We start from the raw sequence: 540,012 nt of genomic DNA, 5'->3' as shown, positions 1-540,012 counted from the left end.
ACTCACTAGGGTGCTGTTATTAAAAGATAAGTGTTGGCAAGGATGTGGAGAAATTAGAAAGCTAATAAATTGCTGGCGGGAATATAAAATTGTGCAGTCACTGTAAAATAGTTTGACAGTTCATCAAAATTTTAAACATAATTAACATATAACCCAGCAGTTCTCCTAAATATATACTCGAGGATAGAAAACAAATATTCAAACAAAAACTTCTACATGAATGTATACAGAAGCATTATAATAGCCAATAAGTAGAAACAACCCAAATGTTCATCAATAGATGAATGGACAAATTGTGGTATATTCATACAATGAAAAACTACTCAGCCATAAAAAGAAGTTACTTACTAGTATATGTTGCAATATGGATCAACCTTGAAAACATGCTAACTGAAAGGAAAAGCCACATTTATATGATTCTATTTATGTGAAACATATAAAAGAGGCACAACCATAGAGACAGAAAACCTTGGTGGATGCTAGGGGTTAGGGAAATGTAGAAATGGGGAGTTGCTGCTTAATGGGTTTCTTTTTTGAGTGATGAAAATATTCAGATTTAGGTAGTGATGATACTTGCAAACATTGTGAATGTATTGGAAGGCACTGAATTGTACAGTAAAATGGTTAAAATGGTGAATTTTATGTCATGTGAATTTTAGGTCAATAATTTTTAAAAAGTAGCCCCTCTCTTAGTCCATTTTGTGCTGCTCTAACAGAATACCCGAAACTTTATAAAGAACAAATGTTGGCTGGGAACAGTGGCTCACGTCTGTAATCCCAGCACTTTGGGAGGCCGAAGTGGACAGATCACGAGGTCAGGAGTTTGAGACCAGCCTGACCATGGTGAAACCCCGTCTCTACTAAAAATAACAAAAAATAGCTGGGTGTGGTGGCGTGTCCCTGTAATCTCAGCTACTTGGGAGGCTGAGGCAGGAGAATTGCTTAAACCCAGGAGGTGGAAGTTGCAGTGCAGTGAGCTGCAATCAAGCCATTGTCCTCCAGCCTGGGTGACAGTGAGAGACCCTTGTCTGAAAAAAAAAAAAAAAAAGGAAATATGTTGGCCCACAATTCTGGCAGATGAAGGAGCCACATCTAGTGAGGGCCTTCTTACTGCATCGTGACATGGTGGAAGGCATCACATCATGAGAGAGAGAGCAAGAAAAGGTGCTTTTGTTACAAGCCCATTCCATTATAACGAACCCACTCCCATGATAACAATCTATTCATGAGGACAGAGCCATCATGATCTATTCTCCTCTAATTAGGCCCTACCTCCCAACACTGTTGCATTGAAGATTAATTTTCCAACACAAGAACTTTAGGGGACACAATCCATAGCAGTCCCTCTCTTCACTATTTTTTTTCCATGAATTCTTCCACTCCCGTGGCTTTTGTGTGTAGTTAGCATCCATACACAGATGCTTCACTAGAGGCAGTTTGTATCTCCAACCCACATCTTTTTCTGAGTTCCGGATGTTTACTTACCTACCACCTCCACACATGTTTCAAATGCAACTTTGAAATATAAAACTGAGTTCATTACCTTTTCTCCTAAATTTGATTATCTGTGAATGTTTTCTGTCTCACTAAAGATAGCTTCCAGTCGTTGAGGGTTTACTGTGTGTTGGGACTAAAGTAAGTGTTAATCCATTAATTCACTTAATCCTCACAAAAACCTCAGATAATACTATTTTCCATTTGCAGTGAGAAAGTTGAAAGGTAAAATAACTTATTGAGGCTGGGCGCGGTGGCTCAAGCCTGTAATCCCAGCACTTTGGGAGGCTGAGACGGGTGGATCACGAGGTCAGGAAATCGAGACCATGCCGGCTAACACGGTGAAACCCCGTCTCTGCTAAAAAATACAAAAAACTAGCCGGGCGAGGTGGCAGGCGCCTGTAGTCCCAGCTACTCTGGAGGCTGAGGCAGGAGAATGGCGTGAACCCGGGAGGCGGAGCTTGCAGTGAGCTGAGATCCGGCCACTGCACTCCAGCCTGGGTGACAGAGCGAGACCCCGTCTCAAAAAAAAAAAAAAAAAAAAAAAAGAAATATAACTAATATAAAGTCCTACTCATAGCTTGATTAAATAAATAACGAAAAAAGGCTGGGCGCGGTGGCTCACACCTGTAATCCCAGCACTTTAGGAGGCCGAGGCAGGCGGATCACGAGGTCAGGAGAACTCATATAATGTTCTTTCCAGCCTGTTACTATACATAAAAGGATGATGTCCATGCTCTCATCTAAAATCAGCCTCTGCTTGTGTACTAGATCAGGGTTGACAAAATGCAGCCTGTGTCCCAAATCCTGCTTTGTTTTTGTACAGCCCATAAGCCAAGAATAGTTTTTCCTTTTTTTTTTTTTTTTTTTTGAGACAGAGTCTCATTCTGTTACCCAGGCTGGAGTGTAGTGGCACGATCTCAGCTCACTGCAACCTCTACCACCCGGGTTCAAGTGGTTCTTCTGCCTCAGCCTCCCAAGTAGCTGGGACTACAGGCGCCCACCAACACGCCCGGCTAATTTTTGTATTTTTTAGTAGAGATGGGGTTTCACTATGTTGGCCAGGCTGGTCTTGAACTCCTGACCTTGTGATCTGCCCGCCTCAGCCTCCCAAAGTGCTGGGATTACAGGCGTGAGCCACTACACCCGGCTAGTTTTTACATTTTTAAGTGTTGAGGAGAAAAATGTATATACAGCAGAGACCATGTGTGATCCACAAAGCCTAAAATATTTACTGTTTGGCTCTTTCCAAAACTGAATCCTGTACTAGATCACATTCCCTCACACCTACTTGAGAATAACAGCAATTCTTCCTTCTGTCTTCTACATTAACCAGTGTTTGCCTTCATTCAAGATTATTTCCACTAGCATTCAAGCCTTCTGTTATTTCTTCCATCTTTAAACAAACCGAAAAAATCTCCATGCTACTTTTCTTGCCAGTTACTGTCCTGTTTCTTTGCTCCCCTTCAAAACACAGCACCTTGATTTTTATTTTTATTTTATTTTATTTTATTTTCAGAGTCTCACTGTTGCCCAGGCTGGAGTGCCATGGTGCAATCTCGGCTCACTGCAACCTCCACCTCCCGGGTTCAAGGGATTCTCCTGTCTCAGCCTGCTGAGTAGCTGGGATTACAGGCAGGCGCCACCACGCCCAGCTAATTTTTGTATTTTTAGTAGAGACAGGGTTTCACCATGTTGGCCAGGCTGGTCTTGAACTCCTGACCTCAGGCGATCCGCCCACCTCAGCCACCCAAGGTGCTGGGATTACAGGCACGAGCCACTGCGCCCAGCCAGCACCTTGAAATAATAGTCTTTAGTTGCTGTTTTGAATTCCTCCTTTCTAATTCTCACTTGAACCTACTCTAATCAGGCTTTCTGCCCTGTCACAAAGACCACTGTCCTTATCACGGTCACTAATAGCTTCCATGTGCTAATTCCAGTGGTCACTTTTCAATCCTCCTTTATTTGACCTATCAGCAACATTTGACCAAGTATATCACTACCTCCTCCTAGGTAAACTTTCTTCACTTGATTGCCAGAACACCACACTGTTTTCTCCCTACATTACTGATGTCTCCTTTATTGGTCTGATACTTCTCCCAGATCTCTTCACAGTGAAGTGCCCTAGGGCTCAGCCTGTCTTTCTCCATCTACGCATCTTGAGGGATCTTACCCAGTTTCATGGCTTTCAAAACCATCTATTTGCTGACAACTCCCAAATTTATATGTAGCCTTGACTTCTCACCTAACACCCTGATTCCTTTATCTAACAACCTACCCAACATCTCCAGGTAAATGTCAGATAAACATCTCAAAACCAAAACATCTAAAACCAAATTTCTGATCTTCAATCCTAAACCTGCTCAGTAGTCATCCTCATTTTATGAATGTTAACTCATCCTTCTCGATAATGATGGTAAAAACTTTGGAGTCAGCCTGGCGCGGTGGCTAACGCCTGTAATCCCAGCACTTTGGGAGGCCGAGGCAGGCAGATCACGAGGTCAGGAGATCGAAACCATTCTGGCTAAAAAAATTAGCCGGGCGTGGGGGCAGGCGCCTGTAGTCCCAGCTACTAGGGAGGCTGAGGCAGGAGAATGGCGTGAACCCAGGAGGTGGAGCTTGCAGTGAGCTGAGATCACACTACTGCACTCCAGCCTGGGCGACAGAGTGAGACTCTGCCTCAGAAAAAAAAAAAAAAAAAGGCCAGGCGCGGTGGCTCACGCCTGTAATCCCAGCACTTTGGGAGGCCAAGGGGGGCGGATCATGAGGTCAGGAAATCAAGACCATCCTGGCTAACACAGTGAAACCCCATCTCTACTAAAAAATACAAAAAAAAAAATTAGCCAGGCGTGGTGGCGGGCACCTGTAGTCCCAGCTACTTGGGAGGCTGAGGCAGGAGAATGGCATGAACCCGGGAGGCGGAGCTTTCAGTGAGCCGAGTTCTTGCCACTGCACTCCAGCCTGGGCAACAAAGCAAGACTCCATCTCAAAAAAAAAAAAAAAAGAAAAAAAACTTTAGAGTCATCCTTGACTTTCCTGTTTAATACACACATTCATTGTATCAAGAAATCCTGCTGGCTGTAGCTTTGAAATGGAAACAGAGTCTGACCCCTTTTCAGTTCCTCTACTGCCACCACCTTGATCCAAGCTGCTATTATCTCACCTGGGTTACTGCTCACTTGCCTCCTGCTTCTGTCCTTGTTCCCTGTAATCTGTGCTCAAATAGCAGCCAGTCATGCTTTTGAAATGTGAATTATTGGCCGGGCGCGGTGGCTCAAGCCTGTAATCCCAGCACTTTGGGAGGCCGAGACGGGTGGATCACGAGGTCAGGAGATCGAGACCATCCTGGCTAACACGGTGAAACCCCGTCTCTACTAAAAAATACAAAAAACTAGCCGGGTGAGTTGGCGGGCACCTGTAGTCCCAGCTACTCGGGAGGCTGAGGCAGGAGAATGGCATAAACCCGGGAGGCGGAGCTTGCAGTGAGCTGAGATCTGGCCACTGCACTCCAGCCTGGGCAACAGAGCGAGACTCCATCTCAAAAAAAAAAAAGAAATGTGAATTATTTTGTGTCATCCATCTGCTCAGGATTCTTCAGTAGTCCCCCATTTCACTCAGTGAAACCCAAAGTCATAACAATGGCCTAAAAGCCTGCATGAACTCATTCCTCTTGCCCCTCGGACCTCATCTCCAACTCTTCACTCATGCTCTTCTGGGCACTTACTAATTTAGGGCTTTTGCACAAGCTGTTTACTTTCTATTCTTCTGCTGTGCATTCACTTGGCCAACTCCCTCCCCTCCTTTAAGTCCTTCCCTAAACCCCACCTGCTCAGTGGGGCCTACCTTGATCACATTATTTTAAATTGCAGCCCCCCATCTGCACATATGATTTTCCTTCCTCTTTTTTATTTTTGTGTTACATATAACACTTATCACCTTCTAGCATGCTGTATAATTTATGTATTATGTTTATTGTCTAGCTCCTGCCCCCTAATGGGGGCTTCATAAGGATAAAAATCAGAATCTCTTTCGCTCTGTGATATATTCCAAGCACGTGGCTCATAGTTGATGCTTCATAAATATTTGTGGAATAAATAAAAATGAATTTAAAAACTTCCCAATTCTTTGAAAACACTACAAAATAATTACTGGAGTATAGCAGAAGTCAAATTTGAGATTACAAGTTGTATACAAATTGAAAAATTGGAACACTTCATATGAATATGTATGGGAAGTGAATCAAACCTAAGCCCAGAGAAGAATTCATAGCTTTAAAGGAATATAATGCCAAACAAAATAATTCTTACTGTGATCAGAGCTCTTACTAATAATGATCTATCATCACTTCCTGCATCAATCTCCTAGCAAAGCTACTGGGCTTTCTCTCCCAAAGTTACTATGTCAAAACAGTAGTTCTCAATATGTAGTTGCTGGACTAATAGCATCAGCTTCACCTGAGAACTTGTTAGAAATGCAAATTGCATTTTAGTAAGTCCTCCAACTGCTTTCTATACATGAGATTATTTGAGAATATTGCATGAGACTCAGGAAGATTATTTCTTACCGCCTTTTTCTTTCCTCACACAGAGGAATAGAGTCTGCTGTTGATTCAAACGCTGTCTTGCTTAGGGAGACAAATTTAATGGATCAGACAGGGTTAGTATAATAGGTAATCGTTTCTCCCATGTTAACCAATATGAAATTATCTTTGGGGTAGGCGCGGTGGCTGGCTCACGCCTATAATCCCAGTACTTTGAGAGGCTGAGGCGGGCAGATCATGAGGTCAGGAGTTCAAGAACAGCCTGGCCAATATGGTGAAACCCCGTCTCTACTAAAAATACAAAAATTAGCTAGGTGTGGTGGTGCGTGCCTGCAGTCCCACCTACCTGGGAGGCTAAGGCAGGAAAATCTCTTGAACCGAGGAGGTAGAGGTTGCAGTGAGCCGAGATTACACAACTGCACTCTAGCCTGGGCGTTAGAGTGAGACTACTTCTCAAAAAACTATATATATATATCTTTCATTCTGGATGCATTTTGTTCACCATGTATACCTTCAGTATCATTACCTTAACTTCTATTTTTAAGATGAACTAAAACAAAAATATTGTGTTGAAATAATAATCATAGGCTTCTATCAGCCTCATGGTTTTTATCCTGAGGTTCATAATCACTAACAGATTTTTGTAAAATGTCCTGTTTAATATCCACGAATATGTTTTAAAAGAAATATCAAGACTTATATTGAGAACATCTTAAGAATTTACAGAAAGACATAAAATAATTTGACTAAGTAGGCCGGGCACGGTGGCTCAAACCTGTAATCCCAGCACTTTGGGAGGCCGAGACAGGTGGGTCACGAGGTCAGGAGATCGAGACCATCCTGGCTAACACGGTGAAACCCCGTCTCTACTAAAAAAATACAAAAAACTAGCCGGGCGTGGTGGCTGGCGCCTGTAGTCCCAGCTACTCGGCGGGGGCTGAGGCAGGAGAATGGCGTAAACCCGGGAGGCGGAGCTTGCAGTGAGCTGAGATCCATCTGGCCACTGCACTCCAGCCTGGGCGACAAAGCGAGACTCTGTCTCAAAAAAAAAAGTAAAAATAATTTGACTAAGTAAAAAAAAAAACCATTTAATTTCCTGGTTAGAATAACCTAATAGTGTAAAGGTATACATGTAATGCAACAATTTCAATCATAATCATAACTTTGGGGAAATGAGGGTAGTGTTTGATAAGTTTATTCTAAAATTTATCCTGAGATATTCATGAAAAATTTAAAATCATGAGGAAGAAGAATGAGGGAATACCATACATTAAAATGTACTGTAAGTCTAAAGTCATTTTAAATGTATGTAGCTACTGGAAGCAACAAATACTACATGAATCAAAATACTTCAAAAATACCTCCATATGGCTATGAGAATTCAGTGAATTTTAAAGGAGGCATTTTAAATCAGTAGCAAATTGACAGAATATTTAAGAAATGATGTTGAAACATGTGTCTACTCATTCTGAAGAAAAAGTTAAATCTCTCCTTTACATTGTACTCCCAAATAAGTTCTTAATGTATTAAATACCTAAATGTTAAAAAAAAAAGTATGAAAGCACTAAAATAATATATAGAATTGTTTTAATCTAGGTATAAACAGAACATGAAACCCAGAAGCCACAGAGAAAAACACTGATAGATTTGACACATACAAATTTATAACTTCTTTATGATGAAAAATATAAATAAAGTTAAAAGATAAGTTATGGATTTGAAGAAAATAATTACAATACATAAAAGAATCAAGAAGTTAATACGTTTACTATACAAAGAACTCCCAAAATTAGTAAAAATACCAACTCAACAAAAAGTAGAAAGAATATATTAACGTATAGATGAGTCAGAAAAGGAAACGCAGATGGCCAGTAATAAATGTTTAATCTCATATATAAAATATGAAACACAAATAACATTGAACTTTCAGTGTAAGGCTAGACTGAGCACCCATAGGTACCTCTCTTTCAAGGTCTTTATTTTTCAAATTTCACCATTACATACCCTTAGGTGCATCACCTCATTATTACCATCACTCTACAAATAAGAAAACTAGGACATAAAGTAGTTAAATCATTTGGCAAAAGTCAAACAGATAATCAAAGCAGCAGAGCTGGTGTGCACTCAGCATTTGGACTCTAGGATCTACCCTCTAACCCACCATACTATGCTACCTCTAAATGAACTAAAGCAGGTCTGGGAGTGGCCAAGACACTTTCAGAAGATCTATGAAGTTAAAACTTTTCATAATAATAGCAAAACATAATTTGGCTTTTCCACTCTTTCATGAGTGTGGCAGTATCATTTTCCAGAGGCTTCATGACATGTAATGTTGCAAAAGATTAAATGCAGAAGCAGATACGAGAATTCAGCTGATTTCCATTAAGTCTCATATTAAAGAGATTTACAAAAAAGTAAACAAAGCCACTCTTGTTTGGAAATATGTAACTTTTTCATGAAAATATTTATAACATGTAATTAGTTTATTTTAAATGAATTTATAAATAGTTTTATATTTTTCACTTTTAATTTCTGATTGGTAAATATAAATAGATAAAATCCACATAAACAAAAGCTCTTTGTGTTCCTCAATAATTTTTAAGGATGTAAAGGGATCTTGAGGCCACAAAGTTTGAGAACTACTGAATTAAAGAATTACCTCCAGTCAACTGACAGCTGAGTCAGTTAGGCCTCTATCACCCTTCACTCACATATACGGAGGGAACCCACTGGGAATCTGTGGCTTTTCCCCCAGGAATAAAATCTCAAGAGGTCTTCTGTAGGCTAGAGCAAAGTATGGTAAGGATAAATATTTGAGATGGTACCATGTCACTATCAGCCGTTCTCTACTTCCTGGACACAAACTTTTGCACAAGTGCAAACTGTCTATTGAGTAGCACCTGTGTTCACTAAATGGCCCCACCATGGCATGCTAGCAGATGCTCTCTGTTAGGGAAAGGACGTGCTTATCTAGTACCAACAGTAAGAAATGTCCTGGATGACAAAGGAGTGACTGATGCTTATCTGTTGTGCCTCAAGACACCTGATTCTGGTTTTCCATTTATAATACTGCAGTGGCTCACACCTGTAATCCCAGCACTTTGGGAGGAGGAGGCAGGCAGATCCCCTGAGGTCAGGAGTTCAAGATCAGTCTGGCCAAGATGGTGAAACCCCGTTTCTACTAAAAATACAAAAAAATTAGCTGGGCGCAGTGGCAGGTGCCTGTAATCCCAATTATTCGGGAGGCTGAGGCAGGAGAATCACTTGAACTCAGGGGGGCGGAGGTTGCAGTAAGCTGAGATCGTGCCACTGCACTCCAGCCTGAGTGACAGAGTAAGACTCCATCTCAAAAAAAAAAAAAAATTAGCCGGGCGTGGTGGCAGGCACCTGTAATCCCAGCTACTCATAGGAGGCTGAGGGATGAGAATCACTTCAACCCAGGAGGCGGAGGTTGCAGTGAGCTGAGAGTGCGCCACTGCACTCCAGCCTAGGTGACAGACTGAGCCTCCGTCTCAAAAATAAAATAATAAAATAAATTTAATTTTCAAAATTGAATTTATTTAAAGAAAAGTGTTAGGAAAATGTTATATACTTAAAGATGGCAAAAATTGTTAAGGAAGTTTGAGAAACATTGCTAGAAAGCACATCATTAGTCTGTCTGGGGTGGGTCTTTGATGTAGTAGTTAGGGGTCTGAGAAAAATGGGGCAGACATGGAGTAACTCCAGACCCCCACGCTAAGGGAGATTAAGAAGTGAAGTGGAAAAGCAACTCTACCTGAGAGTGAAAGGTTGAAACCTGGCATTCGTGAGAGGACCTCTAGTCTCTACTTGTTCCTTCCCCAGTAAATCTGCTTAGTGGTATGTTTCACTCACACAAAGCTTGTGTTCACACCTATATGTCTTCTACTGCTACTCAGTCTTCACTAGAGACCTAATTTTCCCTTAAAACACTTTATGATCATCTATCTGATAAGGAGTTGCTACCCAGAATATATAAAGAACTCTCTACAACTCAACCACACACACACACACACACACACACACACAAAACAATTTAAAAATGAGCAAAGGACTTGAATAGACACTTTTCCAAAGAAGATATACAAATGGCCAATAAGCTCATAAAAAGATGCTCAGTGTTACAAGTGAAATGCAGGTCAAAACCGCAGTGAGATACCACCTCACACTCATTAGGATGGCTATTACAAAACAAAAACAAAGCAGAAAGTAACAAGTGTTGGTGAGGATATGGAGAAACTGGAAACACTTGTGCACTGCTGGTTGGAATATAAAATGGTGCAGCTACTGGCCGGGCGCAGTGGCTCACACCTGTAATCCCAGCACTTTGGGAGGCCGAGGCAGGCGGATCACGAGGTCAGGAGATCGAGACCATCCTGGCTAACACAGTGAAACCCTGTCTCTACTAAAAATACAAAAAAATTAACCAGGCATGGTGGTGGGCGCCTGTAGTCACAGCTACTCCAGAGGCTAAGGCAGGAGAATGGTGCGAGCCCGGGGAAGGGGAGCTTGCAGTGAGCCAAGATCGCGCCACTGCACTCCAGCCTGGGCAACAGGGAAAGACTCCGTCTCAAAAAATTAAATTAAATTAAATTAAATTAAAGTGCAGCTCCTATGAAAAAGAGTTGGCAGTTTCTCAAAAATTTAAAAATATATTTACCTTATGATCCTGCATTTCCACTTCTGGGTATACACCCAAAAGAAAGCAGTAACCCTAACAGGTGTTTGCAGACCAATGTTCATAGCAAAGTTTTTCACAAAAGTCAAAAGGTGGAAGCAACCCAAGTGTCTGTTGATGGGTAAATGGATAAACAATATGTGGTGTGTGTGAGTATATATATATATATATAATGGAATATTATTCGACCTTAAAAGAGAAGGAAATTTTGACATATGCTACAACATGGATGAAACTTGAAGTCATTATTCTAAGTGAAATAATGTCATCATGAAAGGACAAATATTGTATGATTCTACTTATGTGAGGTGCCTATAGTAGTCAAATTCATAGAGACAGAAAGTAGCATGGTGGTTGCCAGGGGTGCGGGGAGAGGGGAGCAGGAAGTTCTTATTTAACGTGTACAGAGTTGCTGTTTGATATGATTTTGAAAGTTCTGGAGGTGGATGGTGGTGATGGTTGCACAACAATGTGGATGTACTTAATGCCACAGAACTGTTCATTTAAAAAATGGTTTTACTGGTAAATTTTATGTTATATCTATTCAATCACAATTTTTAAAAAACACTGTTAGGAACTATTATCCATATAACTTAAAATATGATCTGAATTATTATATGTCTCATGTGAAACAGATAATGAGACATACAGCACAGATGACCCCAAGGTACTAACCAATCCCTGCTCACAAACCACAATAGTTAATGTAATTTGCATGGCATGGTTATCCGTTGTTTTACTCACAGATTAAAAATTTAGACAGATAGAATATTGCATTTAGGTCTCCATTTTAGGCTTTTCTTTTGCAACCCTGGTAATATTACAATACAGAAGGCTGGAGCCAAAAAGGAAGCAATGGGGCTCTGTTGTGCCAGGAAGTTACCCCAAAACAGAAGCACCTGTTATCCAACTAATGTATGATGCAACCGTGCTTAGGGGAGTTACAGTGCTACAGCAACAGTTGTCCAGGGCCTACATATTCAGATACTTGGTGTATCCAGATCATTTTGCTGTGCAGACTTTCTTTTTGCAAAACAGTACATGTACTGTACAAAACCTTAAGAGAATCATAAGCACTTTTTTAATAGGAAAGGTGATCCGTATTTCAAAACATTTTCATAATTTTATCTATTTTTTACCAAGATAGTGTAGTCACGCTTTTCTTGTGAGTAAATGGTTGGTTGTTACTTATATATTTATTTTTACTTATTTATTTAATTTTTTTTGAGACAGAGTCTCACTCTGTTGCCCAGGCTGGAGAGCAGTGGCACGATCTTGGCTCACTTCAACCTCTACCCACCGGGTTCAAGCCATTCTTCTGCCTTGGCCTCCAGAGTAGCTGGGATTAGAAGTGCATGCCACCACACCCAGCTAATTTTTGTATTTTAGTAGAGATGGGGTTTCACCATGTTGGCCAGGCTGTGGTTGTTATTTAATATGTATATTATGAACTGGGTAAACTAGCAACATTTCTGCAAGAGATAGTTTAGAAATGGAAGCACAGCTGGGCGCGGTGGCTCACGCCTGTAATCCTAACACTTTGGGAGGCCGAGGTGGGCGTATCACCTGAGGTCAGGAGTTCAAGACCAGCCTGCCCAACATGGCGAAACCCCATCTCTACTAAAAATACAAAAGTTAGCCAAGTGTGGTGCACTCCTGTAATCCCAGCTACTTGGGAGGCTGAGGCAGGAGAATCGCTTGAACCTGGGAAGCAGAGGTTGCAGTGAGCTGAGATTGTGCCACTGCACTCCAACCTGGGCAACAGAGTGAGACTCCAAAAAAAAAAAAAAAAAAGGAAAGAGAGAAAAAGAAATGGGAGCAACTCTTTAGTATTTTTCTTCTGTGTGTGGGTTCCCTTGCTGCTTACTCATTGCTGTCCTGTATGCTGTTTTTCAGGTCCCAAATGCCACCTGTATCTAGGAAGCTTTCGTCCTTGACCAAATCCTGGAGCACTATGCAACTTTCCCAGCCCCAGTATAGAAGCAGCAGTATTAATTCGCAGGGTGAACACAAATGAATCAGTGAATACAATGATCTTCTACTTTGGTTTCTTATTCTTGCAATTGTTTTGCCAGTGTAATAGTGTCACTAGGTAAGTTACATGTAGTTCTTCGGCTTTCAATGGCTTATCATTGCCTCAGAGGCTTCTGTATTATCCTTCAGCTATTTGTCTTTGAAATGAAGCAGAAGGAAAGCCTGCCAGTGATTTCTTGGGTCCCCTTTATTCTCCCAAATTTTAGAGAAATGGTACATATCTAGAGGTCTTTGGTAAAGCAAAATTTGCTTAATAATAGAGTGTGTTGTAGAATCCCAGAGGTTTCTAATGTTTTCTGCAATTGTCTCTTGTTCATGTAGAATTTCTCTGGACCCTGTAGCCGGCAATCATTACCCCTGTCAGCACTCTCTCTTTACAGACTCTAATGCTCCCTCAGCTCAACATGGCATCCACCTCCTCAAAACCTTCCATCATAGTAAACATAAGACTCGGTAAACACAAACAAACAAACATCTTTCAAACATGCATATTCAGGTACTATTTTCATAGTTCGAATTCCTGCAAGATAGATCAAAGGAGTCATGCAGGCTACAGTTTAATCCAAGGTAGCATTGAATTACTAGGCATCCAGTTTTCATGCAGTGTTTGAGGGTTGAAAGAATACTCTCACAGAAGTTACATCATCCCAAAGTGGTAACAAGATTTGATTAATTAGGAAATATTGGACATTTATATGAGTGGAATTATCATATTTCCTCAAATATGTTTGTGTTTACCGAGCCTTATGTTTACTCTGATGGAGGGTTTTGAGGACGTGGATGCTACGTTGAGCTGATGGAGCATTAGAGTCTGTAAAGAGAGAGTGTTGAGGAAATACGATAATTCTACTCATATAAATGTCCAGTATTTCCTAATTAATCAAATCTTGTTATCACTTTGGGATAATGTGACTTCTATGGGAGTATTCTTTCAAGCCCACCTTTGGCCTGCATTATGTGCCTTTAAGCCACTGCTTTAAAAGCATGTAGTAGGGAACACGCTTGGCATATATAGGCAGGTGCGTATCCTAGCAGCCCAGTCCAGCACGGACATATGACTCCATCGGTGGGGTTCCAAATTCATATTAGTGTTGTCTGCTTGCCAGGTGGTATACAACGGTGTGGTAGTACTGAATTCTTTCCTTTTACAATGCTGTTTTCCATCTGGCTTTGATTCTTTTTTTTTCATCACAAAGTATACTTCCGAAAAAAGGAATATTACTTTATCAACAAAGACAGGCCATCTTAAATCAACATTTAAAAAACTAGATTTAATTTGCAAAATTCTAAAGTAAATTTTGGATGTTTTTCTATATGCAAGTTACTTTCACATTTGAAAGAAGATTGACCCGTTTATATAGTGAATACATTTACCTGTGGAACACTACAAATATAAAAGCTCTGTCAAAAGGAGGCTTTCTCCCAGTATTTTTTCTCCATTCTTTCTTTGTGGAATCCCTAGGTTTTAGTGGGCCTCTCTCTGTCCAGAAACAGACTGTATTTCTCCCCTTCCCTTGTAGCTTGACTTAGCCATGTCTGTCCAACAGGACATAAGCAGGAGTGGTGCACGGAATTTTCAGGAAATGTCCTTAAAGGGAAAAGGTTCTTCTACTTTTCTCCTTCTTTCTGGCTACAATGTGAATGTGAGAGCTGGAGCGTGAATACGCACCTTGGACTCTGAAGTGGAAACCATGTGCTAAGGATGATAGAGCCAAAGATAAGAGCCCGGTTTCCTAGCATCATGGGACGGCATGTCACCTCTAGAGAGACTACTACCTCTCTAGAGAGATTTTTAATGTGAGGAGTTAGAAAATAATCTGCTTTTTTGATAAACCACTGTAATTTTTCATTTACTGTTACTCCTAGCTAATCTAATTTAAATGGGTAAACCTCAAATATGGGAAGAAATGATCTCCTTTTGAAAATACACCATACTGGCTGGGCGTGGTGGCTCACGCCCGTAATCTCAGCACTTTGGGAGGCCAATATGGGTGGATCACCTGAGGTCAGGAGTTTGAGCCCAGCCTGGCCAACATGGTGAAACCCCGTCTGTACTAAAAATACAAAAAGTTAGCTGGGCGTGGTGGCGGGCGCCTGTAATTCCAGCTATCGGGAGGCTGAGACAGGAGAATCTCTTGAACCTGGGAGGCGGAGGTTGCAGTGTGCTGAGATGGTGCCACTGCATTCCAGCCTGGGCAACAAGAGCAAAACTCCATCTCAAAAAAAAAGGAAGGAAGGAAGGGAGGGAGGGAGGGAGGGAAGGAAGGAAGGAAATAGACCATACTGTACTCCAAGTTATTTAGTTTGGCCTAATGGTAGCGTCTCCATGAAGTAATTCAAATCTGAATGATGTTTCTATAATAAAAAAAATCATAGCAACAATACAGCTCACTCCAATTTCTCTTTCTGAGGGCGTCAGTACCTTGAATATGATGTTCACTTCCTTTGAATAAATAGCATCTTGAAAAGCGGAAATAGAGTATCTAAAGCAAACTCAAACCTGCTTTGGAAAAAAAAAAGGCAAATTCAGTAACATTTCCAATGCTTGTGTCTAATGCGATTGTGAAAACAAAAATTAGTGTTATGGGTAATTTATGTCCTGACGAATTCAAAAGATTGGGTGTTGAATTAATGGTGAGTTTTGTACTGAAAAGGATTGCTGCTGAAGTGCTGGCCGTTTTCTTTCTTGACCTATATGGTAATTGCATATATTTGCTTTTAATTATCAATTAAACTGTATGTTTATGTACTTTTCTGCATTGTATCTCATAAAGGATTAAAGAAGTGAATTTTGTGGTTTCTTTTTAAAATATACCTTTTATTTTTAAAAGCCGATATTTTTTTTTGACAAGAATAAAGGTAAATTACAAATTCTTATTATTGTGAGTTTCTCAACCAAAAATATATTGCTTTGCTTAACAAATTGTTTAATCAAATATATGTGATATTTTAGTGGAAGTCATCCAGTAGTTTTAACTAAGGATAATCTCAGAAAGTTATCAGGCTTTCTATGTATAGAATCTCCTTAGCTAAACCCATTAATATATTGGATCTAGTTGAAGTACAACCACCTCAACTCTTTTATAGAATAAGGTTAGAAAAAAATGGATGGATAAACCAAATTTTAAAAGTTGCAGGCTGGGCGCAGTGGCTCACGCCTGTAATCCTGTAGTAGGACGAGCGGCAGACAAAACTCCTCAGACACCAAGTTACAGAAGGAAGGGGTTTATTCGGCCGGAGGCATCGGCAAGACTTCAGTCTCAAGAGCCGAGCTCCCGGAGTAACCAATTCCTGTCCCTTTTAAGGGCTCACAACTCTAAGGGGGTGCATGTGAGAGGGTCGTGATTGAGCAAGCAGGGGGGAAGGGACTGGGGGCTGTCTGCACCGGTAATTAGATCGGAACAAAACAAGATAGGGGTTTTCACAGTGCACTTCTTTTTTTTTTTTTTTTTGAGACTGAGTCTGGCTCTGTCGCCCAGGCTGGAGTGCAGTGGCCGGATCTCAGCTCACTGCAAGCTCCGCCTCCCGGGTTTACGCCATTCTCCTGCCTCAGCCTCCCGAGTAGCTGGGACCACAGGCGCCCGCCACTTCACCTGGCTAGTTTTTTGTATTTTTTAGTAGAGATGGGGTTTCACCGTGTTAGCCAGGATGGTCTTGATCTCCTGACCTCGTGATCCGCCCGTCTCGGCCTCCCAAAGTGCTGGGATTACAGGCTTGAGCCACCGCGCCCGGCCCACAGTGCACTTCTATACAATGTCTGTAACCTATAAGATAACAGAACCAATTAGGTCAGGGGTCGATCTTCAACAACCAGGCCCAGGGTGCGGCACCGGGCTGTCCACCTGTGGATTTCATTTCTGCCTTTTAGTTTTTACTTCTTCTTTTTTTGGAGGCAGCAACTGGGCATAAGACAATATGAGGGGTGGTCTCCTCCCTTATTCCTCCCTTTTGAGACTCTCACTCATTTTATTAATGGGAGTTCTCACTTTCATTTTCACTACCCATGTCTTCTTGCAAGACAGATGGATATCGATTTATATAGTACATTTGTGCTGAAGCATTTTGATGAACTAAGGTAGCAATGAAGCTTTTTATCATTCGAAGAAGTACAGGTATCAAACAAGGGAGCAGTAGGCAGGTTCCTATTATTATCATAACTCTTATGATAAGAGTTTTAAATCCTCCTAGCGCTGGGAACCATTTTCCAAACATGGTCCCAGGGTCAAATCCATGCCACACTTGCACAGGCACATGTGCCAGTTTTGCCATATCTCTAACTATGTCTTCTACTACTTGCCCTTGATTATCTATGTGTAGGCAGCAATTAGTAAGGTTAAATTTCCTGCAGATCTCTCCTTCAGCTGCTAGCAAGTAGTCAAGAGCTAATCTATTTTGATAGATAGCATTTCTCATCTGAGTTTCTTGCCGGGCCAGAATAGTCAAGGCTCTGCCGGTTTTATTAGTGATTATTTCTAAGACAGCTTGTAACCGTATGATTCGGTTGATCATGTACGTGGGGGTCCGGTATCCCCACGAGCCATCTTGTGCCCAAGTAGCAGGCCCATAATGTTGTATGATTCTCTCAGGGGGCCATTCATCATCTTTCCAATTTCCTATAGCTATGCTTCTCTTTCCACGGGAAGCATAGACAGGGAAGCCCAGGAGTTTGCCTCTTTTTATGGGCAGTAGGAAGAAAGATGGTTTAATAGTGCCAATAGCACAACTACCTGCCCACTGGTCAGGTAATTTGGCATAAGCTTGATGCCCACATATCCAATACAATCTAGTGGGGACTGTCCAGTCCCGGTGGGATTCCGGGTGGGTCCACACGGTTTGCAACTTTGGGAATTTGCTAAATGGATTCCTCTCTGTTTGATTTGAACTCCACCAAGTGACTGTTTTTGTGGTACCATTATACAGTTTCTGTCCCACACAACTAAGTCGTCCTACAGGGTGAGTGAATTCTTTTCCTTCTCTAGCTATCCAATAATTGAGGCTTTTAGGACCCAGAAATTATCAGGGTGATTCTTTTGAGCTGGAAATTCATCAGGAACTGGGTCTGTAGGCACTAATTATTGGGCTTCCATGGCCATTGATCTCCCATTACAGTTCCTCCACATACATAACATGAAGTGACATTGAGAGACTGGGCTACATGCTCGGCTAATTGCAAAAACAAATTTCTTATTTTTTCTGGAATTTCTGGTACTGGTACATTTGGCTCATCATAGAAAGTTTGAAACACTGGCTCAGGAGAGCCTTTGTAAACTTCTCCTCGAACCAAGATATTTACTCGAGGATCCAGTCTGGCCCCGTCAATTCCTAAGATCACACACTCCTCTTTTTTCCAGCAAGGATCAAGGGTATTGGTTATTACTAGCTCTAAGGGGTTACACTGTCCCTTAGTACAGGAAGGGCCATTTTTTCCTTTCTGAAGGTGGACTGGATCCTTTTCATCATTTTTTTTTCTTTTATCCAAGTGGCCTAAATGACACAAGACCAACATTTACATTTGTTTCCACACAGTCCTAATTTATGACAGATGTACTTATTTTCTGCCATATAGCCTCTTTTCTAATTAAGACAACCACACCTTATTCCTAACTTATTACTATTAATGATAGCACAGGTATCAAATTTTAAGGTGACTTGTTTGGGCACCCTTTTTTTCCTTCTGTTTTGGCTAACACTTTATTTATATCGTTTATGAGCCCCCAGCAGTCCTCAGTCCTTAATCTTATTTTAAAAACTGTGGCCATGGGACGCTCAGATGGGTCATAACACACATGAGGTTGGTCATTTCCTGGGCTACATACCTTGTATAGAATAACATTATACAAACAAGTTCTTTTTAGAGTTCCAGTACACTTATAATAACTGTAAAATAATAGGACCGTAGCAACCTTTTGTCCTACCTCGGTGACTTGATGTATACACTGGGAACAGCCCTCAGTCTGAGGAAGGTCAGTTGAAGTCCTTACTGTACAAGTCCAAATTTTAAGGAAAATGAGTCCCGTGATGAGTTTCCTCATGATTTGGCCGGGCGTGGACCAGTCAGCTTCCGGGTGTGACTGCAGCAGGGCTTGTCGTCTTCTTCAGAGTCACTTTGCAGGGGCTGGTGACGCTGCTCCCGTCCACGTACAGCTCCCAGTCTACTGATGTTTGAGGATGGTCTCGGAGGTTGGGCCTGCTAGAATAAACTGAGTCCAACACCTCTACACGGTTATGTTCAACTGGGCTCTCTGATACCGGGAACAAGGTGGCGGGGTTTAGGGTGTTGCAAACTTCAACGATTATGTGGGGATTTTCACATAGCAAGCTTTGGCACTTGGTTAATCTAGCATTTTTTAACCAATGATGTCCTTTGGTATTTATTACCACAGCATGGGGGGGCTTTATATTCAGGTTTTGCCTAAGGGTTAGTTTATCTGCTTCTCGTGCTAACAGGGCCTTTGCTGCTAGGGCCCTTAGACCTGGGGGCCGGCCTTTGGAAGCTCTGTCTAGTTGTTTTGAGAGATAGGCCACTGACCTTGGCCAGGGTCCCACAGTCCGGGTTAAAACTCCAACTGCCGTTTTTTCTCTTTCTGACACATAGGGTATAAAGAGTTTTGTCAGGTCAGGTAGCCTCAGCGCTGGGGCCGACATGAGTTTTTCTTTCAACTCATGAAAAGCTCGTTGCTGTTGGTTGTAATAGATGTAGTTTATCTAATCTACATTTTTATTAACTGTCACCTACTAAAATATTGACTCAAATCCTGCAGCTGTTTGATTTCAAGCTTTAAATTGATCTGATATTCCTCGTGGGACTCCAATTGTGTGTAAATAGACATGAGATTTGAAAGACCCATAAGGGGCTTCCCTCGTTTATGATGTCTTATTATCATTATTTTTCCTTCTGGCTGATGAAATGCCAGGGTGAATGGGATAGCCAATTGGACTAAAGCACAAGTGCCACTCCAGTTATTCAGCAGAGTGCCCAGTAAAGGTCCACCACACTACCACCACACATCCGCTCAGGCATGAACAAGGGCTGACTGATTGATAAGCTCTTGAAAATTCTTAAGCTCACTGCATCCTTTCAAGTCTCCAAGGAGTGCTAAGTTTCCTCCCTGTCGTGAGAGACACAAAGTGAACTTAGTGTTGGGAGACAGAAGCTGGATGGCCCTTGGGGGCTGACCCGCAGGGACTTTAGGATATAGCAGAGAGAGCTTGGCATAACTTATTACTCCAGGCTGTAGAATCCTGGAAAAGAGCTATCATGCAGCCTATGCCTGGTCGACTGGAGGACCACCCTAATGGAAGGGGGACGGTCTGGGCCTCTGGCCTGCCATGTGCAGAAGCATAACAATTGCTTTTGTTTAATGTGCAGATGGAATATTTGATCCATTTTAACCAGGCATTTGCATCTTGGTATCCTGTCTTAATTGATAAAGTTTGTTTTAAGTCTTTTTTGTTGTTGTTGTTGTTGTTGTTGTTGTTGAGATGGAGTCTCGCTCTGTCGCCCAGGCTGGAGTGCTGTGGCTGGATCTCAGCTCACTGCAAGCTCCGCCTCCCGGGTTCATGCCATTCTCCTGCCTCAGCTTCCCGAGTAGCTGGGACTACAGGCGCCCGCCACCTCGCCCGGCTAGTTTTTTGTATTTTTTTAGTAGAGACGGGGTTTCACTGTGTTTGCCAGGACGGTCTCGATCTCCTGACCTCGTGATCCGCCCGTCTCAGCCTCCCAAAGTGCTGGGATTACAGGCTTGAGCCACCGCGCCCGGCCTGTTTTAAGTCTTTAACTTCTATGATCCTCTAGTAAAATGAATGTATGGTTTTAGGGAAATTACAAAAACTGGTTGGGGCAGTCCATCCTTGCTCTTTAGTGGTCCACAGAACGTTGGACCAACTATGGCATGAAAGCTGTACATTGGGGGGCAACACTCCTGGTTGGCACTGGGGTCTTTATCAAAATCTCCCCGGATTAAATGGTCCTAGTTTACTAAAGCCTACTCTGAGGACAGTCAGGAGGGACAGAAGTACTTTTCTGAAGTAGAGAGCTGTCTTTGACTTGGCAAGTCCTCACAGGGTGTAACAAAGCAAGCATTAAATGCAATAGTTTGAGGCGAAATTGACTTGGTTATATTAATAACTAGATGGTCAGCAATAGAACGAGGAAAGAAGAAAGAGTAATAGAATAGATTAAAAGAGTTAAATTTTTCTTAGCTTTAGTTTGGTAGGGTTTTTGTCAGGCCTCTGAGCCCAAGCCAAGCCATCGCATCCCCTGTGACTTGCACGTATATGCCCAGATGGCCTGAAGTAACTGAAGAATCACAAAAGAAGTGAAAAGGCCCTGCCCCGCCTTAACTGATGACATTCCACCACAAAAGAAGTGAAAATGGCCAGTCCTTGTCTTAAGTGATGACATTATCTTGTGAAATTCCTTTTCCTGGCTCATCCTGGCTCAAAAAGCTCCCCCACTGAGCACCTTGTGACCCCCACACCTGCCCGCCAGAGAACAACCCCCCTTTGACTGTAATTTTCCTTTACCTACCCAAATCCTATAAAACGGCCCCACCCTTATCTCCCTTTGCTGACTCTCTTTTCGGACTCAGCCCGCCTGCACCCAGGTGAAATAAACACCTTTATTGCTCACACAAAGCCTGTTTGGTAGTCTTTTCACACGGACGCGCATGACAGTTTTCCCCTGGGACTATGGCCCACAACTCTGGAGGGGTTGGCGCTTGGTGTGATGAGTCCATCCTTTTTTTTTTTTTTTTTCCTTGCTGTACGAACAGCAGTCTTGTGGTTAGCAGCACAAGGTAGGGTCCTTCCCAGGCTGGCTCGAGATTTTCTTCTTTCCACCTTTCGATAAGAATGTGATCTTCAGGCTGGTGTTGGTTTACTGGAAATTCTAGGGGTGGTACATGTGCTAAAACTTTTAGTTTTTTTTGTTTGTTTGTTTGTTTGTTTGTTTGTTTTTTGTGAGAAAGGAAAGTAGAAGATAAATCAAGTGTATGATTTTTAAGAAATTGACATTTTGTTTTAAATGTGGGGACCTTGGCAGTGGACTTTATAGTCCTTAGTGCCTTTTTACTGAGAAATTTCCTTTAGCACCTATTTTTATTAGTTTTTAAACCATAGAAAGCCAAACACCATTTTACATTTAACAATGCTTCTCATATGATTTTTATACCAGATAAGCTAAATTTTATCTTTATATTAGTGTGTTATTAATGTTAAACCTAATTTTAATAAAACCTTGTAGACATATTCATTTAATTTTTAATGTTTGACCATAAGGTAAGATTTTATAGAGTCTTTTTAATCTTTTAAAATTTTTGCTAAAGAGCAGGCTGGTGCTTTAAGAAAAACCTGTTATGCTTTTACTTTAAAACCTGTTATGCTTTTACTTTAATGTCCAGTTCACAGAAAAACTGGATGATACTTCTTTAACTTTAGCTAATATGTTTACACAATGTTCTTTACAATTAACGTTTTAAAACTTGCTTAAACCTTCAAAACAATAATTTTTAACTTTTTAATGTAGGTAAAAATATACATTCTTATGCCTCCTTATAATCCTTTTACCAAAGGTATATTTTGCTTTTCTTATACACCTTGCACATAAACTGTTTTGTTTTGTTTTTTTTTCAATAGTTTTACATTCAGGAGGCCTAGTTACTTTTAAATTGTAAAACATTTTTTGCATAAATTCCCTTTTTTAACACACATATTTTTATAACTTTTTTTTCATGACTTTTACAGGCAATTTTTTTTAATATGCCTTAACTTTCTGACTTATTTCAAACATTTCTTTCTTTAAACAACCAGTTAATTTATTTTAGGACAAGAATTTACCATATAACACTCTTTTTATATAAATTCCGCCCCCCCTTTTTTTTGATTTTTTTTTTTCCGAAGATGATAACCATTCTTTTCCAAAGCGAACCTTTTTTTTTTTATGTCTGTGGACTAGACTGTCTAAGGCCACAAGATTAGAAGTTACTATAATACATGTCACACTGTTTAACTACTTATATATCTCTCTCTTTGACTTCCCTTTTGCCTCTGTCTCTTCCTCTCTCTCTGCCTCTGTCTCTCTCTCTCTCTCTCTCTCTCTCTCTCTCTCTCCTTGACTCCCTTTTTGTCTGTCTCTTCCTCTCCATCTCTTCCTCTCTCTCTCTCTTTGCCTCTTTTCCTCTCTGTCCCTTTCCTTTCTCTCTCTCTGCTGGTCTTTCCTTGCCTCTGCCAGCCACTTATGCTGCTGTTCTCTCAACCACTGTGTGTTGGGGGCGGGGGATCTAAAACAAGCTGGTCTGGGTTCCCTGACTTACAGGTTACCTTGTGCCATACCTTTGAAACAAGGGACCTGTCCACGCTTCCTTCTAATGGCCAACCTACCTCTAATGCTGGCTAGTCAATCTTACACAAAGTTTTAAGTTTTCCTGGTGTCATAGTACTCCATAGTCTCCCTTAAATCCTTTTTTTGAAATTTTTCAACATAGTTGCTAGAGCGGTGGGCTTACTTTGTGCCTCACCCATGTTTCCTCTAGACAAAACACCACGCTCACACCACACGCACACCACAAAACAAAGAACTGGTAAAAAGGGCACATGCACACTTTTGTAGTTTACACCAAACCAAAATCGAAACCAAAATCTGAGTATCCAGAAATCCAAGCCAGGTCAAAACCAAAACCAAAGTATCAAGCAATCCAAGTCAAGTCAAAAACAAAAACCAAAGTGCTGGTACAGGCACACCGTGGGTGATCAGGCCATGCTTCCACTCAAATGGAGTAGGCAAGTTCCCAAGACCAGTCCTGTCAAGCAATTCAAACCAAGTCAAAACCAAAAACAAAACCAAAGTGCCGATAAAGGCACGCCCTGGGTGATCAGGCCACGCTTCCACTCAAATGGAGTGGTCAAGTTCCCAAGACTGGTCCTGTCAAGCAATTCAAACCAAATCAAAACCAAAACCAAAGTGCCGATAAAGGCACACCAAGGGTGATCAGGCCACGCTTCCACTCAAATGGAGTGGGCAAGTTCCCAAGACTGGTCCTGTCAAGCAATTCAAACCAAATCAAAACCAAAACCAAAGTGCCAATAAAGGCACACCAAGGGTGATCAGGCCACGCTTCCACTCAAACGGAGTGGGCAAGTTTCAAAGACTAGTCTTACCAAGTTTTAGATGTCCAGACTCCAAGTGCCCGTTCCTTCCTGGTGTTCAGCCACTGCGTTGATCCTCCACCGGGGCCTGCCACACACTGCTCTGGCGAGGCGACCCACCGGGGCAAATGCCTACCCGGGAGTGCTCGCTCTCAGGATCCGCGTCGCTCGGGCGGGTCGGAGTCTCCTGCAGGGATGTTCCACAGGGCATGCTTAAGCCGCCTAAGGAGCTGCCTACACCATCCACCATTCACCTGGCTTCCTGGTCAGGGAACCAAGAAATGTAGCAGGACTAGCAGCAGACAAAACTCCTCAGACACCAAGTTACAGAAGGAAGGGGGTTTATTCAGCCGGAGGCATCGGCAAGACTTCAGTCTCAAGAGTTGAGCTCCCAGAGTAACCAATTCGTGTCCCTTTTAAGGGCTCACAACTTTGAGGAGGTGCATGTGAGAGGGTCCTGATTGAGCAAGCAGGGGGGAAGGGACTGGGGGCTGTTTGCACCGGTATTAGATCGGAACAAAACAAGATAGGGATTTTCACAGTGCACTTCTATACAATGTCTGTAATCTATAAGATAACAGAACCAATTAGGTCAGGGGTCGATCTTCAACTACCAGGCCCAGGGTGCGGCGCCGGGCTGTCCGCCTGTGGATTTCATTTCTGCCTTTTAGTTTTTACTTCTTTCTTTGGAGGCAGCAATTGGGCATAAGACAATATGAGGGGTGGTCTCCTCCCTTAATCCTAGCACTTTGGGAGGCCAAGGTGGACGGTTCACAGGTCAGGAGATCGAGACCATCCTAGCTAACATGGTGAAACCCTATCTCTTCTAAAAATACAAAAAAATTAGCCGGGCAGAGTGGCGGTTGCCTGTAGTCCCAGCTACTTGGGAGGCTGAGGCAGGAGAATGGCGTGAACCCGGAAGGCAGAGCTTGCAGTGAGCTGAGATCACCACTGCACTCCAGCCTGGGCAATAGACAGAGACTATGTCTAAAAAAAAAAAAAAAAGTGCAGTACCAACTTTTTTGTACTGTTTACCTATATAACAAGTTTACCTATATAAAAAATCCTGCACATGTACCCCTGAACCTAAAAAAAAGTTAAAAGAAAAAAAAAATGTTGCAGTAAGGTTCTAAGACATCCTTCCATAAGAAATATAACTAATAGGCCGGGCGCGGTGGCTCAAGCCTGTAATCCCAGCACTTTGGGAGGCCGAGACGGGTGGATCACAAGGTCAGGAGATCGAGACCATCCTGGCTAACCCGGTGAAACCCCGTCTCTACTAAAAAATACAAAAAACTAGCCGGGCGAGGTGGCAGGCGCCTGTAGTCCCAGCTACTCTGGAGGCTGAGGCAGGAGAATGGCGTGAACCCGGGAGGCGGAGCTTGCAGTGAGCTGAGATCCGGCCACTGCACTCCAGCCTGGGTGACAGAGCGAGACCCCGTCTCAAAAAAAAAAAAAAAAAAAAGAAATATAACTAATATAAAGTCCTACTCATAGCTTGATTAAATAAATAACGAAAAAAGGCTGGGCGCGGTGGCTCACACCTGTAATCCCAGCACTTTAGGAGGCCGAGGCAGGCGGATCACGAGGTCAGGAGATCGAGACCATCCTGGCTAACACGGTGAAAGCCTGTCTCTACTAAAAAAAACACAGAAATATTAGCCGGGCGTGGTGGCGGGCACCTGTAGTCCCAGCTACTCCGGAGGCTGAGGCAGGAGAATGGCGTGAACCCGGGAGGCGGAGCTTGCAGTGAGCCAAGAGGGAGCCACTGCACTCCAGCCTGGGCGAGAGTGCGAGACTCCATATCAAAAAAAAAAAAAAAAAAAAAATTAAAAAAAAAAATTTAACGTCCATAGAATGACTCTAAGGTATTTGGAACTTTCATGAAATTTTACATAAAAACGTGGGTTTATTTTATAATGTCTATTTTTCTATAGAGAGTGTTCATAGCTTACTTTGAACTCAAAGGAGTGATTGAAAAAAGTTAAGAACTACTGATTTAAGGCAAGGGGATAAAAATATGGGATTGACTGTTATCCTTTCTTTCATATTTGGTACTGGCTACAGTTTACTTCCCACTTAATATAGATAACACACGGAGAGTAGAGGTTCCACACAATGCATGGCTTAGTTACTATGCTAAGCATTTTTCATATCTTTAATCTTCACATTGCCCTTGAAGACAGATATTTGTATCCCCTCTGTGCAAACAGGGAATCTGAGGAGCACACAGATCAAGCATAATACCTCGGATCACAGGGGCAGTAGAAGCGAGGAACTAGAACTTGAATCGAGGACTGTTTAGATTCAAAATCTCCCTATAACATTGGGCAATTTAGGTGTTTATTACCCAGTATGGGTGAGACATAAAAGAGAATATAGCCTGAGCATATTTATGATTTTTTTATTCTGTAAACTGAACAAACCAAACAAAATATCAGAGTTTAACAGATGATATAGGAATTTCTGTTGTTGAACTGACAGAGTACAACATTGATGAAGATTTGTTGCATGCAGAACTGGCTGCAAATAGAAAAAGACCAAGTAGAAAAGAAAAAAAGTGAAAAATTTCTACCTGAGATTTTGGATAGAGGCTGGGCACAGTGGCTCACACCTGTAATCCCAACACAGGAGTTCAAGACCAGCCTGGGTAATATAAGACCCCCGTCTCTATGAATAATAATAATAATAATAAAAACAGCTGGGCGTGGTGGCCCACACCTGTAGTCTCCCGTACTCAGGAGGATGAGGTGAGAGAATTGCTTGAGCTGGGGAGGTTAAGGCTGCAGTGAGCAGTGATCGATCTACCGCACTCTAGCCTCAGTGATAGAGTGAGACCCTGTCTCAAAAATAAAATATCTTTTTAAAATTGAAATTTTATTGTATTTTATTTATTTATTTTTGAGACAGCCTCACTCTGACGCCCAGGCTGGAGTGCAATTGCACAATCTCTGCTCACTGCAACCTCTGCCTCCCGGGTTCAAGCAATTCTCCTGACTCAGCTTCCCCAGTAGTTGGGGTTACAGGCATGCGCTACCATGCCTGACTACATTTTGTATTTTTAGTAGAGATGGGGTTTCACCATGTGGGCCAGGCTGGCCTCGAGCTCCTGACCTCAGGTGATCTGCCTGTCTTGGCCTCCCAAAGCACTGGGAGCTTTATATAGGCATGAGCCACCATGCCTGGCCTAAATAGAAATTTTAGATAGAAATCTAAAATAGAGAAATGGTATTATTTGCTTGTACCAATTTTGAAATAATTCTGTAAATAATTTTACAGTAGTTGCATTTAGCTGGTGAGGCCATTTTTGTTTTTGTTCTTTCTGAAGTTTTCTGAACTTTCTAAATTTTCTACCGTAAATGTAAAAATTGATTTAAAATATTACATATTTCCATAAAGTCTCAAGAGCAGTTAATGATGTAGTCAGCCACTCTAGAGAGCACTGTGAAGTTGTCATCATAGAGCACTTTTGATACATAAGATCAGGATACTATTTTATTTTATTTTATTTTTTGATGAGAGAATCTGAAGTAGCCATTTGTGGTTCACTAGGATTTTTTATTGCAACAAAAAACCCCACAACAAAAATCAACTCTGGCTATATTAAGCAAATGGAATGTATTGGAAAAGCTTAGAGAACTCCTGGAAAGCTGGAAGAACCAAGCTTGGAGAAGGAACAGGAACCAAGTTGCTCTCATGGGTCAGGAAGAAAGTTCTCAGCAAAATTAATGCAGCAGTAACAAGGCTTTGTCAACCTGTGTTTTCATAACAGTGTTTTTTTGTTTCATTTTGTTTTTTGAGATGGAGTCTGGCTCTGTCGCTCTGGCTGGAGTGCAGTGGTACGATCTCTGCTCCCTGCAAACTCCGTCTCCCGGGTTCAAGTGATTCTTCTGCCTCAGCCTCCCAAGTAGCGGGTGTGCACCACCACACCCAAGCTTTTTTTTTTTTTTTTTTTTTGTATTTTTAGTAGAGACAGGGTTTCACCATGTTAGCCAGGCTGGTCTCTAACTCCTGACCTCAAATGATCAGCCCACCTCAGCCTCCCAAAGCGCTGGTATTACAGGTGTGAGCCACTGCGCCTGGCCCACTATTTTCTTGCTAGTAAAAAATGGCTATCAGTTCTTTCTATGCACGTGTATGCCCCTTTGCAGTGTGATTTTGGAACGCCTCCCATTAGGAGGCTGAATCTATTTTTCCACTCCTTAAATTTGGATTTAACCCTGTGACTTGCTTTGGCCGATGGACATTAGCAAACATGGTGCGGCTTAAAAAGTGCCTGTGCACAAGGGCTTGCCCTCTCTTGCTGCTGGGAACTCTGCTACTCCTGCTAGTCTCGAAGCGGATAAAAGAGTGCATAAAGAGAGGATCCAGCCATGCCAGTCAATCCAGCCTCTCCAGGTGAGGCCCATACTCCCAGAGTGACCTCAGCTGACCCCATGTGAGCAAAAACCACTCAAATTTCTGACCCACAGGATTGAGAGCAAATGATTGGTAGCTGGCTGCTTTAAGCAACTACATTTTGGGAGTGATTTGTTACATAACAAAGTCTACGACCATTACTAAATAGTAGATATCATTATATTATTGTTCAAATAGAAAAATGTTACAAGGCATTAGCACACACGCATGATAAGGGGTGAATCTTTTCAGAAGTATAAAATAAATGTGGCTGGGTGCTGTGGCTCACATCTGTAATTCCAGCATTTTGGGAGGCCAAGGCGGGAAGATTGCTTGAGGCCAGGAATTTGAGACCAGACTGAACAACAGAGCAAGGCCTCTGTCTCTACAAAAAATGTTTAATAATTCACCAGGTTCAGAGATGTGTGCCTGTAGTCCCAGCTACGTCGGAGGCTGAGGCAGGAGGATAGTTTGAGCCCAGGAGTTCAAGATTAGAGTGAGCCATGAATACATCACTGCTCCAGCCTGGGCAACAGAATGAGATCTTATTTCTAAAAAAATAAAAAGATTTAAAAAATAAAATAAAATACAAATCTAACATGTCTTTGTTTTTATACTAATTTATTATACATTTGAAAGGCTTACAGTTTAAAGGGAGTATAAAGAAGCATAACACTTAGATATAATTAATTCACTGGAATTCAAATCTTCACAGTAATTTAATCCAGAGGCCAGCAAACTACTGGCTCAGGGTCCTGACCCTGGCCATCCTGTTTTTTTTTCTGGGGTTTTTTTTTTGAGACATCGTCTTACTCAGTTGCCTAGGCTGTAGTGCAGTGGTGTGATCTCGGCTCATTGAAACCTCCGCCTCCTGGGTTCAAGCGATTCTCCTGTCTCGGCCTCCCGAGTAGCTGGGATTATAGTCACCCACCACCACACCCAGCTAATTTTTGTATTTTTAGTAGAGACAGGGTTTCACCATGTTGGTCAGGCTAGTCTTGAACTACTGACCTTAGATGATCTGCCTGCCTTGGACTCCCAAAGTGCTGGGATTACAGATGTGAGCCACCGCACCTGGCCAGCCACTTGTTTTTGTAAATAAACTTTTATAGGAACATAATCATGCTCACTCATCTACATATTGTCTATGCTTGCTTTCAAACCACAACAGCAGAAATGAGTAATTGAGACAAAGACCACATGGCTACAAAGTCTAAAATATTTACTTTCTGGTCTTTTACAGAAAAACCTTGTGGACTCCTGTTCTAGTGCTCACCACTACAATTCAATAAGTGTTAGTTATTGACTGGGCAAGGTGGCTCATGCCTGTCATCCCAGCACTTTGGGAGGCCTAGGCGGGCAGATCACCTAAGGTCAGGAGTTCAAGACCTGCCTAACCAACGTGGTAAAACCCCGTCTCCACTAAAAAAAAAAATACAAACCTTAGCTGGATGTGGTAGTGGGTGCCTATAGTCCCAGCTCCTCAGGAGGCTGAGGTGGGAGAATCGCTTGATTTCTGGAGGCAGAGATTGCAGTGAGCTGAGATTGTACCACTGCACTCCAGCCTGGGCAACAGAGTGAGACTCTGTCTCAAAAAAAAAAAAAAAAGTGTTAGTTATCATCATCATCGCTATGATTGTAGCCCATGGGATGCAGTGGAAAATGATTTTGCCTTGATGAAAAAGTAAATACTTAAAACTATAACTATTTCAAATAGTCACATGAACATTGGAGTCAACAGATAAAGAGAAACACTCTTCTCCTTTTCTGAGTAAGTACAAATACAAAAAGCTTGCCTTGCATTAAAATGTATTTATTTTCCAAGTCCACATATATAATTTGTACATAATTGAGAAGACATGATACTTTTTTTTTTTTTTTTTGAGACAGAGTCTCATTATGTTGCCCAGGCTGGAGTGCAATGGCGTGATCTTGGCTCACAGCAAACTCTGCCTCCTGGGTTCAAGCCATTCTCCTGCCTCAGCCTCCCGAGTAGCTGGGATTACAGGTGCCAGCCACCACGTCCAGCTAATTTTTGTATTTTCAGTAGAGACGGGATTTCACCATGTTGGCCAGGCTGGTCTCAAACTCCCAAAGTGCTAGGATTACAGATGTGAGCCACCGTGCCCGGCCCAGATGTGATACATTTTAAAACATATCGGATCACCATTAACCAAAATCAGCTTTAAAAATATAAAAATAATAATATAAAATATGGACTAAAAAACCGAAATTAGTCTATCTTTATTATGTGAAATTTAATTGTTAGTGGTATTTAGAAACCATATTAGTTGTTATCAAAAATGTTTAGATGTGTATTTCTATAGATGAGTTCCGTATTCTAGGACCCTCAGAAAGCAAGAATAATCCAGGAGAGGAAGGAATTTGTTTTGCCTCCTTTCATTTTATTTCTTCTTTTTGACTTTCTTAAACTGATTGAGTTTTTCTTTAATTCTGCAAAATTTAAGTATTGCTCTCCTTTATTATTTTTCTTTCTTTCTTTCTTTCTTTCTTTCTTATTTAATCAAGCTATGAGTAGGACTTTATATTAGTTATATTTCTTTTTTTTTTTTATTTTTTTTGAGACGGAGTCTCGCTTTGTCGCCCAGGCTGGAGTGCAGTGGCCGGATCTCAGCTCACTGCAAGCTCCGCCTCCCGGGTTCACGCCATTCTCCTGCCTCAGCCTCCCGAGTAGCTGGGACTACAGGCGCCCGCCACCTCGCCCGGCTAGTTTTTTGTATTTTTTAGTAGAGACGGGGTTTCACCGTGTCAGCCAGGATGGTCTCGATCTCCTGACCTCGTGATCCACCCGTCTCGGCCTCCCAAAGTGCTGGGATTACAGGCTTGAGCCACCGCGCCCGGCCTAATGTTTGTTATAAATTTATCTCTTGCTATTCCCTGAAGCCTGGGTTTAAGTTGGGTTCCTCCACGTGGATTTACATTTACTTTTTCCAGGGGCCTACGAACACATTGGTTATATGAATCAATGCTTTAAAATCATAAGAGGACATGCTTACTATTAGAAATTCTCCAGGAGAGAAAAATAATTAAAAAAAAAAAAAGAAAAAAATTCTCAAGGAAATTCTTACGGTCAGCCTGCATTCAATCAGAGTCAAAGGCTGAAACAGACAAGTTTCATTACTTTTCCACTTTGGGGATAATGTTGCAAGATTTAACAAATAAAAAATACAGGACATCAGTTAAATTTAAATTTCAGATAAACAACAAACAAATTTTTAGTCTAAGTATATTAATTTTCTATAGATGGAGCATTTTCTAGTTTATCCACTGTAGTGTCTTTTTTCAAAGTTTCCACTTTACGTTGGGTCTCTGATCTGAATTTCCACCTTGCATGGTGCCTTGAGTTGTAGCTGTTATACGTCTCTTGTCTAGAGAAGTCAGCAAGTGCTTTCAGGATAGCTGTTGCTTTATTGAATACTTAGCTCTCTGGATTTGTATTTTCTTATTTTTATTCTTTTTTCACCCTGAGGATTTTCCTTAATTTCTTGACTATTGAACTTTGCTCTAAATATTAGTAGGAGAATTTGTTAACAACTTACCTAAGTTGTTAAACTGGCTTGACTTGGTGGCTTACACCAGAAATTGCAGCATTTTGGCAGGCCAAGATGAGAGGATTGTTTGAGTGCAAGAGTTCAAGACCAGTGTGTGCAATATAAGGAGACCCCATACCTACAAAAAATTTGAAAACTTAGCCAGGTATGGTGGTGCATACTGGTGGTCCCAGCTACTTAGGACGCTGAGGCAGGAGGATCACTTGAGACTGGAAGGTTGAGGCTTCAGTGAGCCATGATTGTGCCACTGAACTGCAGCCTAAGTGTCAGAGCAAGACCCTATCTCAAAAATAAAAGACATTAAACTCTTGCATTTTCTCATTGTCTGAAGTTTATGTGTTCAATAGTGCTTAGTGACTTTGTTTAAAGTCCATAATTAGCACAAAGTGATCCTGTATGTCTTCTTATCTTGTCCATTTGGAATTGTTTATACCACTGAAAAAAATACATTTTTAAGAAATACATTGGAATTCCATTCAATCAATGTTTTTGAAAAGGAAGAAAAATACAGTCACATAATTTTATAATAATCATTACCAGGCTCCTTGTTTATGTGTATAATTCTACATAAAAGAATCTTCTTGGCCAGGCATGGTGGCTCATGCCTGTAATCCCAGCATTTTGGGAGGCTGAGGCAGGCAGATCACCTGAGGTCAGGAGTTCAAGACCAGCCTGGCCAACTTGGTGAAATCCCATCTCTACTAAAAATACAAAAATTAGCCGGGCATGGTGGCACATGCCTGTAGTACCAGCTACTCCAGAGGCTGAAGCAGGAGAATTGCTTGAACCTAGGAGACGGAGGTTGCAGTGAGCCGAGATCGTGCCACTACACTCCAGTGTGGGTGACAGAGTAAGACCCTGTCTCAAAAAAAAAAAAAAAAAAGGAAAAGAATCTTGTTGGCCTGGAAGTTAATCAGTTTAGAAACCATCTGGTATTTCAGTTGAGAAAATAAACATATGAAGAAATACAAGTGGTTTTAAGAGTGATAAGGTTAGGAGAAGATAGACCCAAAAGCTGTAATAGATGTGACAATTAGTACAATAAAATCAGAATACAAGTCTCTGTCTCTCAGAGCTTTGAAAACAAGAATGACAAAGAGCACTTATAACCTATTGTTTTATTTCCTTTAACATTTTTTTTAATTCTTTTAATACTGTAGCAAGTATGTGAACCCATCATTGTTTTATTTCTGTCAGAAAGCTTCTAAGTATTCTTTGTCCTTCTTGTAAAATCTCAGGGAGATGTGGCTAAATATCAGTCTTGCTCAAATGTATTCTACATGGAGAGATTTTCTTCTATTATTTCTTTGGTTATTACCTCTATTTTTTTTCTCTCTTCTCTGATCTAATTCACCTCTATTTTCTCTTCCTGGAATTGTATCAATCCTCTTGAATTAATCCTACAGGCCTCTTAATTTACCACTCATATTTTTTATCATTGGTAAGATAGAAAAATCTGAAAGAATTCCTTGACTTTAGCTTTTAGCTCTTTTACTGATTTTCTTAAAATTTGGCAATCTTGGTCATTGGCAAAGCCTGAGTCCTGTCCTCTCACTATCCTCCCCGGACAGCATGAGCTTCACCACTTGCTCCACTGTCTCCATCAACTACTTGTCCCTGGGCTCCATCTAGCCGTCCAGCTATGGTACCCAGCCAGTCAGCAGCATGGCCAGCATCTATGTAGGCACTGGGGGCTCTGGTTCCTGGATCTCTGTTTCCTCCTCCACCAGCTTCTGGGGTGGCTTGGGGTTTGGGGGGCCTGGCCATGGGGATGGCCTGGGATCTGGCAGGAATGGGAGGCATCCAGAACAAGAAGGAGACCATACAAAGCCTGAATAACTGCCTGGCCTCCTATCTGGACAGGGTGAGGAGCCTGGAGACCAAGCACTGGAGGTTGGAGAGCAAAATCCAGGAGCACCTGGAGAAGAAGGGTTCCCAGGTCAGAGACTGGGGCCATTGCTTCAAGATCATGGAGAACCTGAGGGCTCAGATCTTTGCAAATACTATGGACAATGCCCACGTCGTTCTGCAGATCAACAATTCCCATCTTGCTGCTGATGACTTTAGAGTTAAGTATGAGACAGAGCTGGCCATGTGCCAGTCTGTGGAGAGCGACATCCAAGGGCTCCGCAAGGTCACTGATAACACCAATGTCACTCAGCTGCAGCTGGAAACAGAGGTTGAGGCTCTCAAGGAGGAGCTGCTCTTCATGAAAAGGACCATGAAGAGGAAGTAAAAGGCCTGCAAGGCCAGATTGCCAGCTCTAGGTTGGCCGTGCAGGTAGAAGCCCTCAAATCTCAGGAACTTGCCAACATCATGGCAGACATCCAGAAACAATATGACGAGTGGGCTTGGAAGAACCAAGAGGAGCTAGACAAATAATGGTCTCAGCAGATTGAGAGCACCACAGTGGTCACCACACAGTCCCCCGAGGTCAGAACTGCTGAGGTGATGCTCACTGAGCTGAGACGTACAGTCCAGTCCTTGGAGATCGACCTGGACTCAATGAGAAATCTGAAGGCCAGCTAGGAGAACAGCATGAGGAAGGTGGAGGCCTGCTATGCCCTGCAGATGGAGCAGCTCAGCAGGATCCTCCTGCACCTGGAGTTAGAGCTGGCACAGACCCAGGCAGAGAGGCAGCACCAAGCTCAGGAGTAGGAGGCCCTGCTGAACATCAAGGTCAAATAGGAGGCTAAGATCACTACCTACCGCTGCCTGCTGGAAGATGGCGAGGACTTCAATCTTGGTGATGCCCTGGACAGCAGCAACTCCATACAAACCATCCAAAACACCACTATCTGCCAGATAGTGGATGGCAAAGTGGTATCTGAGACCAATGACACCAAAGTTCTGAGACATTAAGCCAACAGAAGCAGAGTACCCTTTGGGGAGAAGAAGGGCAATAAAAAGCTCAGAGATCAAAAACATTTTGGCAATCTTTTTGCAATGGCACAATCTCAGCTCACTGCAACCTCTGCTTCCCGGGTTCAGGCGATTCTCCTGCCTCAGCGTCCCGAGTAGCTGGGACTACAAGCGCGTGCCGCCACGCCTGGCTAATTTTTGTATTTTTAGTAGAGACAGGGTTTCACCATGTTGGCCAGGCTGGTCTCAAACTCCCGACCTCAGATGATCCGCCCGCCTCGGCCTCCCAAAGTGCTGAGATTACAAGCATGAGCCACTGCACCTAGCCCAATTTTGGCAATCTTACTTTTATTTTCCCAAACTTTCTTTTCTGATGCTCATTTTTTAATCATCTTACTCCTGGTTTTTGGATTTCATGTATACTAAAATCTATTTAAGGCACTACTTAGAATACTTTAAAAAATATACCCTGAATTGGCTGGGCATGGTGGCTCACGCCTGTAACCCCAGCACTTTGGGAGGCTGAGGTGGGTGGATCACGTGAGGTCAGGAGTTCGAGACCAGCCTGGCCAACACGGCGAAACCCCGTCTCTACAAAACAAAAAACAAAACAAAGCAAAGCAAAATAATAAAGAAATAATCCACAAATGCTTCTATGAAATGTACCAAATAGAAGGTTAAGTAGCTGAAAAGAAATAAGTTTGGGAGGCTGAGGCAGGTGGATCACTTGAGCTGAGAACTTTAAGACCAGCCTGGGCAACATGGCGAAACCTCATCTCTACAAAACAAAAAACAAAACAAAGCAAAGCAAAAACTAGCCAGGCTGGTGGTGTACCCATAGTCCCAGCTACTGGAGGGGCTGAGGTGGGAGGATTGCTTGAGCCTGGGAGGCTGAGGCCACAGTGAGCTGTAATCACACCACTGTATGCTAGACTGAGCGACAGAGTGAGATCCTGTCTCAAAACAAAACAAAACAAAAAATGGTGGGTGCAGTAGCTCATGGCTGTGATCCCATCACTTTGGGAGGCTGAGGCGGGAGGATCACCTGAGGTCGGGAGTTCGAGACCAGCCTGACCAACATGGAGAAATCCTGTCTCTACTAAAAATACAAAATTAGCCGGGCATAGTGGTACATGCCTGTCACCCCAGCTTCTCGGGAGGCTGAGGCGGGAGAATCACTTGAAACTGGGAGGCAGAGATTGCAGTGAGCCGAGATCATGCCACTGCACTTCAGCCTGGGCAACAAGAGCAAAACTCCTTCTATAAAAAAAAAAAAAAAAGGAAAGAAAAGAAAAAGAAGTAAGATAGCAGAATCTTACTCTCCAAATCTGCTTTCTTTTTCTAATATGTACTTTAAAAAAATATGCAGTATTTACCAAGAGGTAAAGCATTAACTTAGAGATTGGATTGTGCAAGGCAGTGGCTGCCAATACATCATTAATCTTAGAGGACTGTTCACTCTCATCAGTTGTCAAAAGGTAATGAAAACAGAGAATTTCTCAGCCCTATTGATAACACATGAGTACAGGCCGATTTGGATCATTTATTCCATGATCCTATTTTAGTCCCTTGTGGATAATGGAATCCCACTGTGTTATCAGTCTCTTTGCTTCCTTCCTTCCTTCCTTCCTTCCTTCTTTCCTTACCTCCCTCTCTTTCTTTCTCTTCTTCCTTCCTTTTCTTTCTTTCTTTCTTTTCTTTTCTTTCTTTCTCCTTCCTTCCTTCCTTCCTTCCTTCCTTCCTTCCTTCCTTCCTTCCTTCCTCCCTCCCTCCCTTCCTTCCTTGCTGAGACTGAGTCTTGCTCTGTTGCCCAGGCTAGAGTGCAGTGGCGCAATCTCGGCTCACTGCAAGCTCTGCCTCCCCAGCTCACGCCATTCTCTTGCCTCAGCCTCCAGAGTAGCTGGGACTACAGGCACCCGCCACCACACCCGGCTAATTTCTTTTGTATTTTTAGTAGAGACAGGGTTTCACCATGTTGGCCAGGATGGTCTCGATCTCCTGACCTCGTGATCCACCCGTCTCGGCCTCCCAAAGTGCTGGGATTACAGGCTTGAGCCACCACGCCCGGCACTGATTCCTTATTTAGACCTCTGTGCCTGAGTCCTTGCCTTCCACCTTGGTACATTAGAAACCTGACTGCGGCTTTTCTCCCTATGCCTCACTGACCCCGTTCCCTGCAAATTGGACTGTCCTCTATCTCCCCAATTCCATCTAGCCTAGTGAATGAGTTGATCCTCTGCAGGTCACTTTCTGTGACCAAATTCCAACAGCTACTTTTAGACCTTTCGGGCATTATCTCCCCTTTCTTCTGGAGCTTTTCCAAAGGTCTGACATTTGGGTATCTACCAGTCACCTGCCTTTGTTGACAAAAATGTGGTAGAGCTAGAATGCAAGACCAGATTTCATCACCTCCAAAGACTGCTTGTCTGCACCAGATCCAACCACTGTTTATATGGACATTTTGAAAAGGTTCCCCAGATGAAGGACCAAGGTAGTGGCTCATGCCTATAATCCCAGCACTTTGGGAGGCTGAGGCAAAAGAATTGCTTGAGGCCAGAAGTTCAAGATCACCCTGGACAACAAAGTGAGACCCTGTCTCTAAAAAGAAAAGTAAATAGCAAATGTTTACAAATGTTCCCCAAATGATTTAGCAGAGAGAGTTCTGCAAAGAAGGCCTCTTGCAAACACTGACTTCCTGAACAGTCAACTCACTGGGGAAAGAGCTAACTCTCTTAATCTAGTTGATGTCAGTGTAACTGAACGCCTGTTAGTCGAGGTGAGATACTGTCCCCTAGCAGGCCTAGGGCATGGAGGTAAAGATGACCCATGGTAAGGTGGCCTCATTTGGTAGCAAAGGCAAATCAAAGATTTCTTGATCCATAAATCAGTCTATAAAAAATAAGTGGCCGGGCGCGGTGGCTCACGCCTGTAATCCCAGCACTTTGGGAGGCCGAGACGGGCGGATCATGAGGTCAGGAGATCGAGACCATCCTGGCTAACACGGTGAAACCCCGTCTCTACTAAAAATACAAAAAACTAGCCGGGCGAGGTGGCGGGCGCCTGTAGTCCCAGCTACTCGGGAGGCTGAGGCAGGAGAATGGCGTAAACCCGGGAGGCGGAGCTTGCAGTGAGCTGAGATCCGGCCACTGCACTCCAGCCTGGGCGACAAAGCGAGACTCCGTCTCAAAAAAAAAATAAATAAATAAAAAATAAAAAATAAGTAAGACTTTGGACTAACAGTTTTGCTTTGTTTTTGCCTGTTTGCAGGCATCCAACACTCATCTCAAATCAGTGTCTTGCGGAAGCAGAAGAAAAGTAATACATCTATTGTATTTTGAAATGAAAACAGGAATTATTTTGCTACAGAGCTAGAGCTTAACATTTTTAGCAAAATGTGGATCCTTCTTCTCAATCTTCATTTAGGATGCTGCGACTACAACCCTTTGTTTAGTTAGTGGAATTGAGAACAAGGCCCAGGTGGATGATGATTGAGGACTAAACCCCAAACTTTCCTTGGATCACTCCACTGTTTCAGGTAAGATCAGAGGGTAGTTAACTCTAAGTTATACAAATTGTTGTCTGCAGTAGCATGAGGATACACCTTTCAGATCTCCTACTGCAGGAAGCATAATTTATTTCCAGCCCTAGCTGCTGGTGTGCCCAGCATTGAGGCCACACTTCCTGTGGGCTGTTCCCAGTCAAAGACTGAGTATGGCAGGGATACCAAGGAGGCCCCTTCCTGGGAGGCAGGGACTCCTCTAATGGGCAACTTAGGTTCACTGACTCCCTTTTGACCTTGCTGAAACTTTCTTAGAACTACAAGGCAGTCTATGGCCTGTCTCTCCTCCTTCCTTCCTCCTTTTCTCCCTTCCTCCTTCCCTCCCTCCCTCCCTCCCTTCCTTCCTTTCTTCTTTCCTTTCTCCCTCCTTTTCTCTTTTCCTCTTTCCCTCTCCAGTTTCTTCCTTTCTTCCTTCCTTCCCTTCTCCTCCCTCCCTCCTCTCCTTTCTCTCTTCCTTCCTCCCTCCCACCCTTCCTCCCTCCTTCCTTCCTTCTTTCCCTTCTTCCTTCTGCCTTCCCAGGGGTCAAACCTGTGTCATGATCTGATGGCTCTCCTATCACCCTCTTGTTTCCTTCTCATTCTCCCTCCCCAGTGTTTTCACCAATTAATCTCTTATCCAGCTAATCCTGTCTTGGCATCTGCTTGTCAGAGAACCTGGACTAAATCATTATTTAAGTAACTTGTTTTGCATGTGTAATGTAGGATCAAACATCACTTCTGAGTTCGGGGGCAAATATCATTCATTAGAAGGGTTAAGACCTAATGATGAAAAAAAAAAAAAAACCAACATGTGCATTTTGTGGATCAACTGACTCTGTTGACCTAAATATGTAGAACAGTATTCCAGTTCTTAATACTTTAAAATCTCTAGAGCAAGGCCTTATAGCTTGGAAGAAAACCATTGGAAAGCCAAAAGGAAAGAAGTGGGACCAGCCAATTCTCCTCATTCTAGGTCTGGGGCAATGAACTTAGGGAGGAGGTCGTGCAAACTGGAAACCATAGCCCTATCTCATGGCTTAACTAGGGGTGGTTAAGGCTCTGAGAGTCAAGTTGTCACCTCATTATCTATCCACCCATGCACACAAAGAAGTCCATGAAGCACCCACTCTATGACCAGCACTGGTGGGCCCTGAAGATAACAGAGGTTATCTTCAAGAAACTCAAGTTTATGGAGAAGATAGGCTTGGAAACAGGCGGACTAAAGATACAATACAAGCCCTAAAACTGAGATGTGAACTGACTTGGGAAGTACGTAAAGACACCTCCAACTACTTGGCAGATGGAAAGGCATTTAAAGTGGAAACTGAAGGATGGAAGAGATGGTCAGACAGTGAAGAGAAACGACATGAAGGAGCTCCATTCACAGAGAGCGAAATAGATATATCTACAGTATTTTTCTTCTTTTTCTTTTTTTTCAGCCAGAGTCTCACTCTGTCACCCAGGCTGGAATGTGGTGACGTGATCTCAGCTCACTGCTGTCTCAACTTTCCAGGCTCAAGTGATCCTCCCACCTCAGCCTCCCAAGTAGCTGGGACCACAGGTGGATGCCACCATGCCCAGCTAATTTTTATTTTATTTTTGGTAGAGATGTGGTCTCCCTATGTTACCCAGGCTGGTCTTCAACTCCTGGCCTGAAGTGATCCTCCTACCTGGGCCTCCCAAAGTGCTGGGATTATGGGTATGAGTCACTGTGCCGGGATTTTTTTTTTTTTTTTAACCTTAAGATCCTAGGAAACAAATTCAGAATCTTTTAAGGTGTTTCTGGGGCGCCACAAGATGTTTCTGCTTGCTGCTTGTCACTGGGCTTGCTGGCCTTGCTGCAGGCCCTTGACCTTCTCTCCCTTCTCCAGGATGTCGAGCTTCTTCACACTCATGCTGTTTATTCAGAACATCTTCACCCAGCCTAGACTGTGGACCAGACATGGGGACAACATGAGCAAGACAGATAAGATCCCTGCCCTCCTACGTCTTGTATTCTGATGGGGGAGACAGAAGATAAGCAAGGAAAAATGATAACAAATAATGTTATATGATGAAGACAATAAACCAATAATATGATATAGAGGATGAGGGTGACTACTTGAGAGTGGGTGCTCACGGCCTTCCTGCTGAAAGGCCCCGTCGCCTCGCATTTCAGCAATCCCAAGTTTAGTGTATTGGAATAAAGGGTGTGGTACCACCCTGACCTCGAACGCTATCCTCAGCAGGTTAAACCCGATTAGGAAGGTGTTTTTGGCTGGGTGCAGTGGCTCATGCTTGTAATCCCAATGCTTTAGGAGGCTGAGGCAGGAGGGTTGCTTGAGGCCAGGAGTTCAAGACCAACCTGGGCAACATGGTGAAAACCCCGTCTCTACAAATAATTGTAAAAATTAGTCGGACGAGTGTGGTGGCTCGTGCCTGTAGTCCTAGCTACTCAGGATCGTTTGAGCCCAGGAGTTGGAGGTTACAGTGAGCTGTGATGGCATCACTGCACTTCAACCTGGGTGACAAAGTGAAACCCTATCTCCAAAAAAAAGGGAAAGTGTTTTAGTATTTTAGTTTCCTAGAGCTGCTGTAACCAATTATTTCAAAGTAAGTGGTTTAAAACAACAGAAATTTATTGTTGTACAACTCTGGAGGTTAGAAGTCTAAAATCAAGGCATATTCAGGATTATGCTCTCTCTCCGAAGGTTCTAAAGGAGGGTCATTCACTGCCTCTTGTAGCTTCTGGTGCTGTCTGCAATCTTTTTTTTTGTTTGTTTTTTGTTTTTTTGAGACAGAATCTCACTCTGTTGCCCAGGCTGGAGTGTAGTGGTGCAATCTCGGCTCACTACAATCTCCACCTCCCGGGTTCACACCATTCTCCTGCCTCAGCCTCCTGAGTTGCTGGGACTACAGGTGCCTGCCATCACGCCTGGCTAATTTTTTTGTATTTTTAGTAGAGATGGGGCTTCACTGTATTAGCCAGGATGGTCTCGATCTCCTGACCTTGTGATCCACCTGCCTCGACCTCCCAAAGTGCTGGGATTACAGGTGTGAGCCACTGCGCCCGGCCTTTTTTTTTTTGGTATTTTTAGTGGTGACGCAGATTCACTATGCTGCCCAGGGTGGTCTTGAACTCCTGAACTCAAGTGATCCACCCCCCTTGACCTCCCAAAGTGCTGGGATTGCAGGCATGAGCTCTCACACCCAGCCGGCTGCCTGCAATCTTTAGCTTCCTCAGCTGGCAGGTGTATCACTCCAGTCTCTGCCTCTGTCATCACATAGCGTTCTCCCCATGTGTCTGTTTATGTGCCCAAATTCCCTCCTATAAGGACACACATCATTGGATTCGGGTGCACACTAATCCAGTGTGACCTCCTCTTGACTTAATTACATCTGTGAAGACCCTATTTCCAAATAAGGTCACAATCTGAGGTTCTGGGTGGGCATGAATTTGGGGGAGACACTCTTCAACTCAGTAGAGAAGGGGAGTGAAGTAACCACATTGTGCTCTGTAAGGATGACACAGGGGCAAACCCTGCACTAGAAAAGGTAGTGATGGAGAAAACAGGAGACCTGGTGAGCTCCGATAGAGGCAGACCTTTCCTCTATCACGGCTTTGCATGTTCCCTTTGGTTAGGAACACGAGTTTCCATCAATGGGTCTACCTTCAGAACTCTTCAGTTTTCAGACTGCATTCAGAAATCTACTTGAGAGCCAGGCACAATGGCTCACACCTGTAATCCCAGCACTTTGGGAGGCCGAGGGAGGCAGATCACTTGAGGTCAGGAGTTCGAGACCAGCCTGGCCAACATGGTGAAACCCCGTCTCTACTAAAAATACAAAAAATTAGCCTGGCGTGGTAGGAGGAGCCTATAATCCCAGCTACTCTGGAGGCTGAAGAAGAATTGCTTGAACCTGGGAGGTGGAGGTTGCAGTGAGCTGAGAGCATGACACTGCACCACTCCAGGCTGGGTGACAGAGTGAGATTCCATCTCAAATTAAAAAAAAAAAAAAAAGAAATCTTCTTGAGTTTTATTTCTTACTAAAGTTTTTCTTTGTAAAAAAAAAATAATAATAATAAGTACATCGGATTTAGTTATAATTTCCTTTATATTCTTCCATTTGTTTGAGATTTGTTCATTAAAATTAGTTAAAAGTGAAAAGTGGGCCAGGCGCGGTGGCGCACACCTGTAATCCCAGCACTCTGGGAGCCTGAGGCAGGCAAATCACGAGGTCAGGAGATCAAGACCATCCTGGGTAATATGATGAAACCCCGTCTCTACTAAAAATACAAAAAAATTAGCCGGGCGTGGTGGTGGGCGCCTGTAGTCCCAGCTACTCAGGAGGCTGAGGCAGGAGAATGGCACAAACCCGGGAGGCGAAGCTTGCAGTGAGCTGAGATTGCGCTACTGCACTCCAGCCTGGGCAACAGAGCGAGACTCTGTCTCAAAAAAAAAAAAAAAAAAAAAAAGGTGAAAACATGAGTTAATTATTTTTTTCCTTTTTTAATGGGGAAATAATTTCAAATTCACAGAAAACTTGAAAGAATAAGAATAGTACTAAGAACACTTAGATTGTTCCCCTACTGTTAGCATTTTACGCCATTTGCTTTATCATTTGTTTTGTCTATCTCTTCCTAATCATTTTTCCCTGAACTATTTTGAGGGTACGTTACATACATTAAGGCTCTTTATCCTTATATATGACAACGTACATTTCCTAACCACTTCATAGTTATTAATCTCAATAAATTTGACATCATACAATGACTTTTATTTAAAATATGAACCTCATTGGTATTCCAGTTTTGTCAGTTAACTCACTAATGTCCCTTTTTGTTTGTTTGTTTAAAGACACGGTCTTGCTCTGTTGCCCAGGCTGGAGTGCAGTGGTGCAATCTCAGCTCACTGCAACCTCTACTTCCTGGGTTCAAGCAATTCTCCCACTTCAGCGTCCTGACTAGCTGGGACTACAAGGCATGTTCTACCATGCCCAATTAAATTTTGTATATTTTGGTATAGGTGAAGTTTCACCATATTGGCCAGGCTGGTGTTGACCTCCTGACCTTAAGTGATCCATCCGCCTTGGCCTCCCCAAGTGTTGGGATTACAGGCGTGTGCCACTGTGCCTAGCCTAATTTTTTGTTTTATATATTTGAAGACACAGGGTCATGCTATGTTGCCCAGGTAGGTCTTGAACTTCTGGCCTCAAGCAATCCTCCCACCTCTGCCTCCCCAAGCACTGGGATTATAGGCATGCACCACTGTGCCTGGCCAGTGTCATTTATAGAATTTTTTTCTCCTCCAGTACAGGATTCATTCTAGGGTCAGATATTGCATTTCATTGTCATGTCTCTTTAGTCCCCTTTACTAGAACATTTCTACAACTTTTCTTGATATTCTTGAAAATACAGCTCCCCCGTCTCTTAAAAAACATAGAATATTCCTCACTTTGGGTTTGGCTGGTGTTTCCTTATTAGATGTGGGTATGCATTCGTCTCCAAACAGCCACATCAGTGATGGACCCTTCTCAGGGGACCACGTCTGATGGCAAGTGGTATTCACCAGTTCCTCAGTGGGTTCACTTAGACCCCAGTCAAGGTGTTATCCAATCTCTCCACTGTATAATTGCTGTATTCTTTTATCTTGCAGCTAATAAACGGTCTAGGGGAACACACTTTAAAGCCAAGCTCCTCATTGAAATACCCTCCAAGGTTGAACACCCTTTGATATTAATAATTCTTACCTTATTCAGGCTTTACTATGAGTGTCCAACTTCAGCACTCCTCCAAGTTGACCAGTGAACCGTCAACAAGACTTCCTTTTCTCCCAGTTGTTGATTTACCTGTTTAGTATTGCTTATTACCTATTATTATCAGTATGAACTCATGGATTACTATTTTATCCAACAGTTTGCAATGTATTGACACACGCAGTTATTTTGGTGCTCAAATTGTCCCAGATCTGGCTTGTCAGCTCCCCATCAAGCTGAGTCCTGTGTCTTTGTGACATGCCATGAATAGCAGTGGTGTTTTTATGTTTGTTTTTTGTTTTTTGAGATTAAGTTTTGCTTTTGTTGCCCAAGCTGGAGTGCAATGGTACAATCTCACCTCACTGCAAACTCTGCCTCCCAGGTTCAAGGGCTTCTCCTGCCTCAGCCTCCTGGGTAGCTGGGATTACAGGCATGCGCCACCACGCCCAGCTAATTTTTATATTTTTAGTACAGACAGGGTTTCTCCATATTGGTCAGGCTGGTCTCGCTCGAACTCCCGACCTCAGGTGATCCACCCGCCTCAGCCTCCCAAAGTGCTACACGGCATGAGCCACCGCACCCAGCCCAGGGTGTTTTTAAGAACTGATTTTTAATAATAAATTCTACTATTACTGGGTGATATGATTCAGCTGTGTCCTCATCTGACTCTCATCTTGAACTGTAGTTCCCAAAATCCCCACATGTTGTGTGAGGGACCCAGTGGGAGGTAATCGAATCATAGGGGCAGTTACCTCCATGCTGTTCTCATGAAGGTAAGTTATCATGAGATCTGATGGTTTTATATGCCCTTTACTGTGCACTTCTCCTTGCTGCCTCTATGTGAAGAAGGATGTGTTTGCTTCCCCTTCCACCACGATTGTGAGTTTCCTGAGGCCTCCCCAGCCCTGCGGAACTGTGAGTCAATTAAACCTCCTCATAAATTACCCAGTCTCGGGTACGTTTTTATTAGCAGTGTGAGAATGGACTGGGAAGTAAACATAAAATACACTGGGGAAAAAAAAGGAAAAAGAGATGCTTTGTAAAAGGAAGTTTCATCTAAAATAATTTCAGCAGTGGCCCTTTGTGGCTTGAATTATGTCACAGTCACTTTTCTTATAAAGGTTTTTAATTTTTTTAATAAAAAAAATCTCTTGAGCATCCATAGTGCATTCCAGGTTCAAAATTCTATTAAGGCACAAAAGGAGAGTAAAAGAAGTATAAAATATGCTCTCCCTTACATTAAAGAATTTATAATACAGCTGTAGACAGATCTCTTAGGGCTCTAATCAATGTTTTAATCACGAATGAAGGCAAAACACACATGGAGATAATCAGAAGTTAAATAAAACCCTGTCTGTTCAAACTTGGTGTCAGCCCTGCCTCCCTGAGACCTCCCAGGAGCTGTTGAAAGCCTGAACCCCCCACTTTCCAGGCTCGCCAGCACACAGGGAGGCATCTGAGAAGCGAGTGGTGGGTGGAAGACTAGGAGGAACCATTCTTCCCCAGAAACACATGGATATCTGCAGATGCAGACAGCTGACATCAGCGTCGGCCCGAGGCTTTTAACGGTCCTCTGAGAATCAGTGCTGAGGATTGGTGGTGGCTTCTCTGTGATCCTTGACTCCTGCCATTCCTGCCTTTTTTATCTTCAGAGGTTATATAAGTCTCTTGTTCCCAATAATAATCTCCTTATTCAAATTTCTTAGGTTGCTCTTATTTTCCTGACTAATGGAATATGACTCATCAGTTTGTGTGTGTGTGTGTGTGTGTGTGTGTGTGTGTTAGTTTTCTTTGTTTTTAAGAGAAAGGGTCTCACTTTGTTACTTAGGCTGGAGTGCAGTGGTGTGATCATAACCCACTGCAGCCTCAAATTCCTGGGCTCAAGCAATCCTCCCACCTCAGCCTCTTAAGTAGGTAGGATTACAGGCATGCACCACCATGCCCGGCTAGTTTTTGTGGGTTTTGCTTGTTGGTTGGTTGGTTGGTTGTTTTGAGACAGTGTCTCACTCTGTCGCCCAGGCTAGAGGGCAGTGGCGCAATCTTGGCTCACTGCAACCTCTGCCTCCCAGGTTCAAGTGATTCTCCCACCTCAGCCTCCTGAGTAGCTGGGATTACAGGCACCCGCCATCATGCCTGTTTAATTTTTGTATTTTTGTAGAGACGGGGTTTCACCATGTTGGCCAGGCTGGTCTTGAACTCCCGGCCTCAGGTGATCTGCCTGCCTTGGCCTCCCAAAGTGCTGGGATTACAGGTGTGATTCACTGTGTTGAGTCTTTTTGTTTGTTCTTAGAGACAGAGTCTTGCTATGTTTCCCAGGCTGGCCTTGAACTTCCAGTTTCAAGTGATCCTCCTGCTTCAGCCTCCCAAATCGTTGGAATTACAGGTATGAGCCATTGTGCCTGGTTCAGTTTCTTTGTTATTTGTCACACACTTATACAGCATTTACTCTATATGAGCCACGCACAGTGCTTTAAAATTTTAACAAATATAGTCCTCATAATCCTATAAGGTAGATATGATTATTTTTCCCTAATAGGAACAGAGAGATTAAATAACTTCCCTAAGGTCATAGAGCTAGTAAGTAGTGGAACTGAACTCAAACCCAGTATTTTGACTACAGAGTCCATGCTTTTATTCTTATAATTTTTACAAAGAATGCCTGTGAGACTGTATTAGTCTGCTCCAGCTGGTGAGGACGTAGAGATATTGGTCCCCTTGGACACTGATGGTGGAAATGTAAAATGATGCAGATGTATGGCAGTTCCTCAAAACATTAAAAGCAGAATTACCATGTGATCTAGCTCTTCCACTTCTGGGTATATACCCCAAAGAACTGAAGACAGGGTCTCTAAGAGCTATCTGTACACTCGCGTTCCGAGCAGGATTATTCACAATAACCAAAAGGCAGAAGCAACTCAAGGGTCCATCAACAGATTAATGGATAAATAAAATGTGGCATATACATGCAATCGAGTACTATTAGGCCTTAAAGAGGAAGAAAGTTCTGGCACACTCTACAGCATGGATGAGCATGGAGGACATTAGGCTAAGTGAAATAAGCCAGTCACAAAAAGACAAATACTGTACGATTCCATTTATATGAGGGACTCAGAGTAGTCAAACCCATAGAGACAGAAAGTAGAATGGTGGTTGCCAGGGGCCAGGGGAGAGGGGAATGTGGAGTTAATGTTTAATGGGTACAGATTTCAGTTTTGCAAAATGAAAAGTTCTGGGGATGGCTGGGTGCAGTGGCTCATGCCTTTAATCCCAGCACTCTGAGAAGCTGAGGCGGGCGGATCACGAGGTCAGGAGATCGAGACCATCCTGGCTAACATGGTGAAACCCCATCTCTACTAAAAATACAGAAAAATTAGCTGGGCATGGTGGTGGGTGCCTGTAGTCCCAGCTACTCGGGAAGCTGAGGCAGGAGAATGGCGTGGACCCGGGAGGCGGAGCTTGAAGTGAGCTGAGATCCGGCCACTGCACTCCAGCTTGGGTGACAGAGCGAGACTCTGTCTCAAAAAAAAAAAAAAGTTCTGGGGACGGATGGATGGTGATGACGGTTGCCCAAGAATGTGAATGTATGTCATGCTGCTGAACTGTATGCTTAAAAATGGTATCAGTGGTAAATTTTGTTATGTATATTTTACCACAATTAAAAAAAAAAAAAACAGAAAGAAGTGACATCATTTCTGCCATATTCTATTGGCTAATCCTAGCCCTAACCCTAATCCTCACACAGAGAGAGAGGAATTAAGTTTCTTCTTTTAAGGGAGGCAGTATCAGAGGATTTGTGGATATATCTTTAAAACCATCACACTGTTTTGAAAGACTACCATTCCGAAATAGACATAATTAGCATAAATGTAGAAAAATGCACAAACTATTTGCTTCAAGTACTTGTCACAAGCTACTTCATTGGATAGACTTCATGCCAAGACTGATCTAGAAGGCAAAGACAGGTTTTTTGTGTTGTTTTGTTTTGTTTATTTTTTTGAGACAGAGTCTCTGTCACTCAGGCGGGAGTGCAGTGGCGTGATCTCGGCTCACTGCAACCTCTGCCTCCTGGGTTCAAGCCATTCTCCTGCCTCAGCCTCCCAAGTAGCTGGGGTTACAGGTGACCGCCACCTTGTCTGGCTAATTTTTGTGTTTTTAGTAGATACGGGGTTTCACCATGCTGGCCAGGATGGTCTCGAAATCCTGAGCTCAAGCGATCCATCTGCCTCGGCCTCCCAGAGTGCTAGGATTACAGGTGTGAGCCACCGCACCCAGCCGACAATGGCAGTATTTATCCTTCTGTTGTCATTAGTGCTTAGCATTGATCTGCTCACACATGGGGTCTTGAAATCTGAATTGGTTTACTACAGAGAATAAAATATTGAAAAAGAGATTGGTATCCATGCAACGTATTCTTTAAAAACAAGATTCTACTTTTAATGATTTAAAATAAAAAATAGGTCCCTAAAGGGCTATATTTGAAATTGTAGCCCCACAACACACAGAGCTGGTAACACAATTTGTAACCTGCATATTTGCTGAATTGCTTGAGCATGTATAGACAGCAGATTACACAGGCTTTTTTGTTTTGTTTTGTATGTGTTTATTTTAGAGATAGATTCTTGCCTTGTCACCCAGGCTGGAGGGCAGTGACACAATCCTAGCTCACTGCAGCCTCAAACTCCTGGGCTCAAGCGACTGTCTCACCTCAACCTCCAAGTAGCTGGGACTGCAGATTCAGGCCACCACATGCCTGGCTAATTTTTAAAATGTTTCATAGAGATGGGGTCTCGCTACGTTGCCCAGGCTGGACTCGAACTCCTGGCCTCAAGTGATTCTCCTGCCTCAGCTTTCCAATGTGTTGAGATTACAGGCATGAGCCACTGGGCCCCGCCTCCAGAGGCTTCTGTATGGATTTTCCCGTGATCTCTGTACACTAACACCCTGGGCCTCTCAGTCACCGGATGGAATGGGGCGGGTTATAGAGCTGGTCAGAGCAGGTGTGGCAGATAATAAGCATCTACCTGTTGTTTTACAATGCCCTCAAAATTGTATGCAAGATCATAATCAAGTAGAGAATGCTCAAAAGAGCATTTTCCACCGCTTCCCAAAGCAATATGCTAACATACACATTGTTAATAATTCTCTTAAGTAGCTTAATTTTTCCTGTGCATAGTGAGAATTTAAGTTTTTTCCTCTCAGATGTATTCATCTGTTTATTCCTACATTTCTTTTTCCTTTCTGATGAGAGAAGGAACCCACAAACCGTTTCCAATTTAACCTAACACTGCACAGGTTTTTTTGTAATATTGTATTTGCTTTCCTTCCTCTTCTCTTTCCCCAGAGTGTATTACAGAAGAGTAGTAGCTATTTCTCAATTTTAAACAGCTGCTTTCTGGGGAAACAAACCAGCTGGAGAATAAACTTTAAAAAAAAAAAAAAAAAGATCAGCACCTTCTCTCTTGCTTTTTATTTGTTTTATTTGTTATTCGACATGTCTGTGGTTATGGCTCCTCCAGGAGACCACAGAATTTTATCAAAAGAATTGCACATAAATCACAACCAATTTTTATCAAAACTGGGATTTCTTTGTATCAGGGGCTTCCTACTATTACATACTTTTCTCAGGTCATTATTCTTTCTTTCTCTCTCTTTTTTTTTTTTTTTTTTGAGACTGAGTCTGACTCTGTCACCTAGGCTGGAGTGCAGTGGCACAATCTCGGCTCACTGCAACCTCCACCTCCCAGGTTCAAGAGATTCTCCTGCCTCAGCCTCCTGAGTAGCTGGGATTACAGATGCCCACCACCATGCCTAGCTAACTTTTGTATTTTTAGTAGAGATGGCGTTTCACCATGTCGGCCAGGCTGGTCTTCAATTCCTGACCTCAAGTGATCCACCTGCCTCGGCCTCCCAAAGTGCTAGGATTATAGGTGTGAGCCACTGTGCCCCGCCAGGTCATTTTTCTTTCAGAATTTCTTCCTTCTCCCTCTCCTTTCCTCTCCCTCCCTCCCTCTCTCTATTGGGGCTGAAGGAGCTGACATTCTTCTTTCCATTTCTGGTGGTCACTAGCAGTTCTACCATCAACATTACTTTCACTGCTGAGTAACTGCACAATTTCTCCTCCTCCCTTCCATTCCTACACAAACACAAGTGCCTATGAGTTGGGAGGTTTTTCCTTTTGTTTTTGTGGCAGGGGTGGGGCAGTTGTGGTTTCATTTGAGTTTGCTGCTATGTATTTTCCCACTCCCCTGCTAGTGTAGGAGGAAATAGGAGCTAAACAAGTACCAACAGAATGTTTAACATTTACCAGCAATGAACTGGGGCTGAAAGGACCACGGTTGTTCCCTGACATCACTTCTTGCTTGGCCGGTGAGACTCTGCTGTGTAACTGACCTAGCCCCTCAGACTCCAAGTTCACTTTCCTGTATATCTAAGTCTTTCATTTCTTAAAGGTTGTCATTTTCAAAACGAAAGTCAACAATAATTAATCAGTTTATTTATTTTGTCACACTAGGTCCTTATTAACAGTCAACAATCAGAAGTCTCTCCAGAAATTGTACCGTATCGAAGACAGTTTTCTATACATATAAAATTCTGGAAGTGGATGCAATTGTCGTCAGTATAATAAAGCAAATACGAATGTTAAGGTTGGGTCTCCCCCAGAAGCAGACTTTGAGACGGAAACTAGTAGGCAGGATCTTTATTAAGGAGTGTTCCTGACCACTATGGAGAACAGTTTGGAGGTTCCTCAAAAAATTAAAAATAGAGCTACCATATGACTCAGCAATCCCACTGCTGTCATATACCCCAAGAAAGGAAATTAGTATATTGAAGAGATATCCGCACTCTCTTGTTTGTTGCAGCACTGCTCACAATAGCCAGGATTTGAAAGCAACCTAAGTGTCCATCAACATATGAATGAATAAAGAAAACATCAAAAAAAAAAAAAAAAAAAAAGGGCCGGGCGCAGTGGCTCACGCCTGTAATCCCAGCACTTTGGGAGGCCAAGGCGGGTGGATCACCTGAGGTCGGGAGTTTGAGACCAGCCTGATCAACATGGAGAAACCCCGTTTCTACTAAAAATACAAAATTAGCTGGGCCTGGTGGCACATGCCTATAATCCCAGCTACTAGGGAGGCTGAGGCAGGAGAATTGCTTGAACCTAGGAGGCAGAGGTTGCGGTGAGCCGAGATCGTGCCATTGCACTCCAGCCTGGGCAACAAGAGTGAAACTCTGCCTCAAAAAAAGAGAAAAAAAAAAAGATAACATGGCACATATACACAATGGAGTACTATTCAGCTATAGAAAAGCATGAGATCCTGTCATTTGCAACAACATAGATGGAACTGAACATCATTATGTTAAGTGAAATAAGCCAGGCACAGAAAGACAAACATGACATGTTCTCACTCATTGTGGGATCTAAAAATCAAAACAATTAAACTCATGGACATAGAGAGTAGAAGGATAGATACTAGAGGCTGGGAAGGTTAGTGAGGGGTCAGGGGGAGGTGGAGACGTTTAATAAGTTCAAAAAATAGCAACAATGAATAAGACTTATAATTTGATAGCACAACAGGGTGATTATAGTCAACAACAACTTAATTGTACAGTTAAAAATAACTAAAAGTGTAACTGTATTGTTTGTAACACAAAGGATAAATGCTTGAGGGGATGGATTCCCCATTCACCATGATATGATTTTTTTTTTTTTTTTTTTGAATTGGAGTCTCACTCTGTCGCCCAGGCTGGAGTGCAGTAGCGCAATCTCGGCTCACTGCAAGCTCTGCCTACCGGGTTCACACCATTCTCCTGCCTTAGCCTCCCGAGTAGCTGGGACTACAGGCACCTGCCACCACGCCTGGCTCCTTTTTTGTATTTTTAGTAGAGATGGGGTTTCATCGTGTTAGCCAGGATGGTCTCGATCTCCTGACCTCGTGATCCGCCCGCCTCGGCCTCCCAAAGTGCTGGGATTACAGACGGGAGCCACTGCGCCCGGCCTCTATGATATGATTACTATGCATTTCATGCCTGTATCAATACAGCTCATGTACCCCATAAATATATACACCTGTACACCTGCTATGTACCCATAAACATTAAAAAAAAATTTTTTTTTTTTAAAGGAGTGTTCCTGGAAGCTTACCTTGAGAAGGAAGGAGAGGGCACAGGGAGGATTAGGCAAAGGGAGAAATTGGGCTCGGATGGAGTTTTGACAAATGCTATAATCCACCCCACAGAGAGCTCTGAACCCAGGAAGGCCTTCCAGAGCTGTTGCAGTTGAGTGAGAGGCTGTGTCAATTAGTCACTGGACATAGGCCACCCTGGGAAGGGCGAACGACCTTGGGTAAGGTTTTTCAGCTGAGGCAGTTCCCAAGGGGGCCCCAAAATGACAGCTGTCTCCTGGTAGAACCTCCCACAGCTCTGGGACCGAGGCCTTCATTCCTGAAGGGGAACCTGAGTGGGACATTACAGTGTTCACTACATGCGGCATGCCCTTTTGCAAGAAGAGCACACCAAATTGTGTGTCTGAAAGTGGAGAACGCACGTGAACCCGTGGCAAGGTCATCTCTGTGGTGCAGGCAAAGCCTCTGCACCCTAGGACTGGTCCATAGTCACCAGGCAAGCTCTGGTCATAGCATTCAGAGAAAGGAGAGTAGGGAAAGAAGTTTATAATCCCCTGCACCTCCTCTGAATCTCTTCCATTATTCTAACTTTCCAATGGCATCTCAGCTGACACTTGACCTGTCACCCCTGAGCAGGGAAACAGTTGGCTTTCCAGCTGGAATGAAGACCCAGCAGCATGCCTGCATTCACACCTCTTCCAGTTTTTTCTTTCTTTCTTCTTTTTTTTTTTTTTTTGAGATGGAATCTTGCTCTGTCGCCCAGGCTGGAGTGCAGTGACATGATCTCTGCTAACTGCAACCTCCGCCTCCCGGGTTCAAGCAATTCCCTGCCTCAGCCTCCTGAGTAGCTGGGATTACAAGTGTCCGCCACCACGCCCGGCTAATTTTTATATTTTTAGTAGAGACAGGGTTTCACCATCTTGGCCAGGCTGGTCTTGAACTCCTGACCTCAGGTGATCCACCCATCTCAGCCTCCCAAAGTGCTGGGATTACAGGCGTGAGCCACTGCGCCTGACCCGTCTTTTTCTTTTTTAATATATATTTAAAAATACGGGGTCTCATTACATTGCCCAGGCTTGTCCCAAACTCGTGGGCCAAAGCAATCCTCTGGTCTCAGCCTCCCAAGTACCCAGGTCTACAGGCGCAACCACCACACCCAGCTCTCCCAGTCTCACGCCTGCCTTCAGATGTCAACCAAGCAAATCTTTCCCCTTTCTCATGCTTAAGTCCTATTTACTTTCCTTTTGTGATAACCCAAAAATATGGGCCAATGTGAGGAAGGGGCGACTTTTCTGGAACTATAATTTCCCCCTGGCCTTCTTTTTTTTTTCTCTCCCACTGTAGCCAATTGACCCTGATAATGGAATACCCTTATCAACACCCTTTTAATGGAATATTGCTGTCAAGAATCCCCACCTACACCACGTTTTTTTCTTTCTCTTTTTTTTTTTTTTTTTTTTTTTTTTGAGACAGAGTCTCACTCTGTCGCCCAGGCTGGAGTGCAGTGGCGCAATCTCGGCTTACTGCAAGCTCTGCCTCCCAGGTTCACGCCATTCTCCTGCCTCAGCCTCCCGAGCAGCTGGGACTACAGGCACCTGCCACCACGCCCGGCTAATTTTTTTGTATTTTTAGTAGACACCAGGTTTCACTGTGTTAGCCAGGATGGTCTCGATCTCCTGACCTTGTGATCTGCCCGCCTCGGCCTCCCAAAGTGCTAGGATTACAGGCGTGAGCCACCATGCCTGGCCCTTACACCATGGGTTTTCTAATGTCATTTTGGTGAAGCAATATCAAAAATAGATACCACCTTCTGACATTCTGGAATGATTTTTGTTAAACTCACAAAGGTAAATAGAGGAATAAGGCAGAACTACCTAAAAACCATGATCAATCCTTTACGTCAGGACAAGAAAATGTATTCATATTTCCCTTCAAAGTTTTCTTTCAGAGTTGAGCTTTGTAAACATGCATATTGGAATATGTTACAGGTTCTGTTACGGAAGATCAGGGATTCTGTCTACGTCCTGTGGCCACACAAAAAGCCAATCACAGACACAATGAATATTGCCAAGGGAGAAAGGCTTTAATCCGGTGCTGCAGTCAACTCCTTGACAGGAGCTTATTCTCAAATCCATCTCCCTGATGACTAAAAATAGGGGTTTATATAGCAGGGAGGAAATGTAACCATGTGTAAGAAAACAGGAAGTAGGGAGGATAAGGAAACAATCACAACAAATGAGGTGTCCACATGTCATTGGATGTGGTTGTCTGGTGAGTTTTTCTTTGGAAAAAAAAATTTTTCTTTTGAGAGGCCTGAAATTGATTTCTTAAGGAAGGAACTCACATAAAACAAATGTGAGTTTCAACGTTTAAGACCAGAAGGGTCAATTTTTGTTTATACAAAAAAACCAAACCAAACCAAAATAAAAATCCCAAAACTCTCTATGGGATTATTGGGTCAGTTTAGTTCTGTGACTTGTTTGTATTTACAGAAGAATCTTCTAACTTTATATTTTATTTGAAATCCTGGCTTTGAGCACTGAATAATGACAGATCACTACCAGTCATTTCAGTCTGACTAGAATCAAGTAGGGCTTTCTGTGTATACAGTGGGAAAATAGTTGGCCTGAGTCAGTAAGGAGTAGCTGAGTGGGAGTTGAGATTCTTTTCTATTTTCTTAGATAGATAAGAAATTGAGAGGGCCTTGACTAGGCGCGGTGGCTCATGCCTGTAATCCCAGCACTTTGGGAGGCTGAGGCGGGCGGATCACAAGGTCAGGAGATCGACACCATCCTGGCTAACACGGTGAAACCACATCTCTACTAAAAAATTAAAAAATTTTAAAAATTAAAAAAAAAAAAAAAAGAAATTGAGAGGGCCTGAAAGACCTTTGATGAGATAAATGATATAATGTTGAAGTCAGAAAGTTTTCTTCTATTTCTTTATTTAAGACAGGGCCTCGGCCAGGTGCAGTGGCTTATGCCTGTAATCCCCGCACTTTAGGAGGCCGAGGCAGGCAGATCTTGAGGTCAAGAGATTGAGATCATCCTGGCCAACATGGTGAAACTCTGTCGCTACTAAAAATACAAAAATTAGCTGGGCATGGTGGTGCACGTCTGTAGTCCCAGCTATTCTGGAGGCTGAGGCAGGAGAATCGCTTGAACCCAGGAGACAGAGGTTGCAATGAGCCGAGATCGTGCCACTGCACTCCAGCCTGGTGACAGAGCAAGACTCTCATAATAATAATAATAATAATAATAATAATAATACGACAGGGTATCCCTGCATCACCCAGGCTGGAGTGCAGTGGTGCAATCATAGCTCACTACAGTTTCCACCTCCCAGGCTCAAGTGTTCCTTCCACCTGAGCCTCCTGAGTAGCTGGGAGGACAGGTGTGTGCCACCACATCTGGCTAATTTAAAACAAATTTTTTTTTTGTAGAGACAGGGTCTCTATGTTGCCTAGGCTGGTCTTGAACCCCAAGCCTCAAGTGATGCTTCCATCTCACCCTCCCAAAGGGCTGGGATTACAGGATTGAGTCATCATGTCCAGCCAGTTTTCTTCTATTTCAAAAGGAATTTTAAAGTAATGAGAGAGAAAGGAAAGCACACACACACACACACACAAAAAAAAAAAAAAAAAAGAGAAAGGAAAGCACAGAGAGCAAGTGCTGCATGATAGGAAGAAATAAAAATATACAAAAAAAAAATCAGTAAAACCACGTAAAGCGATCTCTCAAAAGAAAAAGATGGAAAAGAAAAAATAATCCTTTGGAGGTATCAGTTCAATCTCTTAACGCTAATTCATAATATTTATGATTTGAATTTCTGTTTTGATAATGAGATAATACTAATTTTTAAATTTTTTGTTGTCTTGGAGTTCCAAGTTTTATACTGGTGACGTCGAGTGCTAAAACTTATCCACTCTAAAAAGACTCTGGATACAGCCACAGGCCAAAACTGCTAGCCTTAACATCCTTCCTCTATTTCTTAGCTTGTCTGTAGAAGAGAAGCAATGAATGGAGAAGACAATAGACACTTAACAGATTTTATCTGTCTTTGCGCTTAGCTAATAAGCATTAAAGCCAGTATGTCTTTAATCCAAGTATGTGTTATCCCAAAGTCCATGCCCTTTCCACCACCTTAGCCTCATATCTACTGAAGATTTCTGAGTCAACATCAAGAACCTGTTATTGAAAAGATCTAAGAAAATGCCAGAGTCAGATTTTTATGGGGTGACTGAATTTCAGAGGAATACATCAGGGGAAGTGAACTAAAGGCTTTTAGTTGAGGAAAGAATATCTGATTCTTAAAGGAATTACTTAATTTGAAATTCTAAGTATAGCATAGGTGTGATTTTCCAAGGAGAGTGTTCTTAAATCGAATCAGATTCTGAAATATATCGACGACACAGAAAAATGTGTAATCTATATGCTAAATGATTAGACAAGGCAGAGACAAACAGAAAATAGAAACCAGAGGTTATGCTACCATAAATAAAGTAAAGAAGGCAAATTGAAATAAAAATAAGCATAAAAAAAGAAGAGGAACAGAATAGAGCAAAGCAGTTCTTGCCACCTCTTTTTAAAATCTTTTCCCTACTTTTCTGGGCCCAACACTTGTGTTTGCTGCAGAGAAACAAATGCCGGCCTTGAGACTTATTTAACTACAGTTGACCCTTGAAAAACATGGGTTTGAACTGCAAGGTCCACTTATACATGGACTTTTTTCCACCTGTGCCACCCCTGAGACAGCAAGACCAACCCCTCCTCTTCCTCCTCCTCCCTAGCCTACTCAACTTGAAGATGACGAGGATGAAGACTTTTATGATGATCCATTTCCATTTAATGAATAGTAACTATATCTTCTCTTCCATATGATTTTCTTAATAACATTTATTTTATCTAGCTTACTTTATTGTTGTTGTTTTTTTTTGAGACGGAGTCTCGCTCTGTCCCCCAGGCTGGAGTGCAGTGGCCGGATCTCAGCTCACTGCAAGCTCCACCTCCCGGGTTCACGCCATTCTCCTGCCTCAGCCTCCCGAGTAGCTGGGACTACAGGCGCCCGCCACCGCTCCCGGCTAATTTTTGTATTTTTTTAGTAGAGACGGGGTTTCACGTGTTAGCCAGGATGGTCTCGATCTCCTGACCTCGTGATCCACCCACCTCGGCCTCCCAAAGTGCTGGGATTACAGGCTTGAGCCACCGCGCCCGGCCTAGCTTACTTTATTGTAAGAATACTGTCTATAATACGTACAACATACAAAATATATATTAATTGCCTGTTTGTGTTATTGATAAGAGTCCTGGTTAACAGCAGGCTATTAGTAACTAAGTTTTGGAACAGTCAAAAGTTATGTATGGATTTTCAACTGCATGGGGTTCGGCACCCCTGGTATGGTTTAACTGTGTCCCCACCCAAATCTCATTTTGAATTATAGTTCAATAATCCCCAGCATCATGGGAGGCACCTGGTGGGAGGTACTTGAATCATGGAGACAGGTCTTTCCCATGCTGTTCTCGTGACAGAGAATAAGTCTCACGAGATCTGATGGTTTTATAAGGGCAGTTCCCCTGCACATGCTCTCTTGCCTGTGGTCATGTAAGACAGGCCTTTGCTCTTCCTTCGCCTTCCTCCGTGGTTGTGAGGCCTCCCCAGCCATGTGGAACTGAGTCCATTAAACCTCTTTTTCTTTATAGATTCCCCAGTCTCAGGTATGTCTTCACATCAGTGTGAAAATGAACTAATACAGCCCCTAACAAAGGTCAGCTCTAATACCAAGACATGCAAAGGGAGCTTGGTCCTTCTTTCTTCTGTTCTTGGTCCTTCTTTCTTTCTTCTGTTAAAGACCCTACCGTGAACCCGAGACATCCTGGTTGATACAAACAGAAAGATCAGGAGAGGATTGTAAAGGGAATGACTTTCTCTTGATGTGAATCTACGTTATTTGATCTTCATGCAAAAGGCAATTGTGTCTCAACTGTTGGGTAGCACTGCCCCACAGCAACCAGTAGCAAGTAGCTACTGACTCAGTGTAATACCCTCAAATTATGTGTTTGAGATTAATCTCAAGGATCATAGAAGATACTAGATAATTCTAGAAGACACTAGAAAATTATTCTAGCATAAGGAAACATAATATCCACTCAGGTACTAGCATGAAACTATTAGCCCTTTCTCAACAACAACAACAACACTAACAACAACAAAGTCACTTTGGAAGGCTGAGGCAGGATGATCACTTGAGTTCAGGAGTTTGAGACCAGCCGGGACAACATAGTGAGACCTCCAAAATTAAAAAAATTGGTTGGGTGCAATAGCTCACACCTGTAATCCCAGCACTGTGGGAGGCCAAGGCAGGAGGATTGCTTGAACCCAGGAGTTTGAGACCAGCCTGTGGGACATAGTGAGACCTTGTTGCTAAAAAAACAAAACACACACACACACAGTTTTTTTTTTTTTTTTTAGACAGAGCCTCACTGTGTGGCCCAAGCTGGAGTGCAGTGGCATGATCTCGGCTCACTGCAACCTCTGCCTCCCCGGTTCAAGCAATTCTCATGCCTTAGCTTCCCAAGTAGCTGGAATTGCAGGTGCCCAACCACCACACCTGGCTAATTTTTTTTCTTTTCTCTTTTTTTTTTTTGAGACGGAGTCTCACTTTGTCGCCCAGGCTGGAGTGCAGTGGCTCGATCTCGGCTCACTGTAAGCTCCGCCTGCCAGGTTCATGCCATCCTCCTGCCTCAGCCTCCCGAGTAGCTGGGACTACAGGCACACGCTGCCACGCCCTTCTAATTTTTTTGTATTTTTAGTAGAGACGCGGTTTCACTGTGTTAGACAGGATGGTCTCAATCTCCTGACCTTGTGATCCGCCCGCCTCAGCCTTCCAAAGTTCTGGAATTACAGGTGATTTTTGTATTTTTTAGTGGAGATGGGATTTCACCATGTTGGTCAGGCTGGTCCCAATCTCCTGACCTCATGTGATCCACATACCTCAGCCTCCAAAGTGCTGGGATTACAGGCATGAGCCACCGTGCCCAGCCAAAAAACACATATACCTTTTACTTTCAAGAGAAATTGGTCTTTGCTAATACTCTTCTCAAGGCAAACTGGAATTGTCCTTGGAATTGAAGATTGGGTTGGGAGAGGAGGAAAGGCACTTCTACTGTCAGAAGGTGGAAGTGCTGGCGCCATGTGTAAGACGAGCCCTGTGTTAAATATGAGCATACATGGCAGAACCGAGCCACAACCAGAGGTGTGTAAGATCCTCAGGAATTAAAAATGAGATTGTCACTCAACAATAAATAATGTAGCAACCTACATTGTTTAAAGTACATATGTATTTTTGATTTAAGAGAAATTTGAGGTTTCCTGTCATGGTTAATGGTAGGGATATGAAATGTTTTTTGTTTTTTTTTTTGAGACAGAGTTTCGTTCTTGTTGTCCAGGCTGGAGTGCAATGGCTCGACCTTGGCTCACCGCAACCTCTGCCTCCCAGGTTCAAGCAATTCTCCTGCCTCAGCCTCCCAAGTAGCTGGGATTACAGTCATGCACCACCACACCCGGCTAATTTTGTATTTTTAGTAGAGATGGGGTTTCTCCATGTTGAGGCTGGTCTCAAACTCCTGACCTCAGATGATCTACCCGCCTTGGCCTCCCAAAGTGCTGGGATTACAGGTGTGAGCCACCGTGCCTGGCTGGGATATGAATTTTTACAAAGTGAACTCTTGTCAAAAGAGGAGATAGTAGAGCAAGTTCTGGGGTTTTTCTCTTGTCAACCACTAACTGGTTCACTTTTTATCTTGGTTACTTTTTTCCAGGTCATTCAGTCATTCAGTTTTGTAATACTCTTCTTTCACCCACAGAAAGTTTTTCTCTCTCTCTTTTTCTTTTCCTTGTTTTTTTAAAGACAGAGTCTCCTCTGTTGCCCAGGCTGGAATGCAGTGGTGTGATCTTGGCTCATTGCTACCTCTGCCTCCCCAGTTCAAGCAATTCTCGTGCCTCAGCCTCTCGAGTAGCTGAGATTGCAGGCGCCCACCACCGTGCCTGGCTAATTTTTGTATTTTTAGTAGAGATGGGGTTTCGCCATGTTGGCCAGGCTGGTCTTGAACTCCTGGGCTCAAGTAATTCATCTGCCTCGCTTCCCAAAGTACTGGGATTATAGGTGTGAGCCACCCCACCTGGCTGCTTCTTTGCACAAATTCAAATGTGGCAAAATTAGTTGCAAAGATAGGAGCTAGTTTTAGGAGGCCTATATTCTAATAAAGCTCAGATTATAGAACTGTACATTTACAATTACTTAATGTTAAATTAATCTAAGACACTCAGGTACACTGATGCATGAACAAGAAATAGGGGTTTCAATTGATTAGTTAGAATGAGACTAGGTTATGCTGCAATGACAAACAAACTTAAAATTTCCATGACATATTACTGGTTCATGCTATACATCCACTGAAAGTTGACAGGGGCTTTGATCCTCAGACCATAAGAGACTCAAGCTGACATTGGCTCACTATCACGTTACACTACCATCTCAGCACACATCTCAAAGGACACTACAACAGGGCATGGTGTGGAGGACTCACAAACCAAATCCTCCTCACAGCCTAGTGGCCAGACCTAGTCACATGGCTCCAACTTAACAGCAAGAGCTACAAAAAAGAGGAGTACCAGAGATGGTGATTCTTCTCATTGCTACTACACCATGTTATTTGAAAAATAATCTGTTATGTGTAGACTGTATGAGTATTGCTGTCATTTTAGAAACATGCTTAATGGACTTTTTATTTAAAAGTCATGATGGGGACAGGTGTGGTTGCTCATGCTTGTAATCCCAGCACTCGGGAGGCCGAGGTAGGTGGATCTCTTGAGGTCAGGAGTTCAAGACCAACCTGGCCAACATGGTGAAACCCTGCCTCTACTAAAAATACAAAAAATTAGCTGGTCATGGTGGCAGGTGCCTGTAATCACAATTATTTGGGAGTCAGAGTCACAAGAATCGCTTGAACCTGGGATGCAGAAGTCCCAGTGAGCTGAGATTGCACCACTGCACTCTAGCCTGGGTGAGAGAGCAAGACTCTGCCTTAAAAAAAAAAAAATCATCATGGGAAGAGAGTTGCACTTTCAACTTACACTGAGTTGAGCTTTGATATAAGAATTCTTGCCTAATGCAATGGCTCACCCATGTAATCCCAGCACTTTGGGAGACTGAAGCAGGAGGATTGCTTGAGCTCAGGGGTTTGAGGCTGCAATGAGCTATGAGTGGCACTGTACCCCAGCCTGGGTGACAGAACAAGACTGTGTCTCTAAAAGAAAAAAAACAACGCTTGTAATCACAGAAGTTTGTACATTTTCATAGGTAGTAGAATCATTGGGCTGGATGTGGTGGCTCACGTCTGTAATCCCAGCACTTTGGGAGGCCAAGGCAGACAGATCACGAGGTCAGTTTGAGACCAGCCTCACCAACATAGTGAAATCCTGTCTCTACTAAAAATGCAAAAAATTAGCCAGGCGTAGTGGCGGACGCCTGTAATCCCAGCTACTAGGGAGGCTGAGGCAGGAGAATTGCTTGAACCCGGGAGGCAGAGGTTGCGGTGAGCCGAGATCATGCCACTGTACTCCAGCCCAGGCAACAGTGCAAGGCTCTGTCTCAAGAAAAAAAAAAGATTAGAATCACTGGAGAGCTGGTCCCTATCCCTCAATATTTTAGCACGGTGAGTCTAAGGTGCAGTCCAGGAATTTAAATTTTAACAAGCACTTCTGAGGCTTTTCATGCAAGTGGTCTTCAGAGTTTGATAAACACATGAGCACTGGTTTCTGTCTTCTGACAGTGAAGCGTCAAGGCTTCATCATGTGTGTGCGTGTGATTTTTTATTTTGATGAGCAGGGTGCTAAGAAGCAGATGGCTGTTACTTCCAGCACATTGATCTTCACAAGTTGAAAGGCTCCGTGGACATGGATCCCAAGGCTTCAAAGGTGTGTGGACAAAAGCAGCTGAAAGTGAGAGATAGTAGAAGGCACAGTGCAAGAAGCTGTGGAGGATGCAAAAGCCATGAGCGGGTGCGGAGGAAGAATGGAAATGAGGGTGAAAAACATCCCAGTGGACAAACCATGTCGCTGGAGAGAGGGATTAACTTATCTGGGTCAACATATGGTCTGGTGGAAAGAGAACATGCTGAAAGCATTCCACAATATGGCAAAGGATTTTGTGATGATTTTATTTAGAACCACTTGACTGAGAAACAAAAATGGGTCTGAGAAGGGGCAAAGTCCTGCTGAACTCCCTGTCACTGGAAATGTGATCATTTGCTAAAGAATTAATCAGAGATGTACATGAGTACTTACGTTCAAAGTTTTTGCAGCATCTTTGTAATGATGAAAAATTGGAAATCACCTAAGTGTATGCCACTCAGAAATTGGTTAAGAACATTACACTTCATCTATGTGATGGGATGTTATGTAACCATTAAAAGAGATGTTGGCTCACACCTGTAGACTCTGTATTTTGGGAGGCTGAGGTGGGAGGATTACTTGAGGTTAGGAGTTCAACACCAGCCTGGACAACATAGTGAGATCCTGTTTCTCCAAAAAAAAAAAAAAAATGCCAGGTGTGGTGGTGCAATCCTTAATCTTAACTATTTGGGAGGCTGAGGTGGGAGGACTATTTGGGCCCGGGAGGTTGAGGCTGCAGTGAGCTATGATCATGCCACTGCACTCTAGCCTGTGTGACAGAGCAAGAACACGTCTCAAAAAAAAGTGGTATTGGAACATCCAGTAAAGGCAGCAAAATTAACAGGTTTACAAAATTTCCTTCTAACACTGACTGGAATGAAGAAAACAAAATATACCAAAAGAAACAGGCCGGGCGCGGTGGCTCAAGCCTGTAATCCCAGCACTTTGGGAGGCCGAGACGGGCGGATCATGAGGTCAGGAGATCGAGACCATCCTGGATAACCCAGTGAAACCCCGTCTCTACTAAAAAATACAAAAAAAAATTAGCCGGGCGAGGTGGCGGGCGCCTGTAGTCCCAGCTACTCGGTAGGCTGAGGCAGGAGAATGGCGGGAACCCGGGAGGCGGAGCTTGCAGTGAGCTGAGATCGCGCCACTGTACTCCAGCCTGGGCGACAGAGCCAGACTCCGTCTCAAAAAAAAAAAAAAAAAAGAAAAAAAAAAGAAACATCCTCTAACCCTGTATCTAGGAAATTTTCCCAACCTCATACCACAGACTTCAAGACATCTAAATCCAAATACAAGTTACCCAATGCATCCAAATAAAAAACAATTAGGTCTGAATTGAAACACAATTCTGGGAACCAACCCACAACTCCTTTTTTGGAGTGAGCTGCAGCACGTGGTGAGAGAAGGCTGAATTTCTAAAAAATCCCACTAATAATTCTCACTTCGGCAGAACAGGCAATAGGGGCCTGAGCTGGCAAGAGAAAAGATCTGGAATGTTCTACTTGGGGCCCCTTTTCCCCTGCTGTACAGTTAAACATCAGTCCAAGGCCACAGTGGTGGGAGAGAGTACAGAAATAGGCTTCTAACAGCAATTGTCCCTGAGGGCCAGGCAGCTACGACATAGCAAGCTGGCTGGAGAAAAGTACTTGTGGCCACAACAGACAAGGCGTTCACACGCTGCTGGGCTGGGATCCAGCTTCATATCTGATCTTCCAGAGAGGGGAGACAAACCCAACCCTCCAGACACAGTACCCAGCTATGGGACAGGGTAGATTCTCTATCCATTGGATGGGGACCCTAGTCAAGGGTTTCATCAAAATTAGAAATAAGATGAATGGAAAAATAGGCTAGGTGTGATGGCTCACGCTTGTAATCCCAGCACTTTGGGAGGCCGAGGTGAGCGGATCATTAGAGGTCAGGAGTTCCAGACCAGTCTGGCCAACGTGGTGAAACCTCATCTCTACCAAAAAATACAAAAATTAGCTGGGTGTGGTGGAACATGCCTGTAATTCCAGCTACTCAGGAGGCTGAGGCACGAGAATCTCTTGAACCTGGGAGGCAGAGATTGCAGTGAGTTGAGAGTGCACTTGAGCCTGGGCGATCGAGAGAGACTCTGTCCAAAAAAAAAAAGGAGAAAGAGTTCCTAGCTTTGACTGCACGTAGACCCACTTCCCTCCCCACCCTGCTCAGACAGCTTTGGGACCAACGAGTAAAAGTGATTTTGATCCAAGCCCCAGCTCAGATTCCATAGGGAAGATGCAGATTGCATGCAGGGAAGCAGAGAGACAAGCAAAAGAGACCACATCAGTATTATTTAGGGGGAATAGTGGGCCCATGGAGAACTGCCAAGCAACAAGAAACATAGTGTGGTGTCTATGCAAGAATTCTGCCTCTCATCTAAAAAACAAGGAAGAGGAAGAAAGGAGCTTAAAACATGCAAGACAAAGAATTCTCTCTGGAATAAAATTTCTGAAAATTGTTTCTACTCCCAAGTAAATTAAGAAAACACATAAAATCAAAATAACAGAATGGAGAGGACTGCAGATCTCTGAAATACCTGGTACTTAAATAGACACAGTAGGTGGAAGAGACTCCTCATTGTCTCCCGTTAGGAAGGGGTACATACATTTTATGAAGCTGTGACTTTTTTTTTTTTTTCTGCTTTAGGTCCAAGGTAGGGTCTTACTCTGTCACCCAGGCTGGAGTGCAGTGGTGCAGTCATAGCTCTCTGCAACCTCCAACTCCTGAGCAGTCCTGTGCTTTATAGGATATTTAGCTCCACCCTGGCCTCTACCCTTAGACATTAGCAGCAGTCTCCTCTTCCCACACACGGCTGGGAGAACTAAAAATGTCTCTAGATATTGCCAAATATTCCCTGGTTGTTGGCGGAGGGGAGGCAGGTAAAATCGCACTCGGATGAGAACCACTGTTTTAGAGATTAAGTAGCTTGCCCAGGTCTCATAAGAGAGAAGTTTGGATTGTTTGTTTGTTTGTTTTAGTACTTTATTGTTGCTGGTTTTTTTTTTTTTTTTTTTTTTCCTTTTTAGAGATGAAGTCTCACTTTGTCACCTGGGATGGAGTGCAGCAGCATGATCTCGGCTTATTGCAGCCTTGACCTCCCAGGCTCAAACAATCCTTCTACCTCAGCCTCCTGAGTAGCTGGGACTACAGTCACGTGCCACCACAGCTGGCTATTTTTGTATTTTTTGTAGAGATAGGGTTTTGTCTTGTTGCACAGGCTGGTCTCGAACTCCTGAACTCAGGCAGTCCTCCCACCTTGGCCTCCCAAAGTGCTGGGATTACAGGTGTGAGCCACCACACTGGGACTGTATTTTGTATTTCTTTGATAACAAGGTCATTATTTTATTGTAGCCTCTCATTAATCATTTGAGTCCCCTTTTTTCAGGTAATTTTCTTTTTTCTTTTTCTTTTTATTTTTTTGAGACGGAGTCTGGCTCTGTCACCCAGGTTGGAGTGCAGTGGCGCGATCTCAGCTCACTGCAAGCTCCGCCTCCCGGGTTCCTGCCATTCTCCTGCCTCAGCCTCCTGAGTAGCTGGGACTACAGGCGCCTGCCACCAAACCTGGTTAATTTTTTGTATTTTTAGTAGAGACGGGGTTTCACCGTGTTAGCCAGGACGGTCTCGATTGCCTGACTTTATGATCTGCCCGCCTCGGCCTCCCAAAGTGCTGGGATTACAGGCTTGAGCCACCGTGCCCAGCCTCTTTGTTTTTTCCAGACAGCATCTCAGTCTGTCACCCAGACTGGAGTGCAGTGGTTCAATCATAGCTTGGTGTAATCTTGACCCCCTGGGCTCAAGGAATCCTCTTGCCTTGGCCTCCTGAGTATCTGGGACTACGGGATGAGCCACCATGCTATGCAAATTAAAAAAAAATTTTTTGTAGAGATGGGGGTCTTGCTTTTTATTGCCCAAGTTGTTTTTTTTTCTTTTAGATTCAGGGGGTGCATATGCAGGTTTGTTACATGGGTATGTTGTGTGATGCTGGGGTTTGGGCTTCTGTTGAACCCATCACATGAGGAGTGAGCATAGTATCCCATAGGTAGTTTTTCAACCCTTGCCTCCCTCCCTTCCCTATTTTGGAGATGCTAGTGTCTGTTTTTCCTCATCTTTATGTCCATGTGTACCCAATGTTTATCTCCCACTTACAAGAACATGAGGTATTTGCTTTTCTGTTTCTGTGTTGCTGCAAAGGACATGATTTCATTCTTTTTGATGGTTGCAGGAGTTAAATTTTGAATCCAGGTCTGAATCAAAGCTTATGCCTTTTGGCCAGGCACAGTGGCTCATGCCTGTAATCCCAACACTTTGGAAAGCTGAGGCAGGCAGATCACTCCAGGCCAGAAGTTCGAGACCAACCTAGGCAACATGGTGAAACCCTGTCTCTACTGAAAATACAAAAATTAGCAGGGCATGGTGGCACATACCTGTAATTCCAGCTGCTTGAGAGGCTGAGGCATGAGGATTGCTTGAACCTGGGAGGCAGAAGTTGCAGTGAGCCTAGATCGTGTCACTGCACTCCAGCCTGGGCAACAGAGCAAGACTCCCTCTCAAAAAAAAAAAAAAAATTAAAAAGCTTATGCCTTTTGCCGTCATGCACTGCCCTGTCTTTCCCACTTCACCTCCTGCACGCCTCCCCACTGCCTTCAGGTATGCTGTACTCTTCCTCCTGCCATAGTTTCTGCCCTAACCTCAGCCTGGAACTTTCTTCCTTTCCCGATCCGACTTGGACAATTCTGATCATTTATCAACAGATAGCCAGAGTTGTCACCTAGGGCAGCCCCAACCCCAAATCCTAAATTCAATGACATCAGTCTCTGACCGCAGCCTCCGTGCCCTCCACTGCCTGCCTCTCGCCCAGGCTCTGAGGAGTTAAGACTGAACGTGCTTGTGTGCCATGATTTGCCTAGAGCCTAGGGTATAGAAGACCGACTCTTGTTTGCTGAGTCAAATTAAGTTGAAGCCCACCGCAGATACTTCTCTATCTCATTGAGATATCTAGGACCTCAACCCTTCTTGTTTCCTTCAGTTATTCATTGGAAAGTTATTTGCCAAATACTTTCCCTTGCCACATAGTTCCTGTAGCAGTCAGGGTTCTCCAGCGAGACAGAACCAACAGGCTTCATATATGAGAGGGGATTTATTAGGGAAATTAGTTCATGTGATTATGGAGACTGAGAAGTCCCACAACCAGCCATCTATAAGCTGGAAACCCCAAGATGCTGGTAGCATGGCTTAGTCCAAGTCTGAAGGCCTCCAAACCAGGGAAGCCGATGGGGTGTAACTCTCAGTCCAAGGCCAAAGGCTGGAGACCCTGAGGGACTGCTGGTATTAAGTATTCAGGCCAGGGAGCCTGAAGTTGTCGTCCAAGGAAAGGAGAGGAAGAGTGTGTCCCAGCTCTAGCAGATAGATGGACATATTGGTCTTTTCTCTGTTTCTGTTCTCTCTGGGCCCCCAGCAGATTGGATGGTGACCGCGCTGAGGGCAGATCTTCCCTACCTCGTTTACAAAGACTCAGATGCTATCACCTCTGGAAACACCCTCGCAGACACACCAAAAATAATGCTTTACCAGTTTTCTAGGCATTCTTTAATCCAGTCAAGTTGACATCTAAAATTAACCATCACATGAGGCGGGTGGATCAATTGAGGCCAGGAGTTTGAGACCAGCCTGGCCGACATGGTGAAATCTCGTCTCTACTGAAAACAAAGAAAATCACTCAGGCGTGGTGGCATGTGCTCTGCTTGTAATCCCAGCTACTCAGGAAGCTGAGGCACGAGAATCACTTGAACCCCAGAGGTGGATGTTGCAGTGAGCCGAGATCGTGCCACTGCACTCCAGCCTGGGCGAAAGAGGGAGATTCTGTCTCAAAATACAAATAAACAAACAGGCCGGGTGTGGTGGCTCACGCTTGTAATCCCAGCACTTTGGAGGGCCAAGGCAGGCGGACCACCTGAGGTCAGGAATTCAAGACCAGCCTGGCAAATATGGTGAAACCCCACCTCAAAAAAACAAAACAAAACAAAACAACAAAAATAAATAAAACAAATACCATATAATAGATTTAACCATCACACTCTCAGGAAACAAGTCAGAGATAGAAGATGAAGATGATTCTTTATACTTTAATGGGGGTAAGTGGCAGAAAATAAATAGGCAGTTATTGCAATTGTACGGGATGCTCTATATGGGAGGTGGGGTTTTTTGTTTTTTGTTTTGTTTTTTTGCTATCCAGACTAGACTCCAATTGAATCACCTTGTTCCAAAGATTCTTGAGTCCCACAACTTATCTATTCACTTTACACAGTTGCCTTGCAAACCATCAGACTGAGACGAATGTGCACTAACCTTATTGCTGGATGCTGCCAGGTTGGTAAACTTCACCTAGCTTCTCAGAAACTCCTCCAAAACTTGACCTCTCTCCTCAAATTTCCCCCACCTCTTGATTGGAGGGGACTTTGCTTCCAAAAGACCTGCCCAGAAACCATCTTTCTTTCTCAGCCATGCACTTCCCACCTGTTTCAGAGGCCAAGCTTTCCCTGCACCTGTCTCTCCTGAAACCTTGCTCCTGAATTACCTTCTCTCTCCCTCTGTGTTGTCATCTTCTCACATCTTTCCATTCAAGAAAAAAAGTCTATACAGAACCCTTGGCCTCCCTCAAGTTACCATCTCATCTTTCTTTCTTTTTCCATAGCCCAGTTCTTTGAAAATGCCATGTTCACTCATCATCTGCATTTCCTCACCTCAAAAAAGCTAGACTGTCTTTTTTGGTGTCTATAAGCACCTCCTCAGGCCAGGTACGGTGGCTTACACCTGTAATCCCAGCACTTTGCAAGGACAAGGCGGGTGGATCACTGAGGTCAGAAGTTCAAGACCAGCCTGGCCAACATGGCAAAACCCCGTCTCTACTAAAAATACAAAAATTAGCCAGGTGTGGTGGTGGGCGCCTGTAGTCCCAGCTACTTGGGAGGCTGAGGCATGAGAATTCCTTGAACCTGGGAGGCGGAGGTTGTAGTGAGCCGAGATTGTGTATTGCACTCCACCCTGGGCTACAGAGCAAGACTCTGTCTTAAAAAAAAAAAGAAAAAAAAAAAAAGAACCTCCTCGTTCATGGTCTGATCCAAAAGTCATGCTTCAGTTCATCTCTCCATAGCATTTGCATTTGTCAAAATTAACACTCCATGTTTTCTTTCTAGAAAAGAAACACTATGGCATTTTTACATAGTAGGATTTTCTCTCTCTTTCTCTCTCTTTTTCTGTCTTTAAAGAGACTGGGTCTTGTTTGGTCTCCCAGGCTGGAGTGCAGTGGCACGATCACAGCTCACTGCAGCCTTGACCTCCTTGACCTCCTGCGCTCAAGCAGAGTCTCAAGCGATCCTCCCACCTCAGCCTCCCAAGTAGCTGGGACTATAGGTGTGTGCCACCACGACTGGCTAATTTTTTAATTTTTTGTAGAGATGGAGTCTTGCTATGTTGCTCAGGCTAGTCTCTCGCTCCTATGCTCAAGGAATCCTCTCACCTCAGCCTCCCAAAGTGTTGGGATTACAGGCATGAGCCTGGCTGGGATTCTCATTTACAAAAATTCCAGGCACTCTACGTAATGAACTAAACAACACACAAATCTATGAAAAGCAGTGTGAGCCCCCTGGGTTTTCAATCTTCCCCTGTGAGCTATCTTCCACGCTGTACAAATACACCCATGGAGAAAGGTTTCTCCTCCTTCTTCCCCTTCCCATTCCCATTCCCCTGCCTCCTTCCTCTCTTCTTTTGGTATCTTCCTTTCACTTGACGTGAATTTCTTGCTTATGTCTTTTTCTTTGTTTTTCTGTTGTTTTGGGTAGAGAACACATCCTCCCCACTCCTGATGGCTGAGTCAAGTGAGGGAGTGTGAACAGCCAGGACTCTCCCTACCCCTTTGCTGACTCTACCCCAGGGGAGGCAGGTAACCTGTCAGGGTTGAGGAAATGGCCCCCAGCCATGCTCAGCTCACCTTCTCTCTTTCTGAAAGCAGGATAACCCTATCTTTGCTGGGGAGAGGTCTTCTGCGTTCCAGCACTGCTATGAGGGGTTGGCACCTTGTAGATTTCGCATCCAGTATTAGAAGACACTCACTTTTCACACTAAACTACGCCTTCCATCCTAGCCCCTACTCCAGACTAAGGGTGAGATTTGGGATCCCAGCAGCCCTACTCTTTGTCCCACATCTCAATTTGTTCAGAATTCAGGTTAGAAAGAAGCTCCGGTAACATTTATTCAAACATCCAAACATTTGGTGAGTTGTTTGTTCTTTTTATTTATTTATTTATTTATTTATTGAGACCGGGTCTCACTCTGTCACCCAGGCTGGAGTGCAGTGGCACGATCTTGGCTCACTGCAACCTCCACCTACCGAGTCCAAGCAATTCTCCTGCCTCAGCCTCCCGAGTAGCTGAGATTACAGGCACGCACCACCACGCCTGGCTGATTTTTGTATTTTTAGTAGACATGGGGTTTCGCCATGTTGCTCGGGCTGGTGTCAAACTCCTGGGCTCAAGTGATCCGCCCATGTTGGTGTCCTAAAGTGCTGAGATTACCAGTGTGAGCCACCACACCCCAGGCAAATTGTTTGTTCTTTTTCGTCAAGTAGAGTGGGCATGATGGCTCTCATTCCATCTCACAGGCCTCACGGTATTTTATTTGTCTCATGAGGTGGTTTATGGTCTTTCTCCCTTAATATCAATATCTGTGTCTAATTTTTATGTAGTCGAATATGTTGGCCTTTTCTTTTCTGGCATCTCCCACTCAAAAGATATAGAAATGTTCTCAAAATTTTCTTTTATTGTTTGAAAACTTGTTTTGATCATTGATACATCTGAAACTTGTTATTCATACAGTTTAACTTGGGGAGTCCAATTTTATATTTTACCAGATGGACAGCCAGTTATGCCAGCACCATTTATTATAAAAAACAAACTTTCCCTAAATGATATCGCACTTTTTGTTTTTTACTTATTTATTTATTTATTTTAATTAAGACAGAATCTTGTTACATTGCCTAGGCTGGAATGTAGTGGTTATTCACAGGTGCAATCCCAGCTCAGGGCAGCCTCGACCTTCTGGACTCATGTAATCCTCCCACTTCAGCTGCCAGAGTAGCTGGTGTCAGGCCTCTGAGCCCAAGCCTGCATGTATACATCCAGATGGCCTGAAACAAGTGAAGGTGGCTCACGCCTGTAATCCCAGAGCTTTGGGTGGCCAGGGCGGGCGGATCACAAGGTCAGGAGATCCAGACCATCCTGGCTAACACGCTGAAACCCCGTGTCTACTAAAAATACAAAAAATTAGCTGGACGTGGTGGCAGGCACCTGTAGTCTCAGCTACTCGGGAGGCTGAGGCAGGAGAATGGCGTGAACCCGGGAGGCGGAGCTTGCAGTGAGCCGAGACCGCGCCGCTGCACTCCAGCCCGGGCAACAGAACGAGACTCCGTCTCAAAACAACAACAACAACAACAAAAAAGGAAACAGCGGTTCCTGCCTTAACTGATGACATTACCTTGTGAAATTCCTTCTCCTGGCTCAGAAGCTCCCACTGAGCATCTTGTGACGCCCCCCGCCCCCCTCCCCCGCCCCACCGCCCCTGCCAGCCAGAGAACAACCCCCTTTGACTGTAATTTTCCACTACCTACCCAAATCCTATTGCTCACACAAAGCCTGTTTGGTGGTCTGTTTACATGGACGTGCGTGACTTGAATATATTTTTGCTATAAAAAAATTGAACAATATGCGTGATGTGAAAAAAAGCTGCCTTATCTTTCAGTCTCCCAACTGTAGTCCTCGTCTCAGAGGTAGGTATTGTTTTCAATTTGGTGAATATCGTCCCAGATCTTTATTTCTTATATTTACTTACAAAGATGAGTGTATACCCAAATACAGCTTTTTATGTATATGTGTATGGGGTATGTGTATATATGTGTTTATATGAGTTGTTCCATACCTTGCTTTTAAAAATTTATGTCTTGAGTTTTTCACTTCAGAACAGCATAGATTTAACACATTTTTAAAAACAGACTAGTCAGTATTCTTTATGGTGGAGAGACACAATCTTTGATTTAACCCCCTCCCGTATTGGCTGAAATTTAGGGTCTTTCCAATTATTTGGTATCATAAACAACATAACTCTGAAAATCCTTGTACTTCCCTTTTAACCCACATGGGTAATTATTTCTCTAAGGCAGATGGTGAGAAATAAAAGATGGGGCTGAATTTTAAGTGCATTTTTGTTTCTTGTGTTTGTACATACTGTCCAAATGCCTCCCCTGAAGTCCTGACCTTTTTTTTTCTTTTTTTATGACCAAGTTTTGCTCCTGTTGCCCAGACGGGAGTGCAATGGTGCACTCTCGGCTCACTGCAACCTCTGCCTCCCAGGATCAAGCGATTCTCCTGCCTCAGCCTCCCGAGTAGCTGGGATTACAGGCATGTGCCACCACGCCCAGCTAATTTTGTATTTTTAGTAGAGACGGGGTTTCTCCATGTTGGTCAGGCTGGTCTCCAACTCCCGACCTCAGGTGATCCTTCCTCCTCGTCCTCCCCAAGTGTTGGGATAACAGGAGTGAGCCACCGAGTCCAGTCAGTCCTGACCTTTTCTTGTGTATGTTATGGGCTGTCCTAGAAAACAAGTGACATGCGCGTCTGTGTGAAGAGACCACCAAAAAGGCTTTGTGTGAACAGTAAAGCTTTTTAATCACCTGGGTGCAGGCGGGCTGAGTCCGAAAAGAGAGTCAGCAAAGGGAGATAAGGGTGGGGCCGTTTTATAGGATTTGGGTAGGTAAAGGAAAATTATAGTCAAAGGGGGGTTGTTCTCTGGCGGGCAGGAGTGGGGGTCACAAGGTGCTCAGTGGGGGAGTTTTTGAGCCAGGATGAGCCAGGAAAAGGACTTTCACAAGGTAACGTCATCACTTAAGGCAAGGACCGGCCATTTTCACTTCATTTGTGGTGGAATGTCATCGGTTAAGGCGGGGCAGGGCATTTTCACTTCTTTTGTTACTTCACTTCTTTTGTTTTCACTTCAGTTACTTCAGGCCATTTGGGCGTATATGTGCAAGTCACAGGGGATGCGATGGCTTGGCTTGGGCTCAGAGGCCTGACAACAAGACCTTTTTTTTTTTTTTTGAGACAGAATCTCATTCTATCTCCCAGGTTGGTGTGCAGTGGCGCCATCTCGGCTTATTGCAACCTCTGCCTCCCAGGTTCAAGCGATTCTCCTGGCTCAGCCTCCAGAGTAGCTTGGATTAAAGGTGTGCGCCACCACGCCTGGCTAATTTTCTTTTGTATTTTTAGTAGTAACGGGGTTTCACCATGTTGGCAAGGTTGGTCTCAAACTCCTGACCTCAGGAGATCCACCACCCGCCTCGGCCTTCCAAAGTGCTGGGACTACAGGTGTGGGCCACTGCACCCAGCCAAGACAAGGCTACATATATATATATATATTTTAATACTTTAAGTTCTAGGGTACATGTGCACAACGTGCAGGTTTGTTACATATGTATACATGTGCCATGCTGGTGTGCTGCACCCATTAACTCATCCATCAATGACAGACTGGATTAAGAAAATGTGGCACATATACACCATGGAATACTATACAGCCATAAAAACGAATGAGTTCATGTCCTTTGTAGGGACATGGCTGCAGCTGGAAACCATCATTCTCAGCAAACTATCACAAGAATAGAAAACCAAACACCACATGTTCTCACTCATAGGTGGGAATTGAACAATGAGAACACTTGGACACAGGAAGGGGAACATCGTAAGGCATTATTTTTAGACGAGTGACTTTTATTTAAAAGTGAGAAGCAGAATTTTGCCTCTGGAAGTTGAAACTCTCACTTTGGGGTCCTCTGTTTCATTGTAAAGTGGGTGTGAATCTCACGTCACCAACTCAGATGTGCCGGACATATCACCATAACCGTAACCATTTCATTTGCACCTGAACTGAAGTCTCAGTCAAATTAGGGGCTCTCAGTGAATTCCAGTGCCAGTTAGTGTGGGGTTTGTTTGCAACCCCGAGGCCTGGTTGCTTGGTTGTGGCAGAAGACAGAGAGGCACTGGTGGGGAGTGGGGTGAGGATGGGTTTGCTGTTTTTTTTTTCTTGCTGTTAGCTACTCTCAGAGGCCGCTGCAGGAGTGCATGCTCTCCCATCTGGTCCTTGTTGGACTGTGCGTGTCTCAGCTGCACGGACTCACCAGACCTGGCTCTTTCTCTGCCGTTTCTCACCTCTTGGAGGCAGAGAAAATGCTTGGCTGTAGTTCCTTGACAGGTTGGTGTGCAGGGAATTGTATCTGACTCTCTCCATGCCCACTGTGTGGCCATGCTTTATAGCCACACCGATGACCCTGAGCTGGTGGGGTGGACACTGGGAGCTTTGTCACACCCTGGGCTTTACATAAGCACAGAGGGACAGAACCTGTTCTCTTAGATTCCCCAAGCAGATCTATGATTTCTAGAAATCCTTGCCTCCACTTGGCCCCAGGCCAGTTGTAGGGAGAATGGAGGGGGACCCATAGGTAGGGTGAAGATTCATTAGTGCTGGTCGGCCTGGAACAGTCCTGGTTCATGTCTGTGTCCAAGGCAGTCATTAACAACGCTCCCTTTCACTTTCAGAAGGGTCCTGGTATAGACAGTAAACTATGTGATCACCCTACTCAAACAGGATCTAGTTTATCTGGTTCCTTTTTGATTCTCCCCTCTTCCAACCTTGAGAATCGATATCTCATTTTGGTTTGGAAAACGTGGTTTTTAACAAGCTCCTCATATTCTTCCTAATTGAGTGCTTATGGTGTAAGATTCATGCTGTGACTCTTTCAAGGCCAGGCATTTGACACTGAAAACCCAGATGTTTGCAACTCCAAAAGCCATTTCCCCTGATGTCCCGATGTAATAACCCTTTCCGGGGATGTACAATGGACGCCTCACAGTCTACTCTGTCTGGCAAAAGGGCCATGGAGTAGAAAGAAATGACCACTAATGAAAACCACATTGCTGAGGATTCTAAAAACTTATCTTACCACATCTCCCTCCTGTAATCCCTCCTGCCTTTACAAAGAAAGTTTACTTCTCATGGAGGTGTCCTCTGCTACCCGACTCCCCAGGAAATGGGATCAGAATCTTGGCTCTAAGCTGGGGGATCTGGAGAGTTTCCATGCAAGATCAGTGTGGTTTGCTGACCTAGGGCCATCTGGGGTGACTTTGGCCAATGACAGGGCAGATGCCCATCCTGATCACAAGTACCCCTGAAGGTCAAGGAGTTAGACACAACCTTGGAGAGTCTGAATTGAGTGAAATTACCCTGAATTCACTAAAGTGAAGTTTCTGCCACCCATGGGAATGGGCACACAAAATAGAAAGTAAATAACGTCATGGAAAAATAAAACAAGTTCCACTTTTTGCATATCTGAGTTGTGGCCTCAGACTCACCTCTGCTACATGCAGAGACTCCTGTGCGACTTATATTAATAATAATAATGATGATGACAACAATGAGGATGGCTAATATTTATGGACTGCTTGCTCTGTGCCAGGCTGTGTTCTAAGGGCTTTCCATATCATTCTATTGTAGGTACTATTATGTGTCCCATTTTACAGAAGAAAACTGAGTCACGGAGAGATGAAATGATTGTCCAAGGTCAGAGTATACATTGGCCCCACAGACTGAAGACAAATCCCAGAATGGAATTGGTAGCAGGTCACTCCAAGACATGAGAACACTGGTGTGTGGACATAAGGCAAATGTCTTAGAAATTCTTATTGATTTAGAAATATTAATGGGCTGTGATGAGACTGCACTGGGAAAAAACCCCAAAACTATAGTTTCTGGGTATATACAGGATAGCCAGCAAAAGGAAGACATTTAGGAGCAAGAAAAGGATAATTTTTTTTTTTTTTAAGACCGAGTTTTGCACTGTCGCCCGGGCTGGAGTGCAATGGCGTGATCTTGGCTCACTGCAACCTCCGCCTCCCTGCCTCAGCCTCCCAAGTAGCTGGGATACAAGCATGTGCCACCACACCTGGCTAATTTTTTGTATTTTTATTAGAGACGGGGTTTCACTATGTTGGCCAGGCTGGTTGAACTCCTGACCTCGTGATCCGCCTGCCTCGGCCTCCCAAAATGCTGAGATTACAGGCATGAGCCACCGCGCCTGGCCGGAAAGGATAATTTAAAGCTCTTCTGTGCCTGGGTGCGGTGGCTCATGCCTGTAATCCCGACACTTTGGGAAGTTAAGACGGGTGGAGAGCTTGAGCCCAGGAGTTCGAGACCAGCCTGGACAACACAGTGAGACCTCCGTCTCTCTCTGCAAAAAATACAAAAATTAGCCAGGTCTGGTGGCACGTGCCTGTAGTCCCAGCTACTCAGGAGGCTGAGGTGGGAGGGTCACTGGAGCCAGGGAGGTCGAGGTTGCAGTGAGCCATGATCATACCACTATACTCCAGCCTGGGGGATGGAAAGAGACCCTGTCTCAAAAATAAATAAATAAATAAATAAATAAATAAGCAAGTAAATAAATAAGTAAGTAAATAAATAAATAAATATGAAAGCTCTTCTGGGAATTTCAAAGTGAACTAAGATTTGTCCTAGAAGGAGAGAAGCCTTGTAGCTTGTTGTTCCACATCAGCAACCCCAGCCCTGACCACCCAGGTAGAGGGATCCCAGGTTTTCACCTGCCACGAATTCCTTGAGCCACTGCAGAGCTGCTGTGTTTTGGAGGTGCCTCCTAGATTCATAGCCAGAGGGAAAATGCACTCATCCTAAAGGAGATGAGATTTTTATTTTGTTTTGTTTTGGAGACAACCTCTAAGAGTTTCCGGAAGAGCAGCTTCCCCCGATGTTGTCAGTGGGAAGTGGAACATTTGATGGTAGACCGTCACGCACATGCTAAGGTGGGTGTGTGGGGCACTTCTGCAAACTGCAAGAGCCTAGGCCAAGCCTGCACCCTGTTCTCCATCTTGCGAGACAGCCAAGTCCTAGAAGAAAAGACAGGAGAGGAGGCAGGGCTGGGCATGCAGGTTGAGGAATGAACTCCCTTCCATTGGTCCCCTGAAGGAGAGGTACTTGTAGTTTCACACTCTAAACTGGCTAACAATAACTCCCAGGTAGGTGAGGAGATCGGAGAGAGAGGGGTATGGCCGGGGAGGCAGCAGGACTTCAGAACTTCCCATGCAGCAGGGCTTGGGAGCAGGAGAGGAGAGACGACCTCAAAGGATGTCTGGGCCTAAGGGCCTGGGGCCACCTTGAGGTCCCCGTGCACCGCATGAGGCACAGGCTGTAGCTGGGCATTTCCTGGTGTGGCTGAGTACAGTGTGGATGCAGCACAGAAAGCCAGAGCTTGGCTAAAGGGAACTGTAACCAAGCCAGAGGCTGTCTCAGAGGATGCAGGGCCTCAGAGGAGGCCTGTGGGGACAGAATAGGCCCCAGGGACCAGGCAGCTCTTCCCACAGTTGTTGCAAGTCCCACACTCTCCATTCCCAGAGTTTAGACGCAGCTCTAGGAAAGGAAGAGGGAAAAACCGGAACTGCTGAAAGAAGTTATAAAACTGGCTGAGAATGGCCTGCATTGGCTAAGATTTAATTTTCACTCCAACTTAAGGGTTGGTGGTGAATGGTGATGACAATTCTTAATATAAACAATTAATTTATTATAAAAAATTAAAGTCCCAATTCCTGTATATCAGACTTTAAGTTCTAAGTAACGTACCCATGCTGTTTGTTTTGGGAAGTTTGCTAGAATAGGCCCTATGGTACTCAAAAAGTAGCATCTGAGATTCCTTTTTTTTGTTTTTGGTAGAGGTCTTGCTTTGTTGCTCGGGCTGGTCTTGAACTCAAGCAATCCTCCTGCCTCAGCCTCTCAAAGCACTGGGATTACAGGTGTGAGCCACTATGCTGGCCTTAACACCTGAGATTCTCAAAGAAACCGGGAAATCACCATTAACTCCAAGGCGGATGAAAAGAATTCTGGTTTGTGCATTCCAATGAGTGGTGATTCTCTTGATTTGTGATGTGAGAGGTGGGAGCCGTGGCTCTGTCTGAATGAAGACAATGCCAGTTCCTGTGGAAAAGGGTTTTTATTCACGTTTTGATTGTTGCTTACAGGCAAGAAACAAAGGAAAGAAATAGAAGTGTTTGTTTTTGAGAGAGACTTTGAGAGACCTGCAGGAACCCATAGATTTGCAGTGGGCTCAGATGATAGTGGGAGGGTGGATCCCCGCACTCTCTGGCACCGAGGGCGTTGTATTAAAGGGCTGTTGGCAGAGACACTGGTGACTTTGTGCCAGGGCAGCAGATAACCCTTCTTCGAGCAGCCTCATGGGCAGTACAGGTCAAACAGGAGGGAGGAGCTGGGCAGGAAGAGGCTGGCAGCAGGATGGCTGGGCCCTGGGAGTCACAGAAGGTCATGCCTGGAAGACTTGGATATAACACAAAGAAGCTGAGACTCGGACATGTGGGTTACAGGTTTGAAGAGCTCCATAATGATTAGGTGCAAGAATATCACATTTCTTTACTTTTCTGAGCAAAAGCATACCTGGCACAATGTTCACTGGCCTAACAGGATATTCCAGTCAGTCAGTAAAAAAAATCGATAATTTACACCTAATAATTATATGTATGTATTGAAGCAATGTGATGTTTCAGTGCATGTATACATAGTATAATGATCAAATTGGGGTAATTACTGTATCCATCACTTTAAATATTTATCATTTCTTTGTGGTGACAACATTCCAAACTTTCTAGCTATCTTCAAAGGTCCATACATGGTTATTTGTGATAGTCGCCGTACTGTGTAACTGACGTGGTCTGGCTGTGTCCCCGCCCAAATCTCACCTTGAATTGTAGTTCCCATAATCCCCATGTGTTGAGGGAGGGACCCTTTGGGAGGTAATTGAATCATGGGGACTGTTACTTCCATGGTGTTCTCGTGACAGTGAGTTCTCACGAGAGATCTGATGGTTTTATGATGGATGATTCCCCTGCATACACGCTCTTTTGCCTGTCCTCATGACGACATGGCTTTGCTCCTCCTTCACCTTCTGCCATGATTGTGAGGCCTCCCCAGCCATGTGAAACTGAGTCCATTAAACTTCTTTTTCTTTGTAAATTACCCAGTCTTGGGTATGTCCTTATAGCAGAATGAGAATGGACTAATACAGTAATAGAGCAAAAATACTTATTTTTCCTATCGAATTGTAACTTTGTACCCATTGCCAACCTCTCCTGGTCTCTCCCTCTCTCCTTCCCTGTCCTCTCCCCAGCCTCTAGTAATTACTAATCTACTCTCTACTTCTACAAAATCAATTTTTAAAGATTCTACATATGAGTGAGATCATGTGGTCTTTGTCTTCCTGTGCCTGGTTTATTTCATGCAACATAATGCCTGCCAGGTTCATCCATGTTATTGCAAATGGCAGGATTTCATTGTGTTTTATGGCTGAATAATATTCCATTGTGTGTGTGTGTGTATGTATTTATATCACATTTTCTTTCTTTCTTTCTTTTCTTTCTTTCTTTCTTTCTTTCTTTCTTTCTTTCTTTCTTTCTTTCTTTCTTTCTTTCTTTCTTTTCTTTCTTTCTTTCTTTCTTTCTTTCTTTCTTTCTTTCTTTCTTTCTTTCTTTCCTTCTCCTTCTCTCTTTCTTTCTACTTTCTTTCTCTCTTTCTCTCTTTCTTTCTCTCTCTCTCTCTTTCTTTCTTTCTACTCTCTCTCTCTCTCTTTCTTTTTTTTGACAGATTCTTGCTCTGTTGCCCAGGCTGGAGTGCAGTGGCATGATCTCAGCTCACTGCAATCTCTGCCTTCAGGTTCAAGTGATTCTTCTGAGTCAGCCTCCCAAGTAGCTGGGACTAAAGGCATGCACCACCACACCTGGAAAATTTTTTAATTTTTAGTAGACAAAGAGTTTCACCATCTTGGCCAGGCTGGTCTCGAACTCTTGACCTCAGGTGATCCACCCACCTCGACCTCCCAAAGTGCTGGGATTACAGGCATGAGCCATGGTGTCCAGTCTATATCACATTTTCTGTACTTATTCATCATTAGATGGCCTACTATCAAAAAGACAAAAAATGACCAGGTGCAGTGACTCATGCCTGTAACCCCAGCACTTTGGGAGATTAAGGCAGGAGGATCACTTGAGCCCAGGGGTTCAAGACCAGTCTGGGCAACATAGCAAGACCTTGTCTCTATAAAAACTTTAAAAATTAACTAGGTGTGATGGCATATGCCTGTAGTTCCAGCTACTTGAGGGGTTGAGATGGGAGGATCGCTTGAGCCTAGGCTGCCAAAGCTGCAGTGAGCTGTGATTGTGCCACTGCACTCCAGCCTGGGTGACAGAATGAGAGCCTGTCTCAAAAAAAAAAAAAGCTAGCATGTATGTGGAGAAAGGGGAATACTTATACACTATTGGTGGGAATGTCGATTAGTACAGCCATATGGAAAACAATATAGAGGTTCCTCAAAAAATTAAAAATAAAGCTACCATGGGGGCCAGGCACGGTGATTCATGCCTCTAATTCCAGCACTTTGGGAGGCCAAGGCAGGCGAATCATGAGGTCAGGAGTTCGAGACCAGGCTGACCAACATGGTGAGACCCCGTCTGTACTAAAAATACAAAAATTAGCCAGGTTTGGTGGCACGTGCCTGTAATCTCAGCTACTGAGGTGGCTGAGGCAGGAGAATGGCTTGAACCCGGGAGGCAGAGGTTGCAGTGAGCTGAGATCACACCACTGCACTCCAGCCTAGGCGACAGAGCAAGACTCCATCTCAAAAAAAAAAAAAAAAAAAAAAGGCCCGGCGTGGTGGCTCACGCCTGTAATCTGTAATCCCAGCACTTTGGGAGGCCGAGGTGGGCAGATCATGAGGTCAGGAGATCGAGACCATCCTGGCTAACACGGTGAAACCCTGTCTGTACTGAAAATACAAAAAAATTACCCGGGCGTGGTGGCGGGCACCTGTAGTCCCAGCTACTAGGGAGGCTGAGGCAAGAGAATGGCGTGAACCCGGGAGGTGGATGTTGCAGTGAGCCAAGATCACACCACTGCGCTCCAGCCTGGGCAACACAGCAAGACTCCTTCTCAAAAAAACAAAACAAACAAAAGGACTGCCATGGGATTCAGCAGTCCCATTACTGGTTATCTATCCAAAGGAAATGAAATCAGTGTGTTGAAGAAACATTTGCATTCCCGTGTTTATTGCAGCACCATTCACAATAGTTATGACAATAGTTATGAAGTCAATCAGGAAGTCATGGCCGGGCGCGGTGGCTCAAGCCTGTAATCCCAGCACTTTGGGAGGCCGAGACGGGCGGATCACGAGGCCAGGAGATCGAGAGACGATCCCGGCTAACACGGTGAAACCCGGTCTCTACTAAAAAATACAAAAAAACTAGCCGGGCGAGGTGGCGGGCGCCTGTAGTCCCAGCTACTCGGGAGGCTGAGGCAGGAGAATGGCGTAAACCCGGGAGGCGGAGCTTGCAGTGAGCTGAGATCCGGCCACTGCACTCCAGCCTGGGTGACAGAGCAAGACTCCGTCTCAAAAAAAAAAAAAATCAGGAAGTCATTTTTGGAAGGCTATGTCTCCAAATGAAGGTATTTATCCTCTGGGTACCCAAATCTCCCAAACAGAATCTTGGGTAAGGAGACAAATGGTTTCGGGTAGGTCAGTGACAGTATATACCATTGCTTCCATTGCTTGGATTCCCCAGCCAAGTGGATCTTGGCTTCAGGAGAAACAGCAGCACTGGCCAGAAAATATGCAGTGTCCCTATAAGGTATCTCTCCAGCTGGCACAGGAACCGGCTGCCAATAGACCATTCCTCTGTTCTCCTGAGCCACCTGGTTTTGGAGATGGGACACCATGACAAGATCAATGAGTCCCATGGGCATTAGCCTCTTGGCTTACTTTGTCTCTGCAAAATGCTTCTTCATCAGAAGTAATATTGTGTGGGAGACTATGACAGGCTACAAGGCATCTAGCACGACTACAGAGAGAGTGCTGGCAGCAGCATGACAACGGCCAAGGAAACCAAATCCAAATCCGGAAAAGTGCCCGTTCCAAAGGGAACAAATCGCTGCTCCCTCCCTGATGGAAGAGGTCCAATGTAATCAACCTGCCACCTGGTAGCTAGCTGCCTCCTCCCCCAGCTTCCTCATTCCACTCAGTGGCACAGTCAGTCATGCAGCTGAGCAGGCCAAAATCCCAGGAGTTTGCTGTCGTTTGTCCTTTTCCCTCACACTCAATATCCAATCTGCCAGGGGGTCCTATTATCTCTACGTTTAAAACAGACCCCAGATCTGATCTCTTCTCAACCACCTCCACCTCTATCACCCTAATCCAAGCCACTGTCATCTCACCCAGAGCACTGCAATAGCCTTCCAGCTGGTCAGGCTGCTTCTACTCTACACACCACCCAGAGGGATGTTTTAAAATTTTAAAAACTGTGATAAAATATATATAACATAAAATTTACCATCTAAACCATTTTTAAGTAGGCAGTTCAGTAGTGTTAAGTACATTCACATTATTGTGCAACCAATCTTCAAAACCCTCTTATGTTGCAAAACTGAGACTCTATACTTATTAAACACTAACTCCCCATTCCTCCTCCCCTAGTCCCTGGCAACCATCCCTGGTCTATGAATTCGACTACTCCAGGTATCTCACATGAATAAGAGGAATCATACAATATTTGTCTTTTTGTGACTTGTCTATTTCACTTAGCATAATGCCCTCAAGACCTATCTCTGTTATAGCATATGTCAGAATTTCCCTCCTTTCGAAGGTGGAATAATATTCCATTGTATGTAGGTACCATATTCTGTTTATCCAGAGTGAATTTTAGACATATATTAGGCTCAGTTTACTCCTCAAATAAATGACATAGGAAAGAAGCAAATGGATAAACTGTAATGTGATTATACAGTGATTTGAACAAACCAACTGGAAAAAGATGTTTTTGAGACAATGGGGCAATTTGAACCAGAATTGGAGATTTGTTAAGGGAATATTTTAAGAAACAGTCATTTTTTGCTTTTGTGATAAGGCTATTGTGGCTAGGTTTTAAAAAAACTTTTTATCTTCTAGGGATACCTACTGAAGTAGTAATGAATAAGTCACTACCTGGAATTTAAGTACTCTAGAAAAACTATGTGTGTGTAGGGAGAAATCAGGAGAAATAAGATGGGCAAAATGGTAATCATTGTTGAAGCTGACATGCATAAATGAGGGTTTATTATATTTTCCTCTCTACTTTTGTATATATTTAAAGATGTCTGTTAAAAATTCTTAAAGATGAGTACCAGGCCGGGCGTGGTGGCTCAAGCCTGTAATCCCAGCACTTTGGGAGGCCGAGACGGGCGGATCACGAGGTCAGGAGATCGAGACCATCCTGGCTAACACGGTGAAACCCCGTCTCTACTAAAAAGTACAAAAAACTAGCCGGGCGAGGTGGCGGGCGCCTGTAGTCTCAGCTACTCGGGAGGCTGAGCCAGGAGAATGGCGTAAACCCGGGAGGCGGAGCTTGCAGTGAGCAGAGATCCGGCCACCGCACTCCAGCCTGGGTGACAGAGCGAGACTCCGTCTCAAAAAAAAAAAAAAAAAAAAAAAAAAAAGATGAGTACCAGACCTATTACATTACTCTTCTAAAAATTTTCCAATAACTTTTTACTACTCATAGAATAAAATACACTGGTATAATATTATAGTATTATTGTAGTGTGATAGTATGATATTCCAGCACAGAATTGTGAGGATTACATGAATTTATACATGTAAAGCATTGGGAGGAGTGCCTGGTGCATCTTAAGTGCTATACAACTGTTTGATATTAGTACTAGTTTAACTTATCAACAATAAAAATGGGAATTCACTATGCTTAAGCTTAAAAAAAACCACTTTTTGAAGACTTTAAAATAGGATTTTTATAAATCATGTTCATAGAAAGATAAAAATTATGAATAGTAAATAAAATTAGAAAAATCAGTGGAGGAAGATAGCCTTTTAAAATGGCACTAGAGTAGTTGGACACCCCGAAGCAAAAAATATGACCTGTGACCTAGTTTACATCACATACAAAATTCAACTCAAAATAGATCATGCACGTAAATGAAAATGTAAGAGTGTAAACCCTTTAGAGAAAAATGTAAGAAAAAATCTTCATGATCTAGGGATAAGCAAATCGTTCTTAAGTCTTGCCACCAGAAGCAAGATTCAAAAAGGGAAATGTTGATAAATTAGACTTCATCAAAATATTTACATTTTTACTTTGTAAAATACTGCCATGTACCACACAAAGACATTCCAGTCAATGATAGACTACATATACTATAGTGGTGCCATAAGATTATAATACCATATTTTTTCTGTTCCTTTTCTATGTTTAGACATGTTTATTAGATACACAAATTTCACTATGTTACAACTGCCTACACTATTTAGTACACTAACATGCTATACAGTCTTGTATTCTAGGAACAGTAGGCTATACCGTGTAGCCCAGGAGTGTCATAGACTATGTCATCTAGATTTGTGTACGTATACTCTCTGATGTTTGCACAATGAGGAAATCACCCAACAATGCATCTCTCAGAACATATCCCCATCATTAAGTGATGCATGAGTGTGCCCAGTTAAAAGGAAGAAAAGAAAGCCACACACTGGAGAAAATATTTGCAAATCACATATCCAGCAAAGGACTAGTATGTAGAATATATAAAGAACTCTCAAAACTCAACAGTAAAATAGCAAACAATCCAATTAAAATAAAAGACATGACACACACATATACGTACATATATACACACACATATATACATACGTATTGATGGCAAACAAGCACATGAAAAGCTGTTCAACATCATTAGACATTGGAGAAATGCAAATTAAAATCACAATGAGATTTTGGCAGGGTGTAATGGCTCACATCTGTAATCCCAGAACTTTGGGAGGCCAAGGCGGGCAGATCATTTGAGGTCAGGAGTTCCAGATCAGCCTGGCCAACATGGTGAAACCCCCTCTCTACCAAAAACCACAAAAATTAGCCGGGCATGGTGGCGCATGCCTGTAATTCCAGCTACTCAGGAGGCTGAGGTGGGAAGATTGCTTGAGCCTGGTGGGCAGAGGTTGCAGTGAGCTGAAATTCCACCACTGCACTCCAGCCTGGGTGACAGAGTGAGACCCTGTCTAAAAAACAAAAAACAAAAACAAACGAACCAAAAAAAAAAAAAAAAAACCCAAAGAGGTTTGTATGTCAGCAGATTACAGACTAGGAAACCCCAGCCCCTCTGCACCCACGGAGACACCAATTCAACAGCATTACAGGGACCAATTCCTTTGCAACAAATCTAGAAGCTAAAAGGGGCTTCTGAACCCCAGGTGAGCACAGAAACAGCCTCATGGAAGCCAATTGGAAAATATGTGGCAGTTGCTTTCCATACTCCCTTCCCTGGTTTAGCACGACATGATCAGGAGAAAAGCTGCAGCTCCTGGCTTCTCCCTGGGAAGGGACGGAGAAGACTGACGTATGTGTCAATTTTAGACTTTTCAGGGGTCTGTCCAAACAACTTGTTTCTGTCATGTCTGAATTTAAGAAGTGATAGGAGGCCGGGCGCAGTGGCTCAAGCCTGTAATCCCAGCACTTTGGGAGGCCAAGACGGGCAGATCACGAGGTCAGGAGATCAAGACCATCCTGGCTAACCAGGAGAAACCCCGTCTCTACTAAAAAATACAAAAGCTTTTCACAAGATGGCGCCGAAAGCGAAGAAGGAAGCTCCTGCCCCTCCTAAAGCTGAAGCCAAAGCGAAGGCTTTAAAGGCCAAGAAGGCAGTGTTGAAAGGTGTCCACAGCCACAAAAAAAAGAAGATCCGCACGTCACCCACCTTCCGGGGGGCCCAAGACACTGCGACTCCGGAGGCAGCCCAAATATCCTCGGAAGAGCGCCCCCAGGAGAAACAAGCTTGACCACTATGCTATCATCAAGTTTCCGCTGACCACTGAGTCTGCCATGAAGAAGATAGAAGACAACACACTTGTGTTCATTGTGGATGTTAAAGCCAACAAGCACCAGATTAAACAGGCTGTGAAGAAGCTCTATGACATTGATGTGGCCAAGGTCAACACCCTGATTCGGCCTGATGGAGAGAAAAAGGCGTATGTTCGACTGGCTCCTGATTACGACGCTTTGGATGTTGCCGACAAAATTGGGATCATCTAAACTGAGTCCAGCTGCCTAATTATATATATATATATATCTTTTCAACATAAAAAAAAATCCAAAAAACTAGCCGAGTGAGGTGGCGGGCACCTGTAGTCCCAGCTACTCGGGAGGCTGAGGCAGGAGAATGGCTTAAGCCTGGGAGGCGGAGCTTGAAGTGAGCCGAGATCCGGCCACTGCACTCCAGCCCGGGCGACAGAGCGAGACTCCGTCTCAAAAAAAAAAAAAAAAAAAAAAAAAAAAAAGAAGTGATAGGAAAAGGTACCAGGTTGGAAGCCACTGAGAACAAAGGCAAGGTTTGGACTAGAAGGCACTCACTCACCATAGTCCCTCCCCTGGCTCAGTGTGGTGTGGTCAGAAGAAAATCTCTAACTCTCAGCTTCTACATTGGTAGAGAAAGAGAAGAATGGAGTTTGAATTCAACATCCTGGCTTTTCAGGGGACTGCCCAAGGAACTGGTTTTTGTTTCACCTGCCTTGGAGTGCTGATATGACTTTAGGTATACTTTAGGTACCCAGGGGTTACTGAGAACAAAAGAGAGCTAAGTAGTTGGCTGCTGCCCCAGAAGACCTGCAGTGCAGCAGACAGAGGCTGATACAGCTCAGTGGCCTCTCTCGGTGAAGGGGGAAGGAATAGGGAGAAGAGTAGAGTATGCATCCAACATTCTGGCTTTTGAGGGGGCTGCTTGAGGAACTAGTTTCTGTCTCACTTCACTTGGCATGCTGATGAGATTCAGCATACTCTAGAAGCCTAGGGCTGCTGAGCACAAAAGAGAGCTGGGCAGCTTAAGGCAGCTGAAGAAAACCTGCAGTGCTACAGAAAGACACCAGAGAAAGCCAGAGATTACTAGCTTCTGAAACAAGAAACAGTGAGATGACTCTAATTGGGATTTTACATGCACAAGTCCAGAGAACAGACATCCAGAAGAGGTTTGAAAGGCCCACGGGATCTCTAGTTAGGCTGATTTTGTTTTCCCTCTACAAAGCCAGTCTCCAAATGCAGAAAGGGGGCTATATATATGTATCTTTTTCAAATGTGTGGATCTCACCACAGATTACAAGGCACATAAACAAGGACATTTGGCAGGTGCAGCGGAGTAAAATAAATATCCAGAAACCAACCTTAAAGAAACATAGATATATGAACTACCTGAGAAAGAATTCGAAATAACCATCATAAAGAAGTTCAATGAACTCAGGAAAAGGATGAGAATGTTAACAGAGAAAATATAAAAAGAGGCCTGGTGCGGTGGCTCACGCCTGTAATCCCAGCACTTTGGGAGGCTGAGGCAGGTGGATCACGAGGTCAGGAGATCGAGACCATCCTGGCTAACACGGTAAAATCCCGTCTCTACTAAAAACACAAAAAATTAGCTGGGCGTGGTGGTGGGCGCCTGTAGTCCCAGCTACTCAGGAGGCTGAGGCAGGAGAATGAGGCGGAGCTTGCAGTGAGCCGAGATCATGCCACTGCACTCTAGCCTGGGCGACAGAGTGAGACTCCGTCTCAAAAAAAAAAAAAAAAAAAAAAAAAAAAAAAAAATATATATATATATATATATATATATATATATATATATATCTCCAAACAGAAATTTTGAAGCTGAAGAATACAATAACTGAATTGAAAAATTCAATAGAAGGGTCAAACATTCACTAAAGGAGCTGGGTACAGTTCTCACACCTATAATCCCAGCATTTTGAGAGGCTGAGGCAGGAGGATCACTTGAACCCAGGACTTCGAAATCAGCCTGGAAAACATAGCGAGATGCCCTCTCTACAAAAAAATAAATAAATAATTAGCCAGACATGGTGGCACATGCCTATAGTCCCAGCTACTTGGGAGACTGAGGCAGGAGGATCACTTGAGCCCAGAAGCTTGAGGCTGCAGTTAGCTAAGATCACACCACTGCACTTCAGTCTGAGCAATGGAGTGTGACTCTGTCCCCCCACCCCCAAAAAATCACTAAAAGGGTTATAGACTTGATCAGTCAGTAAACTCAAAGACAGGACATTTGAGATTATCCAGTCAGAGGGGGAAAAAAAAGATGAATGAAAAAGAATGGGCTGAGCACGGTAGCTCACACCTGTAATCCCAGCACTTTGAGAGGCTGAGGTGGGTAGATCACTTGAGGTCAAGAGTTCGAGACCAGCCTGGCCAACATGGTTGAAACTCTGTTACCAAATACAAAAATTAGCTGGGTGTGGTGGCACGCACCTGTAGTCCCAGCTACTCAGGAGGCTGAGGTGGAAGAATTACTTGAACCTGGGAGGCAGAGGTAGCAGTGAGCTGAGATTATGTCACTGCACTCCAGCCTGGGTGACAGAGTGAGATCCTGTCTCAAAAAAAAAAAAAAAGAGGAAAAAAGAAAAGAAAAAGTGAAGAAAGTTTAAGGGATTTACAGGACACTATCAAGCAAGCCTATATATACATTATGGAAGTTGCAGAAGGAATACAGAGAGAAATGAATAGAAAGCTTATTTAAAAAAAAAATGGCTTAAAATTTCTCATATCTGGGGAAAGATATGGATAAGATTTAAGAACCCCAGGAGACTCCAACTATGATAAATCCAAAGAAGTCTACACCAAGACACATTACAATTAAATTGTTGAATATCTAAAACAAAGAGAAAATTGAAAAAGCAGCAAGAAAAAAAATGACTTGCGTGGACAAGATAGCCCTCATAAGACTATCAGGGATTTCTCAGTAGAAGCCTTGCAGGCCGGAAGAGAGTGGGATGTTATATTCAAAGTGCTGAAATAAAATGAGATTTAAAAGCCCTGCCAACTAAGTATTCTGTCTCTGGTAAAACTGCCTTTCATAGATAAAGGAGAAAGACTTTCCCAAATAAACAGCTCAGGAAGTTCATTCCCACTAAACCTGCCTTACAAGAACTGCTAAAGAAAGTCCCTTGAGTTAGAACAATAGGATGCGAGACAGCAGCACAAAAGGATATGAAAGTATAAAGTTTACTTGTAGAGGTTAATATATAAAACAATAGAGAATACTGTAATACTGTAACTGTGGTATGAAGTCACTTACAATTCTGGTGTAGAAGTTGAAAATCAAGTACAAAAAAGAAATATAACTAAAAATATGTTAATGAAGACACTATATAAAAAGATGTAATTTGTGACAGCAATAACAAAGTGTGGGGAGGAAGGAAGTAAAAAAGTTATTTTGGTGTGCAACTGAAGTTAAGTTGTCAGCTTAAAATAAAGTGTTTCAACGATGAGATGTTTTCTTTTATTATTATTATTTTTTGAGACAGAGTCTCGCTCTGTCACCCAGGCTGGAGTGCAGTGGCGTAATTTCGACTCACTGCAACCTCTGTCTCCCAGGTTCAAGCAATTTTCCTGTCTCAGCCTCCTGGGTAGCTGGGATTACAGGTGCCCAGCACCATGCCCAGATAATTTTTGTATTTCTAGTAGAGACAGGGTTTCACCACGTTAGCCATGCTTGCCTTGAACTCCTGACCTCAAGTGATCCACCTGCCTCGGCCTCCCAAAGTGCTGGGATTATAGGGATGAGCCACTGTGCCTAGCCTACAAGATGTTTTATGTAAACCTCATCATAACCAAAAAAAGAAAATACTTATGACACACAAAAGGAAATGAGAAAGGAATCAAAGCATGCCACTGAAAAAAAAAATCAGTGGAACAAAAAGGCTGATAGCAAGGCAGGAAAAGAGAGATGAAATTCTATAAGAAAGAAAACAATTAACAAAATGACAATAGTAAGTCTTTCCCTTAAGTAATTACTTTAAATGTAAATGGATTAAACTCTTCAATTAAAAAACAAGGAGTGCATGAATAGATAAAAAGAACCAAGATTCAACCATGTGCTGTCTATAAGATACTCTTTATCTATTTAGAGACAGAGTCTTGCCCTGTTACCCGGGCTGGAGTGCAGTGGCTCAATCTTGGCTCACGGCAACCTCCGCCTCCTAGGTTCAAGTGATTCTTGTGCCTCAGCCTCCTGAGTAGCTGGGATTACATGTGTGTACCACCATGCCCAGTTAATTTTTGTATTTTTAAGTAGAGATGGGGTTTTACCATGTTGGCCAGGCTGGTCTTGAACTTCTGACCTCAGGTGATCTGCCCACCTCAGCCTCCCAGAATGCTAGGATTACAGGTGTGAGCCACCATGCCTGGCCAAGAGACTCACTTTAGATTAAGGACACACAGAGGCTGAATATGAAAGAATGGAAGAAAAAAAATGCATGCAAATGTTAAACAAAAGGGAGCAGGGGTGGCCATACTTATGTCAGACAAAATAGACTTTAAGTCAAAAGCTGTCACAAGAGGTAAAGAAGGACATTATATAATGAAAAACGGGTCAGTTCATTAGAAACATATAAACTTTTAAAATATATATACACCCAGGTTCAGAGCACCCAAATATAAGAAGCAAATATTGACCAAACTGAAGGGAGAAATAGAAGCAACACGTTAATAGTAGGAGATTTCAAATGCCACTATGAACAACTGATAGACTATCAAGGCAGAAAATTAATATATAAACAAAAGACTTGAACAACACTGTAGTCAAATAGTCCTGAGAGACATATATGCAATGTTCCATCCAATAGCAGCAAAGTATACATTTTTTCTCAAGTATATACAGATCATTCTCCAGGAGAGATCATGTGTTAGATGATAAAGTAAGTCTTAACAAATTTAAGAAGATCGAAATAATACCAAGTATCTTGTGTGATGACAATGGGATGAAACTAGAAATAGTAGCAGAAGGAAAACCAAAAAATTCATAAATATGAAGAAATTAAACAACACACTCTCAAACAATCGATGGGTCAAAGAAGAAGTCAAAAGGATAATTAGAAAATATCTTTAGACAAATGAAAACAAATATACCCAAACTTATTTGATACTGTAAGAACAGTACTAGGAGGGAAATTTAAAGCAGTGAAGAGCTACCTTGAAAAAGAAGATATCACTAAACAACCTAACTTTACACCTCAAGGAACTAGAAAAAGAAAAGCAAAGTGAGTACAAATTTAGCAGAAGGAAGAAAATAATAAAAATTATGGAAGAAATATGTGAACTAGAGAAGAGAAAAATAATAGATGGCATTATCTGATAGATAGAAAACCCTAAAGCTTCCACCAAAAAAATCTGTTAAAACTAATAAGTGAATTCAGCAAAGTTATAGGATACAAAATCAATATACAAAAATTAGTTGTGTTTCTACAATCCAAAATGGAAATTAACAAAACAGTTCCAAGGCTGGGCACGGTGACTCATGCCTGTAATCCCAGCACTTTGGGAGGCTGAGGCGGGTAGATCACAAGGTCAGGAGTTCAAGACCAGACTGACCAACATGGTGAAACACTGTATCTACTAAAAACACAAAATTTAGCCAGGTGTGGTGGCACGCACCTGTAATCCCAGCTACTTGGGAGGCTGAGGCAGGAGAATCACTTGAATCCAGGAGGCGGTGGTTGCAGTGAGTCAAGAGCATGCCACTGCACTCCAGCCTGGGTGACAGAGCAAGACTCCATCTCAAAAAAAAAAAAAAAAAAAAGAAAGAAAGAAAATTTCCATTTACAGTAGCATCAAAAATAATATAATATAATATTGAGGAATAAATATAAGGAGGTGAAAGACTTGTACAGTGAAAACTACAAAACATTGTTGAAAGAAATTTAAGATGACACAAATAAATTGAAATGTTTCATTTTCATGGATTGAAAGACTTAATATTCCTAAAATGTTCATACTACTCAAAATGATCTACAGATTTAATGCAATCCCTGTCAAAATCTCAATGGCTTTTTTTTTTTTTTTTTTTTTTTTGCAGAAATAGAAAAAAAAATCCTACACTTCTTATGGAACCTCAAAGGACTCTGAACCCATTCAAGGTCCTTTGACAAAAAGACCTGGATTCTTGAAACTATCTTAAAAAAACAAATCTGGAGGTCTCACATGTTCTGACTTGAAAACATATTGCAAAGCTACAGTATTCAAAACAGTATGGTACTAGCATAGAGACAGATGTATAGATCAATGGAATAAAGTAGAGACCCCAGACATAAATCTACACATATATGGTCAAATGACCTTCAACAAGGTGCCAAGACTACACAATAGGGAAACTAGTTTCTTCAGCAAATGGTGCTCAGAAAGCTGAATATTCACAAGAAAATAATAAAGTTGGACCCTTTTCTGACACCATACACAAAAGTCAACTCAAAATGTATTAAAGATTTAAACATAAGATCTGAAACTACAAAGCTTCTAGAAAAAGACATAGGGGAAAATCTTCATAACACTGTTTTGACAATGATGTTTTGGACATGACACTAAAAGCACAAACAACAAAAGCAAAAATAAACAAGTGGGACTACATGAAACTAAAAAGCTGTGTGCTCAAAAGAAACAATTATAGAGTGAAAAGGCAACCTACAGAATGGGAGAAGATATCTGTAAACCATAAATCTCATACGAGGTTAATAGCCAAAGTATATAAGGACCCCCTACAATTCACTAAACAAAATAATAAATAATCTAATTTTAAAATGGGCAAAAGATTTGAATGGACATTTTCCCGAAGAAGATGCACAAATGGCCAACAGATATATAAAAAGATACTACATCACTAATCATCAAGGAAATACAAATCAAAACCACAATGATCTATCACTTCACATCTGTTAGAAGGGCCATTATAAAATAAACACACACACACATACACAGAAAATAAGTGCTGGTGAGAATGCAGAGAAACTGCAACCCTTTGCATTATTGGTGGGAATGTAAAATGATGTAGCTGCTGTGATAAACAGTATGGAGATTCTGTAATAAATTAAGAATAGAGCTACCTATGATCCTGCAATCCCACTTTTGGGTATATGACCAAAAGAATTGAAATCAGAATATTCTTCATTGCAGCTTATTTTTGTGAAGAAGATTGAAGAAGATTCTGTTTTCAATTCAAGATTTACAATGAATCTTCATTGCAGCTTATTCACAATAGCCAAGAGGTAGAAACAACCTAATGAATGAATGGATAAACCAAGTGTAGACACATACAAAATGGACATATACATTATATACATATACAATTACATGTTATTCAGCCTTAAAAAAGAAAGAAATCCTGCCATATACAACCACATGAGTAAAACCTATAGATATTATGCTAAGTGACATAAGCTAGCCATAGGACAAATGTTGCATGATGCTCTTTATATGAGGTATCTACAATATTCAGTCTCATAGAAGGAGAAAGGAGAACGGGGGTTGCCAGGAGTTTCAGGAAGAAGGAAGTGGGAAATTGCTATTCAATGGGTTTAGAGTTTCAGTCATGCAAGATGAAAAAATCCTAGAAATCTGTTGTGCAACAATGTGCTTATAGTTAACTATGCTATGCTATTGTTAACTATAATACTATACTAACTATAATCTGTAATAACTATGGTTATTATAGTTATAACTATATTATATTGGTGCAAAAGTAATTGCAGTTTTTGCCATTGATGCTGCAATTACTTTTGCACCAACCTATTAGTTAACTATAATGTTATACTAACAATATTATGCTATAGTATCGATATACTTAGAAAGTTAGGAGGGTCGAACTCATATCATGTGTTTATTAACACATTAAGAGACACTCATTTGGCCAATCTGTTGGGAAAAAAAGAGAAAACCACAAAGACATATCAACACCTGTGAAAAGAATAAAATATAGATAAAAAATAAAGATCATCAACACCTGTGAAAAGAAGGAAAAAGAGAAAAAAAGAAAAGAAAAAAGCAGAGACACCACCAAATACTCGTGAGGATGTAGAACTGATGGGCCATTCACACATAGTCATAGGATATAAGATTAATAGACAAAAAAAATTATTTACTCCCAAATACTAGCAACAAGTATGTATAAACTGAAATTAAAAATAGAATGCTATTTATAATTGCACAAAAAATGAGGTGATTAGGTATAAATTTAACAAAACATGTATATGCTGAAAACTATAAAATGATGATGAAAGAAATAAAAGATCTAAATTAAATGAAGAGATATATATTGAGTTCATAGAGGAAGGTCTCAATTCTTTTCCAAATTGATCTATAGGTTTAACCCAATGCCTGTCAAAATTGTAGTAAGTATTTTTGTAGGTATAGACAAGATTATTCTAAAATTTACACGCAAAGTCAAAGGAACTAGAACAACTAAAATAATTTTGGAAAAGAAGAATAAAGTAGGAGTCATAACTCTAAAACAAAACTAAGCGAAGCCGAAAAAGTTTGTACTATCCATCCAAGAGCCCAGAGTTTTTGCATCTTGTAACTTACCCCTCCCTAGCTTACCTTCATTGCAAACTATTGACCAGTTTATTATTTTTTTTTAACTGTATTCAGCTTAGTGATGTTTCGTGATAGATATATTTTAAACACAAACAGCGAAATTGTGAATGGAAGTTTCTATTTAACATTTGGAGTGTGGCTGACTCAAATTGAGTCACAACTTTTGAGATCAAGTTCCATTTTCTTGCTATTGCTGCGTAAATATTACCTATTTGAACTGACTGAAGAAAGTATGTACCATCATGCATCATTTAAGGATAGAGATACATTCTGAGAAATGCATCCTTAGATGATTTCATCATTGTGTGAACATCCTAGAGTGCACTTACAGGAACCTAGATGGTACAGCCTACAGCAAACCTAGGCTATATGGTACAGTCCATTGCTCCTAGGCTGCAAATCTGTACAGCCTTTTACTGTACTGAATACTGTAGGCAATTGTACCACAATGGTAAGTATTTTTATATCTAAATATATCCAAACATAGAAAAGGTACACAAAACTAAGGTATTAAAATCTTGAGGGACAATCATCATGTGGTCCATCACTGACTGAAACATTATATGGTGCATGACTGTCCACTTTTTATTTTTATTTTTTTTTGAGAACGAGTCTTGCTCTGTCACACAGGCTGGAGTGCAGTGGTATGATCTCCACTCACTGCAACCTTCGCCTCCTGGGTTCAAGTGATTCTCGTGCCTCAGCCTCCCAAGTAGCTGGGATTACAGATGTGAGCCACCACACCCGGCTAATATTTTTGTAATTTTAGTAGAGATGGAGTCTCACCATGTTGGCCAAGCTGGTCTCAAACTCCCAACCTCAGGTGTTCGGCCCACCTCGGCCTCCCAAAGTGCTGGGATTACAGGCATGAACCAGTGAGCCTGGCCCCACTTTCAACCTAGAGCACTTTGTGCTTTTGAATTCAAAAAGCCAATTTTCTTACACTGACAGGGTGAGCTATGTAGTATCAAACCACAGTCTTCAAAACAGGTTTAAGTTTTATTTCTCTATGATATTTCAGTATAGACTAAATATATATCTTCCTGCCCATTTCTGAATTATTCTTTGTGTAAAATGTGAATTTTTTTTAAAAAGCAGACTGTTTTGTTGAATAACTACATGTATACATAGTTCTGCTAGAATGGAGCTAATTCATTCCATGTTGTAAAATGGGGTTGAATGCAAATATTTTTTAAATGTTCATTTCCAGATCCTAAATTCTTTGTTTTCATGAATGAGCCTTGCACATTTCTTTGATTTAAAATATGGCATATATTCCTTGGTTTTCCAAAGCTGGTAAATACAGCACTCAATACAGTCTGGAAATCTCTTCCCTGGCTGCACTTAGGGGAGGAGACCACCCCTCATAGTGTCTTATGCCCAATTTCTGCCTCCAAAGGAAGAAAAAGTAAAAACTAAAAGGCAGAAATGAAATCCACAAGCGGACATCCCCGCGCCACACCGTGGGCCTAGTAGTTAAAGATCGACCCCTGACCTAATCGGTTATGTTATCTATAGATTATACACATTGTATAGAAAAGCACTGAAAATTCCTATCCTGTTTTGTTCCGATCTAATTACCAGTGCACGCAGCCCCCAGTCATGGATACCCCTTGCTTGCTCAATCGATCACGACCCTCTCATGTGCACCCCCTTAGAGTTGTGAGCCCTTAAAAGGGACAGGAATTGCTCACTCGGGGAGCTCGGCTCTTGAGACAGGAGTCTTGCCGATGCCCCCCGCCAAATAAACCCCTTCCTTCTTTAACTTGGTGTCTGAGGAGTTTTGTCTGCAGCTCGTCCTGCTACACTTGCAGCGAGAACTGATCAAAAGCTCAAAATGAGCCTTCTGGCCATTCTCATCACACTCTGTTCCCTGGAGAGTGAAATCTTTTTTCAGATTAAAGTAGATTGTTCAAACAGATATTTTTGTGATTCCTTCTGTCTTCTAATCCAATGTGTGATTATTTTACGTTTTAAGGATAATTGCCTTCCAATATAAGACAGATTTTTCTTACTTATTTGCATGTCAAAATTTTCATTATGCAAAACAATTTTAAATATTTAGCTGACTACCTTGTTTTGCTAAGTAGAATATAAAGAGAATTGTGTAGAATCAGTCTCTGCTTTAGAGATGTCTGTTGTTTAAAACAGACACCCAGACAATGGTACATTGATATCAGAATAAAAATACTAAACCAATACGGCCAGGCACGGTGGCTCACGCCTGTAATCCCAGCACTTTGGGAGGCCGAGGCGGGTGACGAAGTCAGGAGATCGAGACCATCCTGGCTAACACGGTGAAACTCCGTCTCTACTAAAAAATACAAAAAATTAGCCGGGCATGGTGGCGGGTGCCTGTAGTCCCAGCTACAAGGGAGGCTGAGGAAGGAGAATGGCATGAACCCGGGAGGCGGAGCTTGCAGTCAGCCGAGGTAGCACACTGCACTCCAGCCTGGGCGACAGAGCAAGACTCCGTCGCAAAGAAAAATAAATAAATAAAAAATATTAAACCAATATATGATAGGAAGGTGAAATACTAACATTATCCCTTCCCCACTATGATTGGCTTTCAAATTGAGATTGTTTTTCAGAGATAAAATGACTCCATATGTTAAATTGGTCTGTGTCTATTACATCTCTCTGGTGGTATTGGGAGGAGAAAGGAAAGATGCTCTCTGATAAAAAAAAGATCTGAAATGGAAAGGAGGTGAGAATGTTGAAGTTGGACAATAAGACAATGAGTGTCCATTATAAAGCATGGACCAAGGGCAGCTTAACAAAGGACCCATTGTTAAAGTAGACGATAAATTATCCATACTCCAGCTCTGCTATTTCTTCGCTGTGTGGTGTTTGGGAACTTGATTTAACCTCTTTGAGTATGTTTTCACATTTAAAGAAGCAGAAAAATCGTGCCCACAGTTTAGGATTGTTGGAAAGATTAAATGTTGGGAAGATTAAACACTCATGTAGTTGGGGTGATTAGGGTTCTCTGGGAGCTGGGACCGTGTGCCAGGACAGAAAGGCTGGCCTGTCGTTTGGGGGTGTGGATCAAGGAAATGCCTGCATTGTGGATCGGAGCAGATTGGGAGGTAAAGGAAAGCTAAAGCATCGAGGCCACTGCATGGAATTGGCCTTCTTGCCTCTTTGTATCTTCCTCTTATTTCTTCTTCTGCTTAATCGACATTTATTTATTTATTTATACTTAATTTTTTTGAACTAGAGTCTTGCTCTGTCACCCAGGCTGGTGCAGTGGTATAATCTTGGCTCACTGCAACCTATGCCTCCCGGGCTAAAGTGATTCTCCTGTCTCAGCCGCCCCAGTAGCTGGGGTTACTGGTGGGCACCACCATGCCTGGCTAATTTTTGTATTTTTAGTAGAGGTGGGATTTCACTATGTTGGCCAGGCTGGTCTTGAACTCCTGACCTCAAGCGATCCACCTGCCTCAGCCTCCTAAAGTGCTCGGATTACAGGCATGAGCCACCATGCCCGACCAATTGGCTTCTTATTAAATAGTTAATTTTTTTCTTGTAAGCATTCTTACTATAAAATGCATGCTTATCGTGTAAGAAATTTGAAAAATATACAGAATAATATACAAAAAAGAAAGATAGAGAATTACTAAATGCTGAAGACACATGACTCTTTCCAGAACATTAAGTATTGGGAGTAGTATCACTGGGTCAAAAGGTCGTAACAATTTTTTTCCTTTTTTTTTTAGAGACAGGGTCTGGCTTTGTTGCCTAGGCTGGAGTGCAGTGACAGAATCATGGCTAACTGCAGCCTCCAACTCCTGGGTTCAAGTGATCCTCCTGCCTCAGCCTCCTGAGTAGCTGGGACTACAGGCACACACCACCACATTAGGCTAATTTTTAAATTTTTTGTAGAGATAGTGTCTTGCTATGTTGCCTATGCTGGTCTTGAGCCCTGGGCTCGACTGATTCTCCTGCCTCAACCTCCTAAAACACTAGAATTACAGGCAGTTTTAACATTTTTAATGCCCATGTGCCCACTTACAGATTGCTTTTAGGGTGTTTGCAGCAATTTATGCTCCCATCAGCATGGGCTGGGTGCACTTATGTACAGGGACGTTTCTAGGTCTTCACAAGCTGAGACAATCTTTTGGAAGCCTTAGCCCATCTCATATATTAGAGTGAGGTGGTGCTTGCCATTATCTGCACTTGTGTTTTTTCTTTTTCTTCTTACTATGCAGATTTCTGGAGAATCATTGTGCATGCTTGAGAATCCTGGCAAAGCAAAAAGATCTATAAAAATTGCGTTCAAGATAATGTGATTATTCTGAATCCTAAATTTAGCAATTAAGAAGTTCGGGGCTGGGTGCCATAGCTCATGCCTGTAATCCCAGAGCTTTGGGAGGCCCAGACGGGTGGATCACTTGAGCTCAGGAGTTCAAGACCAGCCTGGCCAACATGGTGAAACCCCCTGTCTACTAACAACAACAACAACAACAACAAAATACAAAAATTAGCCGAGCATGGTGGCACGCACCCATAGTCCCAGCTATTTGAGAGGCTGAGGCAGGAGAAGCACTTGAACCCAGGAGGCAGAGGTAGGCGAGATCACACCACTGCATTCTAGCCTGCATGACAGAGAGACTCCGTTTCAAAAAAGAAAGAAAGAAATTTGGAATGTTATGGTTTTCAACATTTATTAATTTTTAATTTTATTTTCATATCTTTAATTTTAATTTTTTGTCCTATCTCTAGCAATAAAGAAACTTGAGATGTCATGGTTTTCAATATTTATTAATTTTAATTTTAATTTTATGTTCATATCTTGTAGCCAATATATTTTTTCAGATTTCAACGTATTTGCAGTCTCTGAAAAAAATCTCATCAGCCTTGAACCCTGAATTAGAGTGGCTAATTGATAAAATGTCACCTCCTATGTCATCTTTTCTAATTGACCAGCAAAATGACATCTTTTTCTTTTTTCTCGTTTTTGTTTTGTTTTGTTTTTGAGACAAAGTCTTCCTGTCACCTAGGCTGGAGTTCAGTGGCATTATTTTAGCTCTCTGCAGCCTCCGCCTTCTGGGTTCAAGCAATTCTGGTGCCTCAGTCTTCTGAGTAGCTGGGATTACAGGTGTGCACCACTGTGCCCAGCTAATTTTTGTATTTTTAGTAGAGATGGGGTTTCGCCATGTTGGTCAGGCTGGTCTCGAACTCCTGGCCTCAAGCAGTTCTCCTACCTTGGCCTCCCAAAGTGCTGGATTACAGGCATGAGCCATGGTGCCCAGCCTTTCTTTTGTATTTTGAACCCTATGATCTATTTCTGGATATTTATTGGGTATTTTTTATGGAAAGTCCTGTAATCAAGGAAACTGAGTCTAATAGGAGAGAACATATGTCTGATGATGATTGCCAGAAACAGGTGTAAAGAATTCAGCTGTGGGAAATCCAGAGAATTCAGAAAGCAGCTATGGGAATTCAGAGAACAAAGAGATTATTTCTGTCTCTAGTTATCAGAGACATCTGGATGAGGCATTGTTTGAGCTAAGCCTTGAGGCAAGGGTAGAATTTTAACAGGCAGAGGGATGGAGTGGGTTAACTCATATTATGCAAGATACAGAAATTCACAAGATATTTTATCTAGGCTGGGTGCAGTGGCTTGCGCCTGTAATCCCAGCACTTTGGGAGGCCGAAGCAGGAAGACTGCTTGAAGCCAAGAGTTCAAGACCAGCCTTGGCAACATAGAGAGACCTCATCCCTTTTAAAAAAGATATTTTATCTTGTAAAATATAAGAAAAATACATGTATATGGCTGGCATGGTGACTCATGCCTGTAATCTCAGTACTTCGGGAGGCCAAGGCTGACGGATGACTTGAGGTCAGGAGTTCAAGACCAGCCTGGCCAACATGGTGAAACCCTGTCTCTACTAAAGGAAAAAAAATTACCAGGGCGTGATGCTGCGTACCAGTATACCTGCAGTCCCAGCTACTTGGGAGGCTGAGCCAAGAGAATCGCTTGAACCCAGAAGGTGGATGTTGCAGTGAGCCGAGATTGTACCACTGCACTCCAGCCTAGGCGACAGAGTGAGCCTCTGTCTCAAAAAAAAAAAAAAAAAATTAGTCGAGCATGGGAGTGCACGCCTGTAATCTCAGCTACTCGGGAGGCCGAGGCAGGAGAATTGCGTAAACCCGAGTGGCGGAGGTTGCAGTAAGCCGAGATCGCGCCACTGCACTCCAGCCTGGGTGACAGAGCAAGACTCCGTGTTAGGAAAAGAAAAAAGGAAAAAGAAAAAGACATGTATATGAACCATCCAAGGATCTTGTTAAAATGCAGATTCTGATGCGGTAGATTTTGGGCATGCCGTTTCTAACAAGCTCCCATGTGATGCTGATAGGACTGGTCAGGCATTTCAGGTGGGTGGAACAACAGGAACAAAGGCAGAGGTGGGAAAGCATCAGAGGAGCTGCCATGCGGAGAGAAACAAGAACAGTGCAGTCAACCAGAGCATGGTCTCTAGATGGGAAGCCGTGGGAATGAACTGCCATGGCAGATCAGATCCAAACTGCAGAATGTTTTGAATGTCAAGTTTCAAAATGTGGACTTTATACCACAAACAATAGGGAAGCACAGAAAACCATTGAGCAGGGGAATGACATGATCAGAATGTGTGTTAGTGACATTAATCTGGCCATGGTATGCAGAAGCCAGGGAGACCAGTGTGGAAGCTAACTCTAACAGTCCAAGTGGAAGGTATTAAGGGCTTAAGTTAGAGAGATGCCTGCAAAGTTGGAAACGAAAAAAAATATTTTTTTACGTAGCAAATGGATGCTCAAAACTGTAAATCGGATAAATAAACAAATCAGTGAATAAAGTAAAAGGCTTAGCGAAGAAAGAATGAACAGGACATAATGGTCAACAGGTGGCTTTACTTTTTTTTTTTTGAGACAGAGTTTTGCTCTTGTTGCCCAGGCTGGAGTGCAATGGCGTGATCTTGCCTCACTGCAACCTCTGCCTCCCAGGTTCAAGCGATTCTCCTGCCTCAGCCTCCCGAGTAGCTGGGATTATAGGCATGCGCCACAACGCCTGGCTAAATTTTGTATTTTTAGTAGAGATGGGGTTTCTCCATGTTGGTCAGGCTGGTCTCAAACTCCTGACAAGGTGATCCGCTTGCCTTGGCCTCCCAAAGTGCTGGGATTACAGGCATGAGCCACTGTGCCTGGCTGACTTTACTTTTTATGTATGGGAGAATGATGACACCATTAACAGAAAACTGAGAAAGAGCTGCGTATTTTTTGGCAAAACATAATGGCAATACTTACTGAATACTCACTGTGTGCTATTTATAGTTTTGAGTGCTTTTAATACCTTGTCTCATTTATTTATTTATTTCATTATTATTATTTTTTAAGACAGAGTTTTGCTCTTGTTGTCCAGGCTGGAGTGCAATGGCACGATCTCTCCTCACTGCAGCCTTTGCTTCCCGGGTTCAAGCGATTCTTCTGTCTCAGCCTCCCAAGTAGCTGGGACTGCAGGCGTACACCACCACACCTGGCTAATTTGTTTGTATTTTTAGTAGAGATGGGGTTTTGCCATGTTGGCCAGGCTGGTCTTGAACTCCTGACCCCAGGTGATCTGCCCACTTTGGCCTCCCAAAGTGCTGGGATTACAGGCGTGAGCCACCAGCCCCTTGTCTCATTTAATCTTTATCAGAATCCTGTGAGAAGGTACCGTTTATTTGCTCCATCTTAAGAGAAGAAACTGAAAAACAGAGAGGTTAGGTAACCTGGGCAAAGTCACACAGCTAGTAAGGGCTGGAGCCAACACTGGAAGCAGCGAGTGTAGGTCCAGAATGCAACTCCTAATTGTTGACCTAAGTCTCATAATGTATTAGATACATTTTGGGGTAGTTCCCTCACCCATTCTTCTGGGCCAGGGGCCCTCTGGATCCCATGCCCCTGGCCATAGCTAAGTATCTAGGGGAGGAGACTTGTCAGGATAGGCCACCTACTGGCTGGCCTGACACCTAAAATCTGGTGCCCTGGTGGGAAAAGTGAATTGGGCCAATCCATTTCCTCTTCTGAAAACCTGGAATGCAGAAACACTGATTTTGGAAGATAAGGGAAGAGAAAAGAAGCCTTTGCCCCTGCCCTGACCAAGACCTTTTTTTTTTTTTTTCTTTTGTGCTCCTGTGATTAGTGGCTTTTCACTAAGTCCTACTTTTCCCAAAATACCTTAGTCTCTGTTCTTGGTACCCAAATGATCCTGATTTCAGCTCAGTCATTTATTGCCGTATAAGAATTTTTCCAGATTCTGTGCTGGACGCAGTGGCTCACACCTGTAATCTCAGCACCTTGGGTGGCCAAGGAAGGAGAATCACTTGAGGCCAGAAGTTCAAAACCAGCCTGGACAACATAGCAAGACCTCATCTCTTAAATAAATAAATAAATAGCCAGGTATAGTGACGTGCCTGTGGTTTCAGCTACTCAGAAGGCCGAGGCGGAGGGATCACTTGAGCTCTCCAGGAATTCAAAGCTGCAGTGAGCCATGATTGTGCCACTGCACTCCAGCCTGGGTGACAGAGTGAGGCCCTGTCTCTTAAAAAATTTTTATCCAGATTCATTGAAAGATGAATAAAATACTTAGGTATTGCTAGGTAAACACTAACGCTCCAGTTTCTCCTCTTGCTGCTAAAAAATATGTAGACATTTGTGAAGTAATGTGCATTTACAGCATTCACAAGTGAAAGCTTGGAAGTCAAACTTCAGCCTACACTAGCAAGAGAGAATGTTTGGGTGAAAAATGTATTTCTGGCAAAGACTGCCCACCGTCGTCCATCTGCAGGTTCTTCTTTCTTTCAAAAAAGCCGTTTTCCCTGCTGTAACAGGATTAAGGGCAGAGATATGGGTGAAAGTCTTGCACTGAGAGCTGCAGGCAACTCAATGTGAGACACACACATGCCTTCCCAAACAACAGGCTTTTTTTTTTTTTTTTGAAACAAGGTCTCACTTTGTCACCCAGGTTGGAGTACAGTGGCAAGATCATGGCTCCCTGCCCCCTTAAACTTCTGAGCTCAAGTGATCTTCCCGCCTTAGCCTCCCAAGAAGCTGGGACTACGAGCATGCACCATCATACCCAGATTTAAAAAAAGTTTTTTTTTTTTTTTTTGTAGAGATGAGGTCTTGCTATGTTGCCCAGGCTAGTCTGGAACTCCTGAGCTCAAGTGATCGATCCTCCCTCCTTGGCCTTGCAAAATACTGGGATTATAGGTGTGAGCGACCACACCAGGGCAAACAACAGGCAGTTTTCACTCTATTCTGGAAGAGACACCTCTTCAACTTTTGTGCCATTAAGAGTGAAGACAGCTAAAGCCAAAGAAGAATGCTGGATGGAAGGGTGATGTGGCTGCAACACCGATCACCCCATTGATGGCCAGCGTTGATTCTGCCCATCTGGGTAGCATCCTATCCGTGTCACTGCTGCACACGCTTCCTTCCTTAAACAGCCCACTGGCAGAGCAGGCTGGCCTTCCCAGACAGAGGAGCACATTTCTTCATTCCGCGGTGCATAAGTGTCTGTGCCCCTTGCTAGAACGTTCTAGTAAACTCTAGAGGCAACTGTGTGGAATAGCGTGGGTAAGGAAAGCTTCCAAGATTCCAGAGAGAACCAAAGGAGATGCAGGAGCAGCCTGCCTATCAAAAAGATAATTTATGTTCACTCACTACTTAAAACTTGAGCTCTGAGAAATTGGCAAGAGAGAGATTAAAGTTGTCTGTAATTAGCTGGTACTACTTTCCACATAGTGTTTATTGAGACTGGAAAATCCTTTGGCCCTGTGGCCTCCTGGAAAACCCCAATTCAGTTTTCAAGCTTAACTCCAATGTAATTTCCTTCAGAGAACCTTCTCTGACCTTCTTAGGCACTTGTTTTTCTTCCCCGGAGCTCCCACTCAGCCTGGCACATGGTTTAGTAGAACAATTTTCATGCTTCCATGATGACTGAACATAGGGATATGTTTTTGGATCCCTCAAGATCTGGCACTGTGTTTTACTTTTGTGCCCAGTGCTTGGGAAAGGAGGGAGGAGAGATGACTTAAATTGTAGATCATAGCTCACTCGACTGCAAAGGTCTCTGTCCAAACCTGAGGATGAGAACTGTGAATCAGAGTAAGGTTCTGGAGTATGAGCTGCAGGCAGTAGAGGAATGGGTGTGTTCTCTGCTGTAGGAAGAAAGCTGCAAACCAGAACAGATGCTCCCCCACTTACGATGATGGGGCTACATCCCAATAAACCCATTGTAAGTGGACGATATCTCCAGTCGAAAATGCATTGAATAGAACTAACCTGCTGAAATCATAGCTTAGCCTACCTTAAACATGCGCAGAGCGCTTAAGTTTGTCTGCAGTTGGACAAAATCATCTAACGCAAAGCTGATTTTATATAAAAGTGTTAAATATCTTGTGTAATTTACTGAATACCGTACAGAAAATGAACAATAGAATGGCTGTATGAGTACTTGAAGTACTGTTACTACTGAATTCATATTACTTTTGCACTATCATAAAGTCAAAAAATAATTAGTTGAAAAATTATAAGTAAGGACTGTCTGCATTTGGTGCCAAAAGAGTAGAAGGTGGCGAAAATAGAAATAGTACTTACCGAAATTCATGTTCTCTTCTTTCTGGGCACAGAGCCATACCACATTTCCCAGCCTACCTGGCAATGAGGTATGGCCTTGGGACTGACGACTGGATATGGTGGAAGTTCCACGAGGATCTCACCTGGGGAACCTCCAGGCATTTCCCTCTTCTGCTGGCTGGATGCCAGCATCTAGAGAGACCAAAATCAGAGCTGCTCCCCATCACCTTCCCCACCCAACAAGGAACACAAATTTGAACTCTTAAGCAAGTAAGAAATAACCTTGTGCTGAGTTGGGGGTCAATGGTTACACCAGCTGGCAATCCCTAGCTCATGCAGAGCGTTCGGCTGTTTTTCACCTGGGGCAGTGGTAGCCCAGACTCATCTCTTACCTGAAGCATTCTTGGGGTTCTTCAAATTATAATGAGAGAGAAGACCCTTGAAGAGGAGAAAAAAATTACTCAACTGGCGAGATGAGGTTTCAGAAAACCTTGATTCGACTATTAAGAGATATTTGATGGCCAGGCACAATGGCTCACGCCTGTAATCCCAGCATTTTGGGGGACCGAGGTGGACAGATCACTCGAGGTCAGGAGTTCGAGACCAGCCTGGCCAACATAGTGAAACCCCGTCTCTACTAAAATACAAAAATTAGCTATGCATAGTGGTGCGCACCTGTTATCCCAGCTACTTGGGAGACCGAGGCAGGAGAATCGCTTGAACCCAGGAGGCGGAGGTTGCAGTGAGCCAAGATTGTGCCACTGCCTTCCAGCCTGGGTGACAGAGCGAGAGACTCTGTCTCAAAAATACAAAACAAAACAAAAAGCCAAAAAACAAGGGATATTTGACTTCCATCTTGTACTTGAAGCTGGTGAAATGGGATGTAGCTCAGTTAACATGAGCCTTATGGTTAATATTAAACATTTCACTTCTTCATTTCCTCCATTGATTATTTTAATATTAGAGAAGGTTACTTAATAACATAAGAAAATATTCAAAACAAACTGTTAAGCGAAAAAGGCTACTAAAAAATAGTAGATTCAGCATAATCCCACTTTTAAAAAGCAAGCCAAGAACCTAAAAATATATTTACATACACATTGACCTAGGAAGGTGACATCAAACTATTAAGTGGTCATTTGTAAGTAGTAATAATAAGTGTGATTTTTTTATTTGTCTTTATTCTATTCAATGCTTTTCAGCCTCTTCCCAATAGACAGACTCTTCCCAACAGACTTAGAGATTAACAACACCAAAAGCAATAGAAGTTTTTAAAAAATTATTATTATTTTATTTTTGAGATGGAGTCTCGCTCTGTCACCCAGGCTGGAGTGCAGTGGTGCGATCTCTGCTCACTGCAAGCTCCGCCTCCTTGGTTCATGCTATTCTCCCGCCTCAGCCTCCCAAGTAGCTGGGACTACAGGCGCACACCACCACACCCACTAAGTTTTTTGTATTTTTTAGTAGAGATGGGATTTCACTGTGTTAGCCAGGATGGTCTCGATCTCCTGACCTCGTGATCCACCTGCCTTGGCTTCCCAAAGTGCTAGGATTACAGGCGTGAGCCACCGCGCCCAGCCTAGAAGTTATTTTTAAGGAAAATATAGAGAAAAATGTTGTCTTGCAATTAAAAAAAAAAAAAAAAAGATCCAGTTTCTTCATTCACTATTACTGGGAGTTCTCAGTCAAACTCATATCCCAGGCAGAGACTTGGGGATCCACTAGTACTTCAATAATCCTAAAGAGGCAAGCAACAATCCTTGTTTCTGTTGAATGAGCAATCTTGTTTCTTTCTTTCTTTTTTTTTTTTGAGACGGAGTCTCGCTCTGTCGCCCAGGCTGGAGTGCAGTGGAATGATCTAGGCTCACTGCAAGCTCCGCCTCCCAGGTTCAGGCCACTCTCCTGCTTCAGCTTCCCGAGTGGCTGGGAATACAGGCGCCCGCCACCATGCCCAGCTAATTTTTTGTATTTTTAGTAGAGACTGAGTTTCACTGTGGTCTCGATCTCCTGAGATCATGATCTTCCCGCCTTGGCCTCCCAAAGTGCTGGCATTACAGGCGTGAGCCACTGAGCCCGGCTGCAATCTTGTTTCTTTTGCTTCTGTTGAATTATGCTGGGTGTTTAATCTAGAACTTGAAAAATAGGAAGATCAGACCAGGCATAGTGGCTTATACCTGTAATCCCAGCACTTTGGGAGGCTGACGTGGGGTGGGAGGATCATTTGAACTCAGGAGTTGGAGACCAGCCTGGGCAACATAGTGAGACCTCATCTCTACAAAAAGTAAAAATAAATAAAAATTGACTGCCTGTGGTAGCATGTGCCTGTGGTTCCAGCTACTTGGTAGGCTGAGGTGGGAGGATCACTTGAGCCTGGGAGGTCGAGGCTGCAGTGAGCCGAGATCGTGCCACTGCACTCCAGCCTTGATGACAGAGTGAAACTTTGTCTCAAAAAAAAAAAAAAAAAAAAAAACAAGCAAGCAAGCAAGAAAAGTAGGGTAGGAGCCTGGCATGCTGGCTCACACCTGTAATCCCAACACTTTGGAAGGCCTAGGCGTTCACTTGAGCTTAGGAGCTCAAGGCCAGCCTGGGCGACGTGGTGAAACCCCGTCTCTACCAAAAATACGAAAAAATAGCTGAGCGTGGTGGTACACACCAGCAGTCCCAACTACTTGGTAGGCCGAATTGGGAGAATTGCTTGAGCCCCGGAGTTGGAGGTTGCAGTGAGCTGAGATTGTGCCACTGTGCTCCAGCCTGGATGACAGAGTGAGACCCCATCTCAAGGAAAAAAAAAAAAAAAAAAAGATAAGAGAAAGTAGGAAGATCTCACAGAGAGTTTTGCATTGTTAAAGTCTCTTAAAGACTTTATTGCTTTCCAATAAGCATGTCTCTACACTCTTATTAAGTTTGGGAAATATATCAGGTTTTTTTTTGGTCTAAACTCAGGCAAATCTAGCCATGGGAGTATTCCAGTGCTGTTAGCATCAGAACAGTTCTTCTGCTTTGATTTACTTGTTTATTTATTTAAGAGACAGAGTCTTGCTCTGTCACCCAGGCTGGACTGCAGTGGCACAATCATAGCTAGCTCACTGCAGCCTCCAACTTCTGGGCTCAAGTGATCCTCCCACTTCAGCCTCCAGAGTAGATGGGACTATAGACATGTGCTACCATGCCCAGCTAATTTTTTTTTTTTTTAGTTTTTTTTTTTTTTTTAAGAAACAGAGTCTCACTATGTTGCCCAGTCTCGTCTCTCCTGGGCTCAAGCGATCCTCCTGCTTTGGCGTCCTAAAGTGCTGAGATTACCTGCATGAACCACCACATTCAGTCTTTCTTCTGCTTTTATTATCACATCCTAGCCAAGAGTGTGATGAGTCTTCATTCCATGAGAGGAACAGAATTCCACCAGCAGGTTAAAAATACTTCACATTCTAAGGAAATGGAAAGCTGACCAAAGCGAGGGTTTCAGGAATATCAGGCACCACTCAGGCAACTGAGATTTCAGCACCCCTCCCGCCTCTTCTTTTGGCTATCTCTGGTCATCCTGTAACATAAATGTTCTTTTTACCGGAACAGAATAAATGTAGTCTTTATGTTAGGGAAATTCTCACGTTTGGAAAACTTCACAGCTTATTGTTTGAACCCTAAACACAAATCAAGGAAAAGGCAATGGAAGTAGAGTAACATTTGTATACCAGACTTCATTGCTATCTAAATTCTAAGCATTTACTATGAAAAGATCTGGATGGAGATGATATAGACCTGAGAAATATAAATACATGTTTGGAGGAAGTGTGGATTATTGGAAAGGATGTAGACTTTGGAGCTTAACAGACACAGGGTCAAGCTCCAGCTCTGTCACTTACAAGTGGCACGACCTGAAGCTAGTTTTTAACTTCTTCAAATCTGTGCTTTCAGTGGGAATATGAGGATTATGGCACCTATCTTGCAAGTGTTGTTGGGAGAATTAAGGAATAAAAGGTATGAAAAGCACTACACACAGTGCCTGGTACACAGTAGATGCCCATTCATCGTGTTGACGTGGGCGCTAAGACAAAAGAAAACCAGATTGGAGTGAAAATGGGAAAATGTTGAGTGAAAAAAAATCTTTTTTTTTTTTTTTTTTTTGAGATCGAGTCTCATTCTGTTGCCCAGGCCGGAGTACAATGGTACGATCTCTGCTCACTGCAACCTCTGCCTTTTGGGTTCAAGCAATTCTCCTGCCTCAGCCTCCTGAGTAGCTGGGATTACAGGCATGTGCCACCACGCCTGGCTAATTTCTGCATTTTTAGTAGAGATGGGGTTTCGCCATGTTGCCCAGGCTGGTCTTGAACTCCTGAGCCCAAGCAATCCGCCCACCTCAGCCTCCCAAGGTGCTGGGATTAGAGTGCCTGACTGAAAAAAATTTTTTTTTAAATTAGCTGTACGTAGTGGCACATGCCTATAGTCCCAGCTATTTGGGAAGCTGAGGCAGGAGAATCACTTGAGCCAAGGAGTTTGAGGCTGCAATGGGATATGATAGTGCTACTGCACCCCAGCCTGGGCAATGGAATGAAACCCTGTCTGTATAAAAATTTTAAAAAGTCTTTATAGAAGGTACTTATGCTTGTAATGAGTTAAAAATACATATTCTTGCATGGTAAAAAGTGAACATGCTTCTCTTTACTTCATCTCTATCAATCTCTCTCCCCTGGGGAAACCACTTCTTCTGTTTTATTTTTTTTCTTTTTTTTAGGAACTGATGTTTATTTTCTATCAACCTTGTTTCCATGTTGCTTAAGAGCCGGCACAAGACAACTTAAGACCATTCCGTGGTTGCTCCTACCCATTCAGTGGCCTGAGTCGTGAGAGCTGCAGACCAGACTTCCGTGGCAGGCTGAGCACTCCAGTCTTCAGTAGGTAACTGCTGAATAGGCACAGAGGGCACCTGCACGCCGTCAGACCAGTCTGAAACCTCAGGCTGAGTAGCAGTCAACTCAGGAGCTGGAGCAGTCTGTTCACCCTGAAATTCCTCCTTGGTCATAGGCTTTTCAGCAGCAGCCTGCTCTTCTTTTTCAATCTCTTCAGGATCCCTGTAGAAGTAGAGATCAGGCATGACCTCCTACGGGTGTTCGTGGGAAATGGTACCACGCATGTGCAGAACTTCCCAGGGCAGCATCCACATCAAACCCACTGAGTGAGCGTCATGTTGTTGCATGGAATGGCAATGTTCACACAGCTCTGAGGAGAATCTGTGTGACACAGAGCAATGGTGGGAAGGTTAACATAAGATGCCTCTGTGAGAGGCTATTGGTCAACTCTGGGGTCAGTAACCACAGGAAGCCGTGGCTCCCGGAAGGCTCCCTGGATCTGGTTAGTAAGAGTTCCGGAAGTGAAGTGGCCAGCAATTGCTGTGGCTCCAGTGGCGGCAGCAAATTTCAGCAGGGCCCTCTGGCCAGTATTCCTGGAGGACATGACACTGACGTCAGCGGGGTTTTCAACCGCAACAATGGCATGAGCTGCAGCAGAAGCTTCTCCCTGGTCCTCTTCAGGTTTATGAGGTAGATGCCGTCACTTTTCCTTCTGTAGATGTACTGTTCCATTTGGAAGTCAAGATTGGTGCCACCTAAGTGGGTTTCTGCTGCAGAACTTAAGAACATCCTCTTCCTTCATTTGCAGGACATCAAGGGCTCCGGACATTGAGAAATTTTCCCTTTAAGTTATGATGGGAATCCAGAACAACGCTGTATGGACCCCTCTGTGAGGAGCATGGAAACCGGAAATCCCCCCCACCGCCTTTTTTTTTTCAAAAGTCTCACCTTGTTGCCCAGGCTGGAGTGGAGTGATGGATCTCGGCTCACTGCAACTTCCACGTCCCGGGTTCAAGCGATTCTCCTGCCTTGACCTCCCGAGTAGCTGGGGTTACAGGTACCCGACATCACGCCTGGCTAATTTTTGTATTTTTAGTAGAGACGGAGTCTCACCATGTTGGGCAGGCTGGTCTCGAACCCCTGACGTCAAGTGATCCACCCGCCTTGGCCTCCCAAAGTGTGGGGATTATAGACGTGAGCCATCACTCCCAGCCAGAAACCACTTCTAATAATGTAACAGGTTATATATTGACACATAGACACTTTTTAAGAGATTATACTATCTCTCTACATTTTTTTCTTTTTATTGAGATGGAGTCTTACTCTGATGCCCTGGCTGGAGTGCAGTGACATGATTTCAGCTCACTGCAACCTCTGCTTCCCTGGTTCAAGCAACTCTTGGGTCTTAGCCTCCAGAGTAGCTGGGATTACAGGCGTGTGCCACCATGCCCAGCTAATTTTTCTATTTTTAGTAGAGATGGGGTTTCACTATGCTGGCTAGGCTGGTCTCCAGCTCCTGACCTTAAGTGATCTGCCCACCTCAGCCTCCCAAAGTGCTGGGATTACAGGCATGAGTCACTATACCCAGCCTATCTACACGTATTTTTAAAACTGCTTCTTAAATCTTAACATTATACTATGGGCATCTTTTCACATAGTAAATGCAAATTTTCCTCATGTTTACAACAGTGCAGTAAGAGGCGCAGTAGAACCTAGGAATTAAGAGCATGGACTACTTGGGTTGGATACTAACTTGTGCACCTTAGGTTGTGTGTGAACTTGGACAAATGACTTCCCCTCTCTCAGTCTTAATTTCTCTATCTATAAAATGTATTCTGATAAAATGCTTGTAGTAACATATGAAAAATGCTCAACATCAGTAATCCTCAAAGAAACGCAAGTTAAAATCACAGTGAGATATCATTTTATACCAGTCAGATTGGCTAGTATTAAAAAGTAAGAAGATAACAGATATTGAGGATATAAAGAAAAAGGAATGCTTATACACTGTTGGTGGGAATGTAAATTAGTACGACTTTCACGGAAAACAGTATGGAGATTTCTCAAAGAACTAAAATTAGAACTATCATTTGATCCAGCAATCCCACTACTGGGTATCTACCCAAAGGAAAAGAAATCATTATATCAAAAAGATACCTGCATTTGTTTGCTTATCACAGCACTATTCAAAATAGCAAAGATATGGAATTGACCTAAGTATCCACTAGTGGCTGATAGGATAAAGAAAATGTGGTGTATATATACAACGGAATACTATTCAGTCATAAAAAAAGAATAAAATGTTTTTTGCAGCAACATGGATGGAACCGGAGGCCATTATCTTAAGGGAAACAACTCAGAAAGTCAAATACCGCATGTTCTCACTTATAAGTGGGAGCTGAGTCATGTGTACACATCGACCTAGAGTGTGCAATGGTAAACATGGGGGACTGGGAAAAGTGGGAGGGTGGAGGAGGGTGGGTGATGAGAAGTTACTTGAGTCCAATCCACACTCTTTAGGTGATGGATGCACTGAAAGCCCAGACTTCACCAGTATGTAATATATCCACGTAATAAAACTACACTTGTACCCCTGAAATTTATACAAATAGGCCGGGCGTGGTGGCTCATACCTGTAATCCCAGCATTTTGGGAGGCCGAGGTGGACGGATCACCTGAGGTCAGGAGTTCGAGACCAGCCTGGCCAACATGGTGAAACCCTGTCTCTGCTAAAAAATACAAAAATTATCCAGGCATGGTGGTGCATGCCTGTGGTCCCAGTTACTGGGGAGGCTGAGGCAAGAGAATAGCTTGAACCTGGGAGGCGAAGGTTGCAGGTGAGCCGAGATTGCGCCACTGCACTCCAGTCTGGGCGACTGACAGAGCAAGACTCTGTCTCAAAAAAAAAAAAAAAAAATACGAATACAAGGAAAAAAATGTTTGTTGGGATGAAATAATTAATGCAGATAAAGCCTCTAGAATAGTACTAAGGCATACAACAAGCCATAACGACTCTGTCTATCCTTAGTGAAGTTTTAAGTTCTTTTTAAACTTTATTACAAACAATGCTACAATGAAGGTTTTGTCACATCTTTTTGAATACCTTTACTAGTGTTTTTACAGGACAGAAGTCAGAATGAGGGATCATGTAGGATGTTCACACAAAATTAGAATGGACATTGCCTAATTGCCTTCCGAAGTTGTACCCATTTACCCTCCAGCCAAGAGTGTACAAAATGGTTCATATTCCCAGACTTTTGCCCAAACTGGATTTTATCATTTTGAAAAAATTGTGCCTGTCTAGTAACAACTGATCTTTGACACACTGAATTACAGTATAAAGAGAGCTTTACCCAAATGGCCCACAAGGCTACCTAACTGGGCAGAGGTCATACATCACATATTTTAAAATTTCAATAGAAAATTCTTTATTCAACATTGAGGCTTATAAAATTATCTTTTCCTCCATAAGACTTCTATGTGTCTTTATTCTGAACTGAGGGTATATGAAAACAAATTTTCCTTTCCTTGATTTCCTTCCTCTTAAATTCTACAGATGCTGTGAAATACTTAAGTGCTCAGGAGAAGTCATATTCTGGTTGCTGCAAGCATGTAACGCCCTGTCATTAAAATAAAAAATAGATTGTTATCCTCTGCCCTCCTCTATGCATATATGTATACATATATATATATAAAAATATATATGTATATATAAAATATATTTATATAAATATATTTATATAAAATATATATATATTTTAAATATATATTTATATTTATATAAAATATATATGTAAAATATATATAATAAAATATATACGTGTATATATATTTTTTGTAGAGACTGGGGTCTTGCTGTATTGCCCAGGCTGGTCTTGAACTCTTCTGTGCAAGGGATCCTCCCATCTCAGCCTCCCAAAATGCTAAGATTGCAGGTGTGAGCCACCAGGCCTGGCCCTTTGTGCATTTTCTAAGAACAATCTTTCCAAAACTGGTCTCTAGGAGATGAGCAGCCAGGTTGTAAAGGATTTAGTCTCTATCACAGACCCAAATCGGAGAGAAACAACTTGGAAATGCCAGCGTTAAATCAAATTAGTGTTCGAGACCATATTTCCGCTTTTTCATGTTCTTGAATTGGGAATTCACATTTGGCTGCTGTGCAGTGAATGTTCCAGAAGTTCTCTGGGCTGCCCTGTCGGCTCCACGGGTTTTATTTGCCATCTTGTTCGCCCTCTGCTGGTTTTTCAAGAGAAGAACATGAATGGGAAGAAGGGCTTTCTCTGACCCTGGGAGATTTTTTTCTTGCTTATTTTTGTTCTGGGAAATCAAAATTCCAGTTGAATTCCATAACTATAAAAATGTTAAGAGAAGACATGTGAGTTTCGATGGAATAGACTAATTTGAATTACCGTAGGTTTTCGGAGATGGGGTATGGGGATAGGAAAAAACTCTGGCTTTACTTCTTTTTTTACATGTCTTACTGTTTAGTTATTCAACTATGCATTTTCTGGTATGTATAACGATATTACATCATAAATTTAAAGAATAGAATGCATGTGAATCTATATCAATATCTATCTATATCTACATGAGCTATCTACATCTATTAATATATCTGTATATATTCTGGAACCTTGCCAGTTTGGGGAACTCAGAGCTTAAAGCATCCTGAGAGACTGAAAAAGAACACAGGGGTTGACACCTTCCACTTATAACCAGACCCCTCAGTCCAACAAAATATAATCCAATGTTTTCAGAGCCCTAAAAGGCTTTTTTTTTTTTTTTTTTTTTGAGATGGAATCTTGCTCTGTCGCCCAGGCTGGAATGCAGTAGTGTGATCTTGGCTCACTGCAACCTCTATCTCCCAGGTTCAAGTGATCAAGCAATTCTCCTGCCTCCGCCTCCGGAGTAGCTGGGATTATAGGCTCACAACACCATGTCTGGCTAAGTTTTGTATTTTTAGTAGAGATAGGGTTTTGCCATGTTGGCCAGGCTGGTCTCGAACTCCTGACCTCAGGTGATCTGCCCTCCTCAGCCACCCAAGGGATTACAGGCATGAGCCACTACGCCCAGCCAAAAGGCTTCCTTTAATTTAGAAGTTCTGTATAAGATCTATTCTAGGAAATTCTCAAAGCTTCTAGGCATTATAATGACAACAATTCATTGAAGAGCCCATTCTTTCAAGAGTTCTGGCCTGCATGCCAAGTGCATGCAAGATAGCAAAGCCCACACAGGGAGGTGATGTCACACAGGGAGGTGAGGGCCCCAGTCAGTAGCCTCCATTCGGAACAGGTGGTGGTGTTTTTTTTAGTCTGGCATTCTTTACATCCCTCTAGTCAAAGTGATTGGCAGATGAGCCAAACCTGGCCTCTTCTTCGCTGGGATTTTACGTTAATGCTGGAAGAGAGAGGTTATCTCTTTTCTCTAGGGTCACACCTCTGGGTTATAAAGGTCTGAACCTGTCTGCGATACTCATCTATTCCCACCGACTTTATGGTGGACACCCAGGAGAGAGGACATGTGGAGAAGAAGATACAATTGAAATGTGTTTTGAGGTAGAATCTGCTGGAGGATTGAATCAGCAAGAGACATTCTAAAGGGAAGAGTCAAGAATAACTTCTAGATTTCTAAATGAGTTCCTGGATGAATGTGTTGCCATTTGTTAATATGGGGGAGAACCAGGAGTGGGATTGGAGATGAAGCCAGAGCTTGGCGGTGACAATTGGGAGTTCTGTTTTGGACATATGGACTTTGAGATGCTGTGAGATAGCCGACTGGAAATGTCAAGTACGTAGTTATACATGTGACTTTTGAGAAAGGGAAGAAGATTTGAGCTGGACGTATTAATTTAGAAACTGTGACATAAACTGTATGTAAAGATATTGGAGTGGATGAGAATATTTAGGTATAGAAGATATTAAAAAGAGGGCCCAGGACCAAGTTTTGAGGAGAATCAAATTTTGCTGATTGAGTAGAGAGGGAGAACTTTTGTTTTGTTTTGTTTTGTTTTGAGAGTCTCGCTCTGCCGCCCAGGCTGGAGTGCAGTGGCCGGATCTCAGCTCACTGCAAGCTCCGCCTCCCGGGTTCACGCCATTCTCCTGCCTCAGCCTCCCGAGTAGCTGGGACTACAGGCGCCCGCCACCTCACCCGGCTAGTTTTTTGTATTTTTTAGTAGAGACGGGGTTTCACCGTGTTAGCCAGGATGGTCTCGATCTCCTGACCTCGTGATCCGCCTGTCTCGGCCTCCCAAAGTGCTGGGATTACAGGCTTGAGCCACCGCGCCCGGCCGAGAGGGAGAACTTAACACAGGAGAGGCTCGTAAGGTGGGGAAAAGAGGAATGGGAACAGGGTGTCACAGAATTGGAGAGAAGAGTGTGTCAAAAAGGGGAGAGTGGTCAACTCAGTCAAAAGCTGATGAGAATTAGAGAAAGTTGAGGTCAGAGACACATTCATTGGGCATGGCAAATAGACACAGCGTTGGTAAAGTTGACAACAGCATTTTCGGTAGAGTAATGGGCATGAAAAGTTGTTTTGAGGCAGGAGAATAGGGTCTCGAGGCAGGGAACTTAAGGCGGATTCACGCTGACTTCCTAGAACTAAATCAAAAGGAAAACCCCACCTTTCCACACCCAAGTAACAAAAGGACAGAAGGCGTCTTGCTTTGCAACTACCTGCCCCATTTTCGGCCTGGCAGATGGAAAATTGAAACTACCTCCGATTGGTTGCTTTCCTCAACCAATCAGAAGTTTGCATAGGAGTGTAACTTTGTAACTTCACTTCAGCCTCTGAGCCTCTGATTGGTTGCTTTCTACAACCAATCAGACTGATTGTGGGCCAACTCTTGTTTGCATAGAATTGTAACTTTGTAACTTCACTTTAGCCTCTGATTGGTTGCCTTCCACAGCCAATCAGACCTTTTGCATAGGGTGGAACCTTTGTAACTTCACTTCAGCCTCTGTTGGTTGCAGCAGTGAATCAGACTGATTGTAGGCCACTACTTCATTTGCATGGGTTTGTACACCAAGTGGCCAATGGGAAACTAAACCCCCAGAAAATATTCTGTAACAGGGCTCTTGCGCCCCTATGCGTGGCCTGCTCTCACCCTGTGAAGTGTACTTTCATTTTCAATAAATCTCTACTTTCGTTGCTTCATTCTTCCCTTGCTTTATTTGTGTGTTTTGCCCAATTCTTTGTTCGAAATGCCAAGAACCTGGACATCCTCCACTGGTAACAGTTTGAAGAAAGTTAAAAATGAATGGTGGTGACCAACAGTGCAGATGGCACTGTGGGTTCAAGGGAAACTGATAACCACCCCCCACGACACACATGCACGCACATACAGAATACAAACAAGTAGCGCAATCAACAGAGTATTTAAAAGACTCTCATTGTGTCCTCTGGTGTAAAAATTCTTTCCATAGGTCTTTGACTCATAAACCATCAGAGCCCAGAATCATTTACAACATAAATATTGAGAGGTCCTTAGGTATAAAAGTGGAGGAGCTACTCCCACTTCCACTCCTTGCTTCTCCCATTCATATACAGTTTATTCAAATTATTCATGGTAGTTACATTCTATAAAGTTTCTTCTAATGCTGAATTGGCAAATAAAGAACTATTGCTCCAAGGGGAAAGACTAGGTTACGTTCCTGTGAGCCTCTGGTCATAATATTTTTGCTAAACAAAATGCCACCCTTGGCATATAGGTTTGTTTGCCAATATCCTTGTAAAACAAGCCAGTCACATCAGCATTGAAAACCTACTGTTGTACATAACCCTTTTCTGTATAACAGTTGGCAGATATTTTAAAAAATTCGTCTGTAGCCTCCTGATCTGCAGAATCTGCCTCACCTGCAAGTTTAATGTTTCTCAAGCTCTGTTGCCTTTTGAAATGTGTAAGCCAGCCAGCACTAGCTCAGAAGAGTTTCACATTTTCCTACGCCTGGGTGTGATGGTTAATTTTATGTGTCAACTTGACTGGGCCTTGGGGTGCCCAGATATTTGGTTAAGCATTATTTCTGGGAGTGTATGCAAGGGTCTTTCTGGATGAGATTGACATTTGAAACAGTAGACTGAGTAAAGCAGATCATCCTATCTAATCAGTTAAAAGCCTGGATAGAATAAAAAGCTGAGTAAGAAAGAACTGTCTACCTTTGCCTCACTGTCTTCAAGCTTGAACATTGGTAGTCTCTTGCCCTTGGGCTTGGACTAGAATTTAAGCCATTAAATTTTTAAAAAAAGAGCTTAGGTCATTGCTAATTCCTTAAATAAATCTCTCTCTCTCAACTTATATATGTATATATACACTATATATGCTATATATGAGATACATATACTATGTATATACTACATAATATATAGGGAGAACAAGGAGATATATATATATACACACACACACACACATCTTATTGGCTCTGTTTTTCTAGAGAACCCTAATCCACTGGGTAATGTGTCTATAAATTTATTACTGGAGCAGCCTGATTTATAGGTCAGTGCATTTCTTCTTTTCCTGGATGTATTGTATTGTTGATTCATTCACATTGAACTCACAGCCAACAGCACTATAACTCATGCCTGAATGAAGCTTATCTAACATATACATTTTCTCCATAAGGAACATCACAGTCTTCCTGTTTTTAGGAATACTAGACAGCACTATGCTTAGGGGCCATTTCAAACAGCAAAATCACCAGCAAAAAGCATAGAAATTGGGAAACATGGCACTAAATAGACTATGAAAATAATGCTTAGTTTTAGTATGAGATCTGAAACAAGAAACATTGCCTCGTTCAACCTGAGCTGGGAACATGCAGAGAGCGCAACTGACATTTCTTGCCACCTCTGCACATGTCCTCAAATAACCGTGAAAGTGCCATTGATATTGATTTTAGGGTTATAAATAAAGTTTAGCAAGTAGGCAAACTCGCAAGCACAGAATCTGTGAATGATGAGGATTGACTATATGATGGCTTTGGAAAAACCAATACCATGTATTGATAATCAGTTCAGAGTCTATACCAAAATTCCATAGCAAGGCTGCAACATGACATGTCTTCCCAGCTGGTGCTAGCATGTTATTTAGACCCACCTGTAATCCAGGTTCAAATTTTTCCCATCAGCTAACAGGATATAATAAACTCCCTGTGAGGCCTTATGTGTTTTCAGATTGATTGAAGTAGCAGTGGACAGGAATAGCCCTGTTGGGAAGATAAGTCACCTGTTTATGCAATTCATTTGTGTCTTCAGGACCTGCTCAGACCGGATGAGGTGTCTGACACTTCTACTTGATAATGGACTGCTTCTGGGCATCTCAACTGTATAGAGAAATGAATCAGAAAACAACCATCTTGTCATGGTCAGCTCAGTCACATTGTCCCCTCATGTCCCATAGCCAGGCACTCAGTTTCTACCAGGGTTCATTAGCAACCCAAGAGCTGTTTCCCAAAATGGAAATTGTTACTAATGCAATACAGCATAGCTTTGCTTTAAAATCCTATTCTCCAATCAAGGTTAGCTTCAGCCTCCATACAGACTTCTCTTGCTCTGGGCCCTACTCAAACGTGGCAACAGAAAATATTTTAGTTTACTTAGTATATGTGCTGCAGAAAGAGACCTAAAATGTAATATAGATCGTTTCCAAAACCCACAACATTCCATCAAGTATTGTGCTTTTTTCTTTTTTAAATTTAAATTTAAATTTTTTGGAGACAGGGTCTCACTCTGTTGCCTAGAATGGAGTGCAGCAGTGTGATCACAGCTCACGGCAGCCTCAAACTACTGGGCTCAAGTAATCCTCCCCCTTCAGCCTCCCCAGTAGCTAGGACTACAGGTGTGTTACCACACCCAGATGATTTTTAATTTGTTTGTAGAGATAAGGTCTTGCTATATTGCCCAGGCTGATCTCAAACGTCTGGCCTCAAGCAATCCTCCTGCCTTGGCCTCCCAAAGCACTGGGACTTCAGCTATGAGCCACCACACCTGGCCTTGTGCTTCTTTTGTAAGGGCAAGAGTTCCATATTTTCATGAGTTTTCTTCCCATACTTTAGCAGGCATATATCTTGGTTGGGCATTCAAGGAACTTCCTGATTCCAGTCCATCCATATACATGTCATCAAAATAGTGAACAAGCAGGATGTACAGTTGGTAAGAATATAAAGTTTTCAAAAAATTCCCTTGAATAAGGCAAGGGAGCAAAGGAGACTGATTGTGAAGTTGTCCTGCTGTCCCTTCCAGGCAAAAACACACTGTTTCCGGTTTTCTCTGTTTATTGATTGGAGAAGGGGAAGCATTTTCTAGATTAATAGCAGCACACACCACGTACCCGTGCCTGTGCTGCCTTGCTACCATCAAGAAATCACATCCAGAAAAGCAGCTGCAGTTAAAGTCAGTTATTAATTAGGCTTGGTTAATCCACTCTCTTTTTCCAAGACCAATTTCTCTTCTATAAAGACTCTACAACTGAGTATAATGGGGGATATCATAGGTATAACCATGTCTTTATTGTTCAAAACTTTGAAGAAGACACCAATTACTACAATTCTTCAGGAATGTGTCATTGCTTTTTGTTTACTCTCTCAGTAAGGAGGGAGAACTCAAAGGGCTTCCACTTGGCCTTTTCCACCATAACTATCCTTTTTCTACAGGCCAGAAGACAATGTGAGGATTTAGCCAGTTGGTGAAGGCAAGAAGAAAGGAGACTAGTTATTAGCTGTGTCTGTCTCTTTTATCCAGAAAGCAAAAATGCACCCAGACACTTCAAATGAAGTTGTCACTTCATGTCTAATTGACAAAATCTTGCCACTGACTCTAGTGGCGGAGGAAACTGGAAAATTAAGTATGACTTTAACATTTCCAGTCTGGATAGTGGAGAACAAAGGAGAAAGCTTTGGAGAACGATATATGGGTTTACCACAACTCCTTATAAGCCAGGGCCTTATCACCGCTTTGATACCCTGACTTTTGCTATCTCTTATCCCAGGGATCTGTTATTTTCTGGCTGCCACATGCATTCCAGCTCTGTGTGTCACTGCCATCAGAGAGCTTAGGATTTTGTGGGGAATACAAGCAGTGCTGTAGGGAAAGGTTTTTTTTTTTTTTTGAGACGGAGTCTTGCTCTGTCGCCCAGTCTGGAGTGCAGCGGCCGGATCTCAGCTCACTGCAAGCTCCGCCTCCCGGGTTCACGCCATTCTCCTGCCTCAGCCTCCCGAGTAGCTGGGACTACAGGCGCCCGCCACCTCGCCCGGTTAGTTTTTTGTATTTTTTTAGTAGAGACGGGGTTTCACCGTGTTAGCCAGGATGGTCTCGATCTCCTGACCTTGTGATCCGCCCATCTCGGCCTCCCAAAGTGCTGGGATTGCAGGCTTGGGAAAGGTTTTGCTGTTAAATTGCATTTTCTATTCTTTTACTTTACCATCCCCCCCCACCACCAATAAAAAAAGCAGCAATGCCTTCCTATGATGCATTGTCCCCAGGGGAAGGGTGGATACAACCTAGCAAAAAGCAATCATTATTTAGCTTTGAGCTTAAAAATATGATTTTGTTTTTAGAGACAGGGTCTCACTCTGTCAACCAGGCTGGAATACAGTGATGTGATCAGAGCTTACTTCAGCTTCAAACTCCTGGATCCAAGCAATCCTCCCACTTCCACCTCCTGAGTAGCTAGGACCAGGAGCATGCACCATCACACCTGGCTAAATATAGATTTATATTTTGTGGAGATGAGATCTCACTATGTTGTCCAGGCTGGTCTTGAATTCCTGGCCTCAAACGATCCCCTCAAAGTGCAGGGATTACAAGCGTGACCCACTTTGCCCAGCCTCAAAATATGATTTTTGAACTCCTCAGCTACCGTATCAGTCTGAAAGCTGAACACTTTTGATTTTTGATTGAGAGATAATACGCATGCCTTAGAAAATCAAAGACTCAGAGCCTAGAAGATGGGAACACAGATTTTACTAAAAATCAGCTCTGGGCCGGGCGCGGTGGCTCACGCCTGTAATCCTAGCACTTTGGGAGACCGAGACGGGCGGATCACGAGGTCAGGAGATCGAGACCATCCTGGCTAACACAGTGAAACCCCGTCTCTACTAAAAATACAAAAAATTAGCCAGGTGTGGTGGCAGGTGCCTGTAGTCACAGCTACTCGGGAGGCTGAGGTAGGAGAATGGCCTGAACCCGGGAGGTGGAGCTTGCAGTGAGTCGAGATCGTGTCACTGCACTCCAGCCTGGGCGACAGAGCGAGACTTTGTCTCAAAAAAAAAAAAAAAAAATCAGCTCTGTAATGTGGGTAAAAAATAGCAGTTCTTCCAGAGATGAATGGAATGAACTTGTTGGATTAAACAAGTTGGGAGTAAGTTAGGTGCCCAAGAAGCACCCTCCCAGCCTCCAGAGAAACACACCTGGGCTTTGCATCCCAGGGGGCTGGCAAGCCTGTAGGAGAGACCCACATTGGGCATGGGGTGTCAGAGCAGTAGATGAACCGTGGTTCAAGGCATTGTCCAGGTAGATGGACCTGACGGCAGCGCCGTAGAGTCCTGCACCCCATGCAATGATGCGAAAAAACAGGTCAGAGTTTCTGAGCCCGGGGAGAAACTGGAGGCGTAAATGCTCAGAGGAAGGGTATAAGGAGGGGAAGGGAGCAGCCTGGATGAAGGTGAAGAACAAGTGGACCCAATGATTTCACCAGAGGCCATGTCACGGGCCTTGGATATCAGCAGGTGATGGCAGCCCTCAATACCTAAAACCAGGTGGCATGTCCTTTCCTCTTCAGAGGCCAGAAAGAATTGGAGAAAGACTCATGGTCCAGACATTCCATCCTTTAATGTCAAGATGTTACCAAAGTCACCCAGAAACTTAGATTATATGCAGAGAGAAATCAGCCAAAAGGAAAACGGACAGGATCTTAAAATTGCCTGCATATTTACTCAAAAGGGACTGTTTCACTCCAGAAGGGATTCCTAGGGAGCCAGAATATGTGTTTTGTTATGTACAGCTACGTGGGTCAACGGTTAGTTGAGTTTTACTACAGAAAATAAAGAAAGCTACCTTTCCTACACATCCAAATCGTGGCTATCAATTTCATACCACCTTCACCAGGGAAATTGATAATTACAATGCAATGTGACATGTGGTAAATAAAGGAATCATTCGAAAGCAGTAGGAACTGAGAAAGGAAGCATCTCTCTCTCCTCAGGAAAAAAGAAAATAATTCAAATAGGAAATTATATTTGAGATGAGTTTTGAAGGATGAGAAAGTACTTGCTAAACAGACAAGTGAGGGAAAATTGTTCAAAGCAGAGAAAACAGCCTGAAGACACAGAGCCACAAAAGGGCAAGGTGTGTTTTGGGACATAGCAAGAAGTCAGGGTGAGTAGAACATGAGTTTTGCAGGGCAGAGTAGAGGAGGCCAGGGCCAGGCGTGGGGGCGTGCACCTGTAGTCCTAACCCCTCGGGATGCTGAGGCAGGAAGATCGCTTGAGCCCAGGAGTTCAGGGCTGCAGTGAGCTGTGATCACGCCACTGCACTCCAGACTGGGTAACAGAGCAAGACCCTATACCTACAAAAACTAGCCAGGCATGGTGGTGCTACTTGGGAGGTGAGGGCAAGAGGATCTCTTGAGTCCCAAAGTTGGAGGCTGTGGTGAGCTAATGGCACCATTGCACTCCAGCCTGGGCAACAACGAGACCTCTAAGTAAAAAAAAGAAGCAATAAGAAAAATAATCAAAGTGTACATTGGATTTGGTTACAAGAAAATCATTAGTAACTCTACCAAAAGCATATTTTTAGGAGTGGTGGGGGCAGATGCCAGATTGGAGTGGGCTGAAGAATGAATAGGAGGTGAGAACTGAAGCCAGTAGAAGTAGGCAATTCAAGGAGATTGGTTGTGAAGGGGTAAGATTTCCATTTTGGACATATTGTGCTAGAGATGCCCTTGTGAAGTTAAAGTGTAGCTGTCCAGAAAGTAACAGATAGAAAACTATAGCTAGGGAGCATGTCTTGGATACAAAAATAGATTCGGTTTGCAACAATGTAGAAGTGGTTGCTGAAACCTGGGATTAGACGATCTCCCCAAGGAACAATGTGAACAACAGCAGAAGACAGAAACAAAGGCAGAGCCTGGAAGATAAAAACATTTAAGGGGCGGCCAAAGGTAGCAGAGCCCTAAGAAGAGACTGATGACTAATTGTCAGAGATGTAGGAAGAAAACCAGGGGAGCACATGCTGGAAGCTGAGAAAGAGGAGAGTTTCAAGAAGTGCCAAATGCTACTCATAAATCAGATGAAGATTTAAACCGAATCATTGGTTGGCTTTAACTTTTTCTTTTTTTTTTTTGAGACAGGGTCTCCCTCTATTGCCCAGGCTGGAGTGCAATGGTGCGATCTCGGCTCACGCTCTGCCTACTGGGTTCGTGCCTCGGCCTCCCAAGTAGCTGGGACTACAGGCATGTACCACCACGTCTGGCTAATTTTTGTATTTTCAGGAAAGACAGGATTTCACCATGTTGGCCAGGCTAGTCTAGAACTCCTGACCTTAGGTGTAATCCCAAAGTGCTGGGATTACAGGCATGAGCCACCGTCCCTGGCCTAACTTTAACTTTTGAAGATCATTTAGGACTTTTGTTAGAGAAATTTCAGGAGGGTAGTGGATCAAAAGCCAGATCATAAAGGGTTTAATCAAACATTGAAAAGTTAGATAAACAAAGTTGATGAATATTGACTCCTATTGAAAGGAGTTTAGCAACATATATAACAAGAATCAATTAATATTCATTATATTATTATATTAATAATAGATCAATATGATCATATTAGTTAACATAAATTATATTAATGTGATATTACTTATATTAATCCAGATATATTTATAAATTATCAATTTCTATTTATGTCAATATTATAATTGATATAATCATATTATACATAATTGTTACATAACCCATGCATTATATATTAGTGATATATACATAACATTCGCTATTTTAGATACATTGTAATGAATTATATATCAGTATAAAAGGCACAATTGATATATTAGTTAATATATATTTATACATTATTCTAATTATTCTAATAACTATATTGATTAATATACTTAACACTAACATTACCAAATTAGTAAGAAAAAGAAATATAACCCATTAAAAATGGTAAGGATAAGTGTATGTAGTTCACAGAAAAGGAAGTATCAAAGGCCAATAATTATGTCAAAACAACATCAAACTTACAGTCAGGAAATGCAAACAAAACAAAAAGAGATCCCATTTTTCCTCCAGAGACTGACGAAATTTGAGTTCACTAATATCAAGTGTGGTGACATCTAGGAAAAAAAATTTAGCTCCATTATTTTCTATAATGCTCTTTTTATCCTAGGGGAACTTCCCTTTTATCTGATAACTGCAGGGGCCTGGTATGGAATAAACTAAAATTAGTCCCATTTGGTAAACTAAATCCTAACTGATACTTTAAATACTCTCTTTAGATAACTCATGATATAATCAGAAGAGATCTGGATTAAGCCAGGCGTGGTGACTCACGCCTGTGATCCCAACACTTTGGGAGGCCAAGGTGGGCAGATCACCTGAGGTCAGGAGTTTGAGACCAGCCTGGCCAACATGGTGAAACCCCATCTCTACTAAAATACAAAAATTAGCTGGGTGTCGTGGTGTGCACCTGTAATCCCAGCTACTTGGGAGGCTGAGGCAGGAGAATTGCTTGAACCCAAGAGGCAGAGGTTGCAGTGAGCTGAGATCGCACCACTGCACTCCAGCCTGAGCAATACAGCAAGACTCCATCTCAAAAAAAAAAAAAAAAAAAAAAAAAAAGAGATCTGGATTACCTGGTAGAACACAAAATGGATCTGTTACACTGAGGACATCTGCTGATTGGATAGGACCAGCAAGAGATGCTAACAGCAGGAGGCCTTGGCAGGACACAGGTGCTCCATAGGGCAGGAGATCATCTTTATGAATATTCATGGAACTGCCACTTAGGTAAAGATTTTGGGTGTCCAGATTAAAAGACAAATTGCTGCATCTTTCATCTCACAAGAAGAAAGTACTAGCCCTGAAGCCGTCTTCCTATTCCACACCTGGGCACACCACTCCAGTTCACATACTGAGTTACCTGAAAGGCTGGCAGCTTTGAGTGAATCCTGCAGGAAAAAGGGCTCTGCAGTGAGTCCAGGCTGCACTACAGGCAGTCCTGCCACTTAGCCCATTCAATATGGAAGACCCTGGAAAAGTCCGTGGTGGAAAGTTATGTCATGTGGAGCTTATGGCAAGCTCCAGAGAAAGAGTACTTTTGTCTTTCTAGAATAACTCCTGGTGTGCTACGGGCCCCAGTCAAGGCAGCGCTGTACCATGGAGCATCACATGGCCATGAACCCGAATCTGCTCATTATAAGCTAGGTTCTCCTTCTTTTTCTTTTTTTTTTTGAGACGGAGTCTTTCTCTGTCACCCAGGCTGTGATCTTGGCTCACTGCAACCTCCGCCTCCCAGGTTCAGGTGGTTCTTATGCCTCAGCCTCCTGAGTAGCTGGGATTACAGATGCCTGCCACCATGCTCAGCTAAGTTTTATATTTTTAGTAGAGAAGGGATTTCACCATGTTGGCGAGGCTGGTCTTAAACTCCTGACCTCAAGTGATCCGCCCTGCTCGGCCTCCCAAAGTGCTAAGATTACAGCTGTGAGCCATCATGCCCAGCCTGAGCTGGGTTCTCTTGAATCCACCAATCATAGAGTTAGGGAGTCCCAGCAGCCGTCCATATGAAGACGGAAATGCAATGTCAGTGGCTGAGCCTGAGCAGTACAGTAAGATGCATGAGAAGCTAGCCCAGACTCCCCTTTTCTTTAGAGCTGTACCAGCATCTGCCCCTCCAACTCACACATTTGGCCATAGAGGGCAAGGGAAGACATGCTGAAAGAGGAGAAAAAGCCTGAACTCAGTTTATGGATAGATTAGCTTAAATGGCTCTGTGGGTGCAAGTATAAAATGAATAGCAGATGCATTACAGTTAGACTCAGGGGGAACTTTAAAAGACAGTGCTGAGTAATCCCAGTACTTTGGGAGGCTGAGGCTGGAGGATCACTTGACTCCTGGAGTTCAAGGCTTCAGTGAGCTATGATTGCACCACTGTGCTCCAGTATGGGCAACAGAGTGAGACCCTGTGTCAAGAAAGACCCTGTGTCAATTTTTGTTTGTGGCAAAAAACTTTTGCCACTGTTAGAACCTATTGCCACAATAGGTTGAGGCATGAGAACCACCTGAACCTGGGAGGCGGAGGTTGCAGTGAGCCAAGATCACAGCCTGGGTGACAGAGAAAGACTCCGTCTAAAAAAAAAGAAAAAACAGGTACTCCTATACACAGCTGGTGGTAGAAAAAATGAAAAAGGTGTTGAGAGAAAAATCTTTCCAATGGGTCGAGTTTTGAGTATCACCTGATCATCCACTTTATGTAGAAAGAAAAGTAGCCCAAGGTGAGAATTCACAAGAGCTCGCGGGAATGGTGAATAGCCTGGTTGGTTTGCCAGTAGACTGAAATAGAAGGACTGAAAGATCGGAGGTATGGAGGTCTAGGGTAGAGGCATGTGAAATGACATTCCCGGTGGGTATGACAATTTTTGTATGCATCTTTGCTGCTCCTCTTGTCATAGATGAGGGTCTGTCTGCCTAACCCTTAAATCTAGGCTGAGCCATGTGACTTTGGCCAATGGGGCTACAGACAAAGGATACAAGCATAGGCTTCAAAAGTGCCTGAACCTTGAGACTTGCCCTTCTTTGCTTCTAAGAACTCTTTGTCACTATGTGAAGAGCACAGCCTAGTCTCTTGGAGGATGTCAGCACATGGAGAGGGCCTCTGCCATCCTGGCTTTCCCAGTGGAAACCTCAATACATGAGTGAGCCCCACTGGTACAACATGGAACAGAAGCAAGTCTTCCTAGCCGTGGCCCATACCAATCACCAGTGCATAGAATCAAGAGCAAATCAATGGTTGTTCAAAGCCATTATGTTTTGGGGTAGTTTATTATGCAGCAAAGGCAAACTGATAATGTAACTCTCTAGGCTTGGCTCTTAATATATCAATAGAATGTGAAAAAACTGTCTTGACAAAGACGGGCTTCAGAAATTTGCTTCTGATTCAGAAAAGTCAGGTGTGAGATTCAGAACTGATGGATCTTTCTTCCATCAGACCTGCTCTCCCTTTCCTAGGATATTAAGCCCCATGTATCAGCCTTAGGGATGGAAGTTTGCAAGGAAATACGGTTTAAGGAAGAAATTTAGGGAAAAACACATTTGCTTAGTGTTTTTCAGAATATCATTATTCTCATTATTGAAATTGGCAGAAGGCCAGGGAAGCAGGTACTCCTATACACAGCTGGTGGTAGAATAAATCATACAGACATTTTGGAAGGCAAATTGGCAGTATCAGCAACAATTGAGCGTGAACCTACTGCTTGTCCAAGTGATTCCATTTCTTTGTATCTGCTTTAGATGTAGAGGTCTGGACAGAGGTGTTATTTGCAACATTTTAATAGCAAAAAGTTGGAAAAAGGAAAATAGTAATGTAAATGATGGTATGTCTATATTGTGGAACATTATGTTGCAATTAAGAGGAATGAGGTACCCCATAGAAAAGATATCCAAGATACATTTGGAAATGAATATATTAGCTGGGCACAGTGGCTCAAGCCTGTAGTCGCAGAACTTTGGGAGGCAGGTGGATCAGTAGTTCAAGACCAGACTGGCCAACATGGCAAAATGCGGTCTCTATTAAAAATACAAAAACTAGCCGGGCATGGTGGCACACGCCTCCCAGCTACTCTGGAGGCTGAGGCAGGAGAATTGCTTGAACCTGGGAGGCAGAGGTTACAGTGAGCCAAGATCACGCCACTGCACTCTAGCCTGGGTGATAGAGTGAGACTCCATTTCAAAAAAATAAATAAACTAATTAAATGAATATAGTTCCTAGTTAAGGACATGCTAACTTCTATTATAGGTAAACATCAAAATCTCAAGGGCTTAACAATGGAAGTTTATTTTTTACTCATAAAATACAGTCTGCAGTAAAGGAGAGGGTAGATCCATTCCTTGCAGTCACTCAGGGCCTTAGGCTGTCATCTTCCAGTCACATTTTCTAAGGTCTCCCTGGGCATCTGCCTCTGGCCAGCAGATGGAGAAGAATGGAAGAATTCCTTGAAGGAAATTGTTAGGGGCCAGTCCTAGAAGTGGCACTCATCATTTCTGACTGTATTTCATTGGCCCAAATCAGTCACATGAACATGTCTAATTTCAGGGTAGCTAGGAAATGTAGTCTAATTGTAAATAAGCCAAAAGAGAAATTAATTTGACGAACAGCCACAAACACTGTTAGAACCTATTGCCACACATATACTGCAGGTTTCCACTGATACATATACGCATACCTGAGAGATACTGCAGATGAGTTTCCCAACCACTGTAATTAACAAGCAAATATCACAATAAAGTGAATCACATGAATTTGTTGGTTTCTTAGTGCATATAAAAGCTATGCTTACACTATATTGTAGTCTGTTAAATGTGCAATAGTATTATGTCTAAAAAATGGTACACACTTTAATTAAAAATACTTTATTGCTAAAAATATGCCAGTGATATCCGAGACTTCAGTAAGCTGTAATCTTTTTGCTGGTGGAGGGTCTTACCAGGACGCTGATGGCTTCTGACTGATCAGGGTGGTGGTTGTTGAAAGTTTGGGTGACTGTAGTAGTTTCTTAAAATAAAACAACAATAAAGTTTGCCACATTGATGGACTCTTCCTTTCATGAAAGATTTCTCTGTAGCATGTGATGCTGTTTTTACTCAGAGTAGAACTTCTTTTTAAAATTGGAGTCAAGGCATCACATTACCTAACTTCAAATTAACAAAAACAGCCTGGTACTGGAATAAAAGTAGACATATAGAACAATGGAATAGAATAGAGAACCCAGAAATAAAGGCATCTCTCTGTAGCCAACTGATCTTCAACAAAGTCAACAAAAATATACACTACGGAAATGACACCCTATTGAATAAATGGTGCCAGGAAATTGGACAGCCACATGCGGAAGAATGAAACTGGCCCTCTACCTCTTAATGTATATAAAAATTCACTTAAGATAGGCTAAAGACCTCAATCAAGTTTGTTTAACCCCTAGCCTGTGGGCTTCATGTGGCCCAGCATGCTTTAAATATGGCCCAGCACAAATGTGTAAACTTTCTTAAAACATTATAAGAGTATTTTTTTTAGATTTTTAAAAAAATTTTTTAATTTTTTTTTTTTTAGCTCATCAGCTATCATTAATGTGAGTGTATTTTATGTGTGGCCCAAGACAATTCTTCTTCCAAAGTGACCCAGGGAAACCAAAAGATTGGACACCCGTGACCTAAATGTAAAACCTGAAACTATTAAAATCCTAGAAGAAAACTTAAGAAAGACTCTCCAGAACACTGGCCTGGGCAAAGAGTTTATGATCAAGTCTTCAAAAGCAAATGCAACAAAAACAAAAATAGACAAATGAAACTTAACCTAAAGAGCTTCTGCAAAAGAAACAACGGAGTAAACAGACGACCTATCGAATGGGAGAAAATATTTGCAAACTATGCATCTGAGAAAGAATCTACAAGAAATTCTGCTCAACAAGAAAAAAGTAAATAACTCCATTAAAAAGTGGGCAAAGGACATGAACAGACATTTTTTCAAATGACATACAAGTGGCCAATAAATATATGAAAAAATGCTCAGGATAACTAATCATCAGAGAAATGAAAATTAAAAACATAGTGAGATATCATCCTACACTAGTCATAATGGTTATTGTTAAAAAGTCTAAAAACAAGCCAGGAACAGTGACTCCTGCCTGTAATCCCAGCATTTTGGGAGGCCGAAGCAGCAGGATTGCTCTTGAGGCCAGGAGTTTGAGACCAGCCTGACCAACATAGCGAGACCCTGTCTGTACAAAAATAAAAAAATTGGCTGGAAGTGATGGTGTACTGGAGAGGCCAAAGCAGGATTGCTTGAGCCCAGGAGTTCAAGGCTGCAGTGAGTTTTAATGGCACCATTGCACTCCAGCCTGGGTGATAGAGGGAGACCTTATTTCCTAAAAAAAGAAAAAAAAAAAAAAAGGCTAAAAACAACAGATGTTGGCGAGGATGTGGAGGAGGGGGAACACTTACACACTGTTGGTGGGAATGTAAATTAGAATGACTACTATGGAAGGCAGCATGGTAATTTCTCAGCAAAGTAAAAATGGAACTACTATTTGATCCAGCAATCCCACTTCTGGGTATCTATCCAAAGGAAAAGAAATTATTGTATAAAAAGACACCTACCCTCATATGTTTATTGCAGTACTGTTCACAACAGCAAAGATATGGAATCAACATACGTGTCCATCAACGGAGGATTGGATAAAGAGAATGTGGTATGCAGACACTATGGAATACTACTCATAGAAAAGAATAAAATCATGTCTTTTGTGGAACATGGATGGAACTGGAGGCCATTATCCTAAGTAACATCAGTCAGAAACAGAAAGTCAAATACTGTCTGTCACTTATAAGCGGGGGCTGAACAACGGGTATCCATGGACGCGCAGAGGGGAAAAATGTACATTGGAGGCTACAAAGGTGGAAGGATGGGTAGGGAGAGGGTTGGAAACTACCTATTGGGTATAGTGTTCACTATTCATGTGATGGGTTCACTAAGAGCCGGACATACCTTCCTCACTAAGCTTAATCATTTCTAGTTTTTGATTTCAAGTGAAGGACATACAACTCTTCCTTTTACTTGCACACACAGAAGCTATTGTAGGGTTATTAATGAGCATAATTTCTTTTTTCTTTTTTCTGTTTTTTTTTTGAGACGGAGTCTCGCTCTGTCGCCCAGGCTGGAGTGCAGCGGCGCCATCTTGGCTTACTGAAACCTCCGCCTCCCGGGTTCACGCCATTCTCCTGCCTCACTCAACCTCCGGAGTAGCTGGGAGTACAGGCACCCGCCACCAGGGCATAATTTCAATACTGTTGTGTCTCAGGGAATAGGGAGGCCAGGAGAGGGAGAGAGGTTGGGGAGGTACTGGTCAGTGGAGCAGTCAGAGCACACACAATTATTAAGTTCGCCGTCTTATATGGTCATGATTCCTGGCCTCTCAAAACAATGAGAATAGTAACATTAAAAATTGCTGATCCTAGACCACCATAACAGATGTAATTATAATTTTAAAAAAAGTGAAAGACTGTGAGAATTACCAAAATGGGACACAGAGACACAGAGTGAACACTTGCTGTTTGGAAAAACGGCTCGATAGACTTGCTCAATGCAGGGTTGCCACAAACCTGCAGTTTATTGGAAAAGAAAATATCTGTGAAGCACAATAAAATGCAATAAAACGAAGTATGCCTGTATCGTCAAAAATCTTGTGCATTCTTTCCTTGTGCCTTCTGTCTTCTCCACGGTTAGTGTCTGTACTTGACCTCCAAAGTTGGCTGGGATCTGACTTTAGTTAGTCTGGAGGTCTTGAGAGGTGGAAGGGTGGGTCTCAAGGCTAGTGTGGCATCTCCTTGTGTAAAAACTATGTCAGGTCTGGGTGTGGTGGCTCACGCCTGTAATCCTAGCACTTTGGGAGGCCGAGGTGGGCTGATCACTTGAGGTCAGGAGTTTGAGACCAGCCTAGTCAACATGACCAAAACTCATGTCTACTAAAAATACAAAAATTAGCTGGCGTGGTGGTGGGCGCCTGTAATCCCAGCTACTCGCGGAGCTGAGGCAGGAGAATCGCTTGACCCTAGGAGGCGGAGGTTGCAGTGAGCTGAGATCATAACACTGCACTCCAGTCTGGGCGATAGAGCAGGACTCCATCTCAACAAATAAAATAAAATAAAATAAAAATAAAAACTATGTCAGATGAGGACACTACAAGAGTCTTCGAGCAAGAGGGAACTTCTCTTCAGACCAGGAAAGTGAGGTTCCTCCTATTCTAACTCACTGTAATCACTAGGATGCCATACTTTCTAAATCAGTCCCTAACTCTAGCATAAAAAGACCTACAGAAGCAGTGAATTCACCTTAGGTTGTAATTTTGCAACCCCTAGGATCAAACCTTGGATCTGGTTTTTACATGTGCTAGTCTGACAGCCACAGGAGACCAGAGGCTCCTTTAGGGCAGTCATAGATGCTCTCTGGTCCTCTGTCCAGGAAGTCAGCTGACAATGGCAAGTGCTGACCTCAGTGTTTCCTTTTTTTTTTTTTGTCTTTTTTTGAGACAGAGTCTTGCTCTGTCACCCAGGCTAGAGTGCAGTGGCACGATCTTGGCTCACTGCAACCTCCGCCTCCTGGGTTCAAGTGATTCTCCTGCCTCAGCCTCCCGGGTAGGTGGTATTAGAGGCGCGTGCCACCCCGTCCAGCTAATTTTTGTATTTTTAGTAGAGACGGGGTTTCATCATCTTGGCCAGGCTAGTCTGGAACTCCTGACCTTGTGATCCATCTGCCTCTGCCTCCCAAAGTGCTGGGATTACAGGTATGAGCCACTGAGCCCGGCCTCCTTTCTTTTATTCTGCAGGGTGATCAAAGCAACCAACCCCTACACCATGCTTTTAGTCTATCATAACATTATATTGCAGCAGCCACTTGGTCTCTCAAAGTCCTTTAATTTGCTTTTTTTTTTTTTTTTTCCCTTGAGACAGAGCCTTGTTCTGTTGCCCAGGCTGGAATGCAGTGGTATGATATTGGCTCACTGTAACCTCTGCCTCCCAGGTTCAAGTGATTCTCCTGCCTTGGCCTCCCAAGAAGCTGGGACTACGGGCGCCTGCCATCATACCTGGCTAATTTTTGTATGTTAGTAGAGATGGAGTTTCACCATGATGGCCAGGCTGGTTTCGAACTCCTGACCTCAAGTGATTCGCCCTCCTCAGCTTCCCAAATTGCCGGGATTATAGGCATGAGCCACCGGGCCCGGCCTTAATTTGTTCTTAATTTCAAGCACCTTCAGGTAATAATGTAAAAAGTGCTTCGCCAGGTGCCATGGCTCACGCCTGTAATTCCAGCACTTTGGGAGGCTGAGATGGGTGGATCACGAGGTCAGGGGTTCGAGACCAGCCTGACCAACATGGTGAAACCCCGTCTCTACTAAAAATACAAAAATCGGCTGGACTTGGTGGCAGGCGCCTGTAATCCCAGCTACTCAGGAGACTGAGGCAGGAGAATTGCTTGAACCCAGGAGGCAGAGGTTGCAGTGAGCTGAGATCGTGCCACTGCACTCCAGCCTGGGTGACAGAGTGAGACTCCATCTCAAAGCCATGGACTTGGACATTCTGTTTTCCACAGTAGGAAGGCCATTGCAGCCTGCAAATCTACTCAGATCAAACACCTGATCCTAGATCCCCATTCTCTGTGGGTCTCCTTTCTGAAACCATTTCTGGAAAAAAGTACTCTAGCATTCAGGGTTCAGTCAGGAAAATAGAAATCATTCTGGTTATTCAAACTGGAAAAATTTTAATTCAGGGGATAAGGGGGCTCACAAAACTGTTTCTTGAAAAGACTGGAGAAGCAAGAGTCAGGAAAGGCAGTATTAGCACTTGGAATCACAGGAAATTGCCAGAGATGATCGTAGCCACCTGCAGCACCCAACTGGGTGATTCACAGGAGGGTGCCCCCAAGCCACAGCTGCCATCTACAGAAGCCTGCTAACCTGCCCCTGTTCCTACAGCAGTAATGGCCTGTTCTTCTCTTCCACCTTCCAAATCTCAAGCAAAGTTCTTGCATTAAAGGAAGTAAAATCAGAAGCATGCTGGCGAGGGAGCCTGGTCAGTACTCCTTCCAGACTTCCAGCCCTTGCAATTCAGGGAAGAGCAAAAAAAGGGCTGGGATAGTCCTGAGATAACAACAGTCAACTTGTGAAAAAAAAAATTTCGAACGATACACAGAGAATGCCATTTATGGGTGAATAAACCACACACACACATGCACACATCTCCATTATATAGGTGAATAAATATACAGAAAAAGGTCTAGAAGGAAATTCAGACTGATTGGTAGTGGTTACTGTGTTGCTGGTTGCTGTAAGGGGTAATTATGGGCAGATCTGAGCTTTCTGCAAATTTTTTGAAATTTTTAACAATGAGATTATGTTAAGATAAATGAAATAAATTAGGTGTCAAAAGGATGGAAGAATGTATGGTTATAATTTGAGAGAGACTGTATTAAGAAAACTTTCCCTAGTCTTTAAAAAATATTTTATATTTCAGCAGTTCAACATGGATAAGCTTTTTAAAAAATAGCTTTTATTTTTCAGAGCAGTTTTAAATTCACAGCAAAATTGAGGGGAAGGTCCAGAGATTTTCCATATGCCAACTACCTGCCCCATGGCTATATGCATAGCCTTCCCCATCATCAACATCCTCTCTCATAGTGGTACATTTGCTACAATCAACAAACCTACATTGACATGTCATTGTCACGCAGGGTCCATAGTTTATATTAGGGTCCACTCTTGGTGTTGTACATTCAGTGGGATTGCATACATCCATAGTGAAATATATCCACCATTATAGTGTCATACGGAGCAATTTCACTGCCCTAAAAATCCTCTGTGCCCCACCCACTCCTCCTTCCCCTCCAACATAATCCTAGCAACCAACTGGTCTTTTTATTGTCTCCATAGTTTTGCCTTTTCCAGAATGTCATAGAGTTGGAATCACATAGTATGTAGTCTTTCATATTGGCTTCTTTCACTCAGTAATATGCTTCTAGGGTTCCTCCATGTCTTTTCATGGCTTGGTAGCTCTTTTTTTTCCGGAACCAAATAAGATTCCATTTTCTGGATATACCACAGTTCATCCATTCACCCACCAAAGGACATCTTGGTTGGAGTTATGAATAAAGATGCTGTAAACATTTGTCTACAGGTTTTGGTGTGGATGTAAGTTTTCAACTCCTTCAGGTAAAGACCAAGAAGCACGCTTGCTGGATGTATAATAAAAGCATGTTTAATTTTGTGAGAAACTGCCAACCTATCTTCTGAACTGTTTGTCATTTTGCATTCCCAGCAATGCAGGAGAGTTCCTGTTGCTCCACATCCTCGCCAGCATTTGGTGTTGTCAGTGTTCTAGATTTTGGCCATTCTAATAGGTGTGTTGTAGTAGCTCATTATTGTTTTAATTTGCATTTCCCTGATCGTATATGATGTGGAGCCTCTTTTCATATGTTTATTTTCCATTTACATATCTTCTTTGGTGAAGTGTCTGTTAAGGTCTTTGGCCCATTTTAAAAATATTTTTTAAACATTTATTTATATTTTACTTTATTTTATTTTTATTTTTAGAGATAGATTCTTGCTATGCTTTTCAGGCTGGTCTCAAACACTTAGCCTCAAGTGATCCTCCTGCTCAGCTTCCTGAGTAGCTGAGACTATAGGAGCGTGCCACCATGCCTGGTTCTTTGGCCCATTTAAAAATCCTGTTTGTCGCTGGGCGCCGTGGCTCAAGCCTGTAATCCCAGCACTTTGGGAGGCCGAGACGGGCGGATCACGAGGTCAGGAGATTCAGACCATCCTGGCTAACACGGTGAAACCCCGTCTCTACTAAAAAATACAAAAAACTAGCCAGGCGAGGTGGCGGGCGCCTGTAGTCCCAGCTACTCTGGAGGCTGAGGCAGGAGAATGGCGTAAACCTGGGAGGCGGAGCTTGCAGTGAGCTGAGATCCGGCCACTGCACTCCAGCCTGGGTGACAGAGTGAGACTCCGTCTCAAAAAAAAAAAAAAAAAAAAAAAAAATCCTGTTTGTGTTTCTTGCTGCTGAGGTTAACAACTCTTTGTGTATTTTAGATAATAGTCTTTTATCTGAAATGTCTTTTGCATATATTTTCTTCCAATCTGTGGAGAGTCTTTTTATCCTCTTGACAGTAAACATTTTCTTTCTCTTTTATTTTTTGAGACAGAGTTTTGCTCTTGTTGCCCAGGCTGGAGTGCAATGGCACAATCTCGGCTCACTGCAACCTCCACCTCCTGAGTTTGAGCTAGTCTCCTGCCTCAGCCTCCCAAGTAGCTGGGATTACAGGCACGCACCACCATGCCCAGCTAAGTTTTTGTAGTTTTAGTAGAGATGGGGTTTCTCCATGTTGGTCAGGCTGGTCTCAAACTCCTGACCTCAGGTGATCCGCCCGCCTCAGTCTCCCAAAGTGCTAGGATTACAGGCGTGAGCCACTGTGCCTGGCCCTAGACATTCTCTTTGACAAAAGAGCTAAGGCAATACAATGGAGAAAGATAGTCTTTTAAACAAGGAATGTTGAAACATTCTTTGTTATACAGAAAATGAATCTAGACACAGACCTTACACCCGTCACAAAAATAACTCAAAAAGAGTCACAGACCTAAATGTAAAACATAAAACTGTAAAGCTCTTAGACGATAACACAGGATAATATCTAGACAACTCTAGACATTTTAGATGCAACACCAAAAGGTACGGTCCATGTAAGAAAGAATTGATAAGCTAGATCCCATTAACATTAAAATGTTCCACTCTTTATTACTATTTTTTTTAGAGATGGGGTCTCACTATGCTGTCCAGGCTTGTCTCAACCTCCTGGGCTCAAGTGATCCTCTTGCCTTGGCCTCTTGAGTAGTTGAGATTACAGGTGAGAAACACTATGCCCAGCTATTTTTTTTTAAAGGATGCAGTCTAATGCATTTTTATAGACTAAGGGAAGGAGCCAAAGATTCTGAAGAAGTTGGATGTAAAAAGACCTGAAAACTGGTAGAGCAAGATCTTGGAGGAGTCCAGAGAGGATGGGTTCTAGTTAAAGTGGAGATCTCAGCCATGGAGACTGAAGATACAGAGGTGAGAGCAGGTGCCAGTGCAGGTGAACTCGAAAAAAAGAGTAAGACAGATAAAAAGACATGCCAATAATTTCTCAATAGAGCATAAGGCAAGGCCTCCATATGAGAGTAAATAAATGAGGAAAGTGGGAAATGATGACCACTGTGATTATTTGGAGTGGTTGCATCATCTGACCCAGAATCTGCTGAGGTTGCTTAAGGATGCTTCAGGGTGTGCCGATCCCAAGTCACTGAGTGGCGTATTTTAGAGCTGAGAGTTTCTGTCCTGGTATTTCTGAGAATGAGTAACATCTCCCATGACATCATTTAGAGCAGGGTTTCTCAGTGTCAGTATTATTAACATTCGGGGCCAGATAATTATTTGGGAAAGGGAGAGGGGCTATCCCATGCACCGTAGGATGTTTAGCAGCATCCCTGGCCTCTACCTGCTAGATGCTAGTGGCAACCCCCCGACACACTAGTTATAACACCCAAAGATATCTTCAGACATCTCCAAATATCCTTTGGGGGAAGAAGTAAAGTCTTCTCTGGGTGAGAACCACCAATGCATTTATTTATTTATTGAGATGGAGTCTCAGTCTGTCATCCAGGCTGGAGTGCAATGGCATGATCTCGGCTCACAGCAGCCTCTACCTCCCGGGTTCAAGTGATTTTCTCGTCTCAGCCTCCCATGTAGCTGGGATTACAGGCGCCTGCCACCATGCCTGGCTAATTTTTCGTATTTTTAGTAGAGATGGGGTTTCGCCATGTTGGCCAGATTGGTCTTGAACTCCTGACCTCAGATGATCCGCCCGCCCCAGCCTCCCAGCGTGCTGGGATTACAGGCGTGAGCCACCAAGCCCATGCAAGAACCACCGATTTTGAGCTGAGCGTTAGCGACGGCATGCCAGGGCTACTTCTCAGGAATGCGCAAGCTGCTCTGATTCCTGGGAATGGTCTGCCTTGCCTGTCTGTGGGAAGGGTGGGAAAGCCTTCGGCATTTGAGCAAGGTATTCACAGAGATGCTTCACCTAGACTCTTAGGACTGTTTGTACTAAAAGTGCCAACAATGCAGGTGTCTTCATGCCGATCAGTCAATTCTTCTCTTATGTAACTTCTCACTAGCACCACCTTGCGAAAGAGGACACAATTTCTCCCCCTGGATATGGGGACCCTGCAATTCAAAGCCAAATGACTCCTCTTCTTCTTTGGATTTCTTTCCCAGCATTTTGTCTTTTACTATATCAAAATATAAGAATATAGCCAGGACTCTGTGAGTATCAACTCCACAGAATTAAATGAAAGGTATGTATCATAATTTTCATCAGATCAAGTCAACGAAACATCCTCCCTTCTCTTCCTATTCTTTTCTTCTTATTTATGGAGAATTTACTGACATTCACTGCTTTCTAGGCATTATGCCAGGGGCTGGATACTCCAAGAGAAAACATGTGTGCTCCCTGCTGTCAAGGAGCTTACATCAAATAAACCAAGTAAACAGTGTAATAAAGAGTGCTAAATATTAATAGACCTACGTACTCAGTATTTTGAAAGCACAGCAGAAATAGAATGCCTGGAGGGGAGGAGCAGTCACAGGTCAGGGAAGCATCTCAGGGGCAGGGATATTTTGGTTAACTCTTAAAGGATGCTCAGGAGCTCAGAGAGCCAGCCCAAGGACAGCATTTCAGGCAGGAGAATGGATTACACAAAGACCGAGAGGCATGACCACAAGTTGTGTTTGGAAGCCTTTGAAAAAGTAGCTGTGGGCTGGGCGCGGTGGCTCACGCCTGTAATCCCAGCATTTTGGGAGGCTGAGGTGGGTGAATCACCAGGTCAGGAGATCGAGATCATCCTGGTTAACATGGTGAAACTCCATCTCTACTAAAAATACAAAAAAATACACACACACACACACACACACACACACACACACACACACACACACACACACAAAAACCAGGCGTGGTGGTGGGTGCCTGTAGTCCCAGCTACTTGGGAGGCTGGAACAGGAGAATGGCATGAATCCTGGAGGCAGAGCTTGCAGTGGGCCGAGATGGCGCCACTGCACTCCAGCCTGGGTGACAGAGACTCTGTCTCAAAAAAAAAAAAAAAAAAAAAAAAGAAAAGAAAAGAAAAAGCAGCTGTGGGCCAGATGTAGTGGCTCATGCCTGTAATCCCAGCACTTTAGGAGGCTGAGGAGGGAGGATCGTTTGAAGCCAGGTGTTCAAGACCAGCCTGGGCGACATAGTGAGACTCTGTTTTAACAAAATAATTTAAAAAATAGCCAGGCGTGGAGACATGTACCTGTAGTCCCAGCTACTCAGGAGGCTGATGTTGGAGGATGGCTTGAGCCTGGGAGTTCAAGGCTGCAGTGAGCTATGACTGAGCCATTGCACTCCAGCCTGGACTACATTGAGACCCTGCCTCTGAAAAAGGAAAAGAAAAGAAAACGTAGGTGTGGCTGCAGTGCAGTGAGTGGAGAGAGAAAATAAACTGGGAGCAAATGATGAAGGCCCTCGCAAGCTGTTTTTAGGCATGGAAGTTTCCAATGACTGGATCCTGCGTGACTCTGATCTCTTGGGTGGTTCACCCCCCCCACTTCCTCCTCTCTCTCTCTCTCTCTCTTTTTTTTTTTTTTTTTTTTTTGAGACGGAGTCTCCCTCTGATGCCCAGGCTGGAGTGAAGTTGTTTGGTATTGGCTCACAGCAACTTCCACTTCCCAGGTTCAAGCAATTCTCATGCCTCAGCCTCCTGAGTAGCTGGGATTACAGGTGTGTGTGAACAAGCTCAGCTAACTTGTTAAAAATTTTTTTTCTTTTTTTTTTTGGTAGAGATGGGGTTTTGCCATGTTGGCCAGGCTGGTCTTGAACTCCTGACCTCAAGTGATCTGCCTGCCTCGGCCTCCCAAAGTGCTGGGATTACAGGTGTAAGCCACCACACCCAGCTCCTCCTCTCTTTTAGTCCAAGATCTAACATTTTGGATTCAGGCAAATATAATTTAGCCATCATCTGAATTCTTCCCAGAGAAATCACTTCATAATCGTATTCATTCATTCATTCATTCATTCATTCATTCATTCATTCTTCTGTTTTCTCCTCTGCAAAGCAGACCCCATAATTTCTATCACTTCACGTCCTGGGCTTTTCCCAACTCTCCTTATTTCCTACTTTCTGTTTTGCAGAATCCACCGGCTCCCACAACTGCTAGTTTTTGTCCAAATTCATTTCCCTCTCCCCATCAAAATAACCAGGAAGACACTCTTGCTCCTCCTGGGAGATCATATTCAGATGGCATTAAATAGCCGAGCCCAATTTCTGGGCATGATTCTTTAAGAAGAATTTGCATATCTGACATTTAATAAGATGAATTCTCCTTGCACCAACCACATTGGGCATAAAAATGTACACAGTGATTTTTCGAGGTGTTTTTCTCCTTGGAGAAGGTAGCTGTCAAGGTGGGTGATGCTCTGGGCAGGAAGCAGTGTCTCTCACTAACAGGTTCTGACAGGTATATAGAAAATCCTGCAAGTACCTCTGAAGAGAGAACAGATTCTTAAACATTTACCAGGGAGAGTCTTAAGAGTTGTTTTATAGCAGTTAGCTGAGAGCAAGATGCTGGAGGAGGTGGGCAGGTTTGGAGATGCCAGAGTGCAGAGAGACAGAGACAGACAGAGAGACAGAGACAGACAGAGAGAGGGAGAGAAAGAAGGAGACTGAGAGAGAAACAGAGAGACAAAAAAAGGGAGAGAAAACGGAGAGGGACAGACAGAGACATAAAGAGACAGAGAGAAAGAGAAACAGAGAGAGGGAGAGGGAGAGGGAGAGAGAGGGAGAGAAAGAGAAGTAGAGAGAGAGACAAAGAGAAAGGGAGAGACACAGAGAGAGAGACAGAGTAAGAGATGAAAGAGACAAGAGACATCAACAGAAATAGAGAGAGAAAGAGAAGAGACAGAGAAAGAGAAAGAGGAGATACACACACACACCTAGACGGAGACAGAAACAGTGAGAGAGAAACAGAGATAAAGAGAAGGAGAGAAAAAGGAGAGAGAGACAGAGAGAAAGAGAGAGAAACAGGGAGAGAAAGAAAGGGAGAGAGAGACAAACAGAGAAAGAGACAGGGAGAGAGAGAGACAGAGAGAGAGAGAGAGAGAGAAAGAAGGCCATGAAGGCCAATTTTCCCCACATCATAATCAACCCAGACATGGCTGTTTCCCTAAGAGCACCCATGCGTGAGTAAGAGATGAAGCTGGCTGGGCTTCCGGGTCCAGTGGGGACTTGGAGAACTTTTCTATCTAGCTAAAGGATTGTAAATGCACCAATCAGCACTCTGTGTCTAGTTAAAGGTTTGTAAATGCACCAATCAGCACTCTGTAAAAATGGACCAATCAGCACTCTGTAAAACGGACCATCAGCACTCTGTAAAATGGACCAATCAGCGGGATGTGGGTGGGGCCAAATAAGGGAATAAAAGCAGGCCACCCGCGCCAGCAGTGGCAACCCGCTCTGGTTGTCCTACACGATGTGGCGTGTTTGTTCTTTGGCTCTTCACAATGACTCTTGCTTCTGTTCGCACTTTGGGTTCGCCCTACCTTTAACACACTGGGAGGAACAAGCAACTCTGGAGGCGCCAGGTTGAAGAATTGTAACACTCACTACGAAGGTCTGTGGCTTCACTCCCGAAGTTAGTGGGACCACGAACCCACCGGAAGGAAGAAATTCCGGACACATCTGAACATCTGAAGAAAACTCCAGACACACCATCTCTAAGAACAGTAACACTTGCTGTGCGGGTCCTCAGTTTCATTCTTGAAGTTAGGGAGACCAAGAACCCACTGGAAGGAACAAATTCCAAACACATGAGGACTGTGTTTTCAGAGTTCATGTCTACAGCTCATTGCGGGGGCAGTTTCTTTGATCGTGTGGAGCTGGAGGCCAGAAGCAGGACACACGGTGTTCTTTCCTGAGTATGAAGCCAGCTCTCGGACTTGTTTTGTTGCACCTGCCACTAGGCATTGATGAAGGAGAGGACGCAGTCGAAGTGGTTTCCCTTCTTAAACAGCAAAACAAAACAATACTAATGTGGGACCAGGCGCAGATCCAAATTCTCGTTTTGAACTTTGAACCCTGTCCAGGAAGCCCTTCTCATGCATCTTCAGTATCATAAAGATACACCTGCGCCGGGCGTGGTAGCTCACACCTGTAATCCCAGCACTTTGGGAGGCTGAGGCAGGTGGGTCGCTTGAGGTCAGGAGTTCCAGACCAGCCTGGCCAACAGGGTGAAAACACAGGCCAGGTGCAGTGGCTCACGCATGTAATCCCAGCACTTTGGGAGGCCAAGGCGGGCAGATCATTTGAGGTCAGGAGTTTGAGACCAGCCTGGCCAACATAGGGAAAACCTGTCTCTACTAAAAGTACAAAAAAAAAAAAAAAAAAAAAAAAAAAAAAATTAGCTGGGCCTTGCGGTACACACTTGTAATCCTAGTTATTCAGGAGACTGAGGCACGAGAATCACTTGAACCTGGGTGTCAGAAGTTGTAGTGAGCTGAAACTGAGCCACTGCACTCCAGCTTGGGTGACAAAGCCAAAAAAAAAAAAAAAAAAGAAAGAAAACATGGAATTGAGGTTTAAAGCATCACATAATATCCAGAAGTCCAAGAAAAATGATAGATGTGTTTGTCTGCATAACATCTTTAATACAGAAAAAAAACCCATAAAAGTTTAAAATAGGAAAATGAGAAAAAAATCTGCAACAGATATGAGAGACAATGGGTGATTATCTTTTCTATACAAAGAGCATTTACAAAATAGTAAGACAGACAAGAGAAACATGGGCAAAAGACATGAATAGGAAATTTACCAATAAGATATGAGACTATATTCAATCTCTCTGAAAAGCAAAGAAATGCAAATAAATCAGAAGAGCATTTCCCATATCAGATTTGCCATGATAAATACTTTGGATAAAACCCATTGTTGGCAAATATCTGGTAAAATGAACAGTACCATAAAATATTGGTGATACTACACATTGTTATACTTTTATAGGGTAGTTTGGCAATATTTATCAAAATATAATATATGCATATCATTCTCACTTTTAGGAATTTATCCCTAGAAGATAATTCCACCATTACGCAAAGATGATTGTACAAGAATGTTCAGAACAGTGTTTGCTTGTAATAACTTAAAAAAAAGAAAAAGCAGTTTTTGCCAGGTGCAGTGGCTCATGCTTGTAATCCCAGCACTTTGGGAGCCTGAGGCAGGCAGATCACTTGAGGTCAAGAGTTCGAGAACAGCGTGGCCAACATGGCAAAACTCCGTCTCTATTAAAAATACAAAAATTAGCCAAGCGTCACTGCGGGTGCCTGTAGTCCCAGCTACTTGGGAGGCTGAGGCAGGAGAATCGCTTGAACCTGGGAGGTGGAGTTGGTGGTGAGCAGAGCACTCAGCATCGGTGACAGAGCAAGACTGCATCTCAAAAAACAAAAACAAAAACAAAACAAAAAAAAGGCTGGGTGCGGTGGTTCACAGGTTCACGCCTGGGTGCGATGGTTCATCCCAGCACTTTGGGAGGCCGAGACGAGCAGATCAGGATGTCAGGAGATCGAGACCGTCCTGGCTAACATGGTGAAACCCCATCTCTACTAAAAATAAAAAAAAATTAGTTGGGCGTGGTGGCGGGCGCCTGTAATCCCAGTTACTCGGGAGGCTGAGGCAGGAGAATGGCGTGAACCCGGAAGGTGGAGCTTGCAGTGAGCCGCCGTCGTGCCACTACACTCCAGCCTGGGCCACAGGGTGAGACTTTGTCTCAAAAAAAAAAAAAAAAAAAGAAAAAAAAAAGTGTATTGTACTTACATTTTAAAAAGAAGCTATTTCAAAGAAAACTTTTTTAATTTTGAAAAATAAAAACAAAACATGTACTGGTTGAGATCAGTTTTCTGGACAACCGGCCCACTCTCCAGAGGCCAGAGAGCTGCGATGCTTCCAAAGCAGAAATGCCCCGTGAGTGACGAGGGCTAGTCTCAGAAAGCACAAAGCCTCATCAGAATAAGCTGTAGTCACAGGAAATAAAAGGTAAATTACTGAAGTATAAAATGATTCAACTGAGTTTTACTTTGCTTTTAAGAAGAGCATATTCATTGAGACCAGCCTGGGTGACGGGGCAGGACCCTGTGTCCAAAAAAAAAAAAAAAAAAGCCAGGTATAGTGGCACATGTCTGTTGTCCCAGCTATTCAGGAGGCTGAGATGGGAGGACTGTTCAAGCCCGGGACTTCAAGGCTGCAGTGAACGAGGATTGCACTGTTGCACTCCAGCCTACATGACATAGTAAGACTCTGTCTCAAAAAAAAAAAAAAAAGGCATATTCATAGAATGGAAATTGTTTGCACAGTCTTCATAGGGGATCCCCAAAAGTAAATGGTTGGTAGAGTTTAATCTGATACTTTCTGTATTATTTGGGGTAAGTTAACTGCTATAACAAACATTCTTGAAATATGCATGACTACATACAACAGAATTAGTTCCCTCTCACATTGCTGTCCATTGGGAGTGAGGGGTGGGTCCCCACAAACTCATCAAGGAGCCAGGCTTTCCAAAACTGGTTCCACTATGGGATCTCTGTGTCTCATCAGTGGACAAGGAAGAGAGAGAGAGAGCCAGTGCAGAGGGCAGGAGTGGGAAGTCCAGGGGCCAGGCCTAGATATGATAGGCATCGCTCTTGCTTGCATCCCATTTGCCAGCACTGGTCACCTGGCTCCACCTAGATGCAAGAACACCAGGAAATGTAGCCCTCCTGTGTGTCCAAGAGGAAGACCAACTGGTTTAGGAAACTGGTTCTGCTGATTGTTCACAGAAGAAAGTTCTTGCGTCTGGCAGATGCCCATATTTTAGTTAAAAGTAAATATGAGTTAAAAGTAAATCTCATGTGAGTTAAAAGTAAATCTTTAGTGTCACCATGCCTGGATAAAATATCCCTTAAGAAAATCCTATCTCCTGTTGCTCTAAGCAACTTTTCTCTTTTCTTTTCTTTTCTTTTTTCGTTCTTCCTTCTTTTTTTTTTTTTTTTTTTCCTTCAGGGTCTCACTCTGTCACCCAGGCTGGAGTGCAGTGGCACAATCTTGGCTCACAAGAACATTCTGTGGTCTCATGGGTCCCTTATGTTTCCATCCTTTGGCATCATGTCACTCAAACTGCAAACTGGAGCTTCTGGTGGGACTGACTGGAGCACGTGCAGAAAGCAGAAGATCAAGTCCAGAAAATTAATTAAGGCTGGATCAGAACCAAAACCATGAGCCCATAATTTCAAAGCTGGAAAAGAGTCTGAAATGTATTTAATTAATTAATTAATGTATTTTGAGACGGAGTCTCCCAGGCTAGAGCACAGTGGCTTGATCTCGTCTCACTGCAACCTCTGCCACCTGGGTTCAAGCGATTCTCCGGCCTCAGCCTCCTGAATAGCTGGGATTACAGGCATGCACCACCGTGCCTGGCTAATTTTTGTATTTTTAGTAGAGACAGGGTTTTGCCCTATTGGCCAGGCTGGCCTCGAACTCCTGACCTCAGGTGATCCGCCCACCTCAGCCTCTCAAAGTACTGGGATTACAGGCGTGAACCACTGCCCCCAGCACTGAAATGTATTTTAATATTAAAGTAAAGCAGAAATGGGGCTGGATACTTAGGCATCGACTTTTTTGTCTGTCTGTCTGTATCTCTCTCTCTCTCTCTCTCTCTCTCTCTCCCCGCTAGAGACAGGTTCTCATTCTGTTGCCAGGCTGGAGTGCAGCTAAGAGCCCTGGTCTTCAAAGGAAGTTTTCCCTTAAGCAGAAACATGAACTCAGCATCTCCTGGTTAGACTATTAGCTGTCTCTTGGGCAGCAGCCCAATCGCAGCTCACTGCAGCCTCCAACTTCTGGGATGAAGTGATCCTCCCACTTCAGCCTTTCTTTTTCTTTTTTTTTGAGACGGAGTCTCGCTCCATCACCAGGCTGGAGTGCAGTGGCACGATCTTGGCTCACTGCAACCTCCGCTTTCCGGGTTCAAGCAATTCTCCTGCCTCAGCCTCCTGAGTAGCTGGAATTACAGGCACCTGCCATCACACCCAGCTAATTTTTGTATTTTTAGTAGAGATGGGGTTTCATCATGTTGGTCAGGCTGGTCTCGATCTCATGACCTCGTGATCCGCCCACCTCAGCCTCCCAAAGTGCTGGGATTGCAGGTGTGAGCCACTGCACCTGGCCCCCACTTTAGCCTTTCAAAGCCCTGGGATTCCAGGCATGGGCCACTGTGCCAGGTCTGGCATTGGCCTTTTAAAGCAGGGGTGCTCATCTGCTAGGACTTGCTCTGAGAATGCCAGAAAGCCTGATTTTGCAAAGAAAGGCAAACTTAGTTCCACCAACTGGTGTAAGAGTAAGGAGGGCTGAGGAGCCAGCAGCCTAGGGTAGAGTAGCTGATTTGGTTTGGCTGTGTCTGCATCCAAATTTCATCCTGAATTGTAGTGCCTATAATCCTCACTTGTGGTGGGAGGTACCCACTGGGAGGTAATTGAATCATGGAGGCAGTTACCCCCATGCTGTTCTCATGATAGTGAGTTCTCATGAAGTCTGATGGTTTTACAAGGGGCTTTCCTTCCCTTTGCTCTACACTTCTCCTTTCTGCCACCATATGAAGAAAGACGTGTTTGCTTCCCCTTCTGCCATGATCGTAAATTTCCCGAGGCCTCCCCAGCCATGCTGAACTGTGCATCAATTAAACCTTTCCTTTATAAATTACCTAGTCTTGGGTATGTCTTTATTAGCAGCGTGAGAATGGACTAATACAGTAGGGAAGGGGGAAAGTACCTCCTCCCCTTATTCTAGGAACTTTCCAGTTCACACCAAGATAAATCTAGTGCTCTTCACCTCTGAATGTGAATTTCTGCTCTCCTGTCACCTTGGGAGGTGTTAGTATTCAGTCTAGGGGAATTAACAAGTTTCGTAAGAATTAGCTCCTCTGCTCACCAAAGTTACTCACATAAAAAGCCTTCAGGCTCAGATATTTAACTTCTGTTAGCATCAGAGCTGAGGCCCTTTAATTCGGGATATGCGACTTTCTCTTATGGCACATACTGTTGCACTTGAAGTGGTTAATTGCGAAAGCCCTGAATTACTGCAGCCCAGAGAGAGTTAATAGTCTATCCGGGAGGTGCTGAGTCCACAAGTCTGCTTAAGGGAACCTCTGCTGAAAACTTCCTCTGAAGACCAAGGCTCTTGCCTGGATTCTTAGATCGTTCACAGGGAGAACTGACTCAATAATTTATGGGACCAAGTGTACCGTAAAAATATGGTGCCCTTTGTTAAGAAACTAAGATTTTCAAGATGGCGATAGCGGAGCATTAGCTAAGTTGGGGACCTCTCCTAAGTTGGGGCTAAGTTTGGGCTCTGAGTGCCTGCACAAGTCACACAACCAGAGAAGCCAATCCTGTCCACAAGTTATCTTCAAATTCTACAGACTCAAACTAAATGCCAGTTTTTCCTTCCTTGAACATATTTTTTTTTTCTCCTGTACTTATTACATTTAATGGGCCACTGTCTACCCAGGAAAAAAGCTTGAGATCATCCCAGATTCCTTTCTCCCCTTCACCCCACCATCTAATCAGTGATGATTCCTGTTAATGTCACCTGGAAAACTTCTTTTGTTATTTAACACATTTCTCATCTTAATCCCCATCCTGGTTCTGACTCTCATGATCTCTCAGTGGTATCTGCCTGCCTGAATCTATCCCCTACAATGATCTCTCTTAACCACTCAGCTGGCCACATCACTGCCCTGCTTACAAAACTTGCAGGACTCCTTTGAACCTATGAAATAAAACCCAAATGATTTAGCATGGCCCGTGACACCCTCTGCAGCCTGGCTCCTCCCCACCGCCTCATACCTGATGCTCCCACAACTCTAAGCTACACTGGTTCTGGATGCTCTGTACTGAGTCATGCCACTGTCCCCTCTTACGCTGTTCCTCTTGTCAGAAATGCTGTGCCTGTCTCCCTCACATTACCTCCTGGAAAGGCTGACTCATGGCTCCCCAAAAATTCAGGTCTCAATCTCTGGAATTTGTGAATGTTACTATATATTGCAAAAGAGACTTTGCAGCTGTGAAGTGCTTCAGATGGGGAGATGATCCTGGATTACCTGGGTGGGCACAAATACAAGCAGAAGTGTTCTTATGAGAGGGAGAAAGAACTCGGACTCCACAGAAGAGGAGAAGATGATGTGGAGCTGGAACAGAGGGAGATTTGCAGATGCTGGCGTTGGAGATGGAGGAAGGGGCCATGAGCCAAGGAGTGCAGCTCTAGAAGCTGGAAAAGGCAAGAAATGCATTCTCCCCTAAAGCCTCCAGGGGTGCACAGCCTTGCCAACACTTTGGTTTTAGCCAATGGAACCCATTTAGGCTCCTGACTTGCAGAACTGTAAGAAAATAAATGTGTGTTGCTTTAAGCTACTAAGTTTGTGATTCTTTGTATGACACATAGGGAACTAATATACCTCCCTTCCTTCCCCAGCACAACTGGCTACAACCCTTCCTCTGTGCATACACAGCATCAACAGCATACTTTGACCGTATTGTGCTAATTACGCATTTCTTATTTCCCCATTAGGTCATATGCGCCTCCACCATGTCTTGTTCCTTTTTTTTTCTTTTAGACAGAGTTTTGCTCTTGTTGCCCAGGCTGGAGTGCAATGGCGCGACCTTGGCTCACCACAACCTATGCCTCCCAGGTTCAAGCGATTCTCCTGCCTCAGCCTCCCAAGTGGCTGGGATTACAGGCATGCGCCACCACGCCTGGCTAATTTTCTTTTTTTTTAAGTAGAGACAGGGTTTCTCCATGTTGGTCAGGCTGGTCTCGAACTCCTGACCTCAGGTGGTCCACCCGCCTCAACCTCCCAAAGTGCTGGGATTACAGGCGTGAGCCACCGTGCCCTGCCCTGTTCCTCTTTATCTCCCTGGCACCTAGCCAGATGTAACAAGCACCTCATAAATATTTTTCAAATGAAACTGCCCCACAGTGTGAAAAGCAGGGCAAGAGGCATGTTGACGGGGAACAATCTACTTTCAGTTCAAGAAGTTACTCTTTCTATGATCATACTGTTCATTGCTCCAGGATGAGCAAAACCTATGGGAGCAGAACAAGCTGTACAGAGCACAGAGCCCTCAGATCGCAACCGGCCAGTGTGTAGCCCTCTCTGACGGAAAGAAAAAACTGTCCCAGATTAAGAGGATTATTGAAATGCATTTCGGAAAGTCATTGTATAGAGAGCAATATGCTGGGGATAGCATTGGGATATCACTGATACAGTCTATGTCAACTGTGATTTTTGGGAAATTGATAAGACACGGGCTGAAATGTTTGTGCCAATAGTAGTTAGGACTTCGATGCGAGGCAGTGACACCTCCACACAGATGCAATAAGGAGTAGGCAGACAAGTATTAGCAGAGCTTGGAAAGAGCAGGGAAAGGATTTTGGTTGAGAAGAAAACTGTTCTCTTAGCCATACTCACTAAGGGTTTCCAGCTGCTTTCTAGGCCCCGCTGCCTGCCAGCTGTACTTAGGTATGTGAGCTTCTGCTTGCTTCCTGTATAGTAAAAACTCTATTAATTGTAATTGTGTAATGTGATGTAGTGATCGGTTGTGATCTACTCATCTTTTGTTGCCTTTGCAAACTTCAGCGTTAATGAACACCCTGAGATGTTATTCTAGAAGCATCTGACCTGGAGGATCCTGATGAATGGTTGCCATCAGGAACCTGGTGATCACAGGGAGTACAACGAAGTAAGGAACTCCACTTTCAGAAAGCTGCTTTGACGAGGCTCCCCTCTGCCTGGGGGGGCCCCACATCACCGATGTATAAACCCAGAAGAGCTGGATAATTCTCATCTGTGACCTGACCCACTTCATCACTTACTCTGTTCAAACACAAATATGGAAATGATGGGAAAAATTTGGAACCTCCTAAAATTGCCCAGACTGTGAAAACTCTGTTCTTAAAAAAATGAAAGAAAAAAGCAACATGAATCAGCAAAGCTGATTGCCTTGTCGTGGCCATAAACAGCCCAAGAAATCGGTGTCTGTAAAACTGGTTTTGGTTCCTCCTCCCGTCACATGGCCCAGCCTTGCTGGCCATCCACCACTTCTCTAGTTAACACCAAATCCAAGCGCACCCTCTCCAGGAAGTTTACTCCCGTCATATCAGTTAAGGCCGTAAAAATCCACTGCAGAAGCAAGGCTGAGAGCAAGGCCTATTGCTGCACAGATTCTTCAAAGTAACTATTCAAATAGATGTGGGAAACCAGTGATAAAAGAAAAACTTTAGCTGAGTTGAAGTTAAAGGAGTTTAATTGAGCAATGAATGATTCGTGAATCGGGCAGCCCCAGAATCACAGCCGATTCACAGAGACTCCAGCACAGCCACATAGTGGAAGAAGGTTTATGAACAAAAAAAGGGAAATGACACGTAGAAATCGGCAGTGAGGGGCAGAAACAGCTGGATTGGTTACAGGTTGGCATTTGCCTTATTTGAACACAGTTTGAACACTTAGCAGTCTATGAGTGGTGGAAGTGCAGCTGCTGGGATTGGCCATGACTCAGTTATTTGTTACAGGTGCATACACCTAAGTTAGGTTTTCATTCTTGTCTGATTATTAAGCTAGGTTACAGTTCATCCACAAGGACTCAAATGTAGAAGTACAGAGTCCTGGCCGGGCGTGGTGGCTCACGCCTGTAATCCCAGCACTTTGGGAGGCTGAGGTGGGTGGATCTCCTGAGGTCAGGAGTTCAAGACCAGCCTGACCAACATGGTGAAGCCCAGTCTCTACTAAATACAAAAAATTAGCCAGGCGTGGTGGCTCATGCCTGTAATTCCATCGGGAGGCTGAAGCAGGAGGATCACTTGAACCCGGGAGACGGAGGTTGCAGTGAGCTGAGATCATGCCATTGCACTCCAGCCTAGGCAACAAGAGCGAAACTCTGTCTCAAAAAAAAAAAAAAAAAAAAGTACAGAGTCCTTCTCAGGTCATATTTGGCTTGCTTTAACACCAGGAAGAGAATGATGCTTATCATTTCATTAAGAGTTCATGTTTCCTCAGACAACCTACGGAATGGGAGAAAATATTCACAAACTATACGTCCAACGAAGGTCTAGTATCCAGAATATATAAGGCCCTTCAATAATTAACAAGCAAAAAACAGTCCCATTAAAAAGTGGGCAGGCCAGGCACAGTAGCTCATGCCTGTAACCCAGCATTTTGGGAGGCTGAGGTGGGGTGATTGCTTGAGCCCAGAAGTTTGAGATCAACCTGGGAAACATAGGGAGACTCCATTCCTACAAAAAAACTTTAAAAATTGGCCAGATGTATAGCCACCTATAGTTCCAGCTACTTAGGAGGCTGAGATGGGAAAATCGTTTGAGCCTGGGAGGTTAAGGCTATGGTGAATCATGATCGTGCCACTGCACTCCAGCCTGGGCAACAGAGTGAGACCATGTCTCAAAAAAAAAAAAAAAAAAAAAAAAAGTGGGTGAAAGATATGAAAAGGCACTCTCAAAATAAGACAAAGAAGCAGCCAGCAAACATGAAAAAATATCCAACATCACTAATCATCAGAGAAATGTAAGTCAAAACCACATGAAATACCATCTCATACCAGGCCGAATAGCTATCAGAATGGCTATTACTAAAAAGTAAAAAAATAACAGATGTTTGTGAGGATACAGAGAAAAATGGAACGCATATACACTGTTGGTGGGAATGTAAATTAGTTCAGCTCCTGTGAAAAGCATTTTGGAGATTTCTCAAAGAACTAAGAACAGAACTACTATTCTATCCAGCAATCCCATTACTGAGTATATACTCCTGCCCAAAATAAATTGTCCTACCATAAAGACACATGGATTTGGACGTTCATTGCAGCACTATTCACAACAGCAAAGACATAGAATCCACTTAGGCTCCCATTAACAGTGGACTGGATAAAGAAAATGTGGTACATATACACCATGGAATACTATGCAGCCATAAAAAAGAGTGAGACCATGTCTTTGCAGCAACATGGATACAGCTAGAGGCCGTTATCCAAAGTGAATTAATGCAGGAACAGACAACCAGATACTACACATTCTCACTAATAAGTGAGAGCTAAACGTTGGGTACACATGGACATAAAGATGGCAACAATAGATACTGAGATCCAATAGAGGAGGAATGGGGAGAAAGGGTACAAAGGTTGAAAAACTACCTATTGGGTGTTATGCTTACTGCCTGGGTGACTGAATCAATCATACCCCAACTCTTAGCATCACACAATATACTCAGGTAACACACCGGCACATGTACCTCCTGAATCTAAAATAAAAGTTGTTTTTTTTTGTTTTTTTTTGTTTTTTGTTTTGAGTCAAAAGTCTTGCTCTGTCGCCCAGGCTGGAGTGCGGTGGTGTGATCTCAGCTCACTGCAAACTCCACCTCCCGGATTCAAGCGATTCTCCTGCCTCGGCCTCCCAAGTAGCTGGGATTACAGGCGCCTGCCACCACGCCCAGCTAATTTTTTGTATTTTTAGTAGAGAGAGGGTTTCACTGTGTTAGCCGGGATGGTCTCAGTCTCCTGATCTCATGATCCGCCCACCTTGGCCTCCCAAAGTGCTGGGATTACAGGCGTGAGCCACCGCGCCCGGCTGAAAGTTTAAATTTTTTAAAAAAGAGTTCACATTCCCAAATAGGAAACATGACCTGATGGGCCCTCTGAGGTGCCTAATACGCCAGAGGCACTCAACAAAAATCTAATTAAAATATCAAGACGTTGAAGGGAAAATGCATTTTTTTTTAGACATAAGAGAACACAGCTGTGTTTGTGGTCTGTTGACTGTCTCAAGTTATTTTGAAAGCATTTTGTTTTGGTAACACACTTGGCAGGTTCTCTTTCTCCTCGTCTTTATATCCATGTGTATTTAAGGGAGAATTTAATCCATATGTTCCTGATTCAATTATACTTGACTCATCCCAGTATCGCTTTGTGCGAGCGATTTGAACGCCAAGAATCTTGCAAATTTCCTAACAAACTCTGAAGTTTTGTTTTGTTTTCTTTTCCAAGAACTAAGAAATTTGGTTTTGTTCACTGAATATTCTAAGAATTGTTTCAAGGAAGTACGTAGACTTTCATTTATCACTGTATTAGTATTTAGTTACAACTTGGTATGATGAGCGGTGAAAATGATGACATGAATATAGTTGCATTAAATGTTGATTATTGGCTGGGTGTGGTGGCTTACGCCAGTAATCCCAGCACTCTTGGGAGGCTGAGGCAAGTGGATCACCTGAGGCCAGGAGTTTGAGACTAGCCTGGCAAATATGATGAAACCCCATCTCTACTAAAAATACAAAAAATTAGCCAGGCTTGGTAGCACACGCCTGTAGTCCCAGCTACTCGGGAAGCTGAGGCAGGAGAATCGCTGGAACCTGGGAGGTGGAGGTTGCAGTGAGCCGAGATCGTGCCACTGCACTCCAGCCTGGGTGACAGAACGCAACAATGTCCCCCCCGGCAAAAAGTTGATTATTTACTATTCCTATTACATAACTGTTCAAAATGAAATTGATCCGGAAATTAGATCGTCGTGGGAATTATTAAACTCTTGCGAACTCTCAACTTGGTTCAAATCAATTGAAAATATTGAGCATCAGTCAAGTGCAAGTCACTCTGCTCTCATAGCAGACGAGTTCTGGAACGTCTGCCTCATTCCCAAATTAAATGCCCTCTGCCACTCCACCTACCCCTCACAATGCACAAGGGGGCCTCCGGCATCCTGGTTGATTTTCTGACTAAGTGGGCACTTAACTCAAATGAGGCTTGCCAGAATCACCTGTTGATAATTTAAATTGGGAAAAGAGAGAGAGAGGGAGAGAGGCAGGGAAGGAAAAGTAGTGGAAGAGGAGAAGGAAAAGGAGGAAGAGAAGGAAAAGGAGGAAGAGAAGGAAGAGGAGGAGGAGGAGGAGAAAGTGGAAGATAAAAAGAAAACAGAAATGTGTTTAATTTGTTTGTGTGACTTGTATCTGTACCATATAAACGTGAGAGCAAGCAGTGGGCATTTTCTGCCATAAAGTATGTGGCCAGAGTAAGTCATAAGCCAGCAAACAAAGACAGAGTGAACCAGAAAATCAATGTATATATTTAACGTGCTATTTTTCTCCAAAATCTGTTATAATCACTTTAGAATCTGAGAAATTCAACTGGATGCAGTGGCTCACACCTGTAATCCCAGCACTTTGGGAGGTGGAGGTGGGCGGATCACTTGAGGTCAGGAGTTCAAGACCAGCCTGGCCAACACAGTGAAACCCTGTCTCTACTAAAAATATAAAAGTTAGCCAGGTGTGTTGGCGCACACCTATAATCCCACGTACGTAGGAGGCTGAGACAAGAGAATCGCTTGAACCCAGGAGGCAGAGGTTGCAGTGAGCCGAGATCGAGCCACGGCACTCCAGCCTGGGTGACAGAACAAGACTCAAAAACAAAAACCAAAACAAAAAACAACCACAACCAAAAAAACCCCAACAACCCCCCAAAACAAAAGAAAATGTTGCAAGGTGTTACCAGTATTTAACACTGAGAGTTAAGGTTATAAGGTATTTTTACTTCTATTATTATTTTGTTAGTAGGGTGGGGGTCTTGCTATGTTGCCCAGGCTGGTCTTGGACTCCTGGCCTCAAGCAATCCTCCCACCTCAACTTCCCAAAGTGCTGGGATTACAGGCATGAGCCTCTCCACCCAGCCTTTTTACTTTCTTATTTAGACTTTTTCTATACTTGGTGAATTTTTTTTTACAATTAGAAAATCACTTGAGTTGTTTCCTTCTGAGGAAAGGAAAAGGATCTACAAATGTGAGCATAAAAAATGTGAACAAATGACTTCTGCATGGGTCACAGGGTGAATTAAATAGGGTTTACATTTTCCCAGAAATTAAAAAAAGATTCCTCAGACTATGATTTTTTTCTGAAAAATTTTAATAATATTATATAACTTTCCCTTTACACCAGTTAAAAATAAAAAAAGTCATTATGTTGAACAAGCAAGACTCCTGGGGTGTGATCTGAAAACGCTTTTATTCTCCCATCCCCCACACCATCTGCTCACGCCCATTCTGTGGGGTAACTTGTGGATTCTTCAGAGCCCCCTCTCACCAGCTGTTCTCTAGATTCAAGCAGAATTGCATCTCAAGTCTCTGATTCTGGGAGGACAGTTTCAGCCTCCCTCTGTTAAGATCTCCTGGCCCCAAAGGGTTTAAGACAACCCCAGGTGGGCTCTGCGTGGCCACATCTGGCCACGCTCCCTTTAGATCTGCCACTAGAGGGCGCACAGGCACTTCCCAAACTTACCTCTTCCCCTGCCAAGGATTTTCAGCCACGCGGTTGCCTGTAGATTACTTTTGAAGCACACATCAAGCTCCATCTGTAGGGGACAGCTGTCAAGCTTCCCATGTGGTGGGGAGACGTTCACAGCACATCAGTCATACCCTCCAGAGACAGTTTGTTTAATCTCTAAGTGCAAATATTTTATAACTTCCAGGTGGGATCTGGGGAGCTGGGTTAAGGGTAACAAAACTGTTTTTAAATATCTGCTTTGCAAGTTCTGACTGCATGTCCTGGCACCTCACTTTGCAAAGTGGAAGTAGCTAGCATCATCATCTTGGGGGCTCTGTAGAAACAGATTGGGAATGTCTGATCTTAACATCTTGGCCGGGTGCCGTGGCTCATGCCTGTAATCCCAGCATTTTGGGAGGTGAAGGTAGGCGGATCACTTGAGGTCAGGAGTTCGAGACCAGCCTAGCCAACATGGGGAAACCCCATCTCTACTAAAAATACACACAAAATTGGTCGGGCGTGGTAGCTCACACCTGTAATTTTAGGTACTTGGAGGCTGAGGCAGGAGAATCACTTGAACCTGGGAGGTGGAGGTTGAAGTGAGCTGAGATCACCCCACTGCACTCCAGCCTGGGTAACAGAATGAGACTCCATCTCAGGAAACAAACGACAAAAGGAAATAATAAAACCATCGTATTATACAAAGACTCACATACATAGAATCCTATTAGTGTTTTGTCATTTTATTTCTGGAAAGAAGAAGGGGAAGGAAAGATGGAGAACAGATGGAACTTAAAATTTTCCTGAGCATCTATTACGAGAAACTTTCCATCAATTTCTAATTTAACTTTTTTTTTTTTTTTAAAAACGGAATGTTCTATTTTATCAGATGCCTTTTCTGTGTCAATGGAGATTACGACTTTGTTCCTAATCTATTAATAAGGTGGGTTATATTAAACAATGACAGCTGCTATGCCAGGCTCTTTGAAGTATACCTATTTGGGATGATATTATCCTAGAGTTGACAAATGGGAAATCTGAAGCTCATGAAAGTGAAGTGAAGCAGCCATCACAGGGTTAATGAGAATTATTAGCCAGCTCTAGGCAGAATTATAGTTAGGCCTTGGCCAGGGTGTTCTGGTACACTTCAAACCACCTCCCTGCAGCTGCTAACTATCCGAGAGGCACGTAGCATGCTGACCACCTGCTCCCCATTGTCCCTATAGATAGAAGCTTTGGCACTGGACTATTTATTTATTTATATGTTTTTTAGAGACAAGGTCTCACTTGGTCATCTAGGGTGGAGTGCAGTGGTGAAATCATAGCTCTCTGCTGCCTCTAACTCCTGGATTCAAGTAATCCTCCTGCCTCAGTCTCCTGAGTAGCTAGTACTACAGGTGTGTGCCACCATGCCCAGCTAATTAAAAAATTTTTTTGTAGAGGTAGGATCTCCCTACATTGCCCGGGCTGGTCTTGAAACCCTGGCCTTAAGCAATCCTCCTGCCTTGGCCTCCCTAAGTGCTGGGATTGAAGGTGTGAGCCACCACTCCTGGCTGCTACTGGACCTTTTTACCTAAGAATTGCTCAAGATATTTTTTCTGACCCTGAATTCCAGCAAAATAGCTGACACCATCCAGTTTGAAGACCCCCATCAAGGAGCCAACTCAGCACAGGAATGCTCTTCATCTCCCTGCCCCATGACTCCACCCCTCACTTCTCAACCAATGAGCAACCCCCATACTTTAGCCCATCACCCATCTAGACCCCTTACAAACCCCATACCCGAACCTCGTGGGGAGGTGGATTTGAGGTTTGCTCCCATCCTCTCATCCAGCGGGGCTATGATTATTATTACTAAACTCTTTCTCTGCTGTGACCCCGGAAATCTTGGTATGTTGGTTCACTTTGCATTGGGCAACAAATCTATTACAGTTGCACAAGCTTACACGGCTCAGGAGTGATGGGTGGTCCTGGCCCCGCTGACTGGAAATGCCATGATTTTTCTACTTCAACTATACTTCCTTTCATGACTATTTCATGATCAATTACTAATATATGTGGTAAACCAATGGCTTTTTAAAACAAAATAAATAAAACAATTGACAAGTATATTATTTTTATAAGATTTCTAAAAGCACACATTTTAAAGAGGAAATGCTAGATGAGCATCAATCCCTTTTCTAGTTCTGTTGTCAGAGGCCTGTATCTAGGCTATTCCTATAAGGCAAAGTTCTTCAAAGACCAACTGTTGCAGAATCACCTATGGCAGAGGTCCCCAACCTTTTTGGTACCAGGGACCAGTTTTGTGGAAGACATTTTTTCCATGGCCTGGGGATGGTTTTGGGATGATTCAAGCACATTACATTTATTATGTACTTTATTTCTATTATTATTATATTGTAATATATAAGAAATAATGATATGACTCACCATAATGTAGAATCAGTGAGAGCCCTGAGCTTACTTTTCAGCAACTAGACGGTTCCATCTGGGGGTGATGAAGGGTAGCGACAGATCATCAGGCATTAGATTCTCATAAGGAGTGCGCAACCTGGATCACTAGCACACACAGATCACAGTAAGTTTTGTGCTCCTATGAGAATCTAATGCCGCTGCCAGTGATCTGACAGGAGATGGAGCTAAGGCTGTAATACGAGCAATGAGGAGCAGCTGTAAATACAGATGAAGCTTCACTTGCTCACTCACTGATCACCTCCTGCTGTGTGGCCCAGTTCCTGACAGGCCACGGACTCGTACCCATCCAGGGGTTGGGGACCCCTGACCTAGGGGATTTGTTACAAATGCAGATTTCTGAACTGACCCCTTTGTTAGTTTCCCGTTGCTGCTGTAATGAAGAAAACTTAGTAGGTTAAAACAACAGCAATTCATTACCTTCCAATTCCAGAAGTCAGAAGTCTGAAATGGGTCAGGGGGTCTGCTTTCTTGATGGTTTGGAGGAGAATCTGCTTCCTTGCCTTTCCAGCTCATAAAGGCTGCTGACATTCCTTTGCTGGAGGTTGCATCTCTCTGTTCTCTGCTTCCATCCTCATGCTCACATCTCTTTCTCTGCCTCTGACCTTCCTGCCTCCCTTGTTCACCCATAAAGACCCTTGTGATAACATTGGTCCCACCCAGTTAATGTATGTGAATATTTTCATCTCAACATCCTTTTTTTTTTTTTTTTTTTTTGCCCAGGCTGGAGTGCAGTGGCGTGATTTCGGTTCACTGCAACCTCCACCTCCCGTGTTCAAGCGATTCTCCTGCCTTAGCCTCCCAAGTAGCTGAGACTATAAGCCCCCACCACTACGCCCGGCTAATTTTTGTATTTTTAGTAGAGACGGGGTTTCACCATGTTGGCCAGGCTGGTCTCAAGCTCCTGACCTCAGGTGATCCACCCACCTCGGCCTCCCAAAGTGCTGGGATCACAGGTGTGAGCCACCATGCCTGGCCTCATCTCAACATCCTTAATGTATCACATCTGCAAAGTCCCTTTTACCATATAATATATTCATGCATTTTGAGGATGAACATCTGTGAGGGGCCATTATTGCACCTACTATGATGCCCTAGGGATTTCTTTTCAGAAATTCTGTGTGGGGCCCAGGAATCTCTATATCTGATGAAGCCCCGCTGGTTGTTGCACTAAAAATTTGGGATCATTACTATAAATAATTCTATGCTTTAAAAAAAAAGATGAACATCCTACGTGATTTAATAACTGCATCAACAACTTATTTTAAACCTAAATTTGTTTTATCAAAATCACTGGTTACAAGAATTTAAAGTATGCCTTTTGCTCAAATCTAGTGTTCTAATGTCACAGTATTTAATTTTATTTATTTATTTATTTATATTTTTATTTTGAGACAGAGTCTTGCTCTGTCGCCCAGGCTGGAGTGCAGTGGCACAATCTTGGCTCACTGCAACCTCTGCCTCAGGGGTTCAAACAATTCTCCTGCCTCAACTTCCCAAGTAGCTGGGATTACAAGTGTGTGCCACCATGCTTGGTTAAGTTTTGTATTTCTCGTAGAGATGGGGTTTCACCATGTTGGTCAGGCTGGTCTCGAACTCTTGACCTCAAGTGATCAACCCACCTCTGCCTCCCAAAGTGTTGGGATTACAGGCATTAGCCACAGCACTTGGCCATTGATTGTATTTTAAAATCTCTTATTGTGCTTTTGATGTCTTAAGCAGTCTAGGTTTCCAGTACTTATTTTATTTGCTCCTTACCAATATTTTCATAACAAGGGACACCAAAACCCATAATAAGGAATATGAAGCCAATTCTGAGCATTGAAGGCAGGACCCCTTACTAAGATTTCACAGAATTTAATTATTTACAGTATTGTACTTAAGAGCATCAACTTTATAGCCAAATTGCCTTGGTTCATATCTGCCATTACTAGCTGTACAGCCTTGGTAAGTTGGGTAAGTTACACAACCTCTCTGTGTCTAGGGTTCTTCACCTATTGAATGAGGGTGACAACAGTTCTTAAGATAGTTGTGAAGACTGAAGAAGTTAATACATGACAAATGCTTAGACTAAGCACCTACTACACAGTATACATGTAATAAACACTATTGTTATTATTATTCTTTAATAATGTGGTTCACCATCTTTTCATCTCTTTGTGTAGTAGTACACCCCCAAATGTTTGTCTTCATTCATTGTCATGTAATTGTCAAGGAGAGCTCATAAATAGCACATGTAGTCTGTGGTTGTTGAGGGGGCTTCTTTGCCTGCTCTGTGAGGCTTTATTTGTGCGGTCCTCCGTGGAATGAATTAAGCGGTCCTAAAGACTGGGGAGACATAAAGTGTGGTCCTGTCGGGAAGGACTCTCCTGCTGAAAGGAGGAATGGGATGGGGTGAGATGTGAGTCACTCTCAATTGAAGGTCAGATGTCATTATGTCCCATCAGTGGGAGGGCCAGAAGGACTCTCAAGGAGAGAGTTGTATCCGTCAAGGTCCTAGCAGGAAAGAGATGGCATATTAAAACTGGGATAATTTTAGGAGCATTTTATAAAGGGACAAAGATGGTGAGGAATAGGGAATCCTGGGACCTGTAACAACAGAGGTACATTACTGTCCTTAAGCCTGGAGGGGGAAGCGGAGGGTGCAGAACTAGAGACGGCCTTGTAGAGGGGGCTGTGGGGCAGGATGGGTTGCAACCCCCAGAGCAACCTTCAGGGAGGAAGTGGAGGGAATAAAATTACTTTTTAAAAATAATCCTCCCCGGGCCAGTCGCGGTGGCTCAAGCCTGTAATCCCAGCACTATGGGAGGCCGAGGTGGGTGGATCACGAGGTCAGGAGCTCCAGACCATCCTGGCTAACACGGTGAAACCCTTTCTCTACTAAAAACACAAAAAATTAGCCGGGCGTGGTGGCGGGCGCCTGTAGTCCCAGCTGCTCCTGAGGCTGAGGCAGGAGAATGGTGTGAACCTGGGAGGCGGGGCTTGCAGTGAGCCGAGATCGCGCCACTGCACTCTAGCCTGGGCAACAGAGCCAGATTCCGTCTCAAAAAAAAAAAAAAAGAAAAAAAATCATCCCCTCCCCTCCCCTTTTCTTTCCTTCCTCTCCCTTACCTTCCTCTTTCCTTTCCCCCTTCCTCTCCCTTCCCTTCCCTTCTGTTCTTTTTTTCCCCTCCCCTCCCACCCCCATTTCTTCCTTTTTTTCATTTGTTCTTCTAACAGGGTCTTTCTCTGTCACCCAGGTTGGAGTGCAGTGGTGCAATCATGGGTCACTGCAGCCTCAACTGCAGGATCAAACCATCCTTTCACCTCAGGCTCCCAAGTAGCTAGGACTACAGGTTGGTGCCACCATGCCCAGCTAATTTAATTATTTGTACAGACAGAGTCTCTGTATGTTGCCCAGACTGATCTTGAACTCCTGGGCTCAAGCAGTCATCCCACCTTAGCTTCCCAAAGTGCTGGGATTACAGGCATGAGTCACTGTGCTCGGTCGGGGAATAAGAACTCTGACCTCAGTCTGCTCCCTTTGATCTGTTGGGGTCTTCATTGGCCTAACCCAGCCCGATGCTAAAGGACAACTGTGTAGTGCCCACAGAGAGCCTCCTATGGACTCAGAGGAGGGTTCATAAGGGTGGCAAATGGGTCTGGAGGGGCAAATGGAAGATCTCCAGGATGAGAGGCATTTTCACTCATTGAGAAAGGTGCCTCTGCCCTGCACCAAGTGAACTTATGTGTCCTAAAGAGGTGGTACAGGAATGTTAATCCGAGAATGTCCAGCCAGGAGCACAAGGAAGCCGAGACATCCCAGCAGCCCAGGAGACAAGGTCAGCACATTGCTTGAGAAGCTCAGAAAAATAGCCAAGTGAGCCCCGTGGAGATCAGTGACAGGGCTTGTGCGAGCTTGCTGAGCTTAAGGGAGAGTCAGTGCCCATCCCTAAGGCAGGGCAGGGTGTGTCCTGAGACTTTTGTCAGGGAGGCACACGCAGTATTTCATCATTGTTGTGGAAAGACCTTTGCTGACAAACTACAGAGCTTAGAAGTAAAGAAGCAGTGAAATGCTTCCTGGAGAGTGTTTTATGGGTCTCCAAGCAGATGTGGGGCCTAGGACAGAGTCCTCGGTGCTATGAGCACACCTGGGCCAGGGCTACACTTGGTTATTCCATCCTATCCAGATGTTTAGGATGCCCTGAAGAAAGAAACATTATTCTCAGGAGCTTTAAGATTCTGGAAATGCAGTCAGAGAACAAACAAACAAAAGTAACAAGAAAGAAAATAAACAAAATTTTAACCTGTAAAAAGGACGGAACATTTTGGGAATTGAAGGGGAACACGAAATTGTCAATAGCATGATTCTGGAGAACAGGAATGTCAGGAGATAAAAGAATACTCAATGACAGGAAACACTTTTAACTTTGCCTCCTACCTCTTCAATCTGCTTTCTACCCAGCAGTGAGAGTAACTTTTCAAAAAGATATAAATCAGAACATGTTACTCCTCTCCTTAGAACCTCTCAGTAGCTCTCCAGTGAGCTTTGAACAAAAACCCAACTCCTCACTCTGCTGAGAATCCCCGGATGATCTCTCTGTGCTAACTGCTTCTGCCCACGTATCTCCCACATGCTCATCTTAGCTTGCTGCATTCTGTCACTGTTCACTGTCCTTTCGCCAAAGCTGTGTGCTCTTGATAACTTCAGAATTGCTATGCTTGTGTTACCGGAAAGGGGCCCTGATCCAGTCCCCATGAAGAGGGTTCTTGAATCTCACACAAGGAAGAACTGGAGGGGAATCCATGGAGTAAACTGAAAGCAAGCTTATTAAAAAAGTAAAGAAATAAAGAATGGCTACTCCAAAGGCAGAGCAGTGCCTTGGGCTTGATTATATGCTAAACAAGGGGTGAATTATTCATGAGTTTTCTGGAAAAGGGGTGAGCAATTCCCAGAATTGAGGGCTCCTCCCCTTTTAAGACCATATAGAGTAACTTCCTGACATTGCGATGGCATCTGTAAACTGTCTTGGCACTGGTGGGAGTGTCTTTTAGCATGCTAATACCATATAATTAGCGTATAATGAGCAGTGAGGATGACCAGATGTCACTTTCCTCACTATCTTGGTTTTGGTGGGTTTCAGTCGGCTTCTTTACTACAACCTGTTTTATCAGCAAGGTCTTTGTGACCTGGATCTTGTGCCGACCTCCTATCTCTTCCAGTGATTTAGAATGCCTAACCTCCTGGGAATGCAGCCCAGTAGGTCTCAGCACTATTTTACCCAGCCCCTATTCAAAATGGAGTTGCTCTGGTTCAAGTGCTTCTGACGCTTGTGCTTCCTTCTGCCTGGGCTGCTGAATCATTTCCTTTACCAGTTCCCAATGAGCTAAAGGCCTTTTACTTGTTCCCAGTGAGCTGAAGGCCTTTCACCAGTTCCCAATAAGCTGAAGGTCTTCCCGACCACTTTCTCTAAAGCAGGTTGTCCTCTATCTCTGCACCCTGTTTGTTTCCTTCATAAGACTCATTTCAATGTATAGTTTTTATTTGCTTCTGTAAACTAATAATAAAATCCGAAACCCCCCAACCAACTAAACAGACCCTCATCTTGGCCAAGAGCACCCAAGAGAAACTTGAAAAACTGTGTTCTGGGCCATGATGGGAAGGGAGGCTGAACATGCCTTGTTATACCCACTCCCTTTTGGAGTTTAGATGCAACGGACCAGTGTTAATGTTAAAATAGGGATTATAAGACTGACAGAGTGGACTCTGTGGCAATACGATACTAAGTTATAAACAAGACCTGAGCCCATGCAAGGCAAGGGTTAAGTCATGCCCTACAAACCACAAAATCTCATTAAATGTGTGTTTTTGTTTTTGTTTTTCAAATTAGCCTGGTATAATGTGGCTTACTTTCCAACCTGACGCTGGTATAGAATCACATGACAGGTAGCAGTCTTCCTTATCTTAACTTGAAGTCAGTAGAAGGCAATGCTAGGCATTCGTCTAAAGACTTCAACTCTTTAGACACCGCTTAACTCTTTCAACCAATTGCCAACTAAAAAATCCCTAAAACCCATCTATAACTTGTAAGTCCTTTGCTTCAGGATGGCCTGCCTTTTTAGGCTGAACCAATGTATACCTTCCACGTACTGATTTATGATTTTACCTGCAATTTCTGCCTCCCTGAAATGTGTAAAACCAAATTGTAATCTGACTGCCTCGGGTACACTTTCTCAGGACCTCTGGGACTGTTGTGTTCTCTGGGCCATGGCCACTCATATTAGCTCAGAATAACCCTCTTTAAAACATTTTACAGAGTTTGGTTTTGCAATTAAGTTTTTAACTTGTTTATTGCCTGCCTTTCCCACAAGAGTACAAGCTCCATATGGTCACGGTTGAGTTCTGTTTGTTTACTGTTGCATCTGTATTCCCCATACCTGGCATGGGTGGGTGAGTGGATGGATGGATGGATGAATAGATGGATAGGTGATTGGATGGATGGATGGATGGATGGATGGATGGATGGAAAGATAGGTGGGTGGATGAATGAATATATGGATGGATGGGATGGATGGATGGATGGGATGGATGGATGGATGGATGGATGGATGGATGGATAGGTGGATGGATGGATGGACAGGTGGATGGATGGATGGATACATGGATGGATGGATGGATGGATGGATGGATGGATGGATGGATGGGTGGATGGGTGGATGGATGGCTAAGTTTTCCAAAACCTAGCCTTTGCTTTTTCTGCTAACACTAAAAAACTATGTTATTTAACATATAATTTATTTGGATTTTGTTCTGCTAGCCACCGCTAAAAATTTCTTGACCCTTCACAACTGGAGAGAATCAAAGCAATGTGAGGCAAAGCAGGAAGTAATTACACATGGAGGAGAGGTCACATTTATTCATTCCTGAATAATTACTCCAGAAATAACAACTCTTACTTGCTTTAGAATTGGTAACTTGCCTCATGAAAACCAAAAAGATCAAAAGCCTAATTTCCTTGTAAGAGAGATTATACGTGGCTTTCTGTGTTTGTGCAAACGCATGAGTGTGTATGTGTTTGTGTGCACATATAGCCGCCATGTACCCAAATAACAGAAGGATTTGAGACTCAGAAATTTTGCCAGTGCTTTTGTATAAACAGAACTCTCCTTCTTTGCAAAAAGCTAAAAAAATTCCAGGCAAATCTGGAAAATCTGTTTTTGTCTAAAACCTCTTAGGGCACTTTCTCAAGGATTTATGATGTCTGAGAAAGTTTATACTTTGAGACACTGAAAGCCAAGACGGACAAAAATTAGAAGAAGTCGGAAAGAATTCTACCCGTATATACCATTCCACCTCTAAGTTTGTTATTTAATATGGGCCTAGGAAAATATGAAAAGGAGAGAAACCTCTTTTTACCTGACTATAGAATTTACAGCAAGATGATCTTATGGAGAGGGGAAAATACTCTACGACAAAGCCACGGAACAGGAGCATGAAAAGGACCTCAATAGAGGTAGGGCCAAAGAGAGCCCTGTTGGAAGACTGCATGCCTTGTGGATAAGATCCTTGGTTTTGGATTTGTAAGCATCTGGGTTCAAGTCCAGGCATTGTCACTCACCAACTATGGTAACTTAGTCTTTATTCTCTCTGAATTTCAGTCTTCTGACTTGTGAAATTGAAATGATAATAATACATTTTTAATACGCTATTATGATAATTAAATGAAAAACCAGTGTGCACAAAACTCTTGGCATGGTATACCCACTAGGTAACCCTTAGTACACAGTAAGCACTCAATTAACCATAGTCATAATTGTTTGTCAAACCCTGTCCTGTGCAACAGAATAATAATGTGAGCCACATATGTAATTTACAAATCTTCTAGCAGCCACATTAAAAAAAAATTTAAACAGTCTAGAGTAGTGGCTCAAATCTGTAATCCCAGCACTTTGGGAGGCTGAGGCGGGTGGATAGCTTGAGCTCAGGAGTTCGACACCAGCCTAGACAAGATGGCAAAAACTCCATCTTCACAAAAACAAAACCAAAAACTAGCTGAGCATGGTGGTGTGCACAAGTAGTGCCAGCTGCTCAGGAGGCTGAGGGGGCAGGATCACATGAGCCCAGAAGGTTAAGGCTACAGTGAGCTGTGATGGTGCCACTGCACACCAGTCTGGGCAACAGAGCAAGACTCTGTCTCAAAAAAAAAATAAATAAATAAAATAAATAAACTGATGAAGTTAATTTTAATAATATATTTTATTTAATTCAACATATTCCAAATATTACACTTCAATATATAATCAATATAAATAACCAACAAGATATTTTATATATTTTTTTAATGCGAAGACTTTGAAATCTACTGAGTGTTTTGTACTTACAGCACATCTCAGTTGAGACTGGCCACTTTCCAAATGCGTAGTAGCCACCTGTGGCTAGTGGCTACTGTACTGGATAGCACAGGTCTAACATCTGTCTCTGATTCCCACAGAATGACCTCTTAACTGCACAAAGCTCCTTTCTGGCAGTCACACAGATGGACTCAAGATGGAAAAGCTCTTCATGCCTTACAGCTAATCCTGTTTTACAGAAGAGCTGCAGATGAAACAATGTTGACTATAAGGGTGAAGTAATATTCTATAGTTTGACTCATATTCCCATGTCCCACACCCCTTCTCTGGAAACTCTAATGTCAATGCTGTGAGACTAGAACTGGATTTGTTTTTCGAATTCTCCAAGTCTTAGAGGAATGTGGTACCACTCAATAGTGTTAGAGTATATTGTTGTTTCCTTAAGAATCTTTCTAGACAGCGGCAGCGGCTCACGCCTGCAATCCCAGCACTTGTGGGAAGCTGAGGCAGGCGGATCACGTGAGATCAGGAGTTCGAGACCAGCCTGGACAACATGGTGAAACCCCGTCTCTACTAAAAATACAAAAAAATTAGCCGTGCATGGTGGTGCGCACCTGTAATCCCAGCTACTCGGGAAGCTGAGGCAGGAGAATTGTTTGAACCTGGGAAGCGGAGATTGCCGTGAGCAGAGTTAGCGCCACTGCACTCCAGCCTGGGCAACAGAGCGAGACTCTCTCTCTATATATATAATCTTTCTAGATCTCGGAGGCTGAATTATACTGCCAGGACCAAGAAAAATGGCCTCCACGTTCTCTTTCTTCTAGTTTACTATTGTCTCCTCTGGGAGATTACCCCTAAGGGAGAAAGGAGGAGGAAAAGGTCCCGTGTTGGATCCTTTCTTTCCCATGCATATTGATGGAGTACCAGCAGGTGGCAGTGTAATATCTTGCATGATACATTTCAGGCCTCTGTATTTGCTGAGAAAAGCAGTGGAACGTTTGGTCTTTGCTTGGAGTTTATGAGATGATTATAGAATTGTGGTGAAGACAGCGCAGTTAAGACTGAGGTGAGTATTCCAATATAAATCTCTGTCTTCACTTTTAACATATTTCAGACTGTTTTTTGGATTGCTTTTTCACATTTAGTTTTTCAGCTCAAAAGAATCATAGAATTAAAAAAGACATGAAATAATGTACATTTCCAGTTATTATTATATGTTCCTTACTTTTCTCCTCTTTCTTCTATGCCATTAGCTCTCTAACAAGCATAAACAAATGTTTAACTTATGTAGTTGAGTGTTACTGAGGAACACTTGGTTTGCAAAATACAAAATTTTGTTGAGCAACATTTATGTCAGGCAAGGTTTAGAATTTCATGCTATAAGCCTATGGCTTCTTCATTTTCCATAATTAAATAACTTCTGGGAATGTGACTTCTCAGAAGGATGCATGAGAATTAAAACCAGCAACTCTCAAAGATCAGATATCCGTAGTTAAGAACTTGAAATAAACACTTACATGGGTCAGTTTTTCCTCCTGACAAACATTGGCTTATTTCAGCCTAATAGAATAATTAGATAATATCTAGCTTATTATAGGATTGCAATAGATTATTATTTTTGGCAAAATGACATCAGATAATATACACATGCTTAAGAGTTTTAAAAATAATAAAATTTTAGAAATTAGTAAGTAAAAACTAGGCGCTTTCAATAAAAATGTCAAAAAAAGAAGGATTCTGATTTGTATTTGTTAGAATCACTCATTAACTTCTCATTTATGTATTCAATACATTAAATATTTGCTGGGTGTCTATTCTGGGATGAGCATCAGGGGACATTGGTCTTTCTCCTGACTCCAGACTGGACTTTACACCATCGATTCCCCTCGTTCTCAGGCTTTCAGATTTGGTTTGGAAATACACATCAGCTTTCTTGGGTCTTCAGTTTACAAACAGCTGACTTCTTAGCCTCTATAAGATCATGAACCCATTCCTCATAAAAAATCTCCCTCTTTCTGTCTCGGTCTATATCTATATATCTATCTACTATTGGTTCCATTTCTCTGGACAACCCTAATACAATCAGACACAAAAGGACAAATATTGTATGATTCCACTTAGATGAGGTACTTAGAGTAGGCAAATTCATAGAAATGAAAAGTACACTAAAGGTCAGGCATGGTGGCTCATGCCTGTAATCCCAGCACTTTGGGAAGCTGAGGCGGGCAGATTGCTTGAGCTCATGAGTCTGAGACCAGCCTGGACAACATAGTGAAACCCCATCTCTATGAAAAATACAAAAATTAGCCAGACGTGTTGGTGTGTGCCTGTAGTCCCAGCTACTTGGGAGGTTGAGGCGGGAGGATCACTTGAGCCCGGGAGGCAGGGATTGCAGTGAGCCGAGATCAAGCCACTGCACTTCAACCTGGGGGACAGGTTGTCTTTAAAACAACAACAACAACAACAACAACAACAACAACAACAACAACAGCAGATTAAAGGTTACAGCGGCTGTGGGGAGAGGAAATGGAGAGCTATTGTTTAATGTGTACAGAGTTTCCGTTTGGGATGATGAAAGAGTTCTGGAAATGAATATGGTGAAGGTTTGTTGTGTAACATTGTGAAGGTACTTAATGCCACTGAGTTATATACTTTAAAATGATTAATTTTCCTTTTTTTTTTTTTTTTGAGAAAGGATCTCACTCTGCCTGGGCTGGAGTGCAGTGGCGTGATCATAGCTCACTGCAGCCTTGGACTACTGGGCTCAAGCCATCCTACCATTTCAGCCTCCTGAGTAACTAGGACTACAGGTACCACCACGACAGCTAATTTTTTTTTTTACTTTAATTTTTATATATAATAGAGACAGGGTCTTGCTATGTTGCCCAGGCTAGTCTTGAACTCCTGGCCTCAAGCAATCCTCCCTCGTTGGCCTCCCAAAGCCCTGTGATTATAAGCGTGAACCACTGAGCCCTGCCTTAAAAATTATTATTATTATTATTATTTTTGAGATGGAGTCTTGCTCTGTGGCCCAGGCTGGAGTGCAGTGGCACGATCTCGGCTCACTGCGAGCTCTGCCTCCTGGGTTCACGCCATTCTCCTGCCTCAGCCTCCCGAGTGGCTGGGACTACAGGCGCCCGCCACCACGCCCGGCTAATTTTTTGTATTTTTAGTAGAGACGGAGTTTCACCATGTTAGTCAGGATGGTCTCGATCTCCTGACATCGTGATCCACCCGTCTCAGCCTCCCAAAGTGCTGGGATTACAGGCGTGAGCCACTGCACCTGGACAAAAATAATTTAAATAGTAAATTATATGTTATGTATATTTTACCACAATAAAAAAAAAGTATTTTAGGCTAGGCACACTGACTCATGCCCAGCACTTTGGGAGGACAAGGCAAGAGGATCACTTGAGCCCAGGAGTTCAAGACCAGCTTGGGCAACATGGTGAGACCCCCATCTCTACAAAAAAAAAAAAAAAAGAAAAATTAGCTGGGTTTGGTGGCACATGCCACCTGTGCTCCCAGCTACTTGGGAGGCTGAGGTGGGAGGATGGCTTGAGCCTGGGAGTTTGGAGTTGCAGTGAACCATGATCACAACACGACACTCCAACCTGGGAGATGGAGCGAGACCCTGTCTCAGAACAAAGGGGTTTTAAAGAAAGGCAGAAACATTATAAGCGTTCATAGGAGAGTTCTGAGCAAAAGGAACAACATAATCCAAGGCTCAAGGGGCAGGAAAGATTGAGGAGGATATATTTTGGGAGAAACCTTAATCTCAGAAAAGCTCCCAGTCACCTGACGTGCGATTTTGGCAATGCAGGCTGGCAGGGTGATGGGGCAGATCTGGAAGAGAGGTTCTGAGGCAGCAGAGCCTGGGCTCAGCGCGGACACTTAAGTAGCTCAAGTCCTGCGATTTCTAGGACCCAGTGTCCTTGGGCATGGGTCAGGTCATTCAGTTAAGGTCCAACTCAATGAGCAGAGTCCTGTGCTTCGGAAATTGAGTTGTTAGTCTCATACATAAGTCAAGAGGGTGGGGAAGGATCCAGCTTGAACCTGGCTAGACTTGTGCACAACACCAAGCCATCATTTCTGCCAGAAAAACATGAAGAAGATAGAACACAAAGAGCAGAATGAACCCACAAACTAGGCAAATCACAGTCTGGAAGAGGGTTGGCAATGCTCTGGAAGGAAGGCTCCCTCCTGACTCCCTCCTGGCTCCCTGGCTCCCAACACTGACCGCCAGGGAAGGCTACTGGGCAGGGCCGTTCAAAGGAGCCCAGGAAATTTGACCAGGCCAGTGGACATGGGTCCCTGAGAAGCATAAGCCAATCCAAAACACTCCAGAAGTTGGGCGCAGGCTGCTGATGCACCTCTGTCAGGGCTACCTCGCCACCTGAGGAGCTACATGGAGTCAGAAGAGACCAAGGCAAAGGAAACGAAATAAAACTGATAGGATCATGGGAAACACACAGGGAAAAAATGGGAGAAAAGGTTGCAGGGCAGGTTAGGGCCAGCTTGTGGACAAATTTAATGCCAGGCTAAAGAGCCTGAGTGGAATTCCATGAGTAACAGGAAGACAGAAATCTCTTGAATAGAGAAGGGATATAAAGAAAACATTGCCTTTAAAAGATTCATCCAGATTGGGCACGGTGGCTCAAACCTGTAATTCCAGCACTTTGGGAGGCTAAGGCAGGCAGATCACCTGAGGTCAGGAGTTCAAGACCAGTCTGGCCAACATGGCAAAACCCTGCCTCTACCAAAAATACAAAAATTAGCTGGGTGCAGTGGCGCTGCCAGTAGTCCCAGTTACTCGGGAGGCTGAGGCAGGAGAATGGCGTGAACCTGGGAGGCGGAGCTTGCAGTGAGCCGAGATCACCCCACTGCACTCCAGCCTGGGCGACAGAGTGCGACTCCGTCTCAGACACACACACACAAAATAAATAAATAAATAAAGATTAATTCAGCATGTAGGATGGTTATAAATATGAGTCTATAAGTAGGTGGGAGAGAATAATGGCCAGAACTAGAATGGTGAAGTTGAATGGAAGATTCAGATGTACAAGTTATTTTTTGTAGAGGGAAGTATGCTGCAATTGTATTTCCATGTTTCAATTGATCGCACTCACTTAAAAATAAAAAGTAAAATGTATTAATTTGTTTTTCAGTATAACTATTATACCCATAATAGGAAAATTGGAAAATCAAAAAAGTAGAGGGTAAAAAATAAAATTGTTCTCAGTCCTTTTTGTATCAGTATAGCCACTATTGATATCTTGGTATATTTCATTCTTGTCTTTTTTCTTTACCTAATTATTTAAATTGTTTTTTGCTTGCATATTTTACTAGTTGTGATAATGCTATATATACAATTTTATACCAGTTTTCTTATTTAACATGACCTTATTATGTAATAAGAATTAAGAATACAGACTTTGGCCGGGTGTGGTGGCTCACACCGGTAACTTTGGGAAGCCCAGGCGGGTGGATCATGAGGTCAGGATATGTCCAGAATTTATTTCTTCTGGTGGGTTCTTGCTCTTGCTGACTTCAAGAATGAAGCCGCGGACCTTTGCAGTGAGTGTTACAGCTCTTAAAGATGGTGTGTCCAGAGTTTGTTCCTTCAGATGTTCAGATGCGTCCAGAGTTCCTTCCAGTGGGTTCGTGGTCCTGCTGACTTCAATAATGAAGCTGCGGACCTTTGCGGCGAGTGTTAATAGCTCTTAAAGGTGGTGCAGACCCAAAGAGTGACCAGCAGCAAGATTCATTGTGAAGAGTGAAAGAACAAAGCTTGCACAGTGTGGAAGGGGACCCCAGCGGATTACTGCTGTTGGCTGGGGGTGGCCAACTTTTATTCCCTTACTTGTCCCCACCCACATCCTGCTGATTGGTCCATTTTACACAGTGCTGATTGGTGCATTTTTACCAAGTGCTGATTGGTGCGTTTACAATCCTTTAGCTAGACACAGAGCGCTGATTGGTGTGTTTTTACAGAGTGCTGATTGGTGCATTTACAATCCTTTAGCTAGACACAGAGTGCTGATTGGTGCATTTTTACAGAGTGCTGATTGGTGTGTTTACAATTCTCTAGCTTGTCTTTTTTCTTTACCTAATTATTTAAATTGTTTTTTGCTCGACCCAGGAAGTCCAGCTGGTTTCACCTCTCTATGAGATTGAGACCATCCTGGCTAACACAGTGAAATCCCATCTCTACTAAAAATACAAAAAATTAGCTGGGCGTGGTGGTGGGCACCTGTAGTCCCAGCTACTTGGGAGGCTGAGGCAGGAGAATGGTGTGAACCTGGGAGGTGGAGCTTGCAGTGAGCCGAGAGCACACCACTGCACTCCAGCCTGGGCAACAGAGTGAGACTCCATCTCAAGAAAAACGAATACAGATGTCTATTAAGAATACAAACGGCAGAAGCAGGCTGCCTGGGTTCAAACGCCAACATCTGCCATTAACAAGGTGGGTGACAACCTCTCTGTGCCTCAGTTTCCTTAGCCATAAAATGGTAGTAATAATAATAGCAGTCTCATAGAGTTGTGGTTAGAGTTAAATGAATTACTCTATGGAAAGCTTTTGGCATCTGGCATATAGCAATTATATGTGTTGGGCATTTTACTAAGTTATTATAAATGTGAGTTTGAATAGTTTGAAGATTTTCAGTCAACACAGAAAGTAGGGAAATTTACGAAGAATGGTGGTGCCCTTTACATTTACAGGAAAGAAAGATGGTTTGGAAGGTGGCGGAAATAGATGAAGGTTTAATCGTATCAAATTGAAGTTACAGGCAAAGAGAACAGGTGGAAGTATCCAGGAGGGCTTAAGATACAATACAGAGATTCAAAAGAGAGAAGTTATAACCAGACATCTGGATTTAGGGAACATCTGTCTACGGGTGACGGTTCATATCATAAGAAAAAAATGACATCACTAAGGGCAAGAAAAGCATTGAGTTCAAAACTTTGGAGAACACCCGCATTCAAAGACTGAGAGATGGAAGTGGAACTAGGAGAGATGGAAGAAGAGATAAAACATCAGAAGGGGAAATGAGAAAGATAGGGAGGGTGTGATGGAGTTTGTTCATGGGAGTCAATTGATGTGGCTGAATCTCACAATGTAACACCTTTAGGACCCCCTGGAGTCCTAAATAGGCATGAGCAGGAGCCCCTCCTCCGACCTCTTCCCCTTTTCCAGGGCGTAGCCTGGAAAGGGAGCATTAGAACACAGAACCACCCAGCCCTACGCCTATCTCTCCTCTCCTCACAGTTCCCCACCCACTGCCGTCTTCTCCTGCTTCCTGGCTCGGTCCCCTGGAGCTTTGCTAAACCTTACATTGCTTAGGGCTTTCTCGCACAATAGAACTTGGTGAGCTGATTCCATAGAGCCTAGCTGATTAAATGCAGGGATGGAGGTGGGCAAGAATAAGGGCTATAGGAGATGACCCATGACTCTTTTTAGAAATTGTTGCCATTCCTTTGATGACAACGATCTTTTCTTCTGAGACAGGGTCTCACTTTGTTGCTCAGGCTGGAGTGCAGTGGCACAATCACGGCTCACTGTGGACTCCACCTCCTGGCCTTAAGCGATCCTCCCACCTCAGCCTCCCAAGTAGCTGGGACTACAGGCACACATGACCACGCCCAGCTAAGTTTTGTAGTTTTGGTAGAGACAGGGTTTTACCATGTTGCCCCAGGCTGGTCTTGAACTCTTGGGTTCAAGTGATCTGCCCGCTCAGCTTCCCAAAGTGCTGCGATTACAGGCATGAGCCACCACGTCCAGACTGCTTTGGTGACAATAAATCTTAATCTCCTTCCAGGTTTACAGATCCCTCAGGACAACTAAAGCAAAGATCCATGTACTAAGCAGGGCAAAAACGTGGCATATTAATTTTTACAATAGTGACGCGTAAAAGAAGGGTATATAATTGGAGGTACAAAGTAGGGTAAAGGCACAGGAAAAGAGGCTTGGAAAAGAGGAATGACAACTTCTAAATATTGGGAAGACTAAACATACCTCGACATTTTGAAGCAGAGGAGGTCAGTTGAAGGAGTTGCTGTGAGATGACTCGGCGGGAGTGTGGACAGACTTGAAGTGGTAAAGTGCAGGAACCCTGGACACTTGGGCTTGAAATTCTAGTTCAGCCACTTTCTATCTGTGACGCCTGAAGAAATGTCCTTAATTTCTGTATCTCAGTTTCTGTATATGTTAAAAAAAAAAAAAAAGTGACATTGACATAATAATATCTACCTCATAGGCTTGTTATAAGGATTAAATGCATTACTATATCTGCGTGTTAACTATATTTGCTCTCGATAATTAGGTAAAGGTGTGACAGGTGACCTTGGGAAAATGCAGGGGGCGGAGGCAGAAGAAACTCCATCTAGCTATTGTTGACAGCAATTCGAGCAGCCAGAAATTTATCGCTGGGGAGACTCAGTGCCTGATTTATTTTTCTCTGGTTGCCTTATCACCAACTGATTATGATTTTTTTTTTTTTACTTTTTTTTTGTGGGGGAGAGAGAAACACATGTATTTTTAAAGTCTTTATTATTCCGAGAATCTTTTTGAATAAGAATAAAGTAACTCCTTTTATCTTCTAGAATCCAAATAAGTTCTCGGAAAATTCTTTCTGATATTATTGCCCATCTAGATGGGTTTCCTCCAACCCCTTTACCCTCTCTCTTCACTGGAAACTGTAATTTTCAGTAGTTGATTGAAAAGTCCATCAGCAAAGCCACATAAATGAAGAAGGACTTTTTTTTTTTTTTTTTTTTTTTGAGACGGAGTCTCCCTCTGTCGCCAGGCTGGAGTGCAATGGCGGGATCTCGGCTCACTGCAAGCTCCGCCTCCCGGGTTCACGCCATTCTCCTGCCTCAGCCTCCCGAGTAGCTGGGACTACAGGCGCCCGCCACCGCGCCCGGCTAGTTTTTTTGTGCTTTTTAGTAGAGACGGGGTTTCACCGTGTTAGCCAGGATGGTCTCGATCTCCTGACCTCGTGATCCGCCCGTCTCGGCCTCCCAAAGTGCTGGGATTACAGGCTTGAGCCACCGCGCCACCGCGCCTGGCGAAGAAGGACTTTTGAAATAGCCTCCAAATATTTTTCTGGCTAGGCATTAATGAACAGAGTTGACAGCTGTGTAATATTTTCTGCTACAGGAATAACATTCCAACATCAAGTTAAAACTAATGCAACAAAAATATTCAATGCTAAGAGAAAGTCACATGGCAGACTGCATCTTTAAAAAAGAAAAAAAAAAAGTTTTTAGGCCGGGTGCGGTGGCTCATTCCTGTAATCCCATCATTTTGGGAGGTCGAGGCAGGCGGATTACTGGAGGTCAGGAGTTCGAGACCAGCCTGGCCAATATGGTGAAACCCTGTCTCTACCAGACAAACAAACAAACAAAAAACTAGCCTGTAATCCCAGCTACTTGGGAGGCTGAGGCAGGAGAATTGCCTGAACCTGGGAGGGGGAGGTGGCAGTAGCTGAGATAGTATGACTGCACTCCAGCCTGGGTGACAGAGAGAGACTCCGTAAAAAAAAAAAAAAAAAAAAAAATATCTATATCTATATCTATATATCTGTGTGTGTATATATATATCTGTATATATATGTGTGTGTATATATACACACACATAAAGTAGCATTTAACTGAGCTCCAGAATAAAATTTGTCCTGTGTGCAGACAGAACTTGTGTAGCTGTAAGATCTCAGAAGGATAGGTGCACCTGAATGGTGAAATGCTAACCATTTGGAAATATATGATTATGAATTTATGTATTATGCATTATATTATATATTTATGTATTTTATGTATAATGTTTGTACCTATATATTTATATCATAATTATAAGCCTTCCACCACTAAGTTGTAAGTTATCAGAGAACAAGGATTTTGCTGTTTTATTCACGATCAACACAATAGTTTAAAAAGTAAATGACTAATAGAATACATTAACTTGTAAGGAAGCTTATTTATAACTGAGCCTGAGTTCCAAAAGATGCCAAGGTAGCTTGGGAGGGGCGGATGGGATGGGGTGGCGGTGCAGGAAGGGGCTGTGGGGCGAGGTGGGGTCTGTGCTGGGGAAAAGAGACAGTTGATGGAGAAAGGGAGGAAGCCAAGGGTAGGAGTTCAAGCTGCAGAGATGGAAACTGTGTTCTCATTGGAATGTTCCTGGGAGGATTTAGTGGGACCCAGGTCAGGGAAATACATTCCTGGTTTTTTTGTTTTTGTTTTTGTTTTTTTCAGTTTTGTATCTCTTCTGCTGTTAATTTTTTTGAAAATGTGCATTTATCTATTTTAAAGTGTAGATTAAATTATCTATCATAGTCTCTTATTTGTCTAATCTGTTCCAATGATTTTCTGATTTTTTATTATTTTTCTTCTTTCATTTATGTTTTTCTCAATGACAATTTCAGAAATTAGACTATTTTGATGGGGGAGTTTTCTTATTCAAAGAACTCCATTTGAATGTGTTTGCTTGTTTAAATGATGGCCTGGTTTGTAATTTGTTCATTCATAAATTCTTTCTTCTGATATCTTCAAGATTTTATTCTTTTCTTTTCTTCTTTTCTAGAGTCCTGACTTGAGTGTTTGAAAATTTAACAGACAAAATAACTGTGTGGTTCCTGAAATTGGCCTTTTTTGGGGGTCTCTTCAGAGGCTTCAGGGAGAGGCAGGGGACCCAGGGAGAGGCAGGGGACCCAGGGAGAGGCAGGGGATCCAGGGAGAGGCAGGGGATCCAGGGAGAGGCAGGGGATCCAGGGAAGGGCAGGTGCTGCTAATTTCCATGTCTTTTGCCTGAATTTTAAAATGGCTCACATGCCAAATCCTAAACTATATTCTTTCAAACCTCAATCATCTTGGAATTGCTCCCTTTTGGAATTTTAAAATACGAGCTTGCTTTATTTTCTCTGCCACCTTGCCATGACCTCACCCAAATGCTGTCTCCAGATTTCCCACCTAAGTTTTACAGGCAGAATACTTTTTTTTTTTTGAGACGGAGTCTCACTCTGTGGTCCAGGCTGGAGTGCAGTGGTGCAATCTCGGCTCACTGCAACCTCTGCTTCCCGGGTTCAAGCAATCCTCCTGCCTCAGCCTCCAAAGTAGTTGGGATTATAGGCGTGCACCACCATGCCCGGCTAATTTTTGTAATTTTAGTAGAGATGGGGTCTCGCTATGTTGCCCAGGCTGGTCTCAAACTCCTGGACTCAAGCCATCTGCTGGCTTTGGCTTCCCAAAGTGCTGAGATTAGAGCCACTGCACCCAGCCTACAGGCAGAATACTTTAGAGTGATAGAAAGTAGCGACCCTGGAGTTACGTGATTCCAGGTTTACATCCCAGTTCTGCTACTTCCTAGCTGAATGACCTTTCTCTGGTTATTTAGCCCAAGCCTCATTCTCCTCACCTGTCAGATGAGGGTAATGATAGCACCTGCTTCAAATAGCACTTCTGAGCATTAAAAGAGATGATGTATGTCAAAGACCTATCACAAAAGGAATATTCCCTAATTTGTTAAGCTTTTCTAGGGGCTTTTACATACAGGGTTGTTTCTTGTTTTGTTTTTTGCTTACTTGTTTAAGACAGGATCTTGCTCTATTGCCCAGGCTGGAGTGTGGTGGCACAGTCACAGCTCACTGCAGCCTCAGTGATCCTCCTGCCTCAGCCTTACAAGTGGCTAGGGCTACAGGTGTGCACCAGCACACATGGTGAATTTAGAAAAAAATTTAAGAGACAGAATCTCACATTGCTGCCCAGTCTGGTCTCAAATTCCTGGCCTCAAGGGATCTTCCCAGTTCAGCCCCTCAAGTAGTTGAGATTTCAGGCATGTGCCACTGTTCCCGGCTCTACATTCAGGTTTTTAAGTGTCGTCTCACTACCCAAGGGATTAGCTATTATTCTCAGACCATCGTGAGGAAAGATACAAAGATACTTAATGCAATTTCTGCGATTATCGACTAATTAGTGACTAGAATTTGAGAGTCCTTGTTCCCAGATGTGTGCTCTTTCTAAGGCGGCAAGTTAGCTCTTGGCCAAAACTGAAAATCAATGATTTTTTTTTTTTGCCTGTAGTGCCCAAACACCCCTTCTTACATTCTCTAATTATTTCCCTGGGTCTTTTTCCTCTCTCTAAAATCTTAACAGATAACTGTTAGCATGTCCTCCCTCCCAGCAGCATTTGGGTTATTTCTTTAATTTTTTAAAATTTCAACTGTTGTTTTAGATTCAGGGGGTACATGTACAGGTTTGTTATCTGGGTATATTGTGTGATACTGAGGTTTGGGGTACAGTTGATCCCATCACCCATGTAGTGAGCATAGCACCCAATAGTTAGTTTTTCAACCCTTGCCCCCCTCATTTCTCCTCTCTCTAGTGGTCCCTAGTATCTATTGTTGCCATCTTTATGTACCCATATACCCAATGTTTAACTACCACTTATAAGTGAGAACATGTGGTATTTGGTTTTCTGTTCCTGTATGAATTCACTTAGGATAATGGCCTCCAGCTGTATCCATGTTGTGCAAAGGACATGACCTCATCCTTTTGTATGGCTGCGTAGTATTCCATGGTGTATATGCAGCAGATTTTCTTTATCCATTCCACCATTGATGGGCACCATTTGATTCCATATTTTTACTGCCATGAGTGGTGCTCCCAACAGCATTTGTGTTTTATCAATGAATTCTTTAAAAATCAGAAAGCCTTCAAGAGGTGAAGAATGAATGTTTAAAACAATTCTTAAGGCCAGGAACAGTGTCAAACAAGGGGCCTTCTCAGGGAGTGTACTTTCTTATTATATCTCGTGGTCAGAAGAACAACGCCCCCCAAAGATGTCCACATCCTAATTCCCAGATGCTGCCTTGTCACCAAATGGTGACAAAGGGACTTTGTAGATGTAGGATCTTCAGATGGCGAGATTATCCTGGATTTTCTTGGATTATTCAGGCAGACTCAGTGGGTTCTCATAAGAGGGAGGCAGAGGGTCTGAGTCAGAGGAGGGGACCTGATGATGAAAGCAGGTGTGTATGTGTGTGACAGAGAGAGAGAGAGAACTCTTTGACGGTGCTACATTGCTGACTTTGAAACTGGAGGAAGGGTCAAGGAGTCCAGGAATCCAGGCAGCTCCTAGAAGTCAGAAAAGGCAGGCACATGAATTGTCCCATTGAGCTTCCAGAAGCAATGCAACTCCTGACACCTTGAATTTGGGACTTCTGACATCCAAAAGTATAAGATAATAAATTTGTGTTGTTTTAAGTCACTAAGTTTGCATTATTTTTTAACAGCAGCATAGGGAATCCAGTACACATCTTACAGTCCATCTATGGCCAGATTCAACTTTTCCACCATTCAACTATTTGCAACACCTACCAAATAGTTCAAAGGAGCATGGTGCTGCACACCTGTTGCAAAATGAACTATATGATGAGAATTAACTAAGAGCTCAAACTTGAGACCACTGGCTTGGGGAATGATACGATCAATAAATAGTAGGGGAGATAAAACAGTAAGAAAAGATGCTGTTGATTCTGGCCAATGCATGTTGCTGTGCAGTTTGGGCCCAGCCGAGACTGCCTGACTGTGGGGGCAAATGACAGGTGAAGTCCAGGCCAAGCACCATCTGCCAAGTAGTGCACCCGGTCATGGAACAGCCTTTGCCTGGAGGAAGGAACACCGTTTTCTAATTTGCCTAAAGGCACCAGATGGACTAGCAACAGTCCCAGAAGACAGCATGGTTCTGCCAAGGACTGAGGGTGTGAATTCAGGTTTGTTACCATTTATCACTTTGGATAGAAGCTACAATTAATTAGGTAATTTACTTCTCTGGCATTCAATTTCATTGCTTAAAATGGAGACTTCAAGGTGAAATGAACTGATTGTTGCTAACTCCACTCCAGTCCTGCATGCCTTCTTGCTGTTCTTCAAGTACACACCTCCTAACCCAGTGCCTTTGCACTCACTGTTTCCACTACCCACCACCTGGCCTCCTTCCTTCCTTCCTTCCTTCCTTCCTTCCTTCCTTCCTTCCTTCCTTCCTTCCTTCCTTCCTTCCTTCCTTCCTTCCTTCCTTCCTTCCCTCTTTACTCTCTCTTTCTCCCTTCCTTCCATCCTCTCTTTCTCTCTTTCTCCCTCCCTCTCTCTTTCTCTTTCTTTCTTTAGGCCTTGGTTTGTTGCCCAGAATGAAGTGCAGTGCTGTGATCATACCTGGCTCCAGCCTCAAACTCCTTGGTTCTAGCGATCCTCCCACCTCAGCCTCCTGAGTAGCTAGGACCACAGGTGTGCACCACCACCATGTCTGGCTAATTTTTTTTTTGAGATGGAGTCTTGCTCTGTCACCCAGGCTGGAGTGCAGTGGCACAGTCTTGGCTCACTACAACCTCTGCCTCCCAGGTTCAAGCAATTTTCCTGCCTCGGCCTCCCAAGTAGCTGGGACTACAGGTGCACACCACCACACCTGACTAAATTTTGTGTTTTTAGTAGAGACCTCCTGACCTGGTGATCCACCTGCCTCCGCCTCCCAAAGTACTGGGACTACAGGTGTGAGCCTCTGCACCTGGCCCATGTCTGGCTAGTTTTTATTTTATTTTTTATAGAGATAGGGTCTTGCTATGTTGCCCAGGCTGGTCTCAAACTCCTGGCCTTATGTGATCTTCCCACCTTGGCCTCCCAAAGTGTTGGGATTACAGGCATGAGGCACTGGACCCAGCCCTAATAAATATTTCTTGAAGGCGTAGACTTTTCTTCTTATGTTAAAACTGACTTCCACGATAGGATGACTAGGCGTTTCACGTTTTGTGTATGTGTGTGTAATTTTGCCCCCTGGTGGGGTGTACATTTTACTTTCTGGGGCATGGGGGTGAAGGTGAAAGTGACTAGTATATTGCTTCAGGATGTGATCTGGCCCCTTCTTATGGTGTCACCATCATCTAGGATGTGGCCAGAGCACGGCGAGGTACATAACAAAATGAAACCTTTTGCTTAAAATCAAATTGGTCGGCCGGGCACAGTGGCTTATGCCTGTAATCCCAGCACTTTGGGAGGCCAAGACAGATGGATACAAGGTCAGGAGATCGAGACCATCCTGGCCAACATGGTGAAACCCCGCCTCTACTAAAAATACAAAAAGATTAGCTGGGCACGGTAGCGCGTGCCTGTAGTCCCAGCTACTCAGGAGGCCGAGGCAGGAGAATGGCTTGAACCCAGGAGGCAGAGGTTGCAGAGAGCTGAGATCACACCACTGCGCTCCAGCCTGGTGACAGAGTGAGACTTTGTCGCAAAAAAAAAAAAAAAGAAAAAAAAAGAAAAATCAAATTGGTCAAAGTGAAATATTTGCTTCCTGCTCTGCTCATCTTCACCTGAAAATCTCCAAATTCTTCAGATTGCAAACCAATGCTTACCAAAGATAAATGCTTGCACTTTACATGAATCATTTGAAAATGTATCTCTTATTTTTCATTCAAGACTCCAACTTGGCCAGACAGGATGACTCATGCCTGTAATCCCAGCACTTTGGGAGGCCAAGGCAGGTGGATCATGTGAGGCCAGAAGTTCGAGAGCAGCCTGGCCAACATGGTGAAACCCCGTCTCTACCAAAAATACAAAAATTAGCTGGGTGTGGTGGTGCACACCCGCAATCCCAGCTACTTGGGATGCTGAGGCAGGAGAATTGCTTGAACCCGGAAGGCAGAGGTTGCAGTGAACTGAGATTGTGCCACTGCACTCTAGCCTGGGCTACCAAGCGAGACTCCATCTCAAAAAATAAAAATAAATACAAATAAAAAAATAAAATGAAAAAAGACTCCAATTCAATATTTGGAAATAAAGCTACCTTTATCTCTGTCTTTGCCCCCTTCATCATTGTTCCTTTGCTGGCCCTAGTCCTATCTCTCTGAATTCTCTGCTGCAATTTCTTGACCCGGTGGCCCAGGTCTGGGGAGCTCTTTCGGTGGGGGCTGAATGCAGAAGCTCACTCACCACCTCCCTTCTTTTCAAAAGAAGCAAAAGTCTTTCCAGTTCCTTCGGTTTGGGTACTTTCATTAAGTATGTGCCTGAGTAGACAAGTCATCGTATTTCCTGATTCTGCTCACTGAAAGTAGTTGCTACTTGTGTGCAGGAATAGTTTTTAGCTCTGATGCCTAATTCTTTTGACTTAAATATCCCCATATGGTGGGAGGTCTAGAAAGGAATTTATACCACTGAGACTCTCACTATATATATTTTTTCTGTCAGTCACTCTTGTAAGCTGTGAGTCTTTAATGATTACCATATGCACAGGCCCATATGGTCTGAGCCTCCACTCAGCACGTGTTCTTTGATAATAACGTCACACAGCAGTGTGGCTTTTCCTGTGAGCATTCTTGCAACATAGCTTGGTGACAGATACCTTATCCAGAGTCGCCGTTTTATTTTTTCAATGTTTTCAGTGCCTCTTTGGAAACCCTGGTCAGCCACTTGTAGACATGTCAAGTACAGATTCATATTTGAAATATCCTGGGTAAATATTTAAAGTTTTTCTGTGCCAAGCAAAGTGGCTCATGCCAGTACTTTTTGAGGCTGAGGTGGGAGGATCAGTTGAGGCCACGAGTTTGAGACCAGTCTGGGCAATATAGTGAGACCCTGTCTCTACAAAAGTAAAAAAATTAGCGAGGCATGGTGCTGCACCTGTAGTTCCAGCTATTCGGGAAGCTGAGAAGATCACTTTAGCCTGGGAATTCAAGGCTGCAGAGAGCCATGATTGCGTCACTGCAATCCAGTCTTGGCGACAGGCAAGAAGTGTCTCGAAACACTAAAAGCAAACAAAGTCTCGCTGTAAGTTTTTCTGTCCATGATACGCAGGGAATTTCAGACAGGAATTTGAATCTAACTTTTATCTTTGTAAAACAGTAGCATTCCTTCTTTCTAGCCATACTAAGGACCTGGTCCCTTAATAGCTGGAGCCCACGTTAGTTTGAATTGCTGCGTGTGAAGCAAAAGTGCAATTTCATTATCCAAACAAAACAGCTTGGCCTCATCGTGGGAAGCTCGTTAATTTCAAATGGAAAATAGTCAACCCAGAAAAGGATGGGTGGGCTTTTTCTTCCTCTTTTTCCTGTAAATGAGAGGAAAATGGTTTTTGGCTGAAAGATAGCTTGGCAAGAAGCTTGACTCTTCAAAAGGAAGCCTCTGTGGAGGGCAGATAGGCTCTGATGGCGGGGGGTACAGGTCTGTGTCCATTTGTCACACGATTTTGAAACTGGCAGGGGCGCCCCTGCTGCTTATATCACAAGAGGGTTTCCACAAGGCACGTGTTCTCCAGTGAGGGTTCTCAGTAACTCATGAGCCATTTGCAACTCGGTACAAATTCCCAGGGGCCCAATCTCTCCTCTTTTGACTGCTCCACCTAATTCTAGATTAATGCCATGGGTGGATGAGAAGAAAAGGAAAATTATAAGACTTTCTATTTTTATTTTTTATGACACAGGGTCTTGCTCTGTCACCCAGGCTGGAGTGCAGTGGTGCAATAATGGCTTACTGCAGCCTCAACCTCCCAGGCTCCAGCGATCCTCCCACCTCAGCCTCCTGAGTAGCTGGAACTACAGATGCACACCGCTACACCTGGTTAAGTTTTGTATTTTTTGTAGAGATGGAGTCTTACTATGTTGCCCAGGCTGGTTTTGAACTCTTGAGCTCAAGCAATCCACTGCCCCAGCCTCCGAAAGTGCTGGGATTACAGGCACGAAAAGTCACACCCAGCTTCTAGCTATTTTATTTTAGATTCAGGGGGTGCATGTCCATGTTTGTTACATGGGTGTGTTGCATCCTGGTAGGACTGGACTTTTAGTTTACCCATCACCCAAATAGTGAAAGTTGTACCCTTTAGCTTTTTAAATAATAACAATGAAAGCAAATCTGAAAACCACTGAATTATACACCCCAGTCTATAAAGATAGAAGCAAATTATACGTAAACACTGCATACATGTTGGGGCTCAGAAAACGATACCCCAAAATATGGCGCTTTAACATGCTGAAATAAAGCAGCAGCCTCAAGTTCACTCTGACCTCCCCACCTCCAACTCCTGTCTCTTCACCTTCTGTCTCTCCCAAATGCACAAGAAAAGAATGTTCTCTGAAGTTCCCTAATCTAGGTAGAAACTGGAACCGCCAAAAAGGAACACAATTGCCTTCAGTCTCCTCCCTGAAATTACATTAACCTGAGAAGATTAAAACTCGTTTCACAGAGGAGACTGAAAGTTAAACACCACACCTGAAGCCCGGATGAACTTTGTCCCAAACTATCATCTGTTCTCTGCTCCCATTCAATTTCCAAAGAGAATCATTTACTTACCATTGTCTGAGCGTGGGGCTCATTCATCTCCCCTATAAATCATTCACTACCTCTAAATATAGCCACATTTTCCTTTTCTCCCATTCCTTTACAAAGAAGGGTATAAACGTATCTGGGCCTCACTGGGTTACTGGGTAATCATCCTTCTGTGACTCCCCTGTGCTAATGCACATTACATAAATCTGTTTGCTGTTTTCTCCTATTAATCTGGCTATTGTCCATTCATTTTCAGCACATCCTTCAGAGGGCAGAGGTGAAGCTTTTCCTTGGCCCCTAAATCTGCATAAGCAGCTCACTTTTCAGTTTCCTTCTTATGTTGTTTCCATCACCCTCTTTCTCTTTCTTCTTCCTTTTTTCACTTCTCCTATTTTTCTCAACCTGTTTTATTTTTGTTTTTCTCCTCCAATTGTTTCCTTTTCTGTCTTTCCTCTTCCTTATTATTTTTCTTTCTTTTCTCCGTGAGTCTCTCCTTCCTCTGTAATATCTGTCTTCCACAGCAGGTAATAGAGAGCTCTAGATTTCATGTGCCACAACCTGAGACTGGAAACAGATATGAAGCCAGTTCACCTGGTAGCAACAAGTGAGTCTTTTTAAACCTTTCCAGGGACCCAAAAAAGTACTTAGGATAAAACTCTTTTTATTGTCTCCATATTGTCTTCTTGCATTAGGGTTTTTTAAAATTGCACTTTTATAATGTTTGTTTAAAACATAACTTAAGGCTGGGCGTGGTGGCTCATACCTGTAATCCCAGCACTTTGGGAGGCCAAGGCAGGCGGATCACCTGAGATCAGGAGTTCGAGATCAGCCTGGCTAAAATAGTGAAACCCCATCTCTACTAAAAATAAAAAAATTAGCAGGGCGTGGGGGTGTGCACCTGTAGTCCCAGCTACTCAGGAGGCTGAGGCTTGAGAATTGCTTGACCCTGGGAGGCAGAGGTTACAGTGAGCCAAGACTGCACTATTGCACTCCAGCCTGGGTAACAGAGTAAAACTCTGTCTCTAAAAATATATGTATTTTATTATATATATATATATATATATACACACACACACACACACACACACTCTTAAGAATGTCTGACTGGTAAATATTTCAGTATTATTTTAAAATCAAGGCTAGGATGTGTGGGAGTTTCATACTTGTAAATGAGTTTAGCTTATATTATACCTGTTGTGATTTTTTTCATTAGTATCATTTAAAAAAATGTTTTTCAAAATAATTGGTATAATAGATTATCACAGCACTATTAGAAAGGTTTCTTAATTATAATCATTAAGTTGGCTAATTTTTCTGAGGCAGTAATAATAGCTTTTAGGTGATAGGGTTGTGGTAGACTTTGTTTTTTATTTTTATTTTTTTAAGATATGGTCTCACTCTGTTGGAGTTGTACTCAGGCTGGAGTACAGTGGTGTGATGATCATAGCTCATGACAGCCTCAAACTCCTGGGCTCAAGAAATCCTCCTGTTTCAGCCTCCCCAGTAGACCTTTATCTAAAGGCACACACCACTATGCTCAGCCTGTTTTGTTTTAAAATTTTCGTAGAGATAGGGTCTCATTACATTGCCCAGGCTGGTCTTGAACTCCTGACCTCAAGTGATCCTCCTATCTCAGCCTTCCAAAGCACTGGGATTACAGGCATGAGCCACCATGCCTAGCCTGATTGTTCTGTTTTTTAAAACAATTATCCAATGATGTGAAGTCGTGAGAAGAAGTTGACATCACATTGTAGTTTCGTCATCGTCTTCTTTTTTTTTTTTTTTGATGGATTCTTTTTTTTTTTTGAAACGGAGTCTCGCTCTGTCGCCCAGGCTGGAGCGCAGTGGCGTGATTTTGGCTCACTGCAAGCTCCGCCTCCCGGGTTCACGCCATTCTCCCGCCTCAGCCGCCTGAGTAACTGGGACTACAGGCCCCCGCCGCCATGCCCAGCTAATTTTTTGTGTTTTTAGTAGAGACAGGGTTTCACCGTGTTAGCCAGGATGGTCTCAATCTCCTGACCTTGTGATCCACCCGCCTCGGCCTCCCAAAGTGCTGGGATTACAGGCGTGAGCCACCGCGCCCGGCCTTTTGATGGATTCTTGCTCTGTCGCCCAGGCTGGAGTGCAGTTGCGCCATCTCAGCTCACTGCAACCTCCCTCTCTCAGGTTCACACCATTCTCCTGCCTCAGCCTCCTGAGTAGCTGGGATTACAGGAGTGAGCCACCTCGCCCGGCTAATTTTTTGTATTTTAGTACAGACAGGGTTTCACCATTAGTTTATTCTTCTTTCAGAATATTTATTAATTGTGTTGTGGTGCACTCTTACATAAATGCTGGGAGAGTCTCCTTTTTGCCCTCTAGAAAGGCTGGTCCTGGATGCAAGTTTCTCATCTTTCCATAGTGTTCTCTGAGGGGCCCTTTGCCTATGTGTTGTTAAAACCCTCCCTATCACAGCCTGGCTGGAGTCACACTCTTCCCCTTTGGTTCAGGGGGCCTAGGCTCGGATCTCACTCATGTGAGACCCAGTGTGACTACCGAGCCTACTTGTGAATTCTGGAATCAAGATTCAGAATCAGATCCAGGGGAGGACTTCTCATTCTCTCTTACAGAATTGTCCTTTGGCTTGAAGTGCATGTTCTGATACATTCCTCTTCTTCATAGAAATGTCTCTAGATGGAGAAAAGTATAACAATAAAATAACATGTGGTGTCATCTTCCAAAGAAAAGGCCTAAATAAGGTGTGGTTTGAAGTTAGCAGATGTTTCCTCAACATAATGCTGACAATCGGCCTTTACTATAATGACTGGATTCTCTTATCTTTGTATTCTCAGGGCATAGCAAGTATCTGGCCATAACAGGCTCTTCATTCATTTTGAATGAATATATGACATAGAATACATTAAATAGATTGTAATAGCATTCTAGAAATTCGATAATATGAAGGGGAAAGAGAGAAGGAGAATAGGCCAAAATACAGTAAGATTTCAGCGTCGAAATCAATTATATTAACTAAAGACATTACTACTATATATGAAAAGTGCTCTGAGCCGGTCTTGGTGGCTCATGCTTATAATCCCACCACATTGGAAGGTCGAGGTGAGATGGCTTGAGGCCAAGAGTCCAAGGCCAGCCTAGACAACATAGTGAGACCCCCTCCCCGCCATGTTTACAAAAAAACTAAAAAAATTAGCTGGGCATTGTGGCACACCTTTAGTCCCAGGTGCTCAGGAGGCTGAAGCAAGAGGATCATTTGAGCCTAGAAGTTCAAGGCTGTAGTGAGCTATGATTGCACCACTGTACTCCAGCCTGGGCCACAGAATGAGACCTTATCTCTTAAAAAAATTTAAAATAAACATGTAAAATAAAAGACCCTTGCATTTTCCCCTACAGCTTAAGATATAATTGATATACAACAAACTACACATATTTTAAAGTGTGCAAGTATGATACTTTTGGCATATGTATATGCCCTTGAAACCAGAACTGTAACTGAGATAATAAATGTATTCATCACCCTCACAAGATTCCTCTCATCCTCATGTAATTCTTCTCTCCTGTCCCTGTCCATTCACTTCCTGTCCCTAGGCAACCATGATCTGCTTTTTGTCACTGTAGATTTATTTGTATTTCCTCGAATTTTATATAAGTGGAACTATATCCACATATAAAATACTGTATGTAGAGTGTATGTACTCTTTTTTGACTGGCTGTCTTCACTCAGCATAATATAATTATGTTGCTGTGTGTATCAATAACCCATTTCTTTTAAATGCCTGACCACTCTTCCACTGTATGGATACACCACGCTTTGTTTATCCACTCACCTGTGTGGGCATTTGGGTGTTCCCAGTTTGGGGCTATGATAAATAAAACAGCTGTAAACATTCACATATGATGCTTTCCAAGGTAGTTGTCCATTTTTACATTCTTGCCAGTGGTATACTAGAGTTCCGCTTGCTTCACATTGTCTCCAACACTTGGCATGGGTGGTGTCTTTCATTTTAGCCACTCTAGTGGGTGTGTAGTGGTATTGCACTGTTTCTTTGTTTGTGTGTTTGTTTTTGTTTTTGTTTTTGTTGAGACGAGTCTCGCTCTGCTGCCCAGGCTGGAGTGCAGTGGCGCTATCTCGGCTCACTGCAAGCTCCGCCTCCCGGTTTCACACCATTCTCCTGCCTCAGTCTCCCGTGTAGCTGGGAGTACAGGTGGTGCCACCACACCTGGCTAACTTTTTGTATTTTTAGTAGAGACGGCGTTTCACTGTGTTAGTCAAGATGGTCTTGATATCCTGGCCTCGTGGTCCACCCGCCTCAGCCTCCCAAAGTGCTGGGATTACAGGCTTGAGCCACTGTGCCTGGCCTTTTTTGTTTTGTTTTTGTTTTTGTTTTTTTTGAGATGGAGTCTTGCTCTGTTGCCCTGGCTGGAGTGCAGTGGCTTGATCTCAGCTCACTGCAACCTCTGCCTCCTGGATTCAAGCAATTCTCCTGCCTCAGCCTCCTAAGTAGCTGGGATTACAGGCGGATGCCACCACGCCCAGCTGATTTTTGTATTTTTAGTAGAGACAGGGTTTCACCATCCATGTTGGTTAAGCTGGTCTCAAACTCCTGACCTTGTGATCCGCTCGCCTTGGCCTCCCAAAGTGCTGGGGTTACAGGCGTGAGCCACTGCACCTGGACTTGCATTGTGGTTTTAATTTGCATCTTGCCAGTGATGAATGATGTTGCGTGTCTTTTCATGTGCTCATTTGCCATCTATATATCTTCTTTGGGGAAGTGTCTGTTCAACTCTTTTGCCCATTTAAAAAACTGTGTTGCTTATTTTCTTCTTGAATTTTGAGAGTTCCCTATATATTTTGGATATAAGACTTTTATCGGATATGTGATTTGCAAATATTTTATCCCAGTTTGTGGTTTATGTTTTCATTTTGTAAAAATATATTTCAAAGAACATAAGTTCTTAATTTTGATGAAGTCCAATTGATCAGTTTATTCTTTTATGGATCATATGTAAGAAATCTTTGCCCAATCTGAAGTCACAAAGATTTTCTTGTAGAAGTTTTCTTTTAGAAATATGAGAGTTCTATATTTTACATTAGCTATACGATACATTTGAAGGAATTTTTGCATATGGCATGAAGTAACAAAGTTCATTTTGGCGGCATACAGGTATTTATTCCGGCACCTTTATTGAAAAAACTCTATTTTTTGCACTAACCTAGCCTTGCATTTTATTGAAAATCAATTAACCCTGTATATGTGGGTTTATTTTTGAAATCTGCTTGGTTTTCCTAATCTCTTTGTCAGATTGTGCTCTGCTTTTATTCTTGAGTTTATGAGGTTTTGTTTTTTTTACTTCAGTAAGAAGATAGAATACTTTTTAAAGATATCATCAATCAAACTATCATGATAATTATTATTGCAGAAATGTTTGTTAATACAGATTGATGTTTGGTTTTATTGGGACTTGTTTTTAAATAATCTTAAAGGGCTCTCAAAAAGATTAATGGGGCTTTTTAAAGGAAAAGGAAGAGCAAACTTTGCAATTCTAAAAAGAAAAATCTATATAATACAAAATAGTATGAACACTGACTCTGTTCTTTCTAACTTGAAGAAGTGATTTTCTTTTACTGGTTCACTAAAGCATTGGTGATTGAATTTATCAACAAAGCAATTTTAGTGTGGGCTTCGAAGATTTAAAATTTTCTTCATTTTGTTTCCATTTTAAATTTGCGTGTTCAGATACATGTCACTCTACGTATTACCTAATAAATGCTTGAATGCATAATATTAATATATATTCATGTTAACATTTTAATTAATGACTTTCTGCTTTGTTGTAATGGTTGTCCTGTTGTGGGATCTCCTTGGCTATTCAGAATGAAGAGGAGAGTGAGTACATTTGGGTCCAAGAGTTAAAGATATACAACAACATTTTCCTTGTGTTTGGTTAGTGCTTTATATTATTTAATTTCTGCATATACAGTTATTTTATCTAGCTGCTGATAGTTTAAAAAGTACCATTGTGATGCCTATGTGGCACTAAAAGACATTGATTTGAGAAAAAGTAGACCTCATGTATTTTCCAAATAACGTTTTTATGACAGCATCATATGTTTAAATATAGGAGGTTTATAAAAGAGGAATGACTGAGTAGAGTCCAAAAATAAACCCACATATACAGGCTTAACGGACTTTCAAAATAAAATACAAGTTACAGAATTAGTCTGCCTTATGATTGTGGGCAATCCCTGCCTGTGTTCTCATCTATAAAATGGGAATAACTCCACTGGTAACCCAGAGATATTGCAAGAATACAAGATCTGTCCTGTTACAGAAGAGAGAAGTTCTGTGGCAATGCGTTGCATTTCCGTAGAGTTTGGCTGTATTTCGAGGGCTTTCACCATTTTCTCACTTGAAATCTCCCAGTCGCCAACAAGATGGGCAGATGAGTCTCAATATCTCCCTTTCCTGACTTTCAAGGGCAAGAGAAAGATTAGAATAATAAAAACAAAAGTGGAAAAATAAGTGTCCAGGTGATATACTCAGATTTATTATAACAGTATGATATATCTGCCTCTGCTCTTTCCTATGTTAGAGTCTATAGGCTCATAAATAATAGCAAAAAATTATTTAAATTATTCATTTAGGCCAGATGTGGTGGCTCATGCCTGTAATCCCAGCACTTTGGGAGGCCAAGGCAGGTGGATCACCTGAGGTCAGGAGTTTGAGACCAGGCTGGCCAACATGGTGAAACCCCATCTACACCAAAAATACAAAAACAGCTGGGCGTTGTGGTGGGTGCCTATAATCCCAGCTACTTGGGAGGCTGAGGCAGGAGAATTGCTTGAATCTGGGAGGTGGAGCTTGCAGTGAGCCGAGATCTTGTCACTGCACTCCAGCCTAGGTGACAGAGCGAGACTCGGTCTCAAAAAAAAAAAAAAAAAAAGGCCAAAAAAATTAAAAAAAATTATTTATTTAAAATATAATGTGAAATAATTTTTTTTTGTTTTTTTTAGACTTTTAAAAAATTGTATTTATTTTTCAGCTTCGTAAATGGCTGCTTTTTTTTTTTAACCTGAGAGAGAGAGAGAGAGAGTAGAACGAGAGAGAGAGAAACCAAAGTTTATAATCATAGTGAGTACATCCTTTCCTTTCCTTTCCTTTCCTTTTTTTCTTTTGAGATAGAGTGTCACACTGTCCCCCAGGCTACAGTGCAGTGGTGCAATCATGACTCTGTACAGCCTCCAACACCTGAGCGCAAGTGATCCTCCTCCCCAAGACCCCTGAGTAGCTGGGGTGATAGATACACACCACCATGCCCAGCTAATTTTTCAATTTTTTTTTGTAGAGACAGGATCTGATTATGTTGCACGGGCTAGTCTCAAACTCCTGGCCTCAAGTGATCCACCTGCCTTGGCTTTATATTCTGTTTTTATAAAAGAAAAAATAAGCTGCCTATTTGGGGAAGGGGTTATTTGAAAGAGAGCTCCCATCTATTTGAAGATGATGGGGCGCACATGTGAGGAATTGAAGATGATACTGGAGAGGGAAAAGGTCTGGAGGGCGGAGAGGGCAGCAATGTGTGGAGTGTAGGGACCGGGCACAGGTCTGCCATGGGAAGATGCGAGAAAGAGACACATCATGGAGGCAATGATGTGGGGAGGAGTGCAGAAAGAAAGTGCATTAACAGGCAGTAGACAGGGCTGGAGGCAACAGTACCAGTTTGACATCTGCTCCTTTCATTAAGGTTCCAAATGAGTAAAAGGAATTTAACAGATTTAAAAAAAAAAAAAAAAAAAAAGCTGGAAAATGGGACAAACTGTGGGACCAAAGGACAGTTTGTTGTTTCTAATAAGCTCCCAGGAGATTGGTTGTAGAAATCTTTTCTTTTTTTTTCTTTTTTCTTTTTTTCTTTTTGAGGCAGTGTCTGGCTCTGACGCCCAGGCTGGAGTATAGTGGTCCAATCTCGGCTCACTGCAACCTCTGCCTTCTGGGTTCAAGCGATTCTCCTGCCTCAGCCTCCTGAGTGGTTGGGATTACAGTGGTTGCCACCACGCCCAGTTGATTTTTGTGTTTTTAGTCGAGACCGGGCTTTGCGATGTTGGCCAAGCTGGTCTTGAATTCCTGACTTCAAGTGATCTGCCCGCCTCTGCCTCCCGAAGTGCTGGGATTACAAGCGTGAGCCACCGTGCCTGGCCTGGTTGTAGAAATCTTAATCATAAGATCTTTGGGATGATTCCAAGAGGCAGTTGCACGAGGCCCACAGTGCAGGCATTGAAGGGGAGGAACTGGAGTTGGTCAACTGACAATCTATTACCTAAAGATCTCTCGGTGAAAAGAGGAATGCTGTTGGGGATTTCTGTCCCATCACCAGTGGGCAAGCCAAGGTCAAAGACAGTCCTCTTATTATCACTGAGATGTGAAATGGCAGGAACAATTATGTAGTTGTGTAGTTGAAGTGATACTGCAGAGTTCCCTCAGCCGAGTAAGAGAATGAACAGATATAGGGTCAGGGAAGGGAAGGGAAGGGAAGGGAAGGTGTACCTGAAAAATTGTGCTAGACAGAAATGGGAGTATGTCATTCCTCTGGTCTGCTTTACCTGGAATTTAGAGAGTCCGTAGATTTTTTTTTTTTTTTTTTTTTTTTTGAGACGGAGTCTCGCTCTGTCGCCCAGGCTGGAGTGCAGTGGCCGAATCTCAGCTCACTGAGAGCTCCGCCTCCCGGGTTCACTCCACTCTCCTGCCTCAGCCTCCCGAGTACCTGGGACTACAGGTGCCGCCACCTCGCCCAGCTAAGTTTTGTATTTTTAGTAGAGACGGGGTTTCACCGTGTTAGCCAGGATGGTCTCCATCTCCTGACCTCGTCATTCGCCCGCCTCCGCCTCCCAAAGTGCTGGGATTACAGGCATGAGCCACCGCGCCCGGCCGATATTTTTAAAAATAATACTTCTCCCTGGGGCCCCGCGCGGTGACTCACGCCTGTAATCCCAGCACTTTGGGAGGCGGAGGCGGGCGAATGACGAGGTCAGGAGATGGAGACCATCCTGGCTAACACGGTGAAACCCCGTCTCTACTAAAAATACAAAAAATTAACCAGGCTTGGTGGCGGGCGCCTGTAGTTCCAGCTACTCAGGAGGCTGAGGCAGGAGAATGGCGTGAACCCGGGAGGCGGAGCTCGCAGTGAGCCGAGATCGCGCCACCGCACTCCAGCCTGCGCGACAGAGCGAGACTCCGTCTCAAACAACAACAACAAACTCTAATCTCTCTGAAAGAACAGATAGACGATACAAGCATAACAACCAGAACATGCCTGGCACATAGGCAGAAGTCAACATGTGTTCTTTTTTTTTCTTTCAGTCTCTCTTTTTTTTTTTTTTTTTTTTTAAGAGATAGGGTCTTACTCTGTGGCTCAGGCTGGAATGCAGTAGTTCAGCCTAAAAATCCTGAGTTCAAGCAATCCTCCTGCCTCAGTCTCCTGATTAGCTGGGACTACAGGTACACACCACTACACCTGGCTAATTTATTTTTTGTAGAGATGGAGTCTCACTATGTTGCCCCGGCTGGTCTTGAACTCCTGGATTCAAGCGATCCTGGCACCTCCACCTCCCAAAATCTTGGGATTACAAGCATGAGCCACCATACCTGGCCCATGGACACAGGTTTAAGATGTATTTATGAGACAGACTCAATAGATAGACAGATATCAGTGAGGGTGCTTATTTGGACACAACTGAAACCATTTCTGACTATGTTAAGCAGAAAAGGGCTTGATTGGAACGTTGTGAGTAGCTGACAGAATTGATGAAGAGGCTCACAATGAGGCTTGAAAAATGAGCAGAAGCCCAGCTGACTCTTCATTCCTGGGTCACTCACTCATGGTCATGGGTTTGACTATGAAGAACCACAAGTAACACACCCACACCCTACTTGTGAGGTGGAACAGACGTCCCCCGACCCTCTCTGATTCTTTCGTTTCTGAAGTGGGAGGTAGAAGTCTATCTCCTCCAAAGACTCACGAAAAGAAAGATTTCCCCAGGGTAAGACCAACATTCAGATACTGAGTAGACAGAAAATCCCAAAAGAGAAATGCTCATGATAGAGATAAAATAGATACAGAGATTCACAAGAGGCTGTTGGAAATATAGCTTAAGGTTTAAAAAAGAGGTCCAACTTGTGCTACAGATCAATTATTGGTATTTAAGTAATACAGATGGTAGCTACCTGGATATATATGTAATATATACCTATATAATATGTAATATATACATATATAATAATCATAGTCATCCTGCAGAAGGATTTCAATATTTACCATTCAATTTCTCCATCCTATAATGTGAAAGCAGAACTGGGTTGAGTCCCTCGTCCATCTGACACTAGGAAGTGCAGTGTTCCCCAATCCCTGCTCTTGCCTCACCTCTCTGGGGAATTCTCAGGAGTCTCACATGTCTGCTTTCTGTTTCTACCTCCTACTTCCTGATTCTTTGAAATTCTTGGTCTCTGTTTTGCTTCCATTCTGTTACCTGCTGTCCCTTTTCTGTGTGATGATTTCAAAATTTATTATCCCTATAGAGACAAAGAATTTAAGGGTGGGCTGGTTGCCATGGCTTACTCCTGTAATCCCAGCACTTACGGAGGTCGAAGTGGGTGGATCACCTGAGGTTAGGAGTTTGAGACCAGCTTGGCCAACATGGCCAAACCTTGTCTCTACTAAAAATACAAAAAAATTTAGCCAGGTGTGGTGGCCTATGCCTGTAGTCCCAGCTACTCGGGAGCGTGAGGCAGGAGAATCTCTTGAACCCAGGAGGCAGAGGGTACAGCGAACCAAGACTGTATCACTGCACTCCAGCCTGCACGACAAAGTGAGACTCTGTCTTAAAACAACAACAACCAAAAATAATTTAAGACTGCAACAATCTAGACTGCTCACCCATGGCAAGAAGATCTCATTATACTAAACTCCAGCTTTAGAATTGCTTTGGTGAAAAAGATGTAAGCGTTTGAGGACAAAAGCTGGAGTGGGTATGCCCCGGGGTGGGCTTTGAACTGAAGCTCCTCAGTGCTTGCTGAATGCCAGGCAGGGAAAGTGCTATAGGAATCACTAGTTGGAAATGTCCTTTTGACAGAGGTGCATACACAGTAAAGCTTTCTAGCCTAGGTCGGTAGCAGGGCTGCCCTGCCATTCATTCAACACACATTTGCTAAGTGACTGCACATGCAGCTTATCTTCTACTGGAGGTAATGAACAAACACATAAGTGAGGAAATATCCAACGGTGATATGTACCGTGATGAAAAAAAAAAAAAATGCAGACGTGGCAGAAGGGTGTGATAGGAAGAGATTCAGGATCATTTTGGATTGAGTGGTCAGGAAAGGTCTCTCCAGAGTTAATATTTAAGCCCCAAACTGAATATCAAGAAGGAACTCAGCAGGTGCCAATCTGGAGGAAGAGAGGGCCAGGTAGAGGGCAGTAGCAAGGCTGAAGACCTTAGGATGGGAAGGACTAGGGAGGTTCAGGGAACAGAAGGTAGACATGTGTGCCTGAAGTATAATAAGCCACACCAGGTAAGTCATGTGTGAGAGGCAAAAAGCTAAGTACATTTCATTCTCTTTTGTACTTGATATGGTTTAGCTGTGTCCCCATCCAAATCTCATCTTGACTTGTAGTTCTCATAGTTCCCATGTGTCATGGGAGGGACCCAGTTGGAGATAATTCAATCGTGGAGGTGGATCTCTCCCATTCTGTTCTCGTGATAGTGAATAAGTCTCACGAGATCTGGTGGTTTTATAAAGGGGAGTTGCCCTGCACATGCTCTCTCTCTTGCCTGCCACCATGCAAGATGTGACTTTGCTCCTCCTTTGCCTTCCACCATGATTGTGAGGCCTCCCCAGCCATGTGGAACTGTGAGTCCATTAAACCTCTTTCCTTTATAAATTACCCATCTTAGGTATGTCTTTATTAGCAGTGTGAGAACAGACTAATGCAGTACTCTATATTAGGTATTTTTCTATGCTTATAAATGAATATCAGAAGGTGGGCCTTTTGGATATGGAAGGGATCATAGAAGGAGCTTTGCTAGGACAAGGTCTAATAGCAGAATGGAGACCATGAATGGAGTAGGCTAAGAAAGAAACGGAGAATTGGGTAATCAGAAGAGGGAATACATGCCCTACTGAAGAATGTGGTTCAATAATTCAGGAGAAATGGGCCAGGTGCAGTGGCTCATGCCTGTAACCCTAGCACTTTGGGAGGCTGAGGTGAAAGGATCACTTGAACCCAGGAGTTCAAGACCAGTCTGGGAAACGTAGGGAGACCCCATCTCTACAAATATATATTTTTTAAAAATTAGCCAGGCGTGGTGGGACAGTCCTGTGGCCCCAGCTACTGGGGAAGCTGAGGCAGGAGGACCACCAGAAGCCAGAAAGTTGAGGCTGCAGTGAGCTGTGATGGCACCACTGTGCTCCAGCCTGGGTAAGAGAGGAAGACCCTGTCTCCAAAAAAAAAAAAAAAAAAAAAAAAAGGAAAAAGGAAAAAGAAAGAAAGACGTTTCCCAGAGGAAGCTAGCAGATTAACAATACGACATAAAGCAGCACACGGAAAGAGGGAGAATAAAAAGCCTGTATGATCACAGAGCAACATGCTGTTAGAAGAAAGAAAATTAGCCTCCTTAATACCTCTCTAATTCATACACTTCTTTGATGTCCTCAGGTTTTTGTATTTCTTTCTTTTCTTTTCTTTTTTTCAAGAGACAGGGTCTCACTATGGTGCCCAGGCTGGATTCAAACTCCTGGGCTCACGCAATCCTCCTGATTCAGCCCACTATGTAGCTGGGACCACAGGTGCACACCATTGTGTTCAGCTTTTCCACCGTACCCTGCTTCAATTTTTTCTTTTTTTTTTTTTTGAGATGGAGTCTTGCTCTGTTGCCCAGGCTGGAGTGCAGTGGCACGATCTCGGCTCACTGCAAGCTCCGTCTCCTGGGTTCACGCCATTCTCCTGCCTCAGCCTCCCAAGTAGCTGGGACCACAGGTGCCTGCCACCACGCCTGGCTAATTTTTTTGTATTATTAGTAGAGACGGGGTTTCACCGTGTTAGCCAGGATGGTCTTGATCTCCTGACCTCATGATTCACCTGCCTTGGCCTTCCAAAGTGCTGGGATTACAGGCGTGAGCCACCGCACCCAGCAAGTTTTTCATCTGTAAAGGGAAACTATATTAGTACTCCCCTACATACACACATACACAGTTAGAAGATAATTGACATAATGAACATAAAGCCTTTGGCATACAGTAGGAACTGAACGTGTGTTCCACTGTAAACCCGTGGGGACTGTCTGGCCTGTTTACTATTGACTCTCCAGTGCTGAGCATAGTGCCTAGCAAGTAATAGACATTTAAGAAATATTTATGGAAAGGAGGAATGAATGAATGACTCCTTAGAGCAATCCTCATGGTTCAGATTCTTAGCATTAATTTTAGGTTGTTGCAGCATCCTTCTTAGGGGTCTTCTTGATGCTAATCTTGCCTTTCTCTAATCTATTTTCCAAAATGCCCATAGGGTTTTGGAAAACGCAAATCTGATCATGTAGCTTTTTTGGCTAATTCTTAAGAGGTTCTCCATTGCACCCCAGAGAAAACGTAATCTTCTTAGCATGGTTTAGGATGTCTTTTAGCTTTGGCCAATGTTCACTTCTCTTTCTCCAGAAAATCCTTTAAGAGCCTGGAGCTTCTTAACATGTGATATTTCTTCCTTTTCAAGGTCTGTTGATTGAATTGAATTTTGCTGCCTGTAACACAAACCTAGTTACATAAGCTTAACCAATTTTTTTCCCCCTCACTTACAAGAAATCTGGAGGTGAGCAGTTCAGAGTTTGTTGAGCTGGGTCTTTAAATTTTTTTAAATTTATTTTTGTTATTTTTGTTTATTTATTTTGAGACCAAGTCTTTCTCTGTCGGCCAGGCTAGAGTGCAGTGGCGTGATCTCGGTTCACTGTAACCTCTGCCTGCCAGGTTCAAGCAATTCTCCTGCCTCAGCCTCCAGTGGTGCGCACCACCACCCCCAGCTAGTTTTTGTATTTTTTTAGTAGAGATGGGGTTTCACCACATTGGTCAGAATGGTCTTGAACTCCTGACCTCAAGTGATCCACCTGCCTCAGCCTCCCAAAGTGTTGGGATTATAGGCATGAGCCACCATGCCCACCCTGTTGAGCTGTTAAGGAAGTTTTAATAGACTCAGAGTCCATCTAGTCTCTTGCTTACTCTTTTTTTTTTTTTTTTTTTTTTTGAGACGGAGTCTCGCTGTGTCTCCCAGGCTGGAGTGCAGTGGCGTGATCTCGGCTCACTGCAAGCTCCGCCTCCCGGGTTCACGCCATTCTCCCGCCTCAGCCTCCCAAGTAGCTGAGACTACAGGCGCCCGCCACCACGCCCGGCTAGTTTTTTGTATTTTTAGTAGAGACGGGGTTTCACCATGTTAGCCAGGATAGTCTCGATCTCCTGACCTCGTGATCCACCCGCCTCGGCCTCCCAAAGTGCTGGGATTACAGGCTTGAGCCACCGCGCCCGGCCGTCTCTTGCTTACTCTTAAAAACTGCAACCAGTTACATCAACAGTACAACTATTAGGATTAAGAACTGAGAACACCTGTGTCAACTTCTGGAGTTTAAAAAAAAAAAGGGGGAGAGAGAGAGGCAGAATTTAAGGCTAAAGAGTAAGTATGTAAATACCCAATTCAGCATGGCTTAGTTGTTGCCCCAAGAAAAGACTGTAACCAGTAAGTAACTTCACTGTTTTCTGCAGGAAATTTCTGCACATCGCTATATTTGAAGCAGCAGTCTATTCACCTGGGCAAACAACTCACTTAAAACAACAGTTTACTTACCAAGACTTACTTCAAGACCATCACCTTGCTACGTGCACCTCTTCTAAGCTATTATGTCCTGAACTTGGCCTGATCCCAATTGGTACCCTGTCTCTAAAGATCCACCTTAAACCACTTGAGTCTAAATTCAAAATCCTATGTTCTTCTCTGACCTTCCCCTTTGGAGATACTACGGAGACTGTTGAGGTGGTGTTTTCTCTCTTCTCCGGCAATGAGTTCTGATATATGTAGCTTTGTTTTGTTGTAGGTTGTCTGGTGATGTTTTGGGGGTTTCAGTACTATCTTTAGCTGTGGCTTCTGTCCTCTCTTCGGAGATACGCCTTTTTTCAAAGAATCAAAGAAATGGAGGAGAGTGAAGGACAAAAGCACGTGCCAATTCAATCTTACCTTTTCTTAACAATTGGGATTGTTGAAAAATGTATACTTCGGTACCACTCTGCTGATAGGAAAACCCAAGTAGTTTACTTTTCTGCTCTGTAAAACAATACACAAGGTAGGATGAGTACTTCCATTTTTTAAATCTTAATATTCTATCAGTGCCTATATATACAGTTCAGGAAAAGTTTGTTGAATAACATAGAAAATTTAGTTTGCATGAAATACCTTCGATGCTGAGCTGCTTAATTGGAATTATCATAAATAATAACTATTGGTCCTCATTTGCAACAATTGTCAAAAATAGGAATTCTAGGCCAGCCGCAGTGGCTCAAGCCTGTAATCCCAGCACTTTTGGAGGCCGAGGCGGGTGGATCGCAAGGTCAGGAGATCAAGACCATCCTGGCTAACATGGTGAAACCCCGTCTCTACTAAAAATATGAAAAATTAGCTGGTGTGGTGGCGGGTGCCTGTAGTCCCAGCTACTTGGGAGGCTGAGGCAGGAGAATGGCGTGAACCCAGGAGGCGGAGCTTGCAGTGAGCCAAGGTCACACCACTGCACTCCAGCCTCTGCGACAGAGCGAGACTCTGTCTCAAAAAAAAAAAACCAAAAAAACAAAAAACAAAAAACAAACAAACAAACAAAAAACCCCCCAAAAAACCCGGAATTCTAAGTGATCCTTTGCTAGGATGGCCTCAGCATATTTCTCAGAAATGGAACAACTGAGGGGGCCGGCTCCATAAAAAATGGATGCCACAGAACTCTGAATTCTCAACTGTGGCTTATTGAGCCTCCCATATTTAAAACTTCTTCCAATTGCAAATGTAATATGTGCTAATGCAAAAATTTATACACTGTAAAATGAAAACTCCTACTCCCACGGTCAACAGACCTCTCCACCACACCCCCTGCCACCCTAGAGGACTATTAATACTTTGGTTTACAGCCTTTCAGATCACCTTTCCATGCATTTAGGAATCTATGTATATATGAACATGAAAATGTTGTATGTTATGTTAATCATATTACATAAAATGTCCCACAAGTTGGTTTTTCTACTGTTTTTTTTGAGAGCTTTTTATGTCAATATCCATAGTTCAAATAATTTATTAAAATCACCGAGTAGGTTCCATTGCAGGAGTGCACCCTAACCTGCCTAACTCAGTCTGCTACTTGAGCTATTTCTTTCCCTTCTCCCACTTTTTCTTCATTTTCTTCTTTCCTTTTTGCTGTTCATTTTATATTTTTTGAGACAAGGTGTCACTCTATCACCTAGGCTGGAGTGAAGTGACACAGTCACGACTTGCTGCAACCTTGACCTCCTGGGCTCAGGCGATCCTCCTCCCTCAGCCTCCCAAGTAGCTTGGGACTACAGTTGTATGCCACCACATCTGCTTAGTTTCTAAATTTTTTGTAGAAGCAAAATCTTACTATGTGACCTAGGCTTCTTTTTGCTATACAAGCAATCCTATAACATACTTCTCTGTAGATAAGGCAAGTTTTAAATAAAATTTTCATTTTTTCAGTGTTGTTCAATGTGATTAGGTGAAATGTGGCATCTTGTTTCTTTCATTTGCATTTCCTTAATGAGGAAATAGTTTAGTCTACTGGCCACTCATGTTTATTTTGTGAATTGCTTAGACCTGTGCTGTCTAATTTGATAATCACCAGCCGAATGTGGACACTGACCACTTGAAAGGTGGACAGCCTAAATTGGGTTGTGCTGTCAGTGTAAGATACACAGAAATTTCAAAGACTTGGTCTAAACAAAAGGTCTCATTAATATTTTTACATTGGCTATCTTAATATCTCATTAATATTCTTACATTGATTACATGTCAATATAATAAAAATACTGCTTTAAATAATTTTAATGTGACTAATAAAAAATTTAAAATTACATATGTAGCTCACATGATATTTCTATTGGACAGGGATGACTTAGATTTTTCTTTTAATTGGATTGATTATCTTTTTCTTATTGATTTATAAGAGCTGTTGATATTTTGTTAATCCATATTTTTGGACTGCTATATTTACAGCAATATTTCTTCCCCATCTGTAACTTATTTTTTACCTTGAGTTATGAAGCCTCTTGCCATACAAAGGTTGTAAATTTTTAAGAATCTGCCCGTTGGCCGGGTGTGGTGGCTCATGCCTGTAATCTCAGCACTTTGGGAGGCCAAGGCGGGCCGATCATGAGGTCAAGAGATTGAGACCATCCTGGCCAACTTGGTGAAACCCTGTTTCTACTAAAAATACAAAAATTAGCAGGGCATGGTGGCGTGCACCTATAGTCCCAGCTACTCAGGAAGCTGAGGCACAAGAATTGCTTGAACCCAGGAGGCGGAGGTTGCAGTGAGCCGGGATTGCACCACTACCCTCCAGCCTGGCAACAGAGCGAGACTCAGTCTTAAAAAAAAAAAAAGAAAAAAAAAAAAAAGAGAATCTGCCCATTATTTTTCTTCATTGCTTCCAGATTTTCACCATGGTGAAATCTTTCACCATGCCAAAATTACAAAAATAACTTCCTGTGTTTTCTTAAAGTCATTTTAGTTTACTTCTTTTAGGTACCTGAGTTTTCATGTTTGTTTGGTGTGAAATAGCAGCAGTTTTAAAATTTGTATTAAATTATAGGGTAGGTAGAGAAAAGAACACACATCAGATGTATACATAGTTGGATTTTTAGTGAGTGATGGTCATTGGATTGCTGATTCCATATGAAAGCCAATCCTCCTAACATGATTTTTTGAGCACTCCCCGCTTTTCCAAATGATGTGAATTGACTCTTTTCACATGTAGTATAACATTGCTGTAACAAATGAAACATTTTGAACTCTTCCTCTGTCTCATCAGTATACTTGATTATTCCTGCACCACAATCTCACTATTTTAATTACCAATCTTTTGGAGAATGTTCCTGTATCTAGGAGATCAAACCTTTTCACAGACTTATTCATAGGAATGGTCTCTTCCAGCAAACTTCAGAATCAGTTTGCCAATATCCAAATTAAATTCTATTAGAATTTTGATTGAGATTGCATTGACCATGTAGATTCCTTTGAGGGAGAAACCATATAGATTCCTTTAAGGGAGAATTTACATGTTTATAATATTACTCCTATGCAGGAACATGAAATATCTTTTCATGTATTTGTGTCTTTTAAAATGTGAATCAATAAAATTTTATATTTCTTTTTAATGTCTGCCTATGCTTTATGTATTAGGATTTTTCTTAACTATTTTCTTGTTCTTGTTACTATTGTGAATCGATGTTTCTACATTTTATAATTATGTTGGTCTTGTATCCAACCAACTTAGTTGAATGTTCTGTTAGTTCTTTAGTTTTTCACTTGATTCTCTTTGATTTTCTGGATACACAACTATATGATGCCACAGAGCTGGCTTATGCAAATTTATGAGACTTTATTATTATGTTTTCAGAAATTTTGTGAGGTGATTGTTAAGCATAGCCATTATTAATAATTAAATTATGGAAATAAACTAAAAAACACATTACAGTGCCAATAATAATTTAAAATAAGCAAAAATTGTAAAAAAAGAATAAAATTATGTAAACTTACAATTAAACAGATTATATAAAAGACTAAGGTAATAAATGCTCAAAACTTATTGTGTCCTAATTGTTTTCTCACATTTTTCTATTATCTATGCTCTTGAGGTTATTTCTTTTGTTTCGATATAATGGAAATTCTTTATGACAGTATGCTATTGTGTTTCTTCCAACTCCATGTTCAGTGATGTTCCTCTGGTAGCTTGAAAGCAACCATCACAGGAGTGCTGTAGTTACACTACAGAAACCAGCAAATGTTACCATTTAGGTCTTGATTTATTGTTTTGTTAACTGTCTAGACTTAATAATGTAATGGAGAAAATGTTAATAATGGAAATTGCTATGGTTTGGACATGGTTTGAGTTTGTTCCCACAAAAACTCGTGGTGAAATTTAATCCCCAATGTGGTGGTGTCAGGGGTCATGGGGATGGGTTCCTCATTAATGTCTTGGTGCCATTCTCACAGTATTAAGTCCTCACTCCAATGAGACTGGATTAGTTCTGCAGGGAACAGAGTAGTTCCCAAGAGAGTGGGTTGTTATAAAGCCAGGATGTCTTTCAGATTTTTGTCTCTCTTCACACATGTTCACTTCCTCTTTGACATTCTCCACCATGTTATGATGCAGCACAAAAGCCCTTGCCAGAAACCAGGGCCTATGCCCTTGAACTTCCCAACCTGCAGAACTGTGTGAGCTAAATAAACCTCTTTTCTCCTCTCTTTCCCTCCTTCCTTTCCTTCCTTCCTTCCTTCCTTCCTTCCTTCCTTCCTTCCTTCCTTCTTTCCTTCCTTCCTTCCTTCCTTCCTTCCTTCCTTCCTTCCTTCCTTCCTTCCTTCCTTCCTTCCTTCCTTCCTTCGTTTCTCTCTCTCTCTCTCTTTCTTTCTTTCTTTCTTTCTTTCTTTCTTTCTTTCTTTCTTTCTTTCTTTCTTTCTTTCTTTCTCTTTCTCTTTCTCTCTTTCTCCTTCTCTTTTCTTTCTCTCTTTCTTCTTCCTTTTTCTCTTTCTTTCTCCCTCCTTCCTTCCTTCCTACCTTCCTTCCTCTCTCTCTTTCTTTCTTCCTTTCCTTTCCTTTCCTTTCCTCTCCTCTCCTCTCCTCTCCTCTCCTCTCCTCTCCTCTCCTCTCCTCTCCTTTCCTTTCCTTTCCTTTTTCTGTTCCCCAGACTGGAGTGCAGTGGCATGATCTTGGCTCACTGCAACCTCCACCTCCTGGGCTCAAGCGATCCTCCCACCTCAGCCTCCCAAGTAGCTGGAACTACAGGTGTGTGCCACCACATCCAGCTAATTTTTTGTAACTTTTTTTTTGTAGAGACAGGATTTCAATATGTTGACCAGGCTGGTCTTGAACTCTGGGGCTCAGGCAATCCACCTGCTTTGGCCTCTCAAAGTGCTGGGATTATGGGTATGGGTCATCACACCTGGCCAAACCTCTTTATAAATTGCCCAGCCTCAGATATTTTGTTAGGATGACACAAAACAGACAACACCGAGATTAAACTTGTGAAGGTGTCATACCTGTAGTCATTACATTGTGAATAACACAAAAAAATTGAGGAAATAAATACTCTTTAAAGTATTTGAAAACTATTTTTCAATTTAACCAAGAAGTTGCTCATATCATTGACCAACAAGTGAAGTTTGGGCAAGTTGTTTCACTTTCATTTTAAGTTGTTCATATATAAACAAAACCATCAACCAATATTCATACTGTGAACTACACTCAGGACCGGTTGTTTATCATGTATCATCATACCACTGATTTTACAGCATATAAATAATGAAAGTCTCTCTTTCAAATATTACGTCTTATCTTATTGTTTGCATCTACTGCATTGGCTGGTACTCTAATACAATGTGGAATAACAGCAGTGTTTCTCGACATTCTTGATTTGATCCTAATTTTAATGTTTCTATTTTGTCATTAAAATGATATTGTTCTGGATTTCTGGTAGATATTAGTGAGAGTTCTGGAATTTCATTTGAATATTTTCCTTCCTACATACTAATAGGAAACTTCTGCTGCCAGTTCTTAGGAAAATTTCCTATTTAAAAAAATTCTTCCATTTTCTACAATTCTTTATTTTCCTTCCAAATTGTATGACCATATGGATTCCAGAGTCCTAGCAACACTTGGCACAATGTCACACTTAAACAAAACACCTCTTGTGGCTCCCTGAAAAAACATGCCCATACTGCTTGTTTCTACTCCTTAGCCCATCATTGCTCTTATGCCAATTTATGCCACTCTTATGCCATATGTGATTTTGTTCCCTGTACCCACCCCACACCACTAAAACTCCTCATGTTGAAGTTATCAGAGACCTTGATTGTGCCAAGTCCACTTGGTAATTCACTGTCCTCATCTCAGAGCATTAACTATTATTATCCACTTAACCATCTTTCCTTCAATCCTTCTCTCTGTGTGGCATTGGGGCCATCATGCTCTTTTGACCTTATTCCCTCTTCATTGGCCACTCCTTTTTAGTTTTCTTTACTTGCTGTGTTGGTCTGTTCTTGTGCTGCTATGAAGAAATACCAGAGCCTGGGTAATTTATAAAGAAAAGAGGTTTAATATGCTCATGGTTCTGTAGGCTGTGCAGGCATGGCGCCGGCAACTGTTCTGCTTCTGGGGAGGCCTCAGGAAGCATTTACTCATGGTGGAAGGCAAAGCGGGAGTGGGCACATCACATGGCAAGAGTAGGAGCAAGAGAGGGAGTAAGAGAGAAAAAAGAGAGGTCCTAGACTCTTTTAAACAACCAGATATTGTGTGAACTGAGTGAGAACCCACTCATCACCAAGGGGATGGTGCTAAGCCATTCATGAAGGATCCGCCCTATGACCCAGTCACCACCACCAGACCCCACCCCCAGCATTGGGGATTGCATTTCAGCATGAGATTTGGAGGGGACAGACATCCAAACTATACCACTTACTTCTCTCCCTCATTTTTGTCTCTGTATGTGGAAAGTCCTGGTGAGCTTGGAGCTCAGTCCTCAGCCCTCTTTTCTACCCAGTTCAATGGCTTCAAATACAATTTATTTGCTGACAACTTCTACATTTATGTTTACCAAACTTCTTTCTAGAGTATTCAAATGCATACTCCTATATCCATTTGGATATCTCAACCTTAATGAAGCCAAAATCATACTCTTAATTCTCAGCCCTTCCGCCAAGTCTACTCCGTTGTCATCATTCCTTTCTTAGCTAATGACACTATTATTGGCTTATACCACAATCTATAACTCATACAGGATTCTGTTCTTCCTCTCACTTCCACAGTGGGTTTGTATGAACCAAACCCTACAGCCAAGTAACGTGATACACTTAATGAAGGGTTGGCAGCTATAGCCTATTGGTCAAATCAAGTTTGCTGCCTGTTTTTGTAAATAAAGTTTTATTGGAAAGCACCGTACAATTCAATTGTGTTTTGTCTATAGCTTCTTTTGTGTTATAATGGCAGAGCTGAGTAGTTGAACAGAGATCAAGCAGAGATCAAAAAGCTTAAACTATTTACTATCTTGTGTTCACTATAGAAAATGTTTGCCAACTCTTCTTTTAATTGGCTGGCATACCACTGACCCAACCCGAACTATGGGACTGACAATGTTTATGTTGAAAGTGTTTCAGTTCTCTGCCATGGTATATCAAACTACCACCACATTTTGTGGCTTAAAACAATCATTTGTTGTTGTTCATGATTTGTAGACTGACAGGGGGTGGGAAGATCTTCTGTGTCACATGGTATTGGCTGGAGAGCTAGACTTGGTGGTTGGAAGGTCCAGAATTGCTTCACTCCCATGGCTGACAGTTGGTCTCCACCTGGGTTTTAGATGAGGCTGTCAGCTGAAACCCTCATTTTTCTTTGATGTGGATCTCTCCATGTGATAGCTTGGACTTCCTCAGAACATGTCAGCTAGGTTCCAAGAATGGGCATTCTTAGAGAACAATCACCAATATGCAAGTGCTTATGAAGCCTCTGCTTTGCAACATTTAATAATATCAATTTGTGAAGAGGAGGGACTCCTCCTCAACTCATTCTATGAACCAGCATCATCCTGATACCAAAACCTGGCAGAGATACAACAAAAAACATAAACTTCAGGCCAATATCCTTGATGAACATTAATACAAAAATTCTCAACAAAATACTAGCAAATAGAATCCAGCAGCACACCAGAAAGCTAGTCTACCATGATTAAGTAGGATTTATCCCTGGTATGCAAGGCTGGTTCAACATATGCAAATCAATAAACATGATTCATCACATCAACAGAACTAAAGACAAAAACCACATGATTATCTTAATAGATGCAGAAAAGGCTTTGGATAAAATTCAACATCCCTTCATATTAAAAACTCTCAACAAACGAGGTATTGAAGGAACATACCTCAAAATAATAAGAGCCATCTATGACAAACCTGCAGCCAAAATCATATTTAGTTGGCAAAAGCTGGAAGCATTCCCCTTGAAAACTGGCACAAGGCAAGGATGCCCTCTTTTATCACTCCTATTCAACATAGTGTTGGAAGTCCTGGCTGGAGCAAACAGGTGGGAGAAAGAAATAAAGGGCATCCAAAAAGAAAGAGAGGGAAGTGAAACTATCCCTCTTTGCAGACTACATGATTCTATATCTAGAAAACCCCATAGTCTTACCAAAAACTCCTTGAGCTTTTAAGCAACTTCAGCAAAATTTCAGAATACAAAATTAGTGTACAAAAATCACTGGCATTCCTATACACCAACAACAGCCAAGCCAAGAGCCTAATCAGGAACCCAATCCCATTAATAATTGCCACAGAAAGAAGAAAATACCGGGAATATAGCTAACCAGGAAGGCGAAAGATTTCTACAATGAGAATTATGAAACACTGCTCAAAGGAAATAGAGGTGACACAAATGGAAAAACATTTCATGCTCATGGTTAGGAAGAATCAATATTGTTAAAATGATCATACTGCCTGCTATTCCTATCAAATTACTAATGACAGTTTTCACAGAACTGGAAAAAATGATTTTAAAATTCATATGGAACCAAAAAAGAGCCCAAATAGCCAAGGCAATCCTAAGCAAAAGAACAAAGCAGCAGGCATCATGCTACCTGGCTTCAAACTATACTACAGGGCTACATTAACCAGAACAGCATGGTTCTGGTACAAAAACAGACACATAGACCAATGGAACAGAATAGAGAGACCTGGAATAAGATCAAACACATACAACCATCTGATCTTCAACAAAGCTGACAAAAACAAGCGATAGGGAAAAAACTCCCTATTAAATAAATGGTTCTGGGATAACTGGCTATCCATATGTAGAAGATTGAAACTGGCCTCCTTCTATACACCATATACAAAAATCAACTCAAGATGGATAAAAGACTTAAATGTAAAACCCAATACTATAAAAACCCTGGAAGACAACCTAGGCAGTACCATTCTGGACATAGGAAAGGGCAAATATTTCATGATGAAGACACCAAGAGCAATTGCAAGGAAAGCAAAAATTGACAAATGGGATCTAATTAAACTAAAGAGCTTCTGCACGGCAAAATAAACTATCAACAGAGTGAACAGATAACCTACAGAATGGGAGAAAATTTTTGCCGACTATATCTGACAAAGGCCTAATATCCAGCATCTACATGGAACTTAAACAAATTTACAGGAAAAAAGCAAATCACCTCACTAAAAAGTGAGCAAAGGCATGAACACTTTTCAAAAGAAGACATATGTGCAGCCAACAAGCATATGAAAGAAAGTCACTGATTATTAGAGAAATACAAATAAAAACCACAGTGAGGTACCGTCTTACACCAGTCAGAATGGCTGTTATTAAAAGTCAAAAAATGACAGATGCTGGCAAGGTTGTGAGAAAAGGGAACACTTATATACTGTTTTGGGAGCATAAATTGGTTCAACCATTGTGGAAAGCAGTACCGCAATTCCTAAAAGGGCTGAAGACAGAACTACCATTTGACACAGCAATCCCATTACTGGGTCTATACCCAAAGGAATATAAATCATTCTATCATAAAGACACATGCAAGCGCATGTTCATTGCAGCACTATTTACAATAGCAAAGAAATGAAATAAACACAAATGCTCATCAATGATAGACTGGATAAGAAAATGTGACACATGTACACCGTGGAATACTATGCAGCCATAAAAAAAGAACAAGATCATGTCCTTTGCAGGAATATGGATGGAACTGCAGAGCCTTATCCTTAGCAAACTAACACAGAAACAGAAACAAATATCACATGTTCTCATTTGTAAGTAGGAGCTAAATGATGAGAACACATGGATACAGTGAGGGAAACAACAGATGAGGGGGCCTACTTGAGGGTGAAGGGTGCCAGGGGGAGAGGATCAGAAAAAGTACCTATTGAGTACTAGTCTTAGTACCTGGGTCATGAAATAATTTGTACAATAATCCCTGGTGACATGAGTTTATCTATATAACAAACCTGTACAATTACCCCTGAACCTAAAATAAAAGTTTTTAAAAAATTAATTTGGCCCAAACTGGTCACATGGCCAAGTTCAGAGTAAATGTGAGAGAAACACACAAAGGTGTGAGTATGGGAGGTGGGGTTCATTGGGAGCCCCAAAATACAGTGTACCTCATGGTGGTTCCCTAAAAACCCAACAGAGGAGTGAATGAGTGCTGGGCAGAGTTTTAAAAAATGTCTACTATGAGCTACTAAAGTTTTAACTTACGAGTTGTTTGTAATTCGAATAAAATGTTGAATTTTATTAAATCCTTCTTGGCCCGGCGCAGTGGCTCATGCCTGTAATCCCAGCACTTTGGGAGGCGGAGGCGGGCGGATCGCGAGATCAGAAGATCCAGACCATCCTGGTTAACACAGTGAAACCCCGTCTCTACTAAAAATACAAAAAATTAGCTGGGCGTGGTGGCAGGCACCTGTAGTCCCAGCTACTCGGGAGGCTGAGGCAGGAGAATGGCGTGAACCCGGGAGGCGGAGCTTGCAGTGAGCAGAGATCACGCCACTGCACTCCAGCCTGGGCGACAGAGCGAGACTCCGTCTCAAACAAAAAAAAAAAAAAAAAAAATCAATCAATCAATCAATCAATCAATCCTTCTTTAGCACTTTTGAGTTGGTTATATAAATTTTTTCTTTTAGTTTATTAATATTGTTTCATAGTTACATAAATTCATTTAAAAAATTAATTCATTTAAAATTTGGACTATTATTTCATGCCTGGATGGAACTTTTTAATCATAATATATTATGTATTATAGGATTCAATTTTCTAATAACTTATTTATGATTTTTGCATTTAAGATTATAAATAAGATTAGGGGATTTCAGTTCCTCTGGGAGGCCGCTGGTGGCCCTGATACTGCAACTTCTGTTGTGTGGGACCTGCTGTGGCTGCCTGAATCATATAGAGGACGCCAGGACACCAGGAAGCTGGAAATGGACTCAGTGGGCTTTGAGAATGTGGCTGTGAACTTCACCCACGAGGAGTGGGCTTTGCTGGGACCTTCCTGGAAGAATGTCTACAGAAATGCAATGCTGGAAGCCTACAAAGGCATTAGTTGTAACTGGCCTTTGTAGTAATCAAATGGGAAGACAAGGACATTGAAAATCTGTCCCAAAATCTTGGGAGAAAGCTAAGAAATCATATGGTGGAGACACTCTGTGGATGTAAAGAAGGAGTCAATGTGGAGAAACCCTCAGCTAGAAAGCAGATTGTCATCTGAACAAGAAAATTCGTACTGGAGGCCGGGCGCGGTGGCTCACGCCTGTAATCCCAGCACTTTGGGAGGTCGAGGCAGGTGGATCATGAGGTCAGGAGATGGAGACCATCCTGGCTAACACGGTGAAACCCCGTCTCTACTAAAAATACAAAAAATTAGCCGGGCGCGGTGGCGGGCGCCTGTAGTCCCAGCTACTCCGGAGGCGGAGGCAGGAGAATGGCGTGAACCCGGGAGGCGGAGCTTGCAGTGAGCCGAGATCGCGCCACTGCACTCCAGCCTGGGTGACAGAGCGAGACTCTGTCAAAAAATAAATAAATAAATAAAAGAAAAAAGAAAGAAAAGAAAAAACTCGTACTGGAGTAAAACCGTGCAAAGCTAGGGTGTGTGGAAAAGTCTTTGTACATCATTCATTCCTTCATAGTTACATGAGCTCACTCTGAACACAAACAATATGAATGTGCTGGGGAATATGGAGAAAAGCCTCACGAACACAAACAATGTGGGAAAGCCTCCATTTCTCCCAGAAGTGGTCCAAGACTCATGGTAGTACCCACTAGAAAGGGAGTTATAAATGCAAGCTATGAGGCAAAGCCCTTTATTTCACTATTTATTTCACAATGAACTCACACTGGAAAGAGGTTCTACAAATGTAGAGAAATTGTGAGTCTTCACTGTTTTCATTTACTTTCTTTTCTTTTCTTTTTTCTTTTTTTTTTTTTTTTTGAGATGGAGTCTCGCTCTGTCGCCCAGGATGGAGTGCAGTGACACGATCTCGGCTCACTGCAAGCTCCGCCTCCCGGGTTCACGCCATTCTCCTGCCTCAGCCTCCGGAGTAGCTGGGACTACAGGTGCCCGCCACCACGCCCGGCTAAATTTTTTTGTATTATTAGTAAAGACGGGGTTTCACCGCGTTAGCCAGGATGGTCTCGATCTCCTGACCTCCTGATCCGCCCGCCTCGACCTCCCAAAGTGCTGGGATTACAGGCATGAGCCACCACACCCGGCCTTTACTTTCAAATACATGAAAACATTCACACTGGAGAAAAATGCTATGAATGTAAACACTGTGGAAAAATATTTGATTGCCCCAGTTGCTTTCCTTTTAATTTTTAATTTAATTTAATTTTTTTTTTTGAGTCTGTCACCCAAGCTGGAGTGCAGTGGCACAATCTTGGCTCACTGTAACCTCTGCCTCCTGGGTTCAAGTAATTATCCTGCCTCAGCCTCCCAAGTAGCTGGGATTACAGGTGTGCACCACCATATCTGGCTAATTTTTGTATTTTTAATAGAGATGGGGTTTCACCAAGTGAAACCAGGTCAGACTGGCCTTGAACTGCTGACCTCAGGTGATCCACCTGCCTCGGCCTCCCAAAGTGCTGGGATTAAAAGATGTGAGCCAATGCGCCTGGCACTAGTTCCTTTCAAATACATGTTAGAACTCACACTGGAGAAAACCCTTACAAATGCAAACACTGTGGTAAAGCATTCATTTCTTAAACTTACCTTTGGACATATGAAATCAGAATTCATGTTCTCGAGAAATCTCTTGAGTGTAGGGAATATGGGAAAAGACGCAATTGTTCCAGTTTCCTTTGAAGACACAAAAAATGCGTAGTGCAGGAAACCTTCATGAATGTAAAAAATGTGGTGAAGTCTTTAGATGTCCCACGTCCCTTCAAGCATATGAAAGAACTCATATTGGAGAAAAACCCTGCGAATGTAATACATGTGGCAGAACCTTTAATTATCCCAGTTCCTTTTGAAGACATGAAAAAACTCATACTGGAGAAAAATGCTATGAATGTAAAAGGTGCGGTAGGACCTTTGGGTGGTGCAGTTCTCTTGGAAGATGTGAAGGAACACATTAAAGAAAAACCCCGTGACTGTAAATAAGGTGGGCAAGTCTTCAGTTTTTAAAATTGCCTTTGACTACAGGAAATAACTCATTTTGCCCAGTGCAGTCAGTACTTTGAGAGACTGAGGCAGGAGGATCATCTGAGACCAGCGGTTTGCGACCAGCCTGGGCAACATAACAAGACCTTGTGTCAAATATAAAATAAAATAAAATAAAGGAAAAAAAATTAACTGGGTGGGGTGGTATGTGCTGGTAGTTTCAGGTACTCAGAAAACGGAGGCAGGAAGATTGGTTGAAGCTGACAGATGTGAGCCATGATCACATCACTGCACTCCAGCCTGGGCAACATAGCAAGACTCTGTCTCCAAAAAAAAAAAAAAAAAGAAAAGAAAAGAAAAAAGAAAGGACTGTCATTTATACAGGAGAGAAATCCTGTGGATGTACAGAATGTAGGAATGCATTCAATTTTCCCAGTTTTCTTTGAAGACATGAAGAGACCCACCCTGGCAAACAATTCGAAGAATATAAAAAGTGTGATAAAGGCTTCAGATGTCCCGGTTCCATCCAAAACCATAAAAGGACTCACATTGGAGGAAAACCACTTAAATGTAAAACATATGGTAAAGTATTTAATTTTCCCAGTTGCTTTCTAACATGGCGAAGGGCTCTGGAGAAAAATCCTATGAATATATAGAATGTGGGGATGCTTTCCTTGCTGTCATCTCCATTCAAAGACACAGTGCAATGCATGTTGGAGATGAACATTATAAAATAGAAGAATGAATGCTGGGTGGAAGCCTTAGTAGTATGGAAAATACGGGAAAGTTTTTCATTTTTTTTTAATTAGAAAAAGTATTTATTTCTGCTCCTTTCATACATCTTACTGTTCAGGAAACAGTCTTACATACATATCTGAAATAATCTACCATCACACACTCTAGTTAAATGCAAAGCACCATAGGTAAAGCTGATCAGCTGTCCACAGTTCTCAGCTTATGGAATCTTGCTTCTGGATTTTATGTTAATTTCTGAAAATCAGAAATGTCATCTCCAAAAAATGTTTAGGAGGTTGTAAAAAACAATCACTTTATTTGGTATTATAGTTGTAGATATGGAGTATATTTTCTTTAAGAAATGAAAAACTAAAAAGAAAATGCCACTCAATACTGTTGGTATAGCAATAGGTCAGCAGGAAAAAAAATTCTGTGATAAACTTGTCTCTTTAATACCAAGAAGAAATTCTAGTCCAAGCTTCAGTACGCTTCCTGTTTTTTCACTAGATATTTCTTTTACTGCTGCTCTTCATTCTTTTCCACATTTCATATTAGAGGATTGGTACAGCCTTTAAAACTTCATTGACAGGAGCAAATCCAGTATCCACTGATTTCTTCTCAAAGGCACTCTAACCCATCAGATAGCCCGGCAGTTTCATTCTCATGAATACTCTAGCCATGAAAAAACTCAGTAGGACACAGACGAATCCAATGAACAGAAGAAGAAATCTATTGAGTTTTGGGATATTTGGTGCATTCGATCGGTCCAGGATTATGAAACCTAAACCTCCCATTGTAAATAGGAAGCTGGATGCAAGTCCTTCCATAATATATTGTCCATTTACTCTGTAGGCCAAGAAAGCTACTGGCCTCTGATGCCCGTGTTCATCAGTCATAGAGGCAACACTTGGAGGTTCAACAATAACATCATAAATTATTCCTTCAGTGATGAGGAAGTAAGACACCACCACCAGAGCATACACAGTCATGGCCGATGGCATGTGCAACCAGGGCGGCTTCTTCAGCTTCAGGTTGGGACATTCGAGCGCTAAGAACAGGACACGGTACAAATTCTCCATGTTGGTGGCAGTAAGGGCAAGTTTTCCATTTTAATAATTACTTTAAAAATCTTGTGAAAAATCCCACTGGAAAGAAATCCTACAAATGTAAGTACTTTGGAAAACCTGATGTAAATTAATTATTGTAAAAGGTTCAAAACTCCAACACGAATGAATTATTATACAAAGTTATCAATATATGGTGTTTATCAGTGGCTCATTTTAAAGAGGATTTCTGGACAATAGATTTCTACTTTTTTTTTTTTTTTTTTTTTGAGACAGAGTTTCGCTTTGTTGCCCAGTCTGGAGTGCAGTGGCGCTATCTTGGCTCATTGCAACCTCTGCCTCCTGGGTTCAAGTGATTCTCCTGTCTCGGCCTCCCAAATAGCTGGGACTTCAGGTGCCTGCCACCACGCCTGGCTGATTTTTATATTGTTAGTAGAGACGGGATTTTGCCAAGTTGGCCAGGCTGGTCTCGAACTTGTGACCCCAAGTGATCTGCCCACCTCAGCCTCTCAAAGGCTGGGATTACAGGTGTAAGCCACCCTGCTCAGCCATATTTCTACTTCTTTTGCAAGGAAAAGTTGTGTTGAGAATTCTGTACATACTCTTTAAGCCATGGTACCTGAGGTTTAATGGGAAGTATTTTTATCCCAATACAGTTAATAAAATTTTCTCCATCCATTTTAAAGTGTGTTGGGTCTATAGGTGAATCGAAATTTATTTTTTATGGAGTGTTTAATTGTTCTGTCATTAATGGGCCACATAAAAATGAGACTTTGTGAACTGAGATTTTCTTATTGGTGTTATGTGGCAAGTTCTGGACATTTCTAACCCATTGTGTATACTCCGTTTTCCTTTATTATGGGGAAAACTACTGCTTTGACACGACTCTTTATTCCATTTTCTTTGCTAATGAAGAGCTGTTGTCAATTTGTAAGTATGTCAAGTTTATCATACACCATTGTCTCATGGGAGTCATTTACATTTGTGTCCTTTATTTTTTGTCACTATTTCTGAGTATTATTTGGATAGTTCATTTTGAATTAAAGACAGACCTGTGATATCACAATATTTTGTGTCTAATCTGATGGAGAAAGCATTTAGTCTCATGGTCAAGTATGATGTTAGCTGTGGTTTTAAAATAAATTCCTTGAGTTTGAAAAAAAATGATTAGTCCGTAATTCCATTATATTCTTTCTTTTCCCTTCCCTTTCCTTTTCCTCTCTTACCTCTCTCTCCCTTCCTTTCTTCTTCCTTCTTCCTTCCTGATTTATATGATTGTGCTTGTCTTGTTTTGTCTTCAGGGTTAGGTTGATTTGAATCCCAGCACTTTGGGAGGCCAAGGCCGGGGGATCATGAGGTCAGGAGATTGAGACTATCCTGGCCAACATGGTGAAACTCCATCTCTACTAAAATACAAAAAATTAGCCGGGCGAGGTGGCGCTGTAGTCCCAGTTACTCAGGAGGCTGAGGCATGGGAATTGCTTGAACTGAGGAGGTGGAGGTTGCAATGAGTCAAGATCATGCCACCGCACTCTAGCTTGGTGACAGAGCAAGATCCTGCCTTAAAAAAAAAAAGAAAAGAAAAAAGAAGAAAAATGAATCAGAAAGCTTTATTATTCTGCTCACTGAAGTAAAATAAAGACTCTTTGCAGGCAGGAACTTCTTTTTGCTTACTGCTGTATCCCCAGCTCCTAAAACATAAAAGGAGTTCAATAAATAGTTACTGAGTAAAATGAATGAATCTTCCTCAAAATGGTGGTAGGCTATACCACATGTGAACGTGGTGCTCTTTCCTGTGAGTTTTTGGTGTGTGTGTGTGTGTGTGGTGGGGGTGGGGGCGGTGTTTTGCTACTTCTTCAAATACTTCTAGGGTTGTGAATTTTTTCTTTTTCAGATGTGAATTTTTTTTTTCCAGATGGAGTCTCGCTCTATCGCCCAGACTGGAGTGCAGTGGCGCCATCTCGGCTCACTGCAACCTCTGCCTCCTTGGTTCAAGCAATTCTGCTGCCTCAGCCTCCCCAGTAGCTGAGATTATAGACGTACAACCCACAACTTGTTTACTCATAGTTTTCTGAACAGTAATTGATTTCACCTAGACTTTCAAATGTATTAACATAATGATATACACAGTCTTTCTTTCATTTGTCTTATTTATTTATTTATTTTAGGGACAGGGTCTTGCTCTGTCACGCAGGTTGGAGGCAGTGGCACTATCACAGCTCACTGCAACCTAGAACTCCTGGGCTCGAGTGATCCTCCCGCCTCAGCCTCCTGAGTACCCGGGACTACAGCCGTATGCTGCCATACCCAGCACTTTCTTATAATTTTAAAGTATTATTCCGCCATCTGGTTTTAGTTTTTATTTGTATCTTTTCTCTTTTGTTCTTGATTAGACTTTTAAAGGATTGCTAATTTTATTGACTTTTTAAAAGAAACAGATGTTTCTGAAACTCTGATTTCAGATAAAAGCAGAAGTTAATAAGAACTTTTTGTCTTTTTTTTTTTTTTAATAGACAGGTCTTGCTCTGTCACCCAGGCTAGAGTGCAGTGATGTGATTACAGCTTACTGCTTCTTTGAACTCTTGGGCTCAAGAGATCCTCCCACCAGGCCTCCCAAAGCACTAGGAATACAGGTAGGAGCCACTGCACCTGGCCAGTAAAAGTTTTTATAATTACTTTAGTTGAATACTTAGATAATATATTTTTTATCTTTTAGGTTTTCTCATAATACATTGAAGCTATACATTTTCCACTGAGAATTAATTTGATTATATCTGTAAGTTTATAGATCCAGGACTCTAATTTTTATTTCTAATATCCTATAATTCCACTTGCTTTCTATCATTCAAAAGATCTTCTGATGGCTACCATTTCCCTTTTACTATGCTGTTTTGGATTTAGCTTTTTGGTAGCAGGACTTCAAGATAGCCCATATCCCTTATGTAATCATCTCCTACACTGGATCCAAGTTAGTCTGTATGATTAATACAAGATGGCAGAAATGATGGCATGTGGCTTCTGAGCCTACGTCATAAAAGACCTGTGGCTTCGCGTGAACCCAGCGGGCGGAGCTCGCAGTGAGCCGAGATCGCGCCACTGCACTCCAGTGTGGGCGACCGAGCAAGACACCGTCTCAAAAAAAAAAGGGGGGGAAAAGAAAAAAAACACCTGTGGCTTCTGCCTTGTTGCCTATCCCTGGGATTACTCCCACTGGGAGAAACCAGGTGTCATGTCAAAGGGACACTCAAAAAGCTCTGTGAAGAGTTCAGTGCAACGAGGGACTGAGGTCCCCTCCCACAGCCGTGTCCAGGAACTTGAGGGTGGACCCCCAAGCCCAGCGAAATCTTCAGATGACAGTAGCCCCAGCAGCATCTTGATTGCAGCTTCATGCGTGATCCTAAAACAGAAAGTTTCAGCTAATCTGCCTCCTCATTTCTGACTCACACAAACTGTGAGATTCAAAAACGTGTTGCTTGTGTTAAGCCCCCATGTTTTGGGGTAATCTGTTACACAACAATAGGTAAGTAATATAATTTTAAAATATATTTTATCTCATTTCAATTGGATTTTGGAAGGGAGAGAAAGAAAATATATGGGATCAGTCTGTCTTCCTGATCCCACTCTTTCTTTAGCTTAAAATATTTCCCATCACTGGGGTCTTAACTGTGTAAACAAAACAATTGTATTCACAAAGAGAAAAAAAGACTGGGAGAAACAGGTGTTCCTAAAGGGAAATTGTTAATATTCAAATTCTACCCAGCATTTTAACCCTTGTAAATTTGTATCTCTACTAAGGCACACAATTATTTATATCAGAACAAATAAACGTCAAGCACATTGACTTGAGTATAAACACAAGAACATTGAGGTCAACAGGTTGCTTGGCAACCAAAGAAAGAAGCAAAACAGTAGCTTCACTCAGACACCGTAACCATCATCTCATCCTGGATGCAACTGTTGTGGTTAACAGTTGAGTATTTCGTGGTGATAGGGGGTCGACTGTCATGTTCTCTCTTGTTTTGTCTAGATCATGTTATTCTTATGTATAGCATCTTGAATTAAAATGATTACTCTCATTCCGCTCTTTTAGTTGTTCTAAAACTTTGTTTTAGGAATTTTTCCTCTTTCATTTTCTCCTTCATCTCACCTCCTTGATGACTCGGCCACTATTTTTTTTTTTTTTTTGTCTTTTTTTAGACAGGGTCTCACTCTGTCACCCAGACTGGAGTGCAGTGGCATGATCTCGGCTCACTGTAACCTCCGCCTCCTGGGTTCAAGAGATTCTCCTGCCTCAGCCTCCCAAGTAGCTGGGACTACAGGCATGTGATACAATGCTTGGCTAATTTTTTTGTATTTTTTGTTTTAGTAGAGATAGGGTTTCACTATGTTGGCCAGGCTGATCTCGAACTCCTGATAACAAGTGATCCGCCCGCCTTGGCCTCCCAAAGTGTTGGGATTATAGGCATGAGTCACCGCACCCGGACCCCTTGGCTACTATTATGTCTCCATTGTGCAGCCCACACAAAAATTTCTCCGCCCAAATTTTTCATCTACATCTGGGTTTGGATGTTTGGGAGGAAACCTCTGCTTTTCCTTTGTTTCTAGATAGATTAAAAAAAATTAATTCCACCTACTTTACATGTGTCTCTCTGGGAAATGTGGCTACATGTATCTCTTTTCAAATGGAAACCGTTTCCTGGAAAATACTTGAAAAAGTTACATTGTAGAAAATTAGACTGTAATTATCTGTGCTGCCAAATTCGCACCAAACTTTAGTTGCAGTATTTCCTGCTTGTTGTAGTTTCACAAATGTGTAAGTGTTGCATAACGGAACATCTGAGACCTACATGTAACCTTTTCCTGTTACTTCTGAGTGATTTACTTCAACTGAAAATTTATGATGTGTGCTAAACAGGATAGTATGATTGCAGAACTCAAGAATCAGAATAGTGGCCAGGCGCAGTGGCTCACGCCTGTAATCCCAACACTTTGGGAGGCCGAGATGGGTGGATCACCTTAGGTCAGGAGTTCAAGACCATCCTGGCCAAATGGCAAAACCCTGTCTCTACTAAAAATACAAAAATTAGCTGGGTGTGGTGGCAGGTGCCTGTAATCTCAGCTACTCCTCAGAGGCTGAGGCAGGGAGAATCGCTTGAACCTAGGAGGCAGAGGTTGCAGTGAGCTGAGATCATGCCATTGCACTCCAGCCCGGGCAACAGAGTGAAACTCCATCTCAAAAACAACAAACAAACAACAACAACAACAACAACAACAAAAAGATTTAGAATAGTGTATTCCAGAATATTGAAATTTTAACACATTAGGTAAATTAAGTAGAATTCTCACAATGCCATAAGCATAGCCTGTGTACCCAGACATGAATGGATTCAAATCTTGGATGTGTGTATCAGTTGTTGGACACTTGACATGGTTTCCTCTGTACAAAGCAAATAGGGCCAGGCATAGTGGCTCATGCCTGTAATCCCAGCACTTTGGGAAGCTGGGGTGGGAGGATTGCTTGAGGTTGGGAGTTTGTGACCAACCTGGACAACATAGTGAGTCTCCGTCTCTATATAAAAATAAAAGAATTAGCCAGGCGTGGTGGCACGTGCTTGTGGTCCAAGCTACTTAGAAGGCTGAGGCGGGAGGATTGCTTGAGCCCAGGAATTCAAGGCTGCAGTGAGCTATGAGTGTGCCACTGCACTCAGCCTGGGTAACAGAGTGAGATCCTATCTCAAAAATGGGGGGCAAATAATAACTTCCCTTACAGAGTTGTTTCAGAGTTAAATGTAGTAACATATTGAAGAGTAAGTGCTACAATTTAAGTGCTCAAAACCTGTTGATTTTATACACATGCACAATACTATGATAACGTTTTCTAGCTATACTGATTTCTAACAGGTTTATACTACTTATATTCTAATTCATGCCATTGCATTATTTAGATAATAAAATGTGTATAAACTGTGTTTAAAGTTGCTATTTGACAGTAAAATAGTAACTTTAAAACTCCCATGCTTTGAAAATTTTAAATGATATCCTTCCAACTTTAAGTTACATCATAAGTAAGAGGGGAATATAGTTAGGACAGCACTTAGAGAAATGGATGGGAAATGGAAATATTGTACTCAAGATTAGCTGCTTGCAATTTATTAAACACACACACGCATGCATTTGACAAACTGGCAATGTACGTGTCTCAAACATTATCTAAGTTGCTTAAAACGTGGTGTTAATGAAATGAAGATTTGCAGCTTTTTGTAAGAAAAAAAAACTCTCCAATTTCTTCTGGTGGCTAGGAAAGGAGCTCAAGAACTGTGGTTGAAGGAATAACCCACACCAGTACCACAGCTGAATAAACAAAGCAAATGCTTGTTCAATTACCCATGAGTCAGTAGCTTTATATTCCCTTATAGAGGGCAGAACATGCACTTTCTAAACGTCTAAAACCTGGAATTAGTGCCTGTGACCTCAGCAATACCAAGGAGATGAAATGTAGGGATACAAATTGTTCCCATTTCTATCTAAAGATAATATTTTTTAGGCCAGGCAAGATGGTTCATGCTTGTAATCCCAGTACTTTGGGAGGCCGAGGCGGCTGAAACACTTGAGGCCAGGAGTTCAAGACCAGCCTGGCCAATATGGTGAAATCCCATCTCTACTAAAAATACAAAAATTAGCTGGGTGTGGTGGTTTGCACCTGTAATCCCAACTACTTGGGAAACTGAAGCAGAAGAATCGCTTGAACCCTGGAGGCAGAGGTTGCAGTGAGCCGAGATTGTGCGACTGCACTCCAGCCTGGGTGACAGCGAGGCTCTGTCTTGAAAAAAAATTAATAATAATATTTTTAAGAAACCCTACAAATTGAAAATTACATTTTAAAAATATCTGCTTTAGCTTGTGTTATAAGTCTCATCACAGGGTGACTGTGTCAATTATGAGAGAGACCAACAATTAGGGTTAAATATTGTACTATCATATTGCATATGCGATTTCTTGCCTTACAATTCATATCATAATTCGTACTTATAACTATTTAAAATAGTTTCTAAGACCTTCCCCTGCATTTGACATTAGGAACTTACCCTTCTAACTTTCTTGAGCCTCCTCCCCTCAGTGAGGTTAGTGTAGAAAGGAAGACAAGAAGGAAGTTAATTGAAGGCAGGGCCCACTCAATGAGTAGCCACTGAGATGGGAAGCCAGAGAATGCCTAAATGGACTCTGAGGATGTTTCCCTTTTTTCATTAATTCATGAAATATATGTTGAGTACCTGCTAGATGCTAGATCCCAAGCTAGGTAAACAGCAAACAAAGTAGATATGACTCTGCCCTCTTTTAATTTAATTTTTTTTATTTATTTTTTTTTTTTGAGACAGAGTCTTGCTCTGTCGCCCAGGCTGGAGTGCAGTGGCGCGATCTCGGCTCACTGCAAGCTCCACCTCCCAGGTTCAGGCCATTCTCCTGCCTCAGCCTCCCGAGTAGCTGGGCCTACAGGCGCCCGCCACCACGCCTGGCTAATTTTTTTTGTATTGCTTTTTTCAGTAGAGACGGGGTTTCACCATGTTAACCAGGATGGTCTCGATCTCCCGACCTCATCATCCGCCCGTCTCGGCCTCCCAAAGTGCTGGGATTACAGGCGTGAGCCACTGTGCCCAGCTCATTTAATTTATATTCTAGTGGAGTAGATGGTAAATAAACAAGTATGACACACATAATTTCAAATTGTCCTCAGTGCAACAAAATGAATAGGGTACTGTGTTAAAGAATAACAAGATGGATCAGGACAGGTGCTGTGGCTAACACCTGTAATACCAGCATTTTGGGAGGCTGAGGCAGGAGGATTACTTGAGGCTAGGGGATGAGACTAGTCTGGGCAACATAGTGAGACTCCCATCTCTACAAAAAACAATTCTAAAAAATTAACCAGGCATAGTGGTGTGCACCTGTAGTCCCAGCTACTTGGGAGGCTGAGGTAAGTGAATCATTTGAGCCCAGAAGTCCAATTTTACAATGAGTTATAATTGCACCACTGCACTCCAGCCTGGGTGACAGAGCAAGATCCCATCTTAAAAAAACAAAATCAAAACCAAAAAACAAAAAAAGCACCCCCATATTTTATCCTCTGATCCCCCAGTAATTCAATAAGACTATGGCTTTCTTCCTGAGTTCTAGCCAACCCATATTCCATGGGCCAAAGAGTGCTCTTAGAGGAAAAGCCACATAAGTGAAGCTTTTACCCCGTTTCTTCCTGCTTTTTAAAAAAAGTCTAAAAATTAAAAAAAAAAATTCTTTTCTGTTTAAAGATGAGATCTTGCTAAGTTGCGCAGGTCAGAGCACAGTAGCTATTCGCAGGTGTGATCACAGTGCACTATTTGAACTATTTGAGCCTATTGTAGACATTTTTGAATTTCTTATCTTCCCAACTCCTGGACTCAAGCTATCCTTCTCCTTCAGTCTCCCAAGCAGCTGGAATTACAGGTGTGTGCCATTGCACAGTTCAGTTTTGACCTGATTTTAGTCACCCTCCAGTACCTTCAAATCATTTTCAAAAACTATTTCAGCATTTATAGTTGTTGTTGAAAGGAAGCTCAGCATGATACAAGGTGCTCCACTATTACCAACATAAAAGCTCTGCAAGTAGTATTCTTGTTAGTGAGTATTGGCAGGTTTGTTTGGTAGATGCTACGTGGTACCTATTAGGAAGCTATTAACAGCACCTAACCAAATTGTCTCATTTATCTTTATTTCACCTCAAAGCAGGGAGAAAAGAAGTATCACTCTTTTCACTGCACGAATGTGAAAACACACAATAAAGAGAAGGGAGAAAGGTATTTATCATTAGAGCATTTTAGTCAATGAGCTGGGATTAGACCCCAAGCCTTTATATTTATATTGTTCTTGTTGGACAAGGTTAAAATCTATAAAGCTGTTAAAGTTAATCAGATTTATATAAATGTGCATATCCTCAGTTACTGGAAATCCTCACTTCAGATTCTACATTTTGATCATTTAATTTAAACTACAAATGAGACTCAATTTTGCATTATCCATTAGGAAAGTTTCTCAGCTGAAAAACTGTTAGAAAAGTATTAGTAAAGTAGTGGTTTTTAAGGTAACATGTAAAAATCGATACTTTTCCAAGCTCAGAATATAAAATGAAAATATAGAGTAAGAGAGACAGCATTCCCTAAGTTACAACAACAAACCAGAAACATAAAATCCTTGGGAATTAATAAGGTAATATGCTAGAAATGTTGAATATTTTAATGCTTTAGAGCAAGCAATGTTTTGAAATATTGATACTATCTAAATTAACCAATAAATCAAAAGATACTCCAATCAATTGAAGGCAAGGAGGGGGGCAAGGAGACTTGATAGATTAGTTTACAGGTCATTAAGAGGTTCAAGAAGTAGCCAGGGCAATTTTAGAAAAGAATGGAAAATATCAGTACCTTTATAATACATTTTACTATGTAGCACAATAAAAATGAAATGTGTTACAATATACCACAATGGTAAAACAGTGTGGCAACATAAAAGCTATAATGGTTAAAACAGTGGGGCAGTAAAAAGAAAGAGACATCGTAATGGTATAGTGAGGACAGTATGTAGAAAAGTTTAGTATATAATGAAAGTATTTCACATCAGTGTCACATGGTATTTGGACAAATAGAAAGACATTAAACAAAGCTGGATGTATACTTTTTATACCAAAATCTGTGCCAGCTCTGCAGAAAATGTAAATGCTGAAATATAACTAAAAGGTATTAGAAGAAAACATGAATCAATATAGTTATAATTTTGGTATAGTATCTTTCCAGTGTAACAGAAAAGCACATAAGCCTTTCTGCTCTATTTGGAATGTAAATAAACTCTTAATCAAAAAAAAAAAAAAAGTGCTTGCTAGTTAAGGAAAAGTCTCAAGACAGAACCTCTTTTTTCCACCCTCTGAACTATGAGTAAGCTCTTGACACCCAGAGAGAAAAAGCTAAGAATTCTACCAGCGCTCATAACTTAAACTTATAAACTTAACTAGGGCTTATAAACTTAAACTCTACTAGGGCTTATTTCACTACAGCTTATTAACCTCATCCTTGCTGTGTTTAAAATTCTGTCCTACTGAAAAAGAGGGAATACTAGAGTTAATGTTCAATTTCAAGAGATTCAAAATTTAAAAACTATGAATTAGACCTCAAAAACCAGTTATTCTATACTTTTTAAGGTGCGAATTTGAACATTGAACCTTTGCATGTAGGTAAAAGTCAGTTGTCATTAGATTTGATTTTACTTATTTTTTTCTTAAAAAAATCAAAATTAAATCTGACTGAGCTGAGATTTTTTATTAGCCAAGCATCAAGACTGTATTATATTAATGAAGCACTAGAAGTTTGAGTCAAATAAGAAAAGCATTCATGGTTCTCAGCACAGAACAACACTGTACATGAGGACAAAAACGTCTTTGCTGATTGGATGGAGACAGAAGCCTGCATCAATTTCAACAACTGAAAGATACAAAAGCATTTTCTTGTTCCACAGGTCAGGGACTGAGGGAACCCCAAGTCAAATGCCATTTATTTCCTCTTATCTTGTAAGGAGTTATTATCTGAGCTCTTTCTGGTCCATGGAATTCTTCCAATCACCTCTGTTCTGAATGATACAATCAGTGCACACTCACGAATATAATGTCAGGGACAATAGCTGCCAGTGTGCTGAGCAGCCAGGCCCTGATTTGGGAATAAAAATTTCACTTGGTTCTTGACTTGAAAATTCATGTTCTAAACATGTCCCTAGATGGTCTCAGTATGATTCATCCCCATTGGTTAAAAATAGAAACCTCACTGGAAAAATAAGACCTAGATTAAACAGCTTCTGTAAAATAAATAAATAAATAAATAAATTAGAACTCAGATAAATCCATATATTTGGGTCTTTAAAAACTGTTAAAAAAATCAAAGGTTGTTATTTCTCTCTTTATCCAGCTCTTCCTATTAGTCCACAAATTGAAGAAGTTCTTTATCAACTTTCTAAGCTGGTTTGCCAGTTTTTCTTTTTATGGTCAGATAAGAAGAAATATGAATTCTTTTTTTTTTTCTAGCTGCAATTTTTTTTTCAATTCTTTTGCTAATGACAGTCCAATGAATTTGAAACGAGCTAGGTAGAAGGGTTAATATTTACATTTTTAATATCTCTTTCCAAAACAGCTTGTCACAGTTTAGGTAAGACTTTTTTTTTTTTTTTTTTTTTTTTTTTTTTTTTTTTTTACCTCTTTGACAAGTTGAAATCAAAACCTGAGAGGATCTAAGACTTCCCAGTTCCTAGTTTGGACTTTGCTGGATTCTGAGCTATTTTTACTCCTGGCTTAGAGCCATCTGGTTTCCCTTTGAAGGTTCACGTTGGTGTTTTTCGCTGCAGCTGGTCACATGTGCTTTACTTTCCCAAGTAAATGCTGGTGACCTGGGGAGGAATGTGTCCAGACTCTGCTGGCATCTCGGCCTCACCATATCCTTCCCTGGTCATTGATACCGTTCCTAGTCATGGCTGAGTCCTGGGCTTAGTAGCCACTAACACTTCAGCTCTTTCTTGCATCTAAGCATTGAAGCTTTTTCTGGTCTATGGGATTTAATAGAATGTCAGTGCAGCAGATAGAGCCCAGGAGCTGGGGTTCGCAAACTCTCTGGTGAACCGACTGGCATGTACCCTGGCAATGTGGCCCAGCACTTTCTGCCACTTGGCTTTGCTGTTGAGAGCATTGTGCCAGGTGAATGTTAAGGAGCCGAGTGCCTTGTCACAGTAAAACTATGCTGTGGACAGGCAATTTTAAAAATGTATTTTCAAGGCTGACTTAGGGGAAAGAATAAATCATCTTACTATGTGACATTAGCCTTAGCCAGGGCTTGCTCTGCTGATGGCTGTAACTTAGCACTGCCAAGAAAGTCCTTCTAATGATCTGGACTCCTTTGTTTGTCTTTTCCTTTTTAAAACTGAGCCTGGAGCATTGACTGTCACCATTTGTAGAAGTATAAGTTTCTTTGCCTTATCAACACCTTCCTTCAATTAATATTTATAGAGTGCCTGAAGGATCGATGTTGTACCCACACCTCTGACTTCTCACGTTTACAACTGGTAGCAAGGAGGAACAGCAGCTGCTTTCATTTGTACCAGCCCTTCTCTGCAAGACGAACAGTGGTCTTTTTATTCTGCCACACTGATTGATTTCCTAAAGGTCTTTTGGTGACAGTGCCTCCTGGAAGTACAGAAAAGCCCCAATAATTGATATGGGATTATATACATAAAAAGAAGAGATTTTCACAACTGAAAAACATTTCTCTGCATTGTCACATCTACCCCAAATCTTTGGTGTGCCGCTCCAGAATAGGGTAACCACATACAGAAAGCAGTGAGCTTGTACATGCCTGGAGATGGAGAAGAATGGGCTATGCCGTGTCCTATAAAGTTAACTTAATGCCTGCATGCCAGATTTTTCTCTTTAATGATTTCTTTTTCTTTTTTTTTTTTTTTTTTTGAGATGAGGTCTCATTCTATCACCCTGGCTGGAGTGAAGTGGTACGACCATAGCTCACCACAGCCTTGAACTCCTGAGCTGAAGCAATCCTCCCACTTCAGGCTCCAGAGTAGCTGGGACTACAGATGTTCACTACCATGCCTGGCCAATTTTTAAATTTTTTGTAGAAATGTGGTCTTGCGGCCGGGCGCGGTGGCTCATGCCTGTAATCCCAGCACTTTGGGAAGCTGAGTCAGGTGGATCATTTGAGGCCAGGAGTTTGAGACTAGTGTGGCCAGCATGGGAAAACCCCGTCTCTACTAAAAATACAAAAATTAGCCGTGTATGGTGGCGCATGCCTGTTATCCCAGCTATTCGGGAAGTTGAGGCAGGAGAATCCCTTGAACTGGGTGAACTGGGGAGACAGATGTTGCAGCGAGCTGAGATCATGCCACTGCACTCCAGCCTGGGCAACAGAGCAAGACTTGGTCTCAAAAAAAAAAAAAAAAAAAAAAAAAGAGAAAATGAATGAAATGGGGTATTACTATATTGCCCTGGTTGGTCTCAAACTCCTGTCCTCAAGTGGTCCTCCTGCCTCTGCCTTCTAAAGTGCTGAGATTACAGGCATGAGCCACTGCACCTGGCCAAAAATGTTCTTAATATTGTTACAAGTCATTCCTTATTCCCTAGATATCTTTTATTACAAATGCTTCTACTACTTATTACAATACTACTTTCAACTACTAGCTAATGTTATTGACTCTGACCATGAGGCAAGCTCTGTGCTAAGTCACATACTGTACAGTGGTTGAGAACACAGGCAGCTGGCACAGTCGCTCACACCTGTAATCCCAGAACTTTGGGAGGCCAAGGCAGGAGGATCACTTGAGCTCAGGAGTTCAAGACCAGCCTGGGCAATATAGTGGGACCTCCATCCCTACAAAATATATTAAAATTAGCCAGGTCAAGTGGCATGTCTGTAGTCCCAGCCACTTGAGAGGCTGAGGTGGGAGGATCACTTGAATCGGGGAGGTCCAGGCTTCAGTGAGCCGTGAACACAGGCTTTGGAACTGGCCTATTGGTTCAGATCTCAGTTCTATCACTTATAGACTTAGGCAAGTCAACTAACCTCTCTGTGCCTCAGTTTCTTCATCTGTTAAAAAGGGGCTAATAACCGATCTCCTAGGATTTATAGAGAGGATTAGATTCACTCTGCGATGTATAATCCAGTGGGTAGGGTTCTGGATACTTGGGAACTTGAATGGGAAAAATTAATTACATCTGTGCCCAATCAGTTTTTCAAAGTCATGGCATTGTTAAACCTATCTCCAGTTCTCATTATTAAATGTATTTAAAAAGAAGCATCTTTATTACCGTATTACTTTTTATTCTTTTGGCAGCTGTCTCAGTATATTTTGTTATCCTATATGTTCGATTTTATGCATAGAGAATTCTTATTCTGAGAAGGAGTGGAGAGGCTCCGCTAAATTGCCAAAAGTGCCTGTAGTGCAGAAAAATTAAAGAACCCTTGAGTGAAAATATGTGCCAAGTACTTAGAACTATTCCTGGTACATAATAATCATACTATCTGCGTTTGCTATTGTCTTAGTATGTTTGAGCTTCTATAACAAAACACCCTAGCCTGGGTAGCATCCAGATTACAGAAATTTCTTTCTTGCAGTTTTAGAGACTGGGAAGTCCAAAATCAAGGCGCTAGCAGATTTGGTGTCTGGGGAGGGCCTGTTGCCTGGTTCATAGACGGTGTCTTCTCTCTGTGTCCTCACATGGCAGAGGGACCAGGGAGCTTTCTGGGGCCTCTTTCAGTACAGTACTAGTCCCCTTGAGAAGCTTCATGACCTGGTCACAGCCCCAAAGACCCTACCTCCTAATGTTATCAACTTGGGGGTTAAGATTTCAACCTGTGAATTTTGGCAGTAGACATTCAGATCATCACAGCTATTGTTATTATCTCATTTTAGTCCTCATAATAACTTAAGAGGAAAATATGGCTATTATCATCTCACTAGGATATATGGTTATGAAGGTGGATACTTTTACTGTTTTGTTCATTGTGTATCCCTAGAACCCAAAATGTGTATGGCACATAGTAGATATTTAATAGTATCTAATGAATGTCTGCATCCCAATTTTGTAAAGAGGACAGCAGGGCTTGAAGAGGTGGCATATCATACCATATTCAGTCACCCTGCATCCAAGCCATCAAGCTCCATCAATGCGGCTCCAGGACTGGCGACTGAACTTCATTCATTGTCTCCCAGTCATTTCATGACTCTCTCTCTCTCTCTTTTTTTTTTTTTTTTTGTAGCAACAGGGTCTCGTTATGTTGCCCAGGCTGGTCTAGAACTCCTGGCCTCAAGCGATCCCTTCCCCTAAGCCTCCCCAAGTACTGGGATTACAGGTTTGAGCCACTGTGCCTAACCCATTTCACAATTGTTAGAGCAGCAATTTTTTCCTAAGCTTAGAACTTGCATACTGGGGAAAACAAAGCCCAATTTTGGCTGGGATTTCTTTCTTTTTTTTTTTCTTTTTTCCTGAGACAGAGTCTCACTCTGTTGCCTGGGCTAGAGTACAATGGTGCGATCTGAGGTCACTGCAGCCTCCAACTCCTGGACTCAATTGATCCTCCTACCTTAACCGCTCAAGTAGCTAGGACCACAGGTGTACACCACCAAGCCCAGCAGATTTATTTTTCTTTTTTGTAGAGATGGGTCTTATTATGTTGCCCAGGCTGGTCTCGAACTCCTGGCTCAAGCAATCTGCCTGTCTTGACCTCCCAAAGTGCTGGAACTACAGGGGACTTCTTAATGAAACAATGGAGGCAGAAGGTGACTTTGAGATGATGTACAGAACTGAGCAACCCCAATCTCACCAGGTCTTATCAATAATTTAACACAAATAAAATCATATTAACATGTGAGTGCTCCTAGCTTTCCCCTTACACATCTGCTAAAGGAAATTTTGTCTTCTTCAGCTTGGTTCGTGGGTTTCTGTGGTGCAGGATCTGGGCTTGGAGAAACTGGAGAAGTGACAGAGTGTGGCTGTGCTCCGGAAAGGACTGAGTTTTACCCCTGGGAAAGGCCAAACAGTAGAAATCAAAGGAAAGAGACAGTGGCAAGGAGAGACAAGACCCACAAGAGCAGGGTGTCAATGAGAGCCAAAAGTAACAGAGAGAGGTTGGGGCCTGGCTGCCTTTCTATGGAGAGTGGTTTTTCAGATGGGGGGAGAGTGTTTTTCAAAGACTTTTGTGCAAATCTTCTGATCCTTCAAGAGTCATAAGCATATATATATATATATATATTTTTTTTTTTTTAGAAAACAGGACAAATGTTAATAACTTGAACTTGACAACCTCTGATCTAATGTTTATTTTAATACTACTTCTTCAGGGCAGGAACCACAAAGACATCCAGCTTTTATACGGATAATAATATCCCATCTGTTTCAGCAACACACAATCTCCACCTGTACTTGATCTCTTATTCCCACTTCTCCTTGCCATGGTCAATTGCCTGCTAAGTTGATTGCAAGTCCTGGAGTGTAGGGCTCCTTATATAAATGGAATGTTTGTCACGTCCCTGGATCTGTGACTCATTTTCTCACATGGCCCCGAAGTGGTACAAAATGCATCTAATGTCTTTCCAAGGTTCCTCAGAAAAGCAGGTTTTTATCTTCTGTGAGTATCTATACAGCTAAACACACACACACACACGCACACGCGTCTACAAAAACAAGTCATAGCTTACAGATATAATGCAGTCTAAATAAATTCTCTAAAAATTTTCTGGCTAGGCATGGTGGCTCACACCTGTAATTCCAGCACTTTGGGAAGCCGAGGTGGGTGAATCACCTGAGGCCAGGAGTTCGAGACCAGCCTGACCAACATGGTGAAACCCCATCTCTACTAAAAAATTTAAAAATTAGCCGGGTGTGGTGGCACATGCTTGTAGTCCCAGCTACTCAGGAGGCTGAGGCAGGAGAATCACTTGAACCTGGGAGGTGGAGGTTACAGTGAGTTGAGATCACACTACTGCACTCCAGCCTGGGTGACGAGCAAGACCCTGTCTCAAAAACAAAAAACAAAACAATTTCTGTTAAACAATACCCTAATCTGAAGGATTTAGAATGGCAGTGAAGGGTTTTGACTTTGACATGAGGCAGACCAGTTTGACTCCCAGCTCTGCCAATTATTCATCATCGAAATTTGGGCAATTAAAATAATTGCTCTAGCCTCAGTTTTCTCACCTATAAAATAGGAATAATAACATCTATCCCATGACGTCTATTGTGAGGACTGCATACAACAATACAGGAAGATGTGTATTGCGTGTTCTCTGTTACTGTTACTTAACATGGAACAATTTAAATGTTTGGAGCAATAACATGAAAACAGATTTTCTCATATGGTGCTTATTTTCATATCTAAAATTAACTTTTTTTCATTTGTTTTCCAGAACAATCTGCCCCAAATATATATCCTAGTCTCTATTTTTTTTTTTTTTTTTTTGCAGGAGAGGAAACTACATATATATTTGAGATGTCAGCTTTTCTTTCTGGTTTCTACCAGCCCCATTAAGGTTTCAAACCTTTCAGATCCAAGTGTTGGCCTGAGCTATGGCTCTGGGAGTGAGGAGCTGCCTATCTCCCCATTGGGGAAGAAGCTTCTCCAAGCACCATGCATTGTCAGAGTGGGCACGGAGCCTGAGCATGTCCTGTGCCATGCATAGCTCTGGGGGACACTCTGTCTGCCCCTGAATTGCCTCACTGTTACAGTTAAGAAGATGAACCTCATCAGGGGCTATTACCAGTGCTGCCTTTTGTTCTAAACCACTGCAAAGGAACAAAAAAACAAACAAAACACTGCACTAGTTTCAAAAATTCGAAGTGGAGAAATAGGAGATGTAGGCTTGATGTCTAAATTAGTGAAAACTGACAACTGAACATCACTGATTACGAAACAAAGATTTGGGACCCCCCACCCCAAATAATGAAGAGTTATGTCAAGTAAAATTGATATGAAACATTGTGCAGTGATTTCAAATTGACCCCCCTTCCACTGTTGATAAGTACTTGTCGCTTCGATAGTTTTGTGTCTATTTTTTTCTTAAGAAGGCTTATTCTAAAGGTCTTCTTTTCACTCATTGTAAAAACTAAAATAATAATCTTAATTATTTGACTTTGAAATAGTCTCTTTTTTTCCCCCCATCAGATTAATCATCCTAAAATACCATTTTCCTGACAAGCTAAAAAAAAAAAAAAATCTTCAGTAACTCCTATTGATTTTAGGATCTGGTCCAAATTTCCCAGCCTGACAATCTAGGTCATTCCATGACTGTCCAACCCTTCCCTACAGAAATGTTTTGTTCCAGCTGGCATCCTCATTTCCTTCAGACATATACAGCTCATGGCTGTCTCAAACCTTTTATTCGTGATGCATCCCAAAAGGAATGCTGTCCTCCAGGGTACCTTCTCGGCCCATTTCTCTCCTTAAACTAGTTTCTTTTTCTTCAATTCCTGTTGATCTCTCACACGTATCTTCTCCAGAGACATGTAAAATGTCTCTGACTCCTTTACATAGAGACATTCAGTGTGTGACTGGGGAATAGAAGTAATGGGCCTAGCAGTTTCCCTTACTGAGGCAATAGAGGGCACCGAAAGAATAATTTGGGTGAATAAAATGTATATTTTTTTGAGACAAAGTCTCTCTCTGTTGCCTTGTCTCAGCCCACTGCAACTTCTGCCTCCTGGGCTGAAGATATCCTCCTGCCTCAGCCTCCCGAGTAGCTGGGACCACAGGTGTGCACCACCACACCCAGCTAATTTTGTGTATTTAGGTAGAGATGGGATTTCTCCATGTTGCCCAGGGTGGTCTCGAACTCCTGGCCTCGAGTGATCCACCTGCCTTGGTCTCCCAAAGTGCTGGGATTACAGACATGAGCTACCCTGCCTGGCTACAATGTGTATTTTTATAAATGGCAGTGTCAACATTTAAATAACCCCTCTGAATTTATGTCCTGAATTTACTGAACTGTAGCCAAATGTAAGTCACAATACAGTTAACTGAATATATACAATCTCTCTCTCTCTCTCTCTCTCTCTCTCTCTCTCTCTCTCTCTGTTTTTTCCAGACCACCATGCTGGGCTAATTTTTGTATTTTTTTGTAGAGACAGGGTTTTGCCATGTTGCCTAGACTGGTCTTGAACTCCTAGGCTCAAGCAATCCACCTGCCTCAGTCTCCCAAAGTGCTGGGATTACAGATGTGAGTCACCATGCTGACCTAAAATTCCCATCTAGGAAGATACAACATTGATATGGTTTGGCTCTGTGTACCCGATCAAATCTCATGTTGAAATGTAATCCCCAGTGTTGGTGGAAGAACCTGGTGGGAGGTGATTGGATCATGGGGTGGATTTTCCCCTTGCTGTTCTCACGACAGTGAGGGAGTTCTCATGAGAGCTGGTTGTTTAAAACTGTGTAGCACCTGGCCCTTCACCCTCTTCCTCCCGCTCTGGCCATGTAAGACATGGCTGCTTCCCGTTCACCCTCTGCCATGATTGTAAGTTTCCTGAGGCCTCCTCAGTCATGCCTCCTGTATAGCCTGTGGAACTGGGAGCCAATTAAAACTCTTCTTTATGTATTACTCAGTCTCAGGTATTTCTTCATAGCAGTGTAAGAACAGACTAATACAAACATGCAAATATTTTTCAAGGAAAAATATGTCTTTGATATAGATTTTGAAAGCATCATATTACATTTACAAATTGGTTCTTTCACAAATAGAAGTTATAAACTGCTTCTTGCAATATAACTTGTGAAGGGAAAACACACGCTGCTTGTCTACAGAGGGTGTATGAGATTTGAATTTGGCTTCACTTAAGTAAGGCAAGTAAAAAACCTTTCCATCATCCGACAACTAGAAAGGCAGGGCTATGTATCTAAGAGTACTTTCACAAGAATAATCCTATTGCTTTTCTTTTCTTTTCTTTTTTTTTGTTTTATTTTATTTTATTTTATTTTTGAGACAGAGTCTCGCTTTGTTGCTCAGGCTGGAGTGCAGTGGCGCAATCTCAGCTCACTGCAAGCTCTGCCTCCCAGGTTCACGCCATTCTCCTGCCTCAGCCTCCTGAGTAGCTGGGACTACAGGCACCCGCCACCACGCCAGGCTAAGTTTTTGTATTTTTAGTAAAGACGGGGTTTCACCGTGTTAGCCAGGATGGTCTTGACCTCCTGACCTCATGATCCACCCGCCTAGGCCTCCCAAAGTGCTGGGATTACAGGCGTGAGCCACTGCGCCCGGCCTTCTTTTGTGTTTTGATATGGAGTGTCGCTCTTGTCACCCAGGCTGGAGTGCAGTGGTGTGATCTCAGCTCACTGCAATCTCTACCTCCCAGGTTCAAGCGATTCTCCTGCCTCAGCCTCCTGGGTAGCTGGGATTACAGGCACATGCCACCATGTCCAGCTAATTTGATGGATTTCACCACTTTGGCCAGGCTGGTCTCGAACTCCTGACCTCAAGTAATCAACCTACCTTGGCCTCCCAAAGTGTTGGGATTACAGGAGTGAGCCACCACGCCTGATCCCTATTGCTTTTCAATACAGAAGCTTGACGTGGGCTGGTGCACCATGTTATGTTATGCAGAGAAGGAAGAAGAAACAAGCATCAATGGAGACCTCATTATCTGTCAGGCACTGTGCTCAGTGCTTTGAAGTGTTGTCTTATTTAATGATCATAACATCCCTGTTCCATGGGTGTTATTATTTCCTCTGTTATGGTTGAGGAAATTCCAATTATAGATCAGTCCAAGAGTGGGATTCTTTATTTCAGTTCAAAGTAAACAAAATCATGATTTCCCATGGTAGTTGGAATGCCCTCTCTTTTGGGAGAAGTATATATAGTGAGGCATGAAAGTAAGTTTAAGGTTGTCAAGGCTCTAGATAGATGACACATGCTTATAATAGGCGATGGCACCCGGAACAACAGCATATGGTTGTGCAGCTTGTGTACTGCACAGGGCACCTCACTCATGGCGTAAGCACCACACGTTTGTATTTTTATTATGACACATTCCTGGCAGATGTCAGTGAAGTGTCTTGCTCTAATCAAAGCAGCATAGCATAAGAATTTTCCAACAAATGGAAGGAAAGCATCTTGAGGAAGGGTGCCTTTTCCTAATTTGTGCTAAGGCAGCAACTGCTTGGATCAGGCATGGTGGCCACCCTGAAATCATGACCTACCCCATGCCTCTCCTAGCTGGTCTGTATTTAACTCACTGCCCTGCCACTGTATCAATGTGGTGAAATTTGCAAGATTGCTATTACATGTGACTACTTTAGACTTTTCCTTTAATATGGTTTTATTTAAAAATAAAAGGAATTTTGGTTAGAAGTCAGGAGAGTTGACACGACTACTTGGGAGCTAAATCAATCTTTACTGAAAACAATTTTTTACCCTATATTTTTTGATACAGGGTCTTGTTATGTCATCCAGCCTGGGATGCAATGGTATGGTCACAGCTCACTGCAGCCTCGAACTCTTGAGCTCAAGCAATCTTCCTGCTTCAGCCTCGCAAGTAGCTGAGGCTACAGGCACGCACCACCACGCCTAGCTTTTTTTTTTTTGGTAGAGATGGGCTCTCCCTGTGTTGCCCAGGTTGGTCTCGGACTTCTGGTCTCTAGCGAACCTCCCACCTTGGCCTCCCAAAGTGCTGGGATTACAGTTGTGAGCCATTGTGTCCAGCCAAATAAACAATTTTTATATATCTTGACTTCTTAAAATTTTGTAAATTCTGGGATTAGCATAGAAGCTTTTCTAGCGTGTATAAATGGCAGATGCTAATGACAAGGATGCTCTTTGTTTTGGAATATCTGGCCTTAATTTTTAGGATATTGACTTCATCAGAGTAGCCTTTCTCTTGCATCACCTTCTTGGCATTTCAGAACTTTCTGACTCACAGTTCTTCCCCCTTTTATGAAAATGGTCACTTATACCCATGTGTGGGTACAGCAGCAGGATTCTCCCACAGAACCCTGACCAGGACTCACAGATCCAGGCTCTGACTCCTCCCCAGGCTGAAGTAATGAGCTTTTCTCTTGACACATTTGGAATATGGAACAGAGAGACTCAAAGCCTGACAGAGGACAGAGCTGAGTCACGTTAAAGGCAGCGCGGTATGGGAAAGAGCGGCTGAAAACTTAACTTTTCCTACTCAAGTCTTGCGGGTTCAAATCTTCCACTGATTCCTTGAGACACACCAGTATCCTTCATATGCGTGTCTATACACAAGTCCATACATATATATCATCTGTTTAAAATAGACTTTATTTTTTGGAACAGTTTTAGATTTACAGAAAAATTGATAGTACAGAGAGGTCCCATGTGCTCTGCTCCTAGTTCCCCTTACTATAAACATGTTGCTATGGTGCATTTGTTATAATTAATGAATCAGTACTGGTGCATTGTTAGCAACTAAAGTCCATACATTATTCACATTCTCTCAGGTTTTTTTTTTTTTTTGAGACAGAGTATCACTCTGTTGCCCAGGCTGGGGTGCAGTGGCACGATCTCAGCTCACTGCAGGTTCTGCCTCCTGGGTTCAAGTGATTTTTCTGCCTCAGCCTCCTGAGTAGCTGGGATTACAGGTGCGCCACCACGCCTGGCTAATTTTTGTAATTTTAGTAGAGATGGGGTTTCACCATGTTGGCCAGGCAGGTCTCGAACGCCTGACCTCAAGTGATCTGCCTGCCTCGGCCTCCCAAAGTGCTGGGATTATAGGCGTGCGCCACCGCGTCCAGTCACATTTTCTCAGTTTTTATGTGATATCCTTTTACTGTTTCAGGATCCTATCCAGGGTACCACATTACATTTACTTGTTGAGTCTCTTTAAGCTATGGCAGTCTCTCAACTATGTGCATCTCAGACTTTCCTTGTTTCTGATGACCTTGGCAATATTGAGGAGTACTGGTCAAGTATTTTGTAAAATACCCCTTGACTGGCATTTGTCTGATATTTTTCTCGTGATGGGGGTTAGGGGTTTAGGGGAGGAAGGCCATGCACACAGACAACATGACTTCTCGCCACTGTTGATGTTGACCTTGATCAGCTGGGTGAGATAGTGCTGGTCATGTTTTTCCACTGTAAAGTTACTCTCCCCACTCCCCTTTCTGTGCTACACTCTTGGAAGGAGGTCACTATGGGCAGCCACACTTAAGGGATGGGGAGGTATTCTTCACCTCTCTGAGGATGGAGTATTTACACAAACGACTTAAAATTCTTCTACATGGGTGATTTGTCTCTTCTCCCAGCAACATACGTATTTTTAATTTATATTACCTTGAAACAGTTCCTGTAGCTTTCAACAACTAAAAGAAGCCCTTACAAACCATCCAGTTCAGGAGATGCAAACTCAAATGTCTGCAGTGGCCAGGAGGGAAGTAGGAGGAATGAAGTCTGTGGGCAGGGTGCGCCACAGACTGCAAAGCACGTGCCAGGTTGAAAAGGGGGCACAATGCTCTGCTTCAGGTAAACACTGCCACATGGAGGTGTGGGTCAACCTGCCCTTCCTTCCTTCCTCCTTCCTTCCTTCCTTCCTTCCTTCCTTCCTTCCTTCCTTCCTTCCTTCCTTCCTTCCTCCCTCCCTCCCTCCTTCTTTCCTTCCTTCCTTCCTTCCTTCCTTCCTTCCTTCCTTCCTTCCTTCCTTCCTTCCTTCCTTCCCTCCTTCCCTCCTTCCCTCCTTCTCTCTGTTTCTCTTTCTATCTTTCTTTCACAAGGTCTCCAGTTTGTCACTCAGGCTGGAGTGCAGTTGTGCAATCACAGCTTGCTGCAGCTTTAAACTCCTGGGCTCAGGCAATCTTTCTGCCCCAGCCTCCTGGGTAGCTGGTTCTACAGGTGTGTACCACCATACCTCGCTAATTTTTATATTTTTGGTAGATATCGGGTCTTGCTATGTTGCTCAGGGTGGCCTTAAACTCCCAACCTCAAGTGATTCTCCTGGCTTCCCAAAGTGCTGGGATTACAGGTGTGGGGCACTGTGCCTGGACTTTTTTCTTAAAAATAGAAACCTGTGAGTTGAACTTTTCCATGAAATCTCCTGATTCTGAAATGTTGGCAACAAATCAAACTTCCTACAAACTTTGTGCTCACCCTGAATAACTTCAGTTTGTAACTTCTTGGGTAGATGAATCACTGCACATAAATTATTAACAAGGAAATGGCCTCAGAAAAGTCAATGAGATGTCCGAGCTACAGCACTAGCTTTAGTGTCTGAGGTAGAATTTTCATTCAGTGTTCCAATCTTACTGAACATGCTTCTCCTTCGGAGACTCTTCAACAGTTTGCGATTGTTCTCAAAATCATTTGGACTTCATTCTAGATTCACTGCCTTTAGTGAACATACGTGGAAGCCGGAACTCCTGCAACACCAGCTCTTTCATCAAGTCCACTCCAGGAAGTGGTGCCATCAATCCTATTCAGAAACTATGTGCCTTGTTTTTCTTTGTTTCCTGCTGCATTCTGCAGTTCATTTGCTTGTATAATCCTTATGTTACACTGGAGACGGACAGGGCCTCAGGCAAATAGACAATGATTTTGTCTGTTTTGACAACGATTGCAAATGCACAAATAGAATTCTGTGAACTCTGAGAGGCTATGGATTTTGGCCTAAACATGTTTGTATTCTTTCCCACTAATGCAGAACCCACCACACTACCTGGCACATAGTAGGTGCTCAGTAAATGTTTGTTGAATGAATGACGGTCATTAATGACTTAAGATGAAGTATCGTCAACACATAATAATATTGATAGAACCTAAGACAAATCAAATAGTGTGGAAATTAGAATATTTAGCATTTGCTAACAGGAGCCAGCCATTCTAAATAGCACAGAAGCTCTTAGTTTGAAAGGTTATTCAGTGCTGGGCATAGTGGCTCATGCCGGTAATCCCAGCATTTTGGGAGGCCAAGGAAGGAGGACTACTTGAGCCCAGGAGTTTAAGACCAGCCTGGGCAACATGGCAAAACCCTGTCTCTATGAAAAAAAAAAAAATTAGCCAGTTATGGTGGCACACACCTGCCGTCCTAGCTACTTTGGAGGCTGAGGTGGGAAGATCACCAGAGCCCAGGAAGTTCAGGCTGCAGTGAGCTGAGATTGTGCCACTGTATTCCAACCTGGGGGACAGAGCAGACCCTGTCTCAAAAAAAAGTTATTATTTGGCTATTTACAGAGCATAATTAGAACCTTAAATTATAAATATCATAAATCGTTCTTCTCTGCGGGGATATTAACCGCTTTAGTCAATTCTTCAGCTATGTGATGTATATCTTACATTCTTAAATTTGTCACTATTTAGGATGTCTCTTTTTGGTTACATTTTTATTTTTTTTATTTTTCTGAGACAGAGTCTTGCTCTGTCGCCCAGGCTGGAGTGCAGTGGTGTGATCTAGGCTCACTGCAATCTCTGCCTCCCAGGTTTAAGAGATTCTCTTGCCTCAGCTTCCTTAGTAACTGGGATTACAGGTGTGCACCACCACACCCAGCTAATTTTTGTATTATTTGTAGAGATGGGGTTTCACCATGTTGACCAGGCTGTCTCCAACTCCTGACCTCAAGTGATCTGCCTGCCTCGGCCTTCCAAAGTGCTAGGATTACAGGCATGAGCCACCAGACCTAGCCTGGTTTTATTTTCTTAATGGTAGAATTTGCACTCATATGTATCAGAGAGTTAACACTGTTAAGTTCCTTTGTTTTCTGCTCATATACCAGGGACAGGGAATTTTTGGATAGACGTGCTAGTCAGGAGAAAGCTTTGAGTTAAGAAAATAGACACAATTAAGTTAAAGAGTCCCATCTTCTACAGTAACATCTTTGCTGGAAGTGAAGCCTGGGTCCTGGAAACATCCTCTTTGTGTGTACATCCTCAAACTGCCCCTCCTGCTGTGGGGGCCCTGTTTTCTATGTTGCTATAGCTCATCCTTGCAAGTTTCCTAATCTTCAGTGTGGAACAAGGAGTTAGTTTTCAAGTGGTGAGATAAGGAAGCTTCTGCTTTCCAGGTCAGCACAAATTAATTAATGCTGGCATAGTTTCTAGAATAACATAAGTGGTGCAAGAGTCACTGCTTGCGACGCTCCCTTGGGAGAACAACCTGGTAAGTACAAAGATGACTGAGTTTAATTAAATCTAAATTCTGAATGACTCATTTCACTATTTTTTTCTCAACGTTTCCATCACTGGCTTTCTTTCTGAATATAAAATGCTTATTCCAATTATACGTGTTATGAAGTGTTCACGTATTTTGTTCTTACATAATGAGTATGTCTAAAAAGTGATGAGACTGGTTTTTTGGTACAAGGTAGAAGTGTTCTTAATTTATAATCATGTTGAGAGGTGAAGCCAGCTGGACTTCTTGGGTCAACTGGGGACTTGGAGAACTTTTGTCTTATAGGAGGATTGTAAAAGGCACCAATTAGCACTCTGTAGCTAGGATTGTAAAATGCACCAATTAGTGCTCTGTAGCTAGCAAGAGGATTGTAAAATGCAACCAATCAGCAGGAGTCTAAAAGTAACCAGTCGCAGGGAGGATTGAGAAAAGGGCACTCTGATAGGACAGAAACAGAGCATGGGAGGGGACAAATAAGGGAATAAAAGCTGGCCACCCCAGCCAGCAGCAGCAACCCGCTCAGGTCCCCTTTCACGCTGTGGAAGCTTTGTTCTTTCGCTCTTCACAATAAATCTTGCTGCTGCTCACTCTTTGTGTCCGTGCCATCTTTAAGAGCTGTTAACTCTCAACGTGGACCATCTCCATTCTTGAAGTCAGAGAGACCATAAACCCACTGGAAGGAACCAATTCTGGACACAATGCCAGAAAAAAATTGATCATTTTTTTAAAAAAAGCTAAATGCAAGTTAAAAAAATTATTTTATAATCCCAACTTCAAATACTATAGATAAGAACAGTATTTTCAAAGTATCCAAACAGGTTCAACTTACAGTTTTCTAGATATGGGCAAGAGGGAGGATGGAGCATTATTTGACATGAGAATCTCAGTGTTTGTGTTTGTGTGTGTGTATTAACACATCTATGCATTCTATTTAATTTTTTATTTTTGTAGAGATGGGGTCTTGCTATGTTGCCCAGGTTGGTCTTGAATTCTTGGGTTCAAGCAATCGTCCTACCTCAGCCTTCCAAGTTGCTGGGATTAGATGTATGAGACACCTTGCTCAGCTATATGTATATTTCAATCAAACGGACATATATATTACAGGACACAACTTGTTTGAATAATCAAAGACTAAATCACAAACAGGTAGAGGCTCCTCAGGTTAGCATACCAGCATTTAAGTAATTATCAGTCTCTTTAATGTGTTTTATTCAAGAAGTTCTTGGCTTTGTGACTGTAATACATATGGTCACATACTATGCTGGGGACCACATATAAATCAGTATAGAGGTATTTATGAGGTCGCTAGCAATCTAACCTCAGACACCACACATCATGCTGTCATTCACACCCCTATGCCTCAGAGTTATTAGATCACTTTCAGTTTACATACAGAAGTCCTTGAGTATGCAGCCAGTTGCAAACTGCACGGAAAATCAATCTTGAAGGGTTGCCAAATAGACAAAAATAAATATAATGGATCACAGTCACTGCTAATACTTTAGATAAATGTGTCTTGCTCAGGTAAAACTGGTTGATGACAACTCTTTCATTTTAAAATGAGTTCCAAATGAGTTAGTTCAGTAAATCTTCACTGGATTCTTGTTATGTCTCCAACCTGTAAGCCACTGGGGATCCCATGGTGAATAAGTCAAACAAAGCCCCTGACATTGTGGGGACAGTTTTATTTATAAGCAAGATCAAACCTGTAATTTTAGCTAAGAGAAAAATACTTCAGGTTGGTGCAAAATTAATTGCGGGTTTTGCCATTACTTTTAAGTGGCAAAACCTGCAATTGCTTTTGCACCAATCAAATATATTCCCCACACTTACAGACTTAGAATTCTGATAAGGAGTCTAACAGATCAGTGAGGGGTAAAGTGGTTTATAGCTTTTTTCCAAAAATACTTGAGGGTCCTCTACCCTCACTAACAGGATCACTGCTGTAATGAGGTAGATCCAGGTGTGTGCATTTGGGGAGAGACTGTTAAGCATTGAATTAGCATCTCAGTGCTTGTGTAATTTGAAAAGGCTCTTCAGGTAATTTTAATACTGTTGCAAATTAATGGTATAAGGAAATTAGTTTTTTCTCATGTTTGAGACGACTAATATGATTGTTCCTGCATATGCACATGTTTACGGTATTCTGAATGGTATATAATTGAAAGTTGCTGGATTCTGGGTGACTCATGATGGTACCATGGTAGCAACGAGTTTGTGTGACAAGGTAACAGAAGGAGATGCAGGCATGAAGACAGAACGTGGGAAAGTGGAGCAGGAACCTGAGCTGGGAAGAACTGTCTGTGTGTTAGGCCATTATTGTACTGCTATAAAGGAATACCTGAGACTGGATCATTTACAAAGAAAAGAGGTTTAAGGCCAGGTGCAGTGGCTCACACCTGTAATCCCAGCACTTTGGGAGGCCGATGTGGGCTGCTCATCTGAGGTCAGGAATTCAACACAAGCCTCGCAAACCTGGTGAAACCCCATCTCTACCAAAAATACAAAAATTAGCCGGGTGTGGTGGCAAGCACCTGTAATCCCAGCTACTTGGGAGGCTGAGGTAGGAGAATCGCTTGAACCCAGGAGGCAGAGGTTGCAGTGAGCCGAGATTATGCTACTGCACTCCAGCCTGGGTGACAGGGCAAGACTCCGTCTTTTAAAAAAAAAAAAAAAATTTAATTGGCTCCCAGTTCTGCAGGCTGGATGAGCATGGCGCCAGCGTACGCTTAGTTTCTGGGGCAGCCTCCGGACGCTTTTACTCATGGCGGAAGGGGAAGGCGGATCAGGCACATCACGTGATGAGAGCGGGAGCCAGGGTGCGGGGAGGGGAGATGTCACACACTTAACCAGATCTTCGAAGAACGCACTCACTGTCAGAAGGACGGCACCAAGCCCGGAGGGATCCTCCCCCACAACCCAAACACCTCCCACCAGGCCCCACCTCCAACACTGGGGACCACAATTCAATGTGAGATTTTCAGGGGAGAACATCTAAATGATATCAGGTTGTTAATGATAAGGTTCAACAGCCAAACACCATCAGAGACAAAACTACGGTCTAACTTGGTTGGGTTTATGAGCTCGTAACAAGAGGGAGTGCTCCAGGGGACCCACAGAGGGTCTCACCAAGGGAAAAAGCAGGGTTCTTGTAGGAATTGGGAGAAGGAATTGGAAGGAAACAGTGTTGTGATTGACTGAAAGCAGAGCAAGGTTGTGAGTAGCATTTTTTTTTTTTTTTTTGAGATGGAGTGTCACTGTTGCCCAGGCTGTAGTACAGTGGTGGGATCTTGGCTCACTGTAACCTCCACCTCTCGGGTTCAAGCAAGTTCTCCTGCCTCAGCCTCCTGGGTAGCTGGGACTATAGGCACCTGCCACCATGCTCAGCTAATTTTTGTATTTTTAGTAGAGATGTTGGCCAGGCTGGTCTCAAACTCCTGACCTCAGGTGATGTCAGTAGTATTTTATTAACATTTAGTAATATTTTTATTAACATGAGTTCTGGTGTGACAAATTCAGAGTTTTGTTTCCTTGGAGACCATAAAGTTAAATGTGGAATGCTGAGTCCCCACATCCCTGAACTGAAGGCTGGAAATCAAGATTGCTTCCTTGGGTCAAGTGACCCTCAAGCTTGGATCGTCCAGGCAAGAGTGGGTGTTCCATTCTCACTGATCATCAAATAGCAGTTTCTGACTAGTTTTAGAGTTTTCCAATTTTCTTAGTCCTGTATCCTTGGTATTAATTAACAATAGCAGTTTTTACAAATTCACATCAATATAGAAAAATGTAAAAAGAAAGTTTTGACCGAAGCAGGAAGAGACAATAGATGTGAAATTCTTTTTTATTGTTGGCCGTTAGCTTTTTTTTTTTTTTTTTTTTTTGAGACAGGGTTTCACTCTGTTGCCCAGACTGGAGTGCAATGGCGTGATCATCGCTCACTGCAGCCTCGACCTCCTGGGCTTAAACAATCCTCCTGCCTCAGCCTCCTGAATAGCTGAGACTACAGGTGTGCACTACCACACTGAGACAATTAATAGGTGTGACATTCTAAAATAAGTTGTCAGAGTGAGAAGCAAATCTTCAAAGGAAATATCCTAGCCCCTGGGTGACTCTTAAAAGTGCCTCACCCAAAATAGGATCATAAAAGGGCAGAGGAAGTGGAGTTCAGGAAATAATCTGTGAAGATGTTTTCTCTGAAGAAAGCAATTCGATAACTCCTACTTCTTTGAGACCTTCCTCCTTGAACTCACTAGAGAGGCAGTGTCAGTAGGACCACAAGGGCAACTCGATTTGTGTCCCCTGGTATTTGGAGACAAATCTCAAGCGGAGAGGCTGAAGGTATTGGCTTGGGGCAGCAGTGGGGCAGGGGTGGAGAAAGAGAACACTGAAGACCAGTCTGCACAGAGCCAGCTGCACTTTTACCACCCATGGGAGTAATGGATGAATGTCTGAAAGACCAGATAACAGCTGTTTGTTAGAGAGAGCTGGGCTGAAGGTGCTTAAATCCTGCCTACAAGGAACACCTAGAGAAGCCTAGAGACCATTTCCCTCCTTCCCCTGCAACAGGAGACTATAAAGTGGCTTGCAGGGAATGAGAAAGCAAGGGGAAGTGTTAGAGAAAACTGCATTGCTCGGGTCATGAGAACTGGAGTCAGATGTTTCAAGTGCAGGTCTCTAAGAACCCAAGAAAGGACCCAAGAAGGAATCGCACGTTTTAGTCATTGTCCAGGCTTGGGGAGCAACCCCTGCTAGCAACACACCAGTTAAGCATGAACTTGCTAGTCCTGGACTCTTCCCCCTTCTTTTTGCAACCTGAATTTGAAGGGGATTCTAGGGGGATAAAGAGAAGGATCCTTTCCTGCTTTTTGGAGTTCCATAGCTTGGCTGCATGGGACCCTTTCTGGGGAGGTGGAGGGAAAGTGTAACTGTGAATGAAGCTTGAAGTGTTGATCAACGGCATTTACATTAAAATTAAAGCTGCATATTGTGATTTAAACTGACCAAATGATATTACCTGTGAGCCATCAGAAAAGTTTCGGGATCACCCAAGTTTTTATCCAGGGGTGGGGACAGATCTCCTCACACTGAATCCCTGTGGAAGGGATGGTGGCAGATCGAGGTTTGCCATCTGCTTCCCTTCACTCCTCTGTCCTGCTTGTTCTGCAAGCTGGTCTCATCTGAGCCCAGAGCAGCAGGCTAGTTCACTGACACTCACAGACTTGGCAGGAGCATTTACTCTTTAAATACATCGAGGTCAGGAGGTACACTTCAGACAGGGAAACAGGAAATTACTAGAAGACCTGAACAAGAATGGCAACTTGAAACTGGAAGAGACAAGGGTACTAGGTGTCTGGAAGCCAACTGAAGTAGAAAGATTTCTAGAGAATGTGGGAGATTACCATCCAAGCCTTCAGCCTTGGCCTCTAGGTCTCCAGTTTACTGTAAACAACAGGTGAAGACTTTCAGTAACTAGAAATGAAGCCTCATTGACTAGCGATTGAAAATGTCGGGGGTGCAATGAATGCCTGTCTGGTAATCTGCCCAGTGTGTCTTCTCTGGGAAACCTCTGCTCATAAACAGGGATGGGCCCTGGCAGCCATATTGGTCCCCTGAAGCTCCCATCACCTATGATTAGGGTTAGGGTTGGGCAGGTGATTTAGTCCCTGTGGGTGCAGCTCTGGAACATCATTTCTCTGACACTGGGACATAGGAGCCAGGAAAGCTGGTTGTCAGAATAGAAGAACAGAGCACAGGTGCAGACAGAGCATCTGCTATGGAGAAAAAATTCCACTGAGTTTCTCCTGGCTTTTCGGGTCTGGGATCTGGGTCTTCCTGAGGGCTAACTTATTTTTGCCCTTGGGTTCTACTATACATCTAATCTATCTATCAGCTTTCTATTATCTATCTATCAACTATCTATTATCTATCTATCATCTATACTCTGTTGCCCAGGCTGGAAAGCAGTGGCACAATCTCTGTTCACTGCAGCCTAGAACTCCTGGCCTCAAGCAATCCTCCCACCTCAGCCTCCTGAGTAGCTAGGACTACAGCTGCGTATCACCATACCTGGCTAATTTTAAAATTTTTTAAAAGATGTCTTGCTATGTTGCTCAGGCTGGTCTTGATCTCCTGGCCTCAAGTAATCCTTCCACCTTGGCCTCCAAAAGTGTTGAGATTATGGGCATGGGCTACTGTACGCAGCCTCTTCTATTTACATAATGAATTTCTGTCCTCTATTAGGGTGAAGAGATAGCTTTTCAGTGACTTTGAAGCATTGTGCCAAATATTTCAAACATCATATTTTAAAATCTTCTTACTTTTTGATTTATTTAGTTGCTGCAAATTTTGACTTACCTGCCACTAATCGGCTGGATGTACTGAGATACTTTGACATTTCCTAATGCTTGGCGCTTTCTCTTTCTGGCCCTCCATAGTGAGGGCTGGCTGTCTTCCCTTATAGGTATCTGCTAACGCTGGAGGCTCAACTGATAAAGACAGCCATGCCAAGAAGCAGACAGAAAGGCTGGGGCTAATAGAACAGATCTCTACTCCAGGGGCTTTAACTCTGTCCTAGTTCTGGTCAAACAGGATTAATACTGCTCACTGTTACTATCCTAAAAGGATTGTCATGGTTAAAAGTGGGCATTTACTCTTTTCAGTGTCTTTTGTTGCTGGAATAAAGGAGATAATAATACGAAACAAAAATCAGCTTGCTTCTCCTCATATTTTGCCCAGCTCCCAGGCATTCAGAATGTCGTTACTAATTAGACATTTGTTTTAACATTCTGGGTCCATCCAGGCTAGGCAAGCTTGTGATGTGGGGAAAGTTGACTCGTTATGCAATGGTCCCTATGGCTTTGCATTAGATTCCCTGCTCCCTCGCAGGAGCTGAATGCTCTTCTGTTGTTCTCTGGGTCTAGAACCCTGTCCCTTTTCTCTGGGATGGCTCCTACTGATTTTTCAGCTTATTCCTCATTTGCTGCAGGACAGTCTCCTTGGCCCCATAGTACTTTTGATTTCCCCATCATCTGTGCAGTAATAGTTTCTCTATAGATCCACCAGAGTCTTGTCTTATTCATTGTTATATCCACAGATCTAACCTATTCCTAGTAAACAGTAGGTTCTTCCTGGATGTATTCCTGATGGATTGGCTTAATGAATGAATGCTCATTTTACTGGTGTCTCTGAAAAAGGAAAAAAAAAATAATGATTTTACTCCACTATCAGCAACTTGATGTTGCCCCTGTGAGGAATCCTTGTAACAAAATACAAACTTCTTATCATTGCCTACAAGGTCCTCACCTCCTTCTCCAACCTGTCTAGTAGCACTCTCCTTATGCACCATGATACCCATGCTGGCTTTCTCTCTCTTCCTGCAATACATTACTTTTCTTCCTACTTCAAGGCCTTTGTTCTTGCTATTTTATCTGCCCTGGAGTTTTGCTAAGTTGGTGTTTTCTTATTTAGGTGGTGCCTCAAATCTTAGAGCATTTCTGTTAGATCATTTTTCCTTAAAGCATTTTTCTCCCTTCCCAAAATTAAGTGTGTCTGCCATCCCTCTGGTCACTGTTTTCTTCTTTGCCCTGATCCCAGTCTGCAAGTTCATCTTTTTATTGGATCATTGTCCATCTTCTACTGATAAAAATAGCTGCAAGTCTGTCTTGTTCAAGGCTATACTCTGAGTGCTTAGTAGAATGTCTCATTCATTGCAGCATCTAGTATTTGATAATATTGATTACATGTTTGATGAGTAAATGAAAAAAAGAATAATCTTAGACATAAATTATTTAATCCCAGTGAAAGAATGTTAGTGGTGGTGGAATTTCAGGTGTTATTGTAGAAGAAACTTTTGAAGGGTATTCCTTCCAGTTTGTTCATATTAGGCTAAGTTCCTCTTCTTTTCCTTATACTATGTAAAAATATTAGATCTCAAAACTATTTGCTCAAAGTACTTTAGGACACATATTTTTAGACTACAGTTTAGAATTACGGTTATTAGAAAGGTTTGGTAAAAACTCTTTTTGTTAGGCAACAAGGTTACTCTGTCCTCCAAAGAGCTTTACCTTATTCTCAGGAAGTAAGAGAGAAAAAATAATTTTTTGTCTTCTTTGTATCAGCTGTTTTGCCCTTACTTCTCTTTAAGTTTATGTTTACCTTAACATTCCTTTCCTTCCTTAGTTTTGCTATCTCCATTTTTCACTATTACGTAATTCACAGAGTTGCTGGGGTAAGTGCTTAATTTCAAATAGCCTGTTTTAGAACTTTGTGAGAATGACAAGAACAAACAGAACATTAAGGCAGCTAGAGAGAGTTAAGTGAGAGTGGTCCCTAGGTGAGAAAAGCTTCCTGCCTTCTAGGCTGACACCAGTTCTGGGGGATGTGTTCTGAGAGCTTATATTAACTGCAGGTCATTGCTCCTTATCTCAATCCCCTTCCTCTCCCTTCAGCTTTCTATTCAAAATCTCTGATCACATCTTGAAGTGTTGTCACATTATTTTTTTTTCTGATAATTCCCTCCATTAGCTGAGCTTTCCAATTTATATTACCTGATTTTTTTTTTGTCTTCTGCTTTTTAAAACCCCTTTTTCTAAAGCTTTATTGATTGTGTACTTTGGATTCTAATTCTTCCTATCAGAGTCTTTCTTTAATTCTGTTTGCACTGTGGTGCTGTCTACATTATGTGTTGGTTACATGATAGGAAGGAGTATGGGGGCAGCTCGGTCACATCTGTAAAGTTCTTTAAGAGAGCTGAAGGGCGCTGATACCAGTTCACGTTTTTTTGGGTAGCCCTCAGATATTGAGCATGTTTACTGTATTTTCTTCTATCGTGAAAGAATCAGTTCTCTGAATTTCCTTGAAGTTTGTCTTTACCATTCTCCACACTCTACTTATTTTTCTATTTAAGAATTTTGTTTTTCTAATCATGTAGTACATGTTCAATATAGAACACAAAAAGGTAATAAGAAAAAAAGTCACCTACAGTGTCGCCAAAGGTGAAAACACCTTGTCTTTCTTCGTGCATAACAATATCCCTCTCAATCTTATGCAGCATTTTTAAACCTAGGAGACCTCTCTAAATCCAAACGAAGTTAAAGATTACGTTATTCACCAAGTTCATACTGAAATTAGAGAATCGCAGGAGCTTAAGAAAATGCGCATCTGGCGAATGAACCTGGGAAACGGGGTTCTCTTCAGGGAGGTTGCTCGTCCATGAAACACACCCCAGCCTGCAGCCACCTGGGTGTGGGGAACCAAGGGCCAGCGAACCAGGCGGGCAGGGGCGGAACTTGCGGGGACTGCGGGTAGGAGGAGGAACTACAGAGCTGTCACCAATCAGAGCCCAGCTTTGTTTTCTCTTGCCGACCAATGAGGGAGTTCTGCTGGAGGGGCTGTCTTCAAGTATGAGACGCCTACCTCCTTCGCAGCCTATCAGCAGGCCCCTCTTACCCTGCGGGCGGTGCGGCTCCGCCCCGCCCCTCCAGCGTCGGCCCCGCCCCCCCGAGGGTGGGGGCCGTGTTGGTTACTAGCAGGGCTGGAGGCGGGGGCCGGGCTCCCACTGGGCTCGTGCGTTCTGCGCCCGCCGCGGCGGTGCAGAGCCCGCTGGCTCCCGATTGTCCTCTGCGGCGGTGGCGGTCGCTGTCTCCTTGCCTCGGGGCCCGGGGCTGCAGGGGCCAGAGCGAGTGCGCCTCCTGCTCGCCGACCGCGGCTGCCCAGAGCAGGTAATGGGGCGCCGCTGAGGAGCGCCTGTCTGAGCCCCGGGCTAGGTGCGGGCGGTGGGTTCGGCCCCCGAAGCTGCTCCCAGAGCCGGCGACCGGGCCGACCGGGGCCCCGGTCCTCCGGAGCCTCCTGCCGGCCTCTAGGCGCCTCAGCCCGGGAGCCCGCGGCGGGCACCTTGCGGGGAGGTGGGGGCGGGGCCGGGGCAGGGGCGGGGCCGCCTCGGGCGGGACCCTGAGGACCTCTGGAGACCCCTGGTGACTCGCGGGACTCCGGGCTGGGGCGGCGACGGGGCCGACCCAGGGCGGGGAGGACCGGCAGGTGGAGGGAGAACTGCGGAGTTGAGTCAGAGTCCGGCTCCTCGGGGAAAAGAACCTACTGAAAGGGAGCGATAAGCTGGCTGGCTTCTTTTTTTTCTTCCCCTAAGCCAGAAAGGCGTCTTCACTTGGATCGTGTTAATTACATGTTTTCTGAGAACAGGCGTTTGGCCGTGTAATGCTGTCTACACGATAGCATTATTTATTTACTTATTTACTATTTAAAAAATTAAAAGCAGCCTTTAGCGTGAATCTGTGTGGGGGCTTTTGCTGAAGTGACAGGTAGACCCAGCCGAGTAACTCACCTTTGTCTGGGCTGAAGTCGGGAGCGGTGAAGTAGGAATGAGGGGGAGGAGTGTTCGTGAGGAATGCTGTGCAGGTTTGAAAGGATTGTGGGGGTGGGACCACTGTTAATGTCACTGTGCCATGGGTGGGAGTAGAATTGTGATTTTTTTTTCTTTTTCTAATTTTTAAAAACAATATTCACATTAAAAAAGGGGGGGGCTTTCCAAAAACAGTCTCTGAACTCGAGGCTTTGGGGATGCACCTGCTAGTCAGGCAGTAATAGTTTGCAGGTAAATCCTGGGCTATTAATTACGTGATTTGATTTACTTATAAAGAAGTATCTTGAATTGTTGCTACCTTTCCTTTGACGTGCTCAGTATATTGCTTGTTTACAAGTGAATTGATGAAGGTCACTGAGTTTTAGCGGTAATGTCACAGCGATGGCCCTTCGAGAGTTTTCTATGCTCAGGTTCACTCAGGTTTTACAAAAACAGTATTTCCACCTAATTGTGAAGCTCTTAGCACTGTATCAATTATACAGTATGCCATCCTCCTACTCTTCTGAGGCAGGCTGTGCGTAGCATGTCCATTTTACAGGTATGTCAACTGAAAGCCCTGGAGATGAAAGGAATCCTGCCTCAGTTTACTCCTACTTTATTTTATACCTGTAATGGATGTAATCCAAAATCTGGGTAAGATTCCTGCCATCAAGGCAGCTTCTGCATACCAATTCGATCCTGTGTACACAGGTCAGAGGTGGAGATGGTTATTTTCAAGTAAAGGAGTATTGTCTCTGAGGTTTTTCTTTCCATCCAGGTTGCTAAGCTAGTTTGAATTTCAGGTGAAAGGTAATTTTCCACATAGGCAAAACAAACAAAAGTTAGTAGTGCTGTGTGAAAATCTCTATTTTAAATTTTGGGAAGCTTTCCAAATTAGAGAACCTTATTCGTGTTTGCATCTCTAGCTCAGCATCGAATTTCGGTACCGTTTTTTGAATTGAATAGAAATAATTGATATGCAGAAGGAAAATACTAATGAAGTGAAGTGCATTTTGATCATGACTTATGACTTTGTTTTGGGAAGTGTTTACTGTACATTTATAGATGGGTTGAAAATTAATTTCTTGATTAGAATACCTCGACTAAAGGAGTTTGGGCTTTAGTGTGGGACAGGCTGAAATGGGTAGTTGGAAGTAATCTCTTGCATGATGTTAAGGCTTAGGGAATTCTAGAGAATTGTTAGGTTATGTTAAATTTACTAGTTATCAGGAACATGAAAATGTCTTACGGATTACTGAAGGGAACCTTTTTTTTTTTTTTTTTTGAGGTAGAGTCTCACTCTGTTGTCCAGGCTGGAGTGCAGTGGCTCATTGTGATCTCTGTCTCCTAGGTTCAAGCGATTCTCCTGCCTCGCCTCCCGAGTAGCTGGGACTACAGGTGCATGCCACCACGCCCAGCTATTTTTTTTTTTCCTGTATTTTTGTAGAGGTGGGTTTCGCCATGTTGGCCAGGCTGGTCTCAAACTCCTGACCTCAAGTGATCTGCCTGCCTTGGCCTCCCAAAGTGCTGGGATTACAGGCGTGAGCCACTGCACCTGGCCTGAATGTAACTGTTCTAATCATGAAGTTATCTATTGTTTTGTGGCTAATACCTCTGTTTCATATGTACATTTTAGCATATTCATGTAACATATAAGGCAACTCTTACACAAGGCTGTCACTCTAGCCCTGCATTTATTTACTGATTTATGTTTTAGTGGCTTTATTTAACTTTTACTCTCCTGTCAAAATTTCTGGCACCCAAGCAAAAATTTCCATAAAGGAACTTTTATCATCTGTTGATTATACAGAAAATGAATCATTTATTCTCATAAGCCCAGCCCTCTTGCAATGTGGGACACTGGAAAGATATTTTGGCTGTTTGTAAAGTATTTGCCTGTATTCTTACCTGAAGGTTTGACTCCTCCCACTCCCCCAGTGGTTTTCAGAGTTTCTGTGACTTTTTTCTTTTTTTAAATTAATTACGACACTACCTGACTTCCACTAGATGGTGCACTGGGGGCTGCTTATTGGAGTTTTCAAACAGATTTTTGTTTTTCCTTGTTATAAACATTTCACTGAAAAAGATACAAAGGTACTGCAACTATTTCTCTCCTAATTACAATACAGACAGAGTTGTAATGAATGACTTAAGTCTTGAGTTTTATTAGATGGGATCCGTTCAGAAGGAAAGGGTATTCCTTCACTTTGAATTAAAAGTGAAGGAATTTGTTAGTCAGGCTTGCTCTCTGAAGATACTGTGTTTTTTACAAACTGAAGGTTCGTTGGCACCCCTGCAAGTCTATTGGTGCTATTTTTCCAATAGGTATGTTCATTTTATGTGTCTCTGTCGTATCTTGGTAATTCTTACAATATTGCAAACCTTTTCATTGGTATTCTATCTGTTATGGTGATCTTTGGTCAGTGATCTTTGATGTTACGATTCTAGTTGTTTTGGGGCTCCATGAACCACACCTGTATAATATGGTGAACTTAATTAATAAATGTTGCCTATGTTCTGATATCTCCACCAACTGGCCATTCCCCATCTCTCTTCCTCACTCCAGGCCTCCCTATTCCCTGAGACACAACAATTTTTTTTTTTTTGAGACGGAGTCTCGCTGTGTCGCCCACGCTGGAGTGCAGTGGCGCGATCTCTGCTCACTGCAAGCTCCACCTCCCGGGTTTACGCCATTCTCCCGCCTCAGCCTCCAAGTAGCTGGGACTACAGGCGCCCTCCACCTCGCCCGGCTAGTTTTTTTTTGTATTTTTAGTAGAGACGGGGTTTCACCATGTTAGCCAGGATGGTCTCGATCTTCTGACCTCGTGATCCACCCGCCTCGGCCTCCCAAAGTGCTGGGATTACAGGCTTGAGCCACCGCGCCCGGCCGACACAACAATGTTGAAATGAGGCCAATTAATAACTCTATGTTGGCATCTAAGTATTCAAATGAATGGAGAGTCGCATGTCTCCCACTTTAAATCAGAAAGCTAGAAATGAGTGAGCTTAGTGAGGAGGTCATGACAAAAGCCAAGACAGGCCAACATCTAGGCCTCTTGCACCAAACAACCGAGCTCTGAATGCAAAGGAAAGGTTCTTGAAAGAAATTAAAAGTGCTACTCCACTGAACACCCCAATGATAAGAAAGTGAAACAGCTTTATTGCTGATACAGAGAAGGTTTTAGTGGTCTGGGTAGAAGATGAAACCAGCCACAGCATTCCCTTAAGCCAGCAGAGCAAAACCCTAACTCTTCAATTCGCTGGAGGCTGAGAGAGGTAAGGAAGTTGCAGAAGAAAAGTTGGAAGCTAGAAGAGGTTGGTTTACAAGGTTTAAGGAAAGAAGCTGCTTCCCTAACATAAAAGTGCAAAGTGAAGCAGCAAATGCTGATATAGAAGCTATAGCAAGTTATCCAGAATATCTAGCTAAGATCATTGATGAAGGTGGCTACACTGAACAACACATTTTCAGTGTAGACGAAACAGCCTTATATTGGAAGAAGATGTCATCTTGGACTTTCTTAGCTAGAGGGAAGTCAATGCCTTGTCTCAAAGGCCAGGCTGACTCTTTTGTTTGGAGCTAGTGCAGTCGGTGACTTTAAGTTGAAGCCAGTGCTCATTTACCATTCCAAAAATCGTTAAGCATTATGCAAAATCTACTCTGCCTGTGCTCTATAAATGGAATGACAAAGCCTGGATGACAGTACATCTGTTTACAGCATGGTTTACTGAATATGTTAAGCTCACTGTTGAGACCCACTGCTCAGAAAAAAAGGTACCATTGAATAGTGCTGTTCATTGACAATGCACCTGGTCACCCAAGAGCTCTGATGGAGATGTACAAGGAAATTAATGTTTTCATACCTGCTAACACAACACCCACTCTGTACCCATGGATCTAGGAGTCATTTCAACTTTCAAGACTTATTATTTAAGAAGCACATCTTGTAAAGCTATAGCTGCCATAGATAGTGATTCTTCCGATGGATCTTGGTTAAGTAAATTGAAAACCTGGAAAGGAGTCACAGTTCTGGATGCCATTAAGGGCATTTGTGATTCAAAGGTGGAGGTCAAAATATCAACATTAACAGGAGTTTAGAAGAAGTTGATTCCAGCCCTCATGGATGACTTTGAGGGGTTCAAGACTTCAGTGGAAGAAGTACCTGCAGATGTGGTGGAAATAGTAAGAGAACTAGAATTAGAAGTGAACCCTGAAAATGTGACTGAATTGCTGCAATCTCATTATCGAACTTGAATGGATGAAGAGTTGCTTCTTCTGAATGAGCAAAGAAAGTGGTTTCTTGAGAGGGAATATGTTCTTGGTGAAGATGCTGTGAACATTGTTGAAATGACAATGAAGGATTTAGAATATTCTATAAACTTAAGTTAATTAAGCAGTGGCAGGGTATGATAGGTTTGACTTCAATTGTGAATGAGGTTCTACTGTGGGTAAAATGCTACCAAAAGAGAAATCTTTTGTGAAAGGCAGAGTCAGTCAATGTGGCAAACTTCATTTTTTTTTTTTTTTTTTTTTTGAGACAGAGACTTGCTCTGTTGCCCAGGCTGGAGTGCAGTGGTGTGATCTTGGCTCACTGCAACGTCTGCCTCCCAGGTTTAAGAGATTCTCCTGTCTCAGCCTCCCGAGTAGCTGGGATTACAGGTGCACACCACCACGCCTGGCTAATTTTTTGTATTTTAGTAGAGACGGGGTTTCACTGTGTTGACTAGGCTGGTCTTGAACGCCTGAGCTCAGGCAATCCACCCGCCTCGGCCTCCCAAAGTGCTAGGATTACAGGCGTGAGCCACAGTGCCTGGCCTCATTGTTTTCTTATTTTAAGAAATTGCCACAGCCATCCCTTCTTTCAGTAGCCAGCACCTTGTTAAGTCAGCAGCCATCAACATCAAGGCAAAACGGTCCACTGGCAAAAAGATTTCGACTCCCTGAAGGCTTGGATGATCACTAGCATTTAAAAAAAATAATAAAGCACTTTAAAATTAAGACCTAATGCTATTGCCAGCATAATAGACTATGGTGTATGGTAAATATAACTTCTGTATGCACTTGGAAAGCAGAAAAATTTTTGTTGCTCGCCTTATTGCAGTGTAAGTTTTACTAAGGTGGTCTGGAATGGAACACGTGATATCTTCGAGGTATCCCTATGATTTCAGAAATAACCTCTCCTATTGAACCCTCTGATTCTCCCTGTGTTCAGAAACCCAGACCAAAGTGTAGATGTATTGGTCTTTATTTATGAGTAGTTGAGTAGTTTTTAATGGCTTGTGTTTTGTTTAAATTTTATGTAAACTGGGACTTAGCTCTTTGAGCAGTCTTATGCTTTGCTCTCTTAGATTACTGATTCTTTAAAAGAAGTAGTAAAATGCATATGTGTGGCAAGATTATTTGCTACCTACTATGAACAGATGCTTAAGTAAAAAAACAAAAAACAAACAAAAAACCAAGATGTTTTCCCAGGCATATAAATGTTTTTTTTTCTTGAAGAGGCATTTAGTCTTCCTATTTAGTAGAACATTATCAGCTTGCTTTACTTATGAAAGAGAGGAGACCATTCTTTTCTCTCTGAAGATAGGAGCTATTTATCAGGCTCATTTATTACTGATTGGGTTGCTTGTTACTGACGGTTAGAGAAGGGAGATGAAAATACATAGCGGTTGCAATACCCATTTTGGGTATAGAAATGGCAATGTTAGTGGAGATTAAAGACTAACTGGTACGATTGCATTTTGCAAGATGTTTTGAAGACAACTTTGGACTTTGATAGGAATCTGAGAAAGTCTTTCAGTGGTTGGGGTGTGTGTATGTTTATTTCAGTTGCACTGAACTGTGGATGGGGAGGAGAGCAATGGTAATTTGTTTCTTACCAGAACACTGCTAGTCCTCAGGGGATTTGATGGAGATTTGGGAGAGAGAAAATAAATAGGATTCAGCCCTTCTAGGAAGGTCGATCTTGGCAGTGCCTTCAGCCCTTAGGAGAATGTGGGCATGGAAAAGGTGGGTGGTTGTAAGTAGCCAGGAAGATTAAAAGGCTGATTCCTAGAGCTCTCTTCACCTTTGATGACCTTAATCAGGTCATTAAGCATTTTAAGACAGATTTATAGCTCTCCGGTGGTCCAAGCTTGGACTGAGTACTCCTTAGTCTTCAATTTTATGTTTTAAATTTTTGGAATAAGTAGAAACCTGAAATTTATAAAATTACTGACTTGAGCATGCAAGTGAATCGCTTCATGGAGTTATTTGGCTTATGGTAGATTTCAGATTATGGTAGGTGCTTGAATATACTTATTTCTCATACTCTTTCTTCCATTCGTTTAACAACAAAAAAAGGCCTTATTAGAAATAGGCAAACTTGAATACACATAGAGCTGTACGGCTCAAACTGAGTACTTGAGTTGGGGAGAAAAGACTCCTGTTCCAGGTACAGCTTTGAAAAGAGAAGGGTCAGGTAGGATGCCGTACACGGCAGGTGTATGCAGGGACAGGGATAAAGTGAACCCCTTTTGCTGTGAATATTATCAGAAGGTCTGATGTGTAATTAGACATCCCTTAGCTTCACTCCTGATAAAAACACACTCTTGGACAGTTTCTCTGTATGTGCACTTAAAGCAGTTTGAATCTTGTTAATCAAATATTTCTCGGGGTTGTAACTTCTTTTTTGGCATTGGGAAGGCTGTTGAAGTCATGTAAAAATTTGGAGTTGAGCCTGGGATCAGAATTTGGAGTTATGGCCCAAGATTTATCAAGCTTCTGCTATATTCAAGATGTTGTTTTTTCTCTTCCTATTATGGCTTCTGATTACTTCTGAAGAGTGAGTTCAGACCTCTGTGCTGTAACGCTCATCAGAGTATCCTTTTTGTATGTAGTATAATCAGGATAGAGAATAGGCATTTTATCAAGTTTGGGAGAAAGAAGTTGAGTAGTGAGGAAATGAATTAACACTATTTTGATTTCTTCATAGTCATTTAAAATCAGATACAAATTTTATATTTCAGAAGTTTCAAAATGGTAGTAATTTCACCTCTCGCATTAAGCTCAGTATGAAATATTTCTCCAGTGGTTCTCAAACTTTGGCATACCTTGGGATCACATGGAGGGTTTATCAGACCTTAGGTAGCTGCCTTCCAGCCCCAGAATTTCTAATCAGTAGGTCTGGGAGGGGGGATCCTGGCAATTTGCATTTCTAATAAATTCTAAGGCCATGTGCTACAGCCACTGCAGGGGCCAGCCACTCTAGGGGGAAACGTTAAGTGTAGTGGTTAACACTTTGAAAGAGTTAAGTTTGAATCCCTGCTTTGCTGCTTACTAGTACTTTGACTTTATTTATTTATTTATTTTTTTGAGACAGTTTCACTCTTTTTGCCCAGGCTGGAGTGCAATGGCGCGATCTTGGCTCACCGCAACCTCCGCCTCCTGGGTTCAAGCGATTCTCCTGCCTCAGCCTCCCGAGTAGCTGGGATCACAGGCATGTGCCACCACCCCGGCTAATTTTGTATTTTTAGTAGAGACGGGGTTTCTCCATGTTGGTCAGGCTGGTCTTGAACTCCCGACCTCAGGTGATACACCTGCCTCGGCCTCCCAAAGTGCTGGGATTACAAGCGTGAGCCACCGCGCCTGGCCGTACTTTGACTTTAGGCAAGTCTCTTAACCTCTGTTATTCCATCTCTAAAGTGGAAATAATATAGTATTTTGTTGTGAATATAAGTGAGCTCCAATGTGCAGAAGCTCAGGGAACAGGGCCTTGCAGATTGCAAGCATGCAATAAATGTTTTCTTTTATCCATAAAAAAAAGTACATATATAAAATAGATAGAATCCTGCATTTTATACAATTGAAGCAAAGACAGAAAATTTAATACTTAATTTCATTTCCTGGCACAGTGCTGGGGAAAAAATATGAGTAGTCAATTACTTTTTAAGGAGTGACGGAAAAGTTTGTGGATCCTAGTAATTTTCCAGAAACTTTTTTTTTTTTTTTTTTTTTTACAGACATAGAACGTTGGTATTGATACTGTCTCCTCCCCCTTCCCCTTCAAAAAGTTTGGTTTCTTTAATCACGGTATGTTGGACTCTCACAATAATCCTTATAGTTTACATTTTATATAACAGGCATTTTAAAGGTTGCTTCTGGGAGCTGAATGACAGAAAGTACCTGAAAGTCATCTTTAGAACACACTGTCACCTGTACTATGACAACTTTGTATTTGATGACCTTGAACGCAGTTCTTTTTGAGACGGAGTCTTGCTCTGTCCCCCAGGCTGGAGTGCAGTGGCGCGATCTCAGCTCCCTGCAAGCTCCGCCTCCCGGGTTCACGCCGTTCTCCTGCCTCAGCCTCCCGAGTAGCTGGGACTACAGGCGCCCGGCTAATTTTTTTTTGTATTTTCAGTAGAGACTGGATTTCACCGTGTTAGCCAGGATGGTCTGGATCTCCTGACCTCGTGATCCGCCCGCCTCAGCCTCCCAAAGTGCTGGGATTACAGGTGTGAGCCACCATGCCTGGCCCTTGAACGCAGTTCTTTGGGATCTCTTTTCTCGGCTTTCGGAATGCCTGGTTTATTTTCTTTTTGCAGACCTGCGGGAGCTCACCTCTGGCGATCCTTTCATTAGTGAAACCCTCTTTCCATTACTCTCTGTCACTGTCACTGTCTTAGTTCTGTTGTAGCTGTTATCACACTCTTATCATCATCTTATTTGTGTACTTTTTATTGTTTCCTTCACTAGGACGTAACCCCTATGAGGGTTAGGGCTCGATCTTTGCTGCTGGGTCCCTAGGATGGGATGCAGTTCCTGGTATATAGAGACTGAACACCTGCTGATTGGGTGAAGGGGCCTATGATGAGGAGCTGCCCCGCTCCGCTCCCTCCCCAGCTCAGGGGCTCACACTGGAGTTAGCGCTCACTTCATGGCACACCGTCATGATTGGTCCATGTAGAGTCTCCCACCTTATTTTATTCTATCTTTCCCCTTCATCACCTATGCCCACTCGTGTTCTTCTTGCCCCCAGGGGACCCTCTCTCTGGCATGTGCATAATTCCCTTAGGTATGGCCAGATTATTACCTCGTTGACGCTTTCACCAGCTGTTGCTCCCCGCATTCTTGCTAGCATGTGGCGTTTTCTGACCTTATAATTTTTTACAATCTGATGCAACAGATGGAGCAATCCAGCACAAAATGATATGTTTTTGCTCTTACTTACAATTATCTGATTACTAATGCGGTGGAGTATCCTATACTCATTTACTAAATAACCTAGTTGTTTATGATGCTACCTATATCATATATCAAGGTCCACCCACTCGTATATATGCAGACGCAGACACAGACACAGACACACACACACTCTCTATTCTCTCTCTTACCTTTTTAGGCTCCCTGCTCTGTTCTGATCAATTTGTCTGTTTCTGTTCTAATTTCACAGTGGATTTTGCTTTTATTTTTATTGCTACAACTTATTTATATATTTTGATATCTAGAAGAATGAGTCCCTCCTGTGTTATTTTAAAAACATGTTTAACCTGGTAGTTTTCATCCATGGCTTTATATTAGAATTTGCTAGGTAGCTTTAAAAAAAAAAAATCCCATTGACCACAGATGAACTGAATTGTGATCTGTAGAGAGTAGAGTCCAGCAATTGTATTTTTAAAAATCTCCTCCGGTGACACTGATCTATATCCCGAGTGGAAACTACTTATCAGTGGTGTTTATGTTTTATTCAGTGGAGGTCAATTTTTTTTTTTTTCCCGTAATGATCTCGTCTTCTTTGTTACAGTAATTCCTAGTTACTTCAGCTTTTGTTTCTACTGTGAATGCCGTTTTTTCTTCTGTTGTATTTTCTATTGTTTATTTCCCCTGGTGTAGGGGAATTCTACATACATAGACAACTATGTATCACTGAACAGGGATATATTCTGAGAAATGTATCATTAGGTGATTTCGTCATTGTGTGAACATCGCAGGCTGCACTTACACAAATGTGGATAACATAGCCTACTACACACCTAGGCTATATGGTATAGCCCATTGTTCCTAGGCTGCAAACCTGTGCAGCTGGTTACTGTCCTGAATACTGTAGGCAACTGGAACATAATGGTATTTGTCTATCTAAACATCTGTAAACATAGAAAAGGTACAGTAAAAATATGGTAAAAAAGATTAAACATGGTTCACCTGCATAGGACACTTCGCATGTGTCTGGACTGGAAGTTGCTCTGGGTGAGTCAGTGAGTGGGTGGTGAGTGAATGTGAAGGCCTAGGGCATGACTGTACACTCACTACTGTAGACGTTATAAACACCATGGCTAGGCTACACTACGTTCATTTAAAAAGTATTTTTTCTTCAATAATAAACAAAGCTTAGCTTAACTTTTTGTTTTATAAACTTATAAATGGTTTTTAACTTTTGACTCTTGTAACAACACAGCTTCAAACACAAGCACATTCTATAGCGGTACAAAAATATTTTCTTTTATTAAAAAAGTTTTTTTATATATAAAACTAAGACACAAACACACACTTTAGCCTAGGCCTACACAGGGTCAGGATCATCAGTATTACTTCCCTTCCCCTTCCCCTTCCCCTTCCCCTTCCCCTTCCCCTTCCCCATCCCCTTCCCCTTCCCCTTCCTCTTCCCCTTCTCCTTCCCCTTCCCCTTCCCCTTTCCCTTTCCCTTTCCCTTTCCCTGACAGTGTCTCTCTCTCTCTCTCTGTGGACCAGGCTGGAGTGCAGTGGCGTGATCTTTGGCTCACTACAGCCTCTGCCCCACTGTGTTCAAGGGATTCTCGTGCCTCAGACTCCCAGGTAGCTGAGATTACAGGCATGTGCTACCACACCTGGCTAATTTTTGTATTTTTAATATAGACGGAGTTTCACCATGTTGTCCAGGCTAGTGTTGAACTCCTGGCCTCAAGTGATCCACCTGCCTCAGCCTCCTAAAGTACTGGGATTACAGGCATGAACCAACGCGCCCAGCCAATATCAGTCTTAATCCCTAGTTAATGTTTCTAGCTGTCACCCTATCCAAAGGAGCTACTTTTCCTGGTCTTGCAGCATCAGTGGTTATAGCAGTTGTTGTATTTTGCGTTACCTGGGAGTCCATTTTTCTCTACGTTATTGCATGTTTAACATTTGCTAGTCTATGTTAATAGATGTTCACTAGATTTATATATGTAGCTGTTCATGATAATATTCTAATATCCTGAAAAATTAGAAACAACCTAAACTGTGCAGCAGTAGGCATTTATTCTTCTTCTCCATGGAAATTGTTAGTACATGGTGGCAAAAGTTTACAAAATCACGTCATTAGGATAATCCTAATTTTGTAACAAGAGAATAAGTTAATTTTCATGTACAACTCTAAATTGTACATGTACTATTAATTCATATCTGTATGAGTGTGAATATTCAAATAAAAACAGTTCAGTTAATATCAGTTGTGGGCATTAAGATTCTAGGTGAGTTACTTCTTTAATGTGTTAGTCTGTTTTCCTAAAATCCTTTTTTTTAAATAAGAAAACTGACTGGGGCCGGGCGTGGTGGCTCATGCCTGTAATCCCAGCACTTTGGGAGGCCGAGGTGGGTGAATCACCTGAGGTCAGGAGTTCGAGACCAGCCTGACCAATGTGATGAAACCCCATCTCTACTAAAAATACAAAAATTAGCTGGTCGTGATGGCATGCGCCTATAATCCCAGCTATTCGGGAGGCTGAGACAGGAGAATCGCTTGAACGCGGGAGGCAGAGGTTTCAGTGAGTCGAGATCGCACCATTGCACTCCAGCCAGGGCAACAAAAGTGAAACTCTGTCTCAAAAAACAAAACAAAACAAAACAAAAACTGATTAAAAATGACTGTATAATAAGCTGGGGTGGGGAGGTGGGGCAGTTGCAGATGAAGTAAGATGGGCCATAAATTGAAGGTAGGTAAGAAGTTCAGGAAGGTTCCTTGTAGTATTGTACTCTTTCCTCCAGTTTAGTATATGCTGGAAATACTCCCTATGTTTAAAAAATAAAGCAAAGTAAAAAGACTGTAATTTGTGATTGGGGCCACTTAGTAAAGGATATAGGGCGTCAATACAAGGCAGACTTTTATTTTGTTATTGCTCCATGAGAAACTAATAGAAGATCTTTATGTACCATATCTATCAATAGTAGCATAATAGCATTAGAAATCAATGGTTTGGTCAGTCTTGGTGGTGTACGCCTGTAATCCCAACACTTTGGAAGGCCGAGGCAGATGGATGGCCTGAGCTCAGGAGTTCGAGACCAACCTGGGCAACATAGCGAAACCCCATCTCTACAAAAAATACAAAAATTAACTGGGTGTGGTGGCACATGCCTGTGGTCCCAGCTACTTGGGTGGCTAAGATGGGAGCATTGCTTGAGCCAGGGAGGTGGAGGTTGCAGTGAGCTGACATTGTGCCACTACACTCCAGCCCGGGTGACAGTGTGAGACTCTGTCTCAAAGTAGGGGGGAGCAAATCAATGTTTCGGCCTTTGTAGGAGGAAGCAAATCATTATTTGTCATGTGGCTTACTGTAGTGACTTCCCTGCTCTTGCCCCTGCCCCTAAAACCTTTTCTCCATTTCTCCACCCAAAGCCCAGGATGGGTTCAGGTGGATGCTGTCGCTCAATTGCTCAGAACCTTGCCGTTTCACTCAGATCTAAGGGCAAAGTCTCCATAGGGGCTCACTCACCGTAGACACTGTGTTTGTGAGCTCTTGGCTACACATCTCTTAAGCACAGAAAAAAATGTTTGAGAGCTGAGACTACACTTCTGGCCCCAGTTCTTAAGGTTTATGTGACTTTTGTGGTAAGTCTGGTACTGAAGAGTTTACCAGTCTGTTAAAAAGGCAGAGATTTCTGTTGGTTGGGATGGCTGTTTTTGATATTTCTTGAGTTAACCAGAGGAAACAGTTCACCTCAGCTTCCTTAATCTACCAGTCTGCTAGTCTGGACTGATATGGTTAGCTTTTTTCTTTTTCTTTTTTTTGAGATGGAGTCTGGCTCTGTTGCCCAGGCTGGAGTACAGTGGCATGGTCTTGGCTCACTGCAACCTCCGCCTCCTGGGTTCAAGCGATTCTCCTGCCTCAGCCACCTGAGTAGCTGGGACTACAAGTGCATGTCACCATACTTGGCTAATTTTTTTGTATTTTTAGTAGAGACAAGGTTTCACCATGTTGGCCAGGCTGGTCTTGAACTCCTGACCTCAAATGATCTGCCCACCTCGGCCTCCCAAAGTGCTGGGATTACAGATGTGAGCCACCATGCCTGGCCTGGTTAGCTATTTTTGAGACCAAAATCTCAAGAATGAGGTACGTGCTGAGCTAAGAAGGAAAAAGTGCTGCTGACTTCCCCAACCCGAGGTCTTCTAACCTCACCCCCGAGCCTAATACAAAATATTCTACTCATAAGGCCCTTTCTCAGGATGGCTGTGGCTGGTGGTTCTTGGTGCTCTAGGCCTGACATTGGGCTCTACTGAGCTTCCAACTTTTAGTGTTTGTTCAAACAGGAATTCAAAGAATAAGGTAATTCCTGAAAGCTCACTTGAACAAGCACAGCCTTGACCTCAGCTCCATATTGTTGGAGCTGCAGTTTTCAGACTTGTTTCAATATCGCTTCATGCTCTTAACAGTTATTAAGGACCTCAAAGACTGATCACACCACTGCACTCCAGCTTGAGTGACAGAGTGAAACCCTGTGTCATAAAAACCAAAAATCAAAACATAATATCCTTTTTGTATATAAACACAAATAACACTTCCGTATGAAAAATACCTTTACAAAGAGAGTTTAGGGAAAGAGTGGTATAGTTTTACATTTTTGCAGTTCTCTATAATGTCTGGTTTTGTAGAAGCAGCTGGATTCTCATAACTGCTTCTGCATTCAATCTGTTGTGATTTGTTGTTTGGTTGGAATATGTGAAGAAAATCCAACCCCAGTTGGATTAAAAAAAAATAATAACTGATGTATTTGTTGCCAATGATAAAAGTCAAGCCTTCAAACAAAAATTACATACTTAGAAAAATTGTATCTGCCACCAAGAGTGTGACAGCTTTCCCAATATGCAGATAGTTAATAAGACGGTATTTTGTCCTTAAAAATTTGTAGAGGGTAGATCTCATGTTAAGTGTTTTTAACACACACAAAATAAAAATAAAACACGAGGACACTTTGGAGGTGATGGACGCGTTTATCACCTGGATTGTGGAGATGGTAAATGTTACATACATTAAAGTTTATTTGCCGTGTGGAATCTGAAGCGGTATCAGTAAACATTTCTCACTTTGTTGTATTTAAATTCATTGGTCTTTCTTTCATTTTGGATCTTAATGTATGATTTGGAAATATTGGCTCATGGAATTAAATGTTAGCACATTTTATAATACCAAATACAGGAGTGTATACATTTGTCCAAACTCACCAAATTCTATACATTTATTATATGCAGGTTTTTGTATACCAATTATATCTCTATAAAGCTGGAGGAGAAGAAGACTTTTCAAGAGATGACTGCTGATTTCAACAAATGTATTTGTTTTCTAATGGATATATAAATTGCGTTTGAGAAAGTGTCTGCCAGATATCCAACTTTCAATTCTAATACTTTCAGTTTTTATGTCATGTAAAAATGATATTCTATAAACAAAAGCTGCTAGTTCAGCTTGCTGATCAAACAGTTGGCATAAATTCTTTTCCTTGAGACAACTTCCATACTTCAGTATGCTGCACAGCTCCTTCATGTGAACTTTCCTAATTCAGCACAAAGAATATTAAAAAGGTGGAAAAGGCACATACTCAGAGGTTGAGATGTCATGCAATTGCTAATGTTCACTGTTTCATCAAGGATATTTTTATAGGAAACCATCTTTTTTTTCCACTGTGAGTTCACAGTGGTTATGAGGACCTATACTGGTGGTGCCACTGCCTTGATTCGTGCTAAGGGGCCAGCAAAAATGTGTTTAAGGTGTGTAAAAAAAAAAAATGTACACACCCTGGCTTTGATCATCAGTGCTTTGTGTCAGCCTATGAAAGTTGTGAATGACCTGTTTGCATTATTATAATGATAATTTTGATGTCATGGACGTCCTGAAAGGTGCCTGAGGACCCCCAGTGTGTCTTGGAGCACTTTGAGAACAGCTGGTGCCAGTTCAGTTGAAAGTGGGCTCCTCACAGTGATCTGTCTCCTCTGAGGTCACTCAACTGCATCCAGCTTCTTTGCTTATTACTCCTCAAGCTGTTGTTTTAAAAGCAGGGACCAGTTACTTCTTGACTCAGCTGTGCTGTAGTTTTCCAAGTGAAAGGAAGTTTAGTAATGCTAGGAAATAATTTTTTTTTTTTTTCTTTTTTGAGATGAGAGTCTCACTCTGTCACCCAGGCTGGAGTGCAGTGGCATGATCTCGGCTCACTGCAAGCTCCGCCTGCCGGGTTCACGCCATTCTCCTGCCTCAGCCTCCTGAGTAGCTGGGACCACAGGCGCCCGCCACCACACCTGGCTAATTTTTTTTGTATTTTTAGTAGAGACGAAGTTTCACTGTGTTAGCCAGGATGGTCTCAATCTCCTGACCTTGTGATCCGCCCATCTTGGCCTCCCAAAGTGCTGGGATTACAGGCATGAGCCACCTTGCTTGGTGAAAGAAAGTATTTTTGAGATAGGCAACTCCTGACTTGTACAAAGTTGTACATTTTGTCTTATCACAATAAATAAATACATCCATAAACATGCTGACACTTGATGGACTTTCCTCATCTTTTAAGATGAAGATAATCACAAAGAGAACGTGAAGAAATGTTATGTTCATTTATCAAGACGTACTTGTTTGGTTATCATAATTAAAAAAAAACAAAACAGGCTACCACCTGTTGTAATGCTTTTTATTTAATGAATAATATAAAGTGCTCTTTTGTTGTTTTAATTCCTGCAAATAGTAATCAGATCTTGATTTGATTCAGTTTCTATTTTTTGGCAAAACTGCTTTGTAGGTGGTGGCCTATACTTCTCACCCGAGTCAGGTAATATTGGTTGTCTTGCTTTTTGTAGTGTTCATGACCATTGATAACCATTGCCTAGATCCATTATTTTATCAGGGTTTGCAAAATGGTGATATTTTTATTGTTTTCCTGTTTTAGTTATTAGAATATTTTTATGAAGAGAAACTTTCCCTCATCAACTCTTTGAGATCTAGTTAGTACAGAAAAGGTAGGTTGGCTGGGCACGGTGGCTCATGCCTGTAATCCTAGCACTTTGGGAGGCCGAGGCGGGCGGATCACCTGAGGTTGGGAGTTTGAGACCAGCCTGACCAACACGGAGAAACCCTGTCTCTACTAAAAATACAAAATTAGCTGGATGTGATGGCATGTTGCCTGTAATCCTAGCACTTTGGGAGGCCGAGGCGGGCGGATCACCTGAGGTTGGGAGTTTGAGACCAGCCTGACCAACACGGAGAAACCCTGTCTCTACTAAAAATACAAAATTAGCTGGATGTGATGGCATGTTGCCTGTAATCCCAGTTACTCAGACGGCTGAGGCAGGAGAATCGCCTGAACCTGGGAGGTGGACCAGGTTGCAGTGAGCCAAGATTGCGCCATTGCACTCCAGCCTGGGCAACAAGAGTGAAACTCCATCTCAAAAAAAGAAAAGGTAGGTAGGTTAAATGCCTGATTCTTTTTTTTTTTTTTTTTGAGACTGAGTCTCGCTCTGTCGCCCAGGCTGGAGTGCTGTGGCCGGATCTCAGCTCACTGCAAGCTCCGCCTCCCGGGTTCCCGCCATTCTCCTGCCTCAGCCTCCCGAGTAGCTGGGACTACAGGCGCCCGCCACCTCGCCCGGCTAGTTTTTTGTATTTTTTAGTAGAGACGGGGTTTCACTGTGTTAGCCAGGATGGTCTCGATCTCCTGACCTCGTGATCCGCCCGTCTCGGCCTCCCAAAGTGCTGGGATTACAGGCTTGAGCCACCGCGCCCGGCCTTGTTTTTGTTTTTAACATCAGTTTTCAATATTCTGAGCTAGTCCCTTAGATTATAGAACAGGACTGTTCGGATGTGTAAATTAAATTGGTCTTACAGCATTTTTGTTGGAAACACCAAGCTAAATTGCCTGGTTTTTAGAAGCAAATCTAAAGGAAACTATTAATAGAAAAGTCCTTTTGTTATATTCTGAAAGTAGCTTAATTCACTTGAAATAAAAAGATAATGGCTAAAACATCTTGGAGCTGTTAAATGGGAATTCAAAAAAAATTAAAACACTTGTTCTTGTCTTTAGAATGATGTATTCATTGCATGTCATTATCCTTTTATGTATCTTATATTGTATTCTGAGATCAGATTCAAAAATGTATAAAGCATGCTTGCCTTCGAGGTTCTTGTAGTATAATAGAGTAAGTGAAAGGTTGACCTCTCTTCTTATTACATTGATTTGTTGCAATCATTCCATGGGTGGAATGACAAACAAAAGTTCTATTTACGCCAATATTCCCCCCTCTTTAAAATTCGTAATTTTGAGAAATGACTGATAGCCAATAAGATGAAGTTTTCTTTGGAAAAAATGGAAGCAATCAGTGAAACCTATCATGTAGAGGGGGCAGTCAGATGAGGCTGAAGAGGTCCTGTTGGAATTAGGGTGAGAGGAGAAAGGAAGGGAAGGCAACTTTCTTCAGTCTTCAGCTGCAGACTTTTCATTGGCTTCTTCCTGCTAATGCTGCCTGTGACTTGAAACAGGTCTTCCTGCTTCAGGCCAGACCTGTTTTTAAGCTGCTCCTCCCTCCCTGAATTCCTTCTCATGATTTGAGTGATTGCTGAATACACAAGACTTGGTGCCTAGACAACAAAAGATTATATAAATGTCTGTGTACATTTGTGTACCCCTCCTGGAAACCAGTTAGCAGATGTCCTTGATCAGCAGGGATCTTGGTGCCACTGGTTTTTCCTGTGTGCTTCCTCTCATGTGCATTTCAGAGCAGTATCCTCAGTAAAGTACTTTACTTAATCATTGGTGTTCATACCGACTATCAATCTCACCACCAAGCTCTCTTCTGTTGTTTTCAGTTCAGTGTCTTACACTTAATAAATGTTCACTAAAGTGATTCTGACTTGGCTTCTGTTATCCTGGGTGCTTCTAATTTCCAGATGGGTCAGAAACTGGGTATTTAAATTTACTCTTATTTTTGCATATGGAGCTAAAGGTATCCTTTGGGACAGGCTGTGAATGATATGGCAAGGCTGCTTATCAAAATAGACATTTTCCTGTCTAATAACAATTTTGGACTGAAAAAAGCTTTGGGGGCTGGGTGTGGTAGCTCACGCCTGTAATCCCAGCACTTTGGGAGGCCAAGGTGGGTGAATCACTTGAGGTCAGGAGTTCGAGACCAGCCTGGCCAACCTGGGGAAACCTCGTTTCTACTAAAAATATAAAAATTAGCTGGGCGTGGTGGTGGGCGCCTGTAATCCCAGCTACTTGGGAGGCTGAGGCAGGAGAATTGCTTGAACCCAGGAGGCAGAGGCTGCAGTGAGCTGAGATTGCACCACTGCACTCCAACCTGGGTGGAAGAGTGAGACTCTGTCTCAAAAAAAAAAAAAAAAAAAAAAAGCTTTGGAATGCTTTAATAGAGTGGTACAAACTTGGTGTTTACAGATAAGAGCTGTCATTTCTTGGTTCTTTACAGTATGCCAGGTGCTGTGCTATGCAAACCCTCCCTAGATGTCCATGCTTAATTCAGCCCTTTGAGTATTCCATTTCCATTTACAAATAGAAAAATGGAGTCAGGGAGAAGTTAGGTAATTTGCCTTTGGGGTCATATAACTAGGAACTGGTAGAGCCAGGATTCAAACCCAGGTTACCCATTCTCCTATACATCAGAGACGAATGCGTGAGAACTGTGGGATTTGAATTCATATTGGAAATTTCCTCCCCTTTGTGCATCTTCTTTCTGTCTTTGGCTCCTTCACGTAATTTGGATAAGCACAAGTCTCACCTATTTTGGCCAGTGCCTTAAGTTACTCCACCAACCTGCACCTCTTCCCAGGAGAAGGCTGGGGCATATTGAAAAGTAGCCCACTGCAGGCATGAAATTGTGATGAAATTTTATGTTTCATGTACAAGATTAAAAGTCACTTTCCACTGTGTGCAATTGACACACCAGAAAAAGGTATCTTTTTTTTAATGCCTACCCCTGTCCACACACTGTCAGGTTGAGATATAGGCTATAGAACTTTCCAGTCATGTCATGATCATGTATGGAGTTCAGTTCATTCACGATGTTGGTGTAGTGGAGGAGTTCTCTGACCCAGAACAGGCAGGCAATAGCGAGGGGTCGAACTGAGGAGTCACGGGTGGCGGGGCAGGGCTGGATTTAACACAGATCTGAACAGTGTACGGGAGAAGATTTGATGACTGGAGATGGGAAGCTTAGTTCTTCCATTTCTGGTTTCTTCTTGGTTTCTGCCACTGGTTTTCTTTATGCTCCTGTCCTTTAATTGTGGGAGTGACTTCAGTCCTTGACCCACTTACTCACCCCCACCACCCCAATTGTGAGTTTACCCATTGTCTTGGTTTCAGCTATCATTTCTGTCTGAGTGGCTTCTAAACTGCCTGTGGCTTTAATGAGCTCCAGTTCAGTGAATCCACCTGAGCCCTAATTTGCTGTAGCAAATTTGCAGTTGCTCGGTGGCTTATATCCTGGATATTTGAATGTCTCAGAGTGAGTACGTTTGATTTTAACCGCTCTTTCTCCAAAGCCAGCTGTAAGCATTTTTAAGTGGTATACAAAAATTGATAGGAAGAGAACATTCCCACATCCACTGTAGTCGAGGCTCAGGTTCCTGTTTTATTAGCCAAGGGTGCTGAACCACCCTGGAAGCAGGCAGCCACATTCGCTGGAAAAGAGACAATATACTGAAGTATACTTTTCTCTGGCCCCTTGGTGTCCTATGAGGCACACAGCTGCCTGTGATAATGTCAGAGATTACATCACAGTGCCAATGGAACTAACAGGAACCACCTGTCCACTTCCTTTTACAGGAATGCTCATAAACAGCAGGTTCTCCTAGGCTTTGAATGAAATTTAGCTTCTTCAAGGCCAAAAGCCTCATTGTGAAGAGAAAGAAGGGTGAGTTATCTTCTTAACAATGACTCTGCTTGTAGCCTTCCAGTGTCCTGGAACACTGGTTTCCACAGCTCTCTTCCTTGCTTAATTGGTGTACGTTACCCTTGGCATGTAACTGAAAACGTTAGGGCCATATGTCCTAATGGTTAAGAATATGGACTGTAAAATTAGCATGTTGGCTTCCAAATTCCAGTCCTGTTTATTGCTGGTTTTATGAATTTAGACAAGTTATTTATTCTCTCCAAACCTCCGTTTTCTTAACTGAAACAGACTAATTAGAGTACCTACCACAAAAGTTGGTAGTGAGAATTAAATCCGATAACACAGAAGAAGTATTTAGTGCAGTGCCTGGCACATACCAAAGCTCAGTAAATGCTAGTTGCTATTCATTATTAATTAACAATATTGTTGATGAATACCCTAAAAAAGCTACTTATTTTTTTCCATCTCTGCTATCTGGTCAATAACCCGATATTGTCATCTCTTCCTACTGATAGCATCTCATGTTATCATTCCTCTCTGTGAGTTACTGCTGCTACCTTCTTTGAGGAGATATTCATTACCTCTTCATTGTGTGTGTGGGTACAGAAGTCATCTTCCTTTTTATAAATGACCATCAGGCCAGGCGCAGTGGTTCATGCCTGTAATCCCAGCACTTTGGGAGGCCGAGGTGGGCGGATCACTTGAGATCAGGAGTTTGAGACCAGCCTGGCCAATGTGGCAAAACCCTGTCTCTACTAAAAATACAAAAATTAGCCAGATGTAGTGGTGTGTGCCTGTAATCCCCGCTACTCGGGGGGCTGAGGCAGGAGAATTGCTTGAACCTGGGAAGTGGAGGTTGCAGTGAGCAGAGATTGTGCCACTGCATTCCAGCCCCGGTGACAGAATGAGACCCTGTCTCAAAAAAGAAAGAAAAATAAATGACCATTTATTCTTTGGATCTACTCTGCCACACTGAGCCTAAATTACTCAGTTTGCCTTTCAAAGCCTATCGTATTGACGCCTGTATATGGCATTTTCCACTACTGTTGTTTTTCTTTTACATACCCTCCACTCTAGTCAGACACAGGAATGTGTTCAAGGCATGCAGTTTTCTTTCTCTTTTTGTCTAAATTGGCACCCTGTATTGCTTTGCCAGGCACATGCCCATTTGTCTCTCGTGGGACGGTTTTGACCCTGTTATGTGGATGTCGTATGTGACCTTTGTCGGGTCTATGCTTTCCCAGGGTCTGAGATGATCAGGGTCTTGGCTGTTGCACCTCCTCTAGGCTGCGCCCTAGCCTGCCTTTAGGAGTCTGGATTCTGGGAAACTTTATTATTCTGTTGCTATTTATTAATCTGGAGTCGAGTACTAGAAATCACACCAAGTTTTTTTTTAATGCCTAAGCCCTGTGAAAAGGAATTCTGTTCCTGAAATTTGGACTGCATATGATATCACTATATCATCTGCCCCCTGTATGTGTGGGTTCTGCATCAGAATTCAACCAACTGCAGATGAAAAATATGAAAAAAATGAATGGTTGTTTCTGTATAGAGCATGTCCAGACTTTTATCCTGTCATGATTCCCTAAACAATATAACAACGATTTACATAGCATTTACATTATGTTAGGTATTGTAAGTAATCTAGAGATGATTTAAAGTGTGCAGGAGGATATGCACAGGTTATTTGCAAACACTGGGTTATTATATCAGGGACTTGAGCATCAGTAGATTTTGGTATCGGGGGAGGTCCTAGAACTATTCTTCCCCATATACAGAGGAATGACTGTATACTTTCTTTATGTTGTATTGTTCCTAAAACAAATCTAGAGCAGGTACACAGTAATGTTCCCTTTATTTTTGTCCTCTTAGGTATAGCAGTCTTGGCAGTTGCTGGCTGGTAAGAAGTGCAGTCAAATATGAATGAGCATGCATTCCTCCTGGTTCTCTGTAATGGCTCATTGTCCTGGTTTACCAGTGGTGGCTTGGGCGCATTAGGGAGGAACAGATCTTCCTAAGTGGTTGTCCTGTTCAAATAGCCTCGTCTCACACATCAAGTTCTTACCTTGGCTCATGATAGTCACGATAATTCTAAGGGATCATTTAGCCACAGTTTAGACTTGATTTTTCTTGGGTTTGATGGTGGGAACATTTTAAGACTAAGAAATTGAGTGGAAGAAAAATTAATAGACATGTCTTTGAGGGTAGGGGTTTTGTCCTTAAACTTACATCCCTGATGCCTGCACGGAATAAGTGATATTGACAGAATGCATGGAGTTCTTTTTTTTTTTTTTTTTTTTTTTTGAGACAGAGTCTCACTCTGTCACCCAGGCTGGAGTGCAGTGGCACAATCTTGGCTCACTGCAACCTCCGCCTCACGGGTTCAAGTGATTCTACTGCCTCAGCCTCCTGAGTTGCTGGGATTATAGGCATGTGCCACCATGCCCAGCTAATTTTTTTTTTTTTTTATTTGAGACGAAGTCTCGCTCTGTCACCCAGGCTGGAGTGCAGTGGTGCGATCTCGGCTCACTGCAAGCTCTGCTTTCCGGGTTCATGCCATTCTCCTGCCTCAGCCTCCCCAGTAGCTGGAACTACAGGCGCCTGCCACCACGCCTGGCTAATTTTTTTTTTTTTTTTTGTATTTTTTTTTTTACTAGAGACGGGGTTTCACCATGTTAGCCAGGATGGTCTCGATCTCCTGACCTCGTGATCTGCCCGTCTCGGCCTCACGAAGTGCTGGGATTCAGGTGTGAACTACAGTGCCCGGCATGCCCAGCTAATTTTTGTATTTTAGTAGAGATGGGGTTTTGCCATCCTGACCTCAGGTGATCCACCTGCTTTGGCCTCCCAAAGTGATGGGATTACAGGCGTGAGCCACTGCGCCTGGCCGGAGTTCTTAAAGAGAACTGTGCATTTCCATAGTGAGCCAATGACAAACCCAAAAGACCAATCAGAGATTCACCTCTTAGAAGGAAAAAGATCCACTAACCTGCAGAACATCTCTATTGGTGACTTGAGGAAGGACTCGGAAAGGGAACAGGGAGAATTAGGGTTGGGAAGGATGACATTGGATTTATTTGGGAGAACTTTTAGTAGCTTCTTCCTTCTGAATCTTCCTCTTAGCTTCCTTAGGAGATACTGAGGCTTAGTGCCCTTGCCTAGTTGCTGCCACTGGAGAACTTGCCCGTAGCTCAGGCCCACCCTGTAGATTCACTCTGGGAAATCAAACCAGCATTTAGATCTGCTAATTATGCCATTTCTATTTCAAGAAATACGTTGAGTCCAAAATAGAAATTGACTGCTTGCTTCACCCTGTTCACCCTGGAGTTATTTAGGCAGAATATGTCAGATATGTTTCATGTGACATTTTCATTAGGCAAGAGATATGGATCCTTTTCTTTCCTTCTTTTTTTAATTTGGGTAACATTTCAGAAATAATGAATGGCAAAGAGAACACAATAAATGACCTTTACCTCCATTAACAGATGTTAACATTTTGGCGTTTTTTTTTTTTTCCAGATTTTAAAAAAATGGAATAAATGAAATGTTATGGATAACGTTTGAAATATACTTTGTTCCCCTCTCCAGTTTCATTTCCCTCTCTTCCCAGAAGTAGTTAATATGAATTTATATATATCCTTTTATCATTTTCTAAATTTACTATATATGGATATTTCCTTAAGGACCTATATGGTGTTACATGTTCATTAACATAAATGGTATACTGTGTGTTTCATTCTGTTACTTGCTTTTAAAAATCTATCTATTTTGACAATATCTACCCATGATGATATAGAGACCCGATGACATTTTAGTTTTTTGTGGTGTCTGCAGTTGTCTTCTTTAAGTACCTGGTTGCTCATGTAAATTCATCAGTACCTCTAACATTTCCTAAAAATCTTTGTTTGTATGCCTTAAATTGATTAGAAATTTAAAAATGGATATCCCCAGTAAGTAGAAAGTCTCATGTTTGGTGGAAACTTCCATATGCATTTTAGCAGGCTGTCTCAATATTTTGTGTTCCAAAAAGAGGCTGCGAAGATAATGCAGTGGGTGTGGAATCGTTTGCAAAGGACTTGAGTAGGTGGCAGGGAGTTTTTGACTTGTACTAACATACATAGATGTGCTGTTGCTAGGGCCACTTTGGGAACTTGTTATTGTGTGGGAAAGTGTTATGCTATTAAAAGTTTTATTTTTCTTTTTTTGGTAACAGTGTTAGTTTTCTATGTTAAGACAATATTCTCTTTGGTTTAAGAAATATTCACGGATATAAAATTGGTGTTTATAATATTAATCTGGCCCTGTTCTTCTAACCAAGCTTTGGTCTCATTGCCCCGGCAGCCTATTGGACAATTTCACGTGGATAGCTCTTCATCTCACTCAAAAGACAAAAATGGAAAAATAGGTCCACTTTTTCATGGACTCCTTTTCTGTTTAGGGTACCATTATTCTTTTTGTATCTAAGATTCGGAACTGTGGACTTACCTTGGAATCCCAACACCTCTTAATTTTTCACTTTCAGGCCTGCTCTTTTTCCCTTGAACATTCTCTTGCGCACTAATCTCTTGTATTCTAATCTCATCACTATCATTCTAGTCTAATTATGCTCACTTCTGACCTAGATTACTACAGCTGCTGCTTTGCTGAGTATATATGCAGCCTTCAGTTTACCCCACACCCTGTTATTAGGTTTTAAAGCATTCCTTGCATAACATCATTTTTGCAGAGGACTGCTTTGTGGACCTGTAAAGGCTCTGAGGTTGCTATATTCAAACGCCAGTTCTGCCAACTGTATGACCTTAAATATGTTGTAAATCAAGCCTATCCAGCCTGCGGCCCATGGGCCATATACAGCCCAGGACGGCTTTGAATGCGGCCCAACACAAATTCCTAAACTTTCTTAAAATATTAGGAGATTGAGGGCGGGCGCGGTGGCTCAAGCCTGTAATCCCAGCACTTTGGGAGGCCGAGACGGGCGGATCATGAGGTCAGGAGATCGAGACCATCCTGGTTAACACAGTGAAACCCCGTCTCTACTAAAAAATACAAAAAACTAGCCGGGCGAGGTGGCGGGCGCCTGTAGTCCCAGCTACTCGGGAGGCTGAGGCAGGAGAATGGCGTGAACCCGGGAGGCGGAGCTTGCAGTGAGCTGAGATCCGGCCACTGCACTCCAGCCTGGGTGACAGAGCGAGACTCCGTCTCAAAAAAAAAAAAAAAAAAAAAAAAAAAATATTAGGAGATTGTTTTTGTGATTTTTATTTTTTTAAACATTTATTTATTTATTTTAATTTATTATTATTATTATTTTTTGCTCATCAGCTATCATTAGTGTTAGTGTACTTTATGTGTGGCTGAAGACAATTCTTCTTTCAGTGTGGCCCAGGAAAGCCAAAAGATTGGACACAGTTCCCTCATAAGTAAACGGAGACAGTAGTAATAGTATTTAGATGATAGGGTTGTAGTAGGATTTATTTATTTATTTATTTGGAGACAGGATCTTGCTGTGTCTCCCAGGTAGAAGTACAGTGACACTGTCACGGCTTACTGCAGCCTTGACCTCCCAGGCTCAAGCTATCCTCAGCCTCCTGAGTAGCTGGGAGCCCAGACGGGTGTCACCAAACCAGGCTAATGAAATTTTTTTTTTTTTTTTGTAAAGGCAACATCTCACTATGTTGTCCACACTGGTTTCAGACTCCTGGGCTCAAGTGATCTTCCTGCTTTGGCCTCCCAAAGTGCTGGGATTATAGGCAAGAACCGCCACACCTGGCCTTGTAGTAGGTTTTTAAATCAGAGAATATGTGTCAAGTCCTATAGCTGGCACAGTCAAACGATAGGGCTATTATTCCTAATCTTATCAAGTCTTAATCTCTTTACCCAGATCCCGTTGTTCTTCAAATTGTGCTACTCTCAAAGTATTCCGCTTTAAACTTTTCCAAACATAAACCTGTTCTGTGATCAGATCAGTGACTTTGTCCTTTGATTCCTCTCCCTTCATATCAAACCTATGCGTGTGTGACTTGCGCTCCTGGAAACAAACGCACCCGTGAGTGGATACCTCCATAGTTCTTCATCTGTAGCATCTTCCGTTTTGTTTACATTCTATTCATCCTTTAGCAATCCAACTCAAAGACTCTTACAGTGATATAGTGTTCTGTTTGTCTTTATGTAATGTCATCTTGTTCGTTTGCTACCTTGTATATAGAAGCTATTTCTCATCTCAGCTGTAAATCCCATCTGGGCTGGACTATTTTAGATTACTTTGGTAGCTTAACCAATGCTAAATATTTGTTAATGTCTTCGTAACATCTTGCTACTTGGTAATGTTTATGCTTGTTGTAAAAAGCATGTGACAAGGCCAGTTGTGGTGGCTCACGCCTGTAATCCCAGCACTCTGGGAGGCTGAGGTGGGCGGATCACCTGAGGTCAGGAGTTCAAGACCAGCCTGGCCAATATGGTGAAACCCCATCTCTCCTAAAATTACAAAAATTAGCTGGGTGGGGTGGTGGGCGCCTGTAATCCCAGCTACTTGGGAGGCTGAGGCAGGAGAATCGCTTGAACCCGGGAGGTGGAGCTTGCAGTGAGCTGAGATCATGCCACTGCACTCCAGCCTGGGCAACAGAGCAAGACTCCGTCTCAAAAAAAAAAAAAAAAAAAAAAAAAGCCTGTGACAGCCTTTTTGATCAAGTGGATGGATGAGTGAGTATTCATCTTTATTGCAGACCTACTGTGTGCTAGGTTCTCCAAGAGGTATCATAATTATGAGATAGATAAGGTTTCTGCACGAGTACACACATATCTACAATTTTTTACTTTAAAGATTGCTCTTTAAAATTGCTGTGTAACCGGTGAGTTGGAGACATACAATAATGGATCTGTAGTGAGACTGGTTGGGGGGTTGTTCAGGTGTCTGAGAATAGTGGCTTGGACTGGCATGTTGGTGGTAATGCAGATGTAGGGAAGAAGACTGATTCAAGAAATATTAGGAAGGGATTGGGTGTGGTGGCTCAAGTCTGTAATCCCAGCATTTTGGGAGGCCGAGGCAGGTGGATCACTTGAGGTCAGGAGTTTGACACCAGCCTGGCCAACACTGTGAAGCCTCATCTTTACTAAAAATATAAAAAGTAGCCAGGCGTGGTGGTGCACGCCTGTAACCCCAGCTACTCGGAAGGCTGAGGCAGGAGAATTGCTTGAGCCCAGGAGGCGGAGGTTGCAGGTTGCAGTGAGCGGAGATCGTGCCATTGCACTCTAGCCTGGGTGACAGAGTGAGACTCTGTCTCAAAAAAAAAAAAAAAAAAAAAAAAAAAATTAGGAAGGTGACAGGACACAGTGATTATTGGATGTAAGAGGTAAGGGAGAGATAGGACTCAACAGCATGTCTAAGATTTCTGCCTTGGGCATCTAGGTAGACGGTCATGCCATTCATGGAGAAGAGGATATGCTGGCAGAAGGGCAGGTCTTGGGGAGGTAGTGGAAAGACATGTTCATTTTCAAACATGTTGTGTTTGAGATGCCTACACATTAAGTGAAGGTGACACTTGGTTATACGGTGGGTCTAGCTTAGGGACAGAGAACCAGAGATGTCAGCTTAAAGGTGATAACTGCAGCCAAATTTCTTGTTCTTTAGTGGCAACGTTTTCAAGTTCAACAATGCCTTTTACTACATCTGGACTATGGACATTTAAGCTGATTTCATCAAGATGTATTGAATTCTGATTACAGTATGTGAACGTACTGTGTTAAGCTCTGGGCAGATACAAAGATGAATACTGTCTAAGTTTCGATCTGGAGACCTTGGAATCTAAGGATAAAATTGAACTAAAGCGAATTAAATATGACTAGAAAGTCACATAATGAGAGTAGCTTATTTTTGCTAATTATTTGTGAAATTGATGGCATATTAAAAAAACTAGGAAGGGATGGTGATGAAGATAGTTTATTTTCAGAGATGTTTAGGTTTTTTCACCTTTCTGTAGCAGGAAGTAGAGAGGAAGTCATCCAGGCAGCCTTCTGTGTAGTCCAGGATATGAACTATGCTATACTTTAGTCTGTGTAGTGTAGGCACTGTGTAAACAGTAGATGGATGGATATGATTGCCCTATAAATCTTTTTCATTTGTTTTGTTGGTTCTGGGAATCAAAGAATCTTCTAATGTATTAGAGGGCCATCAGAAAATTGGTAAATTTTGTGAAACTATATTATTTATTTTGTTTCTGTGATGTTAATGTTGTGTGAAATTCTTTTGATTGTTGAAGAATATGGGCAGAGTTTAGGGAGTCTTGGTAACTATAAATGTATTTAAAACAAATTTTGGCTGGGCGCGGTGGCTCACGCCTGTAATCCCAGCACTTTGGGAGGCCGAGGCGGGCAGATCACGAGGTCAGAAGATCGAGACAATCCTGGCTATGGTGAAAATATATAATTTCCTATACTAAAAATATAGGAAATTAGCCAGGCGTGGTGGCTGGCGCCATAGTTCCAGCTACTTGGGAGGCTGAGGCAGGAGAATGGCATGAACCTGGGAGGCAGAGCTTGCAGTGAACTGAGATTGCACCACGGTACTCCAGCCTGGGTGACAGAGCGAGACTCCGTCTCAAAAAAAAAAAAAAAAGAAAAAAAAAAAGAAAAGAAATTTATTTTACAGAGATGGGTTTCATGATGGTCTCTAACCCCTGGACTCAAGCCATCTGCCTGCCTTGGCCTCCCAAAGTGCTGGGATTATAGGCATGAACCACCATGCCCAACCTTTGTTTGTTTGTTTGTTTTGTTTTAGAGGTGGTATCTATGTTACCCAGGCTGGACTCAAACTCCTGGGCTCAAGCGATCCTTTCAACTCAGCCTCCTGAGTAGCTGGGACTACAGGTGTGCACCACCATGCCCAGCTTGTAGTATTTTCTAATCAACATTCTGAGATATATGCAGCTTTGATTATTTGTACGAGGATAAGAATAAAAATCTGGGAGGTCTAGTGAATGCAGAACTTGACATTGTTAATGCAGAATAACTGCATTTTGCAAAGAAGAGGAAATTCTTTCATCGTGTTTGCATTTTGTGATAGCCCTCTTGATGCAATTTGCCTTAAAGTAGCAGAAGACTTAAATTCCTTGCTTTTATAGTCTCTCAATGCTTCTCTTAAGCAGGAAGGTAGATGTGGGTGAGTGAACTGGAATGTGAGAGTGGGTAGAGTGTTCTCAGTTCATGGAGGTAACTCTTCTGTAGGAGAGGCTACGCGAGCAATTGCTTATGTCTGTCTCTCCTTATCTTGTAACGGCACCAATAAAGAGGACACCTAGGAAATCTTGACAAAATACCTTGATCTGAATGCCTTTAATCATTTTTCGGTTGTGTTCTTTTTCTAGATAGAAATCTTTCGTAATTGTACCACAAGACATGGAAAAGACTTCCTGGTTAATTTAGGACACATTGACTTGCAGTCTCTTTTAGACGATTCCAGATTGCTTTTGAACTGTTAATACTGGCTAATACTGTTTATGGTTTAAAATAACATTTTGGGGCCGGGCGTGGTCGCTCACGCCTGTAATCCCAGAACTTTGGGAAGCCGAGGTGGGTGGATCACTTGAGGTTAGGAGTTTGAGATCAGCCTGGCCAACACGGTGAAACCCCGTCTCTACTAAAGACACAAAAAATTAGCCCAGCGTGGTGGTGCGTGCCTGTAATCCCAGCTACTGGGGAGGCTGAGGCAGGAGAATTGCTTGAACCTGGGAACGGAAGTTGCAGTGAGCCGAGATCACGCCACTACACTCCAGCCTGGGTGACAGAGTGAGACCCCATCTAAAAAAAAAAAAAAAAAACCAAAAAAACCAAAAAAACCAAATTGGGTTGTTTTCTTGGTCTATAATAAAATCATTATTCTTCATAGGAAGTAGTAACAGGTGAGTAAGACTTAATAAGTAAGTGTATTAAATTTAAAAAATGACTCCAACATCTCCAGGCATCAGTATCCACATGTACTTTTCCCCTCCTGTTCCATTTCTTTTTTTTTTTAAACTAAGAGTTTATATACATTTTTTTTAAAAGCAAGAGTGTATATAAAATTAAGGTCCAAGCAAATCTTTATGAAAACTCAGTTAATGAAAAGGTGAAATCTAGTTGACTGAGTCATTAACTATATCTGTTGATTTTTCATTAGCAATTGCTACTGGAATGAAATTACTTTCTAGAAGATGTTTCTAGCCTCTAAATGAAAAGCCCCAATGAAAAGCACTTCTTTTCATTATCTGAGGGTCTATCAATACCTTAATGAATAACTTCTATTTATTATTTTATATACTTATGTCTCTATATATGCACATACAATATATGTACAGATGTAAGTACAACTATTAAAAGTAAAATGCATGCCAAAAAGTGCACATTTAAGTGTAGAGCTTGACGAATTTTCACAAATTGGACACACCTGTGTAAATAGCACATTTTGGTGTATATCTTACAAATAATTTTCCCTGGTTTTATGTAACAGGAGGAAACATTGATCTAAGTCACGAATCTAGAAGTGTGTTTTCGTTTGGCTGAAGGTGTGTGAATAGTCTTACCTCAGGTATTTTTCAGGCTCAGATGTTCATGGCCAAACTATATGGACTAGAATGTTGGGTCTTGATCATTCATTAGTCGGCCTCATTTTCAGAGGAGAATATTGACCTTGTCTTCTTCAGCTGTTCAGAAGCTGCAGTAAACTGGCTATTTATTCAAATATGCGTCCTTGTAAGTGCCCCAGAATCTTTTTTGTTTGTTTGTTTGTTTTTTGCTTGTTTTTTTTTTGTGAGACGGAGTCTCCCTCTGTCGCACAGGCTGGAGTGCAGTGGCATGATCTTGGCTCACTGCAACCTCTGCCTCCAGGTTCAAGTGATTCTCCTGCCTCACTCTCCTGAGTAGCTGGGACTACAGGCATGTGCCACCACGCTTGGCTAATTTTTTGTATTTTTAGTAGAGACAGTGTTTCACCCTGTTAGCCAGCATAGTCTTGATCTCCTGACCTCGTGATTCACCCGCCGCCTCAGCCTTCCAAAGTGCTGGGATTACAGGCGTGAGCCACCGCTCCCGGCCTCACAGAAGAGTCTTAACTGCCCTTAGACTGCATGTTAAGGCAGCTGGATCTGTCTATATATCTATGAATTTCAAATAGGTACTCTCCAGACATTTCCCAGGAAGTACAAACAGGGGCTCCCTACCTTTCACAATTTATGAAAGTCTTGCTTGAAAGAAGCAATATTTAGGGAGGAGTGCTTGAAGGATCTGCAGATCATACATTAGACAAGTTATTTCAAATTATGCTCCTGCATCAAGCCAGATTAGCAAGAGAACAGTGTCCTTATATCGTATTTGATTGGCATACCAACAAGCTTTCGCTGAATCTTTAGCTGGTGTGATATTAGTGGGTGTTGCGATGGCTAATACTCCAGAAATCCTGTGATGGTGTTATAAATCCTGTGGCCCCATCACTTAATATTTTTTCTTCTCAAGCCAAACAAATGTTTTTCAGAGTGTGTGATGGTTGTCTGACTTTAAATGAAATATTCCTCTGGTTTCTCTGCTCCTTCCATAAAGGTAGGCAGCACATCTGCAAAGATGGAAAGATACATTGCAAATTTTGCCTAACTTCCTTTTGCCTAGAAGCCATATTTGGGACCTCTTGTGTTGTTTTGAATTATGCACACAGACCATTTCGATTGATAGAATTCTTTAAAAAATTAAAACACAGCAGTTGCAGGTCATGATAAGGTGAAACAGTTCTGCCCGTCATTTTTATGGGTCTGGGTCAGTGGACACCACCAGCTACTTATTTAGCTACTTATTTAGCTTACTAAAAAGTCTGAAAAACAAATGGCTGGGGCAGTCCCACTGAGAGACCCCAACATCATTTATGTCCCTGGAGGAAAGGCAACATGCGCTATTTTAAAGAACCGTGGTCTTCAGAAAGAGCTCTCAGGCTTCAAGACTCCTCAAAGACGGTAGCCCAAGATTACAGCCAGAGGTTTCTGATGAACTCTGATTTAATAAGTTCCCCAAAGACATTTTCATATTTTCATGCATTTTTAACAATAAATATTTTACTTCCATTTCCTACTGCATGTTTAAGAAAATGAGGACAGAGGGCATTGACGTTGAACAGGCCGTGTAGGTAGAACTGAAGTATGCACACATGCCTCTCTCCACCCAGCACTAGATGTAGATTGCGTGCCCTCCCCAGCTTCCCTCCTCCCCTGCCACTTTTTTTTTTTTTTTTTTTTAAAGAGATAGTCTTGTTATGTTGCCCAGGCTGGTCTTGAACTCCTGCACTCAAGTGATCCTCCTGCCTCTGCCTGCCAAGAAACTGGGACTACAGGTGGGTGCCCCTGCTCTGACTTCCTCCTACCTCCCCTCCAATGAAAACAATAGTTTTAAACATGATTTAAAGCTTCTGAACTGCTGGGCTGCTGTGTATTGTGATTATAACCATGTCAATGTACTAGGCATTAGAGGAGAACCACTGCGATGTTTTGTTGAATGAAAGCATAGTCAACCATTCTCTCTGCTGATATTTACCTTGACCTTAGCTTCATGCCTGTGGAAATCTTCCTATTCCTCAAGGACTCTGTCAAACACCTCTTCATCCTTGAAGCTTGCCACTCTTTTAACTTGCCTTCTCAGTCTCGTGGCATTTAACCAGCCTACAAGTTATTGCATGTGAAGCTGTAATGGGGTCTTGGGAATCATCTGGTTCATCAATGAAGCTTCGTAGATGGGACACCCAGAGGCCTAGGGGATTCTTGGACTGGCTGCGGCCATGTTGCTATTACTAAGAGAACCAATAAAACCAGGTCTAGACTCTACATTCCCTAACTCCAACTCAGGTCTTTTTCTGTTCTAATATCCTGTCTTTGCAGAATACCCTGATCTTAAGCACTATCTGTTCATCAAAGTTTGAAGGAAAATGATCTAATCTTATGTACTTTGAAGTACTACTTATTAATTTTATGTTTTAAATATTCAAACATTGTACTTGGGAGGCTGAGGCAAGAGGATCGCTTGAGGCCAGGAATTAGAAACCAGCCTAGACAACATTGTGAAACCCCATCTCTAAAAAAATTTTTTTAAAAATTAGCTGGGTGTGGTGGCGCGTGCCTCTAGTTCCAGCTACTTGGGAGACTGAGCTGGGAGGATCACTTGAGGCCAGAAGTTGGAGGCTGCAGTGAGCTTTGATCATGCCACTGCCCTCCAGCCTGGGTGACAGAGCAAGATCTTGTCTCTAAAAAAAAAAAAAAAAAAAGATAAAAATAAATATTCAAACAGTGAAGATGAATTCTCTGGCTAATTGAAGATTTAATGTTGGTGGAGATTTACTTTAGAATGACGATTAATTGGCTTTTTTTTTTTTTTTTTGAGACGGAGTCTCGCTCTGTCGCCCAGACTGGAGTGCAGCTGGCGGGATCTCGGCTCACTGCAAGCTCTGCCTCCCGGGTTTACGCCATTCTCCTGCCTCAGCCTCCCGAGTAGCTGGGACTACAGGCGCCCGCCACCACGCCCAGCTAATTTTTTTATATTTTTAGTAGAGACGGGGTTTCACCATGTCAGCCAGGATGGTCTCGATCTCCTGACCTCGTGATCCACCCGCCTCGGCCTCCCGAAGTGCTGGGATTACAGGCGTGAGCCACCGCGCCCGGCCTAGATTGGCTTTTTTATGGCAATAGCTGAAGAGTTTGGGGACATAATCACTACCCAATTAATGCTTACACAAGGTTGGACTAGATTAGAAGAGAATTCAGTTAAAATCGGCCACAATTTGTTGAGCATTCGCTGTTGTCATCAGTGTCTAGGCATTGAGGCTATGGCACTGAATGAGCTAATTTGTTTCCCTTTTCTGTTCTTTGCTGGAGCAATGCGGTTAGGATAGCAGGGCACGTTCCTCACCTGCTTCTCCCAAAGGTTCTACATCAATCAGATGAGCAGGGTTTTAGAAACGTAAACTATTTATATCACACCGAATCCATGGCTTCAGTCATAAGTAATCAAAATGTTTAAGGAAGTAGAAATAGTTATGGGAAAAGAAAGTCCTTACTTTTGAGTAAAAGGTGTATGTAATTACAGGTGGATTTGCTTGTCATGAATATTCCTGAAGGAAGAGTAGTTTCATGAGTCTATAATATTAGCCCCCCATTTTCTAGAATTGTCTTTTTCTTTTTTTAAATAGAGTCTCACTCTGTCATCGTGGCTGGAGTGCAGTGGTACATTCTTGGCTCACTGCAATCACTGCCTCTCGTGTTCAAACGATTCTTCTGCCTCAGCCTCCTGAGTAGCTGTGATTACAGGCATGCACCACCACGCCTGGGTAATTTTTGTATTTTTAGTAGAGATGGGGTTTCGCCATGTTGACCAGGCTGGTCTCGAACTCCTTACCTCAAGTGATCCGCCAGCCTTGGCCTCCCAAAGTGCTGGGATTACAGGCCTCAGCCACCGTGCCTGGCCCCCAATTGTCTTTATAATAAAAATGGTTTTTAAAAATGTAAAAATTAAAATTCAGATTTAAAATGGCTTACAAGGTACTCTATGATGTAACCCTTGCCTACAGTTCTTTCTTTGTTTTATCAGAATTTCTCTGGCTCATTTTGTCCCAGCTGTACCTTCTTTAGAACATATTGGGCTCTTTCCTTCTTCCCAGCCTGAGTTGTTGTTGTACCTTCTGCCGGATGCCCTCGCCTCTCACTTGGCGGTTCCCTGCCCCACAGTGATTCAGGGCTGAGCTTAACTGCACCTGCTTAGAGAAACTTCACGTTCTACCCAATATAGAGTATGCCTCCTCTCTACTCACATTCATTATTCTTCATTTATTTAATTTCATTTTAATTTTTTTTTTTTTTGAGACAGGGTTTTGCTCTGTCACCCAGGCTGGAGTACAGTAGTACTTCACTGATCACTGCAACCTTGACTTCCCAGGTCCCAGCTATCCTCCCACCTTAGCCGCTTGAATAGCTGGGATTACAGGCATGCACCACTATGCCCAGCTAATTTTTGTATTTTTGGTAGAGATGGAGTTTTGCCATATTGCCCAGGCTGGTCTCAAACTCCTGACCTTAAGTGATCCACCTGCCTCAGCCTCCCAAAGTGCTGGAATTACAGGTGGGAGCCACTGTGCCTGGCTCATTATTCTTTCAAAATAGTATTATCTACTTTTCTTTTACCATGTTTATCACATTTTATACAGGTTGAGTATTCCTTATCTGACATGCTTGGGATCAGAAGTGCTCTGGATTTTATGTTTTTTTTTTTTTTTTTTTTTTTTTTTTTTTTTTTTTAAATATTTGCATTATACCAGTTGCTCAAGCATCCCTAATCTGAAAATCGAAAATCTACCATGCTCTAGTGACCCTTTCCTTTGAGCATCATGTTGATAATTTTGGATTCTGGAGTATTTTAGATTTCAGATTTTTGTATTCGAGATGCTCAGCCTTTGGTATTTATTGCTTCTTTATTTATTTGACTACCTGAGTGTGTTGCCTTTTTTGCTTGCTAGATTAGAAGCTCTGTGAAGGTCATGGATGTGCCTGTTTTGTTCACCACACTATACCCAGCATCTAAAGGCCGCAATTGCCTCATAGTAAATATTCAAATATTTGTTAACTTACTGAATGGATCCAACTAATGCAGAAGTTAGAAAATATTTTTGGTAAAGGCCAGATAGCAATGTACTAAGCTTTGCAGGTCCAGTGGTCTCTGCTTCAAATATTCTACTTTGCCATTGTAATGTAAAAACAGCCGCAGACAATTTATAAGTGAATGAACGTGGCTGTGTTTCAATAAAACTTTATTTATAGGAACAGACAGTGGGCCAACTTACTGTAGTTTTTAGGCCCCTGAGCTAATGCATATAGCAGAACAGATGGCACACGGCATATCTTAGTTCTTTGACATCTGGGACAATGTTGATGGGCCTAGTGACTAAGGTTTTAGGCAGAGGCAACCTAAGCAGGTAGCACACTTGGATTAAATATTAACCAGAATTAGTTGAAATGAGAAACAGTTATTGAGCACTTACTGCGTGCCAGATTCACTGGAAACTAGAGACATGAAGTTAATGATGCGCAAAGGCTTTGGTTCTTGAAGAGTTTACTGAGTATTGAGAAACAGACAAGCTAACAATTATAACATGGGGACAGAGTGCTGATTGGGATACACATATGGTGTCGGAGGGACATAGAAGAGACAGCACCATAATGTAGAAAGATCAAGGTTTTAAGAAAGCGATTACAAAAATGAAACAGGAAGGAGATAAAGAAACCAGCATCTATTGAGAACCTTCTCTCTATTGTGTTATCCATGTATTCACTTTTTTTTTTTCTTTTTTCTGTTTTTAAAATCAGGGTCTAATTCTGTCACCCAGGCTGGAGTACAGTGGCACGATCATAGCTCACTGCAGCCTCCAACTCCTGAGCTCAAGCGATCCTTCTGCCTCACATGTTAACTTTTTCTTTCTAATTCTTCATGCCAAAACCATATGTTATGAGGACCTGAAACGCAGAAGTTACGGGAGGTGGCAGAGCTTGACGTTACAATTTGAGGACTGAAAGCATTTCTCTTTAGAGTCAGGCTTAAGTTCAGGTCTCTGCTCTACTTCTTTATTAACTTGGGTAAATTGTTGAACCTCTAAATTGAAAAGGCCCTTGTGGGTCATGCGTGGTTGCTCACGCCTGTAATTCCAGCACTTTGGGAGGCTGACGGGGGTGGATCACTTGAGGTCAGGAGTTCGAGACCAGTCTGACCAACATGGTGAAAACCTGTCTCTACTAAAAATACAAAAATTAGCTGGGCGCGTTGGTGAGCTCCTGTAATCCCAGCTACTAGGGAGGCTGAGGCAGGAGAATTGCTTGAACTCGGGAGGCAGAGGTTGCAGTGAGCCGAGATGGTGTCACTGTACTCCAGCCTGGGTGACAGAGTGAGACCCTGTCTCCGAAACAAAACAAAACAAAACAGAACAAAACAGAACAAACAAAACAAAATAAAACAGAAGGCCTTTGTGAAGGTCAGATGAGAGTCTTGTAAATCCCTTAGCATGTAAGTACTTATGCTTACCTAAGTATTCAAGCGATAATGTAGTTTTATTGCTCTTAAAAATATAATTTAAACCCAGGTCTGGATAATTCTAAAACCCATTCTTTCCCTTTCCTCTGCACTTACTCTGCTTATTGCATTTCATTAAAAGAAAGCACAGTTTGTGCCAAAATTTATTAATCAACTAGATAAAGTTAAAAAAGCTATGATATGTATTTCTTGGTTATTGAACAATGGAACAGACACATTATCAACGTTGAATAATTTATAGACATTTTACACGGAGAAACTGTTGGAAAAAGAGATTCTAAGTGGAATTTTTTTTTAAGATGTAAAGGCTTTTTTTGGGGGTGGGGTGGGGAGACAGGATCTTACGCTGTTGCCCAAGCTGGAGTGCAGTGGCACAATCTTGGCTCACTGCGTTCTTGACCCCCTGGATTCAAGCAATCCTCCCACCTCAGCCTCCCAAGCAGCTGGGACTACAGGCATGTACCACCATGCCTGGCTAATTTTTGTATTTTTTGTACAGATGGGGTTTCGCCAAGTTCCCCAGGCTGGTCTCGAACTCCTGAGCTCAAGCACCTGCCTTGGCCTCCCAAAGTGTTGGGATTACAAGTGTGAGTCACCATGCCCAGCGTAAAGGCATTTTGATATGAGCTGAGCTCATGATTCTGTTCTTTTAAACATTCTTTATCAATTGCGCCTTCTCATTTTTGCATCTTTAACCTGTTGACTCAGGTCTACCTGTTTTTAAAAATAGCAGCAGCAACAACAATAAAAGCAGTACCTCTGATGGGAACTCAGGGACCTATCTCTTGTCTCTTTTTATACAGAACTTCCTCAATGGGAGGCGCATCCCGAGTACTGTTCTATCTCTCGAATTGATTCTGCCCTTGTCCTGTCTGTCCACCCTATAATCTCCACTAATGAAACTGGTAGAGAGGATGCCTTCTAATTAGTAATTTTATATTTTTCAGTATCAGTAGTATTTGGAGATGAGGATTATGCCTTCTTCCTGAAAGTCTTTCTTCCTTGGCTTCTGGTGAATTAATCTTCCAAGACACAATTCTTAACATGTCCTTTCTACCCACCGCCACCATGAAATCCTTAGGCCAGCACTGGAAATCATTCTTTCATTCCAACACTTACCTTTTATTTTATCCCAACTGTAATAAACAGTTTCCTTCACATGCTCTGTGCTTCCCACTTCCATATGTTTGCTCAAGCTGTTGAGAGATGGTGGAAATTAACGCTTGGGCTCTTCAGTCAGACTTTCTGTCTTTTTCTTTGATCGTTTGAGATTATATTTTATTAAAAAATTAAAAAAGCTCCCTGAGGCCAGGGCTGGTGTCTGCGTTGCTTATCTCCACTCTAATTTTGTGACCAAGGCAGACACTAGGACGGTTGAATTTAAAGCAGCCTCCTCACGTGGTGGCGTTTCTGGTCCACCAGTGCCCCATCCTGAAGATCTGTGGTCTCAGGGCTGGGCACTAGATTTCTTGCATTTTTCCTTATTTTTGTTGCCAGTCATTCCTGGCTCTGGTGCTCCTCTTTGTCCCTGTTGCTGCTCTTTGCCCCAAATTTTAACTAAAATGAGACTTAAAAAAAGAGAAGGGTCTTACTATATTGCCCAATCTATAGTGCAGTGGTGTAATCATAGTTCACTGTAACCTTGAACTCCTGGCCATCCTCCCACCTCAGCCTCCCAAGTAGCTGGGACTGCAGGTGAGTGCCATCATGCCTGGTTAATTTTCAATTTTTTTTTTCGTTTGTAGAGACAGGGTCTCCCTATGTTGTCCAGGCTGGTCTCCAACTCTTGGCCTCATGTGATCATCCTGCCTTGGCCTCCCAAAGTGCTGGGATTACAGGCATGAGCCACTGTCCCTGGTCTAGAATGGGGCTTTTTATTTGATTCCTGAAACTGTGCCTATCTCTGAAACTTTCTTTTTTCTGGGGATTGCAGCTCTGCCTCTGGAGTTGGGTACGGAGCTAGAACACTCTCCCTACCTGACTCCCAAGCTGCCAGACTTCCCATTGCTTTCTTCCATCTGTGCGATTTGGATACTATTCCTGTGTCTTGGAAATTCTAGTACCTGCTGTCGCCTGCATCACCACGAAGGTTCCCACATGTGTTGGATGTTTCGCCTGCCGCCTTCAGCTGCAGCTCCTCCGTCTGCTTCTGAGCTGAGACAGCCCGCTCCTCTCCGCCCCTCCCCTGCCATCCTTTCCTGTCTGCAGATTGTGGGCCAGCTCCAAGATCCCTCCCCTTCCTGCTGGCTGGTTGGTCACGCTTCACAGCCAAATCCTGAGAAAGGGAAACACTTCAGTGTTGATTTTAGAAGTCTTCTGTATACGGCTCATGAGCCAATTTGATTTTTCATCACAATCCACATTAATGGGAAAAATGTAGCTGTGTAGTACTTTTAAGATCCAACTGGTAGTGGTGGATCAAGGTTGGGGGACCCTTTTGGGGCTTTATCCCTTCCATAATACCCCACCCCCTTTATTTGACATGAACAATTTCCATGTTCTGAATATTTATTTACAGAACTATGCAAACACAGCTTCAAACCTTGTGACTTCACCCTCCCCAGGCCCATCAGGTCACATTCCTCATTTCTTAAATTCAAGATTGGCTGCTACCGGATGGTAGTGGCCCTTTCATTCAGCATATTTAGATGAAAGCAATTTGAATACACTACCACCAGAGAAATTTGGATTTTCTTTAAAATATTTTATAATTGCCTCTGATTTATATGTGGTCAGGTGCTTAGACACCTGAGTGCAAGTAGACTCATTGTGTTTCTTTTTAAATGTGAGATTTATTTTTATTTTATTTTATTTTATTTTTTTGAAACGGAGTCTCGCTCTTTTGCCCAGGCTGGAGTGCAGTGCTGCGATCTTGGCTCACTGTAGCCTCCGCCTCCTGGGTTCAAGCGATTCTTGTGCTTCAGCCTCCTGAGTAGCTAGGATTATAGGCACGTGCCACCTCTCCTGGCTAATTTTTTTATTTTTAGTAGAGATGGGGTTTCACCATGTTGGTCAGGCTCATGTCGAACTCCTGACCTCAAACGATCTGCCCACCTCGGCCTCCCAAAGTGCTGGGATGACAGGTGTGAGCCACTGCGTCCGGCTAAATGTGAGATTTAGCCTTGTATTAGTCTCCTCAAGCCACTAAAGCAAGAGTTCCTGAGCTGGGTACACGATTGGACTTTAGAGTCTAATAAATGTACAACCTGTTTAGAATAGGTTGCTGCTTTTTCTGTAACTAGCGAATGCTTCTTAGTAAAGAAAGGATCCATAGTTTTTATCAGATTAAAAAATGTCTGTGGCTCCCAAAGGGCCAAAGGCCCTTTATACTAGAGTATTATATATGACACCTGTGTGGTAACTTAAAATATGTATGACAGCTTTTTAAAGGACTTGCAGTTACTGGCTTAATGCACTGTACTTCTTTGGGATATACTGTAAGTTTCATCATAATTTACTAGTTCAGTCAAAAATTATATCATTGGCTGGGCGCAGTGGCTCACGCCTGTAATCCCAGCACTTTGGGAGGCCAAGGCTGGCGGATCACAAGGTCAGGAGATCGAGACCATCCTGGCCAACATGGTGAAGGAAAAAAAAATATATATATATATATATAAAATTTACTTATATATTTGTATTATATATAAATACATAAATTTATTTATATATTAAATCTATATCAAATGTATATTTATATAAAAATATATTTTTATATTATATAAAATTTATATATAAATTTGTTTTATATATATAATTTATTTATTTATTTTTTTCCTTTTTCTTTTTTTTTGAGATGGAGTCTTGCTCTGTCGCCCAGGCTGGAGTGCAGTGGTACAATCTCGGCCCACTGCAACCTCCACCTCCCAAGTTCAAGCGATTCTCCTGCCTCAGTCTCCTGAGTAGCTGGGACTACAGGTGTGCACCACCACGCCCAGCTAATTTTTTGTATTTTTAGTAGAGATGAGGTTTCACCATGTTGGCCAGGCTGGTCTTGAACTCTTGACCTCAAGCCATCCACCCACGTCGGCCTCCCAAAGTGCTGGGATTATAGGCGTGAGCTACCATGCCCAGCCTGTTTTTTCTTTTTTTAAAAAAATATGGAAATGGGATCTTGTTATGTTGCCCAAGCTGGTCTCGAACTCCTGGACTCAAGCAATCCTCCTGCCTCGGCCTCCCAAAGTGTTGGGATTACAGACATGAGCCATTGGCACCTGACCAAAAATTATAAATGGAGAGACAGAAAGTGAGACAAACCGGTGTCTCTCTCAGGATAGAGAAATGTATTTATGAGTATACTGTACGATCAGACAGTTTCTGGTACCACGTTGGAGGACGTTCTACATCATTGTCATTGGGGTGTGTCTGATATCCACACTCTGTGTACTCTGGGGTCACCTGATGGAGAAGGCTGTGCTGCCTAGGTATGTATTTGGAGGTCAGCGGAAGAGTGGAGGTGTTGCAACCTTGGATAAGTACCGTGGCTTTCTCTGCTGTTCCTCTTATGACCACTTTTAGGATAGAATGGCAGGGACAATGGTTTGCCTCGCTTAAATCTTGGTGGAACTACGGTGACTGTGCTGGATCTGGTCTTTGACTCGTTTCAATATAAAAAGCACTGGCCAGTGGAGTGCAAAGCCACCGTGTTGGTGGGAAGTATGTTTGTGATAAACACCATAGGGTTCCACCCCAGTGAATGACTTGGGCAGTCTTTCGTTAAGTCATGGTTCAGAGTTCTGCTCACCTTGCTAGGAAGGAAAGTGTTCACAGTTAACTCTGTGTTTTCTCACCTGTGGGTAGGATCTACTTTTGCTAACAAGCGTATGTCACTGCCAAAATGGTTAATTCTGGACCGAGAACTACAGAGACAAAGTAGATAAAGAGCAATTATTCTTCATTGAAAGATTAAAGATAATTGAATTGGGGACCCATCTGGCTTTGTGATTTGCTGGAGTGACTTAAGAAAACTAATTGCTTTGGTAAAGAGCTGGGCTATTAAAAATAATTTTTATAGTGTAATTTTGTACGCACCTTATATACTTGGAAAAACCATTTAAATTCTTTCTCTAACAACAATTGGGCATAAAATAAATCAACTCACACTGAGTTGAAATGCATCATGTAGAAAACAGAGCCTTTTCACTTTCACTTTAAATTGTACCAGAAGAAACATGCTATTTAAAAAACAATCTTTTTTTTTTTTTGAGATGGAGTCTCACTCTGTTACCCAAGCTGGAGTGCAGCAGCACGATCTTGGCTCACTGCAACCTCCGCCTCCTGGGTTCCAGCGATTCTCCTGCCTCAGCCTCTTGAGTAGCTGGCACTACAGGCATGTGCCACCATGTCTGGCTAATTTTTGCATTTTTAGTAGAGGCAGGGTTTTGCCCTGTTGGTCAGGCTGGTCTCACTCCTGACCTCAGGTGATCCGCCCACCTAGGCCTCCTAAAGTGCTGGGATTACAGGCATGAGCCACCACGTCCAGCCAGAAACATACTGTTTGGTTAGAACATAGTTAAATATAGTCTCTGGTATTTTTAATATGTTTTAGATTTCTTTATCTTGACAAGTGATTGAAGGAAAGAACCATTTATAGTCTGTAGGTATAAGGAAGATTTGTATAACTGCTTCAGCTCATTAGCTAATGCATAGATGTAGACTAATACATAATATAATACGTAGATCATTTATAGAGAGCCAGGGAGACTGGAATGGATGAATTGCCACTGGAAATGATGAATACTTTTTAGATAATTAAGCATGTATTAATTAACAAGTAGAAAGAGGGATGGATTCAAATATGTCGATGATAATGATGCCATAAAATTATTGTAACAGCATTTATAAATAGCTGCTAATATAGTGTTTGCTGTGTTTTTGTTTGTTTTTGTTTTGTTAAATATCAGTGTTTCCTAAGTATGGACATGCAGGGTTATTTTTGAAGTATTCTAATGAACAGTTTTCATTTTAAGTACTATGGTTTTCTTCTTTTGGGGGACAGAGTGACAGAGTCTTGCTCTGTCACCCAGGCTGAAGTGCAGTGGCACAATCGTGGCTCACTGCAGCCCTGACATCCTGGACTCAGGTGATCCTCCCACCTCAGCCTCCTGAGTAGTTGGCACTATAGGTGCACACCACTGTGCCTGGCTAATTTTTTGTATTTTTTGTAGAGATGGGATTTTGCCATGTTGCCCAGGCTGGTCTAGAACTCTTGGGCTCAAGTGATTCTCCCACCTCAGCCTCCCAAAGTGCTGGGATTCCAGGTGTGAGCCACTGCACCTGCCCATATGCTTTCATTTTCATGCATAGTAGAAAACATAACTAGCTCATCAAACTCATGGTTTCACTATATGTGCCTGCCTTCCTGCCTCGCCTCCCCTCCCCTCCCCTTCCCTTGTCTTTTTCTTTTTCTTTTTGGCGGAGTCTCTCTCTGTCACCCAGGCTGACAGTGGTGCAATCTTGGCTCACTGCAACCTCCACCTCCTGGGCTCAAGTGATTCTCCCTCCTCAGTCTCCCTAGTAGCTGGGACTACAGGCGTGCACCATGACGCCTGGCTAATTTTTTGTATTTTTATTAGAGATGGGGTTTCACCATGTTGCCCAGGCTGGTCTCAAGCTCATGAGCTCAAGCAGTCCACTGGCCTAGACTTCCCAAAGCGCTGAGATTACAGGCGTCAGCCACTGTGGCTGGCCTCATCGTATGTGTTTAAAAAGAGTCTAAAATAGGTATTTAAATAAGAAAAACTCTACGTAAGAAAATGTTAAGTAAAAAAGTAGTTTTGTATGTAGTGTAAAAATTGTGAGGATAGCGTATGAATGATCAAAAGTATGAGAACTACTAATTCAAGTGACTGATAAATAGCTGTTCCTGTTTAACTTTGTTAATATATTTTAGAGTAAAAAAAAAAAAGCCTAGTGGAGGATGTCTACATTAGAGGTGCAGTTTCACCCGTAAGTTTGAGTCCTGAGCCTTCTCATTCTCTAAGTAAAAGTTTGTGACATGTTATACAAAGGCTCTTTCTTTTTTCCCTTTTTCTGCTGTCTAGTGCAGTAATAACTTGGTGTTTTCACAGAAATAGGGATTTCTGTTTTTCCACTGTGTGGAGGCCTCTCTCTCCCATTCCACGGGAGTAAAGACAGGAGATGATATCTCTGATTCTAGCATGGTGCCTGGTGGTTGCTCAGTAAATGTTCTTTGGATACATGTAATTGCCATTCAGTAAAACTAATAGGAGTGAAATTTAATATATTTTATTTAAATATGTAGGCCAGGCATGGTGGCTCAAGCCTGTAATCCCAGCACTTTGGGAGGCTGAGGTGGGCAGATCATTTGAGGTCAGGAGTTGAATACCAGCCTGGTGAACATGGTGAAACTCTGTTTCTACTAAAAATACAAAAATTAGTCGGGCATGGTGGGGCACGCCTGTAATCCCAGCTACTTGGGAGGCTGAGGCAGGAGAACTGCTTGAACCTGGGAGGCTGAGGTTTCAGTGAGCTGAGATCGTGCAACTGCACTCTAGCCTGGGTGACAGAGTGAGACTCTGCCTCAAAAAAACAAAAAAATATATATATTGTATTTAACACGTTATTTATATTTTATCAGTCCTAGGTATAATAGGAAATTTACCAGATAGTTGTATATATAGGCAGACTGTAGACTTTTGGTATTAATAGTAGCAATGCTTTTTTTTTTTTTTTTTTTTTTTAACCTTTCTTGTCTTCTTGGTGGTCTCACCTTGACCCCACTTGAAAAGGTGACAGGAGTGTGATGAAGTGGAAGGAACATTGGGTTCTAGACTTGTATCTGTCCCCGTCTTATTAGAGAAGCTGGGATGGGAAGGATGGAATGGAGGTGTAACCTACCTTAGAGGGTGTGGGTTAAGTGAAGTAATAGCTGCACAAATACTCAATATTGTCAAGTTCTGCAGATGTGTATGTTTTTGTTATTTGTGTACTGTAAGGTGTCGGCACAGGACTGTAATACCTTACCTAGACATGATTATGTTTACTCCCCACAGAATGTCTGCCCCTTTCTCATTGAGAAGCCAAAACAGAGCCCCCATTAACAAACAGAATTTAATGTTGATGGGGGTTCATCAGAAATGTGGAGATATCACATTGTATTGATAGGGAATTGCATGTAGCTATTACAGACACAGAACCTGTTATAAAAAAGAGTTATATTCATGGAAACAAGCTTTGTTTTCTATGAAGATATCTGAGAAGGTTTTCTTTGGGAGTTATATATAAATTCTGTATTTAATATCTTCCTTAATATGTTGGTTTTCAGTTTCCTTATCATAATTAAAGAATATAAGGAAGACATACTTGATTGGTTTCACCAAGCTCAGACCTTCCCTCCCAGGCACCAGATGTGTGATATTATTTCCAATTCGTGTCATGACATGAAATGCTGAATTGTGCTTGTGGCTTTTTAATACTGTGACATCTCAACTGCTGTCTTTGGTTTTAATCTTCTGTGGGTGATCTTGGAAAGGGATAGGTTTGATGTAGGTAGCCTAGAACCTTCTCAGGGATTGTGGAACATGTTGAAACTTATACTGTTTCTGAGAACCATCTTTTTCCTTTCTGTGGATCAGGCTGACATAACTCAGAGCACTTGTAATCATGACTGTAGCCAACTGTGGTTACCTGCAAAGCTTTAGATCAAATAGGAATTTGTCTCTTCATTTATTCACTTGGCATACATTGAGTGAGCATTTGTGTGCTGGGCATGGGGGAAGATGATTTATTATTTGTCTTGACTCTTAAGGAATTTATAGTCTAATGGAGAAGAAAGACACACAGATTCTCATATAAATGGATTGTGTACAATGACAGATTAAACAGGCTTTGAGACTTACAATGGAACTGTGAGCCATGATTGCCATTTGAATTTTAAAAGGTTAATAGAATGTATGATTTTTCTGTTCTTAGTTATATAAGTAAGACTTGAATAAATACTCATTGTGAAATAAGAAAAGTGGAAAGACTATAGCCTAAAAACGTAGTCCAATTTTCTATCCCAACCTCCTCCCTGTGGCACTTTTCATTATTATTTTTTTTTTAAACCGTTGCCTGATTGATGAACATTTTAGGTCATTACTTTTTTTTTCTGTCTAATGATGCTTAGTCCATTTTTTTACACATATATATTTGTATACCTGTGTGAATTATGTCTGCAGTGAAATTCTTAGAAGTAGAATCTTGGCTGCAGTATTTTTCTGGGGGTGCATTTAATCTGTTATTGGAATTCATATTAATATTAGAATTAATAGGCTTTTTTTTTTTCCTGAAAGCAACTAAAAATGTATGGCCATGTGGAGTTGCAGGGCAGTAGTCCAGATGGCTTAGCTGCAGCATCTGCATAGGTCTGTTATATAGAAAGTGTCTGGGTAGGGGCGCTTGACCTTGGTAACTTTTCTCTCTGCCATTTGAGCCGCCGCTGCCTTCATATCCTCCCTATCTAGAAATTCTCTCCCCAAAGTTGTTCCATATTCTAAAATTTCCCTTTTCACACTCCTAGTATGCTGTTGACTTCAGGAAGGCACAGTTCTGAATGTCAGAGCAAAGAAAATTGACCATGCACGTCTCTCCAGATAGTAGAGTTTTCAGGGTATTTCATGAACTCCAAAGGATGATTTATATGAAGTGTATTTCACTAAGTATAAAGGAAGTAAAACACTCATACTATGGTCTCTTCCCTCTCCTCTTCGCCTCCCAGTGCCTCTCTGCAAACTTTTTAGGATACCACTAATGACTACTAGAAATATTCATAGTTAGTCCATAAATCTGAGAGCCCTCCTGGATCCTGACATGTATTTCATTGTACTCTGTGATTGGCATTTTATTAGTTTGTTAAAATTGAGTAGGAAAAAATATTTCAGTAACAAATATATAGAATTAAGAAAAAGATGGTCTGGGCACGGTGGCTCATGCCTGTAATCCCAGCACTTTGGGAGGCTGAGGCGGGCGGATCAAGAGGTCAGGAGATTGAGACCATCCTGGCTAACATGGTGAAACTCCGTCTCTACTAAAAATTAGCTGAGCATGGTGGCACGTGCCTGTAGTCCCAGCTACTTGGGAGGCTGAGGCAGGAGAATCGCTTGAACCCAGGAGGCAGAGGTTGCAGTGAGCCGAGATCGCGCCACTGCACTCTAGTCTGGGTGACAGAGTGAGACTCCGTCTCAAAAAAAAAAAAAAAAAAAAAAAAAAAAAAAAAAGAGAGAGAGAGAAAAAAGTGGGCTAGGCTGTGGCTCATGCCTGTAATCTCAACACTTTGGGTAGGCCAAGGAGGGTGGATCATTTGAGGTCAGGAGTTTGAGACCAGCCTGGCCAACATGGTGAAACCCCATCACTACTAAAAATACAAAAACTAGTCAGGTGTGGTGGTGTGCACCTGTAATCCCAGCTACTCGGGAGGCTGAGGCAGGAGAATCACTTGAACCTGGGAGGCAGAGGTTTCCAGCCTGGGTGACAGAAAAGATGAGTTCCTATCCCTTTTCTATACATTTGTTTTTTCAAAGTGTGTTGGTACTATGTTGGAGTGCATACATTTAGAGAACAACGGGGGAAAATGCTAGAAATACAGTAACTTCTAGTTTCCATTTTATAACAAATGTATTTTTTATTATTTGGTTATGGCTTCCTACTGGAGTCCTCCTACTCCCCCACCATTATGTCGTCATTTTCACATCCACAGTCCATAGCGATTATGTCCATGTGGGGCCTCAATAGTTTTCTCTTTAATTTTGTGCAGGTTTCCTTACTGCATAAACTCAGCTGCTCTCACTGAGGTCATCATTAAGTCTTGTGTGTGTTTGGGCAGGCTGACTTGATTTATAGCCAGCACTCCACTGTGGGTGAGTAAGATGGCATGTTTCTTCCTGTTTTTCCTCTCAGCCCTTCCTATCTGGAGTGCAGATAACATAATTACTCAGTTAAATATCATCTGTCCAGGTTTTCATTCTGTATTGTGGTTATCTGCATTATACTTAAAACCTACACTGAGGGTAATTCTGGTGGGTAGGTTTGAAGTAATTATCTTTAGTATTGCCTTTTCATTTATGATGTAAGGTGTAGCAAATCTTAGATTCCTGGATTCCTTGATATTAAAATAGATAAGATCAAACTATGTACTCAGGATGAGTCAGTACTGTTTTAAGAGTTACATTTGCCATACTTTTGGCAAATTAGTGCTTCAGAGCGGAAGCCCAGAGTTTTCAGGTAATCCCAGTCTCCAAAATGTTTGTTGCAATATAACATCATTACTTTTCATGTGGGAACCTTTTAATTTGTTGGGCCCTTTTCTTTCCTCTTTTCTTTTTATAGCCATTTATAATTCAGGGATTCAGGCAAAGAAATACAGGTCTTGGACCATAAGACAGTTATATTCAGCAAGATTTTCAGAACTTGTACAGCTATGATTTTTCTCAGTCATCTTGGCTAGTTTGTGAAATTAATGGCTTTAGAAATATTCTCAAATGACTTAGGGGGGAGTAAAAAGGATCTTTTGAAACATTGTCCCATTTTGTTAATTCAAGGAGATTATAGTGCAATTGAATGTAATTCGCATAAGGTGGATATAGCAAAAGTATGTCTTTGTTTTTTTTTTTTTTTTTTGAGATGGAGTCTCTCTCTGTAGCCCAGGCTGGAGTGCAGTGGTGCAATCTTGACTCACTGCAACCTCTGCCTCTCAGGTTCAAGTGATTCTCCTGCCTCAGCCTCCCTAGTAGCTGGGACTACAGGCGCCCCTCACCATAACTGGCTAATTTTTGTATTTTTAGTAGAGATGAGGTTTTGCCATGTTGGCCAGGCTGGTCTTAAACTCCTGTGCTCAAGTGATCCACCTGCCTCAGCCTCCCAAAGTGCTGGGATTACAGGTGTGAGCCACTGTGCCTGGCCAAAAGTATGTCTTTTTAATAACTGAGAAATGATGTCTTGAGCAGTCAAGTAGGAACAATTACTTGGTTGTCCTTGTATAATGTGCAGAAATTAAGGAAGATAATTTTTCACTGAATCTACATAGGATCTATCAACTCTAAGGAAATGTGTTAATAAACAGTTTCTACATCCTGATGCTTGTAGGTTTCCTTGTTGTTGAAATACGGTTAGCACAGATTTGTTATTTTTCCTCTCTCTGATTAATCCAAACCTGGAGTCTGGCCCTGGTTCTTAGGCTGCAGAGAAGTTACTCCATCTTTTGTAGGCTCCTTTTCTGTTTTACGTTTGTCGGGCTCACCTCTTGAGCTTACTCAGCAACCTTCAAAACTCTAAATCCTCGTTAGTCTTAAACTCCCCAGCTCATGTTTGGCCGGCAGCTCTACTTGGCATTTCAGTAATTTCCCCCTTGGCAGCTCATCTTTTACCAAAAATGAAAAACCGTTCTGATCTTTAAAGAAATGCAGATGAGGCCGGGCACAGTGGCTCACGCCAGTAATCCCAGCACTTTGGGAAGCCGAGGAGGGTGAATCATGAGGTCAGGAGTTCGAGACCAACCTGTCCAACATGGTGAAACCCCATCTCTACTAAAAATACAAAAATTAGCTGGGCATGGTGGCACGTGCTTATAGTCCCAGCTGTTTGGGAGGCTGAGGCAGGAGAATCGCTTGAACCAGGGAGGCAGAAGTTGCAGTGGGCTGAGATAGTGCTACTGCACGCCAGCCTGGGTGACACAGTGGGACTCTGCCCCCCACCTCAAAAAAAAAAAAAAAAAAAAAAAAAAAAAAAAAAGAAATGCAGATGAGAAAAAGACCCTTTCTAGGACAACAGAGAATAAACTTGCCGCTGTTAGGGAGTGGGAATTTCTGCCACATGTGGATGTCAGAAATGGAAGCTTTTATTATCAGGAGAATATTTGCTGGTTGATGTTACTTAAATAGATTCAAATTTCAAACAGTTCTAAGAGCCTATTGAGTTTCCACTATGAAGAGTTGATTTTGCCAAGATGGAAAAAAAAATCTTATCTGGTTGCCTTTTAACACCTCTGTATGATGTTAGATACAGGTGTACTTCTTGCCTTTTCACATATTGAAGAAAACAGTGAGAGGTAGCAGAGTGTCTAGAAAATGGGGGAGCTAGATGGAGAGACTGAATGCGTGAGGGTTAATGCCAGCTTCTTCATATTACAACCCAGGCTTGAGCAATATCTGATTTTTTAATGCCTCGCAGAAAGCTAAATAAATGTCTGTGTACTGTGTGGTTCCATTCTTGTTCAATACCATCTTGGCTTCCTTTCAGGTAAGGAAGAAATTGAGCAGTGATTGTAGCAGTGATTCCCCTGTAGGGGAATGCCCTACTGTGGAATACTCTGAGTGTGTGACATGTCCTCGTTTACCCAAATCCTTGAAGTTCATGAGTAAAACTGCAGAATACAATCTAGGCTCATAGATTCTGAATTTTGGAAGTGAAATTGATCTTAAGATAATGAAATCTACTATGTTTATAATATGATATTTTCTGTTATACCCCTGACATTGTGCTATGCTAATCACAGGAGTTTGATAAGTATTTGATAACTAAGCAAGGTTTAAGCTGAGTCACAAAATGAAAAGATTAATTTTGACAGTAATTTGAGGTCTGTTGTCTTGTCTCAAGTGTAGTCACTGCTGATTGTCAGCACCTTTCTGAAACTGCAAAAGAAAAACTAAAAATGGACCAGGAATTAGCATAGGAAAGTATAGATTAGAAGACCCAAAGTGAAACAAATGGAAAAAGTTTTTTTTTTTGTCGTTAAGTATACATATATTAGAGATGGGAGTCATTACTATGTTGCTCAGGTGGTCTTGAATTCCTGGGCTCAAGTAATCCTCCCACCTCAGCCTCCCAAGTATCTGGGACTGCAGGTATGTGCTGTTGTGCCTGGCTAAATGGCAAAAGTTTGAATAAAGAGGTGCCAGGGAATAGAGGCCTCCTGTGTTGGTACAGGTGTATTGAAGTCAGAATACCTGTGCCTGCATCAGTTCTGTGTTGATATTGTGAGTGAAGTAGTAACTCTGCAATGAAGATAAAAACTTGAACACTTTTCTGTTATATTTTATAGTAGATTGATTGGCTTATTGTTGCATACTTGTATGATTATTTCTTAGGGTATGTTTCTACAAGCTATTGTTGGTTCAGAAGGTATAATCACAGTTGGAATTTTGATTTTTTTTTTTTTTTTTGAGGCAGGGTCTTGTTCTGTTGCCCAGGCTGGAGTGCAATGGTGCGATCTCGGCTCACTGCATCCTTCGCCTGCTGGGTTCAAGCAGTTATCCTGCCTCAGCTTCCCGAGTAGCTGGGACTACAGGCATGCACCACACCTGGCTAATTTTTGTATTTTTAGTAGAGATAGGGTTTCACCATGTTGGCAAGGCTAGTCTCGAACTCCTGACCTCAAGTGATCTGCCCACCTCAGCCTCCCAAAGTGCTGGCGTTACAGGCTTGAGCCACTGTGCCCGACCAGAATTTTGATGTATTCTTATGTGGTTCTTTCTTAAATCAAAAATATGATATTTGTTCAGATTAAGGCAATGTTGGGTGTTTATTTTTAGTTTCACATTCTTTACTTATTAGAAATATATTTGTTAACTCATCAGCTAATGCTTGTGAAAGTTGCCTTTGTTAACATGAATTCCATTTTCCTTTTAAAAATTAAATTATAGCACCCTCTACTGAATTTGAAAGGAATTGCTGAATAGTCATATGCAGGTTTGAAAAAGAGACCATATGGCTTTACAGATTAGACTGTGTTGACCCCTATACTTGCTATGATGATCCTTTTTGCTCACAGGCTCCTCATTAGGCAGTGTGGTAACATACATGCAATTAAATCCATATTTTGAAGCAGGCAGAAGAACTAAAGTGATCAAATTCACAGAAGCATGAAATAACACAGTGTGTTCAGGGTTGTAGTTTTATAGAAAACTTGAGAGAGGGTGTTGGTGTGATTTTTGCAAAGAAAGCAATGAGGAAGGACGAAGAGCATGTCTCATTTTAAGGAATTTAAACTTTATCATGAAAAGTGCGGTTGAATCATCAGCTGGTTTATTTAGAGTAGTTAAGTGATCACGTAAGTATCTTTGAAAGATGATGCTGGCAGCATGTGTAGGATGGGTTGGAGGTGGGGACAGAGCAATCTGAGGATTACTACGTTTTCCAAGTGGGTTTATTAGGGTTCTCAGAAGGCACATGATTCTGGGATATGAGAAGCTGGGAGATGTGGAAGTTCTTTTTTTCCCCTAAAAATGTTTTAGCATAAAAATTTCAGGATATATAGAAAAGTAGAAAGAATAGTACAATAAATACCCATATGTCCACCTTAGATCCAGCAACAGATGACGTTTGGCCATATGTTTTCTCTCCCTCTCCTCTGCCTCTCTGCTGAAGTATTTTTGAGTAAATTACAGACACCATTACTTGACACCCCTGAATACTCTATCGAGCATCTCTCCAAAACAAAAGATGTTAGGAGAGAGATGTTTAGGGAGATAAAATCAGGAAAGTTAGAATTTGGTGGTATAGATAGTGGGTTCTGTTACATCCAATAGGAGAACCACAAAGACTTGCTTTTACTATTATTAATTTGTGGTTATATAATAGTTTCTTTCTACAGTTTCTTTTTGAGACTTTCAAGAGATGGATATATAGTAAATGCTATTACACTTTAAATCAAAATGTTGAAAAGGACACTTTTTTCATCAGCAAAAATTTCAAATATGCACAGAAGTTGAAGAGGACATCATTCTTGGCTAAAGCGATGGCCCACGCCAGGCTTCTCCATGTGAGACGAGAAGAAGTGGAGTGATTCCAGAGAGGAGTGGGCTAGGCTCCTCCCACCAGGGGAAGGAGCAGGCCCTTTTATCATGTCAGAAGCCCAGGTCAGCAGAAGTTTGTGTGAGAAAAGCACACAGCCAACACAAGTGTGACCCACACCCAGTGCAATGGTGAGAGTAGGCAGCTGGCGAGCTGACTGGCACTAACAGAGTCTACTTACTCCGGGAAAAGGGAGCAGATGTCAAAGGGGACTGGGCAAGGATGACCTTTTTTGGCGGGGTACAAAGTCTCGCTCTGTTGCCCAGTTTGGAGTGCAGTGGCATGATCTCAGCTCACTACAACCTCTGCCTCCCAGGTTCAAGCAATCCTCCTGCCTCAGCCTTTCGAGTAGCTGGGACTACACGCTGTGCAACCACGCCTGGCTAATTTTTGTATTTTTAGTAGAGACGGGGTTTTGCCATGTTGGCCAGGCTGGTCTTGAACTCCTGACCTCACGTGATTCTCTCACCTTGGCCTCCCAAAGTGCTGGGACTACAGGCATGAGCCCCCGCACCCAGACAGATACTGACCTTTTAACATCTAATTTGTTGACAGTTTTCCTACTATACTTTTGGTCTAGTAAATGTTTTAGGTTGTGATCAATGAGATTAGCAGTCTTTCTCCTTTGGACAGGAGAACTCAGAAGAGGACAGGCAGAAACACAAAATACATAATGTACATAAAATATGTAATATTATGGCTAAAATTGGTAGGGGTTCCGGTAGTCACTCATTCATTTTTTCATTCATTCAACAAATAATGTTTGGAGCCATCTATTATTATGGCAAGCACTATACTAAGACACCAGGAATTCAGCCGTGAATAATGCATACCAAATTCTCTGCCCTCTTTTAGTTTCTGTAAGTCATACGTTGCTTAACGACAGGGAGACATTCAATTTGTTGTTAGGCAACTTAGTCCTTGTGGGAACATCCTAGAGTGCACTTACACAAACCTAGATGGCAGAGCCCATTACACACCTAGGCTACATGGTGCAGCCTGTTGCTCCTAGGCCAGAAACCTGTACAGCAGGTGACTGCACTGAATATTGCAGGCAATTGGAACACAGTGGTATTTGGGTATCTAAACATATCTAAACATAGAAAGGGAAGAGTAAAATATATGACCACTGCCATATATGTGGTGTGTGATTGACAGAAACATCATTATACCCTGCATTGCATGATTGTATTCTAGTAGGAAAGACAGACAATAGACAAGAAGAGTGAAATACGCATGACTCGTGAAACTGGGATAGGCATAGGCAAAGATCATTAAGTGGAATTAGGAAGGTGTGAGGGAGATTTTAGAAAGAGAGGCCAAGGAAGCTGAGAAGATGCCACCTGGGGAAACACCCGGGAAACCTGAACCACTTGAGCCGTGTTGGAGTGCACTAAGCCTCCTGCTTGGCGTTTCCATCATTTTCCATTTCTTGTGAGGGCATGTCTCCTCCCGAGAGTGTATGAATAGGAAGTGGCTGACAGCTGGCTTCCATATGGTCTTAGCAGGCCCCGTTTTTCCCAGCGAGATTCCTCTTCTAACTCTCAAATTTCTTGACACTAAATTGATCATGAAGTAAGTTCTCCTAATCAGATAGATTCATTCCAGGGTGTGTTAGTCTTAGACAGTTTGTCTAGCAGTCCACTAACAGGCCATGCACAGCTCTGTGAAATGTTCTTTTGTGTAACCGTTTCCCATGGTTTTTGGACAATGACTGGCATGTTACTTTCCTTAGCAACTTAATTTTTGTTCCGTCTTTACATAACTCTTTGGAAATGTTAACTTTTCCCCTTTTCTGTTCATTTGTTTCACTGTAGAAATGAAATACTCCTATTCAGAGCTATGACATACAAATTAAAAATTTACTAAGTATAGTCAATAGATTCCAGCAGCTAATATTCATGAAGTGTAAAAATTGAGGTTAGTGAAGAAAGTAATATTAAAAGGAATATGAAGAATGCAGTGCTCTTAAAATTTCTCTTGGGTATAGCTGACTTCAAATGTAAGAGTCTCTACTATTTAATGCATAAAGGGCTAGCAAAGAATAGATTCTCTTCTAATTCATAAAAATGCACTGTTCTCTACAATATAACATTAGGGTTTTGAATTGTTTGAAGGGCGTTTCCTGGTTTGTTTTCAGCACTGGAAATAAAATAGATGAATATGCTAGAAAAATGGAAATGTGGGTATCAGCTCATACACAGATAAGTGAGGATTTCCTTTAGGAGCATAAAGATCGACCACCGTGGAGAAAAACCTAACTTAATATAAAGTTGTTTGTGTTATATATAATCAGTGCTTTTGGATTATCTGTTTCCTTTGATCACTGTCTATTTAAGATAGCTTCAAAAACATACATACATAAATATACATGATTGCAAACATCGTGTGTTACATTTAGTTTAACTTTTTAGCGCTGTCCTTAATTTGAAAATGCATACAATTAACTTTAGTATTATGACATAATTATTTACAAACAAGAATCAGTTTTTAGAAAGTATATTTTTTGATACCTCTGATATAGGGCCTAGGAAACTGACAAAACCAGACAATTTACATGAGTCTGTTGTCAGTAAACACATGAAATCATCTTCGTGAATGTCCAGATTTATTACAGATGTTTCTAGTAGCCCACATTTTTAGGAACTGTTATGTTGAACCACTTAATATTAATTAGTACTCAGGAAATAACAATGTAAATACTTAGAGTGAATGATTTATGTTATTTAAAAATCATACTGTTGATATTTGTAAATGAACAGTATATCAGTCATAATGGGCTAGGTTGTGTTTCAGTAGCAAATAACCCCAACAACACATTTATTTCTTGCTGTTGCTATGTATCCATCACATGTTGGTGGGGTACTGTGCTCCATGTTAGGGACTTGAGCTGATGAACTTGTCGTTATGGGAAACATTAGCCAACTTGGGAAGGAGAAGATGTATGATATGATTCAGCTCTGTGTCCCTACCCAAATCTCATCTATAATTGTAATCCAAATTGTAATCCCAACGTGTCAAGGGAGGGATCTGGTAGGAGGTAATTGGATCATGGTGGTGGTTTCCACCATGCTGTTTTTGTGATAGTGAATTCTTACCAGATCTGATGCTTTAGAAGTGTTTGGCAGTTTTTCCCCTATCCTCTGTTTCTCTCGCCTGCCACCATGTAAGATGTGCTTTGCTTCCCTTTCATCTTCTGCCATGATTGTAAGTTTCCTGAGGCCTCCCCAGCCACGTGGAACTGTGAGTCAATTAAACCTCTTTTCTTTATATTAATAAATTACCCAGGCTTGGGCAGTTCTTTATGAAAACAGATTAATACAATGTGGAATCCCATGCTCGCTCTTAAATTTGTCACTTTCGTGTTACTGGCTAAGGCAAGCCACAAAACCTCACCTAACTTCAAGGGATTGGGGACACAATTCTACTCTGTAAGTGGAAGGGACGAGTTGCAGATATATTGTTGAGTAGCATCATTGTCTAGCCATAATTAGAAAGTTTTCTAAAATAATGTGGTCAAGCTCCCTACATTATATACTTTGATATAACAATTGAGTTGTCATTCATAATTGACAGTGCTGGTTGAAACCATTTATTATATACCGAATATACAGCATAATCACTTGGTATCAATCCCTCCCCTGTGACAGTGTTTGTGAGTTTAAATACAACAATGATTTATGTGTTTCAGACTTGATCTGCAGGACTGCTATCCATGGTATACTATAAATAGGCAAGCTGTATTTACAACTGCCCCTTAAATCAGTTTGTTTGTTGTTAGGATTAAGCTTGCCCATGTCCGAGAGCTACTTACTAGACTTTTGGGCTACTTTTATGGCTACTATTAGTTTGTAGTTATTTCATTTCTTCCTTAGACTATCTTCAACGTCTTATACTCATTTTTTGAGATAGAGTCTTGCTCTGTCGCCCAGGCTGAAGTGCAGTGGCATGATCTTGGCTCACTGCAAGCTACGCCTCCCGGGTTCATGCCATTCTCCTGCCTCAGCCTCCTGAGCAGCTGGGACTACAGGTGCCCGCCACCACGCCCGGCTAATTTTTTTGTATTTTTAGTAGAGATGGAGTTTCACCATGTTAGCCATGATGGTCTCGATCTCCTGACCTCATGATGTGCCCGCCTCGGCCTCCAACGTGCTGGGACTACAGGCGTAAGTCTTATATTCATTTTTTTTTTAAATTGTGGTAAAAAACAAACATAACATAAAATTTACTGTCTTTTTTTTTTTTTTGAGACGAAGTCTCGCTGTATCACCCAGGCTGGAGTGCAGGGGCGTGATCTCGGCTCACTGCAAGCTCTACCTCCCAGGTTCACACCATTCTCTTGCCTCAGCCTCCTGAATAACTGGGACTACAGGCGCCCACCACCACGCCTGGCTAATTTTTTGTATTTTCAGTACAGAATGGGTTTCACTGTGTTAGCCAGGATGGTCTCAAACTCCTGACCTCGTGATCCGCCCGCCTCGGACTCCCAGAGTGCTGGGATTACAGGCCTGAGCCACTGCATCCGGCCCAAAATTTACTGTCTTAACAATTCTTAGTGTTAGTTTAGTAGTGTTGAGTATATTCACATTGTTATGCAATGGATCTTCAGAACAGAAGTTTTTCATTTACAAAACAAAAACTCTATACCTATTAAACAACAACCACTTTCCTTTCCCTGCAGCCACTGGCAGCCATCAGTTCTGCTTTCTGTTTCTATTAGTTTGACCATTTTAGATACTGCTTATAAATGGAACCATACAGTATTTGATTTTTGGTAACTGGCTTATTTCCTTCTTTTTATAAGGCTGAATAATTTTCTATTGAATATATATACCACATTTGGCTTGCCCATTCATCTGTCAGTAGACGTGAGATTTGCTTCCACCCCTTGGCTGTTGTGAACAATGCTGTAGTGATGTAGGTATGCAGATATCTCTTTGAGTTCCCACTTTCAATTTTTTTGGATATATACCTAGAAGTGAGATTTCGGGGTTTTATGGTAACTCTATTTTTAATATTTTGAGGAATCTTCATGCTATTTTCTGTAGTGGCCATACTACAGAAATTTACATTTACATTCCCGTCAACTGTGCCAAGGGTTCCAGTTTCTCCACATCCTTGCCAACACTTGTAATTTTCTGTTTTCTTTGATAGTATTCATCCTAATGTAATATCTTATAGTTTCGATTTGCATTTTTGTAATGATTAGCGATGTTGAGAATCTTTCATACTGCCTTCCTTTGTGTTTTATAGATTTTTTTTTTATATGGACATTCTTTGATTCTCTTCTCATTACCTTTCGTGTATATTCTGTAGGTATTTTCTTTGTGGTCACCGTAAGAATTGCACATATCATCTTAAAGTTATAATCTGTTTTCATTTAATAGCAATTTAATTTCAATCACATATAGAGACTGCTCTTTATAATTCTGTGTCCCCATATATGTTATTGATATCACAGATTACATCTTTTTATATTGTTATTTACTATAAATCATTAACATAGATTTATAGTTACTTTTATGCTTTTGTCTGTTAACATATATACAATTTATATGTATGTAAATTACATGTATATGTTATATGTTTTATCATCTATTTTAATATAATTTATGTGTGTCTCTGTGTGTATATAAACATATATATATATATTTAGATCGGGTTTCACTTTGTCACCCAGGCTGGAGTGCAGTGGTGTGCTTATAGCTTACTGCAGCCTCAACCTCCTGGCTTCAAACGATACTCCTACCTTAACCTCTTGAGCAGCTGGAACTACAGATGTGTGTCACCAAACCCAGCTAATTAAAACAATTTTTGTTTTGCATAGATGGAGTCTTGCTTTGTTGCCCAGCCTGAAAATTTATAAAAGAATTAAAAGTGATTTATGCATCATTACAATATTACTGTATTTTATATTTGTTCATATATTCAGCTTTACCAAAGAGATTTATATTTTCATGTGGTTTCATGTTGCTGTCTAGCGTTCTTTCATTTAGACTTGAAGGACTCCCTTTAGTATGTGTAATACAGGTATAGTGGCAACAAACTCCCTCAGCTTTTGTTTATTTGGGAAGGAACTTAATTTATTTTTCATTTTGCGGGACAGTTTTGTCAGATGTAGTCTTCTTGAATGGCAGACTTTTTTCTTTCACCACTTTGAATATATCATCTTACTTCAACGTGCAAAGTTTCTGCTGAGAAATTCACTGATCCTCTGTGGATGCTCCCTTGTACACGATGAGTCACTTTTCTCTTGCTGCTTTCAAGATTCTCTCTGTGGCTTTTGGCCGTTTAATTAGAATATGTCTTAGCATGAGTATCTTTTGATTTATCCAATTCAGAGTTTGTTAAGCATCTTGAATTTTTATGTCCATTTCTTCCCTCACTTTTGGGAAATTTTCAGCCATGTCCCTGTCTCTGTTCTTCTCAGACTCCCATAGTGCATATATTCATCTGCTTGATGGTGTCCCATTAGGTTCTTTCCTTTTCTTCATTCTTTTTTCGCTTTTGCTCTTCTGACTTGATAGTGTCATATGATCTATACTCAAGTTCACTGATTTTTTTTTTCTGCTTGATCAAGTCCGCTGTTGAGTCCCTCTTGTGAATTTTTCAATTCAGTTATTGTATTTGTAAGCTCCAGAGTTTCTAGAAATAGAAGCTTTTAATAGTTTCTGTTTCTCTGATTCTGTTGTTATTTTGTTCATGCATCCCTTTCCTGAGTTGTTTTAGTTGTCTGTTTGTGTGCTGTTTGAGCATCTGGCAGGTGATTATCTTGAATTCTATGTCAGCTAATTCAGAGATCTTTTCTTCATTGTGGATTTCTGGAGCTCTGTTTTGCCCCTTTGATTGGGCTATGTTTTACTGTTTTTTTGGCGCCTTGTGTTCTTTTGTTGAGATCTGGGCATTTGAAAAGATAGATCCTCTCGGTTTTTATCGACTGGCTTCGTGCAGGGGAAGATCTTTTCCAATCAGCCTGGATAGTGATTATTTGGACCTCTCAAACCAGTGCTGAGAATGCATCTTCTCTGGGCCTGTGCATGTAATTTCACGGTTAATGAGACTTGCTCCTATTTTCCTCTCAGAAGTCTGTACATTAATCTCTTCCTCCTCATGGCATCCGTCTGAGGTTCTGCTGTCTTCCTGATGCTGTAACAAGCCCCTGGGCTCTCTTTTGTTTTCAGTGGCCCCCAATCTGGCATCCAGATTATACCCTCTTCCTGTTAGCACTCCAACTTAGTCCCTTGGGCAGCCCCTCACAAGCCAGAACATTGGGTGCACATTTTCCTCTTCTCTTTCCTTCTTGAGGGAGAAGCTGGAAGTTGGGAATTTTCCTCCAAATTACTCCATGTTGCACTGGGGTCAGGGAGGAGCTAAAGTGGGCAAAAAGCAATTTTTGCATTGATGTCGCCTTCCTTAGCTTTTGCTTGCATGGGTGCTGCGTAATTAATGGGCTTCTGGAGTTACAGAGGTAACTTGGTTTGTATGTTGTTGTTAAGTCACTGTTTCCACGGGGAAAAGAGAGTCTGAGGCATTCTGTTCCACCATCTTACTGATGTCACTTCCTGTACGTGTTTAGTAAAACCTCCAGTCATTGCTAGAATATTTCACTTGATGTTTTGCTATGCCTATACAATAATCATAACTGTGTTACAATAAGAGGTTGCATTGGTAAAGAGGTAGATTTTTGGTAACTGTTAAAATTTAATCTTAAATGTCTTAAATGTAGCTTTTTAATAAACAGATTTATTCTATTTTTATGCATGGTAAGTTGAATATGGAGTGATATATAATTTTAATCAAAACTTGCTTCATTGACTGGTTTATTTTTGACCTCTCAAGATATATTTGAAATTAGTGACTATGAATTGTGGGTAATGCTAGAGTGACATTTTGTTAATAAGAAAGGTTTAGTAGAATCTGAATTATATTCTTGAGCTTCAGATATACTCTATCATTTACTTAAGCCGTATAAAACAGAGGGACAGTATCCCTGGCTATCATGCAAGATGTTACTGTAGATTTTAGAGAGATCTGTGGCTTTTACAGGCTGTGCATTTTGTAGGTATGTTCTAGACCTAAGGATCGAAGGCTGAGAATATTATTTTTGGAACCTACTTGATGTTTTGGGTATATCAGAGAAGGCACTATGTTACGTGACTGAAGAGCCAAGAAGAGGACGTGGATATGAAGCAGGCAGTTTTCCGATTTGTAAACGGAATCAAGTAGAACAAGAAAATTAAGGGGAAGGTTGAGGGAAAGGGAGAGCTAAAATTGGAGCGTCTGGTGTGTTTTGTGTTTGAGATGCGTTGTTTCATTTAACCAGTCACAAAAAGTGAGTGAGATATACATATTCTTTCTATTTGACCACTAAGAAAACTGAGAGAGGTTAATAGTGGTTAAGAGGCAGCATTGTGTAGAATGATTCACAGGGTGGGTCTTGAATTCATACATACCAACATCAGAATCCCTTCAAGTTGTGGGCTTAGGGCACATTGCCTAAAGTTCAGTTTCCTCATCTGTAAGACATGGTAATAGTGCTTACATAATAGGATTCTTGTGAGGATTAAATGAAACAGTGCATGTTGCATTTTTAACCTAATATCTGGGAAATTGTGAGATACTCAATAGGAGCCATCACGAACATTATTCTTATTTATTTATTTTCGTTATTTAACATGGCTTTCTGAGGTCTCATGCCTTGTCAATTGTGTATGTGGTAAGTGGTAGAAGATCCTTCAGATTTAAACTGTTTTTTGTCTTACCAAAGCATGTATTCTTTTCATTGTAGGACCACTAGAAGTTTGCGAGATTAGAGGAAATATGAGATAGAGAGTGATGAAAACAAGACTGAAAAGTGTTAGTAAGGTTGGGCGTGGTGGCTCACACCTGTAATCCCAGCACTATGGGAGGCTGAGGCGCGTGGATCACCTGAGGTCAGGAGTTCAAGACCAGCCTGACCAACAGGGTAAAACGCCATCTCTACTAAAAATGCAAAATTATCCAGGTGTGGTGGCGGGCATCTGTAATCCCAACTATTCAGGAGGCTGAGGCAGGAGAATCACTTGAACCCCGGAGGTGGAGGTTGCTATGAGCCGAGGTCGTACCACTGTACTCCAGCCTGGGCAACAAGAGTGAAACTCTGTCTCGAAAATAGAATAGAGCCAGGCGCGGTGGCTCACGCCTGTAATCCCAGCGCTTTGGGAGGCCGAGGCGGGCGGATCACAAGGTCAGGAGATCGAGACCACGGTGAAACCCCGTCTCTACTAAAAATACAAAAAATTAGCCGGGCGCGGTTGTGGGCGCCTGTAGTCCCAGCTACTCGGGAGGCTGAGGCAGGAGAATGGCGTGAACCCGGGAGGCGGAGCTTGCAGTGAGCCGAGATCGCGCCACTGCACTCCAGCCTGGGCGACAGAGCGAGACTCCGTCTCAAAAAAAAAAAAAAAAAAAAGAAAATAGAATAGAATAGAATAGAATAAAATAGCGGCCATCTGTTGATTGGCTGCTATATATGGGTTAGATGTTTTATTTTTATTTCATTTAATCTCATTTCACTAAGTAGCTTGGCCAGGATCACAGAGTCAGTAAGGCAGGGCTTGGGTGGGATCTTAGGTCTGTCTGATTTCAAAATCTGTGCTCTCGTTGTTAGGCTGTGCTATCTCCCCATAGGTAAAATGATGAGGTGACTCTGACTTGAAAGGGAAAGAGAGCGGATCGTTATTCAGTTTTTAGGCACATATGATGATATGGGTTCCATTCTTAAGGAACCTAGTGAGGGACACTGATTGAACAAAAAATGTAAAATTATATTGATGTACGTTAATTACAAAGAAGGATTGGTTTCTGCGGTAGAGAGGACTGAAGGGAATGCCAGTGGAATGCTGAGATGAATCTGGAATTGAGAATTAGTCAAGGAAAACGTAATCAAGAAGTTGTATCACTCTTCTCTGCCCCCAACAATTAGAGGAAAGAGATACAGAGCCAAAATAGTGGGTCATTGATGGTCAGTGATGTAATCTTGAAGACTTAGCCAAGACTTTTTAGCAGTAAGTGGTAGAATATAAATGCAATGAAAGGACAGTCATCATCAGAGGAGTACCCCAGAGGAGAGGTCTGGAGGATGTGCCAACACTGTAAATGCTGCCATTTTTGCTTAAGGAGAGTAAAAAAGGAGAATGGGGTCGTGGTGCACTCACTGTTGTAGATGGTTCGGGTAGTCTGGAATGAGGTCATTGCCTGCGAGTGCTAGTTCATTCATTACACCTGCGCTTCCAGAGAAGGGGCAGTTGTGTGCCTTCCCAAGAGCCCTCACTAGATGAGGCCCTAAGGGTCTCGTGGTTAATGTTCCTTCCTGGCAAACGGACCAGGGTTCCCACAGACTTTCCTAGCAGCCTTAAAGCCTGGGTCTCTTCACCTGGAGATTATAAAGCAGCATGTTCTCTTGTTTCCTTTCTGAAGTCTTTAAAGGTTTATAGGATTCTTTTAGTGGGATTCTTCTCTTCTGTTGCTTCAGCATTTCCCTTTCCATGTGTGGAAAGGACATGTGTTGGTTTTATATTAATATAATCATTGGACCCCATTGGATTTGTAAAATGTGGGACATTTTGATCCTTCATAATCTTTTTTTCTTGAAAACTAGGAATTTTTGTTTTTGGTTGTATAAAGCATCTTTTCTTACATACAACATCCTAATACTTGGCCAGTTATAAGTCTGTTTTAAAATTCTTTATGTATAGCAACAGAGTCTGAGATACTTGGGATAGCCAAAATTGAAATGCAATTTTGTTTATGATTAAAACCCGAATCTTTAAAAATTTTCACAATTTTGCACAACAAAACAAAATAGAATTTTTTTAACTTTCTGTTTTTTGAATATATAAATAATGACCAGTACAAATGTTACTAGAAAGCATGCTACTTCTAGATCCTTAAGTCACTAGCAGATGGGATGTAAGGATATAGAATAATGGTCAGCAAACTTGGCCCTCCTTCATTTCTGGAAATCGAGTTTTATGGGAACACAGTCATACTCAGGTACATATTGTTTAGGTTGAGATCATATGGACCACAAAGCCTTAAATGTTGACAGAGAATGTTTGCCAAACCTTGGCATTAGAGAAGCAATTCTCCACATTTTTGGTCCTCAGATCCATACTCTTAAAAATTATTGAAGGCTCTAAAGAGTTTCGATTATGTGGGTTATATTGGTTTAATTCATTTAAAAATAACAATATTAAATTTGCTTCATGTTAACACAAATAACATTTTAATGAAAAATAATGTTACCCTCAAAACAAAAGCATGAGTGAATTGCAAATTTCTTTAATTCCTGGCTCAACAGGAGACTGTTATATTTTCGTATCTGTGTCTACTTTCATTTTGTTGCTGTGTGTTCCGGTTGAAGGATATGAAGAAAAACTGAACTTACACAGATCTGTAGTTGGAAAAGGGAGGACTATTTTAATAGCCTATTCAGTTAACTGCGGATATTCTTTGCTGTTACACCGAAGATATATGGCAGTTTCTTAAAGATAAGTTTCAGTGTAAAATCTGAAATTCCAGAAATAAAGTTATTGTATTGGAACTTTAAATCCATTGATCAATCTTGAGCTTCGAATGGATGTTGTTCATGCATAATTTTCTAATGTGTTAGTAGAAAATGGGAAAATACTGGTTCACCGAATCATGCAGATCTTCCCAATGTTGATACAAAATGCCAAAAAAATCACATTTGTTAATGTCACCGTGGGTCTTCTCAGCAAAGCCTTTGGGCATCGGGAAGCTGACAGAACCAGTGCAAAGTGGGGACTTGGTTCCACCATGCGTGTGTTTCAGTTTACATAGCACCATGCAAAATGAGCCTCTACTGGATGCAAGTTTTATAAAATTCTGATTTTTGCTTGGAAGCTCATTTTTATCATTAGCAACACATACTGTTTTTGGTTTCCCTTGAAAGTATGGACTCTATTTATCTTCAAGAAAATGTTTGTCAAATACTGAAGCTTGAATAACCATAGTTTGTCTTCAGTTGTTCTTTTAAGTTAAAAAAAAAAAAAAAAGTTCCATGATCAGAGCAGCCAGTATAGTTCACAACTCAAATCATTGCACAAGTGTTTTTTTGAGACAGTGTTTCCTTTGTTTATAGCAGCAGTTACTTTATGTGTGCTTCCCATTATTCGTACAGGATGTTAAAAAGAAGAGTACTCAAGAGTCAATTAATATTAATTTTTACTGCTTCATTAAGGATATTCTATAGTGAACCTTTCCTCTCCCCTCCTCCTCTTCCTGTTTTTCTTCCTCTTCCTCCTCCTCCTCTGAATGAGCATCCTTGGCAACAAAGAATACAATGTTGAATAGTTGCAATTTGGTGCCATTATCTTGACTCATGCTCAGGTGCCAGTGGTTTTACCAACCGTGACCATTGCTTTTCACCATTGGTGCAAATGCTGGTACAGTGCAAAAGACAAATAACATCTCAGTACTTTCTTCAGCAATTTTATGAAAATAGTTTGACCTCATGGACCCCTCTGAAAGGGTCCTGGAGACCACTAGGGGTCTGTGGACCACACTTTGAGAATGACTGGTATAAAAGGTACAAGTACCATTTTATATAAGCAGATGTCTGCCACTTTATATGTTGCCTCCTTTTATTCTTACAGTTATAATTTAAGAGGGTCCAAATAATGTTAACAGATATAAGTCTGCTTCTTGCAGTGGCTAATAGAACTAATGAGTCTTTCAGATTGAGTTTTTACAAAAATCTGTGATAGATTTATTTTTAAAAAATATGTGATAATTTGTTTGTGTTATTTTATTGCTCTATTAGGTTTTGAAAATGTAACTTTTGAGTACGTGTATCTGGTGAAATAATCTACAGTTGGATTTCTGAGCACACTTATTCTTCTGAAATGATAGATTGGGAACATAATTATTAAACTAGTTTATGATGACAGTTAATTACAAGTTTTCATATTCTTGAACACTTACCCAAATATAGAGGACATGTATTTGAAAATTACTTGATTTCTTGTTCATATATATTAACTGTGTGTGTGTGTATATGTTCACATTAATAAAAAATGTTGCAGACGATGGAATTAAGTTATTTACTGAAAACGTTTTAAACACTTGCACTTCTGTGGTTGACCACTAGATGTCATGAGTGCCATGGGAGCATTAAGAGTTACCCAGGGCGGGTAGAAATGGAAGGTTGTAAGCTCATAGACCTTCACATAGTTCACTGTTTCCACATGATCAATGCCAGAGGAACCTGATACAGTGTGATATATAGAAGCAAGGTACAACTGGAATAATGAAATTTCAAAAATAAGCCCTTTTAAAGGAGGGTTGTAATCGTTCTATTGGGCATTGTAAATGCTTCAGGTGCACTTGATACTGCTGTTATGTTCCTGGCTTTTGGGTCTTTCTCTTTTTTATGGAAAGATGGATTGAACTTCAATTTAAGAATATTCGGTAATCCCTCTCAGGACATACTGTAACAGCTGGTATTTTTGTGTTGTAGTAAATTGATTCCATACAACAGTCAGTAATAATTATGGCTGCATTCCGACAAATTCCAAAGCATTTTCAATGAATTTCGCCAAAGAAAATAACATCATTACTACAAAAATTTAACTCAGTTTGAAAGTTAAGCCTAGCAACTTTGCTTCATTCCACAAAATACAAAGTATTACTGGTTAGGATTCTGTCAAACCAGTTTTAGAATTCATGTACTCGTATATGGTCTGAGGAGATGATTACTTTGTAGTATGTATACTTAAAAGATAATTGCTTTGTAGTAAATAACACAGCTTTGGAAAAATTTAACCTTGAGTGTTCATTATGAAATAAAAAGCAAGAAATGCGAGAGCTTTTCGTATGTGGCATAGATGAACAGCAGCAACACCAGCTCAAAAGGATGTTTTGATGTGGAATGTAAGGTCTTCAGTATTAATGGAATATGAATGTTTCAAACTATATGAAATTCTAATTGATATAAGCATATGTTGTCTTATTATATGGTGTGTATGGTTTATAAATGTGAAACATTGTAAGTTCTTTAAGCTGTGTAGAAAGTGATAGGTTGCATGGTATAGATGGTATAGCATATGTGCAATCTATACCATATGAATTTAGGCTTTTCTCATGACATAAAGACCTTAAATTCCATATATATACACACACATATAATAAATACCTACTCACATACATACATACATATATATTGGCCTAATGGTACAAATGTGTCTGCAGACATTTTAGAAATTTTAATTGATTTTCATTTTTTTCTATTAGCAAAACAAAAGTCTACTAATTGACTGTGTTCTTTAAATTATACAGTCTTTTTTTTTTGACTTTGAATTACTTCATTTCTAGCCTTGCTTTATACAAGGAATATTTTCCTGTAGTTGAATCTTCATCCTGATTTTTAGAATAATTTGTGAAGGCAAAGCAAAGTTGCTTTCAAAATTATTAGAAAAAACAGCTCCATACATGTGCATTAGTGAAATCTTGCCTCACATGTTTAATTTTTAACTTAGCTATATTTTCGTTTGGTATTTCAAATAACAATTCTCATATTTTAAATTAGCACTCTTTTCCGTATGGATGTGTATGCATGTTTTAACTATGTCAGCCTTTGCAATAACATAAAGCAAAATTCAAGGTATTGCAGCAGATAGTCTGATCTAAAATAATCCCTTTGATGGTGAAGTTTTTAATACTAATTTTCACTTTAACAATTAAAAAACAAATTTAGAAGGCTTTAATAGAATCTTACAGTTTGGATTTTTTAAAGTAAAATTTGGCAAGTTCATTTCTCTTTATTCTGCAGTTTGAATCAGCAACTTTAAAGGCTTTAAGAATTGATGTGAACCAGTTTTTCCAGTGTTTCCAATGTTTTCTTGTTGTTGTTAATGTATGTTAAAAATATGCTCTAAATTACTGAATTTGCTTTATAGAGAATTGAGGAAAGTGCGTTAAAAATGAACTGAAAACACATTGTGTGGTTCTTCTGATTTCTACAAAAATGTAAATGGAGTACTTTTTCCATTATTAGCCAGGGGTGATCCAAATTTAAACCAGATGGCCTCCCTCTAGGTGTTAGGCCAATGTAAATTTTAATCTTGCTACTTTCTTTTATGTTTTCGTTTTATAATCTCATTACCTGAATTAAGAAAACCCCAACAACCAGTGTTTCTTGTTTATTTACCATGTGTCAGACACTGCATTACATGAGTATATTTAATTACCGAACAGTTCTAATTTACTCATGTCTCTGTTTGCGTATAAGGAAGTTAAGGCTTAAGAAGATGAAATTCCTTGCTGAAGATCACAGAACTAGCAGCATTAAAGATTAGGTCAAACTCTAGATCCCTTGTTCTTAACTAATATGCTATACTGCCTTTACCGCTCATCTGAGGATAAACACTAGTTAAGACAGTTACTGAAAAAGTTAATATTTTTCCAGATACAGCAAGGGTTAGTTTTTACTAAAGGAATTTACTTGTGTATGCTAGCTTGGATTGTTAGATTTACTTTGGATTACTAACATTTCTGTAAATCTATAATAACATCTTGCTTCCATTCTAGTAAATATTCCTTCAAGGTTAGTTGCAGACTTCAGTTAGAGAACCATGCATTTGTCATATTAGGAATGAGCTATTTAAAAAAATACAATTAGGCTGGGTGCGGTGACTCACACCTGTAATCCCAGCGCTTTGAGAGACTAAGGCAGGCGGATGACTTGAGGTCAGGAGTTCAAGACCAGCCTGCCCAACATGGTGAAACCCCCGTCTCTATTTAAAAAAATAAAAAAATAAAAAAATAAAATTAGCCAGGCTTGGTGGCAGGCATCTGTAATCCCAGCTCCTCAGGAGGCTGGGGCAGGAGAATTGCTTGAATTCAGGAGGCAGAGGTTGCAGTGAGCCGAGTTGCACCACTGCACTCCGGCCTGGGTGACAGAGTAAGATTCCGTATCAAAAAAAAAAAAAAAGTTAATTATAAGTTTCTGACAATTTATATAGTCTCTGTTCTACGTTTAGAAATATAGCTGAGAATTATGGTAACACAGGGAATGAAGTTGAGAATGGCATTGACTTACAGAAGCTTCTTAAAATTATCCATGTATCCAGTCAGCATTCCACAACCCAAATGTAAAAATCTTTAAGGAAGCCTCAACACACACATTCAGAATATTCACGCTTTCAATCAGAAGTTGCTCATCAAGACCAGAAACTCTCACAGTTCGTGTTTGCATGTGGTCTGTAGAAAAAATTCTGAAGAGTTGTGACGTCTCCAATAGTGATTGGGATGAGAATTTTGAATTAGTTACAGAATGTTGTGATTTGGTGACAGTCCCTTTTTTAAAAAGATAAATGTTTCTTTCCTTTCTAGAAACGGCTTACAAAATATACAGATCTTGGTAGACAACGTGGCTGCAGGCTGTTGAATTGGAATTCCCTGTGGCTGTCTGAGGGCAGGGTGTCTGGAGAGCGGTCGGCTGACCTGTTCCTACACCTTGCATCATGCCAGCTTTGTCAACAGGATCTGGGAGTGACACCGGTATGTGACCCCAAGAGGGGCAGTTCTTATTCCATCTTTGCTTAAATCTTGTTCACAGTGAAATACAACATTGCTTTAAGCATTCAGGCAGATCATACTTGTTTCTCTGTCACCAACTCTAGGGGCATGAGATCAACTCAGGGATGCCCTCCTAGGTAAAAGTTACTGGAGGACATGGGCTCCCTGCCTCTTTCTCCAGGTAGTGATGGCGTGTGCTGATGCTCTCGTTCTGTCTTGCTTTTAGAATAATTCTGTGCATTTAATTTAAAAAATTAAGCATTTGAAACTTACAGAAAAGTATGGCAAATACTGTGATACCCATATTATCCTTCACTCAGTTGTATAACAGATAGGAACTGTTTGCCACACTTGATTCTGATTTTTCTCTTTTTTTTCTTTAAGAATTAAACCATTATCCTCACCCCAATTCTCTGTTTTCTCTCTGTCACCAGAGGTAAAACTATCCTGAAATTGATATATATCGTTAAGGGATTCAATTAAAACTAACAAACATTTCATGTTATTATCAGTTATAAGACTTTGAGATACCTAGAGTAGGTGTTTCTAAGAAAGGGAAAAAAAACTCACATGGACGCGTGTGTACATAAAATCCTCCCCTTCTGATCTGATTCAGGGAAGTAGAAGTGTAGTGGTAGATGCCTCTTTGAGGTCCTATTCTGGACCAGAATCAGCACTTTTTCAAAGTGTAGAATCCTGGATGCCTCTAAGAACTACTAAAACAAAATGTAAATGGGGTTGGGGGCCTATGTCATGCATTTTTAAAGCCCCTTGAAAGAAGTGATAACACAGTATGACAAAAAGGAATGTTCTCTGTTTTATATGGGGCCATCCTGAATTTGGTTGATATAGCTCTCTAACCAGCCGAGATGACTGTCTCAGGTGGGACAATTACAACGACTGGTGCTATAATCTCAAAAACGCCCAAACACAAATTCAGTTTTATCTTGTATTATGTTACACTGGCATTTTCATTTGCACTATTTGCAAATGTAATTCTTTACCATTTCGGGCATATCCATAGTTATACGTTGGCAAGTTTTGTCCCGTCTTTTTTTTGTTTTGTCTCATCTTTATCTATCAAGAATGATTGTTTTTTCCATTGTGATTTACACTGAGGATTCGTTTTTATCAGCAAGAAATTTGATTGTTAAATTACGTAAAGCTTTTCTTTCTCAAGACCTTAACTTGGAAGTCAGACCCTTTGGAAATTTTTTTCTTCTTTTTAGGTTTTATATAGTCCCACATTGTGTTCTACTTTATAAAAATGAATGATTTAACTTTCCATAGTGCTTTGGGAAATTATGGATAAAATTTATGTGAACCATAAATTTACTACAGTTGTGTAATGAATATGTTTTAAACCTTGCTGTTCACCCCAAATGCCTTAGTTTAATTGAATGCAAAATATTGTTGCTTACATATTACTTGAAGGAGGATTAAAATGGAGTATTTATAGTTTATAAGGCAGTTTAGGTGTCAGTCATGAAAAATAGCATAGGCTATCAAGAATTTAAAAAGGGCTTTTCCACACACAGCCAGCTCGCTTAGTGCAAATCTAAAGTGCCAATCTGAATGACACCTTGCTTTATGATGTTTTTTGACCTTATCTCCCCACAAGGTTTGAGCGAAGCACAGAAGACAAGAGTCTCTGCATTTACAGAAGCCGCAAAGTACGGCGTATGCATCAGATGTTTGCAACTGGCCAGTCAGGGGTCATTTTTCCCCTAAGCAGCGTTGCTTAGCAGTATGGCTGATGTCATCCTGTTATCAGGTTTCCAGGGGAACAGAGTTAGACTCAGACCCTGGTGCCACAGGAGCAAGGCACCCGACTAACAGCAGCCTAGATACGTGGATTGCTCATTTGGGAAAATACATTTTGTGTAAAACTTTTACTACTTCTTCTTTCCCTTCTTGCTTATTTCACTAAGAAAAAAAAAATCTTATTATACAAGTAATACATAAAAACATGCCGCTTTCCCCGATCTCATTTTTTTTCTCCGTTTGATAAGTAGCCTATAAGAGTTTCCTGTTCATTCAGTACTTGCATGTATATGTCATAAATACATGGTTCTTGAGTCTCTTTTCCTTTTCTTTTTAGTCACAGATTTTGTTATGCCCTATTTATTATTATTCAACTTTTTTTCTACACCAAACTATATTCTTGGAGAGATATTCCCATGTTAAATATAGAAAAGTGTTTGTGTGTTTACACATGTTTATCTGTAATCTCTCTATACGTCTATATATTTATCTCATTCTTTTAAACTAATGCATACTTTTCCATCATATCGCTATTTAGTGAACCATATTGCTGTTAACGAAAGCCTGGTTTTGCTCCTTTTGTAAATTTTTTGGAAGGGAAGATATACACATTTAATGATGTCAAATTGTCCTCCAGAGTGGTTAAACCACCATATAATCTACGGTCAGTGTATTAAAGATCCTTTTCCCTACATTCTTGGCAATATTAAATATTGTCCATCTTTGTAAGTTTTACCAATCTGTTGGGAAAAACATGAACTCTTAAGTGTGAAATGTGCATTACTACTGATAGCTAGCGTATTTTCATTTGTTTCATTGCTATTCCTCTATGATTCATCTATTCACATCTCTTCCCCATTGTTTGTACTGGTTTATCATTTTCTAATTTACGTGCAGAATGTATTTATATTTTATATATTAATCTTTTGAGCCATTATAGGTTGAACACCATTTCTTCTGGTCAATCATTTGTCCTTTTATTCCTTAAATAATAACATTTCTTCTATAATAGTTGAAAACTTTTTTGTAGTCAAATCAATCTTTTCTGTATTGATTTGCGTGCTACTTTTCTTCTGCTTAAGAAGGACTTTCCTGCCGGGCGCGGTGGCTCAAGCCTGTAGTCCCAGCACTTTGGGAGGCTGAGACGGGCGGATCACGAGGTCAGGAGATCGAAACCATCCTGGCTAACATGGTGAAACCCCGTCTCTACTAAAAAATACAAAAAAATAGCCGGGTGAGGTGGCGGGCGCGTGTAGTCCCAGCTACTCCGGAGGCTGAGGCAGGAGAATGGCGTGAACCCGGGAGGCGGAGCTTGCAGTGAGCTGAGATCCGGCCACTGCACTCCAGCCTGGGTGACAGAGCGAGACTCCGTCTCAAAAAAAAAAAAAAAAAAAAAAAAAAAAAAAAGAAGGACTTTCCTATGCCAGGAGTATGAAGATATTCTCTAAGATTTTTAGTAGTTATTTTAAAGATTTGTTTTTACACATTTAAAATTGTAATCCAACTGCAATCTGTATGTGGAGCGTGGCAGTAGAGTCTAATCTCACCTGATTTTATTTTTTCATGTGGCCCACCAAGTAATCCCCAGATCACTTATTCAATAGTCTGTTCTTTCTATGTATATTTTTAATATCCCCTCTATCATAATTCAGCATTACATGTATGTTCTGTGCTCTCTTCCTTGGCTGTAATGACCTGTTGATTATATTAAATTTTTTTAATAGATTATTTTTTAGAGCAATTTTAGAATTACAGAAAAACTATGAAGACAGTACAGAGAGTTTCAATATGCCTTGCCTTAGTTTCCCCTGTTATTAGCATCTTACATTAGTATGGTAAATTCATTTTAATTGGAGAAACGATATTGATACATGATTATTAACTAAAATGTATACTTTATTCAGATTTCCTTCATTTTCCGTTAATGTCATTTTTTTTTTTTTTGTTCCAGGATCTCATTTGTAATACCATATTACATTTAGTTGTCAACTCTCATTAAACTTCTCTTGGCCATAATGGTTTCTAAGACTTTAGAAATGAGGCACAGTGGCTGACACCTTAATCCCAGCACTTTGGGAGGCTGAGGCAGGTAGATCTCTTGAGCCCAGAAGTTTGAGACCAGTCTGGGCAACCTGGTGAAACCCTATCTCTACTAAAAATACAAAAAATTAGCTGGGCCATGGTGGCATGTGCCTGTAGTTCCAGCTGCCTGGAAGGCTGGGGTGGGAGGATCACCTGAGCCTGGGAGGTCCAGGCTGCAGTGAGCAGTGATCGCACCACTGCACTTCAGCCTGGATGATGGAGTGAGACCCTGTCTCGAAAAAAAACAAAACAACAAAACAAAACAAAAAACAACAAAACCCAAAAGACGGTCGTTGATTTTGACGACCTTGAGAGTTTTGAGGAGTTCTGGTCACGTATAGTGTAAGGATTCCCCTCTCCTGGAATTTGTCTGATATTTTTCTTGTGAAAAGATTGGGGTTATGTGTTTGTGGGGTCAGGTTACAGTGGTGAAGGGCCATTGTCGTCATATCACAGTGAGGGTACATTCTATCAACTCGATTTATAACTGTTGACATTAATGTTGGTGACCTGCCTAATGTACTGTTTGTCAGGTTTCTCCACTGTAAGATTTCTCTTTGTTTCACCCTTTCTGTACTGTAATCTTTGGAAAAAGTGTCTCTGTGCAGCCCACACTTAGAGTAGCGTGTGCCGTTTCTCCTCCTTTAGGGTAAAGGGGCTATCTAGATTATTTGGAATTCCTTGTGTTTTCTCTCCCATTTATTAATTTATTCAGTCATTCAGATCAATAGGGAGTCATGGATACTTATTTTGTAATTTGGGTTATAAGCCATGACTACTTTATTTTGTTGCTCAAATTGTTCCAGCTTTGGCCCTTGGGAGCTCTTTGAGGTGGCTTCTTTGATAACCCCCATCAACGTGCGCTCATTTGTTTTTATCACTTCCTTACTTTTGATACTACAAATATTCTTGGCTCATCTTGTATATTTCCTGCCTCAGTCCTAGAAGTAGACATTTCTCTAAGGAGCTCTCCTTCCTTTCATTGGGGAATGGGCTTAGAAACCAAGATCTGGGCAATAGGTTTGCTCATCGCTACTGGAGTGTTGTTTCTTTTTCCTTTGGTTTCGTTTCGTTTCTTTTCTCTCCTCCCTCCTCTCTCATCCCTCATCCCTCCTCCCTTCTCTCTCCTCTCTCCTCTCTCCTCTGTCTTCTCTCTTCTTTCCCTCTCCCTCTCCTTTCCTTTCTTTTTTCTTTTCAATTCTTTTCTTCTTGGTAGAGATGGGATTACCCTGTGTTGCCCAGGCTGGTCTCAAACTCCTGAGCTCAAGTAATGCTCCTGCCTCAGCCTCCCAAAGTGCTGGGATTACAGGCATGAGGCACCGCACTCAGCCTTGGAGTATTGTTTCTTTTTTTTTTTTCTCTTTTTTTTTGAGACAGAGTCTTGCTCTGTCACCCAGGCTGGAGTGCAGTGGCGCTATCTCGGCTTATTGCAAGCTCCGTCTCCCAAGTTCATGCCATTCTCCTGCCTTAGCCTCCCGAGTAGCTGGGACTACACGTGCCCGTCACCACGCCTGGCTAATTTTTTGTATTTGTTTTAGTAGAAACGGGGTTTCACCGTGTTAGTCAGGATGGTCTCGATCTCCTGACCTTGTGATCCGCCTGCCTCAGCCTCCCAAAATGTTGGGATTACAGGCGTGAGCCACCGCGCCCGGCCGGAGTGTTGTTTCTTTAAGGCTCTTTCAGCTGACGAGCAAAGAAATGTATGTGTGTAGGTTAACCCATGCGTACACACACATAACCATATATGAACATTTCTATGTGTAATCATCTGTAACTATACTAAACTAAATATGAGTTCTCATTGATGTTTTCAACTCTAATCATTGGCAAATAGATCATTGTAGCCTCTTCCCCCTCCAACAGTGGAAAACCTGCTACTACCATCCACCACAGATTTACTTAATTGTTCAGTCCCAGTGTATGTGTACCAGTATAGCAGGATCGGAATTGTTAACCCATGGGAAACAACTTTTATTAGCTAGAGAGTTGATTTTATTTTTATTCCCGGGATAGTGCCATAGTATCTTTATAGTTTTTAATCTTATGGAGTCAGTCCTTTCCTGCATAATACCTATATTAGTTTCAGTTTCGTAATTTCATTATGATTTATACAAGCACCATATAATGTGAAATATAATATAGGTACAGAAATGCATATAAAAAATCTTTATAAGTAGCGTTTTAAAAGTGGTTATAAGCCAGCATCCATGTGACCTGGTCATATCCATGTGACCAACATCCACCTAGGTCAAAAATTCCCACACCTTGAAGGCAGCCTGTGTATCTCTTCTCAGTCACAGTCTTTCCAACCCCCTTAACGACTCCTACCTCACACTCCGCGTAAGGCAGAGTTTATGATTTATATAAGCATTCATAGGCAATATGGTTTAATTTTGCTGGTTGAACTTTATAAATGGAATTACACCATAAGCAATTTTTAGTTTGAAAGTGAATATTTATTTAGAATGAAAAAAAATGAAAACACATTGTAAATTTTCAAAAGTGGCTACATATAACAAGTATTATAGAATCCAGGAGAAAAGTATAATTTCAAAAAAATTAACTCCCTGACACACCTCCATAAAGCTTTTTTCTATATTTTTAGCTGTCTACTCTTTGCTTGCCTCTTCATGTGTACTATTCTCTTTAAGAGAAGAGAAAAGCAATCCAATCCATCTTACATTACCAATCAATGTGTGTGTGTGTGTGTGTGTGTGTGTGCACGCGTGTGTGTGTTTTAAGAGACAGGGTCTCACTCTGTCACCCAGGCTGGAGTGCAGTGGTGCAATTGTAGCTCATTGCAGCCTCAAACTCCTAGGATGCTCCTGCCTCAGTATCTCAAGTAGCTGGGATTATAGGCGCATGCCACCATGCCTGGCTAATTTTTTTTTTTTTTTGTAGAGACAAGGTCTTCCTGTGTTGCCCAGGCTGGTCTCAAACTTCTGGGCTCAAGTAATCATTCCACCACTGGCCTCCCAAAGTGTTGGGATTACAGGTGTGAGCTATTGTGCCTGGCCTTACATTGATTTTTGAATGTTAAACCAACTTGCATTCTAGGGATAAACCCAATTTGGTCATAATTTACTGTCCTTTTTATATATTTTTGGATTTGGTTTGCTTGTATTTTGTTTAGAATTTGAGATCTGTGTTGATGAGTGAGTTCAGTTGTAATTTCACTTTTTCATTCTTTCCCAAATTTCACAAAGTCATGCTGGTCTCATGTAGTGTATTGGGAGGAGCCTTTCCCCTTCTGTGGAAGAGTTTGTGAAAGATTGAAATTAACTTAGGTCAGCTGTACCTGGGAATTTTCTTTTTGATATGTTTTTTGGTAACTAATTCATTCATTTTAAAAGTTAAAAGAATATTCTAGCTTTCTGTTTCTTCTTGAGTCAATTTTGGTGAATTACAGTTTTCTAAGACTGTCTATTTTATCAGAATTTTCAAATTTTTTGGGAAAAATTGTTCATATTATTATTACTTCATACCTGTAGTTTCTATATTGATGCTTTTTTTTTTTTGGTCCTGATATTGGTAATTTTTGCACTCTCTTCCTCTCTCCTCTTAATTTTGTGAGAGTTTTGTCAATTCTATTAGTCTTTTTAGATGTAAAACTTATGGCTTTATTTTCTGTATTGTACATTTGTTTTTATTTCATTAGTTTTTACTGTTCTTTTTCTAATTTCTAGAAATATTTTGTTTATGAATATTTAATCTTTCCCTTTTCCTAATGTTCACATTTAAGACTATTTCTCACTAAGTTTTATTGGCTTTATTTGTGGTATAATTTAAAACTATTTTCTAATTTTATTAAGTGTTTCCTTTGCTTTAGAATTTTTGTAATTGATTATTTAGAATAAAAAATTTGCATAAGAGGTTTTTTCAGTTTTTGTTTTTGTTACTGATTTTTTAACTTAATTGCTTTGTGGTCAGAAAGCTGAATTTGCACCATTTTAGTCCTTTGAAATTTGTTTAGACTTATGGCTAGACATATGGTTAATTTCAATAAGTATTCTGAATGTGTTTAACAATAGGTATATTCTGTAATTATTGAGTGTAGTTTTCCATATGTGTCTATTAGGTCAAGCTTATTAATTAAGTCATTCAAATATTCTGTATTCTAATTGATTTTTTGTTGTTGTTGCTTATTCTTTCAGTTACCAAGATAAGTAGTTTTAAAAATCTCCCTCAGCGATTATGGATTTATCTTGTAGTTCTATCAGTTTTTGTTTAGTTTATTTATTTATTTGAGACAGAGTCTCTCTTTGTCGCCCAGGCTGGAGTGCAGTGGCGCAATCTTGGCTCGCTGCAACCTCCACCTCCTGGGTTCAAGCAATTCTCCTGCCTCAGCCTCTGGAGTAGCTGGGACTACAGGCATGCACCATCATGCCAGCTAACTTCTTGTATTTTTTTTTGTAGAGATGGGGTTTCACCATGTTGGCCAGAATGGTCTTGAACTTCTGACCTCAAGTGATCTGCCTGCCTCAGCTTCCCAAAGTGCTGGGATTACAGGCGTGAGCCACTGCGCCTGGCTTTCTTTTGTATATTTAAATATGTTATTTTGTTGGTAAATTAAGCCTTTAAAAATTTTATATTGAAGTGTATACTTTTTTTTTCTGTTAGCACTGAGTGGCTTATCTTTTTCTATCCTTTTACTTTCGGCTTTCCTGTGTTCCTGATGTATTGATAGAGCTCTTGTGAATTGCTTGTAATTGAAGCTTTTCGGGGTTGCACCAATCTTTGCTTTCAACTAGAGGATTTTCAATACAGTTAACATAATGACTGACTTTTAAAACTTAAAATCTACCATCCCATTTTGTGCTTTCTCTTTGTCCTATTCTTCCTTTTTTTCTGTTACTTTTATCTTCTTTGGATTGATTAGAATATCTCTGTCATTTTCGTTTTTCCCCTCTAACTTTCCTGATGTTATAAATTCTCTTTCTGTTCTTTTGGTAGTTTCCTTCAATATTACTTGAATCCTTTATTGCAAAATTTCAACATTAATCTCTGCCTTTATTGTCACCATGGACAAGCTAAGGACCTTAAAAGACTTCTACTTCATAGGTGCCCAACTTACATGCTACTGTGTCATGTATTTTCATTCTCTATTTTAAATAAAAAAACCCAGACCTTGAAGACATCATTGTCACAGTTTTTTTTTTTTTTTGGACACGGAGTCTTGCTCTGTCGCCCAGGCTGGAGTACAGTGGCTCAATCTCGGCTCACTGCACACTCTGCCTCCCGGGTTCATGCCATTCTCCTGCCTCAGCCTCCCGAGTAGCTGGGACTACAGGCGCCCACCACTATGCCCGGCTAATTTTTGTAGTTTTAGTAGAGACGCATTTCACCGTGTTAGCAAGGATGGTCTCGATCTCCTGACCTCGTGATCTGCCCGCCTCGGCCTCCCAAAGTGCTGGGATTACAGGCGTAAGCCACCGCGCCCGGCCCATTGTCACAGTTTTATATTATCAGTATTCATTTAGAGTTCCTCACATATTACCATTTTCTTTGTTTACCTCCAACTCACAACTCAGCATTTTCATCCACCATGGTTTTTCCATCTGCTTACAGTAAAAATCTTTAGAATTTCCTATTTTGAAGGTCTACTGCTATCAAACTGTCTCTGTCATTGCTGAAAATGTTTTTATTTGCGCTCATTCTTGGAAGTAGTTTTTACCAAGCACATAACGCTAGGTTAGCAGTTATTATTTTTTCCTCAGTGTGCTGAAAACAAGAAGCAATGAAATTATATATTCAAAGTGGCTATTTAAAAGTCAGTTGTCAGGCTCTCTCTTTGGAAGTAATCTGGCTTCTTTCTCTGGCTGTTTTTATTATTTTCTTTTTTTCTTAGATGTCTGCACTTTCACTATTCTGTGTCTAGGTGGAATTTCACTTTCTATGCCTTATCCAGAATTCATTTGACCTTTGGAATGCTTATATATCCGTGTATTTTGTGAATTCTGGAAAATTTTCAGCTGTTAATCTTTTAAAATGTTATCTGTGCTTCATTCTTCCTCTCTCCTATCATTCTAGTGTGCCAGTTAAATATGCGTAAGACATTTCTTCTATCCCTTATCTTTCTTATCCCCCTTATTTATTTCGGTCTTTTTTGGTCTTTCCATCAGCCCTTTGAGTAATTCTCACCTATCTTCTGTTTGGTTAATTCTTTTTTGAGCTTTATTGATCTCCTTTACATGCTGGGGTTAAGTTTTTAATTTCAATGATAATTTTTATTTTTTATAAGAAGCAACTGCTTAGTTCTTTTTCTTTTCTTTCTTTCTTTCTTTCTTTTTTTTTTTTTTTTTTTTTGAGATGGAGTCTCACTCCGTCGTGCAGGCTGGAGTGCAGTGGTGTGATCTCGGCTCACTGCAGCCTCTGCCTCTTGGGTTCAAGTGATTCTCATGTCTCTACCTCCTGAGTAGCTGGGACTACAGGCATGCGCCACCACACCTGGCTAATTTTTGTATTTTTAGTAGAGACGGGGTTTCACCATGTTGGCCAGGCTGGTCTTGAACTCCTGACCTCAGGTGATTCGCCCACCTTGGCCTCCCAAAGTGCTGGGATTACAGATATGAACCACCGTGCCCGACCAAGAAGTGCTGCTTAGTTCTTTTAAAAATGTTTGGCCAGTGTTCAAATTGTTTACACTATAGATCAGTTTGCTTAGGAAGTATAATTTGCTGATTTGGCTTGCTCATATTCATACTTTTCAGTTGTCTTTTGGAGCAAATTAAGATTGTTGGGCGTGTAGTTCGGTCAGAATGGCACTTATTAAAAAGTCAAGAAACAACAGATGCTGGTGAGGCTGTAGAGAAATAAAAATGCTTTTATGCTGTTGGTGAGAGTGTAAATTAGTTCAACCATTGCGGAAGACAGTGTGGTGATTCCTCAGAGATCTGGAAACAGAAATACCATTTGACCCACTAATCCCATTACTAGGTGTATACCCAGGGGAATATAAATCATTCTGTTACAAAGATACATGCATGCATATCTTCACTGTGACATTATGAATAGCATTATGTTCAGCATTATTCACAATAGCAAAGACATGGAATCAACCCAAATGTCCATCAATGATAGACTGAATAAAGAAAATGTGGTCCATATACACCATGGAATACTGTGCAGCCATAAAAAAGAACAAGATCAACCATGTCCTTTGTAGGGACATGGTTGGAGCTGGAAGCCTCAGCAAACTTGCACAGGAACAGAAAACCAAACACTACGTGTTCTGTCTTGTAAGTGGGAGCTGAACAATGAGAATGCATGGACACAGGGAGGGGAACAACACACATGGGAGCCTGTCAGGGGTAGGGGATGGGAGAAGGGAGAGCATCAGGAAAAATAGCTACATGCTGGGCTTAATACCTAGGTGATGGGTTGATAGGTGCAGCAAACCACCATGGCACACATTTACATGTATGTAACAAACCTGCACATCCTACACATGTATCCTGGAACTGAAAATAAAAATTAAATTTAAAAAAAGATTGTTATGCACGTAGTTGACTGCAAGCTTTTCTCTATGAACAAGAAGTGGTGTATGAACTGGCATTTGGGAATACCTTCTTTTTGGGAGTAATGTACTTCCTTGTACACAGAGCTTGTGTTCTTTAACGGTGAATCAGTACACTTACTGTTGTCCTAGTCACTACTCACAAAATATTTAGAACTAAGTGAAAAAGTCCTCTCCAGGTATTATGGGGTTTTCAGTGATAAACAAAAGCAAAATCACTGAGCACTCTTTTCTTACAATGTCTTTCCTGCGTGCAGAGAGTATGTCTCAATGTTTGTCATGTCTGTAGCTTCCTTTAATGGTAAGGTAAAATATCGCTAGCAAGCATACATAATAGTGATTAGTTTACTACATTGCATGCCTTCACTGTTAAAAAAAAAGTCCTTTCATATAGGAATTTTATCAATAATCTTTATCAGTGCATAATATTTGTGTTTCATTTCGTTGCTCACTTTAGAATCTTTATGGCAATAGTGTGAATTCTGTTTTTGCTGTAAGGAGTGCAATGTTTAATGATGTCTATGTAGTTTATTTTTCATTTTTAAGGTTTTCTTATTGAGATAAAATATGTATGATATAAAATGTGCCATTTTTACCATTTTTAAGTGTAAAATTCAGTGTAATTAATTGCATTCAAAATGTTTTATGATCATCACCACTATCTGCTTCCTAAACATTCTTTTCATCCCATACAGAAACTCAGTTCTCATTAAGAGTAACTTGACCTGGCTGGGTGCGGTGGGTCACTCCTGTAATCCCAGCACTTTGGGAGGCCAAGGTGGGTGGATCACCTGAGATCAAGAGTTTGAGACCAGCCTGGGCAACATGGTGAAACCCCGTCTCTACCAAAAATACAAAAATTAGCTAGGCATGGTGGCACGCGCCTGTAATCCCAGCTACTTGGGAAGCTGAGTCATGAGAATAGCTTGAACCTGGGAGGTGGAGGTTGCAGTGAGCCAAGATTGCACCACTGCACTCCATCCTGGGTGACAGAGTGAGGCTCAAAAAAAAGGGTAACTTTACCTGTCCCTCTCCCTCCAACCCTTGTCAATCACCATTCTACTTTCTGTCTCTAGAATTTGTCTATTTTAGATATTTCATATAAGTGGAATCATAGAGTAGTTGTCTTTGTCTTCACTGACTTATTTTACTTAGCATAATGTTTTCAAGGTTCATCTGTGTTGTAGCATGTATCAGAAATTAATTTCTTTTTCTGGTGGATAATATTCCATTGTATGTATATACTGCATTTGGCTTATCCATTTATCAGTTGGTGGACACTTGAGATATTTCCATATTTTGGCTATTGTGTGTAATGCTACAATGAACATTGCGATACAGGTATCTCTTTGAGTCCTTGATTTAGATGGTTATGTGTATATAATATTGCCCACAATTAGCCAAGTCACTAGGTTTAAAAAATGTAATATTCGTTGTCACAAAAATAAGTATATCTCTGTGAGTGTAGTTTCCTGGTCATGTGGTAATTCTGTGTTTAGCTTTTTAAGGAACCACCAACCTATTTTCCATGGATGCTGAAACATTTTACATTTCTACCAGCAATATGTGAGGGTTCCAATTTCTCCACATCCTCATCAGCATTTGTTATTTCCTGTAATTTTTGATTATAGCCATTGTAGGACAGTGTGGAGTGATATTTCATTGTGATTTTGATTTGCATTTCCCTAATGACTAATGACATTGTGCAGTTTTACATGTAGTTTTTAGCCATTTGTCGTCTTTAGAGAAATGTTTACTCAAGTTTTTTATCCATTTTTTAATTGGATTGTCTTTGTTGAGTTTCCCTGTTCTCTCTATGTTCTGGATATTAAACACTTACCACATTTATGATCTGCAAATATTTTCTCCTGCATTGTAGGTTGTCTTTTCACTTTTTTGATAATGTCCTTTGATGGACAAATGTTTTTAATTTTGATGTTCAGTTTATCAATTTTTTCTTATGTTGCTTATGTTTTTGGTGACATATCTAAGAATCCATTATCAACTACAAGGTAATGAAGATTTACTCCTATGTTTTCTTGTAAGAGTTTTATGGTCTTAGTTCAAATATTAGGTCAGTGATCCATTTTGAGCTAATTTTTGTATGTGGTGTGAGGTAAGGGTTGAACTTCATTCTTCTGTATGTGGAAATCCCATTGTCCCAGCACTGTATGTAGTTCTTCATCTCTTCGTTTAGTGACTACCAGTTTTTATCCTTGAAAGCACTAGTTTGTGTTTATTTGCAGAATAGGTCAGTGTTCTTTATTTAAAAGTTACTAGAGAACTTTGATGGCTTTATACCACTCTTTGACAGAATTTCTTAACTGACAGAGCACTGGGGATGGGGAAATTGGCTCTCACAATTTTTAAATTTAGAATTAAAAAATTTTTATTTTAATTTTTTTGATAAACAAAATCTAATTATTATGGTCATGTTTTGGTACTTTATTTTTTGGTTACCTAAATGCATTTTTAGTTTAACTTCTCCTAACACAGGTAGATTCACACTGTGTTTTAAGGTTGGAATCCTGTTAACTTTCTCCATTGATGCTTTTGTTATCTTACAGTAATGGAATAGCAGAAAAGGGCCATATAAAATTAATCTATGTTAAACGGGGGATGGAAAGAGCATATTGAATGGTAGGAAAAATGATCAGAACTTTATCCAGAAAAGGGAAACAAATTATCGTGTTTTTAATTTAATAAAGGACATATTAGGTTATAATTTTAGCTTTGTGCTAATTTGTAGAACGTAGAATGGATTCTGCTGAATTTTTCTTTGTTGGTGTAATATTGCTCGCAACATTTTGTTACAGCACTTTGTTTTACTTCCAGAAAGTCAATGAAAAGAGCATTTTAACAAAAAAATTTGAAGTCTTCAGTGTCTCTAGGTTTTTTTTTTAAACTTTGATATTCACAGTGTTCTCTTTTGAAGTGTAATATGTTGTCAAGCAGGTTCGTTTTTTCTTCCTTAGATGTTAACCGGGTAAGGGTTTTCAGAAACTAATTCATCACCAGCATCGCTTACAGTTGAATTTTCTCAGCTCTGTGAAATTGTGTATTTATTTATTTATTTTTCTTTTTGGGATGGAGTTTCACTCTGTAGTCCAGGCTGGAGTGCAGTGGCATGATCTTGGCTCACTGCAACCTCCACCTCCTGGGTTCAAGTGATTCTTGCACCTCAGCCTCCTGAGTAGCTAGGATTACAGGCATGCACCACCATACCCAGCTAATTTTTGTATTTGTAGTAGAGATGGGGTTTCACCATGTTGGACAGGCTGGTCTCAAACTCCTCACCTCAAGTGATCCTCCTGCCTCGGCCTCCCAAATTGCTGGGATTACAGGCGTGAGCCACAGCACCTGGCCAAAATCATGCATTTTTGCAATGACATTTATGGCATCCAAGATAAAGACCGATGACATTAATAGAGTGGGCGTGTGTTAGGTGGGAAGAGATGTTGAAATGAAGCCTAATATTATACATTTCAGTTTGTAAGTAAATAGCCTTATATTTACTTTCTTTTGTAGCCTTATAACACTTGAGACTCAGATTAGAAATATTCAGAAGATTGGGAGCCTCTATGTTTGCCTTACTATTTTTAATTACTACTGTGAACTAATTCTGTCTTTGATCCGTTTTACTCAGTAGGATATATGGCTCAATATAATTGTAATTATGTAAAGCAGCAATTCTCCAAACACAAATGGCAACAAGCAAATGACAGTGGAAGTTAATTAGAAGAACTCTGACAAACATAATCTCTACAGTACTTGTATAGCCTTATGGAACAGTGATGGAATGAGATTTCTGCAAAAATTATAATCATGTTGCAAATTTGAGCATTGGTGAACAAAATCTTACTGAAGCAGCTTGTGGACCACTTGGAAGATTATTGGGACCCCGTATTGTTTGGCAGGCCGCACCTTAAGAAACAAGAATTAATCTGATCTCTTGCACTGTTTCCTCAGAAGATTGGAGCTCAGTGATCAGTATGGAAAACGCCCATCCTCGCTTCCTAGCAGTTTCTTGCTCAGGAGAAAATTCTCTAACAAGTGACTCTTAAATTTAAGAGAGTATTTTTCAGTGGTCTTATAAAATATTAATAAGTTTGATTAGTTATATTGGGAGGCTATTTTTTTTTTTTTTTGGTTTTTTGTTTTTTGAGACAGAGACAGAGGCTTGCTCTGTTGCCTATGCTGGAGTGCAGTGGTGCGATCCCGGCTCACTGCAGTCTCCCCCTCCCAGGTTCAAGCGATTCTCCTGCTTTAGCCTTCCAAGTAGCTGGGATTACAGGTGGCCACCACCACATCCGGCTAATTTTTGTAATTTTATTAGAGATGGGGTTTCGCCACATGGGCCGGGCTGGTTTTGAACTTGAGAGGCTATTTTTATAGCCCAGATCCCCAGTATGCTTATGTGTATGTAATACTGCCTAAAATTAGCCGAATCACTAGGTTTTAAAAATTGTAATATTCATTGCCACAGAAAAGTTTTGCTTTTTTATTTTTTATTGTTCAGTTTTTTAATTTTTAATTTTTTGAGACAGAGTCTCACTCTGTCACTCTGGCTGGAGTGCATTGGCGCAATCAGGGCTCGCTGCAGCCTCGACTCCTGGGCTAAAGTGATCCTCCTGCCTCAGCTGGGACTACAGGCACAGGCCGCTACACCTGGCTGATTTCTTATTTTCGTAGAGATAGAGTCTCACCATATTACCCAGGCTGTTCTCAAACTCCTGAGCTCAAGTGGTCCTCCTGCTTCAGCCTCCCAAAATGCTGGGATTTATAAGCCTGAGCCACTGTGCCCAGCCACTTTTTTTTGTTTTGTTTTTAAATCCTAGCACAAATCTTAGGGTTCGGTCCTTAAAAGATTTGTGATGGCCTGAGTGACCAAATATATTAAGGTCTTGGTAGAGTTCAGATTCCTGTTGATGTAGAATTGTTCAATATTAAAATAGTCTTTTCTGTTTGTGAATATGAACTTTTTTGTCATTCAAACAACATGACTATTTTTCCTCTTAGAAGATAACTTTAGGGATGGATGGTAAGCAGTTCCTGTAAAAATGGAGATCAAATCTAGATGATTTCATTCTGTTAAGATGGAATTAAACAGCTAGCGTAGCACTATTGAAAATATTGATTAAAAACTTTAAAATATTTTATTTGCCAGCACTCATATTAAATATTAAACTTCTCTTTCCAATATAGTGCAGAACTCGATTAACCTAGATTTAAAAAATATTGCTCAGGGAGCTCCAGTGAACATGTTTTAAGATAAGGCACGGACTATCTAAAGGTTTTTCAGAAACTAATTCATCACCAGCATCGCTTATAGTTGAATTTTCTCAGCTCTGTGAAATTGTGTATTTATTTATTTATTTTTCTTTTTGAGATGGAGTTTCACTCTGTTGCTTTGTTTCTTCTTAACAAATTTAGGGGTTGTAGAAAAGTCACCTCCTTAAGTATCTTGAAGGAATTTTTACTCTAGCGAATGTCTCTTAGACCAAATTTTCATAACGTGATTTGGATGTAATGAGATTATTGGGATTTGCCTCATTATGTGGGGATCTAGTTTATTTGATTTCACTTGTTTCTGAAATGGCGAACCAGCAGTTACTGCTCTTGGTAGAATAATTCCTCACCGCGTAACTGATTTGAAATGCCACCCTTATCTTGTATTCAGTTCTTTGTGCATCCCCAATCTGTTTCTGGGTATTTAATTATGTTTCAGGAAGTTTTGCTGGCTGCTCCTTTGTTCTTTTGGGTGGGAAGGATTTAATCCCAATAGTTATGAATTTGGTTGCTAAAAAAATGTCACCTGTTTAGAGAATACCTGAGTGTAGATTGAAAGGCTGGGAGGCATTTAGCTTGGTAATCAGTAGTGAACCACCAGTTTGTTATTTTTAGCTAAAAAAAAAACAACAACAAAAACCCAAAAAAAACCATTTACAGCTTAGATTATGTTTATAGATTATTTTTCTAAAATTCATGTGTTAGTTATTATTAGTTGCAAACTCTCTAACCTACAATGTCTTTCCCTATTGAAGCAAGGGTTCATCTTTTTGTTAGCGTAAGGTTCTTTAGGAGTTCAGGGCTGCATTATTGTGTAACAGGTTGTTCGTGGAGAATGCTTGCAAAGAAAGCCATTTAAGATTGTTCTGTCCCTTGAGCTCTGCTAAGAGCCTTCCTTTCACTTAAACGCCTTTTAATTCCACTAACAAGCCTCTGAGAAGATATGATTAAGATGACAATAGCAGCTACTGCTTATTAAGAGCCAACCATGTGCTCGATGTTTTTTATGCTTTTGTCCCATTGCAAAACTGGGAAGCATTAATTAGATGCTACATACTCATTCTTTATTTCTGTTGATTATGATAACAGTTCTACGAGAAAAGCCTACCTCTCTTTCTATTACATCATCTCTACAACCAAATAGGTCACTTTCTGCTTCCATGGTTTCTCTTGCCATGACCAATAACCTTCCTGATCAAGGTTAGCACCTACTGATCTGTCGATTGCTTACCACTTAATTCAATGAATGCTGGCTACAGTAGTGTGATGAGAGGTAAGATTTAGATTGCCACCTTGCAATGTAATGTAAAATCCAGATTTACTGTCCACTTTGGTCGAACTACATGTTATGCTTGAGATAAGTCCCATCTTACTATGAATATCATAAAGTCAATACTGCATTTTAGCTTTTATAGCCAATAACTTCAAGTAGGAAACCCTATAACTGTTTTAATATAATGTAAATGCAATCGATTTTTGGAAAGGACAGTTATAGGCCATAATTTATGAGCTTTAGAAGTAATTTTCATTTTTCTATGGCTTTTATTTTGGGTGAATACTGCTAAAAATCAAACTACCATCATATTTATTTTGGTAGTGGAGAATACTTTGTGCAAAGCTACAGACTATTGACAGTTAATTACAAATTGGAACCTATTTAAAGCTTAGAGATGGCATGTAAAAATGAAAGTTAGGTAAAGTTGTATGCATGTTCCCCTGTTAACTCACCCTGAATTTATAGACTTTAAGATAATTGTATAAAGCAATTTGTATTGTGTAAAGCAATTGTATAAATCAAGCAAGCTGCAATCCTATAATTATTTAGATGGTTTTGCATATTTAAAAACTCAGCTTGCCTGATACTTTAATAAGTTATTCGCAGTTGAGGGAAAGTGTGAGAAAGAGATTGCCTGTCTCAGGGTTGTGTTAGTATTTTAGTGTACTATAGGTACTTTTGGAAATAAAACATACTTTAAATGAGAAAAATTGCAGCCTGTTATGAATGGCACCGAATAGTGCTGATTATTTTACCTTTGACAAAGTGGAAAATTTAAAGCTTGGTGTATCCCATTTTATTAATATAATAAAATTTTATAGTGTTGTTCTGGGCGTCGATATATGTTCTTTAGTGTTTATTAGCCCTAGGTTATAGTAAAACGTTTTGGTCTGATGCCTGACCATACTGCACAGAATGCAAATGTGAGAACTAAGACAAAAAACATGTAAATACATATTTGTTTTTCTGTCTCTCAAGTCTTTTTCCATATGACTTCTAGATATTTTGGTTGCTTATATGAGTATGATTGAACTCAGAGAACATCTTTTTTTATCATTTAACATAGGTTTATGGCTTCCCCAGACTTGTACTAATAATGAAGCTATGAGGGATATGACAAGAATGGTGATATTAAATTTCTCTAGACTAACAGTAAATTTTTCCGTTCTGATGTCAGGAATGTTGAGCATCTGGAATCTGCAAGCAGAGTGAATTGTTCGCTGCGGGAACACTTTCATCAAATTCTGAGCCATTTATTCTCTTAGGAACCACTACTGTCTTGTACAGAATATTATATTTTTACAGAAGCAGTTTTCTGGAACTGGAAAAATTTCTTTCCTTCTTGTGCTTCTGTATTTTTAAATTCTTTCACATTTTAGATATGTCATTGTTTTGAAATGTGGTGTCACATTGTAGCATTGAATTTATTTTTTTAGGTTTAAAAACAATAATTTGTATTTGTTCAAATGCTGTGAGAAAGCAATAGGAAATAAGTTGTTCTAAACGAAGTTCTCTTTATAGTTTGCATAGGTGGATCTATGCTCTGTACTTTGTCATCATTTTCCTTGAATTTTCAGAATATCTATAATATATAGCTAGTTAGATCGATAGATATAGATACTTGTGCCTTGATTGTGGCATAGATGTATTTCTTGAAAAAGTGCTATGGAGGTGGAGGGAAGGAATGTGTGAAATTCTCTGGTTTCTCTAGTTTTGTTTCAAATATTTCTGAAATGAGGAATTGAGATTCTAATCGGCTCTGGATCATGCTGGGCATTTAAAATAAGTATCTGTTGGTGAAGTTACATGTTTGTTTTATTTAAAAAAAAATGCTGGTTTTTAAAAAATTTTGTTTTGTTTTGGACAGCAGAAACTTCTATCGTATTTAGTAAATTTTTACTTTGAATTAGGCTTTCCTGAATCTTGATTTTCTTCTTTTGGTTCCTTATGTTTGGAGACAGTGTGATCACATGGCAGTAGGTATCATTGCCTAGAATATGGGCTGGATGGTTTGATTAGAAAGCTTCCTATTAGGTCTTACTAGTGTCTTCGTGTCCTGCGACTATCTGACGTATGCTTGAAAGTCAGTTATTTACTTTAAGGGAGATATTTCTGCCTCTGTTTAGCATTATTTAGCCAATCTTGTACCTATCTGTCTCACCTGTTGTTGCTGAGACTAAACATGGAGCTCATAAAGCTGCATTTCTTTCTTCCACACATGATTTTGCTACTCAGGTGTGCAGGATCACAGCTTGCCAAGTACATAAACAGTTTTAGTGTCATATTGATCCTTTAATCTGAAGATTTCATTCCTCTACTACTAAATGCCTTTGCTCTGTATTCTAGTTCACCCTCAACCACCTCTCTACCACCACTACCCTACCCCCAACTCCTTTCCAGCATCTGGTTTTATTTATCACACTGCCTCAGTTGAACCATAGCCACTTCTCCATAGGCCTCTTTTGGCTTCCTACTGATCTGAAGTTAGCTATCATTGCTACTTTCAACTGTTATCTGCTCATCACTTTGATCAGTTATTTTCATTTAGGCGTAAAGTCTCCATGAGGAGATATGAATCATCAACCCAATATGTGTTGGTAAATCAGAGCTCACAAACTTTGTCTGCCTAATTCTCTTTAGGCGTTCTGAACCACAGGCATTTGGGTAAGTTGGAGGTTTTATTTTTTGCCTTGCCTTTGATTGCTTTTGATGTAGTCCAGCTGGTGTATGCTTGCTTTACAATTTTTCTGATGAAAAGACGGTTCTCTATTGTTTGACAAACATGACAACCCTGGTAATTTTCCTCTTTTACAAAGCGTGAGGACTTTATTCTCATCTTTGTAGGAAGAAAATATGTTTCCCCGCTTCTTTTTTCTTACTACTTCATTTTCCCTTCCCCTGCCCCATCTTAACGATTCAGAAGATAATTTCTATAATAAAGGTGGATTTTGTGAAATGGTTCCTAGCAAATGGTAAAGCCTTTTTTTATGACTTTTTTTTTTTTGTGGTAAAAGTTCTTCACTGATGCAATTTTTCTTTTCTTTTCTTTCTTTCTTTTTTTTTTTTTTTTGAGATGGGAGTCTCACTCTGTCACCCTGGCTGGAGTGCAGTGGTGGGATCTCGGCTCACTGCAACTTCTGCCTCCTAGGTTCAAGTGATTCTTGTGCCTCAGCCTCCTGAGTAGCTGGGATTACAGGCACACCAGTACGCCCAGCTAATATTTGTGTTTTTAGCAGAGATAGGGTTTCACCATTTTCCCCAGGCTGGTCTCAAGCTCCTGGGCTCAAGCAGGCCACCCACCGCAGCCTCCCACAGTTCTGGGATGACAGGCGTGAGCCACCAGGCCCAGGCTGATGCAGTTTTTCTGACTTCTGAGTATGTTATATTCTTGTCTAAAGGATAGGCTTGTTGAGTTGCAAATTCTATCAGCTTTTTCCTATATAATTAATATAGCCTTTGAAATGGAAGATGAAAGTATATAAAAAACTTTAAAGCACTAAAACTATAAACAGGAACCTGCAAACAGGAGTTCTCTACATTTTTCTTATGAATATCTTAATTATATCTAGAAATTTTAGAAAATTGCTGGGAGAATTAATGTTAAAAGGCTCAAAATCAAGACTTTGAGTATTAAAAATATTTTTAGATGAATTATATTGCTGACTGTTTTTGCCACCATCTCTGAATGTGACCAGGATTTTCCAAGTTTTCGTTCTGCCAAAAAAAAAAAAAAAAAAAAAAGGGGATAACAATGCTTAATACTGACAACATTGACCCTATATCTAGTGAACTGTTTTGTGCTGTCACTTCAAGAGTTAGGGACCCAGAGATCCAGATGGATCAAATAATTTGAATGAACATTTGTTGTCAGCAGGTCTGTTCTGAGTAATGATTGTTTCAGTAAGCCCACATCTGTGTGCCATAGCTGGTCATCTCCAGTGTGTGTGTTTATTATGTCTAATACTGGTAGTCTGGAGGAAAGTACAAATTATTTCTAATTATCTCAATAAAGGGATTAATATTATTTTTCTGTATCACTTGAAACATTAACTAAAATGACTCTGCAACTATTTCAGCCTGGTTAGTGTTAATGACAAATGATTAGTTCTGTGGAGTCTCAGTTTGGATTTTGATATAGAATGTGCATTGGCGTACAGTTTACATCAGCCAATATTGTCAGTATATTGTTAATAGATACATACCATTGATACCACCAAAATTATTGTTGTCTCTTGCAAATATATGTTGCATTATCTTTATATTAAAAGTTGTTTTTTAATTTTAATTTTTTGAGACAGGGTCTCACTGTGTCACCCAACCTGGAGTGCAGTGGCACCCCCTTGGCTCACTGCAGCCTCAAATTCTGGGCTCAGGCAATTCGCCTTTTTTTTTTTTTTTTTTAGAAATGGGGTCTTGCTGTGTTGCCCAGGCTGGTCCCATACTCCTGGATTTAAGCAATCCTCCTGCCTCAGCCTCCCAAAGTGTTGGGTTTACTGGGCGTGAGCCGCTGTGCCTGGCCAAAGGTCAGTGGCGGGACGGAAGGTGTGATCACATTTTTAAGTTCTCATCTCTCAGTTCACTCTACCCAATATGTGGGGTCTGTTGTTGCCTGTCTTTATTGCCTATTGTGAAAGCTTTCTTTTCCCCTGAATGCATCCAGCAGGATAAACTTATATTTTGCCATCTGCCTCCTTAATGCTTGGAATACTTAATAAGTTTTTGCATTTAATTTGGAATTTATTTTTATTTAAAAGATGCTTACCTAAGTTGTTCAGCAAAGCGAGCCATCATTGTAAGCTTTACAAATAACTCATTTAACGCTTGTAACAATTCTGTAAGGTTAGTACAACTATACGTGTTTTACACAATACAAAAGGGATACACAGAGATGGTTACCAATATGCCCAGTTGCAGAGTTGGGATTTGTAATTATGTCGCATGGCTCTAGAGTCTAAGCATGCTACCCCAGGGCCTTTGTAAGCGCGGTTCTCTTTCGGTTCCTCACTTCGGCACCTCCAAGTTAATGTCTGTGCTTCCCTCAGATCCCAGCATAATTGTCGCTTCCTCAAGAACGCTGTCCCTGGGTTGTTCACATCTCTCTGTCTCTTATGCTTTTCCCGGTGCAACAATCTCCTCTTGTATAGCGCTTTTCAGAGTTGTCACTTTGCATTTATTTTCATGATTACCGATATCTGGCTCCTACCCTATACCGGGGAATAAACTTGTGTTTGCTTTTTTTTTTCCTCCCTTCTTTGTAACTACTCAATGGGTTCCCCTTGCCCGCTGCCTAGACGGAACTGATTTATCAAGACAGAGGAATTGCAATGGAGAAAGAGTAATTCACACAGAGCTGGCTGTGCAGGAGACCGGAGTTTTATTATTATTCAAATCAGTCTCCTGAGCAGAGATTTTAAAGATGATTTAAAGAAATGTGGGTAGGGGCTTGGGAAGTGAGAAGTTCTGATTGGTCAGGCTGGAGATGGAATCATAGGGAGTTGAAGTGAGGTTTTCTTGCTGTTTTCTCTTCTTGGGTGAGATGGCAAAACTGGTTGAGCCAGATTACCTATCTGGGTGGTGTCAACCGATCTGTGCAGGGTCTGCAAAATATCTCCAGCACTGATCTTAGGTTTTTCAATAGTGATGTTATCCCCAGGAGCCATTTGGGGAGGTTCACACTCTTGGAACCAGAGGCTGCATGACCCCTACACTGTACTTTCTAATCTTGTAGCTAATTTGTTAGTACTGCAAGGCAGACTGGTCCTCAGGCAAGAAGGGGGTCTTTCTGGGAAAAGCTATTATCAATTTTGCTTCAGAGTCAAACCATGAACTGAATCCCTTCCCAAAGTTAGTTCAGCCTACGCCCAAGAACAAACAAGGACAGCTTAAAGGTTAGAAGCAAGATGAGTCGGTTAGGTCTGATTTCTTTCACTGTCATACTTTCCTCGGTTATAATTTTGCAAAGGCGGTTTCGTCGTCGCGGCATCTCTAGCCCTTCATAGTGCCTGGCACATTGATAGTAAGCACTCAGTGTTAGTGGGGTAGGGATGAGAAAGGCTCAAGAGGAATTTTGAAGCATGGAGGGGACTTGGGAGCTTGCCAGCTTCCGAAACACTCCTCTTGAAATGTTGGCAAGTGTGTTAAGTTAAACCTGTTAATGAAACTTTGATGTAAGCATGTTATCATGTTTCTTTCGTCTTTCAGGTAGTTTCAGGGATCCTGAAGAATGGGAACATGACAGCAGTAGCAGTCATCAGGAAATTAATTATCTGGTGAATTGGTGTAAAGTTTCCTGAATGCAGTTGTAATTTCAGGGTACAGCAAATAACAATTCACTGTGGCTGGAATAGAATTTGAGGAGAAGTTGTGAACTATCCTGCTGAAAACAAGGTTTACAGCAGATTATTACACAAAAATGCAATTTGGAAATTTGTAAAACTGATTTCTATCTGGTAAAAACTCAAGCAGTGCAGAAATATATGTGGCAAAAATGAAAGTAATTGTCTCCTGTTCCGTTTGGTTTTTCTTCCAGATTAAACTTTGATAACAGTTAGATATGAATCCTACTATAGAAGCCTCTCTTGGCCATCTAGAGCAGTAATGAATGAGTGAATTTCAGGATCAAAGAGAATGTAAGCTTTCAATTTTCGTATTGCCAACAATGTATACCAATTTATGACTTCCCGGGTTCCTTCATTCCCTCTGAGAAACCCAGAGGGCTCTGACCAACTTTCTGTCTCTCTGTCTCTCTCTCTCTCTTTTTTTTTTTGAGACAGAGCCTCACTCTGTCACCCAGGTTGGAGTGCAATGGCATGATCTGGGCTTACTGCAGCCTCCACCTCCCAGGTTCACCCAATTCTCCTACTTCAGCCTCCTGAGTAGCTGGGATTACAGGCATGTGCCACCACACCTGGCTAATTTTTTTTTGTATTTTTAATAGAGACAGGGTTTCACCATGTTGGTCAGGCTGGTCTTGAACTCCTGACCTCTTGATCTGCCCGCTTCGGCCTCCCAAAGTGCTGGGATTACAGGCGTGAGCCACCGCAGCCGGCCCAACCTTGCATCTCTTTTAAATGCAAACACTTTCTTCCAGATCCTCACTGTCAGAATGAAATCTTGTTTCTTAGTTTACTGAAAATAGTGAAGCAATCTTCAGGAATTACCACATGTTCCCTGAACCACATTTGCCCCACATGGGGCATCTGCTGCCTGCCTTCCTCCCTGGGACCATAGAGGAGCTGCCCTCTTGGGTTTAATCCACCTGTGCACTTGACCCTGTTCCTTCGCATCTACTGAATGATAGAGCTTCAGCTAAAACTTCTTTACCCCCCTTTCCATACAAAGATCAATTCTCTGTTGAACCAAGTCTTCTGAAGGTTATGGTGGGAGGATTGATTGAGTTTAGGAGTTTGAGACCAGCCTAGGGCAACATCGAGACCCTGTCGTTACAAAAAAAAAATTAAAAATTAGTCACGTGTAGGGGTGCATTCTTGTCGTCTCAGCTACTCGGGAGGTTAAGGCAGGAGGATTACCTGAGCCCAGGAGGTCAAGGCTGCACTGAACTCTGATCATGGCACTGCACTACAGACTCAGTGGCAGAGCAAGACCCTATCTCTAGGAAAAAAACCAAACCCAGCTCCTTCTAAGAATTGTATTTGTTCTCTCCTCTGTCTTCCCATATTTTAGTGCTCCTCATTCAGTCTTCTACATTGTCACTCTGCCAAAGGTAGTCAGTACCGTGCGCACTGCTAAATCCAACGCTTAGTTCCCAGGTCTCATTGTACTTGCTTATTGTTGGCGTTTACACAGTGGATGGTTCATTCTTCCTTGACACTGTCTTTCCAGGATGTGAGATTACGGCAGTCCAAGTGGCTGCTGGTCCCTCCTCTCTTCTGCATCGCCTAACTTCGGAGACCTTAGGGCGCAGTCCCTGCCTCCTCTTCTCTTCTGTGTCTACACTCATGCTCCTGGGGATCCATTTTACCTCGTGGCTTTAAGTACAAATCATGTGCCAGTGATTCCCAGGCGTGAAGTTTTCAGCCCAGAGCAGTCTGGTGAACTGCTGACCCCATATTTAACTGCCCACCGCATCTCCACTGGTATCCAGTCGACATTCCAAATTCAGTATGTCCAAGGCTGAACTTCCCCATTATAGGTGATGGCAACTTCAAAAACTCTTGGAGTCTTGTTTGATTTTTTTTTCCATGTCCCTCATTCAGTCAGACAGAAATTCGTATTTAGCTCTTCCTTCAAAATCCACCTAAACTTGTGTAGTTCTCACAACTTGCCCTGGCTGCTGCATGGGCCCAAGCCACCCTCACCTTCTGCCCTGGATTTCTGTGTTTGATCTTCCCATACAGTTGTCTGCCTTGGCCCTTGGCTTCCTGCCATCTGTTCTCAATTCAGCAGCCAGAGTGATGCATTCATTCATATATTATTATTATTTTTGAGACAGGGTCTGATTCTGTTGCCCAGGCCAGAGAGCAGTGGTGCAATCCTGGCTCACTACAGCCTGGATCTCCTGGGCTCACATGATCCTCCTACCTTAGCCTCCCGTAGTGCTGGGATGATAGGTGAGCCACTGCGCCTGGCTGAGTGATGCTTTTGTAGTGTGAGTCAGATCTGATCACTCCTTTACACAAAACTCTGCAGTGGCTCTTTCACTCAAAAGTAAAAGTGAAGCTCCTTCCAGTGTTTGCCCTCCCAGGCCCTGTGTGATCTGGGCTCCCATTTCCTTCCTTATATCCCCTCTTCCTCTTGCTCCCTCTGCCCCTGTCATATGGGACTCCTTGCCTGTCGTCTTCCTCAGTTAAAAGTATTCTGATGTATTCTGGTGGTTTGTATACTCTTAAAAGATAATGCAATCTTATTAATTCCAGATGATGACAGCTTGTGATTATCTTCTGGTTAATGAATTATAACTTTGGGTGAATTGTTTACTCAACATGATTACATTTCCTTATGGGATAGGTCAGGTTGTCTACCTTCCCCAATCCTTGGTCAACTCACCTGCCTGTTACTTATGTATATCTTATATAAAGATAATATTCTGATAGAAAACATGACTTTAGTTTTACAGTAATTCTCTCTCTCTCTCTCTATATATATATGGTAAAAAATATACTGCAAAACAACTTGAAGTTGCTCAAAGCATCAAAGTGTCTAAAAGTGTATGTAAAATACATACCATCTCAGTGTGTTGCCCAGGGCTACTAAAGCCCCAAGAACATACTCTTTTTGTAAGTTGTTAGAGGGGAAAAGCACATAGTCCTTTATCTGTAAGGACAATGATACTAGGTGCAGTGGCGTACTCCTATAGTCCCAGCTACTAGGGAGGCTGAGGTGAGAGAGTCCCTTAAGTCCAGGAGTTCAAGGTTGCAGGGAGCTGTAACCATGCCCACTGCACTCTAGCCTGAGTGACAGAGTGAGACCTCATCAAAAAAAAAAAAAAAAAAAAGACAGTGAGACAGTGACGTATGTTTCTCCTGCAGTGTAGCATGGGTTCAGGAAGATGACCACAGCATATTATTTAGGTCCAATTAAAGAACTCAGTGATCTCAAAGCATATAGTTTTTATCCTTCACAAAAAGTAAGTGACACATGTACTTATCGTTGAGTATAGCGTGGCTAGAGGGAAGCCAGCTACAGCACGTTTAAATCCCATCAAATAAATCAGTCAGTGTAGTTAAATTAAGATTATGGTCTTACATATGAGATGGCTTAATGAGCTGGCTCATGGAGTGAGGTATTTATATTGTACTGAAAGCATTCTCATTAGTACATGACTTTTTATGATTTCATACAGCCAAACTTTGCCATATAAAATTCCTCTGGAAAGGGAGAATAGGTTACAACATTTGCTTTCCACAGAGCAGGCTTTGGTAACCTGTTTAAAAATCTCAAAACATCTTTATGTGTCTTCGCAATTAGTTCCTTTAATTTTAAGCCCTTTCTTAGCCCCTAAAGTTTTTGCCCACTATGGACTTTGTGTTGTTTTTCCATGCTTAGGGGTTTTATGTATTTTTAATGTTGGAGAACCACAACCTATCTTGACCTTCTAAGTTTCATATATTTATGAGGAAGTTGAAATTAAGAGAGTGCTCTTTTGATAGAAAAGAGCTGTGTTTGGGTTCTCCAAATAAACAAAACCAATAGGAGATATTATAATATAATATACATCCATACACACACATACGTACACACCCAGAGATAGGTATATATTAGGTTGGTGCAAACGTAATTGCAGTTTTTGACATGATAGTAAAAACTGCGATTACTTTTGTATCAACTGACTATATAGGTGTGTGTGTTTATAGGAGATTTATTATGGGAATTCACTCACGTGATTATGGAGGTCAAGAAGTCCCGTGATCTGCCATCTGCAATCTGGAGAACCAGGAAAGCTGGTGGCATAACTCAGTCTGAGTCTGAAGGCCTGAGAACCAAGATTGTGGGGTGGAAGGGAAAGGGCTGCAGTATAAGTAAGTATCAAAGCACAAAGGCCCAAGGACCAGGAAGCCTGATGTGTGAGGGCAGGAGAAAATGGGTGTCCCAGCTCAATAAGGGAGAGGGGGAATTTGCCCTTCCTCTGCCTTTTGGATCTGTTTAGACCCTCAGTGAAATTGGCTGATGCTGCCTGTGTTGGTGAGAGTAGATCTTCTTTCTTGAGTCTACCAATTCAAAGGATAATCTCTTTCAGAAACATCCTCGCAGACACACCCAGAAATAATGTCTTACCAACTATCTGGACATCTCTTAGCCCAGTCAAATTAACACATAAAATTAACCCTCTCAAAACTGTTCATTTGTCATTTGTTGAACTTAGAACTTTGGCTCAGTGCTCCAACTGAGCTACTGGGGTCAGGCTTAGCATATTGTTAAGACATGCAAACATTGTTAATACAAGCCTTTGATGCAATAGTATTTCCGTTTCAAATCTATATTAGAAAAACATTTACTTTCACTAATCACTAGTTAAATATTTTTTCATTGTGTCTCCAATGCCAAATAACAGAAGGAACACCGAAAATAGAGCAGAAAGACAATATTCCTCTCCCGCAGAAAGAGACACACAAATACTACTTTTTTTTTTTTAATTTTTTGAGATAGGATTTTATTCTGTCACTCAGGCCGGAGTGCAGTGGTGCAATCATAGCTCACTGCAGCCTTGACCTGGGCTCAAAGGATCCTCCCTCTTCAGCCTCCCAAGTAGCTAGTACTATAGAAGCACACACCACCATGCTCAGCTAACTGAAAAATTTTCTTTTGCAGTGTTGGTTCTTTCTGAATTGCCCAGGCTTGTCCCAGAATCCTGGCCGCAAGCCATCTTCCTGCCTCGGCCTCCATGTTGGGTTGTACTTTGCATTGCTCTAGAGGAATACTTGCAACTGGGCAATTTATAAAGAAAAGAAGTATAATTGGCTCATGGTTCTGCAGGCTGTACAGGAAGCATGGAGCTGGCATCTGCTTCTGAGGAGGCCTCAGGAAGCTTACAGTAATGGTGGAAGGTGAATGGGGAGCAGGTATATCACATGGTGAAAATAGGGACAAAGGAAATGAGTGGGGGGAGGTGCCACACACTTTTAAACAGATCTCACTGCAACTCACTCACTGTCTTGAGGACAGCCCCAAGCCATGAGGGATACACCCCCATGATCCAGTCACCTTCCACCAGGTCCCAATTTGAGGTTGCAATTCAACGTGAGACTTAGAGGGGACACATGGCTAAACTGTATCAGCCTCATATGTACACACATAAATCTCTATATAGAAGATTGAGCCAGTTATCATTTTATTGTCTCTTAGCTCCAAATTCATACTTTCTTGCCTGCTCTATGAAGATAGAGCTAGGCCCTTCAAGTATTTCTCTTTTGCTGCTGGCCTGATGTTAAGTTTTGTCAGAAGAGGGCACTGGATGGGACGATGCAAGAGGAGGAGGATGCCTCTCTTCCTTATTCTTGTGTTTTCTTATTTGCTTTTTCTTCCTCCTTTCATAGGATTTCTAACAGCACCTGTGGGAGTATCCAATGGTACTTATCCTCTGAGTTTTAGTGACACGTCCGTGGACAGACTCCCAGTGAGTCTTGTGGGCATCCCAGAGGTCAACTTGCTAGCCTCACCCTGCCTATGTACTGGAGGGGGTGTTTGCTTGACAGTTCCTGTCACTTTTATACACTCCCAGGATATTTCTGGCTTTTTAGTCCTGCTACGCCAGGACTAAAAATGGTTTCCTGCCTGCCAGCCTCAAACCATCTGTATACTGGAGAAGTATTTGCTGCTTGCTAGTCCCAGGCACAGTTTTTTGTCCACTTGCATCCTGGAGATGGGTATTTCTTGCCTGCCCAATGATAGTGGAGAAGCTTTGGCCCAAGGAGCTCAACCATCTTGTGAGCTGCAAACACACATTCTCCTGTGAGCTCTGAGTCTTAGCCTTGGGGAGGGAGTCCTCTTCCAAGGTTGTTTTCTCCTTGGATAACAGAAAAAAATCTCCTTCAGTCCTAGGTGGTATTTAGAGTTCTCTCTGACTTTACAGTAAGCTCCTGTTGTAGGTAATAATTATTTATATTAAGCTTCTCTGTTCAAATTACTGCAGAGCTCCTGTCTCCAGGTTGGACCATCACTGATACAAACATAAAAGGCAGAAATTAGGGTTTGATTAATCACTAGTGTTTTCTTCAGTTTTATGGAAATTTAGTGCACTTAAAAATCTATAGATTTATGTGATTATAACTGCCTTTCCACCTTGGGTGTTCTCCAACCTAGAATGTACCCTTCCAGGTTCTGTTTTCCTTTTTCAGATCCTAGCTCAAGTCCTGCGAGTTCCAGTGTAGCCTTTTCTTTTTCTTTCTTTTCTTTTTCATATATATATATATATACACATATATATATATTTTTTTTGAGATGGGGTCTCACTCTCATGCCCAGGCTGGAGTAAAGTGGTGTGATTATAGTTAACTGCAGCCTTTACCTCCTGGGCTCAAGTAATTCTCCTGCCTCAGCCTCCTGAATATCTGGACTACAGGTGTGCACCACCATGCCTGGCTAATTTCTTAAATTTTTTATATAGACAGGATCTCACTATGTTGCCCAGGTTGGTCTCTAACTCAAGCAGTCCTTCTGCCTTGGCCTCCCAAAGTGCTGAGAGGAGTGAGCCACTGCACCCAGCCCCCAATATAACCTTTTCTGACCTGCATTGATTGCTCTCATCTTTAAATTATTACAGTTCTTGTACTTATCAATCAACTGACCCTTGACATATTTTAGTTTTGCTGTGGTGCTTTTTTTTTCAGTTATAAAATATGCAAATTAAAAAATACTGCTTTTTATCTACTGGAAAATTTTATGAAATAATTTTATTGAAATGCTTCACCTGCGTGTTTGACAGTATCTATTGCATGTACCCAAATATAAGGTGAGATTTTTTTCCTCCTTAAAATTCTTTCTCAGAGAAGAGAGAACTGCTTTATATTTCAGTTCTTACAAAATCTCCTATAGGTAACTTTCTGTTATTTCACTTACACAAAAATATGTTGAATGGAGAAGGCACATTGTTGTCATATAACCTAAATTCAAAATTTTGGAGTATAGTTTTAGAGGCCACCTGACAGAATTATTTTTTAAAAAAGCACACTATTCATCAAGACAATGGGAGAAAAAAAGGTTACAAAGAAGTTTAAGCCAGATTTAATTATTATTCCTTAGGGAAAGGTTGTGACCTCACATTTGCAAATGTTAAAGATACTTAAAGAGTAGCTTAGTGGTTCTGTTGTAGAAATAAAAACTATACAGTTACAGAACAAATAAAAAACTGATCAGTTTTATGTAAATTTCCCATGACACTATCTCACAAATAATCAAAAATATGCTACATCTTAAGCAGCTTATTTAGAAATGAAAATGATATATTTTAACTCTGAAATTTAAATTATTTATAAAATTATTGTAAAGAAATAAAACAGTTTCATGAAATATGCAAGTGGGCCCCAAATCAAATATCTAAATTAATATATTTTACCTTATAGGTAATTTAAGGTATGTGTTCCTAACTAAACTGCAATTTAAATTTTAGAATCAGGCATGAGCATTTTATCAACATCTGTAAAAACCAATTAGATATTTGAATTATTAATTAGACATAAACAGATGTTAATAATTAGATATGTATTTCATTGTCACACTAAATGTTCATGTATTTATTTGGAAGAAAATGTGTTTTGGATCTTTTCTTGGGCAAATAGGAGAGCCTTATATATATAGGATTGCTTTATGTTGGGGCATATTCTGCGTCATCTAAGATGATAAGACCTCTGGGGGCAGAGAGTTGTATGTTCTATAAGTTGTATCTCCAGTGACAAGCATAGTACTCTGAATATAAGAACTAAGTAAATTTGATTCTTAGGAACTTTGCCTTTAAAGAGGGTCTTAGTCAGTTTTGTACTGCTATAACAGAACACCACAGACTAGGCAATTTGTAATGAACAGAATTTTATTGGCTCACAGTTCTGGAGGCTGGGAAGTCCGAGATCAAGGAACCAGCATCTGATGAGGGCCTTCTTGCTGCGTCATCCATGGCAGACGGGCAAAGAGACGGAGTAGAAGACTGACTCACCTTCATATAACGAACCCATTCCCAAGATAATGAGCCCAGTCTTACAATAATGGCATTAATCTATCTTTGAGGGCATACCCCTCATGGCCTAATAACCTCTCATTGGCCTCCACCTCCTAACACTCTTGCATTGGGGTTTAAGTTTCTGATACATGCTTTTTAGGGGACACATTCAAACCATAGCAAAGACCTAACTCAAGTGTTTACTTCTTTTCTGAAGACTTTCCTGATGTCTTCTTCCTCATTGGCAGGAATTGACCACTTCCCTTGCCATTGCCACAAGACTCTAACCTTGCCCTGGACTTACTAATAGACCTGTCTGTGCTTGTCTACTGCACTGCAAACTCCTGAGGACAGGAGCCGTGACTGATTTTTCTTAGATCTTTAGAACCTTGAGGAGTGTTTCATTCATGGCTACCATAAATGTTTACTGGAATCAATGAGTTTGAATGACTAAAGAGTGTAGAGTATCTCATTGTCTCAGTTGTTGCCCAGAGACCAAGTAGATTTAGGTAAATTCATAAAAAATATCTCCTGCTATCTAAACTGTCATCATTTGCCCTTTGAATCTCCACGACCCAAACCATTTGGATTTCACAAAATTCTTCACCATTAGAACTTTAGGAACTGAGTATAGGAGTATTTTAAAAAACATGTTAAAACACAGGCCCCATTTTATGCATGGCCAGAGATGGTTTCTAAGGCCCATATAATTCATTTGAGTGGAAGTAGTTGTCTGTATTACTTACCTTCATGGAGACTGCACACAGCTCTGGCCTGGTAGCTCCTTTAATCATGTCTTTAATTTCTGGTTGGCACTGTCCTGTCTTTTCTTGCTGTGGTCATGGTTACCAGATGTGGTAGTTGAAGGGAAAGGACAGCTCTTGTCGCTAGAGTGCCAAACTATGGTGGGATATTAGTTAGGATTGCATAAAACTAGTAAAAACCAGAAAACTCTGCTTTATGAGCTTCTGCTAACAGAAAAATTATTTTTTATAAAAACTTAAATATGGCTTATTCCCACAAAATGTAAGCAGTACTTGGGTAAAGTTAACACTTTCCATATGTAAAAAACTACCGTGGTTTTATTTCTGAGTATGGTATTGTATCCAATTGCAATATATAGCTAAGCTATTGTTTTGACTTTGAACCATTGAATTGAAATGACATTTTCATTCTAGAAGAAGACATGTTAAGCAAAGCAGTGCCTACTCTGTGCCAGCCACAGGGCTGAGTGCCGCCATGTGCATTGCTCTATCGAATTCTTACAACAACCGTGTTTGTCATTTTTTTTGTATTAGCATTTTATTTTGAGATAATTGTAGATTCGTGTTATGATCCCATGTACCCCTCACCCACTTTCTTCCGATGGTAGCATCTTGCATAATTATAATAGAGTCTTGCAACTAGGAAATTGTCATTGGTACAATCCTTTGATCTTATTCAGATTTCACGTTTTATATGCACTCATTTGTGTGTGTCTCTGTGTGTTTGCGTATTTAGTGCTATGCAATTTTTTTTTTTTTTTGAGATGGAGTTTCACTCTGTTGCTCAAGCTGGAGTCCAATGGTGTGGTCTCGGCTCACTCCAACCTCCACCTCCGGGGTTCAAGTGATTCTCCTGCCTCAGCCTCCTGAATAGCTGGAATTATAGGCGTGTGCCACCATGCTGGGCTACTTTTTATATTTTTGGTAGAGATGGGGTTTCACCACATTGGCCAGGCTGGTCTTGAACTCCTGACCTTAAGTCATCCGCCTGCCTCGGCCTTCCAAGGTGCCGGGATTATAGGCGTGAGCCATTGTGCCTGGCCATGCTATGCAATTTTACCACACTTAAAGGTTACTATTTCTTTTTAAACACGTGAGGGAAACAAGGCTCGGTTAAGTTACGTGAAATGCTCTAAGTATAGACTTTGAGTTTGAATCTAGCTCTGTTTGATCCACACTTTTGCTTTTTCAGTAACGATATGATTAATAACAGTAATAATTAATAATGACAATGACTAAAACTTACCGAGTTTCATATGAAACATATTGAGTACTTTTTATGTGACAGGGACTGTTCTAAGGTATTGAGTCATTTAATCCTCCTGACAACTTTTATCATGTAAATTATATCACAGTTGAATTAGTCTCCTTAATTAAACTGTAAGTCACGTTACCAAGGAATAGGCAATTATTTTTACAGCTCCCCAAATCAATAATAAAATAATGAAATTCCACTCTCTCTTTACATAATTTCACGTTTTGACTTCCGACCTTAACCACTGATCTTGGCCATTGTTGATTACTTTCATATATATAATGAGACCTGTATTATTACAGATTGAGTTAGGTTGAGATACCTTACAAATAATTTTACTAAATTGTAAATAACAGCTGTTGTAGGCAGAATGCCAGAATCTTAAGGGAATAGATGTAAAATACCAAGAATACTTCAGAATGTAATTGAGAGAAGGTTTTTTTTTTTTTTTAAGAGTGTTTTAGCTTTTTATTTTTATTTTTGCCAAATAAGGCCCTAGGAATGTTTAAATTTAATCAGATCTCCCAAGTTACGCATCTTAACTTTCAACGTGGTACCTAATGCCTTTAGTTGTGAGTTATCACTGATAAGCAGAATCAGCATGCTTCAGGAAGATAATAGATAGACGAATCATCAGCCCGTAATTTACTATTCCTTGCTAGTTAAATCTCTTGTAAAGCTGTCCCTGTGATGAACAGCAGCACTTACTCAGACCAAAAATAACAACAGTCCCATGTGTTGTAGGTCCCAGGAGGTCTTGGTGTTTTTGTAGACAGCAGACAAGAAATAAAAGGAATTTTGTCCTTTTTACCTCATGTAATCCCACTGGAAAATGAAACATGTGCTATGAGTTGATATTGACTCCTGCCAGGTCACCTCCCTAAAGAGTCTCGGGCAGGCACTGTTGCAACATTTCTTGGACAGGAGTGTTACGGGCTGTGATGGAGATGGATGGTTTATGTAGCACGCTACCGTGGAACACTGCACTACTGTCTGCCCCTAGGAAGTGTCTAGTGAGGACTCCACGAGTAACCCGCATCTGTTACTTTAACTCTTTCAGAGGGTATTACATAAACTGTACATCCCCCAATTGTAAACCAAGTTTTACGTAGCTTTTTTTTCTTTTTAAATAGTTGACTATAGTAATGCAGAACCACGTATGATTTCTTTTCCCGTACTTTGTAGGACTTTCTTTTGGATGTTAGATAATGCAAGTATTTTTGAAACTATATGTTATTAGGAACTATTTGGACACTACAAAACCCCTTTAATGGGCCACCCTATCAATTTTCTGTTCTTCTAAGGAAGTTTTTCCTATTCATGACTCATTTCACTCTTTGGCGTAGATTGAGGGAAATGTAATAATGATTAGGGAAAGGAATGTATGTGTTTTCTTCTTTTTCTGAAAACCTGTACACATTTTCTGTCTCGGGTTATGTAAACTTGGATGGCTGTAGAATGTTGACAACTGTGAGAGGTAAAAACGAGTCTGTTAATACATACCACTGCTTTGGAATTCAAAAACCAGAAAATTCCCCTTTGGTTCTTCGGAGAAGTGTTTAGCTTGATGGCCCGGAATACAAATCCAGTAAAATCGGTATGTTCCAGCTGTCATTTACACACACCTTAGGCAAAATTAATGAGATCACTCTAAGATTACACTTTGTGTTTTATTTTCATTTTATAGGTCTGTATGAGCTGTTGGCTGCTCTGCCAGCCCAGCTGCAGCCACATGTGGATAGCCAGGAAGACCTGACCTTCCTCTGGGATATGTTTGGTGAAAAAAGCCTGCATTCATTGGTAAAGGTAAACCATGCTGATGTCAGATTCTCTTCGCAAAAAGCATATGGAAAAATATTTGGGGCACCACCAAGTAAACCAGAGATCAAATTGTTGCTCTCTGAAAACAAAACAGCCTTGTTCCATTCACCGACGGGCGTGGAAGTTGTTAAAGATTCTACCAAAAATACATAGATGATTTCACTTAATGGTGGTGAGCTGGCTCTGTATACTAATGTAGCAACCATGTGGTCACCCCCTTGTTTAGAGAAAGAATATGAAATAGTAGCAGGAAGGTTTAGACTCTTTTACGGTCAACATTCATGAGCTGGAATTTAACTTAAATAAATGTTCACAGCAAAAATTAGAAGGAATCTATTTTCTGAGGTCAAGGATGGCAGCAGTTCAGTAGCCACATTAATTTAAAATAATTTCCTTTAACAAAGTCAACTGAAATTCTAGTAAGCTGTTTCTTTTATTGGCAGCACTCCATTGAAGTGGTATTTTGTATATAAATACACTGAAGCCGAATGCGAGTAAAAACAGTTTTTGGAGACAGTTTTAGTAAAGCATCATGCCATGAAAATGATCAGCCAGCAGAAATCGGGTCTGGCCATACAGCAACATTGGGAGTGATCAGAACTCCTAAAATAGTAAAATGAGAACAAGAAGCTTACTGGAAAATATGCCACTTGTGCTTCTGGAAATATGAATTGCATTTTCTCTCATCTAACTCAAGCTGAAAGAACTTCAGAGTCTTTCTGGAGTTTGTGAGGAGGTAGAAACCAGCGCCTCAATGATAACCAGACCTGTATTTTTAAATTCAGCAAAATTTGTTATGGTTGCCTGTCATGATAAGAGGCTTTTAATTGATATAGAGTATTCGAAAATGAGCAACTTCTGAGCTGCAATTGCTTTACAGAACAGGATTCCTATATATTTTTTCTTGTCGAATTTACTGAAATTTGTGTACTTCCAGCAGTGACAGTTCTTGAAATGGAAGTGTTGGTATGTGGCATTTCCCTGGCGGTACATTTAAAGACTACGTTTATTTGTTCATTTCTTTATTTTTTCATAACAATGTAATTTCCACGGCATCCTTGTGCTCTAATTAATAGTTGCCCTCTGGGGGTTTATTCGGCATGGTCTTGGGATTATGACTGATGACGTTTGTGACTTGGTAATACAATCATAAAAATATTTTTATGTTGAATGTATGGAAGTTGGATAGCTATGGGTTTATTTAGATTGAGTTGACCTTTTGATAGAAGGAATAAAATAAATTTGAGATGGCATCATCATCCTTTAATCATTAAATAGGCATGCCTCCAAACAATGGATGCATATTCCTTTGTATGTATTTATAACATAGCTACTATCTCAGTTTCCTTACCTATAAAATTAAAGTTATACTATCTGTTTACAAGGTTGTTTGTGAGTTTCAATAAAATAGCGAAGATCTGAGTTTTTTGGTAGTTATATAATGGGGTTAGGCAAATTTAAGTAGGCATTATTAAGGATTGAGGAAAAAGTTAATTATCGTAGCATGCTAAGGATCAAAAAGGAACTACAGAGATGGTTGTTATTTCTATTAAAAGCATGAAACTAATGCATAAAACAAATTCTTAGTTACACTGGCTTGAGTTTTAAGCTGAGGCTGTTTTTCAAAGTATATGTCAATACTAAGTGGTTAGAAAGCATAGCGGAGGGTATTGATATCTGATTTCATAAAAACAGTGGAGCAAATAAGCTCATGTTGCTAGTATTTAGATAGCACAATAACACATGTACTATTCTAAATGTTTTCCAGTAATTGCTATAAAATGTATTTTCAAAATTAGTTTTATTACATACCTCTAGTACATTCTCAATGTCTTAATAGTTCCTGCCACCCCCAACTTTTATCAGACACAGACCTCAAGTGTGTCCTTTGACTGACCCATTCTATTCATTTTCAAGTATGTAAAGTCTACAATACTTTCAGGAGGCAGGCTCCTGGGACTGGAGATTTAAACAGCTGGAACAAACCGCTTAGCTGTATTCCAAGCGTGTCTATTTAAGCTTGAAGGAATAGAAGGCTTCAGCTTTTGTACGTAGATCTTGGTAGAGCTGAAAGAATTCGTTTGAAAAGATTTGTGGTAGAGTGAATCAAAATTGCTTTGGTTTTATGCTCTTCTGCCTGCAGTCGAAGCTGTTAGGCTGTGATTTAGAACTGAGTGAACACAAAACTTGATTTTATTCTAGAACGGAATTTTCATAGTTGTTATCGTGTGTGTGTGTGTGTGTGTGTGTGTGTGTGTTTAAATGGGCTGAGTGCAGTGGTTCACAGCTGTAATCCCAGGCCATGAGTTCAAGACCAGCCTGGGCAGCATAGCAAGACCCTCTCTCTAAAAAAAATAAAAAATAAAAAAAACCTAAAAATTAGCCAGGCATAGTGTGGCATGACTGCAGTCCTAGCTACTCAAGAGGCCGGTGTGGGAGGATCGCATGAGCCTGGGAGGTCAAGGCTGCAGTGAGCTGAGATCACACTACTGTGCTGCAGTCTGGATGACAGAGACCCTGTCTCTTAAAAAAATGTTTGGGGGCAGGCTGTAAATCAAAACACAATTTTAAATACATACACCTCTTTGGACTAGGGAAAAATATAAAGAGGAAGTTTGGGTAATACAGTCTCTGTGACAGGTTCAGCCACCTTGGGGTATTGGGCTACAGGGCAGGTATATGTAGGCTGTGAGCTTGTCACTAAAAAGGAAATATGGTGATCCTCTAGGGTGTTAGCTGAGGATGCTTTTGAAAAGAAAAATTCCTGAATAGAAAAGTTGAAGAACAATAAAAACGGTGAGCATGAGGCTTTAGAAGTATCAGGGGAAGATGATACTGAGAGAATGCCTGGGAAGTCTCATATTGATATGGTTTAGCTGTGTCCCCACCCAAATCTCATCTTGAATTGTAGCTCTCTTAATTTATATGTGTTGTGGGAGGGATCCCACGGGAGATAATTGAATCATGGGGGTGGTTTCCCTCATACTCTTCTCATGGTAGTGAATACGTCTCACAAGATCTGATGGTTTTATAAGAGGAAACCCCTTTTGCTTGGCTTTCATCTTCTCTTGCCTATCACGATGTAAGATGTGCCTTTTGCCTCTGCCGTGATTGTGAGGCTTCCCCAGCCACATGGAACTGTGAGTCCATTAAACCTCTTTTTCTTTGTAAATTACCCAGTCTCAGGTATGTCTTTATCAGCAGCGTGAAAACTGACAAATACACATTATCTGTGGGATGGAAATACATTGTTTATGAGGGTGGGAATAGAAGGATATCAGAATTCACATGAACTAGGGAATGGTTCATCCAGGACCCATCTCTTGCAAATATCCAGGACCATATATTTTGTATCTCAACCTCATTTCTAGATTTAGTTTCTATTCTTGTGGGTTCTTTTTTCCTATTGAAATCTCTTTACTTATTATACATGTTATTTTTTTTTAGTTATGTTTGTGTGTGTTTTTGTAATCTGGTTTAAGTTCATTTTAAAACAAGATATGGCATAAAAACTTACTTAAATACTATCTTTCTTTCTTTCTTTTTTTTTTTTTTAATTCTTTGAGACAGAGTTTTGCTCTGTCACCCAGGCTGGAGTGTAATGGTGCCATCTTGGCTCACTGCAACCTCTGCCTCCTAGGTTCAAGTTATTCTCGTGCCTCAGCCTCCTAAGTAGCTGGGACTACAGCCGCCTGTCACCAGGCCTGGCTAATTTTTGTATTTTTGGTAGAGATAGGGTTTTGTCATGTTGGCCAGGCTGGTCTTGAATCCTGACATCAAGGGATCCACCTGCCTCGGCCTCTCCAAGTGTTGGGACTACAGGTGTGAGCCACTGCACCCGGCCTATGTTTCTTTTAAATAAGGCTGTAGTTCTGTTTCCTCCAGAAATCTTTGTTTTTAACTCACAACTATGTTAGATTTCTAGGATAAGAATATGGAATTGTTAGTACCTTTTAAATAGTTGTGTTATGTTTTCCCCTACCCTTTAAAATAATTGTGTGTATATTTGGGAACAGGAGGAAAAAAATGTACCAATCTCAATTTTATTCTTTTTGGTATATTAAAGTATTTCAACAAACCCAAATTGATATTTTCCAGATAATTTTCCTCATATGATTGAATTATTGTGTGTGTTTCTGTGATTTCAGCCTTATACAAGTAATGATAAATACTCAGAGCCCTGTAACATCTGGTTACATTGTTTTAACTGCATATTTTTTAGTTTTGGGGGTTACAAAGTAGGTATATATTTTTATGGAGTATACAATAATTTTGATACCAGCATACAATGCATAATAATCACGTCAGGGTAAATGGGGTATCCATCACCTCAAGCATCTATTTAACTTTGAGTTTTGATGGACTGATTGATATTATTTGTTGAGTACGTACTCTATGCCAGTTACTATATGGACTACTAGGGCTAAGATGTCCAACTTGTTGGGCACAATCCCTTGCCTGTAGGGGCTCCAGTCTCCCAGAGAGTTTATAAATGAAGGGATGGATGATTACAGTATTCTAAGATAGGTCTCATTTGGAACTTTTTAGGAGAGACACAAGGTAACTCACTCAATACTGGCCTCAGGGGGGGCGGTTCATGGAGGATTTGGTATCTTAAGCTAGAACCTGCATTTGGAATAGGAGTTGCTCAGGTTGGACTGGGTGTGGTGGCTCATGCCTGTAATCCCAGCACTTTGGGAGGCTGAGGCAGGTGGATCACTTGAGGTCAGCAGTTCGAGACCAGCCTGGCCAACATGGTGAAACCCTATCTCTACTAAAAACATAAAAATTAGCCAGGCATGGTGGCACATGCCTGTAATCCCAGCTACTTGGGAGGCTGAGGCACGAGAATTGCTTGAACCTGGGAGGCAGAGGTTGCAGTGAGCCAAGATTGTGCCACTGCACTCCAGCCTGGGTGACAGAGTGACATTCCGTCTCAAAAAAAAAAAAAAAAAAAAAAAGGAGTTGCTCAGGTTAGAGTTTATGGGATGGATCAGGGCATGGGATGTCAGGCAGAAGGAATAATAAATGCAAACACCTGGAGGCAAGAGCGAGCGGTCCACCTTTAGGATGGAGGTCGACAGATTGTTTTGGCTGATCTGTGACACCAGGAAGGCTGTGGGCAGCCGAGGGTGGCGGGAGAGATGAACAGCGACCTATTCTTGAGTGGCTTTGTAAACGACAGAAGGTGAATGGACTTTCTTCTAAGAGAGTGGGAACCATTTCATGGAAAGGTTTTAAGGAGAGAAGAGTGAAGATAATCAGGTTTTTCTTTTAGAGGTAAACTGTGAAGATTGGATGGGACATGAGATTCCCAAGTCAGAGATGATGTTGGCAAAGTGTTGGAAGAGCCTCACCTGCCTGTGGGCTGTTCATTAAAATATGAAACTGTCCTGTTGTAAGCCACCACCAACTATTGTTTATGCCAGGCCATTGGGGGTTGGAAGAGGGCACCAGGAGACCTGTATAAGCTGAAAGATACCAAGTACCTGTTCTTACATATTTTGACCATTTCCTCAGAGGAGATGAGAGGTAATTTTAGTTTTGGTTATGTTTGTTTGATATCTGGGGCGTAATCAAATAGAGCACCTATTGGATAAGTGAATCTTTTTTTTTTTTTTTTTTGAGATGGAGTCTCAGTCTGTCACCCAGGCTAGAGTGCAGTGGTGTGATCTTGGCTCACTGCAGCCTCCGCCTCCCATGTAGTAGGATTCTCCTGCCTCAGCCTCCCGTGTAGCTGGGATTACAGGCGCTTGCCACCACACCTGGCTAATTTTTGTACTTTTAGTAGAGACAGGGTTCCACCATGTTGGCCAGGGTGATTTCGAACTCCTGACCTCAGGTGATCCACCTGCTTCGGCCTCCCAAAGTGCTGGGATTACAGGTGTGAGCCACCGTGCCTGGCCTGGATACGTGAATATTGAACTGAGGATGATTATGTTCTAGATTGGAGAGAATAGATTTGGGAGTAGGGCTGCCGGATAAAATATGGGACATCCTGTTACAGTTGAATTTCAGATATGCAATGAATAGTCTTTGTTATAAGTGTGAACTATGCAATATTTGTGTTTTCACTACTGAAATCTGGCAACTCTATTTGGGAGTCATCAATGTTTAGAAGGTAACATTCTTTTGGGAACAGATTTATTGAGATGTATATTTCACCTACTGTCCAATCACCCACTTAAAACGTATAATTTAGTGGTTTTTAGTACATTCACAAGGTTGTGCAACCATTACCAAAATCAATTTTATTGATTTTTATTTATTTTGTTCTTTTCCTGTCCCCACAATCAATTTTAGAACCTTTTTATCACCTCAAAAAGAAATCCTTCACCCCTAGCCATCACTCTTCAATCCTTGCATTCTCTCTCCCGTCCCATCCCTAAACAACTGCTAATCCACTTTCTGTCTCTGTGTATTTGCCTATTCTGAACATTTCATTTAAACAGCATTATCCGTGGCTTTTTTGTAACTGGCTTCTGTCACTTAGCTTAATGTTTTCAAGGCTCACCCAAATTATAGCATGTATCAGCACTTAATTCCTTTTTATGACTGAATAACATTATATGGATGTCACACTTAGTTCATCCTTTCATCCATGGATGGACATTTGGATTGTTTCTGCCTATTGGCTGTTATGGTGATGCTACTAAGAACATTTGTGTATAAGTTATTGAGTAGATGTATATTATCACTTCTCCTGGGTATGCTACTAAGAACATTTGTGTATAAGTTATTGAGTAGATGTATATTATCACTTCTCCTGGGTATGTATCTAGGAGAGGAATTGCTAGGTTAAATGGTAACTCTTAAGTTTTTATGAAGACTTGTTAGACTTTTTTCCTAAGTGGCTGAACCATTTTATATTCCCGCCAGCAGTGTATAAGCGTTCTGATTTCTCTATATCTTCATCAACACTTGTTTTTATCTGACTTTTTGATTTTTACTATCCTGGTGGGTATGAAGTGATATCTCATTGTGATTTTGATTTTCTTTTTCTAGAAGTCTAAATAATGTTAACCATCTTTTTATGTGCTTATTGGCTACTTGTATGTCTTCTTTGGAGAAATGTCCAACTGGATCCTTTGCCCATTATTTCTCCCATTGGATTCTTTTTAATTAATAAACTTTACTTTGTAGAACTGTTTTAGATTTACATAAAAATTGAGCAGATGGTACAGATAGCTCCCATATCTCCCTTTTCCCCTTCCCAGTTTCTCTTATTATTTACCTCTTGCATTGGCATGGTACATTTGTCAATTAACGAACCAATATTTGTTGATACATTATTATTAACTGAACTCCATTGTCTACATTAAGGTGTATTCATTGTGTTGTATAGTTCTAGGTTTTGACAAATGCATTATGTCTTATATCTATTATTACATTGTCATGAAGAATAGTTTTACCTTTCCAAATCTCCTGTGCTTCACCTGACCTCCCTCCGCAGCTCAGCAATCACTGATAGTTTTACTGTCTGAATAGTTTTGCCTTTTCCAGAAGGTCATATCGTTGGAATCATACAGTCTGTAGCTTTTTCAGATTGGCTTCTTTTACCTACTAATAAACATTTAGGGCTCCATCAAGTCTTCTCATGGCAACATAGCTCATTTCTTTACTTTGTATCGCTGAATAGGATTCAGTTGTAGATAAGCACCATAGTTTGTTTCTCCATTAACCTTTTGAAGCATGTTCATTGCTTCCAGTTTTGAGCAGTTACAGGTAAACATTCTATAAACATTTGTGTGCAGGTTTTTGTGTAGATGTAAGTTTACAACATATTTGGATAAATATCAAGGAGCACAATTGCTGAATCATGTGGTAAGACTATCTTTAGCTTTTTAAGAAACTGCTGGCCAGGTGTGGTGGCTCACACCTGTAATCCCAGCACTTTGGGAGGCCGAGGCGGGAAGATTATGAGGTCAGGAGATGGAGACCATCCTGGCTAACACTGTGAAACCTTGTCTCCACTAAAAATACAAAAAATTAGCCGGGCGTGGTGGTGGTTGCCTGTAGTCCCAGCTACTCAGGGGGCTGAGGCAGGAGAATGGCATGAACCCAGGAGGCGGAGCTTGCAGTGAGCTGGGATGGTGCCACTGCACTCCAGTCTAGGTGACAGAGCGAGTCTCAAAAAAAAAAACAAACAAAAACCAAAACTCATTGTCAAACCCAAGGTCACCTAGATATTCTCGTGTTATCTCCTAGAAGTTTTACAGTTTTGTGTTTACATTTAGCTATATTGTCTACCTTGAGTTCTGTGTCTAGATTAAAATGTCTGCATATGAATATCCCATTGTTTTAGCATCAGTTGTTGAAAAGACCATTCTTTTTCATTGAGTTGCCTTTACTCCTTTGTCAAAGATTAGCTTTTATTTGTGTGGGTCTATTTTTGGGCTACTATATTCCATTATCTATTTGTTTATTCTTTCATCAACACATGCTATCTTGATTACCTTAGCTTTATAGTTAGTTTTGAAGTAGGGTAGCGTCAGCCCTCAGACTTAGTTCTTTTTTGATATTGTGTTGACTATTCTGAATCTTTTGCCTTGTCATATAAACTTCATAATCAGTTTGTCATGTCCACAAAATAATCTGCTATGATTTTGACTGGGACTGTGTATTCTATAGCTCAATTTGTGAAGAGATGACATCTTAGTAACATTGTGTATTCCTGACCATGAACATGGAATATTCCTCAATTTATTGAGATCTTCTTTGATTTCTTTTACCAGAGTCTGTGTTTTCCTTATTTAGATTCTTTACACACTATATTTTGTTAGATTTATACCTAAATGTTTTATTATTTTTGGTACTATGGCTTTGGAGTGGTATTATATTTTTAATTTCAAGTTTCATCTGTTCAGCACTGGTATATAGGAAAGCAATTGATTTTTGGATATTAAGCTTCTATTCTGCATCCTTGCTATAATCGTTTACTTGTGGCCAAAGGTGTTTTGCTGTTGTTGTTGATTCTTTGGGATTTTCTACATAGATACTTATCTCATCTGTAAACAAAGACTGTTTGTTTGTTTGTTCTCAATCTGTATATATCTTTTTTTGTCTTGTCTTATAGCATTAGCTAGGAATTCTCATGTAGTGTTGAATAGCTGTGGTGAACAGGCATCTTTTCTTTATACTGATCTTAGGGAAAATAATCTAGTTTCTCATCATTAAGTATGATTTTAGCTGTAGGTATTTTATACATGTTCTTTGTCAAGTTGAGAAAGTTCTTTCTATTTCTGGTTTGCTCAGAGTTTTTATTGTGAATGGGTACTGATTTATTTATTTTATTTTATTTTTTAAGACAGAGTCTCACTTTATCACCCAAGCTGCCTCCAGGGTTCAGGCAATTCTCGTGCCTCAGCCTCTCAAGTAGCTGGGATTACAGGCATGTGCTACCACGCCTGGCTAATTTTTGTATTTTTAGTAGAGACAGGGTTTCACCATGTTGGTCAGGCTGGTCTTGAACTCCTGACCTCAAGTTATCCACCTGCCTTGGCTTCCCAAAGTGCTGGGATTATAGGCGTGAGCCACTGCTCCCAGCCTTAAAAAATATTTTTGCTTCTATTGATGTGATCATATGATTTTCTTGTTTAGCATATTGATGTGATTGATTACAGTAATTTAGTTATGAATGTTTAACTAGATTTTGCAGACCTGGAATGAATCTTACTTGGTCGTGGTATTGGTTGAGGATTCCTTATCCAAAAGGCTTGGGATCTGAAAGAAGTGTTTTAGATTTTAGATTGTTTTGAATTTTGGAATATTTGCAGATTCTTAACTAGTTAAGCATCCCTGATTTGAAAGTCCAGAATCCCAAAGTGCTCCGGTGAGCATTTCATTGAGCATCATGTCTATGTCAGCACTCAAAAAGTATCAGATTTTGGAGCATTTCAGATTTCATAGCATTTTGGATTTCAGGTTTTTGGATTTGGGATGCTCCATCTGTATGTAATTAATTTGATCTATCGTTAGGTTCAACTTATTAATACTTTGTTGAGTTTTTTTGCATCTCTGTTTATAAGAATGGTTAGTCTGTAATTCTCCTTCCTTGTCATGTCTTTGCCTGGTTTTGATAATAAGATAATGCTGGCCTCATAGAATGAGGTAGGAAGTGTACTCTGCTTGCTGTTTTCCTTTTCTTTCTAGAAGAGATTGCAGAGAATTGGTATAATTTCTCCCTTAAGTGTTTTGTAGAATTCACCAGTGAAGCCATCTGGGCCTGGTGCTTGCTGTTTTGTAAGTTAACCAGTTACTGATTCAATTTCTTTCATAAATATAGGCTTATTCAGATTTATGTTTCTCCTTTTGTGAGTTTTTGTCACTATTGTCTTTCAAGGAATTGTGTATATCATTTAACTTATCAAATTTGAGGGCATAGAACTGTTCATCACGATTCTTTATTGTCCTTGGCATCAGTACTGTTGACTCCTCTTTCATTTCTGATATTTGTAATTTGTATCTTGTCTCTTTTTTCCCTGGCTATAGATTTATCAATTTTATTAATCATTTAAAAGAACTTGCTTTTGATTTTGTTGATTTTTCTCTGTTGTTTTCCTGTTCCAGTTTCGTTGATTTTTGCTCTCGTTGTCTGATTTCTTTTCTTCTACTTGCTCTTCTTTTTCTGGTTTCCAAAGGTTACAAAGTTAGATTATCAATTTTAGATTTTTCTTTCTTTTGAATGTATTCTTTCAATGCTATAAATTCTAACCACTGCTTTTGCAGCATCTCACAAGTTTTAGCAAGTTGTATTTTCATTTTCACTTAATTTAAAATATTCTTGAGAATTCTTGTTTGACCCATGTGTTATTTAAAATGTTGTCTGATTTCCAAATATTTAGAGATTTTCCTGCTGTCTTTCTGTTACTGATTTCTAGTTTAATTCCATGTAGTCTGAAAACACATGCTGTATGGTTTTTGTTCGTTTAGATTTAAGTTGTGTTTAATGGCCCAGAATGTGGTCTATCTTGTCGAATGGTCTATGTGAGCTTGAGAAGAATGTGTATACTGCCGTAAACTGGATAAACTATTCCATAAATGTCAGTTAGATTTAGTTGGTAGATGGTGCTGCTCAGTTCAACTGTCTCCTTACTGAATTTTTTTTTTTTTTTTTTTTTGGCCTACTGGATCTGTCAATTATGGACTGATAGCAGGTATTGAGGTTCCAAGTATAATAGTGACTGTGAATTTCTCTGCAGTTTTATCAGTTTTGCTTTATGTATTTTGATGCTTTCTTGTTAGGTGCATACACATTTAGGATTGTTATGTCTTTTTGGGGAATTGATGCCCTTTTCATTATGTAATACCTTTATCTTTGATAATTTTTCTAGTTCTGCCAATTTGCCATGTTGGAAATTGACATATGTACTCCATCTTTTTTGGGTTAATGTTAGTGTATCTTTCTCTATTTTTTTCTTTTCATTTGTCTGTATCTTTATATTCAATGTGAGTTTTTTATAGACAACATATAGTTGGGAGGTGGGTCTTCCTTTTTATCCATTCTGACAGTCTCTGTTTTTTAATTGGTATATTTAGACCATTCACATTTGAAGTGTCTATTGATATAGTTGGTTAAGATTTACCATGTTTGCAACTGATTTCTGTTCACTGCACTTGTTATTTTTTAAGATTTTAAATATCCTGTCTTTTCCTCCTTCTCTGTTTTTAGATGACCATTTTATATTATTCCATTTACTCTCTTCTTTTATCATATCAATTATACTTATTTTTTTTTTCTTTTTGTGCTTGTCTTACAGTTAGCAACACACATTTACAACAAATACAGGTTTGTGTTTTTTTTTGAGACAGGGTCTTGTTCTGTCTCCCTGGCTGGAGTGCAGTAGTGTTATCTTGGCTCATCACAGCCCTGATTTCCCGGGCCCAAGTATTCCTCCCACCTCTCAACTTCCCAAGTAGCTGCAAGAGTAGCTGGAACTAAAGGCATGTGCCACCGTGCCCAGCTAACTTTTCTTTTCTATTTTTTATAGAGACAGGGTTTTGCTATCTTGCTTAGGCTGGTCTTGAACTCATGGACTCAAGTGATCCTCCCGCCTTAGCCTCCCAAAGTGCCGGGATTACAGGCATGAGCCACCATGCCTGACCTAGTTCTATTTTCAGATAACACTGTCATTTCACAGGTAGTGCAGGTACCTTGTAACAGAGTATTCTCAATTCCCTTTTTCCTATTTCTTATGACATTGCTGTCATTCATTGTACTTATGCCTATGCTAATGTAATCCCCCAGTACATTGCTAATAGTATTACTCTGAACAGTTATCTATTAGATCAATTAAGAATAAAACAAATAAAAGTTTTTGCTTTATTTATTTTTTCTCTGATGTCCTTCCTTTTTTTTTAATGTAGATCCGAGGGTCTGACCTATGTCATTTTCTTTCTCTCTGACAAACTTCCTTTTTAACACTTCTTACAAGGCAGGTCTACTGGTGGCAAATTCCTTGAGTTTTTGTTTGTCTGAAAAAGTTTTTATTTCTCCTTGACTTTTGAAGTGTAATTCCATTAGATACAGAAGTCCAGACTGGCATTTTTTTTTTTCTTTCAACACTTAAAATATTTCAGTCCACTCTCTTTTCGCTCGCATAGTTTCTGATGAGAAGCCTGAAGTAATTCTTACCCTTGTCCTCTAGAGGTAAAGTATTTTTTTCCTCAAGCTTCTTTCAAGATGTTTGCTCTCTAGCAGTAGACTTTAATGGGCTTTACTTCTGAACTTGAAAACTTTACAAATTCAACTAAGGTGAACTTTGCTTACTATTTTGGTCCTTTTCACTCAAAGACATGGAAGCCTCATCAGAGGCCTCCGTATTCCTCAGTAGATGATATCATGATAATGTTATGATTAATCTTTTTTCTTTTCCCCTACAAATAGAAAAATCCTTTGTCTATCAGCCTATTGTAAACCCCAAGAGTATGTATCGTGGGACTTGGAAGTGCCACGATAATCTCTTAATTGCCTACCCCTTTAATAAAGATGAACACTTTTTTTTTGGGTAAGATAAATTCCTAGTTTTATTAGCCATAATTTAAAAGGAATGCCCACTATTTAATATCAAGAGTAATTTTTAAATTCAAAATATACAATTTATCTTCTTAAACATGCCCTGAAGTCTTGTTTTGAATGAAACCTATGAAGTCATAGGCATATTAGTCACCCAGTAGAAGTGAAGTAAGAGAGATGACACTTAGTGGGAGTTTATTTTGAATCTCCATATTAATATGAATTTGTAAAGTTAAATTAATGCTCATGAATTTAGGTTGAATTCTGAAAGGGAAAATCTTCCTTAATCTTGAATCTGAATAGATCCTGAACAGAGGCTCATAGAGCAACCTGTGAATGAGAATATACTTTTAAAATTTTATTTCTCCAATCTGGAAATTTCAGAAAGTGAAAAACCAGTTTTTGAAGGTAATTCTTGATCTTCATCTTTCAATAACTCAGATTTTCTTACTAAAATTAGCACTATGAGATTTGCATAGAAAGTAGTTATTTCCAGGATAATCGATCCAGTCAAGCTATTTTAAGAAGAGGGATAATTTTATCGAGGAATGGTTTTAGAAACTCTTTTCGGTTCAAGCACTTTTAAGTTCCTCTCTTCTTGCAATCTAGAAGCAACAAAAAGCATCATACTTGCGGGGAAAAGGTGATATTTATATGGTAGTGAATCAGATTCAAGGCTGAAGAACTATTAATATTTTATAAGCTACTCATGGCATAGGCCCCTTTAGAAACAAATAGTGCTGTTTGGGGAAGGGAGAGGTGGTATTAAGTTTAGAGAGTAAACCCAGTGGGGAGGTTATGTTACTTGCCTCTGACATATCATTTGCTTTGGGTGGGAGGAAAAAGAAAAAGACAGCCAGACATTGCGAATGATCCATGGCCACCTGGTCTGACAGAGCGGAGACTTGGGTAGCAGCAGCTGGTAACGCTCCTCGGCCTATCAAAGGTAATTGTCAGGCCAGCTCTGTTGGAAAAGCCAGATGAAGTTATGTCTTACGTAATAGTTTACATTTTTTCAGGCACAGAAACATGTAAAGTCTGCTGTAGAATTCCTGAGACCCTGAGTAAATTGTTGCCTTTGTAATTCATACTCTAAAAATGGTGGCCATATGTCGCCCTTTTTAGAGATTTACTTGAGAGTAAGAATGAGAAAATAGGAGCCAGATTTGTGAATATTTAGTGCGGCTGTGTCCTCCCGCGTGGTCTGCATTTATGTAATGTAACAGTCAAGTTATTGTGAGATTTACATGGTGCTTCAAATATACTTAGCTTCAGAACAACCATCTTATATTTATTCGTAATTTCATAATGGGAAGCCTACATGCTTTACCAGAATGAATGTGGGGAATTTCTTACCTAGAAATCCCTGACTTAAGAACAGTTCATTCATTAGAATGTGTGGAATCAGGAAATTTGTAACACTTATTTCCCTTTTTGGGCAATTCCTGCTGTTCTCTAATTCCAGAGAATAGGAATTCCAGTAGGGAAACGTCTAGCTTCTCTAGGTATTATACCTAACAGTGGAGTCTCTGGGCTACAGATATGTGCATTTCCCACTGCAGTAGGTCTTAACCAAATTGCTCTACTAAGTGATTTGACTGGCTCAGTGAAATGTGTATTTACAATTCTAGGACCTTGGGTCATCTCCCTTTATCACCTCCATTTCTGGATTGTGCTGTTTTTAGATACCTGACTTTAATACCATGGCAGGTGGCAATTGCCACAAAGGTGTTGGGCAGTGCAGTGTGGTCCTGACATTCCCAGTTGGTTCTCAAAGTCCATTTCCCACAGCAAATTGCAGAACCATTGGCAGCAAATAAATCTCCAATGTTCGTTTTCATCTATAGTAAAATGATTTTAAAACGTCACAGTTATTGCCATCTACAACTTCCTTGGAGCCTGTCCTTGTTTTATTTGATGTAAATTATTTTTAAAATATAGAACTGAATTGTAATAATTTCAACATAGGCTGTTCTCTTTCTCTCTCTCTCTCTCTCTCTCTCTCTCTCTCTCTCTCTCTCTCTCTTTCTCTGCCTTTTTTTTGTGTGTGAGATGGAGTCTTGCTCTGTCACCCAGGCTGGAGTGCAGTGGTGCGATCTCGGCCCACTGCAACCTCCGCCTCCTGAGTTCAAGCAATTCTTCTGCCTCTGCCTCCTGAGTAGCTAGGACTACAGGCGCCTGCCACCATGGCCAGCTAATTTTTGTATTTTTAGTAGAGATAAGGTTTCACCATTTTGGCCCGGCTGGTCTCAAACTCCTGGCCTAAGTGGTCTGTCTGCCTTGGCCTCCCAAAGTGCTGAGATTATAGGCGTGAGTCACCACTCCCGGCCAATACAATACGCTTCTGACGGAAAGGTCTGTCTGCCTTGGCCTCCCAAAGTGCTGAGATTATAGGCGTGAGTCACCACTCCCGGCCAATACAATACGCTTCTGACGGAAGTCAGCACGAAAGTGACTATCAGAGCTTCGGAAATGACAGGAAGAACAACTCCAATTGAATAAGGGAGTGCTATGGGATCTGCTGTGGCAAGGCTGTGTGGAGGCTAGTTCACACTTCTTGTGGTTGTGTAAAAAGGTATATAGGAATACACATTCTACATAAAGAAACCTTAATGTCGGCATGGAATTTCACATGACAGATTTAAACATGTTTTTGTGGGCTGGCTTGGAGGCTTAGCCACCACCATATTTAATTATATTTCTAGAGCATGTATTCGAAGATCTACGAAAAAAATTAGAATTACAAGCACACATTTTGTGTAAACTCTGCTTGATTTGGAGTGGAGGGACTAGATAATACTCACTGAAGTGTAGTTTGGAACGTTAGGCCTTTGGTTAATAATCATGAAATGACTGGAAGTGTGAGTGTAATGTATGGCTGAAGAAGACAGGTAATTTCTAGAGAGAGGACAACGACTTCCATGATTCCTTCACATCAAGTTGGTACCTTTTGCTGCCTCCATCCTTTTTTCTTTTGAGTCTGGTGATCATCTGCTTCTCATTGAGTCTGTCTGTTCATCCTTTTGTGTTGTCTCAGTTATGGACAGTCAGGAATATTGAGTACTTTTCTGTGTTTCCAGAAACTCATGTCCCACCCTTTTGCAAAGAGGCAACTGTGGTCAGAATTCAGAGCTGGCAGTATGAGCCACATTGCTTGGACTCAGGTTCTGACTGTGCCAAGAATAAGATAATAACTTATTTTATTATCATAACAAGGTAATAATGTATTACATTTATCTTAATATAGCATATTATACTATATTATATCATATTATAACAATATAATAATTTATAACTTATTTTCATCATAATATAATATTACATTATTAAAAATATATAATATAGGCTGGTCTCGAACTCCTGACCTTAAGTGATTCATGTGCCTCAGCCTCCCAAAGTGCTGGGATTACAGGCATAAGCCACTGTACCTGGCCAATGATATATTTATGATTATAAATACTATATATATTAATTATATATGAATCTATCAACTAATAAATAATATATTAGATAAGTATAACATATTATAACAATATAACTTATAATTTAAAAGAACTTATTTTATCATAATATATTACATTATAAAAAATCATAAAATATTAAGTTAAAATAAATAGGTATGTTTACCTTAATATATTAATATATGATATTAATGTATAAAGATAATATCTATATATAAATATATTTATGATATGTATTAATAATTATATTACTATATATTAGGATAGTATCTTTTTATTTTGGAGACAGAGTCTCACTCTGTCACCCAGGCTGGAGTGCAGTGGCGTGATCTCTGCTCACTGCAACCTCTGCCTCCCAGGTTCAAGCAATTCTCAAGTGTCAGCCTACCAATTAGCTGGGATTACAAATGCCCCCCCACAATGCCCAGATAATTTTTGTATTTTTAGTAGAGACAGGGTTTCACCATGTTGGCCAGCCTGGTCTCAAACTCCTGACCTCAAGTGATCTGCCCACCTCGGCCTCCCAAAGTGCTGGGATTACAGGTATGAGCCACCATGCCTGACCAAGATAATATCTTAATATCTTAATATTGTAATATATTGATAATATCTTGTGATATATATCATAATAATATATTAAGATAAATATATATTTAATATATAGATATATATTTTAATGTATAAATATATTTTATATAAGATATGTGTCTTAAAATATTAATATAATATTCTAATATATATTTTATAATAATACATTAAGGTAAAGATACATTTAACATATATAAAGATATATATTTTAAAATATGTAAAGACATATATCTTAATATATACTAAGAATATATATTTATATATAGGATATATATCTTAATATATTATCTTTATATATATATATAAATATCTTACTATTTTACTTCACAGTGCCTCACTTCCCTTATATATTAGTATAAAATGAGGATAGCAGTAGTACCTACCTTGTGTGCTTGTTTTAAGGATCAAATGAATTCATAGATAAAATGTGCTTTAAATATTGTCTGGAACATATTAAGTCATCATCGTTATCATCATCCTCATCCTCAATTTCTTTCTTTCTGTTAGCTGTGTTCCATGCTATATGCTAGGGTTTGCACCATTTTTAGTATCCCTTTGGCTACATTGCTGCTTTTTCAGGATGATAGTTTCTTGTCTTAACAAACTTCTTTTTTTTTTTTTTTGAGATAGATTCTTGCTGTGTTATCCAGCCTGGAGTGCTGTGGAGCGATTGATTATAGGCCACTGCAGCCTCAACCTTTTGGGCTCAATGATCCTCCCACTTCAGCCTCCCAAGTAGCTAGGACTACAAGAGCACACCACTGTGCCCGGCTAATTCTTTATTTTTTGTAGAGATGAGGTCTTGCTATGTTGCCCAAGCTGCTCCTGAACTCCTGGGCTCAAGCTGCCCTCCTGCCTCAGCTTCCTAAAGTGTTGGGATTATAACCATGAGCCACCACACTTGGCCTCTTAATAAACTTTTCTTCTGGCTTTTTTATTTCTTTGCTCTCACTCTTTTAAAATTACAGTGAAAATTCATAATCTGTGATTAGAAACTCTTTAAAAAGTTCTTGAGTTGGCCAAGTGTGTTTTCTAACTTTTCTTTCACCTTAAAATATTATGAAATATTTTGGGCATTAAAAATGAGGGCAATATACTGAACACCCATGTGTTCCACCACACAGCTTAAGAGAGAAAATATTACAGATCCAGTTGAAGTCTGAACATCCCTCCTGTCCCATTCCTTTCCTTTTCCTGCCAGCGATAACCTTCATCTGGAGTTTGTTTTCACAATGTGAGATATTGTTTTGTCTGTTTCAAAACTCTTATAAGTAGAATTATATTTAACACATTCCTCTTTCCTCAATTTGCTCTTTTTTTGTTTGTTTGTTTGAGATGGCATTTCGCTCTTGTTGCCCAGGCTGGAGTGCAGTGGTGTGATCTTGGGTCACCGTAATCTCCACCTCCCGGGTTCAAGTGATTCTCCTGTCTCAGCCTCCTGAGTAGCTGGGATTACAGGCATGCGCCACCACTCCCGGCTAATTTTTGTATTTTTACTAGAGACCGGGTTTCTCCATGTTGGTCAGGATGATCTCAAACTCCTGACCTCAGGTGATCTGCCCACCTCGGCTTCCCAAAGTGTTGGGATTACAGGCGTGAGTCACCGCGCCCGGCTCAACTTGCTCTTTTGCTTAACATTTTGTTAATGAGATGTATTATATTTATGGTGACACAAATAGGTCTAATTCATTTGTTTACATTGCTATATATGGCATTATATGACTAGATAACGGTCTATTCTCCTGTTGATGAATATTTGTATTGAAAGTTGGCTTGTGAGCACAAGAGTCATATGTCTGGAAATCATCTTTATCTCCATGTCACTATTGGGAACAGTACAGGAGATAACTTATGTGTGGATTCCCTTTGTACACACATGCAGTCCCTTCTGTAAGTAACATGCCTAAGAATGAAGTTGCTGGACCATAAATGTATGCATCTTACACTTCAGTAGATATTGCCGAATTACTTTTCTAACGGATTGTATCATATTATAATCCAGGAGTTCCAATTACTTCACATTTATTTCAGCACTTGGAATTGTTAGACTTTAATTTTTGCCAACTTCCAATCCAGACCATTAATTAAAATAATTACCAACAGGATCAACTTGAAATACTATAATATTTCCTTGTTTTAGTTTATATTTATTTGAATATTAGAGGTTGAACATATGTTTGAGTCATTCCAGTTTCCTTTTTATATCCTTTGCCTGCTATTTTTTTCCTTTGGTTATTTGTCTTTTTCTAGTTGATTTGTAGGAATTGTTTTGTACATTCTGATGCTGGATCTTTGTTTATATGTATTGTAAATTATCTCCTGGTCTGGGCTCACTGCACTCTTTCTGATAATTTATCATAAGTGTTAAAACATACATCCATGCAGAAAGTCTTCTCTCTGTCTTAAATGCAGAAGCAAAGGCATCTTTACAGACTCACCATTTAACACAAAATCCTTATTAGCTCACTGGGTCTTACTGAAAGCATGTACGAGTCGGAGGTGTATGTAGCTCCTGGCCAAGTCTGAGGTCTGGTTTATTTTTATGTGCTGGCTCTAGCAGGGTCCTCTGGGACTGTTTGAACTGATCTAATATTCTCATTTGGTTGTAAGCATCTATAGAACGTATTTTTAGCACCTAAAATTATGGTGCTAATTATGGATACAGTTGTTCATTGAGTAAAGTTCTTTTCAGGCAGAATCAGTGTATAATTTTTTTTTTTTGTTTATTCTGCGTTACCTCAAAGCGTAGTAGGTGTTCAAGGGAGATTGCCTGATTAAAGGAGACTGAATAACTTGCGCTTCCAGGCTCTGTCTTGCCCAGTTTGTTTTCCATTCATTTCACAAATACTTGAGTGCCAATCGTGGGCACGATAATAAATGCTCACATCTCATTGGATTCATTTATTGAAGTATTATGGTTATTCACAACTAATTGATGAATGTAGTTTGATTTTTCAGTCAGCTCAAGTTGTGGCATAAGTTGCATCATCTTTATTACAGACAGATGATAGTTAATAAAGAAAGATATTTTTATCCACCTGGTTTAAAATGAAGTTTATTGTTGATATTTCTGCATGTCAATAAAAGTAATAGGAATTAGGAATGTTCCATCATGGTCATGGTTTAACAATAATATACCATCAAAGGAAATTACTGAAATACATTGGTTTTCTCATTCTTTCCATTTTCACGTAAAATACTTTAAATCTTTAACATTTTCAAATTGAGTATTTTTAAATGTTTCAAAATGTTATTTAAAATACTTTGTTGTAATTCTATGACATTAATGTAAATCTAATTTATTATAAAGAACCTAAAAGTAAAATTAATAAGCTTTTGTATATGTAAAATTAATTGCAGATGATCCATTCTGAATCAAAAAGGTAGTTTATATTTATGTACCCACCCACGAGTCCGTCCATCCATCCATCCATCCGTCCATCCATCCGTATATCCTGCAGTAGTGCTGTTTACAGGTACATGTAAGATTGCACTTCTCTACTTCTTGATGTTAGTTATGGCCACATGACTTGTTTAGTCAATAGAATGTGAGTGGGAGTGAAATGTGTCACCGCTGGGCAGAAGCCTTTAGGAGCCAGTGCACTCTGTGTCTCTTCTCCCTACCCTCCAGCCCCCATTGCTGACTGCTGATGTTCCAGATGGTGGGAGTTCTCCCCACCTGGGCCTGAGCACGTGGGCTTGTGGAGCAGAGTTCCCAGAGGAAATACAGTAGACAGAGAGCGTCTGGGGGAATATAAACTTTCGTTGTTACACACTGCTAAGGTTTAGGCATTGCTCATTACCACGATATTATTTATCACTTAATTTTAACAAGTATCTTCACTATATTACATTTCAAATCTATTTTTCAAACATAGCTTAGTGACATAGAAATTAAAATAAATAGTTATTAACATTGCATGAGGCTAGTTACTTTTAGGTAGCTGCTGTTGATCTAATGGTTGCACTGTAGAAAATTCATACTCATTTTCTTGTCAAAACTTGGTAATTTTTACATTTTCTTCTTTGATAGACATGCATCTCCCCTCTGCAGCCACTGTGGCAAGGCTTGAGAAAGGGTGATATGTCTTGTAAGATGTCCCTGTTTTACTTGATTATTCCAGTTTAATATTAATATATTAGCCCAGGAGTGTGCTATCCTGGATACTTTTGATTTGTGTTTCCTTTCATCACTAATAAAACTGGAAGATATTCTTAGAGTCCCTTGTTTCGTTACTATATTGCACAGTTATTTTTGCTTAGCGAGGGCTGTTAATATCCAAGTATAATACACCCCCTCCTTTCTGATAAAGATCTTTCCTATTTTTTTTAAAAGGCTTGAGTGTATCAAATGGTGTATTTTCATATGCAATTAGTGTTTTAATTGTACCTTTGTTTTCTTTCTCACTTTGGAAGCACAGCATCTAGAATTGCTTTTTTCCTCATTGTTTTCATTTCTGTGTTCAGTTAAAAGCTCAATGAAAGGATGTTAACTGCCAACTTTAAAAATACATTTTATTTGTGAATTTCATTTGTTTAAATTGGTATGTTATAAATTATACAGATGGTAAAAATTTGATTTTCATTACTTGACAAAGTTGGCATGCGTCTTTGTCTTTTAATTTGAATAAATACTTGGCTAGCCACTGTTGTGTGCCTAGTAAATTTAGGTTGAGTTTCAAGCCGCTTTTTAATATTGTGTGCCTCCACTAGGTGGTGCTCATTCCTTCGGGACATCTGAGACCTAGCTCAAGGAACTTAGTTCTGTCACTGATGGGTTAAAGATAAAAAGCAAATTCAGGCCAAAGCAGTGTGAAAAACTTGTGAATGTTTTTTATTTCATGTAAAGAGTTGTGAAACTCTGTGGTAGAGGTATTTATTATTGATAATGTATGATACTTCCAAGAAATCAGTGATTTCATTATATGGCTATTTATATAAAATGTATTTAAATGGTTATTATAGGTTGTGTTAGGTGATGGGGATGCAGTGGTGAAAAAAAATGGTGATCTTAAACCATATGACTCTTGGAATCAACACTCAAGTATATCACTTGAATAAGTGTTACTGAATAATTATTGAATAATTATTACTGAGATACAGACAGGTTTTTGGTGCTTTGAGTGTATAATGGGCAGAGAAGGGGGTATTTTCCAAGATTCTGGGAAGTTGTATTGAAGAACTGATCACTGATACAGTTAAATGAGATCTGAAGGTTGCTGAGGAATTAACCAGGTGTGAGTGTGTTGGAGGAGAAATTTCTCAGTGACGAGGTTAGTGTGGGGTTGCAAGGAGCTCTTTATCTGCACCGCAGTCTTTGTAATGGTTGGATCCAGTGGAACTTTTCAGTCCGGAGACATCTGTTCTTCGGCTTTTATTTCTTTGATAATTTCCTTCCCTCAGCTCTTCTCTTCTTCCATCTTTCTCGAAGTTCTTTTAGGTGGATATTGGCCTTTCTGGATTTTACCTTTGCTTTCTAAGAGAGTTCTTCAACTTTTACTACTTTTCTCTTTAAAATTTTAAAAATTCGCTGTCATCATTTTAATTGCAGTACATTTGAGAGGAATGTCTCCATTTCTTTTTTGTAACATCCTAGTCTCAGTCCATGGATACACTATAGAATCTTTCTGAGGATAATTAAACAAAACAAAAACCCCTCTTTTTGTTGATTCTGTGTTCCATAAACTTTTCAAAGTTCTAAGTACCTTGTTTCTCTCTTCCAGCAACCCTTTAGATAGATGTTAATCTTTACCCTATTGTACAGATTAGAAAGCGAGGCACCAGTTCGATTACACAGCCAGTTAGGTGGTAGAGCTGGCCTTGAGCCCAGGTGGTCTGACTCAAGCTCTGCATTTTCACTCTCATGCCACTCTGCTTGTTGATGAGTATTCAGTAGAATGGTTTTGGTTTCATTTTCAATTCTCTTCATTTTGTTCAAAATTTTTGTTTACTGTGGGACTTTTTTTTTTTTTTTTTTTTCCTGTTTTGCCTGCTTGGTGTTTATCCTCTGGGGGCTTTCCTCAGACGTCTACATATTCTTGGTTATCTGCTTATGTTTAATAGTGAGTTGTTAAAAGAGCTGATTGGAAGATCTATGTGTTGGAGCAGGGCCTGGTGACAGGTGGAATCTCTGTAGAACAGTGGTTTTCAACTGGGTCAGATTCCTTCTCCCCTTTCCTGGTCATTTGGCAACATCTAGAGACATCTTTGGTTGTGATGACTTGAGGAGGGTATACTGCTGGCATCTAGGAGTACAGCTCAGGGATGCCGCTGAACATCCTACGATAGACAGGAAAGCCCCTCACAACAAAGAACTATTCAGTCTAAAATGTCAATAGTGCCAGAATTAAAAAACTCTGCTTCGGAGGGAAAGGATGAAAAACCAGCTACTGTTGGTTACAGGAGGAGAGATTGCAAATCCCAGAATAGAGAGCCATTTTTCTCCAGGGCTTTCCAGTTTTTTCATCAGAGAAACCTGGAATCTGCTGCCTGGGCCTTAGGTGGCTGGCTGCTTGGCATTCTGGATCAGCCAAGGGAAAGGAGCCCCTCACAGTGTTTAGGGGTTCAGCACCTGCATGCCTGGCATCCCCGATCCCCCAGCATGACAGTGTTCCCTGGGTCAAATTATCTCTTTTCAACAGTTCCCCAATTTGCCTGGTTCTGTGCAGTGGCTTCCTTTTTCTAAAAATTTGTTGAACTCTCTAGTCTTCTGACTGCCTCATTTCTGTTATTTTTAATTTGAAAAATCATCTTAGTGCAACTTAGGATAGAGAAGAGATCTGTATAAACTTTGTAATCATAATTTTTAGTGGTATTATTGTAATCCATTAACCACTTATGCTATGGTTTATTTAATCATTTTCTTATCATTGTACAGAACAATTTTTCCTTATCAATTCTTAGGTTACTTTGAAATACAGCTTATATAGGAGCAATAGGTAAATGCTTGAATCTTTCCTTCAACCTACTAATTTTCACATTATTGTTTTGGTGCCCCTGCATCATCCAAAGTGAATCAGTAAGAACTCTTTTTTTTTTTTAGATGGAGTCTTGCTCTGTTGCCCAGGCTGGAGTGCAGTGGCGCGATCTTGGCTCACCGCAACCTCTGCCTCCCTGGTTCAAGCGATTCTCCTGCCTCAGCCACGCCAGCATGCCTGGCTAATTTTTTTGCATTTTTAGTAGAGTCGGGGTTTCACTATGTTGGCCAGGCTGATCCTGAACTCCTGACTTTGTGATCTGCCTGCTTGGCCTCTCAAAGGGCTGGGATTACAGGCGTGAGCCACTGCACCTGACCAGAGCTCTTTTTAGTATCAGTATGAATACAAAGATTTTTGTATATCTGATGGGTTTTAGTCCACTGCAATTACTATTCTTGTTTCTTTCTTTTTCTTTTATTTCTTTCTTTTTTCAAAAACTTATATTTTAAGTTCTAGGGTACATGTGCACAACGTGCAGGTTTGTTACATATGTATACATGTGCCATGTTGGTGTGCTGCACCCATTAACTCATCATTTACATTAGGTATATCTCCCAATGCTATCCGTCCCCCATACCCCCACCCCATGACAGGCCCTGGTGTGTGATATTCCCCATCCTGTGTCCAAGTGTTCTCATTGTTCAGTTCCCACCTATGAGTGAGAACATGTGGTGTTTGGTTTTCTGTTCTTGTGATAGTTTGCGCAGAATGATGGTTTTATTTATTTATTTTTAGACAGAGTCTTGCTCTGTCGCCCAGGCTGGAGTGCACTGCACAATCTCAGCTCACTGCAACTTTTGCCTCCTGAGTTCCAGCAATTCTCCTGCCTCAGCCTCTCTGGTAGCTGGGGTTACAGGCGTGTGCCATGACACCTGGCTAATTTTTTATTTTTATTTTTAACAGAGATGGGTTTCACCATGTTGGTCAGGCTGGTCTCAAACTCCTGGCCTCAAGTGATCCACCCGCCTCAGCCTCCCAAAGTGCTGGGGTTACAGGCATGAGCCATCATGCCCAGCCAGTGCAATTATTATTATTTTTGATGCTAAAATGATCAGTGGGAGTGCCTGCAAGTTGACTTCTGTGTTTTGTTTTGTTTTTGACCCAACTCCATTGGGCTTTGATTGCTTCTTTGTTTTTTGGCCTGCCAGGGTCTCTCAGGTTTATTTTACACATTTCCTGTACACACACACAAACACACACACACACACACACACACACACACATATAGAGAGAGAGAGTGTCTTGCTTTGTCGCCCAGGCTGGAGTGCAGTGGCGTGATCTCGGCTCACTGCAAGCTCCGCCTCCCGGGTTCACGCCATTCTCCTGCCTCAGCCTCCCGAGTAGCTGGGGCTACAGGCACCTGCCACCACGCCTGGCTAATTTTTTGTATTTTTAGTAGAAGTGGGGTTTCACCATGTTAGCCAGGATGGTCTTGATCTCCTGACCTCGTGAGTCATCCGCCTGCCTCAGCCTCCCAAAGTGCTGGGATTACAGGCGTGAGCCACTGCACCCGGCCTCCTGCCCCCGTATATTTTAAGGTAGATTTCTAGAACTGAGGTTTGCTTCTTGTTAAATACTGTATTGGTTCCTAACAGTGACCAATAGAAATTCCTTTACCCTGCTTTTCCCAACTTCTAATTTAAACTACTATATACTTTTTGAAAACTCCCAATTAAAGGTAATCCATGAACTTATTTACTTTACTTATATTATTTCCCTTCTCTTCCTAATTTTTGGTAGTTGTATTTGACCTGCATTGCTAGATCCTAAAAAAGCTGCATTCTACTATTTTCTCTGCCCCATCATTTAACTTTAGTTAAATACAGCATATTGATTGGTAACTATCAGTTCTTATCTAAAAGCCTCTCTAATTATTTCAGAAATTCATCCTCTAGTTGCTCTCCCATGGTTAGGGCTCAGGGAACAATTTTCCCTGAGCTCTTACAAGTTTTTCTTGTGGTCTTTACATTAATAGTTGAGAATCAGTTTGTCTAAAGTTAAAATCCTGGGTTCACAGTTTCTTGTTTTGAACATCTTAAATATCATACTTCTTCAGCTTCTGGTATAAAGTGTTCCTAAGCATGGTGTCAATATAACTTTCTTTCTTTTACAAGTGTTTTTGTCTTGGTGTTCAAAGAATGTTTTTAAAAATTTCGGATTCTTAAAAAAACTTTTCTCAGTGTTGACTGTTAGTGTCAGTTTTCCCGGATATTCAGTATGTTCTTTTAATCACATTATGTGCATGTATTTTTATTTCATGGCATTTTAAAAAATTCCTGCAGAACCCCAAAATGTACCCTCCTCTTCCCCCATCTTCTTGTTCCTTTACTTCAAACTGTCCTTCCTAAGTAAATCACTTGGCTCACTTTAAAGTTTATGGGTGGTTTGCCTGTTCTTTGAAGTTTCTTTTTTTCCTTTTTTTTTTTTTTTTTTTTTGAGATGATGTCTCACTCTGTCACCCAGGCTGGAGTGCAGTGATGTGATCTCAGCTCACCTCAACCTCTGCTCCCTGGGTTCAAGTGATTCTCATGCCTCAGACTCCCAGGTAGCTGGGACTACAGGCATGCACCACCATGCCCAACTAGTTTATGTATTTTTAGTAGAGATGGGGTTTTGCTGTATAAATCAGGCTGGTCTCAAACTCCTGACCTCAAGTGATCCTCCCGCCTCGGCCTCCCAAAGTGCTGGGATGGCATAAGCCACCGTGCTCAGCCATGTTCTTGGAACCATGCAGGATGTATTTTGTTTGTGTCTTTCTTCTCTTACTCAAATTATATGATTCATTTATGTTGTGACTAGATTAATTCATTATTGTTACCAAGGAGTATTCTATTCTGTAAGCATAGAACAATTTATCTATTCAACTGTTGATGGACATTTTTACCGTTTCTGATTTTTGACCACTTTAGATAATGCCGCTGCTGTTAGCAGTCCTGTACAGGCCTTTGCCTGAATGTGTATGTGTTTCTGTTGGGTATGTACTAAGGAATGGAAATGTTGGGAAATAGGATTTTCATTCAATCCTCTGAATGATTTTCGTCTTTTTTTTCATTGCTACTCACCTTTCAAATCTGAGCCTTCTCTCCCCTCTGCTTTAGTATTCCTGCCCTGCTCACCCTGGTTCTCCTTTCAGCAGTTCCCGTCCTGTCTGGGGAACCTCTCCTTTTGGAAAGCATGTTCTGCCACCATTGTTCCTGCCCCTGGCTTATATTTTATTTAAAAGTTGATCAAACATTTTATTTCATCTCTCCCAAACCTGTGATGTCTATGGAGTGAAAGTCTTGGCATTCATAGGATGGTTGAATAGATTAAAGGGGTCAGTCAGTCCACCTGAAGCACCTGGAACAGTCTGGCCATGGTAAGCACTCACTGTTGATGTTGTAATTATTAGTAATAATTAGAAAATGCCATATTCTTTCATTCATTCAACAAAATAACCATTTCAATAAATAATATTAAAATTGGTAGTGACTGAAAGAAAAATGTAAAGAATAAGACTAATTTATTGCTTGTCTGACTCACTTTTTGGCAAATGTGTAATTAGATACATGAGAAGCAATCATTAGTGTAATTGATGTAATTTCTAAAGCTCGGTGTAATTTCTATAGCTCAGAAAGTCTTTTTTTGGATATCGAGTTCTTTCATGCTTTATTAGATTTATCTTTCTTCTTTAGAACTTGATGAAAAACATTATTTTGTCCTAGCTGGAAAATCAACTTTCTGCTGCCGCTCATTGTCAAATATTTCTTACACCCACAGTCTGAGTTGGTGTAGTAGAGTCTTGATATTTCCACAGTAACTGCCTTCGGGAGTAGAAATACAATACATGTACGTTTACGGTAGAGCAAGTGTCTAGAATGAAATAAGACTTCTGCGTGTGCCACGTGGAGCTGTTTAACCTTCCTACATAAATCAGCAATGGGAGAGGATTGAATAGTGTCTGACTGTTTTTGAGATTTGTTCATACCATTCCAACGGTACCTATTTTTAAATCACAAATTTTACTTAACAATGTATTTGTTTGTACTGAATTTTAAAAATCTGTAGTATGTCGAGGTCCTACCTGGCATTTTAGTAAAATATCCTCTTGAAATTAATAGGACAATTAAATTTAGTATCTTGCAACTTCATGAAAATGTGTTGCCAAAGTTCATGACATCGTGCTTCTCTGTAGGCCAGTGAAAGTACATTGCATCATCCTAGATCTGGCAGTTTGTGAGGTTTGCAAAGACGTTAGCACAGGCTCTTGTGCTGCTGGGATAGTGATGACTGCTGCTTTGGCAACATGATTCAGTGTATCCAGGGAAAGACTGTGAGGACATGGGGGATAGTGGAGGTGCTTAGATGGAAAGAGGCTCGGCTTTTGAATAACTGCATGAAACCAAGAGCCCGTCCACCCTCCCCTCTTCTCTTTGGAACATGGCATGAGCAAAAAGTAAAGACATAACAAAACTACAGAAAGTCTGCTGTGTAGAAAGACTCTATAAAGAATGAACAAAACTAGAGAAGTGCAGTGCAGGCGTTTGATACCATAATCCACATTTACACAGAGAGTGTGCTTGTGTTACCCTTGATTTGTTTATCTGAGGATTCTGCAATATACTAGATCTGCCTGCCAAGTTTCAAATATGGTACACTTAAAAAGTTTGCTCGCAAGCATAAACTTTTATCAACATACCTGTGAAAGAGGTTCAGTATATGTGTAGAGAAGACTCAGCGAAATTATAGTTTCTCTTTCCAGTAAGTTTAGCATACTTTCACTTTTTAAAATCTCTGGGCTCATTTGAAATGCTCTTGACCCCACAGTATGGCCTCCCTCCCATATTGGCAACCAAGAGTAACCGGCAGCTATTAAAATAGACAACTGTAAGGAAAATAGACTTTTCCCACAGCTTAGAATTCTGAGGTTAAAAATAAAAAGGAAGCAAAGGTGGCAAAGAGAAAAATTGTTTTTACTTTCCTGCTTCTGGTTTTCATTAATTTCCATTTTCTTTTGCTCACAGAACATCTAATGTTTGTTTTCTTTTTTGAGAAAATCGGCTAAAAAGCAAGTTAAAACAACGTAATTAGTTGTTTCATGTCAATGCCTTCACCAAGTATACTACAAACTTTAAGAAGATAGGGACTGAAGGTATGTCTATCCTTTCTGTACCCGCGATGCTGACAGGGCACATTACTCGACACCTAATAGACACTTATTAATTTGTGTTTTTGGGTGTAATGTGACATTTTCAGAATTGTTATAATTTAACTTACCTTTTGGAACCATTCGTGGAATGCTGAAGTTGTATAAAGCTATTCCTCAGAGTGTGTAGGTTTTTATGTAACTATTATATGATATAGTGATATGGTTATTCTATCACTGTTATCTCATGATATGACAGAATAGTTTTCTATACTTGTTACCTGAGTCTGAGGTTAAAAGGGAAGAAATGAATGAAGACATATGAGTTGCTGTTGCAGAGATGAGCTATGAATTAACATTGAATGGGCTTTGGGAAGAAACCGACAGATTCAGTGGCGAATGAAACTTCTAAAAATCTAATTGTGGAAATAAAAAACTCAGTGGATCAAATGGCTTCCATTGCAAATTAGATACAGCTGAAAAGAATTAGTGACCTTGAAAATGTATCTGAAGAACAAGAAAGTAGACAGATATAATAATAATAATACATATATAATTATATATTATAAATATTATAATTATGTAATAATAAAGAGTGATAGAGAATACAAAAGAAATTCCCAGTGGTATGAAAGTTAGAATGAGAGAGTCTAACATGTACTCAACTGGGGAGCCAAGGAGCGATGATAGAGAAAATAGAGGAAGTTGGATGCAGTGGTTCGCCCGTGTAACCTTAGCACTTTGGGAGGCTGAGGTGGGACAATTACTTGAGCCCAGGAGTTCGAGAACAGCCTGGGCAACACAGCAAGACCTCATCTCTATACAAAACAATTTTAAAAAAGACAAAATAGAGGAGAGGTGATATTTGTGGGAGAATGGCTACATGCTTTCCAGAACTGGAGAAGACCCATGACACCACAGATTCAGGAATCACAATATACCCAAAACAGAACATATACATAAACAAAACATATACATAAATAGAAACATGTATATGTATATATATATAAAGGCAGAACTAGAATATTGTGAGAACCCTCATTTTTTAACTAAAAGAGGAAAAATACTCTTAGATAATAGGATGGGAGGAAAAGAAGGAAACTTATGGATATCTACTGAAATCGATAGTAACTATTATTCTTAATGGGGAAAAATGAAAAGCATTCCTTTCAAAATAAGGAACAAATAAAAAATGCTTTCTATTGCCACCTAAAAAAAATCTTGGAATAGCGATCCTAGTCACTGTTGCAAGATAAGGGAGGGTGGGGATAAGGATTAGAAAGAAAGAAACAAAACTGTCATTCACAGGTGATATGATTATCTCTGTATGGAAAACCCAACAGGAATCTCTAGACTAGTTAACAGAGTGGTCAGTGCTGGGTGGCTGACTGCAAGGTCTGTATATGAAAGTCAGCTGTGTTTCTAACGCCAGCAACCAATAGGAAATGAAATAAACAAACAAAACAATCCCTACTTACAATAGCAGGAGAAACTGTGAGTTAGCTAGGTGAAAATTTAACAAAAAGTGTTTAAGACTTACATGCAGGAAATTATGACACTTTACTGAGGCACAAGTGGAGAGTGATACTTGTTCACAAATAGGGAGACTCAGTATTGTAAAGATGGCAATTATCTAACATGTATTAATTATTTTTTTAAAGAGATGGGGTCTTGCTCTATTGCCCAGGCTGGAATACAATGGTAGAGTCATAGCTCAGTGCAGCCTTGAACTCCTGTGCTCAAGAGATCCTCCCACATCAGCCTCACTCCTGGATTCAAGATATCCTTCCATATCAGCCTTTATTTTAATTAGCTGGGGACCTCACCTGGCTAATTAAATTTTTTTTCTTCTTTTTATTTTTTTAGAGACAAGGTCTCGCTATGTTGCTCAGGCTGGTCCTGAATTCCTGGGCTCAAGCAATCCCTCCATCTCAGTCTACCAAGCAGCGAGGCTCGGACCACTATGCCTGGCCTCTCATGTGTTTTAGAACTTCGGATTATATATACCAGCAAAGTGCCATCACAAGCCAACCCACACCTGATGGTGTAGGGGGTGCTCTTCCCACTAGATATCAAGATTCATCATAAAGTCTCAATAGTCAAGATGGCGTGGTATTGGCATGGGAGTAGACAAGTGGAACAAAGGAACAAAAGAACTCCTTGTTATGGACTTGCAAGTCTGTGGAACTGGGGCAGTACTGTAGAAAAAGAAGGAAGCTAAAAGAAATAGTTTATACGTATAAAAAAGGATGAATTTGGATTCCTATCTCACATCATAAACAAAAGTCAATTTTAGATGGGTTATAAATATAAATTTGAAAAGCAAAACCTGAAAACTCTTAGAAGGTGAGATAAAAGAGGCCGGGCGCAGTGGCTCACGCCTGTAATCCCAGCACTTTGGGAGGCCGAGGCGGGCGGATCAGGAGATCGAGACCATCCTGGCTAACACAGTGAAACCCTGTGTCTACTAAAAATACAAAAATTAGCCAGGCATGGTGGCGGGCCCCTGTAGTCCCAGCTACTCGGGAGGCTGAGGCAGGAGAATGGCGTGAACCCGGGAGGCGGAGCTTGCAGTGAGCCAAGATCACATCACTGTACTCCAGCCTGGGCGACAGAGTGAGAGGCTGTCTCAAAAAAAAAAAAAAAAAAAGAGGATGAGATAAAAGAATATCTTTTCATTCACCATAAAAAATGGTGTGAAAATTTTACCGCATTAAAGCTAAGAACTTCAGTTCATCAAGCTGTCCCATAAATAAGTGAAAAGACAAGCCGTAATTTGAGAGAAGATAATTGTAATACATATAATTGACAAAAGTTTAGCTTCCTGAAAATAGAAAGCACATCTACAGAAGAGTGAGAAGAACAATTTAAGAGAAAATGGATAGAAAACATCAGGAACATGTAGGGGCCAGTAGATATAGAAAATGTAATATTTTTTTAGACAGGGTCTCGCTCTGTCGCCCAGGCTGGAGTGCAGTGGCGCGATCTAGGCTCACTGCAGCCTCCGCCTACCAGGTTCAAGCCATTCTTGAGCCTCAGCCTCCGGAGTAGCTGGGACTCCAGGCATGTGCCATCATGCCCGACTATATTTTGTATTTTTAGCAGAAACAGGGTTTCACCATGTTGCTCAAGCTGGTCTCAAACTTATGAACTCAAGTGATCTGCCCGCCTTGGCCTCCCAACGTGCTGGGATTACAGGTGTGAGCTGCCATGCCTGGCCTAGAAAATATAACCTAACCAGTAAGCATGAGTTGCAAATTAGTGCCGCAGTGAGCTAGCTATTCATTTAGGCCCTCTAGGTTGGCAAAATATAAGAGATCTGTAAATCTCAAGTATTGGCGAGTATGTGGAACAACTTTTATGTTTTTCTGGTGGGGTGCAAATAGTTAACACCATTTTAGAAAACAGTTTGATGTTAACGTAAAAATAATTATATCCTGTGACCCAGCAATTCTTCTCATGAGAATTTATCTTAGGAAGCTATTTACGTATATGTACCAGTGAACTTTTACAAGAATAGTTTTTAGCAGCAGCGTACTTATTTATTTTTTAAATTTTAGATCAGGAGGTACATGTGCAGGTTTGTTACATGGGTGTGCTGTGTGATGTTGAGGCTTGAACTTCTGTTGAGCCGGTCACTCAAATGGTGAACATAGTATCCAATAGGCCTTTTCTACTGCTCTTCCCTTGCTTTGCTTCCCCATTATGGAGGCCCCAGTATCTATTGCTCCCATCTTTATGTCCCTGTGTACCTAATGATTAGTTCCCACTTGCAAGTGAGAACATGCAGTTTAGCTTTCTATTTCAGTAGCAGAGGTATTTTGCATTTTTTTTTTTTTTTGAGACGTAGTCTCGCTCTGTTGCCCAGGCTGGAGTGCACTGGTGCCATCTTGGCTCACTGCAAGCTCTGCCTCCTGGGTTCAAGTGATTCTTGTGCCTCAGCCTCCCGAGTAGCTGGGATTACAGGTGCACACCACCACGCTTGGCTAATTTTTGTATTTTTAGTAGAAACGGGGTTTTGCCATGTTGGCCAGGCTGGTCTCCAACTCCTGAGCTCAAATAATCTGCCCTCCTTGGCCTCTTAAAGTACTGGGATTACAGGCATGAGCTACCATGCCCAGCCCTACTAGCAGAGTTCTTAATAGCAGAAAACCCATAATAATTGGGATATCTATTGATAGCAAAATAGGTAAATAATTTGTGGTTTTTCTGCAGAATGAAGTATTATGCATCAGTGAAAAATAAATGATCTATAGGATATGTAACAAAATGGGTGACCTCTAAAACCATAATGTTGAATGGGGAAAAAAGCAAGTGTTAGAAAAGTTCTTACAGCTTGATAACATTTTTATAAAGCTCAAAAACAAGCAGAACAATATATTGTTGAAACATTCACACAGGAGTTATAAAGCCAGATTTTTTTTTTTTAATTAAAAGTTAAGGCCAGGTGTGGTGGCTCACGCCTGTAATCCCAACACTTTGGGAGGCCAAGATGGGCGGATCACCTGAGGTCAAGAGTTCGAGACCAACCTGACCAACATGGAGAAATCCCGTCTCTACTAAAAATACAAAATTAGCTGGGTGTGATGGCACATGCCTGTAATCCCAGCTACTCGGCAGGCTGAGGCAGGAGAATCACTTGAACCCAGGAGGGGGAGTTGGCGGTGAGCCGAGATTGCGCCATTGCACTGCAGCCTGAGCAACAAGACCAAAACTCCATCTAAAAATAAATAAATAAATAAATAAATAAATAAATAAATAAAAGATAAAAAATAATCTGAGTAATGGTTACCTCTTCAAGGATGGAGGGGTTGGGAGGGGGAGGGGGCATACAGGGGCTAGATGTAAAATATCTGTACTGTTCTAGTGCTTGGTTTGTTGGTAGGTTCCTAGATGTTCCTAGTAAATTATAAATTACTAATATGCAAAATTCTTACATGTTCTTTTATGTACTGAATGATTTAAAGAATAAAACAGCAGAAAAAAAAGCTCTGACTAGATTATACAGTTTTATTAAGGATGTTATATAGTTAAGGTATGTTAGGATTTAAGTTTAATTTGTTGGTTTGCCTGGAAGATAAGCATCTTCAGGACCATGTGGGACCCTAAATTCTTTTTTTTGTTTGTTTTTTTTTTGTTTTTTTGAGATGGAGTCTTGCGCTGTTGCCTAGGCTGGAGTGCAGTGGCAAGAGCTTGGCTTACTGCAACCTCTGCCTCTCGAGTTCAAACGATTCTTCTGTCTCAGCCTCCCAAGTAGCTGAGACTACAGGCATGTGCCACCACGCCCAGCTAATTTTTGCATTTTTAGTAGAGACAGGGTTTCACCGTGTTGGCCGGGCTGGTCTCGATCTCCTGACCTCAGGTGATCTGCCTGCCTCGGCCTCCCAAAGTGCTGGAATTTCAGGCGTGAGCTACCATGCCCAGCTGGAACACTAAATTCTAAATTTTGCTTTTATTCTAATTGGCCTGACAGGAGTCAGTGCTTATCAAAATGATTTTTGGAAGATGTCATGCCCATGTTTTTTCACGTTAGATGTGATGAACCTATCATGGCTGCCTTTAAAATATTTGAGGCCAAAGTCATCTGGTCCATATAGCAGAGAATTAGGCTTCTTTAATTTTTTTTTCCCCCTTTTTTAGAGACAGAGTCTCACTCTGTAGCCCAGGCTGGAGTGCAGTGGTGCAGTCATGGCTCACTGTAGCCTTGAATTCCTGGGCTTAAGCAGTCCTCCCACCTGAGACTCCTGAGCAACTGGGATTATAGGTGGGCACCACTGTGCCTGGCTAACTTTTAAAAATTTCTTTATAGAGATAGGATTCTCACTCTGTTACCCAGGCTGATATCGAACTCCTGGCCTCAACCAATCCTCTTGCCTTGGCTTCCCAAAGCTCTGGGAGTATAGGAGTGAGCCACCGTGCCCAATGAATATCTTTATTTTAAAGAGACATCTGCAAAGTCCCTTTGCCATGTGAAGTAACATAGTCACATGCTCGGGCGATTTGGATGCAGACATCTTTGGGGGCTGTTACTCAGACACCACATGTTCTATTGTTGCTGCAGCTGGGAACAGTGGGATCTCTGTGTTCATCTGGAGCCATAGGTATTAGTGAGGAGAAGAGAATCATCAGATTGGCCAGGGGCATTTAAAATGCCATTATTGTGTTGAGTCATTCATGAACTCATATTCCCCCATGTTTCTGTTTTGGTATAGATTTAGGGGATACAAACGCAGTTTTAGTACATGGATATATTGTGTAGTGGTGAAGTCTGGGCTTTTAGTGTAACCATCACCGAAACAGTAATATACATTTTTACCCATAAAGTAATTTCTTATTTTTCATCCCTCAGCCCTCCCCCACTTCTGAGTCTCCAATGGCTCTTACAAGGATGTCCAATCTTTTGGCTTTCCTGGGCCACACTGGGAAAAGAAGAATTTTCTTGGGTCACATTGGAAGAAGAAGAATTGTCTTAGGCCCCACATAAAATACACTAACACTAATGATAGCTGATGAGCTAAAAAAAAAAAAAAATCTCGTAATGTTTAAAGAAAGTTTACAAATTTGTGTTGGGCTGCACGTGGCCCGTGGGCCACAGGTTGGACACTCTTGGTCTATTATTCCACATTGTCCATGTGTACACATTATTCGTAAGTGAGCACTTGCCCACACCTTTTCAATGGAAACTTCTCTCAGGTGACTACCTGCCTTCTCTACCTACCTGTGTTTGGAGTCTCCTGTTGCAGCACTCCACTTAGCTACCAGGTAGTTCTCAGCAAGAAAAGCCTAAGAGTAGATAGTTAGCTAAACAGTGTGAAGAGGTACTAGTTCAGTTTTGGAATGCCTTCTTTTTACCTCATGACGAGTTCACCATTAAAAAGCGCTTTCCCAGAACTCTGAGATGCCAGCATCTGCAGGGTCTCCTACCCGTCTCTCTCCTCTCTCAGGAGGTCTCCTGGGCCTCTCCTCCGCCCTGCTTGATCTTTCTTTTTAAAGCCAGGCCTAGGTCATCACCTGCCTGTCCCACTTCTCACGTGAGTGTCTCATAAGGCTTTATATACTCAATGTATCTCCTCTACATTTGATCTTTGCTTCTTCAGAATTCTGTGATTCAGTAAATGGCAGCATCGTTCCTCTGATTTTTATAGAAATATAGTACTCATTCTTTTTTTTTTTTTTTTTTGAGACGGAGTGTTGGAGTTTTGTCACCCAGGCTGGAGTGCAGTGGCGCCGCTGTGATCTCTGCCTCCTGGGTTCAAGCGATTCTCCTGCCTCAGCTTCCTGAGTAGCTGGGACTACAGGCACCCACCACCATGCCTGGCTAATTTTTGTACTTTTAGTAGAGATGGGGTTTCACCGTGTTGGCCAGGCTGGTCTCAAACTCCTGACCTCAGATGATCCGCCTGCCTCGGCCTCCCAAAGTGCTGGGATTACAGGGGTGAGCCATTGCTCCTGGCCAAAACATATTACTCATTCTACACACTTCACTTCTTTCTCCCACTACAGGCAGTCAAATTCCAAGTACTTTTTTTTTTTTAACCTGATTTATTTATTTGAAAATATTTGAGTATGTACTAAGTCTCTTGCACGATCCTAGTCCCTGGGTTTATAGGTGTGAACATGATAAACCAGGGCAGCCCTCTTTTCTGCAAGAACTTATGTTAAATAAATAAAAAGTCAGCCAGACAACTTCTATGGTACTGTGCTGTGAAAGCAATAGTGATATAGGTAAGACAGATGGGATCACAGAGACCTCTCTGAAGAGGTGACATTTTAATTGAGATCTAATGTCAAGGAGTCAGCCTTAAAGATCTGGAGGCAGAGTGTTCTAAACAGAAGGAACAGCAAGTACAAAGTCCCTAAGTTGGGAAAGGCTCCGGATCTAGATTCAAGACACTGCGAAGCCCAAGGCAGCCAGAGTGTCATGAATGGAGGGAGAGGGAGGGATATGTTGAGACAGGAAAGAAAGGCTGGATCACAGGGAGGATTGGAGGTGCCGTGTGCTGGGTGGATTCATGCCTTCCTCCACCCCTGCACTACCCTCAAGATGTCCTTCTCCCTGGACCCTGTGACTGTGTCACCTCACATGACAAAAGGGATTTTGCAGATGTGATGGCGTTAAGGACCTTGAGATAGGAAGATTATCCTGGACTATTCAGGTGGGTCCAAACAATGTAATCACAAGCTCCATGTAACAGGGAAGTAGGAGGGTCATAGGAAGGAGATTAGAAAGTGGAAGCAGAGATCAGAGAGAGAGAGAGAGAGAGAGAGAGAGAGAGAGAGAGAATGTGGAGGGGGCATAGGCACGTACCTGCAAGACAGAAGTTACAGTGTTTTATAACCTGATCTCAGGAGGGACATCCCATCACTTTTGCCTGAATATTTCAATTCATTAGAATCAAGTCAGTAGATTCAACCCCCGAACAAGGAGAGAAGATGACGCCAGGAAGTAAATCCTGAGAAGGAGAATCTTTGGGAGCTGTTTTAGAGGCTGCCTGCTGCACAACTAATAGATGACTGTTGAACAATGAATTAGTATCCTGCTCCCCACTCTTTTTCTGAACCTCTGTTTCTCTGAACTTGGAGTTCTTTGGTCCTTTGGTGGCCATACTTGTCCACTTTCTTTCCTAAGCAGGTCTCTCTTTCCCGGTAAGTATAGAAGAATACGATGATTCAGATAGACTTTTCACAGTATTTTTATCATTGTATTTTTTTTGTAAATGTTTCAGAGTCTCCTGACCCTCGGGTGGCATTTTTCTCTACTATTACCATGCATTAAAAAAAATTTTGTACTCTATATTATTTGGTTATTTCAGTGGGATTCTGAATAGGGAGCATGATCAATTCGTGGGCACAATTCACCATCTGAAACTGCAAGGCCTTGTTCTGTGCTTTCAAGGTAGCTCTTCTCTCTTTTAGTGCAATTGTTGATATTTCCATATGTAAAATATTAATTTGATGGAAAACAATGTTTCCTTTGATTCTTCAGAGAGTCGTCTTTGCATCCGTGAGGTCCAGAGCTTCATTTGGGTTTTATTATTAAGGAGTGCTTTGTATAGCTGATTCAAGAGGAAACTTCAGCCGGATTTCAGAGTAGTTGGATTTGACGGATACAACCCTGAAGGTTGAATTCAATTGCTTTCTGAATTGTGACTTGGATTTTCTGGGTGTCTAAACTGTATCAGTAAGAATGTATTAACCATCTGCCATTTGAAAGTAATCCGATTTTACCTATCTGTTGGAATGAACCAAGAGATTGTTTAAAAGCTAGAAGAAAGGCATAACAATTTTTACAATTTCCTTTCTGTAAATAAGTTTTAACATATCACCATATGATTCTAAGGACTTAGAATCTATTTGAATTAGAATTTTCTATTGAGTGAAAAGTTGGGGAAATAATTTTCTTAGAAAATAAAGGTTTTATTTTTCGTTAAAAATAAATTGCAAATATTTTCACTTAGACTTCAGAAATCAAGGATGTTTAGCTTTGAGGTGGTAGGAAATGTTGTTTAGGAACAGGAATGAAATGTTTAACTTCGGTCTAAATTTCCTCTGTCCACCCTAGGTGGACATGCAAAGAATGTAAGAATACATGCAAAATGATTACAAGTTTTTGTTTCTTACTGACCAAGGGGTGTATTTGATTATTCATGCCTGCAAAGCTTCTTGTATAATAGGAGCTTTCATGTTCTATTAAAAAAAGAATTCATAGCGAAAAATGTTTTTCATAGGAAGAAAAACATTTTAGGTAGCTCTGCCAGGAATAAGAAGGGAATGGAAGCTGTGTATTATATAAAACCTGTGGGTGGTGGGTGTGGGGGTGGGGAATGCTGTTTTTTGCACATGCTACAATATATATTTGAGTGCATTAAAATATCCCAGCTGTGATGGTAGCAGTGTAAGCAAATTACATTTTATGTTATTATACAAAGCAGAAATATAGAATAGCATTTTAGAACATAAATGTGTATGAAAGTGAAAATAGTTGAAAAATGTGTATAAGTGTGTGAAAGGATGATTTTGAAATAGGGCCATAAATAAAAGAAGATGATAATAGCAGCACTGGGCCAATGCCAGAGCGTCTTGGTCTGGGACCATGTTATAAATCGCTGAGGTTTAAATGTGCTAACGGTAGCAGCAATCAGCCAGCATGAAAAGCGTGAAAGGCAGAACTTTGGAAAAAATGTGAATAATGAAACATTAAGGGATTGAGCAAGCTTCAGTTTCATGAAATGCTAGAACCTGTTCTGTGTCTCTCTTTAAGTGAACTCTTTAAAAAATACTAGTTTTTTCCTTAAAGCTACTTTTCAGACCTCAAAATCATGGTTTTGTAGAAAAGTACCACCTGGTTCTGAGAGTCACACACATCACAAGCCTGGACCAGTGGTTTCAGGTAAATTGCCAGATTCAAAAGAACGTGTTTGTAAGGGAAAAAGTATTAATATTCCTATACCAAAGTAATATAATTCACCATGAGTTCTGCAGCCACAAAGAAATGTTAGATTTCCTTTTATTTGTTACATTCATGTATTCAGAGATCGTAGGTAGTCGTGGTTCTCAAGGTGTGACTAGTGGACCCCTGGGGGTCCCTGGGACTATTTTGTGGGGAGGCTCTTCAAGGTCTAAGCTATTTTCATGATAATATTATGATGTTGTTTGCTTTTTTCACTGGGTTGGCATCTGCACTGATGGTAAAAACACTGATGGTTTGTGCTGTCACACAAACCAAGGCCATGGCACCAAGTGGTACTAGTGAATGAATCATCATGTTCTTCATCATCGCACACTCGCAATCAAGAATAATTGGCTGCCTTAAATCTTAACCATGGTGCACTTCTCTTTACTGTCAAGTCTTTTTAATCTATAAGAAAGAGGGGAGTCCTTAGAAAGCACTTGGCTGCAAATCAGAGTTCTGGTTAGCAGAGGACAAATAGTTGTAGGATTGTGAGATTGTGAACTAAACTAGTTTCTTTTTTTCATAGGAGACCATTAGAAACTGTGTTTATGCAGATTGTGGTGTTTGGAAGACTTTTTTTTTTTTTTCCTAATGATCAAAGTTTGCCTGTTATTAAAAAACCAACAACAAACTGTATTGTTGCCAATGAATAAAATTCAAGCTTTTGAGCAAGTATTAGAATTTTGAAAAACTTGTATCTGCACTCTGAGATTGCTAGCTTTCTAGTACTTAAAAGCTTTTTTTTTTTTTTAATGAGATTGGTGGTGATATTAATGTGTGCCTTTTTGTTGTTGTACCATGAAATGTGTAAATGTTTGGAAAATCTGCATAACTCAGTGAAGCAGTATTTTCCAAATGATCAATGCATGATATCGTGAAACTATGCATGGGTAAGTGCCATGTAGAGTGCAGGTGAGAACAAGGATTGTAATGTAAAGGCATATGGAAGGCTCAGTGATGCAGCTGCAGGGTCCACATTGCATCTCACCTCTAAGAAAGTATCAGCTGCAGAGTTTTGGTGTAGTATCAGCGAGTATCTACAATTAGCTAAAAAGGCTATGAACATATTCCTCTCTCTTCTAACTACAAGTCTGTGGGAGGCATGTTTTTCTTCATGAACTTCAACCAAAGCAGCATATCCCAGCAGATAGGATGTAGGAACTGATAGAGAATTCAGCTATTTCCTTTGTAGCCAGAAATGAAAGATATTTACAAGTCTGTCAAACAGTGCTACTCTTCAAAAACTTTTATTTTGGAAAATATATTGATTTTTCATAAGATGTCATTTAAACACATTTATTGTTATTTTAAGTGAATAAATTTTTGAAAATTCTTAGTTTTATTTTTAGTATTACAAATTGTCAGTAGATATAAGCACATAGAATTCTTTAAGATACTCAGTGAATTTTAAGAAAGTAAAAGGGGTTCTGAGGCCAAAAAAGTTGAGAATTATTGGACTATGTTCTGAACAACAAATCGAACAGTGCTCAAAGAGGGAGTTTTAATTTTCTCCAATCACTGCATCAAAATATGTTACATTGAAGCTAACTTTTGTCTCTTTTAACAAAATTTCTGGCAGTCTGTAGCTTCCAAGACATTTTCAATTATTAAAAGCTCAATTTAGTATTCCTTTGTGTTCACCTCTGATCTAAGTCTCACCTCGTCCCATCCCTAGTTATCAGCCAGGGGTAGGGGAGTTGGCTTGGGGATTGGGGAGAGTGTGCTCTTCTTTTACCCCCACTTCCCCAATATTCTTTGGAAGATGGGACTGGTTTGCTTCTGAAAGGAGATGCAGTTCTTCTGTTGTGTTGGGGCAGGGAGACAGAAATTAGCCACATTATTGCCTCTTCTCAGGCCAGCACTGACCAGCATTCATACTCTTTGTGGAAGTGCTCGAATGTTGCATTTCTCCTATAGCGCACGACTTGTGCAACCCAAAACCTCCTGTAGTGCTATAGGCTGAATTATCTGCAGGGTGGCTTAAGCCCAACTACCTTCAATGGGGTCCATGTGACTTGCAGTATCTCATGCATCATTTGTAGGCCAAGCAACTGTTGGCTTCTACTGTTCCCTCTCTCTGTTCCACCATCCTGCCTCATTTCCCTTGTCCCCTTGATTAGAGAAGCACAAAAGGCAAATCAGCTAGTCTGCTGCCTGCATAGGAGCTGGAGAACATCCTCTATCTTCTTCTGTATACCCCCATTATCTATAAGGTCTTGGAGACTTACTTCCATTATTCTACTCTTCACTAGGCTGTGGACCTCCCGCTGTCCCTTCTTTCCCTATTTCCATAAGACAATTTCCATTCTGTAGTCATATGTATGTATGTGTATATGAAATTTGTATTTCAATATATAAATTTCACATACACATTCTGGGAAGTGGCAGATAGAAGATAGTTGATGGTTATATTTCATCCATCTCTTTGGCTCTAGAGAAGTATATGTTTCAGCTGTTGGGAGTTTTTCTTAGGACATGGGACTTAACACTTCTTTTTCCTCAGCTTTGGGGACTAGTCATCAGTTTTGGGGCAAGAAGAAAATGATTGCATTTATCATCCTCTTCCACTGTGATTCCAGGGTGTTACCAACTGTGCAGGATTAGAGGATTAATATATCCACTTAGCACTAACTAGTAATAACCTTTTAATGTCTATTTTATGTGAGGCGTTGGGCTCTGAGCAAGGGATCTAGTGGTGAACTCTAGGGACATTGTGCCTGATCTATGAATTTCATTACCGATGGGGGTAGAGACAGGCATAAACAGATAAATATAATAAATCTATAAATACAAAGTCTAATAAGGATAGTGAACAAAAAGAATAGGAAGCCATCAGACTTAATAATGAAGGAGAACTGATTTTGATTGGATACGACTCTCGGGAAAAGTTTTGTGCAAGTGACATTTTAGATAAGACTCAAAGATGAATGTGGGTACCCCCAAGACTCAGGAACACTGCAGGCAGAGAGGTTGCCTTGAGGTAGGAGAGACTCTGGGTGCTTGAGGATCTAACGTAAGGTCCCTGTGGGTAGAACCTGATGGAGAGTGGCTTGAGATGGAAGTCTGCAGGGGCCAGGGCATGCAGAGCCCGAGATTGGGCTGGAGTTTCAAGTGCGTTGGCAGGCATGCCCTTCATCTCAAGAGCAGTGGCAAGCCACCAAAGGACTGAAATAAGGAAGTGACAACCAATTTATGGTTGCTGGGTATTTCCATTGTGAATAAAGTTTGATTCCTGTCCAATAATCATTTTCCATACAGTCACATTGGAATACACTCCACATTCCCTAACCAGATCCTAGCTCATCTCAAAATTATGTGAGCTTTCTTATTAATTTCAACAGAATTTGGGCCTGTGGGCAGAGGGTCTTTGGATTCCCAAATGATAGGCAGATGAGAGCTGACAACAGTGATAGCTAGCCCTCTATGGTCTTTGAAGTGATTCTCATGGTTACTCTTTTCCTTTCCTCTCCTTTCCTCTCCTTTCCCCTCCTCTCCTCTTTTTTCTTTTCTTTTCTTTTTTTGAGACCAAGTCTCACCCTGTCATCTAGGCTGGAGTGCAGTGGCACAATCTCAGCTCACTGCAACCTCTGCCTCCCAGGTTCAAGCAATTCTCCTGCCTCATCCTCCCGAGTAGCTGGGATTACAAGCACACTGCACCACACCTGGCTAATTTTAGTATTTTTGGTAGAGACAGGGTTTCACCATGCTGACCAGGCTGGTCTCGAACTGCTGACCTCAGGTGATCCTCCTCCCTCCGCCTCCCAAAGTGCTGGAATTACAGGTGTGAGCCACCACGCCCGGCCGATTACTCTTTTTCTAAGAATCTTTCCACCTCACTGTTATACTTTTTCTTGTGTGAGGATTTCATTCTGTCTTCTCACCAAAGATAGAACTTTCTTCTTTGGGAACAGGGCAGCTAGAGCTGTGGGTGCTTCAGGACAGATCCTTTTTGAAGCTGTTAATCAACTTGTAGATCTAGATTTTTCATCACACCCCTCATTCCTCCTGGAGCTCTCCTTTTGATATTCTCAGTTTGGTCTTGTACCCTTTCCATCGCTTGCCTTTTGCGGTGATCACAGTTAATGTCTGCCTTTCCTGTGTCCATTTCTGGTGGTCACAGTTATTGTCTGCCTTTCCTGTGTTCCTCCAGGCTTTCGTTAGCCCTGCTGCCACTGCCTTCATTCGAGTCCTCTTTTTACTTCGACTGTTTTTGAAGAAATGTCAATAGAGATGGCATTTGGTTGCCTGAACTCAGAAATTCTCTTCTTGAATATAGGTGATACCAATTAATCTTTGATGTTGATCTTTAGGTCTTGATTGTATCATAGGTATATGCAACATGGTATAGTCAAAGGGAGATGAATATCTCCTCTTACTAGGAATACCAGTGGAAGCAAGCAGGGGAATTGGAAATAAATATCATTTATTAGGTGTTTGCTATTTTCCAGGACTTGCATGAAGCTCTTTTAATGGTGACTTTCATTCTCACAGTAACCCTAGTTAATAGGTACGATTATTATCCTGTTTTAAATATGAGAAAACTAAGGCATAGAAAGTTAAATAAGTTGCTTAAGGGTAAGTAAGGGGCCCAATTGGGATTTAAACTCATGTATTTTGACTTCAAGACTCTCAGTAAATTATGTTGATACTTCATTTTTTTAAAACTGAAAATACTATAAGTTGTTTATGTTTTTTAGTCCTTTTCTTTTTTTCTATGGAGATAGCAGTTAAATCTCTACAATATAATGGGCCTATATGTTTATCTTGGGGGCAGCAAGGAAAACAATAGCTGGAAGAGTACATCTGATTTCACAACAGGTTTGGGGATAGAGGCAGTGTGGTGGCTGCTGAGAGGAGATGCAACTGCTTAAGTCCATTGTGTTTGCAAAGAAAGGGAAGCCTGAGGAACCCCAGAGTCATCTGCACTGGGCAGTGACCAGTGTTTTTTAGATTTCTTACCACTAGAACCATATCCTCCTAACAGGTTTTCTGTTCCTCATCTTACCTGCTACCTCCCTTCCTCCCCACATCTCTCCAAGGAAAATGGAGTGAAGCACAAATTGGCCCAAGGATCTCCTATTCTTTAGTTACTTTTTTTTTTTTTGGAGACAGGGTCTGGCTCTGTCGCCCAGGCTGGAGTACAGTGGCACAATCTGAGCTCACTGCAACCTCCGCCTCCTGGGCTCAGTCAGTCGATCAGTCTGCCCACTTCAGTCTCTTGAGTAGCTGGGACTACAGGTGTACACTACCATGCCTGGCCAATTTCTGTATTTTTTTGTAGAGATGGGGTTTCACCATGTTATCCAGGCTGGTGTTGAACTCCTGGGCTCAAGCAATCTGCCTGCCTTGGCCTCCCAAAGTGCTGGGCTTACTGGTGTGAGCCACCGCACCTGACCTTTAATGGCTATTTATTTATTTAATGAATAAAGTCTTAAGTCCTTTAGCATCAATCACCCATCTGTATTTGAGGTTATTTTCCTAGAAAATGCATGCAAACAAATTGTGTATAGTTTCCAGGAGTTCATGAATCAACTGAGAGTCATCCGTGAACTCTCCTAGCCATAGATCCCCGACTCACCACGTTTTAAGATGGTTCATTCCATCTTTTGTTACAAAACTAGTTTTAAGCTCTAATTACAGTTTGTTAAAATGTAAACTGCAAACAAGTGTACAAGGTAATTGATTGCTACTTGTATGTTGAAACCTGAGTTCCATAATGTCATCTGTAGTAACATCCATCTAATCAAAAATTTAACAGTTCCCAGGTCATCAACAATTACTGAAATGTAGATTTTTGAAGAATGGCAACTCTGATCATTGTAATATGTGGGGAGTGAAAAATAAATGTATGTAGAAATTTGGGGTTGTTTCAAAATGGGGCAGATTTTATATCTCTGGATTGGAGAATTTAAGTTTTGGGGTTTTTTCCCCCAACTAACTCAGATTTTCCAAAGAAATGTTTAATGCCCTGGCTACTTTCTCTAGAATATTGTTCTGGGAACTAAGGGAATCTGATCTGTAGAAAATGTTCTGAGAAGTGGTTTCAAATAGAATCACTGCATTTTCAACCAAAATGAAAATGTTGATGGTTTGTTGCTTTTTAATAATTTAACTTAAGCCTAAAAACTGTTTTTGGTGCTTTGTATTTTGTAGACTTTATAGGCATGTTCCTTATAAGAATTATGCATCTGTGTAGAGATGTTGCAAACACCCTGGCCGGAATTGAAGGCAAAGTACCAGTTGCTCCCGGCGATTCCTGTGGGAAGGCTTTATTTGTTTACATTTTTACTTCTGACTGTGTAGTTTGAGCAAAGGTACAGCCTCCAAGTTTTTAGGCTTTATGATATACACACACAGAGTAGCTACTTTTCTGGGGCTACGTTGTGAGTGAGTGGGAAGATGAGAAAACTTTAAACTACTAGGGAAATGACAAAGAAGCTGGTCTGGCCCTTCCTGGGATTAGGTAGGAACAAGAGAAAGTCTGCTTTAAGAGTTTGTAACCATCCATGGACTGGTTGGTCTATGGCTTAGGATTTGAGAGTTTTATCCACCAAGTCCAGGGGTCCTACATTGTAAAGTTAGCGAAGTGGCCGGTGATATTTCAAGGTCACGCATCAGAAGTAAATACATATTTCTGAAAGGATTGTGTCCCGTGGATTTTCTTTTTTAGTACCCAGAATCTTCTCCCCACCCCCAGGATTTTAAATATGGAGGTAGATAGGTGTATGCATGCATGTGCTAATTCTAGATCCAGTACCACTAATTAACATGCTGAAGAGTCAAACTACTGAGCAGTAATTTTCAATACTTTTTTGTACTCGTAATAGAAGCCAATAAAAGGATTACAGCTTTAGTTTACTTAATGTAATATAATTCAGATAGCCATGGTGGAATCTGTACATCATCGACAGGTATAAAACACATGACTGCATTGGGGGGTACTTTATTCATAGTTTAATTATTGAAGCTTTATTTTTAAAAGTTCTACTGTGTGCGTAACTAAAACAGATTTCCTCACTAAAATTAAACATTTATTTTTAGGAAGTTTGTAAATGAAGGTAACTCTGGCTTCCTTATGAGAACTGCTTACATATTAAAATGATTTTTATTTTTACTGACGTTTTCTGATTACAACTGTAATTATAGAAAAAAAACCCTTATGGACATATACGTAGGGCATAATGTATATAGATTTTGAAATGTCCTTTTTTCCTAATAGTGCATTTAATATATTTTAGCATGTCCTGACTTTTAGGATCTTGTGTTTGAATAACTGTTATATAAAATTAATTTAACCAGATTTCCCCTTTTCTCCAGACTTCTTCACTCCTAACTCCTTTCCTCCCTCATCTCCTTCTCTGCTTCCTCCTCTTCTAGTTGCTCAGGGGAGAAAAATGAAGTATACTTTTTTTTTTTTTTTGAAATGGAGTCTCGGTCTATAGCCCAGGCTGGAGTGCAGTGGTGAGATCTCGGCTCATTGCAACCTCCGCCTTCCGGGTTCAAGCCGTTTTTCTGCCTTAGCCTCCCAAGTAGCCGGGACTACAGGTGCCCGCCACGATGCCCAGCTACTTCTTTGTATTTTTAGTAGAGACGAGGTTTCACCATGTTGGCCAGGCTGGTCTCGTACTCCTGACCTCAAGTGATCTGCTCGCCTTGGCCTCCCAAAGTGCTGAGATTATAGGCATGAAGCCACCACACCCGGTCTGAAGTGTACTTTTATTACGTGATTGAATTTGCAAAGGGAAATGTTTAGTTAAAATAAATGAGATTTTGCAGGTTTGGCTACACCTGATACTTAATAATAGATGCTAGATTGCTCATTGGTGATGAAACCACATCTTTGGTTATATATTTGTCTACTAGATCCCAAAATGTTCCCACTTAGGGAAATTTGTCACCCTGTATCAGAGTAAATTTTTCTGGGATATAAAGAGAAATTATAGACTGCATAAAGTTATGTCATGTTCTCCAAGAAGAAAGCTACTGGCGCCATGTGGGTATTTAAATGTAAAGTAAATAAAATTAAATAAAATTAAAAATGCAGTTCCTCAAGTCAAGCCACAGCTCAAGTGCTCAAAAGCCACATGTGGCCAGTGGCTAACCATATTGGACAAACGGCTATAAAACATTTTCACCATCACAGGCAGTTCTATTGGATAGCCTTGGGGTAAAGTCTATATGTGTTGCCTGTTAATTAGAATTTAAAAATCATTTTTTTCCTTTTGGTTATCATAAATAGTAATAAAAAGCAGAATTTCTGTCAATATTTTTAGAAACAGCAAACAGCTCAAAATTATTTAGAGTAAATTTTTACTCCCCTGCCAACTTAATTTTTAAAATGATGCAGTAAAGTAAAAGACATATCAACACAGGGTTACCAGCACTTTGAAATTCTGGAACATTTAAAAAGTGTTTGACATGGTACAAAATCCAGGAGTGGGCAGGCTAGGGGTGGGATATTCTATCAATTGGGTCAGGATCTAGAAAAGATGATGGAAGAGAAACTGACTATTTGTAAAAGACTCTCAGAAGAAGCAAATGAAGTGGAGAAATAATGTATTTATTTGGGGCACATACTTTTATGTTATAATTAGAGTATTCATGGAAATTAACCTGGGAAAATTGGAAGCCATCAGAAAGAAAACACAAGGGATGAAGAGGAACCACCAATGAGAAAGAAAATTTAAGGGATGGAGAGGAACCACCAATGATCCTCTAGTCAGGGGAAACAATCACTGGGATTTGTTATATTTCTTTCCAGCCTTCCTTTCTATGCCCTACAAACAGGCCATAGTGATTAGGCAGCGAAGGATGGCAGTGAAGAACACAGACAAGATGTTAGTCTGAGAGGAAAAGTGGGTGATTAGGAGCTCCAACACTGAGCCAGATGGCTTGAGCTTGAAATCTCAGCTCTGCCTTCTTACTGTCTGCAAGAACATAGCAGCTTGTTTAACTCCTATTTATCTGTGAAATGAGATGGTCCTGCTGTCTACCTCTTTATGTTCTTGTGAGAATTGAGGAATTAAAATATTCAACTCATTAAAGACTATGTTACTAGTATTACTGACCTATTAGGTGAGTAGTACAGGCACATGGTAAGTTCTTAATAAGTCTCTATGTTTATTATAGCAGGGAAGCAGACATTTAAACAAGTGACTGCAGTGAGGTTAGATAAGTTTTGTGATAGGGTGAATTCAGCAGTGAAGTTAGATGAGTTGTGTGATAGGGTAAGTTTTCTATGATAGTATACGTTGAGATGACTTAATTCTTGATAATTATTTAAACAAAGTGAATTTAGCTTAGTATGATTGGTTTTTGTTTTAAATGATGTGTTCATAGTTTCTCAAATCAAATCTAATTTTTTATAGCTTGTAGTCTTTAAAGTTTGTTTATTACCTCGATATGATACATCTTTAAAGGTTCTAAGATACTAAGTAAAAATGTCACTCTGATAATTCTGGTAATATCATAAGTGTCAAAATTCTTTCCCTGAAGCTTTACATTATGTACCAGGTTGCCAAAAATGTAATAGAATCCTCTCTTAGCAATAGCATCTGGCTAATCAGAATAAAATTTATCTTCCAGACTTTTACAATGGAGTTTGGTTAGCTTTGAGTATAATTAAAGAGTGTATTACTTGATACCTATTAAAGACAGGAAATTGTGAGGTGCAACTGTTTTTCGTATATGGTGGGGGACATTTTTCTTCAACTATAAAAAGAGACTAAAGTGAGTTTTCAAGTATAAAATGTGAAAGGACAGCTATACAAGAGCTGAAATAGATGAAACTGAAGTGCTGACAGTTATGTGTTTGTCAACAGGTCTTTTGTTTCTCAACCTTCTGCTAGATTTTTTAAGGAACTCAGTCTGTCTTACATGGCATTTACGTAGATTCTTGCCTTTGTGTTTCTTGGGTCACAATAATGGGAGATGAAGGACTAATTTTAAAAATTTATTATTATAAGTATTGTACAATATGAAAAATGATCTCATTTATGCTAAATAATTATAAGAAATGTCACTAGCTATGAGAAATCCCTTCGTTTCTTAGAAATTTGAAGTTGAGGGGGAAAGTTGGCAATTTCAAAGAAAAGAATGAATAAATATAATAAAAGGAACAGTGTGCTTGGGCAGATGTTCCTGGATGTGGCACCCAGGCGCAAATAGTGCCAGCTTCTTCCCTCTTGACAGTGATTCCATACTAACCTGCCAAAATGCGGCTGGCAGTTTATTGCTTTGCTTTAATCATAATTCACATTTTTAGCAGGAATATAAACTGCAACTGATACTTGAAATATTGCAGCAATAGATTTTAGATATAATAGACATCACAAAACTTACATGTTTATTGAGGAGAAAGACAAAGGCTTAGGTTTCAAGTGGGTTCTGTTTGATAAAGACTGTTTTTTTCCATCTGACTCCATGTTGTAAACACTGGGCCATAGTAATAGATGAATTAGGCACACATACATGTCACCTGTGGGTTTATATTAGCATATACAAACATGTTACATGTATGTAATATGTCATAAACATATAACTTTAGGATATCCAAGGATTCAGATTCTCTTTTCAAGTATAACAGTGTACAGCTATCTGACATTGTTCGCTACCAGGTGAACTTATATGCATTTGATTTTCTTCCAGATTCATGAAAAACTACACTACTATGAGAAGCAGAGTCCGGTGCCCATTCTCCATGGTGCGGCGGCCTTGGCCGATGACGTAAGTGTGCCTCTCCCAGCTCACCGGGACGTGTCTGCTGCAGACCTGGCCCAGGCAGAACCTGTCCTAGTGCAGACAGACGCCTGTGATCCTATGAGTGAAAAGCAGAAGAGGTTACAAATGTTTCAAGGAGTCCTGTCATCACTGAGCTTATGTTAATATTATGTTGATTTTCATTCACTTTCCTGTTCTAAAAATTTTGCATGTAGCTACTCTCTTGTTCTGCTTTGGTAACTACGTAATAGGAATTTTAGGCTTTAAACTGGTGGAGAGAGAGAAGCTGTCAGCTGTTGGTGTTCTGAGAAAGTCACAGACAAGAGGAATGTTATGGAGAAATAAAGACAAATGAGATAGCTCTATTGCTGACAGTACTAAAAAATGACAGATACTAGGATACGAACGAGGCATATGAAATACATAAAAAGACAGGATTGTTTTTATAATGGATTATAAAACATAGTAATGATTTATGGATATTAGGCTTTTCCAAATTACCTTCATAACCAAAAAATAAATTTTAGAAGCAGTTGGCATTGATGGAGTAGTTAATTTCCTGTAGCTATAATTTTATTTTAAACTTGGGGGAAGGGAACTAGCTCGCTGATTCTTACTGTTAACTTTCGGACTCGGATGAATTGAGAACACACCTGGATAAACTATAAAGGACACGAAGCTGGAATAGAAATATGTTTAGTGCGAAGGCTGGTTTTAGTGATATCCTGTAGCTTATTTGTTGCTTTTAATATTTTTTTCCTTTTTTTTGATAAGACAAGCTGTAATTCAGTGTGGTGAAATATTCAGGCCATAATACAATTAAAAAATTGGCCATCTTGAGAAGTTGATTTTATTTGAACTCCTTTGCATTCTAATTTAGAAAATACACATAGGTAATAAATATGCAAGTTCCATGCTATTTGTTTAGTTCCCATTTTTCTTTCTGTTTTTATCTACAAAGATTACAAGTATGTTTCAATATATATTTAATGAGGAAGCTTACTTCTGCATTATCGAAACAAAACTTTTTAAAGGAAGGCGAATAAAGATGTAGATACACTTGCTCAAGTAAGGCACAGTTGCCACCTAAGAAAACCTTAGAAAAGTCAGTTTTAAAACATTTACTATTCAGAGTTTTGGGAAACATTTGTTTATAAACCTATGTTGTGTGGTCCAATCATATTGCAACAATATTCCTTTATAAAAAATTAGAGACTGCTGTGTAAATATGATAAACCATAGTATCTTATAATTTGTCAGAGCAGTATATTTAAATGTTAAAATATGTTATGTTTTAAGTGACTAAAGTGTGCAAATGACCTTTGTGTCTTTTTGTAAGTTAAAAATGCTGTAGAAATATTACCTCAAAAAAGTAAAAGCAATGTTTGAAAGGTAATTAATGACTATAATTTTCTATGATTTTATTTTTGGTGTATAATTTATATTATGCCCTTCTTTTAGAGAAAAGTCCTTTTCCAGAGATAAGAACAATTATTTTTAACTTGGTAGAAAAAGTAGGGGCAAATGGAAATTTCATGCAAGGTTTTAAGATGAGTTTTTAAATAAAAATACATTTATATATATACCACATATTTCATAATTCTAGCCTTTTTTCCTGTTTGAATCTTGCTTTTCTTATGAAAATTATGGGATCTTTCCTATAGCCTGAAATTGAATTGGAATTTCGATAGGAATATCTCAGGAATATCTCTTAATGGAAGACATGGGGCAGGTTTGAAGTTGTAACACTTTCTTTATGTAGAACCCAAATGGGAATTCTTGGTTATTATAGTAGAGTACAGTCAGCATTTTTGGTACCAGGGTAGCTGTCAACCCATTATAGCTCGTTTTACGATTGGTATTATGATTGGTTGGCATTTAACAGATTTCTTCATCTGTATAGGTAAACATAATAAAAGTTTCAGGCCATTTGCTCTATTAGGGACATTCTAATTATTTTTACCCTAGCTCTAAACAGCACAGCTACTGTGGGTTTTTGGAATCCCCGTGGGTTTTTGGAAACCCTGTGGGTTTCACCACCTCATTCAGAAGCTCTGTTTTTGTGGGGGGTGGGGGAGGTTACAGTGTCAAAGCTTTATCCAGTTCTTACAAGTGGTCCTTTGTCTAGGTGCAAAAGACCATTCACATGGACGAAGTGCTGGGGTTTGCCCTCCTTGCAATAAATCGGAAGGTGATCTGGCTGATACGATTACTTGATTTGTACTCAGCCGAGAGCCTGCGCTCGGATCTGGACTACCAAAGGCCCTAAAAGGAAGAGCAATGATTGATGATCTGTTTTTTTTTTTCTTATGCCGACCTCTCCTTAAAGATTGGAAAGCAGTAGCGTTGAGCAAGTCAGGTTCTCAGTTGTCACACACCCAGTCCCACAATGCTCTTACTAAACGTTCTTTACATCGATGTAATCTCCCTTGCAGCTGGCCGAAGAGCTTCAGAACAAGCCATTAAACAGTGAGATCAGAGAGCTGTTGAAACTACTGTCAAAACCCAGTGTGAAGGTGAGGACATGTTACGCTGGTAATAAATACCTTCAAACAGGGCCACTTTCTGAGCCTTCAGATGAATTTTGTTTCGAGCATCAATTCTCAAGTAAATGTATTTCAAATAGGGCACAGTATTCTAATAGCCTAAATCCTATTAATGAGAAAGAGGTGAGCTTTTGATTATAATGTGATGAGAAACTGCAAAATACTCTTATTGGGAAGCTCAGAATTTAAGTTCTGACAAATATTATGTAGCTTCAAGGTCATTTTCGTTTTAAATAAAGTTAAGAGTACACTATACAGAACCTACTAGTAATTTTGTTTAGGTCTATTTTACTTGGGTAGTTAACGGGATTCCAATATGTTTGACAAATATACCTATTTTTCTGTAGGATCATTTCAGCATTCCTCTTTCTTTCCCCATTCACCTCCCCATTTACTAATTTACGTTTCAAAATGTCATTCCGTTTTACAGAGAAGAGCACTTTTCCAGTGTAAAATACTCATAAAATATTGGCAGACATATTTCAATTCTCCCTTTCCCATTGCCTCCTAAGTTTATCACTTATTTTTCCTCCAAATGTGATCAGTTTACAGCAGGCATTTCAGAATTTTCCTGTAGTTATTCTGAGGTCATTACTGCACTAAATCCTGCACTGTATACATTTTGGACTTGACTCTGTGGCAATTATGTGTCAGATATTGTTCTGTGAGTCAGAATTACATATGGATTACATAATTACATAATTAAAATGCTCATTTAACTTGTGGTGATTACTGGTGAGCATATGTAGAGTGTTGGATGAAAATTTCTTCCTAGATACAAAAACTAGTTTCTACTTTTCTTGAGAAATAACTTTCGGAATTGTGCCATACTTGGTTTTGAATTTATTTTTATAAAAAGAGAGATGCTATTAAATAAAAGATGAGGTTAAAAACATGCGTGGACTATAAGCCCTAATCTCTGTAAGTAAATAGAAGTACATGAATGTATTGCTGTAAAAGCTAAACAGGCTATGATTAGTGATGTGAGGGTAATTGATTTGTAGTGCTTTAGGAAGTTTATTAAATTTTTGTTCTGAAAGAGCAAGGATCAGATTAGAGCAGAAAAGTTCCTTGATGTTAAAGACAAAGTATGTAAAAACGTTAAGGAGATTTTTAGCCACAGAATGTTCTGAAGATTTCTTCATTTGGTCTTAGACTGCACCTGAGAAGTTAGTGTCACCCAGGGGAGGGTGAGGTTAGCTATGAGTAGCTTGTTAAACTCCTTTTTGAGTTTATTGTTTTGGTTCAAGGGTATTAGAAATGAAAACAGCATGTTTCAGACAAAAAATATCCCCAATCATGGTATTTGGTTCAAGAGTGTTTCAAATGGAATAGCTAATTATGCAATATTATACTAGATGAGAACTGGTATTTGGCTCAAGAGGGAGGTATGACTTTAGACGTTATTAAGAAGGGCCATTTGATAAAATTTTATAATAATTAGTTACATTTTATTATGTGGAAAATATTTTAGGTAGATAATTCGGTTATTTTTCTTTTTATCTAGCAGTGTGACTAAAGAATGGTGTAAAGTTAGCATGAAATACATATATTCATATGTGTAGAAAATAGGTAATATTCCAGGATACATGATGTTTCGTTTGGCAACGTCGGTTTGTAGTTAGCTAGTCTTGGGAAGAAAATATCTTTTTTCCCTTTTTGATCTAATATTGCTTTTCTTGAAGTCATTCTTATTATCTACCATCACTTTGACCTCATTTCCATATTACTTTAACAAGTTAAGCCCCCAAATAAATTTTAGACTATTTCAGGATATAATCAGTTAATCTATTTTTGCCCTCGGAGTAAACTAAAATCTTTTCTTGTTTGTTTTCCTTTTAAACAGAAGCAAGGTATGTAGGTTGTTAGTTGAATTGACAGTTAAAATATGAAAAATATAACTCTAGTGTGTTAATTTGAATATTATCTTTAATTTGTAGTGGATTAGAGAAGTTACTTACTTTTTAAAGATTTGCTATTTCATTTTAAATACTTAATTCATTGGACTGAAAAGGAAGTTGAAGTATATCTTCAAAGTAATAGAACTTTAAGAAAACAGATACACACACAGACACACACGCGTGCACACACACACACACAACCAAATATGCACCCACTCTGGGAAGATAACACACATATTCCACACATCTGCCAATTCTTTCTGAAAATTTTTATAACTTTCTTTGGCAGTTTATAAATGTCACCAGCAACAGATCTTCACTCATCCATTTATTCTTAGATTTTCTTTCTTCTAATGCCTAGTGTGTGCCAGGCCCTATGGATGCAGATTATAGAAGATGTATGTGCACTAGTGAAGGTAATAGGAGAAATACTGGATTTAAAAGAGGGAGTGCATAGAAATGATATGGAATACATAGGAATGGCGCTAAACCCAAACTTGGGCAGGGGGAGAATATTGAAGAAAACTTTACAGAGGAAGTGGCATGTAAGTTGAGACCTTATGTTGGAGTTTGAGGGAATCAGAAGGGGACAAAGGAGTGGGAGATGGGTCGGGGGTGGGATGTGAAAAAGAAATGATTTAGGTACAGGGAAGAGCATGTAAAGTCCCATAAAGGAAAACTTTAAGTTTGAAGATGCGAAAATGCAAAACCAGCCTCAGAACAGGCGAACAGTGGCTTGCGAAGGAAGAAAGGGTGAGAGTTTGGAGCTGGGGAGTCAACCTTTTGAGTAGGGTTTGCCCAGGACAGTTGGCTTCATGCCTGCAGTTCCAGCATTATTAGTAATAGCCTTTCTCCCACTTTCAATTGTTTCCCTATTTGGGTGATAAATTATATGGCCACACCTGAAATCATGAGCTTTTTTAAAAAGTGGAAAGCCATTGAAAGGATTTGAAGCAGGAAGTGACATGTCCCTCCATATGTAGTCTACAGACCAAGCTTTTGAGGAGTTTGGTGGTGTAGAATGGCAGAAATGCAATACTGAATGGAGGAAGGCCAGTGGGAGCCTGTAGGAGTAATTCACGTAGAACACTAGCACTTTGGGAGCCGAGGTGGGCTGATCACCGGAGGTCAGGAGTTCGAGACCAGCCTGGCCAACATGGTGAAACCCCATCTCCACTAAAGATACAAAAATTACCCGGATATGGTGGGGGTGGCAGTGGCAGGTGCCTGTGATCCCAATTACTTTGGGAGGCTGAGGCAGGATAATCACTTGAACCTGGGAGATGGAGGTTGCAGTGAGCTGAGATCACGCCACTTCACTCCAGCCTGGGTGAAAGAGTGAAGCTCCGTCACACACACGCGCGCGCGCGCGTACACACACACACACACACACACACGGCACACAATTGAGGTCCTAATGAAAGAATGTGGGATGGGTGGAAGGAACCATGGGGGATAGGCAGCTTGAGGGACAATTTTAATACATGGTCTTGGAATAACAAATAGTCTGGGAAAAATAAGAAAAGTCGCCACTAGAATGAACTCCAAATAGATTAAAACTTTAAGTGTAAAATGTTGAACCTTAAGAATCTTTTTAATTGAAAAAATATATATTAGAAGAAAATTTGCAAGTTACATGATCATGGAATAGAAATGCATTTGATCCACAAAGACAGGAATACACACATACAGACACAAAGACACACCAATAAAGGAAAGAATATTTTAAAATCCGTAAGTGAGATTAGAAGGAATAATTTATCAATACATATGATTTATGATGTTTGTCCTTAATAAGACGTGATAATTTATTACATTCACTTTTACTTTTTGCAGAGTGACTTGATAAAGACTTAAAAGGAAACAGAAATATTCTTTTTTGATAATACATAATTGTATTTTTCATTTAAATTATAAAGAAAGTAGAAGCCCCTATCCTCATTGTTTTATTAGTGAGGATGAATATCTTTTCCTATGCTTTTATGTTTTTATTTCTCCTGCAAATTGCATGTTCATATACCTCTAGGGATAACTGCTCTTGGCTGGCTGCATTATCTTTCAACCCTTTCTGTATATATAAATATTAAATACGTTTTTTTTTCCAGTATATTCTGTGGGATCATAGAATGCACTACTTACTGTGATTTTTTTTTTTTGCTTTTAAATTTTTGGCATTTTGTAGCCTTCTCTTTATGTCAACAAAATTATCTATTTAACTTACTCCTTACAGATGAACCTTTGTTATTTCTGCTTTTCTGCTGTTTAAGTAACACTATGATGCACATCTTTTGTATATTAGAGGATTTTATGGAATATTTTGTCAAAATAAACTTTAATTAGGACAGTAAATTATTGGGGCATACATAATGTTCGTACATTTTACAGTTTTGATCCTTATTTCCAGCTTGTTGTTAAGACAGACCTTCTTGAGCACCTGCAGTGTAGTGCATGAGAAGGCCTGTTTCCCTATGCAGTTGCAATTTATATGCAATTAATTGCATAAGCTCTTTTTGACTAATATTCTTTCTTTCTTTTTTTTTTTTTTTTTTTTTTGAGACAGAGTCTCGCTCTGTCGCCCAGGTTGGCGTGCATTGGCACAATCTCAGCTTACTGTAACCTCCACCTCCCAAGTACAAGTGATTCTTTTGCCTTAGCCTCCCAACTAGCTGGAACTACAGGTGCTCGCCACCACACCTGGCTAATTTTTTTATTTTTTTAGAGTCAGGGTTTCGACATGTTGGCCAGGCTGTTGTTGAACTCCTGACCTCAAGTGATCCACTCACCTATTCCTCCCAAAGTGTTGGGATTACAGGCGTGAGCCACCACACACAGCCTCAACTAATATTCTTTTTTAGCTTTGCTAGTTGATCACCACTAGAATATAAGCCACATGAGAATAGGGAATAAAAATTGCAGATGTATAGCAAGCTTTCAATGAGTACTGTGTGATTAAATAATGGTTAGTAAAAATTTTGTGTTTTTCCTAACGAATTGTGAGTGATATAAGAATATAAAATCATTATTATGTATTTCTCCTTAGTTATTTTTCTTTAATCTTACATGCATTTTCCAAGACTGGGTAGAAATATGTCCTTTTATATAGTACAATTGTCATTCTTTTTCTTTATGACTTTTGGGCACCGAGTTAGCTTAGAAAGGACTTGTATTCTTCATGACAAGTTTACAAAAATTATCTTTCCTATTTTCTTTTGGCTTTTTAAAAATGTGATTTTTTGAAGTTTGAAATTATTAACCTGTATGAAAGTTTGGTGTATGGTATAAGATGTGGTTCTAGTTATTTTTAATTCAAGTGGATAGCGATTTTCTCACAGTTTGATTTCTCTTTATTATATATCTGAATCTGTTTTGAACTCTTGGTTTGATTGCTGTTAATTTGATTGTTTTATTGTTTTAGTAACTGTAGCATGATACCTTCTAAGGCCTTAGTAACTGTAGCATGATACCGTCTAAGGTCAAATTACTATCATTATTCTTGCAAATGTATTTTCCCAGAAGAAATTTGGAATTCTCTTTTCATGTCATTAAAAAAACCATTGGGATGCAATTAAATTTTCCAGTCAAAGAACATGGCAATTTATTTATTTAGATCAAATTGTTCCTTATGTAAGCCTGGAATATTTCCTGCTAAGTCTATTCCCAGGCCTGAGGGTTACGTGTGTGTGCAGGCATGCATATATTTATATGTATACACACGTACACATATGTATAAATTAATTTTCCCCCATAGTATACTGTTTATTGAGTATTTTCTAACAAGTATATTGTTTGTATATAGTAAACATGTTAATTTCCATAATACTTATTTTATACCACCTTACTGAAGTATCTCATTTAATTTTCAATGTTATTGACAAGATTTTTTTAAAATCTTTTCCTTTTTAGTAATTATAGATAATTTCCCCCTTTACCTTATTGCCTTGATATGATTTGCAGGAAAAAAATGCTCAAAACTTGTAGTAAATACAGGATATGCTTTTGTTTTTTTGTACTTTTATGGGGATACTTCTGTGCTTCCTGTTATTAATAAGTATGATGTTTGTTGCTGGTTTCTGATAGAATATTTTACAAAGTTTTGTTCTCTCATTTTTTTTAAAAAAAATTAGAATTGTGTTAAATTTTGTCAAGTGCCTTTGTGGTGCTTATCAAAGTGATCATAGCTTTTTTAGTTGTTAGCATAAATAATTGCAGATATCTATATGATAAAACATTAAATTCTTGAGATTAAACCTTCGTTTTGATAAAGGAAGATTTTTATGTCTAATTTTGTAATATTTTACTTTGGTATTTAAAAAAAATCATCCTCAGAGCAAAGTTGTGCTGTCATCTTTTTATACTTTCTGGTTAGATTTTGCATTTGGGTTGTGAGACCTTTGAAAAAGAAATGTTACATTTTACTATGTGTTGGAATTCTGTAAATAACACAGAAAACTTTAATACAACCCTTCATTTGGTTCCAATGCCATCTCTGGGGAAAGTTTTTCAATAGTGCGTTTAATTTCTTCTGTAGTTATTGATTTAATCCAGCTTTCAAGCTCTTCTAGAATTACTTCATTGTTTATTTTTTCCTAGTAAACTTAACATTTTATTAAGATTTCAAGCATGTTGGAATTGTGTTCGATTTATCCTGTTGATGTGTATCCAAAGTTCTGTCCCATTCCTCAGTGCTATTAATATACATATTTTTTCTCTAGTTTCTTGCTCTGCATACCAGAAATGACTAATTATCTAATCTCTCAAAAGAACTGGCTCATTATTATCAATTCTATTTTTCTTTTTCTTTTTTTTTTTGAAACTAAGTCCTACTCTGTCGCCCAGGCTGACGTGCAGTGGCACGAACGGCTCCTTGCAACCTCAGCCTCCCTGCAACCTCAGCCTCCCAGGTTCAAGCAATTCTCCTGCCTCAGCCTCCCAAGTAGCTGGGATTACAGGCACATGCCACCCACCTGGCTAATGTTTGTATTTTTAGTAGAGATGGTGTTTCACCATTTTGGCCAGGCTGGTCTCGAACTTCTGACCTCTGGTGATCTGCCTGCCCCAACCTCCCAAAGTGTTGGGATTATAGGCGGTAGCCACCGCACCGGGTCTAATTTTTTTCTTTATATCTATCTTTGATTAGATAGTGGAATACTTAGCTGTCATGCTTGTTTAATTACAAACACATTTAAGAGTATGCAGCTTTCTTTTAAATTTGGTCACCTTCCATGGACAATGTGTATGTCATGTTGGCGTTGATATTAATTTCTTGATTGTCTGTAATACATTTTGATAACTTCAATATCCTGACTTATTTAAATTTGTGAGGTTGTTTGGGGTTCCTATTTTATATTTACAGATGTTAATTTCTAGTTTGATCCATTTTTATCACAGTATACAACCTATTAACCTTTTTAATGTAAAATTTGTTAAAAATGTTTGCTTGCGCCGGGCGCGGTGGCTCAAGCCTGTAATCCCAGCACTTTGGGAGGCCGAGACGAGCGGATCATGAGGTCAGGAGATCGAGACCATCCTGGCTAATACGGTGAAACCCCGTCTCTACTAAAAAATACAACAAACTAGCCGGGCGTGGTGGCGGGCGCCTGTAGTCCCAGCTACTTGGGAGGCTGAGGCAGGAGAATGGCGTGAACCCGGGAGGCGGAGCTTGCAGTGAGCTGAGATCCGGCCACTGCACTCCAGCCTGGGCGACAGAGCGAGACTCCGTCTCAAAAAAAAAAAAAAAAAAAAAAAGTGTTTGCTTGCTAGTTTGGCCAACTTTTGCAAATACATGAAGGAAAAGAATAGCTATATGGAAAGCACTTTTTAAAAATTTATATATGGTCCTTTACAAGTTTATAGACAAAGTTAAATATACAAAGTGACTATTCCTGAAATAAGATAACCATTAAAGTTAATTGTAATAGCTAATAAACCAATAACACGAAGTCTTTACTTTGGAGCAGCCTTTTTGCTGTGCGCTTTCATGTATTATCTTGTTAATCATTGTGAAGCCCTATTAAGTAGGTACTCATATTAACTCTTTTTAAAGATTAAGAAAACGAAAGCTCAAAAACTTGTATCCAGAAACTAAACTGGACATTTAACAGATGTTTGTGTGTTTTTACGTGTGTGTTTCAGGGATTTTCTGTGTTCTGTACCTAATAAAGAACAAAAGTATATCTTTCTTACTTGTTGGAGCCGAAAGTGTGAGAGTTGTGATCAGCTCAGTATACCACTGGAGGCTATATGAGTAAACAGCAAACTGTTCTCATAAATGCAGGATGTTGGCAAGCTAACAACTGTGTCCGCTGCCGAGAAGGAATGCTGAGGGCAGTCATGCCCCAAGCGCAAGTGTTTCTGGTGATTCGGCATAATTGAAGCCTGTTAGCAATGATGCGAACCTGTGATCAGTTAAGCAGCTGACCAATCATTACCTCCTCCTCCCTGCTCTTTCTACCCAATAAATACAAAGGGCGGTAGCAGCTCAGGGGCTGCCTTTGCTCACTAGAAGCAGGGAGCTCTCTTCTTCTTCTCCTCCCTGGCCCTTTCCTTAAAATAGTTTCTTTTGTTTTTTGTTATCATTTCTATGTTCGCCCCTTCATTCAGTCTCATAATGACGGTCTCAGGCAGTAACAGTAGTAACTGCTGTAATGAGGGTCTCAAGTAGTAACAGTGGCAGTCTGCCACACTTAATGATATACAGGATGGTCTTCTTTGTTTCTAGCACACAGCTCTGTGCTTGCAACATTGGGATTCCCAGTAAATGGAATTCAATGTAAATTATTAAATGTTTGGTGGAATTTTTTTTCCTTTATAGCCTTGTCTCTTCATATAAGATAATCTGTACATTTATATGACATTCAAACTTTTCTTTCATATTCTTCATAGTAGTATAAGATGGTGATTTTGTTGATTTTACTCTTTAGGAATCTCTTGTTCTGTTCAGAAGACTGCCAACACTTTTCTTGTATAACCTGTTGCCCTCAAGTCTTTGATAGTTAGGAAATGACTTGTCATTCTGTAATAATAGTGTCACCTGAGAACTGTCAAAAATTGAAAGATTATACCTAGAATGAATTGATCAGTCAATTGCCATATTAAAAAATGGATTATTCTTATTAGTCAATAATGTCTACAAAATTCAGTTCAGGAAAATAAATGCAATATAAAGGAAATGATAGATGTCTGAAAATGTAAAAGTAAGTAGCCAAAGGCCTAACTAGATTAATTGAATGTGAATACTTCCTGCAGTGATGAAATAGGCAAAAGCAATAATGTTGGTAGCATTTAGGGGCATTGATGGAGGGATATTGTTCTATACAGAGACTTTGTTTCTAGGGGAAACAAAGATAGTCATTAATAAATCAGAACCACTTCTAACCATCAGATTGTCACATTAAAGTCAAATTAACCTGTATGAGTCATCATTCTGGGGGCTCATTTTTGATAAAACAGTAAAGTGACATCATTTCTAGAATGTGGCATTATAATTTAGGAAGTCAGGGAGAATTTGGTAGATTTTTAAAAAGGCAATAAAATAAGATTTGTTGTAAATTTTAGCTTCCAAACATTCACTTAACAGAAATTACTCACTGCCTGAGCATGCAAGATGGATGAAACTTCATTAAAGCAAGCTGAAGGAAAAAGTTAAGCTGCCTTCTGGAGGGATAAATCAATGTTACTCATCCTTATAAGCTGGACACTTAATTCTGTGAACCTGACAGATACTTAGAACATAAAGTTGACTCCAGGGGGTCCAGTGCAGTGAGTGCTTGTGAGTCTGATGAGTTACAAGGCCTAGTGTTCAATTTCCTGCAGATTGTTCTGAGCAACAGGTAAACCCATCAGTTGTGATTGGTGGCTCTGGCATATGGAAACACAATTTCCATTTAAGTATTGCCTTTTGAAAGGAAAGTCTGTATATTAAAGAATAAAATCACTTCAGTTAAAACAGGATAATGGAATGCAAAATTTGTTTTGGTTGTCCAAAATTAAAAATGTTGTTCTCCAACAATATTTGTAAAACAAAGTCATTAAAAATTACAAACCTAATACCTATGAAATTATTTTGGAATGCAGATATGGAACAAAGCTAAGAAGAAAAGATACTTAGCTGATGTTCTTAATATTGCCTGCCAATTATCATAATTGCTTCATTTAAAAACATTTTATTCAGCTATCTCTATTTTACTATGTGCAAGATATGCCATAGATACACAGATAGTAGATATTCCCAGTGTTCTTTATTCCTCTGTATGGACCCACATTTCCATCTGCCAACTTGTTCCTCCTGTCTGAAAGACTTCCTGTAACATTTCTTGCAATGCAAGTCTGCTGGTGGTGAATTCTTTTAGCTTTTGTATGTTTTTCAAAACTTTTCAATACCTCTTCATTTCTAAAAGATATTTTTGCTGGGTATAGAATTCTAAGATAACAGTATTTTTCTTTGAGTATTTAAAGGTGTTACTCCATTGTTTTGTGGTCTACATTGTTTCTGATGAGAAGTGTGCTGTCGTTTTTAATCCTTATTCTTTTATATATAATTTTTTTTTCCTTTGGTTGATTTTAATATTTTTTCCTGGCTTTAAGCAATTTTTTTGGTGGTGTTTTATGTTTTCTTTGTGCTTGGGTACATTGAGCTTCTTGAACACATGGGTTTATACTTATTTCATCATATTTGGACTATTTTCTGCCATATTTCTTTAAATAGTTTCCAGCAACTGCCCCCTTTCTTTGGAGATGCCAGTTAACATGTATATTAGGGCATTTAAAGTAGTTCCCCAGATCACTAAGTCCTGTTCATAATTTGTTAGTATATTTTCTCCTTGTGTTTCACTGTGAACAGCTTATGTTGCTTATTCTACAGGATTGCTTTTCCTTCTGCAGTATCTATATTAATCTCATTCAGTTCACTTTTTTCTTATTTCATACTTTCCATATCTAGAAGTTTGATTTGAGTAATTTTTTAATATTCTATATGTCATGTTCTGTCTTTCCTTTAACTTTTTTGAGCATTTGAAATATAGTTAAATAATAACTTTTAATTTTCTTGTCTGCTATCTGTGTAATTTTAGGGTTTGGTTTTATCCAGTTTTATCATCTGTGTAATTTCAGTATTTGGTTTCATTGTTTCATTTTTTTCTTCATTATGAGCAGTATTTTCTGCTTTCTTTGCATACCTAGTAATTTTGAGTCATTGTGAGTTTTATCTTGATTGACTACCAGTTACTGTGAGTTTTATCTTGTTGGATGCTGGTATTTTGTGTTTCTGTAGATCAACCTTCTCCAACCATTTTGGCACCAGTGATGGGCTTCACGGAAGACAAGTTTTTCCACAGATGGGGGTTTGGGGAGTGATTTCAGTGTGATTAAAGTGCATGACATTTATTGTGTACTTTCTTTCTTTCTTTTTTTTTTTTTTTTTTGAGACGGAGTCTTGCTCTGCCGCCCAGGCTGGAGTGCAGTGGCCGGATCTCAGCTCACTGCAAGCTCCGCCTCCCGGGTTCACGCCATTCTCCTGCCTCAGCCTCCCGAGGCGCCCGCCACCGCGCCCGGCTAGTTTTTTGTATTTTTTTTAGTAGAGACGGGGTTTCACCGTGTTAGCCAGGATGGTCTCGATCTCCTGACCTCGTGATCCGCCCGTCTCGGCCTCCCAAAGTGCTGGGATTACAGGCTTGAGCCACCGCGCCCGGCCTGTGTACTTTATTTCTATTATTATTACATAATTGCCATAATTTAAGATCAGTGGGAACCTTGAGCTTGTTTTCCTGCAACTCGATGATCCCATGTAGTGGTGATGGGAGACAGTGACAGATCATCAAGCATTAGATTCTCATAAGGAGCATGTAACCTAGATCCTTGCATACTCAGTTCACAACAGGGTTCACGCTCCTATGAGAATCTAATGCTGCTGCTCATCTGACAAGAGGCAGAGCTCAGGTGGTAATGCAAGCAATGGGGAATAGCTATAAATATAGATGAAGCTTTGCTCATTCTCCACTACTCACCCCCTACTGTGCGGCCCGGTTCCTCACAGGTCATAACGGGTACTGGTCTGTGGCCTGGGGTTGAAGACCCCTGCTATAGATAGTATTCTTGAGCTTTATTTTGTTATACAGTTAAATTACTTGGAAACATTTTGATCTTTCAGAGGCTTATTTTTAACTTTTTTTCAGGTGAGATCATAGCAGCATTAAATATTGGGCTTATTTTTTCCACTATTGAGATAATACGCATCCCATAACTCTTCTCAGTGCCTATGAATTATGAGGTTTTCCTGCTAACTGATGAGAACAAGAACTATTCCTGCCCTAAGCAAACTTCAGGGATTATTCTTTGTAATGCAGAGTTTCTCAACCTTAGAACTATTGACATTTATGGGCTGGATAATTGCTTCTGGAGTTTAGGGGACTGTCCTGTATACGATCAAATGTTTGGGAGCATCCCTGGCCTCAGTACAGTAGGTGGCGGTAACATCCTTTAAATTGTGACGATCAAAAAATGTCTCCAGATATTGCCAATGGCTCCAGGGGAGTACAGTTGCCCTCAGTTAAGAGCCACTGCTCTAATCCTTTCTGGTAGTTTTCTTATATGCATGCCATGGCTAAGGACTTTGCTCAGGGCTCAAGGGAGACCTCCTACAGATCTCCCGAATTCTGTATCTGCCACCCTTTCCTTTTCTTTGTCTTCACTGAGAACTTTAGTCAGTTGACCTCTCTGGATTCTCAGCTCTGTTTTCTCAACTCGAGACCGCTGAGTTTTGCCCGTGTTTCTTTTTTGCCATCACAGCCTGGAAACTCTAGGCTGTAATGCTGGGGCAATCATAGGCTCACATTGTTTCCTGTCTCTCAGTGATCTCTGTCCTTTGTTGCTTGATGTCCAGCATCTTTGAAAAGTATTGTTTCTTATTCTTTATTTTTATGTATTTTTAGTTTTTAGGGTTTTCAGGCAGATCCCTGTTAACCTCATCTTGGTCCTCATCCTTATTTTCGAAAGGTACTTTTGCTGGATACACAATTCTGGACTGGCTATTATTTTTTTCTAAGCACTTTGAAAGTATTTGAACTGTCTATGTCTACTGGTGCTGTTAATCAGCTGTCAATCAGTTTTCTTCTTTCCTTTCTGATGACCTGTCTTTTTTGCTCTGAGTACTTTTAAGATCTTCTCTTTGCCTTTGCCATTTTGCAGTTCTGCTGTGATGTATTAAGCATAGGTTTCTTTTTGTCTTTCCTTGTTCCTAAAGGATATATTGGGCTTCCTGAACCTGTAGAGTCTTTCTCTCATCAGTTCTCAAAACTTTGCAGCCATTATCTTCGCGGGTATTTTATCATCTTGATATTGTTTATTTTTTCCCCTTTAAAACTCTTGTTGTATGCAAAAAGCATGAACCACGAAGGAAAAAACCATAAATTGAGCTCATTAAAATTAGAGTCCTTTATTGAGCAAAAATCACCAAGAAGGAGAGTGAAAGGGCAAGCTACCAAAAGGGAGAATGTATTTTTAGCACATATAACTGATAAAGACTGGGGTCCAGTATATTATAAGTAGTTCTTACAAATTAATAAGAAAAAGAGGCAATAGAAAAACATGCAAATATCTTGAGGGGGCATTTCACAAAGAGACACACACGCCCAATAAACACAAATGGGTTTCAGTCTCATTCATTTTAAGAAAAATGAACATTTCAACCGCAGGAAATACCACTATACACTTGGAATGGCCAAATTTAGACTAATAATGTAAAACATTTGGGATCATGTTAGAAAGCTAGAAGAACTCACATTGTTAGTAGAAGTATAATTGAAAAACACTACTAATGTTGAATGTACTTACTATACACCCATGACCCAGGCATTGTACTCTTAAATATACTTAAATAACATCATATATATATATATATATATATATGCATATGCATCAAAAGATATGAAACATTTATGGCAGCATTATTTATACTAGCCAGGAACTGAAAACAACCCAGATGCCCCTCAAAGGTATAATGGGTGAAAAAACTGTAAGATATTTATATGTTGGAATACTATATAACAATGAAAAATGAATTCCTTCTACCATGGATGAATTTCACTAGCTTAATATTAGGGAAGAATGAATACACACTTATATTCTAATTATATGCTTTTCAAATAAAGGGAAAGATTGACACTTTGGGGGGTATAGAGGGCATGATGACTAGGAAGGAGCATAAGTGGGGGCCACTGGTGTTTGGTTAATGTTGTATTTCTTGTTTTGGGGGTATTTATTTGGCCATATTCATTTTTGAAATTTTATACTATACACTTATGATTTGTACTTTTTGTATATATGTTATAGTCAATTCAAAAGTTTGATTAAAAACAGACACTATTTATTTGCCATTTTAGAGCTTCTGTTTCAGTAGACAGCAAATATTAACCATATAAACAAAAACCGCACATATGATTATAAATTATGGACATGTATGAAGGCAAAGAACAAGGTGCTATGGGATTCAGTCATGAGGATATCTGCTTTTATGTAATGTTTTGGCCAGACCTCTATGAGAAAGAGTTATTCAAGTTGAGTGAGGAGGGAGGGCAGTGTAAGATAAGGTTGGAGAAGCATGCAGGACTTTTAAGACATCCTGGAGAGTTTGGTCATCCCAAGATCGATGGGCAACTTTAGAAGGGTTATTAAGGGGTAGTTATGTGATTTAAGTTTTAAAAATAATCACTCTGGCTACGCTGTGAATTGTGGACTTGAAAATGGGCCAGAGTTGAATGCTGCTGAGCCATTTGAAGACTACTGGAGTGCTCCAGGCAAAAATGATGGCATCCATGATCTAGACCAGGGACCTGCCAGCTTTTTATGTAAAAAGTATGTGTTCTACCTGCTAAACTTTGCCATTGTAGCATGACAGCGGCCATAGACAATGGATAAATGAATGAGCATGGGCTGTGTTCCAGTAAAACTTGATTTACAAAACAGATCTTGTAGTTTACCAATCTCTGATCTAAAGTGGAGAAAAAACCTTTAGGTGTATTTTGGAAGTAGATTTAATAGGATATGCACCAGGTGCAGTGGCTCATGCCTGTAATCTCAGCACTTTGGGAGTCTGAGGCAAGTGAATCAAGAAGTCAGGAGTTCAAGGCCAGCCTGGGCAAAATGATGAAACCCCGTCTCTACTAAAAATACAAAAAAATTGGCCAGGCATGGTGGCGAGCACCTGTAATCCCAGCTACTCGGGAGGCTGAGGCAGAGAATTGCTTGAACCTGGGAGGTGGAGGTTGCAGTAAGACGAGATTGCACCACTGCACTACAGCCTGGGCGACATTTTTATTTTTTAATTAAAAAATTAAAAATTAGCTGGGCATTGGGGCATGCATTTGTAATCCCGGCTACTCAGGAGGCTGGGGAATTAGGATCACTTGAGCCTTGGCGTTGAGGTTGTAGTGAGCTGTGATCCCACCACTCAACTCCAGGCTGCATAACAGAGCAAGACCTTGTGTCTAAAAAAATGTTTTTTAAAAATAGAATATATATTGGATGTTGAGAATGTCAGTAAGAGGAGAGGATTCAAGGATGGCTTGAGTAATTTATGAATAGTGATGTTGCTTATTAGGGGTCAAGTTCATTGGAAGTCCAAAACCCATTCATCTAAAATAGTGAATTGTGACGTGTCGAAGTTCTGGTGTTCTTTTCATCTTTGGTATGGAATTACTTTTATTCTTTTATACACATAGTAGTCACCAATTGCACAAACAGTTAGGATGAGGGAAAAAAGATAATCTATCATATTGATCATCATTGTGTTTTCTGCTAGTAGCAGAAAAAATAGTAGGAAAGAACAAAATACAGGATATTCTCAGACTGTCATTGACAATGCATCTTTAGCCCTCATGTTCTCCCTTCCTCCAAAAGTAACATCCCCCGCACTCTTACCACAAATTGCTACCTTTTTAAGGATAAACCAGAGAATGTACATATAATCTTAGAGGAGATTATATGTTGATTATTTACATATATCAGTGACACAGGGGACAGAGGTGGCTGCTAAGTAGAGCTGCCATCTGCTCTCTGGACAGGCACTGTTTCCCATTCCATTTGTGGAAGAGGCACCTGTTCAAGTAATTGCCTTATTACCACTACTATGTCAGAACCATAATACTGTTTTGATTTTCCTTATAGTTAAATGTGTTTGAAATTGTATATGTTATATGTATATACACATAATATAAGTATATATATGTGTATATATTTACTTATTTAAATCAACCTTTGAATATTACAGGCTTTGCTCTCTGTACATGATACTGTGGCTCAGAAGAATTACGACCCTGTGTTGCCTCCTATGCCTGAAGATATTGATGATGAGGAAGACTCAGTAAAAATAATCCGTCTGGTCAAAAATAGAGAACCACTGGTGAGTTTTGGTGCTCAGATATGAGTAGATATCATGATAGGGCCAAATCTGATGGTGCATACCATGTATAACTCTCTTTAAAATATGCTTCCTCTATGTTCTCAAACTTTAAAAGAAATGGAACATTGATGTCTAAAGAACATGCTTTTGAAAAATGAAAATGACGCCAAATAAAATAATAGACATTTTATTGGCTACATTTAAATAGCAATGATTTTGAAAATACAACCTGTTGACATTTATGAAAGAAAGTGTAACATGTACCAAGCATGGCTGATTTGAGATTAAATGGTACAACTTAAAAAAAATTGCTTTTGTCTATGGGAATGCAACTTTAAGTTATTTTATATACTTAATTCAATTGCTTTTTAAATTTAAACTAATTTACAGCAGGTTCAACAAAACTTTTGAGAAGTCTCAGTGAAGTAAACATCTAATTTCTTTGATAAACATCTTTTGAAGATCTTATTTGATCAGGAGGCGTGGAACTTAAATTTGTTTAATTTAATTTAATTTTATTTTATGTTTAAGTAGCTCTATTTTAAAAAATAAAAAAAGCTTAATATAGAAAAATAGAACCTCTAATGGCAGTGAAGAAATTTCCAAAATTATTTGTTAGCTATTCCTTAAATAAAGTATTAAGATTCAAAATGTCATTTTAAATATTGGAATATGAAATCAAATGAATAGAATTACTTGTCTTGAAATTTTTCTCATTCAAATGTATAATTAGTATATTATCTTTGCAATTATTGTTAAGGTAAAGTAAGATTATTGAGTGAACAGATTTAAAGTTTAAAAATTATACTACCCAGAAAAATAGAAAGTCCTTTCAACAGATTTGTTATTTAACATCAGTCAACTGACATTTGTTAGTTTGGGGAGATTGTTGGAGAAGTCACAGGACTGTCAAAGTGAAATGAAAAACACACAGAGAGAAGATTAAGAGTCAAAGATATCTTTAGGAGAATGAGCCCTAGTCATGAGAATCAGAAGTAGGCAAAGTGCTGGAAGCTAAGCTGAAATAAAATTCTAGCAAGTAGATGGTCAGGAAATGCTTGACAAGTGATTCACGAGGAAAGGCTGCAACATTTGGCAACCAAGGGGTAGGTTACCAGTGTTATCTAAAAATGCAGTTTTGTTTATTGGGATCCATAATGTGGTGACATAAACACAGCTTGCATTGGATGACCTAAGTGGGAGTTGGGATTCTGTCACTTTGCCCTGTATCCTATAGAGCAAACCACTCACCATCTCAGCCTCAGGTTCCTTATCAGAAAATCAGGAAATGTACCTCTTTGCAAGTGTTTTTGAACATCAGCTAAGATATAATGTGTTTGGAATGGTTTATGAGTTCTGAAGCATTATGCAAACATGATGTAAATATTAGAATATATTCTATCTAATATTAAAAAAAATTAGAATTTATATTCTATTTAATATTTAAAAAATAAAAGCTAGATTGCATCTGCTCAAGGAGAGAATGGTTACCTTGGAGAACAGGCTGTGAACACAGGTCATGTGGGTATTAGATAATGGATAGGAAAAAGGGTGATCACTTGAGGGCCAAGATCTCTTGAAAATGAAATTCTGTTTGTTGGTGAGTAGATTTTGATCCTAAATTCTCAGTGTTACTTGCATGGGCTGTCCTCTTGCTTCTTTGAGAACAGTGGTTCTCAGATTTTGGTATTGGAAGAATGACCTGAGATGCCTACGTAAAATGCAGATTTCTGGGCTGAATCCCAAGGAATTTATATCAGGAGAGTCTTTTTGCTGCCTGGGAATCTTGATTTTAAAAAGTGTCTCAGATGTTCTTCGTGCAAGTTTTTGGTAGATCACACTTTAAAACACTTATTTCAAAGGCTCAACCTAAAATTCACTGTGTCACCTACTTGAGGAGACCTTGCAATGCTGGCAGTTTATAGGAAATAAATAAAATACTTTTTTTTTTTTTTTTTTTGAGACGGAGTTTCACTCTGTTGCCAGGCGCTGGAGTGCAGTGGTGCGATCTTGGCTCACTGCAACCTCCATTTCCTGGGTTCAAGCAATTCTATAGGAGATAATTTTTTTGTTTAAGGAAATCATGATAACCCAGTAAGCAGTCCCTTTTTATAAACCATTTTACAGAATTAATAATTAAGAAAAACCTAACCAGAATTTATTTTTTCAGTCTAACTTGGAATTCTCCATGTTCTATTTTTAAAACAAAATCACATAGAATACATTCAAAATAATTATGTAGGAAAATACATAATTTAAAAAATATTAGATCCAATTTTAATTTATTTTGCATTTGCAGACTATGCCATAGGATTGATGACTTTTGTACAGTATCATATGTAATGTACTCTGTGTTTTTGAGATTTGATCTTATTTTCACGCAAATATATTGCATTGGGAATACATCAAACAATTGTGGTAAGAGAGGTTTGGAAAGCAATATGGAAATAGAAGTCTTCAAGAATGAAGGGTTCAAAGTGAAAATTGATTCAAGTGGTAGTATCATGTAGAAAGTGAGAGATTGTTCTTCAAGTCTGTAGTTTACCCTCCAAGCAAAGTGGAATCAGGGGATAGCAAGAAGATTCTATCAGGGCACTTATCTCTGTCTATAATGAGACCCTTATGCGTTGGAGTGCTTTGCGTTATCTACACATTCCAGAAGTGATTTTATCCTGCCCATGGCTTTCAGAAGCATCTGTGTGCCAGAGACTCCCAATGTTATTTCTCTTCCAGTCTTTTCTTCTAATCTTTAAATTTATATATCCATCTGTCTATTCATTATCTCCATTTGGTGGTCTAATAGACCTCTCAATTTTCACATATCCAAAAATAAACTGCCAATCTTTGTCCCCAAATCTGTTCCACCCTTGTCTTAACCCCTTTTAGTTGATGGCAATTCCATCCTTCCAGCTGCTCAGCCAGAAGACGTTGAGCCTATCTTTAATCCTTCTCTTTCTTTTGCATTCCACAGGCAATCCACTGGGAAATCCTTTAGACTCTACCAATAATGTATCCAGATCCCCTTTCATCACCTCTACTCCTGCCAGTCAGATCCATGCCACCATCATCTTTCCCTTGAATTATTGTTCAGAGTGAGCATCCCAAATCTGAAGATCTGAAATCCAAAATGTACCAAAATCTGAAACATTCTGAGTGCAGACATGAGCTCCAAGGAAGTGGTCATTGGAGCCTTTTGGATTTCATATTTTTGGATTTGGGATGCTCAACTGATAAGAATGCAAATATGCCCAAATCTGAAAAAAATATGTGGGATCTGAAACACTTCTGGTCTAAGCATTTCAGACAAGGGATCCCCAACCTGTATTAACCTCTCATTAATTTTATTGCTTTAGCCCTTGCCATCCTTCACTCTTAACACAGTGGGTGCAGTGGTCCTCCTAGATTGTGCCCCTCCTGCTGTTCACAACTTTGCATGTTCCCTCTTTCATTTGGAGTAAAGCCCAGTCTCCTCACAGTGACTCATAAAGCACATAAGCTGACTTCCTTCTGCCTTTGACCTCATCTCCTCTTGCTGCTCCTCTTCTACTGGGCTCCAGCCACACTGGTTACCTTGCTCTCCCTTGAACATTTCATTCATAGCCCCCTTGGCACCTTTGCACTGGCTGTGTCTTCTGTTCCTTCCCATTGGCTAACTTCTTCACCTCCGTCCAGTATTTGTTTACTCAGACGTCATCTTCTCAGTGAGTCCTGTGTCTTCGCATTGTCTTTCCTCCACTTGCCCTAGCATCCTGGTCTTCTGTTTCCTGCCCTACATCCCCTCACATCCGCACAGTGGGTGTAATACCACCTGAGAGGGTTTGGGTCTGTGTCCCCACACAAACCTCATCTTGTAGCTCCCATAAAAACCATGTGTTGTGGGAGGGACCTGATGGGAGATAATTGAATCATGGGAACAGGTCTTTCCCATGCTGTTCTTGTGATAGTGAATAAGTGTCATGAGATCTGATGGTTTTAAAAACGGGAAGTTTCCCGGCCAACCTCTCTCTTTGCCTGCTGCCATCCATGTAAAATGTGACTTGCTCCTCCTTGCCTTCCACCATGATTGTGAGGCCTCCCCAGTTACATGGAACTGTAAGTCCATTAAACCTTCCTTTCATAAATTGCCCAGTCTCAGGCATGTCTTTATCAGCAGTGTGAAGACAGGCTAATACACCACCCTCTAACATACTGTATAATGTATGTAATTATTCTATCTCTTGTTTATTGTCTTGTCTCCCCCATTGGGATGAGAAAGCAGACATTTTTTTCTTTTTCATCAGTTTTTTATAAGCCCTTAGAACGATGCCTTGCACAGAGTAAGTTCTCAATAAACATTGGTTAACTTCATTGAATACGAAAAAGTCAAAGGAACTAGCATTAAGCACAACAAACAGGTTGTAGCCCTATACTGAAAAACAGTGCAGTCCATAGTACAGAGAGATACTGGTTCCACTTAACTAACTCTGTGTTACAAACCATGGTGGTATGTTGTGGCCAAAACAGTATTATTTTGAGAGTTGATGAGCTCAGCTGGGAGGTTCTCACTTGGAGTTCCTCTTACATACAGTCAGATGGTGGTGACTGGAGTCAACTGAGGGCTCCTTCATTTACACAACTGTTACCTGGGCTTGGAGCGGGAAGGTTTGGGGCTGGCCAAATATCTCTTTCTCTAAGTGTTATCTTTACTTGGCTAGCTTGGGGTTCTTCACAGCATAGCAGTGGTCATGATTTCTTACATGGCAGTGAGATTCCCATAGAGCAAGTGTCTCAAGAGGCCCGAGTGGCAGCTACAGATCTTCTTATAGCCTTTGAAGCCTCAAAACCATTTTTACCACTTAATGTGGGAATATGGCATGCACATACAAGGAGGGAAGGAATTGGTGATCCCCCTTTTAGAGACAATCTCCTACAGGAGTGATGAACTCACGGACAGAATGAACTTATGAACAAAAGGTTATGGAAAGATAGAGGTTAAGCAGTATTGGATGATAATTAAGATGAATAATTGTGTCTCTGGTCAGATTGCCTTAAGCAAGTCCTGACTTTTCCATTTGCTAGTTGTCTGATCTTAGACAAATTACAGCCATTTAATATTCAATTTCTCATCCAGAAACTATGGATAAGTAAACTTAGATTACTAGGCTTTTCTGCCATTGTGCATATTTGGTGGGAAAATTTGAGACATGTCATTAAGGAAAATGAAAGTTGATTTAATCAAACGAATTAGTTGTATTGGGAATATTACATATCCAGTCATTTTGGAAACAAGTTAGAACTTGAAATAAAAGCAGAAAATACCAGTAATTGGTGAGTCTAAGCTTTGTGACCGTGGAGAGATGCTCATTCAAGTCTTTGGCCTTGAATGCATGCATAGGTGATGAAAAATGCCGTAAAATGCCTGTCACTTAATTCTTTGATTTTTTTTTTTACTATTATTAGCTATGTATCTGATAGTTATATATGAAGGATACTTATTACAGATGGACTCTTACTTTGTTTACATATCTGTTCTTTAATGATATAAATGTGTTTATTAACAAACTCGAGAAAAATTTCACTTCTTTGGGATGAATTCTGCCGTCACCGAAAAGCTTACCTTTTTAGCAGTATTATGCAATGTTGGATGGCATTGCAAAACCAATGCCAGATTCTTAAAAGGAAAGTCATGGAAAGGCTTTCAAAGTAACCACTTGTGCCTGTTGTTCTTACAAAGCAGCAGTTAATTTGCTTCTGAATATCTGTAAGTGAAGAATTTTTGACTTCTTTTTGAGACTGTTTCCTAATCTTTTGCCAATACTTCTATTTGTACTAGGTACAATCCTAGTTCACTAAAACCATAGAGTAAGAGCTCTTTCTTCTAGTCATTTGTCTTAGACTTAGGCAACAAATATAACTAATTTCTGGGTTTTAACTTTTTTCTTTTTCTTTATAATTATCACCAAGTTTTTAAAAAATGTTTTAAAATTTTTTTTTGCTATGATAACTGAATATGATAGAAGGATCACTGAACTAACTAAAAGTCAAATGATCTGGGTTTTAGTTTTCTAACATATAGAATCTTTTGTCTATTAGTGTAATTGTCACTATTCCACTTTCTTGATGCAGTACTATAAAGATAAAAAGAATGAAGAACTGCTTTAAAAGGGTAAAAACCAAACAACATTCAAATACAAGGTATTTTTATAATGAAAAGAAGATATGTTTATTTTACATAGTTTTGAAGAGGTTGAAGATTTCAAAAATCCTTAAATTGGGCTGAAACCCTTCGATGCTATGTAGATAGAATATCCTCTAGTCATGAGAATAGACATTGTAAGACAAATGGCATGATGTCTGTTTTTCCTGCCTCATTTTTTTTAGTTGTTTTCTCTTTTTTCAGATGAATGTCCTTATTTCCTCCCTTTTTCTAACACCCAGTACACACATTTACCCACAATGCTTTTTGTTTTTGTCTTAAAAGGGAGCTACCATTAAGAAGGATGAGCACACTGGGGCAATCACTGTGGCCAGAATCATGAGAGGAGGAGCTGCAGATAGAAGTGGTGAGACTTTGAATGTTAACCAAGTACAGACTAATCATGTGTTTTGTGTGTAGCATTTCCAATAGATAACTAAGAGGATAACCATCTTTGGATCTAATACTGCAAAACAAGTAATAAGATACTTTTTTCTGTGTTGCAATGTGAGAGCCTATTTAAATAAATGATAGATAAACATTACTCTATGGTCTTCTTGTACACAAGCATCCAAAGCTATATTAAAACTTGTGGGCTGGGCACGGTGGCTCACGCCTGTAATCTCAGCACTTTGGGAGACTGAGGCGGGTGGAACATGAGGTTGGGAGATCAAGATCATCCTGGCTAACACAGTGAAACCCTGTCTCTACTAAAAATACAAAAAAAAAAAAGTGCGGAGCATGGTGGTATGCACCTGTAGTCCCAGCTACTTCGGAGGCTGAGGCAGGAGAATTGCCTGAACCCAGGAGGCGGAGGTTGCAGTGAGCCGAGATCGTGCCACTGCACTCCAGCCTGGGTGACAGAGTGAGACTCTGTCTCAAAATAAATAAATAAATAAAATCTTGTTTTTGTGTTTCTTGATTGAAAAGTACTGCTAAGAGCATGCAGCCTTTAAGATAAATAAAAATTATTTTATTAGTATATCAGTAATGTGCATTTCTAGACAAAGACCAAGCTGCTGTTACCATTTCTTGGCCAGCATTACTATGTTGCGATCTTTGAGTCACTGCTGTGGAGAGGCATAGAGGCTGAAACCTGAGACACGTGAAGGTCTCCTTTCCAGTCCTTAAATGTATTAAGGGAACCTAACAATGCTTTAATTATGGAAACAACTGCAAGTTACACTTTCTGTTGTGGGTAACACTGCTAATTTACCAAATCTCGTATTTCTCAGGTCTTATTCACGTTGGTGATGAACTTAGGGAAGTGAACGGGATACCAGTGGAGGATAAAAGGCCTGAGGAAATAATACAGATTTTGGTAAGCTGTAAATTTCTTTTAAAGGTACAATAAAAATAAAATTGAATCACTGTATTTCAGACTGTTAGACTTGGTTTGACATAGACAGGATTTGTATTAAGCAGTGCAGGGTTCGAACCCCCGCTCCATCACTTAATCCCTGTGGGTCCTTGGAAAATACCTTAATCCATTCATGCCTCAGTGTTTTCATTTACAAAATGAGAATAAGAGGTAGCTATCCATCTGGAGTGTTTTGAGGATTAAATGAGGTAGTATATATAAAGAGTTTTAGGGCCGGGAGCAGTGGCTTATGCCTGTAATCCCAGCAGTTTGGGAGGCTCAGACAGGTGGATCACCTGAGTTCAGGAGCTCAAGACCAGCCGGGCCAACATGATGAAACCCATCTCTACTAAAAACACAAACCAAAATTAGCTGCACATGGTGGCAGGTGCCCGTAGTTCCAGCTACTTGGGAGCCTGAGGCAGGAGAATTGCTTGAACCCAGGAGATGGAGGTTGCAGTGGGTCGAGATCACGCCACTCGACTCTAGCCTGGGCAGCACAGCAAGACTTTGTCTCAAAAAAAAAAAAAAAAAGAGTTTAGTATCTGTCCCAAGTCTGTACTTAGCAGATGGCATCTACCCTGTGGCTGATGATGCGTTTATCTTTGTCTTCCTCCCATTGACACAGTCATATTCTATGCTGTGGATCATAGCAATACAAATTAGTCAAACTAATTTAGATGTCTTTTGAAATCTGACACTTGAATACAATTATTTTATGCCTTGGCAATATTAATTCTAAAGTTCATTCATAAGATAAAAGGAAGGGAAACTCCCTCTTTTATGTATGAAAACATACTGAAAAGCTATACCAACTGGAGGAGGTTTGAGTGTGTCTCAAAAACAGATCTCCATAGATATGAAAATTTAGTATATGGTTAAGGTGGCATTTTAAATCACTGGGAAAACTGGAACATTTCATAAATGGTGTCAGGTTAATGACTCAGAAAAAATAAGGTCAATCCTTGTTTTACACAATATGTAAAAATAAATTCCCAACAAATTAATTATTTAAATGCAAAAAAAGTCACAGAAATTGCCCAATAAAATGTAATATACAAGTTTTATGAGGTAGAAAAAGACTTTTTAACCTTGATATGAAAGTCAAATAGAAAAATAACAGGTGTGTCTACTAGGATTGAAAACTTTCTTTATAGAAAAAAGGTGCCATAAAGAAACATCAAAGACAAATGAGATTGTACAAAAAATATTTTCAATATATATAATAAAAGGCTAATATTTCAAAATATATACAGAGATGATAAAAATCAATAAGAAAAACATTTACAGAAAAATCAGCAATGCATATGGACAAATACTTTACAAAAGAAAACATGGATGTCTGGAAAGCGTCGGGTTACTTGAGATTGGAAATCTTGATGATGCCTAGAGTTGGTCAGGGTATAGGAAAACAGGTATATTTATATGATTTGGGGATGGGATAAGTTATTAGTAGAACTTTTTGAGATCTGAAACGATCAAAATTTTAAATGTGCATACCCTTTAGTCACGAAATTCAACTATTGGAAATTAGTCCTCAAGCAATAATATGGTAAATGTAAATGAACAAAATATTTCAAAAATACTTGGAAACTACAAAGAAAGTTGCGTTGATCAAATAATCATTCATCTCTATGCTAGATTATTGTGAGGCAATCACAGTGAGAGATAGACCTATATGGCTCAGTAGTAATAGTGATAAGAATTGAATCCTTAATAAATGACACTGTTATAAGGACTATAGATCCATTAAAAAACACACACACACACACACAAACTAGAAAAATGAGGAGATTATAGAGCAAATTTTGTTTTCTCTCTACCAATGTAATTCAGTATTACAGGATGAGAATTCTTTATAAGATTTGTGAGTGCCTTTTACGGTAAGCAATAGCAATGATATTGCCATTTTGAAATAAATCAACCCTTTATAAAATTCTATTATTTAAACTGTCAGAATCCCATTTTACTTCAGTTGCTGTGTTGCACTAGAGCTGCCTTCTTAAGGCTCGCCAGAGCTGACTGTATGATGCACCATTTCCCAACTCAGCTTTCAGCAACTGCATGCTGGCGAATTGAAACTGGCTATAGTGAAAGTATTTATACCATGGAAATTGACAGACAGTACGCATCAGAGCTTTTTTTTTTTTTTTCTTTTTAAACAAATGGAGTCCTGGTTTACCAGCACACCACAGATAGTGAGCCTCAGAGAGATGTGTCTTGCCCTACTCCTCTTCCTTTCATATCTTTCAAATGTGCCAACTATTTAGTGCTTTTATGGAGCTTACAAATGAGCAGGAGTAACATATCTTATGAAGTAATTGCATAAATAATTAAATATGGCTACAATAAATGCTAAAAAGAGAGAGACAGAAAATGACATGAGAGTATATTTAAAGAGAGATCATATCTAACTAAGATAAGAAAAATTTGTGGGTGCTGGTACTTATTTTAATGAAGTTAGAATAGATACTCAGTCTTTTCATCTTGCAATTAATCTATTACGTTTGATATTTTACTGACTAACCAGAATGCAATAGATATGAATGTTCTTTTTTTTTTTGTGATGGGCATTGCCCCTAATTGAATCATATATTTATAATGGCACTACTGACATTATAGGTGTTTTGTCCCCCAAAACATGGATGCTGATACTTAGATGTAACTGCCTGAACCTTGTACATTATTATTATTATTATTATTATTATTATTACTATTTTAAAGACAGCGTCTTGCTCTGTCACCTAGACTGGAGTGCAGTGGTGCAATCACAGCTCACCGCAGCCTTGAACTCCTGGGCTCAAGAGGCCTTAGCCTCATCACCACACTTGGCTAATTTTTAAAATTTTTTTTGTGGAGACAGGGGTTTTTCTATATTGCCCAGGCTGGTCTTGAACTCCTGGGCTGAGGTGATTCTGCCACCTTGCCTCCCAAAACACTGGAATTACAGGCACAAGCCAACTGCACCCAACCCTCTAGTCATTGAATACTGTGTTTATTTTATTTAAGGCGTTGTGCATATTTTGTGTGTTTCTATTTCAAAGAAACTTGGATGGGAATGTATTTACTGACAGCTTAAAAGTATACAGGAAGTAAAAGTGGATTTAGGAGTTAATGTTTTTTAACTTATTCTACAAACTTCAGAGCTTTCTTTCTCACATTACAGGAATTTCTACAAAAATAGTTTCCTCCGTTTAGTCTATCTAAGAGTAGAAACTCTAAGCTTGTAAATTTTCAGATGCATTTCACTTTCTACCTATTTTACCTTATTCTTCCTTGGGTCTGGTTTTCTTATAACTCCTTCTTTCATCTGATACCAGGCTCAGTCTCAGGGAGCAATTACATTTAAGATTATACCCGGCATCAAAGAGGAGACACCATCAAAAGAAGGCAAGGTAATTATTGCTTAAAAACATTTTTTTGTGCGTGGGAGGGAAGTCATGTTTTTCCATCCAGCACATATCCACTTTGTCATAACATATCTCTTTCAATATTCCAGTTTTAAAATTACTATGTTTGGAGTCGGAGTTAGGAGAATATAGGCCATTTCACTTTTATTTTTTATCTTTATTCATCTTTAATGAAACTTTTCTTCCAGATGTTTATCAAAGCCCTCTTTGACTATAATCCTAATGAGGATAAGGCAATTCCATGTAAGGAAGCTGGGCTTTCTTTCAAAAAGGGAGATATTCTTCAGATTATGAGCCAAGATGATGCAACTTGGTGGCAAGCGAAACACGAAGGTGATGCCAACCCCAGGGCAGGCTTGATCCCCTCAAAGCATTTCCAGGAAAGGTGAGCTGCTGGTACATAATAATGGCTTTTCTCCAGCTGACCTTTTGTTCTCTGCAAAATATCATTCTAACATTGATGTGATAAAATATGCTATAAAACCTTGCCTTAGAATTTTTTATCCCTTGGGTTTGGATTTCTGTTTTGTCTAACTAAGTATGATGAATGACCAAAAATAATATGACAGTACTGGGTCATATTAGATTTTTGTTATGAAGCAAATGGAAAATAGCACATTAATATCTTGAAACCATGTTGATATGAAAGGTGGAGAAAAAAAAAAAGACCAGTGGTTTTGGAGGGAGGGAAGATAATTTACAAAAATTTGAAAGTGGGCGATTTGTTTCTTAATTTGAGTCTATTGCATTACATTCATTTTTTTCTCTAACCTTTAAGTTTTTTCTTAAGACTAAATATTTTGATGTTGTATTCACCTCAGACCTGTGCTGAAAACTGATAGGCATGTTGATCTTCTTTCTCCCAGGAGACTGGCTCTGAGACGACCAGAAATATTGGTTCAGCCCCTGAAAGTTTCCAACAGGAAATCATGTAAGTTTGTTAATAGGAATGCAGGGTAACCAAACCCCGATGTTTATTTTTGACTATTAGAGCAGGTGCTCATGGCAGAATAAAGGGTCCTATTACCCTAGCAATAACTTTGGGATCATCAATTCTCAGGAACAAACAAATATGAGATTCATATTTGGAATATTAACATGAATCTTTTGAGGAAAGGGGTGGTTGAGGTTGTTAATAATAAATCCATGACTCACTCATTAAGAAAGTAACTAACTACTACTACTGTCTTTGATTTCCAAATATAGGTATTTTATTAAATGTCACCTCAAATATAGCTCTTATTTCTTCAAAGCCAGGAGGTTTGGGTTAGGTATTTCTTGGTAAAGATTAGGGAGAAAAAAAATCTACCATTTTGTTGGGTACGAAAGCAGTTGTGCTCAAGATCAATTGTTCTTAATTCCTTTCTTACCCCCAGATCATAACACTTCTGACCTTTAGCCTATCCCTTTGGAGTTATCACCAGATTAGGTTAAAAGAAAATGAGAGAAAGACAAAGGATGGCTACCGTATGATTACTGAAAAATATAGTGTGCATTTAAGTACTTTTTTTTCTGTTTCAGCCTAACCTTCTGTCAGCTTTTCTTTACTTCCCACCACCCACCTCTTCAAGTCCACATCCCATAAATTCCCTATTGCACCTCCCCTAGATGTTTCATGGTTCTAGGTATTTTAAGAGAAAAAAACCAACCCTTTGTTTTCAGCATAGAAATTGTACATTCAACAGCGGAATGACCAAATAAATGGCCCTGGAATTTTACACCAACATCTGTTTTTAGTATTGTTGCATTTTTCACATCTCCTGTGATTTCTGTCAGTTTGCAGAAGCATATAGCCCAGGAATCACATTAGAAGAGAGCCAAACTGTAGTCGAGTATAAATCTCACAAGCAGTCAAATGCTTGAAGTAGAGCACTAATTCAAAAGCCTGCTTGTCCTTGCTGCATTAAGTCCAGGCACAAGGAAAAAAATCCTTGTCACAGAATGCTACACGTCTTCTGACGTGAGAAAGCTTAAAGCTTTCATGAGAACATTTCATTGTTCTTAAGCGAGATGACTTTTCACTGGCCAACTCACCAACAGAAAGGAGCTTTGAGACTCCTTGCCTGACTTGCTCTTAAAGGGATTTTAAAATAGGAGGCTTACACATTTCTAATATATTTGGTATATGTGGGATAAGATATGTGTCACTGAAAGATGAAATAAATGTAATTATACTTGAATCTAGATCCATACTCAACTCTGTTTGAGACCTAGGCAACTTAGAAATTTACAGTTTGATATTATTATGAATTTTCATTGATTGAAAATTTTTAATAAGTGTATATGTGTTTCTTTAAAAGAACTATACAAAAGAGATATATTGCTTTTTAATAGCTCTTTCAAACTGGTTTCTGTATAGATGCATATGAAAGTGAGGGGTATGTGTGTGTGTGTGTGTTTCTGTGTGTGTACATAGAAGTATTAATTGTAAGAGTCCTTTTGTCTGTTGATTTGCATAATTTCTTTTTTATGTTAATACTTCAATATGTGGCTCTGATAAATATTTATTCTAGCATTTATCTTTACTGAAATGTCCTCATTTGAATACTTTTGTGGTTTTTTTGCCTTTTCTGCCTCTTGAATACCATTCAGAAATGTTTGCTGGTCCTCCTCTCTTTCTTCTCTCTCTCTCTCTTTTTTATTAAGCTAGATTTTGATTCACTGAGAGCTGCATTATTTGTTTTTATATATGTTATTTATTTTCAAATAAATCTGGTCAAAATTATCCTTATTAAATAATAAACATATAACAGATATGGCCCTGTTCAGAGAGACAATATATTTCTGTGACAATTAAATAGGAAGCTAATGTCTTTATTCTCAAAGAATTGAAATTCTACTTGAAATTTCCTTGAATATTGTCTCACAAAGTTAAAAGTTATGCATAAATCATTGTATTGATTCTGAACATTTTAAATGGCATTTAAAAGCACTTTAACCTGTGTTTTGATGATGATTCTTTACATGACTAAAACTTGTAAAGGCCATCTGATCCACTACTTTCTGGACTTCAATATTTGGTACTTAGGGTTTTGGAATAGGAAACTTACGTTATCATGCCCTTTGCTGAATTATAGGAAAATGCTGTGAAGAGAAACAACAAGTTGATATAAAATCTTTTGTTTTTATGATTTTGAATATTAATGGAATAGGGTTTTTTAAAAGTTTCTGATTTAATGTAAAATTTATAAAGGAAGAATAATTCTATCATGTCAATATTTATAAATTTATTTTAAAAATACAGTGATAAAAACTTTATCCACTAATTTTCACATTAGTGGACTTAACACCTAGGAGGAAATTGCACATGTCGGATTTGAAATAATGAATTTAGTCATGTAATACCATTTATCAAATTAGCCAGTTAACTTTTTTCACAAAATGATTGCTCGTATTACTCTTTTTTAAATCTTTATTTTGCTCTTTATTTCATTTGTAGTGTATCACCATAACTTAAGTTTGCATGGAGGAAAAATTCATGGAAGATGGTTTTGGAACTATAGGGTTTCTGTTAATATCAATATAGAAGTATATAAAGAAGGGCACATCCCAATCTTATTATCTTTGCATTTATATTTGTGCTAGAGCTCTAGTTCTTGGCTCTAAGGTAAGTGAAATCAGGAGCCATTATAATAACAACCTCTTTAGGCTTTAAAACTAGCCTCCTTGTACAAAATTCATAAGTGTAAGTCATATTCATCTTTGCTGCTTGGTTATTTCCTCCCCTTAAGAATCTTTGTGTATCTAATACAAACCCAGAAGGAAAAAAAAAGGCTTTTCAAACACACAAAAAAATTTACCTCTTAAAATAAAAAATTCCTGAAGACAAAAACATGAACTCTGAAACCTAAAATATTTCTTCTAAGTCTTAGTAGCTAGATATAAGCACTTGTCTCCTCCCCCTATTTTTTGGAAGAATTGCTTACCGAACAAAGATATTTGTAATGGAAATTTGTTTCCCTCCCTGTCCATCATCTAATGATAGGTTCCCACATAATGGATTTATATTAGTAATACAGACAGAAAAGCAGGCCTCAAAATCTGATAGTTTTCTTTTAGATGACCAGCTTTTAGACTATTACATAAAAGATACAGCTTAAGTATTCTGGAAATGAGTAAAAGTGAATCTTATGTCCCAGATAGTATTAAAGAGTACTTTTGCATCACAGAAACTTGGCAACTTGCATTTCTTGTGTCAATATAATTTAAAGTACTCTAATTTTCTGCCTGAAACTTATTTTTATAGTTTGGTTGCATGTACTACCTAACCTTTAAGAAAGAAATATGAATTTATTTGTGGTATTGTTTGTTGCTTTTCTATTGAAATCTAAATATGAGTTAAGAATTGTCTTCCTAATGATATAAAATTAATTTAACTTTAACTTCAGTAGGATGTGATTTATATTAAATATTTAAGTCCAGTATATATGGTCTTCAGAAAGGAGTAAGAAAAAGCTGTTATCCAGGTAATATATTTTACAACAGAATATTCAAGTATGATTTATTATAGTGTTGTTTCCTTTTTTTAGTTATCAAAGTATAAGAACCTAAAAGTTTCTAATATTGCTGACTGAATAACCTTAATTCAAAATTTTTGTTTTACACAATAACTCTTAAAAAATTCTTGCAGTCAAAGAAACAAGAATGTACAATTTTTCAACCATTTAAAGATTAGAAAGCAAAACACAAAATATTTTATTGTAGAATTTGTTTTAACCCGTCATGATTGTTATTATGCAGGTAAAAAGAAAATATTTAACTGAAGCCGAAGGGTATCCATGTAAGAAAGGTGTAACTTAGTTCATTCAAAGACAAGCATTTGTCAGTTGATAATCACAACAGGCAAAAAAGAATTTAAACATTGAGTAAAATAAAGAATTCACTGCACACAGTACCAATATTTTGGAAGGTCTAACACTTAAGAATAATATATCACTGGACGCTACAAGTCATTGTAATGAAGCTTTTCAAGTTGAGTAAGCTGCTTCTTCTTGGATTCTTAAGTAATTTTATTTGTTGTTTTTATACATAAAGTTAATTCAGAAACAAATAACATTGCTTATGTTGTTATATGAAGTTTGTATGTCTAAAACATTGTCAAACATTTTCTTAATATTGGTGAGGTCTTGTATAAACAGAAACACATGGGGTTTTAAAAAATACCTAATTATTTTTTTCCCTAATACTAATACTATTTGGAAGATTCCGGAGTTCAGAGTTTGGGTGGAAAGAAGTGTAGATGAACTAAGTTGTAAATTTCATATCTTATCACTTAAATCGCAAGATGGTTGAGGTGAAGAACCTTCTAACTGTTACTGCTCACGCTCAGTCTCAGTGAACTGTGTTCTCCTGGGATTCCTGAAGATGTTGCTTCTCAAACACTATCAGGGTAGATGCTTCTAGTCTTTCCATTGCAAGGGTTCTCAGCTGTATTGTCGCTTGTATTGTGTTCTAGGGACCCAATGCCATGCAGGTTAGAAAGCGTTGGTTAACTCTCAGGGGTCTGATCTGTGGTTGTGTGTTATTGCAGACTTTTAGAAGGGATTGTGGTAGGGGGTGGGGAATTTAGGTAAGTGGTTTCTAGTATGGGGATTTAACTTTGCCCATGTGAATAATAGCACACTAATATAGACACAGTTTCTCCACTTTTCAGGAGTGTCACACATGTCCCTTGCAGAGTGACATCCAGCAGAATGGGATGTTTACTACTGCCCAGTATGCAGAACTCACTACGTACTTTTCACAAGAACCTTTCCAGTCCATTCTCTGAAGAAACACATTTATCTTTCTCTTAAAAAAAAAAAAAGTTTTTCTTTTTTTGAGACAGGCTCTCACTCTGTCGCCCAGGCTTGAGTGCAGTCATAGCTGACTGCAGCTTTGAAATCCTGAGCTCAAGCAATCCTCTTGTCTCAGCCTCCTGAGTAGCTGGGACTACAGGCATGTGCCACCACACCCAGCTAATTTTTAAAATTTTCTATAGAGATGAGATCTCACTATGTGGTTTAGGCTTTCTCAAACTCCTGGCCTCGAGTGATCCTCCTTCCGTGGCCTCCCAAAGTGCTGGATTATAGGCATGAGCCACTGTGCTCAGCCACATTTATCTTTTTGAGATCCTCTTGGCCTTCCCATTGTGACTTTCCTAACTTTCCTCTCCTGCTCTAATGTGCTTGAAGATAGCAGATGGTGGACTCTTGATAACACTGGGGAGATGAGCTGGTTCTCCCTGGCCACTCCTGGCAGGAGACTCTCCCTTGGAATACCAAAGCTTTGGGGAGGGATGGTGGGGCCGTGGGAGGTCATGCTAAGTCAATAGGAAACTTGTAAGAAACATTATGTCCCTTGACCTCTCTCCTGCCCATTTCTAGTCTGAGACTTGAGTAATCAAAATGTGATTTTGTCATGATTAGTATAGGATTGAATTAAAAACTCAGACTCGAGCCAAATGGCATGGGTCCAAATCCCAGTTTTAACATGGACAAATGTGTTGTATTTCTTTTTTTTTCGGTTCTAATTAGTTCTTGAACTCTCTCTAGAGAGTGGCTATAAACTCTAGCCCTGCTCTGATGCAGGGGAGGTGGTCATGGCTGTCTGCAGTGTGCCTTTCATGGGATACTTCTTTCTCCTGGTGGAAGGCCTAATGCCTAAGTGTCCACCTGTGACCAGATGTCCTGTCTCACAGGGACTTGATTATATTGACAGACACTCTTGGGGCTCTTGTCTGACCTGTTTCCAGTTTATTCCTACAAAGATAGCCACTCTCTGGGAATGCCCTGACCAGGAAAAACTGTAGATGCAGGTGTGTCGGGCAGGTGAGACACAGAGGAGGAAACATGAAATAGCAGGGGTGCATGAAATAGCAGAGGCAGTGTATTACTCACAGATCCGGGAGAGGAGGGCAGCACGCCTCGCAGGGCCAACAGGAAGAGGGGAGCTCTCTGGGACACAGACTCAACCAGTGTGTGAGGAGCAAGAGAGATGGGGGACCAAAGCCTTCACTGTGGTCCAGGGCATTATCCAAGCAAGTTTTCCTTCTGGGAGTTCTAAATAGTGGGTCTAAAGAAAGCAGGCATGAGTTCCGTGGAGTTACGCTGTGACCGAGAGGTGGTCCCGGCAGCATAATTGCATGGTCCACGTGGGGTGTAGGGGTCATGGAGTGAGTCACATATGCTGTATCTGTATGTCCCAAAGTGAGATGGTCACCAGCAGGCAGTTGTATAAGGCAGATTTCTGGATGGGCTGCCTTGAGGAAGTCAGAGGAGGCAGAGAGCTTGAAGCTATGTCAAGGGCAACTAACCCCTGTTTCTTTTTTTTTTTTTTTTTTTTTTTGAGACGGAGTCTTGCTCTGTCACCCAGGCTGGAGTGCAGTGGCCGGATCTCAGCTCACTAACCCCTGTTTCTGATATGAGAAAGTTAAGCCTGGATTCACAATGGATGCCAAAGCAACATAAAATTATGAGAATTCACTATAGGGTTCTTTCTTATCTGAAAAAAAGGGGATTATAGTACTGGCCTTGTAGATTGTTGGGGAATTAAATAAGTTTGTGTATTGTAGTGTACACAGAACAGTGCCTTCCACATAGTAGTAATCGTGTGACTATCCCAACTCTCTTCTGAGATCAGCGTTTTGTTTATTTTTTCCCCTTTGTTCAAACTTGCTAAGTCTAAGACATTCTGTTCCTTTCATTTTCTTACTGGATGTTCATTAAGCATAATACTTGCTACCAAATATATGTGTGGGGTTATATCAGTAATATAAAAATATCCTTCTCTCTCTACTTAAGAATTTTATGGAGAAACATTCTCTTGCAAATTTATACAGCATATTCATGACATTTTATTAGAATGTGAAATATATACTATATGTGATATAATTACAGATTTTTTTGTGGATTGACATTAGTGTTTTAATTTTTTGTTGGTTTTTGTGATATGGCTTTTATCATTTGATTTCCATGGCGCTAAGTCTTTAATCGAGGGTGTAGTATTTAATCTATCCCATTGGTCTTATAAAAAGTAGACTCTATGTTTAACAACCCACTTTACAATGGAGTACCTGAGATTTTAAAGTGACCCATCTGATGTCCATCATGCCTAGCTGTTTGCCTAAGCCACATCATATAGTTTATTTCTTGTTTTCTAACAATTTGTTTTAGATGCACATGACAGGTCAGATTTACTAAGACATACGCATAAATAAAGTCACAACTTGGGTGATTCAAAGCACGAGCCTGAATAATAATAATGATTGTGATATTTGCTAATACTGATCAAACCAAGCCAACATAGCTGAAGGATCCATAAGTATTTTAAAAAATAAAAATACAGTGGTATACACTTTCCTGGAAGTGTTTTGTTTGGCCACTATTCTGTAGCTTGGATGGATGAGGGGAGAACTGTTCTGATCACTCCTATTTGCTCTGAGGTCATGTAGTGAAATGCGTTTTACCTTAACTCATAGTTAGATTTCCCTCTGTAATTTTGCCAGGACTTTTTCCACCCTTAACTGAAAGCGAGTCTCTGAAGTCATATTTAACTTTTAAATTGCTATCCTATTAGTAATTTAGGAACCATTTAGGATTACTTTCTAAAATACCTTTCATCAGATAATATAGACAGAATAAAAATAAATGATTCTGCATAACTCATTTGATATGTGTATTACATTGATAATTGTCAGGTTATTGTGAAATTTACAGGATATTTAGATATGTTAAGGACAAAATTTGTTGTTTCTAATATCCTTTCTTCTTTCCACTATTTTTATCAAGACATTTCTTTTAAGCATTGAACAGATTGATTTACCAACAAAACTGTTCTATGAAAATAAATATAATCCCCTTAATGAAGACATTATTTTGAAAAAAATGCTGAAGATTTTTGTTCTGGTTATTTTTCCCATTTGGTTATTTAATAAGCTATGTAAGGACTATGTTTTGACAAGTTAAGTGTATGCATTCTTTTTAAAACAAGCCTGTAGTGCAGCCTAAAATGTAGTTTGGCATAAATTCTATGTATTTGTTGACTGATAATTTTGAAACATTTAAAATACGTTTGTTTTCTCCTTTGGCTTTTCTAAGATGAGGAAACAGTTGAGTGTGGTAGGTGGATTTTTTTTTTTCTTTGGGTGCAACATCTTCCTATTCTAATTGTATTTTCTGCACATTTAATCATTTCCTTTCTCATTTTCTTTGTGCTTCTCAGAGGAAATTAAAGGTACATGTGTAAGTTACCCTGCATAGTCTAGTAATTTTATTTAGTGCACATATATGTAGGATTAAATTGAATATAACAAGCAACTTATAAATGTACTCTGTTGTACATCCAAACATCCATTGTGAAGTTACAAAACCAAAAATTGTGGTTGGACTTTGTGTTAGAAAGAAATATACATTTTTTTTTTTGCTTTATGCAGCAGAAACATAGAATGTAATCTGAAATAATACATTATATTTTTATTCTGTCAGTAGTCTGAAATGTGAATGAAATAAACAGTATTATTCAAATGTATTGACAGACTTATTTTGGTGTATGATCTAGGGGCACCTTCTCAATTATTTGATTTCTGTGCAGTCTATGCTGCTAGTTCCACAAGAAAGAGGCCTAAAATAATAAGTACCCCACTACTTAAATAAAGTTTTTAAGATACGTATAGCCTAGTATTCATGTGACTTCAAAATACTAGCGCATTGCTTACTTTACAAATGTTTTTATCAGTTCTTTAAAAAAATAGCAATATCATTCTCCCGTTACTTCCCAACATGAAATCTCTTCTTATCAATAGAAAGGATGTATTTTCATCTTAATCTTTCTGTCTAATCCAATGAGCCAAAATTAGTGCTGTATTTTTACCTATTATCTAAGAACCTGATTTACAAAAATAAATTTACTTTGGGGGATCCGTTGGCATAGTTTTCTTAACTTTAAAAATATAAGTCAGGCACGGTGGCTCACGCCTGTAATCCCAGCATTTTGGGAGGCCAAGGTGGGCAGATCACCTGAGGTCAGGCGTTCGAGACCAGCCTGACCAACATGGCAAAACCTTGTCTCTACTAAAAGTACAAAAATTAGCTGGACGTAGTGGCGCACGCCTGTAATCCCAGCTACTCAGGAGGCTGAGGCAGGAGAATCGCTTGAATTCAGGAGGCGGAGGTTGCAGTGAGCTGAGATTGAACCATTGCACTCCAGCCTGGGCAACAGAGCAAGACTCTGTCTCAAAAAAAAAAAAAAAAAAAGAGAAAAAGAAAGAAAATATAAACCTCTCAGACAAGTCTCGTATAATTTTCTTGTACCTGGATCAAGAAACCACCAAAGAAAGTTGGGGGAATTAAAAAAAAGAACACACACAAAACCCTGCATGATATTTTAAAATGTCACTTTAAACTTAAATATAAAACAAACTGTTTTATGTTTAAGAGTGGCATTGCAAGGGCTGTTCTATGCTGTGCTTTACCTAATTGTTGTAAGTGGTTTTTTTTTTTTTTTTTTTTTTTTTTTTTTTTTTGCATCTGCGGCTGGCCTTCTAACTGTTCTGCTTTATTTCTTGGCTTTTGTTCTGTATGCTTTTACACTCCATCCAGAAGATGCTGACTATGCTGGTAACAACAGTGGAACCTATATAGGTGAGCACTTGGCCATGGAGGAGGATCTCTTTCTTTCTGTTGCTTTCCTTGAAGTCATTACCTCATTTTATCTGAAATGAGCGCATTTGCACGCACATGCTCTGAGATTCGGTGGGGGTGGCACACACCTTCACGTTACCCAGGCTCAATGGGCTGGACACAAAGGGTTTCCTAGTGTGCTTTGGTTATTATATTCCAGAAATGTTCCAGATGCCCTATCTTTATATTAATCTAATTTATATTTTTGATGTAAGATAATATAATTATATAATTTTTGATAGAGAATGAAAAAGCATCCTATTGGCACTAAGCAATTTTACACAATTAATGGCATCTGGACTTTTCTAATTACCTAGTTCATTGTGAATTAATCAGCACTTCTAAACAACCTTTTTCTTCCCAACAACTTTCTGCTTATTTGTTGTTGTTGTTGTTTTTGAGATGGAGTCTCACTCTGTCACCCAGGTTTGAGTGCAGTGGCACAGTCTCGATTCACTGCAACCTTTGCCTCCTGGGTTCAAGTGATTCTCCTGTCTCAGCCTCCTGAGTAGCTGGGATTACAGGCACACACCACCATGCCTGGCTCATTTTTGTATTTTTAGTAGAGACAGGGTTTTGCAATGTTGGCCAGGCTGGTCTCAAACTCTTGACCTCAAGCTATCTGCCCGCCTTGGCCTCCCAAAATGCTGGGATTACAGGTGTGAGCCACCATGCCCGGCCACTTTTTGCTTATGTTTTCTTATGATTTCTTATTCCCACAGGCCCCTCCTAAGTAAACATTGACTGAACAGTTCCAAATATAGTTAAGCCCTATGACCAACTTTCTAATCTGTATGGGCAGGAAAAATTTCTAGTTTTCAGATGCCAAGGGTTGTTATACACAAAAATGTTTAGAAATTGCTCAAAACATTAAAATGATCTTCCCTAATGTTTTACCTTCAGACTTTCCCACTCTTGCCACATCCAGGCATCATGACAAACTCTCTGCTTTTAGTAGTGAGAGGGAATGAATCGTGTAGAGACATACTTTTATTTTATTATTATTATTTTTTGAGACAGGGTCTGGCTCTGTCACCCAGTATGGAGTGCAGTGGCATGATCTCGGCTTTGCAACCTCCGCCTCCCAGGCTCAAACCATCCTCCCACCTCAGCCTCCCAAGTAGCTGGGGCTACAGGCCTGCACCACCACGGCCAGCTAATTTTTTTGTATTTTTGGTAGAGGTGGGGTTTCACCAGGTTGCCCAGGCTGCTCTCAAACTCCTGAGCTCTAGCAATCCACCTGCCTCGGTCTCCCAAAGTGCAGAGATTATAGCATGAGCCACCATGCCCAGCCAGAACCACATGTAGAGATCAGCTGCTTCAGCTCTCTTATTTTAAGATTAATTATTATGTATGATGATAATATCTCCTGGTTATTGAAGAAATGCACCAGAGACTATATTTGGTATTTACTGTGTATTATCTCTAATACTGTGAGGTTAGTGGTATTGTATTTATTTTAAGAAAAAGAAACAAAGGTCAAGAAAGTTTACAGTATTTACCTGAGGACTCAAAGATGGTAAATGGAGCATCCTGAAGTCACATCCCCATCTAGAGAGACAGAATATTTGTACTGTATCTTTTACAATTGCTGCCTTTTGATTTTTCATTTTACAAAACAAACTAGAAAACCCTTTCCAGATATATGGAGTATTTCAATTTCTAGGCTAGAGAAAATCTACTAAGTAAGAATTGAATGATGAGAGAGATTTTATTAAAATTGTATTCTTTACTCATTTCAGAATAATACAGTGTGCCAGATACCTGGTACATCCATTAACACCTCCCCCTACATCACCAGAAACTGTAATGGCTTAAAACAACAAGCATTTATTCTCTTGATACTGTGGTCAGCAATGTGGTTCTTCTGGCCTGGGTCAACTTGGTGGATCTGTTCAGTCTGGGGTCTTGGCTGGGGTCTGGTTGGTTTGGGGGGTGCTCAGGTAGGGGAACTTGTTTGTGTTTGATGGAGTCTTTCACCTTTCACAAAACTAGCCCATGCAGTGGTCTCAGATTCCAGAGAACAGCAAAAGAAAACAGTCTCCAGGATGTAAATGCTCAGGAAGCCTCTTCTTGCATCAGATCTGCTAATATCTCATTGGATGAAACAAGTCTCATGGCCAAGCCAGGGTTACTGTGGAAGGAGACCCCCTGAGAGCTTGGTTACAGGGAGGTATGAAGATGTGGACAGCCATCACTGCACGCTTCTATTTCTCTCAAAAATAGAAAGAGTGGTACCTACTCCCTAAACTTTAAGGGCTTATACTCAGTCAATCAGGCAGTAGAGATTATAGAAAACTGCCGCGTAAAGCACTATCTGATGACTGTCACATAAAATCCTGTGATTCTGAGAAGGTGGTGATCATCTCAGCCTGAAGCAACCAGATACCCAGTCCCACAAGAGAGGCCGTGAGAGCTGGGCAGCAAGGGTTAGGTGTAATTCTAGGTAGCGTGGGGGATAAAGATAGAAGAGAATAGCATGAAAATAGATGACTTGCAGAGCACTGGACATATTTAAGTTCGATGATATGTAGATAGTGGGCCTGGAAATTTAGTTTGGTACTGTATAATGTGAGATCATAAGTTTTAGATTAAGTAATTTACACATTTATTAAAGTTTTGCCAGATTTTGGCACCCAGTGTTATTCTTTGTATGACATTTCGTCCAAAGAACAAAATATGGATTTTAAATGTGTGTCTGTCTTCCAGCATTTAGGAGTGTTGTGAAATGAGTATTTAATCAGTAAATATATTATACATTGATGTGCAAAAGCAAGGGGTGATCAGAAATGTGGGCTTCTTTAGAGCACGTAAAGAAAATGAGTTCTGACAAAATGCCATTGAATTTGGCAATGTGGAATCACTGCTGACATCTGAGAAACATTTTCACCGGAAGCCGAATTGCAAGGTGTCAAGAAGTGACAGAGCTGACAGCAGAGGAGGGATCACAGTTGAGTCCGAGGCAGTTTTTACAGTTGAGGATAGGAGTGCTGCAGTGGGAGAGAGGATGATCTCATTTTTATAGGCAGAGATGACCGAGCCAATGGTAAAGAATTGAATATCTGAAAAAGGAAATAATTAACTGTGGTTAACCGTTAAATGATTCAAAGCTTCTAAATAACTTTTTCTTTCAAATATCTTTTTGATTTTGTTTCCATATGACTTATTATTCCCATAACCCCTCTAAATAACCGTCGGCTGAACAGCCCCCAATATAATCAACTTATGATTAACTTTCTAAGGAAATCTCCAGTTTGGAGATGCCAAGGGATTTTATTAACACAAACAAAAGCAAGACTCTCTAGAAATTGTTACAAGCATTAAACTTATCTTCACCTACATTTCTCTTCTGACTTTCTCCCTACTGCTGTGGACAGGTGTCCTGGTAAGTTCTGTGCTTTTAGTAGTGAGAGGTAATAGTCTAGAAACACAGTTTTAGCAATCAATTCCATTAGAGAAAAACGTCCAAATAAGACTAGATTGGGTAGAATTTAAGACTACGGGAGGGTTTAGATAAAAGAATTTGGTACTAGCAGGTGAAGTTAAGCATACAGATATCACATGGCCCAGCAAAATTATTTCTTTGGAAAAGGTGGTGAACTTTGTGCTTCCAAGAGACCATTCTACATCATCCAATTATAGAAGAAGACAGGGGACCATCTAAGTAGAATGAGAATAGCATGAATCATGTAATAATTCATATCAAACTGGTGGCTCACAGACACTCTGGAGGAGAAGGACACTCAGGAGTTCAAGACCAGCCTGGCCAACATGACGAAACCCCGTCTCTACTAAAAATACAAAAATTAGCTGGGCATGGTGGCGCATGCCTGTAATCCAAGTGACTTAGGAGGTTGAGGCAGGAGAATTGCTTGAACTTAGGAGGTGGAGGTTGTAGTGAACTGAGATCGCACCATTGTATTCCAACCTGGGCGACAGAGCCATACTCTGTCTCAAAATAATAATAATTAGCTGAGCTGTGTTATAACTGATTCCTTAATGGAGAGATTAAGAGCACTCCAGTTCATTGCAGTCCATACCATTCCTCATTACTTGCCAATTCCGAGACTGGTGCTTGTGCTACAAGAGCGAAGTATTTCTTTGTATCCATATTCTCAACCATGGGGAAGTAAAGGTAACCCAAGAGTATTTCTAGAAAAATGAGACAACATATTTCTTCAAGGGCTGATGTGCAAAATATATTCCTATTGGCAGATGGATAACTTAAGGTCTTTTTGCCTACCTGGCTTTGACAGGTTTTTTTGTTTTGTTTTGTTTTTCTTTCTTTTTTTTTTTTTTTTGTGATGGAGTCTTTGTGATGGAGTCTACAGGCTAGAGTGCAGTGGCGTGATCTTGGCTCACTGCAACCTCCGACTCCCTGGTTTAAGTGATTCTCCTGCCTCAGCCTCGCGAGTAGCTGGGATTATAAAGTACCAGCTTTTCACTCCATTCAACTCTTGGTCTTAGAAAAAATAGTTTCATTTCCATCCTTGAGTATGGCAAAGGGAAAAATGTGGCCAAAGGGAAAAATGTGGCCAGTGTGTTTTAGTAATATGTGCATCATGACAGCATTTCTTTATGTCCTCCTGGTCTAAATACTTATTCTGATGTGTGCAAGAGACAACCACCTTGAGTTCCTTGAAGTTCCTTGAGATAACCACCAAGATAAGGAAACCTAGGAGGATACCTGAGAAGAGAGTCATACGATATAAAAAGGCTTTTAAAAAGAATACGTCCTTCCACAGTGAAATAGTAGGACAGATAAATGAATAGTGTTGCTGATAAAAGTATCTTCTTTTATGGAAACACTTCAACTAATAATCAAAGATTTGACGTTAGTTCTTTTGTAGAATAAGCAAGTTTGATCATAGTCTCCCATTTAAAAAAGAATATATTGCTAAAAAGTGACTTTGTTACAAATAGCTTGAGAAAATTGATTATCTTGTGGAATTCTGTTTTTTCCCCAAAGCCAAATCCTAAAAATGCCTACAGATCTTATGTGGTTTTAAAACAAGGCTCATAAGCAACATGCTAACATAAATGGCAAAACTATTTTATGATAAACATATGTATTTAGCGAACGTGTTAAAATGTTCTGTGACTTTTTGTAATTGTGGGACTTTTTAGTAGTTTTCCTCCCCCTCCCACTTTTTTCCTCTTAACCATTTCTTAATCCCCTTTTTTTGGTTGGGTTATTCATCAGTCTTCTGTTAATTTGATGAGCTCTTCTTTTATTATGAATATTCATCCCTTCTCTGTTGCTCACATTTTCTTCTGGTCTTCTGGTTGTGTTTTAACTTTTTCTGTGCTATATTTTAGAGCATATAGGTATTTTTCTTTTCACAAATCTGTGAATCACTTCCTTTTTGTCTTCTGTTTTCTTTTTGTATTCCTCATACCAAAATTATTTAAAATAATTTAAAATTGCAGCCAGGCGCGGTGGCTCACACCTGTAATCCTAGCACGTTGGGAGGCTGAGGCGGGCGGATCACGAGGTCAGGAGATCAAGACCATCCTGGCTAACACGGTGGTGAAAGCCTGTCTCTACTAAAAATACAAAAAATTAGCTGGGCATGGTGGCGGGCGCCTGTAGTCCCGGCTACTCGGGAGGCTGGGGCAGGAGAATGGTGTGAACCCAGGAGGTGGAGCTAGGAGTGAGCTGAGATCGCGCCACTGCACTCCAGCCTGGGCGATAGAGCGAGACTCCATCTCAAAAAATAAAAATTAAAAAATTAAAAAAACGTAAAATTGTATGTTTTCTTCAAAGTACTATATGCATTTGGTTGATGCAGATGACCGGCAATCCAAAATGGGAGTCTCCTTTCCTCCCCTTCCTCCCCATTCCTATGGCCTCTGTCAAGAGAGAACCACCTTAGCTCTGGTTGGCATTTTCTTCTGGTATTTATAGAATATAACTTTCTTATAATGCTATTTCTGGATTTTATAAAAAAAATTTTTTTGAGTGTCTTTTACATTCTAGATGCTATTCTGGGCACTGGAGTTTCAACAGAGATCAAAACAAACATCCTCCTTTTCTAGCACTTTTGTGTTGGGAGTAGGAGTGGAGACAGATTGCTGAACAATTTGTTAGATGGTAATAAAGTGCTAAGAAGAAAAGTAAGGTGGAAATGGAGATGGGGTGATGAGGGAGCTGGGAAAATGGGCGTTTCAAATGTAAATATGGTGGTCAAAGAAGGCCTCCCTGAGAAGGCCATGTTTGAGCAAAAACCTAAGTGAGCCTTGTTGGGAATAAGCATTCCAAACAGTGGTACAAGCGTGTGCAAAGGCCCTGAGACAGGATGCATGTGCACAGGTCCCCCAACAACGTGTGCAAAGGCCCCGAGACAGGATGCTTGTGTACAGGCCCCCACAGCGTGTGCAAAGGCCCCGAGACAGGATGCATGTGAGCAAACCCTCCAACAGCATGTACGAAGGCCCCGAGACAGGATGCATTGTGCATAACTGTGTGCAAAGGCCCTAAAGATGGGTCAAGAGACCAGAGTGACCAGAGCAGAGTGAATGGGGAGAGTGATAGGAATTGAGGTTGTTGAGATAACGGAATGTTTGTGGGAGGAGGAACTTTGGCTCTTATACTTCAGATCATTGAAGGGCTCTAAGCAGAGCAGTAACATGAACTGCCTTCTATTTGTAAGGGTCATGCTGGCTGATCTGTTGGGAATGGATTTTGAGGGAGAAAGAGCAGAAGCAGGGAGCTCCTGTCGTCATTCAGGCAGACAATGATTGTGGTTGGAAGCAGATGTTATCTATGGAGGTGGTGAGAAGATGTCCCATTCTGGATATATTTTGATGGTAGAACTGAGGAGATTTCCTGACAAATTGGCGAACCAAGGATGGGTGTATGGTTTTGGGATTTAGTAGCTACAAAGATGGAGTTACTATTTACTGAGATGGGAAAGACTGTGGAGGAGTAAGTTGGGCTGAGGAAAAGTTCAGGGATTCCACTTGACATCCAAGTAGAGATCTATGACACTCCAAGATTTAAATACCAATTTTTATGAGAATTATACTTTAAAACCATATTTAATAAGCTATCACTGATGTGAAAGTACACTATGTGGTATGATTCTTACTGACCTGTAACATACCCATTTCTTAGAGGTTAGCATGTTTATTAATGAAAGAGGTTTGGCTTTTATTATTGAAAGAAAGGAAAAAGCTCACTGGGCAATGTAAGTTGTATGTAGTTTGTATAAAATTTTGTAATAATCCAAGTGCAGTGACGCACACTTGTAATCCCAACTACTCCAGACGCTGAGGTGAGAGGATCGCTTGAGGCCAGGAGTTCAAGGCTGCAGTGACCTACAATGCTGCCACTACAGCCTGGGTGACAGAGTGAGACCCTATCTCTTAAAAAGAAATTAAATCATAGTAATAACATGAAGGTAAATTGCTAATATGCTGTAAATATGAATTGCCAAAATTTACACCATTTAAAGTTGAATCTCTGTAAGTCAGGAGCTGCCTGTATATAAAGATTGTCATATCATATATGTTTATGTATGTACTTGCATATATATGAATTATTAGAAAAAATTCCTTTCTTCCTATAGGCTTTTGAAAATTTTGCTTAGCTTTGGTGGATGGCATGGAAGTTGGTTTATTTTCGGTTTTCCAGAACAGTGTGTTTGCTTCCGAAGTATAATTGCTTCTCGATGGTTGAACAGTCAGCATTAAAAATTCTCCTTTTTCCTGCTGCAGTACAAAATAATCCATATGAAGAGTAATTTTTTTGTAACATTGATCAGATTTACAGACTGTTTTCCTCTGGCTAATTCATTATAGAAAACTTGTTCTAATCAATTCACAAAGCGTCACTTATGCATCTCTTTTCTAACATACTTTCTTACAAATAATTTCCTGAAAAGTCACTTTTCCTGACTTTTGCCCTTGCTCTGGAGTACTTCATACATTCTTTTAAAACACGATCAGTTTGGGGACTTAATGTAACTGAAGAGAGGTTTGCCATCAAGTTAAATAAAAATGAAACTATTTGTTGTTATTTCTTTCAAATGTTGTTATTTACCCACATCTGTTCCTAGGTGTTTTTTCCTAATCCTGTTTCTTATTTCTGTCTGTCCTCCTATGTTGAAGCCACACTGATCTTCAACAAGTTATCTGCATGTTTTATAAATCCAGTAAAAATTCCCGTATATTCAATATTCAATCATTTTATTAAAGAATGTCATGCAAATTAAGTACAGCTGTGTCTAAATATTACTGCCTTAATATTTTTCCAAAACATAATATTTATGCATAGAGAACATTTAGAAGCATTCTTTCAAAAGTGACACAGGTTCTTTCTTGAATACGAAAGACACTGCATAATCTCAGCATGTCTGGAATACTACTTGGAAATATTTTTTCTGACAGAAAGAAACCATTTCTGCTTGGAGAATTTTAGGTTGCACGGACTCAACTGAAAAAACATATTAAAATTTCAAATCAATTTTTCTCTCTGCTCAGAACTATATTTTTATACACAGTTTTACATATGTGTAACTGTATTTTCTCATAATTTTGGAGACATAAGTAAGAACTTATTTCTTTATTAGCTGGCTTACAAAAAATTAAATTCTCATACGAATTCCTCTCTCTCTTTTTTTATGGTGATGTTCTGTGCTGTACTTTAAAACAAATTGTCAGTGGTATCAGGAAAACTTTTAAAGACCTAAGTAATATTTTTCTTTGAAAATTGCAAATTGTATCTTTTATTAACTTTTGTGGTTTCATTAGGTACTTTGAGTTTCTATGTTTATTTTTAGCCTGAGATGAGCTGAAAGACTTAAGGGTATTTATGGCATGTGAACATTTCTTTACATTTACTGAGAGCAACTTTGAACCTGCAACATTGCAGAGATGAATTTTCTAATAGTATGTTTGAAAACCTTTTTCCCCTTTATCTACAAAATTAGCATGTGTATAATTGGCTAATATAATCCATGAAAATGTTCATTTTTCTTTGGTGATTTTTTTCTGACATTGTTTTGTAAGATCAATATGGAACCTGACTAACCTAGCCTCTTTAGATTTCAATACATCTAGATTTAGCATTTCTTCGCAGTTTAAACCTCCTCCCAAGATTTTTACTTGTTTGTTATTGTAAGATGTTCTTAATTATCCTCTATAGTCTTTGGGATAATTTTATGATTGGCATATAATGAGAGCATCATTTTGATAATAATTTTCTATTAAGATCATGTTACTATGTTGGTTATGATTTGCACTATTACAACAGCACTGACATTATATTCAAAATGTTTATATTAGTAGAAATGTTCGATGTTTTGTTGTCAGAAACCTAATATCATATAATAATTTCCAGCTGCTTAGTTTTTATTAATGTCTACATTTTTAAAAAAAATCTTCTTAAGAAGTTCACTTGTAGTAAATTTGTTTTTTTTCCTTGTAGTTAAGGTACCTATTGAATCAGTTAAATATTTGCTTGGTCAAAGGAATCTGATTTTTAAGATGCAAAAAAATAACTTTCATACAATGATTTTAAAAAGTCTTCTGATTAAAAAAATCTGCATTTTAGTAATTTTAAGGTGAGAAAAAAATTTAAATGTTTATTTTTTTCTCCATTGAAAAAATTAAGCAGTTTTCTAGACTTTGTTTGCATCAAACAAATGTATTCCTTCCTTCTCTAAACCTCTGTGAGTCAAGACTATTTCACGAAGACCTCTTTTCCCATGCTATAAACATATACATATTAAAAACTTATTTTTAACATTAGAAATGCATACTATCTATTAGACCAGGTTGGTTATGTAAAAGAAATGTAATCAAAGATTGAAACTGTCCCATTTGAAAAATTGCAGGTGGTAATGTAATAGTATTGATTTTCTTTGAGTTGACAGAAAGCCAAGTCCCATTTTCCCCTCATTCACATGTGGGATTTTTGGAGGCTATTAGTGTGGGTGGTGAGTTGTCTTGACTTTGCTTGAGGGTCTTTTATGTTAATGGGCATGTTTGTAGCTAAAATGATCATGTATTTTTAATAAAATGCCATCTTAAAGGTCAACATTTTATTAAAAAGTGAGATCATTAAAATTACAAATATTTACATTATAAGTTTACGTTGAAATTACGTATTTGTGGGAGCCAAATAATACAATAATTTGTGATTTTAGAAAAGATTTTTTATCCATTTTATTAGTTTGGTTGTAAGTTTCAAAACCATAAGTACTTCTCTTTTTTTCATCATTACTGCTTAGGTGAGACTGCTGCTTCTCTCTCTTCCTTGCCCTTAATCTTAACTTCTTATATTATATTCTTATTTTTTATACTTTTCCATGATTTTTGCTTTTGTTGCTTGCTTTATGCTTGAATTTATGTGGCTATTCCTAACTATTGTTAATATACAAATTTAGTCTGTTACCATAATCACTGAAAAAGATAGATTATTAGAACTTGCCTCTCAGACACAACCAATGTGTATTTTGTGTTACATGCTGGTATAACCACACAACTACATCTGCCAATACGATTTCATTTGTTTGTTTCTTCGTATATTGTGAACTTTGTGTTTTTGTGTTTTCTTTTTCAAATTGTAAATCTGAAATTATGTAGTTTTATATAATTATATAATATTATAGTAATTTTGAAAAATATATAATATTATAGTAAGTTTGAAAAGTAGAACAAATTATTGTCCACAGCCCTCTCTACCTAACACAACCATTGTCTTTTAAAAAGATGTGTTTTCTTCTATATTTCTGTATCCATAACAGTCTTTATGTTAGTAAAAAGGTAAAACTCATAGTGTAAGTATGATTATTGTATCCTGTCTGTTTTTTTCCATTTATTATCTGAAATGCATTTCTGTGGTACTATGTAGTTTCATAATTTTAATAGTTTCAACTCCATTTCTTTGAGAAGGTGTTTTATAATTTAATCAATCATTTCCATACTTCTGCATATCGTGGTTGCTTCCGGGTTTTTTAGTTGTTAAAAAATATTGCTAACATTTGAAATTATAGCATAGGTAGTTATAACATGTATAATATGAAACTTATTTTAATAACAAATGATTCTTAATTTATGTATGTAGGCATTAAGATGAATACTCTATTGATGAAGAATGTTTTACAAATGCAATATCGAGAAATAACTTTGAAAGTGACCAAATCGCAACTGCTCAAGTTCTAAAATTTTTTACTTAAGAGAAATTAGAGTGACTGGAATACTTGCAAAAAGTTTCATTTTCTAGTCATGGGCCTGTGTTGTGAAAACACCTTAAATTACAAGTATTTGAGAGTAAGTTTTGTGTCCCCTAGTGGTTGGCAGCCAATGACACTGCCTTACATATTTTTGTATTTTGAATACAGGGGAGTATTAAAATGTGTTTCCTTATATTTGGAAAATGTCTTCCATCAGGAAAAAATTTATGTTTTTAATCCCTAAGTTAAACCATTGGTTCTCTTTGTTAATTTTTTCTATTAGATTATTTCATACCTAATATAATGTAATAGAAATAAGCTAAATTCATTTTTTTCTATTATGCATCTGTGTATATAGGGTAATATTTCAAACTTTCTTCTTGACTTCATTTTATCATTTAATACTTGAACCAAAGCTTTGGCCATCTTTATTTATTACACTGAAGAGTCTACTGAAACACATGGATTGTTATACCCACCTCATAGTGTGGCTGTGAGAATTAAATTCATCCTGCATAATGCACTTTGAGTAGTGGCTCTCATTTAGTATGTGCCCGACAAATATCACCCACTACCACCACTTACACTGTTGTTTTGGTATTGATATTAAAAAGAGAATGAAAGGTGAGGTATGGTGGCTCATGTCCATAAACCTAGCACTTTGGGAGACTGAGGTGGGGCCAGGAGTTTGAGGTTAGCCTGTGCAACCTAGTGAGATCCCATCTCTACAAAACAAAATTTTTGAAAAGTAACCGGGTGTGGTGGCATGTGCCTGTATGTCCAGCTGCTTGGGAGGCTGAGGTGGGAGAATCGCTGGACCCCAGGGGTTTGAGGCTGCACTGAGCCATGATCGCACCACTTCAGCCTGGATGACAGAATAAGGCTCTTTCTCAAAGTAATAAATAAATAAAAATAAAAAGAGAAGCTAAATTTAGACCAAGAATCACCTTTTTCTGTCATGGCATAATAATGTACCATCTGGTATTTCAATACAACATATGTGTCAACATTAAAGTAGTAAAAGGATTGTTGAGTATTTCTGGGACCATTGGTTAATTATTTAGAAAAATGTAAAGTTACAGCCACACTTCCCAGGTCTGATTTCATCATGATTACATGTCAGTAATTCCAGATGGAATTAAAAAATTAAATGTAAAGCCATGCAACCTGCTTTTTAAACTTCAGAAAATGTTGGTGAATATTTATCAGAACTAAGATGGAAAAGTTATAGAAACAATGGAAGGAATCACAAAGGAAAGATATTTATAAATTCAAACACATAAACAGTTTAAATTTCTTTATGATGACAGTTAAAAAGGAAAATAGAAAACCTTACGCCTTTTTAACAAAACAAAGCGCTTATGACCTTATTAAAAGAGACCCGTGTCTATGTATTTATGAAGACTCTAATCCCAAAGCGATCAAAATGTATAAACCAACAATTTGCAGAAGAAGTAAGAAATGCAAGTGAGTAATAAACATGAAAAAAAATACCGTCAACTCCACTAACAGTTAAAATAACAACGATGTACAGTTTTCACTTGTCAAATCACTAAAGATTTTAAAGAAGAGATTAGAAGTCCTTTGATGAGAGAATGGTGAAATGGGCCACTGTACATACTGCTGGTGGGAATGGACATTGATATTAATCAATCTGAGAAGCATTTGGACAGGATCTGTCTAGTTTCTAGCAATTTGCCCTAATAAAGTCATCAGTGACATGGGATAAAGGGATGTTTATTGCAGTCTTACTGAACTAAGAAGCAAATAACAAGCAACTCAGATCTCTCCCTTTACAGTTAAATTTTTAACTTTAAGCAAAGCTATACATTAAATGATAAATGAACAAGTCATAAATTATTTCTACTGGAAAATATTAGATAAGCAGTGTCTGTGATTAGGGACTGACCTGCAGCTGCAGTCTTAACTCTGAAAGTCACTTTCCTATTGTAATAAACTAAACGTGCCGTTCCTTTCAAAAACACAAATCTCTAGCAGCTGTGGGTAAGCTCCCTAGAAAAAGCCTGTCCATAAAAATGTTGAGCCAATTACAAATTGCGAAAACATGAAATGTAAGGAAAAATATTTTTTACGTAAAGCTGTTCCCTTACTCTAAATTCCTTGTTAATGTACCCCTTTCCTTTCCGTCCTTTTTAAAGCCAGCTCTTGCTAAGACTTTTGCACTGAAAGTGAACTGAAATCAAACAGGTTCACGTTTATCTAAAAGAATCCTCTGTGTACTTTAAGATCACATTTTTTGGTCTTCCTTTTAATATGAGAAGTAAGATCTAAAGGCAAGAAATGATTAACTCCCTTTTCCAGACACAGAATTACTCTCCCTTAAGCTCAGACTTAACTAAGGTGTACTGACACATCACTCATTATTTTACTGAAATTGGAAAATTACAGCCTCTGTACTGCCTGGAAGGATGTGTTAAGTGTGCTGTTACCTCTGACTACCCATGGGGGGCAGATTCTAGAAAAATTGCCCTTAGGAGTATGGGGCAGGCTGAAAAATCATCACAAATAAATACTCTGAATTTCATAACTCTTGCTATATCTTTTGTTCTGGCTATTTTATTGATTGTCTGGGCTGGCAATTTTTCCTTCTTCTCACCCTGTCTGTGTATGTGTATACATATCTATGTATGTACATGTATATATGTGTCTGTGCATATATATGCATATGTGCGTATGTATATCAGATGTGTGTGTATGTAAATATAGAGTATTAATATGTATTTGTGAATCAGGGGAGTAAGTAAAAAGTAAGACCAAAGGAAAGGATACTTTCTTTAAATATAAATATCGTAACAAATAGCTATATCCCTAGAAAGAGAATCTATGAAGACAAATGAAAAAATAATTAATACATGCTAAACCTTTCCATTGTATTTTTTAAACTTATTTATTTATTTATTTAGAGACAAGGTCTTGCTCTGTTGCCCAGGCTGGAGTGCAATGGCGGGATGTTGGCTCCTGTAACCTCCACCTACTGGATTCAAGTGATTCTCATGCCTCAGCCTCCCAAGTAGCTGGGATTATAGGCACGCGCCACCACACCTGACTATTTCTGTTGTATTTAAAATGTCTTAATACTTAATAAGGTACTTTAGGCATCTAGAATATTTAACGTATTTAAATCTGGCTTTAATTTTAAGATTTTGTCTGTTTTATACTATTGGTCAATTTGAAACTTATTAGTGAGCCTCTTAACTCCCCCTCCTCACCCCACTTTTTTAAATTTTTGCTAGACTCTGTGCTGTGGGACTACAGGGGATACAAGTTCCTGCCTTCAAGGTTCTTTTAAGTAGTCGGCGGCATTGTAGCATGAATCTGTAGCTAACATGTAAAGCACTTACCATATGCCACAGATGGGACTGAAAGCTTTACATGAATTATTTAATCCTTAACCACCTTGTGAGGCAGATACTACTATAATCTGTATTTTAAAGTAGAGGAAATGAGCCTTGTAGAGAAGTAAGTCAGCAGAGCCTAGGTGCTGGTCCGGATCACTCTGCCAGCCTCTGCTTGGTAACAATCAGTGACCAGCTACTCCCACGGAACCCCTGTGGCGACCTCACTGCCTTTGCTCCTTTGCATTGTAAAATATCGTTCAAGGCACTAAAGCTTCAGAACCTGTGTGAATTCCTGTGTGTTCACGGCACTAAAGCTTCAGAACCTGTGTGAATTGATTGGTGTTGCTATAGAAAAACTGATGTGAACAAGTGCAGTGTATGGCGGCACTGTCTGTGCCCGGCAAAGAGCAGGCTCAGATGACCTTCATAGTTTCTTCCAGCTCTAAGGCTTTCTTGTTTGCAGAGCGTTAGCCTTTGACACCTCTTAGAATTTTAACTCTTAGAAAATGCCTAATGTGTCATGCTTTCTTTGTTGAAATTTACATGAAGCAGATGAAACAGGAATGGTAATAAGGTTTTTGTTGCTGCCTTTTAAAATTACTTCCATTCAGTAAACGTTTATCAAGCACCTGTTCTGTAACAAGCGTTGCACAACTGACATCACCCAACTATCTATGCAACATGGTTCCCAACTTTGACACTCGTGCAGCATCATCTTAAGAGATCTGATTATCTTCTCTCTTTTCCTCTCTAACTCAGTGTTTTTGATGAAAGTAAAAACTTGGCTGGGTGCGGTGGCTCACGCCTGTAATCCCAGCACTTTGGGAGGCCAAGGCGGGTGGATCTCCTGAGGTCAGCAGTCCAAGACCAGCCTGGCCAACATGGAGGAACCTCATCTCTACAAAAAATACAAAATTTAGCTGGGTGTGGTGGCGGGCGTCTGTAGTCCCAGCTACTCAGGAGGCTGAGGCATGCGAATCGCTTGAACCTGGGAGGCGGAGGCTGCAGTGAGCTGAGTTTGCACCACTGCACTCCAGCCTGAGCCACAGAAGTGAGACCCTGTCTCAAGAAAAAAAAAAAGGAAAGTAAAAACTTAAGTAAATCGTAAAGACTCAAATTGGTAAGTACATTGAAATTCAAGGTTTAGCTGTGATTTAGCTCATCAGAAATTTGTCAGGTTTTTACTTTTGGATGTTATTTCCTGTGGATGAAGCATTTATGTTCTTGTCATATCCATTCCTGTGCCAAAAGTTTGTAGTGACTTGACAGCAAGCCTCCCTCTGTACAAGGAAAAATTATAAAGGAATTTATAGTTCTACCTGCTTATCCTGTAATTGCCTCTCATGAGGCAAGAGCTGTGAAAACATGAAGTTAGAATGCTGTGAAATACCAGCATTCTAACGTGTTGTTAGAGTAGCTCATGTATCATCTTTGTACTAAACCAGAAGCCCCCCTAATACTGGGCTACAGTCTGGGCCAGCACACACCAGGGACAGAGTAGGTGCTGGGGGTGGTTTGGGATAACTAAACTCTGCAATTAGGAAGAGAACCTTGTCTGAGAACCACTGCGCTCAGGCACGAGGGGTAGTTGTGAGGACCTTGGCTACTTCTGGTGTGGTGTGTGATGTCTGTGATAGGAAGATGGCTGGGTTCGGTGTCTCATGCCTATAATCCGAGCACTTTGGGAGGTTGAGGTGGGTGGATCATTTTTGCTCAGGGCTTCAAGACCAACCTGGGCAACATGGCGAAACCTTATCTATACCAAAATAATAATAATAATAATAATAATAATAATTAGCTAGATGTGCATGCCTGTGGTCCCAGCTACTCAGGGGGCTGAGGTGGGAAGATGGCTTGAGCCTGGGAGGCAGAGGTTTCAGAGAACAAAGATCGTGACACTGCACTCCAGCCTGGTCAACAGAGACAGACCCTGTCTTAAAAAAAAAAAAAAAAAAAAAAAAAGTCCCTTTTCTGGATTCTATGAAACTTTCCCTATAACCTAGAAAACAAGATGAACAAAGAGTAATAGACAGCTTTTTCTCTGGCGCTTTTCATAGAAGTTTGAATCCTCTCTGCACATGTGATTTTAGAATCCCAACTCTTTTTCTCATCCTAGGGCCAGAGGGACACATTTACCTTCTAGCTTCCCTTGGATGTCATCTCTGTCTTATAAGACAACCATGTGTTTACAACTTGTCCTGTTCTCTTCTCCTCTTTACCTTTGTAAAGGAGCTTTAGAGCAACTGTCTTCCTTGTTTTAGATCCTTTATAAACAACCTTGTCTCTCAATTCAAATTATCTTCTCAAAATCAGAGTGACTCTTAGAGGGCCACAGAAACATGTTATCGGATGGACTTGAGTCACTCTGTCCTTAGTATCTTGATTGATTTTTATTAAACTCTGAATCCATAAGGTGAGTCACATAAAGCCATTGTTAGTCATTGGTAATTGTTTCACATTTCCTTTATTTTGAATCCTGTTAATTTCTTAAGCCCAATGGTAACAATTATTCATGTCCTTTATGCAATCATCCTGTGACATCCATGGGAGATTGGTTCCAAGACCCCTTGGATACTAAAATCTGCAGATGCTCAAGCCCCTGATATAAAATATGTGCTTGTATGTAACCGATGCACATCCTCCTGTATACTTTAAATCACCTGTAGATTACTTGTAATACCTAATACATTGTAAATGCTATGTAAATTGTTGTTATACTCTATTGTTTAGGGAATAATGACAAGGACAAAAGTCTCAATACAGATGAAATAACATTCAATACATGTTCAAGAGAGATGCAGTTAAAAAAATTTCAGTCCATAATTGGTTAAATCCACATGGATGGAACCCACAGATGCAGACAGCGGACTCTATTCCCTAAAATCCACACAAATTAGTTATTACATTTTTTTCATTTTGTTACAAAATGCCTCTGTTTATAAAAAAGATATCTATGGCTGGGCATGGTGGCTCATGCCTGTAATCTCAGCAGTTTGGGAGGCTGAGAAGGGCGGATTACCTGAGGTCAGAAGTTCGAGATGAGCCTGGCCAAAGTTTTGAAACCCCATCTCTACTGAAAATACAAAAGTTAGCCAAGTGTGGTGGCGTGTGCCTGTAATCTCAGCTACTCAGGAAGCTGAGGCAGGAGAATCACTTGAACCCAGGAGGCAGAGGTTGCAGTGAGCTGAGATTATGCCATTGCTCTCTACCCTGGGTGATGAGAAAACTCCATCTCAAAAAAAAAAAAAAAAGTTACCTATTTATCAAAGTTGATGAATATTCTTTTTGAAGAGAATTTATTTTTATACCTTTAAAATGTACTTGTATTTTCTTTCCAACTTTGCAACTGATATAAAATATATATAAGGGTTTTTTGTTTTGTTTTTGAGATGGAGTCTTACTCTTTCACCTAGCCTAGAGTGCAGTGGTACGATCTTGGCTCACTACAAACTCTGTCTCCTGAGTTCAAGCGATTCTCCTGTCTCAGCCTCCCGAGTAGCTGAGATTATAGGTGTGCACCACCAGGCTTAGCTAATTTTTTTGTATTTTTAGTAAGAGATGGGGTTTCTCCATGTTGCCCCAGCTGGTCTTCAACTCCTGGGCTCAAGCGATCTGCCCTCCTTGGCTTCCCAAAGTGCTGGGATTATAGGCATGAGCCACCACGCCTGGCTCTATTTAATTTCATATGTGTCACAGTATGAAACCATAGAATTTCCATTAGAGAAGAGAACCTGAGGCTTGATCATTTATTCCATCCCCTGGAGTCCAGTTAAAGTTAACTGACTTGCTGAAGACCAACTAATTGTTGAGTGAGTGAGCCTTCTTCTGTCAGCCTGACCGACGCATAAGCATACACTACACGACACACTCCCTAATTTAGTTCTCTTCTTGTTTAACAATAGATGCTGCCTGTGCCATGGGTACATTGTTAGGTTATGCTTAGGATGTAATAGAAACTTTGTTAATGTTCATGAATGAGAGAACTTGTTGTTTACATTTAAAATGCTTTTACAGTGTTTTTAGCTTTTTCATATCAAACGTGTTTACCAATCAGTTCTTGATAAATTATGACTTCTGACTTATTTTGCTTTATTATAGTTATTTTACTCAATGATTTTTCAACAGAGCTCTCTATTGTTTAAACCAAATAAAATTTATATTATTATAACTACATAAATAAATATTAATTCTATTATAGGTTATTGTTTCAATAAAATTGTGTACTATTATTTTTTTCTGACTGAATACACTTCTGACAATATTATGATGAAATAGGCCAGGCACAGTGGCTCATGCCTGTAATCCCAACACTTTGGGAAGCTAAAGTGGGGGGATTGCTTGAGGCCAGGAATTCAAGACCAGCCTAGGCAACATAGCAAGACCCTGTCTCTACAAAATATTTTAAAAATTAGCCGGGCATGGCGACGTGTGCCTGTAGTCCCAGCTGCCTGGGAGTCTGAGGCAGGAGGATTGCTGGAGCCTAGGAGTTCAACACTGCAGTGAGCTATGATGGCGCCACTGCTCTCCAGCTTGGGCAACAGAGTGAGACCCTGTCTCTAAAACATTAGGGTTTTACTTTAATAAACCAATATTATCATAAATAAAATCCAACCCAACTCTAAGGGTTTTTTATTTTTGTTTTTTGAGGGTTTCATTTTTGGTTCATGTTAACTAAAAATATATTTATTTTGATATTTGCAGCTGGTTTTAGAAGAAGTTTTCGTCTTAGTAGAAAAGATAAGAAAACAAATAAATCCATGTATGAATGCAAGAAGAGTGATCAGTACGACACCGCTGACGTGCCCACGTACGAAGAAGTGACACCGTATCGGCGACAAACTAATGAGAAATACAGACTCGTTGTCTTGGTTGGTAAGTGCTTGTTTCTGTGTGTAATTCTGAGGAAATAAATGAGCTAGTAAGAATTTCTCTTCAAAGTGAATCGTACTTGAAGTTTTCAAGCTAAAAATCTCCTCCTCTTGAACACTTTTGTCTTGTCTCTGAAACAAAATCTTCAGTTTTTTGTACTTAATTGACTTGCAGAGACTTTTAAGACATCTCTGAAGAATGGTACTGTCATTTTAGTGGAACGTTTGTCAAGTGGGGATAGCAAACACTGTTGTAATATATGAAGCGTACATCAGGGCAATTAAATAATAGAAATGAATATTTTTGAACACAATGCAAGCTCGTTTCAAAGCATTTTGAGGCAGCAGCATGGGACAAGCTTCAGATGGCATTGAGACCTTCAGCAAAATAAAGGATTACAGCAGAGTTCTAGGATGTTTCAAGCTAGAGAGTCAGCAGAGTCGCTTTAAAGTTGATAATTGGCTGGATGCAGTGGCTCACACCTTTAATCCCAGTACTTTGGGAGGCCGAGGCAGGAGGATCACTTGAGGTCAGGAGTTTGAGAACAGCTTGGCCAACATAGTGAAGCCCCATCTCTACATGGTGAAGCCCCATCTCTACAAAAATACAAAAATTAGCCGGGCATGGTGGCACAGTCCTGTAGTCTCAGGTACTCGGGAGGCTGAGGCAGGAGAATCACTTGAACCTGGGAGGTGGAGGTTGCAGTGAGCCAAGATTGCACCACTGCACTCCGTATCCTGGGTGACAGAGCGAGACTCCGTCTCAAAATAAAAAGGTAGTTAATAAAGGAATTTGGGTATTTTCACAAACATCAGTTGCCTTGACTCAGATTTGCATCCTAGCATCTATCTTGTGCACCCTTCACAGGTGTGAGCAGCCACAAGCTCCATGTGTCTTCATTTCATCCTCAGTGCACTTCTTTAAAAACGTAGTGAGAGATATTTAAACTTCCAGGATCAAAGCCAATGATTTTAGAAAAGTTTTGGAGTAGAAGAGCATGGTGTATCAGTACATTCTCACACTGCTATAATTACATGAGACTGGGTAATTTATGAAGAAAAGAGGTTTAATTGACTCACAGTTCCACAGGCTATACAGGAAGCATGACTGGGAGCCCTCAGGAAACTTAACAATCGTGACAGACGGTGAAGGGAAAACAGGTGTGGGTTTCACATGACAGCAGGGGAGAGAGAGTGAGAGCGACGGGGATGTGCCACACGCTTTTAAACCATCAGATCGCGTGAAAACTCATTATTATGGGAACAGCATGGGGGAAATCCACCTCTTTGATCTGGCTACCTCCCACCAGGTCCCTCCGCCAACATTGAGAATTACAGTTCAACATGAGATTTGGGTGGGGACACAGAGCCAAACCATATCACTGTTGTTAATTGTTCTTTTATAAACTCGTGATAATACTTATGGAAATGAGAATCAATGGAGAAGCTGAGAATTACCCTGACTTAGTAATATGGAGTCCTTTGAAAGGTTACAACCCATGCTGTTCATTGAGAGGTGGTGGGTGACTCATGGGAAATGATGCAGTTTCTCATGTCTGTAGGTCCTGGAAATGAACACTAGCATCATTACATATTAAGATTGTGTGTGTTATTTTGAAACACATATTCACATACTTCAAAAGAAATTCAAAATTTCCTTTATTAATGATGTCCACATCTCCTAATCCATTTATACTGAGCCTCCTCACGGGGGAGGAGGAAGAATTTATTTAGAGCTTGCAGTGCCCTGCTTCTCATCCTTATAGAGGTGTGCCAATGAGAGAACATGCCTTTCCCAGCTCACTGGGGCTACCTGAGACCTCCTGCTCCTCTCCCACCCCACTGTCCCTTCTGTGCCGCCTCCTTCACCAGCACAGATCACAGCAACAACTTTTCTGTGCCTGTTGCCTCTTCTCCTCAGCCAAGGGGAGAGACATGTAATAAAATGGCACTGAGGCTGGGCGCAGTGGCTAATGCCTATAATCCCAGCGCTTTGGGAGGCTCAGCCAGGAGAATTACCTGAGGTCAGGAGTTCAAGACCAGCCTGCCCAACATGGCAAGACCCTGTCTCTACTAATAATATAAAAATTAGTCAAGTGTAGTGGCAGGCACCTGTAGTCCCAGCTACTTGGGAAGTTGAGGCACAAGAATTTCTTGAACCTGGGAGGCGGAAGTTGCAGTGAGCTGAGATTGCACAGTGGTACTCCAGCCTGGGCAACAGAGCAAGATTCTCTAATAAAAAAAAAAAAAAAAGAAAAGACAAGACATGTATTAGTCTGTTGTGTGTTGCTGTAAAAGAATACCTGAGATTGGGTAATTCATAAAGAAAAATGATTTGTTCGGCTCACGATTCTAATAGCTGGAAGTCTGGGCATCTGGTGAGGGTCTCACGCTGCTTTGACTTGTGGTAGAAGGCAAAGGGAAGCCTGTGTGTGCAGAGATCACATGGAGATAGAGGGAGCAGGAGTGGTGGGATGTCAGGCTCTTCTTAACAACCAGCTTTCTTGGGGGATGAATAGAGTGAAAACTCACTCATTGCCTCACCCCAGGGAGGGCATTAATCTATTCATGAAGGATCTGCTCTTATGACCCAAACATCTCTCCTTGGGCCCCACTTCCAATGCTGGGATCAAATTTCAACACGTAATTTGGGGGGACAAACATTGAGACTATAGCAAGAGGGAAAAATAAAATGGGAAACTTCATTATCTTGGAGGCCACCTCTCCAGATTTGACTCCATCTACAATCTGCCTGGTTTTGTTTTTGCCGTCAGAGTCCCCAGGTTGTTGCCTTTTGTGCACTGTCCAGAGTTTTGGGCTGTATTCAGCGGGGAATAGGCTCTGATGGGCTTTCCCCACCATCATGGGTCTAGAACTCTCTGAAGCTTTAAACTCCTCTGACACAACTTGGCCTTTCTTCATGGGTGTGCCTTAATCAACCTCCTCAAAACTGTGTAATGGAACCCCAGCCCTACTGGTCAGCAGTTGAAAGGGTCATCGGGACAAAAGAATATCACAGCATCATTCCAGCTACCTTTTGAGGCAAAATAGTGCTCCCAGAATTATATATGACCACATTCCATCGTCAGCCAAAAATCATAGAATGACCTGATGTATTTTTGCTTCTCCTCTCTTTGAATGCTAATTGTCCAGATCTGTGATAATTGATAGAACTAAAATTCATCTGGCCAAAATCATCAGTAAAGAGATTAATTTAATTGTACGCACTTCAGTTGCCCTGTTTCCCCTTTGGCCTTTGGGTTCTTGGTACTCAAATTCTGAATTGAGTGTGGACTCTGTTTTGGGGCCAAGTGCTTTGCTTTAATTTTTTCTTTTTTTGTTTTCTCTTCTTTCTTTCTTTCTTCCTTTCCTTTCCTTTCCTTTCTTTTCCTTTAAATTCTGGGATACATGTACAGAACATGCAGGTTTTTTACATAGGTATACATGTGCCATATGGTGGTTTGCTGCACCCGTCAACCCGTCATCTAGGTTTTAAGCCCTGCATGGATTAGGTATTTGTCCTAATGCTCTCCTTCCCCTTGCCCCACCACATAGGCCCTGGTGTGTGATGTTCCCCTCTCTGTGTCCATGTGTTCTCATTGTTCAACTCCCACTTACGAGTGAGAACATGCAGTGTTTGGTTTTCTCTTCCTGTGTTAGTTTGCTGAGAATGATGGTTTCCAGCTTCATCCATGTCCCTGCAAAGGACATGAACTCATCGTTTTTTATGGCTGTATTCCATCGTGTATATGTGCCACATTTATGGCTGTATTCCATGGTGTATATGTGCCACATTGTCTTTATCCAGTCTGTCAGTGATGGGCATTTGGGTTGGTCCCCTCCCTTTTCTCACTTTATTTTTTCATTCCCAGCAGAATCCTAAAGCCTTTTTTTTCTAGCCCTGTGATATCAATTCTATTGCAATGACTGCTGTTTCTGTCTCCTGTTTGAAATTCCTTAAGTTTGATTCCTGATTCTCAGAGATTTCCCCTTTGTCTTCCAACAGGGGTATTACCCTTGACATAGTCCTAAACTGGAGATGCTAAATGCTGATGCTCCCAAGTGGCACAGTCAGAGAACATTTATATTTCCTTTGATATGTGCTTCTGCCAATGAGTGTTTCCTCATTCTCTAGAGATTTCCAGGCCTTAAGTAAATAATTAATTGCATTGCTTCAGTGACAACTAAAATATCTGTGTGAACTTCTTAGGTTTCTCTGCTACGAAGATCTAACTGCCATGTTTCATTACCCTCTGCTGTTCCCAACTCCTTTCAAATAGTCTCAAGCAAGTTTTTAAATTTTAACTTGTTTTTAAGAGAGTCCTGTCCTTCCTCCATGCTATGTAATAACAGTAACTAAGGGCTGTGCATGTATCATTTCCTTCAGTCCTCGTCGTGACTATATGGTAAATATTTTTATTATTCCCTGTTGTACAGATGAAGAAATTGAAGCACAGAAAGAAGTAGGTAACTTGTCTAAGATTCTGCAGCTGTTAAGTTACAGAGCTGATTCAGATCCTAGCGGGTGGACACCAGAACCCTGCTTCGTATCTTACTGTGGAATATGGCTTCCAATCTTAAAATTAGGGCAGTACTTGACACTCTGTGCTGGATCTAAATATCTTACTTTTTTTTTTTTTTTTTTTTAAATCTCTTTAAGGACTGGTCATTCATTTTCCTGAGAGATACCTTCTTACTTTGTGAAAGTTTAGATGTGAGTCTAGTGAAAGCGTTTATGTTCACTTGAATCCTGCCCACGTCTATGACTCGAGTTTCCAATGTAGGTCTCCTGAGGTCAGTTCAGCAGGCTTGGTGGGTTCACCTCGCTCTTCCCTACACAGTAATTCTGCACACTGTCCAGGCAGGGTTCCTTACTGCACCTGTCATTACGATTTCACTGTCTTGCTCCTTAAAATTTTTCAACAAAGGGGGTGCTGATTTTCCTGGTCTTTGACTCTCAAATTTGTTCATATTTCCCGTGGTCAACTTGGGGATAAGTCTTCCACTTACCAGGAAAGGTTATGTTCATGATTGGTCTACTGCCTTCAGAGTTCAGAGACTGTCTCTCAATAGTTTTTTGATTGCCATAGATAGAGGTAGTCTTGGAGAATATACAGAGGGAGGAGCTCCTGCCCTTCCCCTCTGACCTCCAGACCCTATTCCAGGGCTTGTCAGATTTCACATGCATCCTGGTCACCTGGGGTCTTGTTAAGATGCAGTTTCTGATCTGGTAGCCTGGGGTGGGGCCAGAGAGCCTGCATTTCTAACAAGCTCCCAGGTGATGCTGTTGCTGCTGGCCTGATTAATTAGGGTGCATTTTGCTTTTCGCCTACTGCTGGTGGTTCAGATGCAGATGCTGTGAGGTCTGGTGCTGTGCACATAGGGAGAAGCCTTGTTGCTCTGTTTGAAGGGGTTCAGTTGCCATTGCCTTCTTTGGTTAGTGATTGTGAATTGGCTGCCATTTATTTTGATTTTCTACTTTTCTTGGCATTGTATTTCAGTTTTGTGCTTTCTCGTGTATGCCTTATAATGATGGCCTAGAAACTTTTGATTTCTTCTTAATCTTTCTCCTGTTCAGGATTTACTCGGCGATATTTCAGGTTTTGGTTTGTCTGTTTTGATCAACAGATTTGTTATGATTATTAGCCTTTAGTCTGAAATTCCTCTAGGAAAATTAACTTTATCTGAAACTCTTTAGCCCCAACATGTTCTTTTCCTATTTTGGATCTATTGCTGGTATAAGGCAGTATTTCTTAAATCTGTAACAATTGGATTATAACAGAACAGACTTAATGGAGAATATTCATTATATTCTTCTTGTCATGTTAGACCACATTTTCTCTTCAGGCAAATGGTATTTCCTGTGTCTCTATATGAAAAATAGAGGGAGGGCCCGGTGCAGTGGCTGAAGCCTGTAATCCTAGCACTCTGGGAGGCCAAGGCAGGCGGATCACTTGAGGTCAGGAATTCGAGACCAGCCTGGCCAACATGGTGAAACCATGTCTCTACTAAAAATACAAAAATTAGCCAGGTGTAGTGTCGGGCGCCTGTAATCCCAGCTACTCAGGAGACTGAGGCAGGAGACTCGCTTGAACCTGGGAGGCAGAGGTTGCAGTGAGCTGAGATCACACCAGTGTACTCCAGGTTGGGGAACAAGAGCGAAGCTCCATCTCAAAAAAAAAAAAAAAAAAAAGAGGAAGAAAGTCATGTAAGCATGGTATATTAATGCAAACTTCTTAGTAATAGTTCTACTGAAGAAAAGATCTAGAGACTTTCCAGAATCAAGAATGCCTGTGCAGGTGGAGGCTTGGACATTTCAGCCCCCTGGTGTCGTTATCAGAACATTCCACCTCTACCCACTGTGGCCTGCGTACAGCACAACGCTGCACAGTGGGATCTGGTGGCAGCCAAAGCAGTTTTATGTAACTGTCCTTCAGAAGTATTCCCTATTATTTGCTTTTTCTGTGTGTTCCTCGCTCAGAAACCCTTTCAGCTTATGTGTATGGCACATTGGAAGTATCAGAAGTGTAGAGCCTGTTACGTGGAGAAATCCCCATCTCTTTATATCCTGTGAGGCAGGATAGTGTAGAAGATGAGAGATGGGCCTCTGGGACAAGATGGCTGCCTTCCAGTCCTGTGACGCCCTTTGGTAGTCACACGACATGGGAACAATTCAAATTTTCTCTGGGCTTCAGTTATTCATCTGAAAATTTAAGATAATAAAAACACCTACTTTCTAGGTTTGTTTTGAGGGTTAAACAAAATAATCTGTGCAAAGACGTAGGCCAATTCCTGGCACCTAGTATGGTTTTAATAAGAAATATTTATTGCCCAGCATAGTGGTGCATGCCTGTGGTCTCAGCTGCTCAGGAGACTGAGGCAGGAGGATCACTTGAGCCCAGGAGTTAAAGACCAGCCCAGGCATAGTGAAACCTCATCTGTAAAAATAAAAAAAGAGACTGGGTGCAGTGGCTCACACCTGAATTCCCAGCGCTTTGGGAGGCTGAGGCAGGAGGAGTGCTGGAGGCCACGAGTTCAAGACCAGTCTGGGCAACATAGTGAGACTCCATCTTTACAAAAAATAAAAATAAAATAAAGTAAAGTAAAATAAGCCAGGCATGGTGGTGTGTGCCTGTAGTCCCAGTTGCTTAGGAAGCTGAGATGTGAGGATTGCTTGAGTCTGTGAGTTAGAGATTACAGTGAGCTATGGTTATACCACTGCATATTCTGGGCTGGGCAACAGAGTCCAAAAGAAGGAGGAGGAGGAGGAAGGACAAGGAAGGAGGAGGAAGGAGGGAGGAGGAGAAGGAGAAGAAGGAGGAGGAGGAGGACTTACCTATTAACTAAACATAATAATAAGATAAACATGAAATGTACAAATATCAGTAGGCTTCTGCTGGTTTGTACCTCAGTGTTCAAAACACTTACTAGATTATCTAGAAGTTTATAATCTAAAATAGGTAATGAAGCCATGAACACAAATTTTGGAAATTCTGGGTTATTCCTGAATTAACTGTTTACTGTTTAGTTTATGATTATAAAAACATTGTATACATAGGAATTTATTTCCTTGGCTCCTACAATGTGTATATGTATAGGAAGATGGAAAGAGTGTAAGTGTTATAGTCCTTCTTGGAAATAATTTTTGGCTGGGTGCAGTGGCTCACACCTGTAATCTCAGCACTTTTTGGCAGGCTGAGGCGGGTAGATCACCTGAGGTCAGGAGTTCAAGACCAGCCTGGCCAACATGGTGAAACCCCCGTCTCTACTAAAAATACAAAAATTAGCCGGATGTGGTGGCAGGCACCTGTAGTCTCAGGTACTTAGGAGTCTGAGGCAGGAGAGTCACTTGAACCTGGGAGTTGGAGGTTGCAGTGAGCCGAGATTGTGCCACTGAGTGACAGAGCAAGACTGTCTCAAATAATAATAATAATAATAATAATAATAATAATAATTTTTTACCCAGTGTTTTCAAAGCCTTTGGGAAAAGTGACTCTTGCTTTGAAATTGTTTCATAAATATTGTTGAGGAAATACAAAATATTATTTTTCTATATTATCGTAATGCTATATGGGTTTTATTCTTGTGTTTAATGATCAAGAAATAATAATAGACCAAGTTGTTACCATGGCAAAAATACAACAATAGAGGACTTCAAGCTGTGATCAGAAGTATTTAATTTTGTCTTCATTTTGAAAATGTATTATTCTTAAGCCTCATTTTAGCCACCAAAACATCTCAATGACAGTTTCTGTTAAATTTCCTTCTGCATTTAAAAGTATTTTCTAGAAAGTAAGTTGAAACCAAGTGTCAGGCTTTTAGTACATTTTCCTACATGACAAGTCTTATCTTCAGTGAAACCCAACTTTTTGAAAAGTAAAGTAATAAAGTCAAATAATGTGTGCATGGGTGAGGGAGGGAGCAGGGAGAAGACTTGGGTGTTAAAAAGCAACTAAAACACTTCATGGTTTAAGCCAAAACAAGAGCAAAAATTCATCTTGTGGATATTCAGACAGTTCGCGACTTGTTCTGTCTGGCTAGGAGGTACAAGAGAAACTAATAATAAATCTTTCTGTATATTTCACATTTTTAGCTTGAGCATTTCAGCACTGTTCTGCCCTCCTTTGTGCTAAATCTTATATGCTGCCCAAAGACTGCTTGTAGAGGTAATTTGAATAAACAGGCATTTATTATAAGACTGTCATTATTTTTCCATAAAACTGTGGCATAACACAAAGCCTCCCACATAAAGCAGAACGAAAAGTAAGTGCTTGAAACTAAATGTGTTAGTGTGTTTATTAGAATTCTCATATCTTTTGTTGCACTTTGATGGAAGGCTTGTAGGAATGAGAGTTGGCTCTGGAGGATTTTATATAGATAACTGTAAAACCGAAAGTCATAATGAAATTCATGAGAATGTGATGGATTTAAAATTATAACCCTTGTATGTAAAAGGTAAATGTGATCTTTATTGGAATCACAGTTGGCTTTTTATGCCGTTGATCAATCTTAAATATTTATTTTCCGACTTCATTTCTGGGCATAAATCACAAATCTGTTCATTCAACTGAGTTTTACGGTATACCAGCTATGCCAGGCACCGTTCTGAGCACACAGACATTTTTGCTTTTGTGCCATTTATGTTCTAATGGGAGAAGATGGACCAAAACCATATTTATAATAAATTAGTAATAAATAATAAAATCCCTTGTATAGTTGTTAGAAGGTGATACGTCTATGGAAGAAAGGAGAGTGGAATGGGATAAGGGGATGGACAGCTGGGGACACAGACAGGATAGATTTTGAATTGGGATCTTGGTGGCCCCATTCTGAGCAAGCTTTGAAGTAAGGTAGTTCCCCATGCCCCCTTCTACTTAGCTACAGAACACTCAGGGATGATTTTATTTTGACCTCTTATTTTTATTGCACTCTTGTCATAGTTTTGAAGTAGAGTGAGATGAGTATTTTAGTCAGTCTATATAAGCATAGGGTAAATAGTTGCGTGGGAAAAAAATGGTGCTGTTTCAATAAGCTTCCCACTCCTTTTTTCTTTTCTTTTGTTTTCCTTCCTTCTTTCCTTTCCTTTCCTTTGCTTTCCTTTGCTTTCCTTTGCTTTCCTTTGCTTTCCTTTCCTTTCCTTTCCTCCCCTCCCCTCCCCTCCCCTCCTCCCTTCCCTTCCCTTCCTTTCCTTTCCCTTCCCTTCCCTTCCCTTGCCTTCCCTTCCCTTCCCTTCCGTTCCCTTCCTTCCTTCCTTCCTTCCTTCCTTCCTTCCTTCCTTCCTTCCTTCCTTCCTTCCTTCCTTCCTCTTTTTCACTTTCTTTCTCTTTCTCTCTCATATAAATCGATGCTTTATTAATAATACTTTTCTCCTATTATAAAAGCACAGAAGAAAGGAAATCTGAACCCAAGTCAGAGCTTGTTACAAACTTCTAAGTTGCTGTACTTTTTATATAGTTCGATTCCAAGTGAACTTTAGTTTTATAGACAGATTTGTCACTCTCAAACACAAAAATCCAGATCACTAATATCATTCTAAGATTATGGGCCAAATATAATAGCATGTTTTTTTTTTTTTCATTTTATGCTTAGAACAACAAAATAGTGGTACTACAATGTGATAAATAGATATCCTTTCATAACAGGTGTCTGATGCCACAAATACCTAAAGATTTCCTTGGATTCGTCTTGCAGTAAATCAACTGAATAAATGTGTTTTTTTCAGTTAACAAAAAGCGATTTGGATCTTATTGCAGACTCCAGTAATTCTGATATTTTTATCGGGGTAGTAAGAGTAACAAATGTAGGCAATAGCATCAAAATGTTTGAGGGGAACTGTGGAAATAACTTTCCTGTGAAGCAGTACAGGTACACCAGAGGTAAAAGCGGTCTCCATTTTGTACTTACCTCATGATATGCCATTTTATTTTATTTTATTATTTATTTTTTATGGAGATGGAGTCTCCCTCTGTCACTCAGGCTGGAGTGCAGTGGCGTGATCTCGGCTCACTGCAACCTCCGCCTCCTGAGTTCAAGCAATTCTCCTACCTCAGCCTCCCAAGTAGCTGGGACTACAGGCACACGCCACCCCACCTGGGTAATATTTTGTATTTCAGTAGAGACAGGGTTTCAGCATGTTTCCCAGGCTGGTCTCGAACTCCTGAGCTCAGGCAGTCTGCCCACCTTGGCCTCCCAAAGTGCTAGGATTACAGGTGTAGGCCACCGCGCCCAGCCATGATCTGCCGTTTTAATGTTTGTGCCATATGTACAAAGATCAGTAGCAAAAGTGAACAGTACTTGATCAGAACAACACATGTCTCTCCAATATCTAATTTAATATTTGACATTAATCCAAATATTAGACATCAATCCAAATAAGAATGGCTTTTATCATTAATGCAGTATGACTGTTACGTGAATATGTAGTGTGTTGAAACTAATTTGGTTAATCTCCACCTACCTGTTTCTCTCTTCTTCTCTCACCTATCATGAACATTCATTTTCAGCAGATTGTCTTTTCATGTTTAAGGTATCACCCATCTGTATTTAAATTATTAAAACCAATTTGATAGTCATCAGCCTTAAGAAAAATTATACTTAAATTTTATGTTGGACATTTAGAATAAAAAATATTTTATGGTTATTCTCTCTCTCTCTCTCTCTTTTTTTTTTTTTTTTTTTCCTAAATGGAGTCTTGCTCTGTCGCCCAGGCTGGAGTGCAGTGGTGCAATCTTGGCTCACCGCAACCTCTGCCTCCTGGGTTTGAGCCATTCTCCTGCTGAGATTACAGGCACCCCCTACCATACCTGGCTAATTTTAAAATTTTTGGTAGAGATGGAGTTTCACCATGTTGGCCAGCCTGGTCTGGAACTCCTGACCTCAGGTGATCCGCCCGCTTTGGCCTCCCTGAGTGATAGGATTACGCCCATCCATATGCTTATTCTTTATGACTGTCATTTAAAATATACATATATACCACATTTCATTGATTTCAGTAATTATTTTCACAATAGTAATACATATTGCTGTTCAAGTAAATGTTTATTCATTCGCACAGAATGCGCACTAGCACATGAATAAGTAAAGAGTTGAAGGTTCAAAACACAGTGCCTGAGGGCATGGCCATTAACAGTTTTTTTTTTTTTTTTTTTTTTTGTCAGTATAAGAACATCATACCTCGTATTTCAAATCATTCTTTCAGTGCTTGTATGGTTTTGGGTGCTCTTCTAGGCACTGATGTTATTGCCTCAAATCTTTTTCTACTCGTTTAGCTTTGTTTTATTTTTTGTTTGTTTGTTTTTGTTTTGTTTTTTAGAGAGGATCTTGCTATGTTGCCCAGGCTGGACTCAAACTCCTAGTCTCAAGTGATCTTCCTGTCTCAGCCTCCCAAGTAACTGGGATTACAGGTGCAAACTGCTGCACCTGGCTTGTTTTTTTGTTTTTTTAGTGGTATATGTCTGTATCAGATTCAAAAAGTAGATTATTTGGGGGGACCATGTTGACAGAATGAAAAACTTGTATGCATCAACTATGAATTAATTTTGAAAGTATACTGTGCCAGCATTCTAATCAAAATACACTTTTTGTTTTTTATACATAAACATTTGTTACAAATCATAAACAAACATATTTGGGGAATAAAAAGAAAATCTGAAACAGAACAGAATGAAAATACCCTACATCTCATAATTACATTACATGAACTGAGGCAATAATGTTAACCAATTTCAAGATCATTTGAGGAAAAGGTGTCATATATGTCTACCTTCTTCCATGTAAATTAAAGCTGAGAATTTGCTATAGTTTTTTTAACCTTTTTAAGATAAACATAAAAGAATCTTTGCATGTAGTTAACAATGACTTTTCTTAAATGTACAATCTTAAATAGAAACTTTATTAACATTTTATCGACACTTTAAATGGGCTACATTACTTTAGTTAAAATGAATGAACCTTTTATAAAACCATACAACACATTTGCCTGCTTTCAATAAGGAGTTACTAATTAAATGCATAAAAAGGAATTTGAAATAGTATTATGCTTTTCTAATTATCTTAATTATCCAATTGACACACTTTTTTCCCAGGATCTTCACCCAATACAAATTGATACACACAGCTTTATTCTTCCTTTCCAACATGGTTTTATAAATTCTTGTGAAATATTTTTTAAATGAAGCAGATACTTACTTACTTACATTTCTGGTTTGGCTATAAACATTCTTGTATTTTCTTTTCAAAGCTAGGAGACACACCAACTTTAGTTCACTGCCTGAATTCCAGGTTAATAAGCTACAAAATCATTTTTAATGTGCCTTTTGGCTTTTACTTATATATACCATCTTTGTGTTTGATTTTCCTCAGTCCTGAATTGAGAATCCTAACAGATGCGCCCAGTGTCTGTGGTCCAGGCCTGTTCTGCACATCATCCTCATTCAGTTTATATTAGACTTCTCAGAGATTCTGCACGGAGAGCTTTGAGATGACCAGATTTGACGTGTGCCACTTTTTGTAGCCTGTGTCTCTGCCTGTTCCAGGAGCATAATTAGTCATCACAAAGTGCGGATTGCATGGACTGGGGATGAGAGAGTCCGTGAAGTTCCAATTCACAACCGTAAACAGACAGCAGAGCAACAGCTACCCGAGTTCATGTTTTACCGGCATATTCTTTTGATAAGATCATCGGTAGAGTGGAAAGAATGCAGACTTTCGAGTTAGACAGACAGGCTTTTGAATACCAGCTAAGCCACATGCCAGATGTGTGACCTTTGGGAAATTACCTCACCTTTCATTGTCTCAGTGTTCTCATCTGTGAAATGAGGATAATGATACCTTTCTTGCAGGGATGTTTTGAGGATGAGTAACAGTGTATGTGAACCGTGTCACACATGCCTGTCATGTGAAAAGAACTCACTATGTCCTCATCATCCTTATGCCACAGTTTGTTGTCTGTGGTTTAAAGACGAGCTGTTTAGATTCTGTTCTCTTCTGCGCTTTATCATTAGCAAGCTCAGCTGGAAATGAGCTACAGAGCCATCTACTTATATATGCACATGTAAGTGTATTTCACCAATTGTGATAGAAATTTCTTTATTGAAGGGGTAAATGAAACTATCCTATTGCAGAGGCATACGAATAAACCTAACTCGGTTTGCATCCCTAAATTGCTTGGAATGTAAGTAGATTTTGTATTCCAAATACCAACCAGCCAACTAAAAATGTAGTGAACTTAGGCCTAACCCTAGAAGGAGGATACAGGACGGAACGGTGCGTCTGAGCTGTGGTCTTTTAAAGTCCAGGGGAGACTCTAGAGCTTCTCCAGCGGGAATGGCAGAATGGATCCAAGGGCCTGACTGCAAAAATGCTGTTTGTAGGCCCACTGGACAATTTTGCAGTAAGAATGATTGAAATTATGTCTTTATTTTTAACCTTTCTTTGAAGGATACTTCTACCTTTGAAGACGATGACCGAGAATAACGTAATTTAGGGAAAATTTTCCAAATAAAGTCATTTGCCGCTGAATGTTCTTGGCACCCTACATGGGTATGTGAGGATGCTTGTAAGGGTTAGATTATAAAGTTATAACCTAGGCCCAAAATCAAATATAGTCAAAATTTAAGGCTATCACATTAGAGATGGCATATTTTTTCCCGCGAATTCAAATATACCTAGTTTTTTTTCCCTAGAGAGTTAAAATTTTTTTTTTTTTTTTGTAGTTAGGAAATGTTTTTAAGAATAAGAAAGGAAACGCTAGACTCTCCCTTGGCAAAGTCTCTCACACTCTAGGAATCACTCCAGAGCTGAGATCTCCTAAGGAAGTGGTGAATTTGCATCCCTTCCTGTACTTCTAGTTGTCTTGAGGGACAAGGCAGGCTGGGACACTCTATTTGCATATTTTTTTTTTGAGACGGAGTCTCACCCTGTCACAGGTGCCCGCTGACACACCCAGCTCAGTTTTGTATTTTTAGTAGAGACAAGGTTTCACCATGTTGGCCAGGCTGGTCTCAAACTCCTGACCTCAAGTGATTTGCCTACCTCGGTCTCCCAAAGTGTTGGGATTATAGGTGTGAGCCACTGCGCCAGGCCCCATATACTACTCTTGGGTAAACCCAAGTCATTTGTGTTGTTTTCTTCACTTCAATAGCCTTGACATGCTATCCTTAGTTGTTTTCCTCTTTCCTTATCATAAGGAAGTCTGATCTGTGGTTTCTATCCAAACACTAGTTCTTATTCCTAGATTTATGTGTACCGCTGGGCTTTTGTTTTCCTGTTCTTTCTTGTGCAGAATAGCTCCTGACCTTTTAAATCCAAACTTATTTATTATAAGTAGGCGCAAACCTCTGACTTGGTTAGATTTTCTGCTCTAGTCATGCCAAGCATTTACATATTGAAATACATATTGCTTTATTATAAACTATTTTTTCTCGCTTTCATATGTTATTTTTAGTTAGGGCAATGTATTAATTTGGAAGGGAGAATTATATTGGTAAGTTATATTAGCAATTAATTCCATTTCAGGATATAAATGGGATATTATGGCGTATTTATTATAAGAGGGAGAATTGAGAGTTGCTGTCTTACAGAACAAGGGAAAGTTGCCAGAGAATTGATACTGGACAGCAGTATGGAGAAAGGTTGAAGGTGGTAGTGAATGACCACCTGGAAACAGGTGTTTTTATCAAGGGTCAGGGACCTGGAAATGGCATTAGAGCAGGAACAGCACAGCCCCCCACTGCCTCCTCTTCGTCTTTGCTCATCCTTTTCCCTCCACCTGGGATGCCCACCCTACTTCTCTTTACACCTGCATGTTCTCCATTTTGTGGTGTAAAACCTTATTCTTTCAAAGCCACCTGTGACCTCCTCAGGGTGGAAGAAGACAGAGGCAAGGCAGTGAACAGTCAAGTACCTGGACGCTGTGCTAGGCACTGTGCACGAGTTCTCAGTTCTCATTCATTCCGCCCAAGAAGGAGAGGGAACACGCACACTTTTAGAATTAAAATGAAATCTAACTACACCCTTGGCTTTCCCTTCCAGTATCACCAAGGTGAAGGCATAGCAGATGGGAAGAGACGGGACTCTACCTGAGGGCAGTGTGGTCCTGTAGCTTGTATCACCCGCTGAACCACACCATCCGTTAACTGACCCTGGTGGCAGCATTGTGACAAGCTTTTAGGTGGAGAGCAATGCTGGAAAGGGTGGGCTTATGTCCATCTAACTTTTGATTTCAGACTCATATTTGAAACTGCTCTTTGTTTTTTGTTTTTCTGGCCCCAGACTCATAATTAACCAGTGACTTTCCTTAAGATCCGAGTCCACTTATCATCTACTGTTGTCCACAGAATCTACTGTATGCCTTGCTTTTTATCGGTGTCCAGTGTGTATACATTGATTGAGTAAAGTGTGTAAGGTCTATGCAAGTTTTCAAATGCTTAAGGAAGTCTATAGTGCAGGAAAAGGTCTCAGCACATGTAAATTGTGGCTGATTGTTTAGCAGATGTAAAATGCATAACTTTATCCCACATAAAGTCAGGGTGAAAGATTTTGTTTTATTAACACTTAAAAACATTTAAAATTGACATTATCGATTTTGTCTTATTAACACTTTGTTTTATTAACACTTAAAAACATTTTAAATTGACATTATCAATAATGTCTGCATTATGCAATTGAATTTTCTTAGGTGAACATATTTTTTAGGCTCTTGTGGGTAACTTATTATTTGGTAATACTTTTTCTTTTTCTTTTTTTTTTTTTTGGAGATGGAGTCTCGCTCTGTTGCCCAGGCTGGAGTGCAGTGGTGTGATCTCAGCTCACTGCAAGCTCCGCCTCCTGGGTTCACGCCATTCTCCTACCTCAACTTCCCGAGTAGCTAGGACTACAGGCGCTTGCCACTACACCCGGCTAATTTTTTTTAAAAATATTTTTAGTAGAGATGAGGTTTCACCATATTAGCCAGGATGGTCTTGATTGCCTGATCTCGTGATCTGCCCAACTCGGCCTCCCAAAGTGTTGGGATTACAGGCGTGAGGCACTGCACCCAGCCTGAATACTCTTGAATATATCTCATTTAAATATAAATCTTTCTATCCTTTTTGAGGAAAAGCTGAGGATTTCAATTGAAAAAGTAAAAAAGCAACAAAAGAAATCTAACGTTTTCTTAAGTTTGAGTTAACGGGAAATAATCTCTTTACTTAGGATGCAAAGCTGGATCCATGTTTTCAGTCTGTCTTAGAGACTTATGTCATTTTCAGAAATGTGTATGTGGTGTTTTTCTGATAATGGAGTTCTGTTATCTGTTTTTCAGGTCCTGTGGGAGTAGGGCTGAATGAACTGAAACGAAAGCTGCTGATCAGTGACACCCAGCACTATGGCGTGACAGTGCCCCGTGAGTTCTGTGCTATTCAGTGTTCCCACGACTACACTTACAATAATTTAAATTTTTTTTAAAAATCATTTACAAAAATTTGTTAACTTATTTTTAAAATTTTTGTGGGTACATGGTAGGTATATATATTTATGGGGTACATGAGGTTTTTTTCTTTCTGAGACGGAGTCTCGCTCTGTTGCCAGGCTGGAGTGCAGTGGTGCGATCTCAGCTCACTGCAACCTCTGCCTCTTGGGTTCAAGCGATTCTCCTGCCACAGCCTCCCGAGTAGCTGGGAGTACAGGCACGGGCCACCACACCCAGCTAATTTTTTGTACTTTTAGTAGAGACAGGGTTTCACTATGTTGGCTGGGATGGTCTCGATCTCTTGACCTCATGATCCATCTGCCTTGGCCTCCCAAAGTGCTGGGATTACAGGCGTGAACCACCACGCCCAGCCGAGATGTTTTGATACAGGAATGAAATGCTGAAATAAGCACATCATGGAGAATGCGGTATCCATTCCCTCAAGCATTTATCCTTTAAGTTACAAACAATCCAATTACACTCATTATTTTAAAATATACAATTAAGTTGTATATTTATTGACTATAGTGACCCTGTCGTGCTATCAAATAGTAGATCTTCATTCTTTGTAACTGTTTAGTTTTTGTACTCATTAATAATGATTGCTTAATACTTCCCAAGCACGTATGGTATCAAGCAGTGTTCTGAACACTCACTCATCTAGACCTTCCAGCCTGCTTCAAGAAGTGTAGAGTGACATTATCCCCATATTACAGAGGAGGAAACCAAGGCAAAGTGGTTAAAGGATTTCCCCTAAATTACACAGATTTTTGGCGTAATATTTGTTAATCACAGCTTCTCTACTCTTAGGTTTTTACGCTGAATTTTAGTACACATATGACATCAAATTATTACTTACAAATTTTCTTCCAAATAAAAGTCTAACAATTCTGTTTCCTAAAATAAGTGCTAATGTTTTCCAGAGGTTTTCACCAGCTTTAAGATTAGAAGAATCAAATCACAGAGAGCTGAAGGAGACTTATTATAATATAAACCTTTCTTAATTACTTTTTATATGCAGTAATTGGCAGATAGTGTTAAATGGGCTTTTCGTGACTCTATAGTTTAAATATGGCAAGCTTCTTTTCAGTACACAGAATTAGATTTATTTTTATAAAAGTGGTTTTCATAGGCATTCTTACAAATAAAATGTGATGTTTGAAACATTTTGATCTGCAGAATAAAAGCCATTTGACTACTTAATATGTTGATATTAGAAAGTTGTCTAAAAGGCTAAATTGAAATGTTGGCCTTTTCAAGCGGTTTTAGTACTGTTTTAAAAAATTTACTTGTATATTGCCCTTAGCGATGTTCTCTAGTTTTGGAAGAGTTCAACTTTATTTTAAAATTATAGTTTTCTGTGACCTCAAGTTCCTTCTTTTTACTACATTTTTCCAAATTATTGTTTGTAATCATTTTCAGTCATAAGTTATAGGACTGCTGTTTTCTACCAACAGAGATGAAAGTTAATGAAAATGTGGAACTAGGCAGTTTCTTTTTTTTCCCCCGCAGTTATTCACCTCTCTTACAAAAGCTGAATTCCGATATATATGAGTTGTTAGAAAAGTTTACAAAATGATTTTTAAGCTTACAGGTGAGCAATTATAGAAGAGACCTAGAAGATGCAAAAACAGATTACAAAGAAAAAAACAAATTTTTAGACTTCCTACTGTGTATTCATCTCCTTTGTTTGTCTTAATTTTTGTAGCCTTGCCAGTCAAGTATAAGGTGGTTGATATTATCTCTATTTCACACAGAAGGAGATAGGGATGGAAAGGATATGTTGACTTGGGTTCCGTAGATGACAGGTGCACTTGGATTTGAAACCAGGTTTTTTCTGATACCAGTTCTCATGTTCTTCCTCCTATTTAACACCAGCAGTCCTTTAAAACTACAGACTATCTTTGTTGTATTCCACTAAATAGTCAAAACTGACTTCTTTTGAAGATGAGAAATATCCATAAGGCAATCTATCCCATGTAACACCCTATGAGAGATGTGATATTACGGAAGGACCTAGGGCAACAAACACACTTTAGCCTCAATTTACCCAGCTGTTTAAATGTTTGCCTCTGAAGTTGTTACAGAAGTTGACAATATTACAGAAAGGTTGTGGGGCTGGGACTCTCCAAAGAAATCCCCAAAGTAGTTATTTTTCACCCTGATTTAATTTTAGACAGATGTTAATGTCAAAAGATCTTCATATAGTAATGTTTCGCAGGCTTGCCTGATGATAAGAATCTCTTAGAGTTCTACAAGAAGATATGCCCAAGAATCTGTATTTATATAGCAGGTGATTCTTGATATCAGACATGTTTGGAAAGTACAGCATCAAACCAGGGTGATTTAATTAATTAAAGAAGAATATATTTTAAGAGTCATTTTAGAATGTCAGATAGTTTTGCTTTCTAAAATACTTTGGGCAGAGTCTTGAATATTGGAGAAAAGTGATTGCTTTGATTATACCACCAGTATTGTTTGATGTTTATTTCTATAATTCTCTTTTTGAAAGCATGTATTACATATCCACCAGAAAAAGTTATGGAGCAAAGGAACTCCTGCACATTGCTGATGGGAATGTAAATCAACACAATCATTTTGGAAAACTAAGTAGCAGTGGCCACCAAAGCTGAGCAAACATATACCCTTGACCCAGCAGTCCCGGTCCTACTGTACACCCAATGGAAATGCATAAGTACATTCACCAAAAGACACGTACTGAGATATTCTTAGCCATTATTCATAAGTGCTCAGAACTGGAAACTACCCCAATGCTTATCATTTGAATGGATAAGCAGAATGGAGAAGTATAGCACATGCATACAATGTAATACTGTAATGCAATGAGAATGAACAATCTGCAACTGCATGCAACAGTAAGAATGAATCTCGCAAATGTGTTGAACAAAAGGAGGCAGATACAAAAGAATGAATGAGACAGTATGATTTCATTTTTATAATTGCAATAAAGGCAACATTCATGTGTGCTGTTAGAAATCTCAAGGAGTTGGGTTAGAATGGGAACCCAAGAGGTGATTCTGGGGTGCTAGCAATTTCCTGCTTCTTGTTAGAGTGCTGGCTACATGGGGGTGTTAAACGGGTGAAAAGTAAGGAAGATATATACACTTTTATGTGTATATATGAGTTATTGTATCATACTTAGGCTTTTAAATGTTAAAAAGAAATAATAGTTTATTAACTGTAGTTTGCTGATTTTCTGGTTTTCCTAAAGTACTATAGTTATGTAAATATTTCAAGAGGAAGCTAAGTGATTTTACGTAGGACATCTCTGTACTATTTTTGTAACTACTTGTGAATTTGCAATTACCTTAATTTTTAAAAATTATTTAAATGGATGCTAAATCAGGTACTCGAGCTAAAATGGCTGAATGAGCTATATGAAATGTTTAAAAATTATCCTTGGGATAATATTAAACGTTCAAAGTTGCTTTTCAAGAAAGTGGTGGCTGAAACCCTTGTTTTTTGCCTTTTGCTCCTCTGTGGAAAGTTTCTTATTGATTGATTGATTGTAGAGATGGAGTCTCACTACATTGCCCAGGCTAATCTCAAACTCCTGGCCTCAGGTGATCCTCCTGCCTCAGCCTCCCAAAGTGCTGAGATTACAGGTGTGAGCCACCATGCCCAGCCTGTGGGAAATTTCCTCCTTGAAAAGCAACATCAACGTTGTTTTAAGGCTATATAGGTTATCATCAATAAATCTGAATGGCTATTAATACAACCAGTCAAAAGGGTCTCTTGTGCATTAAATTAAAATAAAATAGGTAACAAGAAGTATTACGGTAGACATCAAATACTTGATGGATTCCAAAATCTGTGTAGTCTAGAATTTGGGCATTCTTAGTCAACCACATCTATTAATCACTTTCTGTGGTTCTCAGAAAGATGTATATTGCAGTTTTTGTATTTTTGTAGGTTTTAAAGCATCCATGTTCTAGACAACTTCTTTGTCCATAGGATACTTCACTTGAATTTTCTTTTTCTTTTTTATAAAAAAGGCATTATAACTAGGGTACCAGTTAAAATTTTTTTTTCCTGTCTCCCCAGGACAGCTATTTTGGGATATTTTGGGGAAGTGGGAAGAGGGCTCCTATTTTGTTTTCTATTTTGCCTTAACTGGTGTACACAGTGGGTACTCAGTGAGCTGTGACGAAGTCCTGCCTGCCTTGTGGTTAATAGGCACATCTTTCCCTTGGAATCTCCTTCTCATAAGAATTTCAGATCTCTTATTCAGGATTCCTCATTGTGAATGAGTTCATGAGGTTCCTGTGGAACTCATTACAATTAGGCACTGACATTCTTCGTCGGTAAAATAACATCAGACCTAGGTAATTCGGGTTGATTATGATAAGCAAACAATTTGGTTGTAGACACATTACCTTTTAAATGCATGTGGCAATGTCATAAATGTCTTGTTCAATTACCCCTTGATGTGGTTCTAAAAATATTTTAACCCTGCTGTGGGATGCCGTGTGTCAGGGAAGTGATCTTTCAACCATGTGTTGCAGATTTTCAACCAAAGTGTCCTGCCATCATAATTGAATAAAGACAATCTTTTCTCTGTCCATAAGAAAGAAATCAATGCACAGAAAATTCTCAATTTTGATTTTCAACAATACTTTTTACTTAGGCCTACTGTTTGCTGAAGGAACACTTGCAAATAACAACAACAAAATTGGTTAAGTAATAATAAATGAATATTAAGCCTAAACTCCAAAGTAGGGCATTATACTAATTTTAATATCTCTCACATTCTTGGATATTAATTGTGTTATATACATTCAGTAGGGTATTTTTCTGCTGTAAAACTTCAGTCTTTACGATAGAATACAATGTACCAGTTTAGAATACCAGTACTTCATGCTGTTCCTGTAGAGTGTGACATTTCATTTTAAAGACTAGCACTACCTCTTGGTGCACCACCTGCAGAACAGGTACGAAAAACTGTTTCAAGAGACCTAAGCATTGTATTAAAATATTCTTGCTAACTAAATAAAAGGGAATTAAACTTTGGGATATAATTTAAATTAGTTGGATTTTATAAATTCATTACTTTTTCTATTAAGTTACATTTCCCCTTCTTCTCAGATTCTTTTTATAACATCAAGATGTAATTGGAATAAACAGCATATATTTAAAATGTACAATCACATCAGTTTTAGCATCTGCATACACATGTGAAAACATCACGACAGTCAACATAATGAATGTTTCCATCTCAAAAAATTTCCATGTGCCCTTGGTAATCCAGCCTTCCACCCTGTTCCCAGGCAACCACTGATCTGCATTCTGTCACTATAGATTATTTGAAATGATTTAGTATGTTATCTAAATAGGATTATACAGTATGCATCCATTTTTGCCAGACTTTTTCCACTCAGCATAATGAAAGATTCACCCATGTTGTTTCCTACATCAATAATTCATTCTTTTTCATACCTTTTCATTCTGAATAGCATTTCATTGTATAGAAATACTACAATTTGTCTATACATGCACCTGTTGAAGAATATTTAGGGGTTTCTTCCTCTACCCCCATTTTTGGCTATGATAAATAAAGTTATTACAAGGTTTTTGTATAAGTCTTTTGACAAATATGTTTTTGTTTCTCTTGGCTAAATAAGTAGGAGTGGAATGGTGAGGCCATATGGCTTAATTTTTTGAGAAACTACTAAACTGATTTCCAAAGTGGTTATACCATCTTACAAACCACCAGTAGCATATGTGAACTGCAGGTGCTCCACATCCTTGTCAACACTTGCTGTAGTCAGCCTTCTGAATTTTTGTCAGTGTAGTAAGTACGTAGTGGTATCTCGTACTTCAGTTTGCCTTAACTAATGACTAGCATGATTTTATGCAGCAGTCCCCAACCTTTTTGGCACCAGGGACCAGTTTCACAGAAGACACTTTTTCCACAGACAGGGCAGGAGGGGATGGTGTCAGGATGAAACTGTTCCACCTCAGATCATCAGGCATTAGATTCTCATAAGGAGTGCCTAATCTAGGTTTCTCGCACATGCAGTGCACAACTGGGTTCGTGCTCCTAATGCCACTGCTGATCTGATAGGAGGAGGAGCTCAGATGGTGATGCTCCCTTGCCTGCATGCTGCTCACCTTCTGTGTGGCCTGGTTCCTTACAGTCCACAGACTGGTGTGGCCTGGGGGTTAGGGACCCCTGATCTTCTTTGGTAAAGTGTGTATTCAAATCTTTTGACTTTTTTTTTTTTTTTTTTTGAGACAGAGTCTTGCTCTGTTGCCCAGGCTGAAGTGCAGTGTTGTGATCTTGGCTCACTCCAATCTCCACCTCCTGGGTGGAGCGATTCTCCCACCTCAGCCTCCCGAGCAGCTGGGATTACAGGTGTGTACACCACCAAGCCCGGCTAATTTTTATATTTATAGTAGAGATGGAGTTTCACTATATTGACCAGGCTGGTTTCAAGCTCCTGGCCTCAAGTGATCCACCTGCCTCAGCCTCCCAAAGTGTGAGATTACAGGTGTGAGGCACTGTGCCTGGCCCATTTTTAAAAAGTGGACTGTTTGTCTCATTACTGAGTTTTGAGAGTTCTTTACATTCTCTTGGATACATGTTCTTCATCTGATAAATGTGTTACACATATTTCCTTACAGTCTGTGGCTGACCTTTTCATTTTTTTTAATGGTGTCATTTAAAAAGCAAAAGTTTAATTTTGATGAAATCTAATTTATCATTTTTTCTTTTATGTTTTATAATTTTTCTGTTCTATGTAAAAGTTATTTGTTATCTCAAGGTTGCAAAGACATTCTCCTGTTTTCTTCTGGAAGTTTTACAGTTTTAGGTTTTATATTTAGGTCTTGACCCATTTCAAGTTACTTTTCGTGTTGTTACTTAGCAGACTTGCCTTGATCCTGATCTCAGGGGAAAACAGCTCCATCTTTTACCGTTAATATAACGTTGGCTTTATCAGTTTGAGGACATTCCTGTTACTCCTAGTTTGCTGAGACTGTCGCGAATGGTGTCGAAGATTTTTAAAAATGCTTTCTCTGCATACGTTGAGATGATTGTTTTGTCTGCCATTATTCTCTTAATGTTGTGAATTCTACTGCTTTTCTAATGTTAAGCCAACCTTTGGGGTGTGTGTGTGTGTGTGTGTGTGTGTGTGTATTTACGAAATTATGGAAAGATTGAATTTAAGTTACTATTTTATTATTTGTTTTCTCTTTGTCTCTTCTGTATTTTATTGTATTTTTCTTCTTTTTCTGTCTTCTTTTGGATTATTTTGGTGTTTTTTAGTTTCCATTTTAATCTACCTGTTGAGTCCCTGGTGGTATCTCTGGATTAGTTTTTACTGGTTGCTCTAAATATTAAAGTATGCGTATCTAACCATTCATGATCTGCTTGCAGTTTAACTTGGTGTATTTCACATAAAATACAGAAACCTGGCAGCCATTTAAGACCCCTTCCCCCAGCCTAATCTTTTTGTTTTAGGTGTCAAATGTATTATATTTGCATACATTGAAAACTCTATCAGACAATATTATAACTTTTCTTTAAAAGAGTCATATATGTCTTAGTGAACTTAAGACAAAAAAAGTAGACTTTTACATTTACACAATTATTTGTTCTTTCTTCATTCCTGAATACAGAAGTTTCCTTCTTATCACTTCTTTCAGCCTAAAAAACTTCCTTGAATATTTCTTTTGGAACAGTCGGCTGTGAATTCTATTAGTTTGTTTGCCTTTATTCTTGAAACACATTTTGATTAAGTCTTTTCCTTCAGTGCTTTAAAGGTATTATTTTATTGATTTCTTATTTTTATGATTTATAATAAGAAATCTGTGACAGTTTAAATCATTATTAACTTATGTGTTCTGTGATTTTTCCTAGCTGCTTTGAGATTTTTTATTTATCTTTGACTTTTAATAGTTTGATTATAATGTGTGTAGGCATAATTTTTTCCTTCTGAGTGTATCCTGTTTGGGATTTGCTGAGCTGCTGAAATTGGTAAGTTTATATATTTCACCAAATTATAGCAGTTTGGGGTCTTTATTTTTTCAAACATATTTTTCTGCCCCAATTTCTTCTTTCCTATCCTTCTAGTACTCCTATGACATATATGTTTTCTCATAGGTCCCTGGAGTTCTATCTATATATTTTTAATCTTGTTGTTGTTGTTTAGATTATATAATTTTATTGCTTTGTCTTCAAGTTCACTGGCTTTTTTTCTGTCATTCTGTTTTTGGGCCCATCTAGTGATTTGTTTCTATTGGATATTTTTATTTTTCACTTCTAGAATTTCTATTTGTTTTTTCTTTATAGTTTCTCTTCCTCTGCTAAGAATTTATATTTTTGTTCAATTCAAGTATATTTTCCCTTACCTTTTCAAGCATAGTTATGGTACCTGCTTGAACGACTTTGTCTAATCTAACTTCCAGGTCATTCAGGGTTGCCATCTGTTATCTTTCCCCTTGAAAATGGGTCATTTCTTTTTTTTTGGTTCTTTCATGTTGAATAATTTCAGATTGCATTTTGGACATTGTGAATATAATATTGTATTAACACTAGGTCTTGTTACAATAGTCTGCAGAATGCTGATGTTTTTATTTTAGCTTCCAGCTTCTTTTATCTCACTTACCTTTGTTATATTGATTTGGGTCTGTTAGGGTGCAAGGATTAGTCTAAGACTTGTGTGCATGCTTCAGATCTCAGCTCAGTTCTTTATGCCTTTTCTTCATTGGCTTAGATATGTTTTGTGCTACTGTTATTCAGGGGTTAGGCTGAGACCTGTACCTCCCACTCTCAGTTCACTTCATGAAGCCTTTGCCATGCTAGTTTGAGTTTGAACTGCATGTATATAGCACAGAGGCAATTCTTAGGCTATTGTTGACTCATACACAGAATTAAAGTATTTTCTTCTCCGGCTTTCTTGTCTCCTGGATTTCCTCCACACTTTTCAACCCACAGGGACTTTTTCTCCCCTCCCCCCCCCGCCCCACCCCCCTGGTTCTTTGCACCAAAACGTTAGAGCTTCTATTGACATTTAACTGCAGATTCTACCATGCCGCTCTGTGAAGGGTTCCCACCCTTGGGGCAAAGCTAAGAGGAAAATAAAGTTAAACTCCTCCCCATGCAGTTTGACTCCCCTCTACAGTCTACCTGCTTTACTTATTTTCAAAGTGTTCAGGTCGTTTCTTAGCATCCATAGTTTTTCGTTGGGATCTGCAGGAAGGATGGCCTGTAGTGGGTTTCCATTTGCCATGTCAGCGCTGGAGTGCCTTGGGCTTTGTTCTTGTTGTCGTTTTAATGAATCCTATATTTTCTGCTCTATTTTAATTCATTAATAAATAATTAGGCAAGATTACTGAAAGGTTAGAAGTTCAATAGTATTCTAAGATGATGCTATTTATCACTTTGCAAAGGAGGAATGAGTGGCACACAGAAGTATTTGGCTTCACTTGGCTGGTAAAACAAAACTTTGATGGCATATCCACTATGTTCCATGAGAGGAAGAGAGCCAAACAGTTTCAGAGTTTACCTAACAACTTAGTGGTTAATAGATTTGCTTTAATGAATACAGATCAATAAAGATAATAAGCATATTATTTGCAAGAAAGGTTTTTTTCCTCAGGAGTTTAAATACCACTCTTATATCAGGTTACAGAGCCTTCAAAATAGCGAATAATAGCAGAGACATACAATGCAATTAACTTTTCAATCCATCTTCAAATCAATATAATTTTAATAACAGTGGAAAATCTGGATTTATAACAGCTTACCATATTTTATGAGCTAATTTGCTTTTTAAATACATTTTTAACTCCTGTTGAAAAAACTAATTAAATACACTTGATTTCTTTTTTAGTATTTTCCTTAAGGTGGCTGATATGGGCTTTTCTTAACTCCTTTTCATTAAATTGTAGATACTACCAGAGCAAGAAGAAGCCAGGAGAGTGATGGTGTTGAATACATTTTCATTTCCAAGCATTTGTTTGAGACAGATGTACAAAATAACAAGTATGTGGACACTTTTGAGAATTTTCATGCGACTGTTTTTTTATAAGCACATGCCTGTCCAGTTTTAGACAACTGAGAGTTCTCCTCCATTTTAAATGTATTTTAATTATCATAATAATATTTGAAACAGATGAAAAGGCAATCATTTGGTTGATAATTATTGTTAATCTTCACCTCTAATTTTTAGTAACCTGGATTTGCTTCATTTCTATAAAATGTATAGACCCTGTTTTGCAGAATGAGGGAAGGTTGTAAGTGTCTTATTTTGACCTCCTTCTGGCCCACTAATTGAATCTTAACATATAATTTGGATTGAATTTTACTTCAAAAACTAATGAACAACTGGGTAGTATATCACTAGCGCCAGCATCTGCTTCACACACCTGCATCTCATTCTCTCATTGGCTCTTCAAAAAATTGAAATGATGATAATAAACTTGCTGGTACCATCTCCTCTAGCTAGCTCCAAGCCCACCCCAGTGCCCCCTGCCCAGGTTTTCCATCTGCTGAGGCACGAATATTTTAGGGCATCAGAAGCAATATGTGTTTTAATGCAGGATTATGGGATTTTATTGAAACATCGAAATGCTTTTCTCGCATTTGGCGCAGTGATTGTGTTTTTATAGCACATGATCGGCTGCCCTGGCTCCATTAGCCACCACCCAGTGCCTCTAGTTCTGAAGCTGGGCTGGGTTACTCTGTAGCGTGCAGTGAAATTCCAGTAGTTTCTATTGTTTGGCTTATTCACCATTTTATTGCATTGCATTAGTTCTGAAAAAGAAAGGGGGTGATGGAAAACATTAGAGCCCTACTAGACTAAAGTACTTTTTTTCTGTTTAAGTGTAATTTAAGCAAGTGTTACTGATTTGAAAATGTAAAATAAAAGATTTTTTAAAAACTGACATTTTGAAATACTTGGCTCTGTTTGTATTATTAAACACAGTTTAAAAAATTACATGTTCAGCAGAAATGTCTTTTACTTATGAATTTAACTTGCCACCTATAATTTTTTTAAATTCACAAATGATTCTGATGCATCTAATTTTTTACAGGTTTATTGAATATGGAGAATATAAAAACAACTACTACGGCACAAGCATAGACTCAGTTCGGTCTGTCCTTGCTAAAAACAAAGTTTGTTTGTTGGATGTTCAGCCTCATGTAAGTAAACAATGAACTATTCAATACCCTCCTGACCCATGTCATCTACAGCACCTCATGTGAGCATTTCAATAGGAAATAAATAAAAAGTCAACCCACTTTTGGCTATATGTGGCTTTTCTGAGATGGCAAAAGCATTTAAATATAATTTGAGACATGTTTGGTGGAAAAAAAGAAAAGCCCATAATATTATTAGAAAGAGAAGTGGAGGAAGCTCCAAGACCTGTGTTTGTAACTCTTATTTATATTCAGTTATTGTCAAGTAAAGCAACTCTTAGATATTTCTATCTATTCTGTATTTTTTAATAATACATCACATTGTTACATGCATAATGCATTCTTATGTGTTATGTATTAGTATCAGTGTCTATAATTTTTAACAATGGACATTTTGGTTCCAAGTCTTTGACTTGAGTTCTGTATATATCCTAGCAAATAACCCCCCACTAGAACTGAAGGGCATTTTGCAGGAAATGTACTGAATGAAAGCCCCATTGTGTTGCCATATCTGCATCTGTCATCCTGGAAACTCCGTTGTGAACATTCTGAACTGAGAATTTCAGTGGATGAAGCCATTCAATTTCCTGTCAAACCATACATCTTCTAGTAGATCCCCAGTCCACAGCATTTTCCTCATCCCCCAGGGACCATGGTTTCTCCTCCCACTGATAGCTGGGATGCAAAACCTCCAAATGCTAGAATGACCTGTGGAAGCCCTTTGCACCTCTAAAGGAGGATGAATCTGCAGTAAAAGGGTTTCAAGAATCAGGAAGGCTGCCTTGTGACTTGGGCACTGTGTCAGTCCCTTATTGCACTGCTATGAAGAAATACCTGAGACTGGGTAATTTATTTAAAAAAAAAAAAGAGGTTTAATTGGCTCACGGCTCTGCAGACTGTACAGGAAGCATGATGCTGGTATCTGCTCAGCTCTGGGGAGGCCTCAGGAAACTTACAATCATGGCGGAAGTCAAAGGAGGGGTGAGCACTTCACATGGCCAGAGCAGGAGGAAGAGAGAGAGAGAGGAGCAAAGTGCCACACACTTTTAAACAACCAGGTCTCACAAGAACTGACTATTGTGATGAGAGCACCAAGGGGGATGGTGTTAAACCCCGGGAAACTGCCCCTATGATTCAGTCACATCCCACCAGGCTGCACCGCCAGCAGTGGGGATTACATTACAACATGAGATTTGGGTGTGGACACAGATCCAAACCATATCAGGCACAACAGTGAATGGGACAGTCCTGCTTCTGCAGAGCCTCTCTTCTGGTGTCCCGGGTCCAGTTGCTCTCAGACTCCCACAGTGTAGTATCAGCTCATGAAGAATAGCTTTCAACTCTCACCCTTGATTATAGATGGGTCCCCAGAAGTATAGAGTATAGAACATCAACGATTTGATGAAGGAATGTGGACAGGCATCAGGGAGAGCAAGAGGCTGCCCTTGTAGGGCACTCTGAAGGATAGGGCGAAAGAGGAGAACTCCTGCCTGAAATCAGGAAGGGGCTTAAAAGGGATGGTTGGAAGACATTAATGGACAGAGGGTTATTTAACTCATCACACCTTTGGGGTATTTGATCTAAAAACCAGTTTTGTGATTTTTTTAGTCACTTCTGTTCAATGTTAATTATGATGTATTTCAGGACATTTTTAAATGCCAAGTTACATTCCCCAGCTTCTTTTCAGAAGTGTTTGTTACATTTGTCAACAGTTAATTGAATAATAGTATATTGAAAGGACTACTGATCTTAATTAAAGAATAATTTTGAGGAATTTTCTCCTTAGAAAGAAAATTCAGTAATTCATGATGCTATGGAGAAATGTGAGAAAACTTTCTTTTCTTCCTTGTAGACAGTGAAGCATTTAAGGACACTAGAATTTAAGCCCTATGTGATATTTATAAAGCCTCCATCAATAGAGCGTTTGAGGGAAACAAGAAAAAATGCAAAGATTATTTCAAGCAGAGATGACCAAGGTGCTGCAAAGCCCTTCACAGTAAGTATAGTGATGCTTGGGGGCCAGGTGTGGTGGCTCACACCTATGTAATCCCAGCACTTTGGGAGGCTGAAGCAGGAGGATCACTTGAGTCCGGGAGTTCAAGACCAACCTGGCCAACATGGTGAAACCCCATCTCTACAAAAAATATGAAAATTAGCCAGGCATGATGGTTGCACACCTGTAGTCCCAGCTACTTGGGAGGCGGAGGTGGGAAGATCACAAGAACCTCAGGGGACTGAGAGTGCAGTGAGCTGAGATCACACCACTGCACTCCAGCCTCGGTGACAGTGAGACCCTATCTCAACAACAACCACAAAAAGCTTGGAGATAAGATGTAAGCAGTAGATACAATGTAAGATACAGTTGTAGATATGAAAACATATATACAGCTGCATGTACTCGGCAAGAGTATAATAGATTAAAAAAATCAGTGAAAGAATTGTATTTAGGTATGTACCTTTTGAACAGTTACACTTTTTGTGCTTCGTTGAATGGATCTTCATATTCTTTTGACTGAAACTATTTTGTATGCTATTATGCATACATTTCATACTATTGTAATCTGAACATTTGTATAACATCTAGACCAATTAATTTTCAGAGCAGCCTTATTTTTAAAGCTAAAAATACCATGAGTTACTGTTACTCATTAAGAGTCCAAATGAAAAATTTAATAATTTGCCTTGCTTCTCTCCTTGTCAATAATTATATTTAGCACAGCAAAAGAAAAATCACTATTTTGGGGATAGGATAAGTAGACCAATATTCCTCAGCAATAATATATTTTCTTTTTTTTTTTTTTTTTTTTGAGACGGAGTCTCACTCTGTCGCCCAGGCTGGAGTGCAGTGGCCGGATCTCAGCTCACTGCAAGCTCCGCCTCCCGGGTTTACGCCATTCTCCCGCCTCAGCCTCCCGAGTAGCTGGGACTACAGGCGCCCGCCACCTCGCCCGGCTAGTTTTTTTTTGTATTTTTTAGTAGAGACGGGGTTTCACCATGTTAGCCAGGATGGTCTCGATCTCCTGACCTCGTGATCCGCCTGTCTCGGCCTCCCAAAGTGCTGGGATTACAGGCTTGAGCCACCACGCCCGGCCAATATTTGTATTTTCTATGAGTGTTATTGGAAGTGATGATTGTGGTATATTCATGACTATAATGGCTTCTGGCAAGACCTTTTATTGTTTTTGTTCTTAATCTTAATATATTCTACCTTTGGACCAAAAATCAAAAGCAAAGAAATTAAATGTCAAGAGCTTATTTTTTTCTTCCCCCTCTTAATTAGCTCATCATTAACTTTAGTCTGTGTTAATTTTTGAACTGTTCATTGTGGTTACAAAATACAGATCACATTTCTGATTGCCAGTATATTTGATAAATACCTTTTTTTACATGCCAACAGTACATATCCGTTCTGAGTAGGTACTGTCATACGTTGTTAGTTACTCAGGCTCTTGATCAACACTAAAATTAAATTTTCTGTCATCGTGAAATCTTATGTGACAATGAAATGCAGACTCAAATTATTTCAGCATGTTGCAACATAAAGATTTATTGTACTATTTAGACATTTTAAAGGTTTCTCAATGAAGATAAGAAAGGATAACATATTCTTAGGATTTGGCTCTCTTACATTTATGTTATATAGCCAACTAAAATACTTCCTGGCTTTAAAAATGTGAGACACGAAGGCTCTTGAAACACTTTTAATGAGACATCGAAAGAACATGGTAATCAGCCGGGTGCGGTGGCTCACGCCTGTGATCCCAGCACTTTGGGAGGCTGAGGCAGGTGGATCACTTGAGGTCAGGAGTTCCAGACCAGCCTGGCCAACATGGAGAAACTCTATCTCTACTGAAAATATAAAAATTAGCCAGGCGTGGCGGCACGCTCCTGTAATTCCAGCTACTCAGGAGACTGAGGCAGGAGGATAGCTTGGACCCGGGAGGCAGAGGTTGTGGTGAGCTGGGATTGCACCACTGCACCCCAACCTGGGCAACACAGTGAGATTCTGTCTCAAAACAAAAAACAAAAAACATGGTAATCATCCTTTTACAAATTTGTCCAACTCTGAAAAAGGAGTTTATATTATAAATTCCTTCCTATGAATAAGCATAAATAATGCAGCCAAAACATCAGAGTAAACACTTCTTTCCTCCAATAGCTATTTTAATACTGACAGTTCCACATAATGATGACTTACTGACTCATTATCCTGCAATTCAGTTAAGGCAGGAGTTTTGACTCTTGCCAGAGTAGTTTTTTGTTACAAGCAAATCATAGAAATAGTATTAGAAATTGTGGCTTCTGAAGCACTTGTGGTTAAAGAGGATGACTTTTATTTCTGGCTGAGGGGAAAGACTGAACACAGAACAGCATTAGGTAAACCAATTGTAGAATGTTCGCATTGATGTGAAGTGAGGTAATGGCCTGGTTAACCAATTATTTTTTTAATACTTCCTTTTGTAGGAAGAAGATTTTCAAGAAATGATTAAATCTGCACAGATAATGGAAAGTCAATATGGTCATCTTTTTGACAAAATTATAATAAATGATGACCTCACCGTGGCATTCAATGAGCTCAAAACAACTTTTGACAAATTAGAGACAGAGACCCATTGGGTACCAGTGAGCTGGTTACATTCGTAACTAAGAGAAATTTCCATAATCGTCTTTTTTTATAGAGTGCATGATGAAATCAGTTACTGTTTTGGTAGGGGGTTTGTAAATCTATATCACTGTCATAGATGTACAATCTTGATTCAAGTTGAATGCTGGTTTTGTTTGTATCTTTTTACAGCCTTATTTCAAACACCATGTGTGAGTTATGATCAGAAATCAAAATGTGCACGGTACTGTATTCTAAGCAAAACCTCAAACTTTCTGGTTGTCTTTAATACAGCTCTCTCTCCAACATGAGGCTGAAATTTTCAGAGAGACCTAGCTAGAGGCTTAGTATGTATTGGAATTCAGCGCTTCTGCTGGTCTCCGGTGTGGCGGCTGCCGTTGAGTTTGAATGTTAGCTGTTGAAGGTATCAATTCAGCAGCCATGAGCAGCTTCAGACAGACAGGTCAGCTTTGCTCTTTCTGGGTGGACCATCACAGATTTAGCCGGGCAGGTGGTAAGTCGTCGTCCTACTATTCAAAAAGTATAGACTTTTTCTTACATATTCGTGATACGTTCACAGTGTGTGCATTTTAAAATAATTCTTAAAAGAGTAACTGAAATTTTACCTTGAGTGAATGACCTTCATAATATAGCTTGAGAAGTCCTTTTGAGTACCTGTCAGTGACTCAACAAACATTTAATAAGGGAAAGTAGACTTTAAACAGTTATTGTATATGTAACTAAAAGCCTTTCCTTGTGGGATTAATATTACAATGGTAGTCTTGTGGCAAGAAATGATTACAAAGGATATTTTTATTTGTAAATCCCCAGAAGACAATTTATGAAGTCACCCAAAATGTTATTTTAGCTGGTTTTGGATTTTTCCAATAAATTAGAAGGATTTCTATTCTAAAACATGTAAAACATGTTTTATGTATTACTGATACAATTAAAGATTATTTTTCATCTATGTGCAATAGATCATCCCTCTCTTTAAATTGCTCTGAGATATATTTTAGAAAACTTTTCATGTAATGTTATTTCTTTGTCGTCAAAATGATTGTTAACACTGTCCAGACACCATCCTAACCTTGCCATTGTTAAAGAAGTTTAAGAAAGACTCTTATATTGTAGATATTTAGATGGGATCTCTCACTTTTCTTTGATACTACTGATTCTCAGCAAGTGAATTATATAGTTCAAAATGCTAGAAATGTCTATACGTTCTATAAGAGAAAGCATATCCTGCCATTCTTGCATGCAGTGAAGCCCTGCCAGTCGAAAATCATTGCATCTGTGACTTTCAAAGAGGAAAAAAAAATGTTATTTTTTGTTGATTTGTAAAGAGAGTTTAAATGTCATGTGAAAAAAATAGAATGTAGTAAAATTTTATATATCTATGAAATATTTGAAAGGCATATTTTTTTAAATATCAAATGGGGCTATTCATAAAATAAATTGATTGTATGTATAAATTTAAAAGAGTAGTTTTATAAATCATGGTCAACATTCCATGTAAATATTTGAGCTTTACACAGATAGATCCAAGTGCACGATCTGTGCACTGCACATTTGATAGCATTTTTCACTGGTTTTCCTTCAGACTTGTCAAGTTCATATTAGAAACAGAGACAAAAACCACTCCAATGGCCTTGACACATAGTCACACCAAAATAGATAATCAGATGAAGTATTATATAACAACATCATCCAGACAGTGAGTTCTAAGTGTATTAATTAAATAGCAGAAATTTTGTTTTTAAAAAATGAAAGAGGGAGGGTTGCCAATCTGAAGTCTTAAGTAGATTGTTTGGGTAGCATATTTCCTTCTTTGAACATTGTCTAAAATTTTCTATAAATCAAGACTTCTTGTACAAAGAATGATGGGAAATATGTAATAATTCAGGCAATCACCTGAGTAATTTAGGCAGTCCAAATTCTTTACCCTGAAATACCCACATTAAAAAAAAAAATTGCAGATAATTGCTTCAGTTATTTACTTTGGGGACAGAGATATAGTGTAAAGTGGGAGATACTGAGTCCTTTTATGGTGGTGGTAATAAGATGTTATAAAAATATAACGTTTTAAAAAAGAAAGGTCCAGACCTTTGTTTATTTAAGGGCAGAGCTAGAACAATATTTTTAAATAATAGGGGAAAAAAGGGGGCCCTTTGGTAATTTTAGAAATCAGGTAGTATACTTTTTTTTTTTTTTTTTTTTGAGACAGGGTCTTGCTATGTTGCTCAGGCTGGTCTTGAACTCCTGGGCTCAAGCAGTCCTCCTGCCTTGGCCTCCCAAAGTGCTGGGATTACAGGTGTGATCCACCGTGCCCAGCCTGTAGACATAGTCTTAAAAATGGTGTTTATATGGCCATCTTGATGCTTAGAAAGATACCTGATTAAAATTTAATAAGGCAGGGCCAACTCCAAGAGTGCATCAATAACGGCAGCAGAAAGGCCCTGAATCCTGAACTTTCTTCCCCCAGCCTCCTTCTCCAGCAAGGAGAATAGCACTCCTCCCTTCAGAAACCAGCTCCCTAAGTTGGAGTCACTATGTAAGAGAAGAGGAATGTTCACTTTTTAAAATTCATGTATTTAAAATTCAAGACCAAAAAGGAAATTCTGTCCTCCTATTATTGACTATAGTCAATTAAACATAAAAAGGTAAAATTAAAATTTAATTTTTTACCCTTATTTTACTGACCAATATGGAATTCTTGGTATCTCTAAGGCTGACCTTCCTGGTATTGTGTAATGATTGAATGTATCTAAACTGTAATAATTTGAAATTGACAAACCTTCTCAGACTTAACAAAACTATGTTCTTAAAATCTTTGTAAAGATACAGATTTTTATTATTTATTTTATTTTGACTAGGAAGGATTTATAAATAAATGTAATGAAAAATCTTTGATCTTAATAAAGTACCTTCAAACAATGTGTGTACTTACTTGAAAATTGTTTTTGTACTTGGATATTCTATTTTATTATACTACTATTCTGATCTATTCCATTATATTATTTCCCATGGTAGAACAAATTCTATTTTCTACTGTGATATGAAGTGATGTAATTGAACTTGCCATGTCTAAAATTAAATTTCATATTTTTTTCAGTCAAACACTGCTTTCATCAAGGCTGTTGGAGAGATGGAATTCACTAGTGTTGTTCTTACCCATACAGTCCAGCAATTTAAAAATGTGGAGAACCTCAGTGGGAAGGAAGAATTAGGACCATCAATGATGGGAACACACCTCCCCCACTCCCCACCTTCTCTCCTCCTCCCCACTAGGAATCAGTGTCACACACATCCTCTTCCTGAGCTCCAGTTAGGCGAAACTCAGCTTTTACAACCGTGCATATAGGAACAAATTGTTACCTGCTATGCAAACTAGCTAGCATTGGCCTTGCTTCAGTCCTCGAGCCAGTTAGCCCCAGCTCTGCATCCACAGAAAGGTTGCTCTTAAGAGCATTTAAAAGCATTTAAGAGCATGGGATCTGGAGTGAGAATTCTTCAGTTCACATTCTGGTTTTGCCTGTTTCCAGCTCTGCAGCCTTGGGAAAATCATTGAACCTCTCTGTTTTTCATTTTCTCATCAGAAAAAAATAGGGGTAAGAACAGTGATTACCCCATGGGATTGGTGTGGGCATGAAATGAAAGAATCCATGTATCCTTAGAACAAAACCTGGGACAGAATTGTTTAATAATTGTGAGCTCCTGTTGTATAATGGTCATTACCACATCACACAATTTAAAAATATCTGTGTAAGTATTCGCAACCACCCTACATAAACAGTTTCCCTATTAGTAAACCCACTGGAAGTTTACAATAAATAATTTATTAGAAGCTTTATTTTTTATTTTTTTGAGATGGAGTCTCACTCTGTCACCCAGGCTGGAGTGCAGTGGCGCGATCTCAGCTCACTGCAAGCTCCGCCTCCCGGGTTCACGCCATTCTCCTGCCTCAGCCTCCCGAGTAGCTGGGACTACAGGCGCCCGCCACCTCGCCCGGCTAATTTTTTATATTTTTAGTAGAGACGGGGTTTTACCGTGCTAGCCACAATGGTCTCGATTTCCTGACCTCGTGATCCGCCCGCCTCGGCCTCCCAAAGCGCTGGGATTACAGGCGTGAGCCACCGCGTCTGGCCAGAAGCTTTATTACTTTTTTTTAAATGTCAGAGCTTCCTACCAAGTGACACATCAGGAACTAATTAGGTAATCCCCAATAGGAAGGGAGCCAATTTTTATTTTTAACCACTGGGTATGCAATGTAACTGATAACAATTAGAAATGTCCCTTAATTGTATTAATGCCGTTTCTTCTGCTGCCACCCTTTTATTTCCAAATGCGTGTTCAGTTACACTTAAGCTTCTGGAGGGCAGAAACTATTTTACTTTTGTCCAAAAGAACTATCTTATACACATAGGCCTAATCACTGCCTGGCCAAATTGTACTTATTAATCATAGAATATCTTTATAATTTCCATACATGATGTCATTTAATACCACAAGTATCTTACATGGAAGATATTATCTTCATATTTTACAGTGGAGCAAACTGAGCAGCAGGGCTGGAGTACCTTGCCCAGGGTGACATTGGTGATGAGGAGTGGAATCAGGGATGGAATGTCATCTGGCGTCCTTCAGCTCCATGCTGTTTCCACTGCATTGTGCTTCATGGGGTTTCTGTAAGTTGAGCTAAAGCTGGGAACAAATTAAGATTTGGGTAATTAGGGGAGTGATTGTTCACACTTATGCACATGCAATTGGTGAATAATTTTCTCAAAACACTGTTGCTTTAGATACAACTTTATGTTTCCATGCCTGTATAAGTGGGTTCATCTTCAAACAATGGCTATTATCAGAAATGTATAAAAAGCTTAGATAGCATACTGTGAAATTTTATGCTACTGAGTTCCAGTCCCTACTCAAGACTGGCCTCAGTCAATCATGATAATCTCTTTGTAGTGATTTATCTGGGCCGGTCATGCTACCAGTTCCAGGTCATGTCTGTTGGAGGAGCTATGAGAAAGACACATTTCTCTGATTTAAACAAACAACTGCATGAAATGAAAATCCTTTATGGCCCTATCCTCATCTTTCTGCTTGAGATGCTCTATTATGTTGTGATGCTTGTCAATATGACAGCTGTAATCCTAACCCTGCATCAGAGGATGATAAAGGCCAATGTACTAAGGACGAGTGAGTGAAAAAGATCCTAAATCCATAATATTGAACTGCTGCACCAATCCTGGGACTTCCTTCCTCTAACTGTTAAAAAAAAAAAAAAAATGTTCTGATGGTTTAAGTCATGGCCTCCTTGCTGCTGAAAGCACTCCTAATTTGAAACGGTATTCATGAGCAACTCAGGCCATTCTCAATATCTACTTTTCACTTAGCAAAAGTTGTCCTTTTGCTCAGCGGTCACACATCCTGCTTTGATACAATTACTGAGCATTAATATACTCTATAGAATGGTCCAATGCAAGACATTCCATTTAAATTTTATTTTTCTCAGATTTCATTTCTTTTTCCTGCTCAATATGGATAAGAATTTAACCTTAAAATTCAAGTTCAGAAAAAATTTGTTCTTAATGTTTTTGAATTTACAAATGTATGATGGTTGTCTTCTATTAGTCACTCAAAATATGTTATAAATTAAAAGGCTGACTAAACACTGCAGAGTCTACCATTTCAAACAAAGTAATGCTTGTTTAATTGTTTAATTTGATTCTTGAATTATTTGGTATAATTCAAGAATTATACCAAAAGGTTCCATTTGTTAAGCCCTTGTTCTGTGCCAGGCATTGCTACTTAGTTGTAGATTAGCTGTTTGTGATCATCAGTTTCACTCAAACATAGAAAAGTTCTAAATAGAAATATATCTGAATAAGTACAAAATATAGCTACAAAACATCTATTGCTGTAAATGTTAAAGGAACGCAATGTAGCATAAAGTAAAAACTTTTGAAAATATATTACTATTAGGAATCTAGAAGATATCACAATAACGAAGGATGGAGGAAGGAAGGAAGCAATATAAATGTACGTAAATATCAGTTAAGTAATTATTTTTTAAGAATGTGACCGGCTTGGGCAACATGGTGAAACCCTGTATCTACAAAGAAAAAACGAAAAAAAAGAGCTGGGAATGGTGGCGAGCACTGGTAGTCCCAGCTACTCAGGAAGCTGAGGTGGGAGGATCATTTTAGCCTGGAAAGTCACCGCCGTGAGCCATGATCGTGCCACTGCACTCCAGCCTGGGTGATGGAGTGAGAGACCCTGTCTCAAAAAACAACAAAACAAAAAAAAATGAAAGTAATTTCCAGTGGGACTATAATTAAATACAAAGAATCAGAAAGAGAATCCATAAAACGAGATGACAGAAGCAAGACCAACTGTATCTCTAACAAGAGATTTAAATGACATAAATTCATGTATTGAGACGTTTCAACTACATTGAAAAATGAAACCAACTGTATGCTTCCAGATGAGAAAGATTTTAAGTGAGAGGATTAACTACAATATGCCAGGCAGATGCAGACAGAAAGCAGAGAGCACAAAAGAACAAAACAAAACAAAAAACCAGAGTTGAAGTCAATGCTTATTAATTGGGTCGAAAAGTTGTTCTTTAGTAATTAATGCTATGAGCCACTACAAGAAGAGCATTGAAGGCCTAAAACAAAACATGAGAAACATAATCAACAAAACCACATTACTTGATAATCTGTAAAACACATCTTTCAGACTGTGAAGAAAAATGGTTATAGAGGGTCTGAATGTCATAATTCTTCAGGCTGATGTCATAGCATTTTATGGATTCTCTTTTAGATTCTTTGTATTTAATTTTAGTCCCACAGGGAATTGTTTTCATAGCTATGTTATAGCTATGGAAAGAGAATTTTGTCCTGAAAATGAGATTACATCTCATCGAGCATTTACAAAACGAAATTCTAAAGTAGGCCACAGAAAAGCCTCATTAAACTCCAAAATACTTAAATACCTCAAATTACATTTTATGACCCTAGTCCAATAGAACTAGAAGCAAATAGCAAATATAAACTGAAAAGGACCTAGAAATAAAAAAATTTAGAGTATTCTGATCAAGGAAATAAAAATGAAATTGCAGATTATCCAGAAAATAACACTGAAATCAGAATCTATGGAATCTGAGTAAAACTGAGCTCAAGAAAATTTGTCGCTTTGAAAACTTTTCTAAGAAAAAAATAAAAATAAACATTGGCTCAAGCAACTCGGGAAAGAATAACACGAGTGGTACTGTATTTTGGCTAGGTTATTATATACACTGAATTTTCCAGGAATGCACTACCATGTAAATCAAAGGGAGATTGTACTTCATTTTTTTTTCAGAACTTTACTAAGAGGTTTTTTTTTTTTTTTTTTTAACCATTTTGGAACATCATGTCACCAATTGCAATGCAACACATGGCATTTGAGTCTCCACTGACCCCTCTCGTTTGTCCACACCTTCACTGTGGCACACACAGTAACTACATCCATTCAATTTCTGTTTTCGTCTACAGAAGTGCTGCTTGAGCCTTTATGTACAAAAATATGTCTTATTTTCAATGGTTTTCCTTTTGTTTATCTCTTCCTTTACAATGGGGTTTCTTGCCGTTGATGTAGATTATTCCAGTGGACTTCATTTCAGGACAGCAAAAGGAATATTACAACATTTCTTTTACAGAAAGGGATCCCTGTGTGGGCTAGGTGGAGTCTCGCTGCTTCAGATATGTGGCCATTTAAATCCCATCTGTTTTTCCCCTTTGAGGTTCACCGGCTCATCCTGTTTTAATATTTTAGGGTAATTAATATGTAACAGCATAAATTAGTACCCCCGGACATACTACTGCTATGAACAGACTGTTAAAGATGAAAATAACTGTAATGTTGAAATATTTTCAAAAAGAATGCGATTGAATAAAATAATAGACATTACCACAGACCTAAATATTAAATCAAAAGATTAACCTGATAGACTCTTAGAGAACATAATTTTTAAAAGATAAGGGATGAAAACAGAATATGTTGAGACAAGGATAGTAGATCCAAGAGACCCACTGTCCACCTAATAGGATTTCCTATTAAGCTAAAGACATGAAATGAACAATACAGTAAATTTCCCTAAATTGAAGATAACATCTTCAGACTTAAATCTCCATTCACTGACCTACTACAGTGTTGCAAAAAGATCCAGACACTTCTTCCTGGAATTTGTGACCTCCTGTAACAGAGAATCCTATAAGCTCAGAGAAACAGAAAGAGAGAGAATGATATGGATAGGCTTTGTGTTCCCACCCAGATCTCATCTTGAATTGTAATCCCCAGGTGTTGAGGAAGAGACCTGGTGGGAGGTGATTGGATCATGGTGGCAGTTTCCCCCATGCTGTTCTTGTGATGATAAGTGAGTTCTCAGGAGATCTGATGGCTTTATAAGGGGCTCTTCCCCCTTTACTTCCACACACACTCTCTCTCTCACCTACCATCATGTAAGATGTGCCTGCTTCCCTTTCCACCATGATTGTAAGTTTACTGAGGCCTCCCAAGCCATGCCTCCTTTATAGCCTGTGGAACTGTGAGTAATCAAACCTCTTTCCTTTATAAATTACGCAGTCTCAGGTATTTCTTTATAGCAGTGTGAGAATGAACTAATATATATATGTGTATGTACACGTATTTTTTTTTATATATATACACACACACACACACTCACAGAGGTGGGGAGAGGGAGAAGAGAAAGAGAGAAGAGAGAGATGTTACTTATAAAGAAATACAAAATCTGCTAGGCCTCAAACATCTTATCTGCAATAGGATAGTAGATGACAAAACCCATATCATATACTGTGGGGAAAATAAATCTAAGCCTAGAGTTCTGTAACCATTCAGACTATCATTAGGAGCAACAATAAATAAGCTCAGATGTTTTTACCATGCCTATATTCTTCCTGGAAGCAAAGGCTCAAAGATGCACTTCAGCATTGAAAATAAATTCATGAATGAAGAAGGCATGAATACAAGCAAAATAAGTAAAAGAATCAGGAAAACTTAAGACAATACTAAATAAGAAGGATTTACATTCAAATCATTGCTATACCGTTTCCTAGCTATTACATCATGCAAACTACTTAACCTTCTTGAACCTTCATTTCCTAATCTATAAAACAGAAGTAATAATAAGATTGATACAATAGGGCTCATTAAAATACTCTACCTAAAGCCCTTAGGACAGTGCTTGGCATCGGGTAAATGTTCAGTAGATGTTAGCTATTATTATAATCAATGATGGACTTCAAATTGCTAAAAAATTTTTGGAGGCCAATTTTGCAGTTCCATCAAATGTTATAATACTCATGCCATGTCCCTGAACCAAACACCTTCCATGCACACTCATATTTGTGTAGCAATGTTAATCGCAGTAGAATTCATTGTGGAAAAAAAATTTTTTTTTTTTTTTTTGAGACGGAGTCTCGCGCTGTCACCCAGGCTGGAGTGCAGTGGCCGGATCTCAGCTCACTGCAAGCTCTGCCTCCCGGGTTCACGCCATTCTCCTGCCTCCGCCTCCCGAGTAGCTGGGACTACAGGCGTCCGCCACCTCGGCCGGCTAGTTTTTTGTATTTTTTAGTAGAGACGGGGTTTCACCGTGTTAACCAGGATGGTCTCGATCTCCTGACCTCGTGATCCGCCTGTCTCGGCCTCCCAAAGTGCTGGGATTACAGGCTTGAGCCACCGCGCCCGGCCTGTGGAAAAAATTTAAATCAATCTCTTGTTAGTGAGGGAATAACAAACAATGATATAATATAGTTTTCATTACTATATCACTATTTTAAAATATGGGGTGGTTTTTTGGCATTATATTATTAATGCAAAAAGGTATATATAAAATGCAAAAGGTATATAATGCAAAAAGGTATACAATATTGTGTATTATAATATATAATATCACTTATAAGTAATATATCAAAAATATATATTATACACAATATGTATACTACATATAATGTATTATATATAATATGTATTATGTACATTATAATACATGTATATATTATATAATCCATGTATTATTATAATATATATTATAATGTACATAAAAATCATGTGTATACATTGGCATGGAAGGATGTTACATTCTCATATGTAAAGATACATATTAAATGGTATGGAAAGGTACAAATCAATTGTTAATGGTGTATATACACCTGGGAGTGTGGAGGTGCTGATGAGAATGTACTTTTCTGTTATTTGAATTGGTTTTTATTTAGCATTGTGTTTTGCATGGCTATAAAGAAATACCTGACACTGGGTAATTTATAATATAAAGAAAAGAGGTTCTGCAGGCTCTACAAGAAGCATGGTGCCAGCATCTGCTTCTGGTGTGGGCTTCAGGGAGCTTTACTCATGGTGGAAGAGGCTGAGGCAAGAGGATGACTTGAGCACAGGAGTTCAAGGCTGCAGTGAGCTGTGATTGTGCCACTGTACTCCAGCCTGGGTGACAGAGCAAGACCTTGTTTCTAAAAAAATTGAAAAAAGAAATCTGATTCACCTGGAAATGAGGATCTAGAGTTTGAGAAAAATGAAAAATAATATGTATATATGTATCTAATATATATATATACAGTAGAGAGAGACAGACAGACATAGTAGAGACACGGTCTCACTATGTTGCCCAGGCTTTTCCCAAACTTCTGGCCTCAGGCAATGTCCCTGCCTTGGCTTCTCAAGGTGCCGGGATTACAAGTGTGAGCCGCCATATCCAGCCTCTAGATTTTCTTTCTGTTGATTAACTCTCACATGGAAAAAGGCCACCGGTACCTGTCAGTTTTGTACCAGAGATGCCTCTTCTTCACCCGCTGCCACTAACTCATCATCTCTTGCTGGACTTATTTCAACACACTCTAACTGGTTCCTCTTCTGCAGTTTTACCCTGGGGTCATTTATCTTCAATATTTCCTGCTTGAGCGATTTTTCTAAAACATAGATTTGATTATGATACTCTCTTGCTTAAATTTCTTCAGTGTCTTACAGCTCAATAAACAAATGGGCAAATGATTTGAATATATATATATAAAACTATCCAATAAGTATATCTAGAAAGATGCTCAACCTTATTAGTCAACGGGGAAATGCAAATTGAAATCACAATGAGACACCATTATTCACCTATCAGGTTGATTACAGTTAAAAAGACTGATCATGGCAAGTGCTGTAGGGAAGGTGCACTTTGGGAAGGTGCACTGTAGGGATGATGCAGCCGCTTTGGAAAACAATTTTGCAGTTTCTGAAATTAAATACACTACTATGTAGTGCAACTATTTAATTGCTAGACATTTACCAAAGAGAAATGGAAGCACACATTCACATAAAGACTTGTATGCAAATGTCCGTACCAGCATTATTTGTAATTGCCTCAAACTGGAAACAAACTAAATATCTATCAACAGGCTAAAGAGTAAACAAATCATGGTCTATGCATACAATGGAATGGCACTCCACAATAAAAAGGAATACACTAATGAAACATGCAATCAATATGGATGAATCTCAAAATCATTATGCTGGAGGAAACAGACCGAGAGAGAGAGAGAGAGAGAGAGAGAGAGAGAGAGCACATACGATATGGTTCCATTTATAGAAAATTTTGGAAAATGTAAAGCAACCTAAAATAACAACATGTAGATTAGTGATTGCCAGGATATGTGGGAGGGGATGGGGAGAAAGAGAGGGACTACCAATGGGTACAAGTAAACATTTGGGAATAATGAATATGTTTATTATTTTAATTGTGCAATGATTTCTCAGGTGTATATACTTGTCAAAACTGATCAAATTATACACTTCAAATATTTTGAAGTTTCTTGTACTCAAAATTTACCTAAATGAAGTTTTTTTAATGAGATAAAAATTCTGAAAAAAAAAAAAGAAGAAAAAACAATGTAGAAACTTGGCTTCCAGACATCTACAAAACAAAACAAGACAAGACAACCCACACCTGATATTTTAAAAAGTATTTTATAATCCATTCTCTGGCAGGATTTTGAGCCTCATCTTTGTCCTTGGAGCTCCCCAGCACCCTATTTATATCTCCATTAGCCTCAGGTCAGATTGCATCTAATTATTTGCCCTTTATCTTCCTTGCCTCCCTCTGCCTGCAAGATGAATGCAGAAAATGTTTCGTTATATTAGTTTCCTCTCTCCTGCCTGCAATACCTGGGATTGGATAATTCATGGAAACATGGGAGGAATCATGGAAATGTATTCAACTAGACAATGCAAGACCATTCAGTAGTCTCTGGAAGTGCTGCTGCTGCTGTGTGACCTTGGTATTCTAGACTTTTGGGGAGGTTTGAGGAAGAAAGAAAATCACCTTGTAACTTTTCACGTTGAGGTCTTCAGTGGATGGAAATATGCAAGGCCATTATCCAGCTGGCTGCCATTTCCTGCCATGAGGTAGAAATACCAACTGTAATGAAAACCTGGGGTCAGGTTCTCTCTCTCTCTCTCTCTTTTTTTTTTTTTTTTTGGATGGAGTCTGGCTGTGTTGCCCAGGCTAGAGTGCAGTGGTGTGATCCCGGCTCACTGCAACCTCTGCCTCCCAGGTTCAAGCAATATTCCTGCTTCAGTCTCCCGAGTAGCTGGGATTACAGGCATGCACCACCATGCCAGCTAATTTTGTATTTTTAGTAGAGACAGGGTTTCTCCATGTTAGCCAGGATGGTCTCGAACTCCCAACCTCAGTAATCTGCCCCCCTCGGCCTCCCATAGTGCTGTTATTACAGGCATGAGCCACTGCACCTGGCCTAGGTTCTCTTAAGAATTAGGGAATAAAAATCTGACCCCCAATTTTCAGGCACATTTACCACCCATTATGAGTTCGAGGATATTCCTGAGAACTTTTAGATAGCCAAGCTGAGCAAAATATTTTTATAAAGTATACTTCTTTTAGCCGCATATTCCCTAAAGATCACTTCCCTTTAACAATTTATTTTTTTCCATCAATAACTTTATACTGCTGAAAATAATACTTTTGGAGCTCAGCCCTTACAAAGTAGGCTGGCAAGAGGCACTTCTTATATACAAAAATTACTCAGTGAATATGTTTTTTCTCTGTAGCTCTGTATTTCACGAATCTAAATTTTAACTCACCTTCCCACCAAAACTCTTCCACTTCCTGTATTCTCAAACTTTGCTAAAGGCTCCATTGTCACTCCAATGTGTCCAGCTAGAAGACTCACAGTCTAACCTAACCACTACCTATCCTTCACCTTGGTTGCAAAATTCTGAGATGACCTCCAGGACACGCAAGGAATGCAAGTGGCCTCTAGGAGCTGAGACCCCCCTTATCCTCCCACCTGCTGGCATTCAGCAAGAATGCTGGGATCTCAGTCCCGCAGCTGCAAGAAACCGAATTCTGCCAAGGTCCACATGAGCTTGGAGGAAGACCCTGAGCTCCAAATGAGATGAGCAGTAAGCCCTGCTCATACCTTGACTTAAGCTTTGTGAGACCCTGAGCAGGGAACTCAGTCATGCCATGCCTGGACTTCTGACCTGCAGAAATGTGAGCTAAAAATGAATGTTGTTCTGAACTGATAAGTTTGTGGTCACATGTTACACAGCAGTAGAAAAGCAGTATACTCACTCACTTCTAGCATTCAGCCACCAGCTCCTATGAGAAGTCTTTTAGCTCCATCCTCTCCTCTCCACTTTCTCTGCTGCTGCCTTTGTGCAAAATTCATCATTTCTTTCCTCAACCAGTGCAGTGAGCTTAATGTTCCTTTTGAGCACCTCACACTTCTGTTCATCCTTAACACCACCACTAATAATCTCACCTTCCGCCTTCTCCTTGCTGTCTTACCATTTGGGACCTGTCTCTGTGTCTTTGCCTGTTTGCATTATGAACAGTTTTCCATTTTTGTAGCAAAGAAGCAGCTAACAAGGATCAATAGAGCAAGTATGCACACTTCATTTATGGAAGAACCATTTATTGAGTGCCTGCTATACATCAGCCTGTGCCTGGGGTGGGGATTAGTGAGCTGACTAGCAGACAGTTCCTGATTCAAGGTGCTCATGTTGTAAAGGGAGAAATAGGCACCCAGACTGGGAATAATGAGATTGGGTGGTAAGAGCACTAGTGGAGATATGTATGTAGAAGCTCCGAAGAGGATCTAACCCACTGAACAAAGGGATAAGAGGTGGGAGAGAAGAGGGGTTGGGAGGGTAGAAAATTAAGGATTGCTGTAAGAGGGGAGATGTGAGCTGAATGTCAGTGAATAAATAGGAGTTTACCAAGCAAAGGGAGAATGGGGGTGAAAGGCAGGAACCAGGGGGGTACTTCGTGCAGTGGCATGAGCAAAGTCATGGAAGTGAGACGCACTTAGTGTAGTAAAATGCAGGCATTTCAGATTATCGAAGTCTGGAGCTAAAGTCAGGGATTAGTAAGAAGAAAAATGAGATTGGGCTGGATGCAGTGACTCAATCCTGCAATCCCAGCACTTTGGGAGGTGGAGACAGCAGGATTGCTTAAGACTAGGAGTTTGAGATGAACCTGGGCAATGTAGTGAGACCCTATCTCTACCAAATAATAATAAAAACAGTAATAAATTAGCCAGGTGGTTCTCGCTTGTGGTTACAGCTACTTGGGAGGCTGAGGTGGGAGGACTGCTTGAGCCTAGGAGGATGAGGCTGCAGTATGTCGTGATTGCACCACTACACTTCAGCCTGAGCAACAGCATGAGCAACTGTCTCAAACAAACAAACAAACAAACAAACCAAAAGGAGATTGGAGAGACAAGAGCCAAGATCAGAAGGGTCTGCCATATACAGAGTGTTCAAAACTTTAACATGTGCCTCACTGAGGTATGTATGGCAAAGTCAGATTTCTAGGAAAGCTGGAGATCATGATTTGGTAAGACTGGTGTAAGGTTCAGAAATCAGCTTAGTCACAAACTCTTAGGTGAGCCTGATGCAGATGTTCTCTGGTTGATACTTTGAGAAACACTGTAGTTAGCAATGGGAAGACAATGAAGGAATCTGAATGTAGTGGGAAGTGGTGGGATTGTTTTTTGCTATGTTTACGTATTATGCCTTCTGGAGGATTATAAGGGGCTTGATTTGAAAAGGAGGAGAAAGACATAATCCACGGGGAAAGGAACAATGATTCAAACTAGTGCTGGAGATGGACAGGAGAAGTCAGAGTCTGGAACTCTTTGGTAGGCAAAATCTGTGGGATGTATGCTTGATTAGAGAGATGAAAAGAGGGAAGAGACAAGTCTCTAATGTGAATGAGTGGATGCTGTTGCCCATTGAACAAGAAAATATAAAAGGAAGATCTGGTGGAGGTGGAAGGATTATTAGCTCAGTTGTAGACATACTGAACATGAAATGCATATAGAATAGCAGTGTGATGTCCAGGAGGCAGTTGGATGCATAAGCCTGAAGCTTAGGGGAAGATCTGGCATGGGTATCCAGATTCTGAAGTCCATGGAACACCAGTTCTTGTGGAGGCATGACAGTGGTTGAGGTCATGCATAGAGAGAGTATAAGAGGAAAGGAACAACGTGCTAAAGACGGGATCCCAGGTAGCACCAACTTTTACGAGATACCCAGAGGAGAAGAGATAAAAGGAGGCAGTCAAGGAAAAGCTAGAAGGGTGAAGAGAAAGGGAGTGAACCACAGAGGCCACAGGAATAGAAAACATCGAGAAAAAAGGAATGACTGATGATGTCAAGTACAACAGAGAACTTAAGGAAAGTAAGGATGAATAGTGTCCCTTGGATTCAGCATGGGTGCCCCTTGGCAACTCTAATGAGGACACTTTCAGATAAATGGTGAAGGGAGAAGTCAGACTAAAGTGCATTGGGAGGTGGGGCAATGAAAACAGTAAATGTACACCACTTGCCACAAGGTTTGAACAAAAATGGCAGTAGACAGAGGTTGGACATACACCAGGGAAGCTGTGTGTCAGGGGTAGGGATGTTTTAGGATAGCAGATTTGAACATATTTACAGATTGAAGGCAAGGAGAGTATAGACAGCGAGAGGCTGAGGATACAGGCGATAATGGAGTGTTTTAAGGAGAGGGAGACTGTGAGGCGTGGGAAGGTGGAAGGTTGAGGGCACAGGAGAGCCACCTCCGCATCTGAGGGTGGACGAGGGGAAGGAGGGGATTGATGAGCGCATTCAAGTGACCTTAATTTTCTTCATAAATTAGAAGGCAGAATTTTCTGCTCAAACTGAGTTCTCAGAGTTCATTTAGTGGTTTAAAAATATCCTCATCCTCACTGCCTAGAATAGCACGATCTTTTGTGTCTGGATAGCCAGGGCAGAACTGGCTTGAGGTGGGGCTTGATGTCAGGACTCCAGCAACATCATGAAGACCTGGTTCTCTCTGCATCGAGGGGCAGGGCTGGGCTCAGCTCACCAGGTTTTCTGCCACCTGCTGGCTTCATTCTCAGACAGGTTCTCTTTTTGGCGTTACAAGTCAGCTGTATTAGGAACTGACTCCAAGACAACTGGAAGAACAGGAGTCTTCTGGGAGCTTCCGACAATGTCCTGACATTCACTCTAATTACACAAGCATATGTCCTGTGCTGCACGCTGACTGGGGGCACCTGAAATTAGGGAAGGGAGCAGTTCTTTATGGTAGTAGCCTCAGAATTACTTGGAAAGCCTGCTAAAACACAGATCCTGAGCTCACTCCAGAGTGTCTGGCTCAGTAGATCTGGGATGAGGCCTGAGAACTTGCATCTCTAATAAGTTCCCAGTTGAGGCTGAGGCTTGTAGTTCTGGGAGCTCACTGTGGGAATCACTTATCTAGAGGAGGTTGGGGTACAGCTACCCAAGAAAGGGAAATGCCTGCTACATCTAGTCTCTGCTCTCTAGAGCCCATCTCTGGGTATATATTTGGCTCGTCCTATGAAAGGAGACTGTGGAAGCAACCATTCTTCCACACAGAATGAAAGGCCTGCTGAAGAAGTTAGAAATAAGTCAACGAACATTGTGGTTGTTCCTCAAAGAACTAAAAGTAGAACTACCATTTCTAGCAATCCTATGACTAGATAGCTACCCAGAGAAAAAGAAATCATTATATGAAAAAGATACTTGCACATTCATATTTATAACAGCACAATTCGCAATTGCAAAAATATGGAACCAGCCTAAATACCTATCAACGAGTGGATAAAAGAAACGGTGACTCACACCTGTAATCCCAGCATTTTGGGAGGCTGAGGCAGGTGGATCACCTGAGGTCAGGAGTTCGAGACCAGCCTGACCGAGATGGAAAAACTCTGTCTCTACTAAAAATACAAAAATTAGCTGGGCGTGGTGGTGAGTGCCTGTAGTCCCAGCTACTTGGGAGGCTGACACAGGAGAATCACTTGAACCCGGGAGACAGAGGTTTCAGTGAGCCGAGATTGTGCCACTGCACTCCAGCCTCGGTGACAGAATGAGACTCCATCTCAAAAAAAGAAAGAAAGAAAGAAACTGGGATATCAATCAATCAATCAATCTATATCTATATATCTATATCTACATATATATATATGATGGAATACTACTCAGCCATAAAATGATTGAATTAATTACATTTGCAGCAATCTAGATGGAATTGGAGACTATTATTCTAAGTAAAGTACTTAGAATTGAAAACCAAACATGGTATGTTCTCACTCATAAGTGGGAGCTAAGCTATGAGCATGCAAAGGCATAAGAATGATACAATGGACTTTGGGAACTCAGGGAAAAGGGTGGGAAGGGGGTGAGGGATAAAAGACTACAAACTGGGTTCAGTGTAAAGTCCTCGGGTGATGGGTGCACCAAAATCTCACAAATCGCCACTAAAGAACTTACTCATGTAACCAAACACGACCTGTTCCCCCAAAACCTATGGAAATAAAAAAATTAAATATTAAAAAAAAAGTCAATGAGAAGTGCCAAAGCACAAAGCACAGCTCCCTGACTCAAATGACATGACAGTGGCTTTCTTCACAGCTGTAGTTTTTGAAGATTTCTTCCAAGCTGCTTGCGGGCAGCACAAGGAAAAAAAGATTCTTGTTGTTGAAATCCAGATGTGTGGATTTCTGCCCTCTAAGTCAGGTTGAAAAGTCTCCTGTTTAGATTACAAATGTTGACATTCCTAATACATGATATATACTACTCGTGTCTTCTTATATTTCACCAACCTCGTATTTTAAGTTAATGTAACAGTCTAAAATAAAATATATTGGTTGGCTGAATGACTTCCAGAAGTTTATGTCTTATCTATGTGCATTTTCAAGCCCTCCTTTCTACATACACACACACACACACACACACACACACACATACCGTAGATGAAATAATACAAATTTAACTCTATATTTTCTTTTTTTTTTTTTTGAGACGGAGTCTCGCTCTGTCACCCAGGCTGGAGTGCAGTGGCCGGATCTCAGCTCACTGCAAGCTCCACCTCTCGGGTTTACGCCATTCTCCTGCCTCAGCCTCCCGAGTAGCTGGGACTATAGGCGCCTGCCACCTCGCCCGGCTCATTTTTTGTATTTTTTAGTAGAGACGGGGTTTCATCGTGTTAGCCAGGATGGTCTCGATCTCTTGACCTCGTGATCCGCCCGTCTCGGCCTCCCAAAGTGCTGGGATTACAGGCTTGAGCCACCGCGCCCGGCTAACTCTATATTTTCTACTCATATTTAAATAGATTTTCATCCATCCTCATAATATTATTTAATCCCTAATTTTCAAATAAAATCCAAGTTACCGTCATCTCCATAGTGAAATCATCACCATTGGCTGCTAAATGAAGGGAAAGGCAGTTCCCAGTGGACCAGTAGCCAGAGACACTTCTGTAGGGCTGGGTCCATTTCTGACTAAGACAGAATTCTCTAGTCAGGCATGCAGCAGGAGCATGAAGGCATGAATAGAAGGGGAGCTGGGCATGCACAGATAACCATTCCATGCGCAAGACCTGAGTTTGACTGTTGATTCTAGTAATGAGTACAAATCTGGACATGGAACCTGTGGTTTAATTTTGATTATTTTGATGGTGGAGGTCCAGCTCCTTGTGGACATCTGGGATGTTTACATGCCCTAGATTTTCAAATCAAAAGTCAAGTGCCTGGAACAATGTAGTTCCCAATTAGTTTTCTGATTGGCTCCTTCTGCCCTTAGATGTGGGGCCCTGGTCCCTTTACTGATCCTGTTAATTTTTCATTTTTATGTTGAGCATAAATCTGAAGGCTCTTTTCCATTTTCTGCCAATAAACTTTAGGCATAGCCACCCCAGTCCACCTGAATAGATGCTCATAACATTTTATTTTAAGGAGTAGGGTTTGGATTCCTTCCATTGGGGTTTTTATAATCTACTCCCATCAGGTTTTTAGTTCTACATAACAACCACTTCTCCACCCCAGTTAAGTCACTTCACAGAGATCTTTGTGTAATAACATGGCACATGATCCAGATGTGCAGAGTAAGGGAAGGCTTCCTGGAAGAAGGTAGTCTGACTAGTCAGCAGAGGTAACCAGAGGGGAGGGACAACTTGTTGAAAGTTCAGCAGCGAGAAGCTGGACTTCTCACAGCATGACTGGATCACAGATTTTACAGGATTTTGTGTTTTGCAGCACAAGATGAAACCAAAGAAATAAGCAAGGGTCATATGCTGGGCTTCATAAACTCAATGGAGATTAACATGCTCTTTATATATGAAGAGAAAAGAAGTAATGCTGATGAGGAATGATGGTGGCCTAAACTAGGGTGGTGGCCATGGAAATGGAGAAAAGTCAATAGATGCTGGAGAATCTTGGCTAGAATCAACAGATCATGGTGTTTTGGAGGTGTAGGTGGTTGGGGAGAAGGTATTACCATGGGTGCCTGGATGATGGTGAAACAGGTTAAAGTGGGTAGGGAGAGAGGAGTTCAAGTTTAAATATGGTTAAGTTTGAGGGGTCTGTGTAGGAACCAGGTGACACTTGGATATATGGATCTGAAGCTCTGGAGAAATAACAAGATCTACAGCTCTTTGGAGTTGTACCTGTGAGAGTTATCACCATGAAAATGGAAATCTAAGGATAGAGAATCACCAGAAAATGTGTAGAATGAGAAGAAAGGTAAGCCCCGGATGGACTTCAGAGAGTTGCCTGAATTTAAGGGGCAGACAAAAGAGAAAGAGTGTCAAAGGAGACACGGGGAGATCAGCAACAAGCATAGGAGAACCAGGAGAGTACAGCATCATTCAAGCTCCTGAAATGAATGTTTAAAGGATGAGGTGGCCAACAATGCCAAATGCTGGTAAAAGGTCAAATTTTAAAACCAGTTATTGCATCTGGCAGCAAGAAGCTTGTTAGTGATCTTGAGAGGTTAAATGAGGTGCTGAGCAAAAAATATAAGATTATAGACGGTTAAGAAGTGAGTGGAAGGGCCGGGCGCAGTGGCTCACGCCTGTAATTCCGGCACTTTGGGAGGCTGAGGTGGGTGCAACACGAGGTCAGGAGATCGAGACCATCCTGGCTAACATGGTGAAACCCCTTCTCTACTAAAAATGCAAAAAAATTAGCTAGGCATGGTGGTGGGTGCCTGTAGTCCCAGCTACTAGGGAGGCTGAGGCAGAAGAATGGCGTGAACCCAGGAGGCGGAGCTTGCAGTGAGCCAAGGTCATACCACTGCACTCCAACCTGGGTGACAGACTGAGACTCTGTCCAAAAAAAAAAAGTGAGTGAAAGCTGAGAAGGCAGAAGCTGTAAGCATAAAACCTTTTAGGAATTAGGTATAAGCCTTTCAAAAATTAAGCTCAGACAGAAGTTGAAGATATGGGAGAGAAAGAGTCGATATTAAAGAGAGACACTGGTAAGGTGAAAACTAATTAAATAATTAATTCTTGAGGAATTCTTTTCTGATAAAAGGCATTTGAGCCAAGCCATGAAGTAAGTGAGGGAGTGAGCCATGTGGACATTGAGGGTAAAGTGTGTCAAGCAGAGAAAACAGCAAGTACAAAGGCCCTGAGCATACATCATTGATCAAGAAATAGCAAGAAGACCAACATAGCTAGAATAAGTATGAATGCTATGGTTTGAATATTTGTAGCCTCCAAAACTCCTGTTGATTCTTAATCCCCAATGTTGCATTATGGAGAGGTGGAACCTTTAAGAGGTGGGGCCTTCGAAAGGCAGACCCTTCATGCATGGATTAATTGATTTGTTAATTAATAAATTAATGGGTTAATGGATTAATGGGTTATCATGAAAACCAGACTTAGGGACTTATAAGAAGGGGAACATATAATTCCCTGTGCCACCTCAGGACTCTGCAGAGAGTCCCCATGAGAACGAAGGCTTTCACCAGATATATCTCCTCAACCTTGGACTTCCCAGCCTCCAGAACTGTAAAAAACAAATTTTATTTCTTATAAATGACCTAGTTTCAGGTATTCTGTTATAAGCAACAGAAAATGGCCTAAGACAATGAACAATATGAAAGTGGTAAACAATGAGATCAGAGAGGTAGTGGGAGGCAGATTTTGGAAGGCTCTTAGATGGCAAGGGCTCCGGATTTTGCTCTGAGTGAGATGGGAAACCACTGGAAGGTTTAGCAAAAAAGTGATTTGGGAGTAAAGACATCTCTTCTAAAATGGCAGGGAGAAGATAAAGAATTTTTAAGCTAGAGAAAGGAGATTCCCATTCGATTTCTTCTGAGGTAGGGAGGTCAACTACCAAGAGAGACATGAAGAAAGGCATGGTTAAAGTTTGCATAGAGTAAACAAGTGTTAAAAATAACATTGAGAGCATTTCTGGAATAGTAGAATAAGGACCTCCAAAATCCACAGTGAGACACTGGCAAAAGTGGTTAAAATCAACTTTATTACAACTTTACGACTTGCAAGAATCTAAAGACTATTTATTCAGAAAAACCAACTGATTCTAGGTAAAGCAGCAAGGTTTGTGATTTGCAGTATTTCCATTGTCCTCTCCCACCTCTGAGGTAACAACTCCATCATTAATTATGTGGGAACTTGAAAACCAACAGCCCCACAATTGCACTGAAAACCAGCAGCCTAGAAGCCACAGGAAGGGGCAAAATGGGACGAGAGCCCTCCCAAAGGTCCATCCCAAGGTAATTGCCACTATTTGACCTGCCTGGCAGCTTCCCGAACAGTTTCAATAGTGGATCTTGTCTTTATTTAACCTATTCAGAACTGACTTAATATGAATGGCTGTATTCCCATGTCATAGTAGAACAATCAGTGGCAATTGTTCAGCACTACAGTTGTCTGAGGCAGCAATACCATTTGGGACTAATAAGAGGCTGACCTGAAAACATAAAAGGAAAAACGGGAAAATCAGATGTTCACATGGGGCTTTCAGGAGCTCTGACATTCTCAGGAATCTAGAATGCCATGTTCATATGCAGAGCTGTGCACATGCTCAGGAAAGACCTGAGAAGAGGTGACCTAATCTCTCACTTCCAGCTGAACTTAAAGCTCTGCACAAGTAGAAAGCCAAGGCTAAGTTGGAGTTAAAACTTGCATGACAGAGTATTGAAGGCATAACTCAATGCACCAAAAAACAATGACAACAATAATAACAAAAACAAACAAACAACCCCCCTCCAAAAAAAAATCTCCATAAGGGGTAGGAAGCTTATTGGTTCAAGACATTTAAGGAATCTCTGCCCAATCATTAGCTGACCACTAAACTAACTGAGCAAAGACTTCAGTTGCTAAGGACAAGAAAGATACAAATTCTACAAAATTAGTCCAGGAGAATCATTAAACAAGTAAGCAGCAATAACACAATGAACTTCAACAACACCAGAAACTGGGGAGGTGGCAGGTCATCTGATTTTCTGAGTTTCCACATCATATTATTTTAAATATCTAGCTGTCATGAACAAATTGAGATATGGAAAGAAACAGGAAAATATGTCCCCCTCTACACACACACAAAGCAAATAATAGAAACTGTCCCTAAGAAAGCCTAGATATTAGATTTACTAGATAAAAACTTTAAGTCAATTATTATAAATAAGTTCAAAGAACTAAATGATACTATATCTAAAGAAGTAAAGTATGAAAACAACATCTTATGAAGTAGAGAGTATCAATAAAGACACAGAAATTATAGGGAATAACCCAATAGAAATTCAAAAAGTATCAACATGTACAATAACTGAAATGAAAAATGTATTACAGGATCTCAACAGCAGGTTTGAACTATCAAAAGAAGGAATAGGCAAACTTTAAGGTTAGTTGAGATTTTCCAGTTTGAGGGCTAGATTTTTTAAAAAGAATGAAGAAAAAGGAACAGGGCTTCAGATACCTGTGAAATATTAACACATGCATAACGAAAGTCTGTTAATGAGAGGAGAAATAGAAAGGAGCGGAACAAAGTTCCAAATTTGATTAAAAAAAAAAACATTAATGTGCACATCTAAAAAGCTCAGCAAACTCCAAGTAGGATAAGCTCAGAGATCCACAGCTAGACAAATTATAATCAAGCTGTTAAATTAAAAAGAGAATCTGGAAAGCTAGAAGAGGCAAAGAACTCATTACATAAAGAAGAAGCCTCAATAAGATTCGCAGCTCACTTAGAAATCATGGAGGCCAGAGAGCAGCAGGGTAACTTAGTCAACATGCTCAAAGAAAAAGAATGTTAACCAAGAATTCCATATATATTAAAATTATACTTCAGAAAAAAGGAATAAACCAAGATATTCCTTGATAAACAAAACTGGAGATAATTTTATATGAACAGAACTGCGCTACAAGAAAAAGAAAAGGAAATCCTTCAGAATGAAATTAAACTACACTAAAGAGTAACTTGAATCTACGTGAAAAAATAAAGGAGCACTGATAAAAGTAATTGCAGAAGGAAATATAAAAGATGCTATGTATATTTTTGTTTGTAACTCTTTTCTTCTCCTATCTAATTTAAAAGAAAGTTGTGGAGACTTCTGTTTCTTGAAACATGGAGATGTACTTTATCCTGTTCCTCTAAGTTCAACTAAAAACCTTAGATGTTATATACATAACAACCATTAAAAGACTCTAAAAGTCAGAAAGAAGACAGACTGGCAAGGGACCTTGGGACTTGAGAAATGACACAGTGGTGAGAGCCCTGGATTTGTTTTTATTATTATTTTTGTCTCATATATCCCAGACTTGTAACTGAAGAAGTTAGCAACCCAGCAACACTAATGGGTGCAGACAAAACAAACAAACAAAAAACCCTTAACAAAAGCCTGCTCTCACTTGCCAAAAGAACAGAATAGGGGCAGCCTAGCAAGACAAAAAAATGTCAAGACAAGCTTTACTCCAGCCAAAAATCCTAGAAAAAACCTGTAACTCCACTCCCATTCATGCTAACACAGTCCAAGAGGAGAACCTAGACTTATAACCCTCCTGAGACTAAAGTGAAGTATCCCACACCCATGCTGGGAAGGTATCAAAGAAGGCCAACGAAGGATCCAGGACTCTCATTCCAATTCCCCAGTGATGAGTCTCTAGTGATGTCAGTGGGGATCATGAGGGAAGCCTACACTTTCACTCCCATGGCAGATACCCCTTCTCCTCCCTGCTCAGGGACCTAGTGGAAAGTCAGGAGACTTTCATCATTGCCAAGGAGTAAGGCTGTGCCACCTTCATCCCCTGTTGGAGTGATGTCAGAGAAAGCCAGGTAACATAGAAGTTTTAAAAAATAGATCCAGAGTCTTATAAAATAATATAAAATGCCCATGTTTTAATTTTAAAAAATCATTTATCATACCAAGAAACAGTAGTCTCAAACTGAATGGAAACGTATGATCAATGAGTAACAACACCAAGATGACAGAGATGTTAGAATTAACTGTCAGGAATTTTAAAGCAACCATAATTTTTAAAAGCTTCAATAGCAAATACAAATATTCTGGAAACAAATGAAAAAAAAAAACAAGTCTCAAAAAGGAAATAGAAGACCTTGGTAAACTGCTAGAGCATATAATGAAGAACCTAAAGGAAATTTTAGAAGTGAAAAATGCAATAACCCAGGTAGAAAGCTAAGTTGATGGGCTCTATTGCAGAATGGAGAGACAGAGAATAGAATCAGTAAACTAGAGAATAGAACAATAAAAATGAATTAATCTAGACTACAGAGATAAAGTAGAGTTAAAAAAAAAACAAAAAACAAAAAGACCTTTCAGGGACCTGTGTGATAACAAAAGAGTTAACATATATTTCATCAGAGTCCCAAAGGAGGAGAGAAAAAAAGTGGAGTTGAAAAACATACTCAAAGATAAAATGCCTGAAAACTTCCTAAATATGGCAAGAGAAGTAATTCAAAAGCTAAGCAAATGACAAACAGAATAAACCCAAAGAAATTCATGCCAATACACATCAAAATTAAAGTTCTGAAAATGAAAAGGCAAAGAAAAAAAAATCCTGGAAGCAGCCAGAGACAAACAAAACCTTGCTTACAGGGAACAAACAAAGCAATAATGGTTTTCTCATCAAAACTGTCAGGCCCAAACTGACAAAATATTTTCCAAGTAATAAAAAAAAGAAGTACTGTCAATCCAAATATTATACCCAGTAAAAATATCCAGGAATAAAGGGGAAATCAAGACATTCTGAAATGATGGAAAGCTAAGAGAAATCACCGTCAGACTTACTCTAAAAAAATGGCTGAAGGAAGTTCTCTGAACGAAAAAAAAAAAAAAAAAAAAGGAGGAAACTTGGAACTTTAAAAGGAAAGAGAGGCCACAGTAAGCAAAAATATGAGTAAATAAATAGACTTTCCTTATCCTTTTGAATTTTCAAAATTATGTTTGGTGACTAAAACAAAAAATATCTTTGGAATGGGTAAAAAGTGATAGCATTTACTGAATTGTAATTACTATTAAAATTCAAAAAACTGAACACATTCTTTTAACCATAAGCCAGTCTTAGTTAAATCAGGACTGCCCAACAAAAATATTTTGTAAGTCATTCATGATCTGAATTCTGGCATAGGATATCTATTAAATTATGGTATGCATGAAACAGTCATGAGACATTTCTGTTTTGAAATAAATAAGGCAGTAGCTAATTATTATTATGATTATTTTTAATTTTCCAAAAGCGTTGTTTTTATTTATATAGAGTCCTAACCACTTCAGTGGCAGGAGGAGTGGGAGAGGTCCCTTTTTCAATCCAGGGACCTCCGTAATGTTGGTTTGTTGTTACCAAACACACAGGTAAGTGGCATCACGGATCTGGTAAACTAACGACAATGTTTAGTCTCTCTCTGCTAGGGCAACAAGGTGAGCATCAATCTCTGCTTCTGTAAGAATCCTGAATTTAGGATTTTCAACTGTCACTGCTCCAACTTCTATTTCTGAAGGTTTGAAATCAATTGATAGAACAGTAGACAGGCATGTAATTGCAGTTTCCACTGTCTGTTCAAATGTCCAATCACATTTCTTCTTCACTTTTTTTTCAAGGAAGCTGGTTGACTCAGTTTGTTTAACTCCTGCTGCAGTAGCTTTAAACCCACAGTAGTAACCTGCAGGATCACACTTATATACTTGAGGGCCTTGATCTTCATCTATACCAATTAAAATCATACAACAACCAAGAGGCCTCATTTCAGCATTCTGTGTGCAGACCTGAGAAATATCAGCAATTCTTTTACACAGCATGTCCACAGGAATCTCATAGCCATACTTGTATTTCCAGTTAGCTGCCTCATAGCGTGCCCTCTGTACCTGGGATCTGCTGTCGGCTGTCATTCCGGTCATCACACAACCAATGTTTTCAAGTATCTTGAATAAGTGAGTCACTGTGCTGGAATCCAATAATTTGTCAGGTACTTTCTTCTGTGTGACAATTACTGCACAGTCTTTCCCTCTGACAGCTACTGATGTAAGGCCACCCTGGTTAATAGCCTTAAAAGCATATTCTACTTAGTAGAGCCGACCCTTGGGTGAAAAAATAGTAATGTGGCGGTCAAAACCGGCGCTGGAACCACGGGACATGTTGGTAGAAGCACTACTTCAAACACAATCCCCAATTATTACTCAGTAGCTTTTCTGAGGTAAGCTATCAGGTCTGCCCTTTCTACTTCATCTTAATGCCAGCAAAGATCATTTTAGTAAAGTTCAAGTGTTCACGGAGATCTTAAAACCTATTGGAGATTGGTTTTATATTTATATGTATCTAACTGGTTATAGGAACACATTTAAATACCGGAGAAATTCCTTCAATGTCTTATAACAAAGCAAGATTCACCTGTGTTTTGTGTTCATTTGCCTCTCTTAAAGGCAAGGGCTGAAAATAAGGTAGCAATATCAACTTTATATTTTTGGCCTTATGCCAATCTAATTAGAATTTCATGTATCTAAAATGGTTCCTTTTACTTATTGAAAGGCATTTCAGTGTGGTTTATGTGTAATATCGAAGATTATTTAACACTTCAAAAAATTATAACACTCTCTGACGTGGTCCTAAATGTATATAGAAAAAATATTTTTAAGATAATGAAATTATCTGAAAGGTAAAGGGGTTAAAAGAAAGGTAAAAATTTCTATACTTCACTAAAACTGACAAATTTCATTAAAATTGGTAAATTGATGACACTCGTAGACTGTGAGAAGTTATGTATAAGTTCTGTAACATACACAGCAACTGCTGAAACTGCTCTGCAAAGAAGTATACTCAAAAACCTCATAGATAAAATGGAATTCTAAAACATATTTAAGTAACTCATAGGAAGTGAGATAAAGAAGACAGAGAAATAAAAAACATTAAAAATAAAATCATAGACTTACGTCTACAAACATATCAATAATTATGTTACGTGAAAATGATCTAAATGCACCAATCAAAAGATAGGTTAACAGAGATGATTGAAAAATATGATCTAACAATATGCTGTCTACAAACAACTTACTTCAATATTATGATACAGATACAGTGAAAGTGAAAGAGTAGAAAAATTATATTAAACATGTATTAATTAAAGGACAGCAGAGTGGCTTAACAGCGGATCAAATGAACTTCAGAGCAAAAAAACATTATCAGGAAGAGAGACGGGAATGGTATAATGATGAAAGAATCAATCCACCAAGAAAATCTAGCAATTCTAAGTGTGCATGAAACAAAAAAATAGGATTCCAATTATATGAAACTAAAACAGATACAAAGAGAAGTAAACAATTCGACAATTATAGTTGAAACCTTCAAAACCTCTGTCTCAACAATTGATAGAACAAAACCTGTTTCAACAATTGATAGAACAACTAGACACAAGATATACCATTATGAAATTGAAAAACCACCAATCAACAAGATGGAATCCATATTTAGAGAATGCTCCACCCAATAACATCAGAATACACATTCTTTTTAAGCAGCTGTGGAATGTGCATGCCAAGATATATCACATGCTGGGCTATCAACAAAACAAAACACCTCAACGAGTTGAAAAGAATTGACATCATAGGGCTGTGTTCTCTGAACACAATGGAATCAAACTACAAATCAATAACAGACATTATTTTAAGAACTCCAAAAACTTGAAACTAAATGACGTCCTTCTAAATAAGCCATGGATCAAACATGAATTCTCAAGAGAAATAAAAAGGGGTATATATAAAGTTATAACTATATATAACTAATATATATATAACTATATATGTTATAACCATATATAACATATATATAACTATAGTTACAGAAAACAGAACTTGGTTCACTATTAATATATAGTTCTTTATAACTATACATTAACTGTTCTTTATAACTATATGTAGTCATGACTATATATAGTTCTTTATGACTATATATTTCTCTATTAATATATATTATTGATTATTAATTCATATAGTATTAACTATATGATGTATGATAGATTATTAATCACATATTTTATATTGTATAATATAATATTCATTATATAATATATTTAATGTATTAATTATATATAATTAATTATATATTACATTACACAATTTTAAAATATACTATATATAGTTACATATAGTTACAACTATATATAGTTATAAAGAACAGAAATTTGTTTCTCACAGTTCTGGAGGCTGAGAAGTCCAAGATCAAGGCACTGGCTGTATCCTCACATGGTTGACGGTGGAAGGAGGTGAAACTACTCCCACAAGCCCTTCATGGTGGTATTACTTCATTAATGAGGGCAGAGCCCTTATGGCCTAAACACTTCCCATTAGGCCCCGCCTCTCAACATTGTTGCATTGGGGATTAGGTTTCCAACACATGAATTTGGAGAGATACATTCAGACAATAGCAAGAACACATCCTCTAAACAAAGGCTTAGAATATTACAATTTCCAGAGGCCCTTTCTATCCCTCTAGTTACTTACTCAGGCCCACAGCGAGCACGAGCCTGATTTGTAAGAGCAAAGTTTACTTTTGCTTCTTCTTAACCTTATTTTTGAAGTGTTTTCCTTTTTAAAAATAAATTTTTAATTATTATGGACACATAACAGTTGAATATATTTATGTGGTACATGTGATATTTTGATACAGGCCCACAATGTGTAATAATTAAATTAGAGTAATTTGGGTATCCATCATCTCAAGCATTTACCTTTTTTTTTGTTAGAAATATTCCAGTTCTACTATTTCAGTTATTTAAAAATGTACAATAAATTATTGTTGACTATACTCACTCTTTTGTGCTTTCAAATACTATATCTTATTCATTCTATCTACCTATGTTTTTGTAATCATTAATCATCCCCAACTTAACCTCCTTCTCCCTGCTACTCTTTCCATCACTCTATTCTCTATTTCCATGAGATCAGTTGTTTTTTTAAGCTCCCACATATAAGTGAGAACATGTGAAATTTGTCTTTCTGTGCTTGTTATTTCATTTAACATAATGTCCTCCAGTTTTATCTATGTTGTTGCAAATGACAGGATTTCATTCTTTTGTATGGCTGAATAATATTCTATCATGTATATATACCATACTTTCTTTATCCATTCACTTATTGGTGAACACAGGTTGATTCCAAATCTTTGCTATTGTGAACAGTGCTGTAATAAACATGGGAGTGGAGATATCTCTTCAATACATTGATTTCCTTTCTTTAAAATATATACCTAGCAGTGGAATTGCTGGATCATATGGTAGTTTTATTTAGATTTTTTCAGAAACCTCCATATTGTTCTCCATAGTGGTTGTACTAATTTACATTCCCACCAACAGTGTAGGAAGGTTCCACTTTTTCCACATCCTTGCCACCATTTGTTATTGCCAGTCTTTTAGATATAAGCCATTTTAACTGGAGTGAGATATATCTCATTGTGGTTTTGATTTGCATTTCTTTGATGGTCAATGATATTGAGCAAATTTTCATATACTGTTAGCCATTTGTAGGCCTTCTTTTGAGAAATGTCAATTCAGATCTCTTGCCTATTATTCTTTTGGGGGAAACACAAAAATATTAATTATAACTAAATTTGGATGGTGAAATTATTCAGAGATGATCTTTCCTCTTCTTATACTAATCTGTATTTTCTCTCTTTCTTTTTCAGACTGAAAACAACAAAAAATTATAGAGTAAAAAAATGAATTCAACATTTCCAAAGCACAAGAATGATACCAAATCCTTGTTTTAGAATCCACGAGGCCTGGTCTCAGAAAAAGGCCATTGTGAATGTTAGAAAACAGAAGTTTTACTTTTACTTAGAAAATGAGAGTTATTACAAATTCTACACTTGTAATTACTGTTCTAATACCTTATGTGTACAAAAATAATTTTTAAAAATTTAACTATATTATGTAAGTTTTAAAAAATTTTTTCTACTTTTATTTCAGATTTGAGGTTATATGTGCAGGTTTGTTACATGGGTTTATTGCATGAGGCCAAGGTTTGATCCTATCACCTATCACCCAAGTAGTGAGCATAGTACCCGACAGGTAGTTTTCCAGCTCCTCGTGCCCTTCCTCTCTCCCACTTCTGGTAGTCCCCAGGGTCTATTGTTCCCATCTTTATGTTCTTGTGTACCCAATGTTTAGCTTCCACTTATAAGAGAGAACACACAGTATTTGGTTTTCTGTTTCTGTGTTAATTCTTTTAGGATAATGGCCTCCAGCTGCATCCCATCCATGTTGACGTAAAGGACATTATTTCATTCTTTTTTATGGTTGCATAGTATTCCTGCTGTATATGTATCCCATTTTCTTTATCCAATTCACCATTGATGGGCACCTAGATTGATTCCATTACTTTGCTATTGTGAATAGCTTTGCAGTGAACATACAAATGTCTGTGTCATTTTTGTAGAATGATTTATGATTCTAGAAACTAGACTGATGTGGTCTAGTTTCATTTTTCTGTATTTGGATATCCAGTTTTTCCAGCACCATTTATTAAAAAGACTTTCCATTCCCCCAGTGTATGTTCTTGGGACCTTTGTTGAAAATGAGCACTGTAGATGTGTGGATTTATTTCCATGTTCTCTATTCTGGTCCATCGGTGTATGTGTTTGTTTTTATGTCAGTACCGTGCTGTTTTTGTTCCTGTAGCTGTACTATAATTTGAAGTTAAGTAATGCGATTCTTCTAGTTTTGTTCTTTTTACTCAGGATAGCTTTGGTTATTGTGGGTCTTTTGTCATTCCATATACATTTTATGATTACTTTTTCTGTCTCTGTGAAGAATGTGATTGGTATTTTGATAGGGATTGCATTAAATGTGTAGATTGCTTTGGGTAGTAAGGACATTTTAACAATATTGATTCTTCTAATCCCTGGACATGTAATATCTTTCAATTTTTGGTGTCTTCTTCAATTTCTTAAAAAGTATATTAAACTGGATAAAAATACAGCATAACAAAATGTGCGGAATGCAACTAAAGACAGTACAGAGAGGGAAATATATAGCACTTAATGCATGTAGTAGAAAAAAGGGAAAGGTTTGAAATTAATAATCTAAATTCTCACTTTAAGAACTAGAAAAAGACGACCAAAAAAATCCCAAATCAAGCACAAGGAAGGAACTAATAAAATTAAGAGCAGAAATCAATGAAATTAAAAACAGAAAAAAGAAAGAAAAATCAATGAAACACAGAGCTCATTCTTTAAAAAAATCAACAAAATTGACAAACCTCTAACAAGACTGACAAAGATAAAAAGACTGAAGACCAATGTACAGAAGGAAATAGTGGGCTATCGGTACAAATCATGCAGATTTTACAAGATAATGAGGGAATATACCATATAACTCTAAACATATACATTTGACAACTTAGATGAAGTGGACTAAGTCTTTGAAAAATAAAAATGAGCATAACTCTTATGAATTATAAAATGGATAATTAGAGTGGCCTTATAACTATTAAGGAAACTGAAGTCAAATTTAAAAACTCCCAGGAAAGAAATTTCCATATCCAGATCATTTCACTAGAGAATACTTTAAAACATTAAAATGAATTCTACATTGTCTTTCAAAAAACAGAAGGGAGGGAACACTTGTCAATTTATTTTGTTAAGCTGTTATTCTCCTGACACCAAAACGAAAGATAGTTTTTTTAAAAAGAATATTATGGACCAACATTTCTTATAAATATAGACACAGATATTTTAACAAAATATTAGCAGATAGAATTCAGTAACATACAAAAAGAATATACACATAAGCAAGTGAGGTTTATTTCCAAGAAGCAAGATTGGTTTAATATTAAAAATATCAATCAATGTGTCCACCACATTAACAGGCTGAAGCAGAAAAATTACATGATCATATCTATTGATGCAGAAAGAGTATTTGATAAAATCTCACACAAATTTATAATTTTTAAAAAACTCTCAGAAAAATGGGAAGAGAGGGGAACTTTCTTCGTATGATAAAGTATATGTACAGAAAACTATAGCCAGCATCGCACTTCATGTGAAAGGCTGATTGCGTATAGCAGCTTTACTCATTATTGCCAAAACTTGGAAGCAACCAAGATATCCTTCAGTAATGAATTAATAAACTATGGTACATGTAGACAACGGGATATTCTTTAGCACTGAGAAAGAATGAATGATCAAGCCATGAAAAGACACGGAGTGTCTCAGTCTATTTGGGCTGCTATAAAAAAACACCATAGGCTGGGCGTGGTGGCTCACGCCTATAGTCCCAGCACTTTGGGAAGTCAAGGCAGACGGATCATGAGGTCAAGAGATCGAGACCATCCTGGCTAACATGCTGAAACCCCATCTCTACTAAAAATACAAAAATTAGCTGGGCATGGTGGCGTGCACCTGTAGTCCCAGCTACTCAGGAGGCCGAGGCAGGAGAATTGCTTGAACCTGGGTGCCAGAGGTTGCAGTGAGCTAAGATCACTCTAGCCTGTGATAGAGCAAGACTCTGTCTCAAAAACAAACAAACAAACAAAAACCCATAAACTGGGTAACTTATAAATAACAGAAATTTATTTCTCGTGATTCTAGAGGCTGGAAAGTCCAAGATCAAAGCACTGGCAGGTTTGGTATCTGGTGAAGGCCTACTTTCTAGACAACCATCTTTTTCTGTAACTTCACCTGGAAGAATTCATGAACGAATTCTTTGAAATCTCTTTTTTAAGGGTACTAATTCGATTCATAAAGATTGAAGCCATTATGGCCTAATCACCTCCCTAAATCCCTACCTCCTAATACAATCACTGTGGGGGTTGGATTTCAACATGAAAACTGGGAGGGCACATAAGCATTCAGACTATAGCATGGAAGAACCTTAAATGCACACTATTAAGCAAAAGAAGTCAGTCTGAGAAGACTGCATACTGTATAATCTCAACTGCATAACATTCTAGAAAAGGCAAATGTGCGGAGACAGTGACAAGATCCATTATTGGTGGTAGAGAGGGAAGAGTAGGTGGAGCACAGAAGACTTTTAGGGTAGTGAAAGAATTACATGTGATACTATTATTGCAGATGCTTTACACTTTTGTCAATACCCAAAGAATGTACAGCAACAAGAGTGAACCCTTTTGTATACTAGGAGCTTTGGGTGACAAAATCAGTTGTTTTAAGCACTACCCTGTAGAACCTTGGGGGCAGAACACCTGGAGCCTTGGTGGTGTGACCTCCACCCAGCAGAGCCAAGGAGGTGGGACCACCAACTCGGTAGGTCCGGAAAGTGACAAAAAGGCAAAGAGGATTAGTCTTACACCTTAAGGCAGAGTTTGCTTTGCTAGGTGTGGGACTTGCTTGGGACTCACCACCTCTTTCTTTCTCCTTTGGAAGGGAAATGTTTATTTTACAGCTGTCCTACCATTATGTTTGGAAGCACCTACTTGTCTGATTTCACACAGGTTCACCACTGGGGAGAAATTTTGCCTCAGGATGATTTGTACCTTGAGTGTTACCCATATCTGATTTAGATATTTTGGTAGATTTTGTACTTTTGGAGTTGATGGTGGAATGAGTTAAGATCTTTGGAGATGCTGGGATGGAATTTTGCTTGTGAGAGGAGCATGACGTTTGAGGGGCCAGGTGCAGAAAGCTATGGGCTTCATGAATTGTGTCCCCCTAAAACCAGATGTTGAAGACCTGACCCCTAATGTGAAGATCTTTGGAGACAGGCCTTTGGGAGGTAATTAGAGTTAGATGAATCACGAAGGTGGGACCCTCATAATGAGATTAGTGGCTTTATAAGAAGAGGAAGAGAAAGAGATTGTTCTTGCTCCACCATGTGAGGACACAGTGAGAAGACAGCTGTCTGCAAGTCAGAGAGAGGGCCCACGGTTATTTTTGTTATAGCAGCCCAAACAAAAAACACTGGTATGGATGCAGAGAAAATGAGTTTCCATACATTGTTGATGGAATTGTAAAATGGCAAAATTATTCTGGAAAACAGTTTGGCAGTTTTCAGAGTAAACATGCAAGATCCATACTACAGAGGAACTGCATTCTTGGCCATTTATCTCAGAAAAAAATAGAGTTATGTCCACAGAAAAACCTATATATGATGGTTTATAGAAGTTTTCCTTGTAATAGCCAAAAGCTAGAGGCAACTCTAATGTCCTTAAGTGGGTACACAGTTAAACAAACTGAAGTACATCTATACCATTGGATATGACTCTGCATCATTAAAAGGTAATAATCTCTCAACACACTCAACAGTTTGGATGAATCTCCAGAGACTTCTGCTGAGTGAAACAAGCCAATTCTAAATGGTTTCATAACAGAACAATTTATTTATATGAAATTATTGAAATAACAACATTGTATAAACAGAGGACAAATTAGTGGTTGCCAGAAGTTAAGGGGAAGATAGAAATTGGAGGGAAGTGCGTGTGGCTACACATGGACAATAAGAAAGATCTTCGTGGAGATGGAGTATTCTGTATCTTGACACTATCAATGTCAATATCCTGAGTGTGATATTATACTACAGTTTTGAAGGTGGGTAGTGGGAAAAGGTTGGGTAACAGGCACATGAGAAAAGCCAGGAATAGCTGGGAAAAGCTGGGTAACAGGTACATGAGAAAAGCTGGGAACAGCTGGGAAAAGCTGGGTAACAGGTACATGAGCCCTCTATTATTCTTTCTTACAACTGCATGGGCATCTATGCTTATCTCAAAACTAAAAAAAAAAAAAAATAAGAAAAGAAAGAAAAACACACAATGCAATAGTAAAACTGTGCTGATGGGTTTATCGTGTATAAAAATGTAATTCATATAATAATAATGGCACAAAGAGGAAGGTCACAGAAGTATATTAGAACAAGCTTTTAAGATATTATTGAAATTAAATTGGTATTAATCTGAGCTAGATCATTTTAAATTAAATGTTAATTGCAAACCCTAAGGCAATCCAAGAGGAAAATAAGTAGACAAATATACTCTAAGAAGCAACAAGGAAATTAAAATGGCTAGAAAATATTTATTTTACACAAAAGAAGGCAGCACTGAAGAACAGAGAAACAAAGAAGGACAATGAAAGAAAACAAGTAGCAACATGGCAGATGTAAATTCGACTTTAGTTAATCAGCATATTTCTAGTCCCTCTGCCACGGATTAGTTTAGCAATGGGCATGTGACTCAGGTTGATTTAATGTGAGGTTAGCCTATTCAGTGATTGGGGAGCTCAGCCTCCTACTGAACAAGAAAAAGGAAGACTTGGTTGATGCTGCCATCCCTCTGGCGAACATGAGTGGAGCCTATCTATGAATGTAGTTCCCTGTGGATGTAGCTGACATAAGGAAAAGCAGAACCGATAGGTGAAAATAAACTGATTCTTGGCTGACATTGCTGAGCTCAAGGGTCCCACCGTTAGCATAAGTCACTTTCAGATGGATTAACTGAGCAAAGTAACTTGCAGGAACATGGCTTTGTGATTAATTAGAGGCTCCTCGATGTAATTAAAATGGTACCCTGTTTTCTGGGTTGGATGCAGCCCCAAGCTTAGATTCAGCTCCCACTTGACCTCTTACCCAGGCACCTCTGTGCAGGACATAATCTACACAAGCAAACACTGGATCTCTGAGCCTTGAAACCTGCTCTCCTCTGGAGTTTTTACATGAACTAATACATTTTATTGATTAAGTCAGTTTGAGTAGATCTTTTATATTACTTGCAATCAAAAGTAGCACAATCATAGGGAATTTGCTATTAGAAAATGGGATGTTACAAATAATAGATCCTAAAACGTATACTTATCTGAACTAGTAAGGTAGGCTGGAAGGTAATGAGAATGATTTTACCTACTCCAAGCAGGAAAGTTGGTGACCTCTGTATGTTGCAACAAAAGAGCTGCTTAAAATCTTTTCTATCATACGTTGGAATGCTGACCACATTTCTACCAGGACTATAGCATTAAGACATCTGGAAGAGAAAAAAAAAAGTCGGATTTTGGAGATTTTGAATACAAATTTTGGCTTTGAGTTAGGTCTTTTTTTTTTTTTTTTTTTTTTTTTTTGAGACGGAGTCTCGCTCTGTCGCCCAGGCTGGAGTGCAGTGGCGCGATCTCGGCTCACTGCAAGCTCCGCCTCCCGGGTTCACGCCATTCTCCTGCCTCAGCCTCCCGAGTAGCTGGGACTACAGGCGCCCACAACCGCGCCCGGCTAATTTTTTGTATTTTTAGTAGAGACGGGGTTTCACCGTGGTCTCGATCTCCTGACCTTGTGATCCGCCCGCCTCGGCCTCCCAAAGTGCTGGGATTACAGGCGTGAGCCACCGCGCCCGGCGAGTTAGGTCTTACACAAGCAATATAAGTTTAGACTGCAAGTTCCTCTTCTGAAAGTAGAAAGGAACCTAATCCAATAGTTACTTTCTTAACGAGTCTCTATTGAACGGGCTTGCTAGTCACCTAATATGCTCCACATTTCTCTAAAACATCCTGACTACATCCCATGGTCCTCAGATGTTCTTGGCTATGGGTACCACCTTTAACCTACAAGCACATCTGTTCCCACAAACTGAGTTTTATGACTAGCTACTTCATTTGTTTCCAAACTTATTTATGGTCATTATGTTTATTGTGATTATATAATTTAAGTCAATATTACAGAAACCAAGGAACTATGATTATGAAAACAGGAGGTTTCTTCCTATGAGCACTAAATTAAATGCTCTGGAAAGACTTGATAAAGGTCAATTGCTTAAAAATTGTTCTCAAATTATAAAAATTGGAGAGAAATTATGAAAATGTAAAAAGATTCTACTCATGTATTTCACAAGGGTCTTTACATTCTCACTATACATTAAAAAAAAGAAACTGAAACTAGAAACCTTAGATACTCTGATGCATTGTGGCTAAGGTTTATGTGAAAAAGACCCATGCTCAAAGAAGAGGCCTTGGTCCCATACCAAAATATGAGTGAATAGGAGATGAGTTAAAATAAAATGTTTACCCATTTATGCTTCCCTTTGAACTTAAATAGACCAACAGGTAGTTCTACCACTTTGGGTAAGAGGCTTCTACTTTCTGGCTTCACTAAGAGGTACCTTCCTATGGAGCTGGCCATCCATAGCATCTGGGGATCCCGTAATCTGAAGGCTTTCAAGGTTGGAAAAGCTTAATTCCCCTTCACAAACTAAGGTTGGTCCTAGAGAAAGCAGAAAGGTGGGAATTATCTGTAATAGCAAATAACTTTGGCCGGACACCCGTGCCTCCATGCCCCACATTCATTTCAAAATCCTTAAGTTACGCATTAGTGACCATATGAATGGCAGAGGGAGGAAATTGCTAAATTTCTGAAGAAGTGTTATTTCCAAAGGAAATCCAAGCCTGGCCAATAAATATTGGTGGTCTTCAAGGTATAGTGTTGAGGAAAGAGACATTCTCTCTCTCCTCCTGGGCTTGCTGTTGGGAGCCATCCTACAACCACGAAACCAACGATGAAGAAGGCAGGAACTTTGATGACATCATTGGGCTGTGGATTAAGACCAGCCTGAAGTTAACCCAGATGCTTGCTTTTTAAATTACATGAGCCAACATATTTCCTTCACTGTTTGGATTTGGTGTTCTGTTTGTTTCCCAACAGTTACAAAGAGCAGTTTTTTGGCTTGGGGCATGGTGGGGAGAAAGTGTCCAAAAGTGGATTGAAAAGTCCAACCAGATAAAGTGCATATCTCCTTTAGAAGAATTTTAAGAAATGCAAGTTTGTTGGTTTGTTGCCAGCTAGAAACATTTCCAGAGGTTTTAATGCACCACGGTCTCTCAGTGCCCTTCATAGGTTAGTACCATGGACAACTGCCCAGCTGGACTTCCACTTAACCTGTCTCTGATGTTGTTATAAAGTTTGCTCTGCCCAAAGACCAGTGGATGAATTATAGCAGGACACCCAGACTATCAGCCTAATGGTCCCTTTGAAAAATGTGTATGGACAAAATGAAACATTACTTTAAGCAATGCAGCAGACCAATGCTGTCAAGATCACAAGGAGAAGTCGGGCTGAATCTACTTACTTTGAGCAAAGGCCTTGTGCATCAGGAGGGAGTCCTTTGGTCATCCTGGTATGATGCAAGCTCTCCCAGGGGGATGTCCTCACCAGAACATAGAGTCATGCCTCTGCTCATGCAGACAATACGTGTGCTGGTCCTGGGCCTGATTGCCTTTGGATCCATTCCTCACCCATCCCCTTGCACAAGAAAATAACACTGCAGACTATTTTCCAGGATGGGAATGGCCCAGGTAGACACTAGAGGCAGATGGGGGAGGAGGCTGGAGAAAGAAGCCAGGGTTTTTCTCCCACTCTCTGTTTTTGGCAACATCTGATGTAATAGTTGAGTCTCTTCTAGCCCCTATCTAAGGACCTTACCTCTCTGCCTCCTCACTCTGGCCCAGAGAAGGTTGTGGTTTTCTGGGAGTGTTTACCTCTAGGTTCTCTCCCTGTTTGCTGCTAAGCATTTCAGCTCTTCCTTCTCCTGGGTGATCAGTTTCCTGCACCAGACCCCTCTGTTTTAAATAATCAAGTGTGTTCTCTTTCTTGAGAGGACCCTGACTGGTAAGTAGATAATGCAAAGTCTTAGTATAAAACTTCAGAAGGATGGGTCCAAAATATATTGTCATGTCGCTATTCTAAATCTGA

General features: G+C 40.5%; 2 protein-coding genes, 1 long non-coding RNA gene and 5 pseudogenes across 8 annotated transcripts; 5 read left to right on the top strand and 3 right to left on the bottom strand.

Annotated features, from left to right (window-relative positions):
* Positions 1–33,309: 33,309 nt before the first annotated feature.
* Positions 33,310–34,806, top strand: LOC715785 (keratin, type I cytoskeletal 18 pseudogene; annotated as a pseudogene). The gene has a single exon (XR_013398488.1). The product of XR_013398488.1 is annotated as a keratin, type I cytoskeletal 18 pseudogene (transcript).
* Positions 34,807–38,091: 3,285 nt separating this feature from the next.
* Positions 38,092–113,776, top strand: LOC114669909 (uncharacterized). Its single transcript, XR_003719205.2, has 3 exons — positions 38,092–38,276; positions 110,929–111,009; positions 113,677–113,776. It is a non-coding gene; the product is annotated as an uncharacterized LOC114669909 (long non-coding RNA).
* LOC696154 (large ribosomal subunit protein uL23 pseudogene) lies at positions 85,867–86,374 on the top strand (annotated as a pseudogene).
* LOC709593 (small ribosomal subunit protein uS2 pseudogene) lies at positions 109,932–110,909 on the bottom strand (annotated as a pseudogene).
* A 29,028-nt stretch (positions 113,777–142,804) lies between the features above and the next one.
* LOC114670263 (small nucleolar RNA U3) lies at positions 142,805–142,988 on the top strand (annotated as a pseudogene).
* Positions 142,989–215,066: 72,078 nt separating this feature from the next.
* On the bottom strand, positions 215,067–215,695 carry LOC715641 (oligosaccharyltransferase complex subunit OSTC). The gene has a single exon (XM_001105949.5). The coding sequence runs from the start codon at positions 215,681–215,683 to the stop codon at positions 215,234–215,236; it is 450 nt and encodes a 149-aa protein (XP_001105949.2). The 5' UTR covers positions 215,684–215,695; the 3' UTR covers positions 215,067–215,233.
* Positions 215,696–250,856: 35,161 nt separating this feature from the next.
* Positions 250,857–503,429, top strand: MPP7 (MAGUK p55 scaffold protein 7). Of its 4 annotated transcripts, none has more exons than XM_077946074.1 (18): positions 250,857–251,062; positions 299,602–299,704; positions 321,027–321,194; positions 357,454–357,566; positions 407,854–407,931; positions 410,361–410,441; positions 426,633–426,764; positions 433,225–433,306; positions 434,175–434,260; positions 437,620–437,694; positions 437,898–438,094; positions 438,576–438,640; positions 467,608–467,778; positions 484,576–484,656; positions 494,638–494,731; positions 495,784–495,892; positions 497,742–497,885; positions 500,354–503,429. In XM_077946074.1, exons 3-18 carry the CDS (start codon positions 321,158–321,160, stop codon positions 500,531–500,533), a joined length of 1,725 nt encoding a protein of 574 aa, XP_077802200.1. In that variant the 5' UTR covers positions 250,857–251,062; positions 299,602–299,704; positions 321,027–321,157; the 3' UTR covers positions 500,534–503,429. The 4 variants fall into 4 exon arrangements, with proteins under 4 accessions (XP_077802200.1, XP_077802198.1, XP_077802199.1 ...); XM_077946072.1 differs by having other exon boundaries at positions 357,454–357,572; XM_077946073.1 differs by lacking the exon at positions 299,602–299,704.
* A 23,143-nt stretch (positions 503,430–526,572) lies between these two features.
* Positions 526,573–527,517, bottom strand: LOC709146 (proteasome subunit alpha type-6 pseudogene; annotated as a pseudogene). The gene has a single exon (XR_013161.5). The product of XR_013161.5 is annotated as a proteasome subunit alpha type-6 pseudogene (transcript).
* Between the last annotated feature and the right edge of the window lie 12,495 nt (positions 527,518–540,012).

This window comes from Macaca mulatta, chromosome 9, assembly GCF_049350105.2.
Source record: "Macaca mulatta isolate MMU2019108-1 chromosome 9, T2T-MMU8v2.0, whole genome shotgun sequence".
NCBI classification, from domain to species: domain Eukaryota; kingdom Metazoa; phylum Chordata; class Mammalia; order Primates; family Cercopithecidae; genus Macaca; species Macaca mulatta.
The sequence above is the reverse complement of the archived record's forward strand: the minus strand, read 5'-3'. Positions and strand labels throughout refer to the sequence as shown.

Coding starts and splice junctions, on each gene's coding strand:
- LOC715641 (XM_001105949.5), bottom strand. CDS start 215,683: ATGGAGAATTTGTACCGTGTCCTGTTCTTAGCGCTCGAATGTCCCAAC.
- MPP7 (XM_001105928.5), top strand. CDS start 321,158: ATGCCAGCTTTGTCAACAGGATCTGGGAGTGACACCG. Junction 407,932..410,360: donor CGGCGGCCTTGGCCGATGAC/GTAAGTGTGCCT, acceptor TCTCCCTTGCAG/CTGGCCGAAGAGCTTCAGAA. Junction 495,893..497,741: donor TGTTGGATGTTCAGCCTCAT/GTAAGTAAACAA, acceptor TCTTCCTTGTAG/ACAGTGAAGCATTTAAGGAC.